Source organism: Meles meles, chromosome 10 (genome assembly GCF_922984935.1).
Source record: "Meles meles chromosome 10, mMelMel3.1 paternal haplotype, whole genome shotgun sequence".
Taxonomy (NCBI): Eukaryota; Metazoa; Chordata; class Mammalia; order Carnivora; family Mustelidae; genus Meles; species Meles meles.
This window is the reverse complement of record NC_060075.1, coordinates 86,230,492-86,758,795: the sequence shown is the minus strand read 5'-3', so window position 1 is coordinate 86,758,795 and position 528,304 is coordinate 86,230,492. Positions and strand designations below refer to the sequence as shown.

General features: G+C 38.4%; 4 protein-coding genes, 2 long non-coding RNA genes and 1 pseudogene across 18 annotated transcripts; 3 read left to right on the top strand and 4 right to left on the bottom strand.

The window, feature by feature from the left end:
- Positions 1 to 43,510: 43,510 nt before the first annotated feature.
- On the bottom strand, positions 43,511 to 116,272 carry LOC123951908. 2 transcript variants are annotated; one of them, XR_006820532.1, is made up of 6 exons: positions 116,120 to 116,272; positions 92,298 to 92,379; positions 55,647 to 55,773; positions 46,988 to 47,104; positions 45,470 to 45,647; positions 43,511 to 44,841 (listed from the first exon to the last, which is right to left on the bottom strand). It is a non-coding gene; the product is annotated as an uncharacterized LOC123951908 (long non-coding RNA). The 2 variants fall into 2 exon arrangements; XR_006820533.1 differs by lacking the exon at positions 45,470 to 45,647.
- Positions 116,273 to 116,662: 390 nt separating this feature from the next.
- PTPN12 (protein tyrosine phosphatase non-receptor type 12) lies at positions 116,663 to 206,778 on the top strand. Of its 2 annotated transcripts, XM_046021219.1 has the most exons (18): positions 116,664 to 117,123; positions 155,828 to 155,936; positions 166,971 to 167,047; positions 169,279 to 169,374; positions 170,404 to 170,442; positions 172,491 to 172,562; positions 177,218 to 177,277; positions 178,478 to 178,620; positions 181,842 to 181,908; positions 184,689 to 184,766; positions 184,905 to 185,003; positions 191,975 to 192,063; positions 195,738 to 196,714; positions 200,813 to 200,890; positions 201,784 to 201,851; positions 202,669 to 202,699; positions 205,584 to 205,691; positions 205,924 to 206,778. In XM_046021219.1, exons 1-18 carry the CDS (start codon positions 117,025 to 117,027, stop codon positions 205,983 to 205,985), a joined length of 2,352 nt encoding a protein of 783 aa, XP_045877175.1. In that variant the 5' UTR covers positions 116,664 to 117,024; the 3' UTR covers positions 205,986 to 206,778. The 2 variants fall into 2 exon arrangements, with proteins under 2 accessions (XP_045877176.1, XP_045877175.1); XM_046021220.1 differs by lacking the exon at positions 205,584 to 205,691 and having other exon boundaries at positions 116,663 to 117,123.
- Positions 206,779 to 237,039: 30,261 nt separating this feature from the next.
- Positions 237,040 to 256,439, bottom strand: LOC123952150. Its single transcript, XR_006820568.1, has 3 exons — positions 256,313 to 256,439; positions 237,605 to 238,522; positions 237,040 to 237,434 (listed from the first exon to the last, which is right to left on the bottom strand). It is a non-coding gene; the product is annotated as an uncharacterized LOC123952150 (long non-coding RNA).
- On the top strand, positions 253,821 to 334,592 carry RSBN1L (round spermatid basic protein 1 like). The gene is made up of 8 exons (XM_046021391.1): positions 253,821 to 257,556; positions 299,440 to 299,556; positions 307,938 to 308,578; positions 318,616 to 318,753; positions 320,285 to 320,427; positions 324,767 to 324,934; positions 326,183 to 326,291; positions 326,373 to 334,592. The coding sequence occupies exons 1-8, from the start codon at positions 256,977 to 256,979 to the stop codon at positions 327,015 to 327,017; spliced, it is 2,541 nt and encodes an 846-aa protein (XP_045877347.1). The 5' UTR covers positions 253,821 to 256,976; the 3' UTR covers positions 327,018 to 334,592.
- LOC123952376 lies at positions 288,647 to 288,744 on the bottom strand (annotated as a pseudogene).
- Positions 295,836 to 341,855, bottom strand: TMEM60 (transmembrane protein 60). 3 transcript variants are annotated; one of them, XR_006820566.1, is made up of 5 exons: positions 341,549 to 341,855; positions 324,802 to 324,922; positions 318,646 to 318,720; positions 303,487 to 303,616; positions 295,836 to 296,313 (listed from the first exon to the last, which is right to left on the bottom strand). XR_006820566.1 is itself a non-coding variant. In XM_046021390.1 (2 exons), exon 2 carries the CDS (start codon positions 338,080 to 338,082, stop codon positions 337,681 to 337,683), a length of 402 nt encoding a protein of 133 aa, XP_045877346.1. In that variant the 5' UTR covers positions 338,083 to 338,132; positions 341,549 to 341,827; the 3' UTR covers positions 337,439 to 337,680. The 3 variants fall into 3 exon arrangements, 1 of the variants encoding a protein (XP_045877346.1); XR_006820567.1 differs by lacking the exons at positions 295,836 to 296,313; positions 303,487 to 303,616 and adding an exon at positions 313,265 to 313,600; XM_046021390.1 differs by lacking the exons at positions 295,836 to 296,313; positions 303,487 to 303,616; positions 318,646 to 318,720; positions 324,802 to 324,922 and adding an exon at positions 337,439 to 338,132 and having other exon boundaries at positions 341,549 to 341,827.
- A 245-nt stretch (positions 341,856 to 342,100) lies between these two features.
- Positions 342,101 to 493,420, top strand: PHTF2 (putative homeodomain transcription factor 2). Of its 9 annotated transcripts, XR_006820596.1 has the most exons (21): positions 342,101 to 342,283; positions 372,971 to 373,050; positions 407,492 to 407,548; positions 413,889 to 413,958; positions 414,661 to 414,819; positions 420,674 to 420,839; positions 421,732 to 421,896; positions 433,091 to 433,277; positions 435,379 to 435,534; positions 440,259 to 440,477; positions 447,606 to 447,734; positions 449,217 to 449,489; positions 449,698 to 449,829; positions 453,737 to 453,823; positions 457,465 to 457,620; positions 458,561 to 458,656; positions 461,548 to 461,673; positions 462,352 to 462,796; positions 465,055 to 465,171; positions 473,800 to 473,857; positions 487,483 to 487,500. XR_006820596.1 is itself a non-coding variant. In XM_046021622.1 (18 exons), the coding sequence occupies exons 2-18, from the start codon at positions 373,006 to 373,008 to the stop codon at positions 462,370 to 462,372; spliced, it is 2,244 nt and encodes a 747-aa protein (XP_045877578.1). In that variant the 5' UTR covers positions 342,101 to 342,283; positions 372,971 to 373,005; the 3' UTR covers positions 462,373 to 465,025. The 9 variants fall into 9 exon arrangements, 2 of the variants coding, with proteins under 2 accessions (XP_045877578.1, XP_045877579.1); XR_006820592.1 differs by lacking the exons at positions 462,352 to 462,796; positions 473,800 to 473,857; positions 487,483 to 487,500 and adding exons at positions 492,449 to 492,555; positions 493,330 to 493,418; XR_006820595.1 differs by lacking the exon at positions 462,352 to 462,796 and having other exon boundaries at positions 487,483 to 487,501.
- Positions 493,421 to 528,304: the final 34,884 nt, after the last annotated feature.

Genomic DNA, 528,304 nt, shown 5'->3' with positions numbered 1-528,304 from the left:
GAGAGAGTTCGAGAGAGAGAGATCACAAGGAAGGGGGTAGGGATAGAGGGAGAAGCAGATTCACTGCTGAGCAGAGAGCCTGATGTGGGGCTCAATCCCAGGACCCTGAGCTCACGACCTGAGCCAAAGGCAGGCGCTTAACTGACTGAGCCACCCAGAAGCCCTTGTTGGGGATTTTAGAAATAAACCATCGTCTTCCTTAAAACTGGAGCACAGCACAGAATTGGAGACTCAACGATCTTATAATTAAGGCCTTTATTTATAGAATGGTACTGTTGCTTGAAAAGGTGAAATGAGTGTCTTGTCTAAAGCAGTAAAGTTAGTTAAGCACAAAGCTGGGCTCTGAACAAGTCTGGTGGTTGTGTTAATTGTGTCCACCGAACTGAATGAGTAATCTTACCTTATGGTCCAAGCATTGCTAGTTTCCTAAACACCACACCCTGACTTGGGTGGGATTCTGGGACCATTGTGAGAAATCATAGAGCTTAGATCATATGGATCATATGGTCTCCTCATGATAACTTAGGCTCTTTGTAATTTCATCTTGAGTTTCAGAGTTGAAGGAAATGAAAATAATTGGAAGTGTGGGTTGTGAATCACTTATAAATGAAAATAGTTTCTTGAAGAGGGTTGTTAAAATGAAAAGTTCTACTCCACTCTCCCAACCAAGACCAGAGGTTGCTACGTAATTTGGCGTTGAAGGAATTAGAAAATGGTCTATTTAACAAATTGAACCCAAAAGTCTAAAACTGCAAAAGACTAAAGATATGTGTTTGAAATCTGTATTCAGTGGAATAGTAAACGTGCTAAAAGAAAGTTCTCTTTTTTGTTGTTTTGTTTTAAAGATTTTATTTACTTTGCCTGAGAGAAAAACAGTGGCAGGCAGAGGGAGAAGCAGGTAGAGGGAGAAGAAGATTCCCTGCTGAGCAAGGAGCCCAATGCGGGACTTGATCCCAGGACTCTGGGATCATGACCTGAGCCGAAGAAGGAAGACCCTTAATCAACTGAGCCACCCAGGCATCCCTAAAATAATGTTTTCATTAATAAGCTCATTTGTGTTGAAATTAAGTAAAAGTATATCAACTAAAAACCAAATCTTGCATAAGTCTAATCCTTTGCGAGCACAGCTGAGAATTTTTTCATGAAAGTTAATAGAAGTTACCAGAATACCCATTAGAATCTAAATGGAAGTAAGTTTCCTCTGCATGTCACAGGAAATAATTAAGTTTTGCAACTAAGATGCTACAGCACTTGCAATGAGGTGACTTCATATGTAGATATTCAGAAGGCTGCCTCCCTTTTTTTTTTTTTTTTAAGATTTCATTTATTTATTTGAGAGAGAGTGAGTGGGAGGGAGAGGAAGAGAAAATCTGAAGCGGACTCTGCACTGAGCACAGAGCCCAACTTGGGGCTCAATCCCACTACCTCAAGCTCACGACCTCAAGCTCATGACCTGAGCCGAAACCAAGAGTCAGATGCTTAATCGACTGCGCCATCCAGGTCCCCCTATAGAAATTTATTTTTTTTTTATTTTATTTATTTACTTGACAGAGTGAGAGAGCACAAGCAGGCAGAACAGCAGAGGGAGGGGGAGAAGCACGCTCCCCACTGCGCAGGGAGCCCGATGCGGGGTTCAATCCCAGGACCCCGAGATCATGACCTGAGCTGAAGACAGTTGCTTAACCAACTGAGCCACCCAGGCGCCCCTAGAAATTTATCTTTAATAGAAATATCTAAACATATTTAAGTAAATAAATTTTGTGGTTATTTGCCTCCCTCCAATCCATTTGCCCCCAGTCAGGTGGTAACATTTCCTCTGGCCAACGATTGATTTAGGAATGGGCATGTGCATGGGTCATGGTTAAGTTCACTAGAGGTTAATGAAAACCCAAGTTAAAGGGAATTAAACACACAAGCTTTTCGTATGTAACTGGAGGTGGCCAGTCCATTACTTGTAATGGACGTCCCTAAAGCCATCAAGGACCCGGGCTTCTTCCAGCTTTTTGTTCCACCAGCCCTTTGAGTACATCCTTATCCTCAGGATCCAAGATGACCATGAAAGCTTCAACCATTTTGTTTGCTTTCCAGAAATGAGAATGGAAGAGCAGGAGAAGAGGCTGCTGTCTTCCTTTTAAGGATACTCCCCAGTTCTACATAATATTTTTACTTATATTTAATTGACTAGAACTTAGTCATATGGCTGAATGTAGATGCCAGGGAAGCAAGGAAATGCAGTTTTTTAGCTGGCTAGCCATATGTCCAGATGAAATCAGAACAATATTACTAAAGAAAGAGAAGAGAAGGGATATTCAGAAGTAACTTGAGGTCTCTGTCATGAGCCTGAAACCTAATGCTAGGCATCCTGGGGCTGTAAGGAAGCCTCAGATATGTTTCTTTCTGGGAAAGACTGATCTATTCCTCAAAAAAGGAGACATGGGAAAAAAAGACCTTTTTCAGCCTTTACATAGTTGAAGGGCTGGATATGATTCCGGAACTTCACCAGTCTTGCCCCAGTCTTAAGATGGAATGGAGTCCACAGATGGAACTGCAGAGAACTGCAGAGAAAGGGAGCCCTGGTCTGTCATTCTTGGCAGCAGCCCTACCTTTAGCCTTAAAAATAAAGACTTCCTACTGTTTAACAAGATCGAGTCGGGTTTTATTTTACTTGCAGCCAAGGGGCTCAATTTTAAAGGACAATCATTTCAAATTCTTGGTAGCTTCCACCAAAGAGTGCTATGATCATAACACGTTTTCATTTATTTTTAATTAATTAATTTACTTTAAAGATTTTATTTATTTATTTGACACAGAGAGAGCACAAGCAGGGGAAGCAGCAGGCAGAGGGAGAAACAGGCTCCCTGTTGAGCAAGGAGCCTGATGTGGGACTCAATCCCAGAACCCTGAGATGGTGACCTGAGCCAAAGGGTCAGGAGCCCCAACAAGTTATTTTAACATTTATTAGGATACACTATTCTGTAGTTTTGTATTGTTCTTATTAACATAAATGAAATAATGTTAAGGGGACAGGCTTGGAGGGAAAAAAGCCCAAATAAGCAAAAAGAGTTTCAGAGCCCTAATAACTTAAGAACCTCTGGATCCGATCACTCTTGAAACTCATTCTATCAGCACACTTTTCGGTTACATGAGACCATAGATTTCCTATGTAAGCCAGTTTGAATATGATTTTCAGTTACTTCAGCTGACCGCACCCCAAATCAAGGATTCTCAAACTTTAATAAGCAGACACATCATCGATCTTGTTTTTTTTTTTTTTAAGGTTTTATTTATTTGTCAGAGAGAGAGAGAGTACACACAAGCAGGCAGAGTGGCAGGCAGAGGCAGCGAGAGAAGCAGGCTCCCTGTCGAGCAAGGAGCCTGATGCGGGACTTGATCCCAGGACCCTGGGACCATGACCCGAGCCGAAGGCAGCGGCTTAACCAACTGAGCCACCCAGGCGTCCCTGATCTTGTTAAACTGTAGATTCTGATTCAGCAGCCTGGGATCTACATGGGAAGAAGCTTCCAGATGCTGCTGCCACTCTTGGTCCATGGAGGACAGACACCATGACTGCCAAGCTTGCAGCTAGTTATTGCAAGTATCTTCCCACCCGTGTACTCCTACTTGACTTTCACCCCCAAAGACAGCCAGGTGAGGACAGGCTGGGATGGGCTAAATCTGGAGATGCCCCAGATACCCCAGAGTCTGGAGAGAAGTCCAACATGGGGGTGAATACGGATTCCATAAGTAGGAACCAGGCCGTGAACCACCAGTTCTAGCAGCAGACCACAGAAAATCAGAAACCGAGGGGAGGGCATTTTAGAAGAAGGAAAAGGCTGGTAGCCCAGGACTTCTGGAAAGCAGAGACTGGCAAAACTTACAGTGCTGGAGAGATACAAGCACGAGGCAAGCAAGAGCAGAAGCAAGGCAGTGAATCAGAGTCTGCATTTTAATACAATTCCTGGATGATTCACGTGCTGATTAAAGTTTGAGAAGTACTGTTTTAGCTACCATATACTTTATTTTAATTAATTTATTATTATTATTATTATTATTATTATTTTGGTGGACAGGCAAGCAAGACTTATTGAGCGTTAGCAAAGTGATAGCACAAAGCTCCCGAGGAGGGAGGGGACCTGAGAGACCCTATGCTTTAAAAAAGATTTTAAAAGATTTAAAAAGGAATTGTTTTCTTTCTTTTCCTGTTTGTTTGTGACCGAGTTCATGAGTTTCAAGCCTGTTCTGGTTGGCTGCAGAGTAGAAGCCTCACTCAAAGGGGCAGGAGTAAGAGGAGTCCTCCGAAATAACCCACTCTGTTCACATCACAACTAATGAAATAAATGGGCATCTGAAGGCAAGACCTTCTTTACCTGAGTTCACTCTTCTCAGTGTTTTACTTAATGCGACTCCAGTAATAGTATTAGAGATCTACACATTAGGAGATGGAAAAACATGACGTCTTTCCAGAGAATTTTTAAAAAATACACAAGATGTGGGGCGCCTGGGTGGCTCAGTGGGTTAAAGCCTCTGCCTTCGGCTCAGGTCATGATCCCAGGGTCCTGGGATCGAGCCCCGCATCGGGCTCTCTGCTCAGCGAGGAGCCTGCTTCCCTTCCTCTCTCTTTGCCTGCCTCTCTGCCTACTTGTGATCTCTCTCTCTGTCAAGTAAATAAATAAAATCTTTAAAAAAAAAAATACACAAGATGTTCAAGGTGGAAAATCCATATGTCCCCAAGTCACCAATTCCAAATTCTGTTATGGTAAAGATGTTTTTATAGTCATTTTTTAGAATTTTTAAATTCTGTCCTAAAAATGAAAATGAAGCACATTAACATCCTACACACTTTCTTCCTCTAAGAAAGGAATCATACTGAGATTTGGTTAAAAATAGAAGATATAGTCCCATTTCTTACCAGTTACGAATGGAATTCTAAAGACTGTCTCAACTGTTAACAATAGTTATCCCTGGGAAATGTAACTCCACCAAATTTTTTTAAAACCTTTAATTTTTTGATTTTGAAAATGGCATTAGTTAAAAATATATTTATATCTTCGTGCTGATTTTGAGAATAAAATTACTGGTCAAGCTTTAAGGGACCACGTTCCTGACAATTTGTGAGCATTTTTGCCCTGTGTAGTTGTGGAGATGACTGAATGCCAAGGGACATGGTAGGTTGTTTATATATGTTTTCATAGAGACGTGACACTGTGTTTGTCAGTGATGGATAGAATAAGTGTTTCAATCTGCTTACTTATTTGAATGTCAGTATGAGAGCACGCTCCCCACAATTTGTTGAAAAGAAAACTGACATAAATATTTTAAGGCAATGCCCTAAAGAACAATAGCATTATGATTTGCAGAGGAATATGGGACTGATGTTTAACAAGATGGACTAGACAATGGTCTGAATGCATTCGAAAGGAATTATACCTGAGTTAATCATGGACTACAGAAGTATTGGGGTGAAAGTGTCAGAAAGGGTGTGAAACATTTCTGGCAGCAAGAATGCTTCACAAAGTTCCTGTTAAAGTTTACTAAGGAGTAAATATTATTAACTGTGTGGGATTACTGTATTTCAAATAGGAAGAACAATGGATATACAAAATATGAAAAAAATCATCCACAAAATATATAATCGTGTGAAAGTTGGGTTGCCATCTGCAATACATGGATTTTGGTATAACTTGTAAATGACTGGGGGAAAATTTGGTTACATTCTACAATCAGTGAGAAAGCCCTCCATTTGTAAGTGGCTTCTTAGATTCTTCTCTTTGTATGTAAACCGTATCTTACTAACAAAAACAATCTGCTTACTTGTGATTTATTTAAACCTTAATGTTGTTCTTTCCCCCTTCCTTATTTTCCTTCCTCTTTTTGGTCTCTTATTCCCCATATCCCCGCTCCTCTGCCCCAGCCCTGTTGTTCACCTTCCCCCCTCTGTTTCCAAACAATTACATCCTAAAACCATCAGATGGGGCAAAGAAAGGTAAGCATCTGCACAGGTGGGGTTGAGGGCAGGGTGTTGGCCAAAATCTGGATTTCAGAGCCCAAGCAGGGGTGAAGAGGATGTTTGTGGGGTGGGAGGAGTCACCCGGTGTGAGTACAATCATTGCATCCATCCATGTGGGTCGGAGAGGGGTGGGGGGTGTGAAACGTGGGGTATCAGATTTCACGTGGCTTGGGAAGGCATCTGCAGAAGAGCAGGAATGGCAGCTGAGAGGATAGTGTGGCTACCTACACAGGAGGACTGATCAGTTAAGTAAATATATTAAGAATAATGTAGGGGTGCCTGGGTGGCTCAGTGGGTTAAAGCCTCTGCCTTCAGCTCAGGTCATGATCCCAGGGTCCTGGGATCGAGCCCTGCATCGGGCTCTCTGCTCAGCCGGGAGCCTGCTTCCCTTTCTCTCTGCCTGCCTCTCTTCCCACTTGTGATCTCTGTCTGTCAAATAAATAAATAAAAATTAAAAAAAAAAAAAGAATAATGTAAATCATGTTTCTCACTGTCAGGCAAGAATGAGGCAAGAGAAGAGGGAAAAAAAGCAAAAATAAATTCTGTAGTGTTGGATTGGAATTGAAGATACTACCATAAACTTATTCTTTCCATTAGAGAAATGATGGTAGACAGACAGACAGATGGACAGACATATATATTCCCTAGTTCTGTCTACTGAAAGCCTGGGAGCAGCAATACCTCTGATATCAATTAACATACCTGGCACAAGCAAAGAACAAAATGAGCCTGAAACATCTCATAATTTTATCCAAGTATGAGGAAGACATGTCAGGACACAGGAGCCAGTGTGAAGGGGTTCTCAAAGGGCTAAGCCTGGGATACTCTGAGTATCAAAATAAACAATTATAATGGAGGATTATGAACTGTTAAAAGATAAAGTGAGGTATGTTAACATTTAACAGTTCATTTGAACAAAAATCCATTCAAAACCAGACAGCACCAAATTGGAAATGGTCAGAAGTGCTCTGCTCGAGAAAAAATTTTTTAGAGAAAAGGTGGAAGCAAAGTAAGGAAATTACTGGTTGGCTACAGCTTAAAGCTTGGATGCCTGTTGGCCTCCTTGGATGCCTTGGTGGCCCTTAGGTTTGGATTTCAAAACTTTGAGGCATTTATAGGCTTAGATTTTGGTTTGCTTAGATAGGCCACTGTGACAATTAGAGCCATTTCCTTGTTTGATTAATTTAATAAACCTGTAAAATAAAACAGAAAACCATAATAATACACACACACTATATGTATATATATATGTATATATATATATATATAGAGAGAGAGAGAGAGAGAGAGAATGATATGTGGAACAGGCTATCGAGATAAATTCCAAGTTCTACCCCACAAATTCCTTATTAAGCCGGGCAATACAGCACCTAAAATCCAGGGATCAAAGGAAACAACATCGGTAATGGGACAAATGGAAATTACAGGATACAATCACTTCCAAAAAAAGATAACCTTAACCTAATCATGAGGAAACATCAGAAAAACCCAACTGAAGAATATTCTACAAAAGAACTGTTATTTTGGAAAGTGTCAAGGTCATGAAAGCCACTGAAAGATAAACTGTTTCAGACAGGAGACTAAAAAAACATGACAGCTAAGTGTTCCACATGTTCATGACCTGGATACTTTTGCTGTAAAATTCATTATTGGGTCAACTGAGTAAACTTGAATGGGCCTGAAGATCAGTGATGTTTCTAGGTTAATTTCCTGATTTTGATTTTTGTACTGAGCTTATGTAGGAGAATGCTCCCATTTGTGGAAAATATATACTAAAGTTTTGGGGGGGTCAAAGCATCAGATCGTCAATTACTCTCAAATGATTCAGAAAAAATTATTTATATGATACTCCCACCTTTTCTGTAAGTTTGTGATTGTTTCGGGATGCAAATATTTTTAAAAACAAAAATGTTTTCAGAATGACTGGTGCTTCAGGAGCCTCATAAAGTATTTTCCCCCATAGAAAGAACTGTTAATTTTGTGTTAAGAGAAAACTTTAAATAGTGACATGGGTGGGTTGGATTTAAAACAGCGAACTATCAGGGGTTCATGGGTGTCTCAGTTGGTTAAGCCTCTGCTTTCAGCTCAGATCATGATCTCAGGGTCCTGGGATCAAGCCCCATAGTAGGCTCCCGGCTCAGCCAGGAGTCTGCTTCTCCCTCTGCTCCTCTGTCCCTCCCATCGCTTGTGCCTGTTCTCAATCAAATAAATAAATAAAATATTTTAAAAAATAAAATAAAACATTGAATTATCAGAAGATGTAAAGGCTTTAGATTGCATTTAAAGAAAAGTTACTGAACTTATTAACCTTTTGTTTTAAGAAGTAAATTCTCCCAAACTGTCTGAAAATAAGCCATAGTCAAATAAAAGCAGAAGCATGATGGAAAATTGCATTTTTTTCACCTCTTAAATGACTTTTTTCCCTAATCGGAATCTTCCATTAACTGGCCTCAGGGAAAAAAAAAAATTATTAAAATTAAACTTTTTTTTTCCCCTGAGCAATCATATGACTTTATTTCATAGGGAAACTGATTAAACAAATAATACCTATTACAGAAAAACTTTCATTAAAAAATGTACACATTTTCAAACGGCACTTAGCCATTTAAAAAGCAACATAAGAGATGTTGGTGTATGTGGCAGATTTTTAATGTCCAACTGCCATGTGTTTTGTATGTAGATTTATATTCTTCTTTCAGATTTCTGAACACAGTGGAAGCCATGAGAGAGAATATCTGAAGCAATTCATTAAAATCTTGGCAGCCTGACCCTCAGCTCCCGCTTTCCCTGAAAGCTGCCTTTACTGAAGCTGAACGCTCTCCCAGTAATTCCCTCCACAGAAGACCTATTGTCACCGCCTTTGGAGGGGCAATTCCTGGAGGAAGCCCATCAACCAATCGAGGTCTTGAATAAAACAAAACTACGTAAATAAATTACCCTCTCGAAAGCGGAGGGTTGGTCCGCGCTTTTTAATGCTCCTAGGAAAATACATTCGATTAAAGTGAAATATTTTGTTGTAAGACGGAATGCTCCCAAGGGGAGGATTCTGGTATTCCTCCAGTGAGTGTCAGTTGTTGGGGGAGGGGGAAATGACAGGCTGTGCTTCAGCTGTTGAATCAAATGAACCTCTTCTCCTGGACAAGATGGTACACAGAAAATATGTTGTAGGTAATCTAAAATAAAAGGTGTTTCTCCTTGCTAAGAATGGCATTTTCTGCATTTTTCACCTGTTTGCGGTTCTGAATTTTTCCCAGCTGCTCTCCCCTGCACTTGGCTTTGGTTGTTGGGGCTGGGAATTTCCTGGTGCCAGTGTCCAGCGGCAGCCTGTTCGCTCCCTCCAGTTTCCTCCCAGTGGCCCTATCTCTTTGGTGTCTTTGTTCTCAGCACAAAATAGTCCCTGCAAAGCATTGATCAAAGTTCTATGAATACACACTGACTCATTAGCTACTTAAAGATCTTCCTGAAGTAGCTTCTTTTCAAATTTCAGTGGTGGTTTATTTATTTTGCTGTGAATCACAATATACAAAGGGAACATGATTTGACCTGAAATATTTAAAAAATCCATATCATAGAAAATCTTTTGAAAAAGATTTTTCTATGCAAAAAAAAAAAAAAAAAAAGTGAACGTCTGAACACTTCTCTAGGTGCATGCTAATAAATAAGACCAGTTCAGAGAAATAAAAACCAGCCCAGTGCATTCAAAAGAGGATCCAAGCAGTTAATAGCTAAAATGATGGGTGATTTTTTTTTAAGTTTAATTGAGGATTCCATTAGTGTTCCCCCTTCTGTTCATTTAATTTTTTGAACTATATTTACGTTAAACCCTCTTCATTCCCCAAAATCCATGATATTTATGTAATTTTAATTAAGCCTGGTCTCTGGGTCTACTGAGAGAGAGAATGGGAGACATATCAGAACCAACAGGGAAGACCTGTCTCTCTACCAGCCCATCAGCAAGTTTAGTACTAATGGCAGCCTGAAGCCTGTAATGTGTCGCCTTTCTCTCCAGCTTTCCAAATGTCCATCTAATCTGCGTCCACCTGTGTGAGCTGTTCCCCTTGTAGGTGTTCTCTGACAGTATCAAATTTATGCTTCCTTGTTTAAGAAAAAGCCTGATATCTACACTGGGTTGGCCAAATGCTCAAGGGAATCTCAAGAGGGTTAAGAATTTCAGGTATTAAAATAAACAAACAAAAACAAACTAGCAAAGCAATAGGGTGATGTACTCAGTTCTTAATTGATAATTAAGACGCTTGACTCCTTGGGGTGCCTGGTTCAGTCCCTTGAGCACAGGACTTTCAATCATGGGGTTGTTGAGTTCAAACCCCACATTGGGCATAGGGTTTACTTAAAAAGGGCAAGGGCATGGCACCTGGGTGGCTCAGTCAGTTAAGTGTCTGCCTTGGACTGGGGTCGTGATCTCCGGGTCCTAGGATAAGGCCTGTGTGGGGCTCCCTGCTCAGAGGGGAGTCACCTTCTCCTTCTGCCCCTCCCCCCCACTCATGTGTGAGCGTGATCTCGTTCTCTTTCAAGTCAGGGAATACAATCTTTAAAAAAAAATGTCTAAATTCTTGTCACAGTCCTGGCATCAGGTGGTTCTGTGACCTTGCGCAAGTCACTCAAACTTTCTGGACTTGGTTTAACCTCGTTTGTAAAATAATAGAAGTTGGACTATGATCTCTGAAGTCCCTTTTAGTTATAAACAGTTCTGTGATTCTTAACCATACTAGCAATAAGATAATCCAAAAACGATATCCACTAGCTAATCCCTGTCACCAAGTTCATTATGTTAAGAGAGGCTTAGGGGAAAAATTGCAACTTGGGTAAGCAAGAAAACACTAAAATTTAAACAAAAATACCTTAAAATATTGCAGGATAAGATACACTGTACAAAGAAAGCCAGGATTTCTTTGAGGATTAAAGAATATTAGGGAAAAGAAGATGGGATTGGGAGGGAGAGGGAGACAAACTATAAGTGACTCTTAATCTCACAAAACAAACTGAGGGTTACTGGGGGGAGGGGGGATTGGGAGAGGGGGAGTGGGGTTAGGACATTGGGGAGGGTGTGTGCTATGGTGAGTGCTGTGAAGTGTGTAAACCTGGCAATTCACAGACCTGTACCCCTGGGGATAAAAATACATTATGTTTATTAAAAAAATAAGAAATAAATAAAAATTTTAAAAAAAAGAATATTAGGGAGTTTTTTAAAAATAGCAGTTTCCTTCTAACCCCCAAGTCCCCCTCAAAACGCAAACTGTAGGTTTATCCACAGACCACTGGATAAATGCCTCATAGTTCTTTGGGGGTATCTGAACCCCTCTAGTTAACCTAAGATTCAAGCAATATTGCTAATATTTGCTTTAAAATGACTCGGTCTAGGGTGCCTGGGTGGCTCAGTGGGTTAAGCCTCTGCCTTCAGCTTGGGTCATGATCTCAGGGTCCTGGAATCGAGCCCTACGTCGGGCTCTCTGCTCAGTGGGGAGCCTGCTTCCCCCTCTCTCTCTGCCTGCCTCTATGTCTACTTGTCATCTCTCTGTAAAATAAATAAATAAAATCTTAAAAAAAAAATAAAATGCCCCAGTCAAGGTTTCTTTCAGTATTAGAAAAATCCTATCTCCTTGCATATGGATTACATGGACTCCAGATAAACCAACCCTTCTGTCTTCTGTCCTTTGTTCAGTAGTCTCTCTCAATGAATGCACCTGAATAATCATCTCGCAAAAAAAAAAAATTCCTACCGGAATAAAGACCCAGATGTCTGGGTGGCTGAGTCCACTCAGTGTCCTCTTTCTCTTTCATGTATTTACATATTAATTTTAAGCCACAGGTGAAAATTAAAGACCGCTCTCTCCCAGTCTCTTTGATGTTGCCAAGATCAAAAGCTCCAAAGGGAAGGCTTCTTGAAGGGAATACTGATTCCAGGCATGATCGGTCCCTAAATCTGAGTGCTGAGACTGTGGGTGGAGAACTGACATGTTCTGTGCACCTCAGGAAGGTGGGACATGGTTGGGCATTCACCGTCAAGGACTAGGGCATGAATGGGTTGGACTTCCTATTGGAAGGTGGGTCACCGACTGCTGAAATTGGAGTGTACATCAGAGTTACAGCCTGTTTAAGTGAAAGACAAGTTCTATTTCCAGGAATTGCTTTCCAATAAAGGGCAGAAGAAAGTAGGGTTGGATACTGTATAGCTCTGGTTGTGAAGGTGCAACTCGCCTTTGGGATCAGAATCTTGCAGGTTAATGGGTGAAATGAGGACTGGTCTGGGGTGTCCTCCCTCTCCAGCACACATCTCACCTTCATTGTTTCAGCTCTCCCAAAATTCATGGGAGAGCATGCTAGCCACAGGGAGGTCAGGAGGCAAAGGGGAAAGAGTTGCAGGTCAGGGTAGCAGAGATGAGAGATGGTAACAACAGGGACCAAATCCTTCTCCGCCCCTCTTGTCCCCCTTTCCCTCCATCTTAGGTCCTTCCTCCAGCTCTGTAAGTGAATATTATGAGAGCAATAGAGAGCAGCTTTGTTTTCATGGCATACACAGTATTAACCACAGACTAGAATACCTCCCATTTGAGCATTTTATCTGGAATGACATCTGACTCCCAGAGAAAAATGATTCTCCTCCCAAAAGGCAAGTGGTGTGCTGGTGCAGGGGCGCAGCCCCGGAGGAGGCAGAGGGATGAGCTCTGTGCTTCTTGTGATCAGCCACTCCCCCAGGCTGCACACAGGACACCTAGCCCAGGCCCACCTCACCGTTACCCTGTGAAATTCCAGTTCCAAAACACACCTTTAATATGTATGGGAATCTCCTGGAGGGCTTGTTCAAACATGGATTGCTGGGCTCCAGCCCCAAAGTTTCTGATTTTAATTTCTAACAAGCTCTTAGGTGATGCTGATGTCACTAGTCAAGGAAATCAGACTTGATAACCACTATCCCCACAGAGAGGAGGCATTTAACAAACATTTGTTGTTCATTTTCATAATGGGAGATCAGGGCTGAGGGCTGTGGAACAGAAAAAAACAGGAATCACTTCATCTAGATGTGGGGGTTTTGTATTTATTTGTTGTACTTTTCCTCACACTGTTTCCCACGCTGTTAATGCAATTTCAGCACCGCTAATGCGATTTTAGCAATTATCAGGAAACAGCTGTTGCTCACCTCCTTGAAAGACAATGAAAATTTAATAATAGGTAAAATGATATTTTGGAAGAAATAGCGTTTGCTATTTTTCTGTGAGAGCCAACGCCTCTTACATTAATGACAGTTGGCATTTTAGAGTTATGTCAATTGACTAAAAAAAAATTAAAGTATATGTGTCAGTTGACTTTTGAGTTTCTTTCAAATCTTTAGGAAAACTTATCATTTAAAGGGGCACCTGGGTGGCTCAATGGGTTAAGCCTCTGCCTTCGGCTCAGATCATGATCTCAGGGTCCTGGGATCGAGCCCCACATCGGGCTCTCTGCTCAGCGGGGAGCCTGCATCCCCCTCTCTCTCTGCCTGCTTCTCTGCCTACTTGTGATCTCTGTCAAATAAATAAATAAATAAAATCTTAAAAAAAAAAAAAAGATCCAGGTCGGGGCTCCTGGGTGGCTCAATGAGTTAAGCCTCTGCCTTCGGCTCAGATCATGATCTCAGGGTCCTGGGATGGAGCCCCACATCGGGCTATCTGCTCTGCGGGGAGCCTGCTTCCTCCTCTCTCTCTCTGCCTGCCTCTCTGCCTACTTGTGGTCTCTGTCTGTCAAGTAAATAATAAAATCTTTAAAAAATAAAAATAAATAAAAAGATCCAGGTGAGGGGTGCCTGGGTGGCTCAGTCAGTTAAGCGTCTGCCTTCAGCCGAGGTCATGATTCTGGGGTTTCTAGGATCCAGCACCACCCTCTACTCTCTGCTCAGCAATCTCTCTGCCCCTCTCCCTCCACTCTCGCTCTCTTGATTTCTCTCTCTCTCTCAAATAAATAAAATCTTAAAAAAATAAAAATATGCAGGTGAATTAAGAGTACACTTACCATGATGAAGACTGAATAATGTATAGAATTGGTGAACCGCTATACTATACGCTGAAACTAACATGACATTGTCTGTTGGGGCACCTGGGTGACTCAGTCGGTTGAGCGTCTGCCTTCCGCTCTGCTCCCAAAGTCCTGGGATCTAGTCCAGGGATCGAGCTCCCTGCTCAGTGGGGAGTCTGCTTCTCCCTCTACTCCCCGCTCATGCTCTCTCTCGCTATTTTTCTCCCTTAAACAAATAAATAAATAAAATCTTAAAACAAAAACAATACCCATTGTTAATTATACTGGAATTAAAATAAAAACAATAAAAAAAAATTTCCAGGTGATTTGTTAAGATTTACACAGGAACTTAAAAACAAAAACAAAACAAAACCAAAAAAACCACAAATAAACATTTCTGACCTGAAGGAATCTTTTCTGACTCAGATGATCATTGTTGATTATAAGTGAGAAAAATATTAGAATCTGCACACTGTCACTGAGGACTGCTGTTTCCTTCATGTTATTTTTTGGCTCATCACCTTTAACTTGAAGCCTGAACACAGTGAGTTGAAAGAAAATGGATTATTTAAAACCTACCTTTGTGGCTGGTCATCCCTCCACACTCCCTCATCTTAGACATATGTACTCTGGGAAAAACTCACAGAGCATGGAGAACCAACTTTTATGTAATGAGAGTGAATAATGCATATTCATCTCTGTATTGATGACTGAAATTACTTCACATTCGTCAGGACCACTGCAGTGACAATATATTTTCCAGTAATTATACTTTACCACGCTCAAAAAGCTTTATAGACTTTTTAAATGAAACTTTGTAACATCCCTCCGGACGCAAATGAGAAACAGGTGTAATTATCCCCTCTTCACAGACGGATAGGCAAACACAAAGAAAGGGACTGAAACCCAGCCGGGAAGAAAATCCAGCTAAGGGCCCAAATAATTCTAATACAATCTGCCTCTCCTAGCAATGCCATTTTCCTTTGATTCATGAAAATGTATTGTGGGAAACTCTGAAGACATTGTTTTCCCATTCTTCAGTGATGTCCCAAACTCTGTAGGGACATCTGAAGAGAGGAAGGGATGAGGGTGGTAATCACGGGCAGCAGCTGTGTGAGTGGAGGAAGCCAAAATGTAATCTTTCTTGATAATATGATCAAGGTCCACGCGGAATTCCATCAGTACCTGATCAGCCAGCGCCATGCTGGTATTTGCATAAAAGCAGAAGGGGAGGTGGGAGTTTGGGGGTGGGATGGTAACATTAAGCCCGCAGAGATAGGGGTGCCTGGGTGGCTCAGTGGGTTAAAGCCTCTGTCTTCGGCTCCAGTCGTGATCCCAGGGTACTGGGATGGAGCCCTGCGTTGGGCTCTCTGCTCAGCGGAGAACCTGCTTCCTCCCTCTCTCTCTGCCTGCCTCTCTGCCTACTTGTGATCTCTGCCTGTCAAATAAATAAATAAAATCTTTAAAAATAAATAAATAAAATCTAAATCCATAGAGATAATTGCAGGGCTACAAACCTCTAAAAGTCTCCAACTTTGGGAACTACGAAGCAACGGGGAATTTTTCTGAATGACTATAGTTTCAGTGCAACAGGCTTAGAAAATATGCTGTGTCTGGCCAGAAGCCAGACTGCTGACAAGAAACAGCAAGAGGACCCACAGACTGTGTGGGGTGGAGAGTACAATAGCCTGAATCCCTGCACTACAAACTGCCTTTCACACGGTACTGCATTTTGTTAGGAAGAGATTCCTACTACAAAAATTGTGCCCTTTAGGAATTATTATTAGTTGTTGTTGTTGTTTAAGATTTTATTTAGTTATTTGACAGAGAGAGAGAGAGAGAGTGAACGCAAGCAGGGGGAGTGGGAGAGGGAGAAGCAGGCTTCCCGATGAGCAGGGAGCCCGATGGGGTCTCGATCCCAGGGCCCTGAGATCATGACATGAGCCAAAGGCAGACGCTTAACGCCTGAGCCACCCTTTTAAGTGATGGACCCTATGACAGGATCATAAGGCAGAGGGCCTCAAAGTCTCAGACTGTCAGCTTCCACAAGGCCTTCACATACCCCTAGAATCTGAGGTCTTCCAGCAGCAGCCACCCATCCCAGCCCTCCTGATCTCCCGATCCCCACCCTTCACACCTGCCATCCTCCCCAGAAGCTCTCCTTTCCAGAAGCTCCCTCCCAGGAAGCCTAAAACTGTAGGGAATGAAGGGTGATGGAACCCTCAGAGGGTAGAGATCACGAAGTACAAAACTCTGGGGTTTCCCTCCTGTAAGTGCTATTCTTTACCAAGTAGAGTAACTTCTGAAGTATGGAATTCTGTTCAAGGGGGAGGGGACAGAAAGGAACAAAATTCTCAAAAGACACAGACTATAAAATGGGTAACTTACTATTCAAAAAGGTGTTTGCCTGAAATTTCAGAAAATAAGAATGAAGAACATATAAATAAATAATAATATAGATAGATAATAAGTATAAATAAATAATACATAAAAGAACAAATAAGGAATAAAAAATAGAAATAAAGATTGTACCTATGCAGCATTCCTTCTAATATTTTAAAATTGAGGGGGTGGGCACCTACGTGGAACAGTTGGTTAAGTCTCTGACTCTTGGTTTCAGCTCAGGTCATGATCTCGGGGTCCTGGGATCAAGCCCTCAATGGGCTCAGCACAGAGTTGGCTTGAGACTCTCTCCCTCTCCCTCTGTCCCTCCCACTCGTGCTCTCTCTCTCTCACTAAAATAAATAAATAAATCTTAAAAAAAATTTTATGTTTAAAAAATAAAAAAATATTTAAAAAAAATAAAATTGAGAGAGTAGCATGCTCATATACAAATACCTATGAAGATGGCATATATAAAGATAGAAATAGGGATTCCGAGGGAGGCAAGTTACTGTTCTAATCAAATAAAACTCACAGCTCAGTTAATTGGGCATATTTGATGTTATACTTAATTATGCTGCAAGATAATGAGATACTACAGTAAGGAGGTTGTTGAAAAGACTGTAATTAGTACTACTTGACACAGCTTGACCAACATTTTTAGTCTTTTTTCTTTTTAACTTTGATAGTTCAGTATAATTTGCCACCATCAGTATTTTCAGTTTTCCATAATGCCACAGTTTGTTTGATTTTCAGCATTCACACAGATATACTCACACTGGGAAAAAAAATAAGTGCTGGGCTACAGGGCTGGATTAGTTGTAAAGCATATAACTCTTTATTATGATTTCAAGCCCTAGGTTGTGAGTAGAGTTCACTAAAAACAAACAAAAAACTATTTATAGAAGAAGAGAGCTGGGTCAAATTCCTTTTCACTCAGAAATTTGTTTCTCCCCATGAACTTATGTCCCTATTCCTCTTGTGTCTTCATCCTCCCCTGTCCCTGTTAATATTGTTTTTAGTGAAGTTAAAAAAAAAAAAAAAAAGCAAAAAATCAGGCAAAAAAACCCACAAAAAAACAAAAAAACCAACAACAATCAGGCCTATCCAATCAACCTTGAGGGGAAGAGCTAAGGAAACCCATGTTTTTAAGAACCAAAGTAATTCTTAAAGGCACATTCAGGAAATACTGTACTATGGGATCCCTATTTTCCAAGTCAAAATCAGAGCTCATAGATTTTTTTTTTTTAACTGGTTAGTGAATTTATTTGTAACAAATGTTTTACTAAGATACACTTACCTCAAATATTTTATAAATGAGGTGGAATACAAATTAATGGTTTAAAGATAGAGATATAAAATTGTATATTGACCTTTTTAAAATATTTATTTATTTGAGAGAGAGAGAGAGAGAGCATGTGTGCAGGAGTGAGGAGTGGGGCAGATTGAAAGAATCTTCAAGCTGACTCCCCACTGAGCTCCAAACCTGATGCAGGGCTCAATCTCATGACCCTCAGATCATGACTGGAGATGAAACCAAGAGTATATGATGCTCAACCAAAATGCCCCTGCACGTTAACCTATTTTAATAAAATTCCTTACTGGTTTTTCTTTTCTTTCCTTCTTTTTTTTTTTTTTTTAAGATTTCATTTATTTATTTGAAAGAGAGAGTGACCGAGAGAGAGAGCACAAGAGCAGGGGCAGAGGGAGAAGGGGAAGCAGACTCCACTGCTGAGCAGGGAGCCCAATGCGGGAAGGCAGATGCTTAACCAACTGAGCCACCCAGGGCCACCCCTCCCACCACTCAACCCCCATCTTTGGTTTTTCCAAAGAAGATGACTCTACCTGAAATGAGAGCCATCCAGGACATATGGCCCCTGTCTGACCAGGAGTTCTACCCTGGAAATGGGTAGAGATTTGGGTATCAGTGGGCAAGAGCAGATGAGTGGTAGCACAGAGGAGAGGAGAATGAGAACAGACTGGATCCCAGACTGGGAAGGCAAAGGAGAGAAAGTTTTGGAATCAAAGGCCAGGCTATGGCTACTGCTGTATCCCATATACCCTTCAGATACAGAATAAGGTCAGAGAAGACAAACACTATGTCTTCAGTTTCTTAAATAGCTCCCATAAAACCAACAAAGCCGATTTACCTTCAGAACCTCCCAAAGCAGAACTGAATTTCAACAGAAAGATAAATCAGTACCTAAAGAAATATACATTCCTCTAGGAATGAAGGGAAAAGATCATTTATTATGAGCTTCCTCTGTATTAAGTACTGCGGAAATAGGTCTGGTGTGTGGATCCAATATTCACTCAATAAATTTTTCTTCAGTGTCTGTCGGGGGCTAAGCGCTGGGTTAGGGGCTAAGAATACAGAACAAAAAAGAAATGGTCTGTGTCTTCGTGAAGACAAATGTGAAACTTACAATACAGTGCAGACAGACATTTAAAAACACATAAATGTTGCTTGTGTCGTGGATTTAAAATTTATAGTCACAACACAGATGTGCTGGAATGTGCCTTTATCTTTTTCTGATGGAATTCAAACTTAGCTCTGGAGTCCCCTTTTCTGCTGATGGAAGGAAAATTCACTCAGTTTTGCTGCTTGAAGATAACTCAGTATCTTTCCATTTAAGACTAGTAAATATTCATTCTGATTCAGAGTTTTCCTTCTTCTGTTTCCCTTTTTCTTGAGGATTAGCCAATTTCCCCCAGGAAGCTTTAACTACCCTCCAGCAGCAGGCACGAAGGACTTCTGTAGTGTGCTTGCCCACGTGGTCCTGGGAAGGTCACATACTCATCTCTGCCAAGGTACAGCTTATCTGGCAGTTTATTCTGTACAGTGGTATTTGGCATCCATTGCTGGTGTCCAGGCTCCGTGCCGCTGCTTCCAGCCTCAAGGTCCACACACGGTCTCTCCTGGTTCCCTGGGCCTCTTGGCAATTTGCCACCACCCTCAAATCCTACAGGGCCTTAAAACCTCTCAGTAATATCCCCACACCACTCTGGCATGAGCGGGGTTCCAGAATGCTGTCCTCAACCCATCTGCTAGGGCTCACTCAGTCCTTTTTACCCAGGCGTCCTATTGGCTGGGTGCTGTTCCAAACTTGGGATTCATCTAAGTAAATCTGGGTATTGCAATTACCTCCCTTGGTTTTGCCCCATAGGGAACAGGGTGCCAGGTGCTTCCTCTCAGCACCCATCGGCATCTGTGGTCTATTCCTTCCTCTTAGGAATCTCCTCTCCTTGTCTGTTTGGAGGACAGCTTGACCATAAGGTTTTTACAAACCTGTGAAATCAGGACCAATGCAGAATGAAGAAATAACTTCAACCTCAGTTATGGGTAAGGAGTGAATAAAAAAAAAACAAAAAACTGCATATATATGGGATAACCCTGGCCCAGGAGCTCTGTCCTCCCCAGGGAGAAGAGAAGAGGAAGAAAGAATTAAATTTAACTTGGTGCTTAGTCACAAGAAAAAGTTCCAATATGGAAATGATTATCATGAACTGTCAGGTTCGAGCTGTTGCATTCCCAGCTGGAAACCATGGCTTTTTGTGCTTTTTAGAATTCAGCTATACAGGAGCGCCTGGGTGGCTCAGTTAGTTATGCGTCTGCCTTCAGCTCGGGTCATGATCCCGGGGTGCTGGGATCGAGCCCCGCATCAGGCTCTCTACTCAGCAGGAAATCTGCTTCTCCCTCTGCCTCTGCCCCACCCCCCTCTTGTGCAAATAAATCAATAAAATCTTTAAAAAAAAATAGAATTCAGCCATACACAAAGTCACATTCATGCACTGCCAACTGTTCTGAATGGAAGTTGGGGAAGTCCACCACAGTTATAAATTGTGACACTTGCTGGGAAGGAAAACTAGAGGATGTTATACATACACTGAAAGTGTATATATAACAAAAGGCCCAAATTAGATTAGAGACTAGGAAAGGCCTGGAGCAGGAGACAAGCTTTCTCAGCCCGACAGCAGCTGCTCCTAGTGACAAGCACCCCTCAGCTGGTCACAGAGCCCGCACAGCCCGCTGGGATCCACAGCAATGCCGGCTTCCCACGACCTCTTGCTGTTACCATCAGTGCCCCAAATAACACCACGACTTTTGGCAAAATCTGACGATAATATACACGTACGCTTTCTTTAATATTTAAAGCTGCCTTGAAACTATACTACAGGTGTGTAAGCAGCAAAATCCAGACTATGGGGAAAGCTACAGGTCAGAAAATGTGTCTTCTTCAATATGAACAGAGAGAAAAGTAACATATAGATTAGGGAGAAATAATCACAATGTGGGGGAGTAGGCCTCGATTCAAAAAAAGGAACAAAAAAAGTTGATGTTTATTAAACAACAGGGAATTTGAATACTAACTACCTATTTAAAGAATTTTAGAGGTGCATGGGTGGCTCAGCTGGTTAAGCGTCTGCCTTCGGCTCAGGTCATGACCCCAGGGTCATGTCCTACATCAGGGATCAAGTCCTACATCAGGCTCCCTGCTCAGCAGGAGTCTACTTCTCCCTCTCTCTCTGCTGATCCCCCTGCTTGTGCTCTCTCTCAAATAAATAAATAAAATCACTTAAAAAATTAATGGATTTTAGGTTTGATGATTCATCTTGTGATTTGTCTAGAGAAATAAACTTCAGATAACAAAAGAAGACATGATACGATCTCTGTAATTTGCTTCAAAGTCATACAAAAGGGGGCATGAGTAAGAGAAAGGATGCAATAGGACTGGCCTTAGGTTAATGGAGATTGGGGCTGAGAGATGGGTACATAAGAACTCACTGTACTATTCTCTCTACATTTGTGTGTATTTAAAATTTCCCACAATAAAAGTAAAAGAAATACAAAAAAGTGAAAAATTACCTAGACCCTGCCTTGCCATTCTATGCTGCATGTAGAACTCCGTGTGACTAGATGGGTGCTCCCAGGCATACTATGCCAATGGAAGATAGCTGGCAGTTTTCTCTACATCTAGGCTCTAGTGTTTATATTTATTATATATATATGTGTGTGTATACATATATACACATATATATGTATATATGTTTACATTATATATGTCTTACATACATTGGTTAAAATAAAATCACAATGTAATAGATTAAAATGGAAAAAATTTTCATGGTAACAACGTAACAATATTAATCATAACAACAGCAAACATTTGTTTCATTCTTACTGGAGTAGCATGAGCACTGTCATAAGCAGTTGGTTTGTACGTATTTAACTTGTTCAATTTTCACAGCAATCCTAGAGGTGGTTATTACTACTTTCTTCATCTGTAAGATGAGAACATTTGCCTAAGGTGATAGAACCAGCTTCCTTCTAAAGTGATCTGAGAGGATCAGATAATATTTGTGAAACAGTGTGTGTGAAAATAACTTTAAGTGAACACTTTAAGTGTCAAACAGATGTTTGATAATTACCATTATTATGACAGGGGGAGGAGTTTAAATGTCTTAAATACATTTAATCTTATAAGATGAAAAGGAATAATAAAATATTTCAAAACTTTGGAAGATCTTATTATAAAAAGATACAAGAGGTGCACAATGAAATAATGGCTCTAGGTAATAATCATCAGTGATCGCCCAGACCACATGACAGCGAACTTTGTAATGGATGGATCAGAGTAACAACTCTTAAACCCACTAATAAAGATTAACCTATAAAAAGAGATTGCCAGACATTATGTGTCCTCCGTTGGTGGTACATAACCCTACCTATGATAAAAAAAATCAAACCTCAACCCGATTGAGATTCTAGACCTAACTCTAGTTTACAGGAAATGCTGGAGACAGAGATATACTAAACTGTTTAAAAGAACCATATGGATGGAATCAGCCAAATTCAGAATGTAAGAATTATTATAGGGTATATCACTTGGTGTCTTCAACAAATAAATTCCAAGAAAATAGTGGGGGAGGAGGAGAAGAACTATAATTTTTAAAATATTCGAGAGGTATGTCTAAAATGTAGTATTTGGGTATTGATTTGAACAAACTAATTGTTTTTTAAAATGGGAGGAACTTGTTTACTACCTGGATTATCTAAGTGATAACTAGAAATAATTGTTATTGTTTAAATGAGATATAGTATTGTGGGGTTTTTTTTAGGTCTTGTCTATTAGCAATACAAATGGAAATATTTACACATGAAATAATATGGTATTTATGTTTAGTTTCAAAAAGTTAGTGTGGGGGGGAGTGGGGCATATCACTGAAACTTAAGTGGTCATTAGTCAGTCCTTATTGAAGCCAGGCAATGTATACACGGGATTTCATTATAAATATTCACTCTATTTTTGTATATGTTTCAATTTTCCTATAAAAGAAGAGATTTAGGAAAAGAAAAACAAGTTGCACCAATTAAAAATATTTTTAAAGGTGAAAACAATATTATTATTCTTAAATTGAAAATAATTCAGCTAAGTTTCACTTTTTGTGTGTGAAGAACACATTGCAAATGTGTTCTTAAGAAAGATGAAGACGTTAAGGATTTGTTATTCTTTGTTTCTGTTTCTCATTTAAGAATTAAGAACTAGGGACGCCTGGGGGCACCTGGGTGGCTCAGTGGGTTAAAGCCTCTGCTTTCCGCTCAGGTCATGGTCCCGGGGTCCTGGGATAGAGCTCCATCCACATCGGGCTCTCTGCTTGGCGGGGAGCCTGCTTCTCCTCTCTCTGCTTGCCTCTCTGCCTACTTGTTATCTCTGTCTGTCAAATAAATAAAATTTTTAAAAAATAATAATAATAAATTTAAAAAAAAAAGAACTAGGGACACCTGGGTGCTCAGTGGGTTAAGCCTCTGCCTTCCGCTCAGGTCATGGTCTCAGGGTCCTGGGATCGAGCCCCGAATCGGGCTCTCTGCTCATCGGGGAGCCTGCTTCCCCCCTCTCTCTGCCTGCCTCTCTACCTACTTGTGATCTCTCTCTGTTAAATAAATAAATAAAATCTTTTTAAAAAAGGAATTACAAACTAAAAAAAAAAAAGACTATATAAATTATAAATGATTCTCTTATTTAACAAGCATTCACTGAGCCTACACTAAATGACAGACTCATTTTGCCATATATATTTGTGGAATTTTAGTTACAGTGTAAAATTCAGATGAGGATACAAGAACACAAAGCAATCAGAAATCAATACAGAACAACATTGTTAACAAAGGTAGCTAGCCACCTCCCAGAGATTTGTGCTTCCTCTATAGTGAAGGGTTGTTCAGGGATCCACCTGCCCAGTCATGGGGCACATCAAAATAAAGAGCCCTGTGACTAGTTCCCACCAGCAAAAGTGTTGGGACATGTCCTTCCTTGACTGAAACAGCCAAGAAGCGTACGTGCCTTCCCCCCCCCACCTAATTTCCAATGCCTGAGCAACTCTGGGGGCTTTGTATTAAAGATGGTAGAGGGACACCTGGGTGGTTCAGTGGGTTAAGTGTCTAACTTCAACTCAAATCATGATCCCAAGGTCCTGGATGGAGTCCTGTGTCGGGCTCCCTGTTCAGGAGGAAGCCAACTTCTCCCTCTCCCTCTGTCCCTTCCCTGCCCCAACCATGCTCTCTCTCTCTTTCTCTCAATTAAATAAATAAAATCTTTAAAAAAAAATGGCAGAACCTCCATCACTGGGCAACTAAATAGCCATAAGAGGCACAGGGCTCCCATCACCACCGTCAGTAGTATACAAACACACGCTATCATCACTAAACAAGAAGTATACTTCTGTGATGGTAAGCCACTGAGATCTGGGGCTTTATCTCTTTTGGAGGTTAGTACACATGTCAGTTGATAATTGGGATGCTACAGTGTCTATTAATGGGTGAGAAATTATTGCAATTGAGAAATAATAGAAAATATTTCATGGAGAAGGTGGAACTTGAACTGGATCTTGAACTATAAGCTATATGTAAATGACTGAATGGAGAGAAGAGGTGGGAGTAGGAGTTCTCAGAATAAGAAACTAACACGGGAACCATAACAGGAGTTCACGTGCAGCCAGGGAACTGGGAGACCACCCTGGTGAGCAGGGGCAGGTTGGGGAGAGTGGGAAATAAGGATGAACAGGCAGGGTGGGAGGAGGGTATGAAGATCCTTGAGAATTAGGACCTGATTCACAGCAACCACTGAAGTTGCTGGAGTACAAGAGTGCCCATCAAAAGGTTTGGATTAGGAAAATCAGTGAGACAAAAGAGCGCAAGATGGACCTAAGAGAAATAGATTAGCCTGAGTGACAACCCAGTTTAGATATTATTAGAGACCCTATTGGCAAACACAGTAGAAAGGAAGGGGTAAATGCATGTGTCACCTTAAAGCACAAATCCACAGGGCTGGACAACAGAGGAAAAACCATGAAACTAAAAGATGATTCAATCAGGAGATCTATGTCTAGCCCTAACTGTGTCTAATAGTAACTCCTCGAATTTTAACTTCTAATGTTTGAAGCATAATATTTCATATCTCTGTTTTATTCTTGCTCTGTAAAATGAGGAGATAGAACCAGAGGTCCCCAAAGTTCTTTCCATCAGGGGAACCCAGTGGTTATGAAATCACAAAGGAAAACATAAAACAATGTAAGTGACTTATCCAGTAGAAGGTAGAGAAAGGGAAGTACTCTATTGGATGGCTGAAACAGTTTATTTGAATTTTTTTTTAAGATTTTATTTATTTATTTGACACAGAGAGAGAGAGAGAGGGAGAGAATACAAGCAGGGGGAGTGGGAGAGGGAGAAGCAGGCTTCCCGCCGAGTAGGGAACCTGAGGCAGGGCTCGATCCCAGGACCCTGGAATCACCACCTGAGCCAAAAGCAAATGCTTAACAACTGAGAGACCCATTGTTGCCAATCTTTTGTACTAGACTGTAGTGATGCATGATGCAAAAGTACTTTAACTCTCCAAGATTTTCACTTACACCTTGGTTTTAAGACCAAGATCTTGAACATAATTTGCTACAACACTTACACTAGTTGGAGTATACTCTCTTAGAGATGAAAATAACTCTAAAGTTTATTTTCTGATTTTAAAGATAAAAAATGTGGAAATACTTTTTTAAAAACGTTGTTTCACATACATGCAATATCATCAACTTTATTATTACCGTCGCATCACCTATAGCACTAGTTACTTTTTTCCCTAGATAACTATGAATAAAGTAACATTAAAATGTTATTTGGTTTTCTCTCTTTTATTATTGAAGTATAATTGACATATAATGTTATATTAGTTTCAAGTGTATAACTACTGATTAGACAATTCTACACATTATTCAGCTCACCATGATAAGAGTAGTCACCATCTGTCACCATACAATATTACAATATTATTGGCTATATTCCCTCTGCTGTCTTTTTCATCTCTGTAATTTATTTATTCTACCATTGGAAGTTTTTAGCTCTTAATCCCGTTTATCTATTCCTCTATCCCCCCACCCACCTCCCCTCTGGCAACCACCAGTTTCTTCTTTGTATTTAATGGTCTGTTTGTTTCTTTGTTCGTTCATTTGTTTTGACTTTTAGATTCCAAATATAAGTGAAATCTTATGGTACTTATCTTTCTCTGACTTATTTCACTTAGTGTAATACTATCTGGGTCCATCCGTGTGGCCACAAACGGCAAGATCTCATTCTTCTTTATGGCGGAATAATGTTCCCCTGTAAATATATGTACCACTTTATCCACTCATCTATGGATAGGTGTTTGTGTTGCTTCCATATCTTGGCTATTGTAATTAAGCTGCAATAAACATAGGGGTGCCTGTATCTTTTCAATTTAGTGTTTTTGTTTTCATGAGTAAATACCCAGTAGTGGAATTACTGGATCATACAGTATTGCTATTTTTAATTTTTTGAGGAGCCTCCATACTGTTTTCCACAGTGGTTCTATCAATTTGCATTCCCACCAGCAGTGCATGAGGGTTTCCTTTTCTCCACAGCTCCACCAACATGTTGTTTCTTGTCTTTTTGATACTAGCCATTCTGACAGGTGTGAGGTAATGTCTCATTGTTGTTTTGATTTGTGTTTCCCTCATGATGTAGTGATATTAAGCATCTTTTCATGTGTCTGTGGGCCATCTGTATGTGTGTTTTAGAAAAAGGTCTATTAAGGTCTATTAAGGTCCTCTGTCCATTTGAGAGAGAGAAAAAGCAGAGGAAGAGGGAGAGGGAGAGAGAATCTCAAGCAGACTCCCCTGTGAGAACAGAGTCCAACAGGGGGCTCAATCCCTCAACCCTGAGATCATGACCTAAGCCGAAACCAAGAGTCCGATGCTTAACTGACTGAGCCACTCAGGTGCCCCTGCTTATAATATTAAGTATGCACCTACCCTATGACCCAGCAATTACATTCCTAAATACTCACCCAAGGGAAAGGAAAATAATGTTCACAAGAACACTTGTACAAAAATGCTCATAGCAGCTTTATTTATCATGGCCCAAACATGAAAACCCTCAGATTTCATCAACGGGAAAATGGGGAAACTAACTGTGGGACAGTCATGTAACAGAATACCATTCAGTGGTAAAAAGGAACTAATTATTGGTGCACACAACATGGACGAACCTCGACAGTATGCTGAATAAATGAAGTCTTGCCCATAAAGCAAGCAGTAATCCCATCCATAGGAAGTTCTAAAACAAGCAAAACTAATCTATGGTGGAAAAAATGAGAACACTGGTTGCCTGGGGTAGGGGTAGGGTGAATGAGGATCTACTGGAAGGAAGCACGAGGAAAGGTTCTGGAGTGATAGTAATGTTCTCTGTCTTAAAAGTGGTCGAGGTTACACAGGTATCTACATTTGTCCGAACTCAGCAAACGGTAAGCTAAATATTTGTACAGGTCATAGATGTACATACCACTTGAAAGAAAAAAAAATTATAAACCAATCTAGAACACTAGTTAAGATACACATGCTGAAACTTTAGAGATGAAGTATATTGATATCAGTAATTTGTTGCATCAAAAAATTATGATGGATTGACGGATGCATGGAAGAATGGATAAAAGCACAGTTGGGTGATAAAGATAATAAAATGTTCATAGTAGAATATATATGTGTGGGCATACAGATATTCACTATACAATTATCCAACCTTTCTGCATGTTTGAAATTCATCAAAATAAGATGTTGGGTGGAGAGAGAAAAAAATGGGACTTCAATTCTATTTCCTTTTTTTTTTTTTAGGAATTCATTTATTTATTTGAGAGAGAGCATGAGAGGGGAGAAGTTCAGAGGGAGAAGCAGACTCCCTGCGGAGCCAGTAGCCCGATGTGGGACTCGATCCCAGGACTCCAGGACCATGACCTGAGCTGAAGGCAGTCGCTCAACCAACTGAGCCACCCAGGTGCCCTCAATTGTATTTCTTATTGTGATGTTTGATCAAAAGATAATAAACATTGATAAAATAAATGTTAGAGCAACAGGAAAAGAGGGATTTGGCTATAAAATGAGGTTAGTGAACATTTAGTAAGCTCCTGATTCCCTAAGATGTGCCTGGCATTTTATGAAATACATTAGATTTAACAAGTGTTAAAACTGTGGACACTGATGTCAGTATCCATCACTGAGGGGATCTGCAGAGAGAAAATCAGTGTGGGGGTGAGGAAGACTACAAAGAACAAAGGAAATATAAGCTGAATTAAAGAGAATAGGGAAAAGCAAATGAATAGAACAAAATGGGCATTTTCATTTTGATTGGTTTCATAATATGGAAAAGCAAAATGGCCAATTTTGAACTCTACAGAATCATGGTAGTGATGTTTTTGTATACATATTTTCAGGTTCTAAACTAAGTTCTTCAGTGAGATTTTATGTGCTATTTGAATATTTACTATGCAAAATGACTGCAGCAGAAAACAGGCACATTGATCTTGGTTTTATTATCTGTCAAAGCAGTAATCAAGGTAAATGTGCCTGGAGCTCCACTTCAAAAACAAAGGGAAGGGCAGAAAAATTCAGCTGACAGAACAGTGGGGGAAAGTGTTATGGAGGGCACTTTCAGAACTGAAGATGGAAGGTTTCAACATTGATGCAATACAAGTCTGTCTGTAATGAAGTATTTGACTCCTGTCTTTCTCAAAACAGATTTTCTTTGAGCTTTAAACCTGGACGGTGTCCCTGAAGACATCACAGAATGGCCTGTTTTCACTTGTGAATTCCAGCCCTAAATGCTAATCTTTGACCTCACTTATTAGAAGACAGTTTAAATTAGCTTTACTGATCGAAGAACTAGACACGTTTTTATAGTCCCTGACAAAGCAAAGCATGAGAGATATCTGAAGTATTAAATAAATGCAGAGTGGTGTTGGTAAGGGGTTGTATTTTCAAGCACCAGCACAACACTTAGTTTCTATTATGCAGATTCTTTTAATGCTACAGAGAAGAAAATTATTTGCAATATTGAACCACCATTGTCTGCAGTAGGTAAACATAAAGAATCTTAAATCAATTGACTTAATCAATTCAGCACATTGCCATGTGTTTCAAGAAGGGAATTCAATATCCTGTCACCCCAACACCCTTGCCTACAGTCTTGATACACAGGTTGCGATCTTTTAGAAGGTAATACTAGATTTTCACCTAGTTAACCTCATTTGAATGTAAGTACCTTAAAAACCTGTTTATTTAAGAATTAACTAATTTGTTTTTCTGGTTATTAAACATTTTCAAGCTGTATTTATGAAATAGGATTCTGCTAAAGAATTATTAGTCCAGAAAAGCCTTTGAGATGACATTCTGGAAAGAGATTTTACTTGCCACTTAAAGCACGAGTGTAACTTGCCTTCTGCAGTTTTGCTAGGGTGGTCTGGTCAAGCATGGTGATACTGAGCTGTAAGGTACCTGGTTTGGCCAGTGGGTGGCTCAGAGGTCCTGTGCGCCCACACGTGTGGGCTGACCAAAGGGCACTTCTGCCAGATGGGCACTAGCGACGGCCAGGGGAGCAGAGACTTCAAATCCTCAGGAGCAGAGCAAATGGCTTCTGCCCTACGCCCCTCTCCTTACAATCACCCTAAGAATGACTGAGCCACACGGGAGGTGCAGGACAAGGAAGTAAGAACCATTAGGAAGGGCTCTGTCATACAGAGAGAGATGCAGATATAAAGACATAGATACATAGGTAGAGATGGAGATATATAGATATAGATCCATTGATATCTCACTTCATCGTCACAAACATTTGAATGAAGTAGTTACCATTATTGACCTCTTGCACAGATAAGGAAATTAGATGTCAGAGACATTAATTTGTCTAATGCCACAAGGTGGTCAGGAATGGAACCTGGACTCAAACCCAGGACTACAACACCCTGCATTGAATCATTACATTGTGGAAACAGACCTGAGCCTGAGTGCCCAGGGAGGCTTTCCGGAGGAATAAGACAGGCAATATGTATTACAGGGATTGGATAAGCAGAAAAGGAGGACTTTTTTTTTTTAAAGATTTAATTTATTTATTTGAGAGAGGGACAGAGAGTGAGAAAGAGGGCATAAGCAGGGGGAAGGGCAGAGGGAGAAGCCGACTCCTGGATGAGCAAGGAGCCCAATGCGGGACTCGATTCTAGGACCCTGGGATCATGATCTGCACCAAAGACAGACGCTTAACTCACGGAGCCACCCAGGCATCCAGGAGAGGGCTTTCTAGGCAGGGAAGAACAGAAGCAAAAAGACGAATGTGGGAATGCCTATTGATGGAACAGTGAGGGAACAGGCCCGACTGGACTAGTAGACTGTTTTATTATTAATAATACCGTAAGACTTTACCACTTTAAAGCACATTCATATACATTTCAAGGGTCCTTCTTCTTCTTCTTCTTTTTTTTTTCTGAGAGAGAGAGAGAGAATGAGCACAAGTTGGGGGATGGGGACTACAGGGGTAGACGGAGAGAAAGAATTTTAAGCAGGATCCACACTTAGCACGGAGCCTGGGGTTTGATCTCATGACCCTGAGATCACAACCTGAGCCAAATCAAGAGTCAGATGCTTGAGAGAGGGGAACTCTCTTATACTGTTGGTGGGAATGCAAGCTGGAGCAGCCAGTCTGGAAAACAGTGTGGAGGTTCCTCAAAAAGTTGAAAACAGAGCTACGCTACAACCCAACAATTGCACTACTGGGTATCTACCCCAAAGATAAAATGTAGTGATCTGAAATGGCACCTGTACCCCTTGTGTTTATAGCAGCAATGTCCACAATAGCCAGACTATGGGAAGAGTCCAGATGTCCACTGACAAAAGAACAGATGAAGAAGATGTGGTAAATATATACAATGGAATTCTAGTCAGCCATCAAAAAGAATGAAATCTTGCCATTCTCAACAATGTGGATGGAACTAGAGGATATTTATTATGTTAATTGAAATAAGTCAATCAGAGAAAGAGAATTATCATAGGATCTCACTCATATGTGGAATTTAAGAAACAGAAGAGAGGATCATGCGGAAGAGAGGAAAAAATAAAATGAGATGAGAGAAGGAGATAAACTATAAGAGACTTTTAATCATAGAAAGCTGAGAGTTGCTGGAGGGGAGAGGGTGAGGGAATGGAGTAACCGGGTGATGGACATTAAGGAGGGCATGTGATGTAATGAACACTGGGTATATTTTTTAAGATTTTATTTATTTATTTGAGGGAGAGAGAGAGCGAGCAAGCACAAACAGGGTGAGCAGCAGGCAGAGGAAGAGAGAAGCAGGCTTCTCACTGAGCAAGGAGGCTGACACAGGGCTCGGTCCCAGGACCCCCGGATTATGACCCCAACCGAAGACAGACATTTAACCAACTGAGCCACCTGGGCACCCCGAACACTGCGTATTATGTAATAGTGATGAACCACTGACCTCGACCTCTGAAACTAATAATACATTCTATGTTAAGTAATTGAATTTAAACAAAAAAATTAAAAAATTAAAAATATTATCCTTTCCTTTATGGATAAAAAAAAGAGTTGGACGCTTAACCAACTGAGCCACCCAGATCTCCCCTTTTTCTTTTCTTTTTTTTTTTAAGTAATTCTTTTAATAAGGGAGAAGGTACTATAATCCATCTCTGCATATATGTGGAAATTAAAGATCAAACCTCCATCACATGCCCTATCCACCACAGGGCCTTTGTACATATTGCTCCTTCTAAGAAAGCAATTCTTTTCCTCATCACCTTGGTAACTACTACCCATCCATCTGTTCAGTTCAACACTGACTTCCTATGAGAGCCTTAGCCGACTTCCCCTGCCTTGGTCAAATCTCTCTTTTGTGTATGCATTCACTGAACCAAGCACTTCTTGTTAAATGTTATTGTACTTATTCTACTTACTAGTGGGAATAAATGCAAAAAAAGAATCAATAACTGAATAAACAAATCAACAGAACCCAGGTCTGCCTAGGACGGTTGCTCCTACATTTTCCACATTGGTACACTATTTATAAAAGGTCCAGATGGGAGATCTGAGGCTATCTTACCTGGCAAAGAGAGAATTTACGGGAGAGGATCCGACAGCTGTCTTTGAATGTCTGCAGAACTATGCTGTTGAAGAAGGATTAGACATATTCCACATCGCTCCAGAGGGCAGAACAAAGACAAATGAGGCAAAAGTCCAGGGAGGCCTATTTCATTACAGCGTAAGGAAGTCAAATGTGTAACAGTGAGACCTGTGCAGATAGGAAGTGGCTGTCTGTGAGGGAGGTGAGTGTTCAAACAGAGGCTGGAGACACCTGTCAGGGCTGCTGTAGTGGAAATTCCTGTTCTGGTAGGGAAATGTTTAGCTACTTTGGCCTTTCTGAGCCTAATGTGCTTTTATAGGTCTGAGAGGGACTGGAAAGCAAAACCGAATTTGGTTGGAACTGACCTCAAGGAGAGAGAGATGCAGTGAGTTATTCTGCTGCCCGACTACTATTGGGCCCATAAGTTATACATCTGCACCTGTGGGTGGCACTTGGGTGCCACTGAGGAGGTCTTTGAGAGCCCGCATTCCAACGGCAGTCAGAGCCTTGCAGCTGCCACTGTGACTAACGGCAGGGAACACGCCAGCGTACAAGGGACTGATTCCAGGGTCACCCCTCCTCCTCCAAGTAGAATATGTCCCTCTTCCTCCTCACCCCCCACCCCCACGCCCAGTCCACTTACACACAAACCCGTGTCTACAGTGGAAGCTGTCACGGTGTGCTGACCGATCTCCTTCCAAACTACTTCTGGAAGATGTTCTTTTTCCCAGCTTCTCAAGGCTACCTGTAGTGTGGAGTGCAGCTTGACAGCAATGTTTCTCTTCTCCTCATGCAAACATTCCGAGAATGAAAGGGGCCCTGAGAGAAAAGAAACTATAAGTCATCTTTTTTTTTTTTTTAAAGATTTTAGTTATTTATTTGACAGAGAGAGAGATCACAAGCAGGCAGAAAGGCAGGCAGAGAGAGGAGGAAGCAGGCTCCCTGTTGAGCAGAGAGCCCGATGCGGGGCTTGATCCCAGGACCCTGGGATCATGACCTGAGCCAAAGGAGAGGCCTAACCCACTGAGCCACCCAAGCGCCCCTATAAGTCATCTTTTTAGTGCACCATCTCTATCTTGATTTCACAAAAACAAAGGCCTCCCAAATTATGTGGAGGCCTAAAACTAGGAATCCTGGTTTGGAAACTGAGGTCACCAATATTCGGATGGAGGTGAGCTGGCAGATCTCTAATTGTTATTCTCAGCGGGTCCAGGCCTAGACCAACAATGATGGCTTTTCTCTAGAGAAATGTTATCTGTCAGATAACCAGTTAAGCAGATTCTGGAGTCCAATCCATTTGTGAGCAATCAAATTCAAAACATTGTAATGGTGTTAAAAATTTCAGCATAATTTATCACTGATATTTCAAACCACAGTGTCTATTTTGCTGTCTGATTAAGACCTTTGATAATCCAATCATGAAATATTTATTGAACACCTACTACGTGCCAAGCACTACGCCAGGCACTGGTTAGGGGGAGGGAAACAAAATGGACACGATCTCTGACATGACAGTGTTCATTATCTAATTCAGACAATGAAATAAGAAGCACCAAATTAATACAAAACCACAAACTGGTAATTGCTATGAAGGGAAAGGATCAGCAGACTCCTAAAGCCACAGTAGGCTTTCCTGAGGAAGAGACCTTTCATTGATCAATTAAGAATAAATGAGAATTAACTGTGTGAAGGGTCAGGGAAAGGACATTCCTGGCAAAAGGCACACCCCAAAGCTCTGGGGTATGAAAGAATTTGGTTCCTTTCAGAAATGGAGAGAAAGCCAAAATGAGCAAGGGCGAAAGCCTTGAGATGACGCCAAGGAAGAATGCAGGGCCAGATCCCGTTAGAGCCTCGGCAGCAACCGAAGGTTATTCTAAATGCATTCGGAAGCCCCACAAGAGAGGAATGATGCAATTTATATTTTTAAAGTGATTATTCAAAAGGTCAGACATGTGGAGACTGGATTAAGTGAAGGAAAGAATCACTCTCTTTCTACATAAATTCTCCATTCACAAAAATGACAACTTCCAATTTACAGTCATATTAACGTAACATTGTTAGAGTCATTTCTTTTAAATGATTATAAAAGCCTAGGATCCCACACATTTTTTGTTTACTAGGCAACTCTCTCCCAAGGAAACATACTATTGCTAAGTGAATGAAAACCAAAGTCTTTTTTGTTTGGGCATTATAAATTCTAACTCACATTGAGATGAAGACAAATTACTGTCTCCATGCAGAGGAGGGAGTAAAAATAAATGCCTTTTTATGTAATGTCGCGTTTAGAATTTATCTCTGTTTTATAATCAAGGGAAACTATGCACTTCACTGAGGATGCTGGGATAGAAACAGAGCCAGAATTAGACATTCTCTATTCTTGACCATTTCTCTGTTTTTGTTGCCTGGTACTATTTCTTTCTGTGGCACATCACAGGAGTGGGCAGTCAGTCCTCTTCATCGTTCTCGTCAAATTTCAGTATAGACTCCTAGCAAAAGTGAAAGGTATAACTGGGTAATTTGATACTCTGGAAAATGTGCTCTTCCCTTACTACTCTGAGAACAGGATCCTTGGCATAGTGAGTTCATGGTATCCATCAGGAAAGTGGGCTGGAAACTCATCTATCTTAAAGAAGGAATGCAAAGGCAAAACAGTTTCTGGCATCCAAAATTGGATCATGCAGCAATCCAGGCGATTTTCCAAATACCTATTCCCTCCCCGCTTTCCAAAGAAGCCCAAAGGGCCCATTCTCACCATTTTGTTGGTTTAGTTTGTTAGTTGCTTGTTTTGTTAAGTGAGGTCAATACCAAAGTGGATGCTTTATGGAAGTAGGACATCATATTAGGGAAATAAAGGAAAGCTTATTCTTTCTCAATCCTAGGGAATTGTGGGAAGAAGAGAGAAAGAGACCAGGAGAAAAGGAGAATCAGTCAAACATATATTCTGACGCCTCCTTTCAGTGAATTGCATTAAATCCGTGAGTCTCCAACTTTAATGTGCTCCAATCAACCTAGAAGACTAGCTCGAACATAGTTGCGGAGCTCCGCCCCCCTCAATCCCCTGCCAGTGTCTGATTTAGTAGGGCTGAGGTAGGACTTGAGAATTTGTATTTTTTACAAGTTCCTAGGTGCTGGTGGGGCTGCTGCTCCAGGGACCACACTTTGAGAACCGGTGTTGAATAAATGAAAGTAATACCAACAGCATAGAAGCTTGTCCTTGATTTTCATGTAGTGCCTTGGAAAGAGATCACTCCTGTGGCTGACCGTTGCTGAAACCTGGTGTGCAGCCAAACCTTTCCAATTCACCCCATATCAGTAGGGACACATAAACCACATCCTCTTCCCGTCATAACGGGGCATCTCTTTAAGGAGAGAAACAGGATGGGTGGGGATACCCCCGAGATTGACCACTTTTTCCTAGAAAGAGATAATGTTGCCCAAGGGACTGTTTAAATTTCCAAATCCAAGCTATTCATAAATCATACTGGACACATGGTCAGGTTTCTTTCGCCTTTGCTTCCCTTTCCAATAACCATGTCAGGTTTCATAGGGCCATCGGCTTCCCCCATTTCCTTTTCCCCATTTCCTTTTCCTGCTGGCTAGGACGTGGACCCAGTGGGACTGGTGGTGAGCCATATTCTGCAGTGTGAATGATAAAGGCAACCTCTTCAGGAATGGCAAAGCCACAAGTTAGAGGGAGCCTCAGTCCCAGACACAGGGAAACCACCTTATTAACCCTGGATTTTACTTGTTTAACTCGTTATATGTTGGGCTCATTTCATACAGTAATCTATCCTGCATCCCAACCCATACAAATGGAAGGAGAGGTAGGAGTTGTATGAGAGTACACACACTCACTGCAGCTCAGTGTTTAAGTTGTGCAAACATGGTCCACTTTTCCACAGTGATTGTTAGTGCCCTATCCAGGGCTTCAGTCAGATCAGTCCTTCAGGGCTTCACTCTTCCTCTCACTTCCAGTCTCCCTCCCCTCCCCTGACCAGGATTTTAATTATTCATTTGGGAGGAATGCATCATCATTTGGGAGAGTCTGCACAAGCAAGAGGAGGGCCAGAGGGAGAGGGAGAAGCAGATTCCCCACTGAGCAGGGAGCAATGCAGGGCTGGATCCCAGGACCCAGGGGTCATGACCTGAGCCCAAGGCAGACACTCAACTGACAGAGCTACCCAGGCACCCCAGTTCCCCTCTCCTTCTTGGCAGTTGTCTATCACTGGTGCATTTACTGAGGTCTAGCAATCTATGTAATGTCATCTTATACTTTGTTAGTATTTCTTCTACAGCTTCTTTAAAGTCCTTACAAATGTCTCAGGCATTTTTAATACCTCATAAGAACTTCTGAATATCTGAGTAAGTAAATAAATGCCCAAAAGAATACAATTGTTTTAAACTGTCATTATCAACTTTTCACCTTTTAGTGAATTCATAGATAATTTGTGAATTTATGAATAACAGATATTTTCATTTAGACAATAATGTGAAAATTAAAAGCTGAATCTTAGCACACCGTACCTAAGAATATATACATATATTTATGATTTAGATGTACATATTTATTTCTATTTATTTTAATTTACTTAAGCATATATAATAGACACATAGATAGCTTCTTTTGAGTAAAACTATCTATAAAATACATTCTCAAATCCCCATTCATTTAGTCTTCAAATAGTTTAATCAAGTTTGTCTCTTTGTAAACTCAGTAGGCATCCACATAATGTTGAATATTCTTAAATTTGGGTTTTTGCCCCCAAATACTGTATTATTTGTTAAAAACAAACAAAAGACCTCCCAGGCATTGGCACTCAGACTGTAGGACCCATATTAATGCTAAGGTCCTATTCAGTCTTGACTGTATATCAATTTTGAAATAGTTTTGGCGTTTATAGAAGTCACAAACTTCACAATCAACTGCTCAAAGCAGCCAGTAAATACTCTTCGAATTCTGTTCTGACCTGTCACATCACTGACTTGGCTCCGCCGAGATTAAACTATTTGAAAAGCAAATATACATCGCAGCTCATCTTCCTCCTGGGCCAACTAATATAATACTATTTTGTATCTCCCTTCATTCAAAGCACCAATAGCCAGGCAGTCCTCTTTCCAAAAACAAAACAAAAACAAAAGCAAAAACAACCCCAGAGCTTTAAAACTAAAGTAAGTACGGGCGCCTGAGAGGCTCGGTCAGTTGAGCATCTGCCTTTGGCTCAGAGATCAGGCTGCATCCAGCTCTCAGCCCAGCGGCAAGTTTGCTTCTCTCTCTGCCCCACCTCCCCACCCCTGCCCCCAGCTTGTGTGTGCATGCGTGCATGCTCTCTCTCTCTCAAACATAAATAATTTTTTTTAAGTATAAAAAAAGTAAAGTACTCAGCATCATCAATACAAAATTATATAAACATGGCAAATTTTATTTAAAACATTTTAGAGTGCTTTTAAATGTAGTTTCCTAAGAAAGGAAAAAGTGTAAATTTTGTATTAAGCGCTAATGCTTCAGGAAACCACAAAACAATCATTTCATCACCTGAGCCAGCCACTGATTACATTGATGGGATTGAAAGCCATGACTAGAGACTGAAACAATGAACATTTGTGACCAGCTACAAGAACACAGCAAACCCAGAGACTTTGCATTACCTGGGAACCAGTGCTTAAGACAGAGTCACTAGTCTGACATCACGAGAGCCATGGTGAGTTATGAAGTGCCCACGTGCAGGAGTTCAAAGCAAGTCTTGAATCATATAGAAAACAGAGGCCAAAGCCAGGCACAGAATTAAGCACCAAGACAAGAATTCAGAATCATATATATGGCGTGTCACACTGTCCTGTCCATTGGTCATTTGAGTGGATCTAGTTGCAACAATACTGGTGGGTGGCAGCGGCAGGTAAAGCAGTCCCGGCCATTCCTTCTGCCACAGTGGCCTCCCAGAGAGGAGGACTAGACATACCATTCGTCTTCACCACTATCCATCAGTTGGGGCTTCAGGAGAAAAACCAGACTGGTTGTAGACTAAATAAAAAACGTATATTTTCTCTTTGTGTCTGAGTTGTAGTGTGAGTTAAATTTCCACCCTGCTACATTAGCTATTGGCCGGACTTCAAGCAGGATCGAAGGGCAAAGACAGCCTGAAATTAGGCATGGGAATGTCTAGCTAGCCAGAGAAGTACAAGGAGACAAAACTAAATGAATCACATACACCCCTTTTTTCTTTTTTTACAGCTTTATTGACATAACATTCACATACTGTATAATTTACCCGTTTCAAGTATATAATCCAGTGGCATTTAGTATGTTCACAGACTTGTACATCCATTACCACAATCAATTTTAGAACACTTTCATTACCCCAAAGAGAACCCCCTCACTGCCCCCCGCCCCCGCCCCGCCAACCCATGCCCTCACTCTAGGCAACCACTAGTCTACTTTCTGTCAGTATGGATTTGCCTATTTGGAAATTTCATACAAACAGAATCATAAATATGTGGTCCTTTATGACTGGTTTCTTTCACTTGGCATGTTTTCAACATTCACACATGTTGTATCACATGTCATACTTTAATTGCTGAATAACTTTACATTTAATGGATTTACCATATTTATCCATTCATCAACTAACGGACATTTAGGTTGTTTCCATTGTTTGGCTGTTGTGAATAATACCGCATGAACACTCATGTACAAGCTCTTGTGTAGACAAATGTTTTCATTTCTCTTAGGTACACCTACAAGAGGAATTGCTGGATGATATGGTAACTGTGTTTAACTATTTGAAGAACTACCAGACTGTTAAGTGGCTGCACCATTTTCCATTCCCATCAGCAGTGTATGAGGGCTCTAATTTCTCCACATTCTTGCAGTTACTTGTTATTATCTCTGTCATTATACCATCCCACTCCCTATTTAAAAATCTCAAACAGAAGTTCTAGATTTTTAGATTTGGCAACTGAACCAGTTCCTTGGTTAGTGAAGCCCACCTACAAAAAGCAAAATTCTCGGGTGCCTGGGTGGCTCAATCTGCTAAGTGTCTGACTCTTGATCTGCGCTCAGGTCTTGATCTCAGGGTTGTGAGTTCAAGCATCACGCTGTGCTCCACGCTGGGCTCCACGCTGGGCTCCATGTTGGGCATGGAGTCTACTTTAAAAAAAAAAAAAAAAGGCAAGGGGCGTCTGGGTAGCTCAATGGGTTAAGCCACTGCCTTCGGCTCAGGTCAGGATCTCAGGGTTCTGGGATCGAGCCCCACGTCGTACTCTCTGCTCAGCAGGGAGCCTGCTTCCCCCTCCTCCGCTGCCTGCCTCTCCGGCTGCTAGCAAACTCTTTCTGTCAAATAAATAAAATCTTTAAAAAAAAAAAAAAGGCAAAATTCTGAGCATATACATACCTAAAGAGCAAACAGAAGAAAAGGTCATAGGGGACCCAGGGCACCCAATCCTGAGTATAAACACAAAGGCACCTGGATTGAGACTGCTTCTACCTGAACTTGCTTGAGGCATGGCTAGGGCATGATATGCAGGTGAGAGAAGATGGGCAAGGGTTGGAACTTCACTTGAAAATTCAATGGAGTGGGGAATATGGGGCCATTGCTAAACTCACACTATTATCTTCTCTCCTCCATTCCCACTTGGTAATTTTCCACCGGAGTACATACTAAAAACCCTGGAGATCTCCTCTACCTTTAAAGTTCTATGATTCTATGACTTTCTTCCTGTAAGCACATTTTTTTTAAAGATTTTATTTATTTATTTAACAGACAGAGATCACAAGTAGGCAGAGAGGCAGGCAGAGAGAGAGGAAGGGAAGCAGGCTTCCCGCTGAGCAGAGAGCCTGATGCGGGGCTGGATCCCAGGACCCTGGGATCATGACCTGAGCCGAAGGCAGAGGCTTTAACCCACCCAGGCGCCTCTGTGTAAGCACAATTTAAATCGATTGTGCAATGTATTGCTTTTATAAATAGAAGGCTTATATCTTAATGAGATTTAGTTCAAGTGTTCTTAATGTTTTTAAAAAATATTTTTACTTTTTGTACACCTGAAACTAACATAATACTGTATGTCAACTACAGTTTGATTAAAAAACATTTACTTTTAATGTGTCTTGAAGCTTGTTGAAATATTATAACTCTAGCCATAGCATTAGTGTTTCCTAGAAGTCACTAAAAGTTCCTGTAAGTGTACCTAAGGAAAAAAAGGTGAATATAGTTAAAAGGGAAAAAATACATTTATTCCTTGGTAAGTACACTGATTATTATTTAGCCAGTTAGAGAACCATGTTCTTTCACCCTTGAGAATTGTGCCATGGAGTAATTAATTTCTTTGAATTGCAGTACAATTACCACACCTGAAAATATAGGAAGAAATGAAATAGAAGGATGAAGGATTCGAAATAAGGAGGGCCATTGCCAAACAAAATACCAACCAACCAAATTAGAAGATACTACACATGCTCTTCCTTATTTAACATGGAAGGAAATTGCAATTATTATTTGGTTAATAAGGTACTTCCTGGGTCCTAAAGTTACTAGTCCTTCACTTCAACATACATTTGTTGCGTAACTGCTGTGAGCTGGAAACTTGTTAATTGCCAAAATAAATAAGGCAGTCTCTGCTGGCAAAAAACAACAGAGGGCTTGACCTCTGCCAGGCAGATGCAAACACACATTATCCAGGGGCAATCCATTCTATGATAGACTGATAGGAAAGAAGCTATGATAGGAAAGAAGCAGAGTGGAAATGGTGAAAAGGAGTGATTTACACCTAAACTGGGGAAGGAAGGGGAAGAGGAGAGGGATGACAAAGGAATAAGGGCGTAGGGAACATGACCAGTGAATATGGCTTTATAAGGAAGAGGAAGGATTTCACCAAGCAGGGAGAGACAAGACATTTGTGAAAACATTCTAGTGGGAAAGCAAATATTTTGGAGACTTATACAGTTTAACCATAAGAAAATGTCAAGAGTCTACCCTTTGTGGCCTATAAAAAAATAGCACATTCACATAGTTCCAACTCATACAAAACAAAAAAATCCCCATGGATGTGTAGAGTGAAGGCTGAGGACTTGTGTAGGAGAGTTAGAAAAGAAGTTAGGGTCAGAGTAAAAAGAGCCTTGAACTGCCTTCTAAAGGTTTCAACTTTATCCCACAGATGATGGAGCAGTCAATTCACAAAAGAACTTCTAACAAATGACCAATAAATTTATTTTTTTTAAAGATTTTATTTATTTGTCAGAGAGAGTGAGAGAGAGAGAGAGAGATGACAAGCAGGGGGAGCAGCTGGCAGAGGGAGAGGCTCACCACTGACCAGAGAGCCTGATGCGGGGATCAATCCATGACCTGAGCCAAAGGCAGATGTTTAACCCACTGAGCCACCCCGGCGTCCCCCAAAACATTTATTTTTTTTTATTTTATTTTATTTTTTTTAAGATTTTATTTATTTATTTGACAGAGAGAGAGATCACAAGTAGGCAGAGAGGCAGACAGAGAGAGCGGGGGAAGAAGGCTCCCTGCTGAGCAGAGAGCCCGATGTGGGGCTCGATCCCAGGACCCTGAGACCATGACCTGAGCTGAAGGCAGAGGCTTAACCCATTGAGCCACCCAGGCGCCCCCAAAACATTTATTTTTAATGTCCAAAGAATTTCAGGCTTCAATGAAAACTCTGTATCATTTTCAATACCACAAAGAAAAACAAATTTTTTTGTTAAATCTTTTTTTTAATTAACAAAGAAAAACAATTTAATGATAATATTCAGTGCTATTAAGGACACAGGGAAACAGGATGCTCCATGCACTGCTGTGTATGTAAACTGGAATACTCTTTCTGGAAGACAATCAGAGTACCCTTTGACTAAGCATTCTAGGACTTTATCTCCAAAGAGAGTCTTGGATACTTAAAAAAAAAATTTAGCCACCAAGATATTCCTAATGTCCGAGAACAGCAAATTGGTTAAACCAATCAGGAATCATCCTTAAAACTGAACACTATGAAGTTACTTTAAGTATTTTGATGAATATATAGTAACATGGATGTGCTCATGAACTTTTGTTATATGAAAAAATTAGGTTATAAAACAGAATATGTGTCAGGCAGGGCTGTGAAGAACTAGGTCAGCTGACAAGGTTTGAGTTTAAAGTCGTGTGGACCTTGAGCAAGTAACCTAACTTCTCTGTAACTCAGTTTCAACATCTGCAAAATAGGGATCACATCAGAACATGCACGATTAAAAAAAAAAAAAACATGCACAATAAATTGTAAAAAAGAAATGAATTAATACACACGGAGCATACTTCATACATCAATATATTTTGAAATTTGCCTGGCATATAATAAGCACTAAGAGTTGGTTGTTGTTAATATCATTAGTATTTGTTGCCAGTAAATTAAGGTAACTTTTAAGCTAATTTAAGGAGTGAAGGTGGAAAGACAAACCACTGGGCAAGAGCCACACCCAAAGCACTCTGAAAAAACTGGTCCTGTGAAGTCATGACGCAACTGTCAAGCACAGACCTCGTGATTTGCAATGCCAAGTCCTTGGACGCTGGACACTGCACCCTGCTACAGAACAGCTGTCCCTCCTGCCACTGGAAACCGGACGCAGCTGCCATTGCTGCTGTGCCCTGGCCAGAACAGATTCTGCGTCATCCCCTCTGCTTTGAGTCACCAGCTCTTGAATCAAAGTCTAGAGAGGATGCATCTGCTTGGCTGCACCAAGTCCTGAGTTCCCAGATGTTAACAGAGGTCAAGAAATGGGGCAGTGAGCACTTTTATCATATAGAGAAGGCAGATTCTAGTTTAGGAGATAAGGGATTCAACATGCTTAGCAAATGCATACACTGTGCAACTAAACAAAGAATAAATGATCCCTCCATTGTTTTAAAAATAGAAATAAAGCCTGAATATATTTATATGCAAAGAAATAAAGGACCAAAAGGATATATCTAAGTGTTAACGATTAATTGTGAATTGACCGTTATGGTTGATTTCAAATTTTTTAAAGGTATTATTTATTTATTTATTTATTTTACAGAGAGAGAGAGAGAGAGAGAGAGAACAAAATCAGGGGGAGCAACAGAAGAAGAGGGAGAAGCAGACTCCCAGCTGAGAGGGAGCCCAATGAGGGGCTTGATCCCAGGGCCCTGGGATCATGATCCAAGCTGAAGGCAGACGCTTCACCAACTGAGCCACCCACGTGCCCTGTTTGAATTTTTTATCTTCTATCTCTGTAACTTTCCAAATCTTCTTTATTTAGGTATTTTTGAGGATATTAATGACATTATCTCACTTGGATTTTAATAGAATCATTCTAGCTACTACTTTAAGAACACATTGAGATAGGAAAACCAGATGGGTGGCTCTTGTAAATCCCAGGCAGGAATAATGGTGATTTGGACTAGGTACCTGTGACAGTTATCTCTTTTCAAAAAAATTTTTTAAAAATATTTTATTTATTTATTTGACAGAGAGAGAGATCACAAGTAGGCAGAGAGGCAGGCAGAGAGAGAGGGAGAAACAGGCTCCCCACTGAGCAGAGAGCTCGATGCGGGGCTCGATCCCAGGACCCCAGGATCATGACCTGAGCCGAAGGCAGAGGCTTAACCCACTGAGCCACCCAGGCGCCCCCAGTTATCTCTTTTCAGATAGCTACATTTTTATCCTTCCAATATATCATACTAAAGTGGGTGGGAAGAAGAAAGAGAGACTATGTATGTAGCAGAGAATGGAGTACAAATCTCTCAACTCTTCTAGTTACATAAATCTAGGCATTTTCAACATTTATCTTCAGCCACCCAGAATAAAATGTGTAAGCAACTTAAATAATTAAATTTTGTGTAAATATTTAATATGTTTAAATAGTATGTTTGAATCTTCTACATTATTGTAGCTTCAAGGAAATGTTTTAAAAAAACACTAAAAACCATTATCATCACTATGTCAATAAATTTATATTTAGTCCAAGGTAACAATAAAAGAACCTGATAATTTATTTTAAAGATATGAGCAGTATTTTTGAAACATAGAGTCACTGAATAATGACTAGTTCTGAACGGTATAATTTTAAACCTTCCACTCTTTCAATGCTATAATTAAAACAAAAATGAAAGTGAGATCAGAGAGTACACACACAGACCTGGGTCACACTGGGACATGTAATTTGCTTTTTCTATGGATATGAGACCAAAGACTTCATTTATTTGCTAAAGATTTAAAGGGATAAACTGATTATTTCTTATTTTAAAATACAAAGGCAACTAAATCAAGTTAAATATTGATTGAGAGAAAAGAGTTGTCAACACTGTGTTAATATTACCCTGGACCTGCAGTGGCTTACTGTTTACAAAGCACTTTCGCTGCCATTATCTCCTGTGAGCCTCACAATAGATCCATTAATATCATTGTTCTTAATTCATAGACTCAGAGAGCTTCAGGGACTTACCCAAAGGCACTCAACTATGAAGCAAGTGCCAGAGCTGGGAAAAGAACCCTAACTTCCTGGACCACAGTTCTTTATGCTATGTCAACTGGTGTTTGTTTCCAGATACAGAAACTGGGGAATATTTTTCTTGTGCAGGTATTATCCAGATAAGCAAGACCAAAGGTGGAAGAGCACTACCTAAGGAAAGGTACCGGGAGGGGGGCGAGGGGTAGTTTTATGGTAAATTCTGTCATCCCCATTAAATGTTAGAAAAACCAAGGCACAGAGCCTTCCTTGTTAAGTCAAACTCTGGCTCTTCAATTACTCAGGGGCTGGTGTCATTTGGGCTTACCCTGGTCTTTTGCAGGATTTCTATTTCCCTTCTGGCTTGCTTGATCTCCAGGCCTGCTCTTTAACACCTCCACCAGAGGGCAGGCAGGGCAGGAAGAAGAGCATTGGTAACTGGTTTGTTCAAAAAGTCGGAAGGAAACTTAGGATATTATCTTATTTTGGTTTTTAGAGTCTAGATTTCAGTATTCATGCAAAATTGGCCTCCTTTCTCCTATGTGGACCTGGAATAAACAACACAGTACAATGATTTCAGAACTAGAGAATAGAGTTTTGTTAGACTTCTTTATATTTCCACTACTGGTTTTTCTAAATGATAAATATAAAATGTCAAGTCTTTAACAAATATAACACTTAAAACCATTTGGGGAAATCGATGGGTAATAAACAATTCACAAAAGAAGGAATTCAACTGGCAGTGAATGTGGAAAAAAATGTCCCATTTCACAGGCAATTAAAGAGACAGCATTTGAAATAAGAAACTGTCATCCTTCATCTGTCAAATTAATAAATATTAAAAATGAGAATTATTGGTAAGGGCGTGGTGAGATGCGCATTTTCCCATATTTTTAGTGGAAAAGCAAATTGGTACCATCTTTCTGGAGACAAATCTAACCATTTAGGCAGATTAAGCCTGGCAGAAGAAAATCAGAGTAATTTCCTACTACCCAAGTTGGAACTAAAATCTCGTTCTTTTTCCTCTAATCAAGTGAGCCCTTACATGAAGAATACAGATGTATGATACATGATCGAAAGAAAAACAAGCTTTGTGCTACCACCTCCCTGCCGCAGACTGAGTGAGAGGGAAAGATGAGGGTCCCTAACCCAGGATGAGGAAGGGCTCTAACTCACCACGCCAGGGAAGAGGCAGAGGACTGGCAGTGGAGAGAACCGGGAGCATCTGAAAGCCTGGGGGTCTCCCAAGATCAGGGTTTGCCTCATCCCCATAGGAGAGGAAAGTGATGCTTTTTGCAGGATCCAGCAGCTGTAACACATCGCACTGACCCACATCCTACCATGTCAGGTTGTCCTAGAGAGAGAGCCAGAGCCAGAGGGCTCTGATGTTTATGGGACTCTTGAGGTAATATTTGTGCATCTCTTTTTTTCTTTTCTTTTCTTTTTAAAAAAGATTTTGTTTATTTATTTGACAGAGGGAGACACAGCAAGAGAGGGAACACAAGCACAGGAAGTGCGAGAGGAAGAAGCAGGCTTCCCGCAGAGCAGGGAGCCCAATGCGGGACTCAATCCCAGGACCCTGGGATCATGACCTGAGCTAAAGGCAGACACTTAACGACTGAGCCACCCAGGTGCCCGTGTAAATCTTTTCAATAATGGTCATGCATGCCTGCGCTGGCTTAGCCGTGCACCCTCAACTACACTGCTATTCAGACTTACAGGTCAGGGGCACCTTAAGCATCTACCTTTGGCTCAGGTCATGATCCCAGGGTCCAGGGATCAAGCCCCATGTCTGGCCCCCTCTCAGCGGGGAGCCTGCTTCTTCCTCTCCTCTCCCTCTGCCTGTTACTCACTTTCTCACTGTCAAATGAGTAAAATCTTTAAAAAAAAAAAAAAAAAAAGACTTACAGGTGAAATACAGCTGCCCCTAAATTCGAACTACTGGACTGTTAACAGACTTGCTCAATCTCGCTTTTAACTTAACATCTACTAGCTCTAGCTAATTTAAGAGACAGTCTAATGGTGAAAAGGAGAAAGAGTCTCACTATAATAGGAATGTGCTTGGAAGGCCCTGGCCCCACAGAAAGATTCTCCCAAGTTCTAACTACAAACTCATCACAATTTAAAACAGGGAAAAACTGGAAACAAACCCCCAACCGAAACTATGGTATGCACCCGTTAACTATTTAACAAAAACGGAAAGTGCTTATTCTACAACAAAGAGATACAGAACAGAGAGGTTCCAGGTCCACATAGGCCACTCCATCAGTGCCTCCCACTGAATGCGGATAGAAGATGGACAGAACACTGAGGACCCTAAAATGAAATGGTAGCAGGCAGTCTGGGAAAGAAGAAAATTGTGGTCCTGCTGAACCAGCCGGGAATCTCCCATTTTCTTTTCCCTCCAGCGTCTCCTAGCCTAAACTCAGGCGAGCCCAACACCGGAAATGGAAACCAGGCCCAGACAGCGAGAACACCAGAAGAACGCTCTGGTTTTATCCCAAAGAGCAAGCATGGAGATTTCTATTGCTCAGAGGAAACAGAAGAAATCACCTGGGTGTGTGTTTGTTTTTCTTAATCCCCCCCCTCCCCATCACCCTTTTCTTATTTCTTTCATGCCCCACACTCCAAGTAAACACAGTGCAGGGAGCAAGGGGCCTCGGTCCCTAAAAGTCTAAGGGAGAGGATACTTACTGAGAAGGGAAACCAGTGTGAGGTTCTGTATCAGGACTGGAATGGTGGACCTGGCATGGGGAAAAGGCCTGCCGGAGATGCCATGTGGATTTGGGACGGGGAGCTGGAAATGTAAATCTAGAAGTCAGAGGAGAGGTCTGGTTTAGAACGGTAAGTCTGTGAATCATCTGCAGTTAGGAGTTATTTAAAGCTAAATACTCTAGAAGTTTTCTCCTTAGGACTTCGTAACAGCTAATTACTGAGATTTTCGTACAGCGTTCTTTAGTATCTGTTTCACTGAAGAAGTAAATAAACTGATCATTACAATTCTAAACATGGAGTCTATGTTACCACTGGGAAAAAAAAAACCAGGATTTGAGTTAGTCCTAGGATCTGGGCCCTGGCTCCTAAGCAAATGGTCTTTAGACTCTAATTGCACGCTCCCTAAAACAATTTTGAAAAACTTTATAGTCCCTCATAATTTCTAAATTTGTACCTAAACTTTTTCCATCATAAATTTAAATGGTGGCAAAGGACGTGATTTCTGGTGTATTCTAACTACTGACGTGTTTAAAATTAAACTTTTATGTGACTCTTAAATACAATCCAGGAATACAGACATCAGAAAGATTTGATTCCCACATCTTAAAAAACAATATACTGGAGGGCCACCTGGGTGGCTCATTTGGTTACATGTCTGACTGGATTTTGGCTCAGGTCATGATCTCCGGGTTGTAAGATCAAGCCCTGTGTCAGGTTCCATGCTTCTTCCCCCTCGGCCCGCACTCAAGCTCTCTCACTCTCTGTAAAAGAATATATATATATATATATATGTGTGTTTGTGTGTATATACATAAGCATATATATATATATATATATATACACATTGTCAGAAATTTCACATTACATTTTCTCCTTGAACTCCTATTTCCATTCCATTTTCCTCACAAAATTTTATCCAAATATGCCATATTTTGATGCTTTAAAATCCTTGATTGATCATTCTATGAAAATCCTTACAATAAAAATATGGATGCACACTGAAATAGTCTCTGCTTCTATCATGCCATTATTTTTTCTTCTGTAGCTACTGTCACAGTAATTAAATGACATCACCGATCAAACAACACATATAACACATTTACGTAAATGTTAAATACAGGTTAACATATTACTGTAAGCATATCTTTTAATAAGGTAATGGGGCCTTTTCCAATTAGCCTTTGTGTCTGAGGGTTAATATTACTTATGCTAGAATTAGAATTACATTTAACTCTCTTTTTTAATGGCAGTGCTGAAGAACTTAGTCTCATGCATGAGAAGAAGAGACTGAAAGTTTTATTACAACAATGACCTACAATTACTTGAACCCCTTCAGAGTTATATAATTGAAATCACATAGTAATGAATCATAAAAATTATTTTTTAATGAATCACCAGCTGACCGCTCAATTAGTTCCTCCTTTAATTCTGTTGAAAGTAAAGAACTGAAAACCTCCTTAGTTTCAAAAGGATTATTATAATTACTCCCCCTTCTCCCCATCCAATAATTTGAATTGTCTTCTTGTCTGACTACTCAGAGGTTCTCCCACCCTAAGGCAATGTGCTGCAGTAATTTCCAGTGGGAGGGAGGCCCTTTCATAACGTAGGAGGTGGAGGAGAAGGGATTGTGCAAGGGGCAGTGAGAAAGGAGAAAGCACCACACCTCAAGCATATCTCCAGGCACATCAGGTTTAAGGGGAGTGAAGGAAGCTGAAGATCTAGAAATGACTGGATTCCATCCAGTAAATCTATCTTTAGGTCCTTGTGCCTCTGTAGAAATCTTGTGCACCCTCAGTTAGTTTAGGCTAACTAGCATTTCCTTTCCTGTGTCATGCCTTCTTCCAGGGTGGGGGAGGGAGAGGTAAGAAAGAAAAGAAAGAAGCCCTCAAGTATTGTGGGAGGGTTGTACGGAAAGTCAGTGTGATCCCTACAGATAAGGAAAATTCCTCAGGGAAAGGGATTTGGGGGGTGGAGTGAGAAGGAAGGAGTGGTGGTAGGTGTCGGTAGGCTGAGTAGATCAGGGACTGCACCTACCCTCCATCCCCCAAAACTGGGAAAACCTTGAGGCAAGGTTCTCTCCTTCCTGAATCAGCACCCTGGGACTGCATTTCATTTATTCAACAAACATATTTTAGGCACTTTCTATGTCAGGCTCTGTGCCAGGCCCCAGGGATACAAAGACCTTTATACTCTGGTTCTTTGAGGAAGGTGATCAGGATTCAGCATCTTCACCCAGGTGTTCTAGTCCACCCAGTTACCCTCCCTGCTTCCTACTAAATGCTCCCTAAATCCTGAGATTTCTCCCCAAATCCCTTGTTCCCTATTTTACCACTGCCAAAAGCTATGTTCGTTTCATTTCCTCCATGCTTTCTAATGTAGAATGGGCCAGGCTACAGTGGGTGATGCAAATGGCTTACAGTGAGTTACAGGGATGTCTGAGGTAGTTCTTCAGTCCCTCAGTAATTCAGGGTGGGTGAGTGGTGGATGTTGAGACCTAAGCTTTAGGAGGCCACAGAGACCTCTAGGCAACAAGAAGCTTCTTTCAGTGTGCTGTCCAAATGTTATCATATTTTTTTATTTTTTTAAAAAGATTTTATTTATTTATTTGACAGAGAGAGATCACAAGCAGGCAGAGAGGCAGGCAGAGAGAGAGAGCGGGGAAAGCAGTCTCCCTGCTAAGCAGAGAGCCTGATGTGGGGCTCGATCCTAGGAACCAGAGATCATGACCTGAGCCAAAGGCAGAGGCTTAACCCACTGAGCCACCCAGGTGCCCTAAATGTTATCATATTTTTATGTGTACTTTGGTGTCAAATACGTTGGGAAGCACTGTAAATTAATTTGTAAAATTATGAACCAATAGGTCTATCTGAGCAAAAGTCCAAATATGCTGCCCAGAAGCTACATCTGTCCTACAGACCTCTTTGGTTTGGCAGATACGGCGCTGACTATTAAAAAATAACTTATTTTCTACATTAAAAAATTTCACATAAACATCTAGATATCTGGCTTCTCATGAAAAACTGCTATGAGTTGTAACCTCCTTTTGTAGCAGTCGGCAATGAGTCCTAGCTGCCTTTGCTCTTTCCCTTTATTTAAAATTTTTTTTTTAAAGATTTATTCAGGGGCATCTGGGTGGCTCAGTTGTTAAGCATCTGCCTTCACCCAGGCCATGATCTTAGGGTACTGGGATCGAGCCCCACATCGGGCTCCCTTCTCAGCAGGAAGTCTGCTTCTCCCTCTCCCAGTCCCCCACTTGTGCTCCCTCTCTGGCTGTGTCTCTCTTGGTTAAATAAATAGATTTTATTTATTAATTTGACAGAAAGAGAGAGGGAAAGCACAAGCAGATGGAATGACAGGTAGAGGGAGAGCAAAGAGCCCAACGTGGGACTCAATCCCAGGACTCTGGGATCATGCACCACCTGAGCCAAAGGCAGGTGCTTAACCGACTGAGCCACCCAGGCGCCCTGGCCCTTTCACTTTACCTGCTTTTTCTCACCCATGTACGCCCTCCTCAATTCCATCAGCACTTGAGCTTCTCTCTACCATGGTAGAATACAGTTGGTGCTCACGCTACCTTCAGGCTTACATTGTAAGCACACACACAGTGCCTGCTGTCTCAGTAACAATACCCTCAAAAGTATATTTAGAGGGGCGCCTGGGTAGCTCAGCGGGTTAAAGCTTCTGCCTTCAGCTCAGGTCATGATCCCAGGGTCCTGGGATCGAGCCCCACATTGGGCTCTCTGCTCAGTGGCGAGCCTGCATCCCCCTCTCGCTGCCTGCCTCTCTGCCTACTTGTGATCTCTCTCTGTCAAATAAATAAATAAAATATATTTTTTAAAAAGTATATTTAGAAATGCAATTTAATTTTTATTATAAAAATACTACTTATCCATCAGAGAAAAATTTTAAAAATGAAAGGAAAAATTAGACATCAGAGATCTTGCTACCCTGAAATAATGTTAATACCTCAGGATGCATTTTTCTGATTTTTTTCACATACAAGGCTGCACAGATCCATAAGTAGTTTCAAGTGGGCTTGTATTTTTGTACACTTCGAAGTCATTGTGATTTTCCTTTGTGTTTAAAACCATGGGATTTGTTTCATGATGATGATTTCCTATTGATAGAAATCATCTACTTCTAACTTTATTGTTCAATATATGACATACATCAAACCTTACATATTTTATTTGATATAGAACTCATTACATACTTAACCTTATATAACATTTCTAACTTCGCTGAACTTGGTTTAAGCTTCTCAGAGAGCACACTAAATGCTTTAGAACTTTGTTGATATCTACCACTCCGTTCTGGTAGAGAGCAGTGTGCTATCACTTGTTTTTCACTAGCTCAGATGTCTGCAATAGCCAGTTTCAGGTAATTGTCAACTGAGTACGGCCTATAATTTTACCATGTTTGTGTGCATGTTGAGATGTAGCCGGTTGAAAGACTAAAGAGCAAACACCTCTCCTCCCTACCCCTCTGAGGCCCAGGAACTAAATGGGCCCTGGACTTGGAGAAGAAAAGAGAAGTCCAAACTGAGCTAAGTTTCTGTCCCCTCTCATTCTGGCCTTGCTACCTGGGCATAGATAGAAATTAAGTGCATAGAATGACAGGCATATAGAAAAATAAGGAAGTACTTCCTGGATGCCCAAGTTTATGGAGATCCGTCCTTGCTTTGCCTATTGTTCCTCCCTAAGAAAGCCTACTGTGGCGGCCTGCATTTCTCACAGAATTACATTCTGTACATTGCAAATACATAAATAAAATTTTCTAATAATCTTACAGAAGCAGTTAAAGAGGTATACTCAATAGTTCTCTCTTCTGTTTTAACTGGAACACACGAAGTTTCAGAGATTTAAATGCCAGTAGCAATCATAGCTTGAGAGGGGAAATCATGAACTCATGAAATTATAATATACAACATAATATACATAATAATATACAACATAATATACAATATACAACATTTCTGTTGTATATTATAGCAGCTTTGGTAGTATTAAATATAATGTGAATCTGTGTCATAATAATCCCATTTTAAAGTTGTTCCACCTTAAAAAAAATAGGTGTTCCATGTTGAACTTTACTTTCCTGGATTATTTACATGTTGGTTATTTTAACATACGTTTACAGAATGCCTGCTCCGTGCCAAGCACTATGCTAAGTGGTAAGAGAAAAGGACGAATGAGACAGTCCTTCCCTTCCAAGAATCTCAGTGTAGGGAGACTGGCAATGGCACTAAATGCAATGATGATATGCAATTTAATTTTTTTTTAAAGATTTTTTTAAAATGTATTTGAGAGAGAGTGAGCGAGAGAGAGCATGCGAGTGCACACACAAGTAGGTGGGAGAGGCAGAGAGAGAGGGAGAAGCAAAATCCCGGTTGAGCAGGGAGCACAACACAGGGCTCAATCCCAAGACCTCAGGATCACGACCTGAGTCGAAGGCAGACGCTTAACTGACTGAGCCACCCAGGCGACCCTGAAGTGCAATTTAGAGTAAAATGAGTCATACGATAGGGCATGCATGGGAACACACTGGTGTAACACCCAACCCGAAAGAGTGATTGAAGTTGAAAAAAGGAGATGGTGGCTGAATCTTAAAGGATGAGTAAGAGCTTCCCAGATGAAGACAGGAGAAAAGTCATTCCAAGCAAGAGGAGCAGTATGTGCAGTGAAGAGTAATGAGAAACAAGGTGAATGTAGGGAACTAAAATCTGGTTCAGCATGACCAAGAAATGAAGCTGGAGAGTGGGAAGAGAGCACTGGCAGGTGAGGCTGAACAGAGGGGAGGATCACAATGGATCTTTTATTTTATTTATTTTTTTTTTTAAGATTTTATTTATTTATTTGACGCAGAGAGATCACAAGTAGGCAGAGAGGCAGGCAGAGAGAGAGAGAGGGAAACAGGCTCGCCGCCGAGCGGAGAGCCCGATGCGGGACTTGATCCCAGGACCCTGAGATCACGACCCGAGCCGAAGGCAGCGGCCTAACCCACTGAGCCACCCAGGCGCCCCCACAATGGATCTTTTAAATCACACTAAGGGTTTGCATTTTATTTTCAAGGCAATGGAAATTCACTTGCGGCTTGTTAAAAGAGGAGGGTCGTGATCAGACTCATATTGGAGAAGGTCAGCTTGTTGACAGGATGGAGAATCAATACTGAAGCCGGGAAGAGCAGCTGGGAGCTGGTGCAGTTGTCAGGTAAGAAAGGATAATGGTTTGGGACGCCTGGGTAGCTCAGTGGGTTAAGCCTCTGCCTTCGGCTTGGGTCATGATCTCAGGGTCCTGGGATTGAGCCCTGCATCAGGCTCTCTTCTCGGCGGGGAGGCTGCTTCTCCCTCTCTCTCTGCCTGCTGCTCTGCTTACTTGTGATCTCTTTCCCTGTCAAATAAATAAATGAAATCTTTAAAAAAAAAAAAGAAAAGAAAGGATAATGGTTTGAGCCTATGCAATCACAATGAAGACGTGGGAAAGAGGATGCAACTGAAGATGTTTAGGGCACAGGTTCCGTGAGAACCGAAAACTTCCCAGATGTATGAAACGGAGGACTTTCTATTCACGGACATGAAAAAAGCTCGTGAAAATGTTCAATCTCCTTCATTGGTGCAAAATTCAGATTAAAGCACCTAAGAGTCATTCTCGAGTCTTGAAGGTTTACGTGAAAACCTTTTCATTCTCTTCAATAAAAGATTCTGATGGTCCTGTTTCAACCTTCTGTACATCTTTTTCCGAATCATAAAACCACCATTTGCTGAGAAGGTGACAAAAAAATGGGGATGTGGTTCTTGAGAGTAGCACCAATTTCACATCTCTGTCACCACAATCTACTACACCTGTTCAGACACCCACTGCCTGTCATTATTAATAGCCTTTTGCTTTCTCCATTTTCCATTCAAACCTGATTTTTTAAAAAAATAGGTTGACTACCAAATTGGGTGAGTCAGTTTTAAAGTCATTCTTAGGGTTAGCGGAGTTTCGGTTCTCAAATTTGTTTTAAATAATGAATTATCCTAAATGTCCAAAAATGTGGTTGAGTAATACCATCAATGCATCTTAAATGTATTGGAAGGAGCAAGGGAATTGTAATGCAATATGAGTTTAAATTTAGGACTCAAGTCATGTACTATCATAGGTATGATTTGAAGGAAAATGTAATTGCTAATATCAACATAAATTTGAATCAAAGGTAAAAGACACTGCTTAACAGACTTCATAGATACAAGTCATAAAACATAATATTGCATTAGTTAGAAACTTTGCAAGCTTATTGAATAAGCTCATTATCATATGAAATATATTAGCATGCTTTTTATTAGAACCACTTTTTCTCCATATGCCCTTGAATATAATGTTAAATTGCTGTTGTTATAACAAATTACTTAGAATTCTATTACCAGTGGCACTTAATGGTAGTACTAAGGGATTATTGCTAAATGGAGTTTGGGAAATTTCTGACTCCACTAACAATGATATGAGACTCAGAATGTCCAAGACAGAAATTTGGGCCTTGGTTTTTTTTTCCTCCCTAAGATTTTGGGTCTTGGTTTACACAATAAGTTCCTGTAACTTGAATTTACAGAAGGAACCATGGAGATTATCTTGCTTAACCCCCTAATATTAAGGAACTGAGCACCAGAGATTATTTAATACAACTAATGAGACAAAACTGGTGGATAATGGCCCTAGAATGTAGACCAGAGCTCTCCTCAAGCATTGCTGCTGTCTCTTCCGTGACCTTATCACTGACATAGTTGAACCAGAGAATTTCCAACTACAGAAGGAAATCTTTTTCATAAAGGTAATAACCATCCTCTAAATTATACTACATTTTATTTAAATTCTGATTTTCTTATCTGTATTCAGTGTGCTTAAAGGAAAATAAATTCAAATAATTACATGTGTCAAATTTCAACTAGATGAGTTTGGCGATTATGGGGAGACTTAATCAAAAGGATGAAGCTTTTTAAATTTAGAAGAATTTTTTTCTTTGGAGTAAAAACAGCATAAATCAAAGTTGACCATGTCTTGCTCAAAGAGATCAGAAATTGTGTTAATTATGATATGGCTGCGAGGTGATCAGCACCTGCGGAACCTAAGCTGAGTTGTTCCACACAATCTTACAAAGCCCAGCCAGCTTTTATTGAATCTGTGATTTTCAGAAGTTTTAATGATGATGTTCCTGTAATCATGAAAAGTCTGCAGCAAAGAGAAAGAGGAGGCCTGGCCAGAAACTGCATCAGGGGTTTTCGATGGAGCCCCAAACAGGTTTATTCTCTTCTTTCTACCTCCTTGTTTCTTCCTCTTATCACGAAATACAGAAAAAAATGGAAGAGACAGTCATGCTAAGGACATGACATGTAATGAGTGCTGGGAATGTGCTGGGAATCCTGGTCTTCCTAAGCAACATTTAGTTGGAGTTATTTGATTTCTGGCCTTTAAATTCTTTTTACAAATTTGTGTTGAGAGTGCTAATAATTGAGGAACACTTGGCTACTCAGTGGTGTTCATTTTCACATGGGCTGGGTGGGGCCCTGTGCCAAAGGAAGTTCAAAGCCATAAAACAATTACTCATGCCCTTGTGGTTGAGCCATTGTGATTCAAGCAGCAGGCTGTCCAGAAGACACACTTACCTTCGGAATCGAAGTCACACTGATAAGTCCTTTCATAAAATGGCGGCTACTCCTCGTCAATAAGGGAAGGGAACTGACATTCGGACACCTGCAATGTTTTACATGTTTCCGCATTCTCACGACAGCCCTGTAAGAAATGTATTACCCCACTTCACAAATGAAGGAAGAAGTTCTGAGATACGAAGAAAGTTGCTCAAGGCCACGCAGCCAGAAGACCGGTCTGTTTCAACTCAAAATTCAGGTCCGCTCCATCATGCTCTCCTTTGTTCCCAACCTAGGAAGAGGTGCGTGGTCCCAGAATCTCCATACAGAGTAAAAATATATTGCAAAATCCCATGTCCTGTGGATATGAAGGGAGTTGCCCTTGCTATGACACCATATTATGCCTCTGTGCATTTTATCAGAAAAACCTGCTGGCTCTCTTTCACTTCAAATAGCCAGAATGTATCTCCGCGATGAACTAACTCTACGGTGGGTGTTTAAGAAATGCAATTTGATGATGACTGTGGGAATACTTGCTTCCCAGCTAACAAGCCAGACCTAGGCCCAGTTTCAGCGCGTCAAGATTGGCAGGTGCCAAAGCAAGTGATGACAGGGGGGCCAAGGCAGACGTTCTTATAAATTAACAGGGAGACTGTAGACCAGGAAAGAGTCATAAGATGTCTCAGGCATATGCTGAAGTATACTTTCAAGTCATCTAACATCACTGACTGAAACAGGCCGTCAGAAAAGTAACACGGTTCTGACTGAAAGAGCCACAGAGACCAGTCAGCTGAGCTCCCAGGCAGGATCTGGTTTTGTCATTAGTAGTTTCACTGCTATCTAGCTAAGCAGTTGGGCTGGCTTTCACATGCTGAGCGATGGTGTAAGACGGAACATTAGGTCATGGCCAGTTGGCCAGAGCCAGTCAAGTGTGTTCCACATTTAGAGAAGAGGAAGAATTTCTGGGTCTCTGCCCCCTTAAAAGGCCACAGGACAAGCTAGCGTCAATCAAAATGACAATGTCTTGGTTTTACTGACCTTACACCCACATGGAAACTATCTCTAGCACCATTTAGGCCTCATTTTTATATTATTCAATTTGAGAAAGTATCAGTAGCAGAGTATTTTCATCATATTGACAAAGAAGAATATGAAAGACCTGCCGAATTCTTTCAATTCACATGCATTAGGGTACACATCACCAGTGCAAATTATCCCCCAAATATGCTGATCACAAAATACAATGGTGTACTGAAGGGGCTAAAGTACATATGTGTTAAAACAGAAATACATAAAAACAGAAAAGTTTTTACTGAAAACCAAAGGACCTGCAAACAGCATTTTAAAACAGGCAAAAATGTTCACCTTTGCAGATAATCACAGATGTGCAAAATTAAATTGCAATGAGATCACTTTTTTAATCTTTGGAATTAAGAAATTACAGCGTTCAATGCAATAAAGGATACTGTGATGGGCTTTCTCATACTCATCTGATAAAAATATAAATTGCTATGAGCTCTCTGGAAAGTAATTTACCAATATATTTCCAAAGCCCTAAAATGTTCATATGCTGCCAAAAATACAGTGGTATCAGAAATTCTAGGGGTGGGGCCAAGCAACCCGTGTTTTAACAAGCTAGCCATGAAGCACATTTCTGTTTGAGAACCACAGCCCAGTGGACTCTCCTTCCCTCCTGTGGTTAATGACCATCTATAGGCAGATGAGACCTACATCTACATCTGTGCCCCCGATGTTTTTCTGAATTCCAGGCCCATAGAACCAATTACCCACTTGACATTTTCTATTGCTATCTCATAGATACTTTTAAAAATAAGTAAGTTTAACATTAGGTTTAGATATTTTGCCCCTAAATATTCTCTACTGACAGGGATTCCAATCTCCCTAAATAGCACTATTACTTCTACTCAAGCCAGTAAACTGAGTTCTTCCTTGACTCCTCTACCTTCTTCTACCTCATCCCCACATCCAATCAAGCACTCTTTCCTAAAGATATCATATATTGCTATGGACTGAATTGTGTTCCCTAAACTCCTTTGTTGAACCCCTGACCCCCAGCGTGACTGTGACTGGAAACAGGGGCTTTAGGAGGCAATTAAAGTTAAATGAGTTCATTTCTAAGAGGAAGAAAGAACGAGATCTCTGTCATGTGAGGACACAATGCAAGCCATCTGCAAGCTAGGACCAGAGATTTCCACCAGAAACCAACCCTGGTAGACCTTTTAATCTGGGGTGATTAGCCTCCACAACTGTGAGAAAATAAATTTCTCTTGTTTAAGCCCCCAGTCTTTATTATATATTTTATTACAGCAGCTTGAGCAGACTAAGACAGGTATCTGTAAATCCTTTCCTGCTACCATCCTTGTACAGACCATTTTCATCTCTTGCCTAGATAGACTACTGCAATATCCTTCTAGCAGTTTTCCCTTGAGATCAGTTCCACCTACTTCCAACCATTCTCTGCACCATTAGACAGATACCATCAAGACAGGTTTCTATTTAAAATCCCTCAGTGGTGGGGTGCTTTAGTAGCCCAGCTGATTGGGCATCCAGCTTTTGATTCTGGCTCAGGTCGTGATCTCGGGTTCATGGGATCTAGCCCTGCATCCGTCAGGATCCGTGCTCAGCAAGGATCCGTGCTCCTCTCTCCTCTGCTCCTCCTACTCTCTCTCTCTCATAAATAAGTAAATCTTTTTTTTTTTTAAATATTTTATTTATTTGACAGAGAGAAATCACAACAAGGCAGAGAGGCAGGCAGAGAGAGAGGAGGAAGCAGGCTCCCTGCAGAGCAGAGAGCCCGATGCGGGGCTCAATCCCAGGACCCTGAGATCATGACCTGAGCCGGAGGCAGAGGCTTTAACCCACTGAGCCACCCAGGTGCCCCTAAATAAGTAAATCTTAACAACAACAACGAAAAACCCTCAGGGGCACCTGGGTGGGTCAGTCAGTGGTTAAGCATTTGCCTTTAACTCAAGTCATGATCCAGGGGTCATGGTATCAAGCCCCATGTTGAGCTCCCTGATCAGCAGAGAGTCTGCTTCTCCCTCTCCCTCTGCTGCTCCACTTGCTTGTGCTCACTTGCTCCCTCAAATAAAATAAAATCTTAAAAAATCCCTTAGTGGCTTTCTACTACCTTTCAGATTAACGCCCAATACTTAACATAGATATGTCAGGATGATACAAGAAATACTGATGCCTCCACCCCACCCTAATCTACTGATCCCTTGTCCTTCCCACTCTAGGTACTTGTTGCCCTCAGTATTTGCGCTGCCTCACAAGCAACCTCCTGGTCAGCCTACCTTGTAGTGTCACTTTCTGGTCCCACCAGAAAATACTGGGCTGCTCCCCACAGCCCTCTGGGGATCATCTTCATCTTCTAAGGTCCTTTTCTCAGGTACCCTAGGCAGGTGCTTGACTTTATTCTCATTCAGTAAGCATACTGTCCCAATTTTTCTACTGTCCAGCCTATTATTTTATTTTATTTTTTTGGTTTAGACTTAGCCAAATATTTGAAGTTTCTGGTATTGATTTTCTTTGCAGCACTTCCTCCACCTCTGGGGGGAATAATCTTGGCTTATAGCCCAAGTGGTGGAGGGTTGACAGTTAATAATAATACCGGCATTAAAAACACATCAATTAATAACTTTACAAACTACTCCCACGCATTGGCTAGAAAGCCTTGTACAATTCGGTCTCTATCAATAGCTCACTACTCTCTCCAGCTTTGTTGGGGAAAAGCCATGTTTCTCAAAGAATCCAGGCCCTCTCCTACCTTTGGGCCTTTACATGTTGTGGCCCATCGACCTGGAATACATTTTTTTGCCTTTCCCTTTGCCTATTCACCTTTTATGTCTCAACTTAAATACCATTTCCTTAGGAAGAACATCCTATACAAGGTTAGGTCTCCTGTCATACATTCCCAACATACTCAGGATTTTTTTCAACTTGTAGTTTATGCACTTGTAAATGACTTACAACTTTTTTTTAGTGTTTACCTTCCCTGCTAGGCCATAAATTCCATGTGTCTGTTTTCTCTAATTCAACCTCAGTACCTAGAATATACTAAGAGTTCAATGAATATTTATGACTGACCCCTGACAAAGTTAGATAATTATAGGGTAGATTTCAAAATTAGGGTTCTGGTACCGTATCAGTTTACTTTCAGTATGCCAAGATTGCAAAACATGTTTTTGTTTTTAAGTGTTCAGTTGTAACTACTCTTCTGAATGAATCAGGATTTTATCAGACTTGGAAAGAAATTTGTTTGCTCACATAAAACGATTGTCCTTATACCCTAGCTTTAAACTTTTATCTCCATCAAAACAGTCTCATTGTTCTCATGGAACCTAGGCAACATGTTTAGAATGAGTAAATGGTATATATTTTATTTCAATCAAGTATAGTTACATTTCTGAAATACTTTTTCTGCATAAGATTTCACTCAAAGAGGGGTGCCTGGGTGGCTCAGTTGGTTAAGCGACTTCCTTCAGCTCAGATCATGATCCTGGAGTCTCCGGATCGAGTCCGCATTGGGCTCCCTGTCCGGCACGGAGTCTGCTTCTCCCTCTGACCTCACCCTTCTCATGTTCTCTCTCTCTCAAATAAATAAATAAAAACTTTAAAAAAGAAAAAAAAAAGATTTCACTCAAAGAAAGCTTGAAAGCCACTCCTAAACTATGACTTTAAGTCCTAGAGAAGAAACAACTTCCAATGGTTTGGAAGAAAAAAATACAGAGTTCTCCTTTACACAAAGACCTGTGAAACATTTACATTTACTGTAATATCTGTAGTTTTTGGTTTTAATCTCTTCTCTTACACATCCTCATAATTTTTCCTTCCCCAATTTACATACCTAATGTATATGTGTCAGCAGGGTGGAGGAAAGGGAAGGAAGGACTGAGGGAGCGAAAAGGAGAGCTCTAAGGGAAAGCTGGATCTTAGGCATCTCCTAGGCGACCTGTAACACTGATTATCTTACCATGAATCTTCTCACCTTTCCTTTTACCCAATTTGGTAAAAAATACAAAATATATCTGATTCCATGCCATATTGGAAAGACACAAATAGATGTATGTCATCTTCAGGACAATCATGGTTGCACCACACTACAGAAATAATTTAGCTACAGCAGTGATTCTCTGAAGTCCACACAACAGAGAATCCAACCCACTAATCAACCCTCAGACATGAGTCATCAATCCATTACAAGCTGCCAATAATATATCATCTTCGTTTGGATGTCAAACCCGACATGTCTCAAGTGGAACTCATTATTTCCTCCACAAACTGGTTTCCCTTCTTAATTTTCCTCTTTGAACCAGTGCTACAATCAGAATCATAGTCATCCAAATTTACAACCTAGGGGCTCCCTTTATTGTCTCTCGTTTCTCATCCTTCACAGAACAGGGAACAGGGAAGGAGTTAGACCCTAGTCTCTGTCCTAACCACTCAAGTGGTTTACACACTAACATCGCAGAATTGTCAAGGTCTAGTACAAGGCCCAAGTGGGTCACAATTGGGCCCTGTTGAATATGTTAAAAATGTAGACTTCCAGCTGTACCTCAGACCTACTCTGTCAGGGTTGAGTTGGGGAATCTGCCTGTTAAATGAGCTCCTCAGGGGACTTCTTAGGCCAAATAAACAGAATCAATGCTCTAAAGGAAATGACCCAGTTACAGGAAGTCACAGAGCGGAGGAGGAGCAAGGGGAGTAAGACACCCTGTCCAAAGGACACAGAAAGAGGGACTAGAGTCCAAAGCGGGTGAGTGGAACACAGAGGCAGAAAGAATAGACAGTATGTCAGGGTTTAATTGTTTTGAAGCCACCATTTAGATCTATGAATAGCCTTCACCAGGGTAAGGCAGGAGAGACTCCAGTTCACCAGAACCAGGACCAGTCAGAGCATGCCAGAGACCAGTTCTGAAAAGTAAAGCACACAGTGGAGAAATAGTAGCAACTCAAGTAGCAATGTACCACTCCGGCCCATATGATAACAGCTGGTTGGCAAGAAAGAGAGGTAGAGAAAGCAGGAGGCTGGTAGGAGGCTGGGAAGAATGACAGGCCTCATCTGTGTTAGTCAGGATTTGGTTGCCAATAAAAGAAGTCATTCTAGCTCATTTAAACTCAAAGGTATTTAATATATAGAACTACAAAACAGTTAGAAAGCATGGAGAGACAGGATTCAGGATGAGCTTCCAGGAATAATCCCCAGAAGTGCCCACCTGTGCAGTGGGCAGAGAACTGGAGAATGACCAGAAAACTGAGCAGTAAGGAAACGGCAGCCTCAACTCCTGGCTCCAGGCACACTGCCTCAGGGCAGATCCATGCCCGTCAAAACGGATGTCCCTGGCAACCAAAGAAATAGGTGCCAGACTCTGGGGCCTCCGCTACATTGCCAGAGAAAAGCCAGAGTCTCCATATCTCTGCTTGCTAGTGGAAACAGCAGAAACTGCCACCTCTGTCTCACTTCTGCCTTCCAAAAATATAACTTTCATATGTCTGCTTTGGCAAAAGCTGGGCCACATATGGAATCTGAGGAAGTCTGGGAAATGGAAGCTTTAGCTCTCTGTCCTCTAGCATGTTACAAGGGGAGAGAGGTGGAGTAGTGTGCGCCATACATCTCTCTTGGCATCATACTTAGCCATAAGCTTCTCTACTAAACCGGAAGCCATAAGCTTCTCTACTAAACCGGAAGCTATCAGAGGCCAGGGACCTGATACTGTTTCAGAAGTCTCAGCACTTAGCAGAGTGTCTGATGAATAGGAGGGAAAAGGAGGGAGGGAGGAAGGATGAGAAGGAAGGAAGGAGCGAGTGAGGGAGGAACGGAGAGAAAGTGGGTAGCAAGGAGCTCCAGACCAGGTCCAGGCAGAGTCTTCAGGTAGAAAACATTGGAAAATTCTGTTTTGGCAATATTTAAAATTTAAGATGAAATGAAGCAAGGGTTGATACTAATAATTCCTAGTTCTTTGTAGCTTTTGATTTCAGTCTGCTTCTCTTCATTTCCATGAATACGAACTTGATACAGTTCAAATTCCTTACATCTGGAAAAAATCAATTGTCTCCTAACCGGTGGCCTGCCCAATTTCTCTCCATTCCTCCCCATTATACACGCTGATCTCTGACTGGGTTTCCTAAAATAGTGGTCTTCAAACTTTTTACTTGCAAACACTTCCGAAATAATTATGTAAAGCTTTGTATCTTCTGGCACATTATTAAGCTGACATCCAAAACTTTTCATCTCAAGTTAAAATACTTGCAAAGGATGTAACTTCCGGTGCACTGTAAATATTATCATTAAAAAATATATACATACCTAACACCACTTACAAGATATACCGAATAGAATCTAAATACCACATCATCTATTTTTTCAAAAACACACAAACAAGTTGTTCTTTAATAATCAGAGATTTTGTATCTTTCCTTTCTCTCCTTGAACTCATATTTCTACTCTGCTTCTACCAAAAACTTCCATCCTAATATGACATATTTTTATTTTTCAAAGACTTTGGTCAATTACCTTATCACAACAAAAGGCATGTATGTTGAAACTATTTTTTTATTTGCGATGACCATGAAGCTGTATTTAAAAATTATTATGGGGGGCGCCTGGGTGGCTCAGTGGGTTAAAGCCTCTGCCTTCGGCTCAGGTCATGATCCCAGGGTCCTGGGATCGAGCCCTGCATCGGGCTCTCCGCTCAGCGGGGAGCCTGCTTCCTCCTCTCTGCCTGCCTCTCTGCCTGCTTGTGATCTCTGCCTGTCAAATAAATAAATAAAATCTTTGAAAAAAAAATTATTACAGATCAAGTTATCTCAACTACTATTAGCATACTACTGATGAAAACAAATGGGCTATATTAAAAATTTTGTTAAGTAATTAGACAGAAAAATCACATTTTTTATTTTAGATGCATCTTAATGAGCTGGATGGGGACTAGCTAGTTCTGCAAAAGTAAATATCAAGTATCTAATTTTTGTGGAAATTAGGTCAGGTATCAATTCAGCCATGCTTACTTACTACTTGTGGCTAAATTAAGATAGGGTTCAACATCAGTTTTATCCTCCCACCTTTTTGTGTTTTGAAAATGTTGAGAAAAAAACCATTTATGTGAATAGGTTGGTGGGGATAGAAGGAGTTTTGTCCCGACAATGCCCTCAATTCCTTGCACTTTCAGTCGACTATATGCCAAAAATCATGGGGGAAACCTAGCACCAAATTTTTTTTTTTTTAATATTTTATTTATTTATTTGACAGAGAGAGATCACAAGTAGACAGAGAGGCAGGCAGAGAGAGAGAGAGGGAAGCAGGCTCCCTGCTGAGCAGAGAGCCCGACGTGGGACTCGATCCCAGGACCCTGAGATCATGACCTGAGCTGAAGGCAGCGGCTTAACCCACTGAGCCACCCAGGCGCCCCAAATTTTGTTTTTTAATTGTCAGTTGACACCTGATTATAAATCTCCTTGCAATTTTACTGAAAGCAAAGTAGGAAATCATCTAACTACAAAAGAACTTGTTAGGGGCACCTGGGTGGCTCAGTGGGTTAAAGCCTCTTGATCCCAGGGTCCTGGGATCGAGCCCCGCATCGGGCTCTCTGCTCGGCAGGGAGCCTGTTTCCTCCTCTCTCTCTGCCAGTTTCTCTGCCTACTTGTGATCTCTGTCTGTCAAATAAATAAATAAAATCTTTAAAAAAAAAAAAGAACTTGTTATTCATTCATCAGTATGACTCCCTTTCTCAACATTGAGACCAATACCGGTGCTATATTAGAAACATATTTCTAATTATATCAGTGGGGTACAGAGGTTTTTCTACTGTAGGGTAATACGCTATAGAAAGATCAGGGTGAGAAGGGGGCCTCTCTTCTTTAAAATATGAGATAATGAGGAATGGCTGTGCAGAAGCAGAGCTGGAAATATATCCTCAGGGTTTTAAAAATTATCTTCTTAGCTTTATTGATGAGTAACTGACAAATAAAATTATTAGATATTTTAAATGTACGATGTGATGATTTGCTGTATTATAGATTGTGAAAGGATTCACTCCACTCAGTTAATTAATATTTCCCATCACATCACTTTGTGTGTGTGAGAACATTTAAGTTCTCTCTAAGCAAATCTCAATTGTACAATGCAGTGTTATCAACTACTGTCATATTACGCATTAGACCCGCAGACCTTGTTCATCTTATAACTGGAGTTTGTGACTTTTTACCAATATCCCTCTACTTCCATCACCTCCCAGACACTGTAAACTACTTTCCTACTCTCCATTTCTATGAGTTTATTTTTTAGATCCCACATGTACAGGATGCCATGTAGTATGTGCTTTTCTCGGTTTGGCTTATTTCCTTATCCTCATGCCCTCTGGTCACCTAGATTGCTACAAATGACAGGATTTCCTTCTTTTTTAAGACCAAATAATATTGCACTGTATACATAGACATATACCACATTTTCTTGATCCATTCACAAATAATGAACACTTAGACTGTTTCCCCACCTTGGATATTGTAAATAACACTGCAATAAACATGCGAGTCCAGTTATCTGTTCAAGACAATTATTTACTTTCCTTTGGATATGTACCGAGAAGTGGAATTGTTGGACCACGTGGTAGTTCTAGTTTTAATGTTGTGAGAAACCTCCATATCGTTTTTCACAGTGACTACACCAGATTACATTTCCACTAACAATGAACAAGTTTTCCCTTTTCTCCACGTCTTCACCAACACTTGACATCTCTTCTCTTTTAGAGGACAGCCATTCTAACAGGTCTGAGATGATATCTCATTGTGGTTTTGATTTGCCTTTCTCTGACGATCAGTGACGTTGGATACATTTTCATAGTACCTGGTGGCCATCTGCATTTCTTCCTTGGAAAAGTGTGTATTCAGATCCTTTGCCTATTTTCTAATTGGGTTATTTCCATTCTTGCTATTAAGTTATGTGAATTCCTTATTTATTTTGGATATAATGCCTAACTGGGTATGTGGTTTGCAGATATTTTTCTCACATTCCATAGGTTGCCTTTTCATTTTGGACATGGTTTCCTATGCTGTACAGAACCTTTTAGTTTGATTAGTCTCACTTGTTTATTTTTGCTTTTGTTGTCTAATTAAAAAAAAAAAAATCATTGCCAAGATCAGTTTGAAAGAGCTTCCTCACCTGAGTTTTCTTCCAAGAATTTTACAGTTTCAGGCCTTACAGCCAAGTCTTTAATCCACTAACTCCACTTGAGTTGGTTTTGGGTAGGGTGTAAGACAGGGGTCTAGTTTCATTCTTTTGCACATGGCTGCCAAGTGTTCCCAGCATCACTTATTGATGATACTCTCTTTTCTGCTATGGTCTTGTGGTTGCCAGCTCCACTGACTTTCAAAGGTCGGGGTTTCGGGGGCCAGCCAAGTGGAAGTCTTACGAGTTGGGGCACTAAATGTGGAGTCCAAACCTTCGCTCTTCACGGAGAAACTGGGAGTTAGGAGTGCAGAGAGTGGGGGGAGGTTTATGGCAAGAGAGTGTCTCAGCCTTTCCTACATGTTTTGATGTGGGTATTTTCTTATTCCTCTGATGTGTAGAAGTTGCTTAGCTAGTTTCTGGGTCTCTTTCAGTAAGAACTGCTCCGTGTGTAGCTGTGCTCTCAGTGAGTCCATGGGAGAGGGGAGCTCAAGAGCCTCCTATGTCACCATCTTGGTCCCCTCTCCAGAAGTTATTTCTTCAGATCAATTTTAAGGAATGCTAAGGGAAATGGAATATTTAGAACCTGGATTCCCTTAAAGCTCTCCTTGGCCTATATATCTTCTGTAAAGTCTTCCTACGTGATAGTATAGATACAGGTAAAATTTGACGACTGCTACCTTAAAACAACTTGCCTAATTAGCATCTCCTTGTTGGCAAAGAAAACCCTCACACTTAAAAAAACAACAACAACAACAAAAAACCTAAAAGGATGAGAAAGACTAACCACTTAAATCTGTATTTTAAAAGAGCTTACTATTAAATGACAAACAGTAAACATTCGTGCAATGTTATCGTTCTTAGAACTGACGGATAGTTTTGCACTTAATATTTCTAAAATTTTGCCCAAAATGTAGGATTTCTTTTTGCACAAGAAGCTGTTCTTAAATCAACAGTGTATTTTACAACTTGAGAAAACAGACATCTAAAGACCGTGGTGGGCAGGAGTGGAGTGGTGGTTTATTGTTCTTGGTCCTGCCATCCCATAGACAACTGGAAACTTTCTCTAAAGCTTAGCTGTGAGTCGATACTGTGTACTAGATCCTTGTGCCCAGGCCTCACTTCCAGTGATCTGTTCTGGAACGTGTGTGGTGAGGGGCGGCCCTCCAAGCATTCCAAACGATGTGTGAGCAAATGAACCTTAGTCACACTTTGAGATACTTTCACCTAAAGGCAAAGTGTCCTGGAAAATGTATAAATTGAAATTTGTAGAGGTGATTTATGAAAGGAAAGTGTTAATTAAAAATAATTTGGACCAAGGAGATCACTACAAAATGCATGTATTATGAGTTTAGGATTGACTCGAATAGGAAGAGCACAACCTTGCCCCAATTGTTCATCTCCAGTGGATCTCTGAGGTCAGAAGGTGAGCTCAGACTGGTGAGTTCACTCTGTGCCCTGGAGTCTGTTGGCTCTCCCAGGGAAGAAGAGGACCCACTGAGTCACCGTACCATCTCTACAACAAAGCATGTTGTATGTTGGAGAGGCTCTGAAGATATCCCATTCTATAAGCTACTCTGCAGACTAAACAGTTTGAATGGCAGAGAGACCTGACTTCAACAAGATCTTTACTGTCCAAGAATGCCTGGAGTTCTTAAAAGTTTTTTTTTTCAATAGGTGGAGGAGGGCACTATAAAGAGGACAAATAAGTCATTGTAACTTGATACATTGTAATCGAGAGAAAAATATCTCTATATTTACATTTGATAATATTTATTCATTAGTGTTCATAGTGCAGAAATACTATAAAATAAAAAACAGGGGTGCCTGGGTGGCTCAGTCATTAAGTGTCTGCCTTTGACTTGGGTCATGATCTCAGCATCCTGGGATCAGCCCCGTGTGTCGGGCTCCCTGGTCAGTGGGGAGCCTGCTTCTCCCTCGCCCATGCCCCCTGCTTATGTTCCTTCTCTCTCACTGTCTTGCTCTCTGTCAAATAAATAAATAAAATCTTAAAATAAAATAAACTGAAATAAAAAACAATCATGAGCTAAAATAAAAAGTCAGGCACTCTTTGGGGTAAAAGGTAGAATTTTTAGTATACATTAATTTGTTGTTTTACAGTATATATTTAGTTGCCTACGTAGTTATTTTTAGAATTCCAAAAAGACTGTTTTTCAGCATATGAATATATACTAAAATTCTTTCTAGCAAAAGGTATTAGAGGTCCTCATAAAAAACTCAAGATTCTCTCAAGCTACGGAGGGGATAATGAACTGATGACATTGAAGTATACGTGCATCTTTATATTTCTGAAAACGATTATTCCTTTCCAACCTACAAGTTCAAGATGAAGGGTGACTATAATGTCACTTTTTAAAAAACCTTTTATTATTAAAAGTTTTGAACATGTGCAAAAAAAATATGTAGGACCAAATACAATGAACCTCATATGGCTGCCCACTAATTCATTTGTACTCCCACACTGCCCTCTCCTCCCACCACTGGATTATTTTAAAGCACATCTCACCTTAGTATTTCAGTATGCGTCTCTAAAAAATGATTTTTTAAGAGATATAACCACAATATCATTTTCACACCTAAAAATGAACAATATGTGACTATTTTAAAATATACTAGAATTTGCATATCCAAAGGAGTGTTCTCTGAGAATCACCTTAAAAGGCTATAAAGTGATGCCAGCACTTCTCAAAACATTTTTGGAATACTTCTCAGGATTATTTTCAGAATGTGCAACATATTCCTTAATCATCCCAAATGATGACAAGTCTTTACTCCTCAAGGATAGACTTGACTTGAGAACAGTCACAAGTCTTTGGGAATAAACCCCAATTGATAGGAGGAGTAATCAGCCTAGGCAAGACTGGTTTTATTAAAGAGAGTAATAGACATGGAGAGGCACAAGGTGTGTCCCGTTCATGAAAAGAGTCTGACGCTCATAAACTAGCCCAGAAATCACCTACTCAACAGCCAGAGATGATGGGTGAGAAAGAGAGCTCTGTTGTATTGGGGGCTAAACCAAGAGGAAAACAGAGGAGAATGTGAGAGGCAGCTGAGAGCCAGCCAACTGGTGAAAGAAAGTTATGCTTAATCTTTGTACCCTAAATTCCAGTGATTCCAGGCCACTTTCAGGATTTATCTTGCATTTCAGGCCTCCGTGCTTTTGCAAACAATGTTCCCTGTGATTGGAATGCCTACTCCCACAGGGGGAACCCACTGAGTGAATCTGTAGTCATCCTTTAAGACCTTGGTCAAATATTACCACATTTCTTGCCTCTCTCTCTGGTACAAGAGGTCATTGCATTGTCCGGTCCTTGGGGTCCTTTGTAAATATCTCTTTTAACAACTCTCCAATGACTTCATGATTTTTCAGATTTGTATATATTTCCCCAATGGGACTGGGAACATCATGACTGTATCTTGGGCACACAGTGACTAGTGCATAGTAGGTCTTCAGTAATCATTTGTTCACGACACAGACACAATTAATAATCTGCATATCTTTACATGGTGTAGAACCCAAAATGTCCTCATAATGCAGCAAAGTAGTTGCAGGCTCAAAATGTTATAAAACAAAACAAAGAAGGAAAAACCTTATGCAAGACCACTTTTTGTAACAGAAACCCTGGAAGTTTCAGATGTTGAAGTGGAAAGTTACAACACAGAACTGCCCAAAGAAATGGTAGCCATTTCTTTCCCTCTGTTTAAAAATAAAATTCCCAGTCCATTTTTTGGGATTGTAATTGTTTTATTTATTTATTTATTTATTTATTTTTGAGGGCTCAATACTTGAGAGTTAGCAAATTTAGCACCAGTTAAAACCGAGTTCAAACTTAGTTGATCCACGTGCTTCTCAAAATAAATTTGGAAGGCAGAATAAAACACATAAAAAATAAATCATCTACTTCAAAGGAAATAGATGACTGACCCTTAAGGTCATCATGTAAAAACCACAGAAATTTGGAATGACTGAAACTAGGACGTAATGTGTTGTCTCCTCCTTTCTGCCCCAGAGCAAGAACAAACCCATCCATTCCTATGCCACTGACCTGGGCCTGGGCCTGCGTGGGAAGCAGTGCCACGCCTACCGCACCTGCGGTATAGGTTTAGGATGAGGAACAAAGGCGTTTGTAGGTAGCCCAGGTGGGCAGAAAGAAGAAAGGGAGAGAGCCATCTGTCAAGAACAATTGCATCTGATGTCACCTGTTCTTGGCTGAACCTGAATTCTACCCAGACAATAAAGCCTATTTTTTCCCATAGTGTCTTCCAAGCTCCAGTGGACTCATGGCATATTTTCAAATTAGTTTTTTTTTTTTTTAATTCAGTAAGTCCACAGAAATTTTTGCAATCCTTCTTGTCAGGTGGTAAATATTCTATGGAACCACATGTGCATGGGAATAACCTGATCTGGATACAGAAGAAACAGGATTGATGTAGTTGAACAGGTTTGCTTGGTTTTAATGGTTACATTGCACAACCAGGGCAAGGCATCCCATGATATCAAAGGTGGTTCTCACTCAACCCGGAAATCCCGTCAAACTACCCAGGGACTCACAAAAGCACTTTAGCTCCACAACAAACGCATGATTTCATTGACCTCATAACATGTGGCCTCTTGGATTCTGTGACCATTCCCAACTGGAGAATATATTAAATAAAAAGCACTTGTTTTTTGCTAGTTTTATTTAAAAAATTTATTTGTTTTTAAAAATAGAAGCAAAATCCAAAATTGGAGTCTAAAATGAATGCATGCACACAAAGTTGAATATACAGATATGATGCAAATCCAAATAATAGCGTCGTTTTTATGCTGTTGGAAACAGCATATTTTTTAATGATTTTATTTATTTATTTGAGAGAGAGAAAGATAGTGAAAGAAATAGCAAGAGAGGGGGCCTGGGTGGCTCAGTGAGTTGGGCCTCTGCCTTGGGCTCCGGTCATGATCTCAGGTCCTGGGATTGAGCCCTTCATTGGGCTCTCTGCTCAGTGGGGAGCCTGATTCTCTCTCTCTGCCTGCTTCTCTGCCTACTTGTGATCTCTCTCTGTCAAATAAATAAATAAAATCTTAAAAAAAAAAGATTTAATTTTGTTTCCAGATTTCAGGGAAAGTTATATGGCGATACTTTCTTAAATTCTCAGGGAAAATAAATTAAAATATTTAAAATGATTTCTAAAATGTATATATTAAGTTTTCTCTGAAGATCAATGTGTTAAATTGGGATCTATCTTTCCTAAAGGTTTAATTTTTATTTGTTCGGTCCAACTTCTACATACGGCAATTCAAAACTGTTCATTGAAACTGCTGTTTTCTAGTTAATCATCAATTCAGTTCCCATTAATAATGGAACTTTTACATGCAGATCTACCCATAATATTCTAGTTGCCTGGAGGAACCACGTATTAAAAGGATGACAGAGAATTCATCGCCCTCATTACTTCTTTTAAGCACACTCATGAGAATAAGTCATCAATTACGGTAAATAAATTTTAATACGATGGTAAAGGCTAAGACTATAAAACTTTTCTTTTTTATTTAAGATTTTATTTATTTGAGAGAGAGGAGTGCGCACAAGCAGTGGAGAGGGGAGGGAGAGGGAGAAGCAGACTCCCCACTGAGCAGGGAGCCCACCTTAGGGTTTGATTCCAGAACCCTGGGATCATGACCTGAGTTGAAGGCAAATGCTTAACTGAACCACCCAGATGCCCCGACACTGACTTTTTTTTAAAAAAAGATACAGTCCATTTGTTTTTACAATATCCTTTAATTTAGATTTCCTTGAGGTTTCTTCATTAGTAGATCAAAATATGTATTTCTGGCTAGAATGCTTAATGAGTAGTGATGTGTCTTCTTCAGTGTACATGGAGAGCGTTTCTCTCATTAGTGATGTACTTGGTCACTTGGTTAAGGTGGTGCCCATTAGCAAAACAAGATAAAGTATTGGTTGCAATAAAGAAATAATTAGATAACACTTTAGAGTTATTTTGTGCGGGTTATTTTTTGAATATTAAAATTTCCTATTTAATGACAAAATACCAGCCACACAAAATAAGAAAAGATACATGTCCTGCTATTAAATGAAATGCCAACGAACAAGGCAAGAAATATTACTTATATTAACAACTAATGTGACTGTATGTTCTGATAAAAATAACTTTGAGTTATTTAATGCATTCTCTCTGTAAAAACATTTTATGTAGGTGATTTCTAAGCTTTATGACAGGCCTGAAAGTCTTTAATTCCAGCTCCATTTTGCAAAGGAGGAACCTGAGGCCAGAGAATTTAGTGATTTTGGTGGGGTTAACAATAGTAAGAAGAAAAGACAATCTTTGAATTCAAATCTACCTGGATCTCAAACCCCTACTTTTTTGAGGATATCACACTGCAATTCTTTTTTTTTTTTTAAGATTTTATATATTTATTTATTTGACAGAGAGAGAGAGAGAGAGAAAGAGATCACAAGTAGGCAGAGAGGCAGGCAGAGAGAGAGGGGGAAGCAGGCTCCCCGCTGAGCAGAGAGCCGGCCGCAGGGCTTGATCCCAGGACGCTGAGATCATGACCCAAGCAGAAAGCAGAGGCCTAACCCACTGAGCCACCCAGGCGCCCCACACTGCAATTCTTTTAAATGAAAAAGTTCTATTTCTATATGTCAGCCCAAAACAAATATAAGTATTATTAATTTTTCACCATATAAAAAGATTATCTTTTGAGGAGAATTTTAAAAATTGTAATGGCAAATTTAAAAAATTATCTTAAGAATGTATTTTAAAATAGGCACTGGAAATAATGGACAGCTGGTATGCTGGTATACCAGCTTTAAGTAAGACTTGGTGTATATATTAAATTTTGCTTACTCACTTATTGAACTACTCACTTATTGAATTACTCACTTATTGAACTTTATCATATGTCTCTTTGTTACAGACTTTTTTCTTTTTTCATGTTCTCCCATTTAGCCTTATTACTCATGTATATCTTTCTTTCTGACTATTTGGATCTCTAGATCTCTCTCTCTCATTCTGGCCTCTTTTCTTTCCAAATATTTCTCTACCTTTTCGATGTTTCCTTATTTCCAGTATACCACAGCTAATAAGGACTTGGGCACTGAAGACTGTTTTAGAGATCAGTCCTGAACCCTCTGACATTTTACATTTCCATTAATAATTTAAATGAGGATAATTAAAGAGTAATTCCATAGTGGCTGGAGTGGCTACAGGAAAACTGCAATAAAACTAGAATTTCTAACAAGAAAGGAAAACAGATGGATAAGAACAGAAAATGCTTTGCAGGATACCGGTAGCACATTACTCTAGGAAAGAAAAATAAGGGTGCCTGGCTGGCTCAGTCACTCTTGATCTTGGGGTTCTAAGTTCAAGCCCCAAGTTGGTTTGTAGAGATTACTTAAAAATAAACTATGTCTAGAGAAAGAGAGTGGGGGGAGGGGAGAGGGAGAGAATCTTGAGCAGACTCCCCACTGAGCACAGAGTCTGACATAGGGCTCAGTCTCAGGAGCCATAAAATCATGACCTGAGCCAAAATCACCAGACGCTTAGCCGACTGTGCCACTCAGATGCCCCTAGGCGGTTCACATTTTAGAATGTAGGCATCTTATAGAAATACTGGAAAAATAAACGTTATAGATATATTATAAATTAAAGATTCCAAGGAAAAATATCCAAAACTTTTAAATGAATATAATCAGACCTATAAGGACAAATTTAAGAAACTGAGCTTATTAGTTGACTCTCTATTTCAAAACTATTAATATGGATTGTATTAAAGCATCAAACTCTTCAGATAAGGCCATAGAAATATTATTTATAGGATCAAAGACTATTTGGACTCCAGGATCTAATAATAGTAGATACTATTTGCTTTATGGCTATAATCTACTAAGCACTTTATCATTACTATTTATAAACTTCACACAGTCCTGGAAGAAAGGAATATTAGCTCCAACTTCTAATAGCTTTCACTGATAAGCATTTTATTTCTTAATCAATAGGTGCTTGCTTTAAAAAAGAAATACATGCTGGAGAAAAAAGCCTTTTCAATCATTCATATAAATGAAAAATGAAAAACATTTCATCAGGTAATCACTCTGTTCCACTCAATACTTAGTAAGTAGCTATTCTGAAGGGGGAAGGGAGAGGAATAGAATAATTTGGGGATCTTGAGATTTAATGGGGCAGCCAGTTTGAGCTGAGCTTCCAGAGTAGAACTACTGGCACTTACAAGGCATGTGGACACGTCCTAATTTGTTCTGCACCTCACCAGCCAACAACCACGCCCTCATGCATTCTCTGCTTAAGAGTTTGGGAAGGCTCCCAGGTGAGTAGATTTCTCTCCAGCTCCCTCCCACCATCCCAGCAGGCAGAGTCAGACAAAATGCAATAGGGATCATATATGGTAGATGCAAAGATGAACTTCCTGCTTACAAGGATGGGTAAGCACTAGAACCAGCTACCCAGAGAGAGAGTCTGTGGAATCTCCATCCCAGAAGAAGTAGATATATCACAGGAAAAAGTTCTCTAATGAAGAGATGCTCTCGGGACGATGTACATCTGACTAGACATGACCGGGGATATGGACAGAGGACAAAGCTTTGCTATAAATGAGACACAGGAGTTGCTGTGTTTTACAAATGAAATGGCATGAATATTCATTTCTGTCCAAAGCAAAAAGAGATACTTATCACATTACAAAATTTTTCTTATTCTGCAAGAAATCTAGTAGACCATCTGGAGAACCTTATAGTTCAGGTTTTCAGAGCTGACTTTTCTTTTTATAAACCCCTCCTAATTTTTAAATTTTTATTTATTTATTTTTTAGAAGATTTTATTTATTTATTTGACAGAGAGAGACATAGCGGGAGAGGGAACATAAGCAGAGGGAATGGGAGAGGGAGAAGCAGACTTATCAAGCAGGGAGCCTGATGTGGGGCTCGATCCCAGGACCTGGGATCATAACCTGAGCCAAAGGCAGACAGACTTAACCGAGGCTCCCCATCTCCTAATTTTTTTAGATAACAGAAGTACTTCCAATTAGAAATTGCTAAAGGGTAAGCCAATTTGGGGGAATTTTATACACCTAAAATATACTCTTATGATCTCTCTAAACTCCCACATTCTCCCAAATTTATAAGCATGTGACAGGAAAACAGGGGGTAAGCAAGGGAGGAATGGGTGGGGACCACAAGAGTTCAAGGACTGGATTTTGTTCACTTAGTTCACTGATGTTTGCTCTACTGCCAACAACATCCTTCTCTCCACAAAAAGTTAACAATTATCACAGTGTCCTCTTGTTTCCTTATTACAATGTGAGTGCCAGGGCACCTGGGTAGCTCAGTTGGTTGAGTGTCTGACTCATGATTTTGGCTCAGGTCATGATCTCCAGATCTTGAAATCCAGCCCCATGTTGGGCTCTGTGCTCAGGGGTAGTCTGCTGGAGATTCTCTCCCTCTGCCCCTCCCCCTGCTCACCTGCTTAATACACAGGCAATCTCTAAAATAAATCTTTTTTAAAAATCTGCCTATGATATATTGGGCAAAGAATTAAACTGGTCCAGTATGTAGTGTGGGACTTTGGGCATGTTACCTAACCTCCTTTGGAGCTAGCCTCCTCACACTATTGCCAGCATTACAATCCCCACTTCACGTGCACTCTGTTGGTTACATTACTTAACCCAAGTCTGTTCCCTCATGTATGAGATGCCATGGACAGGACCTGAGAACATATGATACCTAGAAAAATTGCCTAGCATAAAGCCTTACACTGTCTCTCCTGTGAGAGCCTCCTGCTATCTTTGGAGAGACTTCTCAGCCATTTCAAACTAATGTCACACAATTTCCCATGAAAAAAAAGGACAGAAGTAGAGAAAACTGTTAGGTTTATACTTTGGAGTTTGACACAGGCTTCCCATTACAATATTTTATCTTTCATCCTTTATCACTCATTATGATTAAAATCATCTGGCATCTATATTAGCTGTGTTTCCAAAGCCAAGGCTCAAAATAAATGCATATATGAGAACTTGACCAGGAACACTTGATTTTATCAGAAATACAAATGGCTAGATCAAATAGCCAGATAAAAGTTTGAAGGTCTGGAACTTTTTCTGGTTATTTATAATCCCTTGCCTCTTATTATTTTAATTGTTTGTACTAATAATTTTAACTGTTCTATCCAAACTAGAGCCACGGAATGTTTTAATTTTTTTCCCATTTAAGTGCATACCATCACTTTACTGTAGATGAAACTTAATCATCTATAGATTTCAAGAAAACAATAGTTGACTATAGAATCTACTATGTATGTATCTCAGAGAGTGAGCTGACAGTAAGAACAATTTTCCCTTAGAATCAAGTGGATGTACACATCATATATAAATACTTAGGGACCATTTAACGATGAGATATTAATGAACATTCTAGAACACATACAGAAAAAACATATATGTAGTGACATCAATAAATACCTGTGAGTTAAGTCAAATTAATTCAAATTAACTCAAATTAAAAGATCTCAGAAGCGGGGTGTCTGGGTGGCTCAGTGGGTTAAAGCCTCTGCCTTCAGCTCAGGTCATGACCCTGGGGTCCTGGGATTGAGCCCCGCATCGGGCTCTCTGCTCAGCAGGGAGCCTGCTTCCCTTCTCTCTCTCTGCCTTCCTCTCTGCCTACTTGTGATCTCTCTGTGTCAAATAAATAAATAAAATCTTAAAAAAAAAAAAATCTCAGAAGGGTTTTGTCTTGAAACCTGTTGTGTTCAATATTTTTTTTCATTGTAAACTAAGTGGACATTCTAAGAGGCATAGCAATCATTGAGTCTATACTTATTCATGTTACAATCACCCCCCAAATTACAAAATTAATCTATATTTCTTCAGCTTTCATATAATTCTATTTATTTAACATTATGTTCTTGAACTTCTGCCAAAAGCCTATGCTGACACAACCACATAAGGACTATTTTGGCATCTTTCAGAAAAATGTAATTTGATGACACTTTTGTTTACCCTCCATAATGAGATCTGTGTGGTAAGTTTGTCTTTGAATTTAATGCTTGGCAATATTTGTGTCTTTTCACCCACTAGCATGTTTCATCTTAGTTGTTAGTAAGAACTATGCAACTTGTATATCCTCCTTTTTAAAAAAAGATTTTATTTATTTATTTGAGAAAGAGAGAGAAGGTGAGAGAGAGGGCATGAGTGGGCGGGGAGAGGTAGAGGCAGAAGGATACGCAGACTTTCAGCTGAGCAGAGACCCTGACCTGGGGCTCAACAGGGTGCTCGATCCCAGGACCTTGAGATCATGACCCAAGCCAGAGGCAGAGCCTTAAGAGGCTGAGCCGCCAGGCATGCCTTATACTTCCCTTTTTACCAGGAAGTCCAGAGTTAAGTTTTCTACTCAATTTAAACACCTACTCATTCTTTCCAGACTAATGATCCACTATCCCTATACCTTTCACACTCAACAGCCTGTCTGAAAACTGACTTCTGTTTTTTCCTCGTGGTTTTTTTTTAATGTCTCTGCACTTTATTATCAGCTACTTCAAATCTTTTTAGAAGGAATACAAATAATTTTACACTGTCAAATGAAATATATTTTTTTCTTAATTTAGCAATTATCTTGATTGAAGCTAACATTATGGCTAGGTATATAATTTTAAAGCCTAAATCCGACTCTTGATAAATAATATCTACCACAAGAGCCAAATGCTAGAGATGCGTGTTTATTTTTTGTAATCTACTGACACCCTGTAGCACAGTAGATATGGTTACCTCCAAACATGTCAAACAGTTCCAAATGGATATACAACATTATTAATGTAATGCCATGTACTCCAAATGCTCTAAAAACTTCCTTCCTTCATTTATTTATTTAAAAGATTTCATTTATTTATTTGTCAGAGAGAGAGAGAGAGAGAGAGAGAGAGAGACAGCGAGCACAGGCAGGCAGAGTGGCAGGCAGAGGCAGAGGGAGAAGCAGGCTCATTGTCAAGCAAGGAGCCCAATGTGGGACTTGATCCCAGGATGCTGGGATCATGACCTAAGCTGAAGGTAGTTGTTTGAACGACTGAGCCACCCAGGCATCCTTAAACACTTCCTTTAATTAACAGTATAAATCATACAACTCTCCATATTTGTTTTAAAAATTTCAGTCATTCCCTGGATTTATAGTCCAAAAAGAAATAAGCCTGATATATTTCCAGATGTGGTCAAAGTTTTTATTCCGTTTGACTTTTTTTTTTTTTTTTCCCTTTGACTTTGATTAGCTGAGTATCGGAGGTCATCTTGAAATGAGAACCTTGCCAGTCCAGGAGTTACACACATTTTATATTTGTCCTAGAGGAGAGGCTAATGGCGATCACTGCATTAGACCATTCTCCTTGACTTAACCTTAGTGGTATGCATGCATCAGAAGGGCTGGACTGTGAAAGTCACTGTGTGAGAACTGGGACACCCATGAATCATGCTGACATTTCAATAGTACTCTTTGGTTCTGTTAACATTACTGGTCAAACCTTCTTCCAGTCACCATTATCTATGAACTCTGAAGAGCTACCTACAAGTAAGGGAACAGCAAACCCTAATATCAGTGGCAGGAAGTACAAACAGAAGAACAAAAAGGAGGAGGAAGTGCCTCCTGGATGCTGCCCCGAGGTCATTTTTGGCTGCTGGGTAACAAGCTAGGCCTCTTCTGGCTTGGTACCAAGTATAGCAGGGAAGAAGACCAGCTCTAAAATTAGTATTCTGGCGAGTATTGATCATTTCACGAAAACTGAGAAGGAATATATTAACTTCTCTTCCTTTTTGGCCTTCTATTCAGGAACGGAGGCCATTAAGCAACTCTTACTCTTGCAAGAGGAAGTTGGTCATTACTCCAACCCAGAAAAAAACTAGAACAAGTCTGTGTATTGAAAGAAGCACAGTCACAGAGATGATCTGAAGGATATGAAATCAATTCATTTCCCTAGATAGTCAGTCACAAATTGAGGTCAGTTTAGCCCACAGAAATACTTTATTGGGCCCATGTAGTATCTTTAAAAATTTGAGCTGACACTGAAAAATTCTGAGATTTCAAATATAGAAAGATGGGCAACACCACACGAGTGTCCCCACATGGCAACATCTGCCCGAGCTGAGACATGGCAGTCGTTCCTTTTCATTAGGGCAGGGACTCTCCAGGTGGTCACGGTCCACACACAACTGCCTTTGCTATGCCTACAAATATTCTACCACCAATGAGGACCAGCAGAGAACGGGATGCTAGGACTGTATGGTATACTGCCATTCTAGTATCTGTATGGCTTTTACTGATTTTAATTTTGATGGCTGTCACCAGCCTACATTTAGGGATGCTATAAAACAGCCCTAGAAACTCTGTACTTGGCTATAGTTAAGATCATGGATCACATGTTCTTCACAAAGTGGAATCATCTGTGAGGACAATTAGGAGAGATTTTCTTCTGCTTCTATTAAGAGGCCTATGCACGTGGTTGGTTCACTTTCTTCTCCTACGGTATCTTGTGTGTCTCATCAGCTTATTCTCTTCTTGGTCAGGATAAAGTCTAAAAACAAGTCTGCAGTCCATTCTTAGCAACTGTCTAGGGCTCAATGGTATATGTGCCCCCTTGCCTGCATCTGACAGTTATTTTGTCTTTTGCCTCAGCCTTTATTCTCGCTTTACATAAAAAGAAATATATATTGGGGCGCCTGGGTGGCTCAGTGGGTTAAAGCCTCTGCCTTCAGCTCAGGTCATGATCCCAGGGTCCTGGGATCGAGCCCCGCATCGGGCTCTCTGCTCAGCGGAGAGCCTGCTTTCCCCTCTCTCTCTCTGCCTGCCTCTCTGCCTGCTTGTAATCTCTGTCTGTCAAATGAATAAATAAAATCTTTATTAAAAAAAAGAAATATATATTATACATTAATAGAGGAAAATAAAAAGGAGATAGCAAAAATGGAGTATCTAGAGAACTCTTCTTGATATTTATTTAAAAAGAAAACACATAACCAAAGTTAGAGAATTCAAATAGTGTAGCGAATAAGCTAAAAACGTCATGGGGTGCCTGGCTGGCTCAGTCAGTAGAGCATGTGACTCCTGGTCTCAGGGTCATGAGTTCAAGCCCCACACTGGGTGTGGAGCTTACTTAAAAAAAAAAAAGAATAGAAGTCTCCCTCCTTGCCTCCAATTCCTTTCCTCAAAGGTAACTACCTGCAGATGCACACATATATTTTCATATCAGGGTAAAGATATATCATCAAGGCTGAAGAAAGAAGTTCCCTTTCTGATACTTAGCATTTTCTGGGAAATAGTTTAGATGTATTTTTTAAGAATTTTACTATCTTGCTCTGAATAGTGTAATTATTTCATAACAATTTATAGTATTAGATTTTCTTTCAAGTAAAAAAAAGAGCCTTCACAAAAATATTATTTATAGGACAATCGGGAAAATAAGAATACTAACTGGATAATTGATGATACTAAAAAGTTACCATTGTTTTTGAGTCTATAATAATAATTTTGTGATCATGTTTAAATGGTAGAGTCCTTATTTTTAGATATGTGTAATAAGTATTTACAAATATTTATAAAATATGATACTTAGGACTTCAAATAATTTGAGTAGACTAAAAAACAAAATTGGTGAATTGACAACTGTTAATACTGGGTGATGGCCATGTGGACTTTTTAATACTGGAATATTATTATATGTTTAAAACTTTCCATAATAAAAAGTTTAAAATCTTCATAGTTCCTATTAGATTTATTTAAAATGTGGTAAAACTGAGTTTTAAAAAATATCATCTAATACTTCTTTAAAGATTTTTTTAAAGATTTACTTGAGGGGTGCCTGGGTGGCTCAGAGGGTTAAACCTCTGCCTTCGGCTCAAGTCATGGTTTCAGGGTCCTGGGATTGAGCTCCACATCGGGCTCTCTGTTCCGGGGGAGCCTGCTTCCCCCTCCCTCTCTGCCTACTTGTGATCTCTCTCTCTCTCTGTCAAATAAATAAATGAAATCTTTAAAAAAATAAAAAAAAAGATTTACTTGAGAGAGAGAGAAAGAGAGAGAGAATGGTAGGAAGAGGAAGAGGGAAAGAGAAACGCAAGCAGACTCCCCTCTGAGTGCAGAGCCTGATGTAGGGCTCTATCTCACACGCCTGAGATCACGACCTGAAGTGAAGCCAAGAGTCAGATTCTTAACTGACTGTGTCACCCAGGTGCCCCATTTCGAATACGTTTTTTTTTAATATTACCCAAGAAAAATACAAAGTTCCTTAGATTATCAAAGGCATTATTTTTACAGTTCCAGCATGCAAGTGTTGTTTATGTTTTATTGAAATATAATTCACATTACATAAAATGCAGCTTTTTAAAGTATGTTTCAGTGGCTTTTCATATTTTCACAAATTTGTGGAAGTATTATCACTAATTTTAGAACATTTTTATCACCTCAAACAGAAACTCCATGCCGTTAGCAATCCAGCATGAGACCTGAAGGCAGACGCACTCCACTGTAATCTGGCTCTTTCTTCCAAGATGTCAATACAAGTAAAGCCTCCACTCTTCTGCACAGAGATATAATTACTTCTAAGCACTTCTCCTTTCCTATCAAAAGAATAAGATCTCATTTGTACCACTTTCTCATCTCCTCATCACACCCACATCATAAAAAAATATGGCCACCTTCTATAGGAGACTGCAAGCACAGGCTTCCTCGAAGAGGATTATGTATACCCACTTACAGACGATGGGTCTGGCCAAAAGAACGTGGGCAGATATGATATACATCATGTCTGAGCAGAAGCTTTAAAAGACATTGTGTTCCCACCAGCAACCTTTTTTCTGCCATGAGAAGGGAATTTGTCATAAAGGGAATGCTTCTTCACCCCAGGTACGAAAATAAGGAGTCACGTGAAGCCTACCGGAAGGCTAACAGAAGTGCAAGTGACCTACAGGCTACATGCAATACGAGCAAACTCCTGAGATAACTTTGTGAACCCAATTTATCTTCATGTGGCATAAAAACTCAGAATAAACACGAGTTTTGTTTTACTCAGTTTATATTTCTGAGTATTTGCAGAGAAAATGAGCTGCTAATGGAGAATCCTGGTACAAGGCAGAAGATTTCCCTACCTCCTAAGAACTTACAATCTTGTAATATTGTAAGAACAGTGACCCTTGGAGACATTTTGACTTTTATCTTCTGTCAGAAAGCCCACTCCAACTCAGTTCTGGTACCTTTAAAGACAGAAAAACTGCTCGCAAGGTCCACCACAGCCAAAATATGGAAAGAGCCCAGATGTCCATCAACAGAGGAATGGATAAAGAAGATGTAGTATATGTATATATACAAGGGAATATAACTCAGCCATCAAAAAGAATGAAATCTTGCTATTTGCAATGACCCGGATGGAACTAGAGGGTATTATGCTAAGGAGAAAGACAAATACATATGATTTCACTCATGTGTGGAATTTGAGAAACAAAACAGATGACCACAGGGGAAGGGAAGGAAAAATAAAATAAGACGAAAACTGAAAGAGGCAAACCATACGAGATGCAGAACTGTAAACAAACTGAGGGTTGCAGGAGGGGAGCGGGGTGGGGGGGGGAATGGGGTAACTGGGTGATGGGCATCAAGGAAGGCACTTGATGGAATGAGCACTGTGTGTTAAATGCAACTGATGAATCACTAAATTCTACCTCTGAAACTAGTAATAGACTATATGTTAATTAAATTGAAATTTAATTTAAAAATTTTTTTTTAAAAAGAAAGAGAAAAAAAGAGAAATTCCTGCTCAGAAATACAAAAAGCTAAAAGACATTGGGATAAGGACAGTGGTTCAGAAACTAAGAGAAAAATCCTTGTCTGCGTCAGAATGTGAATTTTTCTGAAGCCCTTGACAGTGCCAGGTACTGTAGAGGGTTTCTAAAAGGGTTGGGAGAGGGATCTCAAAGAACCGTTTTCGGTGAGCAAGAACAGAAAAACAATAGTTTCTTAAAATGTTGTTTAAATCAAATTGCTAATTAAACAAAAGGCCTCAATTACTCTAATTAGGGGATCATATTCAGAATTCATATGAGAAAACAGATGTTTACAGAATGAAAAAATACATTTACCATAAAGTTCACTTAAGAATCGAACTCTCTGTAAATATAATGTATTGTTCCACTTAAAAAACTCATTTTACACAGTTATTGTATAAATTTAGGTGGCCTTGGTGGCATAGGTCCTCATGTACACAGATTCCATTTTCGTTTGGAGATGGCTTTCATCTGGTTAAAATGTCAACCTTAATTTTACTTGTGAATGTGGCTATCTATATGTGGCAGCCTGTTTATTTAGCTGCTTGATTCTTTTTGGGGGGGAATGCTGGGAGCGGAGGGTGTTTGTTATGCTTTTCTCATTGAAAATGGAGGAAGTCATGTTTTTATCCCGGCTCTACTTCCTGTTTATAGGCTAAAGATGGAATTGTCATTATGCTGTGGAAACACCTTATATATTCTTTTCCTCCCACTCTTTCATGAACAGGATATAACATGGAGGAATTCTCGCTCAGTCCTAGGATATCTGAATATTTATGTATGAACTACGATAAAAATTAAATTTCAGGATAAACTGGTATAGCTTTGTGAAAGATAATTTAGTGGTATGTTTAACTAAAAAACATTTTTTAAAAGATTTTATTTATTTGAGAAAGAGAGAGTGAAAGATGGAGAGCATGAGCAGAGGGAGGGGCAGAGGGAAAAGCAGACTCCTACTGAGTAGGGAGCCTGATGCCACAGCTAGCTCTCAGAACTCCGGGATCATGACCAGAACAGAATGTAGACATTTAACTGTCTGAGCCTCCTGGGTGGCCCTCCCCACCAAATTTTTTTTTGAGTAGGTGCCATACCCAATATGGGGCTCAAACTCATGACCCTTAGGTCAAGAGTTGCATCTTTTACCACCCAAGCCAGCCAGACACCCCTTAGTGGTAACTTTAAAAAATATACATACAAATCCTTTATGATAACAAATTATAGAAACTTATCCACAGAAACACTTTTATATATATGCAAAGATCTATAAACAGGGATGATCTAAATGAAAGAAGGCAAGATCCAAATGTCTTTCCATATGATTAAACCAGTTATGGTACATCCATATTGTGAAATACTGTTTAGACTTTAAGTGCTATGAGGTGGTCTTTCAGTCAACAATGATGCACTGATTACTCTAAGTCTCATTTAAATGATAGCAAAGGAATAAAATAGCATATAAACCCATAATGACAAAGACAACAGAAAATCAGAAGTGGCACCAAGACATTTTAACGAATATCTAAAGATGATAGAAGAGAGGAAACCAGTGGCTCAGCCCATGAGCCATCTTGAGGCCTGCCTCCCCCAGCTGGTCAAGCCTGCAGACCAGGCTCAGAGCTTACTTGCACCCTTACGAGACCTTGACCCAAAATCACCCAGTTTTGTCTTGCTCGAAGTAACCCAGAGAAACTGTGAGATAATAAAGGTATATTATCGTAAGCCTTCAAATTTGGGGGTAATTTGTCACACAGCAATAGATAACTAATACAAAGCCTTAAATTGAAAAACTTAAGAAACAGCATTCTAAGCATGCTGAGTGGTTTTAGAGGTAACTATTTTAAAACTCCCCACTATTTGATTTCAAATGGCATACAGGTATTCGCTGATTAAATGTAAAATTCTTTTTAAAAAGATGTAGATTTATATATGTTGAAAATTTTAAGCTGTAGGAGTTTCATCTATTTATACACACAGATGTGTGCATATATAAGTATCTATACCACATGTACACATATGGATATACACACATACATAAATATGCATATATATGTATATAACACATAAATGTATCTTCAAAAATAGATTGAGAAGTATCTGGAAAAATTGAATTAGAACAGAACTGAAGGGGAGGCTGGGAGAGATTTTCACTCTACATATTTTACATTGTTATTTTAAAATGAGTATATTTTACTTTAGCTATTTTGTTAATTGAAAATTTTTGTACATAGTGTGTAACTGCTGGCATAATCCAAGCATTAGGTTAAAAGCACTAATAAAGAAGAACTCTTTTGCCTAAAACAGAGGAGTTAATTCTGAATCAAAGGAATATATATACATATTTAATTTTTTACACACACACATATATATAGAATTTTTTACACACATGTATATATATATATTTATATATATATATAAATATTTAAAAATTTTCTGGAGACCTATGAAAGTTCACTGCATGAGGTTATTTGTATAGTGGTTAGAAGCACAGTGTGTGGATGCAGACTGCCTGCGTTTGAATCACTAGCTTTGTCACTCAAAATTTACAGGATCTTGACTTCTCTGTTTCTCTGTGTCCCCCCTGTCATCTACAAAATGGGAATATCATAGGGTCCATGGAAAGATCAAGTAAGTCAGTATACATAAAGCACGTAATACATAAAGCACATAACAGGGTCCCTGGCCAGAGTAAGTGCAACGTAAGTATTACTGTAAGTATGTTGTGAGTGGATTCAGTAATAACACCGTAAGGAAAGGAACCGTACTTGAAGTCAGAGGAACTGTGGCTTTAACACACTGACGACTCCAGAATTCATACAGAAGAGATACAAGGGTAGCAATTTGATTCATGAGTGTATAGAAACACAGTTTTTAAGTAAATTCAAGGTGATCTGGAGAATTCCAATAGATTTTAGGGTCTTCAAATTTTGTAGTGTAGCAAACACATTCCTATTTAGACAGTTCAATTCAGGTGGCCAGGAGTAAGGGCACGTAGTAGTAGCAAGCCCTCTAGCCATTCCTTGGCATAACTTGTTTTGTCCCATTGGGCAAATCATTTTAAGCTCTTAACACATTAGTGTCCTCATCTGGAAAATGAGAAGGTTGGACCACATAGTTTAAAAAGTTTGGTCCAAATTTTGGATTCTGTAATTCTGACATTTTGTGACATCTTTTGGTGGGGGGACGCTGAGGAAGAGAGAGAGAGAATAGAATTTTAGGCAGGCTCCATGCCCAGTATAGAGTGTAGGACTCAATCTCACAACTCTGAGATCATGACCTGAGCCAAAATCAAGAGTCAGATGCTTAACCAACTGAGCCATCCAGGAACTCCTGACATTTTACGACATTCAAAACTCAGATGAGAAAAACATTAATTACTGGGTCATGGTTATCAACTGACTTTTGAATACAATTTAGATAATAAATTCTGAATTTTTAAAATTCTGTGAATTTTACAACTTCATTAATTGAAACAATACAGTGAATCATACAAAAAAGAATACAATTAAAAATCATTTATAGGGGCACCTGGGTGGCTCAGTGGGTTAAAGCCTCTGCCTTCAGCACAGGTCATGGTCTCAGGGTCCTGGGATTGAGCCCCGTATCGGGCTCTCTGCTCAGCGGGGAGACTGCTTCCCCCTCTCTCTCTCTATGCCTGCCTCTCTGCCTACTTGTGATCTTTCTTTCTGTCAAATAAATAAACAAAATCTTAAAAAAATCATTTATATTTAGATTGATAATATCTTATAGTATGTGATAATTTTAAAGCAAATATGATAATTATTTTTACTGTGTTTTATTCCAATGCTAAAATTCTTGTCCAATTCTCTAAATGACACGTGTGGGCAATATGATGAACCTGATCAGCAACTGAAAATATGTTTTAAATAAAATAAAAAATGTAGAAAACTAAAAGTGACTTGACTGAGAATATTCCTACCAAAAATAGCAAACATCTTCCACACTGTTTTAACACAACCATGAATATATAGCCAACACTTTCAGGTAATTAAGAGCCTAAACTTTACTTTTAAATAGAATAAAGTTACTTTATATAAGTTATCTAAGCTCTTTGAACCTCAGTTTCCTGATCTATAAAATGGAAAATAAAAAAATATTATGTACTTCACAGTAGGTTTATGAGGATTAAATGAGGGTCTGGCATATGGTAGTTGCTTAAAACAGTTGATTTCTTTCTTTTTATTGTCCTTAAATACCATATTTACTCAACCTTTTGCTACTTTCAAATAATATGCCAGTGTATTATTTATTATATGCTATAATTGGAGGCATCATGGACTTATGATTAAGAGTTCAGATTCTAGGGGCACCTGGTTAAGTTGGTTAAGCAGCTCCTTTCAGCTCAGGTCATGATCTCAGGGTCCTGGGATCAAGCCCCATGTCCTGCTCAGCAAGGAGCCTGCTTCTTCCTCTCCCTCTGCCTGCTGCTCCCCCTGTTTGTGCTCGCTCTCTCTGTCAAATAAATAAATAAAATCTTTTAAAAAAATTAAAAAAGAGTTCAGATTCTAAAATATAAATGTCTGTGATCGTGTCAACTCTGCCAATTAAATGCTATGTAACTCTGAGCATCTGTAAAATCAAAATAAAAGATAACTAATTCATAGAGTTATTTGGAGGCCTAGATGCAATCGTCTATAAAGGATCAAAAAAGTCAACTACTATTATTATCCATAAGGCTACAGAAATTAATCATCTAATATTGGATTTAGTGGTAGACCAACACTGTGGAAGAGGCAATGTTCTCTTCCTACTTTGTCATTGCTGGTGCCTTATTTTGTCTGCAAGAAACAAAGGTGAGGAATACCTTCATTAGGCCATGGGATGGATCCTTCTTCCCCTCCTTCCTTCCCTCCCTCCCTTAAATTTATTTATTTAGGGGCGTCTGGGTGGCCTAGTCAGTTAAGCATCTGCTTTTGGCCCAGGTCATGATCCCAGGGTCTTGGGATCGAGCTTCACTTCAGGCTCCCTGCCCAGTGGGGAGCTGCTTCTCCCTCTCCTCTGCTGCTCCCCCTGCTTCTGCTGTCTGTGAAATAAATAAATAAAATATTTTTAAAAACCTAAAAATGTATTTATTTATTTTAGAGAGAGAGACAGACAAAGAGTATATTTTTTAAAATATATTTTAAAATATATTTTTATATATATGAAAATTTTTAAATATATTAAAATATATATATATAAATTTTTTTTAAAGATTTTATTTATTTATTTGGCAGAGAGAGATCACAAGTTGGCAGAGAGGCAGGCAGAGAGAGAGAGAGAGAGAGGGAAGCATGCTCCCCGCTGAGCAGAGAGCCCGATGTGGGACTCGATCCCAGGACCCTGAGATCATGACCTGAGCCGAAGGCAGCGGCTTAACCCACTGAGCCACCCAGGCACCCATATATATATATAAATTTTTAAATATATTAAAGCACAGGGAGAGATAGATGGGGGGCGGGGAACAGTTTCCCCACTGAGTGGGGAACCATACATGGGGCTGGATCCCAGGACCCCAAGACCATGAACTGAGACAAAAACAAGAGTCGGATGCTTAACTGACTGAGCTACCCAGGTGCCCCAGGATCCTTTCTTTGAAGGGACTTTAACATGGATCTTTGAAGAAACATCTATGAAGCTCACTTTATTACAATGATTTTTTTTGTTTGTTTGTTTAAGCAATGGACTGAGGAACATTTGTTTGGCTGCTTTTTGGAAAAAAATCATATACACTAACTATAGCAAACAGAAACACAAAGAGCTGGCCAAAGGACATCATAAGCGACTTCTCAAAAGGAAAACCTTTTCCTTTTTTTAAGCTGCTCTTTTTTTTATTTTTCATTTTTTAAAAAGTAAGCTCTATCTTTAAAAAAAAAAAAAAGTAAGCTCTATGCTCAGTGTGGGGCTTGAACTCATGACCCTGAGATCAAGAGTCACGTGCTCTATTCCCTAAGCCAGCAAGGCGCCCCCTCAACAGGAAAATCTAGACAACATTAATACCGTCTTCCTCCCTTAAATTTTTTTTTTTAAAGATTTTATTTATTCATTTGACAGAGAGAGACCACAAGTAGATAGAGAGGCAGGCAGAGAGAGAGAGAGAGGGAAGCAGGCTCCCCGCCGAGCGGAGAGCCCAATGCGGGACTTGATCCCAGGACCCTGAGATCATGACCTGAGCCGAAGGCAGCGGCCCAACCCAAATATTTTATTTATTTATTTGACAGAGAGAGAGATGACAAGTAGGCAGAGAGGCAGGCAGAGAGAGAGGAGGAAGCAGGCTCACCTGCGGAGCAGAGAGCCCGATGCGGGGCTCGATCCCAGAATCCTGAGATCATGACCTGAGCCGAAGGCAGCGGCTTAATCCACTGAGCCACCCAGGTACCCCCCTCCCTTTAATTTTAAAACCTTATCACACTGGCAGCATGCTATCCCCCCGACAAATGATGACCCATATATCCAATGCAGAAAAATCCATTCATTTATTTATTATTGTTTCCCTAAAACTTGTATTATGACTAGACTCCTCCCCGCTCTTCAAAGTGCAGCTCCTCCGTGAGGCTGGCACTGAGATTTCTCCTGTTTCCCAGACAGAACCAAGCCCTTTCTGTTTTTGCTTACATAGCACATTGGAGTTAGCAGTAGCCAACATTTATCATCAACAATCATCATTTTTTATTACTTTGTTTTTCCTGTCCAAATGCAGCTCACAAAGGATGTCTTATTCTGCAGTGTACTCTTTGAATTTGGTTTTGGTCCAACTGATTTCTGTTTTGTACCTGGCCTGCCCACCTTCGTAGAGTCTGTTTTTCTCACCTGAGACATCCTTCCCTTTTTTGAAAGAGACTGAGCCTACAACTTGGCTTCTTCGACTCACGCCAATTACATGGCCTGTTTCCTGAAGGCATCTTCTTGCTTCTTAGCACTCCTTTATTATGGACAGTGACATTAGAAAAGTCTTTAGGGTTTTTAAGTTGAGAGACTGTGGAAAAGATGGTTTCTTGGTCCCTATATCTATTCTTTCTCTTCCCTATGGCAATAGAGACCCCACTTTTCACTGAGCACATGGTGGTCCAAAGGAAGGATGGCACTTCTTAGCAACTCCATGACTGAATGTGGTCTTAAAACTAATTTATTGCCAATAACCAGTGTCCATGACTTTCATCCAAAGACTACTGGAAAAAGCCAGTAGTTGAACAAGTAGGGTTCACTGTTTGTTGTCAGGAGGGGTAATGCACACCGTAGGAAACCATGGGTATCTCAGTAAGAGGGTGTTAGAAAGACTTTAGTATAGAATCTGGCTTGTATTAGGCCATTTTAGGACGTGTTGAAGAAGTAGAGCTTTACTCTGGATTGCATGCTGTCAGGAAGCAGGGGCAATTCTGTAATTAGGTATCTTGAAATATTATCAGGAGGAATGAAACACAACCAAAGCTGTAATTGGTAACAAAGCAGCAGTCGTCCCTATTAGGCAGAATAGGGAGATGTCTGGTCACTTTGTGGTTTGGACAATGTTCACTATTTTTGTTTGTGTTCAGGCATAATTATGGAGTAGTGTTGTTTTTATGGCCTTGTCTGATGCTGGTGTTCTTTGAAATTGCATGTGCTTAACAGAATACCAAGGCCTATGAGTGCCAGACTAGTTCTAGGACGTCAGGGGCTGCTTTTCTCTTTCTTCTAGGTAAGCAAAGTATGGCACTGAAATCTTCTTTAAAAGATAGCTAGCGTGTATCCTTTACCCTTGATTCTTCTTTTCCTTCTCCAGACAGACTGGAATGTGGTTGTGATGGCTGTGTAGTCAGGTGGAACATGAAGTGATCTTGGGAATGGAGCTACAACAGCCATGGACCACCTAACCTCCAAACTTTCATGGAGAACGAGGCAAAAGGTTATCTTCTTTAAGCTCCTGTTACTGGGGTCTTTGACTCACAGCTGAAGTTATCCCTAGACACAGGGATCTAATGATCAGTTCTCTTTTCATTGTCTGTCTAAGGTTGTTTTCATTTCATTACAGTGTATAAATTGACAAGTGCCAGAACTAATTACCTTTGTACAAATGGAGAACATTAGAAATCTGTACTGTGTAAGTTGGAACACTAGGACAGAGGTCTCCGAAGCTGGTGTGCTGAGCACTGGTTTATCTCCAGTTTACCTTTACCACAAAGGTGTATTCTTTCTGAGTTTCAACAAACTGTGTGAGTCCGTATTGCCTATAGACTCCTTGATGTGTGGCCCAAGCACTTTGATTTCTGTGCCCTTGGCTCCATACGGCTATCAAAATTAAAGTCGAAATTTTGCTAGGCATCAGCAGGTGTTTTTAGCAAATGGATTCTCTGCTCTAACCTCTCCGAGTTTCAGTTTTCCTGTATTTTCGATGTTTTTAAACTCTTTCTTTATATTTTTTCTTTTTTTTTTTCTAAGATTTTATTTATTTGACACAGAGAGAGAGACAGAGAGAGCAGGAACACAAGCAGGGGGAGTGGGAGAGGGAGAAGGAGACAGGACCTGGGATCATGACGTGAGCCGAAGACAGACACTTAACGGCTGAGCCACCCAGGTGCCCATTTTTTCTAGCATTTTTAGTGATTTTTAGAAGGAAGATTCAAATAACGTAGTCTACCATGAGCAGTCAAAGCATTTATAATGTTAAAACTTTTTCTTTATTTAGACATAAATTTTCTGCATGAACATGTATTACTTTTGGAATGAGAAAAAAATACAAGTTGTAATGCTAGAAACAATAATTTCCTTGCTATCTTTAAACTCTATTATTCATAATTTAGAAAAGACTTTAATGTGAGCAATATTCGACTTCTTTATGACTGATTACTTTTTGATCTAGAATTTGATAATACAATATTTGATTTATTTTAAAAAATGAAACTGCCTTACACTGTCATTACGTGAATATCATGAACACATTATTACACTGACTAGTAAAGCATTCCTGAGTATTAGCATGCATTCCCTGTAAACAGCCTAAGTCCACGTTATTGACAAATACTGTTTGGGCCCCTTTGATTAAAAAACATATCACTTCCTTATCATTTGTACTATTTATCGTGCTATTTGTAAAGTGTGTACTTATCATTAGAACTGTTTGATACCATATAGTAGCTTGTTATTATTTTTTCATAAATGTCTCTTATTTCCTCTATTAACTATCGAACTCCTAGAAGAAATCATGTCATACATCCTTATATTCTGTATAGTATCTCACTCAGTATTTTTGGTATGTTAATTGTGTTTCTAAAGTTTTGAGAGGGGTACCTGGGTGGCTCAGTGGGCTAAGCCTCTGCCTTCGACTCAGGTCATGATCTCAGGGTCCTGGGATCAAGCCCCATATTGGGCTCCCTGCTCAGCGGGGAGCCTGCTTCCCCCTCTATCTCTGCCTGCTGCTCTGCCTACTTGTGATCTCTCTCTCTCTGTCAAATAAATAAATAAAATATTTTAAAAAATAATAAAGTTTTGAGAAAGTTTGTGACATAATTATTTCTAATGTAAAATGAGGTTTACAAGTAGTTTTAAAATTATAATATACTAATATGTATAAAAAGTAACAGGGAGACATTGCTACAATGTAGTTTTCCTTTTTATATCTACCTTGTATTTTGAGAGCTAGTACTTTATAGATTACAGAAGAGATTTGTGTGGATTTAAGATTACTTAGTACCTGAGAATCCAGGTTGAAGATTTACCCATGTCTCTCCTGTCTTTTAGACGTATTTCTCATTAATGTCTCCACCGAACATGAGCTAGAGAGAAAGAGAGGAAAGAAAGTCAGGTCAGCTACTCACTCATAGCTCTGGGGAAAAGTAGGGTAGAAAGGAGTTTGAAATTATTATCTAAATTATTATTTGAGATGAGACTAAGGAATACAGCTCTTCCTTATCTGCAGGGCCAAAGACCTCGAATGAATGCCTAAAAGTGTGGGTAGTACTGAACCCATGTACACTGGTTTTCCTATACATACATACCTATGATAAGGTCTAATCTGTAAATTAGGCACAGAAAGAGATTGGCAACAATAATAATAAAAATAGAACAATTATAACAATATGCTGTAATAAAAGTTACATGAATGTGGTCTCTCAAAATATCTTCTTGTCCTGTATTTGCCCTTTTTCTTGTGATGATGAGATGATAAAATGCCTCCCTGATGAGGGTGCCTGGGTGGCTCAGTTGGTTAAGCAACTGCCTTTGGCTCAGGTCATGATCCTGGAGTCCTGGGACTGAGTCCCGCATCAGGCTCCTTGCTCAGTGGGGAGTCTGTTTCTCCCTCTGACTTTTCCCCTCTCATGCTCTCCTCACTCTCTCTCAAATAAATTTTTAAAAAAATGCCTCCAGATGAGATGAAGTGAGGTGAATGAGACAGGCATTGTGAAGTAGTGTTAGTCTGCTAATGACTTTCTGACAACAGGATCATCTGCTTCTGGGTTGTAGTTTGCCATGAGTAACTGAAACCACAGATGGGGGAGGGGGCACAATTGTAGCTACAGACTGACTAGCTGTACCTGAGACATGTCCATTTAAACATGTACATTCTAATGGTAGTCGATATTTTCATTCAGAGAGAACTTTGATTAGAGGAAGCCCAAATGAGACAAAAAATTAATCCTTTTTTTTAAAAAATATTTTTTTTATTTATTTGACAGAGAGAGAGAAATCACAAGTAGGCAGAGGGGCGGCAGAGAGAGGCAGAAGCAGGCTCGCTGCCGAGCAGAAAGTCCAAAGTGGGGCTCAATCCCAGGACCCGGAGATCATGACCTGAGCCAAAGGCAGATGCCCAACTGACTTACTACCCAGACGCCCCCCCAAAATTAATTCTTATGTTCAGTGATCACATGCTCCAGATTTTTCAGAACTGTTCCCATTTTAGACAGCGCATTCATTGTTACTATTGGTACACTCCAACATGTCCAACATGTATCCTGATTTGTGACATAAATATGTCACCATATTTACAGGGACATTTAAGATACTTCTAAAAAGTCTCCTGGTAAATTTCATCAAGTATCTCTGATATCCGGTCTCACTTATTTGTGGAGCATAACAAATAACATGAAGGACATGGGGAGATGGAGAGGAGAGGGAGTTGAGGGAAACTGGAAGGGGAGATGAACCATGAGAGACTATGGACTCTGAAAAACAACCAGAGGGTTATGAAGGGGCGGCAGGGGGGTGGGGGGGTGGGAGGTTGAGGAACCAGGTGGTGGGTAATAGGGAGGGCACGTACTGCATGGAGCACTGGGTGTGATGCCAAAACAATGAACACTGTTATGCTGTAAATAAACAAATAAAAATAAATTAAAAAAAAAAGTATCTCTGATATCCATTTTGTGGAGTCTTTGCAAATGTTCCAGAATACTTCCTAAGCATTATGACTTTGTATAATGTATAGAGCAAAACCTCCATTTCGGGTGAATGGCACCATGCAGTTCATCCAGCGGGAACCTAGGAATCATGACTTTCCTTGCCCCTGGCTACTTGAGTAAGTTTCTTAATCTTGTACTGCATGTCCCCCCTTCCCATGTGATGCCTCACCATTCATCCTCCACAGTAAGCCAAAATGGTCTCCTCTAAAAGAGCAAATGCATTCATGCTATTTCTGCTTTAAAATATTGTCCCGTAACTCCCCAGTGTTGTAGCAAAAAAAATAAATAAATAAAAAATAAACTCAAATGTCTGCAGGGGTAGATAGGAAACCTAACTGTGTGATTAGTCCAGTCAAACCCAGTATGAAGAGGTGGGCCTGCTTAAAGGTATTCAAATGAAGAACAACAATAACAACAAACAAACAAACAAACAAAATCCAACAAGAAAACCTACACCAAACAAAGCATATCTGTGGACAAGATTCCCCGTGTGAGGTGACAGTTTTAATCCTCCTACCTTGCTAGTGTGGGAAAACAAACTTTTTGTTATCTTGTCTATAAGCATCTATTCTGCTTTTCAATTATTCTAACTATGTGGTTGCTTAACTAAATGAAATTGTGGGAGTTAGTATTTTCGAACTGCAGTTTTAAAATGCTCAAGTGCACAGAATAGAACTGCCTGTCAGAAATGTTTTAATGAGCAGATAAATATTAGCTACGATTGGCATACATGTTTATGTGAGCAAATGAAGCCAAAGACGAGCATCCTGGGATCCATCCTCTCTCATGCTCTACAGAAAACAACACAGTAATGACCAAAAGTCTGAATTCTAAACCCAAAACTCCTGTTTGTAAAATGAGCATGATTAGCTGTATTTACTTCGTAGTTTACTATAAAGATTCAGTGAGATAAAATATCCAAAAGCATTCAGTAGAGTGTCCAGGGCATATAAGAACTCAACACATACTGATAACTATAGTAGTATATATTTTGAGATATTTACCCATGATTTTTTCTTCCCCCCATTTTCCTTTTCCTTTCTCCACTGCTCAAAATTCAAAGAGATAGCTACATGTTCACTCTCTCAGGGAAGGGATCAGAACATAGCTGGAAACTGCTAAACCAGCAAGTTTTTTGACTTTTATTTCTAACCATCCTGGAAATGATGAGAGGATCGAAAGAACAAAATATTATGGCTGTAAAGGTGGGTAAGGATTTCTCTAAGACAGAAACAAATTATCCCCAGGCTGTGAGTGAAGGATGAGGGGAGGAGGTCTGCGAATAGGTCTGTTTTTAGGAAAAGGGGGAACTTAGGCCTTGCTTCCAGAGCATAGAAAATAGGAGGGTACAATCCCAGTGAAAGAATAATTACATGGTGTGTCGGGGTCAACAGGGTGTAAGCAAAAGACAATGTTGCTATCTGAATGAGCCATGATGTATTAGGTATGCATTGCTGTACAACAAATTGCCTCTCCAAAACCTAGTGGGTTAAAATAACAACAAACATTTATCTCGCGAAACAGTGGTTTAGCTGGCTGCTTCTGGCTCGGGGTCTCTCATGAGGTTGTAGTCAAAATATCAGCCATGCCTGCAGTCTTCTGAAGAATTGACTAGGGCTAGAGAATCCACTTCCAAAATGGCTCCCTTACATGGCTGGCAAGTTGGTGCTGGGTATTGGTAGGTGGCCTGTTCCTCACCCCATGGACCTCTCACAGAGCTGCTTGACTATTCTTGGGGCATGGTGGCTAGCTTCGCCCAGAATGAGACATCCAAAAGAGCTTGTCAAAGGTGGCGATGTCTCTTTTTTGACCCAGTCTCTGAAGTCACAGGCTATTATTTCCCTGAATTTTATTCGTCACACAGACCAACCCCATACAGTGGGGAAGGGGGTGACACAAGAGGATGGAAGTCAGGAGGTAAGAATCACTGGAAGCAGGATGCCACACGGAAAACTGGGGTGGTAACTGTTTCAGCAGCAAGCTGCTTTGACTGCTCACCTCATCAAGGTGCCAATACCTGATAACTTGGCAGTGTGGAAGATACCAAAACTTAGCATAATTGGGGAAGGAACAGAGGTTAAAGGATTGCTCTTAAGTTTCCTGTCAACCTGGTGGGGTTGGAGGCACAAAGCGAATTTAAACTGTTATAAAAAGGTAAAGGAGGGGCACCTGGGTGGCTCAGTGGGTTAAAGCCTCTGCCTTCGGCTCAGGTCACGATCCCAGTATCCTGGGATTGAGCCCCGTATCGGGCTCTCTGCTTAGTGGGGAGCCTGCTTTCCCCTCTCTCTCTGCCTGTCTCTCTGCCTACTTGTGATCTCTGTCTGTCAAATAAATAAAATCTTTTTTTAAATAAATAAAATCTTTTTTTAAAAAAAGGTGAAGGAGTTTAAGGTGATTCCAGTTCCACAGGGTCACTAATTCTCAACTTAGGAATCAACTGTAGAATCAACTGGGAACTTTTCTTTTTAAGATTTTGTTTATTTATTTGAGAGACAAAGAGAGCATGAGCTGGCGGAGGTGGGGGGTGGGTAAAGGGAGAGGGACAAGCAGACTCCCCACTGAGTGCAGAACCTGACACGGGGCTAGACCCCAAGATCATGACCTGAGCCCAAGTCAGATGCTTAACTGACTAAGCCATCAGGTACCCGTCAACTGGGAAGTTTTGGTTTTTTTTTTTGTGGGAATTGTCCCACTGCTTTTCTTTTCTTTTCTTTTTTTTTTTTAATTTTTTTTTTTTATTTGACAGAGAGAGAGAGATCACAAGTAGACAGAGAGGCAGGCAGAGAGAGAGAGAGAGAGGGAAGCAGGCTCCCTGCTGAGCAGAGAGCCCGATGCGGGACCCGATCCCAGGACCCTGAGATCATGACCTGAGCCGAAGGCAGCGGCTTAACCCACTGAGCCACCCAGGCGCCCTCAACTGGGAAGTTTTGTTTTGTTTTTTTTTTTTTTTTTATTTGACCAAGAGAAATCACAACTAGGCAGAGAGGCAGGCAGAGAGAGAGGAGGAAGCAGGCTCCCTGTGGAGCAGAGAGCCGGATGTGGGGCTCGATCCCAGGACCCTGAGATCATGACCTGAGTCGAAGGCAGAGGCTTTAACCCACTGAGCCACCCAGGCGCCCCTCAACTGGGAAGTTTTAAGAAAATACCGACCCGGGGCGCCTGGGTGGCTCAGTGGGCTAAAGCCTCTACCTTCGGCTCAGGTCATGATCCCAGGATCCTGGGATGGAGCCCCATATCCGGCTCTCTGCTCAGCAGGGAGCCTGCTTCCTTCCCCTCTCGCTCTCTGCCTGCCTCTCTGCCTACTTGTGATCTCTCTCTGTCAAATAAATAAACAAAATCTTTTAAAAAAAAAAAAAAGAAAGAAAATACCGACCCACAGAGCAACTTATTTAATTGATCTGGAGCAGAGCTGAGGCAACAGTAGTTTTAAAAGCCCCTCAGATGATTCTAATATGTAACTGGGGTCAAGACTCAATGGCTTCTGCCAACCCCAGGCTTTATCGCTAATTCAGACATCTGTGACTCTATCAGGAGTTCACCGTATAGAAAGCTGGGTATGTTTTCCTGCTAACTGCCTATGACAGTTTTCTTTAGAAACACGAGAATAACTTCTCAGCATTCTACTGGAGAGAGGAACAAAGACTAAATTTCGCTGAAAACAAAATATTACCAACGGAATCTAAGTTGGCACTGTATTCTCAGAAACAGTGCAACTCTGCCTGTTTGCCTATCATCCTCAGCGAGTGGTCAAAATTGAAGCCTGACCCATCAACTGTAATCTCTCTCACACACATACCCTTCCACACTTTCTCTTCTTTTATTCTACCTTATTTGACTTCTTTAAGAAATCTGACACTTTAAAAATATATTCATTTCTCTGGACTTGAAGGACATAATTGATCTCTAGTTCTCCTACTTTTGTGACAATTTCTTTTTGTCTTTTGCTAGCCGCTCTTTCTCTGCCTGCCTCTTAAATGATAGTGTTCTCTAAGATTCTGTTCCTGGCTCTCGTTTCAACTCTTATACATTGTTTTCCATAAGCAGAACCTTTTACCTCAGTAGTTTCATCTACCATCTACTTACTGACAATTCCCAGGTCTTTATTTTCCAGTTCAGGCTTTTCTTTGTGTTTCCGACCTGCATTCAATGGAGGCATCTCACACTCAACACGTTCAGAATGTCATCATCAGCTTTCCCCACGTCACCTCCCAACCTGCTTCTCCTCCTTCCTTTCCTATCTTATTGAATGGTGCCATACTTTACTACTCATTCAAACTAGAAAACAGGAATCATCCTAGAAGACAGGCTGCAACCTCTCTGCTTACTCGTTGAAGCTGTTTTTGTCTGGTTCAGAAAGAACTTTAGAAAACTTTGTGCCAACATTTCAGACTTGGGACATTTCCCATAGAAAGACAGATTTAACGTCTCTTCAGAAATCAGAAGATGAAGCAACATCAGGTCCTATCTGCATGGAACAATCAGCTACGGCTGAGTAACAGATGTCCATGTAGACTCAGATAAGCTCTTAGGTCATACAGTAGTTGTAACGGCCACTGTGGAGGCTGAGGCTCCTTTTCTTCATCTGTGTCATCTGTCTGGCTCTCCAGGCATCTGAAATTGTAACTCTTGTCCTAAATCCTTCCTCTCACCATCCCTTCACTACAATCAATCAGCAAGTCCTATAGATTCTAGCATTTCTCCAATCTGTCTTTCTCCCCTTCCTCTTGATGCTACATTACTACTTCGGGATCTCAATCATTGCTCATCTGGACTGTCTTTAACAGTTTAGCCTCCCCTAGCTCCACCTGTCTAATCCATTGCTGACCCATCAGCAAAGTAAGCTGATGTTACTGTCCTGCCAAAACGACTTTACTGGCTCTCCACTGCCCACGAGATAAAGTTCAAATTCTTTTAGTCCATGGAACCAGACCATCCATGCCCTGACCCCCCAACTACCACTCCAGCCAGATCTCACTCGACTCCATCAGTGGTAGTAGCATATGCTCTCAATTTGCCCAACAATTCTGCTAACCAGGTAGATTGCTGCAAACCTCTAAATCATGCTGCTCTTTCTGCCTAGAATGTCTTCATCTCATCCATTCAGCCCATCCAACCACATTCTTAACTCCAGAGAGTCAGTTCAAGTGTTGTTTTCCTTTTGAAGACTTTTCTGCCTCATTCCCAGGCCTGCAGTTAGATGTGACCTCTACCCCTTTCCGTCCTCTGTAAGACTGCTATCTCGGCAATCCTGGCATTTTATTGTTCCTCTTTGTTTACTTGCTTGTATTGCCATCTATATAATGTTGTTCCTTAAAGGCTGGGCCTCTACCTAATTGGTCCTTATATTTCCAGACTCGTGCTTGGTGCCATAATTGTAATGTGTGACCACTTAATAAATACTGGCTGAATGAATAAGTTAATGATTACTTACAAATAGGTTTTTCTCCTTAAATAGGATGACCGTTTTCCTGTAATTCTCTTTATACCACTGATTTGCTTTTGTTCCTGAGTCAGGCAAGGGTTAAAAATGTTAGCTCAGGTCAAGCAAATTAACTCAATTTCTGAAATGGCAGGGGCTCAAATCAATGAGGTATGTTTGTATTAACAATGTTTCCCCAGTTTTATTCTTAAGACACCATATATTGCCTCTGACACCTAGGGGCAAATGATTGATAAGCAATTTATGACTCAGGTTAATTATATCAGATGTAGGACACACTTCAATGTGCCTATGGGTATAGCTTATAAATAACACTAGGTTAGAGCTGTCAATCCTCTTAATGAGGAAAAGAATACAATAGGACCTTTAAAGAACCAATTATGCGTCAACCAACTTTTACAGCATAAGGGAGCGTAAATGGCACTTCTCCAGGTAATATACTTTGTATTTCTCTCTAGAAAAGTATATTAACATAAAAGTAAAAATATTTTAAGTCTTCAAACTTTCAGATAAAATCACACAAAAACACTTCTCTTGGAGTTCTAAAGACATTCATTCAGGAAAAATTTATTGAGCACCTACTATGTGCTGGATACCACTCTAAACTCCAGGAATACTGCTGCCTTTGTAAAATGGGACTAAGGGATGGGGGAAGCCAGTACAATATACCAGGCTACAAGATAAGAAGGGAGCCTAGGGCTGATTATGTAACAGGTCAAAACAAATGCCACTTTGCTGGGGAACTGAATAATTTTTTTCACTGGCACCAACCCACATTTTGCAGCTGTCCTAATGAAGTTTACATTTTAGTGTGGTTGTGAGGGAGGCAGACAAAAAATAAACAAGTAAACAAGCAAAATACAAAGTCTGCCCAAAGACTACTAAGTTCTACAAGAGAAATAAGGCAGGGAAAAAACATGAGGAGTGCAGGAGGGTAGAGGTACAATTTTAAATAGAATGACCAGGGAAAGCCTCACTGAAAAGGTGGCATTTAAACAAAGAGTTAAAGGTAAGGAAGAAGGAATGAGTTACATGGGTAACCACAGAAGAGCATTCCAGCAGAGGAAATAAGCAGCAAATGCAGACAGAGGTCCAGAGGTGGCTATAAGCCTGGAGCTGTCATGGAACAGCAGGGAAGCCAGTGGCCAATGTGACTACAACAAGAGAGCACAGAAAACAGTCGAGAGATTTGATCAGAGGTAATCCAGGGGAGGGAAGGGACAGGGGAATACAAAGGGCAGTGCTTCTCTAATCTTACAGGCCCAGTATTCTCTTTCTAGAACAAATATTTTGTATTCTTCCTTTATTATCCTGAAATTGACCTCACAGATAATACAACCTACCTATACACTGAACTTCAAAAAAACCAATACAAATGAGAAATAAATGAAAGAACATATAATATAAATGAGAAATATATGAGACTAATTCATAATAAAATAATTGGTATTGCAATATGTCAATGTTCAGGCATGAACTCTACAAACGACATAATGAAATATGCACCTTATGTAAAATCACTATAAATGTGACAGCTACAAGTACACACTGAGAGAGGAATATATTCTTGGAAACTCAAATGCCACAAATGGTGATGCTCATGTAGTCTCTGACATGATTTTCTAAAATGGCAAACCTCTGGTACAATTCTGAATGGCGTATCATCTCCCCTCAATTTACATGATAGCTGCATTTCTGGAAAAGCAAGTGTACACTAAAACTATGCAAAACATATTTTGTATTTATACATAAATGGAGTTAGGTTCCAGGCCCAGATCATTATAAACAGGTTCTCCACCTCCAGAAATGTCCAAAGGACACCCAAAAGTTATGCAGAAGACACACGAGGGAACTTTTTGTGCTGATGGGAATGTTTTTTTATCTTGATTACTGCACTGGTTACCTGGATGTGTACATTTTTCTTTTTTTTTTTTTTTTTGTTTTTCTTTTTCCCATTTTATTTATTTTTTCAGCGTAACAGTATTCATTCTTTTTGCACAACACCCAGTGCTCCATGCAAAACGTGCCCTCCCCATTACCCACCACCTGTTCCCCCAACCTCCCACCCCTGACCCTTCAAAACCCTCAGGTTGTTTTTCACATTTTTCAAAATGCATCAAAGTGTACACTTAACATGGCATATTTTATTTTACAGCACTAACCCTCAAAAATTATACTTATAAACTGCAGCTCAAAAATTGATTTTTAAAAATGTCATGCAGGACGAGAGAGAATTCTTTAAAGTGAGAGAATCTGCAGGATGGGCCAGCAACCCAGGCCCCCATACACTAAATGTTAGTCAATCATGCTATATCCAGAAATGTTTGTCAAAGATTTCCAAAATACACCATAATGAACAATACCAGTCCCATTGAGAATATTACCTGCTGTCTCTTAGTGGGATAGGAAGCCGCTAGAAGTTTTGAGCAGAGGAGGGATATAACCTGAAATGTCTGAAAAGGACTGTTTTAACCTTTCCGGCAGAGGCAGGCAAAGATCATAAAAGGCAGGTGAGAGAAGAGAGTGGCTTGGCCAAAGGTAGAAGCAAAGTGGAAATATAAGATGTATCATAGAAGACAGTCATAAGTTTCAAACAGAGCACCAAACGGCAGATGGGAAACAGAACTCAAAAAATGTTTATTAGATTAAAAGAAGTAAAGAGTAGTAATTTTCAATATTCTTAACAATACTCCTATAAAACTACTTCACCACATGATGCAGTTAAAAAAATACCTTGGGGTTCTAGCTATGCCATTTTATACCTAAGTATAATGAAGTGGGGCACCTGGATGGCTCAGTTGGTTAGGCCACTGACAACTCTTGATCTCAGCTCAGGTCTTTACCTCAGGGTTGTGAGTCCAAGCCCCTCACTGGGCTCCACACTTGGCATGGAGCCAAATAAATAAATAAATAAATAAATAAACTGAAGCATTATTTTCTGGTAAGATTCAACAAAAATGTTTTTTTTAAAAACTATGCCACAAAACAGAATATTATTTTTATAAAAGATTCTATGTGTTTGTCAGAGAGAGAGAAAGAGCTTGTGTACACAAGCAGGGGGAGCGGCAGGCAGAAGGAGAAGCAGGTTCCCCACTGAGCCAGGAGCCCAACGCGGGGCTCGATCCCATCATGACCTGAGTCAAAGGCAGACGCTTAACCAACTGAGCCACTCAGGTGTTCCAAAAAGAATATTACTTTCTTAAGTAAAATATTTTATTTTGGGTATTCCTTTGATACTTTAAGTTCAATGTAATGAATATCAGTTTACTGTCTGAGGTTTTCTAAGTGTAGTAATTTAGTAGATTGTGCTGCAATTGTTTAAAGACTAGAACCCACAAAGTTGAGTATTTTAAGCTGTGAGATCACAGATCATCTCTTATAATTTGTCTTGTTCTCTTAAAACTGAAGAACAATTACTTTAAGGTTCAGTTTGGCTGACCCCAGGTACACTAAAGTTTTATATTTAATGTCCAAATTTTTCCCATGAAAATGTCAGAAAAGTATTTATGAATGAAATAATTTCTTAGGTTTACTTCAAAATAATCCTGTGGGGAGAGAGAATTGAAGGGATTTAGATGAAAGAAGACTAGCCCTATACTGATAATTGATTGTCAAAGCTGATTAATGAAGAATGGTGATTCACTTCACTATTCTCTTTACTTCTGTATAAATTTACAATTTTTCATAATAATGAGTTTTAAAAATCCAGGACCTGATAATTCATTCAATACTTGGGCCAAACTTTAATTAGGCACTTGGGAAAAATTTATTAGCTATGAGGATAATACACATTAAGGAGCTCATACCCTAGATATATAAACAAACAATTATAAACATTTTTTTTAAAGATTTTTATTTATTTATTTGACAGAGAGAGATCACAAGTAGGCAGAGAGGCAGGCAGAGAGAGTGAGAGGGAAGCAGGCTCCCTGCCGAGCAGAGAGCCCGATGCGGGACTCGATCCCAGGACCCTGAGATCATGACCTGAGCTGAAGGCAGTGGCTTAAACCACTGAGCCACCCAGGCGCCCCTAAACAAACAATTATAAAGCAATGTAATGTTTATGGTATTGTGCTAAATGTATAAAGTGCTGTACGAGCAAAGGAAGAGTGACTGATTGGTGAAATCCCAGAATCCTCCCAGAAGACTAATGTTCAGACTGGGCCCTGAAGACTAAATAGGCTTTTTCTCAAACAAAAAGAAGGTGGGAAGGCTCCAGAGAGAAGGCAACCTAACTCTGGAAAATGATCATATTTAGGTATTCAGAGGAATACAGAAGACAACAAAAGAAATAAAAAGGTGTCAGATAGTAAATAATATTCGTATTTTTACTGCTGGTACCTAAAACAGTGACTAACAATATACTGGGAGATCAGAAATTATCTACTGAATAAAGTTAATGTCTGAAAGAGCGATAGGAGGAAAAGAGCAGAGAAAACCCAAAACAAGACAGCCTATAGAATGGGAAAAAATATCTACAAATCATATCACTGGTAAGGGTTTAGTTATCCCAAATATATAAAGAACTCTTACAGCTCAACAAGAAAAAGACAAGAATCCAGCTAAAAAATTGGCAAAGAACTTGAAAAAACATTACTCCAGTAAAGATACAGAAATGGCCAACAGGCATACAGAACAATGCTCAACATCGTAATCACTGGGAAAATGAATTCAAAACCAAACTGCAATTCAAACACACAAGGATGGCTGAAGATTAAAATTTAAAAAAAAAAACTTTTTTAAGGAAAATAACACGTGTTGGCAAGGATATGGAGAAATTAGGACACTGTGCATTGCTAGTAAGAATGTAAAATGGTGTAACCACGGGGCAAAACAGTGTGGTGCTTCCTTACAAAGTTAAACACAGAATTACCATACAACCTAGTGATAGTGCTCCAAATACATGTACAAGTATGTTCACGGTAGCACTATTCACAAAGCTGAAAGATAGAAACAATGTCCATCAATGAACAGATAAATAAAATGTGGTTTATACATGAAATGGAACATTATTCAGCCTTAAACAGGAAGGAAAATCTCATCACATGCTACAACATGGATAAACCTTGAGGATATTATGCTAAGGGAAATAAGTCAGTCATAAAAAAGACAAATACAGTAAGATTCCACTTATTTGAGGTATCTAAAGTAAGCAAATGCATACATACAGAAAGTAGAATGGTGACTGAGGCCATGAATAAGGCAAAAAGGGCTGCTGTTATTAATACAGTTTTGAAAGATGAAAAGGTTCTGGAATCTGTTTCACAAAAAGGTGAATATACTCAACACCACTGAACTGCACATTTTTAAATCGTTAAGATAGTAAATTTTTTAAAAAGATGATTTATTTGAGAGAGAGAGCGTGTATGTGTACAGAAGTAGGGGGAGAAGAAGAAGGAGAAGCAGATTACCTGCTGAGACTGAGCCTAACTTGTGGCCTCATCTCAGGACCCTGAGATCACGACCTGAGCTGAAGTCAGATACCCAACTGAATGAACCACTCAGGGACCTTAGATAGTAAATTTTATGTCACTTTTTTTTTTTTTTAAACCACAGTCTTTTTTTTTTTTAACAAGGCAAAACACCACTCAATGTAACACTGGACATTGCAGCAATAAAAATTCAAAATCCAAGATAATAGTTATTTCTGGGGAAGGAGGAAAGGAAAGGACTACAAAGGCATCTCAATTCTATCAGTAATGTTACGCTATCTAAATAAAATCTGAAGCAAATATGGCAAGATATTAGAATTTGAGATTAAAAAAAAACTTTAAAATTCCATTAAATGAAAGAAACCAGGTACAAGGGGTCACTATTGTATGATTCCATTTATATGAAATATCCAGAATAAGTAAATCCACAGAGAAAAAGCACAGATTGGTGGCTGTCAGGAGTTGGGGGGAAATGGAGGGGTAGGAAGTAATTGCTTAATGGATACAGGGTTTCGTTTTAGGTCATGAAAGTAGTTTAGAATTAAATAGAGGTGGTAGTTACTAAACTTATGAATGTACTAAATGCCATTGACTTGCTCACTTTAAAATGAACCTCACCTAAAATAAAGTCACCTCACACTAAAAATAAAACTAAGTAAGGGGAGAAATTCAAGAAAGGAAGGAAGGATATTTGTCGATAAGGGTCAGATGCTCCACATGAGTTGAGCATGGCATAAACTAAGAGATCATTCATCTGGTAAGCAGGAAGTGCATTTAGGAGAAGTGTGCCAGTAGTCAGACTGTTACAGATCACCATAGATGGGCCAGGGCTCATGGGAGTCTTGAGCATTTCGTAGAATAAAGGGAGTATGTAGAGAAGAAAAGGCTGAACACAGATAAAGGAGAGGAGAACTTTGTACAGCAGAACTAGAAAGAGATAAAAGAGGGCAGAGAAGGTTTGACAGGGAGAGAGATTAGCCATGGAAAGGACCAAGAACTGTAATAATGGAGAGAAATAAGTATAGAGTAAATTTATGATTTCTAAATTTTACTTGGAGAGCAGAGAGAGTGAGTAGATTCAAAGTTGGTAACTCCTATTTTTCTCTAGGAACGAGGAAGCAGGGTATAGGGCTTGTGGAACCACGGGGGTACCAAGAATGAGTAAGAGAATTGCCTTTAAGGAAGAATTAATGCCTATTCTTCTGAAGCTATTCCAAAAAAATAGAAAAGGAAGGAAAACTTCCAAATTCATTCTATGAGACCAGCATTACTCTGATACCCAGATAGACGCTACAAAGAGAGAGAGAGAGAGAAAGAGAGAGAAATACAGGCCAATATCTCTAATGAATATAGATGCAAAAATCCTTTTTCTTAAAAGATTCTATTTATTTATTTGACAGACAGAGATCACAAGTAGGCAGAGAGAGAGATAGGAGGAAGCAGGCTCCCTGCCCAGCAGAGAGCCCAATGTGGGGCTCGATCCCAGGACCCTGAGACCATGACCTGAGCCGAAGGCAGAGGCTTTAACCCACTGAGCCACCCAGGCACCCCAGTTGCAAAAATCCTTAACAAAATACTAGAAAATCAAATCCAACAATACTTTAAAATAATCATTCACAGAGTACTTCGCTGGTTCAGTTGGAGAAGCAGGCAATTCTTGATCTTGGGGTCTGGGTTTAAGCCCCACGTTGGGTGTAGAGATTACTTAATAAATAAGTAGGGGCACCTGGGTGGCTTAGCCGGTTGAGCATCCAACTACTCATCTCAGCTCAGGTCTTAACCTCAGGGTTTTGAGTTTAAGCCTTACTACATTGGGCTCCAACATGGGCGTGGAACCTACTTAAGAAAAATAAAATAAAAAATAAACTTCTTTTAAAAATTCAAGTGGGATTTGTCACAATAAAGTGGGATTTATTCCTGGGTTGCAAAGATGACTCAATATTCACAATATTCACAAATAAATCAATGTGGTACATGACATCAATGAGAGAAAGGATAAGAACCATATGATCATTTCAACAGACACAGAAAAAGCAGTGGACAAAGTACAACATCCATTCATGATAAAAATTCTCAACAAAGTAGGTTTAGAGGGAACATACCTTAACATGATAAAGGCCATGTATGAAAAACCCACAGGTAACATCACCTTCAATGGTGAAAAACTGAAAGCCTTTCCCCTAAGGTCAAGAACCAGAAGGATGTGCACTCTCACCACTTTTATTCAACATAGTACTGGAATTCCTAGCCACAGCAATCAGACAAGAAAGAAATAAAAAGCATCCAAACTGATAAGGAAGAAGTAAAACTTTCACTATTTGCAGATGACATGATACTCTACATAGAAAGCCCAAAAGACTACACCAAAAAACATGGAAATCATTTTGCAGGATACAAATTCAATCTACAGAAATCTGTTGTATTTCTAAACAGCAATAATGAAGCAGCACAGAGAGAAATTAAGAAAACAATCTCATTTACAGTTGGGATCACAGTTTACAATTGCACCAAAAATAATAAGATACCTAGGAATAAACCTAACCAAAGAAAGACCTATACTCTGAAAACTAAAAAACAGTGACAAAAGAAATTGAAGATGACACAAAGAAATAGAAAAATATTCTATGCTAAGGGATTGGAACAACAAATATTGCTAAAATGTCTACACTCCAAAGTACTCTACACATTTAATTCAATTCCTATCAAAAAACCAACAGCAGGGCACCTGGGTGCTCAATTGTTAGGTGTCCAACTCTGGATTTTGGCTCAGGTCATGATCTCAGCATCATGGGATTGAGCCCTGTGTCAGGCTCCAGGCTCAGTGCAGAGTCTGCTCAAAATTCTCTTCTTCTCCCTCTACCCCTGCCCAAGTTGAGCACTCTCTCTCTCTCCCTCCTTCTCTCTCTCTCCTCCCTTCTCTCTCTCCCCCTCTCTCAAGTAAATAAATAAATAAAATCTTAAAAAGAAAACCAATAAGATTTTTTTTTTTTTACATAACTAGAACAAATAATCCTAAAATCTGTATGGAACCACAAAAGACCCTGAATAGCAGAAGCAATTTTGAAAAAGCAAAGCAAAGCTGGAGGCATCATGATTCCAGATCTCGAGTTATATTACAAGCTGTAGTAATCAAAATGTATGGTCCTGGCACAAAAAGACACAGAGATCAATAGAACAGGATAGAAAATCCAGAAACAAACCCATGATGATATGGTCAATTAACCTTTACAAAGGAGGTAAGGATATGCAACTGGAAAAAGTCTCTTCAACAATTGGTGTTGGGAAAAAGGAACAGCTATATGCTTAAGGATGAAACTGGACCACTTTCCTACACCATACACAAAAATAAACTCAAAATGGATCAAGGACCCTAAATGTGGGATGTGAAACCACAAAACTTTTAGAAAAGAGCATGGACAGTAACTTCTCTCACATCAGCAATAGCAAAATCTTTCTAGATATGGCTCCTGCAGCAAGGGAAACCAAAACAAAAATAGACTTCTGGGACTACATCAAAATAAAAAGTGTCTTCACAGCAAAGGAAATAATGAACAAAACTAAAAGACAACCTACTGAATGGAGGAAATATTTGCACGTAACATATCCAATTAAGAGCTAGTATCCAAAACATATAAAGAAATGATACAACTCAACACCCCCCAAAAAAAAATCCAATTAAAAAATGGTTAGAAGATATGAACAGACATTTCTCCAAAGAAGACATACAGATGGCCAATAGACACACGAAACAATGCTCAACATCACTCATGATCAGGGAAATACAAATCAAACCCACAACGAGTCAGAAACCTCACACCAGTCAGAATGGCTGAAATCAAATACACAAGAAACAAGTGTGGGTAAGGATGTGGAGAGCAAAGAGCCCTTGTGCACTGTTGGTGGGAATGCAAACTGATGCAAATACTAGGAAAAACAGTATGGAGGTTTCTCAAAAACCTAAAAATAGGGGCACCTGGGTGGTTCAGTCAGTTAAGAGTCTGTCTTCAGCTCAGGTCATGATCCTAGGGTCCTGGGATTGTGCCCCATGTCCGGCTCTGTTCAGCAGGGAATCTGCTCTTCCCCCTGCTCCTGCCCCCACTCGTTCTCTCCCTCTCTCTCTCAAATAAGTTAATAAAATCTTTTAAAAAATTAAAAATAGAATTACCATATGACACACTAATTCCACTACTGAGAATACCCAAAGAATACGAAAACACTAGTTTGAAAAGGTATGCACCCCTATGTTCATAGCAGCATTATTTGCAATAGCCAAATTATGGAAGCAGCCCTAGTGTCGGTCAACGGATGAATGGATAAAGAAAAAAATGGCAAAAAAATGGCATATTATATATATATATATATATATATATAATATATACATACATACCTATGTATGTGTATATTACTCAGTCACTTTTATAAAAAGAATGAAATCTTGCCATATAAGTCAGTCAGAGAAAAACAAATGCCAAATGATTTCACTCATATGTGGATTTTTTTTTAAAGATTTTATTTATTTATTTGACAGAGAGAGACCACAAGCAGGCAGAGAGGCAGGCAGAGAGAGAGAGAGGAGGAAGCAGGCTCCCTGCCAAGCAGAGAGCCCCATGCGGGGCTCGATCCCAGGACCCTGAGATCATGACCTGAGCTGAAGGCAGAGGCTTAACCCACTGAGCCACCCAGGCGCCCTCATATGTGGATTTTAAGAAAGAAAACAATCAAATTAAAAAACAAGGGAGGGGCGCCTGCAGCCCAGGTCATGATCTCAGGGTCCTGGGATCGAGCCCCACATCAGGCTCCCTGCTCAGCAAGTAGCCTGCTTCCCCCTCTCTTTCTGCCTGCCTCGCTGCCTGCTTGTGATCTCTCTCTGTGTCAAATAAGTAAATAGAATCTTAACAAACAAAAAACAAATCGGGAAACCAAAAAACAGACTCTTAACTATAGAGAACAAAGCGATGGTTACCAGAGAGGAGTTAGGTAGGGCAATACGGGAAATAGGTGAAGGGGATCAAAGAATACACTTTTCATGATAAGCCCTGAATAATGTACAGAATTGTTGCATCACTATAGTGTACATGTGAAACTAATATAACACTGTACGCTAACTACAGTGGAATTAAAAAAACAAAAAAACCACAGCTGCCCTATTACCCCTTCCTTCAGTTCCTAGTGATCACCAATCCACTTAATATTTCTATGAATTTGAATGTTTCAATTACCTTACATAAATGGAATCACAATTTATGTTTTTTCTAATTTTACTGAGAAATAATTGACATACATCACTATATAAGTTTAATGCATACATCATGATGAGCTGATTTATATATAGTGTGAAATGATTACCATAATCAGTTCAACTAACCTCCATTACCTCATGTAAGATAAGAAAAATAAAAGCTTTCTCCTTGGGAAGTGAACTCCCAAGATTTACTCTCTTAACTTTCCTATATATTATACAGCAGTTTAACTATAATTATCATGTTGCATATCACATCCCTAGTACTTATTTAATCTTATCAAGTGGAAGTTTGTACTCTTTGATCATCCTCATCCAAATCCCTCTCTCCCCCACCATCTGCCTCTAGTAACCAAAAGTCTGATCCCTTTTTCTATGGGCTTGGTTTATTTTTTTCTTCTTAAAGTCTACATATAAGTGAGACCGTTCAGTATTTGTCTCTGTTTACAATTTATCTTTAATCTAAAATATTAGCAATCACTGAACAAAAGGGATTTTTGCTTGTTTTGTTTTGGGGCTTTCTGTTGATAACTGGGTCTTAGTCCAATCAATATACTGGATGGACTTTATATGGTACAATCATATTTCACAGCCCTTATTAATGATCCATTCCTGAATATAGAAAGTAAATGTCATTACGTTGAAGGATCACTAATTAGATGCTAAGATACTTCTTGACTTTGAAATTTTTTATAAAATTTTAATTTTTTTTAATATTAAATGAAACCATATAAGAAATATGAGATAAGAAAGTTAGAGGGTAGATTTAATTACTGCATTCACCTGCAGTTAGTATTTATTATGACATTATTTGACCTTTGTTATATAACACTGGAAAATTTTCATTGGAGTAGAGGGTCACTTGGATTTTGGTTCCTGTTCTGCCATCTAATATGACCTTGGGCAGATCATTTAATTCTTTTAAGCTTGGCATTATTATTCCCAGTAGCATTCTAATGCATAAAGAAAAAAGGAGATAATCATACTTACCTACTTTAGGACAGAGTTACGAGAATAAATGGGGAGGATTATGTCAAAAAGCTCTGAAATATTAGCTTTAGGAATACATATTAAATATTAAAGAAATATCATCCTTTCCAAACTTCTCTCCATTTTTATGTCTTCTAAAACTGTTATGCCACACTAGCTAAAAAGTTATACTGTTATTTTCCCTGGTTCCCTATCTACGGGACTGCATACCTCAAAAATAAACTCACAGACTAAAAATGGTCAACAGCTTTTTTGCTGTGAACAGGTCTAGGAATGAGGGAGTAAGGGATACCAAGAATAAATTAGAGAAGAATTTCCCTCCCTTCTTTCTTATTTACTCTCCCATAACTTCCTAGTTAGGAGTTCTTTAGTACAGACGACTGAGGGATGTTTCTAATGACAACTTAACATTAGAAGTGCTACTTTGGGAGAATCTCAGGAATGATGTGAATCCTCATCTGTAGTTTCACTTAAATGACACCAGGTATTGAAGCATTGTGACTCAGTGGTTTATGCAATAAGCTGGAAACTCAGGACCTGTGGGTTCTGGGTATGTGTCTGACTTTTTTTTTTTTTTTTTTTCAACTGAGCTAGTCATGTTCACTCCCATGTTTTATTTAGTTTTTCATCTATTAATGAGAACAATGATGCCAAATTCCCTCCCAGAATTGTTAACAAGAACAAAACAGAACTCACAAAGAGCTGTAATGCCACACAAGCCATAACAAAGGTAGTTTTCATGAGAAAATAGTTGTAAAAATACTCTAAAAGTTAGAATTTCTACACGGACATAAAGCATTACTTTTACCTGAGTAAGAGGGGAAAGGGATACTGTGAATACTAAACAGGTAGATAATTCTGAAACCCGTTCTGAATTATTGGTTTCAAACTTTCACTCCAACCCTCACAAACCATACTAAGAAGATAAATTTTGAAACTTGTATTTTGGCTTTCTTTTCATCCCTCGGATCTTTACCCAGAGTGAAGGTGGCTAGTGAGTAGGGCGAGAGCCTAAAGAAGAAGACAGGAAGTAAAGAAAAGTAAAAGGTCCAGAAAGCATTCATTGCTTGTTTGTTTAACTGGTTCTTATTTTGTGTTTTCTGGGAGCAAGGGTGATGTCTGCTATACTAATTCTGCAACACACTTTCCTGGAAGACGAAACCGAGGCTTGAGCTGAAGTGACACACGGGGCTAGAAATGGAGTGGGCGTTTGAAACTTCCTCTCTTTCACTTCAGAGCCCAGGCTCTTTATTCTTGCCCTATTCTGTTTCAGGAAAAGCAGAATTTACTTATGGAATAAATGCCAACCAAACCTGTCCTGAAAAGCCCTCGTCAGTCAAGTTGTCCCAGGGAATCGCCCCATCTCTCTCATGGCCACAAAGGTCATATCGTGACATCTCTACCTATCTCTACATGCTTGCTTAATGTTCCTTTTGTGACTAACCAGATTCTGTATAATTTCTATTCTTACAAGGCCTGCCCTACCTAATTGCATCCCATGTCATTCAGCTTCTGCCCTTGCTGTTTAATGACTTATCTCTCTAGGTTTCTAAGTTTAGATTCTGAACAGTGAGAATTGGCCACGGTCATGTTCGTACACCAGGTCACAGGTTGCTGCTGGCCAGTTTACATGGATTGGTTGATGTGGGTCAAGTGCAGCTGCGGCTGAGGATGAGGTGGTCGTTTCTTGAGAACTGTGTGTAAAAAGGTCGGCATTCCGAAACTTAGCCCGGGCCATTTAAAAAAATCTCCTAAGTAAGATCTGCTTCCATTTTCTTCATTTGGGTGTTTTTATTAAAGATACTGTCATTCTTCCTATGACCTAGATTGAAAGTCTAAAAAATCTGAACAGATTTAATTTTGTTGGAAAAGTAATGCATACACAGAAAAGTATTTAGAATACAAAAGGGAATACAATACACATTGGAAATGGTCTCCTTTCTACCCAAGATTGTCAAGGACTTCCTAAAGGCAAATACAGCTAACAGTTTTTGAAATATCCTTCAGAAAAACTCTGTGTTCAAGCATTTTATCCACATTCCATTTTACATAAAAGTAGGAATACCATAAACACAATGCCTAGCTTTTCTCATTTAGTAAGTAGATCTTGGGACCTATTCCACATCAATACAGAGAGATTTTTTTTTTTTTTTTTTTTTTTCAGATTTTGAATGGCTTCAAAAAACTTAATTAGGGGCATCTGGGTGGCTCAGTCAGTTAAGTGGCTGCCTTTGGGTCAGGTCATGATCCCAGGGTCCTGGGATTGAGCCCTATATTGGGTGCCCTGCTCAGTGGGGGGGCTGCTTCTCCCTCTCCCTCTGGGTGCGGCTACCTCTGCTTGTGTGCCTTCTCTCTCTTTCTCTCTGTCAAATAAATAAATAATAAAAACTTTTTTTTTAGAAAACCTTAATTATAGGTATGTGATTTTGTTTTTTAACCAGTGCCTTTTGATATGCAGGCACGTTGTTTCTACTCTTGCCATTACAAATAAGGCTGCAATAAGCATATATGTTTGTATATAGAGTTGTAAATAATATCTGTAAAATTTTCGGCCAAAACATGCATGATGGTTCCATTTTTGTACATTTATGGCCAGACTCCTTCCAAAGACATGCAGATTTCTCTCACCATTTGTTCATGAAATTCCCATTTGCCCAAACCGAGCATAGCCCTGTGTTCTGTGAAACTTTCGGATCTCTTCCAATCTGGTAATTTCAGTCCTTTTTAATTCTACCTTCTTTCTTGTCCACTAAGTCAATCAGTCAGTCACCTAGTTCTGTTCTTTCTCTATCTATCTATGTCTTTGTAATTGTAGTGCTATGACCTTAGTTACAGCTTTTGTTGCTTCATATATTGGCTCCTAATACCTCTTTCCATTCTCTCCCCTTATTAAGTCACAATTTATCCCCAAAATGCCAGATTATTATTTTCCTAATTTTTCCTTCTATTCTCAAAAATCTTTGGTGGCTTCTACTGACAATATGAAGTCTAAATCATTGGCCAGGCATTCATTCATTCATTCATTCATTCATTTTTTAAGAAGACCTTATTTATTTATTTGATAGAGAAAGACAGAGGGAGAAAGGGAACACAAGCAGGGGGAGTGGGAGAGTGAGAAGCAGGCTTCCTGGGATCACAACCTAAGCCGAGAGCAGCTGCTTAACAATTGAGCCACCCAGGTACCCCTAGTCAGTCATTTAATGCTCTCCAGAGTCCAATCCCTATCTACTTTAGCATCTTCACACGCATATAAAAGTTCTGATTCAAACTTCTGCTTTGCTGTCTTCATTTTTTTTGTTTCAACACTTCTTTTACCTGGGAGTTCTTTTTGTTCAAACCCAATTTCACATGTCCTTCAAGGTCCCCTGTGACCACAGCATGTGCTAACCGGCTCACAATTCTCTCTTCTCAGAATTGTCAAACCACTCAACATCTGTATCATTCATTTGGTATTTAGTAACTCATGATATAACTAAATTTATTGTTTTCCTGTCTCCTGAACCAGGCTATACACTGTAAGAAGCCATCCCTAAAACATTTTTGTATCTCTCTCACACATACAGCACAATCCCTCATATTCTGAGGTGCTCAAAAATTATCTGTAGGTCAAAATGTTACCTAAGTATACTAAAATGAGGAAAGCATTGGCAAAAGAGTAGTAATACATAAGGATACTTTACATTTGTTTTCCCTAACCTTTACCAGATGCCAAAGATAGCTGTTAAGAACTCAAAAAACCCTCATGTTTTACAAGAACAGAGGGAAAATTCCCATTAAGAGGAAAAGTAAAAATACGCCAAAAACACTAGCTAGAATGAGACTCAATAACTCAAAACAAGTAACACTTTCCATCAGACTGTCCCGACTGTTAGACAACTTGCCTAGGATACAGTCTTTATCACCCTCTGGTTTGTTCATTCTTTTGATATATCAAAAGTACAGGCACTCCTGATCATCTGTCCATTTTGTTGTGTAGAGTCCAATTTCTTCCCCAGTTCCAGGGGAAAAGGGTTACTTATAGTGAGCTGTCTTTGTAGGTGAGCAAGCCCAGATCCTGATCTTTTCTTACATCCAGTGAAAACTGAGTCTCAGTATCTGATTAAAGTAAAATACTCCAGACCCTGGCTTCAAATAGGGCTTACTTTAGAAACTGAACTATTCCTCTAAGTGAATTTTTAAATACAGAACTGTATCTTTTTATATACACGTACAATATATAAATGCATACGATTTAGAAGGGCACACTTGGAAATGCATATTTCAGAGAGGAGGACTGGATCGGTACACATCAGTTATTATTTTAAAGAGAAATATTGTTCTCTGAAATAAAGAGGGAAAAAACTGTGTCTACCTGTTTTCTTCATGGAATTTATCATTAAATTTCATAGTGGTTCTAAACATTCTTCTGGGAAGAGGGGCTAGCACTTATGGTTCCTATTTAACCAAATTCCCTAAGCTTATCCGTAAAAAATGTTTTCTGCGGGTATAAGGGACTAAAAGAAGTCCACGGATCAAATCCTTCACTTCTGTCACATTACCACACGTTTATCTTCCGTAATAAGAGGCAATATAAGTATTGTACTGAAACCAACAAGATTTGAGTTCTAGTTTTGGCATTGCTATGAATATGCTGAGGGGACTAGGCAAATCTCTTTCTTTGTAAAATAGTGAATTAGACTAAAAGAGATATTCTCTGATTATTACAAGACTTGCAAAGATGTACAAAGATTTATTCATTCTATGGAGAAACGTCTCCTAACCACTTTTGAAAGGCTGCGAATCTAAGCGCAGGACGACAAATTTCCTTTCATTCAGCAAACACTGAGCTCTCGCCTCATGCGTGGTAGGTATTAGGATGCACTCTAAATCTCAGGCGCTCACTCGTCAGGGTTTCGACGATTTTACAAAGTCCTTTCAGTCAAGAAACGTTTCATTTCTCTTGGTCGTAGCCATTCCCTAAAGTAGCAAGGTGTAATTGCTGTTAACAGTCACCAAAGCACTAGTAAGATGAAGACATACCTGCTGTGAACGCGGAGGTGACACTACAGTTCCCAGCATGCCTCTCCATCCCACCGCCGCCCTCTCCCGCCCCCACTCCTGGATTCCCGCGGGCCGGGACTTGTAGTCCCAGCCCACAGCCGTGGGCGGCGCGGAAGTACTTTAAAAATATGCTTTTCCCACTAGTAGGCCAGGAGCCCGCAAGTTCCAACTAAAATCTTGTGCGACTGACTAGGAATTACCCTGTTCAGAGGCAAATTCCCTCCTTCCAGACTTCCTCAAATTTACATACAGCTCTACCAGACCACGCCCCGGAAGTAGAGTCTAGTCGCCTAGCCCACAACCAAGAGCCTTCCAGCCACTCGGAGAGGGGCTGGAACCAGCGGGGCGGGCTTGTGGGAGTGGTCCAGAGGCGAGGTGGACGGGGGCGGATCGGGCGTCCCAGCGCCCGGGGCGGAGCCACAGCACGGGGCCGCGCGTCTGGGTGGCGGCGGGGCCGCGCCCGTGGGGAGAGGCGGCTGCGGCTGCTAGTGGTGGGGGGGTGAAGGAGGAACCGGGAAGGGGGGGCAGGGCGAGCGGAGAGCCTTGTTCCTGAGGCGGTGGCGGCGTCTCCAACGAAAGAGGAGGGCGGGGAAGGAGGATGGAGCAAGCTGGGGGTTGGGGCTGGCGCTAGCCGCAGCGGCTCGCCTCGTACTGTGGGAGAACGGCGGCTGCTCCTGGAAGTTGTGGGGTCGGGAGCCGGGCTGGTGCCGCCGCTGCCGCCGCCTTAGGCGGTGGGTAGGAGCAGGGAGCGGCGAGGCTTGGCGGGGGTCGAGAGGGAGGGGAAGGGCTGGGGAAGCGAGCTGGGGAAGACTGAGCGGGCTCTGCGCCGGGCGGGCGGGCGGCGGCGGGGGGGCCAGCCACCGCAGCCGGGGGGACGCGGGAGGATGGAGCAAGTGGAGATCCTGAGGAAATTTATCCAGAGGGTCCAGGCCATGAAGAGTCCGGACCACAATGGGGAGGACAACTTCGCCCGGGACTTCATGGTGAGTCGTTCCCCTTGCTGTCGCCTGCTCTCGCCGGCACCGGAGCCCACCACCGCCTCGCCCGGCCGGCCCGGGCCGCCAGCGCTTTGTGTGCGGCTGTGAGGAGAGGGGCGGAGGGGGCGCGCACCGACTCCTAGGGCCGGGTGGTCTCGGAGGCCGGCGGGAGGTGAGACCGCCTCCGTCCCTTGGCCTTCTTTCCTCCCCTCACGCTTTCGCGGCCCCGTCCGCGGGCGGCCAGGGCGCGAAGGGAGCGGCCCCGGCTGAGCCCGCACTGTGCACTGCCGCCCGCGACCACCTATTGTTTCTCCGGCCGGGAGCCGGAGGAGACTGAGGGGCAGACCCAGGGCTGGGGGGACTCGTCTCTCCACCCCCCACTCCTCATCCAGCCTGCCCCTCCTTGTAGGGTCGAGGCAAGGTGTCTACCCATGGAGGAGAGCAGATCGCGGCTGATAGGAGGAACGGGGGTGTTGAGGTTAGCATTAACTCGTGGGGTCCCTTTGCTCAAGCTGGTGTCAGAAGTGGGCAGTGTAGGAGTTCTGCTGTTCTGGGGTTCGCAGTTATTATCTCCAAGGCTTGGGAAAGGATTATCCGTAGGGAATCCCGTGGCTTGCCCAGTTCCATTTACCCTCGTCCCATCTCTTGTCTCTTGAGACTTGGGTTTGAGATGGCGTTGGAGTCATGATGACTTTAGGTTAGAGGGGTAAGTGTGTGTGTGAAGGGGTTGGTTATCCTGAAGGAAGCCTACTTCGGACTCCCTAGGGGATATTGTGGAAGGCGGAGGGGATGTGACTATCACTTCCTATCCGGGGTGGGGGTGGGGAACTTGGGAACAATAGTCCTGGTGGGGCGGAGGCAACGAAACGGGCTGAAGCCCTGAACTGGGAGATAACCTTCTCAGCCCCCTGCCCCCCCTTTCCGCCCTCTGCTTGGGCAGGCAGGCTGGAGGAGAGGTTAACAGTCTTGTTCGTGAAATTGCTCTAGATACATCACTTATGAGGGGGTCAGATCCAAAGGCGTGGGACCAGAAGTCGACTTCCTACATTGCCCCCCCACCTTTTATTTTTTGCTGGACAATGTTCCCTTTAGGGTTGTTTCTCGGTTTAGGAGGCGGTGGTTGCGGCTGCTGCTCCTACGGATATTGCGCAAGACTGGGGCGTTGGAAACTCTGGAGGTCTGGGGAATGGAAAAGGAAGTGGGACTTTGGGAAGTGGTTGCTCCTTAGCCTTGGCGGGGTTTGGGAATGGGAAATAAGCTAGGGAAAATTTTGCTCCTGGACAAGATACACCTCCAAGAATAATCACTTAACTCCGAAATTCTTGATTGTAAAAAGGATACACAGTTAATGTCTATAAAAATGAATGAGCAGCAAACATTGGCTAGTTTTTGTTTCAAAGTACAGTTTAATTGTTTACAAGGTGCAGGTGAAATGACTTTTAGCACTGAAATACTTTTTCACGTTTTAAAGATACTAGGTAAGATCTAGTAAAGTTTTAGCATTAAAATTGTTAACCGCTTATAAAATAGATCATTGACCTTATAAATATAATAATATTGTTGAGCTTTGTGACTCCCGCCTTCCTAGACCAATAATAGAGGATAGGAGTAAGATTTCAAATCTTTTGAAAGTGGAAAAATATAGATAAAACAATCTATGCCGTATTTTAAACATTTTCTGTTGATATTTAGTCTATGTATTTTTGAAGAATTAATTTTTGATCCGTGGAAGGTAAAGAAAAAAGGACATTTTCTCATTTTACTAGTGAGAATTTTTATTGTGTTGGTATCTTTTGGATAGTCACTTAACAGTAATTGGATGGAGTCCCCTTTTCGCTACTTTTTAGCAAATAGAAAATATTAGAATAATTTAAAAGCTTAAAACTAGTTTTTTACAGTCTTATTTTGGAAGAAGAGGTGGTATGGTCCTTGGTCACTTCTAGTTTGCTTGCTAGTCATCTTGTTATCCCTGGGCATATCCTGTCAGGAAAGAGCATTGTTTGGTGATGAAGGCCATCAGGACAGGTGCCCAGTCTCTGAACTTCTGTACAGGGGAAGTAGCCTTGGGGTTCATGCTTTGGGGATGAATCAGGGATTCCTATTGGAGATTTCATTTCTGAAGGACTGAATGAGTTTCTTTTTTCTTCCATAATACTTAGGGATAGCTCAGTGATTCCACATTCGAGATTTGATGACTAAGGCTATTCTTTTATAGTGCTTGCTTTTTTTAATTCCATGACTTGATAAGCAATAGCTATAATTAAGACTGATAGATGGTGCTGCTTTTTCCCTTGAGTGGAAGGCTGGAGGGAAACCATGTTCCCTCTGCCATGGGAAGAGAGTAGAAGATCAGCTAATAATTTTAAGTGTTCTGTTATTTTTAAATTGTTATGTGGATCAAAAATGCATTTTTAAATTTTAACATTTTAGAACTGAACCTTAGAAATAATCTAGCTACTATAATCCTATTCAATTATGAAGTACTCGTGTTCATTATTTCAAATTTGGAGATTATAGAATGATAATTAATGATGCCTTACTCTTAAGAAAGTGGGGTGGACATGCAGACTGTGTTCTTCCCATTGTTGTATCCAGCCTTCCCAGTCCCATCACCCAAAGGTGGTCTCTGTTAATGTTTTTAATGTATCTGTGTGACCATGCTATATATTTCATATTGTTGGGTTTTTTTTCCAACTTAATATTTTGATAAATGTTTTTCATTTGTAAAAATCATTTCAGTGGCTGTATAATATTTTACTTGGCAACTATTTTACAGCTTAACCATTTCCTTGTGGTTGAATGTTTAGGCAATTTATTTTCTATTACATATTATAATTCTCTATTGAACATTTATCGTAAAACTTCCTTATTTTGGATTGTTGCATAAGATATCTTCCAGTAGTGGAAGTACTAGGTTAAAGAATATAAACATTTAATACAGGTTTATAAGTAACTTTTTGAAGAAGTTAAATCAGTTTATACAACTTGTCAGTAATGCATGAGTGTTCATTTAATTATCTTGATCTTTGATAATTAGATGGTTGGGAAATGGTATCTTTTATTAATTTGAATTTTTTGATGACTAGTAAGGATTGAAAATTTTCTACTTGTCATTTAGCTATTTTTCAAGTTGTCTGTTCTCGGCCTTGGTGTGTTGTGTACTCCCCAGCCCACCCCTAAGGAGGAGAAACCTAAGATATTGAGATGGTGTAAACTACAGCACCAAGATGATTCTTACATGTTGAAGGTTAAACATCTGATTTTTGGCAGATCTGGAACTCAATTTCAACTACCTTCGTTTTAAGTCTTTTTTGCAAGATGGCAGACAGTGATCATGACAAGCAAATGTATATGGTAGAGTGGTATGTATTCATGTTTGGAAAACCTGGATTTTATGCCATCTCTTTCGTTGTCTAGCTGTTTGACCTTGGGCAGGCCACTTAGAAGAAAATAGGAAGATTGATTTGTCTCGCATTTTAAAGAATAAAAATGCTATATACTTCACAGGGCTGAGGTATGGGACTCATATTTAGGGTCATCTAACACATTATTGTGCTAAGGTCTGTGTAGACTCATACAGCTGATTTATGTAGTCAGTTACAGATAATTGGACATAGAAGGAAAGAGGTATCTGGGCTTTTGTTTTCAGTCATTCTCTTGTGCTTTTTAAAGCTTTATAATGTCAAGGGGCACCTGGCTGGCTAATTTGGTTAGGTGGCCAACTCTTGATCTCAGCTCAGGTCTTGATGTCAAGGTCATGAGTTCAATGGCCCCCATCCCCCCAGCTCCATGCTATGCATGGAGCCTACTTAAAAATAAGTAAGTAAATAAATAAATATTTATAATGTCAAAAGCATTGAAACAAGAAGTAGATTTCTTTTGATCAGGCTAAAATTTATCTAATTTACATTTAACGCTTGGGTATTTAAAAAAATCATAAAAGATGACACTTAAGCTACAAGCAAATACAGCAGTTTCAGCTTAAAAACCAGTTCTCGGGGCGCCTGGGTGGCTCAGTGGGTTAAGCCTCTGCCTTCAGCTCAGGTCATGATCTCAGGGTCCTGGGATCGAGCCCCGCATGGGGCTCTCTGCTCAGCAGGGAGCCTATTTCCTCCTGTCTCTCTACCTGCCTCTCTGCCTACTTGTGATCTCTCTCTCTCTGTCAAATAAATAAATAAAATCTTTAAAAAAAAAAACAACAAAAAACAGTGCTCTCTCCTTTTCTGAAGGTGAAAACAAAAATATAATGAGTGAATTCAGTGGAGTATTTAAAAAACAGGATGCAGTAGAGGTGTGAATTCTAGTACTTTTTTGCGAAGTATTGGGAGGAGAGTATTTAAGGACATTTTTCTAAGGCTTAACTGAGGTATAATAGCAAGTGATGCATCCTAAGTTAAAATGCTATTTAAAAGAATTTTGATATTTTAAAATAATCTGAACTTATTTTATCTGTCAGTGATACCCAAGAACTACCATAGAAGTTATCCATTTCAAGGGATTATTATATAGAACCATCTGTTCTACAAATAGTAATCCTGACAGAACTGTTCAAAACAACCAGTCTGCTTTGTTATGATTAAATAATTGTTAGATGGTTTTGATTTTCACTACACTAATGTTAGTGACTTTACAAATTATTTTAAGTAGAGAAGAAATTCACACTCTGAGAAGTTAAGTATTCGGCTTGACTTTAAAGATTAATTAATTAATTTATTTATTTGACAGGCAGAGATCACAAGTAGGCAGAGAGGCAGGCAGAGAGAGAAAGGTGGAAGCAGGCTCCCCACTGAGCAGAGAGCCCGACATGGGGCTCCATCCCAAGATCCCTGGGATCATGACCTGAGCCGAAGGTAGAGGCTTTAACCCACTGAGCCACCCAGGCACCCCTCCACTTGACTTTTTTTTGTAAAGTTTATTTATTTTAGTAATGTTTATAACCAGCATAGGGCTCCAACTCACGTCCTGGATACTAAGAGTCACATTTTCCTCCAACTGAGCCAGACAGGCACCCCAAAAACTGTTCTTTTTGTTGTTTCTCCAGAGTACCTTTGAGGTTCTTTGGGACCTGGCTAGGACTAGGGTTGTGGTAGAGGGTGCATCACTGTGCAGAGGGATGGAGGTTTTAAAGTTGAACTTGTTTGGGGCGCCTTGGCGGCTCGGTTGGTTGAATGTTGGACTCTTGGTTTGGGCTTAGGTCATAATCTTATGGGTCCAGGGATGAGCCCTGTGTTAGGCTCAGCATGGAGTCCGCTGGAAACTCTTTCCCTCTGCCCCTCCCTCCATGTGCATACTTATGTGAGCACGCGCGCGTGCTCTCACACACACACACAAACATTCTCTCTCTCTCTCAAATAAATCTTTAAAAACAACAAAGTTGAATATGTTTAGGGGAGTGGTAGGTAATCAGCTATAATGCAGCAGTTAACATTGGGTCTGAGGAGTCCTTTACATTCTTAAAAATTATTGAGGGCTCCAAAAAGGCATTTATTTATTTATTTATTTATTTATTTTTAAAGATTTATTTATTTGACAGAGATTACAAGTAGGCAGAGAGGCAGGCAGAGAGAGAGAGGGGAGGAAGCAGGCTCCCCACTAAGCAGAGAGCCCGATGCGGGGCTTGATCCCAGGACCCACCACCCCCCTCAGGCTGCTTTAGTATGAGTCTTCACTTTCATCATTCACATACGTTCAAGTAGAAAAGCTAAGAATCAGTACTATGGGTCCCTGGAGAGCCACTGTATGTTTTAACAAGAGTAAGCAGTCATTCGACAGATTCATGTTGCAGAAAGTTGATTCTGGTGGCAGTATTAAGGATGGAATTAGTGATGAAGGAGAGCATTTTGAAAGCATTTGAAATAGAAGAAGTGAGATGAGGGCCTGAACTTAAACTAACAGAGTGGAATATAGAGTGTATGTATGATCTGATAAGGATTAAGAAAGAAGTCTCAATGACTCACTAGATGTAAGTAGTCAAGGAGAAAGGAATATTTGCAGTATGTCTCCACAGTTCCTAGTTTGGTATATTATCACCCAAGTTAGAAGATACCATTTGGTATGGTTCGGGATTACGGGAGGAGAAAGGAGTAGAGGGGATCAAGCAGAAGATGGTTGGAGGAAATCTCAAGATAAAGAGAATTAGTTTAGTTTTAAATGTGGTAAACTGAGGTGTCTGAGATACTGAGTACAAATGTAGAGCTCAAGAGAGCTGTGATAGGGTGTAGTTAAATATTTGGAAGTTGTCATATAATCATGTAAGAGGTAGTTGAAAGCATGCGAGTGAATAAGTTTATTCAGACGAGCATACGAGTGACCAGCTTTAGATTGGAGAGCAATATTTAAAGAGCGGCCTCAAAAAGAGGTGCAAGTGACTGTCCCTGAGAGTGTGCTCAGAGAGGAGGAAATGGAACACAGAGGATGTCAGAAAAGCCTGGGAGGGTTTCAGGAAAGGAGTAGTTGGCAAAATCAAATACTTCTGGAGGACTGATAAGGTGAGGCTGAGAATGTCCCCACTCACTTTACCAAGTAGGAGTGATTTGATGACCACAAAAAGTGGTTTGGGTATGATATGGGAAGAATCTAGATTATAGTTAATTGAGGAAAAAATAGGCAAAATGGGTATAAATTCTTAACATTTTCATTTAACCTTCTGAAAGTAGATGGTAGAAACTAGAGGAAGACAGATTGAAGGAGAGCTCCCATCCCACACCCTGCTTATTATTTTTTTTTTTTAAAGAAAAGATAGGTACAATATTTTCCATGTTTCTTAACTATGTGTATGTCCTCTTTTGTGATGAAATGATTGCTGTTTAAATGTAATTTTAAAAGACAGATAATAAGAACTTGTCTTTTGGTTGAATGAGACCTCTGAAGTTTTTTATTTAAAGTTTAGATTTGAAATGTTAGAAAAAAGGAAGGGAGGAAAGACAGGAAACCTGGAAGATTTTATGCTGCACAGCCTAAATAAGTATAAAAGTTTTCATGTTAAACTGTTTAATATTATGGCTTGTAGGTATTTTAAAAATCAGTAACAGATTTTATGAGAGGTTTGTCTACCATAAAATTCATTCATTTAAGCTGTACAATTTAATAGTTTTTAGTATATTCATGAAATTTTGCAGTCATCATTATAGTCAATTTTTATCACTCCAAAAGATACCCCATGCCCAGTTGCAGTCATTCTTCCTCCTTTCCTACCCTCCAGCCCTAGGTAACCATTAACCTACCTTCTATAGAATTGCTTCATATAAATGGAATCATACAATATTTGGTGTTTTGTGACTGAGTTCTTTGACTTAATATAGTATTTTCAAGGTTCATCCATGTGTTGCTGGAATCAGAAATATTTCTTCTTTTTATGACTAAATAAAATTCCATTGTATGGATATACCACATTTTGTTCATCCACTCATCCATTGATGGACATTTGAGTTGTTTCCGCTTTTTGGAATCTTTTCTTTATATAATAATATGTAAAATAGAATATTTTGTATTTTTAAAAATGCTACTATGAACATTTATGTACACATTTTTGTTAGAATATATGTTTTCCTTGGGTATATATCCAGGAGTAGAATTAATGAGTGACATGGTAACTGTTGAACATTTTGAGGAGCTACTAGAGTTCAAATTTTACATTCCTACCAATTTTGCTACATCCTCACCAACACTTGTCTTCTTCTTGATTATAGCCATCCTAGTGGGGTGAAGTGTATCTTGTGGTTGGCTTGTAGGTTTTTTTAAAATAGTAAGTTTATATAAATGGCGCTGTATGTTTAATATATCTTTCAAACCTAGAGTGATAGGAATTATTTTCTGTTTTTACATTTGCGACTGGATACCCAAGCAAACATACTTTCATTCTAACTAATTTTGCAAGTGGAAATAAACTTTTAAGTAACTCTCCCCACATGGTTTACCAGAGACAGCATACTACAAATTTAAAAGTGTTAATTCTCAAGAATGTTTTATTGTATGTATTTACTTTTAGAATACTGTTAGCTTTTTTCCCTTTAATATTTGACATTTAGTTTGGAAAAAGTTTTGACGGTTGAAACTGAAAGTAAGACATTAACATTTAGATAGATTAAAAATTTCTTGTTCATATGTTAAACACTTCTGTGTTTCTATAGCACTCAGTTCATTAGATTCATAAACATTTACATTTCTGACTTCCCTGGACTGAGAGCCTCCAGGGCTAGCAACTGGGACTTAATTATCTCTGTATCCTCATTGCTTAATATAGTGCCTGGCACTTAATAGGCATTAATGGCCATAGCATGAGTAGAAATTGTAGTTAGCTTTAAACCGTAAGACAGATTTATTCTTCAGATGGATTCTTCAAGTGGTCCAAGGGGCTTGTCTTCTTAGATGAGCATGAGAACTGCTTTTCCCCCTTCTGTGTGTATACACTTGGTGTGTGCTTACGCAATGTGGTGGTATTTTCAGTATCCACTGAAAAAGAAAAATGAATAAAAGCTGCATTCAGGAAAACTTTTAGATAAATAGGGTTTTATTAATTGTAATATCTTCTGCATAAATATGTAAAATAGTACATATATTTCTCTGGAAACTGGTTGGTATGCGTCAGAATTCAGGGAACCATTTAAAGTAACTGCTTATGTACACCCCACCCCGTGAACCCTACTCAGGGAACATTATCTTAGAATATTAATTTTATTAAAATACCTACTTTTAACTTTTGATTTTAGATTTCATTAGTAAAATCCAGATATGGGGCACCTGGGTGGCTCAGTCGGTTAAGCGGCTGCCTTTGGCTCAGGTCATGATCCCAGGATTCTGGGTTGGAGCCCCACATTGGGCTCCCTGCTCAGTGGAGAGCCTGCTTCTCCCTCTCCCTTTGCCTGCCGCCCTGCCTACTTATGCTCTCTCTATCTCTCTGTCCAATAAATAAACAAATAAATCTTGAAAATAAAATCCAAATATCTTGTTACTGGCATTTCTTAAAAAATAGCAGTCTCTTGTAACTTGTGGGTGTTTTGGGAGTGATTACAGCAGTAGCTGTTGTTCTCTTCTTGCCTCATCCAATCCATTCCACATATCATACTCACTTTCCTAAAATACCATTTTCAAGTGTTGGCATCTGTGGGATAATAGAAAGCAAACTGGTTGTAAAGTCAGGATATGTGAATTTTAGTCCCTGTGTTGATGCTTAGTTTGTTTTCTTTCATATGTTTATTTAGTACTGTATCGGAAACATGGTTTTATTTTTGGGTGTCTGGGTTCTCATTTGGTTAAGCTTCGTAATTCTTGATCTCATCTCAAGTTTCCATCTCGGGGTTGTGAGTTCAAGCCCCACATCAGGCTTCATGCCTAGTGTAGAGCCTACAAAAAAAGAAAGAAAGAAAGAGACATGGTTTTATTTTTATCCAAAAAATGTAAGTTCAAAAACAACTCAAAACTCCCTTGGAAGACCATTAAAATGATTAGAATTTTAAATGGCTAAGCCAAATCAGAGCATCAGATCCAAGCTCTGCTTATTTTCAAACTGTAATTATATGCTGTCTTCCCAATTTCCCTTTCTCCTGTCCTCCCAATTTTGTAACGTTTGCCCTAGTTTAGAATCACAGCCCAGTAGGATACAGTCTACGCCTAGCTTGGCATTCCAGAGTCTTCTTAACATAGTCTCATGTTACATTTGCAGTATTAAACTCCTGTACTCTGTAGTGTATATCCCCTTACCTCTACAGTAAGCTATTTCTTGTCCTTGAGCATACCCACTGAATGAATGAAATCTTATCTGTTGTACTATTAAACATACTTTTTCCATTTCTTAGAAAACTTTCCTTAAAGACCAGTACTTTGAAGATCAAAACACTAAAAATTGGGGTACCTGGGTGGCTCAGATGGTTAACTGTCTGCCTTTGGTTCAAGACATGATCTCCAAGTCCTGGGATCAAGCCTTGTGTCAGGCTCCTGGCTCAGGGGAGGAGTCTGCTTCTCCCTCTGCCTCTCCTCTTGCACATGCTCTCTCTCTGTATCTCTCTTTCTCAAATGAATAAATAAAATCTTAAAAAAAAAACAAACAAACACCAAAAATTTAGAATGACTTTACCATGTTTACCCTGAACTGAGAAGCAAATATGTAATTAATTCTCACTTTCTGGGGTAAATATTGTAGCCCAGTTTATCTTAAGGACTTCTCCATTGTAATATCTCATGTAACGATATCTCTATTAATAATCAGTATTGTAATAATATCTCCATTGTAAAATTTTATTTTTAATGTCATGGAGAAAAGCCTTGCATTAGATTTGAGATCAAGACTTGCCTACTACAAGTCCAGTAGTACACAGTTATCCTACACCTTAAGACCCTAAGTTTCTTCCAAGTATTTGAACTTCTCTTCCAACATTTTGTATTTCCTGGATTTTTATTTTTATTTTTTTTAACCAGTAGTATTTTTAGATTCTTAGGTTCTTTAAATTCTAAAATAATTTTTTAGATTCATGCAGTCCAACCCTGATAATTATCTCCTTCTCTATAAAATACACAAAAGTCTTGTTTCCATTTCTGTAATACTATACTATGAACTGATTTATGGCAGATATAAGTAGTTCATCCCTCAGAGTCTTTCCTAGAGAGTGTGGAACGTGGATCATATTAATCTCAGAAGCTTTGGGATATATGCTACATTACATTTCTTATAATAACTGTTCTTAGATGCAGTCTGCATTTGAAAGGCTATTTAACAACATTTGAGTAGCTACCCTTATAGACTCTGAAGGAATGCAAAAATGTATCCCTGTCATTTTTCCATGATTTTTGTCATCCACTCATCATATATAAGATATTCCTGGAGTGCCCACTATGCCCTAGGTAGTGTTGTAGAATTGGCAGTTGAAAATATGAGTCATTTTCCGTAAGTTTACCAACTGTGAACGGGCTTGTGAGAAGCAGCGAGAAGTTTTTCTCGGGGTATTGGATGACATTCAGGGCATCTGAACCTTTTAAAATCATACATAATATTTTGTGTATAAGCCCAGTTTGGGGGGTGAGATAGAGAAGGTTCATAGCTCTTAGATTCTCAAGGGGGCTTGGGTTCCAAAAACCTTGGAATTTCTAGGCTAGTAGATAGCAAGGTTTGGAGCCATACAGGAATTTTTATCCTGGCTGTGCTATGATTATAAGCAGGCTGTCTGGGGAAATTGTAGATATAATACCTACCTGGATAGACCAAGAACACGAGAGTTTGTGTGTAAAGTCACTAACATAGTATATACAAGGTACTCAGTAGTAATTCAAGAGGTCTTATTAGTCCAGTGGAAGTGTATTCAATGTTTAATCCTTGGAGGATATGGACTGTTTCAGCAAAGAGACCACATTTGAGGTGACTTTGGAAGAGTTTGTCAGATGGACTAGCATAAAAGGCATTTCAGATATAGAAAACTAATAGTGCTTACAAACATAGAGATAAGAATTTTGGGTTTTATAAGAGAGGAACAGAGTGGCAAAGTATAAATAAAAAATAAGCAAAGCCCATATACTGAAATAATAAGAGGAGATTTCCAAAGGAGAACAACTTAAATGCTGAGTATGAGATGAATGTGAAGTTGGCCTTTGCATCCCTGAATGTTTTGGTGAAGAGTATTTTGATGTCTCATTATTTTTTTTAAGATTTTATTTATTTATTTGACAAACGGAGATGACAAGTAGGCAGAGAAGCAGGCAGAGAGAGAGGAGGAAGCAGGCTCCCTGCCCAGCAGAGAGCGTGATGCGGGGCTCGATCCCAGGACCCTGGGATCATGACCTAAGCCGAAGACAGAGGCTTTAACCCACTGAGCCACCCAGGCACCCCTGATGTCTCATTATTATGGCGTAGTTGTTTATTCTTGCAGTGTATGATTTGGTTGCTATGAAAGATCTTAAAACTGAGTTCCAACCATATGATCAGTATTCTTAAATCTGGTAGTTTTACTTTATCTGAGATATATAAAATAGTACTCTGTGTATATAGTTCTTAGATGATTAGATTAGGGTTTTCCATTGGCTTCTGTTAAAAGTGCCCTGTAAAAAAATTACATTAAAAAAGTCTTTAGGGGGCGCCTGGGTGGCTCAGTGGATTAAGCCGCCGCCTTCGGCTCAGGTCATGATCTCAGGGTCCTGGGATCGAGCCCCGCATAGGGCTCTCTGTTCCGCAGGGAGCCTGCTTCCTCCTCTCTCTCTGCCTGCCTCTCTGCCTACTTGTGATCTCTCTCTGTCAAATAAATAAATAAATAAAAATCTTTAAAAAAAAAAAAAAAAGTCTTTAGGACCTACACGTATTATTTATAGTGATAGACCTCTTGCTTAGTTTGGATTTCTTAGCAGATGGGAGTTTTGCATAAGGTAGCTCTCAAATTTTGCATAAGATAACTCAAGAGGTTTTGAGACTACACATTTGGGACCAGAATCAAAGTGAGAAACTGAAAGGAGTTCTAGAGTCCATGATACAAACATGTGGAGAATAGCTTTTCTGGATACCTTCTCCTCCCATTATGTACAGTGGATTTATTCATAAGTTATAGACCCTTTGATGTTAAAAGAAACATTAAAACTTTAAAAATTAAGGAGCTTATTGCATGTTTTACAGTTAGAAGTTGGCAGAGTCAAGTTAGTCCCAAGTTATAAAAGCAGACGCTTTTTCTATGACATCATGTTGCCTAGGCCAACAGTTGTGTTCTTACTGTTTAGGGAAAAGGTCAATGAAAAAAGTGGGACATGAGAAAACAGAACAATTCTTTATTGGTATAGATTTTTGTTTGGGGGCTACTTCCAAACTAGCGTAAGTGAAAAAAAATATGTTGTAATAGAATACTGCTTGAAGGACAGGAATCAAGAAATAGAGAGCTGTCTCTAATCTTGCCTTTTCTCTTCACAGCCCCTCTTTCTATAATTTATCAGTTTCTATGTGTCTAGAGGGCTCTTTGGATGCTTGTCTTTGCTTCTTTGCACCTGTTTTATTCTCTCTGCATTTTGGCTTTTACTGTTTGGGACTTATATTCTGAATAAAGTCATCCTTTTGCTGTCTAACCGATCTTACTCACTTTATTTCAGGTTAGGGTAAGAGAGCAGAAAGACTAGAGTTGCTGCATCTCATTTTCACATCCCTGAAAGAATCATTGGACTTGTCAGTGAGAGGAGTATTGTGTAAGGTGACCGAGGTAGGGAGCTTGTTCAAGTGTATGTAAGGGAAGGGGCTTTTCTTAGAGAAAGAGAATGACAGTTTATTAACTAGGCAGGCAGTCTGAAGAGCACCTAGTACAAAAATCCTTAAAGCAAAACTGAAAAAAAATTTTTTCCTAACTATTAAGGTTTTGGCCCCAAATAAACTTCTACCCACTTTCTTTCAGAGAAGGGATAAAGAAGCATAAAGAGTCCTTACAACTTGAGAGAACATTCTTTTGGCTCTGGTAGAGAGCATTATTTCACATACACGGTACATGTTAAACATTAGACAAGTTTTCATTTGTGTGGAAACTAAAATTAAGATAGCCTATAAGCTGCATATTTATGGTATCTAAAATTTAAATTGTATTTTTTTAGTGTTAAAATGTGGAACCAGAACATTACCTTCTTGTAAGTAAATACTGTTCTGAAGGTCAGTTTTATTGAAGTACTGTTTAGTCAATCTGTGTTGACTCCTTGACTATAAATCTGAAATACATCACTATCTGAAAAACCAGTGTATTTTCTTCATAATTGTGTATCAATAAAATAAATCTGTAATTCCTTTAGTTCCCCAATCATATAAAAATTAAATATTGTAATATATTTCCTTATTGTCAGTGTGCCTGTCCTGTGTATCTGCTTGCCTTTGTGCCTCTCTCTGCCACCTTTGTCTACTCACCTTTTCTCTACTCTGTCCATTGACTGTGTGTGCCTGAGATTTGTTAATGTGTGTTGGAAATGGCTGTTAGAAATAGATCAGGATGTACTGTGTAATTTAGAAATTTCCTGTTATTTGTGCCTAGTGTTTGTAATTCTTTACTTTTTTTTTTTTTTTTAAATAAGCTCTACTCCCAACATGGGTCTTGAACTCACAGTCCTGACATCAGGAGTCACAGGCTCCACCAATTGAGTCACCTAGGCATCTCTGTAATTCTTTACTTTTAATACAGTAAATAGTTTATACATAAATGCCAAGGAGGAACATAGAGTAGATGGAGATCAATAATAGGGTTCTGTAACCGACGTAACTGGATATGTTCAAGCACTTAACGCTAAATCTATTCACTGGCATTATTAGATGTTCAAAATAAAGTTTTTCTTGTTTAATTTGTAATATGGATAATAGAAGATTATTAAAGTAAGAAAAATGTGGTTTTAATGCTTAATATACCAGATGCTTTAGTCTTTTCATTTTGTGGAAAAGTAAGGAGAATGGGTATTTTAATAGTTCAAAAGCTTGAAACAAAAAATTTGTATTTGTGAAAATCAACATTCATAGGAACTATTATTTCCTTTCTTGGTTGAGGAATTAGGTAAGCATTGGCTAACGCCACATCCTCAGCCTCTTCATTCCTTTAATCTCCCCCATTGTAATTTGATTTCAAAGTCTACCATTTTGCCAAAATAGCATTTACTATGGTTGCCTCACATCCCCTGGACACATCCAGTAGATTCTTTACAGTAGTATGTTTGTTGATGCCTCTTTAGCATTCAGCACTGTTTACTATCTTTTTCTTTTATAAAGTCCTTATCTTGATGTTGAAGCAGCATTTATACTTTTTTTTTTTTTTTAACCTACCTCTTTAAGTCTCTCTCCACTAATAGTGGCTCAGATGCAGCATACTTTCTATTTTTTAACCCTGGTATGTCCGAAGGGAAATATAACAGAATACTTGAATATTTAGAAATGAGAAGGAATCTTACTAATCCTGTAAAACTGACTAGTGTTTGTGATCCATAGTGATATGGATTACTCTAATGTTGCTAAAGAGTCTTAAAGAAAAATAAAGTACTGCTTATTTTCTCATACTCTACATTCTTGTGATGACTGACAGATTATTTTTGAAGTATTTTTGGAAAATGTAACTTAATCTAAACTGCAGTGTAGGATGACTATTCAACCAATACACTTAACTTTCTGTCACTCTATTATATGCCAGTTTTTATATTATTTATAAGCCATATATTGGTTGCCAACGGTATGTTGTTTATACCATATCTAATATTTTCAAGGAAGCCCTAGAATTATCTCACCATTTATTATTTTTAACATTAAAGGTTTAGAAAATTTTATTCTAACATAGGTACATAAATTGTCACTTTTATCTTTAATAAAATATGTTGTGACTAAGAAAACTAATCTTTGATATTGGTGGGAGGGAATTTAATTATAGAAGGTCAAGGAAGGAATGTGTAGATGTCATGAAAGAAAAGACCGGACAGAATAGTAGCATATTTTTGTGATATATTTGATTTTAGCAATTCGAGTGTTTGGTGTTAAGTTATATTGGATACTCTAGCAAATGTAGATCACAAGAGTTTTATCTGGATTAAATTTAGCCATTACTTACATATCTATGTAATTTTTGAGTAAGTTATTTAAGCTACTCTAAATCTGAGTTTCCTTATAAAACAGGAATATTTTGCAGTTCGAGAATTAGTAATAATACAAATAAAGGACATAATGTAGTGTTAGATATTATTCTTTTTTTTTTAATATTTTATTTATTTATTTGACAGAGAGAGATCACAAGTAGGCAGAGAGGCAGGCAGAGAGAGAGAGAGAGGGGGAAGCAGGCTCCCTGCCGAGCAGAGAGCCCGATGCGGGGCTCGACCCCAGGACCCTGAGACCATGACCCGAGCCGAAGGCAGCAGCTTAACCCACTGAGCCACCCAGGCGCCCCTAGATATTATTCTAAATAAATGATAGTTAGAAATGAAGAATGATTAAGGACATTAAGTGAGAAGTAAAATATATGTGAAGGGAAAAGGCAACCCCTTGCTCTTTTTCTCTTTTGGACCTCTTCGATGATTGAGAAAAAAGTAATGTATCTAACATGATTATCTGACAATATCATTGATAGTAACTTGGGAGTTTTGGCTTTATCCTCTAAGCCAATGATCTCTAAATTTTTGATTACAATAAAAACTTAAGCATGCATCTTCTTAATACAATTTCATTAATTTATAAATTACATGCTTCTACAACTATGCTAAAATTTATTATTACAAAATACATATAAAAACTAGAATGGGATGAGATAAAGCCTATACAAATAATATTCATATATTTTAAAAAATATTCACTAATGACAAAGTATATTTGTTAAGTAAAATTACAATATGGTGTAAAAATCTTGATTTTAACACTTCGTAAAATAGTGTTTGAGAGACTGGCTCTGAGTTTAATGGCTTCCGTAGGTTAAAAAGATACCTGACAGGTGCACCTAGGTGGCTCAGTCAGTTGAGCATCTGCCTTAGGCTGGAGTCATGATCTTGGGGGCCTGTGATCAAGCCCCACGATGGGCTCCATGCTCCATGGGGTGCTGCTTCTGCCTCTCCCGCTGCCCTTCCCCCCTGCCTGTGCGTGCTCTTGCTCTCGAATAAATAAATAAAATCTTTTTTTTTTTTAAAGATTTTATTTATTTATTTGACAGACAGAGATCACAAGTAGGCAGAGAGGCTGACAGAGATAGATTAAGGGAAGCAGGCTCCCTGAACAGAGAGCCTGATGTGGGGCTTGATCCCAGGATGCTAGGATCATGACCTGAGCTGAAGGCAGAGGCTTTAACCCACTGAGCCACCCAGATGCCGCAATAAATAAAATCTTGAAAAAAAAAAAAAAAAAGGATACTTGACAAAGATACATAGGTACAAATGGTTTATTAAATCATCATGCTTTTTAAAATTTATTCATTTAATAGTTACTGAATGCCTACTGTGTGCCAGGTGTATTCTAGGCTGAAGACTACAACTCCTCATGGAACTTACATTCTGTTGGCAAGAGTTAGAGAATAACCTAATAAACAAGTAAATGTAACTAGGTCGAATATTAAGGGCCATGGAGAATAGTAAAACAGTAAGGAGTAAAAGGAGTAGAATATATCAGTTATCTATTACCACAGTAGTGTTGTATAACAACCACAAACCTTAGTGGCATATGTTAAATATTTTTACATGCTGTTGACTGGGTTCATTCATGTTTCTGGGGGTTGGCTGGCTGTCAACCCACCTAGCTTGGCTGTGGCTGGGATGACTAGGATTGCTTGTCCTTTGTCTACATGTTTCTTGTTCCCCACTAGGTTACCAGCTGTTGCAGAGGTACAGGTAAGGAGAAAAAATATGGAAGACCTATCTAGTCTTGGAACTGGCTCAGTGTCACTTTCATCACTTTTTGTTGACCAAGGCAAGTTACAGTGCCTCTCCACTTCAAGGAGTGGGGAAGTAGATTTCATCTTTTTAACAAAAGAACTGCAAAGCCACATACGATTTTGATACAGGGAAGGATGAAAAATAGGCTTTTAATATGATCAATCTGTCATATGGTAGGTATAGGAGATGCTATTAGAAAAGCTGGTTAGGACATTGAAGCAAAACTTGAAATGCATTTATCTGTGAGGAGGGCATTCCAGACAGCATCAAGTGCCCATGGACCTGAGTTAAGAGTGTTGAAGGAAGCCATTGTGCTTGAGCAGAGTAGGTGATGAAGAAAGTATATATTTGTGGTTGGGTTGGGAGTTAGGGCCAACTGTCTAGGTTCTTGTAGGTCATTGTAAGAATGGCTTTTACTGTAAGTAAGATGAGAACCTTTGGGTTTTACTCTTAGGTCACCTTGGCTGCTGTGTGGAGAATAAAATGCAGAAAGTTAAGGACTGAACAAGAGATCATTTAAAGCTTTTCCATTAGTTGAAGCAGGAGGGCCTCAAGATAATGCCAGTGAGTATGAGGAAAAGGGATGAATTTGGAAGGCATTCCCTAGGTAGCATTCACAGGACTTGGTCATATTAAAAAGTGAGGAAGAGGGGCGTCTGGGTGGCTCAGTGGGTTAAGCCTCTGATTTCGGCTGGCTGGGGTTGTGATCCCAGGGTCCTGGGATCCAGCCCCAAATCGGGCTCTCTGCTCAGCAGGGAGCCTGCCTCCTTTCCTCTTTCCACCTGCCTCTCTGCCTACTTGTGATCTCTGTCTGTTGAGTAAATATATAAAATCTTTTTTTTAAAAAAGTGAGGAAGAACTCACCTAAGCTAAGTTGGACACTGAGTGATAGTGCTGAGATAGAGAATATAGGAGGAAAGGTATAAGGAGTTGGGTACTACTGAGTTCTGTTGTAGATGTATTGAGTTTGAGGTGAACATAGATTTCAGATCAGTGTCCTGGTTTCCCCTACAGATCTTTAATTCTTGTGTGTATGGGTAATTACTGAACTCATGGAAGAAGATGACGTTTCTGAGATAATATATACTGAGAATAACAGAGCATTAGAGACACATGTTTACTTGAGGTTGATAGATTTTCACTGCTTGCTAGAGTTAGGAACAGAATCTGGAGGGTAGTGTGGAGGCCAAATGGACTGACGGTTTTCAAAGAGAATTTGAATTTAAATGTGGATTTGGGGGCGCCTGGGTGGCTCAGTGGGTTAAGCCGCTGCCTTCGGCTCAGGTCATGATCTCGGGGTCCTGGGATCGAGTCCCGCATCGGGCTCTCTGCTCAGCAGGGGCCTGCGTCCCTCTCTCTCTCTCTGCCTGCCTCTCTATCTACTTGTGACCTCTCTCTGTCAAATAAATAAAAAAAATTTAAAAAAAAAAATAAAAATAAATGTGGATTTGGTGATTAGGAGTCATGGGTGACCTTGTCAAAAGCACTGAGAAGAAGGTATGACAAATTTGCTTTTTTTGAGAAACAGGAGATACTAAGGGAGTTTTAGGCAGTTTTTAATAGGTAGGAATAGATTTTATTTTACTTTTTAAAGCTGTGGGAGAATTACCATGTTTGTGAAATCCTGTCGTACATATGAGTTGTCCTGAAAGGTAAACCTGCCATAGTCATTTTAGGGAAAAGAAACTGGGGAAGGGAGTGATTGCAGGTCTGTTGATTTGGCTTATTATTCTCCATTTTCTAAACGTTGGATCCCTTCTTTTCCCATTTCTACCCTCTGCTGCCATTGTTGTGCTGCCGTTTACATTGCATTCTGCCACTAAAGCAAGGTGGTCATGCATTGCAGCTAGAGCTGGCTTAAAGCCCAGAGATTATGGAATCAAGGAAGTGATTTTAAAACCCTGCAGGTGTTGAGGTGGTGCCAGTTTATGCTTAATGAACTCTCATACATCTTACTACAACCCAATGAGCAAGCTGTTATGGCCATTTTACGGATGAGGAAACTGATACCAAAGTTGTCCTTCAGCATGTTAAGGGCATTGGGAGCAGTATACCTCAAATAGTAGGTAATGCCATGCAGAACTTTTCCCTTTTAAGGTGCATCAGTCAGTGGTAATCATTAGATGGTAGCATATATGGCAGAAAACTGTTGATGAAGTATGTAGAGTTCGACAGAGTAAAGGTATAACATATTTATCCTTTCTCCTTTTTTTGCTCCTATGGTACTTTGCATCTGTCTCTATTATAATATGCCATATCATACTGCAATTATATATTTCTTTTCTGTTCCTATTACTGGGTTGTAAGGACTTCAGTGAGCAGAGATCCAGATTTAGAGATTCTAAGATCCAGTGGCCTGGATCTGTCTTGTCTTTTTACATTTCTGGTACCTAGTCAATGGCTAAATGATAGGTGCTTAGTGAATCTTGTTAAATAAATTGTTATAATGTACTTAACAAAATATATTTACAAGATAACACAAATAAAGGTGTGTATATATTAAATGCTATATATCTTGTTTATATAATGAACTCTGCAAGAAATGTCACCGGGTTCTTTATATTGGATCCTCAGACTGACCCAAGTCCTATTTTTGCAGATGAGGAATCTGAACTTGCCCAAGATAAGTGGTTGTCTGACACTTTAGGATTTGTTAACGTATCTGCTGGCTGACAACTGTTTGTAAGAATCCTTTACCTTAAATGCACTTGAGTGTAGATTGAACATGTTAGTGTCCCATAGCTTTTAACATGGATTTTTTTTTTACATGCTACATGTTAACCATTTTTTTAAAAAAGATTTTCTTTATTTATTTGACAGATCGCAAGTAGGCAGAGAGGCAGGTAGAGAGAGAGGGGGAAGCAGGCTCCCCGCTGAGCAGGGATGTGGGGCTCCATCTGAGGACCCTGAGATCATGACCTGAGCCGAAGGCAGAGGCTTTTAACCACTGAGCCACCCAGGCGCCCCATGTTAACCATTTTTAATCACAGGTGGGGGTGGGAGGTGCCTTCCTCTCTGCAAACTTATCAATCAAAACATTTCTGTTCATATATATTCTCCTAGTTAGTGTATATTTTGATAAATAATATTCAATGGTGTAATGATGACAAATAATTATCATGTTTTTAAAATCTCTTTTATCCGTGTAATAACTTCATTGAACCAAAACTCCACTGAAAGTAGAGGTTAGCACTAATTTAGTATGTAAAAGTAAGGCTAATAGGCTCCTTTTCACCTACTGAAGTTATAAAAGTATGTTAAGTGGTCACCTCTGTATTTCTTAATCACATCAGAGTTGGAATGAATTGTATGTAGAATTATCTTAAATTTGATTCATTTCAGAGAGAAGTGAGTTATTCTGAGTTTTTTGGCAAATTCAACCCATTTAAATTCCATTTTTTTCCTAAGGGAATTTTCAGTAGAGATGGGAAAATAATGATGTATATACAAATCACTAATGCAAAAACTGAGCATAATACTATAGAATAAAGTGGCATAAGGATTCTTTTTTTTTTGCAACTTTTTAAAATTGTAGTAAAATGTATATCAAATTTACCCATTTTAACCATTTCTAAAAGTGTATAGTTAAGTGGCATTAAGTATATTCACATTTTTGTGCAATGAAGATTCCTAAAAGGGAAAAATCACATACTGTTAGGTCACAGAATGCTTTATAAGAAAAGAGTGTTAAAGTGAATCCAGAAGGGGTGTACCTGGGTGGCTCAGTAGGTTAGAGCATCCAACTCTTGATTTTGGTTCAGGTTGTGATCTTGGGGTTGTGGGACTGAGCCCCACACTGGGCTCTGGGTTTGACAAGGAGTCAGCTTAGGACTCTCTTCCTCTCCCCTGCACTGCCTCTTCCCCCACACCTGCTGTTACACTATATCTACTCTTTCTCTTTCTCCCTCTCCAGGTTAAATAATTTTATTTTATAAAGATTTTATTTATTTATTTGACACAGAGAGAGAGATCACAAGTAGGCAGAGAGAGAGGGGGAAGCAGGCTCCCCCCTGAGCAGAGAGCCTGATGCGGAGCTCGATCCCAGGACCCTGAGATCACGACCGGAGCCGAAGGCAGAGGCTTAACCCACTGAGCCACCCAGGCACCACTAGGTTAAATGAATTTTAAAAAACGATATGGTTACAAGGGATATGCTCTAAAATAATTTAATCCCAGAGATTGTCAGCGTACCCACACTGCACATTAAATATTAAGGCTTATACAAGCAGTATTGTATGTCTCAAAGGAATCAAACTGACAGTGTAGTACTGAATCACGCTGATGTCCTCATCTAGAAATTAGCTGGGTACCTGAGAATTGTCACCTCACAAAGTGATGTAGAAGAATACCACTTTGCCTAAAACTTCTTTTTGTATTATAAAAAGTAGCTGAATCATAAGATTTCCTCATTTTATTTTAAAATAAGCAAATTCAGGAGCTCCTGGGTAGCTCAGCTGGTTAAGCGTCCAGCTCTTGGTTTCAGCTCAGGTTACAATCTCAGGATTGTGAGATCAAGCTCCACATTGGGTTCTCTGCTGGACATAGAGCCTGCTTAAAATTATTTCCCTCTTCCTTTGCCCCTCCCCACCTTAAAAATAAGTTCAAAAAAGACATAATATCCACCATCTCTCTCTCTTTTTTTTTTAATGTAATAAATAGTTGCTTAGAGGAAGTCAGTATGCCAATGTAAGGATATTAGTGGAACATCATTTAAGGGTAAAACCAAGTCTGAATTAGAATGAGCACAAATATAATAAGAGTCAGATTTGACCCCATAAGAATAAAAAAAAAAAAATCTGTGATACAAAAGGTAATGCAAAGATAAGCAATAGATTAAGAGAAAATGTTTTCAATACATTTGAGATGTATTGTTATATACATGACATAACCCATATATATGATAAAACCCATACAGATGATGGGTTATCTAAAACATGAGTAGCTTCTATATATCAAGAAAAAAGAATACTCCAGAGGAAGAACAAACATATGCTATGACTGATAATTAACAGAAGAAAAATGTAAATAATTATTGTACATAGATAAAAGTCATCAACTTCTCTGATAATTAGAGAAATATAAATTAATCATTAAATTTGGGGGAAGATGTTCACCAGATTCAACCAAGTTTTGTAAAATCCAAAAATTGATAATTGTAGCAATTCAAAAATTGATACAGCAAATGTTGGAAAAGATAGAAAAACTGGCATACTTGATCTGTTGATAGTAATATAAACTGGTGAAACATTTTTCAAAAGGCAGTTTGGTACTTCTAATAGAATTGTTGTATGTACTCTGACCCAGCATGTCAATATTTTAAAGAATCTTTTCTTTACAATATTTGTTATGTACATAAAATAGTACGTCCAAGTATTTCATTGCAGCAGTTTTTGTGAAACAATAAAATATCTGTCAATAAAGAGGTTTAACATGGTTGGCTACTTCTAAGGAAAAGAATATAGAGGAGGAGGAGTTATTTTTTTCATTTTATAATTGTGTGCATAAGAGATTTAACATACCAAGCCTGAAACTGCTGTCCTTAGAAAGGCCTGCTTGCAAGATTAGCTCTTGGAGAGTCTCTGGGAACTTGCCCCTTTGGGAGGGTTCCCATCATTCCATGATAAGAGTGGCTCACCATGTCTTTACTGTATGCATATGGTTTATGCTGAACACTTACTTTGCTTCTGGGAATCTGGAATTTTGGCTCATGGTAGGCGGGAACCAGCCCCATTGAAAACACCAGGCACTAAATCTCTAAAAAGCTTCCCTGGTAGACAACATTTCACAAGTGTTGTCACAACTTGTTACTGGAGGAATTAAATGGATCTTATGTGACTCCATTAGGAGAGGACTCTTGAAAGCTTATCCCTAGTTTCTTCTGGACTTTGCTTTATGCATCTTTTCCTTTGCTGCTTTGGCTTTGTATCCTTTAGCTGTAATAAATCATAGCTGTGAATGACTGTATATATGATCATATGACCTGTCGTCATTGAACCTGAGGGTGGTCTTGGAAATACATGACACAACTTGTCAGTATGGTTTAAATGTTTTAGCATCTGCATGTATTGCTTGTATAAATTTTAAAATATTAAATTTAATGTATTACATGTTTAAATTTTAAGTGTGTATGTATATACATAAGATACATACAAATATGCCTTACCTCCTAAGGATATATTGATGGTTTTTTTTTTATATGTGTGTATTATGTGACCCATTTATTTTGCATACCTTCCCCTGGTAATAGAAGATTGAAGCTTTCCTTGGTGGCATTATAGGTAATATAATAAAAGGGGTTTAAGTATATACTCTCCAGTTACACAGACTATATTATCTGAACTAAATGTGTTACAATTGTGATAGTAGGGTGCCAATTTCATTGACTATGTGATCTGAATGTGCTTATCTGTTACCATTATGTCTAAAAGACTTCCCGTGCTTTATTTGATATATAATATATGGAAAACACTGGGCACTGTCAGGGAATAACGAGAAATATAAAAAATTGTCACAGACGGAATTATAATCTTGGTTGGCAGCAGCTGTGGTAGTGATGGGCTAAACCATGTAAATGAATGATGGATATAAAAGACAGAAATGATAAATGCTGTACAGCCAGGGTGTACTTTTGGACCGTATGCTACATGAAGTCAGGATTTTGTCCTGTTTATCACTGTAGCTTTAGCATCTAAGAGAAAACCTGGCACATAGGTTAGATTAGGAGAAAATTACGTGGAATCAGTCATCCTCATGAAGGTGGTAATTGAGTATCACTCTTTCTTTTCTAAGTGTCTGAATCCGGTATGTCAGCAAACTGAAAAAGTAGATGTTTTTTGAAAATTGTAACTGTTCAAACATTTAAGAGTAGAGGCGAACTATCTAATTTTTTTTTAAGATTTTATTTATTTATTTGACAGAGAGAAATCACAAGTAGACAGAGAGGCAGGCAGAGAGAGAGGGGGAAGCAGGCTCCCCGCTGAGCAGAGAGCCCAGTGCAGGGCTCGATCTCAGGACTCTGAGATCATGACCTGAGCTGAAGGCAGAGGCTTAACCCACTGGGCCACCCAGGTGCCCCATGATTCATTTTCACATGCTCTCATCATACAGAATAGTTATGTGGCATCATATTTCTAGTTTAGTTTTCTTAAGATCAGCTGAAGTTTCAGTTATTTATCATTTTCTTCTCAAGACTGCTTTACAATTGACATACCTTATGCTTGTCTCAGTAAAGTTTCTTCTGGTGAATATATTAGTATATTCTCTTCAGTGACTTTGACCACAGTTTGAAAAGCTGTCAAAATGCTGCATCTTTTATTTAAAACTTTGGCTTATTTTATAACTTTTTTTTTTTTTAATTTTTTTTTCTTTTTTTTTACAGATTGAGAGAGAGAGAGAGAGAGAGAGATTACAAGTAGGCAGAGCAGCAGCCAGAGAGGGGAGGAAGCAGGCTCCCTGCCAAGCAGAGAGCCCGATACGGGGCTCGATCCCAGGACCCTGAGATCATGACCTGAGCTGAAGGCAGAGGCTTAACCCACTGAGCCACCCAGGCGCCCCTATTTTATAACTTTTTGGTAGTAGCCATTGTAATGGATGTGAGATGATATGTCATTGTGTTTTGATTGCATTTGCCTTAAAAGGTAAGACACCCATTCTAGATGATACTTGTAAGTTCTTTTTAGTTATGTATTTCCTCTATATCATAGGTTTGTATATTTTTAAGATTTATCTATTTATTTGAGAGAGAGAACAAGAGAGAAAGAATGAGAGCGTGCTTGTGAGATACCATGCATGATTGGGGGAGAGTAGCAGGAGTGGGAGAGAGAATTTCAAATAGACTTCCTGCTGAGCATAGAACCCACCATGGGGCTTGATCCCAAGACCCCAAGAGATGATGACCTGAGTCAAAATCATGCATTGGACACTTAACTGACTGAGACACCCAGGTGCCCCATAAGTTTGTATTTTTATTTTAGGTATTGCATTAAACAAATCATTTTTGTTTGATTTTACATGTTGGAAGAAAGAGGAGCTTTATCATTATTACAAAGAGAAATTTGAAGACAAACTAATGCCATAAGTAACTTGGGGTGCATATATTCATTATCTGGCCTTTCAGGATTAAGGCTAAAATAATGCCGGAATGAAATACTATTTGCAAGGAATCTGAATGTTTGGTATCGAAAATAACGTCCAGTTTGTTTCCTCAGAGAAATATACAGAAGCTTTAAGATCACATATTTGCTTAATTGCCAGGTTTGGGTTTAATTCTTTGATTTTAGTCTTCTTTCCTGTCTTGGGTTAGAGTTACAAAAGTGATAGCATTTAGATTTTAACCCTCATTTTAGGTAGCTTAGCATTTTCCCTCAGCATTTTCTGTTTCCTCTTTTCCTCTTAAATATCTAGTCTTCTAGGTTAGTTGTCTAAGTTCATTAGTTCAGTTTGGACATCAGGTTATGTTAAAACCTATATTTTTTATCTTTCTTACTCATCGTACTTACTAACTTTTCCTGAAAAAGTTACATACTGTAAGTTCACTGGCCAAAGTTTCTAGTAGACCTAATTGTTTGTTTGTACTTTCTTCGTGTTACTCCTTTTTCATTCGAATTCTGCATTGTTGTTATGTTTGACCCTGTCAAATTAATATTCTAATGAGAAAGTCTACAGTAAAGAACAGGAGCTTAGTAATACCCATTTTGAAGAGGATGGATATTCTTTATTACTGGTTGGAACTGGATGCCTTGGTTAGCGTGCTCTGATGCTGTCAACAATTACTGTTAACAATATGACCTAACCTCCGTTTAAGGATTTTTTTGTAACAGCTTTTTGAGGTACATTCACATGTATTGAGATTAATTCATTTATACCATAAAATTCACCTCTTTGAAATATACGTTTCAGTGGTTTTTAGTGAACCTCACAAAGCTGTACATCTTTCATCACTATCTAGTTTTGGAACATTTCATCACCAAGAGAAACCCCAACCCATTACCAGTAACACCTTATTTCTCCCTTTTCACAATACCGAGGTAACTACTAATCTACTTTTTGCCTCTTGATTTTTCTAGTGTGGACATTTCATATAAATGGAATCGTATAAGATAAACTTTTTGTGTATTTTACATAGTATAACATTTTCAGGATTCATCTGTTAAGTATGTTATCAGTACTTCATTCCTTTTTATCACTGAACAATAGCCCACTGTATGAATAGGCCATATTTTGTTTATTCATTCATCAGTTGATAGACAATTGGGGTGTTTCCATTTTTTGGCACTTATGAATAATGCTGCTATGAACATTTGTGTATAAGTTTTTGTGTGGACACATATTTTTAATTCTCTTGGGTTTATACCTAGGAGTGGAGTTCCTGGCTTGTAACTCTATATTTAACCTATTGAGGAATTGCCAAACGGTGTTTCTATTAGGATTAAAACCTAATTCTACAGACAAAAGTTTGATAACCTAGCATGACTTTATCTCTACTTGGTCACTCCTTTTAGAAAAGTGGTAATGATTGTGTTCAAGGAGATCATTTATTACACTTAATTTTTTATATCTCAAAACAAATACCTTTTATTAAACAAAGAGTGTTTTTGTGCATTCATTGGAAAATTGGCAAGCAGATTTCTTAATAGTAATGCCTTATGTATTTAACTAGACTTGGGAAGTTGAAATGGAAAGGTGCAAATGTGTGGCTTGTAGACTTATTCTGATTTGCCAGGTAATTTGCAAGCCTTTGGATATATATAACAATTTGGACTTGTGTTGTCTCTGTATAGACTGATTGTGGAAGGATTAGAGAGAACATCAATCACAGTTTGTTTTGTACCATTTTAGATTTTGGCTTATGATTTATTTTGTTTAATGGGCCTAAGTAGACTTGCAGTATACAGTTAAAAATTGCTTTCTAAGTTTTCTAAGTTTTCTAAGTTTTTTAGAGAGGAACTAGAGCTGCTAATAATCATTGTGGTCTCAAGTATCCTACTCCGAGTATGGCATCAAATCTTAGGGTACACATAGAAGAGGATTAAAATGCTCTTTAAGAACAAAACTTTGGCAGCATTTGAGTATATAGATAAAGGTAATTTGGTGTTTTCCAATTCGGATAATCTGAGGCAGCTAATTAAAATTTTCCCTTAAGGGGCTCCTGGGTGGCTCAATGGGTTAAAGCCTCTGCCTTCAGCTCAAGTCATGATCCCAGGGTTCTGGGATGGAGCCCCACATCGGGCTCTCTCTTATCAGGGAGCCTGCTTCTCCCTCTCTCTCTGCCTGCCTCTCTGCCTACTGTGATCTCTGTCAAATAAATAAATAAAATCTTCAAAAAAAATAAAATAAAATAAAATTTTCCCTTAAATTCCTCACCTATTAGTAAATCTTACACGCTCATCAATTTTTCTGTATTTAAAGACATGCTGTTTGGTAGGTGCTATGTTTGGTGCTTTACATGCATGGTTTAATAAATGGATTTCTTCTGTCTTTACTCCTTGATTTATATTAATTAGTTTAATTATCATATTAAAAATAATTTTACAGGGCACCTGGGTGGCTCAGTGGGTTAAGCCTCTGCCTTTAGCTTGAGTCATGATCTCAGGGTCCTGGGATTGCGTCCCGCATCGGGCTCTCTGCTCAGCGGAGAGCCTGCTTTCTCCCTCTCTCTCTGCCTGCCTCTCTGCCTACTTGTGATTTCTCTGTGTGTCAAATAAATAAATAAAATCTTTAAAAAAAAGATAATTATTACATAAATAAATTACTCATTTATTTATAATATTTATATTGTTACACCCACCAAGTTTGTTCTTTTCCCTCATTCAAAGTGTTTCTTAAATCTTTTCATTTTTAATCAAAAGGACATTGTAATTAAAGCAAAGAAAATTAACTTACCTATATCCTATATTAAAATAGCTTTCTGTCTTCATTGGTGGCGGGACTGGAATGTAAGGGGCCAGGTTTGGGAGTTGTTTACTGAGGTACACTCACTAGAACTTGAAAACGATTAGGTGTAAGAGGAAGCAAGTGGGATAAGAGGGAAAAGGCCAAAACTACCAGGAGGTCTTAAATAAGCCTGAATGGATAAGGAGGGCAGAGGCGCCATGAAAAAGAGACATAGAATCATTTGAAAAATCAGGGAGGTTTCTTTTTATCTAGTTAGGTTTAAATTGCTGTTGGGGATGTTCAGGGATGTTCAGTAAGCCATTTGAATATGGAACTAGAATATGGAAATAGAGATTCTGAAATCGCCATAAATGTACTTGGCTAAAGTCACAATGGGTAGGGGATAAACTTGCTAAAAGATGAAGTCTAAGGAGAGAATAGTTCCATAGAAAACACAATATTATAGGGTTGGGAAGCAGAGGAGGCAAAAAAGACTAATTAGGAGGGTAAGAGGAGAATCAAGAGACCATTTTTGATAGAATCTAAGAAGGGAATTTCAAAAGGGGAGATCATCTGTTTTAAATATAGAAATTGAGGCTTTGAGACTTTGATGCTATCTGGAGATTATTAGTAACTTCATAAAACTAGTTTCAGTAGAATTGGTAAAGAGAAGATTGAAATTTTTAAGGGGTTTGGGAGTTAATGATTCACCAGTAAGTGCAGGTTTCTCTTTAGAACTGTGGTCTACTGACCACAGCTTTGTGGCAGTCTGGCTGAGCAAAAAATAATTTATTTCCATATAGTGGTAAATACGTATTGAACTCTTAAACTGCTAAGGTCACTCTTCCTGTGCTATATTTGTTTTTGCAAAGACGAACAGGAATTCTGCAGCCATGCTATTAATTTGGGGATCGTCCTTAATTTTTTAGTTGGACAGTTGACGTTATAGTGGCTTAATGTGTTAAAGCTGGAACTCTGTATTCTCAGTTTTATAGTATGTTTATAGTCTATGTTATGAAATAATGAGATTGGTGACAGATTGCTTTGGAATACTTTGAGAGCCTGGGCTTGGTAGGGTATTCCCCTTTGGAAACAAAAGGGTAACAGGGGCTTAATGACAGTGTTTTGTTAAATCAGGACACATCACCAGATCATGGTCAGGAGCCATAGATTTACTACCCAAATTCTGGAATTTCTGAGCAGTTTGCTTTGGAGACAGTGGGACAAAATATTTGAATTTGAATTAACCTGCAAAATGTAGAACCAGTGGTTTCATGAGTTAAATGACTAGAGGAGCATTAGATAAATAAAGGATGATGAAGAAGGAATGAATGAAAAGGTGAGAACCTATGTGTGGAAACAAATTAATCAAATCTAGGAACACTTTTCTTTGCCATTTGTTAAAGTATTAAATATCTTCATTTCAATAAAATTAAGATATATAACAAAACAATTTTAGTATCCTCTTAACTCAAAGGAAGTTCTACTTTATTTCCATAAGAATATAACTTGCAGGTAGACAGAGGATAAATTTTCATTACATCTTCTTGACTTATTTTGATCTTGAGAAAGCGCTGTATTTTCTTTTCCGATCCAAGAACAGGAACCTTTCCTTTTTTTTTTTTTTTTTTTTTTAAAGGTTTTATTTATTTATTTGACAGAGAGAGAGAGAGAGATCACAAGTAGAGAGGCAGGCAGAGAGAGAGGGGGATGCAGGCTCCCTGCTGAGTAGAGAACCCAATGTGGGGCTCGATCCCAGGACCCTGAGATCATGATCTGAGCCAAAGGCAGCGGCTTAACCCACTGAGCCACCCAGGTGCCCCCAGGAACCTTTCCTTTAAGGAAGTATTGCTTGTTGAATAGGCTGTGCAAAAAACCCCACAAACAAAAAATGATTATAGACTTGTGAATTTTTTATAACCTTTTTTCCTTTTAGTTTTTATGCTTTTCTGAGTTATTATTTTTAAATACAAAGTATATAGTACAAAGTTTTATTCTAAAACAAGTTGTCAAGGGGCGCCTAGGTGACTCAGTCCATTAAGCATCTCACTCTTGAATTCCACTGAGGCCATGATCTCCAGGTGGGGGGATAAAGCCTTGTGTCACGTTCTGTGCTCATGGAGTCTACTTGAGTTTCTCGCCCTCTACCCCCCCACTTGCCCCCATTGTGGTCACACGCTCGCACATGCGTACGCTCTCTTTCTCTCAAATAAATAAATCTTTAAAAAACAAAGACAAGCCTGGGTGGCTCAGTGGATTGAGCCGCTGCCTTCGGCTCGGGTCATGGTCTCAGGGTCCTGGGATCGAGCCCCGCATCGGGCTCTCTGCTCCGCGGGGACCCTGCTTCCTCCTCTCTCTCTGCCTGCCTCTCTGCCTACTTGTGATCTCTCTGTGTCAAATAAATAAATAAAATCTTAAAAAAAAAAAAAAAGTTCTCAAAATTAAGGTCTATTGCTACCCCTTCAGAGAGAATTTTCAAAACCGCTATGTTGAAGAGATCTCCTTTGCTAATAGTTGATGGAACTAGGAATTGAACCCGAGCTCCTCTGACTCAAACCTGCCCCACTGAGAAGTACTAACAAAATGTTAAGAGGGCAGAGAAATTTGTTTCTTAAGTATCCTGGTCAATTCTGATTTGTATTAATTTTCTCTGAACATTACCACTAGAGAAGGCCTAAACAGTGTATTAACTCACTACTGTTTGTCATGGATTATGCTGGTAGTAGCTGATATTAATAGAAGACATGGTCTGCATTTTCAGGGAATTTGTGTTCTAATGGTATATATGCATATGTAAGTAACATTGGGGTATGTCCTAGATTAGAGGTAAATATAAAGGGCTGTGGGTAGAGATGAGGAAGCACTTTGGGAGGAAGTGGAAGATTGTGTTTGGTGCTAGGACTAGTCTCAGGAAATGTTTTAGTGAGAGGATTTCTGTAGTGAGCTAGAAGAAAGTGAGGAGTTTGTTTGATTGTATACTATTAGGAAAATAACTGAAGTATTAAAGGCAATATGAATAAATAATAAAATCATTTTGTTACCCAAAGACTCATATGATTGGCCCTACTTAAAAATATGTCCTTTGGCCATTAGTCCTGACTTAACTTCAAGTAAGAACACACAGCTTGCTCTCCGAAGAAGAATGGCAGACAAGTTAGTCTGTTGTATAGCAGTAGGTAAAGTGTGAACAAAGAATAGGAAGATGCATTTTGAAAGGCAGAGTTGCATGTTTTGCAGTTAAAGGTAGATGTTGCAGTTATATAGTTTAAAGACCCTTTGGTTGTTTTGATTGCTTGTAATGGGTATTACAGATATGCATATTTTTATATAAATAGGTTTGTAAAGCTAGTTAGAGATAGTATACTTTTGGTGGAAATTAGACTCTGATTTTACTAATTGTTGCTGTTACTTTATATTTGGGGTTTTAAAAAATTTGTTTTGTCTTAATGATCATATAACTTCTATAGTAGTATTAGTAATACTACAGTTGAGTGGCTTTTGTGACAGACGGTGGTTACGTTTCAGGTATAAAACCAGATGAATCTATTCATTTAACAGTTATTACTTAGTGCCACACGTGTGTGAAGTCCCCACCCTTTTAAAATTCAGATGGAGGGATGCCTGGGTGGCTCAGTGGGTTATGCCTCTGCCTTTGGCTCAGGTCGTGATCTCAGGGTCCTGGGATCGAGCCCCGCATCAGGCTCTTTGCTCAGCAGGGAGCGTGCTTCCCTTTCTCTGCCTGCCTCTCTGCCTACTTGTGATCTCCTCTCTCTCTCTCTCTCTGTCGAATAAATAAATAAATCTTTTAAAAAAATTTTCAGATGGATTCGGGGCACCTGGGTGACTCAGTTGGTTAAGTGTCTGACTCTTGATTTCAGCTCAGGTCATGATCTTAGGGTTCTTGGGATCGTGAGATCGAGCCCCACACTCAGCCAGGAGTCTGCTTGAGATACTCTCTCCCTCTTCTCTTCCCACCCCCACCCACACATATGTTCGCTCTCACTTGCTCCCTCTAAAAAAAATTTAAAAATAGGGATACCTGTGTGACTCAGTTAAGTGTCCACTTTTCGGCTCAGGTAATGATCCCAGGGTCCTGGGATCAAGTCCTACATGGGGTGGGGGGGGTGGTCCTCGCTCAGCAGGGAGCCTGCTTCTCCCTCTGCCTTCTGCTCTCCCTGCGTGTGCGCTCGCTCTCTCTCTCTCTCTCTCTGATAAAGTCTTTTTTTAAAAAATTTAAGAAATAGGGATGCCTGGGTGACTCAGTCGGTTAAGCGTCTGCCGTCAGCTAAGGTCATGATCCTGGGGTGCTGGTATAGAGTCCTGCATGGGTCTCCCTACTCAGCAGGAAGCCTGCTTCTCCCTCTGCCTGCTCTGCCTGCTGCTCCCCTTGCTTGTGCTCTCTCTCTGACAAAATCTTAAAAAAAATTTTTTTAGGGTGCCTGTGGTTAAGCCTCTGCCTTCGGCTCAGGTCATGATCTCAAGGTCCTGGGATCGAGTCCCGTATTGGGCTCTCTGCTAAGCAGGGAGCATGCTTCTTCTTCCTCTCTGTCTCTCTCTCTGCCTGCCTCTCTGCCTACTTGTGATCTGTCAAATAGATAAATAAAATTTAAAAAAAAAAATTTTTTTAAATAAAATAAAATTCAGATGGATTCTCCAGTAATTGCCTCAGAAATTTTTCAGATCAGTGGCAAATGCATTACTATTTTATGGGTTAGGTATTCTTATATTTTGGTACAGTATAACCTTTAAGCTTAAAGTATAATTTGATTTTTATTTCACTTTAAAGTACAGTTTTCTGATTTGTATATTCTTGTGTGCATGTTTACTGAAAGTACTGTCTTATGAAATTTATATGTTTTTTAAGTGTTGACATTGAGGAATTTGGGGCAGTAGTGTGTGGCCTGGTAACAGCATAAGAAGTCTTGAGCTCCAGTATTTAATTATGTTCCATCCATCTCTATTACTTTTGTGTCCATTGTTTTCTTAGTTGTTCTGATTTAAAATCCACCCAATTAAGTTTAATACTTATCTCAACATATTCTGAATTCTAAGCATTCAGTGAATATGAAGAGAATTTGATATATTTTAGAAGTGGAGCTAATACGGCTTACTGATGCACTGGATATTGTAGGCAAGGTAAAGGGAAGGAATCAAGGATGATTCCTAGCTTTTAGACTAGAGCAGCTGTTGAATGGTAATGCTATTTGGACATGTTTGTGATGCCCATGAGACACCCAGTGGACAATCCAGTAGACAGCTCTGGAGAGATTCAGCAAACATCACACAACACACATTTTTATTAGCTTAGAGCCATAGATAAACAATGAAACTGTTCTACCTTGTTAAGAAAGTCAAATCTTGACACACAAATGGATACCTTAAAAGAGGATAGTTACATTGCATGTGACTTTTAGAAGCTTTTGAGAATCAGTTTATTGCTTTAGGATTAAGGGAATAAAACTTTTGAGTTTTAAGAAGTAAATAATTTGGAACTTTAAAACAAGTGAATATTAAAGATTTTTTTTTAAAGATTTTATTTATTCATTTGACAGACAAAGATCACAAGTAGAAAGGGAAGCAGGCTCCCCGCTGAGCAGAGAGCCCGATGCGGGGCTTGATCCCAGGACCCTGGGACCATGACCTGAGCTGAAGGCAGAGGCTTTAACCCACTGAGCCACCCAGGCACCCCTAAAACAATTGAATATTAAACTTTGTTTTTATTTGCCTCAAAAATTCTAATGTATTAGAGACATACTGTATGAATTGTCTGAGAAAGCTCAATAAGTTAATGAATTCACCCATTGTTAATGCGATTTGCATTAGATCTTGGTCTGTCAAGTCTAGTAAGATAATCTTGCCTGTGCCTTTATAGTTAAGTAGATGAGACCGGCAAGATTGAAATCTCATGAGCTGTAATACAGCAATGTGTTCGGACTCTTCCGCGCTGGGGGCTGAGGAACCGTTAAGGGAAGGGTCAAGAAAGCTTCACAAAGGAAGTAACACTTTAGCCAGGGTTCTACTGTTAACTCACTAGCAAGGGTAAAAATTGTCAAACTGTGATGTTGAGGGGGTGGAGGATTGCTTGTGATGGTGGTGGTAAGTGATTCTATGTGGCTGAAGCATCAGATTCTTAAGTAAGAGAGTGTTACGAAATGAAGCTAGGAAATTGAATAGGCAGCATTCAGAATGTTATAATTAAACAAAGAATTGGTAGTTTATCTTGGAGGTGATGGACCCAGTAGAAGATTTTTAAGTGAGGGACTAAAAATGATCAGATTTACCTTTTAAGACAGTAACTCTGAGATAAGAAATTATTTAAAAGAATTTATTATGTCACTTTCTCAAGATGGTTAAGGGTAGACAGTTGAAAATCTTAGTGTTTTTGTTTTGTTTGCATGTTAAAAAAAAAACCATATGATAACAGGATATGGTATTTAAAAGTTCATGTAAATAATACTGTTTGGCTACAATTTGCCTAGTTAGGATAGTAAATGATTCAGAGTACTTTCTTGCTTAGGATTATATTAAATAATTATGTTAAACTTAATTTTTTAAAGATTTTATTTATTTATTTGACAGAGGCACAGTAAGAGAGGGAACACAGGCAGGGGAAGTGGAGAGGGAGCCCCATGTGGGGCTCAATCCCAAGACCCTGGGATGATGACCTGACCTGAAGGCCGACACTTAACGACTGAGCCATCCAGGTGTCCCAATAGATGAATTACTTTATTGGTGTTTTAGTTCAGTGCTGTTTTCACACAGTCTGTCACAGGCGGTATATTTATGAATAAGATTCCTTAGTATTTTACAGCATTTCTCAATTAATTAATTTCCTAGTAATTAATTTCACCTAGAGACAATGGAATTCGTGGGCAGGAAGTTAAAATGAAATTACGTGTAGACACTTCCATTTCATATAGTTATATGAGCTTTGGTGCTACCTCTACTTCTAGCAGTATTTGGACGTTAACTTTGATGTATTAAAAGAACAAAATCTTTTGTTTAGACCAGCATTCAAATCTTATTCTAAGATTAATGTATTTAATGTACAAGCAGTTAATATGTTCTGGGGTACAGGATATTACAAATACTAATCTGATTATAATCTTATACTCATGGAGCTTACAGTTTAGTTGGTAAATACGATGTAGTCTCTTTATGTATTTATCATAAAGAGAAAGAAATGGTGTTTTAAGAGGGCATATAAAATCTAAGAATTCAAAAGGGAAAGAATACTTTTGCATGAGAGGCTTAAGAAACTTTGAAGGAGGGGCACCTGGGTGGCTCAGTGGGTTAAGCCTCTGCCTTCTGCTCAGGTCATGATCTCAGGGTCCTGGGATCGAGCCCCGCATGGGGCACTCTGCTCAGCACGGAGCCTGCTTCCCCCTCTCTCTCTGCCTGCCTCTCTGCCTACTTGTGATCTCTCTCTCTCTCTGTCAAATAAATAAAATCTTTAAAAAAAAAAAAAAAGAAACTTGGAAGGAGCTGGGACTTAAAAGATGGATAAGATTTGGAGGCTTGTTTACTGAGTGTGGGTATTATCCTCATATTATAGAAGATGATACAGGTTAAATATGTTCATTGTCATACAGCTAGAAAGTGGCAGATCCAGAATTTTAATTCAAGCAACTAACTGTAAAGCTGGATTTATTTTGTTTTGTTTTGTTAGGAAATAAGACCCTACTTGATATCTTTTTAAAACACTTGGGTAGAATTTTTTTTTTTTAATGTACAAAGTTTTCATGTTTAATGGACCACCTTTGTTTTATTTATACTACACCAGAGATGAGTATTGCTGATGAGTATGAAACTTTTTAAGTATACTACTTATGTAGACTTAGTTTAATAGGACATTGGAAGCTTGAAGTAGAAAGCATTCCATGCTGTGCTGGGCTTTAAGAAAACTGTATATATAAAAATTCAAACTCAAATGAGATGTTTATTTGTACACCATAGTGTTCTTAAGTTTATTTGAAAAATGTAGTCATTCCACATAAAAATTTATTTTGCCCATTTTTCAATCAACATAATTCATCATGTAAAAAAAGAAATGATTGGAGTGATTGCAGGTATTTCAGAAGTGCATTAACATTTTACAATTAAATTCATCCCCTCTTCCCTTTTCTTTGTAGTTATATACATTTATTTTCAATGATTTTTACCTAATTCCTTGATAAACTTCTGTAAGTCAGTCACAATATTTTGTAATACATTAAGATACTATAAATAGCTGAAAATTAAAATCTTTGAGCAAAAAAATAGAGATTGTAATTAAATATGTAAGATGTTTATGTGTATAACTGGGAGGGTGTTTGTTAATATGGATTAAGAAAATCATGAGTAATCTTTTCTATTTTCCTTTATTTTTTTTTTTTTTTTTTTTTTTTTTTTTTTTTTTTTTTTTTTTTTTTAGCGAGAGATCACAAGTAGGCAGAGAGGCAGGCAGAGAGAGAGGGGAGAAGCAGGCTTCCTGCTGACGATGCGGGGCCCGATCCCAGGACCCTGAGATCATGACCTGAGCCGAAGGCAGAGGCTCAACCCACTGAGCCACCCAGGCACCCCAGCATTTAATTTTTTAAATCTTTTTTTTTTTACGTTTTTATTTAACTAATCTCTACACCCAACATGGGGCTCAAATTCATGACCCTGAGATCACGAGCTGCACTCCTTCAACTGAAACAGTGAGGTGCCCCTTTAGCATTTAATTTTTTGAATAGGCAAAATATTCATATACTCTAATAGGTAGGAAATAACATATAGTTATGTTTCTTTCCCATTCATTTCCTATAGCTATTCATTTCTGTTCTTCACTCATAATAACAACCCTTTCAGTTCCTTTCCCAGAGATATTTTATGCACATGTACAAGGAAGTGCAAATATATTTTTATTCTTAACACCAGTGGTAGTGTATTATATACACTATTGTGTGCCCTGCTTTTTACACTTAGTATGTATTTTGAGGCATTTCCATATCACTGTATATAAAGAGCTTCCTTGTTTTCAATTATATGATATTTAATTGTATGAATGAAACAAATCTATTTAGCAAGTCCTCTATTAATAGACTTTTATTTGCAGTCTTGCTGTTTTAACAATGCTGCAGTAAATAATTTTGTGCATAATATGTCATTTCATATGTGCCATTTAGAGGATAAATTTTTAGAAATACACTTGCTGGGTTAAGGGGTTATGTGTATTTGCAATTGTCAAATTACCCTCCTTAGGGCTTATGTTAGTGTTCTCTTCTACCAGCGTTGTATTGAAGTTTTGGTTTTCCCACACCCTCCCACATCCCATCTACTTTTAAATGCAGTTTTTTTTCCCCTAACCTACTTTTGAGAACCTTATTACCATAGAAAATAGCATCATAAATGTGGGCAATTTAATTTCAGCATTGTGCCAAGGCAGAACAAGATTCTAATAAGTCTTTTTTCTTACTGAAAAAAAAAATGTGCATTTCTGTTTTAGGTCTCTATTATTGTCATTATAAAATTTAGTAGTTTTTCAAAGAAAAAAGATTCACTATTCTGTGTAAAATTGTCTGCTTATAAGATTATTTCAAGTGCTGTATATTGAAGTATATCATAACAATAGTAAGTTAAGAATCTTAAATAAGTTCTGTGATTTTTTTTTTAAAGTTCTTTTGCTTAAACATCAGCATCACAAGTAGCAAAAGTAAAATGGTGAAAAAGTTAAATGTTACCAGACTTTTTGTTCATTTCATTTGTATTCAATAATTTGTTGAATAGTAAAACCGGAATGCCTTCAATATGTCTTTAAGCTTGGAAGAAAGTAGGCTCCTTTGAAATTAAATTTCAGCAATGTAGTTGAGTAGTGAATTTAAACAATTCACAATGCTGACTTTCACTGCTTCTGAAAGCAGGAAGTGTATTACTGACACACAGAAATATTCCAGCCCAAAGAACATCCCTACTGCCATATGTGGTAAGAATTTGTCACTAACTCACAAACCACTTCTGTAATGCAGTGAATAAGCAGAATTGGTCTTTGTTGGACATTTCCAATTCAATATGAAAGAACTTTGTTTTGCAGTGTCTTATAAGTAATTATTAGCTTATGCCTTGGAAGGAGCCTGGCACATCATGGGTGCCCAAGGTTTATTGAGAGAAGGAATAAAGAAACTTGTGCATAATCTTTTAGGCATGATTTACTTGGTTTTAGTGACCCATAGTTAAACATAGAGATTACTTGAGTAAGTTAAGGACTGAGTTAAATATTCGGACTCAACTTATTAATGATTTCTTTAAATAAAATTGCTTACTTTTAGTGTCCCCTTTCAATGCTACTTGGAAAATTAATCTTGTGTTTTAGGGTTAAAAAAATTATCCTTGGGGTTAATTATTAAGGGATAGGGAGATACTGTGAGCTTAGAAAAACAGGAAAATGAGTTGTAAGGAATTGGGGTTAGCTAAATTCAATACAGAGCTATTTTATAAATCGTTACAATTTTGAAAATACTGTTTTTATAAACTTGAATTTTTTTGTTTATATTTTAAGCGATTAAGAAGATTGTCTACCAAATATAGAACAGAAAAGATTTATCCCACAGCTACTGGAGAAAAAGAAGAAAATGTTAAAAAGAACAGATATAAGGACATACTGCCATGTAAGTTTGAAATGCCCTAATAGGACGATTGAAAATGTTCATTAGCAGCTTGTAACCTAAACTAGTTTTATTCTTCCTAATGAGTCTGACTGTAAAGGAGTTAGTAATTAACTTCTCTGTTTAAAGTACACTATAAGATAGCTTATAATTGTGCTTCGTTGTCCTTCTGAAAGTAGTTTTTATTGTTTACTTTTTTCTTTAAGTGTCAAGATTACTGATACTAAGTTACTTTTAAACAACAACAAAAAAAATCCAAGTAGGAATGTCTTTTGTGCACTCCCTGTTCAAATAAGGTATTTTGTTAAAATAAAATAGATAATTCAGTAAATATAATGGAATAGATTTTATAAAATGCTAAAAGTATTAATTCTTATCTGTTCACAAGTAGAACCTTAATTAATTAATTATGCATGAAAAAATGAACCATAGGTGATTCGTGCCTGCTTACCTGCCTTCTCAGTAGTCTGAATATGTGTCTCGGAGAGTATACTTTAGACTGATACCATTATATTATAATAATGTAATTATATTTTTAAAAAGCATGGTTTTTTGCAGAATACCTTTAACTCTAAAAGCATGCATATTTGGGGTGCCTGGGTGGCTCAGTCATTAAGCATCTGCCTTTGGCTTGGGTCGTGAATCCAGGGTCCTGGGATCCAGCCCTGCACTGGGCTCTCTGCTCAGTAGGAAGCCTGCTTCTCCCTCTCCCACTCCCCCTGCTTGTGTTCCTATCTCGCTGTGTCTCTCTGTCAAGTAATAAAGTCTTTTTTTTTTTTTTAAAAAGCATGCATACTTAAGTGTATGCATGTTTTTATATAAAACTTTACATTATTTTTATAAACAATATAAACAATAAAGTTTTTATATAAAAATTTTACATTGTACATGCTATCTCTTAAAGATGCTAATAGTCTTTTTCTTTTCCTTCTACTGTCTCGAAATAGCTACATTCCATGGTACCGTTCCCTCAACTCTCATTTGTTGTTTTCCCCAGCCTTAAGTTGAGATATAATTGACAAATCTCATTAATTTTAAAGGTTGTTCTCTCTCAAATGAATTTGATAAAGTTTCCATTGGCTTTCTTTCTTCCAGATTTTGTAGTCTTTTTTCAGTGCTTACTCCTTTCTGTTAACTGTTTTGATGCCAGTGCCCTTGACTAGTGTCTGTTTCTGAAATTGTCTTCTTCCATGATACCCTTCTTTCAAATTGCCTTGTCCCTCTCTTTCTCACTGTCTTTTTTGCATAAATTTAATCCTTCATCTTTTTCTTGTTGTTCAACTCTATTCTCATCTGTGGAAACTGGGTATCCAGTATTGGCAGAATTACTAAGTGGCAAGTGTACGTAGTATACTGGTGAAGAGTTTTGGCTCTGGAAGTTCAAATCCTAGCTTTACCACCCGCTGTTTATTTAACTTTGAACTTATCCTCTCTGTGCCTTTTTTTCTTTATCTATAAAATGGAGATTGAAATAATAATACATGTGCATGTTAAAAAGCTTAGGATTATAGCTAGCACATAGTATCTACACATTCAGCTTTTGGAAAACACACTCCACTTTCTTACCAGTCCCCCTCAGAATGGTGGGTCGTCTGGGTTTCTGGATAGTTTTGTTAAGCAGCATAATCTCAACATACTCTTAATGTACTCTGGAATTAATGCACATAGTCTTAAAGAGACAGTTTCTCTACTTCTTTTTCTGTCATCTGGGGAGATGAATCTTAAACAGCTCCAGCTTTCTATTTTCATATGTTGTGTTTTATTCATTCATTTTACAGAAAGGTTTTAGCATTATACTGTATGCTGGAGATGCAGCAGAGAACAAACTGTCAAAAATCCCTGCCCTTGTGGAATTTATATTCTAGTCAAGGGGGAATGGGCAATAAATACAAATAACCTCTATGGTGTCTCAGATGGTGTTTAGTGGTATTGAGGAAAATACAGTGGGGATGAGGCACGTAGAGAAAGCTGAGACTAGAAGAGGGAAGCTTGACAATTTTAAATAGTGACAGGGGGAGAAGTACAGTGGTATGCTATAAAATTGGCCCTCTAATACATAAAAACCTTAATTTGTATTGTTTGTGAGTTTCTGTAGTAAATGGATTATTTGCCATAATCATCACAACAAAACTTTATGGTAAGTACTAGTATATGCCACTTTGCAGATGGGCAACTGAGAGAGAAATTAAATAGCTTGACACGCAGCTAATAGAATAGATGAAAATTTAAAGTCCGGTAATTCCTGTCCAGAGCACTGGTTCTCAACTAGGGTGATTTTGCCCCTAGAAGAGACAGTTAGCAGTATCTGGAGACATTTTGGTTGTCATAGCCGGGATATGGAATGGCAGGCTGCTACTGGCATCTAGCGGGTAGAGGCTAAGGATGCTACTGCAGCCTGTAATACAGAGGCTACAGTCACATGAATGAGGGTAATTAATTGGGACTCCTCATTACTGGCAAACATGGTGAGAGCAAGCTTCGTGTAGTTACTTAACTCTCATTATCGTAACTACCAAATATTCCCATTTACCAGAAGATCGAGTGAAATAAGAAACAGCATTGATAAACAGACAGACATTCTCTTTTCTGGAAACATAGAAAAGAGATACAATTTTAATTGGAGGCTAGTATGTCTTCCTTCTGTATCTCTTCCTCCAACAAAGAATTACACAAGGCCAAAATGTCAGTAGTGTTGAGGTTGAGAAGCCTTGCCCTAGATCCTGAGTTCTTCATCATTGTGCTATAGTCAGACTGGCAATGTCTTTTTTCTTTTTAAGTTATTTAAGGTTTGATAAATCAGTTTCCAATAAATTTCTAGTCATTTTAACTTGGAAAATTGTATTAAAAGCAATTAGACTTAGAGATGTATATTTATTTTTTGTCATAAAAAGAATATAAGTTGGGGTGCCTGGGTGGCTCGCTTGTTAAGCATCTACTTCAGCTCAGGTCATAAAAGCAGGGTCCGGGGATCGAGCTTCATGTCAGACTCCCTGCTCAGTGGGAAGCCTACCTCTCTCCCACTATCCCTGCTTGTGTTCCTTCTCTCACTGTCTCTCTCTCTGTGTGTGTCAAATAAATAAATAAATAATATATATGAAAAAAGTAAGTTGTCAATTTCCTTTACATGTTTAGCATATCCAGTGCTTCCAGACAGTATTTTTTTAAAACAGTTTTGAAGTATAATTTACATACCATAAAATTTACCCATTTTAAATATACAATTCAATAATTTTTATTAAATTTATATAGAGTTGTGCAACCATTGACATGATGCAGTTTTAGAGCATTTCTGTTAGCCGTCAAATGATCATTTATGCGAGTTTATAGTCCTTAGCCCTAGGCAACCATTAATGCTTTCTGTCTGTAGCTTTTCCTATTCTGGAAATTTCATGTAAATGTAAGTATACAATATGTAGTCTTTTATGTCTGGATTTTCGTGAAGCATGTTTTTGCGATTCATCCATGTCTTAGTATCTTTCAGTAGTTCATTCCTTTTTATTGTTAAGCAGTATTGCATTGTAAGGATATCACATCGTGTTTATCCATTCACTGGTTGATGAACATTATGAATAATGATACTATGAACATTAACACACAAATCTTTATGTGGACATATGGCTCTCTTTTTCTTAGATAGATACTCCAGAATGGAATTTCTGGATCTGTGGTAGCTTATGTTTAACTTTTTAAGAAACTGCTACACTGTTTTTGAAAGTAGCTGTGTCCATTTACTTTCCCACCACCAATATCTAGGGGTTCCAGTTTCTCCATATTCCTTTTTACTCAGTCTTTTTGAGTGTAGCTATTACAGTGAATGTATATAGGTATCTCATTGTGGTTCTAAGGTCCATTTTCCTAATGATTAACGATGTTGAGCATTTTTTCATGTTCCGTTAGCCACTTATATCTTCTTCGGTGAAGTTTCTTCAAATTCTTTATAATTCCATTAGGGTTTTTTGTTGTTGTTGTTGTTGTTTTTTTTAATTTTATTGAGTTGTGGGGCACCGGGGTAGCTCGGTTAAGTGTCTGCCCCCAGCTCAGGTCATGATCCCAGGATCCTGGGATCTAGCTCCACATCGGGCTCCCTGCTTGGCAGGGAGCCTGCTTCTGCCTCGCCTCCCTGCTTGTGTTCTCTGTCTCTCTCAAATAAATAAAATCTTTAAAAAAAAATCCTGGGCACCTGGGTGGCTCAGTGGGTTAAAGCCTCTGCCTTCAGCTCAGGTCATGATCCCAGGGTCCTGGGATCAAGCTCCATATCAGGCTCTCTGCTCAGCAGGGAGTCTGCTTCTGCCTCTCTCTGCCTGCCTTTCTGCCTACTTGTGAACTCTGTCAAATAAATAAATAAAAATCTTTAAAAATCCTACTGAGTTGTTAAAAGTTCTTTAGCTATCCCAGATACAAGTCTTTCTTTACATATATGGTTTGAAAATTTTTTCCTCCCTGTTTATGGCTTATCTTTTCATTTTCTTAAGGTATCTTTTAAAATGTGCAAGCTTTTACAGTTTTTCAGTTTTATGGATCATGCTTTTGATACCCTGTCCGTGAACTCTGCCTAATCCAAGATCACAAAGATTTTCTCTGTTTTCTTATTTTTCTTCCAAAAGTATTGTAGCTTTAGCTTTTACATTTAGGTCTGTAATCCATTTTCAGTTAATTTTCTGAAATAATCTGTGTATGTAGGGTTGTTCTAATACCATTTGTTGAAAAGACTGTCCTTTCTCCATTGAATTGCCTTGGTACCCCTGTTAGAAATCATTGGACCGTAAATACAAGGGTTTTTTTGTTTTTGTTTTTGTTTTCCTGACCTCTTAATTTTACTACACTGTTGTATTCTTTTTTTTTTTTTTTTAAGATTTTATTTATTCATTTGACAGACAGAGATCACAAGAAGGCAGAGGCAGGCAGAGAGAGGGGAGAAGCAGGCTCCCCACTCAGCAGAGAGCCCGATACGGGGCTTGATCCCAGGACCCTGGGATCATGACCTGAGCTGAAGGCAGAGGCTTTAACCACTGACCCACCCAGGTGCCCCTACATTGTTGTATTCTTAAGCCAGTATCATACTGTCTTCATTATGGTAACTTTATAGTAAGTTTTTTTAATATAAAGATTTTATTTATTTATCTGGCAGACAGAGATCACAAGTAGGCAGAGAGGCAGGCAGAGAGAGGCAGAAGCAGACTCCCTGCTGAGCAGGGAGCCTGATGCAGGACTTGATCCCAGAACCCTGAGATCATGACCTGAGCAGAAGGCAGAGGCCTAACCCACTGAGCCACCCAGGCACCCCTGTAGTAAGTTTTAAAGGCAAGAAATGTTAAGTTCTCAACTGTGTTTTTTTTTTTTTTTTTAATTTATTTCGGGTTTTCTTTTTTAAGATTTTATTATTATTATTGTTATTTATTTATTTTTTTTTTTTATTTTTATTTATTTGCCAGAGAGAGAGTACACACAAGCAGGCAGAGAGGCAGGCAGAAGCAGCGAGAGAAGCAGGCTCCCCGCCGAGCAAGGAGCCCGATGCGGGACTCGATCCCAGGACCCTGGGATCATGACCTGAGCTGAAGGTAGCGGCTTAACCAACTGAGCCACCCAGGTGTCCCAAGATTTTATTTATTTATTTGACAGAGAGAGATATAGAGATCAACAAGTAGGCAGAGAGGGAGGCAGAGAGAGGGGGAAGCAGGCTACCTGCCGAGTAGAGAGCCTGACGCAGGGCTCAATCCCAGGACCCTGAGATCATGACCTGAGCTGAAGGCAGGGGGTTAACCCACTGAGCCACCCAGGCACCCCATATTTGGTTGTTTTGGTTCCTTTATATTTGCATATAAATTGTGGGATCAGCTTGTCAATTTCTGCAAAAAACCCTAATGGTATTTTAATAAGGATTGCATTGAATCTATGGATCAACTTGGGAAGAATAGCCATCTTAAACCATATTGATTGTTCAATCTATGTCATGAATTGTGTCTCTCCATTTATTTAAATATTTAATTTCTCTCAGCAGTGTTTTATAGTTTTCAGTGCACAAGTCCTATATTTATTTTTTAAATTCTTTATCGGAATGAACAATTTTTTTAAAAAATTTTATTTGTGAGAGAGAGAGTGCACAGCTGGGGGAGAGGCAGAGGGAGAGGTAAAAGTAGACTCCCCACTGAGCAGGCAACCCCATGTGGGGCGCCATCCCAGGACCCTGAGATCATGACCTGAGTCGAAGGCAGATACTTAACCAAATGAGCCACCCAGTGCCCCTGAATGAAGTTATTTTATTCTCAAATTCTTTATTACTAACACATAGAAATACAAGTTGTATTTTTGTATTGATTTTTTAAAAATCTAGTGACCTTCCTGAAGTCATTTATTAGTTTAGTAGTTTTTAATGGATCCTTTAGGATTTTTTTTTTACATACTGAGCCATTTTATCTCCAAATAATGACAGTTTTACTACTTCCTTTCCAATCTGAATGCCTCTTTTGCCTTGTTTTGCTAGTTAGAAACTCTGCTACAGTGTTGAAATAGCCAAGAGCAGACTTTTTGCTTCTGCTCCATTAAAAGTGGTTTCATCATTGTTCAAAGATTATATAGGTTTTTCTAGAGCTATCTTAGAGATTTGATTTATTTTATACTAGAATACTGATGCCAGTTCCAGAGTTAAAAAATATCTAGTGCTCTTTGTCAAGAATGATCTGTGCTTTGTTTGCTAAGAGGACTAAAGTCAAGCTGGCTAGCCTTTAGAAGTGATGAATCAGTGTAATATGTGTACTATAATTTAATTATGAAGATTCCTGTTTTTCCCCTGAGACCTAGGATTTAATCAATAGGAAGTTTCAGTTTCTTTGGAGATGACAGTATCTAAATATTTTCTTTTTGTTGCCATAGGTTGTTGATGTTTGTTTGGGGGGGTGGTGGGCGTCGCTGCTCAGAGAGCCTCCTGTGTGGCCAGTCTTCAAGGTTTTATCTGTTTGGAGTTGGATTCTTGGGAGATTTTAGAGGCAGTCAGCAAAACCATGGAGAGGAATGATTGTTTTCATTTCTTTAATACTCTTTAAGTTATACACATGTTTATGCTTCATAGGAGCACCAATGAAAAACTGAAAATACATGTGATCATGTGTTATGTTATATAAACAACCTAACATTGGTTTTTAAAATTATCAATAATACACTATGATTATTTAGTATAAAGCAGTGACTATAAAATTTGTGGTTTAGAGTTTAAAATAAGCCATTTTTTTTGCCCCATCTTGAACTTACTGAATCAAACTTCTTACATAATATGGTACTCAGGGGGCACCTGGGCAGCTCAGTTGGTTGAGTGTCTGCCTTCGGCTCAGGTCATGATTCCAGGGTCCTGGGATCGAGACCCGCATCGGGCTCCCTGCTCAGCAGAGAGCCTGCTTCTCTCTCTCCCTCTGCCTGCTGCTCTGCTTACTTGTGTTCTCTTTCTCTCTCTCTGTCAAATAAATAAAATCTAAAAAAAAAAAAAAGAACATGGTACTTAGAAGTCTTGTATTTTAATTTGCTTTTATAGCTCTCCAGGTGTTATGATTAGAAACAGACGAAATAAGACTGGCAAAATGTTGAAATTATTTAATATTACACTGTATGTTAATTAACTGGAATTTGAATAAAAAAATGTTGAAATTATTAAAACAGGGTAATGGTTATATGGGGATTTAGTTTGTTATTTTTGTGTATGCATAAAATTTTCATCATGGAATATTTTTAAAAAATTAACAGCATGGGGGCACCTGGGTGGCTCAGTGGTTAAGCCTCTGCCTTCGGCTCAGGTCATGATCTCAGGGTCCTGGGATCCAGTCCCACGTAAGGCTCTCTGCTCAGCAGGGAGTCTTCTTCTTCCTCTCTCTCTCTGCCTGCCTCTCTTCCTACTTGTGATCTCTCTGTCAAGTAAATAAATAAAATCTTTAAAAAAAAAAAATTATCAGCATGGATATAACAGCCTGATACCAGTATTGACTATCATTTGGGAGCCACTGTTCTCATTTGGGTTCACAATCCCCAGAAACATTTACTGAGGATCCAGTGGTAAACCAACTATTGTACAGGGTCCTATGTTTGAGATACTTTTACTGGAGACTAATATGCCACATGAATAAGGGTAGTTAATTGGGACTCCTTGTTACTGGTAAACAATGGTGAGAGGAAGCTTCGTGTAGTTACTTAACTGTCATTATCCTAACTACTAAATATTCCCATTTACCAGAAGATCAAGTGAGATAAGAAACAGAGCATTGATAAACATACAAACATTCTCTTTTCTGAAAACACGGAAAAGAGATACATGATTTTAATCGGAGGCTACTATGTCTTCTGTATCTCTTCCTACAAATCCTCGAAGATTTCACCAAAAATTAATAAAATCAGCAGAACTGGGCCTTAGTACTAATGTATAAAACTTGAGTCATTGACAAATTAGTTATTCATTAGTTGACTTTGAAGGGTTTGCTAAAAAGTTTTATTCATGTCTGTTACTGTTTCTGTATTTGTCTTTTTCTGCCCTAATTGCCTTTAATATTCATCATCCCTGGATTAGACAGGACCATAATATGATAATGGCATCTTATATATTAAATGCTGTGGTTCTTTCTAATCTAGATACCTGTGAATATTAGGTAGTCCTACTGCTTTAGGATTTCATAGGCTCAAAGTATCTCCCCCTAAATATTTATTACTACAAATGGAAAGATAGTAACTTTATAGTGGGAAACAACCAGGTAACACCATATTAACCAAGTATTCAGGATTAATATCACAAATAATATGAAATTGACATCATAAACCCCTTGGTGTGTCTTTTCACTGAGAAGGACACGTCATCATTCCCTGGTATTCTTGCTAAAAATTCATAAGCCTCATTCCAGTCATTAAAAAAAAAGGCAACTTTTGTAGACTGGAACAAACTAAGGAGAAATAATAACTATATGTAATGTGGGATCCTGGAAAGAGAAAAAAAATTTTAAGAACACAAACTGAAACAAAACTATTTGCATTACTTATGACTAAAGACTGATTTTTCTTTTTTCATATAAATTGGTAGAAAAACATAGACATAGGTAAAAATGTGTAAAGGATATAAAGAAGTAGTATATGGTAAAAGAAACCTCAATAATCAGTAACTGTATGAAAATGTGTGACCACTTGCATAGTTCAAGAGATACATGTCTAATTATTTTTTCTTTTTAGAATGTCACCTATTAAAAAGTATAATACCCAGTCACTCTTACAAATGGCATTTGTATTGTGTAAGTTAGTATACAACTTTTAGAAGGCAAGTAGCATTTTTTCTGTTAGGAACTTAGGTTATACCACAGTGAAAACAGATACATGTACAGCAGTGTTTAGTGTGGTAGGTTTTAATAGGAAAAAATGGGCCATCGGTACTGTAGCTGGTTAAATAAATAACAAACACCCATACAGTGTACTTTATGTAACATGTGAATGAGATAGACCTGTATTATATTAGCTCTAGGAAGAGTTCCAGGATATAGGATTAACTAAAAAGTGAAATAACAGAGAATGGGATGATTGCATTTGCATAGTTTTCAAAGAATGTAGGTATATGCATAAAATTACTTCTGGAAGGGAAAAAGAACCCTAATAGTGTCTTTGTTGGGAAAGAGATACCTGGACTTCAAGGACAGGGGAAGATTACTTTTCATTTTATTCCTTTCTTTAAAATGTGCCTAGGTGGCTCAGTTGGTTAGGTATTTGACTTGATCTCAGCTAAGGTCTTGGTCTCAGAGTTGTGAGTTCAAGTCCCACACTGGGCTCCATGCTATGCGTGGAGCCTGCTTAAACTAAAAAAAAAAAAAAAAGGGGGGGGGCTCCTGGGTGGCTCAGTGGGTTAAGCCGCTGCCTTCGGCTCAGGTCATTATCTCAGGGTCCTGGGATCGAGTCCCGCATCGGGCTCTCTGCCCAGTGGAGAGCCTGCTTCCATTCCTCTCTCTCTCTGCCTGCCTCTCTTGTGATTTCTCTCTGTCAAATAAATAAAATCTTAAAAAAAAAAAAAAAGGCCTTTCTTTAAAATCTGATTTTTAAAAATCATATACATATTTTATTTGAAAAAAATAAAATTGCAAATTTATAAAACTAATGAAATTTATATGTGTATATTTTAAAGATTTTATTTATTTGACAGGAGGAGAAATAGTGGGAGAGAGGACAAACGGGGGGAGCAGCAGAGGGAGAGGGAAAATCAGGCCCCACCCTGAGCAAGGAACCTGATACAGGGCTGGATTCCAGGATCCTGGGATCACGACCCCACCTGAAGGCAGACGCCTAACCCTATATTTTTTGAACTTTTTGGTAAAGATTTTTTTTAACCTTAATTTGGTATTACCTAATAATATATATTATTACCAAGTGCAGTGTTTAGCACTTTTTATGCATCATCTTACTTCATTTGTCATAATTTACTCAATTTTTGTAATTTTTTGTGAAACATGAAAGCTGCATTTCCTACTAAGAATTTTGGCAAATGATGGGGCGCCTGGGTGGCTCAGTGGGTTAAAGCCTCTACCTTCAGCTCAGGTCATGATCCTAGGGTCCTGGGATCGAGCCCCGCATCGGGTTCTCTGCTCAGCAGGGAGCCTGCTTCCCTTCCTCTCTCTCTCTCTCTCTCTCTCTCTCTGCCTGCCTCTCTGCCTATTTGTGATCTCTATCAAATAAATAAAAATAAAATCTTAAAAAAAAAAAAAGGAATTTTGGCAGATGAACTTGTGCATTAGTGGTTAGTGTCCACTACCTCGTATGTTTGTTAAAAAACTGCAGCCCTGGGCTCTTGTCTAGCAAACCTGGGACGATGCCCAGGAATTTGTGTATTAAAAGAGTTCCTGAGATTATTCTGATTATAGCTTTAAAACACAGCTTTGCGTCATCAGATTTTTGTTTTTATAGACCTATTTTCTATAAATATGATGTTAGAAATTGTTCTTCAAAAAAATATTTTCAAGTTATATAGTTTATTAGAAAACACATGTTTACCAATAGGATGTAATTTATGAAATCCTTTTTTTTTTCTTGTAGTTGATCACAGCCGAGTTAAGTTGACTTTAAAGACTCCTTCTCAAGATTCAGACTATATCAATGCAAATTTTATTAAGGTATGTATTAACTTTAAATGATGTTTCTCTGCCCTACTTAATGTCCTCCTACATACTAGTTTTTATTAAAGTTTTTTAAGTTGCCTAAATATTATACCAGTAGCAAAGACAAAACAAAAAGATCACAGCCCTGACTCTATGTGGTTTTCTTCCTTTCATCTAACCTTATTCATAAAGAAAGAGTTTTGCTTAGTTTCATGATAGTTGAGATTGCTTTCCATTTTTTCTTTTCTTTCCTTTTTTTAACATTGAAGGCTTATAAACAGTTTACCATTTGATAAATCATCTTCTCCATTGTCCCTTTGGTTTATATACACAAATGTACATACCTGGTTATTCCTTGTTTTTGAACTATATAGGTCGTTTCCAATTTTCTTGATGGTAATATTGCAGTGAACCTTGTTATTCTTTTGAATAATTTCTTGGGATAAATTATCAGGGCTGGAATTACTGAGTAATACTGATTTAAAATTATAGAATATAAATTTAGATTAAAACTTTTTGAAAATTGTCACTGTGTTTCGAGTGACAACCCAACTGAATACAAGATTAAATACAGCATTTATGTAGATAACCATTTTTGGATACTCTTATATCGAAAGCAGTCAAGTTCTTGCATAGTAGTTACCAATATACAGATTGAAACTGCTACTTGATTAAATAAAAACTGCTTTGTTCCATTAGTTATTCTGGGTCTTTGAATGACAGTATAATTTCAATTCTTTTATATATGGTATTTACAGATACTTTTTTTTTTTTTAAGATTTTATTTATTTATTTGACAGAGAGAGAGAGATCACAAGTAGGCAGAAAGGCAGGCGGGGGCGGGGGGAGGGAGCAGGCTCCCTGCTGAGCAGAGAGCCTGATGCGGGGCTGGATCCTGGGATCATGACCTGAGCCGAAGGCAGAAGCTTAACCCACTGAGCCACCCAGGCGCCCCTACAGATACTTTTAAAGAAATATTTTGTTGGGGGGGGCGCCTGGGTGACTCAGTGGGTTAAAGCCTCTGCCTTCAGTTCGGGTCCTGTGATCGAGGGCTGCATGGGGCTCTCTGCTCGTCAGGGAGCCTGCTTCCTCCTCTCTCTCCGCCTGCCTCTCTGCCTACTCTCTGTGAAATAAATAAAATCTTTAAAAAAATTTTTTTTGTTGGGGTGCCTGGGTGGCTCAGTCGTTAGGCCTCTGTCTTCAGCTCGGGTCATGATCCCAGGGCCCTGGGATTGAGCCCTGCATCGGGCTTCCTGCTCAGTAGGAAGCCTGCTTCTCCTTCTCCCACTCCTCCTACTTGTGTTCCCTCTCTCTAGCTGTGTTTCTCTCTGTTGAATAAATAAATAAAATTTAAAAAAAATATTTAGTTGACAGAAATATTACGAGTGGTACAAGTTACATGGTAAAATTAATATTACCCATAGCAACATTAAACCATCATGGTTTCAAATACCCCCCCAACAAAATCAATTTAATTAAAATTATGACAAAACCCCAAATTAAGAATAAGAAGTTAAACAAAAACTAATATGTAGGTGGTTTGCTGTTTCAGATGTTGTCAATGTTAGTATTCTTTTTATAAGGACATTGTTAAAAGTTCTAGTTTTGTGGGGCACCTGGCTGGCTCAGTCAATGAAGGATGTAGCTCTTGATCTCAGGGTTGTAAGTTTGAGCGCTGCATTGGGTATAGAGATTACTTAAATATAAAATCTTTAAAAACCAAAAAAAGCTCCAGTTTTTAATTCTACTTAGTAACACTGATCTATCATGTGATTTAATTATGTGCTAGTTTAGTATTTTAGTCTGCTGTCTTATTTAGTGTATTCCCAGGTTTGTTATTAGATATATATATATAGTAGACACCCCAAAAACCTTTTAAGTTGTGTAAATAATTGAAGGTAGCTATGGAAGAATCTAGCTAAGAAAGAACTATTAGGTAGTTTTACTGTTATTTTTAGAATCAAAGCATGCTTTTTGTTTCTGTCTAGTTAGCTTTGGTGACTAGGTATTGGGGCTTTTTTTTTTTTTTTTGAAGCCAGGGAAATAATAATTTGTAAATTAGCAGAAGGCAGTTCAATGATCAATTCTGTGTGCCATTTCTAATAAATACACAAAATCAGTATATTATTTGGAAATACTTAAGGTGAAAAGAGGAGTATTACTAATAAAATTGAAACCTTAAAATTAGGTAAGGAAATACTTTTGGTAATTGTAATAAATATGAAATTTCCTTTTAACCATTTTAGGGTGTTTATGGGCCAAAAGCATACGTGGCAACCCAAGGACCTTTAGCAAATACAGTAATAGATTTTTGGAGGATGATATGGGAGTACAATGTCGTAGTAAGTAATTTACTTTTCATAATCTGTTTTGACAATTATTACATGTGATGACATAGGAAATGTTTTACTGAATAAAGGGTGAGAAGACTTTTTAGCTATAATGATGTGCTAATTATAATTTATGTTTACTAAAAAGACCGAAACTGAAGTCTAGGATGTTTCATTCAATTCTCACAAATTAGTTGAAATATTTTAAGGGGAGAGTATGATAATACTTTAAATCTTTTCATCAGTCAGTAACTGTTAAGATATCTACCAAGTTAGATGGATACAGGGATAGCTATGTGATAGAAAAAGAGTGAAGTGTTAATGGTAGAATATAGATGATAGCTGTGTAGTGTTTACTGTTAAGACTATTTCAACTTTGCCAGACGCCTGGGTGGCTCAGTCAGTTAAGCAGCTGCCTTTGGCTCAGGTCATTCCAGCGTCCTGGGATCGAGTCCCACATTGGGCTTCTTACTCCGTGGGGAGCCTGCATCTCCCTCTGCCTCTGCCTGTACTCTGTCTCTTTGACAAATAAATAAAATCTTAAAAAAAAAAAAGGACTATTTCAACTTTGCTATGTGTTTGAAACATTACATTATAAAATGTTGGGATAAAGAAGCAAATCTAATAACCTTTTTGTTTAAAGACAGTATTAAATGTATTCAGCCTTCAGATAATTTTATTAAGTGTATTTAAAATATTTCGTAGTGCTATTTGGGTAAATATCCTAAAAGTGATATTTTAATGTAATTTCAAAAGTCAGAGGCCAGTCTATAAGGATCATAAAATTTAATTCAAATTAAATACATTATGATAATTGAAGCCAATTTAATTTGTTGTTATATAGTTAATCCTTGATTACAAGGTGTGATTTTGATCATTTCTTTAGTTCCTACTTTTAATATTAAAACTACTTTTTTTGACAGGCTAGGTGTAATTACACTCAGTAAAAAGTAATTCTTAGAATTCGTATTTTATTTTAAAAGTAAAATTGTGTTTAATTGATACAGTCTTCATCTCATCCCATCTCTCATTTCTTTTTAGATCATTGTGATGGCCTGTCGAGAATTTGAGATGGGAAGGGTATGTATACCTAATAACACTTAAAATAATTGTGGAGGATCGTTTTTATCATTTCATTTCTAGGGATATATAGTTCCAGTCCTTTGTGATATTCTGAGCCCAAGTAGTTAAAGTAGATACTTCTTTTTTATGTTCTGATACTGGTTTTACTTGATAAAAGAAACATCATCATCTCTAAAAATCGCATAAGCTTTTTTTTTTTATATATCATAGGTATGTTTTACGACACACTTAAAATAATAGATACTCTATCGTTAGTCTTTTGATGTTTAATGATTGTTGTAAGTAGAACACTATGGACTAAAGTAGAGAGGTATTTTAAAATAGGAATTAAATTGAGCAAATGAAAATGAGTTCAATAAAATAATTTTGATTAATTATATCAGTTTATAGCTGGAATATTCTGATTTTTCTGTCTGAGAGTACCATTATGTTTTTTTGTTTGTTCATACTGTCTTCAAAAGCAAAGAGAACAAAATTCCTTAATCTGAAATTTTTATCATTGGTATTTTTATACTCTGTGCAAGTAAAATTAGTTTTAAAACCATTGTGATCTCCTGCAGCTTCAAGACCAACTAAGTTTTTAATGTTGGAGGTGCTAATATATTTACAGAGAATAGATGTTAAATAAAACAAGTGTAGTCTTCTGTAAATGTGACACACACATCAGACTTAGAAACAAATTATGTGATGATTTCAATTTTCCTTATACTAATGTGGTACATTAGTTAAAGTAAAGTTTTTTAAAATCTGTTTCACCCATCCCTTCACCCACCTCCCCTCTGGCAAAAAAGTTGTAAAAATTCTTGTTAAATTTTTTTTCAGTAAAGGATATATTGCATAAAGCAAAGTAGTGCATCTTTTAGTTATGTGAGACATTGTAATATATAAATCATTGGGAAACCTTATTTTAACTAATAATTTTTGTCATTCCTCATTAAATCCTTTACCAGTAGTAGGAGTATCACATAATATTGGATAGAAAATTAACAGTCTAAGATTAGAAAATACATATGCCAGTAAATTAGGTTATCCGTTTAAGAATTGACAGGATGTACTTCAATACCAGTATTATTAATTATTTGTATTAGAAAATTTAAATTGCACTCTCCTACTGTTTTTTCAAGTTACTGTTAAGGTTTAGGATTCATTTCTCCTTTCATTCTGTTAATATTTGCCACTTGTATTTCAGTAGTAATACTTGATGGAAAAAGGTCATATTGAGTACAGAATTTTTGAAGCTAAAGATTTTGTGATCATAGTATTTTGTTAGTGGTAAATTGTCAGTGAATTAGGACCTATGAATTTATTTGATAAGCTTGACTTTGATTTTGACCTAGAATAAGACCTAATGGAAGGACATAAGTAATGAAATCAAATAAACCTACACTTTACTAGCATTTTCACCTTGGTGCTATAGTTTCCTCATCTCTGAAATGACTGTGATAATATGATTATAGATTATTCAGTGTATGATGTTTAGCACATAGTTTTTGGTGTCAATTGTTTATTAGTTTATACTCAGAATATAAATACCAATACATTCCTTACTTAGTTACAACTTGGGAAATTCTTCTTATAGCAAGTAGAGTGTTCTTTTCTACTATCCCACAGATTTTACACCTAATGGGAATTTGGCTAGATGTTATAGAGATTGTCATTTTACAAGCATTAAAACTTGCCTGGCAGCCTTTATACTAAACAGACTTCCTTGTACCAGGCACTTTGTTTTTTTAAAGCAGTGTTTCTTTTCTAGAGGAGGATCTTCGGAATCTACTCTGTTGACCAAGCAGATAGCAGTGAACAGCTTAGACATTTATATTAATAAAGTTCTTATGAGTAATCTTAGAAAGCAAATAGTAGCTTACCTTTAAGAACAGTTGGGTAAGGCTAAGCTCTTCTAACACTTTGCCTACTAATGTCAGTTTTTCTGTTTTCTGGGAAGAGCAACAAGCTGAACACTAGGGCACAAAATATTTATAGAAGTTCAGGAAAAACTACCATATGGATTACTTACTGGCTTTTTTTTTTCTTTTTTTGTACAACAGAAAAAATGTGAACGCTATTGGCCTTTGTATGGAGAAGAACCTATAATGTTTGCACCATTTAAAATTTCTTGTGTAAGTACTTAGTTATGTATATATTATTCAGAAAACTGGGATGCTAGGGGCACCTGGGTGGCCCAGTGGGTTAAACCTCTGCCTTCGGCTCAGGTCATGGTCTCGGGGTCCTGGGATCAAGCCCCGCATTGGGCTGTCTGCTCAGTAGGGAGCCTGCTTCCCCTTCTCTCTTTGCCTACTGCCCTGCCTACTTGTGATCTCTCTGTCTGTCAAATAAACAAAATCTTAAAAAAAAAAAAGAAAATTGGGATGCTAGACTGATAAATAATTATAATATGGTATGAGGCCAGTTTTATATAAGCCAAGCATTTCCAATATTTCCATGTACACTTAATTATAACAAATATGTATTACTATATTAATAATAATGTTTGTTTTTGGTGGTGTCTGGGTGGCTTAGTCAGTTAGTGGCCAACTCTTGATTTTGGCCCCATGTCATAATTTCAGGATCTTGAGATTGAGCCCCAGGTCAAGCTTCATGCTGGGCAGGGAGTCTGCTTGAGAATTCTCTATCTCCCTCTCCTGCTCCTCCTCCTGCTGTCTCTCTTAAATATATAAATCTTCAAAAAAATAATAGTGTTTGTTTTTATACTGCTTTTAAATTTAAAAGCTTTGAAAATGGCTTCATAAATGTGTAATTTCCTTTTACTTTATTGTGTTAATTTTCTGTTAGTCTTTGTATATAAGTCGATAATAAATGTTTATGTATATAAAGTGAAAATAGGGCAGCCTAGCTATGTTTTGAGTGATCTATTTGGAAATTGGTGTTAAAGTTGAGGTACCTGGCGGGCTCAATCAGTGAAGCATGTGACTCTTAATCTCAAGGTGATTGGCATAAAGTTTCAAACTGAAATGGGAAAGACCTTTGATGACTGAAGTATAGTGTATCATGTTAATCTTTCATGTTTGTTTTGCTATCCAGAATTTTTGTAATTATATACAAAGATGGTTTTGAGAACTGCTGTCCTAGGAGTAAAGATTGATCTTATATGGCAGATAATTAATTATGAAACTTAAAATATACACCTATTTAATAAGCTCTGGAAATGAGCTAAATTCAAGTTCTAAAACTAACTAAAACTAAAACTATCTAAATTCAAGTTCTAAAGCTAACTAAACTAAATTCAAGTTCTAAAACTGAGAAAATGAATTAGAAAACAAAATTAATGAAGGAAAAGCAAAAAAGAGAAACACAAGTGAGCTTTAGAATAGAACCAACAATTTGCTTTTAATATTATACTCAATGGCATCTTTCTTAATCACCTTGAAAGAAATATGTTGTCTTGCTTACTCAAACTCAAAATTTATGACAACGTAAATGAAAATTAAATAACTTCCCTGTATTAGGGTTTTCTAGAGAAATAGAACCAGTAAGATAGGCATATATATAAAGAGAAAAGATTTATTATAAGGAATTGGCTCACAGGATCATGGAGGCTGGTAAGTCCAAGGTCCACAGGGTGGTCAACCAAACTGGAGACCCAGGAAAGTTGATGCTTTAGTTCCAGTCTGAAGACCAGTAACCCGAAACTAGGAGGCTATTAGGTAGTGGTTCTAGTCTAAAGGCAGGCAGGCTAGAGACCCAGAAAGACTAATACTCGTTTCCAGTTTAAAGACAGTCTGCTGTAGAACCAGGAAGAGCCAGTGTTGCAAATGAAAGTAGTATATTAAAGAATTCTGTCATCTGGGCAAGACTGGTCCTTTTATTCTGTTCAGGCCCTGATTGGATGAGGGCCACCCCCACTATAGAGGCAGTCTGCTCTACTCAAAAGTCCACTGATTTAAATCTTAATCTCATCCAAAAACACATTCACAGGAACATGAAGAATTGCCTGGATTTAATAAGTAGCCAGTATTCTGAAGTCCTGGTTAGAATTAACTGGGTTAAACATAAAATTTTAAAAACCCATTGCATTTCCTGTTAGTTAGAATGGATAAAAATAATACGTACCACATTGTGTATTTCTGTGAGGCAACACCTCCTTCCTCAGCAATCCATAAAGTATTCTATAATGTCAAGTTCCTGGACAGTTGAGGAAACCTATTTTCTGTGCAATATAGTTGTATTGAGCATTTGTAAGGTTAAATATAATAAGGTATCTACTATATGTTACATTTCTACTAAAAACAAATATTGCTTAACATTCAACAACTAAATGAGTTGAAATTTCTGAAGAGTTGGGGTTCAAGAATAGTAAACAACATTTAAAATAATGACTAGGGGTGCCTGGGTGGCTCAGTGGGTTAAAGCCTCTGCCTTCGGCTCAGGTCATGATCCCAGGGTCCTGGGATCAAGCCCCGCATCGGGCTCTCTGCTCAGCAGGGAGCCTGCTTCCCTTCCTCTCTCTCTGTCTGCCTCTCTGCCTACCTGTGATCTCTGTCTGTCAAATAAATAAAATCTTTAAAAAAAAAATAAAATAAAATAATGACTAGAGGAAAGAAAGAAATAGATTATCATTTGGAAAAGCTTGAATTGGCTTTTTTGGGTGATTTCTTAAATTGAACTAAAAGATAATTTGAAAAGGCCCTATGAGAGGTTTGATTTGATTAGCAGTAGCTGCTTTGACTTACCAATAATGGGATTGAGCCATGCTAAAAAAACAGTTCTTATTCTTAAATTCTTAAGTTCTAAATTCTTAAAGATTTCAAATGGAAAGTAATTTGTATGTCTTGTGGCTATTTCCAACAACTCAGGATTTGTTATCACTGATGTAAACAAAAAATCAAGTGTATAGGGGCACCTGGATGGCTCAGTCGATTAAGGGTCTGACTCTTGATTTTAGCTCAGGTCATGGTCTCAGGGTTGTAGCAGTGAGCCCCAAGTTGGCCTCCCACACTCAGTGGGGAGTCTGTTTGGAATTCTCTCTTTCACCTCTCCCTCTCCGCCTGTGTACTCTCTCTCTCTCTCTCAAATAAATAAATCTAAAAAAAATTTTAGTTTTTTTTTTTTTTATATTTGTTTATTTGACAGAGAGATCACAAGGCAGATCTAGGCAGAGAGACAGGCAGAGGGAGAAGGGGAAGCAGGCTCCCCGCTGAGCAGAAAGCCCAGTGCGGGGCTCGATCCCAGGACTCTGCCATCATGACCTGACCTGAAGGTAGAGGCTTAACCCACTGAGCCACCCAGGTGCCCCCCAAAAATTTAGCTTATAATTAGAAAGCAGGTTGGTGGTAATGACCATAGTAAATGACTTGACTACTTAACATTCAGTTTTTGAGACTGAGAAAAGACAGTATCAGAAGCTGTCTTGGTTTGGGGATGAGAAAGAGGGTAAAGTATTGGTGGGAGAGGGAGGACTACCTAGGAGGAACTCAGTCACATGTTGCTGCATTTAACCTCTTAGATCAGATGTTGACACACTGTGCATAGGTCAGTCTAACCTGCTGCTTGTTTTGTAGATATTTAATAGAATACAACCATGTCCATTAATTTATGTATTTGCTTATCACAATAGCAAAGTTTAGTAGACAAAAGACTTTATGGTCCACATTGACAAAAATATTTGCTATTTAGCCTTTCTTAGGAAGAAAAAGTTAAGTCCAGGGGCTCCTGGCTGGCTCAGTTTGTGGAGTGTGCAACTTTTGATTTTAGGATTGTAAATTCAAGCCCCACACTGGGTGTAGAGATTACTTAAAAAATAATAATAAAATCAAATTTAAAAAAAAAAAAAAGAAAAGAAAAATTTTGGGACCAGTGTTTTCACCCGTACTCGTTTTTTTTTGTTGTTGAAAGTAGAAACACACTTCCTCTTAATGTTATTTGAAAAGTTCAAAATGAACTGCTGTGACTTAAAAAATTAAAGTAGGAATATTATTGAATATTCTTTTTATTAAAAAACACCATATCCTGTTCTTGACAGTCACTGCCCTAGATTATATGTGGTTTTGTATACAAAGCAGAAAGAATAGTTTCCTAAGGGACAAACATACATTGGCTTCATTCTGATACTTTGACAAATGATAGTAAGAGACTTTTAAAGTGGTTATATTGTCATCAACCAAAATAGTAATTTGAAATTTTATGAGTGCATATTCTTCCTTCCCAAGTTTACATCCAATGAACTGAGAGGTGAGTGTCAGGTAGGTAAATCAGGCTTTAGGGAAAGATAAAATAGTTGAAGGTGGTAGTGGGTACTGAGCATTGTACATTTTGTATTACTTCTCTTATGTAATTCTGGGGGTGGCTATAACTTTGCAACCATGCATGACAGACTCCTGGTTAAGTAATTGGTTAACAGCGACTTCTGGGTTTTTGTTTTTAAACTGTAAGTAGAACTTAGATAAACAACTTGGTGACTTTTAGAATGGTTTTTGTTTGTTTTGGACAGAGAGAACACGGGGTGGGAGGGGAGGGCAGAGGGAGAGAGAGAATCCCACACCCAGCTCTACACCCAGCACGCAGTCTATTGCAGGTCTTGATATCACAACTCTTGAGATCATGACTTGAGCCAAAATCAAGAGTCTGATGCTTAACCGAATGAGCCACCCAGGTGCCCTAGAATGGTTGTTTTTGTAATGACCAGGAGTTTTATACCTGGAGTTTTAATGGTTAATTTTATATTGTGGGCTTTAAATACAAGGTTATTGTTTGTTTTGGTGTGTTTGTCTTTGTTTCAGTGTTCTCACAGACTCACAAGTGTTTTCCTTTATTTTAGGAAGCTGAACAAGCAAGAACAGACTACTTCATTAGGACACTCTTACTTGAATTTCAAAATGTAAGTATTTTCCATTTTAGAGATGGTTTCTAAGGATAGTTTTTAAAGAGAAGATACATAAATTGTATGCCATCTTATCTTGCATAGTTAAGGAAGTTTGTTAATTATTTCTCTTATGTAAGATAATGAAGAAAATCAGAGTGTAACGTTTTATTTTTAGCTATAAGCTTATCAAATTAGATAAAGTAATACAAATTTTAACTTTTAAAACAGTTTTACTAAATTAAATTTACTATATTTGGAATATTTGGTTCTTTGCTGCAAATATTTTTCCTCTATTACAGTTAGCAGATTATAGCATTGTTTATAAAATTATTACCCACTTTTGCTAGTTTACAACTTTTTTAGAAACAAACCACCATCAAAGCTAAGTTTTCGTTTAGATATATATCTAATTCTTACTTGAGGCCTTTGACTTTAGTGTGTCAGATCAATATAAAAATGTTAATTTTCTAGGAAGAAATCGAAGAAAATCTGATGGACCTTAGAGAATGCTATTGGCTTCTCCCTCGATCTCTGTATTTTTATTATTTTAATTTTTGAAAGCATTATGAAAAATTAAACATAGTCATCAAGTGTATCAGTCTTCCTCAACTATTACATTTGTAAACAAACTTATACCTCCTACCTTCTGGTTTACAAGTAGACATGGTTCCAGCACTCCATACTTTGAGACATACATTGATCTAAAATAAGGAAATGGATTGGGGCTAGACAAGTTAGTTTCTAATTTTCTTTTTCAGTTTAAACATTCTATTAGTCTTCTAATTACAAAGATTTAAATACAAGTCTGTATTGCTCAAACATTAACTGTGGATTACTTAAAGAATATGCATAGTGTAAGGGTTAAAGTGCATACTCTGGAGGTGCCTGGGTTCAGATCCCGCATTTGTCACTTGATGTGAAACATTAGGCAAGTTATTTAATCTTTCTGTCTCGATTTCCTTACCTATAAAATCTGGATAGTATTGACAGTACCTTCCTCATACCATCATGTGGAGAATAAATAATTTTTATATGTGAAGCCCTTATATCAATATTTGGTATATGAGAATCAATAAATGTAGTTATCATTTCTTTTTTTAAAGCATTGTTAAATACCACATAAATATCTTACGAATGACAGACAGGCAGCTTTTCTGTGTGCTTTAAAATGTGTAGTATCTTTTTATAACTGCTGAATTTCTGTTATTCTTGAAGGAATCGCGTAGGCTGTATCAGTTTCATTATGTGAACTGGCCAGACCATGATGTTCCCACATCATTTGATTCTATTCTGGACATGATAAGCTTAATGAGGAAATACCAAGAACATGAAGATGTGCCTATTTGTATTCATTGCAGGTACAAAAGAATTTTCCAAATATTTAAATACTTTGAAATATAAGTGGCATTATAATATGGGTGATGTTTGATATTTTAAAACCTAATTTTTAGGATTGCCAAGTGAGATAGGTCATTATATTGGTTTCCAAATAGAAAACCTATCTGAATCCTGAGGCAGTTTTTCTTCTCTTAATTTTTAATTAAGTTATATTTCTTCTAAAAGACTTAGAAATATAGTACATATTTCATAAAACTGCTATCAGTTTCTTTAAGTGACTTGTATCTGCATTCACATTTGCTATAAAGAGTGAATGAAATTTCTGAGACTCAGAAATTAACTGTTTAAAGAGTTCAGAGATTTTTTTAATGGCGACAGAATACCTATCTTTGTTTTTCTTATCCAGTATGTCTGATTGTAATGCTTATTAGTGAATTGGAAAGGCTGCTTTTTATTTATGGGCCAAAAAGGTGACATGCTGATGGACATGTGGGAATCAGTCGACAACTTGGTTAATTAAAAAATATTTTTCTATAGTTAATTCAGTGGTTAGTTGACGATTTAATTAAGTAGTTGACTGTTTTAAGAAGAGAAAAATCTAATTATAGAAAACTGCTTTGACTTAACTTCTTCACAGATTCATCACAATCATTTTTTGTTCTGTGTTGCCCAGTGTACATAGTTCATAAATCCAATTCGATAGGAAGGTTTTCATTTAAAAAATGAAGTAGACCATTTAATATTTTTAAATAGCCCAAAATAGTATCTTAACTGTAGTGACTTAGAAAACACATACGTAAAAGGAAGAAGTCACTCACAATTCCAGTAGAGGTGCTCATTGTTAAAGTTTCACTATATGTCCTGCAGTGTGTGTCCACACAGTGTATGTGTGCTTAGTATTTAAAGAATGTTTCCCCATGTAATATAATTGTGTACATTTTTTTCTAAATCATGTAACTGTTCTTTCTGCAATGAATTATGACTACCCTATATTTTATATTTAACTTTCATTCTTTGGCATTTACTTCCCCTCCCCATCCTTTTATATCTATTTTATTTTAACTTTTTAAAACATTTATTTATTTTAAAAGATTTTATTTCTTTATTTGTCAGAGAGAGCGAGAGTGCACAAGCAGGGAGTACGCAACAGGCAGAGGGAGAAGCAGACTCCTCACGGAGCAGGGAGCCCGATGTGGGGCTTGATTCCAGGACCCTGGGATCATGACCTGAGCCAAAGGCAGATGCTTAACAGACTGAGCCACCCTGCATCCCCTTTTTCATCTATTTTAAACAATAGTTTAAATGTCCAAGTGGCTGTTTTCATGGTGCAATCTTTGAGCACATCTATAATTACTTGATTGGCATAGATATAAGCAAATGTAATTTCTAAGTCATGCTTTTAATACATATTTTAAATTTTGTTACCCATAAAGCTAATGTTAATTATAATTACTTTGTGGCGTGGCTGTGTTCCTGTACTCTCCCCAATACAGTTATCTTGTTTGATTTAATGCCTGCATGACAGGCTACCTTTTTTTTTTTTTTTAAAGATTTGATTTATTTATTTGAGAGAGAGTAAGAGAGAGCATGAAGGCAGGGAGGGTCAGAGGGAGAAGCAGCCTTCCTGCCAAGCAGGGAGCCCGATGCAGGACTCGATCCCGGGACTCCAGGATCATGACCTGAGCTGAAGGCAGTTGCTTAACCAACTGAACCACCCAGGCTCCCTTTTCTTTTTTTTCTTGGTTGTTTATATTCTTTTGTCAATTGCTTGTTTATATACTTTGCCAGTTATTTCATAGTAGGAGTTTATCTCTTAACAATTATGTTATAAATTCTTCATTTATCTTTGTATATTGAGGTTGTTAACTTATAGTCATGTTGTAAGTAGCACGGTTTTTAAGTGATTTTTATTCTGCCAATCTTTTGCCACGCATAAATTTTAAGTTGTTATGTAGTCAGAGTTGTGAATCGTCATTTATGAGTTCTGTCCATTGAGATGCTTAGAGAGTCCTTAGAGAGTCCTTCTGTAATAGTAATACATAAACTATCTTTTTAGCACTTCTGTAGGTTTTTTTGTAAACCTATTTCTAATCCATCTGGAATTTTTTTATGATTAAGGTATGAAGTACGAATCCAGGTTTTGCTCTTGTTAGGCTCACTTTCCCTGTATCATTTATTGAATGGGCTAGTCTTTACCCTTTCATGGGAGACTCCACCATTATGTAATACTTACATATACTCAGATCTGTTTTTGAATTTTGGCAACCCTAACCCTAACCCTAACCTTAGTCACACTTTTAACCATCAGATTTTAAATATATGTCATTTAACCCCTAGTAACTCAATGCAGTATTCCAGAAATGTTTTGATGTGAGGAATTGATAAATGTATCAACAGTTAAAAATTAATATTATGGATTATTAAGAGCTTTTTAAAAATTATACTAAGTGCTGATAGATTTATTTTATCAAGAAATCTTATATGACATGCTTGACAAACTCTAAAGTTTCCAAAATATGCATTAAAATGCTACTCAACGTTTTTTCTGTCTAAAAACTACACTGGTGATGTCAGTAATGTCTTCAGTTACTCAAGAGTGATTCCCAGTCCTGAGATGCACATCTCCTATCTCCCTCTAGTTGAGAGCAGTTGCTCTGATGTACCTTTGTCATGTTTAAAAAAAAAAAAAAAAAACCCTGCAGAATTTCACTTAACATTCTCTGGGTTCTATTAGTTCTTTAGGAAATGAGTGAGTCACTCATCTTTGTTCTGCTGAAATCACGGCTAGTGTTCAAACCAATTTCTAGGGCTTGTGGTATTCCTCATCTTTTCTGTACCTTTTGCAGATTGACATGGTGTACTGTTTCCTCCTCTAAGGCACCAGAGCCATATTGGATGTAAAATAAATTTCTCTCAAGTTATTATGTTGGCTAGACAGGATTTTCTGAGATAGAATTAGATTTCCAAATTAAAAGCTACTAGATAATCTGTGAATCACTTAGGTATTCTCCAAATGTTAGAAGTTCCCTAAATTAAATAAAAACAGGATGTAAATACTAATGTTTAAGATGTTTGCCATGCATATACTTTAAGTTATGATTTGTTTACTAAAACAGTAGAATATTGTCAGGTTTCTTAAATGATTTTTTTTGCTACTGAAAATTAACATGTTCATCCACATTTATTTTACAGTTATTTTATGACAAAAATCAAATTGTTCTTTCAAACTTTATATTTATAGTGCAGGCTGTGGAAGAACAGGTGCCATTTGTGCCATAGATTATACATGGAATTTACTAAAAGCTGGGGTAAGAATAATTTTTATATAGTATTATATTCGATTGATCTGTTATTGTTTTCCAACTTAAGGGTAAATTGTAGTAAATTTTAGCATGTGTTTCATTATGTTACTTCTTTAGAAGTAGCTTTACTATGTAAGAAAAAAGGTAGTGGAACTGGAAAAGGTATAAATGATGTATATTACGTTGAGATAATTTGTGAGGCAGAAAAGTAAACATGTTACCTACCACCCCTTGTTCTATGTGAATTGATACCTACATTTAGAATGGAAACTCCGGGTTGACTTTTCCAAATACAGAATCCTCATTGCCTTTTATATTTATTCTAGGTGTAAGTGTAATCAGTTCAATAAATATTTATGCCTAAAAGGAAATATTATTTTATAGTGGTTAGGAATATTGAGTCTGGAGCCAAACTGCCCAGATTAAAATTCAGTCATTTACTGTCTGTGGGATTTGGGTTCAGTTACTTAATTTCATTGTGCCTCAGTTTTTTCAACTGAAAAATATTTATAACTTGTAAAAAATAAATTAACCTTTGTAAAGTTCCTAGAACTATGTGTGTCCTACATATAGCAAGTGCTCAGTTCAATGTTAAGTTTTCATTAAAACTGGTGTTAAGTGTTGTTACTGTCGCTACTATTTTAAAGACGTTGTGTTCAATACTATGGAGGATATAGAGGCAAATAAAACATAGCCCTTATTACAGATTTGAAAAACATTAGTTGTATCATTGTATGTAGATCTGCTTCTCTTGCTCATTCTGTAGTATTCGTTTTCAGTGCACTGTTTCTTACAGCTTTTTAAAAAACTATTTTTTAAACAGTATATCCAACATAAGCTTGAAGTCACAACCCCAAGATCAAGAGTCACATATTCTACTCACTGAGCCAGCCAGGCTTTGCCCCCTTTGTAGCTTTAAGGTGTGTTTCTGTGAATACGTCAATTTTGATTTTATATCAAATAGGATTAATAAAATAGGGTGGGTTTTTTTTTTTGTTGTTTTGTTTTTTACTTCTTTCCTCCCTCTATTCCTTCTTTTTTCCCCTGCCTTAACATTTTTCAGTGTTGCTAGGGAGTATTTAAATTTTAAATTTTCTTCAAAAGCCTCTGGAGTTAAATTTTATTTTCGTATTCCTCAAAAATGTAATCATGGCTGATACTCAAATGAAAAAAAAATTTTTTTTAAAGATTTTATTTATTTATTTGACAGAGAGAGATCACAAGTAGGCAGAGAGGCAGGCAGAGAGAGGGGAAGAAGCAGGTTCCCTGCTGAGCAGAGAGCCCAATGCAGGGCTCGATCCTGGGACCCTGGGATCATGACCCAAGCCAAAGGCAGAGACTTTAACACACTGAGCCACCCAGGCGCCCCTCAAATGAAAATCTTTAATTGTACAAAATGTAACTAGAATTCTAACTCATTTTTAACATGAAAGTCAAAGATTAAAATTGGGATGGAAAGAGGCATTCAAATAAATGCCAGTAAGCAGAATAAACATCTGGTCATTCCAGGGGCGCCTGGGTGGCTCAGTGGGTTAAGCCTCTGCTTTCGGCTCAGGTCATGATCCCAGGGTCCTGGGATCGAGCCTCGCATCCAGCTCTCTGCTCTGCGGGGAGCATGCAGAAGCAGGGGGAAGGGGCATTGGGAGAAGGAGAAGCAGACTCTGCTGATCAGGGAGCCTGATGTCCTACTAGATCCGAGGACCCTGGATCATGACCTGAGCCGAAGGCAGACGCTTAACTGACTGAGCCACCCAGGACCTTTTAAAAATCTTTGGAAGTATATAAAGACTCTCAAATAGCCTGGGAACCTTTTTTTTTTTTTTTTTTAAGATTTTATTTATTTATTTGACACAGAGGGATCATAAGTAGGCAGAGAGGCTGGCAGAGAGAGACGAGGAAGCGGGCTTCATCCCAGGACCCTAGAATCTGACCTGAGCCAAAAGCAGAAGCTTAACTTGCTGAGCCATCCAGGTGCCCAGCCTGGGAACCTTTTTAACTCTTCTTCTTTATCACTCCAAAATATTCTGTTGATCACCAAGTTCTAATTGTTCTGCCTCAGAATTGTGCTTCAAATCTGTTTGTATCTTTCCTTTTTTAGATTCCTTCAGTAAACTTCTACCAGTTTCTCCCCTTCAGACTCTTATCTTCCCTGCTGCAAAGCAGACTGAATGTCAAATCTGCTCATGTCAGGGTTACCTATTGTAGTAGTTCTGATTCCAGATGTACCAAAGAATTGTTGGGGATGTTTCATAGTCTCCAGAGACATAGCTGAGGGATCTGTATTTTACCAGCTTTCTTAGCTGGTCCTTACATAGCCAGCCCAGGAAACAGTCGCCTGTGAAATGAGTTCAAGCTCTATTATGTTTACAGTCTGATTCCAGGTAGCCTTGTCTTCTTTCCTTCTTAAATACCTCTCCTTTTCTCAGTTTTAGGCTGTATCCACATCAAGTTTCTCAATTCCCGAAACCGATTATACATTTAATCTGCCGTGCTTAGGTGTATTTCCTTTACTTTTTACTCCACACACCAATCAGTGCTAGTCACAGTGTTTTTATTCCCACTGCACTGCAGTTACACTGTGGCTGGGTACTTAATTTGTTCACTTACCTCACTAACTTGATGGCTGGGGGTCCAGATTAACTTTCTGTCTATAATGCCAACAAGTGTCTGATGGATGGTAGGTCGTGCTCAGTAAATGTTTTCAGTCATCCAGCATGTATAGAAGGTCTGTTTGAAATGTTAAAGGTCTATATGAAAGAGTTGATGTATTAAATTCTTTGTTTTAGAAAATACCAGAGGAATTTAATGTATTTAACTTAATACAAGAAATGAGAACACAAAGGCATTCTGCAGTGCAAACTAAGGTACCGTTTTTTGTTTCACTTTATAGACTGTATTTTTTTTTTTTAATGCCTTCTTGGTTTGTTTTTTGTTTTTGTTTTTTTCCCAAATGTCTTTCCCTTGTTTATTTTCCCCTGTTTATCATGTCATCTCCCTAATAGGAGCAGTATGAGCTTGTTCATAGAGCTATCGCCCAACTGTTTGAAAAACAGCTACAACTATATGAAATTCATGGAGCGCAGAAACTTGCCGAAGGAGTGGTAGGTGTTCTTGGCCTATTAATTTTAGAAAACTTCTTTATTTTCTTTCTTTCTTTCTTTCCTTCTAGAAAACCAACCTTTCTTTCCTTTCCTTCCTTCCTTTTTTCTTCTAATTTTTTTAAGTAATCTCTACACCCAGTGTGGGGCTCAAACTTGACCCCAAGATCAAGAGTCCTATGTTCTACAACTGAGCCAGCCAGGCACCCTGAAAACTTTCTTTTACCAACATGTAATATTTAGCTTTTTAACAGTCATCTGTGTTTTACCTGACATGAGTATATCTGTGACAGTTGTTATTTTTATTTGACCTTGATTTTATTAACTCCTTTCCTTCTTCCTGTTTGCATCTCTCAATTGTCATGGATCTTTAATGACTCCAGTACAAGTTAAATAATATTCAAAGTAGAATATAGTTAGGAAGATAGATCTTATGTCAAAAATCTTTAGTGTTTCACATATAAATTACTTTTAACAAAATTAACTGCATTGTTCTCTGTTTTCTTCTACCCCCCAACCTAAGTAATTTTAAGTTGATTCTACATGAATTAAATTGTGTTCTTGGTCATGCTGATAAAAAGTGTTGTAGTTAATTTTGTACAGGCTTTTTTAATTAAGCAGAATTACAGCCTACAGTGAAGTCCCTTTTTGGCATGTGTTTATTAGTTCAGTGTCATTTTAGCCTTAAAAGATCTTACCGGACTTTCAGACTTTTTGACCTGACAAAAATATCTCATAGTGTTCTCATGTCTGCCTCTTTTTTCTAACTAGTTCTTTTATTTGCTGTCTTTCTGTAATCATATTGTCTTTGAAAGTATTGAGTTATTTTTTTGATAAAATTTCTTTATATTTTTATCCCTGAACCTGATAGCCATCACATGATAAATCAACTTAGTCTCAATAACTGAAGTAAAATGAGGAAATGAGTTGCAAAATTTATAACCTTTATTTCCTTTTTCTTCTTCACATTGTTTTGGCATTTTCCCAGACTATTTGTTTGAAATTTCTTGGTTTTATAAATGAGAGACTTGTTACCAAATGCAGATCTCAGTGTCTTAAAATAATCTAATATTGATCCATGAGTTTTAGGAACTATGTATTTCCTTTATTAGCCAAGTGATAATTATAGATTATTTTATAACTGGAAGTTTGCATCCTTTGACTTCCTTTACCCATTTCACCCACCTCCCATCCCCCACCTCTGGCAAGCGCCAATCTGTTCTATCTCTGAGTTCAGTTTTTTGTTTGTTTGTTCTTAGATTCCACAGATAGGTGAGATCATATGGTATTTGTCTTTCTCTGTTTGACTTCTTTCACTTAGTATAATGCTCTCAAGGTCCATCCATGCCAAGAATTCTTTCTTTTTAATGACTGAATGATATTCCATTGTGTGTATATGTCACATTTTCTTTATCCATTCTTTGATAAATGGACATTTGGGTTGCTTTCATGTTTTGGCTCTTGTAACTAAGGCTACAGTGAACATGGTGGTACATGTGTCTTTTTGTTTTCACTTCCTTCGGATAAATACCCAGAAATGGGATTACTGGATCATATGATAGTTCTTTTTTTTCTTTTTCTTTTTTTTTTAATTTTTGAGGAACCTCCACATTGTTTCCATATAGCTGCACCAATTTACATCCCCACCAACAGTGCATGAGGTTTTCCTTATCTCCACATCCTCTCCAACACTTGTCATTTCTTGTCTTTTTGATGCTAGTCGTTCTAACAGGTATCAGGTCTCATTGTGGTTCTGATTTGCATTTCCCTGATGATTAGTGATGTTGAACGTATTTTCATATATTCCTGTTGGCCATCTGAATGTCCTCTTTGAAGAAATGTCTATTCAAGTCTTCTGCCCATTTTTAATCAGTTTGTTTGTTGGGTTTTTTTGCTATTCAGTTCTCTTATTTCATAGGTTGCCTTTTCATTTTGTTGATAGTTTCCTATGCTGTGTAGAAGCTTTTTAGTTTGATGTAGTCCCACTTGTTTATTTTTGCTTTTGTTATCTTTACTTGAAAATAATTTTAATGCAATATTTAGTGCCTTCGAAGCTTTTAAGTGTATTTAAGTCATCTCCAGAAAATGATATGTAATAAATATTGCATTGCTCTTTCATCTTTGTTTTCTCATTACCTGATTGTTTTTAGGTTTTATTCCATAAATTAAACGTCCATTAGTCTGAATTTCACACTAGGATTATAATCTTGTTATAGAATGTTTCTGTCTGATACGTCAGAGGTTTACAAATAAGGAATAGAAGAAAGATGATACGCATGTTACAGGATGAGATGAAATACCACCTAATGGCAGATTAATGGTTATTTCAAACCTACTTTCTTATCTCATTGCCTGGTACATAGGAGACACCCACTAAATGTTTGCTAACTGAATTTAAAATGTTAGATTATGTCCTTGCATTTTAAAGCTGAATTGGTGACTGCTGGATTACCTCTTGGGCAAGATGGGTATTTCTGTTTTATAAAAAGGAAAAACAGTTTTCCAAGGAATCCATTCTGAGAAAACTGTATTTGGTAAGAATAAATATTTTGCCAAAGGTTGTATACTGTAGTGTCTGACACTGTGTAACTATATAACTCAGTGGATGAAAAGGGAAGGACAACTGAATAGAAGAAGAGATAGCTTTATCATTCTGGGTAATTTTTTGATAGTGTCCTCTTAAGAAATCTTGCTTTCTAGGTATTTCTGAATCTAGTTGACTGTTTTTATAGCAGGTTTATATGTGGTTGGAGACCATAAATCCCAGTCAGAAAAAAATTGGAATCTAAAATTGGAGAAAATCATCTTAGAACTGTGTGGTTGAGTAAAATGATTAAAAATCTATTACTTAACGTTTCTGAACCTATGCTATGAGAAACAGTTGTAAATATATTTATTATTTCTCTGACAATTTAAAGGTAAAGTTTTTAAAAAAACAGACAAACAAAAAACTCTTACAGTGTATGTTCCAGAATTATTTTCATAGAAATTTTGGTTGGAATGCTGATCAACAATATAAGACTCTATAATAAATGATACTTGTTAGAGGTATTTACAACCAAGATGACTTTCCAGAGTAGGAGATCTAAAAAAGTTTATTCTGGAATTGAGTAGCTTATTGATCTGTTTAGAAACACTTCAGTATACAAATATCTGTAAGATGTACATGCATGCCTTTTTATCTTTTATATAAAAGACCAGTTATCAATACTAGGATTTTCAATTCTAGGATGATGGAGTAATAACAACAATAGTTTATGTTATCATCCTTCTGTTGTTATTGTACATTTTCTTTATTTTTTTAAAAGATTACTTATTTATTTATTTGACAGAGATCACAAGTAGACAGAGAGGCAGGCGGGGGGAGGGGAGCAGACTCCCCGCTGAGCAGAGAGCCCAGTGCAGGGCTCGATTCCAGGATACGGGGATCATGACCTGAGCTGAAGGCAGAGGCTTTAAACCACTGAGCCACCCAGGCACCCCTGTACATTTTAGATGTGATGCTGAATTCTGAGTATTTTTTCCTCAAATATAATGTCCTTTATTTTTAAAGCACTTTGGTTTAATATTTATTTTGTTTTGCAGTTGGTAATATATCCTTAAGTATTGATAATTAGGTTCTGATCTTTTTTTTTGTGGCCTCTGATATGGATGTTATGTAGTAAATATTAAGACACAAAATTAGTGAAATGAGTGAAGGTGGTCAAAGGTTAAAAAAAATAGTAACTTTAGTAAGCTCTTCTTGAAACAGAAGAATATACTAGAACCTAATTTCAGTGGATTATTTAAATGCTAAAATTCCTTTCACCTTCAAAAGTTGGTTATTGTTTCAATTGGTAATAAAAGCCCCTTAAGAGAGCTATATATATATTAGGACAAATGAGAGGACAAAAGCTATAGTTAATAGTGTTAGGAGATATGAGTAGAGCAAACATTACTATAGGAAAAATAAGGAATCTAAGAAGAACATTGTCCTATTTTGAAGTCCAGTTGCCAGGAGGATTTGTTCACGCTGTGTAGGCAATGGTTCTCTGAGCTGCATTTCTATTCTACCACATTGATTTCTTTCATCAGATGAAATTCAGCATGTTCAAAAGTCTTACCTCCCCCCAGAGTTTGTTTTCCTCTTTTGGCCCTTTCTGTTAATGGTTCCACCGTTCTCTCATTTATCCAAAATGAGGAATCCTTCATGACACCTTCTTTCCTTTGTCATATTTGTTTGAAAATGCCCTTAATTTATCTTCTTACTCCCTTCCCACCTGTTCCCATCCATACTCTGTTCTTTTCTTTTTTCTTCTCAGTATCTTACCTATCTCTCTCTTGTTTATTTTTAAGATATTATTTAGTTATTTGAGAGAGAGCGAGCAGGAGCAGCAGGGAGGGTCAGAGGGAGAAGCAGACTCCGCACTGTGCAGGAAGCCCAATTTGGCTTGATCCCAGGACCCTGAGATCATGACCTGAGCCGAAGGAGGATGGCCAGCCCACTGAGCCACCCAGGCGCCCCTCTTACCTGTCTCTTAATGTCATTCTACATGCTGCCTTAATATTCTCAACTTCTTAATATTTTTCAGCTACATCCTTTTTTTTTTTCAGCTATATTCTTAATATTCTCACCTTTAAGTAACATCTCCACTTTCACTACTTTATGATTTTATGATTACCCCTTTACGTCCTAATTTGGTAATATTACTAGACTATACATCTTGGAGTTAAGTACCAGGTACTTTACATTTTTTGTATCCTTTCTAGTGATTACTGTTTAGTGCATGTCTCATATTGATCCACATTGCCTTACCTACTATTCCAGAATCCAAAATGCTCTGAAAACCTAAAGTTGTAGGAAGGAGGGGAGAGTGAAGAGAAGGGGGAAAAGAGAGGTGAGAGTGTTGGTTTGGTATTATACTCATTTGGCAGGAAAAACTGACTTGACTTGAGGCTGTTCGTATTGTACTATAAAAAATCGGTGTGTTTTACAGATTAGAAGCAGTTTCATGTGGTTAACCTTTATTTAACCTACTTAATGTGAATGTGTACAGATTCTGATACAAAAATATTAACAACTGTTACAGGACTGTGTAAGCAAATGATTAGCTTTATGATACAAAGAATGTCTAAATTCTGGTGATGTTTGAGGATCTAAAAGTGTGGCATCCAAAAGACCTGCTTTACCTGAGATAGTACCAATTTATATTTGCCTAGGTGTAATAATAATTAGTGCTCCCACTTCCATTCTCAAAGAGCCCCAATTCAGACAATAAATTACCTGGCTACCCTACCTTAGCAGATATCCCTGCAACAGATGCCTTTGTTATGGCTAGGTGGCTTTATTTAATTAAGAGTGAAAACATCTATTCGCATGTTATTGTTTTGGTCAGAGTAAGATACATATTAAGATGCATAAAACTCTTCTAATACATATGATTATGTATCAGGAGACAGGGTGCACTGAAAATTGTGGAAAAGCTGAGATGTCTGTTTTCCTTAGTTGGGCATACTTAGTTTAAAAAAAAAATCACTGGCAAGAAACAGTTATTACAAAGGCAGAGAATGTACTACGATGGACACAGTAAGAGTGTCTTGATGTAAAAAAAAAAAAAAAGGCAACTATAGTTTAAAGATAGCTTTTTTCTTCAAAATTAATCTGAGATGTTGGCAAGGGTAAAAATCATTGTCTTCTGGCCTGTTAACATATCCTAGCCAGATAAAACTGAGTTACTTCCTTGAGGGTGAAACTAATTCAAGGCAGTATTTTATGTATTTCATAACTCTGCTATTCACAGTCCTAAACACAAGCTAAGATTCTTTAAACTGTATTGACTCTGGAACATCCATGTTAAGAATATTACTGGTCCTCAAGACCAGCAAGAACAAGGAAATCCCTAAATTGGGCTCCTTCTGCCTTTTTGGGGTTTTTTTGGTTAGGGAGTGATACAAGGGCCAGATATGCTAATGGAGCAGGGCACTCTGTGGTGATAAAGGGTAGGACAAAGAGTGATTGAAATGTGATCTGGACCTGTTTAAAAGTACTAGATAGCAAGAGAAATCCCAAAAAATTGGGAAAAGTAAAAGATCAAAGCCTTATTTTGTTGGCTTTATCCCCCTTCTCTGTACATGTTAGGATTATACTGGTAGTGATGCCTGAAAAAGGTGGTATCTTTTTTGATCTTTATTTTCTTGGAAATCTGTTCCTTTATAGTAGCATTTGAAATGTGTTGAAAAGCCATGGTACACAATTAAGTTTTCAGTAACTGGAGATAGACCGGGTTTGTTTTTGGTTTTGTTTTAAGTTTATTTATTTTTTTCTTTTTTAGTAATCTCTATCCAGTGTGGGGCTCAAACTTGTGACCCCAAGATCAGGGCCTTTTGATTGAGCCAGCCAGGAGTCCAGACTGGTTTTTTGGGTTTTTTTAATCACTTAATTTTATTTATTTATTTATTTATTTCTAAAGATATATATATATATATATTTTTATTAACATATAATGTGTCATTTGCCCCAGGGGTACAGGTCTGTGAATCGTCAGGCTTACACACTTCACAGCACTCACCGTAGCACATACCCTCCCCAATGTCCATAACCCCACCACCCTCTCCATTCCACACCCTTCCACACACCCCCGCAACCCTGTTTGTTTTCATGACATTAAGAGTCTCTTATGGTTTGTCTACCTCCCGATCCCATCTTGTTTCATTTTTTCCTTCCCTACCCCCAAACCCTCCACTTTGCCTTTCAAATTACTCATATCAGGGAGATCATATGATAATTGCCAGACTGTTCTTTGATATTAATTTCTCTCATTGAAGTTTGGCCCTTATTTAATCTAAAATATAGAGAATATAAAACTCATTTTGTTGTTTGGGAAAATTGGCATTATTTTAAAAATTGAAAAGCGTAGAGGCAGTTTATGTGAAACATGAGAAAGGAGAATTACTTTTCTTCTAACTTTAATGAAGCATTTTTCCTCCCCTCTCAGGAGAATGAAATAAACACTGAAAATATGGTCAGCTCCATAGATCCTGACAAACAAGATTCTCCTCCTCCAAAACCACCAAGGACCCGCAGGTATTGTCCGTCACATTTTCTTCGAAAGGATATTTTTATTTTACCCACTGTTAATTAAATTCTGATTATTTCCAAGTTATTTTTATAACTCTTATCATTCTTTTGTCTTGGGTTTGGCATGTACATGGCAACTGATTTGTTACTGGTGTACTAAAAATTCTGTTGCACTTTGGGTAAAATCTCAGTAGTACCCTGTACCAGAGTAGTGAACATAACCGTGAATTGACAGTAGCTCATATTTTGGTATGTAGTACAATTAAATTTTTAAATACTCTATAAAAATTTCAGTTTTTGCATAGTGACTAAAAAAGTAATATTGTCAAAAATTGTATGCGCATTAAAGAAATTAATAATATTACTAGCAAAGATGAGTTTATTTCTCTCAGCATTTTATTACTTTCATACCAAACTCATTTGTAATAAAGTCAAGATATATTCTTGTATTCCTTTTATTTCTTTTTTCTTTTAGGGTAGCTGCTAGGTCAGTTATGTGGTAGTATAGAAAGAATATAGGTAGAATCAGAAAGCTTTAGTTTCAAGTCCTTTTCACCCGTTTACCACCTTTGAAGTTGTGATTAAGTTACTTAACTTACTTGATCCTGGGTTGGTTTTGTTTTTTTTTTAAAGTATTGTCCTAAGGATGAAATAAGATAAACTATGTGAAAATGCTACATATGGGACTTGGCACATATTAGATTTCCATTACATACTAGTTTTCCCATGATAGTGTAGAATTAAAATGGTGTTAATTGAATTACTTTTAAAAGGAGGCACAGTAGAAGATCTGTAATAATAAACTATTAGAATGGCTTATACAGGGTCTTATTTTAAGCAAAGATCTGCCCAAATGGATTGGCTGTCCCTCAAAGTAGAACTTCTTTTATATAGGATTCAACGATTTTTTTCCCCCTTAAAAGTTTGCTAGACATTGGGGTACCTGGTTGGCTCAGTCAGTTAAGTATCTGCCTTCGGCTCAGGTCATGATCTTGGAGTCTGATTATCGAGCCCCATGTCCCGCTCCCTGCTCAGCAGGGAGTCTGCTTCTCCCTCTGCTCCTTCTCTCTCTCTCTTTCTCACTCACTCTGTCAAATAAATAAATAAAATCTTTTAAAAAAATGTTAGTGTTGGGACGCCTGGGTGGCTCAGTTGGTTGAGCGGCTGCTTTCGGCTCAGGTCATGATCCCAGCGTCCTGGGATCGAGTCCCATATCAGGCTCCTTGCTCGGTGGGGAGCCTGCTTTGCCCTCTGACTCTGCCTGCTACTCTGTCTGCCTGTGCTCACTCTCTCTTTCTCTCTCTGACTAATAAATAAATAAAATCTAAAAAAAATAAAAAAATTAAAAAATGTTAGTGTTGGACACTATAGTGGACAGTTCATATGTTGCATATATTTTTTTTGTGGCTGGGCTTAGAATAAGTGCTATTTAAGTGTTTTAAGCCTTGTTGTAACCTTACATCAAGGAAGGATAAAGAAAAAAAAGTTTGTTAGTGTAATTACCAGTCACATTTGAGTAGCCACAAAAACCCACAAAGGGACACAAGGAAACTTGAGGGTGATGGATATATGTTTATTACCTTGATTGTGGTGATAGTATCATGGGTATATGCACATGTCCAAATGCATCCAATTTATACATAAAACGTATTGGTTTTTGTATATCAACTATACCTAAGTAAAGCTATTTTTAAAAATGTGAATTATCAACATATCCTGCACAGACTGCTTCCAAAAAGCACTTAGAATATTCTTGGTTAAGGGGTGCCTGTGTGGCTCAGTCAGTTGAGCATCTGACTCTTGATTTCAGCTCAGGTCATGGTCTCATGGGTTGTGGGATCAAGTCATGTGTCAGGCTGCAAACTCAGCAGGAGTCGGCTTGAGATTCTCTCTCTCCCTCTCCCTCTGGCCCTCCTCACCCACACACGCATGCAAGTGTGCACACTCTCTCTCAAATCAGTCTTAGAAAAAAGATTACTGGTTAAATAAGCCTGCTTGAACACATTTAACTCTGGTCCCTCCATGAACTTCCTAAAATTATAGTGAAGGGATATAAAAATGTATAAAGATTAAAAAACAAAATTGGAGAGGGGGTGGCATCAGATATGTCAACAAAATTATAGAAAGCACATGACCATTGAAAAGGGACTTAACAGAGAGAGCTAAAACTTGCTTTCCTGTAGGTGGGGGAAACCAGTAAGAACCAACATGATTTTCCAAAGAACCCCCAGAAAAGCTCAGAAATTGGAAGTCCTCCTTAAGGCTGGTGTGTAGGATGGGACTAAAAACAAGAAGAGTACTTAAGTACTCCATAGAGCATTTAGAGTATTAATGAGTTCATGATACCAGATTCCTTACATTAAATTGAGCAAAGGACTGCTTCTCCTTAACATCATTTGGGCACTCAGGAAGGATTTACTCTGGAGCAGTTGAACCAGGGAGTCTCTGAATTCAAGGACATCAGGTGGAGGTGATGGTGGGGTTTGTAGTGCCTTACTGAAAACAGGAATATGTATGCTGAATGGTCAGATCCTCCAGCTCCCTTGCTTCCAGATTGCTGGTGGGAGAGAATCTCCCTCTGGAAAAACTAACCAACCCAAGAGATGAAATGTATACTTATTCATGGTTGTGGCCCACCAGTGATTTGCAAGGGTGGTACTCTGTTACCATGGAGTTAGATGACCACTAAGCCACAGGCCTCAAGCCCTCCCCCTTACATAATATGTAGACATCTTCCAGTCATTTTTAATACTCCATTCTTTTTTTTCCCCAAAGATTTTATTTCTTTATTTGAGAGAGATCAAGAGAGTAAGTGAATGGAGGTGGAGTGGGGCAGAGAGAGAGGGAGAAGCAGACTCCCTGTTGAATGGGGAGCCCGATGTGGGGCTTGATCCCAGGACCCTGAGATCATGACCTGAGCTGAAGGCAGACACTTAACTGACTGAGCCACCCAGCCAGTTCTGCCTCCTGTATATAGTTCTTAAGAAGCAACTGAAGGTATGGCCACCAAAACAAGGAAGTGGAACTAGAAAAACTAAGATATCTTAGGACCTGGAAAACAGAAGGGTCTGACACAGGAGAGAACATCAGTTCTGTGGTGACCTAGGTAGTCAGTGGTACACACTGGAGCACAGGGCCCAAGGATCTAAGAGGAACATCTGTGGTATTGATAGTTACCTAGTGTGCTTGATTGACCAGTTAAGAGGAGGTGTATAAATCTGTAAGAAAGTTCAAAGAAGGGCTGAATTACTGATGATACGTAGAACTAAGCCATCTGAAACCCAAGACAATTAAAAACAGGAAGTTATATAAGAAAATATAGGAAATCATGGTGTTATCTGTAAGAATATCTGTAGTCATAAGATTGAATTAAATGTTACAGTAGAACAGAACTGAGATGGAAAAGATACATAGTAGGAAGACAATGGAGATAAGAAATAGCAATTTATGCATTTTGAAATATTTTGAAATTATGGAGATGAATCTTAGAAGCAGCTATTTAAGAAAGCTGAAACTTTTCTGGATAGCGGAAGGGCTGTGGGAGGAAAAAAAAATCTTGTATTTGTAAACAGTGTACATGTATTACCCTATTAACCATTAAGTTTTGTTTGACAGTTTATAATTTTTTATTCATAAAGGGATGAATATTCTTATTATGCTCTTTTCTTAATGTTTTTCAGTTGCCTTGTAGAAGGGGATGCCAAGGAGGAAATACTTCAGCCGCCAGAACCTCATCCAGTGCCGCCCATCTTGACACCCTCTCCCCCTTCAGCTTTTCCAACAGTCACTACTGTGTGGCAGGACAATGATAGATACCATCCAAAGCCAGTGTTGCATATGGTTTCATCAGAACAACATTCGACAGACCTCAACAGAAACTATAACAAATCAGCCGATCTTCCAGGGAAACATGAATTAGCTAGTGAACAGATGGATAAAAAATTAGAGCGAAATTTAAGTTTTGAGATTAAGAAGGTCCCCCTCCAAGAGGGACCAAAAAGTTTTGATGGGAACACACTTTTGAATAGGGGACATGCCATTAAAATTAAATCGACTCCACCTTGTATAGGTGATAAAATCTCTAAGTCACAGGAATTGAGTTCAGGGGATCTGAAAGTTGATGATGTTTCTCAGAATTCTTGTGTGGACTGCAGTGCAACACAGTCGAATAAAGTTCCATTTACTCCACCAGAAGAATCACAGAAGAATTCATGCACACCTCCAAGGCCAGACCGCTTGCCTCTTGATGAGAAAGGACATGTAACATGGTCATTTCATGGACCTGAAAATACCCTACCCAGGCCTGATTCATCGGAAGGCAAATCCTCAGATATCCACTGTCAAGCAGTGAAAGCTGTGAGTCTAACACCAAGCCCCACAACACCAGCTGAGACCCAGGATCTTGCAGATCATCCTAACAGTTCGCCTATTTTCAGAGCGCCCCTCAGTTTCACTAATCCTCTTCACTCTGATGACTCGGACTCAGATGAAAGAAACTCTGATGGTGCTGTGACCACGAATAAAACTAATATTTCAACAGCAAGTGCTACGGTTTCTGCTGCCACTAGTACTGAAAGCATTTCTACAAGGAAAGTATTGCCAATGTCCATTGCTAGACATGATATAGCAGGAACAATACATTCAGGTGCTGAAAAAGGTAATAATAACAGTATCTAACACTTAAATATTTTTATTCTGTGCCAGTCACTGTTCTAAGCACTTATCTATATTAATTATGTTTTATTCCACATTTCACTCTAGTACCTACAGCAGAATTTCATTATTTTACATACTTTTTTTAAAAGTAAGCTTTTGTATATGGTTTCCTTAATTTGGTTAATTGAATCACTAGTTTTTGTGTTTCCCAGGTATTTCAGTTGATGTAACTGAAAATTTTTGTGCTTTTTTTTTTTTCTTCCTGTGTTACAGTTTTTAATATTTTCTGTGGGGTCAGAGATTTAGCTCACTGAATAATTAGAAATCCTTTGGGGAAGATAGAATGACTTAAAGTAACAGTGACACAAATAATGTGGGATGGCTTGACTGGCTGTTTAATTTCATCCATGTTTATCACAAATACTGGTTAATCATCTTTTTCTGTTTGCTTAACTACAAAACACCTTTTAAAAAAATTCTCTTCACAAAATACTTGCAAATGAAGCTACTTTCAACTCAGATTAACCAAGAAGCAAAATTGCAACTACTTAGCAGAATACAGGAAATTTAATTCAGTCAGTAGTGAATGTGATATATCCTCCTTATCTAAGTCACTGCTACTATTATTTAATTAATGACTCTCTTTTTAAAACTGTCTTAGGTTTTCAAGATAGTATGTACATTTGGTTCCCGAGATGTATTATTGGTTGTTGAAACTCATCTTTAATCTACTAAAAAAAATCCTGGCTGCCTTCTTAAATAGGCCATAAAGTTGAGAGCAAATGTAATAAACTCGAAAAGCTATTACGGGTAGATTGATTATCACTGGTCATTTACTTGTCAGTGAACTTTGGTCTTGACTTATATAAGTTGGTATTTACAAAGTGCGGGCAAAGTAAGTACTGTGAATTTGAAAGATAACTTCGTTTTTCTATTTCTTACCTAATAAGTACCACTCATATTATGGTGCCTTTATTTCCCCCAGCTCACACATACTGTGTTTTTTAATCTTGAGAATGTATCTGGTAGAGTAGGTGAGAATCTAAGGTAGTTTCTTAAATTTACAGGATTCTCTGTAGTCTTGATTCTTCTGTGTGTGTGTGTTTTAAAGATTTTATTTATTTATTCCAGAGAGAGAGTGGAGGTGAGGGAGAAGCAGTAGGAAAGGGATAAGCAGACTCCATGCTGAGTACAGAGCCCAGTGCAGGGCTCCATTTCAGGACCCCAAGATCACAACACAAGCTGAAACTAAGCGGCAGACACTTAACTGCCTGAGCCACCCAGGCGCCCCTCTTCTGGATCTTCAGAAGATGATGGTTACTGCCATAAATACTACTTTACCAGTTAGCCATAATTTAAAATTACTAATATCTTTTTCTTCCTCAACTTCGGAGTTTGAAAAATAACTGCCAAGGTATAACTATGCAAGAAAATGAGTTGAAATTTTCATTTTAGGCTTTTGTATCATGTCAGGCATGCATCTTGTACCTAGGCAGTATATTTCTTTAAACCATTCTTGGAAATAGAATTTGGTGTGAGGACAGAAAGGATATGCTCATAAAAAGTTACCTGATTAGTCTTTCTTTGATAACAGAAGGAGTTCCTTTAAAATACAAAATACTGTGTAAGGATAGTTAAAATCATCCTGCTGTATACCACCTCACTTGTATTTTCTCCATTTTATTTGTATGCCAAGGCAAAGAAAGCCTTGTGTATTACAAATGTGATGTGGTTTCCTTTTACCCTATTCTAACTATGCTAAATGGGTTTGGTATTAACTGAAAATTTTCCTGTGTAAGTATACCATGCTATGACTTGACTACAAGCAGTCCTATTTTTAATGTTTAGTTATTTGCTTTATAGATGAATCACTGGCATAAGAATTAGGTTTTGTTTGCTTTTCTAGAACTTGTTAGGGAGTTAAACAGAATAATTTTGTTTTGATTCCTTAAACAACCTTTTGTGTAAGTTACTGCCTGACAGAAATTCCTGGCTGTGAATTCTGATTTTAATATTGATTCAGGCCTCTTGAAAGATTTCTCCAACTTGGCTACACTAAGCCCCATTCAGTGTATGATTTGCAAAAAAGCCTGTATAAAATAGGCAGTCTCTGGTTGGATACCCTCTAAAACAGAAATTTATAACATAGGAAAGGCAATCCTGAAATCCAAGGAAAAACATGGAGCTGAGAAGCAAGAGCCACAGTTAGAAGATAAAAGCGTTTAAGAATAAAGATTGTCATGAGAAAACGAGATACAAAGTTTCTGGAAAGATACCCCATATTTAATGTAAACTAAGCAAGACTACTCTTCCTGATTTGTTCACTTAATTATGAAGTGGCACAATGTGAGTTTATGCATCCCTTCCTTCCAGCAGCCATCCCTTCAGTTGTGAGCTGTTAGTAATATAAAGGCAAGGGAAGAATGGTGATGGCTGTAATTATTACCACTAGATAAGGTGGATTGTTCTATAGTGGCTTAACTTTATATGCAGGAGAGAGTTCCAGTTCCAGTGATGGACTGTGTGTAAAGTAATGAGCTGGAATTCTTTTCTCAGCAGGATCCAGAAGCTGTATTTTCTTTGGTCTTTAGTTAAATAAATGTAGGAAGGTAAGAGCAATCCTACGTAGCTCATGCTAGTTGAAACTTGAAAAGGCTTTGCTGATTTTTCAGTCTCTTTAATACAAAGCCTGTCAGATACGGTTAAATAGCAAAGTACTATGGCAAGATTGTTCATTTTTTAAAGAGAATAGTGGTCGGGCCCAGACAAAATAATATATGATTCTTGTATTTCCCTTTCCTCACTCCATCCTTTCTAACTTGAGAATCCATACACAGAATTATAAGCTCACATTTTCTCTGCCTCCAGTGAAACCTCAAAAGATCTAATACAGGGACACCTGGGTGCCTCAGCCGGTTAAGTGGCTGCCTTCAGCTCAGGCCATGATCCCAGGATCCTGGCATCAAGCCCACGTCTGGCTCTCTGCTCAGCTGGAAGCCTGCTTCTCCCTCTCTCCCTCTGCCAGTTGCTCCCCCTGATTGTGTACACATGTGCTTTTTCTCAAATAACTAAATAAAATCTTCTAAAAACTAATACATAGTCTATGTTATAAGTTAACGGATGAGACTCACTTAGTGCATTATCTTTTCCAAGAGTGATTTTGTTTTTACTGGTGAGAAGCGTTAATATGATTTCAGTCAGTATTCTCAGAGTAGGTCATATGCCACTTTGCAGAAGATTTTAGGCATTAAATAAATGAACATTTCAAAAAAGTTTAATAGTTCTGTGTATATTAGAAAAATAACTCTTCAAATTTGGTATTTGTCGTTACTGTTTAAAATATGACCCGAGGGCGCCTGGGTGGCTCAGTGGTTTAAGCCGCTGCCTTCAGCTCAGGTCATGATCTCAGGTCCTGGGATCGAGTCCCGCATCGGGCTCTCTGCTCGGCAGGGAGCCTGCTTCCCTCTCACTCTCTCTGCCTACCTCTCTGCCTACTTGTGATCTCTCTCTGTCAAATAAATAAATAAAATCTTAAAAAAAAAAAAATGACCCGAAAAATTAATAAAATGTGACCAAAGGACATAGTTAAGTTAAAAATGAGTGGGATTTAAAAAGTAAATAGGACAGATGGTGGTATGTAATACGGCACAATTCGTGAAAGGAATTAAGCAATTGATTCCAGTTTGGGAAACACTGGCTTAAGTCAAATGACCAAAGCTTTCCTTCGTGGACTCAAAGCATCATCTGAAAGCCCTTGCTTTCTACTAAAAACTGCGTTCCGACTCAGAGGGCAGAGTGAGTAACATCTGCAGGGTGTCAGGAAAGTCAGGAGAGAGTCATTTTCTCTGTGTAGTAGTGATGGGAGTTCATTCGTTCATTAAGCTTTTGTTCATTAAGCTTCATAATTCTTGATACCAAGTCAGGTAGTAAAGATTTCCTGTTTGTTTTTTGCTTTTTTAAAAACTGGCTCTCTTAGATACTTGTGGAATTGATTTTTAGAATGTCAGAGTTTTCTTGTTTAGATAACAGATTGATTCTTTAATGAATTAATATTCTTTAACAAGTTTATAATTGTCTGAATCTTATGTATTTAATATAGATGTTGACGTTAGTGAAGATTCACCTCCTCCGCTACCTGAAAGAACTCCTGAATCTTTTGTATTAGCAAGTGAACATAGTGAGTGTCTTTTCTGCTTTTATGTACTTCATACCATAATAATAAAATCCAAAAAACATGGCTGATTTTAGTGTAGTTGCTGCTGAATTGCATAATAAAATTCAAGAGGTTTGAATTGATACTGACAAATGTTTTTAATTCCTTATATGAAAAAAACTTTATTTTTTTTAAATACCTGAAAATGATATTTTTTATTTGCAAGATTGCTAAAATGTTACTTAAATTTAGTTAAATTCAGTACAGTTGTATTTGCAAGTTGGTGTCTTTTCATTCACTAAATATAGCACTTATTTATGAAAAGGCATAAATTGCTTCACTGGGTGCCATTTTAGCTAAGTAAATATTTAAATTGGGTTGTAGGTGGGCATCAAGTCAGTTGGTGTGAATTGAGGGAGATGTTAGGCCACCTGAGTATTGGTGAAAACTGGGAGAAAGTGATAATATTTCAAAGCCTTGATAATATATTTCTTCTCTGTCTCTTCTTAAAAAAGAGTACAGAAACAGCTTTAATGTGTTTACAGTGTCTCATGCTTAGTGGGGTCCTCCCTAGTCTTATCTGAGTTACATTTTACCAATATTTTCTTAATTTCAGCTGATTTCAAGAATGTTAAAAAACCTGAAGCCATATACTTCAATACTACTAAATGAGTACATCTAAGTCTGTTACATGTGTAGATTACAATGAGCTTATTTATAGTAACATAATAAACTCGGATGACCGAATTCCTTTAGTTAAATTTTAAGAAAGGAAACCTAAAGGGATTTTCTTGAATTAATAGATAAGAGAATATTTTATGGAAGTGATAGTTTCTAAAATATAGGGACTATTTGTGTCTTTAGTGCAAGAAATTTAAGAATTAAACATGTTAATTGTAAGATTTCATTTTTCTCAGATACACCTGTGAGATCTGAATGGAGTGAACTTCAAAGTCAGGAACAGTTTGAACAAAAAATATCCGAAGTGAGTCCTTTTGGGATTGGAACAGCTATATACTCAGTATATTTGTTCTTTTGTTATTCTATCTTAGCTTATTACAGAAACTGTCACCTTAAGACCATTAAATCTAATTTTTTATCATGACTTCAGAGTGTCATTTTCTAGACTGTTTCTGAAATTTCTAAATTATGCCATGTTTTAAATAATTTTGGAGGTGTGACTAGAACAGGAGTTACATTTTCAGGGTCATAATACTTTCTTAGATGTTTCCTCCCACTAACACTAAGTACATTGTCCCATCCTTTGGTTTGTCTGGTCGCAAGACATTTCCTTTCACATTCAGGAAATGTTCGGTAGCGAAATATATATTAGTCATGGGAAATAGCGTTTTTCATCAACATTAATATTTTCCATATTTCCTGCATATTAAAATGTCCCCCAAATTAGGGTACATCTTACAGTTGATTAAGAAACATAATACACTTGGCACATAAAATAGTGGTAACCTGTACTAATGATGTTATATCTTAGGATATCATAATTTGATGAATATGGTAGAGGACTGGCAAAATGGAGTTGTATCGTCCTTTGTGTAGTAGCTCCTGCATTTTCTGTTTCATCTAGAAGGAAAAAGTAGTTCCCCTGTCTTTCTCATCTCAGTATAAAATACCATAACATTTAAAAATTTAAGTCTAATTGAAAACACCATTGTTTTCTTTCCCTTTGACAGTGAGAATTTTAGTAGATTTTGATTTCTTGGGATATATTCTTAGACCAAATTTTTTCTTATTTGTTATAAAAGGGATATATTGTAATAGCTATTAAAATATCTTCCTTTTAGGGCTTGATAACCTCTGGCACTGAAAAATGTGGTAAGTTAGATTTTGTTCCTTTTTGTTACAGATTATATAGATTAATTTTCTTAAAATAGCATGTCTCATGGTGTACTGAACCTGAACTGTGTAGTATAATTCTTCTAAATTAATTACTGTCTCAGGTATTATTAATCTGGAAAGTAACATTTATAATTGGTAGTTACAAGCTAATGGAGAAAATTTTATTTTAAAAATATTTTTTCTGTGTTTTAATTTCTGTTGTTTATAAAAACACTTAGAATCTAGATCTGACTGTGATTTGAATAAATGTCCCAAATTCATCTAGATTATTGAATGAGCTCCCTAGAAATCAGTTGTTTGGAATTCTTCCTTTTAGCACTTCTACATCCGTGAAGACCATTACTGGTCTTTATGAGGCTCAGCCCAATGTTATAATCCCAAATTAGAAAATTTTTCTGCCACATTTCTTATATTATCATGGTAAAATATATTAAGTTATTACTAATTCCTATAAATTGGTGCCATGAAAGCAGCTCATCAAACAGCCTAGCCTGTACGGTTCCCCCAATTCATCAGTCATCTCTGCCCTTGCCCTCCTTTCTGCTTTAGCTGGCCGCTCCCTGCATCTCTGCCTAATGGGGCTCCATTCCCTCTCATTAATTCTTATTACTCTTTGTCTCCTTTTCTGGGGCAATGTATCATAAGGAAAGAACAGAAGCTTTAGAGTCAAGCCTCACCTGGGTTACAATTTCATTTTTACCATTTTACTTACTGTGTGACTTAGGTCAAGTCACCTCATCTTAGCCCTGTTTGTTGTTGTTGTTGTTTTTCCTCTGAGAAATGGAGGTAATAGTAGCACCTACCTGAGAGCATTATTGTGGGAAGTTAATCAGATCACATTCATGGAATATCAGCACTGTGCTCATCACATGATAGGCACTCAAATGGAAGCCAGGCTATTACTGTTACTGTCTTTATTCTGTTACTACTGCCGATATTGCTAGGTCCCTGGGCCCTTTATTTCTTAATGTATGCTAACTCCTTTCTGAATTCTCTTCTCTAGTCCATCTAGACACTGTCCTCCATTATTCTGGTCACACTTGAAATTATCCTCCACTTTCTTGCTCTTAACTCCCATACCATTTTATTTAATCCCTTGAAACTCCTCAATACTGCTGGGGAACATCACTCCGCTTTACAGATTGAGCCTGCAGTTCTGGATCTTCATCCATAGTTGGGCCTTTAGCTTTGCTTTATCTTATATGTTCTGGTTGGTATCCTTTCTATTTTCCTTGAATTTTCTAAATCTTTAATTTCTTCTGGGCAACCCTCTCAGGTTGGGAGCTTTGTACTATCCCTCAATAAACTTTGCTTTGCTGCCCACCAAAACTAAATAAATAAAAAAATAAAATCATCAGTCCTACTCTTACTCAGTAGATGACCTTTTACTTCACTGAGAAAATTGAGGCCTTTTGACTAGATACTCATTTCTTTCTAGAAGTCAGTCCTGAAACCACTAGTTTCATTGCCATGCCTCTCCTCTCTGTCCCCATTGCACTCTACATCATTTTACTATCAAACTTAACACACCAGGGGCACCTGGGTGGCTCGGTTGGTTGGGTGACTGCCTTCAGCTCAGGTCATGATCCTGGAGTCCCGGGATCGAGTCCCACATCAGGCTCTCTGCTCACCAGGGAGTCTGCTTCTCCCAGTGATCTCTCTCCTCTCATGCTGTCTCCCTCTCTTGAATAAATAAATAAAATATTTTTAAAAAATGAATTTAAAAAAACTTAGCACACAGCTACAACGATAATGTGCTTGTCGGTCTCTCCTACTAGACTAGGCCTTGGCTTGTTACTGTTCTGACCTTGAGCTGAATTAATTAATTCTTGGGTTTTTGAAGAGTTGTTTAGGGGGTCTCTGGCTGGCTCAGCTGGTAGAGCATAGGACTCTTGATCTCAGGATCATGAATTCAAGCTCCACTTTGGGTTTAGAGCTTACTTTAAAAAAAAAAACAAGTTGTTTAAAAACAAAGAAACAAGCAAAAATCAATGAAGAATATGTGACAGAGACTGTACGTGGCTTGCAAAGCCTAAAATAGTTACTCTGTAGCCCTTTATAGAATAAATTTGCTGATACCTGTCTAAACTATAAGTACTTAAGGACAAGGATCTTGATCTGTATCCCAAGGTTCCATAAAAGTTTCTTTTTTTTTTTTAATTTTTTAAAATTTATTTATTTGACAGACAGAGATCACAGGTAGGCAAAGAGGCAGCCAGAGAGAGAGGAAGGGAAGCAGGCTCCCCGCTGAGCAGAGAGCCCGATGCGGGGCTCGATCCCAGGACCCTGAGATCATGACCTGAGCTGAAGGCAGAGGCTCTAACCCACTGAGCCACCCAGGCACCCCCATAAAAGTTTCTTTAACAGAATTTCTTTTGTTATTAATCTTAGGCATTGGTAATTAAATAAGTAAACTAAAATTTAAGTGCTGTAAAGCTTTCAAAGAAAATAATTACGGTTAGAAGCCAGTAGTCCATTAATTAACTATGAACTTGATTGTCATTGATTTCCATATAAGGCATTTCGCTTACAATTATTGCCTTAGAACATTGGCACATAGTTTAACTACCTTAAGGAAATATGAAATGGCAAGATTGAGATTTATTAAATACGAGCATAAGGAGAATCCATACATTGCAGAACAACTCACAGAAGATTTCTGTGTACCCCTAGGAACCCGTAACACATTTTCTTGTGTTCACTACCATTGCATTTGTATGTATCTGGGCCTCTGAAATTATGATACCCAAGAGAGAAAACTTGCTCTTTTAAATTAACACAGACATTAAAACAATTAGAGGCTTCTGCATACGATGCTACAAATGATGGTGTTTAACAATGGCTTTATTTTGCATTTTAGATCATCCAGCAGGAGGTATTCACACAGAGACTTGTACAGAATGTCCACCTATTTTCAGTAACAAGAAAGATCAAATTTCAGAAAGTCCAACAGAGGCCACAGATATTGGTAATTTGTTTACTAAATAAGTTTAAAACTTTAGTTCTGTAGTTAATGATGGCAAAAATGAGAAAAAGTTATTTGCCATAATGTCACGCTTTCCTGAAGGCCAAGCTTATCAAACTTTTTGCTATGATTTATTCAGGTTCTTAAGTGAACTACCCAAAGCAAATTAAGAGTTTTTAGTAAATGAAAATACATTTCCGGACACTGACCATTTACTCTGGTGTTTTGATTACAGGTTTTCGTAATCGCTGTGGAAAACCCAGAGGACCAAGAGATCCACCTTCAGAATGGACATGATTCAGGGAGCTAAAAGACACTTTAAATTATACTGGAAAATTCAAGTGCCACTGAAAGCCAGATTTATAGTATTCCATCTTAAAAATGTGGGACTAACAGCAGTGTAGATTGTTACCTTAGTATTTTTTTTGCTGGGACCATCTACCTGCCTTATACTACACTTAGGAAAAAGTATTACATATGGTTTATTTTGTAACTTCAAGTATTATTGCCTTAATGTCTCTTAACCCTGTTACACGCTGCTTGTAGACATGTTAATATAGTAATACTTTTATGATAAATTGAGTTTAAGGACTACTCTTTTGCTAATGTTTTATCATGTATGCATTATTTTGTATATGTACAGGGCAAGTAGGTATATAATTTGATAAAGTTACAGTCATAAAATATTATTAACAGAAGATGTAAGAAATTCTGCATGGTCTAAATCTTTGTGTACCTTATTTGTAAATTATTTGCCCTGAAGTTTTAGAAAATAGTTTCTGAATTTTAAAGTTGCTGGATTCATGCAGCCAGCTTTGCAGGTTATCAGAGATCAAAGATTGTAATAATAATACATTTTGTAAATTGTAAGCAAAAAGTTATTTTTATATTATATACTGTCTAATTGTCCTCCTAATTGTCCTTGTTTTCATCTAGTCATGGAGATTCAGTAAGTGCCTTTGAACAATATTGAATTCTCTTAGCTCGTGTGTGTTACTTTAATATTTGAACTCAAGTGAGATTAGCAGACTGATATCAAAATACATGTATGTTTCAGGATATTTGACCTGCATTAAAAAAGCAAAAACAATTTTACAGTGCCTACTTGTCTTGGTTTTTCATTCCTCATTCCTAGGAAATTAGAGTTAGTATCCACCTTCCTAATGGCTCAGCCTTTAAGTCATGAGTGTGAATGGGGTTTAAACTCTTAATTAAAGAGTAGGGAGCACCGTCTGCAAAATCATGGCTTCACAATTCTAATATTTCTACTAATTCCAATACTTATCCTTAAGTCAGCCCTAGGCAGCCTTCTCGTTATTGCCTACTAAGATACAGTAAAACACCAAGAAAAGAGACATGAGGCTAGGAAAGGGAAACTGGTTTCTTCCCACTCCACAACTGGAGCATGGCTCCCTCCATAAGTCCCAAGGGTGAATTCTGACACCAGGGATTGAAGTTAATGGACATCTGTATTTTCCCTCTGTACACAAAAGAGAGAAGAAATTATGAGACTAAAGTGAGACAGAGTGACCTTATGTGAATGGGATTACTGTGGAGGAGAAAATAATACTATAATTTCTTAACAGTTTTTTAAGCTCAATGGTCTTCATGTTCGTTCCTTAGACTCTCCCATTTTCCTATGTTTTGGTCATAAGGAAATGTGAACACAGTGGATCCTTGACATTCATGAGACAGAGACACCTCTGTAGCATATCACTTTCCTAAAAAATTTTAACTGAAATAGAGTGTAACTGAAAAAAATTTAGCTCTTCCACACACTGGATGATTTGTGTAATATGGTACTAAAATAATTTACAAACATTTTTTTGTTAGGAGGCAGTTGCTTGGAACATCTTCATTGAAAAATAATATGTATTCAGAAGAGTGAAAAAATCATAAATTAATCATCACAAAGTTTACACACCTGTGTGAGTGTGACCACCATCTAGGTTGAGCAACAGAATGGGATCAGCTACTGAGAAGCTTTCCCCTTGGACTTCTGAGATTTGTTTGTTGTCCCGTGAGTAGCAGTTACTTATTTTTCATTGCTATAGAATTTTGCATTGTATGCATGTATCCCAGGGTGCCCATTCTGCTATTAATAGACATTTTGTTATTTCTGGTTTGGGAATATTACAAACTATGCTACTCCGAACAATTTTTTTAAGATTGATTTATTTGAGAGACAGCGGGAAAGAATCCCAAGCAGACTCTGCACCAGGCGTACTACGGACATTCTTTTTAAAGTGTTATTTGGTGTACGTATATACATAAATCTGTTGGCTATATATCAAGGAGTAGAATTTTGGGATTATGATGTATGCGTACATAGTCTCCTTTAAAACAATTGTCCTAAGTGGCTCTGTTAAGTACTTCTTGGTATTGCCCTTAATTTTCATTTTAGCCTTCCTAATGGGTACAAAGTGGTATTGGTTAGGATCTGAATGTATATTTCCTTCATGACTAAATGATGTTGAGCACATTTTACATGCTTGTGACCGACCACATGGATATTCTTTTTTTATGAACTACCTATCCTAGTCTCAAGGAATTTATGTTTTTATCTAAGACTACATTTTTTGGTTCAGGGAATGATGTAGGTTTTTTTTCCCCACTGATCAATCACCATTTAATGCCCTTGCTCCACTGTACACAGTTTTGTCAGGTATCCATTGATACCAGTTAGTGTCTGTTGATCTGCAAGTATGTTTCTAGGTCTTTTTTTTTTCCTTTTCATTCTATTGCCTATCTGTAAGATGATATTTTGTTTTAAGATCTTAATTATTTATTTGAGAGAGCACATGCGAGCATGAGTAGGGGGAGGGGCAGAGGGAGAAGGAGAAGCAGAGGCTCCAGTGAGCAGGGAGTTGGACACAGGGCTTGATCCCAGGACCCTGGGATCATGACTTGAGCTGAAGGTAGACACTTAACTGACTGGACACCCAGGCACCCTTAGGATGATATTTTAAATTCTGCCTTTTTCTAGCTTTAGCTTTCTCTCACGGGTTAATTTTTATATTGCCTGGAACACTTGGTAAAACAGTTACTCATTTTTTTTCTTTCATGTAAAGCATATGGTAAGTTTCTTTCTTTCTTTCTTTCTTTTTAAGATTTTATTTATTTGACAGAGACACAGTAAGAGGGAACACAAGCAGGGGGAGAGGGAGAAGCAGGCTTCCCGCTGAGCAGGGAGCCCAATTCAGGGCTTAATCCCAGAACCCTGGGATCATGACCTGAGCAAAGGCAGATGCTTAACTAAGACTGAGCCACCCAGGCACCCATGGTAATTCTTTTGTATCTGAGTTAAATCACTGCCAAATTCATCCTGCCTCTTTATCTAAAACTTCCACCTTGTATAGCTGAGGCTACAAAGGGCTTATAATCTTTCGATTTCTATAATAATCAACTTAGCTTTCCTTTGGAAGCAATTTTTCACAAATAGTACTTTTCACTCTAGTACTTTCTACTTTATGGATGTTTTCTCTATATATTGATAAACAGCAATAAAGTCATAGTTTTAGGTCTGTGCTGAGCCAGCCTCAGTCTTTAGCTAAGTAACTTAAGTATAACAGCCTCAGGTAGGACCTGGGGTTAAGATTTTTGCCTGAGGGAAATCACAATCTGTGTTCTAAATCCCTGGGGTCACTTAAAGTCGTTGAAACTGAAGGTTAAATTCTTGAATGTGAAGAGTTTACTGCCTATCAGTTTGTCTTTTTATCTTCTCAGACTGAATTTACAAATAAGTAGAGAGTTAAGTTCTTATTCCTATTTGAGTAACTAGATGGATATGAGGGAAAGGGAGGGTCTCTTGGTTCCCAGAATCCTGGTTGGGAAAGGAAAATCTCAATTTTGAATATGTTGAGTTTGAGATAACCCCCAGAGCACCCAGGAGGTGATGTCTAGTCCATAGGCAGATTTGAAGTTCATAAGAAGTGCCCAGACTATGGGGCACCTGGGTGGTTCAGTCGATTAAGTGTCTGCCTTCGGCTCAGGTCATGATCTCAGGGTCCTGGGATGGAGCCCCGCATCGGGCTCTCTGTTCAGCGGGGAGCCTGCTTCCCCATCTCTCTCTGCCTGGCTCTCTGCCTACCTGTAATCCCCCTCTTTCTGTCAAATAAATAAAATCTTAAAAAAGAAAAAAAAAAAGACATGTCCAGACTAGAGATCAATCACAGGGAATTAATACAGCGAGGAATGAAACCATGAAAGCACAAAAACCCCAGGAAATTGATATTTAAATGAACTTTTGTAGTAATATTGTAAATATTCACGTTTCTATTTGTTGAAACTTGATTTAGATTAAACACGGGCACTATCCCCCACCTTGGTAAATGGTGTCTTCATTCTCCCTTTACCCATACTAGTCATCTAGTACCCCATTTATCTGTCTTAGACCTGCTCTACTAACCTAGCCCCTTGAGAAAAATGATCATGATATTCAGTGAAAATGTTGGTATATATGTATATACTTTGAAAACATCTAAATGTACAAAGTAGAACTAATTTTAGATATATGTATTTTCTTAATGTCCTGACAGAGTAAAAAATAAATGTCCATTGACTAGGTGAACTGAATCCAAGTCCATAGCACGTGTTAAGATAGTCCACACCTGATTTTGGTTTACATTCCCAACCACCCTTCAATTAAGTTTTTGTATTTTCCAACTTCATACCTTTCGACATATGATTTCAAGCACCCACATAAATACACTCAGGGAGTGAAGCTTAATAATACATTGTTTATACACTTGTCCCTGCTTCTGGAGTCAGCTCAAAAGTAAGAATGGTCAAAAATGTGACCCACTAACTGAGGACTCTCCCAAGAATGTATCCATAGTTTACAACCGAATGGCTGGCTCTGTTCTGAAGAGACTATACATAAATATTAAGGACTTTTTCACAATTAAACTAAAAAAAGACTGTTTTGTGCTAAATGTGAAAAGGAGCAATACAAAGAATAACTGCAATTTGCAATCTGAAGCTTTTGAGAGAAACTCAAGGGAAGAATGCCATGTTAATTATACTGAACCCAAAAATGTATTCTGATTGTAATATTTTTCTCGAAATATGTATTTGGTACGTATTTCGTACATGGATTACAATCCATGAAATCATTCTGGTTCAATCCTAAATATAGGATTAAATTGAATTAAATCACTATTACGCTAGTTTGGGAAAAGTTCTTGCTGCTTTTGTTTTCTTATACAGATATCTCTTCAATATCTGCTTTTAGTGATGTTACTTTGGATATCAAAATTCTATTAATAGCTTTCCTTTTTAAAAATTTTTTAAAGTTAGCTCTGTGTCCAACATGGCACTTAAACTCACAACCCCCAGATCAAGAGTTGCACACTTTAGGGGCGCCTGAGTGGCTCAGTGGGTTAAAGCCTCTGCCTTCGGCTCAGGTCATGATCTCAGGATCCTGGGGGCTCTCTGCTCAGCCGGGAGCCTGCTTCCTCCTCCCTCCCGCTCTCTCTCTGCCTGCCTCTCTGCCTACTTGTGATCTCTGTCAAATAGATAAAATCTTAAAAAAAAAAAAAAAAAGTTGCACACTTTACTGACTGAGCCAGCCAGGCAACCCCAGACCCTATTAATAGCTTTCCAAATAATGAAATGTGAATTAATTTCCGATTTTAAATTCTCTATTCTCTAATACTAGATCTTTTTTACACAGCTTTTAAAGGCCTGAAGTTCAAATTTTCATTCTGGCAGATGGAGAACTGCAAAAGCATTAAACTAAGATTTTGGCACATATCCACTCAATAAGAAGCCCTTGCATATTTCCTAAAATTGCAAAGCTGTGTAGTTTTGATTATACTGTATTTTCTTAACAGATTTGCTGCAGTCTGTTTCCTCAGTTCCTTGTCTTTAAGGTGCACAAATCTCCTAAGATGTGCAAATGACCAGTATTTAGATCATTAAACCAGCAAAAAGTAGTGATGCTTGGGTAGCTCCAGGAGGTGTGTCTCTGTTCTGTACTATAACAAATCTGGGCTTTGTTGAATTAGTGGGGGAAGGGAATTCCAAAGAGTCAGGTCATTTCACGTTTTTTAGAGATAGCATGGCATATATACTGCTATCATGACTTAATAAAGTAGCATTTGTGGGGCGCCTGGGTGGCTCAGTGGTTTAAGCCGCTGCCTTCGGCTCAGGTCATGATCTCAGGGTCCTGGGATCGAGTCCCACATCGGGCTCTCTGCTCAGCAGGGAGCTTGCTTCTCCCTCACTCTCTACCTGCCTCTCTGCCTGCTTGTGCGCTCTCTCTCTCTCTCATCAAATAAATAAATAAAATCTTTTTTTTTTTTTTTTTTTTTTTTTTTTTTTTTTTAAAGATTTTATTTATTTATTTGACAGACAGAGATCACAAGTAGATAGAGAGGCAGGCAGAGAGAGAGAGAGAGAGAGGGAAGCAGGTTCCCTGCTGAGCAGAGAGCCCGATGCGGGACTCGATCCCAGGACCCTGAGATCATGACCTGAGCCGAAGGCAGCGGCTCAACCCACTGAGCCACCCAGGCGCCCCAAATAAATAAAATCTTTAAAAAAAAAATAAAAAAATAAAGTAGCATTTGTGACTTGAAAACGTGCTTGCCAAAATGTCAACAAGAACATACTCTTAGCTACTACAGAGGTATGCCCAAAGAGCTAAGCAGGAAACAGGAAAACAAGTTCTAAATTTCTTAAAATACTATCTTTTAAAAAATCAGTAATTCTTTTTTTTTGTAGTTAACCTTTTTTTCTTTTTTTGCCGTAAGAACTTTAAAGATCCACTCTCTTAGCAACTCTCAGATATGCAATACAGTATTAACTACAGTCATTGTACATTACATATCCATGACTGACTTATTTTATAACCAGAAGTTTGTACGATTGACCCCCTTCACCCATTTTTGCCTGCCTCGGCCCTCAATATTACATTTTTTTCTGATTGAAAAATTCTTCAGAAGGATTAAGTACACAATGTGCAGATTATCTAGACCTCTGTAATATTTTAAAGTACTGTTCCTTCTAAATTGTAGCTGTATCTACTTATATATAACTTATTGGAATATGTTCACTTTTTTTAAGATTTTATTTATTTGAGAGAGAGAGAGCATGAGTAGGGAGGAGAGGGAGAAGCAGGCTCTCTGAGCAGGGAGCTTAAATATAAAATCTAAGTATTTAGCATCTCTTACTGTATTTGAAGTAAGCACACAATAATATTTTCATGCAGCTTCTATGCAAAAAATTGAAACTACCCATCTAGGGATACTACATATGTCATACTTTGAAAGATGTAGAGATTAGCTGAGATTAACATTAGAAAAATATTTTTTAAATTAAAATTTTCTATATACAGGGGCGCCTGGGTGGCTCAGTGGTTTAAGCCGCTGCCTTCGGCTCAGGTCATGATCTCAGGGTCCTGGGATCGAGTCCCACGTCGGGCTCTCTGCTCTGAAGGGAGCCCGCTTCCCTCTCACTGTCTCTGCCTGCCTCTCTGCCTACTTGTGATCTCTCTCTGTCAAATAAATAAAATCTTTAAAAAAAAAAATTTTTCTATATACACATTTGTTTCAGAAAAGTGAAATGCAGTTTCTAGGGAATTTCCTATTGCTAATCAGCATAACAAAGTATTTTTTACCATCTTTTCCACCCAAAGTGAGCTGTCCATTGTTACTGTTCCCTCTGTCACTATCGATTTGCCTGTAAGAGAAATAAACTGAAATGTATATATGTACAAGTTTTATGTTTAGACGTCACTTTCATCTGAATTTACTTAGGAAGTTAGGATCAAAGATTTTTGAAAGTTGGATTCCTTGACAAAGGATTTCAAATAGAGCTTTTACTGTGGCTGTGTGTTGGAATATGATCGAACGTTTCCCCATTCAACCAGAAGGGGGCAGCAAAGCAAACCAAGAGGAAATGGATGGATCCAAAAAAGCCAGGAAAGGCACTCAAGAAAATTGAGAAAACTAACAGCCTGAAAGCTTCTGTGGGTGGCTTCACTGTTTGAGAATGTTTATCAAGGCCCTAATACCGAGTGTCCCACTTTGCAAGAGGCAGGAGCAAATCTCAAGGCATCAATAGCCTTCAGGCAGACTCAGACTTATCTAATAAAAATTATTAACTTTGCTAAATGCTTACCAGGTGCCAGGCACCCTGATAATCTCTGAACACATATTACCTTGCTTAATTGTTATAAAAACCTTGCCAGGTAAATATCCCTGTTTAATGGATGAATCGAAAGAACACAGACTTCAGGTAATTTTAAGTCACACAAAGAAGCAAAGCCAGAATTTAAACCTAGCTCCTATTCCCAAATCCTTAACTTCTAACCTCACTATATGCCTCTATTCAGAGAAGCTAGGGGTGTAGGCTTCAGCTGGCAAGAAATGTTTGCTCGTTAACTGACTAGAAAAGGGGCTAGTTACTAAGTCAAATGTCGTTTGTAAGCTTTAAAACCTACAGCCTGAACACCAACGAAGCCTGGAAATCATGGCCACAGTATTTTGCAGCTTCTCCCATGGAGGTGGATTCTGGTTTCTTACCTTTGGTACCTAGGCTGACCTTCTACCTTGCTTTGGCTAATAAAACCCCGCGGATATGGACTGATTTCTGGACTGATTCTGTTTCTAGACCCTAAGAGGTCAGACTCCTCCCATCTCCTGGAGCCCTGCTGCTGGCATGTAAAGAAGTTAACCACACCACTCCTGAGAGACTATGTGGAGCGTCAGCCCCAGCCAATACCACATGGGAGAGAAGCATCCCGTCTCACGCTCCCTGTCCCCAGAATGGTGAGAAATATTCAAGTGTCTTGAAACTGTTATGTTTTATGGTGGTTTATTATTATGCAGCAATATATAAGTGAATGTAAGTCAATATAAGTGAAACAATGACAACAATGGAAAACCAAAAATGCACCAAGTCTACAAATACTTAAGATAGGTTCGACATTTTTCCTGTCTACTGTCACTTTTCCACTATTCAAAGGTGTATGAAATAGCCGTGTGTCCTTTTGCTGCCTTTTCTCAAATATGGTTGCTGATGCACAGTGAAAATGTCAAAAGGCTGTAGCTTAAAGCAAAGGAATTTCCAAAGTTTTAAATCATGTCTTAAGGAATTAGAAATGTACCCAACTTACATATATATATATATAAACATTTATTTATATATTTATATAAATACACACACACACATATCATATATATATATATATCCAGAACACATATATATTTTCAAATAATCTCTATACCCAATGTAGGGCTTGAATTCATGACCACAAGATCAAGAGTCTCATGCTATTCCAACAGCCAGTCAGTTACCCTGAAATGTACCACCCATTTAATAACCCTCTGTAAGGAGATCTTAGGGCAGGAAAAAAACATTTACATGAGCTCTAAAATGAAAGGACATCCTAGGAGTCCTTTTAGGTATTACATTCAAGCTACGATATACATAATAATTTTTCATTAGAAAAGTCTTAAGCCCATGGTTGGGAGGTAACACAGATCTAAAATCCGTCCTTTTTTCCCCCTATGCCTCAAAACAATTGAGAATTTTTGATAAATAACTTATTTAATAAACACTCATATGATGCCTCCTATATCCACATAATATTGTGAATGACTCATTTAATGAGGTAGGCACTGTCTTTAATCTCCATTTTATAAAAGAGAAAGTCAGAGTACAGAGAGAGGTTAACTAACGTGTCTAAGATCACACTCACCAAAATTTTGGTCTTTTTCTGCTGGATGAAGACGGTGGCGGTGGAGGCGGATATGGGGTTAGGCGGCATTATGTATTCAAGTAACAGTCCCCTTCAGTAACCCTGGGAACTAACCAGGAGAGCGGGGAGGCCTTTGCGCGTCATTTGAGATCCACGATGTGGCTCCAAGCTTTCTAGCTCCACCTGCCACCACTGGCTCGCCACCCTACACTTCAGCTAGAGAAACGCAGACCTCTGTGCTTCGTTTTTTGGGTCTCCTCAACACCCAGCCTCTGCATGGAATACCATCACCACCTTCTTCAAGGGCAGTGTGCACTTACCTACCTTTCACAGTCCAGCAGCGGTCCTCTCTTCATAAACCTTCCTACTTAGTGCATCAGTGCTTTGACTTCTGGCCCAGTCACCTGCTTTTCCACATCATTTGATATTAGCTGTTTTAGAGGCAGCCTGGCTGGCTCTGTCAATGGAGCAGGCCACTCTTGATCTCGGGATTGTGAGTTCGAGCCCTACACTGGGTATAGAGATTACTTAAAAATAAAATCTTGGGGCGCCTGGGTGGCTCATTGGTTAAGCCGCTGCCTTCGGCTCAGGTCATGATCTCAGGGTCCTGGGATCGAGCCCCGCATCGGGCTCTCTGCTCCACAAGGAGCCTGCTTCCTCCTCTCTCTCTGCCTACTTGTGATCTCTGTCAAATAAATAAATAAATAAATCTTTTAAAAAAAAATAAATAAAATAAAATAAAATCTTAAAAAATATATATATTAAAATGAGCTGTTTTGTAAACATAGCTTCCATGTTATCTTGCAAACCTCCTGAGTGCCTAACCTATTTTTCTCTATACATTGTGAACATATTAATTGCAATAAAATCATGTGAATAGAAGTGGCATTCAGTCAGGGGGAAGAAGAAATCTTTTTCAGGCTCAAATCCTGTCATATAAACTTTAGAGACAAGCAGAATGACATTTCTGGTATTACCTCAGCGCAGTGTTGGTTTAGGGGTAAGGAATAGCAAACTCATGTCTTCAGTTCAAGCTAGAAAATTCTAGAAGTTCCATATAAGCAAGGGGTGAAATCCAGAGGTGTAGGACACTAACTCTAAATGGTTACCTACTAACAGGTTTTAAGATTGTTTACGAAGCATAAAATTTAGTAGAGACTAGTGATCACTAGTTAATAAGCTTGCTGTAAGAATAGCTCAAGTTAACTGGGGCTGCAGTTCCCCGAGGGAACTATTCAGACCTCCCTTTAACCAACTAATTGCCAATTTTCCATTAGGCAGAGATGCCACAGTTTTTCTTGAAGAAAGTGGCATTTGGGGGATTAATTTTAGAAAAACAAGGTAGCATTTTGATTTTGTAAGCTATTTGAAATCTGGGGGGACATTATCACCATATCCTAGATAAAACATCTTTTGGCCTAAGCCAGTGTCTTTGAAACTTTTTTTTAATTATTGGCCCCTTATTCCCCGCCCCCCCCACAAGGAGAAAGTATAGATTAAAATTCTCCCTAGTGAGAGAAGTGGGAATAATATTTTGTTGGTCCTATTGAGCTTTGGAAGGGCACAGACCACTGTAATGTCTAAGACCGTTTTTGCTCCCTAGGACAGAATTTTAGAATGCATGGGCTAAGCCCATTAACAGAGAGAACTGCAAGTTCAAGATTGTAGCCAGCTAGTTCTGGGGGGCACAGATCGCCCCTGTGTCATCCCCTTGGCTGCATCTGATAACACCAAGGCTCTCATTGTGCTTCTCACACTCATCTCACCTGGCAGGGAGTGTGATTGGGTTGTTCTTCCTCTTTTTTTTTTTTTTTTTTAAGATTTTATTTTATTTAAAAAAAAAAATATTTTATTTTATTTATTTGAGAGAGAGAGAGCAAGCATGAGTCGGGGGAGTGGGTGCAGAGGGAAAGGGAGAAGCAGACTCCCCACCAAGCAGGGAGCCTGACATGGGGCGTGATCCCAGGACCCCGGAATCATGACCCAGGCCGAAAGCAGACATCCAACTGACTGAGCCACCAGGGGCCCCTGTTCTTCCTCTTTAAAATGAGACAAAGTGCCCTCTCAAACTTTCAGGGATAAAAAGAACAGTAAGGGGGCGCCTGGGTGGCTCAGTGGTTTAAGCCGCTGCCTTTGGCTCAGGTCATGATCTCGGGGTCCTGGGATCGAGTCCCGCATCGGGCTCTCTGCTCGGCAGGGAGCCTGCTTCCCTCTCACTCTCTCTGCCTGCCTCTCTGCCTACTTGTGATCTCTCTCTGTCAAATAAATAAATAAAATCTTAAAAAAAAAAAAAAAGAACAGTAAGAAAATATTTTAAATATCAAATCTAATGTTTACTCTATAAAAACTAAGAAGTCTTAAAAAAAGAGATTATCTGATAATTTACTTTCCCTATAATTAGTGGTGTTATTTCTGAAAGGCTGCCTGCCTCTTTCTTCATTCCTCGACATACCAAGTATATTTTAAAATAGACATTTGGGGGCGCCTGGGTGGCTCAGTGGGTTAGGCCGCTGCCTTCGGCTCAGGTCATGATCTCGGGGTCCTGGGATCAAGTCCCGCATCGGACTCTCTGCTCAGCGGGGAGCCTGCTTCCCCATCCTCTCTGCCTGCCTCTCTGCTTACTTGTGATCTCTCTCTCTGTCAAAAAATAAATAAAATCTTTAAATAAAATAAAATAGACATTTGTTTTTATCCACTTCCAGAAAGGCTGTGATGTTTCTCTTAATGAACACTACGATTTGTCTTCCTCACAAGCACTGCTATGAGGATTAAGTTATTTAACATATGTAAAATGCATAGCACAATAAACTTTCTGGCATAAAACAGAGCCATAAATTAATTATGAAAGAATCAGTGTATAACAATATGAAAAGACAAAGAGCTTTTTGTAAAAGTGATTGGAGTAATTATTGACAACTGTAATATCATTATGCATCTAAAAAATTAACAAGTGGGGTGCCTGGGTGGCTCAGTGAGTTGGGCCTCCGCCTTGGACTCCGGTCAAAAAATTTTTTAAGGGGCGCCTGGGTGGCTCAGTGGGTTAAAGCCTCTGCCTGCAGCTTAGATCATGATCCCAGGGTCCTGGGATCAAGTCCTGCATCGGGCTCTCTGCTCAGCGGGGAGCCTGCTTCCCTCTGCCTGCCTCTCTGCCTACTTGTGATCTCTCTCTCGTCAAATAAATAAATAAAATATTTTAAAAAATTAAAAAATTAAAAATTAACAACATTCTAGGGACGCCTGGGTGGCTCATTGGTTAGGCATCTGCCTTTGGGTCATGATCCCAGGGTCCTGGGATCAAGCCCTGAGTCGGGCTCTCTGCTCAGTGGAGAGCCTGCTTCTCCCTCTGCCTCTGCCTGCTGCTCCCCCTGCTTGTGCTCCCTCTCTCTGTCAAAAAAATTACATCTTAAAAAATAATAATTTAAGATAAAAAATTAACAATTCTTTACAATTCTTTATTGTGACCAATTATTCAAGTATATGTTCAAATTTCTGAGTCTCGTAAAATGTTTTTGACAACTGGTTTGTTTGAATCAAGCCCCATGCTGCATTTACTTGATATGTCTTTTAAATCCTTTAATTTTCGCATCCCTGCCCTTCTTTTCTTGCCATGTATTCATTGAGGAATCTGGGTCATTTGTCCTGTAGAGTTTCCCACACTGCAGGCTGCACCAGCTGGAACCCTGTGGTGGTGTTAACGTGTGCCTCTATCCCTCTATTTCTTAAACGTGGTGTTTGGATCTGGAGGCTCTCAGGTTTGCTGTTTTGAGGCATGAATGCTTCATAGATGCTGCTACCTACTGACTACTTGCGTCAGAAGGGTCATAAGTCTTAGGGGTAATGCTGATCAGTGTGTTCAGATACTGTCAGCCTGTTTGTTGTGGTCTGTTCACTCAGGTTTCCAACAGCCTTTCATCTCATGCCATCTTCCTCTTTACAGGCTTTCCTAGGCTTTAGCATCAGGAAGGCTAAAAATGTATTTCTCAAACTCCCTTGCAGCTGAGTTATGGATAAAATTTAAGTTCCACCCCCTAGAGGTACTCATGTACCATGAAGAATCTAGAATTGCAGGGGGGAGGGCCAGGTTCTGAGGCATCCTCCTCAATGGGCATATTACCGTGAAGGTGATGCAACTGTAACAGTGGCTGTAAGGGCGGCTTCCCTGTTCAGCAGGCAGCTCCCTAATCATGACATGAGCAGCGGTCCTTTGACAGCCCAGTCCTAAAGCATGGATTTGTGAGTCACTCCTGAAGCTCAGGTTACAGCCCTGCCATTTGTAATATCACACGCAATAAATCCCTTTGGGCTTAAATTACTTAAGGGTGGATTTTGTTCTCTGCATTGAAGCCTGACTAATTGTCAGAAATTGTCAAACAACTGCTTCTCTGATTTAAAAAAAAAAAAAAAAAAAAAAATCTAGTTAACTTGCTAACAATTGCCCCAGTGTGTAAAATAGATATTCTAGGAAGATAAACATTTATTTATTTTTAAAATTCCAGTGTCGAGGGCGCCTGGGTGTCTCAGTGGGTTGGGCCCCTGCCTTCAGCTCAGGTCATGATCTCAGGGTCCTGGGATCGAGTCCCGCATCGGGCTCTCTGCTCAGCGGGGAGCCTGCTTCCCTCTCTCTCTGCCTGCCTCTCTGCCTAGTTGTGATTTCTCTCTGTCAAATAAATAAATAAAAAATCTTAAAAAAATTTTTTAAATTCCAGTGTCTAACGTACAGTGTTATATTAGTTTCAGGTGTACAATTTAGTGATGCAACAATTCTATATGTTACTCAGTGTTCATCACCATAAGTGTACTCTTTTTTTCTTTTAAAGATTTTATTTATTTATTTGACAGAGAGAGAGCTCATAAGTAGGCAGAGAGGCAGGCAGAGAGAGAGAGGGGGAAGCAGGCTCCCCGCTGAGCAGAGAGTCCGATGCGGGGCTCGATCCCAGGACCCTGGGATCATGATCTAAGCTGCAGGCAGAGGCTTTAACCCACTGAGCCACCCAGGCGCCCCTTAAAAAATTTTTTGAGGACACTCCATAAGGTTTTCCAGTTTCCAGTTTGCATTTCCACCAACAGTGCATGGAAGTTCCTTTTTTCCCACATAATTATCCCACATAAATTAATCATGTTAAGGAAAATTAATCCATGTCCATTAACAAAGACAATTTTACTGAAATTGTCTAAATATTTTAAATGTCTAAAAATTTTAATACAGTAATGTCAACTACAAGGCATAAATCTTCAGAGTCTAGCCAAGAGATTTTTATTCAATATTTTATATAATGTTCCAACACAGAGAAATTGAAAGATTATACAGTGACCTGTATACCTGTCACCTGGATTCTACAATTAGCATTGTTACTTTTGCTTGATCACAGATCTAATCATCTATGGTGAGATCTGTTTATCTCTTCATACATTAATTCATCTTATTTTTTGGATATATTTTAAAGTAAATTGCAAACATGAGTACATTTCACACCTAAACCCTTCAGCACAGCAAAAGGATTTTTTTTTTTTTTTTTTTTTAAGTTTAGTGTTTGGCCACTGGAGGGCTTCCAAATGCCATCAAATGCATCAGGAAGTCAGTCAGTCTATAGCATCCTACAGTATCAGGAGGTCTCTGGAAGGGGTAGCATGGAGTATAAATGGCATCAATTAGAGTGAAAGACTCAGTCTGCAATCTAGCCAGGGGTCGCAGTACCTTTTATCTTTACTCTCCTCTTTTTACAGCTACTTTCATTATAAAAGAGAAAACACAATAGACCCCTCTCCCCAACAGGTGATTTATGCCATCCTGGTAGCTAGCTATTCTTTAGCTCGGAATCTCAGAAAACTTAATGGAAATCAGGATGCTATATTTGTGGAGATGAGCTGGTATCACGGACTCAAATTAACTGGCTGACTGAGAACTCTCCATAAAATTAGGGGCTGTCTGTTTTCATCACTTACCCCCCACCCCCCACCCATGGGGACCACTGCCCGGCATATACTAGTGCTCAATAAAATTACTGCGGGAATGAGGGAAGGCCAGTGCTTGATGCCAAATATAATCTTCACACATTTAATGTCATCACTAACCAAAGATGCAGGTCTTTCTTTTATAAACGACAATAAGCCTTAATATAAAAATAACAGCATCGCTAGGTTATCTTCTGGCCAGGCCTGCAACTGAGCGGAAACAACCATGTTTTCCATACACACTTCAGTAATTCGTCATAAACCTATGTTTGCATCCCCCTGGAGTGCAGCCGACTCTGCTGGGGCAGGTCCTGCAGAGGCCTAAGGCTGGGCAGAAGCAGGGCTGTCAGGTCCCAAGGAAAGCTCCGTTGGGGTAGGGCACACAGTTGCTTTTCAGACCTGTCCTGGGGCCTCCCTGAAATAAACGCGAGATTCTGAAATAGGACTGATGCGATCTGTGAATCAGTAGAGGCCGGAGTCAGTGGAATTTGAACCATTAGTGCCAATGTTCTTCCCCTTTTGTACCTTCAGACCGGTGATACCTGTCTGAGGAAGTTAAGGTACTTTGCAATTTTTTTTTTTTAAGTAAGCTCTCCTCCCAACTGCGGCTTGAGCTTTCCACCCGGAGTTCAAGTCCCGTGTGCTACTGACTGAGCCAGCCAGGTGCCTCTCCATTGTCATTTTTAAGCTACACTTTATAAGGTGATAATTTTCTTTGATTCTTCCTTGGCCTGGAAGGGCATTTCCATATTCAGCACAAGTTCGTCAAGTTAGCACATATCTCAGCAGCTACTATGGATTTTTTTTTTTTAAGATTTTATTTATTTGACAGAGATCACAAGTAGGCAGAGAGGCAGGCAGAGAGAGAGGGCGGGAAGCAAGGCTCTCTGCCAAGCAGAGAGCCCCATGCAGGGCTCGATCCCAGGGCCCTGAGAGATGTGGGGCTTGATCCCAGGACCCTGGGATCATGACCTGAGCCAAAGGCAGAGGCTTTTAACCCACTGAGCCACCCAGGCGCCCCTACTATGGATTTTTTAACAAATATTGTCTCAAAAACAAAACAAAACAAAAAAACAAATATTTTGTCTCTACAGAAGAATGAGAGACAAATTGTTTTTGATTGTGACTGCATAGAGAACAACATAAATAATCATTTCAAATCAATGTTTTCCTGTTAGAGATCACATGTGGGAACCAAAAGAGAGAGAGAATTGTGAGATTTAAAAACCATAAAATCACCTTGTATTTTCTTCTCAAAATAGGTATTTGAAGGAATTTTAGGACATAAGCTATAAAAAGTTAGAGGTGCCAGCAATCTCTTACTACAACTAGTGCTGCCCTCTCACAAAAGGATGTGTGTTGTGTAGGCCCCAAAGACTTTCAAATGGCCCAGTGATGCCTGTTAAAGTAAGCCTAGAGAAAATCCACTCTTCCAGATGAGCCAGAAGAAGCTACCTGCCACGTGGTGGAATGACACACAGCACTGGATATAGGTAGAAGGTGGCTGACTGGGAGAAAATATTCATTTGTTCTTTCTCAGAACACTAGCTTCTCTATGTCAAAGTTGCTACCAATGATTGCTACAGCCCCCAAAATAAAAAACATGTAGTGATGACATTTTCATAATGGTAAATTTATCCAACTAAATTAAATTTTATTTTGGGGGGCACCTGGGTGGCCCAGTTAATTAAGCGTCTGCCTTTGGCTCAGATCATGATCCCAGGGTCCTGGGATGGAGCCCCACATCCGGCTCCCTGTTGGGCGGGGAATCTGCTTTGGCCTCTACCTCTGGCGGCCACTCCCCCTGCTTGTGTTCTCTCTCTGTCTGTCAAATAAATATGTAAAATCTTCTAAAATGTTTTTTTCCTGTAATGATCTTTCCGTGTATTTTGGTGTTAAGATGTCCTTTTATGAATAGTGGTAACGGATGATAGTTTTTGTTTTTGTTTTTTCCTTTTCCCATGACACTTACCTTGGCAAAAATTAAAGTATCATCCATGCTAGTTGCTGAAGTTATTTTGGAAATTTTACTTTACCTAAAACTCTAATGCCTAGAAAGTCTAAAACGTCTCTCCCAAATTAGGATTCTATAATGCAAAACATAAATAATCAATAATTTTATGAATTCATTTTTCCTATGCAGGTATTGGGCATGAAACTAAACAAACTGAAAACTGTTGAGGTAGGACAGGAATTCCTATCTCCAGCTCCCACAAGCATCTCAAATTCTTTCAAGGGATATAGATATATTAACTGATAAAAGATAGTTTCTAAAGCGGACTGCCTACATTTAATGCCATTAACTAACTACATTATCTTGGTCAAATCACTTAATCTACTCTGTGCCTCAATTTCCTTATTCATAGAAGGGGGATAATAATAGTGTCTAGATAATAGGGCTGTTGTGAGGATTAAATCCGATAATCCATATAAGGAGCTAAATATACTGACTGACACATAAGTGCACATTTACCCGTAGCTGTATTAGTTAGTGTCTAGGCTAAGTAAGGTGCTATAACAAAGACCCCCAAATACATTGTTTTAAATAAGGTATGTTTCTTTCTCCCTCTTGTAATAGTCTGGCAAAGGAAGACAGACTGCTCCATGAGCTCATTCAGGGACCCAGCTAACAGTATGTCTCTATCAGCCTCAGTATATGGATTCTAATCAACATCTGAGTAAAAAGCAACTGCTTCAGGGGCACCTGTGTGGCTCAGTTGGTCTGACTCTTGGTTTCCGCTCAGGTCAGGATCCCATGGGTCATGGGATGGAGCCCCACGAGGCCTCAGGCTCCAAGCTGAGCAGGAAGTCTACTTGAGGATTCTCTCTACCCCTCCCCCTATTCTTTCTCTCAGATAAGTAAATACATCTTAACAAAGAAAAAAAGCAACTATTTCAGTTGGTTTTTTTTTTTTTTTCTTTTTTAAGTAAGCCCTAGACCCAGTGTGGGGCATGAACTCCTGACCCTGAGATTAAGAGTCACATACTCCTCTGACTGAGCCAGCCAGGGGCCACGCAGGTGTCCTCATCCTCATGCCCTGAGATAGCTCACCAGTTATCAGGTCTAGAATCTGGCCCATGGGTGAGGAAAAAGAATGTGTGAAGAGTAAGCATTTCATTTTTAAGGACACTGAAGTAGAAATTACACCCATCATTTCTACTTATGCTTAGTAGTCAAAACCTAGTTTACATGGCCACATTGAGCTGCCAGGGAAGCTGGGAAATGTCTCTAGCTAGGCAGTCATGCGCTCACCTCTCATTCAGTGGGTGGTGAGGAGGGTCTTGGAAGAATGGATACTCAGAGATCATAATAGTCTCTGCCATGTTACATTTTTTTAAAATTGTGGTAAAATATCCTTAACATAAAATTTACCATTTAACCATTTTGAAGTGTATAGTTCAGTGATATCATGTGGCTTCGCATCGTTGTACAGCCATCACCACCATCCATCTCCCAAACGTTTTCATCACCTGAACTAAAACTCTCTACCTGTTAAAAAAAAAAATTAATGTTTTATTTAAGTAATCTCTACACCCAACATGGAGCTCAGACTCACGATTGCGAGATCAAGAGTCACATGTTCTACCCATGTGCCAGGTGCCCCCGAAACTCTCTACCTATTAAACAATAACTGCAAAAAAAAAAACAAAACAAACAAACAAACAAAAAAAAACAATAACTGCAGACCCTGACAACTTCCATTCTGTTTTCTTCTGTGTGAATTTGACTAATCTAGGCATCTCATATAAATGAAGTCATACAATACATACAATGTATTATACAAATATGTGTAATAGATACATAATATATACACAAAAATGTATGCAAAATCATACAGCCATACAGTGTCCTTGGAGTCCGGCTTATTTCACTTAGCTTAAACTTTCCGAAGTTTATCCATGTTGTAGCATGTGTCAGAGTTTTACTCCTTTTTTTTTTATTTATTTATTTATTTATTTATTTGACAGAGAGAGAGATCACAAGTAGGCAGAGAGGCAGGCAGAGAGAGAGGAGGAAGCAGGCTCCCCGCGGAGTAGAGAGCCCGATGTGGGGCTCGATCCCAGGACCCTGAGATCATGACCCGAGCCGAAGGCAGTGGCTTAATCCACTGAGCCACCCAGGCGCCCCGAGTTTTACTCCTTTTTAAGACCAGTAATATTCCTGTGTGTGGATATACCACATTTTGTTTAACCATTACTTATCAATGGAAATGTACGCTGTTTCCACCTTTTGGCTATTGTCACATTACATATTCTGAATAAATTACTTCAATTATTTATTTATTTAGCTGCGAGAGAGGGTATATTTGTGAGCAGGGGGAGGGGCAGAGAATCTCAAGGGGGAGAATCTCAAGCAGACGCCATGCTAAGCTCAGAGCCTGACTCGGGCCCACCCTCATGAGACTGAGATCATGACCTGAGCTGAAATCGAGTCAGATGCTTAACTGACCCTGCTACCCAGGTGCCCTTAGTTGAATTAATTTTTAAATTATATTTTATTACTTTTGTGAGGATCTTATATACAAGGCACAAAATCAAATAAGAATTGACTCTTGGTTTCACATCCCATCACCCCCAAATAAATGGATTGTGCTAATAAAATTACCACAAAGGTGTCAGTAATTCATCTTTTTGCAGTATCAAAGCAAGTCACTTAAATGTTCTCAGTTTCATCACTTGTAGAATAAGAATAGATACCAAAAGAAAACAATAAAAGCAAAAAGAAACAAGTGGGACTACACCAAAGTAAAAGGCTTCTGCACAGCAAAGGAAACTATCAACAAAGTGAAAAGGCAACCTGCTGAATGGGTGAAAATATTGGCAAATCAGATATCTCAGAAGGGGCCAAGGTCCAAAATAGATAAACAACTCATACAACTTCACAGCAAAATAACAAACGATCAGATTAAAAACAGAAAATCTGAAAAGACATTTTTTCAAAGACAGAGATGGCCAACAGGTACATGTTCAACATCAGTAATCATCAAGGAAATGCAAATAAAAACCACAGTGAGATATCACGTCATACCTGTTAGAATGACTACTATCAAAAAGACTAGACATGGCAAGTGTGGACAAGAATGTGGAGAAGAGGAAACCCTTGTGCAATACTGGTAGAAATGTAAATTGGTGCAGCTACTATGGAAAACACTGTGGAGCTCCCTCAAAAAATTAAAAATTGAACTACCATATGATCCAGCATTTCTACTTCTAGATATTTGTCCAAAGAAAACAAAAACATTTATTCTAAAAGATACATGCACCCCTATGTTTATTGCAGTATTATTTGCAATAGCCAAGATATGGAAATAAACTGTTTCCATCAGTGGATGAATGGACAAAGAATATGTGTCATACACACACACATACACACACACACACACACGAAAATTATCCAGCCATTAAAAGGAATGAAATCTTGCCATTAATGGCAACATTGATGGTGGATGGACCTTGAGGGCAATATACTAAGTGAAACAAGTCAGACAAGTACACAGGTACAGAGAATTGATTGGTGGTTGCCAGAGGCAGGCATGGGAGGGTGGGAGAAATGGGAAAATGGTTTTTGTTTTAGTTTAAATAAACTGAAGTTAATAAAAGAGTCAGCCCCTGGCTGACTCAGTTGAAAGTGCATGCTGTGGTCGTGAGTTCTAGCTCCACATTGGGTATAGAGATTACTTAAATAAACATACTTATTTAAGAAAGAACACTAAAGGTATCTATTACCGGACTGTTTATGAGATAATACATATAATGCAAAGCAGTGCTATATTGCTTTTTATTATTAGTTTGTCAGAACAGTATTTCGGGTACAATGGACAAAGTCGTTTGCCCACCGACTGTCCCTTTTTCTCTTTCTCCTTCTTAACAGATCCTTTCCAGGTACCTATCCCTTGCCCTTGTAGCCCATGAGATTTACGGATGCTAGTCAAATTCCCAGCTCCAGGGACGGACTCTAAATGGACTACGCCACTATATTTATCTATTTCTTCCTGCTAATAATAGGCAAATAATCCAGTGCTGGTTAATTCAATCCCAGGAGAGCATCTGGAAACTTACAGAAAAATTACTTTTTTTTTTTTTTAAAGATTTTATTTATTTATCTGACAGAGAGAGAAATCACAAGTAGGCAGAGAGGCAGGCAGAGAGAGAGGAGGAAGCAGGCTCCCCGCGGGGCAGAGAGCCCAATGCGGGGCTCGATCCCAGGACCCTGAGATCATGACCCGAGCCGAAGGCAGTGGCCCAATCCACTGAGTCACCCAGGCGCCCCGAAAAATTACTTTTTTAATTAAATTTTTGTTGTTATTATTATGATTTTTGAGAGATAATCTCTGTCATAACCGGTTAGAAAAAGGGCCCAGTGTGGTGGAGCCCAATGTGGGGCTCAATCTCATGACCCTGAGATCATGACCTGAGTCGAAATCAAGAGTTGTACACTTAGCCGACTGAGCCACCCAGGTGTCCCTCTCCTTATTTATTTTTTTTAGAAAGATGATTTTTTAAAAAAGATTTTATTTATTTATTTGACAGAGCGAGAGATCACAAGTAGGCAGAGAGGCAGGCAGAGAGAGAGGGGGAAGCAGGCTCCCTGCTGAACAGAGAGCCCGATGCGGGGCTCGATCCCAGGACCCTGAGATCATGACCTGAGCCAAAGGCAGAGGCTTAACCCACTGAACCACCCAGGTGCACCCCCCTCTCCTTATTTTAAAGTCAGTGACGGAAAACCAGCCTTGCTAGACAAGAGCGGTGTTGATTTATCTGCTAATGCTAACAACTTCAAGTGGTATGATGGGGTAATCTGCTGGAAACTGAATCATCAAGAAAAGTGATTCACTGTAACTCTCAAAGAAATGATTTATAATTTAAAGGATCTGCTGAATCAAATACGGAAATGGGGGCTCAAAGGAAATAGAAGGTCCCAGGGAAGGGTAGGATGCAAATAGTGATGTAGGGCTGCTCTACAAAGTACAACAAACCGGGTGGCTTGCAAAACCAGAAATCTATTTTCTCACAGATCTGGAGGCTAGAAGTCCAAAATCAAGGTGTTGGCAGGCTTGGACTCTTCTGAGGTCCCTCTCCTTGGCTTGTAAATGGCCATCTTTGTGTTCACATGATGTTCTCTCTGTGTGTCTGTCCAAATTTCCTCTTCTCATAAGGACACCAGTCATACTGGATTAGGGCCTCACTAATGACATAATTTTAACTTAATCACCCCTCTAAAGACGCTAGCCCCTATAGTCACATTCTGAGGTTCCAGAGGTTATATAGGACTTAAACATAGGACTTGTGTTTTTGTTTTTTTAAAGATTTTATTATTTATTTGAGAGAGAATGAGCAGGCAGAGGGAGAGGGAGAAACAGGCTCCCCAACTGAGCAGGGAGCCCAATGCAGAGCCCAGTCACCAGAACCCTGGGATCATGACCTGAGCTGAAGGCAGACGCTAAACCCATTAAGCCACCCAGGCACCCCTGTTCTTCAGAATCCTAATGGTAAGAATGCTATTTGGGTTATTAGTAAATAGGTGTTTTCATTTTACATTTAAGTCTGACCTTCCTAAGTTTCCATTTCAAACCAGGAAAAAAGCTCAGTCAACACTTATGAAATGTTAATTTTTTGAATCAAAGAAATGAGCTTTGAGAATACAGGGATAAGCAGACCAAGGAATGAATGTGTTCGTGGTGGCTGTTGGTCATATTACAGGATTCCTTTTCCCTTAGTGCCCCTGGTCTCTGGTCCCGCTGCTCTGAAGAATGAAGAGGTCGGCGAGACGAAGTGCTGGGCAGCAGAGCAAAGTTTACTAAGGGACTGTATGAAGCTCCCGAAGAGGGAGGGGACCCGAGAGGGTTGCTGTTGGAAATTCCAAGTCTAGGGGATTTTATGGGCTTGCTGGCAGGCTGTTTTAATCTGACTAACCCTCTATGCGCCAGTCACATAATCACGTTTTTGTCACAGGTTCATCTCCCTATTAGGCAGTTGTTCACATGGGAAACCACGGAAGGCTCCTTCCAGGGCGGTGTAAAATCATTTTAAGGGTGGTTTCCTCTTAGGGCAAGGGCCCTTTGTCCCTGCCTGCCTTTCTTCATTAGTCATTAGCTAATACTTAGTCCTTAATTAGGAGTTCAAGTTCTGTTGAATGCAATAGGGTAAGATCTAACACAGCAGGGATACTCAGAAAAAGCTTCATGGACACATAGAATATAATGTAGCAGAATAGAGCAGAAGTTTTTTTTTTTTGTTTTTTTTTTTTGTTTTGTTTTTAATTTATTTGACACAGAGAGAGAGAGAGAGAGATCACAATTAGGCAGAGAGGCAGACAGAGAGAGAGGGCGAAGCAGTCTCCCTCCCCGCTGAGCAGAGAGCCTGATATGGGGCTCGATCCCAGAACCCTGAGATCATGACCTGAGCCGAAGGCAGAGGCTTTAACCCACTGAGCCACCCAGGTACCCGAGCAGAAGTTTATTTCAAGGGAGAGTTATATGAGCATAATAAATAGCATAATATAAAAAAGAGGCTGACTTATAATAACAATTCACATTTGCAAATTTTATAGGGGTCCTGGGTCGAGTCTATGCTCTGTTCACGCTGAGATTAAGCCATGGAAGGGTCTATCTGGAGCACCATGGAGCCAACGTACCTGAGGATATATTTGCACGAGGGGCTAAAAAGGCTTTTAGGAGTCAAAGCTCATGCATTTGGTTTAAGGCAATGTCAAGAACTGTAAATGATCTGAGATTTTACTCTATTGGCAAGCTAAAAAGTTAGCCCGCCACATGAATGTTGGTAGAAGATACGAGACTCTTGAGTCAGAGAGGAAGCAGAGTTTATTACAGAAACAGGAGTATCCAGCATATCAGCTTTCCTGGGAGGAGGAAGACACCCGTTTGTAGAGTCCCAATACCCTGCACATGCAGCGGGTTGCATTCTAGGAGAGGAACCTTCAGCTTAGGGAATCTGAACCTTTTATAATGGACAATAAGCTCTTTGCTCCAGGAGATACAATTTCTGTTTTCTAAGGGTGTTTGCCAAACAAACATCTTGAAACCCAGAACAAAGGGCAGTCAGGGCCATAGTCACCTAATGTGTAGAAATGTCAAATTCATGAAGAATTATCTCCAAACAGGCAACTGGGCTAGTTCTCTTGAGGGACAGTGTAATTCCAAGTACCTGTTATAGTAGCCTCGCATCCATCCTTGCTCCTAGAGATTCAGGCCAGGGTTCTAATCCAAGGGGGCTGTGATAAAAGAAGAAGTACTAAAGGGACCATGTCACTAAAGCCTTGTTGAGTCATTCCAAGTGTAAAGACTTCTTGGCACTGGTACAATTACTTTGAAGAACTGATGAGTTTCACTTGGGTACCGAGAGGAAGCAGCACCACACTTACACAAACACTATTCCAACAGAGGAAGAGAATGGAAGATGCTACTTAGTAACCAGAATGATGTGTTTGTAGATGTTTATGGTATTCCAACAATAGCCTGCATTTTAGTCTCTAAGAGATTTAAAATTATAAAGTTCTATCAACATTCAGTGATTTCTGAACTATCCCAAAGACCTTGGGGGTATTAAGGGGCATAGGATTGTTTCTTAATCATTATGCCACATTATCACAGAGGATGGATGATATTTACCTATGGTCACCACTGAAAAAAAATACCAAAAAAGAAAGAAAAAAAGGAAAAAAAAAACCCCAAGCGATTTTGTATATAAATGAAGAAAATTGCATTACAAAATACTTTGGGGGCGCCTGGGTGGCTCAGTGGATTAAGCCGCTGCCTTCGGCTCAGGTTGTGATCTCAGGGTCCTGGGATCGAGCCCCGCATCAGGCTCTCTGCTCTGCAGGGAGCCTGCTTCCTCCTCTCTCTCTGCCTGCCTCTCTGCCTACTTGTGACCTCTCTCTCTGTCAAATAAATAAAATCTTTAAAAAAATAAATAAATAAATAAATAAAATAGGAAGGGAAAAGATTAAAAAAAAAATACTTTGTTAAATGTTCATCTAATAATATTATGAATACAATAATAATAAAATCAGGGGGGCCTGGGTAGCTCAGTGCGTTAAGCATCTGTCTTTGGCTCAGGTCATGATCTTGGGTTCTTGGGGTCCTGGGATGAAGCCCAGCACTGGCCTCCCTGCTCAGCGGGGTGTCTGCTTCTTCTCTCTTCCTCTGCTTTCTCCCCGCTTGTGTGTGCTCTTTCTCTCTCCAATAAATAAATAAGATCTTCAAAAACTAAAATAAAATCAGTCATTTAAAAGTCAAGAAGATACCACTTGTATATTTTTGAAAATATCACAATTCTCCCCAACCTCCATTAACATTATTAAAACAAGTTCATACTATTGAAAACCACATAAATTAACCTTATTTTATTGCTAAAATAAAAACATAAAATTGATAGATTGCACCCCCACCCCCTTGTTACCAATGTAAGAAGGACTTTTACATCACTTTGAGAGCTCTTCTTTGGCCATTGTAACTATTAGGTCTCAACTAACAATAATGCTTAGAGACATTTTATTTTTGTGTTACTATAGATTTGGATGCATTCCTTTGTAATTTCTTCATCTAGTCATGAGCAAAAATTTGGAAAGTGACTCAAAAACATGAAACTAATTCAAAATGGGTGCCTGGGTGGCTCAGTGGGTTAAAGCCTCTGCCTTTGGCTCAGATCCTGGTCTCAGGGTTCTGGGATCGAGCCCTGCATCGGGCTCTTTGCTCAGCAGGGAGCCTGCTTCCCTCTCTCCCTCTGCCTGCCTCGGCCTACTTGTGATCTCTGTGTCAAATAAATAAATAAAATCTAAAAAAAAGAAGAAAATAATTCAAAACGGCTACAAAGATAGGCTGTGGATTATGTATAACTCCCTGCATGTCAGCTATTTTAACCCTTTCTCTCTCAGGAACTCATATTGGAATGCATATGACAGTGATTTTTTTTTTTAAGATTTTATTTGTGTGTGAGAGAGTGAGTGAGCAAGAGAGCACAAGCAGGGGAGCAGCAGGCAGAGAGAGAGGGAGAAGGAGACTCCCCATGGAGCAGGGAGCCTGATGTGGGGCTCAATCCCATGACCCTTGGATCATGCATGGCCTGATCTGAAGGCAGACTGACTGAGCCATCTAGGTTCCCTGAGAGAGTGATTTTCAAATCACTCATAAACGTGTGTGTGTGTGTACACAAACATGTGTATACATAAATCAAAACTTAGGTAACTTATTATAATAAATTTGTGATCACTTCATATCAAAACACACAAATGTGTTATTTCACTGAGGTTGCAAAACACAAAAAACAAAAACAATCCCTCAGGATCATTCAGATCTTAGTTCTTGAGCCCCCTTGTACTAAATTCACATTTATACCAACTGTTCACAGAACAATCTTTGAAGGAAAACTACGCGGAAGAAATAATTTTATAGACTTAACATTTAGCTTTTAATATGCTACTGAATTGTAATGAACATGTAGAAATACTGACTAAGACAGCCGTGGATGAAACAAAGCCAAGTGAGATCCAACAATTATGGCTGATATTAAATTGGATGAGTCTTCTCTGTGTTGAAACAGGAGACAAATGCTTTTTAAGACTGTACGAAGGCTTAAGTGTGAAAAAAAAGAAGCAATTATTTTTGCTTTATTTGGCGTTGGGCAGGCTTTGGCTGGAACAAACTGTATTTAATTTTCATGTCATGCTGTATAAAGAGAAAAAACTTGGAGAGTGTTCAGAGGAGAGCAGCAACTGATTAAAGGTTTGTAAAATTAGACCTATGAGAAATTGTGAAAAGAAGTGGGCATGTTCAGTCAAATCCAAGACATTCAGGCAGGATGAACAATTACCTACAAGTATGTAAAGAGCTGGTTCCCAAGCCTGAGGTTTAGGTTAAACAGAAAGTTAAATCATAGGATTAAGAACACAAAACAAAAACCAGAGCAAGGGAAGTTAGAAACTAAATATAAAAACTAAAAAACTTTTAAGAAACTGATGAATGGAGCAATCTATAATTTGGACTTCTGCAAAAATGATTATGAAAACAATTCAATTTTGTACTTAGTTAAATAGAAATAATTTAGAGGGCACCTGGGTGGCTTGGTTGGTTGGGTGTTTGCCTTAGGCTCAGGTAGTAATCCTGCCATGGACTGGAATCAAGTCCCCATTCAGGCTCCTTGCTCAGCATGGAGCCTGTTCTCCCTCTCCCTGTGCCACTCCCCCTGCTTGTGTTCTCTCTCTCGCTCACTCTCTCAAATAAATAAATAAAATCTTTAAAAAATAATAAAATAAAAAAATTTAGAAAATAGAGAAAGCATTCAACGGATTGCATTAAAAAGTAAAAATCTCTAAGTGACATAAGTCAGGCAGAGAAGGACAAATCTCAAGATTTCACTTACATGTAGAACCTAAAAAAATAAAACAAATGAACAAACAAAACAGAACAGAAAACAGATCATAGATACAGGAAACATACTGTTACCAGAGCTGGGAGAGACTTGGAGGGGTGCCAAGCAAAATAGGTGAAGGAAATTAAGAGATACAAACTTCCAGTTGTAAAATAAGTCAGTCAGGATGGTGTAATGTATAGCACAGGAAATATAGTCAAAAGTATTGCAATAACTTTGTATGGTGACAGATGGTAACTAGACTTACCATGGGGATCATTTCACAATGTACAAAAATACTGAATCACTATGATATACATGTAAAACTAATAGGGTATTATTGTATGTCAATTCTACGTCAATTAAAAAAAGTAAAAATCATCAGCTCAAGTATGAGGAATATTTTTAAGAAAAAAATGTATCTGGCCATCTTCTTTAAGATCCAGGATAACAAGAACAGAAAGGAGCTCTGAGAGTTAAGTCTTTGTGTGCCTAAGGGTAGTTCTTCTGCGTATGTATGGTGGGGAGGCAGCATGGTGAGCAGTTTCTCTGACCTCCTGGGGCTGGGGAGGTTTACCAGGAATCCCCACCATGACACAGTGATTCTCTCCAGAGTGGTCATGAGCTATTAAATTATTCTGTTTGTCCAGGGGAAATAGTTCTCTCTCTGAAGTATCTTCTGCTTTTTGGCAGTCTTATTATTGGGCAAAGCATGTAGACAAGTATTTACTCCCCAGTTCACACTCTTTCCCCCCTAAATGCAAAGGGACAAAGATGAAACCACAAAGTGTGCACCATCTCTAACTTTAAAGCGGTTCTATTAGCCTGATGATCATTTGTTTTTTAACTTAGAAATATAATCTAACAATAGTCTCATTTCAGTATTCTAGTTCCCTCTCTGTGTTTGGCACTTGAACCCTCTGTTTACTACGATTCCAACACCAATTACAATGTGTGTATGTTTTCCCCACACTAAGTAATTCTCAGACCCCAGCTGGGTATCCTACAGTTCAACTTCATTCTGACTCTACCTACCTGGAATAGCGTCACATCCCAGTTAAAGATTCTGACTGGCAAGACTGCCCCCCATTCAGAGTCAATCACCAGTCCAGGTTGTTTCATGGGCTTCTGACGGATGAGCTCTCATCTAGAAGTTCCCACAGCCCTGCCACCGGATTCAATTAATTTGCTAGGGTGGCTCACAGGAGGAGAAACATTACTGACTGGATCACCGGTTTGTTTGTTTATTTATTTATTTATTTATTTTTAAAATATTTTATTTATTTGACAGACAGAGATCACAAGCAGGCAGAGAGGGAGGGAGGAAGCAGGCTTCCCGCTGAGCAGAGAGCCCGACGCGGGGCTCGATCCCAAGACCCTGGGATCATGACCTGAGCCGAAGGCAGAGGCTTTAACCCACTGAGCCACCCAGGTGCCCCTCACCGGTTTATTTTAAATGGAAAGGACGCCTCCAAAGAGCTCTGATTCTTTCCTTCTCTTATGCCAGTTCCACAGGACCTCCCTACAAGACACATGACAAGTTACTGATCAATTCAGTTAATGCAGAATTCTGTTGATTAGATCACAAAAGGGCCCAGATCCAAGTTGTAAAATCCGGCAACACCACGGCTGTGCACTATCTTTGAGGATACCACCCCTGCCCCCACCAGCTCTGGTGATAGAAGAACAATACGCTGCAGGGTTTCACAGGGCAAAGTCCTCTCAGGACATTTGTGACTAGGCTGTTAACAAGATCAAACAAAGTCCCAGACAGCACCCCTGTCTGTTGGGCCTAAACAGATCAGTGATAAAGCAAGTATGGTATTTGTATCATATTTAACTACTGGTGAGATCCCGGTGAAGAGTGTTAACATAGTGGTTCACTGTACTAATCCCTTCATTTTTCAAAAAGTGACGGGGCTACCTGGGTGGCTCAGTGGGTTAAGCCTCTGCCTTTAGCTCAGGTCATTATCTCAGGGTCCTGGGATTGAGCCCTGCATCAGGCTTCTCTGTTCAGTGGGGAGCCTGCTTCCCCCCTCTCCCTCTGCTTGCCTCTCTGCCTACTTGTGATCTGTCAAATAAATAAAATCTTTAAAAACAAACAAAAAAACCCAACTTTGGATCTGCTCAAGTATTTGAACAAGCAGCTGGTGAAAACATTCCTTGCCATGCCACATGAGAGTTTTTTCTATACATCAATACATAATATACAATATACATCAGACTAAAAAAAGTCTAATGTAAGTTTTATTTTAAATATCAATATTTATAATAAATTAGAAATTATATCCTCAGTAAATATTTAAACTCATGGTAAAATTTTGGGGATGTCAACTTAAAGTTGTATAAAAAGGTGTATAGTTTTTCACATTCTCTTGGAGGGAGTCACAATTTTTTGAGGGTCATTGTTTTAACCTATAAATATTGAATCCCGACCTTTTCTGCCTCCACAGGGCACACAGAGTGAGTGCTCCATTCTGGGCATCAGAGAGGATGAATGACTAACGGGGGAAGGGGGAAAGGTGGGCAGATTCAGAGCAGAGCTGGGGATCTGTGATGCCCCTGTGTGATGTGGCCACATGAGTACCCTCTCCTGGTGGCTGTGCTTGGTGCTCCTGTCCTCTGTTATAACTCACCACTAGTTAACAGAGGATGAGGCAGCCAGTGAAGCCTAGGGACCTTCAACTTCCAACTGAATTATTCCCAAGTGACCAGAGCAGTTCAGTTCTGCATTAAGACTAACAAAGTCTGGGGCGCCTGGGTGGCTCAGTGGGTGAAAGCCTTTGCCTTCGGCTCAGGTCATGATCTCAGGGTCCTGGGATCGAGCCCCGCATCGGGCTCTCTGCTCAAGCGGGGAGCCTGCCTCCCTCCTCCTCATTCTCTCTGCCTGCCTCTCTGCCTACTTGTGATCTCTGTCAAATAAATAAAAATCTTAAAAAAAAAAAAAAAAAAAAAAAAGACTGACAAAGTCAGAGCCTCCCGGGGACATCGTGGCTTTCTCCTTTTTCTTTGTCCTCCTTTCCCTTCCCCATTGCCTTTAAGCCTCTTAGAGCACAAGCATCGCTGTGTTCTCCCAGTTTCACCCACTTTTAAAGTGAATGTTGACTACCAAGTAAGGGAGTTGTTAAACCCGTCTGCAACAGATAGAGAATGTGGTGGAAAGACATTTTTCCACCCCTGGGAAGGTGTATGTACATCTTCTCAGGTAGATGTCATGAGACCAGGGACTTGGTTTACAGCAAAGACGCTAAGCCTCTCTGTCATTTCACGCTCTCATTCTGAGGAACAATCTCAAGCAGTAACGCAACACAACTCATTGCTGTGCAGAGTGCCTAATTTTATTTTTTGGAGGGGCTTCTCCCACCCCGTTGATTTTAGTTTGATCACCTCCATTTGTGTTCTGTGTTCAACATTAGGGTCCGAGTAGGTCTCTCTGCAGCTGGCCATTTCCCCGCAGCCAGGATCCTAGACGCAGACTGTCTGAGGTCTCCGAAGCTTGCTCTGTAGGGGCTGTTTGCATGGTCTTGAATTGGAGTGGTGTTGCTTCATGGCGTCCACTGGGTCTGGCCTGGCTGCTTTTGGCTCTCGGCTTACGGCAATGGCTGAAACTTGTTGGCCCTTCTCGCCCTCTTCTTTCTTCTGGAAGTGGTTATAACTTTAGGAGAGTATTTTTTTCTTGAACTCATATGAAGTGATCTTTTTACCTTCTTGTAGATCTTTAGCACCTGGTAAGGCAACAAGGTGAGCCCAGAGGGCACTGAGTTGGGAGGAGGGAATAGAGGCTGGGTGGAAAGGGGGGGGGGCTAAGGAGGAGAGGGAGATTATCTGGGGTGGGGATGGAGGGGGGAGATAGTATAAAAGAGGGAGGAGAGAAGCTTGGGCAGAATCATCTGACCTTGCTAGCGCCTCTTGATCTGGATCGAGACTGGTTCTTCCTCTTCCTCCATCGCTTAGTGTTTGTGGTTTGTGGCTCCCATGATTTCTCTGCCACCTTCGCCATGTTGCAGCTTCTCTGGTGTCTACTCCAGGAGGCCCATCCTCTGTATATATACCTTTCCGAGGACAATGAGGGTTCACGCCCTCTCAGCTTTGTTTGGTCAGCAGGGCACCTATCACAGCCAATGGTGGCCCCAGGGAGCTTAGACATCACAAAGGACCACTCCCAAGGGGTGGGGAGGCAGGGGCTAAGATACTCTAGCTGGAAAAGGCAGGGGCTAAGGAGCCTTCTTACTCCAACATGCCACTCCTCTGTCTCTCTCAGGTCAATTTTGGTTGTACACAGGACAGAGAGGGGTGCTTTCCCCAAGTCATTCCCCATGGTTCATTTGACTGGCTCCCACTCCTTACTGTACCTAGTATTTTGAAATCATCTCACCTAAAATCAGCCAGAATGAGGTATGGCAGCCTGTTATGAAGAACGTAGGTGTTCTTCAAAGAATTAGGGCACAGTGTTGGAGGCACGATGTCCTTCACTGCCTGGTCAGACAAGAAGGCTGTGAAATGTAAGTCAGGGCCAGGGAGTGTGTGTGCATGTGTATGCGCTAAGATGACTCATTCATAAGAAATAAGATTAAAGTTATGAAGTAAGATTAAATTTAGAAATACATTTATATTTACATATATTATACATGATTATCTTTTGGAGATCAGGTGCAAATCTTTGGAAGAACATCTTCAAAGGGGCAAGAAGTTTAACTTCAAATTGTGGGGATGGCGGAGTATCAGAGAACAGAAGTAGGAGCTCACTTCCGAACCAGGGCTCACTTTTCTCCCCTTCTGTACCTGGCCTCTCTGCAAACAGCAGGAATGACATCTACAGAGACAGAGAGTAGATAAGTAGTTAACTAGGGCTGGCAGAAGAGTAGGGGAAATGAGTGACTGCTAATGGGTGTAAGGTTTCTATCTAGGGTGATGAAAAAGTTCTGAAATTAGATCGTGGTAGTAGTCACACAACTTTGTGAATATGCTAAAAACCACTGAATTGTAAAAAAAACCCCAAAGAAACAAACAAAAAAACACTGGGGTGTGATTTAGTTATATTAAAATATGATTGTGGGGTGCCTGGGTGGCTCAGTCATTAAGCATCTGCCTTCGGCTCAGGTCATGATCTCAGGGTCCTGGGATGGAGCCCCATATTGGACTCATTGCTCAGCAGGAGGCCTGCTTCTCCCTCTCCCACTCCCCCTCTTGTGTTCCCTCTCTCACTGTCTTTCTCTGTCAAATAAATAAATCTTTAAAATAAAATATGATTGTAACTACAGAAAGCAGAAACCAGGCAAGGGCTAAAGCTCTAGATCTCAAATGGATACTTGACACTATGAAATTTGTTTGTTTTTAAGATTTTATCTATTTAACAGAGAGAGAACATGCACAAGCAGGGGGAGCAGCAAAGGGAGGGAGAGAAGCAGGCTCCCCATCCCAGGACTCTAGGATCATGACCTGAGCCAAAGACAGACGCTTAACCACCTGAGCCACCCAGGTGGCCCAGAGTCTATGAAATCTGGAGGACACAAGAAGGGATCAAATGATCTAGGCCTTTACTTTTTCCATGGGGAGAGGTGGCATTTCAGGAAGAAGAAAAAAAAAACCAAAAACAAAAAACAAGCAGTCTTTTGTGAAAATCTGGGAGGAGAAGAGGTAAAAGAGTAAGACTCTGGAAGGAAGGAAAGGGGGGGGGGGAGGAATAAGGCAAGAAGAGTCAAGTCAGGAAATGAGGAAATGCCCACAGGATCACTGTCTTACAGCTTAAGTCACGAGACCTCTGTCATCTGTTTGCATGCTTATCTGTAAGGAACTGAAGTAGATGCACCAGGGCTGATCCTTTCCCCCCACCGATGCCTATTCTGCCCCAGCCCCCCAATTTGGTAAGAATGAGCTCTACTGGCACCTTCACTGAAGACTGCTGGGCAGTAAGAAGTGCCTGTCTGCCCACAGCTGACAACCCAGTTGTAAGGCAGACAAACAGTGCAGCTAGGGATAGGTGCTGTGAAGGAGAAAAGAAACAGAGCCTGCTATGTGAACTACAGACTCAGGTTAAAGATAACAGAATCCTGGGGCACCTGGGCGGCTCAGTTGTTAGGTATCTGCCTTTGGCTCAGGTCTTGATCCTGGTGTCCTGGGATTGAAACCCATATTGAACTCCATATCGGGCTCCCTGTTCAGTGGGGAGCCCGCTTCTCCCTCTCCAGCTCCCCTGTGCTTGTGTTCCTTCTCTTGCTATCTCTCTCTGCCATAAATAGATACAATCTTTTAAAAAGTATATTTAAAAAGATAGATAACAGAATCTCATTCCTCACAGGCAAGAATAAACAGTTTTGCACCTCTCTTGTCACTACTACTGTGAGGTAAATTAAAAGTAAAATAAAGCATGTAAGATTGAATAGACCGTATAATTGCAATATATTAAGAAGACATAATAAGATTAGGATCCAATAAAAATATACCAAAATAATGGTATTTTTATGGTTATTTCTACTGAGTCACAATTCCCTTATTAGATCTTAATTCCCTAGAAAGCTGGGTGATTACTACTAAAATAGGTACTCAGTAAATAATCTGGTGACTTGCAGGAATGAATAAATGTATAAAAAAATGGATCCGTGGGTTTGTGTTAGTGTGGTACAATTATAGATGTTTAGTTTTCTCTGTTTTCCAAATGTGATATGCTTGTACAAATGATTATACATGTTGTGTTACTGTTTCTGGTACAAGCTGGCTCACTGACAGTGCATATTTAGCCCTTCTCCTTCGAGGAGGCCCCATACAATGATAATAAAAGAATTTCTTATTTTTTAAAAAAGATTTTATTTATTTATTTGAGAGAGACAGCGTGCACACACAGCAGCATGTGGCAGAGCAGAGGGCAAAGGATGAGCAGATTCCCTACCGAGCAGACTCCCTACCGGGCACAGAGCCCAACCCATGTCTCCATAACACAACCTTGAGATCATGACCTGAGCTGAAACCAAGAGTCAGACACCTAACTGAATGTGCCACCCGGGGGTCCCTAAAGGAATTTTTTTTAAAAGGCGTAAAACTACAACATGAAGAGTATGGCACAGAACTTACATTTCTGGAAGAGAGGAACAGCTCCTGAAGAAAGAGGGCAAGAGACAGTATAGTACAGAATCCGCTGAGGGAGAACACAGCCAAAGGGACAGCGGCTCTGCTCTGCAGAGGCCAGGAGTGTCTTGGGAATGGGAAGCATCAGGTCCTATCAAGGTCAAGGCAGTGAGAAGACGGGTATCCTAGAACTCAAAGTAGATAACTTTCTACCAGTTCCGTAAGTGACTTAAGAATGGAGAGGGGAGGGGCGCCTGGATGGCTCAGTGGGTTAAGCTGCTGCCTTCGGCTCAGGTCATGATCTCAGGGTCCTGGGATCCAGTCCCGTGTCGGGCTCTCTGCTCAGCGGTGAGCCTGCTTCCCTCTCTCTCTCTCTGCCTGCTTCTCTGTCTACTTGTGATCTCTGTCAAACAAATAAATAAAATCTTAAAAAAAAAAAAAAGAATGGAGAGGGGAAGAGAAGGGGGCAGTGATCTGCTTTTCAATTATTTTGGCTATGCTTCTTCTTCTTCTAGCAGAGTCCTGCCCACCCGGAACTGGGGTTGCTTTAAGATCCAGGAGAATACTGCAGCATCATGCAGGTGTGGACTGAGTGGCCTCATTGAAAAGGCTGAAGTGACTGGCCAATCTTTAGACAAAATCTGCCTTCACATGGGGCACTTTGTCCTCTGCATCTTCTAAGTTTAACTCCCACCCTGCTTCATTTTCTCTTGCAAAAGATTAAAAGTAACCCACGTAGCCATTCCAAAGTAAAATCTTAAAATTCCAACAAAAGGGATTAGCTTTATTTACAGAGGTTCTAGAAAGTAAAACTATATACAACGCATAGGAATGGGGGGGGGATACTTGCTCAGTGAAAGAAATAATTGTCTAAATATGAGGGCAGTACAAAAGTGGGACAGATTACCTTGTGTTGTAGCAAATTCCGATTCATTGAGAACCTATGAGCTGGCTAATCAGGGTTATAAAACAACCATCAGCCTCATAGCCCCAGTCAATGTTATTTTTAGTATATGATAGGGGAAGAGAGACTTTGTCTTTTTTTTTTTTTAAGATTTATTTATTTTAGAAAGAAGTGAGTGGTGGGAAGGGGTGGGGGAGAGGGAGAGAGAGAATCTCAAGTGACTCCCTGCTGAGCACGGAGCATGAAGCCCCATGAGGGCTTGATCCCATGACCCTGAGATCATGATACGAGCTGAAACTGAAAGGCTACCGCTTAACTGACTGCACCACCCAGGCGCCCCTTATTTTTACTTTATTACTTAAGTAGGCTCCACGCCCAGTATGGGGCTTAAACTCATAAGATCTTGAGATCAAGAGTTGCATGCTCCACCAACTGAGTGAACTAGGAGCACCATGAGACTTTGTCTTAAATGTTCTTAGTTATCCACCAAGCAGTTGCTCCTTAGTATTCCAGACACTTCTCCGCCAGTCCCTAGGCTCAACTCTGCTGGTTACTGCACAAAATGACAGGTAGCGTCTCTACTGAAAGAACTATTTACTTGCAACATTGCCAGAGGAGGTGTGAGAGGGGTAAGCCTTCTGTAAGAATAGCCATTAGTTTAGTATCATGGTTAGCAAGAGCTTAGCAATATTAAAAAAAAAAAAAAAAGATTTTCCCTTGCTTTTGCTTCTGTATGTGTGGTAAAATCTCTTCAAAAGAAACACACTCATTGGACATAAACCAAGTCGGTCAGTCAGTTATGTAGAGTCATCTACATTCTTTTTTTTTAAAAGATTTTATTTATTTATTTATTTTTTGACAGACACAGATCACAAGTAGGCAGAGAGGCAGGCAGAGAGAGAGAGGAAGGGAAGCAGGCTCCCTACTGAGCAGAGAGCCCCATGCGAGGCTCAATCCCAGGATCCCGAGATCATGATCTGAGCTGAAGGCAGAGTCTTTAACCCACCGAGCCACCCAGGTAACCCGAGTCATCTACATTATTGATCTTCCTTGTGATTTCCTTTAAGATGGTCACTCCCTTAGTTATACAAAGACTCAGGAGAATTTACTCCGAAATTACTTTCTTCCGGGCTTGATTAAATTCTTAGCCAAAGGTTAATTTCTTTCCAGGCTTGGTCTGGGGGTTAAAGGGCTATGGGAGTTCTAGGGGTACAAAAATACATATCAGATACAATCACTTTGCTAAGTTCTGAAGAGGTGGAGTGGGCAGGAAGTTAAACCCATTGACCTTGGCTCTAACATTCAGTTGTTTACTCATTTCTTTGGTCCACCTATCTCTACCTTCACAGCATCACAAACCTGAGTTTCTTTTCTTCCAGTGTGTGGGTTTCCCTTCTTCTACCAAACAATTCCTTACACAGTTGTGAATGATTTTTATAAAATGTAAATTAGATCCCAGGGCTTGGCATGGTCTGGTCCTTTCCTACTTCTTCAACCTCAACTTGTACTCACTAAATCCTAAGTATAGAGATAGTCATTCAGTCATAAACAAATATTTCTATAGTGATTGTTATGTAACATACACTGTTGTAGGCAAAAGAAAAAAATCTTTTCCTCTGGGAACTTAACATCTCATTCCTTGATAAGTCCAGTACTTTATGGGCCTCGGGGCCTTTGCACAAGCGCTTTTTTTTCCCCACTTCTCATTCCTTTTCTGACTGTTCTGCTTAAAGTAGCTTCTTTTCCTCCACTGAAGAACTGTTTATTTTCCTCATAACTTGTATCAGAGCATTGTATTAATACATATATAGTGTGCTATGTCTGTGTTTGTAATATATCTATTCCACGAGGCCAAGATCATGTTCATTTAGTATATCACTGTATACTTAAAACTTAGCATAACGAGCATATGGTAGGGGCTCAAAAACCATTTGATACTAGACTCTGGGTAGTAATATATAGAATTGTTAAATCTATATATACCTGTATAGTATACACCTGAAACTAATATAACCCTGTATGTTGATTATACTTCAACAACAACAACAACAAAAGAATAAAGACTCTGGGTATATATATATATATATATATACATATATATGTATATATATATATATATAAATTTTATTTATTTGATAGATCACAAGTAGGCAGAGAGGCAGGCAGAGAAAAGAGGAAGCCAGCTCCCCGCTGAGCAGAGAGCCCGATGCGGGTCTCGATCCCAGGACCCTGAGATCATGACCTGAGCCGAAGGCAGAGGCTTTAACCCACTGAGCCACCCAGGCGCCCCAAGGCTCTGTGTATATTTTATTGAAAAGATTCACTGATGACCATATAGCCTATTATTTCTATCCTTTTATATGTACATTTTAGAAAAAGGTAGAAAAGTCTGAATTGTAATTTACTGGCAGTCAGACTGGCTACCTGATCTATCTTGTTCTTAGAAAATGAGCCACTTGATAAATACCATCAAGGCTAAAACTCTAATTCTGAAAGACTCCATTGTTATCCTCAACTTCTTCATATGGTGCTAGCTTTTATAACAATCTAAACATATAAAAAGTATATATAGTTCCAAATATTTATCAGTCTACAGCAATATGATTATTAGTCATAAGTGAGAAAAAAAAACCCATGTGCTGAACTGGACAAACAGGTTTTTGAGTCTATTAGAGTCCAAAGGTGGCAAAAGTGTCGTTAAAATGAATAGAGCAAAACCAAAAACTGTTAAAAGAACAGTGGTGGAAGCTGGAAAATAAAGTCCCTTATGAGAAATGTATTTGTATGGGACAGTAGACATTATATTCTAGACCAAGTAGCTGTAGATCACAGACTGCCGTGTGTTGGTTACAAAGGGGACCAAATTAGAGATGGATGGGTTCTTTTTTTTTTTTCTTTTTTTTTTTTGACAGAGAGAAGTCACAACTAGGCAGAGAGGCAGGCAGAGAGAGAGAGGGAAGCAGGCTCGCTGCTGAGCAGAGAGCCCAATGCGGGACTCCATCCCAGGACCCTGAGATCATGACCTGAGCCGAAGGCAGCAGCTTAACCCACTGAGCCACCCAGGCGCCCCTGGATGGGTCCTTATAAATGTAGTTCCACTACTGGAAAGCTATGCCAAGCACCAGCTCATGATCATAGATCAGTAGCATATTTATTATTCTTTCCTATATAAATTTCTTCTCATTCTGCTAGCAAATTACAGTGAATATTGAAAATATATCCACAAAATATAGAGCTTCCAGACTAGATGTAAGAAAAAAGATTTAAAACATTAGGGTATGCTTTTACAAATGGCCAGTCCTCTATGATGGGTAAACTGCTAATGCAGTTATAGCATATTGGGGTTCCACATAAAAGTTTATTTTCAGAAAGGGTTCTATTACTTTAAGAAGTCCAACAGCTATTTGTCTAAAGGATGGACAGAGCTATTACAAATACATCTGAATTTTCAGAAAAGCAGTAGTACTTCAAAATGCTTTAGTTGACTTGCATAAATAAGGCCAGAAATGATCAAATATTCCACACCCTACAAAAACCAAAAATAATAAAAATATACAAAAGTATATGTTAATTGTATTAATATGTAAATATATTTTGTGTTAATATATAAACACAATAATTTACTAATATGTTAATTAATATATTACTGACCTGGTTTTATATTAATATATTAGTTAATATTAACTAATATACTAATTAATGGATTTTGGATTTTGCGGACCCATACACAGGTTCCAAAGACATACATTGAGTTTAAGGTGTTACCTCTGGCCTTGAACACTGTCTCAGTTATACTATTTTGGAACCTCAGGCACATAACTAATGTGTATCTTGTACAAAAAGACTGCTTGTCTTTAGCACTTGAAGATTAACACAGCCAGAATACATGCATTGGCTACAGTCCTCCCTGACGATCAGCCTCTTCACAGCTATGAATTCTGTTGGTAGGACCCTATTTCTGATTTTGGCTCCACTTCTGCCTAATGGGGTTCTTAGACATAAATTTTTCCCCCTAAAACTGTTGCATATCACCACCCTGTTTTGAACTAAAGGTCAAATATTTCCCAATTCCTTCCTCCTCTAACAAAAACTACACCAAACACAAATGTGAACAGATGGTTTTCCAACTATACTGGATTTAAGAAATAAAGTACGGAGAAGCTAAGAAATCTCTTCAAGTTAAAATAAATTATTAAATACAGAGACTACATAAAGACAGGACATATATAATGTGGACTCTTTTTTTTTTTTTTTTTAAAGATTTATTTATTGGACAGATAGAGATTACAAGTAGGCAGAGACGCAGGCAAAGAGAGAGAAGGAAGCAGGCTCCCAGCTAAGCAGAGAGCCCGATGTGGGGCTCGATCCCACGACCCTGGGATCATGACCTGAGCTCAAGGCAGAGGCTTTAACCCACTGAGCCACCCAGGCGCCCTATAATGTGGACTTTTTTTTTTTTTTTTTTTAAAGATTTTATTTATTTATTTGACAGAGAGAGATACAAGTAGGCAGAGAGGCAGGCAGAGAGAGTGAGAGGGAAGCAGGCTCCCTGCCGAGCAGAGAGCCTGATGCGGGACTCGATCCAAGGACCCTGAGATCATGACCTGAGCCGAAGGCAGCGGCCTAAACCACTGAGCCACCCAGGCGCCCTATAATGTGGACTCTTAAACATAAACCACCTCTTCAATGGCTCTCATTCTGTAACTGGGGTCTCCAAACTTTCTGACCATGCACCATGTATTAGTTTTCAAAGGCCACCATAACAAAGTACCGCAACCTGGATGGCTTAAACAACAGAAAAGCATCTCACGATTTGGGAGGCTAGAATCCATGATCATGGTATCAGCATGAATGGTTCCTTCTGACGGCTGTGAGAGAAAGATCTGTTTTATGCTTCTCCCATAGCATCTTGGACTTCGTTGATTTGTAGAAGCATTAATCCAATCTCTGTCTTCATCTCCATATGCCAGGCTCTATTTTTATAATGATACCAATTATATTGGATTAGGGGCCCACACTACTCTGGTGTGATCTCATCTTAACTACTTACATCTGCAAGGACCCTATTTCCAAATAAAGTCATATTCTGAGGGGCACCTGCGTGGCTCAGTCATTAAGCATCTGCCTTTGGGTCAGGTCATGATCCCAGAGTCCTGGGATGGAGCCCTGCATTGGGTTCCTTGCTCAGCAGGAAGCCTGCTCTCCCTCTCCCACTCCCTCTGCTTGTGTTCCCTCTCTGTCAAATAAATAACTAAAATCTTAAAAAAAAAAAAGTCATATTCTGAAAGACTAGGGGTTAGGACTTCAACATGAATTGTGGAGGGACACAATTCAACCCATAACCACCATAATACATGTGTGTATTTACTTATTCATAAATTATTTACATCTACTACTGCATTAGGAATTACATACATAATAATCCCTGTTTAATTAGAAAATTTTAAAAGATAAGGCAAAGGTAAATATATAAGTGGTAATATTTTCTTTCTGAACCCTGACAGATCAAGTCTTGCAGCCTCTCTGGCTTACACATAACTCACCCATCTCAAGGATAAAATCAAGCTCTTTGGCTTAACACACCCAACCCTCTGCCCTCTGATACTTCACCTGCCTTGTCTCCTGTCACCCCCAACATATCTGGCATTCCAACCTGTCTGAACTATTTGCAGATTCCCACATGTGCAAGGCTCATTCTTGGTTCAACAACTCTGCACATGTTGTTTTCTATTTCTGGAATGCCCTCATTCTCTTTGCTTCCTGTAAACGCACAGTGAACTCCTAATCATTTTCTAAAACTCAGCTCAAATGTCATTTCCTTTGGGAAGCTTTCACTAAGTGTTCTAGGTAGGATGAAGGACTTTCTTGGTGCATATAGTACCTTGTTCCTATCTCTATCATGGCAAATCTCTATTCACCTATACGTGGTAGGCTGTGCTGGTATTTGACCATTTTGACCTAAAAAACCAAAGCAAATTCATGTGGTTCAACTTAACATTTCACTGGACAGCAAGTCTACTGAGAGCAGGAACTGTGTTTTATTCATATTTATATTTCCAATGACTAAAATGGAGTTTGGCACAAAGTGCTTAATTACATGCTTCTTGAAATACAGGAAAGTCTTACTTTAACACCATGAACAGTCCTCTTTCAGATTTTCTTTTTCGAGAGTGGGTTAAGTATTGACTTGATCCCTCCTATAAGTATAACCATTGGTTTACATTTCATTGGCTTTGGTTTAACAGTATTTTAAACCATTTTCTGCTCCTTTGGCATCTATATGTGTGGCAAATATGTCTTCAAAATAGACTTTTAACTTCTAAAAATAGAGTAAAAGAAAGAAGAAGCTACCTAAATACTGTTTTACAACCAATGTCAAAGTATTTAATGATTTTACTTTCAAAGTATTTTTATGCTTTCAAGTAAAAAACATAGTCATAAATAGGAATATAAATAAGACAGCTAAAGAAAGACATTAGTTGTGTAAAGTGAATATGATGCTTTAAATTCCAACAGTTTTTTAGTAAGAGCAAAAATAAATCTAATTTCAGAATTTCAAATTTCTCCTATTATTATTTGGTTTGCAAAAAGCTGTGAGGGGTGCCTGGGTGGCTCAGTCCGTTAAGCATCTGACTCTTGGTTTCAGCTCAGGTTATGATCTCCTGGTCATGAGATCAGCTCTGCAGTGAGCTCCGTGCTGGTGGCGGAATCTGCTTGGGAATTTTCTTACTCCCTTTCCCTCTGCCCCTCCCCATCCCTCACTCTAAAATGAATAATAATAATAAAAAAGCTGTGATAACTGGAATAGTGTTTAAAGTATCACACAGATAGTCAAAAGGTAGAGTCTTATATGGCAAGCAGAACTATTCAGCTAAAGTCAGGAAGCAGTACCTGGTGAAACCATGAGCAATTAGCAGGAAGTGAAACACAGTTACATGAACATTTTTCACTCTTCCTCATTAAAGCCCTTAAGTTAGTAAAATGTATTCACTGACTCTTCAGCATGCTAAGGTAGTCGCAAACAACACCTTTCACAATCTGGCCTTAGCCCATTTGAGAAGCTCCTTTCCTTTTATGATAGTTCATGTCCTTTATACCTGAACTATGATGTACTTACAGAGAATATCACATTGAACATATGGTTCCTTATCTTTTTCCAAATGTTCTTTCCTCAGCCTCAAAAGTCCTTCTCCATCTTCTTTGTCTATTAACCTTTAATTGGCTTGATTATCTTCTCTAGGATGCTCTTTTCTATTTCTCCAGCTAGAGCTGTTAATCTACCTTTTCTACCTTCCATGTACATAGTTCATGCTACCACTGCATTATTTTAACCACAGTGCTAGAATTTACCGTTATGCCTCTCTTTTTTTAATTTACAGAGAGAGAAAGAGAGAGCATACATGAGTGGTGGGAGGAAAAGGGAGAAGTGGGAGAGGGACGAGCAAACTCTGCGCTGAGCACAGAGCCCCATGTGAGGGTCGGTCTCATGACCCTAAGATCATGAACTGAGCCAAAATCAAGAGTCTGACGCCACCGAGGCGCCCCTGTTATGTATGTTTTAATTATATTATCATGCTATGCTGGCTACACAGAGATACTCAATACTGTTTGTTGTATGAATAAATGAGTAACAAATGAGATGACAGTCTTGAATAATGAAGCACCAATGAAAGGCTTATTAGAAACGTATCTTGTGACTAGAAAGGAAGGTCTGCTACATGAGGACAGGGGCCATGTCTGACTTGTCTACTGCTGTATTTCCAGAACTTAGCCTACTGTCTGGGACCATGCTTAATAAGTATTTGCTAACTCGGGGTGCCTGGCAATTCAATCTTGGGATTGTGAGTTTGAGCCCCACATTGGGTATAGAAATTGCTTAAATAAATAAAAACTTAAAAAAAAATTTGCTAACTGAACACAATGTACATGGAAAATAAGAAAAAACAGACTAATAATTATTTGAAAATAAACTGAAAAAGGGAATCCATAAAATGTAGTAAGAGAAGCACCTCTAGTTTAAGTGGTAGTATACCAAGGAATAACGAAACTGTAGAAAATAGTATCAATGATCAGCAAAAAAACCCTTTTTTAAAAATTACTAAACATATCATCATAAACATGAGAGATTATTATGGGGGGCAGAAGAGGCAATGTGAGTTGATATAAGTAGGATTTATATTTTTAGTTACAGAGGGATAAAAGACATTATTAGTATGCCAATAGAAATAAAAATAATGATGTCCTTCATATCTTCAAACAAATCTATATCATTTGCCACTAATATATTTGTCTTTTTCTGTTTAATACCCCTAACTGAAGTATCAGAAGTAGTACTGAATCTCAACTAAATTATTTATTCATTTATAAGCACCACACATTATGACCATATACCTGTTGTTTACATTGGTGTTGCATTACTTTGGGCTTATTGTCCTGTGATCATCGCTGAAGCACTTCCCTTGGTATTTAGAACTCAATACCTGTGCCTCTGTATTGTGAAGAAGTTGAAGAGACTGAACATCCATACTCCTCACACTTCTGACCTAGATCAAGGTGATGAACAAGGGACACTGCTAGTATTTGTGAACTCAGGTGGCAAGATTAAGCCTTAAGGCAAACTCCACCCAATTTACAACAACTTGACAAAAAGAGTTTCTCCTCTTTCACACTTGGACTTGTACATCTATGTTGGCAAGGTTGGATATGGCGAACTTTGATCCCAGGTTTCGTGCCTTGGTATTCAAAGTTTCTAGGGACTAGATTTGTACCTTCCTTTTTCTGTCCTCTTTATCTAACAGATGTAAAACTCCCAGTAACAATAATATAGAACTTAGAATTTTTCATGCATTAAAATTAAATATAGGGAAAGATCAGGATTCAAATCCTAAGAATAGGAATTACAGAGGCATCTGGCTGGCTCAGCTGGTGGAGCCTGCAACTCATGGTCTTGCGGTTGTGAGTTCGAGCCCCATGTTGGGTGTGGAGATTAGTTAAAAATAAAATCTTAAAGAAAAGAACAGGCATTACAATGTAAGCAGATTTAATCATAGCTTGAGTTAGATTTGAAAGTTAACTTAAGAAGCTGTAATTTATTTGATGGTTCTTTAGCTGTTTAATGTTATATCTATTTTTCAATCAAAGATATAAATACTTATTCGTCTGAGGGGAATCAAGAAGAGCCAGCACTGGAATCTAAGGCAAGATATGTATTATTTCATGGCCCTGTAAATAAATTATACAGGGGCACCTGGGTGGCTCAGTGGGTTAAGCCTCTGCCTTCAGCTCAGGTCATGATCTCAGGGTCCTGGGATCGAGCCCCACATGGAGCAGGGAGCCTGCTTCCCCATGCTCTCTCTCTGTGTGCTGCTCTGCCTACCTGTGATCTCTTTCTCTGTGTCAAATAAATAAATAAAATCTTTTAAAAACAAACAAACAAACAAACAATACAGAAGAGCTTTTCAAAGTAAAATCTGTGAAACTAAAATAATGAAAAGATAACTTCGTGACAGTCATAGCTTTATAATTTCCTGGCTCTAGGTGCAGTATTTGCACAAAACTGTTTTCTTCTAATTGTGGGTGCACCCCTCGCCCTTCGAATCTGTGAGACCTGCTTCAGGATGTTCAGGTTACCCAGAGTTTTTCTGGGCATCTGAATTATAAAGTGTCTCTGGAAGCTGAGACCACTGTGTCTATAGGTCTGTAGTGGGAGAGTGGGAATCTCTCCCACTCTCGCTCCTTCCCCTAGAAGTCATCCTGGCCTATTCTTTTCTATGAGCCTATTCTTTTCTTCCCCTAGAAGTAATCACTGGCCTATTCAAAAGCACCAGTGCCCTAAGAAACACTGCATCTTTTTGGAATGCCTGTTTTCTGAATATAGCAATTAAATTAACTGAAACTTCTAAAAAGGCCCGGTGAATGTTTGCATTTAAAATCTTGATGCTTTAGACTTCTGCTTCCCCTTGCAAGATAGGACATATTAGAAAGAAAACTGGTTTGAGGTTCAGAATGAATGTGGAACTCCAATTCAGTTTTGAAAAGTGCCTTGGAAAACTTTTCAAAGCAAGGGATGAAGTGAAATGTCCACAAAGATGAGGCTTATATAAGGTACTCAGTAAATATTATATCTTCACCCACAGTGATGGTCTGATGGTGTGGCTGAAACTACGAAGCAGAGAACAGTTATTCTGGAGGCAAAGTGCTCCCGTTCAAGAAGAAAGGAAAGGGTATGTGGTAAAGCAAATTCACAAATTGGGTACAGGTTGTTTTTTCAACCCAGACATTCTATGAGTTTATCATTTTTCTTTATACCTCTTTGCCACACCTAGGTTTCAAAGTTATAATATACTTTACCCTCTACCCACCACTTATTAGTTAAAATAGCTCCTTCTTCCGAGAGAACTGAATAGAACAACAAAATATGATTTTCTTTTCAGAGCTTTACAACAATGAATAAAGCTCCTGTCATACATTTTATAGGCTTCCTATCCCCTTCTAAAATGATCTGATGTCCTTCCATATAAAAGTTTTGGCAACAAAATTAACTCCAAAAGACATTTATGGATGTTTTCTATTTACTCTATTCAGCCCCCTATACTCATATCTTCTTCCTGCTTTGTGGTTCCTCCTGGCTCTTCAACGAAGCCTTTAAACTGTGGGTCACTCCCTCCTTTGCAATTTTCAACTTCTTTCCCCTGCTTTGCTCTCCTTCTGCTAAACTTGAGTATATACTCACGCTGGAAAGAAGATTGTGGTTGAGCAAGTAGTTGGCTCATATTTGTTGGAAAACAATATTACTGGTTAAGAGGTTAGAATTCAACTCACCTAAAGTGTTGAATCAAAAAAAAAAAAATGTTATCTAGAAGCTGAGAGTTTTCAATCTTGACCAGTTACTGCCCTTTCTTTTTTTCCCTTATCCAAGTTCCAGGCAGGAGAGAAAGGGGGAAGGGAAAATAGGCCAAGTGCCTCTTCCCACCCCTAAAAGAGCTTCCTGAAAACCTTACCCAAAGACTCCCACCACAACACTGGCATCTTCAAGAGTAAGGGAGGTTGGGCAGGCTATTTTTTTTTTACTAGGCACATAGCAAACTAAATGAAATAAAAGTTCAGATAGTAAGGAAGAAGGGGGGCAAACATACACTAGCCATCTCTGCCACAGACATGTTGCATCTGAGGTATTTTTGACATAAATGTGGAAGATGCAGAGTAGTCACGTCACAAACACAGAGGAGCAGTCAGCTTTAGAGGTGTCCATTGGGGAGCTCTTACTATAAAACAGATCTATTAAAGTTATGGCATTTTTGAGGTTGACCAGGAAAAAGAATAATGTGAGGCAGAAAAAAAGGGTCCTTGAATTGAAACTTGAGGGTTTTTTTTTCTTTTTCAAGATTTTATTTATTTGACAGAGATCACAAGTAGGCAGAGACGCAAGGGGGGGGGGGGGGAAGCAGGCTCCCTGCTGAGCAGAGAGCCTGATGTGGGCTGGATCCCAGGACCCTGAGATCATGACCTGAGCTGAAGGCAGAGGCTTTAACCCACTGAGCCACCCAGGTGCCCTGAAACTTGAGCATTTCTACCATTTAATAATGCCTGAGGAGGGGAGGAACCTATAAAATATTGTGAGAAGAAAAGAAGAAACTGTATGATAAATCTGAAATGTTTTTTGAGACATCCAATTGAACTGAAAGTGGCAGTTGAATTTAACAGATTAATTCTCTCCCAGGCACCCCATTTGTTTACATGCTGTCTGTGGCTGCTCTTCTGCAACAAGCAGTAGTTGCTAGGAAGACCATGTGGTCTGCAAAGCCTAAAATATTTACTATCTGACCCTTTAAAATCAAGTTTGCTGGCCCCTGTACTAGATGTAGACTAAATTAGAACTGACAACACAGTAGCTGAAAAGGTCAGGCTTTCCCAAAGTACAGAACCACCCTTTATAAGCCATAACTCAAGTCAGAAATATACATAAAGATAAGCCGGTCAATGTGGTAGAGGCAGGACTTTGAGATGTTTGAACCAAATGGGTAAAAAAGAGATGTCTTTAAGGTTCATACAGGGTTTTATAGAGCACAAGGACCTTTATCCAAGGGTGTCAGGAACATGGACAATGCCAGGGGATAGTATACCTGTAGAGTGAAATAGAGTGAAAATGTAGTTCAGCTCAGGAATATTGGATGCCATCATAAATAGAGAAAGCAGACTCTAAGACTTGTAGAGGTCAGCTCAAAGCACTGCTAACAAACATTTATTATGGATGTAAGTCTGAGTATAAGTTGACCCCCGAACAATGCAGTGTGTAGTCAAAAATCAGCATACAACCTTTGATTCCCCCAAAACTTAACTACTAATAGCCTACTGTTGACTAGAAGCCTTAACGCCAACAGTCAACTAGCACATACTTTGTATACTGTATGTATTATGTATTGTATTCTTATAAAAAAGTAAGCTAGAAAAAAGAAACTGTTACGAAGAAAATCACAAGACAGAGAAAATACATTTATAGTACTTCACTGTATTTATGGAAAAAAATCCACATACGAGTGGACCCACGCAGTTGATGCCTGTGTTACTCAAGGATCATTTTTATCTACTTAGCATCTTTTCCAGCAACTGACAAAGGTAGGGTTGTGGATTAACAAAGGAACAAAACCCTCAAAAAGTACCTGACCCAAACTGAGCTACTGTTTTCTAGATCAGAAGTCAGACTGGGTTACATGACCCACAGATTAGTTTTGTTTGGCTTACACAGCTTCCATTAAAAAAATCTAGATAGTTAGCAGGTTGGTCCACTTCATTTTCATATAGAACAATCAGCTAGAGCTGAGAAGCAAATGTATCTTGTAGGTAAAGCAAGTATTCCCAGTTTTCCACAGTCATCACCAGTTCCTATTATATAACATTTATCCTGCCTTATTTTTATTACTTTTTAGCCTTTCAAGACCATTTAGCATTCAAGTTTGTAACTCTGGGTCCCCGTCTTACTGTAAAGATTACAAACCTGCACTTTATATACTTCTTTTCAACATACATTTATTGAGCAGTGACCATATACCAAATACGGTGCACATAAATATAACACAGTATTATCCCTGCTGTAGAGGAGCTCACAGGCTAGAAGCAGAGACCAAAATGTTAAATGATCCTATGCAGAATGATGATGGCACAAAGGCATGAGTAGATTTTTTTTTTTTTTTAAAGATTTTATTTATTTATTTGACAGACAGAGGTCACAGGTAGACAGAGAGTCAGCCAGAGAGAGAGGACAGGAAACAGGCTCCCTGCTGAGCAGAGAGTCTGATGCGGGACTCGATCCCAGGACCCTGGGATCATGACCTGAGCAGAAGGCAGAGGCTTTAACCCACTGAGCCACCCAGGCGCCCCAAGGCATGACTAGATTTTGATTGAGAAGTCAGGAGCACCACACAAGGGAGATTTTTGAACTAAATCTTGAAGGTTAAGTAGACTTTAGGATTATATTCCAGGCAGAGAACCGAGGATGCACACAGCGACACAGAGTACAACTCTTTTGGGAATTACAATGGTTCAGAATGGATGAAAGAGAGGGAAGCTGTAGGAGAGTGAGAAAAATAGGAGTGCTGGGGTTATATATCAAGAATGGCTTATATCTACACCAAAAAGTCTGACTTTTATTCCATATGCAAAAGGGAATTACTGAAGAGATTGAAGCATAGTCAGGTTTACATTTTAGAAATACAATTCTGGTAGCAGCATGGAGGACAGTTCAGAAGATGGAAGACTGAAGGCAGAGAGACCAGTCAGTAAGGAAATCATCGACAAAGCTCAAGCGACCTGAGGCCTGAAGGCAAGAAGCAGCCGCAAGAATGAAGAGAAACTGACTAGAGATGGTAAGTAATTGAATGGAGGATGAGGGAAAAAAAGAAGTCAAAGAAGATTCCCAGTTTGTAGCTTGAATGATAAGGAATGTAGCAGATGACACATGGGAGGATGGGCATGGGTGGCATGAACTCTGAGGTGCCTGTGGTCACATCCACCTGGCATCTGGAAAAGAGTCAGTAGTCATCGGTGTGTATTAAAGGTAAATACTTTCATTCCTTTAAAAATCTGAGACATCTAAAAAAAAGTCCATTAAATTGTGACTCCAAAGTATTCTAAACAAACAAAAAAGGGAAAACAAAAAATTCCAACATCCTGAGGTCACGAGAATTGGTAATCCTGGACAGTTACTTTTTAACTGTTTTCCAAAAAGTTACAGGAAACATAGGGCTCCTTTTAGGGCTTAGAATATTCTCCCACTGCTCATTTCCTTATTTGACTACTTTTTATTTTTACATCTATCCCATCTATAAGATTGACTTGTTAATCTTATGTGAGACCTGAGTTGAATTAAAATCATGCTTCTTACTTTGGTTGCAACCTGTTACTGTAACCCACCCTGTCCCCCAATTCCTCACCTTCTAAACTAGAAATGAAAATACACGCTTAAGAAACATCGAACACTCAGGGCGCTGACCACTTTTAAAAATCCTTCTTTTCAAACACCAATAAATATCGCCAATGGATTTTTCTCAGCAAGTCTCAGTTATAATAATTGCAATAAAATTAAGATCTTTAACAGTATATCACTAAAGCTTAAAAGAAAAATTCTCCAGGGAGTCTTACCTTCAAGCTTAGAAGTAATCCGAAAGTTCTGAGTTTGCAAGAAGTTATCTCCCTTAAAGCATTAGGGTTGACGATCTTAGCTAACAGTAACAAATCTTGTCAGGACACCAAGTGATTTTTAGTCCCTCCCGTCCAACGACTGTTGCCTTTCAGAAGAAAGGACTGAATTCCGCATAAAATTTTCTCCTGACTGAGCATCAGCGAAATTCGGCTTTCTGCGCGCGGAGAGACGGGGAGGGACCAAAAGGACCCCAGGGGGAGAAAAGAAAGAGAAGGTGATACATGAAAAAGTCGAACCACAGATGAGCACGCCTGAGTGGGGGCAGATTTGAGGGTCCGGAGTTGGGGGTTCATTCCGGACACTCCCGGGGCACCAGAGTTCACGCCGGCGACAAGTGGAAGACCCTCTCCTCACAGCTAGCTCCGCCACTAACCGCGCCCCGCGGAGCTTTGACCTCCAAAACTGGTCCGCTTCGCGATACCGCCTCTTCGGCTCCAGATTGGCGCCTTTGGTTGGTTCCCAGAGGGATCCCTCAGCATGGCTCGTCCAATAGAGAGCTCTGCCGATGGCCGGGCCGCTCCACCCCTCCCCCGCCCCTCGCTGAGGGCCCGCCCCTGCCCCGCGCCCGGGAGCAGAGGAGAGTAAATACAACAGGAGCGCAAAATGGCGGACCCGCCGAGCCCAGTGGACGGTTCTGCTGCCGCCGCCGCAGCCGCCGTCGCCTCGGAGAAAGAACCGTTTGGCAAATTGCAGGCCTCATTCCGGGACCCACCGGGTCCTCTGTCGGCCAAGAAGGTCCGGACTGAGGAGAAGAAGGCGCCACGGAGACTGAACGGAGAGGGGAGCAGCGGCGGGAACAGCAGGCAGCTGCAGCCGCTGGCGGCACCTTCGCCTCAGAGCTATGGCAGCCCCGCGTCTTGGAGCTTTCCCGGGCTGTCTGCTGTCCCCTCCTCGTCCTCTGCTCGGAGCAGTTTCTCTTTTTCCGCTGGCTCCGCCGTCCCTTCCTCAGCCTCCGCTTCCTCGTCTCAGCCGGTGCCGCGCAAACTGCTGGTCCCTCCTACGCTGCTGCACGCTCAGCCTCACCATCTCTTGCTGCCGGCCGCCGCCTCCTCGGCCAACGCCAAGCCGCGGCGACCTAAGGAGAAGCGAGAGAAGGAAAGGAGGAGGCACGGCCTCGGCGGGGCAGGCGAGGCCGGTGGAGCCACCCGGGAGGAAAACGGGGAGGTGAAGCCGCTGCCGCGAGGTGGGTGCCGGAGCTGGGAGGGGGAGGGGAGGATGCCCCGGGTCCCCGCCACCACCTCGCGCCCGCGGGGCCTGGGCAGGGGGAGCGCGGGGGCGGCGGGCGCCAGCCTGGAGGGGGCGGGAGGCGTCCTGTTCTGGGCAGGCGATTTTGCAGTCCCCTTGGGGACAGGAAATGGAGCCTGTAATTTTGGTTACAGCGAGGGGAATGGCCGAAACTCTTATTTTTTATATTGTTTCTTTCTCCCAGTTAATGCGCTGCAAGATTTACAGAATTTGGTCTACAGTACCCGCCTAGGTGTGCTGGGCTTCGGAGGGAGATGGTAGGGAATGGGATCGCCAAGGGTTTGGCCTTCTAAAAGGTGCTTGATTCATTATTAGACGGTTTAGAGGTGATCACAGAATTCGTATTTGTGACACAGGCTCCAACGCCAGAAAATCCTGTCAAAAAAAGGGGTGTGGAGAGCACTGGCGTCAGCTGGAAGCTACCAGAGGCCTGAGCTTTCATCCCTATTAGGGAAATGAGGTAGAGTGCAGGGCCCGAAGCGTGCTGTTTCATAAGGTACCCGTCCTGCAGCCTTCGCACCGTTTCGTATTCCCAAGTATTCTGTTTGGAATACCACCACCCTTCAGAAAGAATTTTCAGCCATATTCTTTTTCCCCGCAGCAAATTATAAAATCAGGAGCGTTGACGTTTTTTGGTCAGATCAAGTGACTGCAAAATGTTTTAGCATCAGAAAATGGCAAATTCATAAGCGTCCTTTTCAGACAGGGCTTGGCAGTTTTCTTCTAAACTGCAGGCTAGCTGTATAATTTACAGAAAGTATTTATTTAAAATAGATCGTCCCACTTATTTAGTTATTGATATACGGTGATCTGACGGTGGTACAACGTGGAGAGTGGTTGAAAATTAGATATTGATGTGATCAAAAGCCTAAAGCACGTGCTGACCTTTAATATAAATATACATTGAGAATGTATTATGAGAGTTTTTTGTTTTTGAGGAAAAATGACATGTCAAGGAGTTTTAGTATTGCTGTTCTATCTAACAAGCTTAAATCGTGAATAATTCTCTATATGTTTGAATTAGAATGGCTGTTTTTGCAATTTTTTAAAATGCTGCACAGGAGTATATAGTTAGCAGGGTTACTTCTTCCCTGCTGGTTTGCCGGCAGAAAAGCTTGGACAGCTAAGCATAGCCACCAGGTACTCTGGCGCAGGGTAAAGTTCTCTCAGCTTTGGAGAGTTTTGCCTCTAGGAAGGTGGTTTTGAGGATGGAACTTACCCTACTTTTAGTATGGAATTTTAGGTGGTTAGTTATTTTAAAGCTATTTTGTCATAATGCTCACCTTTAAAAGTTAAAAGTGCCTGAAAGTCTGTGCATTTGCAGCTTGGTATTAGTCTTATTTGTGATGTGTAAACAGTGTATTTGTTCTTCTAAGTTCTTTGAATGAGGAAGTGAATGTGGGGTGTAACATTGTCAGGGTACTGGAATGGCTGAAAAGAAATAAGCATTCTTTCGCAAGTCTAACTTAAAATGTGGAGCATAAAGATGGCCCTTAATGTGAAATGACCGTTCAAGAGCGATTTCTCCAGTTTTTAAAATTTCATTTAGAAGCCTTCTTTCGAAGGCTGCAGCTTAGTACGAAGCCTTAATATGAGGAGTGATAGCTTCTACGTTAGGATGTGGGGAACGTGTTTTTCCATGACCTCTGTAGGGTTTTTTTTGAGTAGTCACTAGATACAAAAACCATTGTAAGATTTTCATTTCTTTTTTAGAGAAATGCTTCTATTTTCCTGAAGATAAACTAAAAATCAAAGAGAAGGATTTTTTTTATTGTCTTAATGATAATGGTGACAATCTTAAGAAGTATTCTCCTCCTAAAGTATTCTCCTCCTAAATGATAATGGTGACAATCTTAAGAAGTATTCTCCTAAAGAAGTATCTCTCCTCCTAAACTAAATCGAGGTTCTGTTTTAATCATTTAAGAAAATTCTTAAGCAATGGTGTTATTAAAATAGAAAATTATATACATTAATTCAATATAAGCATAATTACAAATAGGAAAATTCAAATTTGTAATACAGTCCGTTTCTCTGGGCTTTATGTAAGAATCTTAGTGAGTGGTTGGGGCATCTGGCTGCCTCAGTCACTGGAGCATGCAGCTCTTGATCTCAGGTCAGTGAGTTCAAGCCCCACCCTGGGCTTAGCCTTAACTTAAAAAAAAATCTTAAGCAGTGGATGTCTTTTGTTTTAAATATATAACTCTCTCTAATGTTGCTCAAAGTTCGATACTTAGTTCATGGATAGCACAGAGTCATCGAAGTTATCCCTTCCCTGGCTGATTGAACAAGCTGAATCAGGACAGGAAGTGAGCCATAAAGACACCTAAGCAAAGAAAATAGATCCTTCCCTCAAAAGGCAAACAGACATCCAAAAAATCAAGCTCCGAATTTCGTGTCCCAGTTGAGTTCCTGTATGGTAGTAGGATGTTTTTTTTGTTTTTTTGTTTTTGTTTTTGTGGGTTTTTTGTTTTTTGGTTTTTGTTTTAAGATTTTATTTATTTATTTGACAGAGAGAGATCACAAGTAGGCAGAGAGGCAGGCAGAGAGAGAGAGAGAGAGAGAGAGGAGGAAGCAGGCTCCTTGCCGAGCAGAGAGCCCAATGTGGGGCTTGATCCCAGGACCCTGAGATCATGACCTGAGCTGAAGGCAGAGGCTTAACCCACTGAGCCACCCAGGCGCCCTGTTTTTTTTTGGTTTTTGGGTTTTTTTTTTTTGTCTTTAGTGAGAACTGCCTAAATTTTTACATTGGCTACTATCCTAACAGGAATTACTTGTCGTAAATGAAACTGTGTATGAAAAGGGTTGGCAGGCCATTTAGTAAATGTTATTTGAGTCAGAAACATGATGATTTGTTTTTTAACCTCATAATAAATTAAAAAGTGGATCAGTCCAGATAGAGTAAGGATCATTGACAGATCTGAAAGTTAAGAGTGATAACAGAATTACAAAAGGATAGCAGTCTAAGCCCTTTTAGTCTAAGAGTTGGTGCCTTACACACCAAAAACCTGTGAGGTCATCTAGTCATAGGGAGGTAGCTGACTTCCATGATAGTCTGAGTCATCATGTAAAAGTTAAATTTATTTATTTATTTTTATTTTTTATTAAAAAAAATTTTTAATTAAATTTAAGAAAATATGCAAAACTTTTTAGATTTTAAAACGAGAAAATAACCAGATTCAGTGGTTAGAGAGGTAATCTACTTAAGAGTTCACAGCCAATTTTCCTGTAAGATTGAATAAATTTTTGAATTGGTAAATGTGGAAGGTGAGAGTGGACATGTACTGAAGGTGTTCGACATTTAGAATTATGTTATGGCAAACAGCAGAACAAACATTATTAGATAACAAGTGCCATAAGGATTGTAGTAACCAATAAAACTTGTATAGATCTTATTTATTTTTTTTTTTTTAAATTTTTTTTTTTAAGATTTTATTTATTTATTTGACAGAGAGAGATCATAAGTAGGCGGAGAGGCAGGCAGAGAGAGTGAGAGGGAAGCAGGCTCCCTGCCGAGCAGAGAGCCCGATGCGGGACTCGATCCCAGGACCCTGAGATCATGACCCGAGCCGAAGGCAGCGGCTTAAACCACTGAGCCACCCAGGCGCCCCAGATCTTCTTATTTTTGTTAGTGCTTTTGCTTTGCATTTAATAACTTATTTTTTTCTTTAGGATGATCCTGTGAAGTGTCCCAAGATAAAACCAGGGCATTTCACAGAATGTTTGCCTAGGAAGTTTAGTTACAGAATTTAACTGCAATGAAAACAGAGGCTTTTTTTAGAATTGAATAATAATTATTTTTGTTTCTATTTTAATTCCAGTTAGTATACGGTGTTTTATTCGTTTCAGATGTACTGTACCATACAGTGATTGAACAGTTCCATCTATTACCACATGCTCATCACAAGGGCACTTCTTAAACCCCATCACCTATTGAACCCATCCCCCACCCACCGGGAGCCTTTGGTTTGCTCTCTATAGTTAAGAGCCTGTTAGAAGTGAATAATTTAAGGTATGTAAATGTCAGTGATTTAAAGAGATAGGTATTGGAAGACTTTTCAAACTAGACTTTTCCTTATCTTTCTAATGTTAATTCCACAATTTTAGGTTAAATTCATACTCAGATGTTTCGTCATTATGACCATATATTTGTCACTGCTGAAATAGTTTACTGTGATTTCATTTTCTTGTATAACCTTTGTTGTTCATGCTTCGTTTTTTCATTTGCTTAGTTTTGTCTGGCAAAGTCTTTCTATACCCTCCAGCAGCTGCATAAAATGCTTCTCAGTACAATTTTCCACATGGTCAAATCTGTCAGATAAACTTATCAGTTCTATTTGTTCCTGTAGTCATCTCTTCTGTAGCTGTCTTTCTTCCTGCTTTAGTCTGGATTGTTTTTTCTTTAGGCCTGCTGCAAAGCTGTCATCTTCGGACTTCCCTTAGCTGACATTCTGGGAGTTTCTTTCACTTTTGCTGAGTCCCTTTTTTCTGGACCCTGTGCCTTCTTTTGGTTTATTCCTTCATTTTGGTTTCCCCAATTATTACTGTGATAGTGTGTATTGGAAAAACAGTTTTTTAAAATTTATTTTTACGCTTATGCTAGACTGTTGAGCTGTTGAGAGACTTCTGTATTGGAAGTCATTTTCCCTCAAAAGTTTGGAAGTGTTCCCATATTGCCTGGTTTCTAGTATTGATGTTGAGAAATTTGATCTCCAAAAGTTGTCTTTTTTCCACAATCTAGGAGATTTCAACCATTTTTTTGAGTCTTTAAATTTTAGCTCTCATTTATTTGTTAAAATTTTTTTTTTTTTTTTTAGATTTTATTTATTTATTTGACAGAGATCACAAGTAGGAGGAGAGGCAGGCAGAGAGAGAGATGGGAAGCAGGCTCCCCGCTGAGCAGAGAGCCCAATGAGATGTGGGACTCAATCCCAGGATCCTGAGATCATGACCTGAGCCAAAGGCAGAGGCTTTAACCCACTGAGCCACCCAGGCGCCCCTTTAGCTCTCTTTTAAAACAATGTTTTATGAACTTTTGTTTTTTTGCTCCTGCATTGTAACATCTTGTACTTTTTTCATGGGTGCAGCATCTTCTGTTATCTGTTCAAGGATATTAATTATAGTTTCTTCATTTCTTGCATCGTTTTTGGTTCCTCTAAAACTTTTTGTTGTTGTTGATTTTGGTCTTGTTGGAGGCTTTCTTCAGATCTCTGTGATCCTTAGCAGTTCCTTCATATTCAAGGAATGTTCAAAGCTGACTGAAAGCTCACTGGGCATGCATGAGCTGGCTTAGTGACTAATAAACTCTCATGTTTTACCCATTTTTTTTTTAAAGATTTTATTTTTAAGTAATCTCTACACCCAATGTGGTTTCGAACTTATAACTCCAAGATCAAGAATCACATGTTGTACCCACTGAGGCAGCTGGTTGCCCCTCCCATATTTTATCTTAACTTCTTTTTCTCTGGGTAGTAGGTTGAGAGGGTTTTCAGTTTCTTCAGATAAAGATCCTTCATTTTTCTGTGTGTCTGTAGAACTGGAATAATGGAGAGGAGGGGATTTGCAGAGGTAATGAGTTTAGATGGTGGGGCTCTAGTGCTTGGTGGAGGAAGGAAGCTATAAATTTCACTATTCAGTTTCTAAATTTTCACTTAGTCTCCCTGTTTCCACATCAGCATTTCACTTCTTGCTTTTTCTGTGTGGGATGCACCTGAGCTTGGAGCCATTCTGATTCAGTTTTGCTGGAGATCATACCTCATTCCTGTCGGGGTGAGTGAACGGGGGGGGGCGGGGAGTAGCAAGCATAATAGAAGTTTAGTGTAAGTCCCTACAGAGATAGTTCCAAAAAATCCTATTTACTCTGCAGTACCCCTAGAGGGGCTTAGAAATTGGAGGTACTGAAAGAGGCAAGAGGACAGAATCAACCCCCACCCCTCCCACACACACGTACACACATTCACTCTCCCTCTCTCTCTCATGTTGCACCATGTGTCAGAATTTCCTTTTTAAGGCTGAATAATGTTCCATTATATGTATATACCACATTTTGTTTGTACATTCATCCCTTGATGTACACTCAGATTCTTCTACCTTTTGGCTGTTGTGAATAATGCTGCTTGAACATGGGTGAACAGGTATCTATTTGAGTCCCTGCTTTCAGTTCTTTTGGATATATGCCCTGAAATAGAACTGCTGGATCATATGGTAATCATTTAAGGAACTGCCATACTGTTTTCCCTGTTTTCCATAGCAGTTGCACCATTTTACATTCCTACCAGCTGTGTGCAAGTATTGGGTTAACTATTTAGTATCAGAAAAGTAAATCTAAATATGCAGACAAAAAACTCTCAGTAACATTTATTTGGAGCAGGTACTTGTGAAGTCAGGATGCGGTCAGCCACGACAGCTTAGGAAATAAAATTTGGGGGTTTCATGGGAGGAAAAAAAGGCATTTATTGAGTGCTTGTCATAAGCCATGGTATTATCTCAATATTTTTAGATTAAAACTCTGAGTTTTTCTTAGCTCACTCAGCATTGCATAGCTAATGTGTAAAGAATTTGGATCAGCCCCATCTCTGGAAGAGTGTGAGCCTAACTACACAATGCTACAGTCAACTTCAATTTTTCCCTTTAGGCTGTGATAAACAGGAAGAAGAAGAGAAGAGGAACTTTAAAACTTTTTCCAAGTTACTTCTTTTACCTAACTTTTTATTATGAAAAATTTTAAGCATACTGAAAGAATAATACAATGATCTTATATGATATAGATTTCCTCCTAGATTCAACAGCTGTTAATATTTTATGTTATATGTGCAGTGAATCATTTGAAAGATTTTTTTTTTTTTCTTAAATTCATGAGAAACAGAGAGGAAGAGGGAGAAGCAGGCTCCCTGTGGAGCAGAGAGCTGAAGCAGAACTTGATCCCAGGACCCTGGGATCATGACCTGAGCTGAAGGCAGTCGCTTAACTGACTGAGGCACCTTGGTGTCCCCCAACCCTTTTTTTAATTTTAATTTAATTTAATTTTATTTTTTTAAAAGATTTTATTTATTTATTTGACAGATGACAAATAGGCAGAGAGGCAGGCAGAGAGAGAGGAGGAAGCAGGCTCCCCGCTGAGCAGAGAGCCCGATACGGGGCTCGATCCCAGGACCCTGGGGTCATGACCTGAGCTGAAGGCAGAGGCTTTAACCCACTGAGCCACCCAGGCGTCCCCCAACCCTTTTTTTTAATTCATGAGAGACAGAGGCGGAGACAGAGGGAGATGCAATGAGTCTTTTAAAAGTAAGCTATAGACATCATGATACTTCATTCTTTTTTTTTTTTTTTAATTTTATTTACTTATTTGACACAGAGAGAAAGAGCATGAGCAGAGTGAGCAGCAGGCAGTGGGAGAGGAAGAGGGAGAAGCAGGCTCCCCACTTAGCAGGGAGCCCAATGCGGGGCTCCATCCCAGGACTCCGGGATCATGACCTGAGCCGAAGGCAGATGCTTGACTGAGCCATCCAGATGTCCCATGATACTTCATTCTTAAATATTTCAGCCTTCATCTTCTAAAAGTAACCACATAATTACATTAACTTTAAAACATTTAAGAAAATAATTGTATAACCAGTCTGTGTTTAGTCTTCCAATAACCCCCTATTTCCCCCCGTTGTATCCCAAACACACTACATATTTATTTAGTTAGCTATTTTTATAATACCAGTTACTTGAGTGATACTTTCTTTTTTTTTTCTTTTTCTTTTTTTGCCTTTTTTTTAAATACAATTTATTTACTTTTTTAAAAGATTTTTTATTTTTTTGACAGACAGAGATCACGAGTAGGCAGAGAGGCAGGCGGAGAGAGAGGAGGAAGCAGGCTCCCTGCCGAGCAGAGAGCCTCATGAGGGGCTTGATCCCAGGACCCTGGGACCATGACCTGAGCGGAAGGCAGAGGCTTTAACCTACTGAGCCACCCAGGCGCCCCTTTACCTCTGTTTTTAATCTGGAACTGTTCTGCTCACTTTTTCCTTTATATGACATTGACTTTTGGAAGGTACTAGTTCAACATACCTTCTTATCCTATAGGTTTTTTAGTACTCATAATTTCTAAACATTTATTTTATCATGGTATTTATTTTTTAAAGATTTTATTTATTTTTTATTTTATTTCTTGTAAAGGTTTTATTTATTTGTGAGTGAGTGTGTGAGAGAGCGAACTTGATCAGTGGGAAGGGCAGAGGGAGAGGGATAGAGATAAGCAGACTCCCCCCTGAGCAGGAAGCACAACATGGGGCTGGATTCCAGGACCTCGCGATGCTGACCTGAGCCTGAGGCAGCTGCTTAAACCATTGAGCCACCCAGGGTACCCTTAAAGATTTTATTTTTAAGTAATTCCTACATCAGTGTTGTGGTATTTAGCTTGATTCTTTGTATTTATTATAACTAGAAGTTAGGTATCAAGATCAAGCCTGATTAATCCAGATTAAATAGTTTTGGTAAGAATATTTCATAGGTGTACGTCATATTGCATCCCCTTGGGAGGCATATAATATTAAGATTGTGCCATTAGTAAATTGGTTGAGGTGACCATAATCCCTATTACACTAGTTCATTTTTCTGTTTACATTTAGTTTGTAATCTGTGTGTTGATGATTTGTGAATATCCAATTTCCTAGCAATTTTTTACCTAATGGCTTCAGTATCAATCAATGATTTTTGCTTGAGTCACCCATTCTTTTCATGCTTAAAGAATGATGCCAAACTATTTCTAAATAAAAAAGGAATTACATTTGGGAATGGAGAATTCAAAATAATTTGTTACTCTTGTATTTAGATTAAAATTTGGCAGTCTATTTTGATTTTGGGTACCAGAGTAAATACGTTCATTGGTATGATTAGAATCTTACGGTAAACACTTTTCTTGTATTCTTAATTCATCACAGTTTGAATTTGGGAAAGCTGCTTGCAGAATGCTTTTCGTTAAAGACTGAGTGTAGTAGGGGCACCTGGGTGGCTCAGTGGGTTAAGGCCTCTGCCTTCGGCTCGGGTCATGATCCCAGAGTCCTGGGATCAAGCCCCGCATCGGGCTCTCTGCTCATCAGGGAGCCTGCTTCCCTTTCTCTCTCTCTGCCTGCCTCTCTGCCTACCTGTGATCTCTGTCAAATAAATAAAATCTTCAAAAAAAAAAAAAAATTGAGTGTAGTAGTCCAGTTACAATAGTTATCGGTTATAATACTAGTAACATGGGCCCAAAATAAGAAGTCCTGCCAGTTTTTTTGAATATAGTGAATATATATTAGTATAGTATGTTAAATACTATATATATTTCAAAATTATAATGTCTATTTCATAATGTTGACTAATATAAATTAACTATATACCTATATGAATTCCCATTTAAATAGATTATATGAATCCCTTTTAGAGCATGCATCATTTTAGTCATCATTTTATGATCTTTGCCATGTACTGAATAATTGATTTGAAGAAAAAAATACTTTTTTTTTTTTTAGGATTTTATTCATTTATTTGACAGAGAGAGATCACAAGTAGGCAGAGAGGCAGGAGGAGAGAGAGGAGGAAGCAGGCTCCCCGCCAAGCAGAGAGCCCGATCTGAGACTCCATCTCAGGACCCTGAGATCATGACCTGAGCCGAAGGCAGAGGCTTAACCCACTGAGCCACGCAGGCACCCCAAAAATACTTGTTATTAAGAAAGTAATTCTGTCTCTTCTCTTTGCACTAGAAATTTAAGTAACTACTCTTGTTAGTTTTTTTATAGAAAGGGTATACATTTTCTTTAGATATTATTTAATTCAGAACCACTTTCAGTGGTTTGACATGTGGAACCATGTTCTGGAAAGCTATGTCCCAGGGCATTCATTTTCTGGCTGAATCACTGATGAACTTTATATCTTAAAGGAGTAAGTAGTCACCAGTTTTCATTTTTCTCCTTTGAGGATGATGAAAATATCAGGATTAGTAAATTCTGTCAGGCTTTTTTGAGTTGGGCCAAAAGTTATGTAGTGAGTACAACTTGAGCTAGAATTTGTTTCTTGAGGACAGAAACAACAATAATAATGACAATAACAGTAATTAACATTTATAGAACTGTTCTCAGCACTTTGTATGCATTTTTATTTAATTTTCACATCTTCTTTAAAGTTTAGTTAGATATTAGCCTTTTGTAAGTACTGAATGGAAGCTCAGAAAATTTAAGTAACTTGCCCAAGGATATTAAGTACGTAGTCAGTCTAAGTTTTAGATCATTACGTAGTTTGACTTAAGAGCTCCAGCTCTAAACTATTATGCAAACAGTGTTAATGTTTTTAAATCTCCTTCATCCAGAACTGTACCTTACATTATGAGCTAGTTTGCCAAATAAACGAACCAGACTTTGGAGGAAGAGTAGGACTTAGGTAAGTGGAGATGATGGAGACGGGCTTGTTAGGGGGAATGGTGTGAGCAAGATCGTAGAGATCAGAGTGTACAGCAAGATCGTAGAGATCAGAGTGTACATTGCCATGTTCCATGGTCTGTGACTAGAACCATTCAGCTGGGATTGGTGATCTTGTACAAAGTTGGGAAATAGCACCTCATGCCAGTTGAAAGTTTGCCACAATATGCCTGCTATTTGCCAGGTTAGGGAGTTTGGACTTCATTCTGTGGGCAACAGCAAGGCATAGTTTTTGGTTTTTTTTAGAGAGTAATTTATTCAAATTGGTATTTTAGGAATACTAATTTGTTAGCATTGTGTAGGATGAATTGGCTGAGAGAAAAATTAGAGACAGGGATACTGGAGACTACTGTAGTAATAAAATGGAGTGATTTTAGTGGTAAAATGATTGTTACTCCTGGACATGGAAAAGAAAAGATTTTGAGAGGGAATGTATGATAGAGCTTCATGATTATCAAATATGTAGCAAGAAAGGAGGAATTTTTATATTTAATTTTATTAAATATTATTTTTATATATTTATATATTATATATATAATATATATATAAATTTTATAGTCTCAGATGGAGGGAATAAAATGTTGGTGGGCATGCAGGAGAACTAGATGAAAAAGATGGATATGAGTTTTGAGATACAGATACCTTTATGTTAGAGTTCTGTTATCAGATGCAGCTCAAATTAGTGGTGAGTCAACGTATAAAGTGTTAAAATGTTCTTCTGTGTATAGGAGATTCTGTTAGTGTGTGTATGCTTCAGTATTGCATATGTGGAGGGGACCTTTTAAAAGTCTCATAGTAGGAGCGCCTGGGTGGCTCAGTGGGGTTAAGCCTTTACCTTCTGCTCAGGTCATGGTCCCAGGGTCCTGGGATCAAGCCCGGCATAGGGCTCTCTGCTCAGCAGGGAGCCTGCTTCCTCCTCTCTCTCCACCTGCTTCTCTGCCTAATTGTGATCTCTGTCTATCGAATAAGTAAATAAAATCTTAAAAAAAATGTTTCATAGTGGCAGGCAACAAATACTGCTTTTTCTGTGGGGAGCAAATAACCTCAGATCCTCTCGTAGGTAGCCAGCTGTTAAGAGCCTTTTAAAGGTCTCAAAAAAATAGAGATTATGCATGGTTCCTTAACCTTTACTCTGGTCTAACAATTTAGCAATTTACCTTCCATTTGTCCTCCCTCTCCTGGCCTCCCTCATCATTGTCCTTATCTCTGCTGCTACTACTTCAGCCTTTAGTTCAGTTTGGGACCTTTTTACAGTACTCTTCTCTCTGGCTTTGCTAATCACCCTGTCGGTTTTCTAGTGTCTTCATTAGCACTTGCCAAATCTTAGTTTAGAGTTTTAGATCCTTATATTCAGCTGCCTCTTTTACATAGTCACTATTAGATGTTTCACAGAACTGTAAAATTAATATGTTCAAAACTCAGCGTTCGTTACTCAAATTTGTCTTGCTGTGTATGTTCCTTATCTCAGTGCTTGAAAACTAGATTCTTTTTTTTTTTTTTAAAGATTTTATTTATTTATTTGACAGAGAGATCACAAGTAGGCAGAGAGGCAGGCAGAGAGAGAGGAGAATGCAGGCTCCCTGCTATGCAGGGAGCCCGATGCGGGGCTCCATCCCAGGACCCTGAGATCATGACCTGAGCCGAAGGCAGAGGCTTAACCCACTGAGCCACCCAGGCGCCCCTGAAAACTAGATTCTACACTTTACCTTCATCCAACCGGTAGCCAAATCTTGTTAGTTCCAGTCACCACCTTTTATATCTGTCTCCTTTCCCTGTCCTTTCCACTAGTCTTACTTAGTTCAAATTACCATTATTTCTAGCCTAAATTATTGTATAACTGTCTCCTTATTGGGCTCCCTACTTCAGATCCGTGATCTTTCATTTCATTTTTCATGCTACAGCCTAAGTGATAGCTAGAGGTCTGAGGACATATTTGATTATATCTCTTTTCTCTTTATGAGATGATGTTTAAATTTCTAAAAATGCCCGCCAAGGCTCTTGTTTAGCTCTTTAGCTTCTCCTCGGTGCTCCTTGCTGCCTAGAACTTTGTCTACCTATTATCCCTAGTTCCACATTTCTACTGCACTTAGCTAATGTCTACTCATATTTTAGGACTCCACTTGAAAGGGAGGCCTTTGCTATTTCCTAATTGAGGTTAGGTCCCCTTGCTGTCTCTTCCCATGTCACCTTGCACTGATTCCATCCTGACTTTATTCACTTCATTTTAGTCACTTCTTAGTTGTCCTCTTCACTAGACACACAGCCTGTGAAATCTGGGGGCTGTGGTTATTTTGTTTCAGGTTAGCGTCCTCTGGATAGTCAATAACTGTTTGGGAAATGAACGAGTTATACTGCATTTCAGCCCTTTCTGCCTGCTGCGAAGAGATACCTGGTTGTTATTCAGGAAAATTTTGGCAGGTATTTCAAAGTAAGAACAGCAGAAAAGTGATAATGGGATGAGAAGTTGATCAGCAGTTCACAGACAATGGTTAAATTGTCAGGTGAACACAAGGGGTAGATATTAATGGCGTGAGAACTAGGAAGGAAAGTCACTGTGTGGATAATAATAATTGTGTGGTGTTTGACTCACCCCAAGTTATCAGAATTGTCATTTTGTACACTCCAATCTCAAAAAAATGAAGCTTATCACTACATTATGTGAAGAGGAAATTTTGCTTTTAATCTGCCTATATTTACAAAACCCATAAGGGCATTATAAATGGAATTGTAATTTAGTTAGACATAAAATTAGATAGAAATTAAGATTAATTTTGTTCCAACAATCAGATAGTTTTTAATACCACTTTAACATCATTTATTGAATAGTTCATTCTTTGGACTCTGATGTAGAATGCCAGTTTTTATCCTATACTAAAAAATCACGTGTGCTTGGATCTATTATTATTTTCTAAATTATTTATTTATCTATTTATTTATTTAAAGATAGATTTGTTTATTTATTTATTTATTTTTAAAGATTTTATTTATTTATTTGATACACAGAGAGAGATCATAAGTAGGCAGAGAGGCAGGCAGAGAGAGAGAGGAGGAAGCAGGCTTCCTGCTGAGCAGAGAGCTCGATGCGGGGCTCGATCCCAGGACCCTGAGATCATGACCTGAGCCGAAGGCAGCGGCTTAACCCACTGAGCCACCCAGGCGCCCCAAGATTTTTTTATTTTTAAGTAATCTCTGCACCCTTCGTGGGACTGGAAATCACAACCCGGAGATCAACAGATGCATATTCTTCTGACTGAGCACCAGGTGCCCCCTTGGGTCTATTTTTAGCTTCCCAGTTTTTTTGTTTGTTTGTTTGTTTGTTTGTTTTTTAAAGATTTTATTCACCTGTTCGAAAGACAGAGATCACAAGCAGGCAGAGAGAGAGAGGAGAAAGCAGGCTTCCCGAAGAGCAGAGAGCCGGATGTGGGGCTCGATCCCAGGACCCTGGGATCATGACCCGAGCCGAAGGCAGAGGCTTTAACCCACTGAGCCACCCAGGTGCCCCTAGCTTCCCAGTTTTTATATTTACCAGTTCATTTCTGCTCAAGTAACACTCTCATCTTTACTGTATTTTAGAGTAGATTTGGTATTTACAGGGCAAGGCCCCCCTGCTTCCATATTCTTTTTCAGAATTTTCTTGGCTTTTTAAAATATTAGGCTTATTGAGGTATAATTTACGTAAGATAAAATTTATCCATTCAAGGTATATGGTTCAGTGACTTTTTTTGTTTTTTTAAGATTTTACTTATTTATTTGACAGACAGAGATCACTAGTAGGCAGAGAGGCAGACAGAGAGGGAAAGCAGGCTCCCTGCTGAGCAGAAATCCCTATGAGGTGCAGGACTCCATCCCAGGACCCTGAGATCATGACTGGAGCTGAAGGCAAAGGCTTCACCCACTGAGCCCCCTAGGTGCCCTGAGTTCAGTGAGTTTTAATAAGTGTACATTGTAGCCACCAGCACAGTCACGATATTTTCTCTTAGTTCACAATGTTCCCTTTTGCCACTTGTTGCTCTTACCTCCAATGCCCCCGGGGTGATTTATCTTTTGTCCCAATAGTTTTGCCTTTTCTAGAATGTCATATAAGTTGAATCTTAATCTTTTTTATGTTTGGCTTCTTTCACTTAGTATATTGCTTTGAAGATTAGTCAGTATTTTTTTTTTTTTTTTTTTTTTTAAAGATTTATTTATTTGACAGATAGAGATTACAAGTAGGCAGAGAGAGAGAGAGAGGGGAGGAAGCAGGCTCCCAGCTAAGCAGAGAGCCCGACGCGGGGCTCGATCCCAGGACTCTGGGATCATGACCCGAGCTGAAGGCAGAGGCTTTAACCCGCTGAGCCACCCAGGCGCCCCAGATTAGTCAGTATTATTGCATTAATCAGTTTATTCCTTTTATTTCTCAGTAGTAATTCATTGCATAGAGATATTACAATTTGTTTTTTCATTCTCCAGTTGATGACATTTGGATTGTTTCTGGTTTTTGATGGTTATGAATAAGCCTGCTATAGTCATTCACAGATAAATCTTGTGGTGGACACATGCTTTCATTCTCTTGAGCACATTTCCAGAAGTGGAATCACTGGGTTGTATGGTTAAGTTTATATTTAACTTCCTAAGGAATTTCTATACTTTTCTGAAGTGGCTGTACTTTTTTTGTTCTCGCCAGCCGTTGATATTGTCTACTAAACCTTTGTCATCTTAGTGGATATGTAGTAGTATTTCCTTATGGTTTTAATTTGCAGTTCCCTAATGACTTCTGCTGTTGAGCATCATTTTATGTGCTTATTTTCCATTCCTGTGTCTTTGGTGAAGTGTCTGTACAGATTATGTGTTATTTTAATTTTTAAATTGCAGCCATCTTTACATATTCTGTGTACAAGTTCTTTATCAGATATGTATTTCACAAATGTAGTCTCCCATTCTGTGGCTTTGCATTCCCTTAATACTGTCCTTCACGCTTTCTCATAGCAGAAAAATTTAATTTTGGTGAAGTCCACTTCATAATTTCTTTTATGGTTCCTGCTTTTTGTGTCTTAACTGAGAGAGCTTTGCCTAACCCAGGGTCACACAGGTTTTCTCTTACTTTTTTTTTTAGATACCTTATAGTTATAGGTTTTACCTTTAGGACTGTAGTACATTTTGAAAATTTTTGTATTTGAGGTTTGGATCAGAGTTCCCTTACTCTTATTTTTCCTTCTTGATTAAATGGAAATTATTTTGTGAAGTCCACTCTCCTGCCCCACCCCCACTCCCACCCCAATCACCTAGGGGTTTTCATTAAATTTATTGATTACTTTATACTTAAAAGCTACATGTATGCTTTACCTATTCTTTTTTTTTTTTTTTTAAGATTTGTTTATTTGACAGATAGAGATTACAAGTAGGCAGAGAGGCAGGCAGAGAGAGAGAGAGAGAGAGAGAGAGAGAGGAGGAAGCAGGCTCCCAGCTAAGCAGAGAGCCCAATGCGGGGTTTGATGACCTGAGCTGAAGGCAGAGAGGCTTTAACCCGCTGAGCCACCCAGGCGCCCTACTTTACTTATTCTTATATTCTTTTATATCTTCATAAAATTTATCGATAGGTTTTAAAAACCATTTATTTATTTATTTATGTTTAAATATTTTATTTATTTATTTGACAGAGAGATCACAAGTAGGCAGAGAGGCAGGCAGAGAGAGAGGGGGAAGCAGGCTCCCTGCTGAGCAGAGAGCCTGATGTGGGGGGCTCGATCCCAGGACCCTGGGATCATGACCTGAGCCGAAGGCAGAGGCTTTAACCCACTGAGCCACCCAGTCGCCCCAAATTTATTGATATTTAATACAGATTATGAGTTTTCTTCTGGTATTCTGTTTCATTTTGGGGAGTTTTTTTCTCCCCAGATTGTTACGGGTATATAAGAAAGCTTTTGTTTTTTCTGCATATACTTGATAATTGGGTATGTAAGTATATAGTAGTGAAAGGTTTTCATTCCTTCATAATCAGGAACAGGTTTCGTTTCTTTCTTTCTTTCTTTTTTTTTTTTAAAGTAGCCTCTGTTTCCAGTGTGGGGCTTCAACTAATGACCCTGAGATTGAGAATCACGTGCTCTACTGACTGAGCCAACCAGGGGCCCCAAGGAACAGATTGAATCACAATAAAGTACTTTGTAATATTCAGGAAATAATTTCTTTGTGATACTTCAGGCATTGTTTGTCTTTGAAATCTGAGATCTCTGTTAGCAGAGTATAACTGTTGAGCTTGACAAACATTTTTAGTGCTTAGGTGCTGTGGTAGGTTTTAGTAAAAATTACAAAATCAACAATGCAAAGTTTCTGCCTTCAAGAACCTTAAGCAATCTAGCAGAATACTAGAAAAAGTAATTATAATATTTAATGCTATAAGTTAAACACCACAAGACAGATGGAAAGTAGTATTGGTACTAGTGGATATGGGAGTAGGCAGATATTAAAAAGGGAGAAGGGGTGCACGAGGGAGGAGGGGATGTTTGAGAGAACCTTTGAAGGACAGTATGGTAGGATTTCAGTAAAGAAATGAAGGAATTGGGACCCCTTGGCGGCTCAGTCAGTTAGTGTTTGCCTTCAGCTCAGGTTGTCTGGCTTCTTACTCAGTGGGGAGCCTGCTTCACCCTCTGCCTGCCACTCCCCCATTTGTGCATACTTTCTCTCTCTATCAGATAAATCCATAAAATCTTTAAAAAAAAATGAAGGAGGGGCACCTGGGTGGCTCAGTGGGTTAAAGCCTCTGCCTTGGGCTCCAGTTGTGATCCCAGGGTACTGGGATCGAGTGCCAAATTGGTCGCTCTGCTCGGCGGGGAGCCTGCATCTTCCTCTCTCTCTCTGCCTACTTATGACCTCTGTCTGTCAGATAAATAAATGAAATCTTTAAAAAAAAAACACCAAAAAAAAAAAAAAAAAGAAGAAGGAATTCTAGGTACAGAGCATTATTTGAAGTGTAACATTCATGAAACTAGATAGGAAAACAGTGATGCCATGCCATAAAAGCTAAAGAAGAAAATAATTTTGAGATGTTTGATTATAGTTCTGACATTATATATTGCTGAGCATCTTTATCCTAGCCCTTCACTTCTGATTTTAAAATATCAGTGTGTTTTATAAGACAAATTCTGTTCTGAAGTCAGGGCAAGTTTTGAACATATATAACTTACCCCAAACAATGTTTTCATTGACTCTAAGACTTTGTGAAGGATATATTATCTATTGCTGTGTAACAAACTTAAAACTTGGTGGCCTAAAATACAACTATTTTATTATATTTGATGATTTTATGCGTCAGAAATTCTAGCAGGATTGACTAGGTGATTTTGGTTCATGCGGGGTTGACTTGGCTTGCTCAGCAGTGGTCAGTTGGTGGCTAGTCTTTTTTAGTAGGTCCCAAGATGGCTATACTCACTTGGGTGTTTTCTCATCTCTCTGATAACTAGATGCTAAGCTGAGCCCCTCTCTGTCTGTGTCATCTTGGGGCTTTTCCACATAATCTTATCAGGATAGTTGGATTTCTTTTCAGCTTAGGACTCCAAGAGACCTGAGTAGAAACAGCAAGGCTTCTTATAACCTAGCTTTGGAGGTCTGAATCATTTCCTCCCTGTACATATATTAAAGCATTAATATTTGTAATGTATTACAAATTCTAATATATTAAAATAATTTAAATAAAATAAGAATTTGTAATATATTATATAATATTATAGGTATATTTGTTTTATAAAATTTCTTTTAGAGTACATTCTAATTGAAAATAGATAAAACACCTATAGGAACATTATTTAATGATATTAATATATAACTTTTTAAAATTTAGAAATTTTGGGGCATCTGGGTGGCTCAGTGGGTTAAGCCACTGCCTTCGGCTCAGGTCATGGTCTCGGGGTCCTGGGATTGAGCCCCACATCAGGCTCTCTGCTCAGCGGGGAGCCTGCTTCCCTCTCTCTCTCTGCCTGCCTCTCTATCTACTTGTCATCTCTCTCTGTCAAATAAATAAATAAAATCTTAAAAAAAAATAAATAAAATTTAGAACTTTAATTGGTTGTATGAAAAACATAATTAAGAGTATATAGTAAAAGTAGTGGTTCCCATATATGCTGTTATCATTAACTGAAAACTTTATGATTTACTGTTTGCATTATAGAGTATAATTGTAATTAAATAATCTAATTGTATAATGTTGACTTTAGAGGTCTAGAATGCCCTAGTTTGTGTGTGAATCACATTTTATATAATAGCTGTAGTATAAAATTCAGTGACCAGAGTGTTTTAAGTTTGTGATCTAGATACCGAGTATAATGCCTCAATACTTTTATGTCTTACTTTTACAATATTTTGAGAGGAGAAAAACTAATTGTACTTCTGTTTTGGAGGCAGATCTTTTCGTGGTAGGTCAGTGAAATAAGCCTGACCTGAACTTTTTGATTACAATAGGAGAGGGAGCCCAGACACTATTTCTTGTTATGCCTGGCTTAGCTTTCATGTAGCTACATACATCTTTATTTTTTGTTTTCCTTTTAGTGATTCTGTGTTTTTGTGGCTACTATAACTATACTGTTTTGTCACTCTATGTGTGTTTTCCTAGATGATTTCTTAATGTGATTCTACTATTTCTATTTAATAATGATAAGTGCCTATGATATATACTGGGCAGAGTGTTGGAAATAATGCATATGTTGCCTTTAATCATAAAAATCTAAAAGATAAGTGCTACTGTGTTTGACAGATGAGAATACTGAGGCACAACACGGTTAATAAGTAATTTGTTTTTTGTCACTTGGTGGCAGGAGCAGTTGGAAATTAAGTATGTCTAATTACTAAGCCAGAGTTATTTCCAGTGTATTATAGTATGTTTTACATACTGTATGTATTTATATACAGTAATACATTTTACAGTGTATACAGTGTAATATAATTTACAGTGTAATACAGTATGTTTAGAATTTCTTAATACCCAGCTGTCTTAAACTACCTCATTTTCAACATTCTCTTCCTTTTTTTTTGTCTCAATATGTTAGCCAGAGCAACCTGCTTATTCATAATGTCTTCAGGCAGAAACATTTTTTGCATTACTGTATAAAACATAGGACGTTGTTGCTGTAGGGGTCATACTAAATTTTTCCCTTTCTTTAAGAAAAGGAGAAAGAAAGAATCATAAAATACTAGCTGAGAAAGGTTCATCAGAGATCAGTTAGCACAAGACCCTGATTTTTACAAGTACAAGCAGCAGAAGCTCCATAACGCTCCCTCAGTTCAGCAGTTCACAAGTCCTTAAAGTTCTTAGTTACTGGAACTGCACAGGTCTTTCATATCTCAGGGTTCTTAACATGGAGCAGTTTTTACAGTTAAGTCCATAAGGACCTTTAACCGTTTTAGCATTTGCCCTCAGTGTGGATGATTTTCTTCTTAGCCTTCCAAGTTTCTGGAACCCATTTCTATGTCATTCCTTCCACTATTATACAACTTCCTACTGGGGAAGTTTTGGTGCGGAAGAGCTAGAAGTAGTGCTGCTACTAGAACAGGTACACAGAGAAGCAGAATTCAAATCATAAGAGAGGGAGGAGAAAGCAGTGGTCATTTCTAGTTGTAGGGATCAAGGAGTCCTTAATGAAAAGCTAAAGTTCTGGTGGATCTTGCAGGATGTGTAGGATTTTGGTCCGCAAGAGCTGGGATGGGCAAAGGCCTTCTAACTAAACGGAATAAGACTTGAGTAGTAATGAATCAAAAAATCTGGAATCTTGTGTACATATATATATGGTTGGATTGTAGAAGAAATGATTCATGTATGAGTCTTCACTGTACAGATTCTTGAATGGCATAGTGTGGGAATTTTCTTTCTTTCTTTTTTTTTTACAAAAGGTGTATTCATTTGTTTAAAGTGGAAGAGAGTGACATGATAAACTATAATTTCAAGGAATATTTTTTGGTCACTGCTGGGATTGGTGGAGAGGAGAGAAACAGTAAGTAGGAAGATCACTTCTTTCAAAAGAGAATTAATCAATTATGGTGATAGTTGTGGAAAGAGAAAGGAAGATGGACATATTTTAGTAGACTGAACTAAGCAAGTGCTTTAATGTTAGGGAAAAACTGAAGAGGGGAGTATAAAGGTTTTGAGAATTTTGAATTTGGATGTTGGGGCATGTTAACAGAATTAAAAGAAAGGCTTGAATCTTATATAAGAAAGATAATTTTGTTGTTAAATATTTCTTTTTAATTAAAATTTTTTTATTCTTTAAAAATTTATTTATTTACTATTTTTATTGACATATAATGTATTATTTGCCCCAGGGGTACAGGTCTGTGAATAGTCAGGCTTACACACTTCACAGTACTCACCATTTCACATACCCTCCCCAATCTCCATAACCAACCACCCTTTCCATACCCCCCTACCCCAGCAACCCCCGGTTTGTTTTGTGAGATTGTCTCCCTCCCAATCTCATCTTGTTTCATTTTTTCCTTCCCTGCCTCCCAAACCCCCCACTCTGCCTCTCAAATTCCTCATATCAGGGAGATATATGATAATTGTTTTTCTCTGATTGACTTATTTCGCTCAGCCTAATACCCTCTAGTTCCATCCATGTTGTTGCAAATGGCAAGGTTTCATTTCTTTTGATGGCTGCATAGTATTCCAGTGTGTGTGTGTGTGTGTGTGTGTGTGTGTGTGTGTGTGTGTGTGTGTGTATGTATACCACATCTTTATCCATTCATCTGTTGATGTACATCTAGGTTCTTTCCATAGTTTGGCTACTGTGGATATTGCTGCTATAAACATTCGGGTGCACGTGCCCCTTCGGATCACTACATTTGTATCTTTAGGGTCAATACCCAGTAGTGCGATTGCTGGGTCGTAGGGTAGCTCTGTTGTCAACTTCTTGAGGAACCTCCATGCTATTTTCCGGAGTGGCTGCACCAGGTTGCATTCCCATCAACAGTGTAGGAGGGTTCCCCTTTCTCCGCATCCTCGCCAACATCTGTCGTTTCCTGACTTGTTAATTTTAGCCATTCTGACTGGTGTGAGGTGGTATCTCATTGTGGTTTTGATTTGTATTTCCCTGATGCTGAGTGATGTGGAGCATTTTTTCATGTGTCTGTTGATGTGCTCTGCTCTGATTGGATTATTTGTTCTTTGGGTGTTGAGTTTGATAAGTTTTTTATAGATTTGGATACTAGCCCTTTATCTGATATGTCATTTGTGAATATCTTCTCCCATTCTGTCAGTTGTCTTTTGGTTTTGTTGACTGTTTCCTTTGCTGTGCAAAAGCTTTTGATCTTGATGAAGTGCCAATAGCTCATTTTTGTCCTTGCGTCCCTTACCTTTGGCCATGTTTCTAGGAAGTTGCTGTGGCTAAGGTCGAAGAAATTGCCGCCTGTGTTCTCCTCAAGGATTTTGATGGATTCCTGTCGCACATTGAGGTCCTTCATATATTTTGAGTCTGTTTTGTGTGTGGTGTAGGGAAATGGTCCAGTTTCATTTTTCTGGATGTGGCTGTACAACTTTCCTAACACCATTTGTTGAAGAGACTGTCTTTTTTCCATTGGACATTCTTTCCTGCTTTGTCAAAGATTAGTGGACCATGGAGTTAAGGTTCTATTTCTGGGCTCTCTATTCTGTTCCATTGATCTATGTGTCTGTTTTTGTGCCAGTACCATACTGTCTTGATGATTACAACTTTGTAATAGAGCTTGAAGTCTGGAATTGTGATGCCACCAACTTTGACTTTCTTTTCCAACCGTCCTCTGGCTATTTGGGGTCTTTTCTGGTTCTATATAAATTTTAAGATTATTTGTTCCAGTTGTTTGAAAAAAATGGATGGTATTTTGATAGGGATTGCATTAAATGTGTAGACTGCTTTAGGTAGCATAGACATTTTCACAATATTTGTCCCTCCAATCCTTGAGCATGGAACATTTTTCCATTTCATTGTGTCTTCCGCAGTTTCTGTCATGAGTACTTTATAGTTTTCTGAGTACAAATTCTTTTCCTCTTTGGTTAGGTTTATTATTGTTTTGGGTGCAGTTCTAAGTGGGATCGACTCCTTAATTTGTTTCTTCTGTCTTGTTTTTGGTGTATAGAAATGCAATTGATTTCTGTGCATTGATTTTATATCCTGACACTTTACTGAATTCCTGTACAAGTTCTAGCAGATTTGGAGTGGAGCCTTTTGGGTTTTTTACATAAACTATCATATCATCTGCAGAGAGTGAGAGTTTGACTTCTTTGCCAATTTGGATGCCTTTAATTTCCTCTTGTTGTCTGATTGCTGAGGCTAGGACTTCTGGTACTATGTTGAATAGCAGTGGTGATAATGGACATCCCTGCCGTGTTCCTGACCTTAACGGAAAAGCTTTCAGTTTTTCTCCATTGAGAATGATATTTGCGGTGGGTTTTTCATAGATGGCTTTGATGATATTGAGGTATGTACCCTTTATCCCTACACTTTGAAGAGTTTTGATCAAGAAAGGATGCTGTACTTTGTTAAATTGAGAGTATCATATGGTTCTTGTTCTTTCTTTTATTAATGTATTGTATCACATTGATTGATTTGTGGATGTTGAACCAACCTTGCAGCCCAGGAATAAATCCCACTTGGTCGTGGTGAATAATCCTTTTCATGTAGTGTTGGATCCTACTGCCTAGTATTTTGGTGAGAATTTTCTGTGTTCATCAATGATATTGGTCTGTAATTCTCTTTTTTGGTGGGGTCTTTGTCTGGTTTTGGGATCAAGGTAATGCTGGCCTCATAAAATGAGTTTGGTAATTTTCCTTTCATTTCTATTTTTTTGGAACAGTTTCAGGAGAATAGGTATTCATTCTTCTTTAAATATTTGGTAGAATTCCCCTGGGAAGCCATCTGGTCCTGGGCTCTTGTTTGTTGGGAGATTTTTGATGAGTGCTTCAATCTCCTTACAGGTTTTCTATTTCTTCCTGGTTCAGTTTTGGTAGTTTATATATCTCTAGGAATGCATCCATTTCTTCCAGATTTTTCAAATTTGGTGGCATATAATTGCTCAAAATATGTTCTTATAATTGTCTGTATTTCTTTGGTGTTGGTTGTGATCTCTCCTCTTTCATTCATGATTTTATTTATTTGGGTCCTTTCTCTTTTTTCTTTTGGATAAGTCTGGCCAGGGGTTTATCCATCTTATTAATTCTTTCAAAGAACCAGCTCCTAGTTTTGTTGATTTGTTCTACTGTTCTTTTAGTTGCTATTTCATTGATTTCTGCTCTGCTCTTTTTTTTTTTTTTAAGATTATTTATTTATTTGAGAGAGAGAGAGAGAGAGTGAACATGAGAGAAGTCAATGTGAGAAGCAGACTCCCTGCTGAGCAGGGAGCCTGATGTGGTACTCGATCCCGGGACTCCAGGATCATGACCTGAACTGAAGGCAGTCGCTTAACCAGCTGAGCCACCCAGGTGCCCCTGCTCTGCTGTTTATTATTTCTCTTCTCCTGCTGGGTTTAGGCTTTCTTTGTTGTTCTTTCTCCAGCTCCTATAGCTGTAGGATTAGGTTGTGTACTTGAGACCTTTCTTGTTTCTTGAGAAAAGCTTGTATTGCTATATACTTTCCTCTGAGGACTGCTTTTGCTGTGTCTCAAAGATTTTGAACAGTTGTGTTTTCATTTTCATTTGTTTCCATGAACTTTTAAAATTCTTCTTTAATTTTCTGGTTGACCCATTCTTTCTTTTTTTTTTTTTTTTAAATTTTTTTTTTATTTATTTGACAGAGAGAGATCACAAGTAGGCAGAGAGGCAGGCAGAGAGAGAGAGGAGGAAGCAGGCTCCCTGCGGAGCAGAGAGCCCAACGCGGGGCTCGATCCCAGGACCCTGAGATCATGACCCGAGCCGAAGGCAGCGGCTTAATCCACTGAGCCACCCAGGCGCCCCGACCCATTCTTTCTTTAGTAGGATCCTCTTTTGCCTCCATGTATTGGAGTTCTCTCCAACTTTCCTCTTGTAGTTGAGTTCTAGTTTCAAAGCCTTGTGGTCTGAAAATATTCAGGGAATGATCCTAATCTTTTGGTACCGGCTGATACCTGATTTGTGACCCAGGATGTGATCTGTTCTGGAGAATGTTCCATGTGCACTAGAGAAGAATGTGTATTCTGTTTGGGATGGAATGTTCTGAATATATCGGTGATGTCCATCTGTCCTGTGTGTCATTTAAGGCCTTTATTTCCTTGTTGATCTTTTGCGTGGATGATCTGTCCATTTCAGTGAGGAGGGTGTTAAAGTCACCTACTATTATTTTATTATTGTTGATGTGTTTCTTTGATTTTGTTATTAATTGGTTTATATAGTTGGCTGCTCCCATGTTAGGGGCATAGATATTTAAAATGGTTAGATCTTCTTGTTGGACAGACCCTTTGAGTATGATATAGTGTCCTTCCTCATCTCTTTATAGTCTTTGTCTTAAAATCTAATTTGTCTGACATAAAGATTGCCACAGCAGCTTTCTTTTGATGTCCATTTACCATTGATGGTAAATTGTTTTCCACCCCCTCATTTTAAATCTGGAGGTGTCTTCAGGTCTAAAATGAATTTCTTGCAGACAGTATATTGATTTTTTTTTTTTTTAATCCATTCTGATTTAATCCCTGTGTCTTTTGTTTGGGGCATTTAGCCCATTTACATTCAGGGTAACTTGAAAGATATGAATTTAGTGCCATTGTATTGCCTCTAAGGTGACTGTTACTTTATATTGTCTTTGTTCCTTTCTGGTCTACTACTACTTTTAGGCTCTCTCTTTGCTTGGAGGACCCCTTTAAATATTTTCTGTAGGGCTGGTTTGTTGTTTACAAATTCTTTTAGTTTTTGTTTCCCCTGGAAGCTTTTTATCTTTCCTTCTGTTTTCAGTGATGGCCTAGCTGAATATAGTATTCTTGGCTGCATGTTTTTCTTATTTAGTGCTCTGAATATATCATGCCAGTTCTTTCTGGCCTGCCAGATCTCTGTGGATACGTCTGCTGCCAATCTAATACTTCTACCATTGTATGTTATACACTTCTTGTCCGGAGCTGCTTTCAGGATTTTCTCTTTGTCACTAAGACTTGTAAGTTTTACTACGAGATGATGGGGTGGACCTGTTTTTATTGATTTTGAGGGGAATTCTCTGTGCCTCCTGGATTTTGATGCTTGTTCCCTTTGCCATATTAGAGAAATTCTCTACTGTAATTCTCTCCAGTATACCTTCTGCTCCTCTCTTACTTATTCTTCTGGAATCCCAATTATTCTAATATTGTTTTGTCTTATGGTATCACTTATCTCTCACATTCTCCCCTCCTGGTCCAGTAGTTATTTGTCTCTCTTTTGCTCAGCTTCTTTATTCCCCCTCATTTGATCTTCTATGTCACTAATTCTGTCTTCTGCCTCATTTATCCTAGCAGTAAGAGCCTCCATTCTTGATTACACCTCATTAATTCCTTTTTTGATTTCAGCTTGGTTAGATTTTAGTTATTTTATTTCTCTAGAAAGGAATTTTATTTCTCTAGACAGGGTTTCTCTATTTTCCTCCATGCCTTTTTTTTTCTTTTTAAAGATTTTTACTTATTTATTTGTCAGAGAGAGAGAGAGAGTGAGCACAGGCAGACAGAGTGGCAGGCAGAGACAGAGAGAGAAGCAGGCTCTCCGCCGAGCACGAAGCCCAATGTGGGACTCAATCCCAGGATGCTAGGATCATGACCTGAGCCAAAGGCAGCTGCTTAACCAACTGAGCCACCCAGGCGTCCCCTCCATGCCTTTTTTGAGCCCAGCTAGCACCTTGAGAATCATCATTCTGAACTCTAGGTCTGACATATTAATAATGTCTTTATTGATTAGGTCCCTAGCCATCAGTACTGCCTCTTGTTCTTTTTTTTTGTGGTACGTTATTCTGCCTTGTCATTTTATCCAGATAAGAATTTATGAATGAGAGAATAAAATATTAAAAGCGTGGCAAAGAGCCCAGAAAAATGTACGCTAACCAAATCAGGGGAGACGCCCCACCAGGGGGAGAAGACGGGGAGTAAAAAGAAATTAAAAAAAAAAAAAAGTGTATGTATATGTGTGTGTGTATAATAGGTATAATATATGTATTTACAATTTTATATATATATATTTATATGTATTTTCGACTGGTGAATAGAACATAGCCACCCACTTGATTTTGGGTGAATTTTGTTCTCTTAGAAGAAACTACCTCTTAACATTTTAAGGAAAGAAGAAGTTTTATACATACAAAAATAAGGGTAAACATGATGAAGGGATGAAATATGACTGTTAAGATGAAAATTTTTTAAAAATTCTAAAAAAATTGATAAGATAAGTTGGTTGGAAAAAGAAAGAAAAAAAAGAAAAGGGGGAGAGAATGTGCTCAGGCTGAAGACTAAAACAAAGCCTTGTGCTACATTTAAGGTATATTTTGATCTGTTAGAAGAAATTGTTTCCCAGATTTTTTTAGAAAGAAAAAATCATATATGTATGCAAAAAATAAGTTTAAATACAATGAAGAATAAAATATGATTATAATAATGAAGGTTTAAAAATAGTTTTTTTAAAGGAAGGTATTGTTAAGATACAGTAGTTAAAAGAACATTAAAAGAGGAAAGAGGAAAAGTTAAAAAAATTAGAATAAGAAAAAATAAGATTAAAAATTTAACTAACTTTGGGGCGCCTGGGTGGCTCATTGGGTTAAAGCCTCTGCCTTTGGCTCAGGTCATGATCCCAGGGTCCTGGGATCGAGCCCCGCATCGGGCTCTCTGCTCACCAGGGAGCCTGCTTCCTCCTCTCTCTCTCTCTCTCTCTCTCTGTGTGCCTCTCTGCCTACTTGTGATCTCTGCCTGTCGAATAAAAAATAAATAAAAAAGATTTAATTAACTTTGCAAGTCTAAAGGATCATGGGGAGAAAGCCATGAATTCCATGCATTGCTTTCCCTTATCTCTGGAGTTCCATTGTTCTCCTTGATCAGTGAGCTTGGTCTTAGTTGGATGTTCTTGCTGATCTTCTGGGGGGAGGGGTCTGTTGTAGTGATTCTCAAATGTCTTTGCCAGAGGCGGAATTGTACTGCTGTTGCCAGGGGCCAGGCTAAAAAATCTGCTCGAGTTCGCTTTCAGGAGTTCTTGTTCCTGAACGCTCTCCATAGAGCTCTGGAGGACGGGAATGAAAATGGTGGCCTCCCCATCTCCAGCCCAGAGGAGCTGAGAGCTTGGGACCCCACTCCTCAGTGCATCCTCAGAGAGAAGGGGTCAGACCATCTCCCTGGTCTCTGGCCGATCTGGGCTCACCCAGCCTGTGACCAAGTGTTTCTGTCTCTGACGCACAGCCCTGTTTGGAGTCTCTAAACCCACCAGATTCCTGCCTCCCGAGGAGGAAGGTGTCTCCCTGGATTTGCCAGTTGTGGGGTCACTGCTCAAAGAGCAGTGGTCCGACTGTGCCGCGGATCACAGTTTAAGGTAACCCCGAGCTGGTAGCTCTCTCCTCGGCTCTCTGTGTAGTTGGCTTCCTGCTCCAATACCTGGGAGCTCTGCCACACTTCAGACACCCCCGCATCTTTCAGTGACCCTGCAGGTCCTGAGACCACACTGTCCCTGTGAGGGCTCCACCCCTGCTTAGACTCTGGAGCAATATTCCTCAGTGAAGCAGACTTCTAAAAGTTCTGATTTTGTGCCCAGTGCTCCACAGCTTGCCGGGAGCCGGCCCCTCCCTCACAGTCTATCTTCCCGTTGCCTGGGGTTCACTTCTCTGCGTGTCCTACCTTTCAGAAAGTTGTTGATTTTCTGTTCCTAGAATTGCTGCTCTTCTTCTCAAACTTCTCAAACTTCTGAGTTTGTAGGTGTTCGAATTGGTTTGATAACTATCTAGCTGAACTCCTGCAATTTGATGTCATTTTAGTCTGCTACTCCTCTGCCATCTTGCCTCTCCAGTTTTTTTAATTTTTTAAGTCATTTCTGTACCCAGTGTGGGGCTTGAGCTCACTACCTGGAGATCAAGAGTTGCAGGCTCTGTTGACTGAGGCAGCCAGGTGCCTCAGGATGTTAAATATCTCCAATGGAGATGACGTGAAGTTTGGCCAAGAGGTTGGGTTGAGATACTAGTTTGGGGATTCATTTGCCTAATGATTATAGTTTAAATCTTAGGAATTCATTTTTAGACATGTATAGAGAACGAAGAAAGAAGTACACCTAAGATAAAATCCTATGGAGAATGTGCAGGTTTTTATGATAGGATCCTGAGTTATGGCGTCGTCAGGATAGTGCAGTTCTAATGACCTTAGGAGAAGTTTTGAGTAAGACGCTAGTGATGTCCTTTGCAGTGAGGACTAATAAAAAAAAAATGGCTGTTAAGTGAAATATGTCAATCAGAGAAGACAGTTGTCATATGATGATACTCATATGTGGAATTTAAGAAACAAAACAAAGCATTATAGGGGAAGAGAGGAAAAAATAAAACAAGATGAAACCAAAGACCGAGATAAACCATAAGAGATTCAATCATAGGAAACTAACTGAGGGTAGCTGGAGGGGAGGTGAGTGTGAGAATGGGGTTACTGGGTGATGGACAGTAAGGAGGGCATATGATATAATGAGCACTCATATTATAAGACTGACGAATCACTGAGCTCTACTTCTGAAACCAATAATTCATTATATATTGGTTATTTAAATTAAATAAAAAGATGGAAAAAAATAAATGAGTGCTGACAACATAGACTTAAAGCAAGTCTTTTTAAAAACAAGTGTTCCAAATACTGCTTCTATATCATACATAGAATGGCTCAATGTTTTGATCAGATAATTAAATATTTTCAGTAAATATTTGTATACCAGAAGAATAAATAAAATCTTTTATAAAAACGCTGAGAAGGCATTACTCCTCTTTTTTACTATACCTTTAATCTTTTCCTTTCCATTTTTGTAATGTTACTTTTCTTTTACCTCCTCACTTCAGTTCTGTATTATTTCTCATCTTCTCTTTACTGGTTGTTTTCAGATCTGTTTGTAGCTATACTTAACTTCTGTCAGGGGAGGGTGATTGGGAAGATCTATGTTGTTGTTCAGACTAACTGATTTCATAGACTGCATTATTACAGTGTGAATCATGGCACATACCCAAAGCAGGCAAAACTGATAGCATAAAGCCTGTTTGAGGTTTGTGCTGCAAGAATATATTGTGGCTGAAAGCTTTAGTAGGAAATTCTACTTCTTAAGAGGTAAGTGTGGATTTTTATGACACTTTTTTTTATTACTATCTTTTGTGTAAGCTTTCAGCCCAATGTGGGGCTTGAACTCATGACCCTGAGATCAAGAGTTGCTTTACTGACTGAGCCCAGCCAGGCCCCCTGTGACACTTATTTAAAAAAAAAAAAAAAAAATTCTAATGAACCTATATAAAGATCCTTTTCTGTGCAAAAGTTTTTGGTTTAGTGAGTTGTTGTATAGTATGGGATTTCTGTCTTTTCCTTAAAATCTATAAGTCTAACAAACAGTGCATGTATTATGTACATATTCAGAATACATATATAATTATATCGTATTTTCTCCTTTCGTTCTTCTTTTTGTTAACTATAGCATGATCTTGAGATACTGTATATAAAGTGAGATAGAAATGCACTTAAACAATTGTAACAAAGGGAGGACTTTGTAAAAATGAAGAGTATTTTCTTATATGTGTTCGTATTAGGTTATATATTAATTCATTGTTATGTATTTTTTTTATAAGTTTGGGGTTCTTTTTTTTTTTTTTAAAGATTTTATTTATTTATTTGACAGAGATCACAAGTAGGCAGAGAGGCAGGCAGAGAGAGAGGAGGAAGCAGGCTCCCTGCTGAGCAGAGAGCCTGTTGCAGGGCTCGATCCCAGAGTCCTGGGATCATGACCTGAGCCAAAGGCAGAGGCTTTAACCCACTGAGCCATCCAGGCGCCCCTTCATTGTTATATTTTAAAGTGCTTTTTTCTTCCTTTTCTGATAGACATTAAATGACTTATTTAAAGATATATCTTTGAAAAAATACTTATCTGAACATAATTATCCATTCTTCTTTCAGGAAAGAGATGTAGGCTAACAATTACATAATAAATATGAATCCTTTTCTGTTGTAGAGGTTATAACTAATAATAAATATAAATAATTTAGAAGTAAAGGAAATAAAAATCAAGACTTCCTTTTATTCCTTCTAAGGAGTAAATCCTGGTAGGTGTTTTGTGTTCTCCCTTCTAGACTTTTTCTTGTGCATTTACATATATACATAAATATATGTACACACAGCAAAGAATATGTAGCCTATTTTTAAAAACCTAAATATGCTATGTGCATTTTTCTTTTAGAACTTGCTCATTTTACTTAACAGTGTGTCTTGGAGCTCTGTCCATTACATAAAGTGAAATTTATACACATATGTACACAAACTGTGTGTGTCTGTGTTACGTTTGTATGTATGTATAGTTGACACCCAGTGCCACATTAGCCCCATGCACACAAATTGTCTGTATGTATTTCTTACTTATTTATTTGACTGTGGTTGACACACAGTAGCACATTGGCCTCAGGTATACAAAATAGTGATTTGACAGTTTATACATATGCTATGCTCACCACAAGGGCAGCCACCATCTGTTCCATAAATATGGAAGGCTTCATGAATTTGCATGTCTTTCTTGCTCAGGGGCCATGCTAATCCTCTCTGTATGGTTCCAATTCCAGTTTTTGTATATGTGCTGCTGAATTAAGCATTGTATTTCTTTCTTTCAAGTCTTGCCTTTATACATTTTATAAATATAAATTTTAGTAATTCCTTAATTTTAGAATAGTTTTAAATTTAAGGAAAAATTACAGAGTACAGAAAGTACAGAGCTCTGTAAAGAGTACAGAGCTCATTTATTGTGTACTTTCTTTTTTTTTTTTGTATCTTGTACTTTCTCTTACTAAAATTTTACATTTGTATTGTACATTTGTCACAGTTAATCAGTATAGATACAATATCATTAACTAAAGACCATACTTTATTCAGGTTTCCTTAGTTTTTACCCAGTGTCATTTTTCTGTTCAAGGAATCCCACCAAGGATACTATATTACATTTGGTCATCATGTCTACCGAGGCTTTTCTTGCTTTTGATTACCTTGATGGTTTGAGGAGTACTGATCAGGCATTTTGTAAAATGTTCCTCAATTGGGATTTGTTTTATGTTTTTCTCATGATTAGAATGGGGCTACCGGTTTTTGAGAGGAACTTTAAAAAATAAAATTTAATTTAAAAAAATCAAGGGGTGCTTGGCTGGCTCAAGTGGTTAAGTGTCCCAACTCTTGGTTTTGGCTCAGGTCATGATCTCAAGAGTCTTGGGATTAAACCCCTCCCCTTCCTCTTAGCGGGGAGTCTGCTTGAAAAGTCTCTTCCTCTGCCCCCCCCCCCCATTGCACACACGTGCACATGCTCTTTCTCTCTCAAATAAATAAAATAAATCTTTAAAAAAAAAATCAAGTATTACTGAAAGGTTTATAATGAGAAATGGCCCTAACTGTTTCCATTCCCTGCCCTGGCCCCCAGCTGTTAACTCTTTTAGTTCTCATCTCTTAATTCCAAATTTCTGAATAAAGTGTTCATACAGCCTTTTGATTTTTGATTAAAAGTTTTAGGCATATATTGCATTCTTGTTAAGATTAAAAATAATTTAGCATTTTTATAACCTAGCTTCTTTCTTATCCAGTAATTTTATAAAACTTAGTTATAACATCATAATCAGTGTTAATTATGACTTGGCAAATACTGTTGAGTGCAGATCAGAGATCCTTTTCTGTATGGCCGCCTTGGTTTTCATAGTACTTAAAAATTACCTCTCTTTACACACAGATGGTCCCCACCTTATAATGACTTAAAATTTTTTGACTTGAGTATAGTGGGAAAGTGATGCAATTCAGTAGAAATCATACTTTTGAATTTTGAACTGTGCTTTTTGAATTAGCAATATGTTGTAGGATATTCTCTGGTGATGCTGGGTGGGGCAGTGAACCATAATGCCAGTCAACCATGGGATCACAAGGGTCAACAACCCAAACATTTAAAACCATTCTGTCCCCATACGACTGTTCTGTTTTTCAGGTTTAGTAAAATACTCAAAAATTACTTGAGATATTCAACACTTTAATATAAAAGTCTTTGTGTTGGATGATTTTGTCCTACTGTAGGCTAATATAAGTGCTCTGAGCCCATTTGGTAAGTTAGGTGTATTAAATGCATTTTTGAATTAATGATACTTTAAATTTACAATGAATGGGTTTACTGAGATGAAATCCCCTTGTAAGTCAAGCAAGATCTGTTTATATCTGTTGCATCTTCATTTTCTGTCCTGTTCTCTTTGTTGTGTGATAATTCCTCTTTATTCCTAGAGGTACTTTCTGTAGCGCTCTCTTGCTGTCCTTTAGTCTGAACTGGCTGCCCTTAAAGCCACTCCACAGCTTTCATGCGGAGAGTTCCTTGTGTGCCCGCCTGTGCTTGGTCTCCTATTTCCTTGGTCTCATGCTTTCTTCCTCCTTTGTTTACTCCTTCATTTACTTGAGCATATCCTAAAAGGGGATGCATGTGTGGTAAAAATGTTTGAATTTTTGCTTGTCCGATCATGTCTTCCCTCATACTTGATTGATAATTTGGCAGATGAAAGAATGCTAAGTTAAAAATTCTAAGTTAAAAAGTATTCTGGAGGCACTTGTTTGTTGTATTGCTTTCTAGCATCTACTGTCATGTTCAAGAGTTCCACACTGTTACCTGATCTTTTATATGGTATCTGGTTTTGTTTTGTTTTATTTTGTGTTGTTTTAGTTCCTTAGGAGACTTTTAAGATCTTTTCTTTATCTCTGGTGTACCGAAATTTCATGATGGTGTGCCTGGTGTGTGGGAAGTGGGGCTACCACTGTGAATTCCATTCTTTGTGCTTATCCCTTAATGGAATCATTATTTTGGTGTCTCATCTTTTTTGGGAAGATTTATTTTATTTATTTATTTTGGTATTTTTCTTCCCTATAAAATTCTGTTTTCCTTTTCTGAAATTTCAGTTAATTTGATATTGGATCTCCTCAGTCTTTTGGGAATCTGGTCCTTGAGGTCACCTTATTTTCTGCTGTTTTCCACTTCTTTGTCTTGTTGCTCTCCTTCTGGAAGATTATCTCAACTTTATCTTCCAACTTTTGAGCTTTTCAGTTTTGCTATTTTATTTTTAAATTCTAAAAGTTCTTTTTTCCTAATTCAATTCAGTTTAAGCACTTTAGAGAAGCATAGTCAGCTTGTTTTTAGCTCAACCCTTTGCCTTACCTGGGATACCTGAATTTCAAGCCTGTTCCTTTTCTTCTGAAAAGGAAAAGTGGATGTTTGCCTTAAGGAGTGAGATTGAGTGATTACTTGACTTTCTGTGACAAGGGTGGGAAGACTGGGAAGTCCAGCTATTTTTTATATAAATTTTTAAATGATTTCGCCTGTTTTAAGACTCCTGTGTGTGGTGTGTATACAACAGATGTATATACCTACATATATGTGTATATGTTTGCATGTACTTACACAGATCTGTGTACATGACAGATGAGGGATCATTTTATAGATTTACATTTATATATGCTAAATTGCCATTTTCTTCTAACATTTCATGAACATTATCCCCACTTCATGATATTAACTATTATTCAGTCATGATTTTTAATGGCTTTGTATTTTCCCATTAATGAATATACCCAAATTTATTTAATCAGTCTCCCTTTATTTTTTTATTTTTTATTTTATTTATTTATTTATTTTTTAATATTTATTTATTTTTTTAAAAAAGATTTTATTTATTTATTTATTTGACAGAGAGAGAGAGAGAGATCACAAGTAGGCAGAGAGGCAGGCAGAGAGAGTGAGAGGGAAGCAGGCTCCCTGCTGATCAGAGAGCCCGATGCGGGACTCGATCCCAGGACTCTGAGATCATGACCTGAGCCGAAGGCAGCGGTTTAAACCACTGAGCCACCCAGGCGCCCCTCAGTCTCCCTTTATTAACCTTTAAGTTATTTACAGTTTTTTGTAATTGTAAATAATATGAGATGAGGACTCCTGTACATGTATATTTGTGTTGGGTTGTTACTTCCTTTTTATTAAATACTCGGAGTGGAATTCTGGGACCATAAGAATGATAGGGCTTTGGGGCGCCTGGGTGGCTCAGTGGGTTAAAGCCTCTGCCTTCCGCTCAGTTCATGTTCCCAGGGTACTGGGATCGAGTCCCACACGGGACTCTCTGCTCAGCAGGGAGCCTGCTTCCTCCTCTCTCTCTGCCTGCTTCTCTGTCTACTTGTGATCTCTGTCTGTCAAATAAATAAATAAAATCTTAAAAAAAAAAAGAATGATCGGGCTTTTGTTTTGTTTTATTTTTGTTTTTTAGAGAGGAGGGAGAGGGAGAGAGAGACTCTCACGCAGGCTCCATGCCTAGAACGGAGCCTGTCACAGGGCTCCATCTGTTGACTCTGAGATCATAACCTGAGCCAAAATCAAGTGTGAGCCACCCAGGCGCCAGGCACAAGGTTGAACTCTTTTTAAAGTTTTTTTTTAAGATTTTATTTATTTATTTGACAGAGAGAGATCACAAGTAGGCAGAGAGGCAGGCAGAGAGAGAGGAAGAAGCAGGCTCCCCGCTGAGCAGAGATCCTGATATGGGGCTCGATTCCAGGACCCTGGGACCATGATCTGAGCCAAAGGCAGAGGCTTTAACCCACTAAGCCACCCAGGTGCCCCAGGTTGAACTTTAAAAAAAAAAAAAAAAATGTATTTTTGAGAGAAAGAGACAGAGAGCATGAGCAGGAGGGTGGGAGGAAGCAGACTCCCCACTGAGCAGAAAGCCCGATGAGGGGTGAGGGAGCTTGATGCTGGGACTCTGGGATCATGACCTGAGTTGAAGGCAGATGCTTAATCCACTGAGCCACCCAGGCGCTCCAGATTGAACTTTTTTTTTGATGTTACTTTGACATTAACAGTTTTTGGAATTTGTTTTAGGTCCTTTGCACCTTTTTCTATTTTTTTTTTTTTTAAGCTTCATTTATTTATTAGAAAAAGAGCATGCGAATGCCCCTGTCCCAGGGGGCGGGGGGAGGGGCAGAGGGAGAGGAAGAGAAAAATCCTAAGTAGGCTTCCTGCTGGGCAGGGTGCAGGAGGCAGGGCTCCCTCTCCAGATTCTGAGACCACGACCTGAGCCAAAATCCAGAGTCTCTTGCTGAACCAACTGAGTCAGTTAGGCACTCCTGCAGTGTTATTTTTTCTATTTTTTTATTTAAAAAAAAAATACTATGTTGTAAAAATTTTTCCTATAAAAAGAGATCTATATAAAAAAGAAATTACCTCATGGTCTTTTAAGGAAAATTATTTGTTTTTATTATTGAGACTTTACACACAGAAAAATTGTGGATCCCTAATGTTTTTGGAGTAGTTTCATTAAATCTTAGGATTTTTTGTTAAAAGCAACCAGGACAGTTAGAAAAGGGAAATATAAATTTGAGGAACTGCTCCTGGAAGGCTATAAGGACTAAGAATTTACTTCCTTGCTGTGGTATGACAAGGAAAGGAAGGAAGAATTAACAAAGATCAATGTAGAGCACATGAAAGAAAGTCATGATGTACTGTAGAAAATAACACAATAATTTCTTACTATGTCACAGGACCTATTTCATGAATCAGACAAACGTTTATTGAGTTAGAGCCTTCTCTACTTAAAGAACATATGATACAATGCTTATAAGGAGAAAGATACATTTATAGCAGAAAGAATACAGTGTGAAATTTGCTGTAATAAGGCTAGATAGAACCTGCTTACTGTATTATACAGGATAGTATTAATGGGCCTGGTCTGATTTTGTAGCACAGAGTGATGAGAATTAGCCTGTTTGTTGGTGACTACCAGAAGTTATAGCTGTCACCTCTCATACAAGGAATGATAAATGATACCTGAGACAATAAAAATTAAATGATACTCAAGTACTGTTTTTTAGTTTTAAACAGGTAAATTTTGTTTTGTTTTTGTGTTCATCAATATGAGTATGATAATGAGTTTAAATATTTGTCATAATGAAAAGAATATATTTCTTAGATTTTTTAAACAGGGAAGTATATAATACATTTTTGAAAGTTATTAGAATGATTAAAAAATAGTGGCAGTCTTCTGTTATTTAAAACTATGAATGAATTCTTAAGATTCCAGATAAATGGATTTTTGTTGTATTATGAATCTCTTAAGGGGTGCCTGGGTGGCTCAGTTGGTTCAGCAAGTCTGTCTCTCTTTTTTTCTTTTTCTTTTTTTTTAAAGATTTTATTTATTTATTTGACAGACAGAGATCACGAGTAGGCAGAGAGGCAGGCAGAGAGGGGGAAGCAGGCTCCCTGCTGAGCAGAGAGCCCAATGCGGGGCTCGATCCCAAGACCCTGAGATCATGACCTGAGCCCAAGGTAGAAGCCTAACCCACTGAGCCACCCAGGTGCCCCTGCAAGTCCATCTCTTGATTTCATTTCAGGTCATGATCTCAGGGTTGTGAGATCTAGCCCCAGTCAGGCTCCATGCTGGGCGTGGAGCCTGCTTAAGAGTCTCACTCTTCCTCTGTGTCTTTCTTATTCTCCCCCTCACTCTCTCTCTAAAAAATTTAAAAATTAAAAAAATTAAAAAAATCTCTTAAAAGGATTCTCTAATAATGCTTTTTATAAGTTTGACTTTCTCCTTACTGAAGTGATTCATCTAATATTTGTGTGTGTGTGCTTTCATCTCTGTATTATTATAATGACTTTAATACAGGTGAAGACTAGTAAATTTTATTATAAACAAATGAAAACAATTATTTGTTATTTAAGAACTGATTATGCATAGCTGTACCAACAATAGGAATCAGATGATATTGTTGATTGTAATACCTTTAGTACACCACTATTATTCATTTTTATCTTTTGCATATAAGTGCTCAATAGAAATATATTGCTAAGTAAATAGAATATGTTTGAAAATCCCATTTATATCTTATCTGAAATTATTTTAATCAGTTTTATTTTTTATATCTTAACTTTTACATACAGTGTATATCTTTAGCACGTGTTTATTTTTCCACATGTGTAATTTATAATTTGTTCTGGTTTCATAATGACTTAGTCATTTATTCCTTCTCCTTTCCTCCATTCTTTTTTTTTTTTCCAAAGATTTTACTTATTTATTTGACAGAGAGATCACAAGTAGACAGAGAGGCAGGCAGAGACAGAGAGAGAGAGAAGCAGGCTCCCTGCTGAGCAGAAAGCCCGATGTGGGACTCGATCCGGGGACCCCGAGATCATGACCTGAGCCGAAGGCAGCGGCTTAACCCACTGAGCCACCCAGGCGCCCCTCCTTTCCTCCATTCTTATATTCCTTCTGCTCCTGTAGGTTCAAAGTCTATAATGGGTCTGTTTGTATCTGTTTTTCCTCTGTCCCCTGGCCCCCCTTTTTTTTTTTTTTTTTATTTTCATTTTTAATTTTTTAAAAAAGATTTCATTTGTTAGAGGGTGAGAGAGAGAAAGCATGAGCAGCAAGGGATGGAGAGGGAGAAGCAGACTCCCCTGCTGATCAGCGAGCCCCATGTGGGGCTCAATCTCAGGACCCTGGGATAATGATGTGAACCTAAGGCAGACACTTAACTGACTGAGCCATGCAGGCATTCCCCTCCCCTCACCTTTATTTTTAAAATAAAACTTGTAGTCCTTGTGTTAAGTCGGACTTTTCAAAATAGGTATTTTCTTGTTCTTATGGTAGGGTGATTTTTATTTTTATTCCAATAATTAGCTAAAAATTCCTTCCAAACCTTAGATTAGACTATGAAGGATAAAAACCATACAAATTCTTGGTCATAAGGAGAAATGATTTTTTAAGAATGACAGTTTTTTTAAAGAACAATATGTTATATTAAACATGATGCTAGGGAGCTGTTTTCCTTGTGAAAAGATGTAGAAGTGCCTTTTATGAATATGAATGCATTATAATGTAATGACAGCAGAGTTGAGATTTTTATAGACAGTGGTGTTTTGAATTGTTATGACCAAAAAATGTTTATTATGGGACAACATTATGGATAGAGAGCTAGACATAGATAATATAAGTCTTACATCTTTGTAGTATGCTTTTGTATATATTTCCTATTTAATCTTTATATAAACTCCATTTTACAGCTGAAATGGGAGATCTGAAAGTTTGTTATCAAGGCTGCAGAACTTGACCTAGGTCTTCTGAACTTGTAGGCTTCCCACTTTGTTATAGCTGTCACATGTTTACCTGTAACATATAAACACATTATAACATCTTTATGTTATCTGTAACATGATTATGAAACATTTAATTAAAATTAGTTTTTTTTTAAAGATTTTATTTATTTATTTGACAAAGAGAGAGAGATCACAGGTAGGCAGAGAGAAAGGGGGAGGCAGGTGAAGTTAGATTTTGAAAAAGGATATGTCCGGAGAAGAAGCAAAAATTCTAGGAAGGGTGAAACGTAGCTTGAAAGATTGAGACAGGTATGTAGGTTGGGACAGCAGTTATCCCACAAAAATGCTTTTCTGCTATGAATATATAGGATGACTTGTTTGCTTCCTTTCCTTAGAAGGTTTTGAGTGTGGGGTGGGAGGTAACTATAGTTATGTTGTCCTTCACTCTTCTTGTCTTGGCAGTGCCATTGTTTTGTTTCTGGATGTTTTTCATATAATGACTTAACGTCTTCAGTTTATCTTTACATAACATTATACCAGAAGGCATATTCTAGGACCTTTTTTCCTGTTTTATGAAATTAATATAGTCCTTTTGGAGAGACTTTCTTTTTGCTACTTAAAAATAATAGCTTTTACAGGTGCCTCCCTGGCTCAGTCAGTAGAGCTTGTGACTCTTGATTTTGGGGTCATGAATTCAAGTCCCACCCTGGATGTAGAATTTACTTTAAAAAATAATGGCTTTTAATAATTCTACACCTTGGGTGTAGAATTTACTTTTAAAAAATAATGGTTTTTAATAATTTGTGCTATTATCTTTCAGTCTGATTTTTGAACATATGTATATTAATTATATTTTCAAAAAATTGGGATATATATTGGGGCACCTGGGTGGCACAGTTATTTAAGCAGTTAAGTGGCCAACTGTTTTCATCTGAGGTTTCAGCTCAGATTTCAGCTCAGATCCTGATCTCAGGGTCATTGGATCCAGCCTCATTGGATCCACCCATGCTCTTGCTCTCAGAGATAGATGGATGGATGGATGGATGGATGGATGGATGGATGGATGGATAGATGGATAAAGATGTATAGGTGCAGGAGTTGTGTGTGGGAAATCTGTGTGCACTTCCTGTTCAGTTTTACTGAGAACCTAAAACTGCTCCAAAATATAAAGGCTGGGAGCCCCTGGGTGGCTCAGTCAGTTAATGTCTGACTCTTGATTTCAACTCAGGTCATGATCTCAGGGTCCTGAGATTCAACTTCACATCTGGCTCTGTGAACAGGGTGGAGTCTGCTTGTCCCTCCCCTACTCCTCCCCTGCTAACGTACATGTGCATGCATACTCTCTCTCAAATAAATAAATATCTTAAAAAAATAAGGCCTATAATTTATAAATATATTTATAAATAAAGTTTATTAAAAATTGGGTAATACCATATTACAGTTTTTTTCCCTGAGAAACTAGTTTAATTTTATTCTGAAAAATATTTGTTTTGTGACTGTGATACATTTATATTATATCATAATTATATACATGCCATTAAAATTCTACAGTTATTTTAATCTTTGTGGTTAGAAGTCAGGATTGTAGTTACCCTTAGGGATGCTGCGTAAAGACTGGAAGGGAAGACAAGAGGGGTCCAGAGGTGCTGTTCATTTTTTTTTTTTTAAGATTTTATTTCTTTATTTGACAGAGAGAGAGATCATAAGTAGGCAGAGAGGCAGGCAAGGGGTGGGGGAAGCAGGCTCCCTGCTGAGCAGAGAGCTGGATACAGCTTGATGGGGGGCTGATCGAAGGACCCTGGGATCATGACCTGAGCCGAAGGCAGCGGCTTAACCAACTGAGCCACCCAGGCGTCCCTAAATAAAATTTATTATTAGACTTAATGTCACCTGTTGGTTTTTGTTTCCAGTGCGACTCCTAGAAAATTCAAATTCAGATATCTGATAAGCATTATATTTCTACTGGGGAATACTGATCTAGATGGTAATCTAATCATAAGGTGATATAGGACTTGAATTTGGGTAGTATTTATAGAAAGGAAAGTAAGGGGGCGCGTGGATGGCGCAGTGGGTTAAAGCCTCTGCCTTCCATTCAGGTCATGGTCCCAGGGTCTTGGGATTGAGCCCCGGCATCAGTCTCTCTCTGCTCAGCAGGGAGCCTGCTTCCTCCTCTCTCTCTGCCTGCTTCTCTGCCTACTTGTGATCTCTGTCTGTCAAATAAATAAATAAAATCTTTAAAAAAAAAAAAAAAGAAAGGAAAGTAAGGAAGGATTTTAAGAAATTCTGCAGTGTGCGTATACACTATATAATCTGTCACATTACAAGATATTTTATAGTTTTAATGTACTTCAGTCATGACTTTGTAATCAATTGTAAGCTTATTTTTTTGAGGGCAAAGGCTACATTACTATTTTGAAATTCTCTACATCTTCTGTTTTGCTGTGTACATAGTAGCTTGATTGAACAAGAATTAGATATGAAATAATCTTATAAACTCAAATTTAAATTTTTAGAATGCAGATCAGTGATTCCTGGAGTTCTTATGCCTTTTATTTTACTTTATTTATTTATTTTTAATTTTTTTTTTTCAGTGTTCCAAGATTCATTATTTATGTACCACACTCAGTGTGCTATCACCAGCTAGCCAGATCAGTCATATCCTTCTTAAAAGGATAAGGATAAGGGAACTAACATCTAGTCTTAGGTTTAGCAGGCTCTGGGTGGTCATTTTATATATATTTTTTCATTTAATCCTAATGGTAACCTGTGAGAAAGATAACGACTACCATTTTATAGGTTAAGACACTGCCATTGAGTAATTTTTCCATTGTTCGGGTTTTAATCCAGATAATGGCCAATATCAAAGCTAGCATTTTATCCATTGTAGTTTACTGTCTTGATTGAAGTTAGTTATTTTACGTGACTTGAAGTTAGTTTAATATTATGGTTGACATGAATTAAAGAATAATTGCAAGAATGAAATGTATAATGATAAATTTTGATAGTTTATAATGTATATATTATATGTTTTATGTTAATACATGACAGGAAATTTGGAAATCTTTCCCCAGACCTGAGAGGTAGAACAAAAGGCATGTTTGTTTTTCATTTTGATTTTTCATGGTGTATTTTAGAAATTGCACTGTAGTTCTTGGGGAAAAAATTATAAAGTAGTTTTAAATATTTTGTCTTTCAGATAAAATCAAAGACAAAATTAAAGAGCGAGATAAGGAAAAAGAGAGAGAGAAGAAAAAGCATAAAGTAATGAACGAGATCAAGAAAGAAAATGGAGAAGTAAAAATTTTGCTGAAAAGTAAGTTTATATTCAGTGATTTTAGTTGTACTATATTATATTCCTCAGTTTACTTACTGGCTTAGTGATTCAAATAAATGTTTGTCACTGAATTTTGCTGACAGTAAACTTTAATTGTAAGAATATGGAAAGGTTTGTAATAGTGGGGCCTTCTAATCTGTGTAGTAATGTCTTTAGTATATTTAATTAGTGAGTTATGAAAAAGCAGAAAAGGTTAGGCTTTATTAAACTATTAGGTTCCTTAAATAGAGGTCATCTAATTCTGTGTTTGCATTACTTGTCTTTACCCATATTTAGATCTAAAAAGGCTAAACAAGTTTTAATACGGTAGGGATGGTAGAAGTGAGCTTAAAAATATTTGACTGTAATCACCATATCATCGTCTGGTATCAGAGGGAACGTTTTTACTCTGAGCTGAATTAGAAGGTATACTGTTTTACTGTGAGTTTCTTGCAGGCTTAAAGAACATCCTCTTTTTGTTTGCTGTTGTTTCTCCATTGTTACATTTGTTTTCAGTTGTGTTTTATACCTGGTGGGGGGTGGTTGGATAATAATACAAATCCTATCAATAAATCTGAACTTTTTCAGGGACTATGTATGGTAGAAATAGAAGTAAGGACAGTTATAAATTCACTCTGGTAACAAGATAAGAGTCAGTGGCACTTTGGTTGCTAGATAGCTAACAAATTCATTAGCTGACCCTATTAAGTTGAGAATTTGTAGATCAGAACACGATTAATTTGACACTGAATTTATGTGTTAATAAACCATTATCTCTGCATTAAGAAGAAAAGGCTATAATACCGTATGTGTAATGAAATAACTGGTTAAAATTTATATTATTTAGGAAACAATATTAGATTCTGTATTTTCATTTCATTCTTTGTCATGTTTCTTGGTCACACTTTATTTAAGCTGTTTTCTACTTGTCAGAACTTTATACTTCATAAAATTCTTTTGACCTTGGAAGAAGTAGTTAGACCTTAAGTTGATGGCTACTTAGATGCATGGTCCTTTTATTCTATTTCTTTTGACAGTGTGTTTTTGTTATATTGTCTAATGAGATTGTAAGACTTTGAGGCAGGAATCAAATCTAACCACCCTAGTGTTGTACAGCAGCTAATGATTCATGCTTGAAGTGTTTACTTAACTTCACCCTGTTGGTTTAGTCAAATAGTCATTTTTTACTGGTTTAGTCAGATAGTTATTTTCTTATCCAGTGGAATGTACAGTGATTAAAATTCTTGTTGCTCGGTTGAATGTTGGATTCCTTACATACTATTTATGAGAAATATGTGAATCTAGAGATTACATATACAAATGAAATTTAAAATAGCCTCAGATGGGGCGCCTGGGTGGCTCAGTGGGTTAAAGCCTCTGCCTTCGGCTCAGGTCATGATCCCAGGGTCCTGGAATCCAGCCCCGCATCAGGCTCTCTGCTCAGCAGGGAGCCTGCTTCCTCCCTCTCTCTCTGCCTGCCTCTCTGCCTACTTGTGATCTCTGCCTGTCAAATAAATAAATAAAATCTTAAAAAAAAAATAGCCTCAGAAAATTGAGATTTTTTAGTAATAGGCAATAGTAACCTTGACTTCGAAGTAGATGAAGAATGTAGGAGATACTTTGAACTGAGCTAAACTGAAAACCCAGTGATGATAAAGGGAAGAAAATGAGGTAGTTTTGGAAATGAATTAGTGACCTCTAAGATGACCAGGGGAAGACAATTACTGTAAAACAGAGGTAAATAATGATTTAATTACTGCTTTACAGCATTGTGAAGATTAAAAGAGGTGTAAAGTATGGTGGAAGTTCCAAGTAATGTGTTTGGCCCACAGATAATTCAATAAGTGGATATGAATTTTTTTTTGTAAACATGTATGAAAGATTGATTAACTCCTGTGATTGCAAAACAACACAAAATTATCTCCTGCTGGGTAAGATTAAGATAATTAAATTAATAAAACACGTTTCATTTGGAAAATAGTGCCTGTCCCATTGTAAGCAGCCAGTAAGTGTTAGCTATTATTATTATCCAGTAAAAACAATTAGCTCTGCTAGTTTATGAACAGGGAAAGGCCCTCTTTATTATTGGTCTCGTGTAACAATAACAGAATCAATATGGTAGGGGTGGTGTGCGGTTACTACTATGTGCCCCTTTTTCCTTCATGGCTTTCAACCCTTATTTTGTCTTTATAATTTTCTCCTTCTGTGATAATGCTAATGTTGCAAGCTGTGGCTACTCAGGCATTGATTGTTTGATGACAGCACTTGAGCATCTAAAATAGATGCTAATTCTTACTTTACACCAGTCTCATTTCCTTCAGGTTTTCATTAAAACTGCATCAAACTGAGTATGACTAGAGATATGTACACAATTATATACACGCCAAAAAGGTTATTTATTTACAGAGGGAGAGAGAGAAGCAGACCCCTACTGAGCAAGGAGCCCAATGCGGGGCTGGATCCCAGGACTCTGGGATCATGACTTGAACTAAAGGCAGCTGCTTAACTGACTGAGCCACTCAGGCTCCCTAGAAAGTTTTTATTAATGCAGAAATCCTATAAATGTTTGTCACTGATGAAATAGGATTACTTGCTTTATGAGAAATAGTTTAAAGGAACAAATGTATTTGACACATAAGCTGATTCAGCTCATCCTTTTATAGTTAATGTCTGCCAACTACTTTTTCTGAGCATACTTATATCTTCTAGCCATTTTTATGTGGTGAAAAGTTGTAAGAACAGAGATGTTACAGTATTTTTGAGGGTAAGTTTTATCATTATAGTATATCACAGAAGCTTGCTGGTGAGCAGCAGGCATGAGGGTTGAAAGAAGCCAATATCCAAGATTATTGGTAGTATACCAAAGGTCACAGATAGGTAATTCTTGTTAGGAAGAGTGAAAATAATTGCTGTGCAAAAAAAAGCAGAGTCATTCCCGAAAGACCAGAGGTTGAAAATAGCTAAGCTAATTACTACTTTTTTTTTCTATGTATGATAATGGAGTTATATATAAATATTAGTTCTTGTATTAGATATGAAATCAGAACCAGTTTTTCTGGACAGCCTTTATTTTTTCTATTAACACTAAACGTATACTAAGGCTGGTGGTGGAAATAAATGCCAGTAAATTTGTGATTTTATTTTAAACTTTTTTTTTTTTTTGGTATAATTAGCCATTAACAACATATCCTATTTTTGTTTCTGTTTCTGTGTGTGTGAAAAAGAGGGGCTCTTCTTCTCTAGCTATGTGTGTGCACCTTTCTCTGTAGCTGAATCTCTCTTTGCCTCTCTTTGTATTTATGTGTCTGCGGTGCTGTGTGTATGTGTATTTGTCTGGGGTCCACTGTGTGCATAGATCCATGGATCTGTGGAGGGAGTATCCCCTATCAACCTATACCTTTATACTTTTTGAGGGTCCAAATTACTGAGAACCCATCTTTCTTTAACGGGTGGTTATTAGGATCCTTTTAATAAGATATGCTCTGATTTGAAGAATTACAGGATATAGAAAAAGGTGTACTTTGAATACTTTTTAGGGTCACCTGGGTGTCTCAGTTGTTAAGCATCTGCCTTCAGCTCCCGTCATGATCCTAGGGTCCTGGGATCAACTCCCTGCATCTAGCTCTCTGCTCAGCGGGAAGCCTGCTTCTCCCACTTCTTCTCTTTGTGTTCCCTGTTTCTGTGTCTCTCTGTCAAATAAATAAAATCTTAAAAACAAACAAACAAACAACTTTTTAGTGTAAGAGAAGAACATTGATATTCAAAATTATGTAATTTCCTTAAAGTATTTTATTTTATGTTTCTCCTTAAAGTATTTTAAAATTTTTTCACTATATAGCTGCTGCATTTCATATGTCATTCTAAGACAGGAAATCCATCTAGTGAATGCTACTGTCTCGGTTTGGTTTAAATGTAAAGAGTGCATTTTACCTGTGTCCATCAGAGGTCCTGGAGACTACCCACAGGTTGGTGATTTGCTAAAACGACTCATAGGACTCAGCATATAGATGAGATGTCCTCATGGCTATGAATTACTGTAGTGGAGGATATAAAGTAAAATCTGTAGAGAGAAAAGGCACACGGGGGGATGTCTGGAGGAAACCAGGCACAAGCTTCCAAAAGTACTGTCCAAGTGGAATCACACAAGATACCTTAATTTTTCGAGTACTGAATTGTGACAACACATGTGAAATGTTGTCTGCCAGGAAGCTCGTTAGAGACTTGATACCCAAGATTTCTATTGGAGGTTGATTACATAGGCATCTTCTGTCCAGCATGTATAAAAATTCCAAGCTCTCAGAAGGAAGATGTGTTCAATATAATACATATTGCTTACACAAAAAGTTTAGGTATAGTGAACCGCTCTTAACAGGGAATTGTGGGAACATTCCCAAAGAACAAGTTTCTCAGATGCCAGCCAGGGGCCAACCTTGCATGCAGGCCTTTCTAAGATTAGCAGTCTCAGGCATGTTACATTAACTTTCTTCTGCATCCTGTGCTCAGTTTAGTATTTAATTACAGAGTAGCTTGTCTTGGGAATTTAATTCCTTAAGGCTGTTATGAGACTCTCTTAACTGATTTTTTACTATTTGGCATTTTTTCATCTAACTATTTAATACTGTTGCTATTTTCATCCCTCTCCTGACTAGAAAATAGGTAGGCTTTTGTACCTATTTCATTTCAAAGTAACCTATATCCTTATGACTGGATATTTTCTGTTTTACTTTTTAAACATGTGTTAGGCATAAAAGTAATAGGATGTTGAGCTTATATTCTCATTCAAATGAAATTATTTATTTTGGCAGTCCACTTAATGTGTAATTTTACATGTATTTGTTTTTCTTTTTAAGGTTATATTTATTTATTTGACAGATAGAACGAGAGAGCACAAGTAGGCAGAAGGGCAGGCAGAGGGAGTGGGAGAAGCAGGCTCTCCACTGAGCAGGGAGCCCAACATGGGGCTCCATCCCAGGACCCTGGGATCATGACCCAAGCCGAAGGCAGACGCTTAACCGACTGAGCCACCGAGGTGCCCCATTTTACATGTATTTTCAATTTAGTTATTATACTTAGGCCTTTTAACCTTTAAGTTGTTTTTTTAATTCACTGCTGTCTTTTTTCCTTGACACATTTAGATTTCATTTACATATAAAACGTCTTTTGTCTTTTATTCTAATTACCTCCCTGTTTTAATTTATTTATTATTGATTTTGTTCTTAAGATATTAACCTGAATCTAATGTTTTGATAGTTCATCCTAGGTAGCAAGTATAAATTTGTTAATATATTTACTTACTTCTGGGGCACCTTGGTGGCTCAGTGGGTTAAGCCTCTGCCTTCAGTTTGGTTCATGATCTTGGGGTCCTAGGCTCTCTTTTTGGCAGGGAGCCTGCTTTCCCCTCGCTCTCTGCCTGCCTTTCTGCCTACTTGTAATCCCTTTCTCTCTGTCAAATCTAAGTAGACTCTTCAGAGAATTTTGTGACTTTACAAATCTGTGTAATCAATAAAGTTGAAAGGTTTTTAGTTTTGCTTTTCACGATTAGACCAAGTTAGTCTTCATGGCATATTTATGAATTTTTTGAAAGGGATGATTTACTGTTCACATTAAACTTCCCCCTTTTAGAATTGCCATCAAGTTGAGAGAATTTTCTTATTTATTTATTAAATATTTTATTTATTTACTTGACAAACAGAGATCACAAGTAGACAAAGAGGCAGGCAGAGAGAGAGGGAGGAATCAGGCTCCCTGCTGAGCAGAGAACCAGATGCTGGGCTTGATTCCAGGACCCTGAGATCCTGACCGGAGCTGAAGGCAGAGGCTTTAACCCACTGAGCCACCCAGGTGCCCCGAGAATTTTTTTTTTTCCAATATTTATTTATTAGAGAGAGTGTGTGTGTGCACACAAGCTTGAGCTTGGAGCCTGTTGCAGGGCTTGATCTCATGACCCTGAGACCACAACCTGAGCTGAAACTAAGAGTCTGATATTCAACAGCTGGAGCCATCCAGGTGCCCCAGTTTGAGAGCATTTTTATGTTTATTGTTTGCAAGATTAGGATTTAATGGCATTTATATTGTGGAAAGCTTTGGCTGAAAGGGAGACAAGGAAAAATTCCATAAATCTGTTAGCTTGTTGGTGAGAGAAATCTTTTCATTCATGGATTCATTAAATATTTATCTGTAACAATGTATTAAATGCCATGGTGGTTATAGTGACGGGGGAAAGTATGACTTCACTCTGAATTCCTATAAAAATTACTTGTTTCACTCATACAGTATGTGGAAGGACATCTGATAGAGAAGTATCCTGTGAGTGAAAAAAAAAATGACTTTATATGAATTTAGAATAAAGTGATTCCAGTTCCTACTAAAGAATTGAGGGAAAGGAAAATGAAGGAAACGATATGAGTTATTTCTAAGGAATGGGTAAGAAAGAGTTCATGACAAGGGTATTTTAGGGAGAGGAAATGCCTTTGCAAGTAGTAGGAAGATAAGGCAGGACTAAGTGTTTTATAAGAAATTGTAAGTAGTGCAGATTGAGCAGTGAATGAAGAACTTGAGAGTATTGTGTTGGGATTCCATCCTGGGGTGCTTATATTTTATTTGCTAAGTATAGAGAACCCTTGAAAGAAGTTTACTCAATGGATGAGTATGATCAAAGAATATATAAAATTTATAAAAAGATTGATATGGCTTCAGCATTCAGGATGCTGGTCATGAAGCTGTTCGACAAAAAAGTAATAAGGAAGTTAAAAAATCAAGGATGAACTGGATTATTGTTAAACCTCGGAGAGATCAGGAAGAGTGACTGAAAGAATGTCACTGGATTTCACATTTGAACATTCTGGGAAAGTAAATTTGAGTAGATTGGAAGCACACCTAGAATTTAAGGGATAAGAATGATAAGGTAATAAATGGAAGGCACTTGGCATAGATGGTTCTTTATGAAAAGTTTTGTCAAAAGAGGAGAGGGAACTATTTTTGTAAGGGTTTTTGGAATTGGTGGGAAGGACTTATTTTGAACAGTAGGCAGGACATCTCACTGGAGACATGAATAAAAGACATGTGAATATAGCAAAATTTAGTTAAGGAGATTGGGAAGATTTAATTCATAACAGGGTTGTCTATAAAAGTGAAATAACAGGTAGAAACACTGAATGCCTTCTTTTCTTAACTCTTACCTTATTGGCTTTCTCTTATTATCTTAGGAAGCATAATATTTTCTTTCGAAGATGTTTACTTTCTCCTTTTTCTTACTGTACAGAAATATATCGTGATAATGTTACATGTTTATATGTAGCTATATAGACTCCGTGGATTATTCTTTTATTTTTTGGAGTTCTAAATTTCTGGGTACAGAGCCTACTTGACTTCAGTTACAGAAGCTTATTAATATATAAGCTTATGGGCGCCTGGGTGGCTCAGTTGGTTAAGCAACTGCCTTCCGCTCAGGTCATGATCCTGGAGTCCCGGGATCAAGTCCCACATTAGGCTCCCTGCTCGGTGGGGAGACTGCTTCTCCTTCTTACCTCTCCCCTCCCATGCTCGCTCTCTCATTCTCTCTCTGTCTCAAATAAATAAAATCTTAAAAAAAAAAAAATATATATATATATATATATGTGTGTGTGTGTGTGTATATATATATATATATATACATGCTTATAATGCCCCAAATCTTTTACTTTTATATTCATCTCTTTACTAGTACATGGTATCATTTATGCCTAGGACATGAGAAATTATTCTAATTCTGTCGTCTTCTTTATAGTGCCTTACTGGGTTTTCATCAGGAGCTTTGCAAACTCCAGTGGACCTCTACAATAGCCCATTTTAGATGTGAGAGTAATTTACTGAGGAGGAAATACAGTAAAAAGCTAAGGAATTGCTGCATTTGTTTCTCTTATACTGTGCAAGTCGCTTTCTCCCTTTATGATTTACAAGTCTTGACACATGTAATTTTGAAGAACTTAGATGAGTAAAAATGATGCTATATATCAGTGGGAAACATCTGGAGGTTGTTATCCATATTGACCTCTGTTCACCTTCCCATTTTTTATTTTCTGCATGTAAATTTGAAGATAATGCTTTCTAAAACTTCCATTTATTACTTCAGTAAACACTGACTGAGAATCTGCTACATGTCAGAATGGTACTGCACACTGTAAATGTAAGTTTGTCCTAGGCCTTCGTGTTCGTGTGTGTGTGTGTGTGTGTGTGTAGAAACAGGGAGAGAGACTAAATTATGATTATCAGTACTTTGTGAAACAAGTCCTAAATACAAACCTAAATCTGAGTAAACAGCTTATTTATTGTAAGACAGTTCCTTAAGCATGATTTTTTAAGTAACTAAAATACAGAGTCTTTAAAGAAATTTTTTCCAGCAGGTGGGAAGGAGAAACCAAAAACAAATGCCGAAGACTTACAAATTAAAAAAGTAAAGAAGAAAAAGAAAAAGAAACACAAAGAGAATGAAAAACGGAAGCGTCCAAAAATGTATAGCAAGTCTATTCAAACCATCTGCTCAGGATTGCTATCTGATGTTGAAGATCAAGAAGCCAAAGGCATCCTAAATGATAATATAAAGGATTACAGTGGAAAGAGTTTAGATAACAAGAACTATGAGTCCAAAATTCCTGAGAATAGTGAGTTTCCATTTGTTTCATTAAAGGAGCCACGGGTTCAGAATAACCTCAAAAGGTTGGACACTTTGGAGTTCAAACAGCTCATTCATATTGAGCACCAGCCTAATGGAGGTGCAAGCGTTATCCACGCCTACAGTAATGAACTCTCCCACCTGTCTCCTGTGGAGATGAAGAGGTTTGCAGAAGAGTTTGTGGATCTAGTGTTCAGTGAAAATGAAAACTCTGCAGCTTTCTATGTAATGGGTATTGTTCATGGGGCAGCTACTTATTTACCTGACTTTTTAGACTACTTTTCATTTAATTTTCCCAATTCGCCAGTGAAAATGGAGATATTAGGAAAGAAGGATATAGAAACGACGACTATGTCCAATTTTCATGCTCAGGTAAGAGGTTTTTAGTTTTGTTTTAAACTTTTACATGTTTAAAACAAGCTTCAGTTTTTCATTTTGCTACAGGTTTGAAATAAGGTAAGGATGTAGTGACAGCTCTTGGGATTATTAAGAATAAATTACCTTCTTGATGTGACCGTAAGAGTTTAAATTTCAGAGTCTGCTTAATCTTTTTTTCTTAAAGATAATTAATGAAATAAGATTCTGCTGTCCTTCCTTGCAAATACTTATTTTGGAAATGGAAGGAGTGAGATGAACTTAGCCATATATTTTCCACGTAAGCAGTTCTCTTACCCAAAAATCACCTAAAGTTGTTTTCTTGCCGTATGTCTTAAAATTGCTTAACACTGGATGCATCAGATAGTGGGTGCTGAGTAAAAGTCAGCTGTTAAATATATTGTGGTACTAAGGAATCAGTTAATTCTGTATTTATGTGAGGATATTAGCATAGCAGTGCATTTATTGAGATAACTTCCTTTTCCTACCCTTCTCTGTGGCGTAGAATGTATATTATTTTAGGAAGCAGAGGCAGAATCAAGTCCCTTGGCTCTTCAGAGTGAATGTGGGCTCATCTAAAAGGCCATTGCTATTTGTTACCACTCTCAGATCAGGGACGGCTTGGGCCAGGAGATCAGCCAATTTTCATATTTATGGGTGCTAAAGTTCCCAGTTTCCTAAGTAATAATCAACATCATTCTAGTTTGGAAGGAGGGAAAAAAGTAAAGAAGTCTCAAAGAGATCTTAGTGATATCTATCCCAACCTTTCTCACTTTACAGATAAGCAAACAAACATAGATAGAAGTAACTTACTATTTTAAGGTTGGCAGCAGTACCAGGAGTAGAACACAATATCCTTAATCTTCATCCAGAACTGTTTTACTTACTCTGAGTACATTTCTTTTTTTGATATGTGTTTAAGTTATAGTCTCCACCTTAAATGATAGTCTGGACATCCAGTCACATGCACACATACTTTAATTTCTGATTTCTTGAGTCTTCCCAGGAAAAGTCCTATCTCTTAATCTAATTTGTGGCATCCCTCCAGAGACTGATTTTTAAAAATCATTTATAGGGTTTTTTATTTGGGAAAATGCTTTGTGAATTATAGGGACTAACTTATAAACATAGGTTTAGAGCTAGATCAGTTTATAACTTGAGGCTTTTCTTTTCCTGACTGTGAGAACCTCTCTTTCAAATTTAATTTGTAGTAATACTGTATAGTCATTGTAGTGTGACTGGGTTAGTGTGGGTAGCTGGATGAGCTCTGATATGGGCTGGATGGAAAGAGAAGGGAGCTCGTCCTGGTCTTGCCATTTACCAGCTGTGACACTACACAGCTACTTAAGCTCTAAGTCTGAGTTTCCTCACCTACAAAATAAAGAGAATATTACTCAATTCACAGGGCTAGTGATTAGAAATATTTCCTAGAATATTAACAGGCTATACAAAGAGTGTTGTTAAACTGACTTAGTATAGTATTACGACTTTCCATTTTGTTGAATAGGTGATGGCTAGCTTCTGAATGAGGATTTTTAGTGTGTTAATTTAGGGTAGGGAGTTCAGCAAATACTGAAGATCAAAAATTAGCACAAATAAATTATATAGAGATAAGGAGTTGACTAAATTATGATATATGGACATAGTGGGAGAATACTGAGCCATAAAAGGAATGAAATACAGGTACATGCTGATGCATATGGTACGGATGAGTGAAACATGTTGAGTGAAAGAAGCTAGCTGCAAAAGCTCCCATATTGTATGATTTCATTGACATGAAATAATCAGAATAGGTAAATCTATAGAAACAGACAGCAGATGGGTGGCTGCCAGGACCTGGAGGAAAGGGACCTATAGTAAACATGGGGGGGGGGGTACATCTATCTATTCAATATAGTGATTTCATTTCCTTTGGTTTAATACCCACAAGTGAAATTGCTGCATAATATGATAGCTTTGTTTTTCATTTTCAATTAAAAATTTTTTTAAAGATAAACTTTTTGAAGCTTTTGTTAAAAAGATTTTATTTATTTGACACAGAGAGGGAGAGAGAACAAAAGCAGGGAGGAAGGGCAGAGGGCAACGGAGAAGCAGGCTCCCTGCTGAGCAGGTTTCTTTTGGGTATATATAAGATTGGAATTTCAGGATCAAAAAGTACGCACATGTTTAGCTTTACTAGATACTATGGATTTTCAAAAGTTATTGTACCAATTTACATTCCCACCAGCCCTGTTCCACATCTTTGGCTATCTTGGTTAGTGTCTGTCTTTTTCATTTTAGCCATTCTGTGTAGTAATATCTCATTGTGGATTTAATTTGCATTTCCCTGATGACTAAGGAAGTCACGCTCCTTTTTTCATAATTATTGTTCAACTGGATATCCTCTTTCTAAAACCAATTAGTATACTCTTTTATACATTTTCCTATTGGCTTTTCTTTCTAATTAGTTTGTTGGACTTCTTAATACATTGTGGATGGGAATTTGTCAGCTATGTGTATTTTAAGTATGTCCCTGTGTGGCTTGCCTTTTCACTCTTGTGTCTTTTAATGGTATCTAGTGGAGTAAGTATTGGTTTTGCTGTTCTTCCAGATTTTATTGGCTCTTTATATTTCTGTATAAACTTTAGAGTTATCTTGTCTGATTCCACAGAAAAATCTGCTTAGTATATTGATTGGGATTACATTGAAGCTGCAGTTGAAGTTTGTGTAGAATCAGTATCTTTACAATATTGAATCTTCCAGTCTGTGATCATGGTATTTCTCTTCATTTGTCTTTTTTTTTCCTCTTGATAATATGTATTTTTTTTTCATCCTATAGATCTTACACATCCTTTGAGATTTTTTCCTGGGTATTTAAGGACTTCATTTTATTGATCACTCTTTTTGAGAACTTGGAAGGTCTGAGTACCTTTTAGAATATGACATTAACACTCATCTTGAGAAACTGAACATGTGTCTTATGCCTTACTTCTCTGCCAGCATCCTTCTTCCCCTTATCTATGCTATTATTGTGCATCATGCATGCATGTCAGTAGAATCACGAAGTGAAGCTATGCATTTTGGTGATGGCAAATGAATCAGCCTACATACTGCTAGGTGAATTTGTCTTTACCAAAAGAATTGGTTGACGTAATGTTAATTGAACTCATTGTGTATTAGTATTCTAGGGGAGCAAGGAAAGGAGGTATCAATATTGGAATATAGTTTCATTTAATATCAACTATAACAAAGACAAGTTATGGAAATTTTCAAGCCAAATTCATGTTCCAACCTGATGATTTGGTCATGACTTCATGTTAACAAGTTCAAGGGGTTAGGTTCAGTAGAACCTGCTGTATTTGAGAAAGAATGATTTTTACAAAGCAGAAGAAAGCAGAGCTATAGAGAAGTTCTGAATTTTAAAATTTTGTAATCCAGTAACTATGCTTTAATTCCCCTTTCTACCTTTTATATTCTGAAAAACCTTTGATCCAATCAAAACCAGTCTGAAAAGCATTATTCAAAAGATCTACAAACATGTGAGACTTGAATGAGTTGGTAGCAAAGGGTACAAATCTGACCTTGGTTATTTTTACCTAATCTTAGTTTGGAAAATATATTTAATAGCATTAAAAAAATCTGTGTAATGCGTTAACACTATTTTTAGTGGATTAAATAGTATATATTTTAATATGTCATTAATTAATAATATTGATATTAATTACACAATTAACTATTATATAATGTATTATTTATATATTGAATATATTTTTATTTATAATAAAATTCTTAATAAACATTTATGATAAAATCTTTATAATTTATAGTATATAATTAATATATAGTATTTATATATAAAATATTTATATAATTGATTACATAAATAATATATCAATATAATAAATGATTATGGATTAATAATTAAGATATATATTCCAGGTTTTCTTGTATTCTAATATTGTACTCTTCTGCAAATACTGAAGCTTGAAATATAAATAAAACCTCATTAATTTCAGTGTTAAAAGAGGTCTTCATATGCCCAAGTTTAGATCAGACCCAAAGGGGCATCTGGGTGGCTCAGACAGTTAAGTGTCTGCCTTCGGCTCAGGTCATGATCCCAGGGTCTTGGGATCGAGCCCCACATTGTGCTTCCTGCTCAGCAGGGAGCTTGTTTCTCCTTCTCCCTCCACTGTTACCCCTGCTTGTACTCTCTTACTCTCTTTGTCAAATAAATAAATAAAATCTTAATAAAATAGATCAGACCCCAAGAATTAATACCACCAGCAGGGTAGCTGTAAATGATGACATAAATTGTTACTGCAGCTATTGATAATGCATCCTGGTGACCCTGACTACCAGTGGCTTATAGAACCCAAACTAAGTCCATCTTCATGAGATTAGTTTCTTTCCTTCTCCATCCTTCCCTCCCTCCCTCCTTCCCTTTCTTCATTCATCCATCCATTCTTCCTTCCCTCCCTTCCTAACTAAAATCTAAGCAACCAAAATTTTGCCCTCAGTTATGTTGAAAAAAAAAAAAGATGACAAATTATGTAGCCATTTCTATGATCTTTATAGTAATAGTGTTTATGTTTGTAATAATTACTCTGTAGTTGTCACAAAAATCATTTTTTTAAAAAGATTTTATTTATTTATTTGACAGAGATCACAAGTAGGCAGAGAAACTGACAGAGAGAGAGAGGAAGGGAAGCAGGCTCCCCGCGGAACAGAGAGCCCGATGCGGGGCTCAATCCCAGGACCCTGGGATCATGACCTGAGCTGAAGGCAGAGGCTTTAACCCACTGAGCCACCCAGGCGCCCCACAAAAACTCATTTTTGTACCTGTTTAGCTTTTATCCTTAAAACATTTGAGTTTTTTGGGTGGCTATGTGTGTACATGTGTATACAGCAGAATCACACACATATGACACAGACACGACAGTGGCAGGATCAGGGCATCCTCGTCTGAATTCTTTTGGTTTTGGAATTATTTTTACTTGTATAATAATGTTTTCCACCTTCATCTTTATCCTTGTGAGTTGCCTGAAAAATTTAAAAATGATGTGAAATTATATATTAATAGGTCATGTCATTTCTCTAACGTTGTGGCTCTGAGGTTATATAATGTCACTCAAACTGTATGATAAAAGTCTTTGAGACTAGAAACCTATACACGGATTTTTATTTCAAGTTTGTAACCTATCTATATCAATTCTTTTGCTGGAGAAAACAAAACCCTGAAAATGTAATAGCTTAAAGTGATTTCTCACAGTTCTTTGCGCTGTCTGGAGTGTTCTTATGGTTTTTGTCATCTGGTCTGGGGCTGGATGGTCTCATTCACGTCTGGTGGTTGGCAGGTCAGTTGGGAGATCTTGCTGTATGTCTGGTGGTTTGGTGCAGTGTCACCTAGAGTGATGATCACATTTCTTTCATCATGTAGCGGGTTAGCTTGGGCTCATACACATGATGGTTGTGATAGAGTTCCATAGAGCAAAGACAGTGCAATCCCCAGTGACAAGCCTCTGCTTGTGCTGTGTTTGCTAATGTCCATTGGCTAAAGGAAGTGAAATGGCCAAACCCGCATTCAGTTCATGATGATAGGACTGGTGCAGTCATGTTGCTCAGAAGTGAGCATACATACTTGAGAAGAATTTTTGGCCATTTGCACCTTCACAGTTGTTGTCCTAGTTTTACTACCAGCTCCATTTTGTTCAAATATTCATTTGATAGCAGGGAAACAAAAAAGGGAAGTAAGACAGGAGTTTTGTCTGTCAAGGAATAAATGAGATTTCTTTCTTGTCAGCTCTGTATTTAATCAGCATGTACTCTGAGCCCTGCAGTTAAAGCTATGAGAATATGAAAACTGGAACAATTGTCTGCGAACCACGCTTTCCCTTCCACCAAACTCTAAATATTGTTTTTATTTTATCCTGGTTCCAAGTTGTTTGTATCAAATAACTTAGGTCAAGGTGTTAACTCATGACTAAGTGGCCAAGATCTTAATAGTAAACAATTATTAAATCTGATGTGATCTTTAAGCTTTGCCCCTCTGGAAAATGAAGAAAGAATTAACTTTTTTCTGGGGTCATTCACTGTGCTAGGGAATAAAGATCATTTGATATGCCATCTTTGAACCATTGGCTACCTTTGCACTACATTCTCATTTTGACCATTTGTGCCTTCACATCTTCCTTGAATGCTTATGAGCTGACCTGTACAAAATAATACTGTGGCAGGTACAGATGCTCTGATTGAGAAAGGGGACTTTTTCCTTTATTGTACTGATTTAAAAATGAATAATAGCACTTTCATGCTTATTTTAGTTGAAGTTATATGGATATTTTTGAAATTAGAATGTTGACTAAATGTTATTACCTGTTAAATTTTGATTTGAAAGGCTAGGCCAGATGTGATGGGAGATGGCTCCCTCTTGTGGCACACTCATTTATGTTAGATTTTTAGATTGCCTAATAAGAATGTGAGGAGCTAAACTATTTCTTAAAATAAGACTTTCCCTCTCTTTTACCCCTCCCCTCAAAACACTCAGCAGAATTGAACCAATAGGCTCTTCTACCCTGAACCCCTCAATTTTTTTTCTGATAACTATTCTGTTTTTGTATTTTCTTCAGATTGCTCACTGTTATTCTGTGGAACTTTTGCTGTCTTGAGATGTCGATTGGTATGCTATAACAACTGAGAAAAACAGATTTGAAATCAGAATACTTTGTGTAATACTGAGCCAAATAAGTTATGTTTACTGTAAGACTTCTCAGAAATGTCAGTAATAGTCAGTGTGTCTGGTGAACTTCCCAAACAGAAAGAGTTTCCCAAACTTAACTGGACTATATAGAATCCTCTTTTCAGGGGCTGTGATATCAGGAAACATATTTTGGGAAACAGCAAGTTGTTTCAAGTGAATCATTCTTCATGGTTTTTTTAATTACTTATTACCATATTTGCTTCTTCCTTTGTTGTAGCAATTTTTATATATAAAATAAAACAGTTTTAAGTCTTACAGATTTTTGGCATTGTATTCCCTGTCAGAAAAGCTATTTTACTCTTTTGTAGCAGGCTGACCTCAGAGTCATAAGGTCTTTTGTTTGTTTTAAAAATTACTTTTCAAGTAATGAATAATGAATAGGATTTTAGTTTATTTTTTAAAGATTTTATTTATTTCAGAGAGAATGAATACAAGCATGAGTGGGGGAAGGGACAGAGGGAGAAGCACTCCCCACTGAGTGGGGTGGGGGGCGGTAGCCATGCAGGGGCTCAAACCCAGGATCCTGGAATCATGACCTGAGCCGAAGGCAGAGGCTTAACTAACTAAGCCATCCATCCAGGAGCCCCTTGGATTTTAGTTTAAACATAATTAAACAGTTCATTTCTTGTTAACCAAAATTTCCGAGATTTTGTTATTGGCACTTACTGGCAGTGGGTACAAGAAGTCTCTTATTTCCTGTTTTTTCTTTCCCTTTATAACATTTATAGAGGATGTATGAGGGGAAAGATAAACATGCAGTAATGATGTTGGTAGGTGTTTTGGTGGGGGTGGGAAGAGTGGGGGAAGGAGTTGTAGGAAGGAGATTTAGATTAAAAATGGTTTGTCTGTTCTAACAGGCACTATTTAAATGTGAACTATTGAAATATAAGCATTGGCAAATATATAAATACTGTTTCTTTTACTGTGTTGTCTTTTGAAAGGAGCTATATTTAAATTGAGAGGAAAACTATGTGTACTCTTTTTAACAATGCATTTTTCTTTTTCGGAAGCATGTAGGATATGTTTTAAAGCAGTGACATATTTGGTATTTTCTAGTAATTTTTTAACTGCATTAGAAAACTGATGGTTTGATTAATGTTTACCTAAGTTAAAAAAAAAAAAGATACAGTAATCTCATGTCCAGTATCATCAGGATGTGAGGTTTTTCAGATAGGTGATTTTTCTAGATAATGGAATTCTTTAGTTTTGGGTACCAAGATTTTAATGAAGATACCCTTTTTCAGTCTAGGCTTGTCATTATGATGCTATGTATCCTTGTTTCTTGCTACTCTTCCCCCTTCAAATTTGTAGTTTCTTACCCTTTATGATTTTAGAGATTAGTGAGAATTCTACCTAATGCAGTAACACATGTCAGGAGAGACCCTTTTATGAGTCATGGTCTTAAGGTATTTATTTCAGGCCCTCTAGAGATTCTTTAAACCCTTACCTGTTTCCTCCCCTACCCTATTGCCCTTGAATTGTAATAGTTGGGTAAATGAGTCTTGGAGAATTAAGGCTTTTTATCTTATGATATTGTAGATTTAATTTCATTCCATGTGAAAGGAATATTTGTTACATAGTATTTAATAAAATAGATGTCATCTGAATCAAGGACTATTTATATTTTTCTGAGAGGTATGTGGATTGTATTCTTATATTTTGTTTTACCTGCATATGTACCATCTGTATATTTTACCAAGAGATAGATATTGTTTTAATTTGATTGCATTGTTGTATGTAATTTGCCATGTTTAAAACACTAATGATTCCAACTGACGTAGTATATGTTTGAATATTGGGTTATTAAACTAGAAAGTTGAGTTAAATGGTAATATAAGTAAAAGTTACATTATAGTGCACTTTATTTTTTTTATTTTGGAGATAGAGTGGAGCAGAGAGGGAGAGAATCTCAAGTAGACTTCCCACTGAGCATGAAGCCCACCTCGGGTTCGATCTCATGACCCTGAGGTGATGACCTGAGCCAAGATCAAGAGTTGGGTGCTTAACTTACTGAGCCACCTAGGTCCCCCATGAAAGGAAGTACAGCTTTATAAAGATTTTTGTTTCCTAACATTAGGATATGAAAAGGCATAGATTTCTTTGCAGGATTTATATGTGTTTGCAGAATTCAGGTATCAAGATTCTTTTCTTTTATTTTTTTTAAAGTGGGTGGGGAGGTGCAGAGGGAGAGGGAGGGCTTGATGTTATGAACCCGAGATCATGACCTGACACAAAATGAAGAGTCAAATGCTTAACTCACTGAGCCACCCACGTACCCCCAGGTATCAAGATTCTTGAAGTGCAGGTTGTTTTATTTCAGTTGATACCTGAATGCTACCCATTTGCTAGCATTATGCAGGTGGCTTTACAGCTTTATGTAATTATTAAATTTCCTTCAGCAGTCTGAGGTAAATCATTCCACTTAAGGAAACTAAAATTGAAGGAATTCACGTGATATCTGAAGGTCACATAGCTGTTAGATAGTAAAGATTGAGTTGGGACCTAGCACTCCTGATTCTCAATCTCTAGTAGCTTTTCACGGAAGAGTTAACCATAGAAATGCAAACTGGATCCTAATTAATATGGTATGATCTAGAAGGGAAGATCATTCCTAGTGGCCTTTCAGACATACAAACCACTGGTAATGGTTAAATATAACATTTCAGGGGCGCCTGGGTGGCTTAGTGGGTTAAAGCCTCTGCCTTCGGCTCAGGTCATGATCCCAGGGTCCTAGGATCAAGCCCTGGGATCAAGCCCCGCATCGGGCTCTCTGCTCTGCAGGGAGCCTGCTTCCTCCTCTCTCTCTCTCTGCCTGCCTCTCTGCCTACTTATAATTTCTGTCTTTCAAATAAATAAATAAAAATCTAAAAAAATATAATAACATTTCAGGGAGACTACTTTTAGGAATTCCGATAAAAGATATGAACCGTTTAGGAAAATATAGGTATATGAACTTTTGACGATAAATTTCATTGGCCTTATAGGTCAAATAAAAAACTGTACTATGAGGAGAAGTTATAGTCTGCTATCTAGAATTATGCTGTGTATCCTGTCTGTGTTTTCATAAGCAGTGCATAGGAATAGCTAGAGAAGGTAAAATATTTTACTCTGGTATGGATTTTTTTTTCACGCCTTATTTTTAATTTTATTTTTTTTTTTACTGTTTATAAAGGCTTTTTGTTTTGATTTGCTTACCTCACATTATGTTCTAATATTCTCAGACAGTATAATTTGGTGTTACACAATGATAGCAAGCATTATCTTATTTATAACCTTTAATTAAATCCATATCCTTCAGGTAAAAAGAACATATTCTCACGGTACTTACAGAGCTGGCCCAATGCGACAGATCAGCTTGGTGGGAGCAGTTGATGAAGAAGTGGGAGATTACTTCCCTGAGTTCCTTGACATGTTGGAAGATTCACCATTTTTAAAAGTAAGAGAAAACAATATTAAGCGATCTAAATTGTGGGTGTCACTTTCATGCTCTGGGTGACAGAAATCATAGTAGTTTCAATAATACAATTCTTGTATAGTATGTGTGCATGTGACTCAGCTATTAATTATAATGGCAGAGCTAAGTGTTGAACCAAAAAATAACACTTGCTTGCTGCTGCCACTTTAGGATATTAGGTTCCATCTGTATATTGACTTTTTATAAACTAAGTACCAGAGGATTTAAGAAGTATAGGAAGGATGCCTACTAAATTAACTATTAGGACAAAAGAAGAGCAATTTGGCATTGTAGAAAACTGGCTTGGGAAATTGTACATCTGTATTTCAATCTTGGCTCTACCTAGCTGGGTTGGGCAAGCCATTTAAACTTTCTGGATTTAGTTTCTGCATCCATAAAACGTTGTGTTTAGGCTAGGTTGCTTTAAGGCCCCTTTGAATTCTTTAAATGATTTCTAGCCAGATTCTTTTTATTTTTTTCAGTAATCTCTGCATTCTAGAAAAATTTTTCTTCTTGTGGGCTGTTAGGGCTATCCCATTGAGAAAGAAATTTCTGAGCTATGTAGTTATTTAATTAGTAATTCAGAGGTCAGAATGTGACAGAATACATGTCTCTAATATTTGCCACATAACCTGTTGTAGATCTATTCTTTTCTCACTTCTTGTTCCATTTTCTAACTTTTTCTAACTTACCTTTTTCACTCTAATCCATTCGCCTTTCATTTACTTTTTTATTCCTTTTAAACCTTTTGTTACTTTTTTCCCACCTAGTAACATTACGGAATTTGATTGCATTTATTTTGAGTGGCATTTTAAAAATACCATTAATTAAATATTTTATTTTTGGATTTTAATTTTAAAGACAAATGAGCTAAATGCATTCTTCTAGGAAAAAATTCATGAGACAGTCCTACCCTTAAAAGGGGATGAGATGAATGAATGGTTTTCTTAAATACTATTCTCACATTCCATGGACAATGGCCCTTAGACATATCTCTATTTTTTTTAAAAGAAAAGTTGCTCTTAGATCAGCCACCTCTTTCAGGAACTACTAAAAAGAAATAATTTGGTTTTCCTCTTTGTTTTGTTAGGTTTTCATTATAGCTAATCAAAGAAGTATCCTTTTATTTTTGAGATTACTGTTTTTTAAAACAAATTTTTCATTTTTATAGATTCTCATGGAGAACACTTGCTTATTTTGCCAACTTATTAACATCATATGACCCTTATATTTGGTAGAAGGAAGAATAACAAATGATGAATATAGTGAATCATATTTCTGGCAGGGTTAGAGGAGGGAACCATGCAAGAATATTTACTCTTGGTATGTTTGTAATGGAATTTTTGAAGGAAAATGCATGACTACACAAGGGTATATTCAGTATAGATTTGTATTTCAAATGTATAAGTATAAAGGCATATATGAAATTTTGTCAGGGGGGCAGTATTCTTTCATGTGTATTTGAAGATGCATTTTGAAAATAATTGGTTTCTATGTAATTATTTGCCTCTAGTGTACACTGCCATGGGGGACACTATCTAGTCTAAAATTAGAGAGTCGAAAAGACAGTGATGATGGTCCCATCATGTGGGTACGCCCAGGAGAACAAATGATCCCTGTGGCTGATATGCCAAAGTCACCTTTCAAAAGGAAAAGGTATGTTGAATACAAATTTTTATTGCCAGGGATAGATGTTTATACAAGGGTGTGTGTGTGTTTGTGTGCGTTAGCTGAAAACTGGAGAAGGAAAAAAGGGAAAGTTAAGAGCATTTGGAATGAAAAGGGCTATACATCGTTAATGAAATTTTTAATAAAATATCAAATATAAATAAGGCTTGAGAAATGTGGGCAAATGACAATAAATTGTAATTAGGAATGGGAAAATGTCATTTACAACAAAGACATTATAAACTTTTAGAATAAGTTTAATAAAAATATTTAGAACCCATACTGAGAAAAACGTGATCTGGAAGATATAAAGTAATACCTACACAAATGAAAACCCCTACTATGTTCCAGATTGGAAAAAAATGATAGTCCTTTGAAATTTTTTAGCATTTTAGTTGAACTCACACTTCCAACACTGCATTTAATGATTTTAAAGTTTAGAAGGAAAAATAAATAAAGTCAACAAATAGCCAGGAAAACTGTGAAAGAGAAGATAAGTGAGGAGGGCCTTGTGTTATTAGATATTAAAAATAACTGTGAAGCTCAAAAAGGCCATTGGAATAGGGTAGAGGACCCAAATAGATCAAAGTATATTGAGAACTTAATGTATGAGATAGGAAGATTTCAAAAGGAAGATTTATCTAATGAGTAATGCTGGCATAATTGAAGTCCATTTGAAAGAAAAGCCATAGCCCCATCTCATACAAGAAGTAATTTCGAGATTTAAACATAATAGATAAAAAATTAAAATATAAGAATAAAATTTTTAAACCTAGGAGAGACCTTTCTTTTTTCTTTCTTTTTTTTTTTTTTAAGATTTTATTTATTTATTTGACAGAGAGATCACAAGTAGGCAGAGAGGCAGGCAGAGAGAGAGGAGGAAGCAGGCTCAAGCAGAGAGCCCAACATGGGGCTCGATCCCAGGACCCTGAGATCATGACCCGAGCCAAAGGCAGAGGCTTTAACTCACTGAGCCACCCAGGCACCCCTAGGAGAGACCTTTCTAAATAAGATAAAAATATGTAGGGGCGCCTGGGTGGCTCAGTGGGTTGGGCCTCTGCCTTCGGCTCGGGTCATGATCTCAGGGTCCTGGGATCGAGTCCCGCATCGGGCTCTCTGCTCGGCGGGGAGCCTGCTTCCTCCTCTCTCTCTGCCTGCCTCTCTGCCTACTTGTAATTTCTCTCTGTCAAATAAATAAATAAAATCAAAAAAAAAAAAAAAAAAAAAAAAAAAAAATATGTAATGACAATACTCTTTATTAAAGAAAAGTTAACAAGAAAGTTCAGAACTCTGATACATGGAACTAAAACACTTGTAATACGTGACAGACTAAAGTTAATATCATAGAGCGTTCCCAAATTGACAAGAAAAATGTAACACAACCCAGTAAAAAAATGGGACTCAGCCAGTTATACTAAAAGAATTATGAGGTATTATTTTTACCTATTACACGGGCAAAAAAGATATACAGCAATAATATTACCAGCTGGCAGCTGTGTGAGGGAACAAGATCATTTATATATTGTTGCTAGAAAGGTAATTTAACAATAGCTCATGAAGTTTAGCACACAGACGCACGCCCATGCACATACACACAAACTCTCTCTGTGATCCAGTGCTACCACTTTTGGAAATCTGTCCCAAGATAAGAAAGCACTAAAGGTAAATGTATAAGAATATTAATTACAGCATTATTTGAGAAATAAAATGGTCTGAATGCCCATTAACAGTGGAATGGTTGACTGCATTTTGGTACATTCCAATTGAAAATATGGTGAAATAAAATCTTAAAAAACAAAACAAAAACCCAATATCCCTTCATTTGGGGCTCCTAGCTGGCTCAGTCAGTGGAGTAGGAGACTCTTGATCTTGGGGTTGTGAGTTCAAGCCCCACATTTGGTGTAGAGATTACTTAAGAAAATAAAATCTTGGGGTGCCTGGGTGGCTCAGTGGGTTAAGCCGCTGCCTTCGGCTCAGGTCATGATCTCAGGGTCCTGGGATCGAGTCCCACATCGGGCTCTCTGCTCAGCAGCGAGCCTCCTTCTCTCTCTTTCTCTCTCTGCCTGCCTGTCTACTTGTGATCTCTCTCTGTCAAATAAATAAATAAAATCTTAAAAAAAAAAAAAAAAAAGAAAATAAAATCTTAATATATGGTGAAATAGTTTAAATAAATGAGTTATTTATGTGATCGGGAAGGATGACATTTGAAAAGAGCAAAATAATAGAGTAGTATAGTACATAGTATGAGTCTGTTTGTATGAAAAGAAACGTGTGTGTATTTATGTGAACACAGAAAAGTGTGGAAAAAATGTACACTGAGTTAACATTGGTGGGAATGGAGTGGGTGATAGATACCTTTTTTTTAGATCTATAAAGATGTTTTATTATTAATTACAGTGATTATTAATCTTGAAAGAAAAAAACAGAAAATGGTCACTGAGTAAACTGTAGGTCAGAGGCTATGTTGTGCTTGTTACTTAATGTGTTTCTAGCACATAAACAGAGTGTCTGCTGCTTAATATCTTTTGAATGAAATTTCTACCAAGTTAATTTATAAGTCGGTAGTAAATGATAAAATTGTATGTTCCTCAATGGTTCTTAACTTGGAGTTATAAATCATTTTGAAATCTGAAAGCCTCTCCCCAGAACAAATACAGACATCCACCAAGTTTTACATGTCATTTAAGGGAAATCACAGCCTTCTGAGTAAACTGTTTGTACTTCAGGATTAAAATCCATGTAAATGTGATGATTTCACATCACACTGTAGTCTGAGCAACTAATAACACTGCCCAAGGCACAGTGCTAAATGCTTCATATAAAGTCTTAATTCATTAGAATGTGGTGTTAATGAGAACAAAGTTGTAGGCATAAAAGCCTGCTGGCTTTCTGTAGGAATCAAGGTCATCATCTAGCTCTCTAACACCTATAGACCATCAATCACAAAGGCTGAAAAAAGTATGTTGTAGCATCACCTGTGTGTGCATGTGTGTATGTGTGAGTGTGTAAAATGACTGTAATACAAGCATACATACACAACGAGCAGTAAAAGTAGAGCTTGGGGGGAGGATTAGAGAACTAATATGACAGTGATTCCAGGTAAATTAAAGAACTGGTAAGAAAAGAGTGATTCTAGTGAGATTAGAGAACTAGTAAGAAAGAGTGATTCTAGGGGTTTAGACGAAGACGAGAGGAGAAAGTTCTGGGGGCAATCTGGAGTTGTCTCTGAAAGCAACAGAGAAACTATACAGAAAGGTAAATAAGATGATGACTCCTAGTCAAAGAAATTTCTCACCTTTTCCCCTTCTGTAGCTAAATTAGAGAGGGTTTTTGCATTGAATAGCAGCTTCTGTGTGCATATCTAGGTGAGCAATAGAAAAGAGTGCCAGTGGCAGATGGTTGGTTGTCCTTTAAGAGGGAACTAAGGGGGCACCTGGGTGGCTCAGTGGGTTAAAGCCTCTGCCTTCAGCTCAGATCATGATCTCAGGGTCCTGGGATCGAGCCCCACATGGGGCTCTCTGCTCAGCAGGGAGCCTGCTTCCTCCTCTCTCTCTGCCTGCCTCTCTGCCTACTTGTGATCTCTGTCTGTCAAATAAATAAAATCTTTAAAAAAAAAAAAAAAGAGGGAACTAAGGTTTTCTGTCTACCTCCAATAAATCCTGCACATTTTGTGGAAACACTTATTATTTGGTGTTTTCTTGCTATTTACTTGTTGGTCTTTCTCTCACTGGAGTATGAACTCCCACAAAAGTTTCCCACAAAAAGTGGGGAACTTGTCTGTTACATTCATTACAATCTTGTTCACTAGCTGAGTGCCTAGATAGGACCTGATACATAATAGGTATTCTATAAATATTAATTAATAGGTATTCTATAAATATTAATATATATTTTTTAAAGTTGATATATATCTTACATTAGCCATGTGGCTTGAGTGGGGCATGGTTCTACAGGTAAGACCCAAACAAACCTCAGGTAAAGATTCTGGACAGGGGAACTTTTGGGTAAACCACACCATCTCTAATTTAGTTGTCTATCCATCTTAAACCTACCACTTCCATGAAGGGTATGTTAGAAAAAGGAGGGGATTATATATTTGTTTTTGTTTGTACTTGTTCATTTTAACAATAGAACCTGATTTGGGAGCTGGTGATTTTAAAATTTCATTCTGTCTGAATTACGTGATTACTAAATGTTTCATGGCAATCAAGCCTCAGTACATCAATACAAATGTTTGAAGGCAATTAAACCTTAATATATAGGCCTGCCTCTCTTTCTCTCCCCACCTCCACTTTAATATTATATATATGTAATTTTATTTTAACAGAACTACCAATGAAATAAAAAACCTGCAGTACCTACCTCGAACCAGTGAGCCCCGTGAGATGCTCTTTGAAGACAGGACAAGAGCCCATGCAGATCATATAGGACAAGGTTTTGAACGACAGACTACAGCTGCTGTTGGAGTGTTGAAGGCTGTGCACTGTGGAGAGTGGTATATATTAACTACTGCTTTTTTTGTTTGTTTTTGAACTAGTGCTATTTTAATGAAAGGTTTTCTTGGGAAGTTTGTCGGTAATTCTCCACATTGTAAGAAAAGTTTCATTTTTCACTGTTATTTGGATATTCTAATTGTATAATTGCACTAAAGATTTTCAGTTGTTAGAAAATAGTTTTATTCTTTTGGGTTTGACTGTAATAATTTCATTTTCTAAGTGACTAGATGTGAAAACAGTTGTCTTAACTAAGGTTAAGGAAAACCTAAGGTTCACTTGGTGTTTACTGTTACCGTCATTGTCCCTGACGAGAAGCCTGCATCATTCTTACCCTTTTTTCCCTGTGTATTAATGTAATGTATAAGGCTTAGTTTTAAAAAAAAAATTTTTTTTTTACGATTTTGTTTATTTATTTATTTGAGAGGGAGTGAGAATGTGAGCGGGAAGGAGAGGGAGAAGCAGGCTACCTGCTGAGCAGGGATCCTGATGTAGGACTTGATCCCAGGGTCCTGGGATCATGACCTGAGCCTAAGACTGAACCACCCAGGAGCCCTAAGGGTTAGATTTTATCACTGGTTTTTAAAAATCTGTTTATGATTTGCGTTGGTATGATTTCTTTTGGGGGGTTCATGTTGCTTGGATTTCATTTCAGAATCCATTTTTGATCATCTGTAAAAATTATTTATATATTGCTAATTTAAGAATTTGGGCATTTTTTTTTAGAATTATATTTAAAGATACTATTAGCCCCTACAAATAGATTGATAGTAGTTTATTAGAACTGTTCTAATGAATCTCTTAATTTGTAAGGGTTACCAAGGAATTTTAGATATAACTGCAGTTATGTATGTCTTTATTAGAAGAAAGTATTCTCTTCTCCCAGTATTTACCTCTAATTTTTATGTAGTAGTTTCATCTTCAGCATTTAATTTGTTGAAGTATTGACCTTTAAGATAAGGCCCTTAGTTTTTTGATGTGCATAATTAACCAATTCAAATTATTTTAATTTTTAAAAATACGGTTATCATAGCTATAATAAAATGAAGTTACTTTTATTTATGTTTAGGTCAAAACTCGTGGTTTAATCCCTTTGTTTAAATATGTACAGTGATCTTCTAATTACATTTTAACTTTATTTCTAGGTACTTTTGTTTTGACCACAAACTATTTTTGCTTTAAATTTAATAAGGACTTAACAGAACAAAACATTGAAGGAAGATTCTTCATTATCTCATGTTCTTTTTTAGGCCTGCTCAACCCCGAATAACCAAAGATGTAATTTGTTTTCATGCTGAAGATTTCTTAGAAGTAGTTCAACGAATGCAGTTAGATTTACATGAACCTCCACTGTCCCAGGTATATCTTAAACCGTTATTGTCTTCAGTTTAATTTTTATTGTAGAAAAGACTTAATGGTATTCCTCTTTCTTTTTTTCAGTGCGTCCAGTGGGTTGATGATGCAAAACTTAATCAACTGAGGAGGGAAGGCATCCGCTATGCCAGGATTCAGCTGTATGATAATGACATTTATTTTATTCCAAGGAATGTTGTTCATCAGTTTAAGACAGTTTCAGCAGTGTGCAGTTTAGCATGGCATGTTCGGCTCAAATTATATCACTCAGAGGAGGAGACTGCTCAGAATACAGCTACTCATGAAACAGGCACATCACCAGATTCCACATCATCAGTTCTTGGACCTCACACAGACCACGTGGTTTGTGCTGTAAGCAAAACCTCCTTGGATTCTAGTTTTTCAGACAGACTTCATTCTAAATCTGAATTACAGCAGATTAAACATGAACCTATTGCATCTGTAAGAATCAAGGAAGAACCTGTGAATGTTTATATTCCTGAAAAGACTAGAGCACCGAATAATATGGATGGCAAGAATGTTAAAGCAAAATTGGATCATGTTCAATTTACAGAATTTAAGATTGACAAGGACTCTAAATTTGAAAATAGCAACAGAGATTTAAAGGAAGAATTGTACCCTGGAAGTCTCATAAGTCTAGTTGATATGAGGCAACATAGTTCAGCACATTCAAATCAAGATAGAAAAGATGATGATGACAGTCTGTGCTAAATTTGTACATACCATTTAAAAATTTTTTTTTTAAAGTTAATAATGTAATAAAGATTCATGAATTCTGAAAGCAAGCCAAGTACTTGCTCCCAAGTCTGTTACAAAATAGAGTTTATGTAGCTTTGTAACATTCCTCAGTGCCTGTCCATGACTGTGAAGGATCAAAGCACTTAGGGCCAGATGCACTGTAAACATAACAGGTTTAAACAAAAGGAATCTTTAAGAATCATTTGATTTGGAAGGTTTTAGAATAGAGCTGACATTAACATATATATACATATATATATATATATATTTTGTAATATGAGCCAGAATTCTTTTTTGACAATTTAAGGCTTTTCCATAGAGCTTATTTATACCAATTTTTTTTTTTCATTTTAATGTGTCAGCACTGTAGTGTAAATAGCTTTTCAAAAATCTTTTCAGTGTGATTTATATGGAAATGTGAGCCACTTAATAAAGGTTCATAATAATAAATAGTTTTCTGTTGGGTCTGCAAAAAGACAAACTGACAATTCAGTTAAATCATTTATTTGGTCTGTTATGTTTCTGCTGGTATATCCATTTAGAGTGGTAATGGAGTGCAAATGTACGTATCCGATTCTAGTGAATATTTAAATTCCCCACACTGTGTAAGCATTTTTAAAACCAAGATTCAGTTATGAAAGCATATTTATATATGTGTGTATGTATGGGAATATATATAGGTATGTATATCATATTTTGCATAACTTCCTAAATTGCTGAATAAGATGAATATGTGAAACTTCCTAGCCTCATTCCCTGGAATACATTTTAAAATATTTATATTCAATATTCAGAAAGCAGTTTAGGTAGTAGAAGCAGTTTTATAAAGTTGGGAGAAACAAGGTCTGTTAGTGGTATTTAACTCTTCTAACTCATGAAGTTACATGATCAGATTACATAGCCCTAACGTAAATCGTCTCTATAGTGTTTGGAATGAGAAAAAGTTGAGAATTTTCTTACTAATAAGCACCTGTACTATATTTAATAGTAGCTTAGTAAAAATCTTTAGTTACAGAATGTTCAGTTGTGAGCAGTTAAAATCGTCTTTTACATTTTTCTCGCAGAACAGGAGGAAAGTATGACAAATACAAAATCTTAAGGGCCATGACTCAACTGCCATATACAGAGATATAATTAACAAAATAAGATGCGTTACCTCATTTTTCTAAGGATCCTTCTCCCGACCCTGGCAAGGTAAACAACTTAGAGTACTGTTTTGTTTTGTTTTCCAAAAAAAGCTCTGGAAAGTAAAATTAGGATAGGAAACAGGATTCCCAGTGCCTAGCTAAAGATTACAACAAATCTCTTCAGTGATGGACTTCAGCACTATTTGAGACTGCTTCCACTACTGTAATTAAAAGGCGAATAGATGTCTTTAATGTATGCTTTGATAAAAGGAACTCTGCTCATTAGACATGTATTTTATTTATCTTTGGTATTTTTCTGGGGTCATACTTTGGTTGATGACTTTTAACTGAGATTCTTTGTGCTGTCTTTGGTTTAGTGTTGCTGTTGAAATTGTTTCTGCTCCAGCCTCATTTGTGGTACCCATAAAACTGCTTATCTTTATGGTTAGGAAGAAGCCACTTAAGAGGCATTTCACCAGAAAAGATCAATTGCAGCAGTGAGGTCATTTCTGGCCCACAGTTTAAAAGGGTTAGGCAAATATTGTAGGAAATCTCAATGGTTTATAGGAAATCAATATATTTGCAATATAGGAGTTTTCATGGGATAAGGAAGGTATAAATCATAGTGTAAATAGGGATTTGGTTTTATATGTTACCGTCAGTCTGCTCACCACTTTAATCTTTTCTTTTAAGCTAAATTTATCATTTGCATCTATCTTTTGGGGAAAAAATTCATAACAAACCAGTACTGAGAAACAGGAGAGCATGTGGTTAAATGTTTCCTTTTTTTTAAATTGAAGGGCAATATATTTAACAATATTTTAGTTTTCCAGTAGTATACACATAGATGCACAAGATCATACAATAATAAAATGTCTTTAGGGTATCCCTCCAAAATATTTTGAGCCTTAAACTTTTAACTAAAAGATGTATCTAAAACAACCACAGTGATTGCTTTTAGGTATACTTCCTTATATAACCAGTATTCAAAACTTCTCTATATTCTGAAAATTCAATGTTTTGTAAAATGCATTTTTACATTTGACGAATGCATCATACATTTGACAAAATTATGCGTTTAACAGTATAAATATATGAAATATAAATCAGTGGGCTCAGATTTCAAGATATAGCTTTGTCACCTTGAATAAGGTAATATCCCTTGTCTTATGGGTTATAATTTTAAAATCCTCTTCAGATGCAATCTAAGAACTTGCTGATTACCTTTATTAAACACAGATAATTTCTATTTCAATATTGCATTATATTAATGGTTTCCTAGTTACTACATTCCAGTTCTTTATCTGAACGTAAGTTTTTTTGTCGATATTTCTAATTTCTTGGACCAGAACGATAAAGCACTTGAGATGAGTTTCTGTATGATCTTATGCTATATAAACAGTCATCATGTAAATTATTAAACTGATACACAGACCTTTAAAAAAAACTAAGGTACCTCAGTGGTGTCTGCTACAGTGTTTGCTTTTTGTTTTTTATTTTTTTAATTATTTTGGTTCATACCCTTTAGCTATTGAAGAAGTAGAATCTTTCTCCATTCTCAGGTTAGCTGGTTAGCTAGCAAAAGAATTAAGCATTTGTGATATTTAGTTGAAAACTTGACTGAAGCCATATTCATTATCTCCCTTGTCCCTAAGGCTGCTGACCTTAAATAAAGATTAGGTTGATCTGGCACAACACTGTGTGTGTGTGTGTGCATACGTGCGTGTGAGAGAGATTATTGGGAATACTTTGTTTATTCCCACATAGATTCATTTTCAATCCATTCTGTAATGGGAGGGAGGGGTCAGAGAGGGTAGGGCAAATTTTATTTCTTGTATTATGTCTTCAAGGTATTTCATTAGTGTTCCTGAGTGTGAAACGGTTTTTTTCCCCAAATACTTCTTGCGGGTGAGATCATTTTTGTAAATAATAGATTAGCACTGTTTTGGTAAAGTTGCATTCAGTTACTTTGTTGGACAAGTTTATTGTCATGTAAAGCAAATATCTAAAAATTCATTTTACGTTTAGCAGAGATACAGGATTTGTTTTTAGAGTTTGAGAGGAATTTTCCTTGTCTTCCACCTTTCAATAAATATTAAAATTGATAACTGTAATCTTTTTACCTTTGTTTTGTATTATTTTCTTACATTTGACATTTTATTTTCATCTCGTCATCTTTAAAAGTTCTTGTTTCTGTCTTCAACTGAAACCATAAGACCTTGGAAGTGATTTCAATTTGAAAGTCTTTTTTCTCTTAAAAATTATGAGAAGTTGACTCATACACCAACCCAGAATATTGAGGAATATTTAGAATATTTAAGCAAGGCTGTTAAACTAGTTTGGTGTGGGTGCTGAGATGGCATGCCAAGTCACTTCCCTTCCCTCTAGACAGGACTATTTCTGTCCCAGGAGGGGAAGACAAAAGTGCATTGTTTTCAAAATACTTTTAAGCTTGTAAAAAGTGACATGATGGATTTTAGGTCTTCAGAGTGATAGAAGAGCTCTTAACTATTAATCTTCCACCCCCACCCGATGTAACTACATTGATATGTAAACAGAATTTTACTGGTTTTAGAATGCCTTGTCTATTTCATGAAAGAGTTATGTTTGACATGGTTGGCTCTGACAATGTACCTCAGATAAAATAATTAAAAGGATAACTCGGAAGAAGTATAAATTTCTATCTCTGCTCTGGCTTTTCTCTCTTTAACATACTGCATATTGCAGATGGAAACCATCACTTTTTAGAATGTCAAGCACAAGAGGGTAAAAGCAGAGATGCCTTTTCTTCTTTAAGTTTATAGATGTTGTATGTCATATCTCTACTGGGATATCAGGGAAAGGAGGGGATAACATCTGGCATTTCAGATTATCTTCCCTCTAGGACTGTAGACCTAATCAGGGAGTGTGAGTGAGCTGAGAATAAAATGTGGGCAAATATCATTTATGTTAATTAGAAATTAAAAGCAAAATTAAAACATACTACTTATATTTGCCTTCCAAGAACTACACTCTTAAAATACGTTTGGATCCTTCCACATATTTAGAATTTATGCATCTGTGTTTTTAAATTGTTGTATCTGTATGCTCTTCGCTTTGGTACTATTGAAGACTACAAACAGGCAGATTCAGAGACAAGTTAGTATATTTGCAAATATTTTGCATAATATGGTTCCACATCCTCCCTCTACCCAAGGTTCTTCTTTGAAATTTTGTTTTTAACTGAGCCAGACATTTATGTGAAAAATCATGAGTCTGTCTTCTTTAAAAAAACAGAAACAAAAACTTTTCTTTAGTCTGGCTTTTGTTTATGCTATTGTTCCATACCTCTTCCTCAGTGACAGAGTTCTTGGAAATCTCTGTCTGCCTTCACTTCCTCATTTCATTACAATTTTGTCTCAATCCTCAAATTTAATCACCCAGCTGAAGTGGTTCTCTCAAGGGTCACCTTTTGACTGCCAAATTCAGTGGATTCATTTCTTAATACTTCTGTTTCCTTATGGCACTTGTTAGCAATCTTTTACTCCCTCAAACGTTGTATGTATGACCTATCTGTTCTGTTTTGCTTTTCCATTTCTTGAGATATCTTCTTTTGCCTTAGCCACCACTGTTTAAAGCAGTCTCAAGTTCTTTAGGTATCTACACTTTGTCCCTGAATTATCTTCATAATCCCATAACTTCAGTCTGCTGCTTGCAATCCTCTGCCCCTACCCCCATTCCAATCCATTCTTTGTTACTACCAAGTTAATCTTACTAAGACATACATGATTATTACTCTTTTGCTTAGAAATATTCTGTGGCTCCTTTCTGAAAGAATAGAAGCCAGATGCTCAGCATCACACCAAAAAGCCTTCATGATATGGCCCTTCCTTTCCAGCTTCATCCACCAGTCTTCCATTGCTTCATCCACCAGTCTTCCATTAATGTGCCCAATTTTCAGCTTTACCAAGTGCCAGGACTTGCCATTTCCTTTATATACTTTTAAAATTCTATGCCTTTGCTGGGGAAATCTCTGCTTGGAATACAATACTGTGGAATCTTTTTTCATAAAAAAACTCTAGGTCAAACATCTCTTCTGTGTGTCTTTTACTGAGTTCATCCCTTACAGCTGTCCCTTTACCCCAAAGCTGGTGTAGAACCATTTCTTTGCCCTGCTTCTCGTGTCCCTTTGTTCACATCACTTAATGTACGTGTTAGTTAAGTACATGTTGGGCTCTACTTAAACCATTAACTTAGAAGTTACAAGTTTTTTTTTTAATCCCTTTGTATCCTTGACACCTAATATATACACTTGGTATTTAATAAATATTTGAAGGAACAAAAGTTGTACCTTAACTTCACTGGGGGTGGGAAAAATAATTACATATTAACCTGTCTCTGACTTTAATTCATAATGTAATTCTAGAGTTGTGATAGAAACGTGGAGAAAATTAGATCAGCAGGCACTATAAAGAGACCGAGTTTCTATTTTGTACTTCAGTCTTAGGAGTAAGAAGAATTAAGAAGCTACCTTTTAAACATCTAGGCCCATTGGGCAATGTGGAGAAAGTAAGTATTGTAAAGATTGTTAAATCTGTAAAACTCAACACACTCGTTACCAATTGAGGATAAATTTAAACTAGACCTAAAGTGATTAAAATGGGAAATATATAAAAAGCAACTTAATATCTTATAGTCTGAAGCAGTTTTAGCTTACTAAGTCTTAACTTGGCAAGATAAAGTCTCCCTATTGATACAAATATTCAAAAACTGAAAATACTGAAGGTGATAACATGCACTTATTTTTTTAAGTCCATATCCATGCCATTGCAGGAGTGGGATAAGGACACAAAGGTGGCACATTTTCACAGACTTGTAAAGCCACTTCACTTTTATGATACTATGCTGAGGGGATTTGAGTCGTAGAGCTATGGCTAATGAAAGGGGAATACACTTGTATAAGGTGGAGAAATCACTTAGCTTTTATTTCACATCTGTAAAAAGGAGGAGGAGAGAGTACCTATTCTGCTAATTGGTGAAAATTAAAATGAGAGAATATGCCCAGTGCTTAGTGCATTGGTTTATACATTGTAGACACTACAAATGTTAGCTTCTGATCCTGGAAGTAATATAGTAAAAAGAATAGTCAGAAGAGCTATGTTCTGGGTCAGCCTAATCATTTCATGCCTTTCTCACTAATTACCTTTTCTCTGTATTCCTCTCTGTAATTTTGGGCAAGAGATAGGCATCTAGGAAGAGGAAGATGTTTATAAAGGGGTCATGAGGAGGTAGGCAGATTTCCAAAACATACTTCTTCCTAGTTAACTGTTATGCCCAGGGCCAGCAATTCAAAATCATGTCTTATTACAGACTGCCTTTCCTGATTACAGATTTGGGTTTGTAGTATATAGGTAGTGGTAATAAATTTACTTTGTGGTGTAAGATACCAGTATGATTACAGTATGGCAATTTGAACATAGGACAAGCAAAGTGAGAGTAAAACATTAAAGTGTAAAGTAAATCCCTCTCATAAAAGCTTTTAGCCCAGGGTTACCTTATCTGGCATTTGATAACTGGATATATCTGATATGGATGCATTATATATATTTTTTTCTTCAATAGCAAACCTATTTTGGAAATAGCATTTGGAGTTAAAACTTCACCATTCGTCAATGACCATGGACTGATTTCATTTCATTTATCTGGGCGTTAGTTTTTCCATCATTATTATAATGAGGGTTTTTTTCCTTGTTTGTGTTATCCTAGTTCTAACACTGTAATTCCCATGTATCTTCACTATTTATGTCATGAATTATAAGAACCCCAACAACACTTCGAGGACAGCTAACGTTTACTGAGCAAACATGACCAACCAAGATTAAAGGAAACTCCTTTTGTAGTTTGTGACTTGTTTCTTGATATAATGCTAAAAGGACTCAGATTAATTTTCTCAGTAAAGAGAACTATTCTTGATGACACAGGTATATAGTAATATGCCTGCATATTACATATATTACTATAATAATGAAAATTGTTCTATGGTTTCCTCTTTTTTCGGCCATCACTTCTGTTCATTAGTCACCATCAGTTTCTCTTACTTGCTGCACTATAAAAAAGCAGAGTGGAAAGCAGATGACCTAATTTGTAAGGTTAATAACTCTTAAAATCACAGTAAACTTTAGACCAATGGGCCTTTACTTCTCGAAGCTGTGTGTAACAAAATTTCTTGGTACTTGAAAGCTCTCTCAGTGGATTTGTGTTAGATGTTTCATGTGGATTGATGGTACCACCATACCCAGCCTCTGTGTTCATGAAATATTGCTGAACAAGTTGTGAATTCTTTGAATATTTTCTACTTTTCATATTTTCAAGTCTTAAAAAAGTTATTTTGTTCACAAGTTGCTTTTACTCAGAATTATTTAAAAATTTTTTTAAAGATTTTTAAATGTATTAATTTGTCAGAGAGAGTGCGTGTGAGCGCACAAGCAGGGGTAGCTGCAGGCAGAGGAAGAAGCAGACTCCCGATGCAGGACTAGATCCCACAACCCCAGGATCATGACTTGAGCTGAAGGCAGATGCTTAACCAATTGAACCACCCAGGCATCCCTTACTCAGAATTTTTGATAAATCTTTTGCTCCAAACCAGATTAAGTTATGTCTTGTGCATGCTGACCTGGAAAATACTGGCTTCATAAGGAACTCTTCATGTTTAAGTTAAATCTTTGTATTATAAAGGAAATATCCTGGAACTAAAAACAAATATGAAGGTATCTTTATGCAATATTGTTTATATATTATTCTGTTTTGCTTTTTCTATCTGTGATTATAATTTCATCCCCTTTAATTAATGTTTTAAATGTATTCCAACCACTAAGGCTGTGAGACTGTGATTTACAAGAAATATGTATCTGGTCTTTATCCCTATCCCAGGCACAGAATTTAACACCCTTAGAATTTCCTAGTAGTATGGTAAAGGTGTCTTTTGAACTTACGTTAACGTGGTGACTTGGAAAACTCCTAGGCAACCTAAGGATAGAGGCTGATTGCCAGGGAGAAACAACCACGTGATTAAAGGGTTGGAACTTTCCTCCTTCCTTATCTCCCACAGGAGAGGAACTGGCGATTGGGTTCAGTCACCAAACCAGTGATTTAATTAATATGCTATGTAATCAAGCCTCCATAAAATCCTAAAAGGACAGGGTTCAGAGAGCTTCTGGGATGGTAAACACAAGGAGATGGGGCAAGAGTGGTATGTCCTGTGAGCATGGAAGCTGCTGGCCCCTTCCCCATACCTTACCATTCCCCATTGCCTTACCATTTCTTTCATCTTGCCGTTCTAAGTTATAATACTCTTTTATAATAAACCTGTAATCTAGTAAGTAAAATGTTTCTTTGAGTTCTGTGAGCTGCTCTAGCAAATTAATTGGGAGTCGTGGGAACATCCAATCTATAGCTGGATTTGTAATTGGTATCTCAAGTTTGGAGGGAGGAGGCGTCTTCTGGGATTGAACCCTTAACCTGTGGGATCAGATCCTATTTCCGAGTAGTGTCAGAACTGAAAGAATTCCTTGGTGGTATGGGGGTAAAACACACATTTGAATTGGTGCCAGAATCAAGGAGGCAAACATCAATAACTTATGCTGCTTCAGGTTGTTTAGTCCGTCAGTATACAGTAAGAAAAAGTTCTACTTTCTGGGAACCTCTCAGATACTATTACAATTAATTGAGCCTCATGGGTCAACAGGTTAGTTACTATGTCACCTTTTAGATATAATTCTTACCCAGCTTCTCTCTTATTTCCTTCGAGACCTCTCCCACCTTTTCTCTTAGAAATCTCATACAGAATTTCCTAGCTTAGGAAATTTTATGTTTTATGGCCTAGCTTAGGGGTGTTTTCGTATGGCTGTAAGGCAAGAATAGTTTTTATAGTTTTAAGTAATTGGAATAAAAGTCAAAAGAATACTACTTTGTGATATATGGAAATTTTACAAAATTGAAGTTTCGTTGTCCATAAAGTTTTATTTGAACATAGCACATGGTTTATGGCTGCTTTTTCATCACAGCACTGATTTGAGCTGTTGAGATAGAAACAATATAGTCCACAAAGCTTAAAGTATTTACTAGATAAACCTTTACAGAAAAATTTTGCCGACTTCTGACCCAGCTAATTACATGTGGTGCTGTCCTTTTCCTTTTCCCTGTGAGAGCTCATACTTAGTTAATACTGCATAAATACAGCTTTTGCTGAATTTCAGAATCTTCCTATCTGGTTTCTCATAGAGATAAAAGCCTTCTTCTACTTTGAATCTATCATCAGAGAGACCAAATTGTTTGGATCTCTCAGTTGAATTAGGAGTATCTAATCAAGCCTGGAACATTATGTTCCCCATATTAACTATCCTTTTCCATCCTATTTTTAGATGCTCAAAAGAGGAATATATACCAATTATAAGACAGAAATATGCTTGTAACTGATCAATTCTTATTTCGTTTAGCTCTGTAATTTCAAACAAGGAGTTCAGCTATATTAATTTGTGGTGTGTAGCTTAAACTTTTTTGTCATGTTTTCTTCTATACAAAAGAGAACTAGATCAAAATGCTACATTCAAAGCAATCCTCTCAAGTATTAGCAGCCAGGAAGCACTGTCATGTGTGTTAGATATTTTTAAAACAGACAGACTACTACTTTGGGTTCTTCCCAGAGCTAAAAGTGAGCTGTATAGGGCGAGAACAATCACCTGCTTTAGGGTTATAATGCACGTAAGACTGTTTGGAATTCTTATAAGTAATGTCACCTATGTTTCACTGGAATGGGTTGAGTGCTTTGGTAGGATCATCCATAAATTCTCAAGCCAGGACACTTTTAAGAGTGAAAGGGGCACTAACTTGCTGAGGCCCAGAACAACAGGCATAAACAGGAACTGTCCTGATCCAACCAGGATGAAAATTCCCTCTAACTTTAGGGATAGGCAAGCCTCTGCTCTCTTTTAATATTGCCACCTCTAATTCATGGGTCATATACAGAAGGGAGAAGTAGCAATGAAGTTAGCTTAGATAAAAATCTGGCAAACTCCCAGACTCCTTCTGAATATAAATATGAAGTGGCACAACTATTTCAGTAACTAGGTTTTTTCCTCTGTAATTTACAAGCACAAATGACCATTTACTTTGGTCATAATGGGACTATATTAAACTTCTACCCAAATGTAGATTAAAGACTTAATATTTATGTACTTTACAAATTGACCGCGTACGTTCAACAGATTATTTAAGAGTCAAGTAGAAAAATAAGGTCAAAAACAAACTTTATTTACATAGGGATAATAAGGATATTAATAACTGAAATACTGAATAATTGAGCTTTGGATTGACTAGAAGTCCATGATTCACAAAGACTTTTATGGAAGCAGTATAAAACTACATTTGGTTATTTTTCTCAGTTCTCTGGTATTCTTCAAGCTTGCAAGGATTCAGAACACTTTAATGATAGTTTGTTGAACAGCAGTAAAATGAAATGATGTCCTTAGAAGTCAGTCTCTCACAAAAAAGACGTTATATCCAAGTTCTATCAAAGCCCCAGCCAGTAAGGCCCATAAAGGAATGAAGACATAGGACAGATTCATGGTAGTAAACTGTTCCAGTTTAGCACAGAGTGCAAGGCAGAAGGCTAATTTAAGTAACATTGCAATGAGGTACCAGGCTTTTTTTTTAATATTGTGCGATCCATGTCGAGGGTCAAAGCCAGACTTACATCGCCCAGCCATTTTCACAATCAGCATGACAAGAAGGATAGTATCAAATATCCAGACTGGAATAAATATGAGGAACCAGTTCCAAGGTGCCTTCTCATCCAGTTTCAACACCAACATGATCAAGAAGAGTAATGTGAAAAGCCAGGTGAGTAGTACTCTCTGAGCCAAGGACATTCTCATTTAAACAGTTTAAAGAGGCTGTTGCAGAGTCGAAAAAAGGAAAATATACCCTAAGAGAAGGAAAAAAAGTCAGGATTGTTTTGATACCGGGGGGGGGGGGGGGGGGGGGAGAATCACTTCCATTCCTGTTGAACAAACCTGGCTCTTCCCCACTCACAGATTTCCTAATTTTGAAAACATGCTATTCTTCTTCCTTTCAAACCCTGTAAAATTTGTAGCCACCTCTGACAACATTACATTCATAATTCCTTAGCCTATGACAAAATACAGTAAAACTTAGTATATCAACTGGGCATAAGCTCTATTCAAAATGTCTCAAGAATAGTCTGTTCCTTTATATTGCTGTCACTCAAGTCCAAGTACTCATGACTTCATTCCTGTACCTCAGGGATATTCTTAAATTCTTTTTGTACATCTGTACGTCTATAAATTTTCATTCAATTTTGAGATGTACTAAGAAAAAGCATCCAAAATCAAAGTAGCGAAAAAGGAGGAAGTGGTTATCAGGTCAAGGGAGGAGAGTTCTTTTTTTTTCCATTTTATTTATTTTTTCAGCGTAACAGTATTCATTCTTTTTGCACAACACCCAGTGCTCCATGCAAAACGTGCCCTCCCCATTACCCACCACCTGTAGGGAGGAGAGTTCTAATAAGGAGGGGACTGGGTAACAAAAATTCAGATAGTAAACAGAAGTTAGGTTGTGAGGATATCATTGGGCTAAATAATACAGAATATGTTGATAATACTGGATTTTCACATAGTTTAGTCTGTGGGTCTTTTTAAATTAAACTTTCTCACTGCAATTCTTATAAATACCTACTAGTCTGAATTTTTCTTTTTAATACTACTCATTATATATTTTTTGGTTTGTAGTATAGACCCTCCTGATTTTTTGCTAGTTGCTATCCAGTAATCAAGACCACTTAAACTTTTGACATTTTGTTATTACTAGATGCTATATTACTCAAGAATTTAGGCTCTTTCTCTCGCGCTCTCTCTTTTTTAAAGAATGTAGGGCTTGAATTTAGGCCTCTGAGATCAATAGTTGCATGCTCTATCAACTGAGCCAGCCACGCAACCAGAAGTTATTTCTTATATCCCTTATATCTGTATCTGTCTATCGATCTCTTATCTCTACTTCTGTTTTTCATTAGTACTATATGACTATGATTAGATACATTCTAGGATATACTCTAATATCTGAAAGGACTAGTAGTACCTACTACTCATAGATTTCCAGAATGTTTTACCCTTTCATTTTTTTTTCACTGCTAAAATCACTAATTCTTAAAAACTTGGAATTTTGATTGGGATACATTAATCTATAATACTTAGGTATAAGCATTTATTGTCTTCACATACAGGTTGACAGTATATTCTATACTTGTTCAAGCTTTTTGTATCAACTTTGGGACCATTTGGGAAAAGGGTAAGTAGAATGGAAATCAGAAGCCCAACTGCAGCAGCTGGGTGAAGAGTTAACAGAAGATAACAAAATGTAAACAGCTGACAATACTTTATTCCTCTGAAACACTTGGAGAAGATAAAAGATAAGACACATAAGGAGACTGAGAAAGGGTCAGGAAGAAATTTTTCAGTAAAGGAAGAATCTATGATTAAAATGGAGGGAAATAAGTCACAAAGAGTGATAGAGGACACTTGATGGAAGGAGAAAAACATCAGAAGGTGGTGGGTAGCAAAAGATGAAGGGTAGGATTAAAAAGCAGAGAAATAAGAAGGAAAAAGTGAAGGAACTGGCTAGGTGAATAAAATGTCCAAGACTAGCATGTTTAATTAATTATATTTTAAAACTAACTTTGAGGGGCGCCTGGGTGGCTTAGTTGGTTGGGTGTCTGCCCTTAGCTGGGGTCATGATCTCGGGGTCCTGGGATCAAACCCCACATCAGGCTCCCCACTCAGGAGGAGCTCTGCTTCTCCCTCCCTCTCTACCCCTCCCCAACTTGTTCTCTCTTTCTCAAATAATCTTAAAAATAAAACAAAACTAATTTTGATATTCTTTGCTACACCTCTACTACCTTAAATAGTGGGCTATCACGGAGCAAGACTGTGAATCTATTTTACTGTAATAGTGACTTAGGGATCTCCTAACTCCCCTTTTCCCATGATACCCATCTGCTAGCACCTGTTTTCTTAGCTGGCAGATCGGAGGCTTCATACTGCAGTATGAAAAGCAGATGCTTTTGCTCCCAGGAAGGCTTTTTTTCTCCAGGTCTCCTTTCAGGACCAAGGGCTGCTACAGTGGGATATGGGGCTGAATTTGGAAGAAGGTATGAGGGATGTGAACTGATTATTAACTACAAATGGATTTATACTGTAAATCAAGTTTGCTCAAACCTGATCTCCAATCTATCTGGCCGTTTTTGTGAACCTTTAAAAAGTTTGTGGTAATACATTTGTTTAAATACAACTTTCCATCAGCCATTGGGTGAGTCAGGGTTCAAATTTTCGCATACAGCGCTGAGTAATAACTGGTCATAGAAACAGCTGCTACACTCAACATAGGTACTTCAGGACTGGAGACGGAGGGATGATACAAAGAGCACACAGTTCTGTGGCTTCAGGTTTTATAATGTGGGATGCCACAAAGTTCTGTAAGCACTTCTACTAAAATGCTCTCAAGTGGGAAGCACTATGCTGATGTTTAAATGACGAAGAATTCTGGATGCTGGGCTACAACGCCAATTTTTACTTGTTCATAAATCTTCACTAATTGAAGTAATCGTACTAGTCTTCTTTCTCCTCAAGAGAAGAGGCTGCATACTCCAAAACAAAAATTTGCTCTACTAAAGTCCTATTCGAGGTGATTACTTCTGGTACCAGGAAGATAGTTAAGTATTAGTTCATATGCTTCCTCATCCACTGTCAAAATCTTCTGCATTGTCCCAAAATGGAAATCGAAAGGGCTCTGCCCACAGTTCCAGCATCTAGCAGTTGTGTGTGCACTCATTAATTTGCCCACGGTGCGGTCTACACCACCCTCATTTCCTTCCCTCGCAACTGCCAGCACTCTTCCAGATGAACTCACCCTATCCCGAAGACAGTTTTGCTTTCCTCTAAATGAATCGTTTTCCAAAGGCTCCTACGGCCTTGTCGAACTTAACCTTCCTTCAGCGGAACAGCGCTCTGCTCACAACTCATATGATTTTTGGGCCTACTTGTCCCTAGAACTTCAGGACGTTCATAAACGATCCTCGCCTTTAGTCTTCAAAGACCTACTGTCCGCCCTAATTCGGATACGCTTTGGGCCCAGTATACTTTGGGAGCTGAACGCGGTTTCTTGCACACGATCCAAAACGCACGCAGAAGCCTGTCTGTACGTTTGGCGGGGAATGTAAGGAGCTGGGAGGCAGCGACAAACCCCCTGAGGTCGGGAAGCCAGCGCTGGGGAACCGGGGGAGCAAATGCACCTCGGGAGAATGCCGGCCCACTGGACCCCGGGACTCACCTGACAGCGCCGCTGGCCGGAGAGCGGGGAGGGGCGCGAAGATCAGAAAACTCGCCAGTTTGGATCCTTGGCCTTTTCCACGCTTTCTCCTCCATTAAATCCAGAACCCGTCACATGATAATCAAGAAAAAGATCTCAGTTCCGCCTCCCCAAACCACCGCGGTGGAGGCTCTGTGTTCTACCTCAGGGCCACGCCCACATCCGGGGCGGCAGGTTCTCACAGCCTCCGAGTCTACCCTCTTTACCTATAGGTAGAGAGGATGCCAATCTGGTTTCAGAGGTCCTTTTCCCTGTGGTAATTGGACCATTTGGCCACCAGTGCGAACCAACCGACCTTTTCTTACGTTCGGGTTTGTCAAAAAGGCGGCTATAAAAGAAGCCACTAGGCCCGCCTCTCTACCGCTACGGGCTAGGAGGAAAGTCAGTCTAAGCACAGCCTGGAGTACCCGTGGTCCCATTGGGCCCACAGACGCCAATCAGACCAACCAGCGCTCGGCTCCGCCCCCGAGGGGGGCGCCCCGCCTCTTTTCTCGCCCTCCCTGCTAGCGCGCGGAGACTGCAGGCTCCGGCGCAAAATCCTGCGGGAGAGGGGGTGGGGCGACAGCTCTGGAGGCAGCACTCCCGCCGGCAGCCTCGTTGTGACTCCTCCGGCTCCCGCAGCGGCGGCGGCACTCGCCTCGGAGTCTCCCGCGCGCACCCCAGCCGCCTCCTAGCGGCGCGGCGCCCACTCCTACGGTAAGAGCCGGCATCACCTCCGCGCTTGGGCGGGCCGTGTGGAGGTCGTTGGGTTCTGACAGAATCCTGGGGATGGAGCAGGACGAGGGAGGAAAGCGGCGGGCGGGATGGAGGTGGAGGCTCCGGGGCCGAAGCGTTGCCCTCCGCCGCCGGTGACTTCCTCGGCAGCCGCTGGCACCTGCGCGCCGGGGTCAACCGCGGTCCCCTCCCATCATTTGACCGGTGGCAGAGGCTCAGCCTCCCGCCTCCCGAGTCCGTGCTGTCCTCGAGCCTGGATGGTGACGGGCCGAAGCCCAGCGCCGCCTCCCGCCCCTCCGCCCCCTCTCGCGGCCCCTCTCCTTGGCTTCCTTCCCCTGGCGCTGTACTGGGGGCGCGCCGGGTCTTGGAGGGCGTGCGGGGGCATCGAGTGGCCGAGCCCGGGCGAGCGGAGAGGTCAGCTAGCGGCCGGAGGAGCGGGCTCCGGCGGAGGGGGCGACTGTGCGCACGCCGGACGCTGGCTGGAGGGAGGGTCTCTGCCCTGCACCCACTGGGAAGGCAACAGTTTAGTTCACTGATTCCAGCACTGACTGCGGAGCGGGTGCTGAAATCCTCTTGGGGCCCTGAGGGCTATTTCCCCTCTGGAAACAATACTGCAGTCCATCAGCTTGCTTTACCTTTTCTTATTTTTATCTGCCTGATGTTGACAGCCAGTATTTTGGTATTGTTCCTTGAGTCATGACTTTTAACCTCAGCACCTCCTTCTATAACTTTGGAGATCATTCTGTCACTGATCCATCATCATCACTCTTTATTTTTAGCCAGACCAAAAAACAAAACAAAACAAAAAACCAAAAAACTGCTTTATATACCAAATAGTTTTAAAATTCGTTAATTATTAAATATATTGTATACTTGCTGTCTTTGTTTATGGTATATCCGGATTATCTTGAGGTTACTTTGTTAATTGTGTGCTTGATTTTATAGTTTTTGGTTAGCTTGAGCCAACTAGATATTTTAGGATTTTTTCCCCCCCTCTGAGACTGTGGATATAGCCATAGTATTTGCTCTTGTTTTAGATAACATGGTTTTTTTGTTTGTTTGTTTGTTTGTTTTTTAGAAATTTGTTTCCTCCCCACCTGGATTTTTTTCACAGCATTTTTAAAGTTGAAAGCGGGCATTCTGAGAATTTGGGAATTATGCACTTTAGCCTAAAGAGCTGTAAAATGGCATTAACAATTTGAAATCCCAACTTCTTGGAGTAAACATTGCTAAGTTTAAGAGAAGAAAATTGGTGTCTGCTCTCAGTTGTAGTGGTTCAGCCTCCACAGATTCCAGAGGAAAGCAGTCTAGAGGTCTGGAGAGAATGAGCCATGCCTGAGACCAGACACAGGTGATTCCACGGAAATTTATTTCTGGGGAAATAGCCTGCCTCCCACACAGGTTAGTGGATCAGATAGTATTAAGTTAGGTGTTAGTAAGGTAGGAAGTGTGTTTTGTAACTTTTACCAATTTCTGAGAGGGCATGAAAATGTAGTAAGAGAAAAAAGTATAATGTACAGTAGGGGCACTCTTGTATAGTCAAACTTCCCAGAGTAAAGTTTTTGTTTTTTTTTTTTAGTCCAAACTGGCAGTGGACATTTGGTCCTAAAAACGAAGTAGGTGGTCTGAGCAATTTTTATTTATTTTATTATTTTAAAAAAATATTTATTTATTTGTTTAAGTTAGCTCCACATCCAGTGTGGAGCTGGAACTCACAACTCTGAGATCAAAAATCACATGCTCTACTGACTGAGCCAGCTGGGCATCCTGGCCTGAGCAGTTTTATTTTATTTTACTTTTTCTGGCCTGAACAATTTTTAAACCAATGAACCTTTTTGCTAGCCCATATAATACAGAAGTTCAAGGAATTTGTAATTAAAAGGTCTACACTAGACTAAGCCAAAGAAAATTTAGGGTGGCATGTAGGAAAAATGAGGATCGAAAAATAGTTGGATTGCTTCCATACTATCTTGTTTAATCTTGATCATGCTATGAGGTATCAGCTAGTAAGTTGGTGGAGGTGGGATTCACATCCAGGCAATTCACATCCAGGCAATCTGTTACAAAGCCTAAATTCCAAGCCAATATGCTTTACCACCACAGTGGCTTCTTTGAGACCTAGCATAAGGAGAATAATCAGTGGAAAATAATGCTGCAAAATCGTAAACTGAAGAAGAGTATTGTACGTATTCGGTAACACTTTGAGTCACTGTATGCAGGCACTGTTGAATATTGCTGGGGATTTAAGGATGGAGTCCCCTTTCCTGTCTTTAGTGGGGGAGAGAAGTAAATAATGATAATACAATACAATACATACTATAAGAGAGTGCCATAGAGTCTGATTTTTTTTTTTTTAAGATTTTATTTATTCATTTGACAGACAGCAAGAGAGGGAACACAAGCAGGGGTAGTGGGAGAGGAAGAAGCAGGCTTCCCACCAAGCAGGGAGCCCAGTGCTGGGCTGGAACCCAGGACCCTGGGATCATGACATGAGCCGAAGGGAGATACTAAGGACTGAGCCACGCATGCACCCTGAGTCTGTGATTTAATGGAAGAGAATTCAGTTGAAGTTTAGACATACCAGTATTTGAATTTCTGTTTGGCCTGGCGACCTTTAACATGATAGTGAACCTTTCTCAACTTCAGTTTTCTCATCTGTTAAGTGGAGAAGAATTACTTCAAAGGGGAGTAGTAAGCATTAAACACTGTAAAGCACTGGCACACTGGTAAGCCCTGAATAAAGAAGTGGAGTGGAGAGGGGTTGGAGGAGTTGTGGAGAGCTATCTCTGGAGCCTTAAAAGGTAAGTGGTAGTTTTCACTGTTGGGGAAAGAGGGCATCCCACAGAGAAAAGGAGGCAGGGTCAAGGACAGGAATATGGATTGTTGAGGGAATGGCAAGTAATGTAGCTTTGTGTAAAAAGTATTTGTGAAGGCGAAAATGTAAACGGTAATTGTGTGTAAATGTGGCTGGGCAAGGTGAGTAGGACCCAATTTTTGCAGTTGGAAGTTGCAAACTTAGATATTAAAATTGTAGGAAATCCTCAACAGTTTGTGCATTGTTACATTTTTATGTACTGTTTACTATTTAATACTTATTTTCCCCAGTGACAATTAAAACTTCTTTTCCAAAGCATCCAGCTAAGCACTTGTATTATTTCATTGCAATGTTTCATTCTAAGCTATAAACGAAGTCTTATACTGCTAGAGGCATTTGCACTTAATTTGTGAAATGTATTTTGGGATTAAAAAAGAAGAATCTTAAGGTGAATGTTGCTTCCCTTAACCCTTTACCTAGTATGTAGGCACATACAGCCAGTATTGTAAACTTCTGTTTGATATATGCTGACTGCCTTTTCTGAATCCAAATTTGAGACCTAATGGTGGGACAGAATGTTTTAAATTGGGGCTGTTCTTAAAAAATCTGAGAAAAAACCCCACGTGTGTATCTTCCCTTCAGGTTAACACAGAACCATAAATAACTTCCATTGGATTTATAAATGTAGATCACTTCATGACCGGAATTATTTGACTAAGTTGAAAATATTAAATGCCATTTAGGAAGGCTGCGTTTTTATTCCAACTTGTTAGCCTCATACAAATTGCTAAAATGACACAAAATATAGAGATCAATTTTCACATGAGAAAAACAGACTGCTTCCTAGAACAGGTAATTTTACAGCACTAGGAAAGAAAATATGCTGGACTTTATTCTGAGTAGTGAACAGGAACTGGGCAGGAAATGGCTGTGGCTGAACCACTACCTGATAATAATCATAACATGATTGAATTTGACATTTAATGAGAGGAAGTAAAGGGGAGGGAAAGTGCACTGTATGCAGCTTTCCAGTTTCAGAAACAGTAGGAGAAAAGGGCTTTTAAAAGTGTTTCTACCGAAATTTTGAAGATGTGGAGTAGGCACTGATACTTGTTGCATGGATGAAAGCACCTTAGTAAAACATTCTGTAAGAGGTCTGTTACAGATAGTAAAAAGCTTAAAGTTGCATGGCATGAGTTTTGGTCCTCTGCAGACTTAGGTTCAAGTCTCAATTCTACAGTCCATCAGTTGTGTGACTTTGAGCTCATTCTGTAATCTTTTTGAGGTTCAGTTTTATTTAATCATAAGTGGAGATATTTACTGTGTAAGATTTTGAGAATTAAATGAGCTAATGTACATAAAGCCCTTGACACATTGCCTGGCTTATAAGACATGTTCAGAAAATGGTTGTTGCTGTTATTTGACTAAGTTGAACAGGTGTGTTTATTTGTTTATTTTAGTGGAGATGCGCAGAGAGGGAGAGCCAGAGAGAGAATCTTAAGCAGGCCCCACGCTGGGTGTGAAGCCTGGCACAGGGATTAATCTCACCACCCTGAGATCATGACCTGAGCTGAAGTCCAGAGTCCGAGACTTAACTGACTGAGCTACCCCGGTGCCCCGTACAGGTGTTTTTTGTTTGTTTGTTTGTTTGTTTTGTTTTTAAATTTGGTTCTCAGATACAGTAAGGAGAGCCAAAAAATGGCAAACAAAACCTTAAGAGGAGACAATAGGATATTATACAGGCAAAGCCAGAGTTGAATTAAAAATCAAGTCATTACATGCTCACTTTGGCAGTACATGTACTAAAAAGTCATTGCAGCTACATACAAAACAACAGAAAAGATAGGGAAAGAGCTTCATATTCTCAACTTTTTTTTTTCCTGACGAAAGTAGGTCAGACTCATTAAACCAGGTAGAGTAAATAAATAAGGTTTTGCTACTCTAAATAACAATAAAAAAGAATACTGAAATTGGGTCTCTTGTACTGTGAGTTTAGTATATACAGAGAAAGGGACTTTTTTCTTCAAATCCCTTAGCCACATTCTTATCTCTGAAATTCTTTTAATAGATAAAAGCCATTAATTTTACAGTTACAGAGAAGGCTTTCAATGCAAGTAATCTTGGGAGATAAAGCAGGTTAATTTAACTACATATTTTTCACAAGTATTGATTCTATATATCCCATTGCCTACTATGTATCTCTTGGGCAGTGAATGTATCATATATTGGAAAATAAACATGTCTTCTTGTTCCCAAACCTGTTTCTTCTCTGTATTCCCTATCCTAGTGAATAGTTCTTCTGTTGTTCAAGCCAAGAGTCATAGAGCATCCTTTCTGTACCTTTCATGTCCATTTGGTAAATACGTCTGGTCTTTCTCTTTATTAGCTATCCATCTTCTAACTATGCCCTGTCCTAACACCCACCCCTCATTGCCACTGACTTATTTTAGACACTCATCATTTTTTCTCCAGGTAATTAATAGTCTTCTTGGTTTTAATTTAGCCTTATATTAACCAGTTCACACAACTTTCTTCTAGAATGATGTTGCTGAATACTAATACGGTCAGATTAAAATTGTATTCTTAATGCCAGCACATGATGATATTTAATAAATATTAGATCCCTCAATGTATCTTGAACTTAAGATAATACTAAGTGACTTGTATACCTATACCAAGAGTTTTCTTTGTGGGAAAGGTTTTAACAACTACTTTAATTTCATTAATAAAGGGCTACTTAGTTTCTTTCTTTGTTTTTGAGTGAGCATCAGTAGTTTCTACCCTTTTTTTTTTAAGGAGTTATTTATTTGAGAGAGTGAGAGCATGAGCAGAGAGAGAGAGGGGAGAGAGTCTTAAGCAGACCATGCTGAGCACAGACCTAGACTCGGGACTCCATCTCAGGACTCTGAGATCATAACGTGAGCTGAATCCAAGAACTGTACACTTAACAGACTGCTCCATCCAGGCACAGCAATAGTTTATCTTTCAGAGAGTTTGTCTGTTTAATCTAAGTTGTTAAGTTGGCATGAAATTGTTCATAATATTCTCTTAATTATCTTTTTATTTTTAAAGATTTTTATTTATTTATTTGACAGACAGAGATCACAAGTAGGCAGAGAGACAGGCAGAGAGAGAGAGGAAGAAGCAGGCTCCCTGCTGAGCAGAGAGCCCGATGCGGGGCTGGATCCCAGGACCCTGAGATCATGACCTGAGCCGAAGGCAGAGGCTTCCACCCACTGAGCCACCCAGGCGCACCTCTTATTATCTTTTTAATGTTTTAAGATCTATAGCTGTGTTTCCTCTTTCATTCCTGACTGTTAATTCGTGTGTTTTTTCCCCTTTTCAGTTTGGCTAGAGATTTGTCTATTTTATTGCTAGTCAAAGGAACCGCTTTTGGTATTCCTCATCGATTTTTTTGTTCTCAATTTCACTGATTTCTATTCTTTATTATTTTCCTTCTGCTCTTTACTTTGCATTTTATTTGCTTGAGTTTTAAAGTTTATTAGTTTACTGTCTTCTGATATAAGGGATTAATGCTGTAAAATTTCCCTCTAAATAGTGCTTTGGCTGCATCCCATTAATTTTGATATGTTGTATTTTCATTTTTATTCAGCTCAGAAATCCTTGCTGATTTTATTTGTGATGTCTTCTTTGACTCCAATGGTTATAAATGAGTATGCACATGGAAATTTTTGGGTATTGATTTCTGATTTAATCTCACTGTGCTCAGAGAATATACATTGTGAGATTTGAAGCATTGTGAATTTATTGAGACTTGTTTTATGACACCAGAATATGCTCTGTCTTGGTAAATGATTCATGTGCACTTGAAAAGAAAGTTGGGTGGAGTAGCTGTAAATGTGGGATCAAGTTGACTGATAGAATTGCTCAAGGTTTCTCTATCCTTATTGATTTTATGTCTACTTGTTCTAGTAATTTTGAAAGAACGGTATTGAAATCTCTAAATATAATTGTGGACTTGCCAGTTTCTGCTTATATTTTCATCAGTATGACTTCATATATTTTGAAGTTCTGCTACTAGATTGATTCATATTTAGGATTGTTGTAATTTTTTTATAAATTGGATCCCTTTATCATTGTGAAATGGCTGTCTTTATTTCTGGTAATATGCTTTGCTCTGAAATCTACTTTGTCAGTAATGCCTCTCTAGCTTTGTTTTGATTGGTTTAGTGAGGTGCATCTTTTTTCCATCCTTTTACTTTTATCCATTTGTGTGTTTTTGAAGTAGATTTCTGGTAGGTGGCATATAGTTCAGTCTTTGTTTTCTTATCCAGTTTTCTAATCTTTGTTTTTTAGTTTAGACCATTTATATTTAATATGATTATTGATATTGTTGGGTTTAAATCTACTATCTTGCTATTTGTGTTTTATTTGTCCCATCTGTTTTTTGTTTGTTTGTTTTTGCTCTTTGCCTTGTACTTTTTATTACTTGAGTATTTTTTATGACTCTTCCTTTATATCTTTTTATTATCTATAGGTTTTTTGTTTTGGTATGTTTTTTGGGTTTGTTTTTGTTTGTTTGTAGTGTTTCAATCTATTTTTGGGTAAAATACCACCTCACATAATTATATAACAGCCTTATAACACTGTAGTTCCATTTCTTCTCATTCTTGTATTGTCATACATTTTAGTTCTACATATGTTTAAATCCCACAATATATTTTTAGTTTTCTAGCTTTAAATGGTCAGTTCCCTTAAGTGGAGTTAAAAATAATATTTAGGAAAAGGGCTCTTATTTTAACCACATTTGTCCCACTTTCAAGTCTCTTCCTTCCTTTGAAATTCCTTTTCCATCTGGTATCATTTACCTTCTCCCTGACTGATTATGTTTAGCATTTATTTTAAGCTGAATTACTGCTGGGAATTCTTTCAGCTTTTATATGTCTGAAACTAGCCCCCTCTGCTTTTTGGTACTTCAGTTTTCAAACGTATTTTTGCTGGGTATAGAATTCTAGATGGACAGTTTTTTTCTTTAACGACTTTAATGATAGGACTTTAATGATAAGACTTTTAGGATGCTCCACTATCTTCTCACTTGCCTTTTTCTGACATGAAATTTACTGTTACGGTTATTTCTTCATACTAAAAGTGTTTTTTTTCTCTAGCTACTTGTAGAATGATCTTTTTACCACTGGTTTAAAGCACTTTTATTATGATATGCTTTGGTATAGTTTTATGTTTCTTAGGGCTAGTTAAAGTTCTTGGATTCGTGGATTTATTATTGTCTTCAAATATAGAAAAATTCTGGCCATTAGTTTTTCAAATAGTTTTTCTCTCTTCCTTCACTCTCTCCTTTCATTCTGGTGCTCCAGTTACACATACATTGATGAATTGATATTGTTTCACACCTAAGTGATACTGGGTTTTTTTCTTTTTTGTTTTTTTATCCCCTCCTTGTTTCAGTTTGGATAATGTCTATTTCTGTGTCTCCAAAATTACTAACATTTTCTTGTACAGATTTCTAATCTGCTGTTAATCTTATCCATTGTATTCTTGTTAAACATTGTATTTTTCATCTCTAGAAGTTTGATTTGAATCTTGTATGTATCTTCCATGTCTTTCCTTAACAGTGCTCATGCTTTCTTCTTTTACTTTCTTAAATATTTGGATTCTAAATAGATGTGGTTTTTAAAAAAAATTATGATAAAAATACATCACAGAAAATTTACCATTTTAAGCATTTTCACCCTTTTTACTTAACCAATCTGTGAGTATTAAGTATATTCACATTGTTGTGAAATAACTCTCTGGAACTTTTTCATCTGATAAATCTGAAACATCTCCTCTCTTTATCCTTACCCAAATCCAGATAACTACTCTTCTACTTTCTGTCTCTATGAATTTGACTATACTAGGTATCTTATATAAATGAAATCATACAGTATTTGTCTTTTTGTGACCGGTTTATTTCATTTAGCATAATGTCTTCAAGATTCACCCATGTTGTAGTTTATGACAGGATTTCCTTTAAGCCTGAATAATATCTTATTATACATATGTACATCATTTTCTGTATCCAGTGATCCATTGGTAGACATTTGGCTTACTTCTACCTCTTGGTTATTGTGGATAGTGCTGCTCTGAACATGGGTATGCAAATATCTCTTCAAGACCAAGCCTTCACTCCTTTTAGATATATATCCAGAAATGGGATTGCTGGGTATATGGTAATTCTATTTTTAATTTTTTGAGCAACATCTGTACTGTTTCCATAATGATTGCACTATTTTACCATTCCACTAACAATACACAAGGGTTCCAATTTTTCTACATCCTTATGAACCCTTGGTATTTCAGTTTTGTTGATATTAGCTATCCTGATGGGTATGAGGTGATATCTCATGGTTTTGATATGTATTTCCCTGAAGTTTAGTGAGTTTAGTGATGTTGAGCACCTTTTCATATGCTTATTGGCATTTGTACATCATCTTTGGAGAAATGTCTATTCAGGTGTTTTGCCTGTGTTTTAATTGAGTGATTTTTTGTTGTTAAGAAGGAGTTCTTTATATATTTGGTTATTAATCCCTTATCACTTATATAATTAGCAAATATTTTAGACTTTTCACTCTATTGATTGTAGCCTCTGATGCACAAAAGTTTTAAGTTTGAGATGGTCCATTTATCTGTTTTTGCTTTTGTTGTCTGTACTTTTTTTTTCTTTTTTTTTTTAAAGAGAGAAAGATCACAAGTAGACAGAGAGGCAGGCAGAGAGAGAGAGGGAAGCAGGCTCCCCACTGAGCAGAGAGCCTGATGGGGGCTCGATTCCAGGATCCTCAGATCATGACCTGAGCCAAAGGCAGAGGCTTAACCCACTGAGCCACCCAGGCGCCCCTTGTTGTCTGTACTTTTGATGTCATATCCAAGCAATCATTGACAAGTCCAAAATAACGAAGTTTTGTGCCTGAGTTAATCTTCTAGGAGTTTAATAGTTTTAGGTCTTCATTCTTTTTTGTTAGTTTCTATATGTGGTATAAGGGGCCACCTTCATTCTTTTACATGTGACTCTCTAGTTCTCCCAGCATCAGTTGTTGAAGAGTGTTCTTTCCCACTGAGTGCTCCTGGCATTCTTTTCAAAGATCATTTGACCATATACATGAGGGTTTATTTCTGGACTCTGTTCTATTCCATTGGTCTTTTTGTCTGCCTTTATGCCAGTAGTACACTGTTTTGTTTAGTATAAGTTTGTAATAAGTTTTGAAATAAATTGTGAGCCCTTCAACTTTGTTCTTCTTTTTCAAAATTATTTTGTGTATTGGGTCCCTTGAGATACTATATGAATTTCAGGATGGATTTTTCTATTTTTGCAAAAACAAAAAACAAAAAACCCATGGAATTTTAATAGAAATTGTGCTGAATCTGTAGAGCACTTTGGATAGTGTGGACTTCTTTAATAATACTAGGTCTTCCAATCCATGAAAATAAGGTTGCTTTCACTTATTTTTGTCCCCTTTAGTTTTTTGCAGCAATGTTTTGTATGTAATACCTGTTTTAAAGTCCTTCCTTATTTACACTTTTGTCATTTCTGGGTCCATTTTTAGAACTGATTTTTCTCCTTCAGATGGATTGTATTTTTCTATCTCTTTCCATGCTTGCTAATTTTTGTTTGGATATTAAACATTGTGAATTTTGTTGTTTGGAGCTGGTTTTCTTTGTATTATTTTTAATATTTTGAGGTTTCTTCTGAAATATACTTAAGTTACTTAGACATAGTTTAATTTTCCAAGGCTTGCTTTTTATGCTTTGTTAGGTGAGACCTGAGCATCCTTTAGTATAAGCTAATTTGTTCCTACTACAGGCACAGTGCCCTTCTGGGTATTCTAGCTGTTGCCCATTGTTAGAGGATTTCTTCGCTCTGTGAACTCTTATCAATCCTGGGTGAACTTTGGTGATTGTTTTCCTTGCTCCTTTCTGGTGGTTCTGTCCCTGGTTTCAGATAGTTTCCCTGCATCCATGTGCTGATCAGTATTCAGCAGGAGACTCAGGGGGAATGTTCTACAGAACTCCAGAGCTTTCTTTGTGCTGCTTTCTCCATTCTGGTACTTTGCCCTGGGAACTGTGGCTGCCTTGGTGTCCCTGAACCCCCTTATCTGTCTTCTCAATTTGGGGAGTCTGTCTGGATCTTGTTTTCCCATATTAGTATTGTATCCTGGAAACTCTACACTTGGGAAGTCTTATAGCTTACTTTATTTGCCTTTTTCAGAGATTGTGCTGTCTGTTGCCCAATGTCTGAAAGCTTTTCACTATTGTGTCCATATTTTTAGTATTTAAGATGGGAAGATAAATCTGGTCCTTGATACTTCATCATGGTTAGAAGTGGAAGCCCCTGCATATTAAGTTTTAAAGTTATAATTTTAAGGGAAGGTACATAAAGTACCATTTTTTATTGTTTTAATTAAGTCCCATGATTTCAGAATGTATTAGCTTTACATATCCAGAACCAAAATATACCATATGTTTTGACTGGATGAATGTGTCTATGTTCATCCTCCTCAGCATTCCTATTTCATTTAAAACAAATGTAGGAACATATGATGAGTTAAAAGGTGAACAACTAATTGCATTTTCTTCTTTTATAAACCCAGTTCTCATGGCAAAAATTGTGTGAGTGTGAAAAACATGACTAGATTATTACTAGGGGACATTAATGAGAAGTGTTTATTTCTCTAAGGCTGTAATCATTCAGTTGTTTTTTGTTTTTTTTTACCACCATTGGAAAATATTTGCAATAATGACAAAAATGCTGCTGTGATCCAGAGTTATCTTTCATATTGTGAGCAGTCAATTTAACTTAAACTTTGAAGTAATAGTATTAAACACTGTTAAAAATCTCTGTGGGGGAAATGGACTTTAAGATATTAGAAGAGTATATCTAAAAATCTGTCTCCTCATTGATCACAGGCAACTGAAATGACCTTTGTCTTTTGATGGAGGTGGATTTGTAAATTTGTAAAATCAAAACATAGGGATAGTTTTCTTATCTTGTCCTATTTCTTATCTTACCCTATTCTTATCCATCACTGCAACCACACTAAATGAGAAATAAGCTTAATTATAAGAGGAAGGCTCTTTGCCTATTAAGTTGATAGTTTGTATATAGAAAATTAACATGAAAAAGAAGGTTTTAAAATCTGAATTAAAGCTTACTATAGCTCTTTTCTTTTTTATTTTGACATAATTTCAGACTTTAAGAAAGAGTCACGTAGGGTGGTCTGGGTGGCTCAATTGGTTAAGCATCTGACTCTTGATTTAGGCTCAGGTCATGTTATTGGAGTCCTGGGATTGAGCCCTGCATCAGGCTCCAAGCTCAGCAGGGAGTCTGCTTGGGGTTCTTCTGACCCTCTCCCTCTGCCCCTCCCCCTGCTCATGCTTCCCCTCTCTCTCTCTAAAATAAATTAAATCTTTTTAAAAAAGTAGTATAAAGAATTTCTGTGTACCCTTCAACCAAGATTAACTGTATTTGTTTTATCCTTACTTTTATTCATATGTACTATTTTTTTTCCTGACTCATTTGAGTCATGTTATTCCTTTACCTCTGCATACTTCAGTTTTATTTCCTAAAAACGAGATGAGTCACCAACATAAGCAAAATACAAGTGATTAAAAATCAGGAAATTAACATGGATACAATACTATTATTTAATCTGCCGACTTTACTCACATGTCACCAATTGTCACAATACTATCCAGATTAACAAAAGAAAATCCAGGGTCACATGCTGCATTTAGTTGTCATGTCTCTTTAAGGTTCCTTTAAACTAGACTATTTCTTAAACCTTTGCTTGTATTTCATGAAAATGACTTTTTTTAAAGTGTTGAGATGTTATTTTGTTGAATGTCCTTCCATTTTATGTTGGTTGTTTTTTCTTCCGTGATGGGACTTAGGATATATACTTTGGGCAGAAATACCACAGATATAATGCATTTTCACAGGGCATTATATCAAGAAGCAAATACTTTAATTTCTCATATTACAGGTGGTGATGCCTTTGATCATTTAGTTAAGGTGATAATCTGCCAGGTTTCTCCAAAGTAAAGTTGATCTTTGTAGCCAATAAATATCTGTGGAGAGAGATTTTGACTATGTAAATATCCTATTACTCTCAAACTTTTCCATTAGCTTTAATATTTATTGCTGTTTCTTCCATGAATCAGTTACTAAGTTGGTTGCTTAAAAGTTCTCATCACAGGGGCACCTGGGTGGTTTAGTCAGCTAAGCGTTGACTCAGCTCAGGTCTTGGTCTCAGGGTTATGAGTTCAAGCCCCAGTTGAGCTCCATGCTGGGGTCCACACTGAACATGAAACCTACTTAAAAACAAAACAACACAAAAAAGCCTCTCATCACAACCATGACTGGATCAATCAGTAGAGCATGCAACTCTTGATCTAGGGGTTGTGAGTTCAAGTGCCACATTGGATATAGATCCTGTCAAAAAAAAAGTTCTTATAACAAGGAGAAAAAATTGTAATTGACATAATAGATGTTAACCAAATTTATTGTGGTGATCATTTCACAATGTTTACTTATATCAAATCATGTTGTACAACTTAAACTTATGTAGTGTTCTGTATCAATTACATCTCAGTAAAACTGGGGAAAAAGATTGTTGCCAAATGTCAACTTTTTTTCCCCCTAATTCTCTAATTTCTTCTGTGTTAGCTGGCTTCCCGCTATAATGAAAAGCTTCCCTCTCATTCACTCATTTATTCATTCATATCAGTATAGACTCGATTCTTACTTTCACTTTAATGTCCCTATTATTCTTTGACCACCTTCTTAATACCTGAGCCCATGAGATGTTCAGAATCATTTTGTACTGTTTCTGTGTCAACTAGAATCAGACATTTCTCTAAGGAGCCTTGGTTTCTTTTACTGTAGAATGGTATTTAGAGATTTGGTTACTACGTGGGCTTATTGCTACTAAGGAATCATTGCTTCTAGACCTTCTTAGTGGACATAGTTAAATGTATTGTATATATATATGAGTATGTATGTGTGTGGATCTGTGCAGTACACCTTTATTTTCAGAAAGGATTATTGAGTTAAGCAGTGCCATGGCTGCTAAGAATAAAGTGAATATATTCTTAAGCTGCGTGACCAAGGGATCATGTCCCCATTATAGAAGTTACAAGTCCATTGTGTTTTGTATTCTTCAGATAAGTAGATTATTTTGTTGGCCAACTAGATTTTAGGAATTATTTAGATCTTATTTGGTGAGGAAGAGGACTTGGATGGTGAGAGGAATGGAAATTGTGTTCTGTGTGAAGGAGCTATGAACATTTAGTCTGGGAAAAGAAAGATTAACAATAGCATATGTTTATTATTTTATTTGAAGCCTGAACGTGTGGTAAATATATTTTGTACTCTGAGTATATAACTAATACAGGTGAATGGAACTTAAGAGAGACATAATTTCTCTTTGCATAAGGAGAATTTTGAGGCAGACTCTTTTATTGGAGTGAGCTACCTTGAAAACTTCAAACTCAGTTATTACCTCTGTAAAATCAGAGGGAAAGTTTGCACATTTTAATATAATTAATTCATGCTGTGAGAAGTTGGAACTACTTGAAAGACAGCTTAGTATGCTATATTTAGTGGCTTTTAATTGTATGTCTCACAAGATGCATAGTGAGGAAAGTATTCTGTTCTAAATAAGTGTAACATAATGTGTACATAGTCTTCTCTCAGATATTAATAATGCACAGGAGAAGGCTCTGAGGCATCCTTAAGTAAGGAAACTTTCATCTGACTTTTTCTAAACTAGTAGATTTAGGGGACAGGTTAGGCTGCAAATAGAATCTACATACATCGCATTTAAACCAAGATACCTGAAGTGATCACCAAGGGACTAAATAAAGCCAGAGAAGATGTCCAAGCACTGAACTCAGGGAGAAAAAAAGAGCCAGCAAAGAAACTGAGGAATAGCCAAAAAGTTAAAACCCAAGAGAGATTTCCTAGAAGCTAAGTGAGTAAAGTGTTCCAAGAGGAGGGAACATAATTGGGTGCATCATATACTGCAGATAGATTGAGTACAATGGACAACAGAGACCCGACCATTGGATTTAGCAACGTGAGGTCATGGTATCCTTCAAGAGAGCTTTCAGTAGAGTGTGGGGAGTAAAGGCGTGGTTGGATTCGGGAGAAAAGGTGGAGAAACTGGAAGAGATGGCAAAACTTTGCTACGAGAGAGAGAAGAGAAATGGAATAGTTGCATTTATTGAGCAATTACTCTAGTCTTTTATTGTTGAAAAGATAAAACAAAAATTAAAATAATAAACTAGTAGTTTATATATGTATATATGTAGTTGGGCTCATGATTCTGGCTTAAGTAGTAGTTGTAGTGTGTTTATAAAGTACTTTTTCTCCGTGGTATGGGTTTGAATGTGCTGGAAATTAAACTATTACTTTCCTGATTTATAGAAAATTCCCTCAGATTAGAAGAATGTTGTAAGTTTAGGGAAACCCGAGTGGCCCAATTAGTTAAGAAACTGCCTTCAGCTCAGGTCATAATCCCAGGATCTTAGGATCAAGCCCCATATCGGGCTCCCTGCTCACTGGGGTGTCAGCCTCTCACTCTTCCTCTTCCCTGCCCCTCTCCCTGACTCATGTTTTCTCTCTGTCTCAAATAAATAAAATCTTAAAAAAAAAAAAAAAAAAAAGAATGTTGAAAGAATGTTGTAAGTTTAGTGGCTGTTAAATTGTGTTGCATTCCTGAGTTTCCAGGCAGTTTAGGCCACTTGGCTTGGTAGTTTGTAGTAATATGGAGCAAAGCGCCCCCCCAAATTCATTTTTATTAATCCTGAGTTGATGATGTGGACATATTAATAATGGTGTTGCATAAAATAATGAGATTTGTTGACCAGCAGTATGTTGATCATTTTAAAAATGACTTGGTTTCTGACGATAGCTTGTTCATCACATAAGTCTTCTGGTACATAAAAGCCATGAAACCTAGTTTTAAGTTGGCTGCTGTAACTATAGGAAAAGAAAACCCAGGGAACACAATTTGATTCTCATTTCTACTTTACCATTAACTCTCCATCTACCTTCTGAGAACTAAGCCCAGTCACTAAGTCCAATTATAGTTGATTCTTGGTTTTCACAGTGGTTGTGTTCTATAAGACGGGACAAACATTGAATTAGTAAACATTGAAGCATAGCTTCAAGGGGAAATACAGGGTTAAATTCCTGTGAGCCACTGGTCACAACATTTTCATCAACTGATTAATTTAGCACAGCCTTGTTCTATATTGTTTTACTGTTTAAAGACATCTTATTTAGTTTTGGTTTATTAACATTGAATTCATGGTGAACAGCACTGTAACTCATACATAAATGAAATTTATCTAACACACATTTTTCTTCATAAGGTATGTTAAAGCCTTCTTTTTAAAAAATTTTTATTTAAATTATATTTAGGTAACATATAGTGTATTATTAGTTTCTGGTGTAGAATTTAGTGCTTTATCAGTGCTCATTCCATCAAGTGCCCTCCTTAATGCCCATCACCCAATTACACCATCCCCCTACCCACCTCTCCTCCAGCAACCCTGAGTTTGTTTCCTAAAGTTAAACATCTCTCATGGTTTGCCTCTCAGTATTCATATTATTTTATTTTTCCTTCCCTCCCCCTATGGTCGTCTGTTTTGTTTCACATATGAGTGAAATCATACAGTATTTGTCTTTCTCTGATTGACTTTTTAAACTTAGTATAATACCTTCTACGGCTTTTTGAGTAATACTCCATTCTATGTGTGTGTCTGTGTGCAAACACACCCCCCCACATCTTTATCCATCACCTATTGATGGACATCTGGGCTCTTTCCACATTTTGGCTATTGTGGACATTGCTGCTATAAATAAACCTTTGGGGGTGCACGTGCCTCTTTGGATCATGATGTTTTTATTGTTTGGATAAATAGTAGTGCAGTTGCTGTGTCGTAGGGTAGTTCAGTTTTTAACTTTTTGAGGAACCTCCATACTGTTTTCCAGAGTGGCTGCACCAGTTTGCATTCCAACCAACAGTGAAAGAGGATTCCCTTTCTCCGCATTCTCGGCAACATCTGTTGTTCCCTGAGGTGTTAATTTTAGCCATTTTGACCAGTGTTAGGTGGTGTCTCATTGTGGTTTTGATTTGTACTTCCCTGATGCCAAGTGATAGTGAACATTTTAAATGTGTCTGTTAGCCATTTGTATGCCTTCTTTGGAGAAATGACTGTTCATGTCTTCAGCCCATTTCTTGATTAGATTTTTTGCCTTTTGGGTGTTGAATTTGGTAAGTTCTTCATGGTTTTGAGTACTAGGCTTTTATCTAATAAATCATTTGCAAGTATCTTCTCCCATTCTGCAGTTTGCTTTTTAGTTTTGTCAACTGTTTGTTTGCCCTGCAAGCGTTTTATTCTGATTAAGTCCCAGTAGTTCATTTTTGCTTTTGTTTCCCTTGGCTTTGGTGATGTGTCTAGCAAGAAGTTGCTGCGGCCAAGGTTAAAGAGGTTGCTGCCTGTGTTTTCCTCTCAAAGACTTCTTGCATTGGGAACACTAGACAGCACTTCAGCACTACCCTTGGGGGTCATTTTAAATAAAAATTAGCAACAAAAAGCAAAAAATCAAAAAATTTTCACAAAGCAGACCACAAAAAGGAAACTTATTTATAGTTGAAAGCTGTCTTAAGAAGACAGCATCATCTTGTTTGACGTGAGCTGGAAACCTGCACATCAGGCATCTCAAGATTTTTGCTACTCTGTGCTTGTCTGGAAACGATTAGGAAAGTACTGTGAGTATTGATTTTGAGCTTACAAATTAAAAATGAGATAGCAGGCAAATTTGCATATAGCAGAATCTGTGAATAATGAAGACTACATTAGGTAAGAGGTGGTTGTCCAAAATGTTAAATGAATGTTTTGGAAGATATTTACATAATGAAATCATATTAACGAACATTCGAATTCCAGTTTACTGAAACTGTAACTATTTGGAAATTGAAATCTAACACTTGTAATTTTATCAAAGTTCTTCAGATATGTGTATTAAGGGTATAATCCTGATGCCAGTTCCAATGTGTATGTTTTCCCCACATCACCAAGCAATTTTCCAGCATCAGCTGGGTGTCCTGTAATTCAGCTCAATTCTGGCACTATCACCTGGAGGTAACATTACATCCTGCCAATTAAGGGCTGTGTCGTACAACACTGCTACCCACCCCGCAGGCCATCACAACTCAGGTTGTCACCAGTGCTTCTTACTTACCTATAAATTGGAAGTTCCAACAACCCCCTCCTGGAGTTCAGTTAATTTGCTAGAGCACCTCACAGTACTCAGAGAAGCATTTTACTTACTAGATTACTGGTTTATTACAAAAAGGTGTAACAGGAACAGATAGATATGAGAAGCATAGGACATGATATGGAGAAAGGGCATGGTTTCCATGCTGTCTGAGCACACCATTCTCCTCCAGTCTCCACATGTTCAACAACCTGGACCTCTCCAGATCATCTACTTTTGGGTTTTTATGGAGACTTGATTACATAGGCATGGTTGATTAAATCATTGACCATTGGCAGTTGAACTCAATCTCCAGCCGCTCTCTGCTCGCAGGAGGTTGGGGGATGGTGGGGGTACTAGGACTGAATGTTCCAAACCCTTTAATCACATGGTTGACTCCACTGGCAACTAGTACCCTTATATAGGAGCTTTCCAAAAGTCACCTCATTAAAACAAGTGACACCTTTACCACTCTCCATAGGACATTCAAAGGGTTTTAAGAGCTCTGGGCTGGTAATAGGAACGAAGACCAAATATAGGTGACCCTTCAGCACCAGGGGTTTGAGTTCTGTGAGTCCACCTGTATGCGGATTTTTTTTCATAAATATGGTACTACAAATGTAATTTTCCTTCCTTACAATTTTCTTTTTCTTTTCCTTTTTTTTTTTTTTTAAAGATTTTACTTATGGATTTGACAGAGATTGCAAGTAGGCAGAGAGAGGGAGAAGCAGGCTCCCTGCTGAGCAGAGAGCCCGATGCAGGGCTTGATCCCAGGACCCTGTGATTATGACCTGAGCCGAAGGCAGAGACTTATTAACCCACTGAGCCACCCAGGTGCCCCTCTTCCTTACCATTTTCTTAATAACATTTTCTTTTCTCTAGTTTCCTGTACTATAGGAGTACAGTATATAATACATAGGACATACAAGATTTGTGTTCATCAGCTATTTATGTTATCAGTAAGGCTTTCAGTAAACTGCAGGCTATTCGTAAAGTGTTGGGGAAGTCGGAAGTCACATGTGAATTTTCAACTTTGCAGGGGGATCTGTGCTCCAATCCTTGTGTTCAAGGTTTAGCTACATTTCTTTCTTTTTAATTTTTTTTTTTTTTAATTTGACAGAGAGAGATCGCAAGTAGGCAGAGAGGCAGGCAGAGAGAGTGAGAGAGAAGCAGGCTCCCCGCCGAGCAGAGAGCCCGATGCGGGACTCGATCCCAGGACCCCGAGACCATGACCCGAGCCGAAGGCAGCGGCCCAAACCACTGAGCCATTTCTTTCTATGTATCAAAATATCACAAAGAGATAGTTGTATAAAGTTAAGGAAGAATAACTGCCCTAGAGCACCTTACCCACATTTTCCCTTTTCCAGAGACAAGTACTTTCAACTTTTTTATTTGATAAATTTTATTTACCTGTCTTTGTAGAGGTACACATAATGGCTTTGTCGTCTGCCGGAACATGGAGAAATAGTCATGCAGTGATATGCAGTGAGAATGTGGATTTGCTGTTTTAATAGTTTTCAACTAGATCTGCTGTTTTAATAGCTTTCAACTAGATCTCATACTTCTAGTGGAACCTGTGCTACAGCCTTTGAAACTTTTGTTGGTTTTTATGGTGTAAATTGGGTTGATATTCTCTTTGATCCCATGTTGTCTTCTGCTGTCTCAGATCTGCTAGGTCAGTTACTAGTCCTGTATCTTATTTCAAGCTTCATTTTAATTTTTTTTCTTTATTCTCTCTGTGCTTATATGTGTATGCCTTTGCTGTAGTTTCAGTTATATATCGTAAAGGAGTAAAGTTAGATGCCTGTGTTGAGTTTGCCTTTTTTCCCTGCTGGTTTGAAATACTTAAATCTAAAATTACTCTTTTAAGTAATTAAGTCATTTGAATACCACTGCTGATATGTTCCCACAATTTAATTTCCTGATGATCGTGGCATAGAAGAATCTGATATGATGTGTCAAGTAGGTCAGAACAGGGAGAAAGTTATTTTAGACAGAGAAAATATGGCCAGGACTAGAAGGCAAGCATGAAAATATATGGTACATTCAGAAGCCCACATGACTAGATTGTAGGATATGTATATGGATGGCAGATTAGATAGGGTAGGTGAGAGATTGTGCATGGGAGGAGATAAAGATTATGGATGCTACTGATTGTAAAGGTGATAAATCTATGATTGGGTTGTTTTTAAAAAAATCTTTTGTCTACTCTACTGATTAAACTATTTTCTTAGGTAATGGGAAATCATTAGATAATTTTAAGGAAGAGATAGATATGATGAGGTCAGGAGTTTAGAATGCAAAGTAGTAAAAGACTCTTAAAATAGTCCTGGTAATAGATGATGTGGACTTGCACCAGGTCTGATAGTGGGCCAGGGAGAGGTTATATGAGAGGTGTTTTGGCAGTATGACGTTAGACTATATTAATCTATTCCTTCATATTTACTGAATGGTTTCTGTGTGCCAGATACTGAACAGGTGATGGTAGGAAAGGGAAAGAGACAAGAAAGATTAGAGTTCCATGCTTGAACAGCACATTGGGTAGATAGCAAAAGAGGAGTCAGTTAGAGGAGGGAAAATGCATTTTAGTTGTTGTTGTTTTTTGTTTTTGTTTTTTTTTTCTTGGAGGTACTCGAAACAGGTTCACAGAAGAGCTTAATTTATGGTCCTGTATTTTCTGTTTAGTATCTTGAATTTAGAAGAAGTGAAACTGGGTGTCTTCCCTTTACTTCCTCTGTTAGGAATAACAGAAGTAAAAGTGCAACTGTTTTTAGTTTTGGTAAAAAAACAAAAAAAAATTAAACTGAGTGATTTTAAAAATTTTGTTGGCTTTATTCAATGAGTCATGAATTGGGTAGCATCCCATCTAGCAAATAGAAAGGAGCTCCAAAAAGCTGACCAAATGGAATACTTTTATAGGCAGAAGGGGCAGAGACAAGGAAAGAGGAGATTATTTCATCTTTCTGTGGGGTATGGAAGGGGTCTGTTAGGCAGATTACCTCACTAGGGCTGAACAGGAAGTTCCAGATTCACTGGTTTAAGGTTACATTTCTAGGAGGGGGTGAAGTTGCAGTTAGGTTAGGTAGTAAGTCTTGGTTTGCTGACGTCGGGGTTAGCACAAGTGACTCCATTTTGAGCTTGTCTTTTGTTGTTGTTGTTAACATTTTACAACTCTATCTTAGAATATTTAAGTTTTACTTTTCAGTTGAGTCAGTAATTTAAAAGAATACATTTAGTACTTAAAATAACAGGGTTTTTCTTCACTAAGAAAGAAGGAAAGAGTAGGTGGGGAGAGGAGAGGGCAAAAATTAGAATAGAAAAGGACAAAAAAGGGGTATGTGCAACTTTATGCCAAATACTTCAAAAACTAGAAGCCAAAGAAGGAATGAGGAGATACTCAGTGTATAGGACAAGCTTTGTAATTCCAATCCCATATTCTAGAAGCCAGACTAAGGAAAGACAAGGCCTACAAAACAGTGAGCATGCTCACCAATACTCTCCAGGGAGGCAGAGCTAAGAGGTGGGTAGGGAGCAAAAAGTCAAGGAAAAATTCTTGAGAAGATCCTATATACTAAAGCTGAACCTCACAGAGTTAGAGAAAATTGCCATTTTGAATTATGCTTTGATTAAGGGCAAGAGCCAGAGCTGATGAAGGTACAATAGAGGACACTTAATGAAATTTTAGCAGTGGCCATACTCAATCCAAACTTAGGTCTCCCTTTTCCTATTTCTTGCATCTCTGGGCTACAGAAAAATAGATTTAAAAGCAGTATCCAGTTCTCAAACTGAAGATTGTGTGTATGTATGCATACACATACATACATGTGAGTATAGAAATAAAAATGGTCCCAGCTAAGGTGAGAAGAGTGTTGAGGTTGTCAAGCAGAACCTGTTGGATGTCAGAATAAGTGAGAGCTCAGTGTTGGCTTCCCTATGTTAAACACGATCAAGATTTAAACAAAAAAAAGAAAGCATAGCAGCTCTATAGATGTGCTACAGGAAAGAAATGACCATGAAAAGACTGTCCTGCATCAGAATAAAATGTATCCCTGTAATAGAGATTACAACAAATGAAAGAAAAAAAAACTATTCAGAAATATTGTACAAAAATTTCTGAAATGAAACATAAGTTTGCAAGTTGAAAGGTGCTAAATGCCAGGAAAATTTTTTTTTTAATTATTAAAATTGACTATACCCCAGTTGTTAGTAACTTCAAAAATTAGAGAATTATTTTGGCATTCTGGCCAAAAAGAACATGACCTACAGAAGTGGGACAGAAATTTAGCAGGCTGTAGACTCCTCAATTATGGTCAATTCCAGGAGACAACAGAACAATGTTTACAAAGTTTTGTTGGGAAGAAAGGGTGACCCAAAAGTATGACGTATCCTTTAGATTTGGTTGGCTGCTAATAACTGTAGCTGCCATCAGTCAGCCATATGATTTATATTGAAGTGATCTTTGAAAGGTGCGTATCTTTTCTTTTCTTTTTTCTTTTTTTTTTTTTAAAGATTTTATTTATTTCACAGAGCGCACACTCAAGAAGGGGGAGCAGCAGGCAGAGGAAGAGGGAGAAGTGGGCTCCCTGCTGGGATCATGACCTGAGCCGAAGGCAGACATTTAACCAACTGAGCCACCCAGATGCCCCTGAAAGACACATATTTTAATTCAGTATACATTTGTTCAGTTTTGACAAATGCATATACTCTGTAACCCACCTCTGATTTTAAATATTGACAGTGTGTTTATGGCTCCTAAACTTATATCACCATCCCTCATCTTTATCTCCAGCTTCAGACTCCTCTTGCTTCTTCTTCCTTTTTTTTTTTTTAAGATTTTATTTATTTATTTGACAGAAATCACAAGTAGGCAGAGGGGCAGGCAGAGAGAGAGGAGGAATCAGGCTCCTGGCTGAGCAGAGAGCCCGACACAGGGCTCAATCCCAGGACCATGACCCGAGCCCAAGGCAGAGGCCTTAACCCACTGAGCCACCCAGGCGCCCCATATTTGACTTTTTTATTTTAATGTCTAGTCACTTTAACAGGTATAAAGCTTTTATATGTACTCGCATAAGCATTTTTTTAAAATGTGTGGTCTCAGAAAATGGTTCAAGCCAAAAACCCAGATTATTCTTTCTAATCCCTTTCTCCAATCTGCCTATCCTAATCCATTTCCACATCTTGTTGATTTTACCCGTAAGTAAAACAGAACTCTCCACTTTGTGCCATCTCTACTGATTACACGTGAGACCAATATATTGTTATCTTCTGCATGGGACTAAGACTTTCTTAACTAACCTCACTGCTTCCAATCTTAGCTCTTCAGTCCATTCTGTTCTCTATATAGCTGTCAGAGTGGTCTTTGCAAGATAGAACATCCCTGCTTTCTAGACTCACTTCAATAACTTCCTGTCTTTGTAATAAAATTGTTTGCTATGGTACCTGTGACCCTATAGCCCTTATCCCTCTTTCGTACTTCATCTTGAAGCACTGTCACTTAAGTTCATTATACTTGTGTCACGTTGCCTTCCTTTCTGTTCCTTAAAAATACCAAGGTCAGGATGCCTGGGTGGCTCAGTCGTTAAGCATCTGCCTTGGGCTCAGGTCACGATCCCAAGGTCCTGCAGTGGAGTCCCACATAGGAGCCATGTGCTCCCTGCTCAGGGCTCCTTGCTTAGCAGGGAGCCTGCTTCTCCCACTCCTACTCCCCCTGCTTGTGTTCTCTCTCTCTCTCTCTCTTCTGTGTGTCAAATAAATCTTAAAAAACAAAAACAAAAACACAAAAACACAAGGTCATTCCCACCGCAAGGTCTTTGTGTTTGCTTTTCCCTCTGCGCTCCCTCAATTCTTTGTGTAGTTGGCTGTTCTCATCCTTCAGATCTCAATTTACATGTCATCTCACAGGGGCTTCTTTGACCATTCTTTTCAAAAGTTCTCCACGCTATCCCAGTTATCTCTCCTTATGTCCCTCACAGCACTTCCTCAGCACAAAATTATCTTGTTTGTTCTTCATTTTCTGTCTTTTCTCTTTACAATGTAAGTTTCATCATGGCAGGGACCTTGTTTCTTGTTCACTGTTGTATTCTCAGTGCCTAGAATAGTCCAGTATTAGTTAGTGTTTGTAAATATGTATTTTTATTAAGTGATCAGACACTAGATTAACTATCTGTGAAGTAATGATTTTCAAATTTTATTCATAGCATTTTTGATGAGGTATATAGTTAACATTTTTTAATCTCTAACTAAAATCATTTTTAAGATTTTTAAATCTTTAGGCCATTTGAGTATTATTTAGTGCATTATTATTTTGATATAGAATCCTGGACCACTTATTTAGTTAATGTTTCTACTAGAGGCCAGTAATAACATATCCATATTTGAATGGAGCCTGGTTGGTTGATGGTAAAAATTTCTTGGGAGTAAATGAGGAATTTAAACCTAATTTAAGTGAATTATAAGTATTTGATATTTCCAAGTGGCACAACAGTTAAATAAAAGTATTAAATATTTAAAAAAACAACACAAAAGAATGCTTAAGAAATAGTAGACATGTTGTGGGTATATGCTAAGGTTAAAAAACCCTGAAGTTTACAAAGTTGCATTAAAGGACATATAGGGTGGGTTAGTTGTACCCATCAGGAAGTTCATGGATGTCTTTGTGGGTATTATTAAGATTAGAACTCTAGAGATTCTCTTAAATTTCACAATAACCCAAAATGTTTTTGTGCATGCAGCTTTAGAGAGAAGTTAATTGCCTGTAATTTTCCTTCTTAGCTTAGGTTTTATCCTCTAGCCCAGAATACAAACACTATGCATTGGTGCCATGCAGGAAAATAAAAATTATAAATACTCTTTTTACGAACTGGTTGGTATAAGAGGAAGTGCATAACTCTTTGTGTTAGATCTCATTTTGCTTTTCATTCTTCTAAGATTGAAAACAACTTTAAACATGTATTATGTGGTGTTTATTCTTCACAACATTTCCATGAAATCATATCCTCATTTCAGCTTAAACATGTTCTAAGAAGTTGTAACACTTTATAGGTCCCATGATTAGAAAGTTGCAGCCTTGAAACTAGAAGATTTCCTTCTGCCTATACCATGTTACCTCTACCAGAGTTTCACTGTTTTTGGTATCAGCATAGAAATTTTGATTTGACCGTTAGCATTTATTATCTTTTTAAGGGCAGAAGCACTTTGTTCCTGGTTTCTGAAGTAAAAAAAATTGGTTATTTTAGCTGTGGAGGAAGCAATTGAGTTATATTTAATTATAGCATTTGGAAATGAAGTTAGGCTAGACTTGGCAGGTTTGACTTCAACTCTTTTTCATTGTACTTTTTAAATTTACAAATAGTTATATATTGGTTGAGTGACATGTCATTAAAAACCTACCATATTTATTATACTTCACCATAATTTTGTACCTCACTTAGTGTTAGGAAAGAATATGTTTTTGTGTTCATGTGCATGGTGGTTGTAGTACAAGAGTTGGAGCAGGTAGAATTTTCAGTTCTGGTTGTTAAATTGGTTCATCTGTGAGGGTATTTTGGCTAGCAGTTTTTAAATTTGGTTTGTGTTTAATATGTACAAAAAAGTTATAGGAGAATTCAGAGATAATGAAAACATTGGACTTCTCTCAAAAAATTTATGGTTTGGGGGCGCCTGGGTGGCTCAGTTGGTTAAAGCCTCTGCCTTCGGCTCAGGTCATGATCCCAGGGTCCTGGGATCAGCCCTGCGTCGGGCTGTCTGTTCTGCAGGGAGCCTGCTTCTTCCTCTCTCTCTGTCTGCCTCTCTGCCTAGTTGTGATTTCTCTCTGTCAAATAAATAAAATATAAAAAAAAAAAATTATGGTTGGGATGGGGAGCATATATCAACAAGTGCATAAAAAACAAAACAATATATTAAGTATAATGGAAACCTACAAGAGGATAAGCAATCTTTAGTGGAAGAATTTGGGAGAAACTCAGAGAAAGTGGAATATAGGAGGCCTTCTGGAAATCCCCGGTGTTCTGGAAAGAGGTGTTAATTTGGGTACAGAGGTAGCACAGTGTAGAATATGTAGTGTGGTTGGAACAGGATTTATGAGAAGATGGTAGCAGTAATATTGGTAAGTAGGTTAGGGTGAGATTTTAAAAAGTTTGAGTATAATTCTACAGAGTAGTTGGTCTAAATGGTTTTCTAAAGGCAGTAGGGAGTGATCTAAGGTTGTCGAACAGAATAATACTGAGATCAGGACTTAGTGACATTTACATAAACTACCTTTTAAAAATAACCTTTGTTCCGTTTTGTCTAAACATAGTTTTTGCTATGTCCAATTCTGTATATGTAATACTGATTTAACTAATAGTAGTGTTTTTTGGGTGCGTTAGTAAAGGAATTCAGAGAAACTCCTGTACATTATTGGAATTGTTAGTTGTGTAGCCTTTATTGGTTTGTGGAGTGTTCGGCTAGATGGCAAACATTCTCTTAAGTGAGAAACTAAGGAACTCAGAAACTTACTCAAAAGCACATGGCATTTAGCGTCAGAACTTGGACATATTATAATGTCCTGGAGGATTAGAGTCACGAAGGAGGAAAGACTCCTCTTTTTTTCCTTTAGGATGTTTATATATGATCAAATGACTTGTGGCTATACCGCTTTTCATATTTATTTGTTTATTTACTTAAGATTTATTTATTTATTCGACAGAGTGCACAAGCAGGGGGAGCAGCAGACAGAGGGAGAGGGAGAAGCAGGCTCCCTGCTGAGCAGAGAGTATTCTGGGATCATGATCTGAGCCACCCAGGTGCCCCTCATTTTTATTTAAATACCAGATTTCATAGTACAGATCAGTGCTGGGAGAGCCATCAGGCTTCAACACTTTTTGTCCGAGTCAACACTAGTAGGAAGCTTCATCTTGGAGTAAGTAGGATTTGAACTGACTTAAAAAGATGGATGAGTGGAGAAAAGGAGTGAGAGTGACAGCAAAAGTAAGACGTCAGGGATGGGTGTAATTTGTTTCCGAGCACAATAAGAGTCGTAATTAGAACAGAGAAATTTGTTTCAGAATAATGAGAGAAATGCTTTGTAACACATAGTATTTGATAGACTGCCTTTTTTTCTAACATAGGGAATGGTTAAAAACCTGGCCATTTCTTTGGCTACAAAGAGTACCCCCTGGGCATTACTATATTTGACAGTGAGATTTCATAAAGGCAGACTTAACATACGATTTTCTCGTAGTCCTCCTTTTCCTCCACCCGGGCTTTTGACATCATAAATGCATTTTGTGTGGTCCTTGACATGGTGTAATTTCAGATGTTTTGACAAGGTGTAACGATTAAAGCAGTGTTAAGGAGAGAATTAGCTTAGAGTAGCTGTCTATACCAAGATTTAAATGTTGTGCCTACAGTTAGCTCTGTGGTTTTATAATTGGATTATTTCTATCTTAGTGCCCATCCTTCTGTCAGATCAGATGGTCAGAAAAGATTAAGATTCTCAATTCAAGGTACCCAGTAAGCTTTCTATGCTCCTTTTATCCCCCCGTAAATTAACTTTAATGTCATAATTTAGCATTAAAACTGTTGGCTTGAACTGTCATGACAATAGAGACTATAAACCTGTATTCGTGGACTGCCAGAATCAAAGAAGTTAGAAAGGCTTTGGAAATAATCGTAATTATTTATGAAATCATTTGTTGACTTATTCTTGTTATTTATATTCATGTGAAATTTGGGTGTCTTTGGGTGTACTTTGTCAGATGTCTGATTCAGAACTCTATCTCAGCATGCTGTAAAACCTGTTTTAAAAATAGGTATGAGCCACTTGTGTCACTGATTGTTGACACAATGGAAAAACTATTGAGTTTGCAGAGCAAACCTTGCCATTACTGAAGAAAGACTTGTGATGGGTTTTTTTTTTAATAGAATTTTACTTCTATAGATACAAATAAATAAAATGTTTATAACATTCCATATACCTTGTGTCCTGTTATAATTGATTTTCAAAATTTATTTCTAAGTGTAGCTTGGTATAAACCAAAGTATATTAAAAATTATCTTAAAAGATAATAAAAGATCATTTTATTTGAAGGAGGCAATGTTTTCCTCACTTTCATTGATTTCATTGAAGCTTTTAAAAAAATTATTAGTACTTATAAGAAACCACTTAACTATTCCCCAAATAGGTTAAATATCCCATCCATTTAATAGATGGAGTGAATAAAAAATCCTTTCACATTTTGTATATGAAATGCATGTTATTTATACTCTTGGGGGCTTAGGAGAGAGGATCTTTATCTTAGTAAATAATCTGGAATTTTTGTCAGTAAATATTGGGTGATGTGAAGGGAGGGTAAAGTGAAAAGTCAGTGTTCTCATAGCTTTTGTACCTTTTTTATAGTGCATTTGGCAAGGGTGGGGGGCAGGAGAGGGGAGAAGGCGAGTTCTAAACAGTTTGGAAAACATGTGTCTTGACAAGCATGCATCTTGACAAATATAATGAAGGTGTAATGTTGTCACAAATAGTCCTATAGCAGAATCAGTGAAATGTGTTAAAACTATGAATTACCCCCAGACATCTCCAGGACAGAAAAACCAAAATGGAAGATTTTAAGTCAGTAGAGGAGAGTGTCCCCAAAAACCCTGGTGGGAGAAATGAAAGTAGCCACACCTGACTGAGAAACTTCAGTGGAGGTGAACTTTGAAATCTCTAAATACACCATGTGCATATAGTTGGGAATTGACGTTGTGATTTTATGATAGTCTGGTAGCTATTTTTATTTTACATGTCAACAAAAACTGATTCCATGTATTCCTTTTCTAAACTGTTTGCAATGTTTTAAAAAGGGAGTACAAGAGGCGCCTGGGTGGCTCAGTGGATTAAGCCGCTGCCTTCGGCTCAGGTCATGATCTCAGGGTCCTGGGATCGAACCCCGCATCGGGCTCTCTGCTCCACGGGGAGCCTGCTTCCTCCTCTCTCTCTCTGCCTGCCTCTCTGCCTACTTGTGATCTCTCTCTCTGTCAAATAAATAAATAAAATCTTTTTAAAAAAGGGGGGGGAGTACAAATACTTCCAAGTCCCTGGCTTGCAGAATTTTTAATAAATTAATAATAACAAAAAAATTAATAGTAACAATAATTATAATTGAACAGCTGCTGTATATCCTGGACTGTGGTAGGCATTTTAGGTATGGTATCTCATCAGTTACAGAAACCCTCTAGGGGATGAATAGGTAGTTACTCCTATTGTGCAAGTGAAAGAAACTGACATTAGAGAGATTAAATGACATCTTCAATATTATATATACTGGATAGTATTTGAATCCAGGTCTTTGACTCTATGCTTCTTCTGTGACAAATGCCAGGGAATTTGTCAGGAATTTCAAAACCTAGCTTGCTTGAATTTTGTCAAAGACAGAATTACTATCTTAGAAAAAGCAATAAAACAATCTGGTTCATAACACTGTCAAAAATACAGGCATCGAATAAATTCTGACTTAAATTTTATTTTAGAGATTGATCACCTAAACATTTGACCTTCCTGATAGTAATTTTCTTTATATTTGAATCCTAATATGCTTCTGAGAATGATTTATAAATCTCTGATATTCTGTAGACTCTGGGCAAACTCTGAAGCGGTAGCATCTAGCTGTATAGTAGCAGATCTGCGCGTGCTAGGATCAGCTCACTACGGTGTGTTACTCCCAAGATTGTCTCTGAAATCCTCTGTGGCCTTGGATGATCCTGGTTTGTAATGAGTTCTGGGGCACATGTCTGTGTTTGAACCTGTTTAGGCTCATCCTTAACTCCATACCAGAGGCACCCTCCGTGCCAGCCTGGTCTTATGACTATTGAAGTCGTCCAGAGTTAACTGGAATCAGCCTGGAATTAATTCTCCCCTGGGCTAAGGAACCATTAGGTTTAGTATGCAAAACTGTTTTAGGCAAACACAAATAAGATGCTTATGAAATGGTCTGTGGTAAACTTCTAAATATTAGCAAAATATCAGATAGCAAAATATCTGAAAAGTCTTCATAATAATTTTTCCTGTGTAATTAATTCTAATCTTGGTTTAGTATTTAACATAATTAAGTTTTTCCAGTTACTTGATTTTAGTTCAAATTGGTGTTTACTGAGTGCCAGGGAATATTAAATATGATTATAAATTTTGGCATCTTTATCAAGCCATCCTTTAGCAACAGCAACTGGCATTAGTTCCCAAGTGGGAACTATAGCAAAACTGATCTGATACTGAGTGAATGAATTGATATCTATCACAAGTGAATTTTTAAATGAAGAATTTCCAATATAACCTGGGAAATTCTGATATTTATTTATAAGGCTTATTTTACAAAATCCACCGGGTTAGAAAATTCAGGTGTTATGTTCACATAGAAAGATCCTTTTATTATGGCAACTGATTTCTGTTTACCTAAGAAGAACCTGTTGCTAAAATAGTAATGAGGAAGGGTGTAATATAAGTATAGTCATACACCCCTTGCTCTGCAAGTAACCAGAGTGCTATGTATGCATGTTGTTCAGTCTCCTTTTGGAAGGTGGAAGTAAAGTTGTCTGTGTGTTTTTCTCTCTTGCACAGCCTAAAATGACGAATGTGTAATTTCAGTGGAATAAATGGCGTCCAAAGTCACAGATGCTATAGTCTGGTATCAAAAGAAGGTAAGTTCATAGTCGAAGTTTTCAACCTCTTAAATATTCTTACTCTAAAAATGTGTACATTTTCTTTTGGTGCTATGGAGTTATGTAAAATATTACCCGAAATAATGACAAATAGATTTCAGGAACTTTCAAGTGGAAGGGGGAGCAATTTGGTTTTCCTGCTGCTAATTTTACTTCTAAAGAAGTTAGAAAGATGATGCTTAACAATGTTTTTCTCTCTTCCCTTTATTCCACATTATTGAAGTAGCTAGATGAATTATTTTCAGTCATAATATAAGCCAAATTTCCAGGATTCTGAATATAAATAACATTTTATAAAAGCATTTAATTTTTCTTGGGTTAATTTCTTTTAAAGCTAGATTAGCAGAGCTGTTACAGTTTTATAGCTGTTTTATATTGAGAAACTATAGTCATACTCTGTTTCTTGTAAGTTACAGTTTAACAGCTGAATCTTTTCAGTAAAATAAACTTTTGAGGACTGTATTTTTCAAACCAAAATATTAAAATGTTTATTTTGATGTTTTAGGATTAGTTGTCGTAACTACTTAACTAGCTGTGTGTCATCCTATATGGTTCAAAGTAAACTTTGCCAAAGTAATTTTTTATGAAGTGAAAGAGAATAAATGCCTTTTTTGAAAATACAGTATTTATTGTGCAGGAGAGTTTACTCCTGAAGAGTGTTGTTTACACTCTTTAAGATGTATGTTGTTTTATGTGGCATTTTCAATTTTTAGTGTATATAGTGAATTTTATTTCTTTTCCTATTTTAAAACATTTTTGGTGCCTTATTCTTCAGGTCTCTGTTCACAAAGTATAGTTATTTATATATTGAAAGCTTTTCTGAAGGGGGTAAAATCAGACAATTTGTAAATTTAGTTGAATTGAAAGTGATAATTACAGTGCTTTAAAGATTAAACCTAAGAATATAGTCTGTCCTTGGATGTGTTATTTCTTTTCTGTGTAGAACATGCCAGATACACACTATCACATTTCATACAAGGTACTGATTTGGAAGTACAGACGTTGATCATACTATTAATTTAGTCTTTTGTAGTTCTATGTTAGTGTTGTCTTTGCCTTTAAACTTCCAATCTCCTTAAAAGTGAATTAAATAGGGTGCCTGGGTGGCTCAGTGGATTAAGCCGCTGCCTTTGGCTCAGGTCATGATCTCAGGGTCCTGGGATCGAGCCCCGCATCGGGCTCTCTGCTCCGCAGGGAGCCTGCTTCCTCCTCTCTCTCTGCCTGCCTCTCTGCCTACTTGTGATCTCTCTCTCTGTCAAATAAATAAATAAAATCTTAAAAACAAAAATGAATTAAATAAACCTAAAAATTATTTTGTACTTCCTACAAAGGTCTTTGAAAGCTTTTCTCTTAATGTCTACTTACAAGAGTTAGTAATGTTTCTTGAACATCTTATCTATTTGGCTTTTTATGTTAAACATTTTGAACTTCACCGAGGATCATTTGTAAAATGTACTAGATTGTCCTTTCTTGGTAACAAAGGGTTTGAAATACTATACTTGCATTCAGTTAGCACACTAATACCCTTCTTATCTGAGGGTCATTTACCTAGTAGTTCTGGATATGTGCAACCAAAAATATTCTCCAGAGCAACCATCACAAATGTCACAAATTATATCCAGCAAATGTAATCATGCATTTTATGGTAGTGAGCCACCAGAACCATTAACCAGATTTTTATTTGTTCTGTTCTTTAATATTGCTTTTAAATTTAATTTTCTTGAAGAAATACATGTGAATACTTTGAAAGATTAGTGTTTTAAGGCCTACTTAAAAAAAAAAAAAAAAAAACAGCCACTAATACCGTGTTTCTCTACCTTTACCCAACCTCTGAGTTCTGTTCCCCAGAGGCAATTACTTTAAATTCTTTATAGCTTAAACCAAAGTTCTACTACTCCTCATCCCTGGTAGGGAATTAGGAAGGATGGGTTGCAAATGTGCAGTGTGAAGTTTTGGTTTTCATGATTTTGGGGGAATGCTGACATTTTTGGGGGAATGCTGACACTTTTAGGGAAATGCTGACATTTGTGGGTTAGGAATCAAAGATACTAATTGTCCTACAATACTGTAAACTAGGGTTGGCACACTTCTTCTGTAAAGGGCCATATTGTCAATATTATTTAGGCTTTGAGGACCATAAGGTTTCTGTGACAGTTACTCTATTCTGCTGACTTACAGTACAAAGGCAGCTATAGGTAGTGTGTAAGCAAATGAAATGAATGGGGATGATTATGTTCTAACAAAATAATACAAAAACAGGCAGTTGGCTAGATTTGGCCCACAGGTCTTATCTGTGCTCTAACATAGCCCCACACAACAAAGAATTGCCCTGCTTAAAATACAGTAGTGCCCTGTTAAATTATTTTGATTGGTTTTTTTTTTTAAGGTTTTATTTATTTATTTGAGAGAGAGTGAGAGAGAGAGCATAAGAGGGGAGAAGGTTAGAGGGAGAAGCAAACTTCCCGTGGAGCAGGAAGCCCGATGTGGGACTCGATCCCGGGACTCCGGGATCATGACCTGAGCCAAAGGCAGTTGCTTAACCAACTGAGCCACCCAGGCTCCCTGATTGGTTTTTTTAAAAGGGTATTTACTTTATGATTTTAAACCTTGCTTTTTCTTGATTATTCGTTACAGATGTTACTTTTGACTTCCGACTGTATAATAAAGATTTAGTCCCAGTCTTCTCCCAGTCCTCCCAAATGACTACAAATTTTCTACAGATTTTGGTGAAGTCAGGGCTTCTGTTCGTGTATGCATTGTTTATAACTGCATTATATAATATACTATGATATTTTCTGTCTGTGCAACTTTTTTCCTCTTGCGCTTGATTTTTCTAATTCTCCAAAGTCTCTGATATCCTTTTGTTGTAGTCTGTCACATTCGAGTACTCCAGTAGTTCCTTTTTTTTCCCCTTTTCCCTTGGGAATGGCCTCCTAGAACTCTGCCCCATGGTCCATGCCGGGGAGATTGTTCTCTTGTTACACCTCTCATCTGCCATCTTGGTATTCCCTTTTATCATCAACCTAAGAGTTCCCTTTATTGCTTTTAAATGTAAGCTACCAGTGGGATTCATTTAATGTTTAATTTTAAATGAGAAACTAGCCTGAGTAACATCAATGTGACTGACACTTGATATTTTCTACTTTTTTAGTAAAGTTCAGGTCATGTGTGCGCGCGCACGCATGTGTGCTAAGTACCTACATGGAGCATTTCAGAGTTGCACAGATGATTAAGTGTTACGTCTTGGGGCACGTGGGTGGCTGTTGGTTTAGTGTCTGACTCTTGGTTTCGCCTCAGGTCATAATCTCATGGGTTTTGAGAACAAGCCCTCTGCTCTTAGCAGAAAGTCTGCTTAAAGCTTCTCTCCCTCTGCCCCTCACCCCACTTGCTTGCTCTCTTGTGTGCTCTCTCTAAAACAAATAAATAAATCTTAAAAAAAAAAAAAAAGGAAGAAGAAGAAGTATTAAATCTCGGCTTTCAGGATGCCTAGGTGGCTCAGTTGGTTAAGCATGTGATCTTGATTTCAGCTTAGGTCATGATCTCAGGATGGTTGGTTCGAGCCCTACATCAGGCTCCACGCTCGGCACAGAGTCTGCTTGCGATTCTGTCTCTCCCTTTGCCCTTACCCCCCTCTTGCTCTTCTTGCATGCGTGCTTTCTCTCTCTAAAATAAATAAATTTTTTAAAAAAAGAAAGAAAGGGGCATATATTTCAATTCTGGCTTATGAAATGTGAAGCTTCTGGGATAGGTCTGCCATCTCTTGAAAAGAGATCCAACAATAATAGTGAAAGTTTTATGACATTTATTGTGTGCCAAGCATTTTCTAATTGCTTTACATTTATGAACTAATTCAACATGGGTGAAAGAATGAATTAAAAGAAAAGGTCTAGGGGTACCTGGCTGGCTTAGTTGGTAGAGCATGTGACTCTTGATCTCAAGGTTGTGAGTTCAAGCCCCGCCGTTGGGCATGGAGCCTACTTAGAAAAAGAGAGGAAGAAGGTCTGTTTCCTGTTTGTAGACATTGGTGGCTGAGGCTCTGTTGCCTGAAGCTGTCCTAGTGACTTGTTCCCAGGAGGGGAGCTTGTCAGCAGGCTGGGGATGGCAGCAGTGACAGATGGAAAGAACCTGAGGCTTTCAGGAGTTTTGAGCCACAGAATTAACTGTGGAATGTCCTGCTTGGGAACTTCTTATGTGAGAGTTAATAAATCCCTTATTTTTTTTAAGTCACTTGAGCCAGAGTTTTTATTTCCTCACAGCTGAAAGCATTCCGGGTGATACACAAGAAATGAATTCTAATGGGATGTGGTTTCCCATGTAGTCATCTTTTACCTCTGGATGGTTATAGTAGCAGATAGCAAATTAAGGCCTACCAAAATAGAAATACTGAGCCTCAGACAAATGGGTTTATTACATTTTCTCTATTAATTTTTTTTCTTGAACCGTGTTCTCCTATGTACTATTAAATCTTTAATGTAATTTTAGGCTGCTATGACTCATAGTATGTTATGGTTGAAAGAACACTTGTATTTGATATTGTGACATCTATCAGCTTATAATATTGAACATACTACTTTATCTCTCTGAGCCTCAGTTCCTTCTTTTGTAAACTGAGGATAGTCATGCTTCCTCTATGTGCCTCACAGGGTTATGAAGGAGCAAGTCTGTTTTTAACTATGATGTTTAAAAAGTTTTTTAAAGTGGTTCATGAGTTCTTTAATAAATATGAAACATCATTTTTAAAAATAATATGTATTTTGTAAGTTAGGATATAATAGATGAAGAATTAGAGTGGTTTTTCTGTACCGAACAGTTGCTTTAATAACCATATTTATAGTGCAAGTATTCCTCCTTCTATGTGGCCAAAGAGGTGGCTATAGGACTAAGACAAGACCAGAGATGGTACCTCAGCTCCTTGGCCACAGTAATTGGCCCAGGGATATCTGATGACCCAACTCTCCTCGTACAAATGCTTTTTCAGTTAATTAATTAATTTATTTATTAGAGAGTGCACAGGGGCACATGCGAGGGGTTGAGAGCAGTGGCAAAGGGACTGGGAGAAACAGAATCCCAAGCAGGCTGGAGGCCCAGTGCCGAGCCCAACCCCAGACTCAGTTGTACAACCCTGAGATCAGGACCTCAGTGGAAATCAAGAGTTGGCCACCCTATTGGCTGAGCCACCCAGGTGCTCCTAAACTTTTTCTTTTTAATTAGAGCTGATGGAAAAGACACTTTTGCTTCTTTGAAGGAGCTACAAGGATGAAAGTCTGCAGCAGCCAGAAGAGAATGAGACAGCAACAAAGTGGGTCAGGAATTGGGGGTAAAAAGAGACACCACAGACCAACATGGTGGTCTAGTCCCTGGATTCACTCCACTCTGACATTCACTTCACCCCTGAACTTTTGAGTTATTTTAGCCACGGCAGCCGGGAAACCCCCTGTTTTTGTTGATGCGAGTGTGTTTTGAATTTTTACTTATGAAAGAGTTCTGAATGATGCAGAGGCAATATATATATACATTTTACTGAGGTATAACATACTCAGAAGACCACACAGATTTTAGGCTTTCAGCTTCATGGATTTTGACAAACTGAACACCTGCTTGTGTTCAGGACTGTTTTGTCTTGTTTGTGTAACAGAGCTCAGGTCTAGAAACCATGTTACCAGCTCTACAAAGCACCCCCCTCCCCCGTTCAGTCACAACCTTCCCTCTTTGAGGTTGATCACTGTATGAGGCAGTATATATTAAATGGGTGAAAAGAACGTAGGTTTTGTGGTTGGAAAGCTGAGATTTAATCCTTGTTCTTGAAAGCCAGTATGATTTTGGACAAGTTGCTTAATATCTGAGTTTCACTTTCTTCATGTATATAAATGCTATTTTTTTGTATTTATTTGAGGATTAATTGATGATATATATAAAGTATTAAGCAAAGTGCTCCACGGGGTAAGCCTTCAACAAATGAAAGTTATTTCTATTATTATTATTTTATATTCCCCTTACTTATCAGATGAATTCCTCCTCAAACTTACCAGAGTGCTTTATTTCATGGATTTTAAAAAATTTCATGAGGCTAAAAAAAGATCCTTACTCTTACTTGTAAATGAAAGACATAGAATGTCAGGCTTCTGATACTCAGTGTGAGAACAGTGGTATTTGTTGACGTTTGCTGTCTAACAGTCATACAGTAAAGTCATGATTAAGTGTAGTTTATAAAGCCCAGCTGTCTTTGCTTCAGTCACTGGTCATGTTTTCCATTTCTTCCTTTTTAATGTCACTTACTTGCCAAAAACAAGACTTTTCCTACCAGAAATAGATTGGTTAGCTTAGTTACTAAAATATTTGCCTTTTCACTTAAGATTCTGCCCCCCTCCCCCATTTTAGTCATGAAGTTCATTTTCCACCCTCATCCGTTCCCAGGTTGGGTATTTCTAGCATAAATAATTTGAGTTTTAGTTCTGTTTACAAGGAAGGAAGAAACTATGCTGTGCAGTAGTCATGATAGTTTGACTTTAGAGATCATCTAGTTTCTGTTAAACTTTTTGCTTTAGAGCTAAGAAACCTGACACCTGTAGATCTAATAACTTGATTATAGTCATGAATCAGTAATAAAGCCGAAACTCAGGTCTACTGACTTTCAGGGCATTCTTCCTTTTGTACTAAAGTTGCTTTGAAAAGTGAACTGAAGAAACTTCTCTAAAACTTCCTTGTTTAAGGGCGCCTGGGTGGCTCAGTGGGTTAAGCTGCTGCCTTCGGCTCAGGTCATGATCTCAGGGTCATGGGACTGAGCCCCACATCAGACTGCTCAGCGGGGATCCTGCTTCCTGCCTCTCTGCCTACTTGTGATCTCTGTCTGTCAAATAAATAAAATCTTAAAAAAAAAAAAAAACAACTTCCTTGTTTAATGTGAGATATTTTGGGGATGACTTCTGATGTGAAGGTAGGAAGTATACATCTTGTTTTAAAAAGATGATTAGTATCATATATACATATCTGTTGATTTAACATCAGTAATGACAGTGATGATGGTAGTACCATCACACAGTTAAATAGCATTTACTTTGCAGAGTGCTTCCATTTCTATTTTTATGGTTCTATTTATTGTGATAATGAAATGACTTGGTGGTTATAGCAAGAAGATATTATAAGAAGTTGTATAAGTTTCCTGGGGCTTTTGTAACACAGGACCACAAACTGGGTTTCTTAAAACAACAGAAATTAAATTTTTTCACAGTTCAGGAGGCTACAGGTGCAAAATCAGATGTCAGCAAGGTTGGTTCCCTCTGCAGGGAGGCTCGAGGGAGAAACTGCTCCATGTGTCTCTTTGGTTTCTGAGAGCACAATTCTTGGTGTTCTTGGCTTTCTGATGCATCATTCCAGTCTCTGCCCCCAGCTACATGTTGCCTTCTTCACTCTACTTATAAGGACGTCAGTCAGTGGATTTAGTTCCACTCTAAATCCCGAAAGATCTCATCTTGAGATCCTTAACCAATTACATCTGCAAAGACCCTGTTTCCAAATGAGGTAACATTCCAAGGTCCTGGGCAGACATGAATTTTTGTGGGATACTGTTTTCCCCACTACGGAAGTATGTCCGAAGCATGTGATTGGATTGGTTTGAGTGTATGCCGTGTGGAGATGTGTAGCTTTATGTCCTTCCATATAGCTTTATCCTAGGCCACGAGTATTGAATTGAATAAAAGAAGATTAGGATCCTCATATTTTCTTCATATTCTTAAAAGTTAAGGTTGTGATTTACTTAGCTCTTCCTATATGTAATGTTAAGGAATAAGTTTGTAATAAAATTAGGCACAGTTTTCTGCTTCTAGTTCTTACTAAATACATAGATATTTATGGTCTTTGTTTAATCTAATTATGTGAGGATTAGTGTCTTAATTATTATAAATAATAGTAGTATTCTTCCCCTTTAAAAAAGTGCATGTAAATGACACCACAGTGTATGTTTCTCAATGTTCTAGTCCTTGAGGGTTGTCAGATCTACCTTTTTTTTTTTTTTTTTAAGATTTTATTTATTTGACAGAGAGACAGCGAGAGAGGGAACACAAGGAGAGGAAGTGGGAGAAGGAGAAGCAGGCTTCCCACTGAGCAGGGAGCCTGATGCAGGGCTTAATCCCAGGACCCCAGGATCATGACCCCAGCCGAAGGCATACGCCCAGTGACTTAACTACCCATGTGCCCAGATCTACTTTTTGATGAATTTTTGGACGTCTCATAAAATACCAGTTGTTTCTATTAGAACAAACAGTACTGTATGTAAAAGTAAATTTTTAAATGTGTATAAAATATTAATCTATTGTTCCAGATAAAGAATTGTAGCAGTTGAGTTAAAGCGTGAAGTTTGAAAAATGGAAACTCTTAATGAATGAAATGTTATGAGAACATATTTTTTTCTATTTTTTTCCCATAATTGCTGCAGACATTTGAACAACCATCTATCTCTTTGATGCTTCAGGTGTTTGTATTTGGGGCTAAATATGTACGACACGTTAGGTTGATTATGTGCTGAAGGACATATTTGGCTTTCCTAAGAGATTATAGGTTAACTCATTTAATTTTTATTTGCTCAGCTTGAGTTAGTTTCTTAACTTTACTGAGCTTAATTTGTCTATATTATTGAGATGAGAATCCTTAAAGATCACTATGATAATTAAATGAGATGACATATTAACACCAAGTACATTGTTGGTGTATAGTAGGTGTTCAGTAAATATTGCTGAATAGCAATTCCTCTGCCCTCTGTTCTCTTTCATTAAACATGGAGTGTTGTTATTAATAACATATTTGGATAACTAAAGGTTTTGGTTAATAGTTCTTCTAAATTGAACATTTATATATGTTATATATGTATATGTATGTATATATACATGTATGTATGTATGTATGTATACATGTATGTATGTATATATACATGTATGTATATATACATACATACACACGCAATGGAGTATTATGCATCCATAAAAAACAAAATCATGGCATTTGCAATGACATGGATGAAACTAGAGGGTATTATGCTAAGTGAAATAAGTCAGTCAGAGAGGGGCAATTATCAAATGATCTCACTGATATGAGGAATTTGAGAAACAAGACAGAGGATCATAGGGGAAGGGAGGGAAAAATGAAGCAAGACAAAACCCGAAAAGGAGACTAACTTTAAGAGACTGTTGGTCTCAGGAAACAAACTGAGGGTTGCTGGAGTGTGGGGTTGGGGGTGGGAGGGATAGGGTGGTTGGGTGATGGACAGTGGGAGTGGTTTGTGCTATGGTGAGTGCTCTGAATTATGTAAGACTGATGAATCATAGACCTGTAATTAATTAATTAATACATTATATGTTAATAAAATGATTAAATGTTAATCCCATCCACCCAAAAAATAAAAAAAAATTTAAAAGATAGATTAAATAAATAGAAGGACAGGTCGTACAGTTTCTTAAGTTTAAAACTTTTTTATTTTTTTATTTTTAAAGATTTTTATTTATTAGAGGGAGAGAGAGAGATCACAATTAGGCAGAGAGGGGAAGCAGGCCCCCCGCCCAAGCAGAGAGCCTGATGTGGGACTTGATCCCAGGACCCTGAGATCATTACCTGAGCCGAAGGCAGAGGCTTAACCCACTGAGCCACCCAGGTGCTCCCAGTTTCTTAAGTTTAATACCACCTAACTTTACATAGTATTTGCAAACACACACTGCACTATTTGGTGAATTTTGGGGTATCTTTCTTTAAATGACCAAACTTTGTTTTATTTTTGACTCCTTTCAAAAGTTCTTTAACTTTCACTGCAAATGGAATAGAAATGGCCTTTTCTAATATTTTCCTGAATAGTGGTTGTTTTTGTCTATTAATTACAGCTTTGTACTAGAATGCATTGTGATTTATCTCTCTTCCTTTGCTGTGAATTTTCATTTTCCATGGACTTATCTTCATTTTTTGTTTAATCAAGTAGGAGAATTATAGGTAAATTAATTACATTGCCCTGAAGCAAAAGTCTGAGGGAAGGCTCAAGGAATTTCAATTTGGGTAAAAATGCAAGTACTCCAGTAAATGGATTTTTCAGACAAATCCTTGAATGGTTGAGAAACCTTCCCTTCCTCTCCCCCTCTTCTCCCGTCCCCTCCCATCCTGTCGGGTCTGTTCACCTGAGGCTATCCCTGAGGTTGCCTTGTGCTAGAATCTAACTTCTTACCAAGAAATCATAAATGTAGAGAGGGAATGAACCTTAGAAAGTAACCATTCTAATATTTTGGGTTTACAGATGAGGACACTATGAGATAAGGAAACAAGGTTTTGTTTTTTAAATCTAGTCTAGAGATCTTGTCAGCTGTACCATGAGTTATAGAACTTCAGTTTTTGAATGAGTAAAACCTATACTTAACTGTGATAGCCAATTCAACTCCCATGAGTAAAGAAAATGGAAAAAAATAGAAAACAACAACAACAACAACAAAAACCCTTGCATCGTTCCCTAGCAGTATCCTTCTGGGTTGCTACCCAGTAATGTTTAGAGACTCCAAAGGGACCTATATTCAGTACTCCTGAGTATAAAAGTACTGGTTTCACAAAAAACACTTTCCGTAGAAAATTCTTTTATCTATTTTTAAAGTTTTTGCAACACTTTTTACCATGTTGAGACACCGTGACTATATAAACACCTAAATAGTACTTATGTTGGTCCTCTTTAGAAACTAAGTATTTGGTAATAGATTTTTGTTTTTCTTTTGCCAGTACGTTGATACGTCAGAAGTAGGGATTTGTACATAGTACATAACTTTGAAATGCTGTGGTTCACTTACTTATTTGCTTATGACTTTTTTTTTCTTCTGGGTAAATGGAGTAAGTTATTCCATTAAGAGGAGTCATCTGTTTGCCTGCAGCAGTTGCCAAATACAGGGTCCAATAATTATAACAGTTTTTTACACAGGTACGAGAAAATCCAAAAAATGATGTTTTTGACAAGAGTTGAAGTTTTTAATGGATAAAGCTTAGTATACCTCTTGGGAGTTAGGAAGAAAATTATTTTATGACATACTGGAAAACCAGTTTCTAACCATTTTCACTTTCTGATGAATAGATTTAAAATAGAAATGTTAGTCAAGGATATAATGTTTGCCAGTTATATTCCAAATATCTTGCAGTCAGTTTATTTTTAACCATGGTAACAGACACAGTGGTAAAATAAGTTGGTAGGTTGCCACTGGCTGCCTAAAATTAGGCAAATGTACCAGCTTTGAAAAGGCCTGAGTGTCTAAAACACTGGTGTTAACCTGCTGTATGTTTATAGTTCCACAAAGAATAACATTTATAAATGCTGTTTAACAGAGTAACTTAGAAGCTAAATTGCTCCTTGCCATATGGCCCGAAGAGTTATTCAAATGAAAGCTGTTAATTCAGTACTAAGGACTGATTCCTAAGAATAAAATGCTGAATAAAGTATACAAGTTAAACATTTCTCATTCAAATTTTTCCAAAAATTAATATCCTTATTAAATGGATGTGTTATACTTGTTCATTTAAAGAGCAGTCTTACCCTTACTTTGGTTTGCTTTCTGTCTTTAATGTCTTCCCCACCTTTCCCCATGATGGGATTAGAAATATGGGTAAAGACTTCTGGTTTATCTTGTTTATGGAGAAATGGGTTGGTACGTGGCTGTAACCAGGTACAGGACAGTATTATAAAGAGAAGGTCAGGTGGCCTTATTAAAATTTAATTCTTTAGAACTTTAGGAAATGAGAAGATGAGGTCTATTTTTCCAACTCAAAATGGTAGACAGGAGGATATATTTTTACTTACTGCTTTATGGATACTGCAACACTTTGTTATATGATTTATTTTTATTTACCAGTAAAAAACTAAGGAAACTGCTAGGTGAAGCCTTATTATATTGACTTCATATAGGGAAAATTCAGTACATTCACTTTTACCAGTATAGTTTGACTTTTAGAGTTAAAGACTTTTATTATTACCAGGACTTTCTCTTTCTCTCTCTCTCTCTCTCTCTCTCTCTCCCTCCCTCCCCCCACCCCGAAATATAACTTCCTGGTAAAATTTGCATCTCTCTATACTTAAATAACATTTGTGGTAGACTTACTATGTATTAGACACTGCATATTTATCTTTATACAACTCTGCATCATGGGGGATCCAAAATGCAAATATCTATTATACGTTATGGTAAATGCTACAATAGAATATTTTTCAGATTTGCTATGATCTCCGTTCCTTCATTGTTTTCTTCTTATTGCAGTTAAATACTTTCTCCTCACAACCACTAGGGTGGTTTATCTTAAATAAAATTTGACCTTGTCTTTACCTACTGAATTATACTCTTCTAAGACTTCTCATGGGTGGTAGAAACTCCCAACTTTCTTCACAAGGCCAGTAAGGAATTTAAAAAAAAAATTTAATTTCAGTTAGCTTTCTAACCTCATGCAGCCTTTAGTTTTTATTCACTAACTCCGTCCTCCACCAGATAACAACTTTTTGATGTGTCCCCATGCTGTTTTTCACCTTCCTGCTTGGGATGCCCACGTCTGCTTTTTCTTTCTCTCTTTCTCTCTGTTGTGTGTGTGTGTGTGTGTGTGTGTGTGTGTTTAATCTAACTCACCTTGATCCTTAAAACTCAAAGCTAGTCTTCTCCCTCAAGGATATCTTTCATAATCAGGTGGAGACTGGATTAGGTCCCAAACTAGTGCTCCTCTGCAAAAGTTGGATGTGCTCTCTTCATGGCAGTCGTGGAGTATTCTTTTTTTAACCTTGATTCTTTCTCTTTTTACTAGTGTACAAAGTAATGTTATCAACACTGCTATTTTGTTTGTTTGTTTTTTAAAGATTTTATTTATTTGACAGAGATCACAAGTAGGAGAGAGACAGGCAGCCGAGCAGAGAGCCTGATGTGTGGCTCGATCCCAGGACCCCGGGATCATGACCTGAGCCAAAGGCAGAGGCTTTAAACCACTGAGCCACCCAGGCACTCCATTTGTTTGTTTTTAATTATCATTGTGAACTCTGGGCCCAAAGATACTTGATGTGATTCAGCCTGGTGCAGTTGTTGATGCTCAGATTATTCTGTCTTGCCACTAGGAGCCTATTCAGGTGGCTTCTGAGTCTCTAGTCATATTGGTGTTCCTTAGAAGAAACAAATTTGAAATGGGAGCAATCCTTTCTGGGTAGAGACAGGGAAAGCTACGGGGAGATCTTGATCCTTTTTACTGTCATAGATAGAAACATGCTGAGTTGGTGGTAGAGTTACAAACTGAATTCATTCTGCTTCATTTAAAAGCACTTATAGGGGCACCTGGGTGGCTAGTGGGTTAAGCCTCTGCCTTTGGCTCAGGTCATGATCCCAGGGTCCTGGGATTGAGCCCCACATCGGGCTTTCTGCTCAGTGGGGAGCTTGCTTCTTCCTCTCTCTCTGCCAGCCTCTCTGCCTACCTGTGATCTCTCGCTCAATGTCAAATAAATAAATAAAATCTTAAAAAAAAAAAAAAAAGCACTTACAGGGAGCTTGCTCTATAAATTCATTTTTTTCTACCTCTTTTACAGTGGTATTTTGTGCATTTTGACGTTTATCTCTGTTCAACTTGCATTATAATTAATTTCCTCCTGCTAATCTATAAGGGTAGAAATCATTATTTTTGTATCTCCATTATTCTAGTGCCTTACCTTATAGTTGGTACTTGGTAAATGTTTGCTGCTTGGGTAACAGTGTTGTCAGGAGACAATACTGACACTAAACTTCTGTTTAGTTTGTGTAGTTCTTCATTATTATACTGAGTGCCTAGGAGGTGCCATGTACCAAGCTAGACACTTATTCATGTAACTTAATTTATTTAGTAGTAATATGTGAAATAGTCCCTATGCTGAATATCTATTATATTAAGTGATAATAGACATAATGCTCTAACCTATAGCAACATTTCCCAAAGTATGTACTGCATAATATTGGTAGGTGTTAGTAGAATAGAGGAATTTTGTTGTCAAAACATTTGGGAGATACTGAGCTAGACAATGATAAACAAGTTTTTGATTTCAGAATTTTATTATACAAATAAGTGTAGTGTTACTACTGAAGAGACAGGGAAGATACCATTTCTCCATTTACTAGACTTAGTTTTTTTCCCCTAAGTGTATATAGAACATACTCAGGAAAATGCTGGCCACGTTACATAAAAGAATGTGGTGCAGTGGAGGAAAGGGCATGGAGTTGTAAATCAGAACTTGGGTTTCTACCCCCAAATACTAGGTGTAGGACTTTCTGACACTTCTTAAAATCTCAGTTGTCCCATCAGTATAAGAAGTTAATACTGGTCTGTAAAGCGTAACACTGCAAATCCTTTACAAAGCACTTGACAAAAATTGGTACTTCTGTACAGTCTTAGTGTCAAGATAATAGTTCATTACAAATTTAACAAATACTGTAAGTGAATATTTCTTCCTCTGCAGTTTTTCCTAAATCTCCATACTGAAGATTAGAGGTGTAATTTCTGTAGACAGACTTATATCATAACCGTTTTTAAAAATTATAGCATATCTTTTTTTTCTTTTTATGATTAATTAATTTGAGAGAGTGTGCATACGTACGCATGCACATGGGGCAGGGAGGAGGGGCAAAGGGAGAGGGAGAGAATCACTCAGGCAGATTCCCTATTGAGCATGGAGTCCAATGTGGGGCTCCATCCCAGGACCCCGAGGTCATGACCTGAGCCAGAATCAAGAGTTGACCGCCCAACCAACCGAGTCACCCAGGCACCCCACAGCATATCTTTTCTTTTTCTTTTTTTTTTTTTTTTTTTTTTTTTTTTTTTTTTTTTTTTTAAATATTTTATTTATTTATTTGACAGACAGAGATCACAAGCAGGCAGAGAGACAGGCAGAGAGAGAGGAGGAAGCAGGCTCCCCACTGAGCAGAGAGCCCGACGCGGGGCTTGATCCCAGGACTCTGGGATCATGACCTGTGCCGAAGGCAGAGGCTTTAACCCACTGAGCCAGCCAGGCACCCCACAGCATATCTTTTCTTAACCAACAATGATGGTGGTCCAACTCCCTTATATTCTTATTCTGGGGAATCTGGACTAAGGACCCAGAAGCTATTTATCTTAAGTTTTCTCTCCATTTTAGTGTTATCCTATATAGTTAAATGGAAGGAAGCCAAACAAATTAATGTATTTGATTTTGAATAATTTAGTTCCATTTCATGGTCTCGTTTTTTATTTCAAATGATAGAATGAACAGCAGTAATGTTAGGTATTTCCTAAAATATAAATGTACTTAAATAAACAACATATATTAATACTCTTGACATTGAAATTGACTTAAAATATACACATTTTTATGCTATTTATAGTACACTGTTAGAAATATGTAAACAAGGAAGGTACTGTCATCTTGATTGGTATTATGTACACAAGGTTTAGTCAGGGTTATATTTGAGAATAATAAACCAGAGTATATCCTCTGATAAATATTGGAAGAATGTAAATAAGGCAATATGTGTTCCTTCCTTGTCTCATGCTGCAGTATGAGGGAAAAGGAAGCACTGGGTAATTCATCCAGATGACATAATGGCTAACTTTTATTGAGCTTTTATGTGTCTGTCACTATTCTTAGCTCAGTATGTATTAGCACATTGAATCCTCATAGTTACCCTGTGATTAATACTAACCATTTTACATATTTTTAGGGCTGAATAAGTTGGACTTTGTGAAGTTTTGTGTTTTGCTTTTTTAACAGGGTCTGATAGCTTCCCTGTTGGCAAGGCAGCCAGGGAGAAACAAGAGAGACAGAAGTATCTGACAGTATTTAGGGGTTAAATGCTTCCTTTCACAGGCACCTTAGCGATCAGAGCCAAGGCAAGAGAACATAGGGTTTTGCGTAAGGATGTGAATGAAAATAGTGGTCGGTAATTACTGGGTCAGTTGTGGAGCCATTCACCTGGATTTGAATTCCTGTATTCTACTACTTATGTTTAACTTTGTATAATTTAATTTTTTGAAACTATGCAATAGGGATACAATAATATCTGCTCTATAGAGTTGTGAGGATTAAATGAGTTAGTACATGGAACATGTGTCTGGTGCCTGATAGATAATAAATGCTAACTCTTTATTACTATTATTAACAATATTAATTGCCTTGACTGACAAGGGACCAGAAACCAGAGACCCTAATATCTTTCATCGACCAGAAGTGGGGCCTTCCTATCCAGGCTGGGTCCCAGTCAGTCCATGGTTAATTTAGAGATAAATAAGCTCTTATTGCCATCTTGGGTGGTATAAAAGAATATTACCCAATACCAACACTTTTTTACCTTTATTTTCAAGTTACCCATAATGTTTACACATACTATTTCTCAAACAAAACTCCTGATACAGATGTTGTTTTATGATTTCTTAAGGAGAAAAGTTAGGGGAGAGATTTCTAAAAAACAGGATATTTCTTCAGAAATTTCTCTTTACTATAATAAATGAGAAAATCTGGAGAAGTAAAAGTAGTTTGAAGTCGTTGAATTTAGTAAGTGGTAAGGCTGGAATTTAAATCTAGGAATTTAATTCTGTGCCCTTACTACTAATTAGTTCTCCCACTTTTAAAAAGAAACAGTAAAACAAATTATTTTAGAGTGAATATAGATTTTCTGATTTAATTTTTTTTGTAAAGAGGGTAATATTTTAAGTTGGTCATGTAATAGGACTAGGTTCCATTTTTTTAAAAATTGCTTTCATTTCTATGTATAGAAGGATATTTTAAAGCAAATACTGTGGAGTCAATAGACTATAGTTTCATATTGTTAGATTTTTAAAATCAAATCAAAATGGAGTTAAATATTAAGTCTGATATATATAATATCTTTGGTTGATGCCTTTATAGAATACAAATTAGCACAAGACTCTTTAATTCACTTGGTGGTATATATTAGAAATTCCTATAAGGAAAATCCTCATTTATGTAACCTCAAGCAAAAGTAACTGCACAGAAATGCAGACCATTAAGAGGTGCCTGTGTGCTTCAGTCCTTTAAGCATCCTGACTCTTGATTTCAGCTCAGGTCTTGATATCAGGGTTGTGAATTCAAGTCCTGTGTTGGACTTCTTGCTGGGCATGGAGCCTACTTAAAAAAAAGGTGGGGGGAGGGATGCCTGGGTGGCTCAGTCAGTTAAGCCTCTGCCTTCGGCTCAGGTCATGACCCCAGGGTTCTCGGATTGTGTTCCGCATCAGACTCTCTGGTCAGTGGGGGTTGGGGGGGTGGGCAGGGGGGTCTGCTTCTCCCTCTCACTTTCCCTCTGTCCTCTCCCTCTCTCTCAAATGAATAACTAAAATCTTTTCAAAAAAAGGAACTGTTTGCAAATGCAGCCATTTTAAAGTTTGTTTATTTTTGGTAATCTCTATACCTAATGTGGGGCTTGAACTTGGGACCCTGAGATCAAGATTACACACTCCTCCAGCTGAGCCAGCCAGGTGCCCTGATAGTTTCTTTATGTTAATATTTATTTTCCCAGTTGAAGTGAACTATAATTTACACTATATAATGTTTAAATATCTCAAATCCTGAGGCACCTAGGTGGCTTAGTGGGTTAAGCCTCTGCCTTTGGCTCAGGTCATGATCTCAGGGTCCTGGGATTGAGCCCCGCATGGGCCTCTCTGCTCAGCAGGGAGCCTGCTTCCCGCTCCTCCCCCCTCCCCGCATGCCAGCCTCTCTGCCTACTTATGATCTGTCAAATAAATAAATAAAATCTTAAATAAATAAATAAATAAATAACTCAAATCCTTTGGGAAGTAGCTCTTACTGATAAGCAAGTTAATGTTAGGCCAATATTAAAATTAATAATAATCTAGCGTATGCACCCCCCCCCCCCCCAAAAAAACAAAAGCAGTCTTCTGGATATAGAGATGAAAAGCCTGCTATGAGTCAAAACCCGATGGAGAAATGTTTTTCATTCCAATTCCCCTAGGATCTCAGGTTTCGAGGTGTGTGCATGTGTGTGTGTGTGTGTGTGTGTGTGTGTGTGCGCGCATTTCCCTTTAAACACTTGTCATGTTATGTTTATTTGAAGAAATTTTACAGAAATACAGGTAGTCCTTTTTTTAAAAAAACAGCTTTGTTAATGTACAAATAAGTGCCATAAAATTCACTTGTTTTAAGTATCTAATTATAATTCTGACTGGGGTGCCAGGGTAAGCATCCGACCCTTGGTGTTGGCTCAGATGGTGCTCTCAGGGTTGTGAGATCAAGCCCTGCATCAGGCTCCAGGCTCCTCAGCTGTAGCATGTTTGAGTACTTCAGTTCTTCTTGAATTGCCCAGTAGAATCCCATTGTGCCACATTTTGTTTATTCACAGTTGATGGACATTTGGGTTGTTTCTAGTTTTTGACTATTATGAGTAATGCAAGTATAAACATTTATGTACAGATCTTTGTATGAACATATATTTTCATTTCTTTTGGGTGGTTAAATAGAAGTAGAATTACCAGGTCATAACTGTCAAACCGTTTTTCTGCAGTAGCTGCTTCATTTTACATTCTCACAAGCAATGTATGAGGATCTCCATGTCCTTACCAGTATGTTATTGTCTGCCTTTTGGTTATAGCCACTTTAATAGGTATGAAGTAGTGTCTCATAGGTTAATTGCATTGCTGTTTCTTTTCATTGATGTTTTATTTTGGGTATTGTAAGTTTAGTTTGAAATTACTGTAGCTTTAGAAATCCTGAAAGAGACTTAAACTGGCGTGATTGTCTTTGCCATGTGAAATATTGGTTTCCCAGAAGATTCCTACTCCATCCTGTCAAATAAAGTCTTTGAATTGTGATTTAAAATTGAGGTCTTAGGCGCCTGGGTGGCTCAGTTGGTTAGGCGACTGCCTTCAGTTCAGGTCTTGATCCCGGAGTCCTGGGATCTAGTCCCACATCGGGCTCCCAGCTCTGCGGGAAATCTGCTTCTCCCTCTTACCTCCGCTCTTAATGCTCTCTCTCTGTCAAATAAATAAATAAAATCTTCAAAAAAATAAATGAAATTTAAGTCTCTTCAGGTAAAATCAAAAGGAAAAGAGATTACTTGTCACAAAAACAATAATCAGTCTTAGTTGGTTGGCATATTGCTGATTATTTCCTACTTTAGATCTGCCATTGACTAGTTAAGTTGTAGGGATTTTGTTTTTGTTGTTGCTTTGTTTTGTTTTGTCTTGATCTTACCTATTATCATTAAATACTACTTCATTTTCCTGAAAGTGTGATGATAATTGATGAAGTAGTCATGGAATTTTCTTTCCCCTTTCTGGTATATCAAAGAAAAAATATCAAATAATAGATGTCACTTGGCAAAAAATACTTTTTTTCATCTTCTTAGGTTGGGCAGTAAAAGGTGTAGTAGAGTAAATATTTAATCTGCAGTTTGATGCAGTAAAACATTTATGGAATTTTCCTCCTGGTTTTACTAGACTGATGAAACCCTGTTTAAGGAATTTACAAGTTGGGCAGAACTTTGAAACAAGTTACATTTTTGGGTTAAATCATGCCCAGTACTTGTTATAGTTAAACGGTTCAGTTGAGAGGACATTATAAATATACACATTCATTTTAAGGAAATGTTTACCTTTTTTTTTCCCCCCCTCAGTCTACCTGAAGTGCCTTGGTGGGGACATTCCCCACTTTTCCAGGATGGTCCTTACCCTCCTCTATGCACAAGAAGTAATAAAGTTGGACTTTAAAGTATAATCCCAAATAACAATGAAAAAATGATAGCTGTTTTTAGGTGTGCGATTAATTAAAAACAGATCTTGGCAAGTGAAAGAATGGATATATCTGAAATAGGTGGTATGTTTACTTAATTCTTTTGTAAACAAATAGCTTGAAATAGTTTCTGCTACTAAGATATAGCAGTTTCTGCAGATTGCTATTATTTTGAGAAAAGACAGTTAGGATTTATCTTAGGAAGGTAGCACTGTGTAATGGAAATCCAGCCTATGGGCATCTGTGCCTGGAGATGGGATCCAAATTATGTATCTTAAAGACTGTTTGATCATGGACAAGTTGTTTCAATCTCTCTGAGACTCCATTTCTTTATCTTTAAAATAGGAGTGAAAATGTTGATTTATGAATAGTTTGTGAGAAAGTTCTAGCATAGTGTCTGAGAGCTTTTAAAATAAACATTCCCTTTCATGTTAATCAGTTTGTATTTGTACCACACACAGATACTCTATGAGTCTTAATAACGTAGAAATCAGTCGGGTACAAAAAACCCCCCCAAAACAATAACAAAAACAAGCAAACAAAAAAACCCAAGGACCTTGAGGCCAGACATCTTTTGTTTGAATCTGGTTCTGTCATCTGCTGTCTTGTGACTTGAGGCAAGTTATAGAACTTCTCTGTATCTGCTCAATTTTCTTTAAAATTGGAATAACACTGTTTATGTCAGGGATTGTTCTGAGGATTAAATGACTTTGTGTAAGTAAAGTGGTTGGCCCAGAGCTTCCTCTCACACCAGTGTTGTCCTGGGTGAGAAACAACAGGTGACATTTATTGAGGACTCACTGTGTGCTACCGACTTTCCTCAGTACTTTACATGCATGTAATCATCACAGCAACCCTTTGAAATCAGCATTCCTGCCATCATCCTGTTTTTATAACTAAGGAAACTGGGATTCAGTGAAGTCTAATAGTTTCCTTACTGCCACACAGAAAATGCCTAATAGAGCCAGAAATTTAAACCTAGCTACAACGGGCTATAGAATCTACCCTCCTTAATTGATAATGAGTGATTCCACTCCCAACGTTATGTCCAAACCTGGCCTATTTCTTCTCACCTGGCTGTGGGCTCTCAGATGGTTGTAGGTGATGGCATTAAATTTGCCTTTTGTGCCTCGTTCCCTGCCTGCACTGTAGCCTGTGAGGGATAGCAAGTGTTGAATGAGCGAAGCAGCAATTACTGTTGATACTACCGTTGTTTTAGCTTGAATGTGTTTGTCTATTGGCGGTCTTGTACATATACTGACTAGCTTGGTTTGGGCCAGTGTTATTTAACTGAGTAAATTAATTTTCATAGATGCATGTTCAGCTACGTGAATTATGACGTCTGTTATTGCCAGAAGCCTTTTATTAGACTAGGTGGGAAGATGAAGTTCATGCTGTTTTGACAGTTTTTCCCCCCTTAAGTTTGATATATGAAATAAGAACCACAATGTTAGTCATAAAATGAAGAGAAAGTAGTTTGTGTTTGGTCTTTTACTGAGTTTCAACGATTTAGAAGCTAAAGAAGTGAAATCTTAGTTTTTTTTTAACTAAGCTGTTTAATAAATAGCTTTTAAAAAGCCATTTTAAATAGTTTTATAATTTATTTTAACTATTTTAAATAAGATTGGATTTTTATTTAATAAATGAATTGTTGAGATAACATTTAATGAAAAATTCAAATAATTATTAAGTAATGTTAAATTTTAAGGGTTTGGTTTTAAAACCTGGGGATTAATATTACACGTTTATTAAATAGAACTTTAGTATTTACCCTGAATAATATGTTTTGGTCCTCTGTTTAATTCATGAAGTAAGGCACATTTGAATTATTTCATATGATTCATAAAAGCCACTAATGATATTTTTTTCCTCATTAGCAGGGTTCTTCACAATTCATGATGCCAGGTTAGGTTAAGTAGAAAAGCAGAAGTTAAATTATCTTTGCCAAGATGACTTCTTGGGAAAGGTTATTAATTGGGCAGTACCTTGATTAATAAATCCACTGAGAATGTACTGCCATGTACCAGCAAGTTGGAAAATAAACAATCTTCTTAAATTATGCAGAGTGGTGTTGGTTTGCATTAACAGCAATGTTCTCATTAAAGTTGGGCGAGGAAAAAACACCACTGTGTTCTGCTTCTCCTTTCACTACACACATCAACTGCGTCAACAGCAACAGCTAACACCTGGGAAGGAAAGGCAAACCAGGCATGTGTTGGGCCCCTTAGCAGCAGAATTTCTAGAAACTTGTCTATAGGGCTTTGTTGTTTAATTTTATTCTCCTGTGTTAGGCTTCCATTTCTGTTTCTCTCATTCATCTGACATTTGGAATGGGGAGAGAATCTAATTGGCTCAGCATGAGTCAGCTGTCTAGCTTTGGATTACCATGGAGGAGGGGTGTGCGCAGGATCCAATAACACAGACCCGGCCCTTGGCAGCGCCCCTTGCCAAATAGCAGGTCCCCAGTTCTTCATGCTTAGTGATTTTATGATTTTACTTAAGTATAAATGAGAGACAGGTATGGAATCAACTAGGTATTTGCTTTTTAATCTTAAATCAAAGATTATGTTATTATTATTAAATTATTAAATTAAATTTATTTTAATTTAATTAAAATTTAATTATAATAATTAAATTATTAAATTTAATTAAAATTAAATTATTATTAAATTATTAAAGATGGGGGCTTGGCATTTGAGGATTTGAGAGACCCCTGAAATCATACTGTGTTGAGTAAACAAATCTGAAGGTTAATCTTTTTCATCTCATGGGAACTGAGGGGGTACAGAGAATAGGTTTTAGATGAGACAGTCCATGTCTGCTTCTTTTTCTCATATGGCCAATCCCTGATGGTTGCTCTGAGGGCCAAAAAGCTGATGATGGCTTTCTCTCTTTGACTTCTAGAACTTGGAGTTCTCCCAGTTCCACCATGTAGCCATTTACTGGGCTCCCTTCCTTCCATTCCCCTCCTTTCCTGTGTGAACCATTTGAATTCCTTCGATTACCACCTAATGTCGTTTGGGTTACCCTTCTCCCACAAGAGTCCCATTTGGAATGTTGTTGTTTTCTGGGACACTTGGTTGGGTAAAAATCACAAGGTTAACAGTAGGGCAATTGTGTGATTTTATAGTTACCTGCATTTTTCACTTTTCCTATGATAGACATATACTACTTTTTTTTTTTTTTTTTAAGATTTATTTATTTGAGAGAGAGAAGGCGGGAGGGGCAAAGGGAGAAGGGAGAGGAGAATTCTAAGCAGACTCCCTGCTAAGCGCCAAGCCCAGTGAGGAGCACAGTCCCACGTCCATGAGATCATTTCCAGGCTGAAACCAAGAGTCAAATGCTTAACTGACTGTACTACCCAGGTGCCCCAGCATGTATAACTTTTAAATCATGATAAAAATAATTTTAAAAAATCAAGAGAAAATGAAAGCTAATATTGAAGTAATACCAAGTGTTAGGTATTGGGCTAGATGCTTTCCAATACATTTTCTCAGGGAAAAGTACTGTGAGAGGGCAAGTCGTTAAGAAACCAATTGCTGGGTGCCTGGGTGGCTCAGTGGGTTGGGCCGCTGCCTTCGGCTCAGGTCATGATCTCAGGGTACTGGGATCGAGTCCCGCATCGGGCTCTCTGCTCGGCAGGGATCCTGTTTCCTCCTCTCTCTCTGCCTGCCTCTCTGCCTGCTTGTGATCTTTCTCTGTCAAATAAATAAATAAAAAAAATCTTTTAAAAAAAAAAAAAAAAAAAGAAACCAATTGCTGCTGCACAAAATCAATTTAATTAACCATCATTATGAAAGTAAACATGGTTTTTTCCTATGAGTTATAGAATAAAAATTGCAGCCAAGAAGTTACACCTTAATTTTAAAAAAAGTTATAACTAAATAACAAAACTGTCAAAGTCTGTTACTATAAAAGGGCAGATAGATTCCTATATCCTAGGATATAAGGGGGGAAATGAGTTAAAGAACCAAGATGCTAAAATGCATACCAAGTGTCCCAGAAAACAACAACATTCCAAATGGACTCTTGTGGCAGAAGGGGCCCCAAACAGAGTGTATTTAGTTTTTCTGTTATCCTGTTTTCATGTAACCTATCAGAATTATTTTCTCACATCACTGATATCCTTTTAAAACATAATTTTAATGAGTGTAGTACTTTATTGTATAAATAAGCCATAATTTTTTAAACCCTTCCCGTTTACATACAGCATTCATATCATTGAACTTATTCCTTTAATAGCTTTATAGGTAGAGATTTCTGAATAAACAGGGGTGAACATTTTCAGGCTATCGAGACCTCAGTCTCCACATATGTAACCAGCCTGTCTCAGCTGCCATTCCATTCTGTATGGATACCCTTTTCCTCTCTTTCAGACTTTTTATTCTAGACCTCTTCATCTTTTCTTGGGCTCTGACACCCCACATGAGTGTATTCTGCAATTGGATGTTCTCATCACCATGCATAGGTTTCAGCTCCCTGTCTGTGCTGGGTTACCCCAAAATGTGGTCATCTTTCTCACCCTGCTCGGGCTCTGAGTTCCCATAGCTCACAAGGCTCCCCTTTATACCCCACAGGGGCTGATAACCTCACACCTCGCCTATCCATGTGTCAGACACTGTCACACTCTGCTTGGGGCCTCCATGGTTGCTTCTGCCCTATTTAATGACTTTAGCCCTAAATTGTTTCGGCAAGGCAGGGGAAAGGGCAAGGCCAAGGGAAAATAGAAGATTTCCTGAGGGGCCTTGCCAATACATAGCATTCTGCCTCGTGTACTGTAGGTATTTGGTGGCAGGGTGTGTGTGCATATGTTTGATTCTTCCCCTCCTGATCCTGCTCTTGGTGGTACAAGGGAAAATACAAACATTACCCAGTAGACTGCTTCTAATATCAGCTCAGCCATGTCTGCTCTTCGTGGTATCCCTAATCTAACTCTCTAGTTGACACTATTGTTCTCCCTGACCTTTTTTATTGTCCCTCATCCTCCAGAATCTAGGCTTCCATATTATGGCTAATGACTTTGCCTCCTATTTAAATGAGCTCAAGATTATTTAACATGAACTACCTACCTAATTGCCTCAGAACATTTCAATATTTCCAGCTCTTCTTATTTTACCTTCTTTCTTGAAACTCTTTTCTCCTTTGGCTTTTATTATAATGTATTGTCCCACTTTTCTTCCTTCCATTCTGAAAAAGTTTTCTAAAGTTTCCTTACCTGACTTTGATACATCTCCCCTCCAGGTGATACTTACCTTTCTTTAAAAAAATGATGTTCTTGATCACCTGAAGCTGTTCTACTTTCCTGGATTATCATTAACCACAAATTGTCCAAACACCTAGTTTTTGCTCCTAAATTCCAGTTTTCATACCTTCTCAACTCTCTGACTCTAGCCCTGATTCCTAGCTGGCGTAGAGCACCAGCAGCCTTTCTTTTTTTTTTTTTTTTTTTTTTTTTTTTTTTTTTTTTCAGATTTGTTTTTATTCTTTGTCATGTTTAATGATACCACTGCCATCCTAGGTACTTAAGCTAGAAATTGTCATCTCTGTCTTTTTCCCATGCTGGCATATTCAGTAAGTTTCCCAATCTTTATCTTTTACTTCACAAATATTGCTGTTTTTCAGATCACCTCTCACGTATAATACAGTAGTGCTTACTTGATTCTGCTTTGGATTATAACTAAATCTCTGAATATTTTTCTTTGGACTTGTAACTTCTTAGAGGCAGATTCTACCGTAATCATTTCTTTTTGTTTAATTAAAGAATACTCTTCAAGGCATTTTTCCAAACTTGAGTCAGTGTTTTACTCTATCATTAACTGGTTCTCCCTAGGCAATAGGAACTTGGTCATGAATCATGATTTGAGTATATGTATGTGACCTGTAATACACTTCTTAGGGTTAATGCAGGAAAGGGTGTGTTTCTAGATGATGCATAAATTGATGGAATATGTGGGCAGATTTTTTTTTTTAAAGATTTTATTTATTTATTTGACAGACAAAGATCACAAGTAGGCAGAGAGGCAGGCAGAGAGAGAGGAGGAAGCAGGCTCCCTGTCAAGCAGAGAGCCCGATGCGGGGCTCGATCCCAGGACCCTGAGATCATGACCTGAGCTGAAGGCAGAGGCTTTAACCCACTTATTTATTTATTTGACAGAGAGAGATCACAAGTAGACAGAGAGGCAGGCAGAGAGAGAGAGAGGGAAGCAGGCTCGCTGCTGAGCAGAGAGCCCGATGCGGGACTCGATCCCAGGACCCTGAGATCATGACCTGAGCCGAAGGCAGCGGCTTAACCCACTGAGCCACCCAGGCGCCCCAGTGGGCAGATTTTTAAGTGGCTTTAACTATTATTACTTATACTTAGTGGAATCTTTGCTAATTACCTAGATTTTAGTATCTGCAGATGATAATAGGTTTTCAGACTTCAGTGTTTCTGTCTGAATGTCAGAGGCTAGCTAGATATGTACTTTAAAACTGATTGGAGTCTAGAAATGTTTTCTTTCTTGAAAAATTGCATTCTTCCCCCCAAGAAAGATTTTAATCTTTTTAAAAGTTTTATATTTTTACTCAAGCAGCTTTTCTTTTCTGTAGTTAACACATTTGATTATGAGACTCTGCTGGAAACTAATAGAAGAAATGAAGGACGGTTGAAACAAAGAGGCTACAAAGAAACTCTTTGCTTATAATTATTCATATTTATTTCATGATTTAGACTTCTCCGGTTAAGATATCTTAACTTTTAATACTTACCCATGTCCTCACCTCCCCCAAATAACACTAGAATTGTAGAAGAATGTTTTAATAGTTAGATTAAAAGGCTTCTATGATTTGGCTTTTCATGTTTTTTAGAGTTCTAAGAAAAGAATGATTCAGAAGAATTAAAGATTTGGTAAAATAATTCAGTAGTTTTTACACATTCAAAAGAGTTACTGGCTCTTGCTGTGTCCTCAGACCATACCTTTTTGTCTGACATCATCCTTATTCATAGTTCATATCATATAATTAAGTGATTCAACTTCCTCATTTGTTCCTCATCATTAAAGTCACCTGAGTGTCAGACTTCGATAGGTATGGGTACGTGTGCATGCACATGATGGGCAATGACAAACATTGGGCAGCATGTTGATTAAAATAGGACATTGTGAAGAAATAATAGAATAGGAGACTACATAAATGGAGAAGTAAGGGGAATTGCTTTCAGGATAGTAGGTTAGAAACAGGGCTCTTCAGGAGCAGTTATAAGGACTGCCTTATAAGCAGTTGCAAAGTTATATGCCAGGCATTCAATAGAGAAATCTTTTTGTAAGGCAGTAGTTATAAGCAAAGAACAGTGAAAACCTATTTGATAAACTGTGAGGGCTGTAATTTAAAAAAAAAAAAAGTCTAAAGAATAGTTTCTACTAATGCTAGGTGGGATTTATCTCAAAGCTAATCAATAGTTCTAATAGTTCTGAGTGACCCTAATAGTTTCTTTAGTATGTTTTAGTGATGTGAATGGAGGTACTAGATCTGATTTCAAAATGTCTGCTGTGGCAACATAATTTGGGGGATTATAGATAATAAGTTTTCTTTCATTGGATATCTTATTCTCAGAGTCACTGTTTTGTTCGGTAACTAATTTTATTATATTGTTCAACACTTCAATTCCTCTTTTTTATCAAACTTGTTGGAATGAAAGTTACATAGTTTAGGTGTCTGGGCACATTAGGTTATGGGTGCCAACAGCCCTGTTTTCACTTATAAACTGTGAACAATTCTTTAAAATAAAGTATAACATTGGTTTTAATTAAGAAAATTACATTTATCTCCACACATGTTATTTTTGTTCTCTTCTTTGCACCTTTTGCTTAGGCATTTCTAGCTGCTTTTATTGGTTTGTTCTTTTTTTCATAGTAGTAATGAGTCTTTTCTGTCCCCATACTCATACATTCAAAAATTGTGGCCATCCAACTCATTAGTGAATATTGTTATAAAAATTAAGTATAGGTCAACCTTATCAATTTAAAAATGAGGTATTAAGGGCACCTGGGTGGCTTAGTTGGTTAAGCGACTGCCTTTTCCTGGGATTGAGTCCTGCATTGGGTTCTCATCTCCATGGAGAGTCTGCTTCTCCCTCTGACCTTCTCCCCTCTCATGTTCTCTCTCTTTCAAATAAATAAATAAAATCTTTTTTAAAAAATGAGGTATTAAGGCTTGTCAGGACTGACTTACCAAGAAGGGAAAGAGCTAATATTTAAAGAGCACCAACTATATATCAGACATCACCCTTTTTATATTCTAGTTCTATGAAATATGTTTCGTTGTCCCCATTTTACAGATGCTCAGAGGTCAAGAAACTTGCCAAGACCTTAAGACTGGTCACGATAGAGGCAGGATGAAAATCCACTTCTCTTGCACAGTTTGGTCTTTTCTACTCTTGTCAGCAAACATTAAAGGCTGGTCAGCTAAGGCAATGAGGGAACAAAAGATTAAAAATCAACACCCCAAACATAACAAAGGGTATTTTCTGATAACTTCTATTTTCTGATAACTTCTATTTTTTTTTTTAAGATTTTATTTATTTATTTGACAGAGAGAGAGGTCACAAGTAGGCAGAGAGGCAGGCAGAGAGAGAGGAGGAAGCAGTCTCCCTGCAGAGCAGAGAGCCCGATGCGGGGCTCGATCCCAGGACCCTGAGATCATGACCTGAGCTGAAGGCAGCGGCTTAATCCACTGAGCCACCCAGGCACCCCGATAACTTCTATTTTTATAAAAAGAAAAAAAAAGGACTCAAGGTTAAAAATTATCTTTGGTTGTATAGCTACTAAATCACTATTAAAATATGAGACTTGTCCTAAGTGTAAAAGCAATATGACATTTACCTATAAGGGTCTTGTAGTTGATGATAGATGTACAAAAAAAATAGTCACAGAAAAAATAGAATGTATTTGCTGTCACTTTAGAGATGGAAAAAATCAGCAAGGTCATGGGCATCTCTCTCTTCTTATTTATTTATTTATTTGGATGACATTGTCTCAAGAAATTCTTGAGCTTTTGTATCCTTGTCATGCTTTTTAACATACACTCTTGCTACCAAAGGTGGACTACATTTGTCCTGGTACACGACTGGCCTCTGATGTTTATTGAGTGGGCCAAGCTAGGAAGGGATTTGAACTCTGTGTTTACTTTTTGAATTAAATTTGATGTTTATGGGCGCCTGGGTGGCTCAGTGGGTTAAAGCCTCTGCCTTCGGCACAGGTCATGATCCCAGGGTCCTGGGATCGAGTCCCACATCGGGCTCTCTGCTCCGCAGGGAGCCTGCTTCCTCCTCTCTCTCTGCCTGGCTCTCTGTCTACTTGTGATCTCTGTCTGTCAAATAAATAAATAAAATCTTAAAAAAAAATTTTTGATGTTCACGAGAATTAATAGCTTGCTCTTCATTGTTTCTGAAATGAGATTCCAAAAAAAGAAACTGAGCATGATAGAAGTAGGAAAAATTAGGATTTTGATATATAGTATTATGGTCTATCTGTTCATTTGCTGAGGAAATGAGGTAACTTAAAATATGTGTCCAAATCTGTCCATTTGCGCTGCTTATATTTATTTGTGAACTCTAAATCTTTTACCTAAGCACGTAATCTAATTAAACTATTGGTAACTACCTTTTACACCTTCTCTTTAGCCTCTTGATATTTGAGCCACTGCTGTTCTGAATGTGATGACCTGAGAGGTAATCAGATCACCTAAGTGTAGCTTTTCAAATTGTTTTCAGATGTTTCTTTTCTAGAATTCCATAGTGATATGTGTTTCCCATTTCACCATCTAATTGTCTAGGTTTTAACATTTGTACTCTTGATACCATCATATTCATCACAGAATTTTTTTTCTTAGAAGCCTGATTCTGGTAGACTCCTGAACAAAGACAGGCTTTTTCTCCATTTACCAGTCTTCTCCTCCCTCATGCCTCCGCCCATCCATTTATATTTAATGTAACATTAGCTATATTAATTTCAGATTTATACCATATACATTTTCCTTTTATGATAGTCTTCAGGTCAGAAAATATCTATAGTATTCATTTGATTGAATTTCAGTTCACTTGATATTACTATACTATCTTAATTACTTCTCATTTTTTCCTTAAAAAAATTTTTTTTACCACTTTCAGGATGCTTTTCCCTTATTTATTTATTTATTTGGTTTGTTTTTAATCAGCCTTAACTTCTGTAAAGGTGCAAAATTCATTTGTAAAAATAAGAGGAAAGAAAATACTAGAAATAATTGATGAGAAAACAAATACTAGAGATGGAGAAGATAGCAAATGAAGATATTTGCATCTTGTAGCTTCAATCTTAGTAGTTGAAGTAGTTGGCTAGATGTTCTGCCAAAAGAGGTAATGGTCATAGTAATTAGGAATTAAAACCTGTGGGAAGGAAATTTAGAATTGTCCTTTCTGTCATTATGGAAAGTATTCTAATAGATCAATATAGGATTGTCAGACCTGCTGTTGAAGATGCAGGATTAATTTATAGAGGGCAAAGTGTTGGGTCTAGGACCAGGTTAAAAAAAAAAAAAAAAAAGAGGTCAGCTCTGGTTGGGGTAAGAGGACACTGAGGTTTAAGAGGCTTAAGGTGTCCATGGCATCTGTGGGATTGAGAACCAGAGTGTTAATAAGATTGCTTACCATAGCCAGGCACCAGAGAATGAACTTTCTTAATATGTACCAAGCTGTTGCCTGCACATCAGATGTAAATCAGGATTTCAGAGTCTTCTCTCATAATAAGAGAGAAGCAGTGCTTTTCCCTCCTTGAAGCAGATCACTGGTTACGAAGAATGGGTTGGAAAACTGTAGTACTACTCATACACTATTTGCCTTGGTATTTGTAGGTCTGTCTACCAAAAAAGCATTTTATATATATATATATATATATATATATATATATATATATATATATCCTGTGTCCTTTTGTTTCTATAGAATGTTGGGCACTTTTCTAGACACGCAAGTAGTGGAGGCATTGTTGGGGGCAGGGGAGAATCATTAGGAGCAGCCGAATTATGGAAGTAGCCAACATATTACATAATATTCTTTTCCGAGTTGAAGAACGTATTATCTGATTAAAATTTCTGTTCTCTTAGATAAATATTACTGCTGAGATTCCCTTACTCTTTTGTATGGCATTTTAAAAATAAGGTAATTTTTTGTCCTGAGATTTTGCAGAGAACTATAATTGAACTCAGCTTTGTGATTTAATTTTATGTAGAAGAAATAAAAGAAGAAACCATTTCGAGTTTAGATGGTTTAGTCAAATCTGCCAAGTGTCTGTGTGTCAGAGGTAGAATAGAACCAGAACCTTTAGAACATTTGTTGAGTTATTTGCTTTTAATTTTGTTAGCACAGCTCTGCAAGTTATCCTTCATCCAGTCTTGAGCAGATGGTTCTTAAAGTTTGACTTCTTTTCTTGCTCTGTGTCGACTAACCAGAAGATTGTTTCTTATAAGAGAATAGCTTGACCTCAGCGGCAGGTGTTCTGATCTATCTTGACAGATTTCATTGTGCAATTAAATGAGGCTTTAGATCAGAAGGGGTCTTTAGAATTCCTTCCCTGTCCCTTCTGGCATCCTGCCACACCCTGATTTCAGGAGGCCTTTGATGTGCCACACACACATCCCAAGAAACAGATAATTTTCAGACACAATTCAGTCTGAATTTATATTTAAGGCTAATTTGTTAGTGGCATGTGCATTATTAAGCAGAGCCATGACCAGGTAAAATACCTGTATTTAGGTTCACGGCACCCTCACACTGTTTTTCAAGAAAGTGGTCTATTTGCTCACACAACTGAAAGATCTGTCTGGTAGTGTTTTTAAAACAAATATGTCCTCTGCAAAGGAAAACTGATGTCTCCCCTGGAGAGATATTTAATTGCTTGTAATTGAAAGTGACATTTATCTAGTTTAAAAAAAAAAAAAAAAGGTTAAGATCCCACCTTCTATTACAGTGAAAGCTGTCCTTCCTCTAACCCATCAAATCTTTGGCGGGGGGGGGGGGAAATGAACTCTCCAATAAAATAAGCCATCTTTATCCTTTTTATAGGATTATACCTCACCACCACTGCCCTTTTTTAGGGTTATTTACAAGTATTATTTACAAGTATTGCTATTTACAAGTACCTCAGCCTTCAAAAAGCTTTTCCACTTTTATATATATATATTTTTTTTTTTTTTAAAGATTTTATTTATTTATTTGACAGAGAGAGATACAAGTAGGCAGAGAGGCAGGCAGAGAGAGTGAGAGGGAAGCAGGCTCCCTGCCGAGCAGAGAGCCCGATGCGGGACTCGATCCCAGGACCCCGAGATCATGACCTGAGCCGAAGGCAGCGGCTTAAACCACTGAGCCACCCAGGCGCCCCTATATATATTTTTTTTTTAAAGATTTTTTATTTACTTATTTGACAGAGAGAGATCACAAGTAGGCAGAGAGGCAGGCAGAGAGAGAGGGAAGCAGGCTTGCTGCTGAGCAGAGAGCCCGATGCGGGACTCGATCCCAGGACCCTGAGATCATGACCTGAGCCGAAGGCAGCGGCTTTAACCATTGAGCCACCCAGGCGCCCCAGCTTTTCCACTTTTAGCCACCGCTTCCCTACAAGATTTATTAGACTTTCTGAGCCTTTTTAAGTCTGGAGCTATTGAGTACCATGCTGGGATTGCATCAAACCTACGTAGGCCAAGGACTGACATGCATTTCTTCTGATTTGGTCTTTTGTATATGCATTATTTTATTTTCCCTTATTTTAAAATTGTGGGACATACATTTCCATGTCCATATTCTTGTCATCTTGACATAAAAATAGAGTTCTTTTTAAAGAGAATTAAGTGCATTCTTTTGTATGTGAAAACAAAATACTGCGAGAATAATCACTAAACCATATCAGTACCTATTCTTTATTAGTTTGGGTTATTGTTTCACTAAAAAGCATGCAGTGCCATTGAAATCGTTGCACATTTTAAAAATAAGTTTTGATTGAATTAAACTCAGTCATTCTGAATTATCAAGTTAGAACAGAATTGCTCCTGTAGAATCTGTGTTCCCATACTTACCTTTTTTGATTTTTAAAGAAGATGATTGATTGAATTTAAATTTTAGGAGGGTAAAAGACAACTAGTTACTGCAGGTTAGCTCTGCTGTTAAGTCCAACCAGTTGGTTATTGCTGATCTGTCCTGCTTTAGAGAGAGAGACTCCTGGCAATTTTGGTTACATGTACCTGAGTTGTTCAGTCCATGTGGCTTGGTCTAGGTGTTCTAAGATTTTAATTTGCAGGGTATATCATATCACAAAGTGTTTTTAAAAAATAAGAAAGGAGTCACAGGAAGTTGATGAAAAAGAGAAAAGGATTTAAAGGACCAGAGAAGTTAGTTTGAATAAGATGATATGTAAGAGAGAATAATCAAAATGAAAGGCACTTATGGAGTCATGTAATCATTTTATTCTACCCCCTTCATGTCTGTCTTTAAAGCAGCTTGAATTCTCAATTTCTCATTTCTTAAAACAAGATTTTAAAGAGTGTTATAGATAAAAATTCTTTTGGGTAGAATGATGTCATGAGTCAGAAAATACTCTTTCCTGAATATCCTCATAACACCTCTGCCTGAATCTGGTCTCTGTCTGTCTCATCTCGTAATTAACTGAAGTAATTTTAATTTCTCAGAATTCTAATTTTCAATTAATGCTAAAAGTGAAAATCCTCAGTTAAAACTATAAGCTAATGACCCACTTGAGTGTCCAGTTGGACACTGGGAATTAAAGGTCTAGGGACAATATGTGTTAACAGCAAAGAACTTTGAGACAGCCAGTAAGAATGGTTTGTTCATCCTGCCCAGGTGAAGGTGTAGTTCAGAGAACTTTACAGCATCTGAGAGTGATGGGCATAGAAGCTAAAAGGAATTCTACTTCTCGATATTCACCCTGTGTCTTCAATCACTTTCAAGACTTTATTTTCTAGTTTAAACTGTAACCCAAGTGGTAATTTTGATCTATATGCTTATGAATTTTTAATTCTGTAGAACATTTGTATTTTCTTTTTTTCAAGTTTTTAAATTTATTTGACAGAGAGAGAGAGAAAGAGAGCATGAGAGGGAAGAGGTCAGAGGGAAAGCAGACTCTCTGCCAAGCAGGGAGCCCAATGTGGGACTTGATCCCAGGACTTCAGAGTCATGACCTGAGCTGAAGGCAGTCGCTTAACCAACTGAGACACCCAGGCGCCCCCATTTGTATTTTCTTTAAAAATAACTGCATAGGATTTATTATTGGTAGTTTTTTCTTGGAGGTACCAGAGCTATGTTTATGTTAAATAAAGGATTCCCTTAGGGCAGTGGTTCTCAAACTTTTGTAGTGTATCAGAATCATCTAGAGGAATTTTTAAAACGCAGATAGTTGGGGCCACAGCCATATGACTGAGCAGCTCTGGGGTGAGGCCAGAGAGTTGGCATTTTCAGCAAGTTCCCAGGTGGTGCTAAAACTGCTGGTCCTGAAACTGTACCTTTGAGAACTACTGCAGTACAGTATTGATCCCAGAAGTCTGAGACAAAGCTGAACGTACTTGGTGCTGAATGAACGCGGAGTTGCTTATAATGCAAGCAGAGTTATAGCTATTGGACAGGTACCAACAATTATCATTTAATGCAGTGTTGTATTTTATTTATTTACATAGATTGGAGCATATGATCAACAAATATGGGAAAAATCTGTCGAGCAAAGAGAAATCAAGGTAACAAGTTTATTTCATTTCATATATTCTGAAACATAGTTCTATAAATTAACCACATTTTGTCTTGTATCTTTCCATACGCTTTTAAGGTATAAATATTACTTATTCTATCCAAACTTTTTTAGTATATGTGCTGCCGAAGCGAGCACTCTATCCAAACTTTTAAATACAGAGGTAAACTCTTATGCTGGTGGAGTCATGTGTCTTTACCTCTGATGAGTTTTTTTGTTTGTTTTGTTTTGTTTTTTTGCTTTTTAGCATCTTCTGTTCTTCTTAAAATTATTTTCTAATGATTATTTTTTATCAGCTCTCTTTCCCTTTCACTTGTCACCTTATACTTCTAGTTTGCTTTTCCTCCCCTTTGATGCTGTCATTGCTCTGTACAGTTTATTAAACTGGTAAGTGTTTCAAGGACTTTTCCCGCCTGAGTGGTCCTGTCAAATGCTGCTCTGCTTCACTGAGATCTGCTTTCGGTGCTACTAACAGAATGACTTGGACGCAAGTAGAGCCGCTGAAGAGTTGGTCATTTTTTTAAAAAGAACTTAGGAACGTAAAGCATTAATAGAAATGTTTTTGTAGTAGGTGGTTTCTTCTTGAACATGTTATCACTTATGCTGATAAGACATTCTCATAGGCTACCTTTCTAGCATGAAAACTATTTTTTCACGAAACTGGTTCTGTTTCTTAGCATTTGCTCCTTTTTGATAATAAGAGTTGTATTTTTCATTTGCATAGGTAATACTAATCTGTGTGTTACTGCACGAGCTAAATTTAATCTGAGCCCAGAGAATGTTACTTCAGTGGCTTGACATTTTCTATTTTGTATGAAAAGGTTTATGTTAGATTAGAAACCAGTGTCTGTAGTTTCTTAAAAATCTGTCAAAAAAAAAAACCAAAAAACAAAAACTCAGTGTTTAGACAACTTAGTCACCTATAATGAAGAGCAAGATTCTTTGCCATTGGTCAATTTTAATCTTTAAACTATTTTCATGAAGAATGTAAGTTGCTGTAAGCACCTGCTATGTGTTAAATACAGGATTAAATCATGGGAAAGATGGAATGGATTATAATTTTGTAGATGAGATTCATAATTACAAATGAGATCGATTCAGTTTAGGTCTCTGTTGGGGAGTGCAGGGGGAAGCAGCCCTGGGGAGGTTAGGAAAGATTTTCAGAGGAAGTGACTCATGAGCTGAGTTTGACAAACATTGGGGAGAATGAGGAAAACATTCCAGACAAAATGAAGAGCATATGAAAATAAACATGCAGGAAAAAAGGAACAGGACTGACTGAGGAATCCTCAAGGAGCTTGACTGGTAATAGGTTGGGTGGAGGAAGGAGATTGGGGTGGTTGGGCATGAATCTAGAAAGGAAAGTGGGAGTCAGATTGTGCAGGGGCTTAACTGCCTCACCTGGGAGAGTCTGGACATAATCTGGAAAATGATAAGGGTGACATTGAAGGATTTTAAACAGAAAAAGTTACCTGATTAAATTTATGTTTTAGAAACTTCACTCAGGCATGATGGGAAATACTAGAAGAGGAGCAGATTTGTAATTGTGCTGTAGAAATACTCAGGTGGTACTTGGGAGGGAGATTTGGGAGTCCTCGATATGAAAGTGTGTGTTTATCAGTATGTATATGTGTGCTATACACATTTATTATAACACATTATATCAATACAACTGTAGGAGTGAGAATTACACTGGCTGATGACAGGAAAAGGCTGAGAACAGAACACTGGAAAACAACATTTAATGGATAGGTAAAGGAAGAGATAAAAGGGAAGGAGGTAAGAGATCTATGAGACAGTAGTCTGGCAAGAACATCGTGCAGAGTGAGAATACTCAAGCAAGTGAAGAGCAGCATGCAGGTTTAGTATGAGGCCTTGAAACCATTTAAGCCACTCATCAGAAAATACTACATTCCTCACTTTTAGAACTATTTGAATGGCTAAATAGAAGTTAGGGTAATGGAGCATTATGTTAGCCGTTCCTCGATGCCTGACAGGGTGAACTTGGGGAAGGCCAAGAACTGTAATTTTTTTCTGAAATATGTCTCCCTTTAAAGATAGCGTTTTGTAATAGTGAAGAAGTAAAAGCGGTATAAAGCTTACTCTTACTACTTTGAATTAAATAAAGGGGTACATTTGTTGATAAGCCTAAAACATTCCCTTGTGGAGGCAAATTGTTTATAGTGTAAAATAATTTTGCATTTATTCTAAGGAACGTAGAGAAACAACTGTGGTCTGTTAATATTTGATTTAAAAAGAAACCCAAAACACTGTACCTCATCCTTAGAAAACACTATACAGAATGCATTGAGTTTGTCCTGAGAATATATTCCTTGGAAATGTCTATTTTTTTAAATTGAAAACCTTAGTTGATATTGCTAAAGTTTTTTCTAAGTTGCAAATTATTTTTTTCTTAAACATTTTAGAAATTATAACCGAAAACTTCCATTTTCTGTTCACCTTGGCTCAAATTTAAAAGTAAATGGAATTTCCCCCCCGTTTTAGTACTTACTAGAGTTATAAAGCTTCAATAAAAAAGAACCATGCTATTTAAAATCATTATAGAGGGAAAACAGGATGGGGAAACTAAGTAGGATTTCTGGAAAGTGAAACTGATGGTTATGTACTTTGGTGGAATCACAGTATTCTAATAGTTCCATCCATGGTACGTCTGCATCATTGAACAGAAGTACTTTCTAAATTTAAACAACTGTTTTAAGCTTTTTGACTCAACATTATCTGTGTATTTACAGATTTAAAAAAATTCAAAACTTCATACAATTTGTGTTATTATGCCTTAGGAATGTACTTTAAGAGTTTATGTGTATATTCAATAAAGAATATATTACTTGGATTTCTTGGAGATTAATTATATTTATAGTGCCTGATTGTTTCTACTTTCTAGTTAAGTCAGTAGTTACTAAAATCTTTTCTTTTGAACTTAGTTTTCATTTTTCGTTTGTTCATGTAAACTTTTTGATGGTCAATAATGATAGCCCTGAAAGCTATGCCATTTTGTGTGAATATAGTGTATTCTAAACCAATTTAAAATTTTCCAGCTTAAAATACCTACAGAATTAAAATCAGATCTTACAAATGCTTACGTATGGGTGCCAGTATCTTTTGTGTTTAAAATCATTAATGTTAGAAGATTTATCAGTTAGGTTTTTCTTATTTTAAACTCTCTAAATATTCTGATGTGTAATTGTGAAGGTGAGTTTTGTCAAAACTGGCAATTATAAAAAATATAAGTAAATAGTTAAGCGTCTGACTCTTGATTTTTGGCTCAGGTTATGATCTTAAGGTTGTGAGATTGAGCCCTATGTCAGTCTCTGCAGGTCATGGAGCCTGTTTAAGATGCGCTCTCTCCCTCTCCTTCTACCTCCTCCTTCCCCTGTTCATGTGCACATACTTTCTCTCTCAAAACAAACAAATAAATAAATAAAACTGGCAACTGTGCTGTGACTCTACAGTGTAGCTCAAACTAAAGGGTTTTTTTTTGTTGTTGTTGTTTTTTAAAGATTTGATTTATTTGGCAGAGAGGCAGGCAGAGAGAGAGGAGGAAGCAGGCTTCCTGCCGAGCAGAGAGCCCGATGTGGGGCTCGATCCCAGGACCTGGGATCATGACCTGAGCTGAAGGCAGAGGCCTTAACCCACTGAGCCACCCAAGCACCCCTCAAACTAAAGTTTTAATGAAATATTAAATAAGAAATGAACCACATATGAAATAGGTCAAGAAGAATGAACATGTTGAAAACAACACAATTGCATAAATCAAGTTAATTTACTGTTCCTCTCATAAGAACTTTAAGTTCTTTAAACGACCTGATAAAAATTTTAGGTAAACAGCAGTAAATTAAGCTTCAGATTTTTCATAAAACATTGGCAATAAGATCATTTTCAAATTATTTGAAAAAGAATGTATAAAAGAAGTAAATCAAAATATGTAGTACTGTTTTTAAAAATGTTGACGGTAATAAAGGTTAAATCTCAAACTTCATACCAAATTTAAATCTCTATTAATGAAATTTTGTTTTTACATATATGTAGTATTAGAATTGCTTTTCCAGTTTGCAAAATACTGGGGATGATTCATAGTCTGCGAGCCACTCTGTCATGAATTAAAATGGGAAATGAAGTACAGATGCAGTCAGGTCTCGTTAATTCACAGGAGTTACGTTCTATAAAGTCAGCATGAACACTGAATTAGCAGATACTGACCATTACTCCACCTCTAGTCACACTTTCATCAAGTGATTATTAGTACATACCCTTGTTTTATGTACGGTTCTGTTGAAAGACACCTTGTTTGATAGATGTTGTTGCTGCATTAACAACTGAACTCATGGCCAACGACACTAACTCAAGCCCAAACATAGCTCATCTAGCACACATCTTCTCAGTGAGGCACATCACAGCCTTCTTTACATGTAGGAACACTAGACCACTAGATCACTTCAGTATTGTGCTTGAGGTCCATTTTTTTTTTTTTTTAAGATTTTATTTATTTATTTGACAGAGAGATCACAAGTAGGCAGAGAGGCAGACAGAGAGAGAGGAAAGGAAGCAGGCTCTCTGCTGGGCAGAGAGCCCGATATGGGGCTCGATCCTAGGACCCTGGGATCATGACCTGAGGCGAAGGCAGAGACTTAACTCACTGAGCCACCCAGGTGCCCCGCTTGAGGTCCATTTTTAAACAACAAAATTACCAACAAGAAGTACAAAAAAAGCAAAACCCAGCATGAAACTGACTGTAAAAAGGATACTTATTTTCAGCATGAGAGCTGAAATAAGTAGGCAGATTGTTGCCTTGTTTGACTGCAGCTGAGAGTGTGCACATTGGGTGACTCAAATTTTTTGCCATTCTTAACTTTGTGCATATCTGCAAATGACTGCAAAAGTGCAGCAAGTATTGATTTGGGGATAAAATAAATTTGCAAATAAAGAATCTATGAATATGAGGGCCGCCTATATATAAAACTACCATGACTATGTCTTCTATCCTCTTTTTTTCTCTTGTTTTTGTACCTCTGAGTAGTTTACAACTTCACATGGACAGACTATTTGAAAGGGTTCAACAGTTATTGCTTCTTGATTTCAGGGTACATTTGGTTTAAACATCTCAGTTAATTCTGAGCTCAAATAGTCTCCTCTTCTTTGTTTTGGATGCAAACAGTACTTAACTAAATTTTTACCTTGGGGGTCATCGTTTTTTGGATCAGGACCAAATAGAATTTACTGCTCAGTTACTTGATTAATTGAATGAATAGGAAACAAATCATCTAAACACCGTGTCTCATATCTCAGCACTTGGCTTCTGGAGGAATTTAGCTAAGCCCTTCCAATTCTTAACATCCTAGTTTTGTGTGTGTGTGTGTGTTTTCAATGATTTTGATCTCTACCCTTATTCCCACTCAGTACACTGGTGGCAGAAACTTAACCTTAGTGTTCAGTAATTCCGAGTTTAAACTAATTCAGTTTGTGACTTCTGCTTTTCCCTCCTCCTTCGCCTGGGCATGGCGTCTAAGTTCTAAGGTGATTAGGTAGTATTGTGGTCTCCTTAGTGTTTGGCATGTGAACATAGTGGCCATCCTGAGGTGCACTTCATCCTCTCTGGATCTCAGCTAATACCACCCCCACGTGTTGGCATCAGCTGAGAAGTTTGCATCCCTGTCTGTCCCCAGCTTTGTGAACCACTGCTTCCTGCAGCAGCGCTCCCAGCATCACCCCTTGAGGGCCTCTCAGGGCCCCTGCTCCCCGAGCCAGCCTCAACCCATTCTCCTGTGCAAACGTGGGCCCACACAGTCTCTTGGACCATCTCAGACCGCACATCCAGATTGGGTGTTAGTAATAGTCTTTGTTCTAGAATTTTGCTTTCAGTAATAAACAGCCCTCCCCTGTCCACACATCCCTAAATTGATCCTTTTGGGAAATAATAAAATATATTAAAATACTACAGTTATGTTCCAGTTGAAACAAAGATGTTGTGTTTTATATTTTTCCCCATTATATTCCTTAAAGATTTTTTTTAGTTGAAATCTTTAGAATTTGATTATTTTGCATTAGTCTGGATTTTAAAATACATCTACTGAATTCCAATACTATTTTTTTATTGAGGTATAATTGACATAGAGGATTATATTCTTTTAGGTATTCAGCATGATTCGATATTTGATATTTGTATATGTTGAGATATGTATGTATTGAGAAATGATACCACAATAAGTAGTGAACATCCATCCCCATACCCAGTTACAAAGATTTTTTTTTCTTGTGATAAGGACTTCTAAGATCTACTCTCTTACCACTACTACTTTAATATATTATAGGGTTTAAGGAATAAACCAAAGAAAACAGCACATGTGAAACCAGACCTCATAGATGTTGATCTTGTAAGAGGTGAGTCTTGAATAAATTAAAGCTTAATGCAATTAGAAATTGATCTTGAAGGAAGAGAATTCAAAGTGGGTTAGATATATGTTTGTAGGAATAAAAGCAATGTGAGCATAAGTGAAGGCAGGACTTGTACAAGAGATAATGGAGGTATTTAAACACCATTGACTAGTCTTTACTCCCACTAAAGATCGGGCTAAGAAATAATAAAAAGAAAAGAAAACCAGCTTGTGTTTGCTTAGCAAGCTATATGGCTTGGTTATAAAAATTAAAGTAACTTTTAATTCCTATTTGAAACTAACATTTCAACATTGTCTTATATTTATAAAATAATGTGGGAGAAATTCTGCTGTTATGTCAGTTAAAAATTGTTTTCTTCAGAGTACCTGAGTTAATATGATAGCATGAAGAATGTTTTTAAATGTGTCTAATACCCGGGGGGAGGGGGGTTTGGGGGTGGGGAAGGGGTGGGTTGGGGGTCCTGGCTCTGTTATTTGCCGTGTATCATATGTAAATACCGACAGAAACTTCAATAAACTTTATTTCAAAAAAAAAAAATAAATGTGTCTAATACCCAAAATTGGGCATTTCTCACAGTGTAATGCAAAATAAAATTAGACATGGTTTTTCCTCAAATGTTGAAATTTTTTCTCAAAGGAAATTAAAGAATGATAAATGTACTATGTCATTTTATTTTACTTTTTCTAGGGTCTGCATTTGCTAAGGCAAAACCTGAAAGTCCTTGGACTTCTCTGACTAGAAAGGGAATTGTTCGAGTTGTGTTTTTCCCCTTTTTCTTCCGGTGGTGGTTACAAGTAACATCAAAAGTCATCTTTTTCTGGCTTCTTGTCCTTTATCTTCTTCAAGGTATAATTAAGTGATAGAAATTCATTTTGCTTTTAACTTTCAGGGTGTTATGTTTTTAGAGTTACTAAGGCTTTTTAAAAAAACATATACTAATTATACTAAGTGTGAAGATACACATTGATTATGATATTTCATTTAAATATTAGATATTAATATTAGATATTAATTGAGAAAACAAAGCAGTTATTTTCCAGTATAATTTAATGAAAATTAGAATCTGTGGATGGTTAAAGAAAAATACAGATTGAGAGGTATTTAACAATTAGAAAGTCTCTTCAAATGCACGTACATACCACATATACTTACCACCAGTCTTTTTTATACAAGCTGTATGAGTTCATTTTTCCTGTCTCAGCCATGGTTTCTTTTTTCTTTTAACCATTTGTCTTCTGAGACTGTCCTCATTGCATACAGAGAATACATACCCCATTTTCTGAGTGCTCTTCAGATTCTCGTTTAATTCTCAAAACCACCATGCAGGGAAGTACAGGTACTGGTGTTCTGCCTAACTGATAGAAAGGAATCTAAAGGACCTGAGGGTCCAAAGTCACACAGTCTGCAGGTGCAGGAGAGTCCATATTCAAGTCTAAGCAGTCTGAATGCAGAGCGACATGCTCAACAGTCCCAGCATGCTGCCTACCAGCACGGATGCACACGGGTGCCAAGTCAGAGCCACAGCATATAATGCATAATATATGATGCTGGAGAGCGCTCGGAAGCCTGAGGAAGACACCACTCACATCCCTGTGCTCTAATAAAAACAGTGATTTTAATTTAGTGGTTACCCTTTCAGTCATTCTAATGTCTTGCTTTTTTAAAAACATGATTGTAATCCTGAATGATTATTTAAATATGTTTTATCAACAAACTCTTAAGGAAAAAGATAAATTTCTTTTTTCAGATAAAGGTCTTTTAAGTAAATGAAAAATGTAATAAAACCTATAGACATTTATTTAGGTAAAGTTGTTTCTTTTAAGCCAGGGTACATCTTATATACATAAAAGGAAGTAAACGCTGAAGGTTTGTGATTTTTATCAGTAGAGAGACTGTGTGTGTGTTTCTGATTAAAGAAATGATAAATGTTCTTTGCAGAAAATTTAGAAAATGTAGGAAAAAAAATTTTTAATTTACCTACCGCAAATCTTGCCTTTCAGTTTACTTTGCAACATTTTTAAATGTTGAGATTATTCTGTATAAAAAATTATATTTTCTTGCCTCATGTCATCACAAGTATCAGAGTCTTAAAAATACATTTTTAAATTATTGTAAAATATTCTGTGCTTTATCAGTATTGGACATTTAAGCTTTTTGCTGTCTTTTGCTATTATAATGACTAGTTTCCATTGTAACTAGAGTGCACATATTGTGTCTAAAATTTACTTACTGGCTTGTCTATGTTAAATAAGGAAGACAGGTTAGATCAGACATGAAAAAGATATTTTTCATTTCAGAACCAAAGTTTGACATTGTAAGTGTTCCTAAGTGGTGAACATTGAATATTCTCCTACCAAATCAAAGAAGTGATTTAACCTGCTTCGAGTCACAGCCAGTGACAAAATGATGATATGAGCCTTAATGACCCCAGGAATCTGCAGGAACTACTCGAACCCCTGTGCCTCCACATTTTTGCATAGAAAAGTAGGGTGCAGTACTCTGAATTACTTCATTCTCTATCCTACCTTTCTCCTAAGAGGTAGAAAGAATCATGTGCAGTCAGATTTGGTTCTGTATAACTGTGTATAGTTTTTTATTTCAATTACATGCCTTTTAAGTATCTCAGCTATGTATTCTCGACTCCATTTATGCTTTTTGCTTATGTCATTTCTCACCTAGATTACTGCCAAGAGCCCTTATATCTTCTGCCTTCTGTCCTTTTACCTTTTAAATTGGAAATTCAAACTAGCCACTTAAGGTCTAAATCTCTTCCTAGTTACTGGTTGCCTTCAAGAGGAAAGCCACGTTTTTAGTCCATCCCTTGTTGAATCTCTCCCCAGATTTTACCAGGCTAAATTAGCTCTTTGCTCTTTCTTTTTTGTGTTGTGTGTGTGTGTGTTTAATTCCGTCTGCCTTGGAATGTGCCCCTTTCTTTGAGTGGCCTTCTTCCCTTATATTTACCTAATCTGCATCTACTTGTTCTCTCAGTTAGACTAGGCATCAGGTGCCACCTTCTTTGAGAATCCTTTCCTATCCACCCTCCCAATATATATATAGCACTCTTCATAGGTATTGTATTAGTCTGCTTGGGCTGCCATAACAAAATACCATAGACTGTGTGGCTTAAGCAGCAGAGATTTATTTTCTCACAGTTCTAGAGTCTGAAAGTCTGAGATCAATGTGGCATCAGATTGGTGTCTGGTGAAATCTCTCTTACTGACTTGTGGGTGGCTGCCTGCTCACTCTGTCCTCACATGGTCTTTCCACTATGTGTGAGCAGAGCAAGCGAGATCTCTGGTATCTCTTTGCCTTAGAAGGACAATGGCCCTATCAGACTAAGGCTCCATCCTTATGACTTCATTCAACCTTTACTACATCCATATAGACACTGTAGGGCATCAATGTATGAATAGGGTGGGGGGCATAATTCAGTCTATTATAGGTATTTTGTTTCTTTATGTGTCCCCCTTTTCTTCTAAATTGAGGAGAGGCAGTGAGCAGAGACTGTGGTCTTATTTGTCTTACTATTCCCAGTGCCTAACATCTGCCACTAAATCTCAAAGATTGACCTAAAAATTAAACTTCAGATATCTTATATTTCTGGTGATTATCCCTAGAGTTCTGCTTGACCAGTATATGAAGTCCTGCCTTGGAACTTTCATGCCTAATAAAGCATTTTGTCTTAGTTGAGCTCTTAGAGGAATCTGTAGAAGTACTGCCCAGCAAAAATCTTCAGTAGTTCTATTTCATTAGACTTCATTAAATGATCAAAAAGTATAACTTAACAGTATATAAGAGAAGTAAATGATTTCTTTGTAACCCTTCACTTAAAGGGGAACAACAGGTTGGAAGTTATACCAGAACCACTGTCTTAGGAACTGAGGCCATAGAAGGGATATGGATACAGGCACAACCAGGAAAAAAAGGGGAGAAATAAAGTTGCTCCCCTGCCCCACCTTTTCCTGATGCTTTCTACTGGCAGAATTTTACAGAATATAACAACTTCCTGTTAAGATATAAAATATGGTTTGTTGGTTCCCAGCCCCACTAGAGGATGGTGTTGATAGGGCCGAAAGAATACAGATAAATAACTAGAAAGAAGTTATACAAATCTGAAGTTCTTTATAAAGATGTTCTTGTTTGTGCCCAAAACTCAACCTCTTTTTTTTTTTTTAAATATTTATGTATTTATTTGAGAGAGAAAGTTGTGGGGGAGGGGTAGAGGGAGAGAAAGAGAGAGAATGTCAAACAGACTCCTTGCTGAGCCTGGAGCCCAATGCCGGGTTGATCCCAGAACTGGGATCATGACCCGAGCTGAAATCAAGAGTCAAGGGCTTAACCCACTGGGTCTATCCAGGCGCCCCAGGAAACTCTGAACCTCTTTTTTTTTTATATATATATTTTATTCATTTGTTTGACAGAGAAAGAACACAAGTAGGGGGAGCAGCCGAGGGAGAGGGAGAAAATATGGGGTTTGATCCCAGGACCCTGGGATCATGACCTGAGCCAAAGGCAGACGCTTAAACCCACTGAGCCACCAAGATGCCCTGAAACTCTGAACCTCTTAAGTTGCATTTGCATCTCTCTTCTTTTTAAAGATAGTTAATGCTAGCAAATAAAGTACTATTTGCCAGTGTTAAGTACACATTCACTTCTGTAAGAAGCTTTTCAAAGTGTTTTGGATGTATTACCTCACATGAATTTATAGTACCTATATTCTATTTTATTGTAAAAAAAAATCAAGGCTCCAAAAGGTAAAGGGATTTAATAAAGGTCACATCAGAGTTCATATTAAAAACAACAAAAACTATAGTTTTCAAAATTCTGGACTCTTATAAAACAACCAGAGATTTTTGAGTTACATACCTGGGTAATTCATAAAGATGATTGGCATTTTAAAAAATTTAAGTCTTTTTTTTTTTTTTCTTTTTAAAGGAACTTACTATTCAGGAGAACATAAAGCTGAGTAGTTGTGTTTATGATACCTCTTAACGCATGTGAGGAGATGAACTGGTATTTGAAACTTATACCTTGGTATGGTAGACCAGGATCCTTTCAGTTGCAGGTGGCAGAAACCAAATGCAAGGAGCGCCTGGATGGCTCAGTGGGTTGGGCCTCTGCCTTCAGCTCCGGTCATGATCTCGGGGTCCTGGGATTGAGCCCCACATCTGGGCTCTCTGCTCAGCGGGGAGCCTGCTTCCCCCTCTCTCTCTGCCTGCCTCTCTGCCTACTTGTGATCTCTCTCTCTGTCAAATAAATAAATAAAATTTTTTAAAAATCCAAATGCAAGCTAGCTTTTGTAAAAAGTGTTGTTTTTGTTTATGCCGCTGATCATAAAAATTTTCAAAAAACCCAGAAAACTAGATAGACTACTACAAAAACAATAACTGGGATAGCCATTTATTCAGTTTGCTTGGGACTATCCAAGTGTCCAAATCTACTTGTGTTTTCCTTGTGCTTTTATTAAAAACTCTCCTTGCACTCTCAAGAGTCCTGATTTACATGTTACATAGTCATTCTAAATAGCATATGCCCATCTTTCTAATTAAATCATTATATTTTCTTTTAAAATATGTACTTAATATAGTTTGTTAAAGTAAATTATATACATCATGATGTTTTACTCCTGAATACATCGACATGCATCTCTTCAAAATATGCACCTTACATAAGCACCTTACAGTAATCACACCTAACAAAATGCACAAAAATCTGATTTTCAAATTCTCCAACTGTCCTGAAACAGAGTTAGGATCTCCTAGGCCCTGTGTTCAAGCATTTGTGGATCTAGAGGCTCAGATGATATCTTCACTTTTTATGCTGGTGATTTTATTCTCATTGTGCTGGTCTCATCTCTCTTAAGGAGGTGGTTGATGTAGCCCCTGGCAATTTTATATTTCCGTAGTCCTTACTGTTTGTGATGTGGGAGAAAGACCTTTCTAACTACCTCTGTTAATCCCTGAAAAAGATTCTGATTGGTCCTGCTAAGGTTACATGCCCATTTCATTATTAATTCCTGTGCCCACAATTAAGACCCTGGTAAGACTAGATTGATTACACATCTGTCCCTAAAGTGGGAGAAATAAGACCATTTGATTGACAGATAAAGGAGGCAGGCTCCCAAAAGTTAGAGAGACTTAAGGTCAGTCTGGAGAGTATAAAGGTTGCTGAGCAAGCAAAAACAAGATCTCTTCTTCATGTGGCAATCTTAGCATTGGTGAGTGTTTTCTCCTTTCCCTGAAGAATATACCCAAGTAAATTTATGTTGTTATTTCTGAGCAGATAAATCTCTATTTGAAAAGAAGCTCTTTATAGCCTTAATACACACCTATCATAGACTTCCTTGTTTGTAAAACAAAGCAATTAAGTGCCCTTGAGGTTAGTGGTTCTTTTGATTGTCTGTGATCTTATCAGGAATGCCCTTGGATTCATATGCAGCTGGTTTTCATTGCAGCATAAAAATGTGTGCTTTAGAGACTGTGTTGGATGTTATCTTGTTCCAGGAGTTTATTACCGAATACTGTGGTTAGCCAGTGGCAAACAAAAAAATAGTCTGAAAGAGCTTGTCTGCAGTAATGTTTTTAACTAATTTAAATTTAGAAAAGTAATCTGGAAGAAGCAATGTTAGTACAGTTTTTAACGTTTTGAAGAAGTGACTGTCAGATCTATAATTAAACATATTTTCTTTCCCTCTTTGTAGTTGCTGCAATAGTGTTATTCTGTTCCGCTTCTAGCCCACATAGCATACCTCTGACGGAAGTGATTGGGCCAATATGGCTGATGCTGCTCCTGGGAACTGTGCACTGCCAGATTGTGTCAACAAGAACACCAAAACCCCCTCTCAGTGCAGGGGGTAAAAGAAGAAGGTACTCTTTTTAAAGCAGCCTTTTTGTGGATTTGCGTAATTTGAATCTAGGATTGTTCTTGACTCGAATAAAATGTTTTCTTGTAAAGTCACTCTTCCAAATAGACCAGGAAGCTTAGTTACCAAGTGATTTAGTTTATGTGTTTGCTTCAAGGCCATTATGAGAGCACATACCTGTTTTTGTGTTCTTTCCTAAAGCTCATTTCCAAGGCACCTAATATTGTAGGGAATATATTAGCTGGAATTGCTGATAATTCCCTCTATTTACAAAACCTTGTACTTACAAGATACTTCAGCAAAAACAATTCAGCTAAATTCTGTTTATTAAATACTATTCAAAGTTGTTTAATATTGTCTCTTGATTAAGTAAGCGTAGCAAGTCTCACTGGCCACTCAGCACAATGGAGTTCTGTTTAAGGGTCTTTTGGAGCAATTCCTCCTTTGAATATGGTTGCTAAGAGATTGCAGTTTGGGGATGTTGAGATTTAAGCCCTTCTCCTTGTGAAAAAATAATACCGACATTAGATAAATAGCATTGTTGATCACTTAGATTGTAATTCTCGCTGTCTAAATTTTTTTCTTTCTTCTTCTGCAGATAAGTGGCATTCAAATAGGGAAGAAATGCTTTGTAAAAATCTGTCCAATGATACCGTTACAACCTAATGTTCACTGACCTGTCAGTGTGAGCAAGGAACAATAACCCAACATTTATAGAAGTTGCTCTTGAATATGTACCTTAATCTTGGTGTTAACTTTTCTCCAGTTAATAACTGAATTTTATTGTGTATTAAAGTTCCTGTCTTTATGTTTGGTCCCAATTTTGAATGTGCTATCAACAGAGTGGTTGTTAACATTTTAAAGCCACCTTCTGCTCTTAATCTCTTCTGATCAAGGAAATTAAGAAAAGCAGCCCATTTGGAAGTCCATAGGGAAGGAGATGGTTCTAGCACCACAGATAACACACAGGAAGGAGCAGCTCAGAGCCATGGTACCAGCACCTCTTACAGCGTGGGCGCTGTCTTCAGAGATCTCTGGCACGCCGCTTTCTTTTTATCAGGGTTTGTATTTATTCAAGGCTTTATATGGCATAGAGATGCACTGTCCCTTTTCTGGCACTTCAGTCTTAGGTAATATAATATTAATGACTTTAGCTATGACATTCCCATTATGGATTTTGTTTTGATAAATTATAATGCTATATATAGATAATGGAATAATAGAGACCATAAAGTTTACTTTGGGATCTGTGTAAATACACCTGTGTGAGCCTGAGTGTATATACATTAAAGTATATCTAGTTGGGATTTCTTGATTTTTATTTATTTTGTGATTTAAGTACCACTTTACTTCTATTAAATTGATTATTCTGTTTTTATCGGCACTAAAGGTCAAATTAGGCTTTTTGTATAGTTTGTATCATAGTAAACATTTACCAAATAGGAAAATGTAATTATGGCAAACTGCAAAAATAAACCTAACTCAGTCTTGTATTATTATTTTGGAAAAGTTAATTCAGAACATTTCAGAGTTATTTTATTAGTTTCTATAGACGTGTAATAAATGTAAAAAATGTTAAGATGGTATGATCAAACTATTGCGTATACGGAGTAAACTGAGTATAACGATAAAAGTTGCTAAGTTAATAAGTCAAGAAAAGGGATACTGCACATAACTATTTTGAACACTTTTGCTAACTCCTCTCCTAATATAATTAGTATTGTGATTGTGCTTTTATGATCAAGTTTGTCATGCATTGGAAAATTAAGCAGTTGTATCCTGGGGTATTTTCATTGCTTGTAATTTTGAGGGAAATTGCACAAAAACCTAATAGTTTGAAATAACGTGGCATTAATTTGGATCCCCTAACTATTGCAACCACCTCTTCTTCATCCAGAAAAGATTTACATTTTGTTTTATTTTATTGTGTTTTGTTTTGAATTTGAATTGCTTTCTGTCTCTGTTTTTTTTTCTTTTAATAAATAGCTCTCTTTTCTGACAGTAGGATGTGATAATTTTATCTCTGTAACATCAGTGTCTTAACACACATATTGCAAGACTTTCTGATGAAATGAGCAGTTATAAAATAAATAACACAGTGACTGTGTTTTGCTTTGGGGGAATCATTTAGTTGTTTGGGTTGTCCAAAACTGATCTTCTGTTACATAGCATTCAAAATTCCCCTAGATCAGTAGGTTTTAGTGCCTTTGGATTTCTGCTGTGTTTCTTTAGTCAAATGAGATTCAGACTTCAATTTTCTTCCTTTGGGCTGTAGAGTGACCTTGACTACCAGTCATTGATAATGTAATGGCTAAATCCCTTTGGATTTATTCTCTTTAAAGTGACAACTTTATAATCTAAATGTTTTTAAAGTTGTACTATTTTTAGCTATTTCATTTGGAACTGATTTGCTAGCATATGAATGAGAATGTTTTAAATATTAGGTACAAAAAGATCTTAAGAAAAATGTTAATTTTGGAAGTTCTAAATTGAGTTCTGAAATCTTAATGATGTCTTGTTCTTTCAAGTTTTGATAAGTTAGAAAGGCCTTAAACTGGAAGATCAGCTGAGACTTAAAATTGTTTCTGGTGATAATAAATTGAAAAGCTGGATATTTCCATTAAGGTATCTGAATTAGCATCACTGATGTGAAAATAAATGTATAGCCCCTCAAATGTCTAAGTTTGTGTATAGTGTCTTTTGGTTTTCTAGATGTTAAGATGAAAACTACTATTTTTACAATCTGTGTTTATAAGTTGGAAAGGCCCTATTTATAGATTCTAAGTACATTTCATTCTTAAGATAAAACTATTTTTTTAAACAAGACATATTTCTCATTTAAAAAAAATAGTGTTTATGTAAAAGAACTCTATGAAACTAAGAAAACAAAGCCAAAGAAAATATCAGTTTACAAAGATGTGGAAATCAACCATATTTCCTAAGTATTTAGTACTTTAGTTTCAAAGAATTATAGTCTTAAATTAGCATAATTATAATATCTACTAAAAAGATTGAGTAGGAAGAATTTCATCTAGATAGTATATTTCTTCAGCATAATACCTATTTCGGAATTCGGATACTGTTTTTTTGTTTGTTTTTAACGAGTCCTTTAGGATTAATTTCATCATCACAATATCACTGAAAAACAGTCAATATAAATTGACTTGGCGGATTAGAGACAGATGCCAGAGTAAAACCAGGCCACATGTTAACTCACATGCCTAGCTGACCTGGCCTTTATTTTTTCTTTTTATTTAAAGACTGTGGAGGGTATTTGTAGGGGTGGGGGTTGTTTGTGGGTTTTTTTGTGTTTTTTTTTTATTCGTTTATTTGTTTATTTACAGCATAACAGTGTTCATTGTTTTGGCATTACACCCAGTGCGCCATGCAGTACGTGCCCTCCCTATTACGCACCACCTGGTTCCCCAACCTCCCACCCCCACCCCCACCCCACCCCCCCGCCCCTTCAAAACCCTCTGGTTGTTTTTCAGAGTCCATAGTCTCTCATGGTTCATCTCCCCTTCCAGTTTCCCTCAACTCCCTCTCCTCTCCATCTCCCCATGTCCTCCATGTTATTTGTTATGCTCCACAAATAAGTGAGACCATATGATACTTGACTTTCTCTGCTTGACTTATTTCGCTCAGCATAATCTCTTCCAGTCCCGTCCATGTTGCTACAAAAGTTGGGTATTCATCCTTTCTGATGGAGGCATAATACTCCATTGTGTATATGTACCACATCTTCCTTATCCATTCATCCGTTGAAGGGCATCTTGGTTCTTTCCACAGTTTGGCGACCGTAGCCATTGCTGCAATAAACATTGGGGTACAGATGGCCCTTATTTTCACTACATCTGTATCTTTGGGGTAAATACCCAGCAGTGCAATTGCAGGGTCATAGGGAAGCTCTATTCTTAATTTCTTCAGGAGTCTCCACACTGTTCTCCAAAGTGGCTGCACTAACTTGCATTCCCACCAACAGTGTAAGAGAGTTCCCCTTTCTCCACATCCTCTCCAACACACGTTGTTTCCTGTCTTGCTAATTTTGGCCATTCTAACTGTGTCAGGTGGTATCTCAATGTAGTTTTAATTTGAATCTCCCTGATGGTTAGTGATGATGAACATTTTTTCATGTGTCTGATAGCCATTTGTATGTCTTCGTTGGAGAAGTGTCTGTTCATATCTTCTGCCCATTTTTTGATATGATTATCTGTTTTGTGTGTGTTGAGTTTGAGAAGTTCTTTATAGATCCTGGATATCAACCTTTTGTCTGTACTGTCATTTGCAAATATCTTCTCCCATTCCGTGGGTTGCCTTTTTGTTTTGTTGACTGTTTCCTTTGCTGTGCAGAAACTTTTGATCTTGATGAAGTCCCAAAAGTTCATTTTTGCTTTTGTTTCCTTTGCCTTTGGAGACATATCTTGAAAGAAGTTGCTGTGGCTGATATCGAAGAGGTTACTGCCTATTTTTTGTAAGGGGGAGTGGAGGGGCAGAGGGAGAGAGAGTCTCACTTAAGCGGACTCTGTGCTGAGTGCAGAACCCGGCACTGGGCTAGATCCCACAAACCTGAGATCATGACCTGAGCCGAAACCAAGAGTCGGACACTTGGGGCACCTGGGTGGCTCAGTGGGTTAAAGCCTCTGCCTTCGGCTCAGGTCATGATCCCAGGGTCCTGGGATCGAGCCCTGCATCGGGCTCTCTGCTCAGTGGGGAGCCTGCTTCCTCCTCTCTCTCTCTCTACCTGCCTCTCTGCCTACTTGTGATCTCTGTCAAATAAATAAATAAATAAATAAATCTTTAAAAAAAAAAAAAAAGAGTCGGACACTTAACCAACTGCGCCACCCAGGTGCCCCCTGACCGACTACCTTAAAGATTGCTGTCCCATTTAACCTCCATATTGAATGTTTTTAACACTTAAATGAATGTTAAAGATTTAATAAATTGGCTTTCTTCCCATAATGAAGTACACTATATAATGTAAGTAAGAGTGGTCGTCCCACCATAAATTTTTGGTACAAGGATTAAAAATTTGGTTTTCAGTGGCTGCAGTTTAAATAGTTCAGTCATTTAATCTGTAAACTAAGTGAAGTCTGTCTCCCACAGACAAGGATGAAGACCATATAAATGTCAGTATATCCCAGATTTTTTAAAATAACTTATGCCACAACTAGATAAGTCATTAACATTGCTGTAGCCACTCTGTTTTAGAATTGGACTAGTTCTAGAACAGTTATTTATATTTATTATTTATATTTATTTATACATAAATCTGGTACATAATTCATAATTTGGTGCATACCTCTCAAACTTAGGTGTTGTAAAGGATACTTAGGGAAATATACAGACCCAGAAATCTTTGAAAGTCTTTGTTAGCATATCTTCAAGGTGTATGCATAGCTGCTCACAGCTGTGATGGTAATATGGAGGCTCCTGTGTCATTTTCTTATATCTGAGATTGTATGCGTCCTGTTACTCTAGCCCCCCGCTCCTTTATAGAAATGAGAGCAGGACTAGAAATTTCATACCATGTTTTAGAACAAGAGTTATTTGTTGCTATTAACTTTCCCCATAACCACTCTCTAATGTCCTTTAGTACTGGAAGGATGATCTTCAGTTGGATCTATTGATGTACCCCTGAGTATTTTCTAGAGCACCAGTAAATAAATACTCTCAGCTTCTTTCCCTGATGAGTTTTTTCAAGTAGAAACATACTGGGGCGCCTCGGTGGCTCAGTGGTTTAAGCCGCTGCCTTCGGCTCAGGTCATGATCTCAGGGTCCTGGGATCGAGTCCCACATCGGGCTCTATGCTCGGGAGGGAGCTTGCTTCCCTCTCACTCTCTCTGCCTGCCTCTCTGCCTACTTATGATCTCTCTCTGTCAAATAAATAAATAAAATCTTTAAAAAAAAAAAAAAAAAGAAACATACTGGTTTTCCTGTTTGATACAATACATTTGAGATTTCATAAGCTAGTAAATTCTTTAAGAGCTGTATTAACTCTTCAGTTAAATGTTGAAAAACACATCCAGTTTTATGATTTATTTATGGTGTAGGTTGTACATTTATTTGCATTTTTTCAGAAAAGACCAAAAATCATCATTCATTTCACAAAGGAACTATACTAATTAGATTACTTAAGTTTCTAAAAGTCATTTCCTCCTATGTGTATTTGCGACATAGAGCTATCCTTCCTGAATGGCAAGCATAATGTTTTAAAGAAAATTCTACACAGGTCATTCCAGTCAAAGATTAATGCATTAGGCGAGTTACAGAATTAGCTCTGAAGTTATAAAATATAGCAACCCTTAACCATGGTAGTGGAATTGCACATTGTTTCTTTGTAAATGCTTTTTGTTCAAAATCCAATGCAGGAAATACTTCTATCACAGAATAAGTAAGATCACTGTAGATTTGTATGTCTCCTGTTTTCAAGGCAGTGCTAACCTCACTGCCCACGTGCCTGTGACTCATGGTGTTTGGGTTGATCTAAGCAAAAATTGTTAACTCTGCTTTTACTAAATGAGTGTATTACATGCATTCAGTGTAGCTGTCAAAAGGTATTTTTTTTTGTGGATATTACTAAGAAGTACCATTTTTTTCTACACTGCAGTGTTTTAATTCCTGATACCAGCTTCTTTCTACCCTGTTTTTAATTTAATTTTATTTCATTTATTTTTTTTAAACAGCCCAGTACAGGGCTTGAACTCATGACCCTGAGATCAAGACCTGAGCTGAAATTAAGAGTTGGATGTCTTACTGAGCCACCCAGGCGCCCTCTTCCCCTGTTTTTTATTTTGGGTAGAGAATGATGATTTAGAAGTCTATGCTTACTTTAAAACCAAAATGCTCTTCACTTTGCCTTAATTTACTTTTGTACATTCTTAAAAGTTGATTTAAATGAAGTAGCTTCCCTTTAAAAAACAGTCTAAGTAGAATTTTACAATATTAGTATTTTAAGTAAATCTCTTAGTCCCACTGCCTTTCCATGGTATCTTTCTGCTCTAAAACAAGGCAATGTGTAATTAAACATCTGAGTCTTGGTAACCTGTGTTCCTTTTGAGAAATAAATATTATTCTGTGAGGTTCTTAATTTCAACTGTTAATGTCACTATGAGGGAAGAAGCAGCACTAGACATCACCCAGAGCAGTGATGCTTTAATCCTCTTTACTTACATTAATTGGAATATAGCCCTCCCAGCTCTTTGTCCTTTCAGCATTTTCCCTATGCTCAAATCCACAATATCCTAATCGGTTACAAATCAGTTGTACTTTTTAAAAGATATGATTTTGTTTTTAAACAATTTCAAACTTACAGAAAAGTGGAGAGAGCATTGCAAAGACCTCCCACATGTCTTTCACTCAGAGACCCCATTTAAATTCTGCTGATTGTCGCTATTAATAGCCTTGTTCCTTCTCCAGAAGCTCTAATCTGGGATCATGGCTGCACACAGTGATCATGTCTCTCTAGTCCTTCATTCTGGAGCAGACATCAGCCTTTCCTCAAGTTACATGGTTTTCACATTTTTGAAGACTACAAGGTAGTCACTTTGCACAAAGTCCCTTAATTTGGGTTTATGCCCCTGGTAGGGATCAGACTTACTAGTGACTTGTGAGTCTGGAATGTGCCTATCTCTTCCCAACTCCTAGGGCCACATTATCATTTAGTAGTTGAAATTGGCCATGGTGGGATTATTTACACCATCGAAATCAGGGAACACCATAAACAAGGAAGGACTTTTTACTTGTGGAGAGCTAGTTTAACAATTAGCAGCATAATACTGAGTTAGTAGTGTGATGTTTCTTCATGAAACCCAAGTTATGCAAATTTGGCAGGAATACCATAAAAGTGATAGTTAGTTCTTCTCATTGCATCATGGCAAACAACATAAAATTTGTCCCTTTGGTATTTACATTTAATGTAATATCTGCCAGATTTCTCCATTGTAAATTTGTTTTTCCCTTTATAATCAACAAATGTCCTGTGTGGAGACACATTAAGATTATAAAAAATAACTCATTCCTCATCCCATCTTCACCTAGTTTTTTAACATGCATTAATGATTATTACCAGAATTACTGCTATGATGGTTGCCAAGTGGTGATTTTTTTTTCTAACTCCGTCATTCCTTCTGCATTTACTGGCATTTTTCTGAAGGATAAGCTTTCCCCTATTTATTTACTCATGGATTTCTATTTTATTCAATTTATTAATGTCATTATTCATTTTGATGATCAGATTGGCCTAAATTGGCCAATGGAACCCTTTGAACAGTTTGTCTTTTTTGATATGTCCCTTTCATTCTTTGATCACTTCTTTCTTTCTAGGGCCGCACAATGTTTTAGGTGCAGTTTATCCTTCCTCTGCCTCAGCCCTGGAGTCAGTCATTTCTTTGAGGAGGGTGGTAGAGAGCAAGGTAGAGAGTGAGAGTGCCAGAAGTGCTTATTGCTGTTGCGGTGTTACTACCTTTAGACCTTGGGGCTAGAGCTAGAAAGGTGTGTGTGTTCCTCTACATTTATATTTGCCTCTGTATTTAGATGTATCATAAGCCATGGATTTGCAATGATAGCTCCAGTTCAAATACAGTACCTCAAAGTTCATTTGATCTTGTCCTTATATCTTCCTTCCCTACCACTGAAAAACCTGGTTCTCGTTTGTCCTCCATATTGATTCAGTTAATCTCTGGATGTAACCCCTTCCCAACCCCATCGGGCTTCGCCTGACACCTTGCCTAAACTTGCCCTCGACGCAGGCGCCGTTCTTGGCTGCGGCTGGGTTGCCCCTGCCGTGCTGTGGCCACAGTTTTCGTGTGAGAGGTATTATTACCAGCTACAGCCAAGCTGCCTCAATTTGTATTTTGAGCTACTTTGTAAACTCCGAGGGTGGTGTGTATATTTAGTATTTTCTTTGTCCTTTCAGCTTGGTTTGCAACTTACGCGCATTTTCTTGAGAAAATTCAGCAAGCTGTCAACTTACTATTCACGCCTCCTGAGAGTGTCCGGTGTGCTTTGAGGAGATAGTGGGGAAAGAAACAACCCAGAGGAGACGGCAAGTAGGCAGAGATAAAGAGAGGAGGGGAGATAGCTGAAAGGTGTGTGTAGTGGGTACTACTAGTGCTTACCAGTCTTGACTGGGTCCTGGTAAGGAAGGTGCACATTCCCCTTACAAAATCCCTGAAGCAGCACTTACTACTGTTTCCGTGCCCTTTTCACAAGGCCCTTATCTTCTTGCCCTCTAGGGTTCTGGTTCCCTCTGCAAGTTTTCAGGCACTTTTTCTACTCTGACTGCTGGCCTCCAGGGAATGTTTTAAACTGCCTAGTGATCTAACAGTTTTCCTAAGCCCTTGAGGTCCAGCATTTCTGTCCTTCCTCCAAAATACATTTCTCCTCTTGCCTATCCCCATTAATGGTTCTGCCAACTCTCCAGTCTTCTTTTCCCTTGTTCAACTCCTTTCTCCCATTTTTCCAGTCCAGTGTAATTTCCAGGAAACTTCATACATACCTTTCCAGCACACGCCTTCTCTGTCTTTTTTTTTTTTAATAATAAATTTTTTTTTTAGTATTTTGTTTATTTATTTGACAGAGAGATCACAAGCAGGCGGAGAGGCAGGCAGAGAGAGAGGCAGAAGCAGGCCACCTGCTGAGCAGAGAGCCCGATGCGGGGCTCGATCCCAGTACCTTGAGATCATGACCCGAGCTGAAGGCAGAGGCTTAACCCACTGAGCCACCCAGGCGCCCTAATGCCTTCTCTGTCTTTTGAGTTTCTCACATTTTTAAGATATTAGGATCTTTACCACCCTTGGTCTTTTTCTATATCTACACATTGCACAAAGTAATGGGGATAATTAGTAGCTGGTGTTTTTATCACTTTTTAGTTTATTTTATTATTTTTATTTCTTTTATTACAGAGAAAAGGTACAAGTTTTCTCTGTACCTTTTATTTTGTTTTTGCCCTTTCTCTTCTCTAATCCATTTTCCTCCTCTCTGCCACTGTTTTTTTTTTCTAAGATTTTATCTATCTGTTTATTTATTTATTTGATAGTGAGAAATATAGCAAGAGAGGAAACACAAGCAGGGGGACAGGAGAGGGAGAAGTAGGCCTCGGGCTGAGCAGGGAGCCCGGTGCGGAGCTTGATCCTAGGGTCCTGGGATTATAACCTGAGCGGAAGGCAGATGTTTAAGGACTGAGCCACCCAGGCGCACCTCCCTCTGCCACTTTTAAGTAGTCTTTGTTCTGTGGCTCTTTCCCTTGGTGTTGCCATGTCTCTTAGGGTCATAGAGAAAGAAAAGGGTCAGAAGACAGGACTTCTGAACCTTGGAACTCTGTTGGGATGTGTTCTGAATTATCAGAAAGCATCAGAGCTCTGTGAAGCATGTAGGAAGTGAGGTCTGTCCCCTTTAGTAACCTTGCAGGAGAAGGTCAGAAGGGAGAGGGGTCTGTTTGTATAAAACAAAAGCTTTCTAGGCTTTGATGAGTGTGTGGAGAAGAAATCCTATCAGGGAATAGCCTCAGGAGTGGGCAGTTGGAGGTGGTATAGAGAATATAATTAACCTCTTGGTCAGAAGGTCTGTATTCTAGTGCTAGCTTTGCCTCTAAGTGATTGTGGGACCTTACATAAGTGGCTTAGACCTTTTAAATTTCTGATCCATTGTTTCCAAAATGAACATTTAGAATAGGTGAGGTCTAAAGTCCTATACAGTTCTGAAAGATTCCAGTAGGACTGAGTAACTCTAGTGTTAAAGGTGATTCTTTTGTGCATTTTTTTAAGATTATTTGTTTGTTTATTTGAGAGAGTGAGAGAGCACTCGCAAGCATGGGCGGGGAGAGGAGCCCAGGGAGAGAGAAGCAGACTACCCTTTGAGCAGGGAAGGGAACTCCCTCCCTCCCGCCCACCACCACCCCGACTCTGGCTCATCCCAGGACCCTGGGATCATGACCTGGCCAAAGTCAGACGCTTAACAAACTGAGAGCCACTCAGGTGCCCCTCTTTTCTGCGTTTTGAAACACTTTTGTTTTTTTGACTTGTATGAAGGCAGTATACTAATTTTTTTTTCTTACAAAATGGATACTCTGCAGAAAATTCAAGGGGATTTATTTAAGTAAAGTTAAATGCAATTGCTTTTCAATAAATTTCATGATAAACTTAATCTGCATTTAGCACATTTAAATTTTGTGTGGGGCTTAAACTGTATTTCTACTAACCATTTCTTTTGGATAGCTATTCTATCACCCACTGTAGTCTCTGAAGAAGACCCCTCAAGCTTTAGCCTATTAATCAAAATGTCTTATTTATTACTTTCCATGTTGTATTTTGTGTATTGAAGAAATTAAGTTCCTATAAATGAAGAATGTCATTTGTAGCCTTTTAGGTAATTAATGGCTACATGATAGTACTATTTTTTCAGGACTATTTCAGTGGGTGAAAGAAGTTACTTCTTTATTTTTTTGGTTTTCTTCATTTCTACTTCTTCCATTATTTAGAAACTTGTATTATAAGAATTTCCTTTTCTTTTCTATTTTTATGTTACAGTAGGTCCTATGGCTCCTTTGCACACTAAAATGAATTTATCAGAGATATTTATATATATATACTAAAAGTATTTGGGTAAATGGAAGTGTTAAAACCAAGTTAAACCACTAACGCAAATTAACCTAATAATTAAGAAACTTTTTTATTTTTTATTTTTTTAAGATTTTATTTATTTATTTATTTGACAGAGATCACAAGTAGGCAGGGACACAGGCAGAGAAACAGGAAGGAAGCAGGCTTCCTGCCCAGCATAGAGCCTGACATGGCTCAATCCCAGGACCCTGGGATCATGACCTGAGCTGAAGGCAGAGGCTTTAACCCACTGAGCCACCCATGCACCCCAGAAACAGTGTTTTAAATAAAACTTTACAATATACATTGTTAACCATAATAAAACTGGCAAAATTTTGATCATAGATTTTGCACAAAGACCAAGTGATTTTGACCAAGAGTTGTTTGGTAAGTTAGGCATGTCTCTTAGAATTGCTATTTGTTAAGACTTAAAAACCCATCAAGTAAGCTGAATGAGGACATTGATTTACAACTATTGATTTATTTTATATGATAGGTATTATATTTCCAAGTTACTTATTATAAAAATAAGGTAGCCATTAAAATTCTGAGAAATAACTACCAGATTTAATTATTAACAGATCATAATTTCTCTCAGTAATGCATCCAAAATAAGCAAGTCCACACATAACATGCTTTTGCAATTTTTTCTTTTTAGATCAAAGAAAGCAAAGAATTCAATTGATAAATCAACGGAGACTGACAATGGCTATGTATCCCTTGAAGGGAAAAAGACTGTTAAAAGCAGTGAAGAGGGAATCCAAAGCCATGAACCTCAGTGTGAAACTGTTCGACCAGAAGAGGCAGCCTGGCACCCGGGAACACTGAGGAACATTCCCAGCAAAGTAAGTGTGATTTTTAAAATAGTTTGCTTGTATTAAGGAAGACACGTATTGCATGGTGCACTGTATGTTATATGCAAACAATGAATCTTGGAACACTGTATCAAAAACAAATGACTTACTGTATGGTGACTAACATAATAAAAGAGCTAAAAAGAGGAATAAAATACAGGTTTGAACACACACCAAAATGATTAAAATAAAAATAAAATAGTTTGCTTGTGTGATTTTACATCAATGAATGGAAAGTGACTTAGACATTGGAATCACCTTTGAATTCTGTATTTGCTCCAGAATTTATTCTGTGAGCCATTACACATCACACTGATAAAGCTGGAAATCAAATAAGGTTACATGAATAAATTTGATTTCCAGTGTAACATGCATCTTCTGAATTGATTGATGCTCCAATTTTTCCAAAATACTAAGGCACTTCATAATTTATAGTTGATGTTTGTTGAACCTTGTCTTCTCTTTCCTCATTTGTGTGTGTGTGCGAATTTGTTTAAATGGAACATCTAAATTACTTTAGAAACTGAACTAGAAATCTGGCCTTTCATTCTTGTTCCCCATAAGAAAATATTACCTTGTTTTTTCCTACCTTCATTACCTTTGGGGTCAACACGTTTGTTTTCAATTTGAAAAAAAAAAATCTTATTAGGGATATAGTTGTTAAGAATAACAATTATTTGTTTACTTTTCCAAAATAGTAAAGAAATCCTGCATTTATTGTAACAAAGCCTAATGCAGTATCATCTCTGTCTTTGTTTCACTAAATTTTGGGGGTTAATTTTTTCTTTAAAAAAACTTACAGTAAATTGGGGCACCTGGGTGGCTCAGTGGGTTAAGCCTCTGCCTTTGGCTCAGGTCATGATCTCAGGGTACTGGGATCAAGCCCCATGTCGGGCTCTCTGCTCAGCAGGGGGCCTGTTTCCGTTTCCTCCCCCCCCCCCCCCCCCCCCCCCCCGCCTCTCTGCCTACTTGTGATCTCTCTGTCAAATAAATATAAAATCTTTAAAAAAAAAAAAGAAGAGGGACACCTGGGTGGCTCAGTTGGTTAGGCGGCTGCCTTCGCCTCAGGTCATGATCCCGGCGTCCTGGGATCGAGTCCCACATCGAGCTCCATGCTCGGCAGGGAGCATGCTTCTCTCTCTGTCTCTGCCTGTGCTCGCTCTCTTGCTCTCTCTCTCTGTGACAAATAAATAAATAAAATCTTAAAAAAAAAAAAAAAGAAGAAGAAAACACAGTAAAAATAAAATTATGGACAAATTAAAAATGTTTCTGTTACATATAGAAATGTGAGCATGAACATTTGTGTTGATTTTTCAATTTTGAGTGAAGTATGTGCTAACTACTTGGCAATGCATGTGTTTTCATTACCAGTAGCTATACAATCAATAGCATGGGGCTGCAGTGAAATAGAATCCCTTACTCTGATTTTAGATTTTTGAAGCATTTAGCTCTCTGATAATGTGAGCCTCACATCACTATCATCACTCAACAGATTAGTTTTTAGTCATACAGCTTTCAAACACATTTTCAGCTATTTGTTACCTAATGAAGTTATATGAGAGGAACGTGAAAATATCAATAGAACTTAAGCTCTGGCGTTCTCAGTTTCAGAATTTCCAAAATCTGGATGTCTCTTACAAATTGATATGCACATAATGTTGTCTGTGTCACACATACAACTCCACTTCCTCCTGCCTTGTGTCATTATTAAATCATTGCTGGCATTTGGGGTTTGTAGAAATAGTGTAATTAATTCATCTTCTTTTTCTCAACTTCTTTTAAATGGTCTCTTTTCTACTTTTGTCCTATTTTATATTTTTAATTTTCTAAGCTATTTCAAATCCTTTCCTGAACAAAAATGTAATAGGATAGTATTTGACAAATGGTTGTTGAATTACTCTTAAAGTTAAAATAACAGTATAGTCACTAATTTAAGACAGTTTTAAAGAAGATCAGGTAATACTACTCAATCACTTTGAGGTTTTGAAGATATTTGAAGGTGTACCTGCATGTACGTATAATGTAAAATTTTGCGATTTTAAAGCTACAGTCATAAATTACCAGTAATTCTCTTTGTGTACTCCCAACTTAGGATACTCAAAGGACAATAACAAATGTCTCTGATGAAGTCTCCAGTGAGGAAGGTCCTGAAACAGGGTACCCCTTACGCCGTCATGTGGACAGGACTTCTGAGAGCATTCTTCGGAACAGAAAGTCACACCATTATAAGAAACATTACCCTAATGAGGTATATACTTTATCCTATATGCATACATACCTATTTTATGAGTTACTAATTTACAACTTCTGTCAACTGAATATAATTATTGAAGTAAATATTTCCCATCAGTATCAATTATCGTGTTATATGATCTGGATTTATAGAGTAACAGTTTTAGATTTAGGTATTAGACACATGATAGAGTGCTACACATTTGTATTCATTTTGTGCAATATCTCTGAAGACTCATACGTTCAGTTTGTTTACTTTTAAAGACAACCATCCTAGAGAGACACTTTGTGAACTCCTGTGTTAGTCTTTTTCACAATTTGAAAGGCTTTATAGCTTCTGGATCATAGCAGAGTTATTCTAAGTGACTTTCTTCATGTTACTATCACTAGTTACTAAGTTGCCCATTCTAAAAAAATTCAATTGTTTCTTCTTTGATTCTGTCTTTATTAATACTTGTTTTTCTCTAAACAGTTTTATAACTTTATCACATCTCTTGAAGTTATTGCATCTCTTGAAGCTATTTCAATAGAAAAAGAATTTCATTCAAATGTATTTGCAGTTTTTATTCTAAGGACAGAACATTTCATTATCTCACTTGAAGGCAAATGTCACTTATGACACTTTTTTGATAAACATTGCCTTCTCTTTTAGACTGTATTAGAATTTTTTTTCTTGATGATGTAGGGCATCATTTGAAAATGATCATTTGAAAAATCATATATTATGCTGTGCTGGAGTGTGAATACCTTGATTGTTTTAAGCTGAGAAGAGTTACTTGTTCTTCATATAATCTTCTCTGTGGTTGAATCTCTATGTAATCTTAGTGGTGACTGTAGCTGTGTTTCTTCTCCCAGTGGCTGCCATTAGACACAACTAATGCCACTGTGTCTGCTGATGCCTTAACCGAGATCATCTGATACACTGTCCCCTGTTCCTTGTGAAATTCAGTCTTGTGAATTTCTCAGTCTTACACTAACTAAGTACAGTCAGAAGCCAGTTCGTACTGGAAGGGATTTAGGACCTTCTATAGAAGGACGTCTTCACTCTCCAATAGATAAATTGTTTGGCTTTGGAGGTACTTTTCTCACCCCAGAATCTTTCCCTTCTTGGTTTGCAGCTATATGTTGAACTCTTGAGATTCTTGAAGGAACAGATCCGTATCCTACTGACCTTATCTTTTAAATAAGTATGTTGCCTAAAATCTTCTGGATTTCAAGCTAAGTAACACCGTTAATTAGCTAGTAGGCATTGATTGTTTTAAAATCTTTTTTTAATAAAGTAAAAGACTACTTAAAAATAAAACCTGGTCTTCAAATTCTTTATCTGCAAAGTAGGGAGCTTTAGACTAAAAAATATTTTAAAAGCTGCATTTCAGTTCAAGAAGATTTTGATTCTCAAATCAAGCTTAACCTCAAGGTATTTTAAAAAAAGCAAAAGAAAAATTCCTTTGAAGAAGTGATATTGAGACAGGATAGAACAGTGTTGTGTTTTTTACAACTTTATGTGTTTATTATTCTGTTCACTTCAAATTGCAGGGTGATATTTTTCCTTTAAGGGTGAGACACAAAGAAAGCATTTTGGAAGGCACTTTGTGTCTGGGTAGAACTTGTGGTCTTCTCCATAAAATGGCTGGTTAGGGCACAGCCATTTGTTTTAAGCCTCCCATATGTCAGTATCTGTAGAAATACTTTTAGGGGTTTTTAGTTTTTCTGGAAGAATCATCCAATCTTCTGGTGGTGTGGGAGTAGTAGATACTATACTAGGCAGCCATGGTGTTTGGCATCAAGGGATTTGGGGGTGTGAGGTGGTGATCTTGTCATTTAGTGTGTAGACTTTCACTTAACACCCCCCACCCCCTTCCTTCTACGCCTCAACTCTCCCACCCCGACCCCTGCCCCAGTTTCTTCCCTTTTCTGCTCTCTGCTGTTTATATCTGGTTGTTTTCTTCTAGTCTTCTAGTCTCCTGGATGATGGTGGTGGAGTTATTTGATTATCTGGAATAAGAGGTATCCTGTGGAATTTATAACTTCCTTTAAGCATTTACCCTATTTCCTACTCTCTCCTGCTTTGTTTAACTCTACAAGTATCTTTCAGTTTTTGTTCCCTGTTGAAACTTAGCTTTTCCTCTAATGGAAGTAGCATTTGTTGAGAAGCATAATGAAGAAACCATGGGCTTGGACTCAGAACGTTTAAGTGACTTTGGAAAAATCATTTAACTTCTCTGAATCTGTGATTCTGTGTCTGTACAGTAGAGAGAGAAGACTGCCCTCGTCCAATTGCTAATATTAAATAAGATTATGCACAATTGCCTGGCACAAAGCATTAATGTTATAAATTCTTATTCCCTTCAAATAATTTTTCTCCCCTTAATTCGATTATATGCATAGTTTTAGCTATCTCTCTAAAGATTTAAAATAAGCAGACCAAACCAAATTAAATGAGCTGTTAACTTGGCTATTTAATTCAAAAATTTCTGATTTTTAGCCATTTTTCAGCAGTTTTTAGTGAAATTCAAAGTGACCATTAATCACCTAAATGTTGCAGGCAAAATTCTGTTTGACATATAAGTGTTTATAGGTCATAAGTTTTAGATTTTACATTTGTAAAGTGGCCCACTTATTAATCAGTATTTGGCAAGATACTTTTAGAAAGATACTTCCTTATCCCTGAAATCACCCATTAGTTTCAGTTAAATAATCATGAGGCCTTTAATCTTGTATTTCTGTATCTGATTAGCAAGTCTGCATCAGAAATTAGTCATAGATAATAAGTTAGCTATACCAAAATTTTTTAAATTAGCGATTGTTTACTGGTTACTTAATACTTTCTGTACCTTACTATTTAATGAAAACAGTTGTGATAAAAACTGTGTATGCTTCAAGTACTCTGGTTGACATTAATGAATCAAACATTTTTGGAGTGCTTTTTGTAAAACAAAGCAGACTGTTTCTTACCTTTTTTCTTTCTGAAATTCTTTTCTTTGAAAACATTTTTACTTCTTGTTCAAACAACTAATTCTCCTCCCACAAATAAATCCCTAATCAACACACTAAATATATATTCATGGTGTCCCATTATAATACCAGTTAAGTAATTATCAATCACCTGTCTCATTCATTCAAGATATTTTGTTACGTATGGTAAAGGTGGCAAAAATATTGGTTTTTGTCTTCTGTTGACTTACAGTGTGAGAGTTACGACTTACTTGAGAATATTAAATACATCAACATTTAATAACATAGACAGTATTATAGATGCTGAATAGCAATGTAAAATTTATTGTCATGAAAATAAATAATACCTCACTTTAGGGACAAAGGGATCACTCTGAATAGAAATCTTTAAAACTAACATTTGTGGAGCCCCTGGCTTGTATTAAAAGCTACAATCCTCATTTAATATTCAGTGTATCTTTAAGAAAATAGTTTTATCCCCCTTTGCCAGAAGACTAAACTAAGGATCAGAAACAAGGTAAGCCAGCTAGAAAGGGATAGAAATGGTGTTTTCCTGACACTTGGTTGAGGAGACTGTAAAGGAAGGTAGGATACAAGGTAGACATCTAATCAGAGGCTAGAGGGACAAAGAACCAGCTGTGTTTAGGGGCCAGGGAGTAGCCCAGTGTCACTGCAGGAGAAGGTTGTGGTAGGGACCAGTGGAGAACAAAGTCCGAAAGTAGCACATTTGAAGACAAGGCTGCTGATGAAGGAGTTTGAACTTTATCCAGAAGAGTGATGGAAGTCAAAGAAGGACTTTGGTCAGAGGAATGGAAAAACAAAACAAAACAAAACACCAACCAGCTCACTTTAGGAAGATTAATCTGGAAAGCAGGGAAGGCCTTTCAGATAGGGGTCAATTAGGAGGCTCTTTATAGCAAACAAGACATGGGTGATAAAGCCTGAACTCATGAGCAGAAGAAAGGGATACATCTAAAACATTTTAAAGGTAAAATTGACAATCTTAGTGACAGAGGATAACTAAAAACAAATCTGAAAATTTCAGCATACTTGGCTATAAGGATGGCTGTTAACATTCTTTATTCAGTAAAAGTTATTTTGAATTATTAAATGAAACCTTTACGAGTAAAGTACTTATTTTGTACAATAACAACTTCTTGGAAAAAAGTAAATTGATTAGAAATTACCTAACTTGTTCCTTTTAGTTTTTCACTTCTGTACCATAGATTATCTCAAAAGTGAATTGGCAGTTATCTTCCTGGTATAGATTATTTATTAATTTTACATCAATTTATTGAACTTCTTTTTGAAAAACTAGAACAGTAGATACATGAGATCTACTCTTGCTAAAAAAAGAGAGTAAGAAAATAACTTCATTAAACACATCAGTTAAAGTTGGTTAATATTCAAAGATAATATAATACCAATATATATCCTGATAAAATAATAGCCATGCAAACCTAAGCTAGTCTGCCTGCCTGAATTTTGAACTTTGTATAAAAATTTAGGAGGAAACAGGCACAGCCTTTGCATGCAAAATAGCACTTGAGCTGAGATGTGAAATCAAATAAATTTTTTTCTTTTTTTTTAATAAATTTTGATATGAGGAAATTTTATTACTCCTTAAAAACTAACATATTTTTAATGTTTGCTCTCTATTTCACTGTCATTTGACAGTGTATTTGTTGTTGTAGCAAAAAGTAGCAATGTATGGTTCTGATAAAATCCTTTGAGTTGGAAAGGGTACATAAATTGTATTAATGTCAAAGAATATCTTGATTTCAGGATGCCCCTAAATCGGGTACTAGTTGCAGCTCTCGCTGTTCAAGTTCCAGACAGGATTCTGAGAGTACAAGGCCAGAATCTGAAACAGAAGATGTATTATGGGAAGATTTGTTACACTGTGCAGAATGCCGGTCATCTTGTACCAGTGAGACAGATATGGAAAATCCTCAAATTAATCCAAGTGTGAAAAAAGAATATAGAGACGACCCTTTTCATCAGGTTGGTTTACAGTATTGGGTTATCTGGGGCTCGCCGTCCAGCTTTTTTGAATGTGTGTACAAATTTTATAGAGGTGGAAAAAAGCTTACATTCAATTAAAATAATATTTCTGTGATTTTTTTTTTTTCTTCTGGCTTCATTGGAGCATAGAATTTCAGTATTTATATTATGGTTGTATCTCTTACCTTGCAAATTTACGTTCCTGAGAAGTTGTTGGTAAACGGAATTTTATAAGTCAGAATGTGTTTAGATGCATTAGTCCTTTTCTCATTTAGCATACTTCATACTTCATGGTCATATCAGCACCCATGGCCTTAACTCTACCTGTAAGGCCATAATTCACAAATCTATATCTCATGAATATCAGATTTCCATCTCTCAACAGCTGTAGCAATGCTATCCAACAGAAATCTAATGAGAGTCACATATATAATTTTTGAGTTTTCTGGTAGCCTCCTTTAAAATGTTTAAAAAGGGGGCACCTGGGTGGCTCAGTGGGTTAAAGCCTCTGCCTTCAGCTCAGGTCATGGTCTCAGGGTCCTGGGATCGAGCCCCGCATCGGGCTCTCTGCTCTGCGGGGAGCCTGCTTCCTCCTCTCTCTCTGCCTGCCTCTCTGCCTAGTTGTGATTTCTCTCTGTCAAATAAATAAAAAAAAAATAAAATGTTTAAAAAGGAGAAATCAATTTTAATAATATTTCACTTAACCCCATATATTCAAAATGTAGCCAGTATGAAAAATACTAATGAAATATTTTACTCTTTTTATACTACATCTTCAAATGATGCCCTTTGAGCACATTTCATTTGGACTAGCCACTTTTCAAGTACCCAATAGCAACCTGTGAGTAGGATGCCATATTGGACAGCACATGTCTATACCAATGTCCCACCAGTATCTCAGATTTAACCAAACACCGCATCTGCCCTCATAAATCTGTTTTTCTTGTAGCTCTCAAAATCTTAGTGAATAACCTCTTCATCTATCCACCAGTCGGAAATCCATGGTCATTTAAAATTCTCACTCTTCCTCTTCTTTCTCTTACGTAACTTCTCATCAAATCCTAACAAAATGAACAACTAAGCTCTTAGAAAATTAAAGTAGGAGGGGAACTTACTTAACCTGCTAAAAAGTAGCTACTAAAGAACCTTCTAAAAACCTATCATATTTAATAATGAAAATTTAGGCTTATTTCTATTAAATGCAGAGACATGTCAGAGATACCCAATCTCTCTGCCTTTTCTCTCTCAAAATCCTACCAGTTATGTTTGTCTTTCTATCTGGTTGAACGTAGACTGATTTAAAGTCCACATTAAAGAGCAAAATGTCGAGCATAACTAAAACAATTTTGGAAACAACAGGGAGACTTCCTTACTGGATATAAAAATTTACTTTAAAAGTATAGTAATTAATAAAGGTAGTATGGTATAGTTGTATGCTATGGCCTGAATGCCCAGCCCCTCCCACCTGTCAGTTCATATGGTGAGACCTAATGGCCAAGGTGATGATATTTGGAGATGGGGCCTTGGTTGGGGGTGATTAGGTCACAAGGGTGGAGCGCCCAGGAGTAGATTTAGTGCCCTAGTAAAGAGACCTCATAGAGCTCCTTTGCCCCTTTCACCATGTGAGGCTACAGCAAAAAGAGGGTAGTCTTTGAACCAGGAAGTAGGATCTCATCATACACCAAATCTGCTGGCACTTTGATCTTGAACTTCCCAGCCTCCAGAACTATGAGAAATAGACATCTGTTGTTTCTAAGCCATCCAGTCCATGGTATTTTGTTACAGCAGCCCAAGCAGACCAAGGTAGTATGTAAACAAATAGACCAATGGGACAGAATAGAAAACCCTGAAGTAGTACATGTCTACATGGGTTCCTCTAATATATGATGTAAGTGACATTATGACCAGTGGGGGAAGGGTGGACTCTTCAGTATATAGTTGTAGGTTAAATGATTACACAAAAATATATTCCAGATAGTTCCTAAATGTGAAGAGGCACATGTTAAATATTTACAAGAAAATAGAGGAGAAAAATCTCCTGTTACTCTTGGTAAGAGAAGAATATTATATTTTATTTCATTTCATTTTATATTTTTATTTTTTTTTTAATTATTTATTTATTTATTTGACAGACAGAGATCACAAGTAGGCAGAGAGGCAGGCAGAGAGAGAGGAGGAAGCAGGCTCCTGCTGAGCAGAGAGCCCGATGTGGGGCTCCATCCCAAGACCCTGGGACCATGACCTGAGCTGAAGGCAGAGGCTTTAACCCACTGAGCCACCCAGGCGCCCCTCGTTTTATATTTTAGACAGAGGGTGAGCAGCAGGTGGAGTGACAGAGGGAGAGAGAGAAAGAGAGTCCCAAGCAGGCTGTACGCTCAGCACAGATTCCAGTGTAAGGGCTTGATCTCACAACCCTGAGATCATGACCTGAGCCAGAACCAAGAGTTGGATGCTTAACCGACTGAGCCAGCCAGGCACCCAAAGAGAAGTTTTTAAAGAAGATAGAAAAAGCTCAAGCAAATATAAAAAATGAAGAGATTGATAAATTTGAATATCCTAAAATTTAAAAATTTGGGCTACAAATTAAGCCATAATCATTGTTAAAAGATAGGGAAAAGAATTGAGGGAATATTCTGGTCCCCACTCCCCGAGATGTGAGATATTTAAGCGTATGTGTACCTGGGGGAAAACCAGGAGGGAAGGATTGAAGAGATACTGGAGAAGAAAGAAGTTGTTGAGTGAGGTTTCTTAAAGTGCTGGAGGGGAAGCTTATCTAGGAAGTTTTGCCTTCGATAAGTAGGAGAACACATCTGCTGCTGAGATAGGAGGAGGAGGAAGTGCACGAGAAAGTAGGATGCTTGAGGGTGCAGGAGGTCTGTTAATAAGTGAGATGATAGGGTTGGGGCTTGTAGATGGTGGTAAAGGCTTGAAGTTACCACTGGTGGGCAATGGAGAGTATGTGTGTGCATGTATTCAAGTCAGTGAACGCATTCCATATTGCTGAGGGTCTCGCTGGAATCTGCAACCACGAATTTGTGGTTGCCAGTCCACACACTTGTGATATTCTCTGGAATATAGTTGTGGTAATAAGTAATAGCAAACATTTAAAAAGTATTCACTGTCTGGCATGCACTGTGCATAGTAATCTTGATGCATTATGTCATGTAATTCTCACAACCTGTGACAATGCGATGTATTTTGTATAGATTTATTTTGTAGATGAGAATCATTGAGGCTTGGAATTAAATAATGCGCCCAAAGTCACACAGTGTAGGTGCTCAATAAATAGTTGCTATTCAAGGGACAGGAGAGGCCAAGAAATAATGGATATTATGGTAAGCATCTAGATGTGTTAGATTGAGAACGAAATGAAACCAGGAAAGGACTATAGATTGAAGGATGGGTGTGTTCAGAAGTATTTTAGAATTGAAGTTTTGAGACACCCAGTAAGAGGAGCTGTGGTTGAAGACTCAGTTCAGAAATTGAGCAGTTCAGTGTGTTGACAAGTTCTAGGCTGTGGCCATGGGAGTAGCTGTAGGTCCCTGGATTTTAAGAAGTGAAGAAAACAGTGAGCAATCCATGAGAATAGGGTGTTGGATGAGTCACTGAGCATAATAACTGGAATTGAAGTTTAGGAAAATGCCTGAGAGCTATTTTCCCAGTGATACCGTAAAGAGGCATAGAAGCAGGGACCATGTGTTCTTTTGCTCATTGTTGAATCACACAGTGCTTGGTACATAGTAGGTATTTAAACAAAATTGGGTGAATGAATGAAAGGAAATACATTTTTTTTAATGCTTGCTATCAGAATAAATTGGCCCTAAATCTCTCATACCACTCTGCTCCTTTTCTGATAAGATTTTTAATGCTCTAGTCTGCATATTAATTATAGCATTATAGGCTTACGTTGCTTTTGCTTTTGGATTAAAGACTTGATTTTATACACATTATTCTCAGGCTTCTGAAAAATAACATCAATATTTTTAATTTTAATAGCAGCCAGGTAATGGAAATTAGCTCCCTTTAATGAAAAGCTACCAGTTTTTTTCTTACTTGATTGAGGTCTATATTAGGTTGGGAGGACGGTTTTCTGCCTACCATAAAGACTGAAAAATCCCTCCGTAGGAAGAAACAATGAGCATTTGAATCCATGTGTTCTAGTTAGGATGTTACCAAATCTGTAGTTTTGTTTTGTTTGGCAATAGTAACTGAAACATTTCTACAGCAGAAAATTTCTCTTCTCTAGTCATGGCTGAGTATATGATTAAAGTATGAGGCCATACTCAGGCGAAATTTATTTTTCGGTAGGCAAAGACGGATTTTAATGGGTACAGCTCCCACAGGTAGAAACTCCATTAAAGCAGTTGTTGTGGTGAATCTACTTAAAACACGCCACCCTTTAATGTTAAGGTTTTGAGGCAGTTCTGAATGAACACAGAGCAAAGCAGTTGAGCTTTTGAATGAGGATAAAAAACAGTCATTAAAAGAGTTCCAAATTTTGGATTGAAAAACTTACTGAGAAGAACCTATGTGATAAAATTATAAAATGGAATTATTTTCTCTGATGTTTTCCTTGAGCCTTTTTGAAAAAATGTTTCATGTAATGCTGTTCATACACTGTAGGCAGTACATGTTTCAACAAGGCTGCAATTTCAGAATATATTTCACACACACAGATAAAGGGCTGGTGTTTTTTTGTTTTGTTTTTCAATTAATTCTTTTTTAAATGTACCAGTTTCTGGTTGCTCTCTCTTCTCCTGCCTTCTGGCTTTCTACTAGAAGTAGGAAGATGGTATCAAATATTAGAGTAACTGCAAAAGCAGCTGGGCAAAATGAATACTTTTGGAAAGAGGGTGAAGAACCTCTTGAATTCCTGTTTATCTCTCTAGATGGACCTTCTTGATATGCCTTGCTTCATGTAATTGGGAAGCCTTTAAATCACTGTTGACAGACTGAGAGTTTAAAAAGATTAGAAGCCTGTAAATCAGTGGTTGAAAACTTGCCTCTCAGACTGTACACTCTGCACACTGTATACACTGAAAGACTATTCACTTTCTCCCACTTGGTCCTGACTTTGTAGTACCATTCCATTTCATAATTAAGTAGGTTTCCTTGGAAAGTTTGATACATATTTTGGTACAAATTACTTCTTTCCTAGCTGGAATATTGTGGAATATTTGTGTAATTAAGTGGATAGGTAATAACTAGTATCTTACAGTTTTTAAGGCTCTCCAGTAGTGAAATATATGCTGTGATGGTTAATATATATTAAAATACTGTATCTTGGGGCGCCTGGGTGGCTCATTGGGTTAAGCCGCTGCCTTCGGCTCAGGTCATGGTCTCAGGGTCCTGGGATCGAGCCCCGCATCGGGCTCTCTGCTCCACAGGGAGCCTGCTTCCCCCTCTTTCTCTGCCTGCTGCTCTACTTGTGATCTCTCTCTCTCTGTGTCAAATAAATATATAAAATATTTTAAAAAATTTAAAAAAAATAGTGTATCTTTGGAAAAAAGATAAATTTTTAGAGGAAACTTCTTCATAGTCAAATGAACTACATGTAAAAGAGCTTTACCAATAATATGGCTACTCATATTACATAAAGAAAATTAATGTAGAAATCAGAATGATAATTACTTTCCATATCTGTTTTCTTACATATTATTAAAGTGTTATTTTATATCTTAAATCAAAATGAATCAATGCAGTTCTATTTTCCCTACAGGACAATATTATATTCCTTAAGTTTTCAAAAACATTATCTTTACCATATTTTCATCATGTTTTTATTCTTCAGAGAATAAATATAAGTAGATTCTTCTGTTCATTGTTAGAAGTTATTTTAATGAAATACATTGTATAAATTAGTTAGCAATACTGTAATTTAAACAGATTCATCCCGTTTTGGGGGTCTTTTTTTTTTCTTTTTTTAAAGATTTTATTTATTTATTTGATGGAGAGATCACAAGTAGGCAGGCAGGTGGGGGTGGGGGGGAAGCAGGCTCCCTGCTGAGCAGAGCCCGATTCAGGTCTCGATCCCAGAACCCTGAGATCATGACCCGAGCTGAAGTCAGAGGCTTAACCCACTGAGCCTCCCAGTTGTCCCTGGGGTCTATTCTTTTAATGTTAGCTTCTCATCAGTATCTGATAATGTAAAGATTAGTGTATTAATTTTATTGCTATCTTTAATCTCCAACTATCCTATTTTTGAAGTTTTATTAATTTTTTTAAAGGTTTTATTTTTAAGTTATCTCTGCACTCAAATGTGTGGCTCAAACCCATGACCCCAGATCAAGAGTCACATGCTTCATCTACTGAGCCAACCAGGAGCCCTGCAGTTTTATTTTTTAAATTATAAAGCTAAAACAAACAAAACAACCCCCAAAGTTAAGCATCTGATCCTTTTATTAAGGCTTTTAATTTTTCTTTTCTCTTTCTATTCTTGAAATGTTGAGAGATGCTTTATCCTTGGGAGGGTACTTCTAGTTCCATGTGTTTCTATTTGCAATATTGACTCTAAGGAATAAAAAAAGTTAAACTGATTCTTTGGGGAATTGCTAGATTAAAATATCAGAAAAGTAATTAAATCAAATACTGAGGCTGAGGTGTGAGGGAGAGTCTCTTGCAGGATGAGATTATATCACCATTTAGTCTTTCAAAGAGGTTAAATCGTACCTGTCATGTGCTTTTGTATTGAATGACCATAAGCTGGAGAGCCAGTAATATGAACAAACTGGTATCCATTTGTCTTGGAACATTAGTATATTAGTAGCCATGTAAACAGATTGACAACTGAGTGCTTTTGCTGACACATTTTACAGGATTTTTGGACAGTAGCTTGCCTAATACCTGTTATAGGACGTTCTTAACTTACACATTTTTTATAACTGTAATTTCGTATACCGACTGCTCAATGTATATGCTAATCAATATTAAGATAAAATTTTAGTGTCACTGATATTGGGTGTGTGTAGATACACATATACCCGTGTTCAGATATATATATGTTCTATTTATAAAATATGATATATGTATTCACCAGTTTGTTTTTTTAGTGTCATTTATTTATGGATTCACTTATTTCTGTTTATTTTTTATTCATGGATTCACTTATTTCTGTTTCTTTTTTTGTAGAGTCATTTGCCCTGGCTCCATAGTTCCCACCCGGGATTAGAAAAAATCAGTGCTATAGTATGGGAAGGCAATGACTGTAAGAAAGCAGACATGTCTGTGCTTGAAATCAGCGGAATGATAATGAACAGAGTGAGTTTTTAAATTCTGTTCTTTTAGTTCAAGAATAAGACAGGAATTATTAATATATTAAAAAATTACTAGGAGGTTGTATTTACAACTTACCTCATTTCTTCAACCTGAAAAAGACTGTTACTTGTATTTGGTGTTGTGATTTAAATGGTGATTTATCACCGAACCACTGTCGTCTTGTGCTGTTTTCATTCTTCTAATGAAGAGTAGATAGTATAATCTAAAATTTTCTTTTTTTATGTTATTCTTTCTTTGCTTTTCATGGGTCAAACTGAGGAGCTTCTACATACGCAAGTGTTGATGAAGGCTTATTTTCTCCTGTATCATTCCTCCTGCTTCATTTATTTATTATGAGTACACCAAAAGTTCAAAATAGAATATTTGTCTTCATACTTGCTTGCTCACTTAAATATGTGGAAGTAATGCAGCTAGTGGTGTAAAAATCTTGAGTAGTTTGAGGAGGTAGAGTACAAAAACTATGGGTTTTAATTTGCATTTCTATTCTATTTTCTATTTCTATTTCTATTCTATTATTCTATTTCTATTTTCTATTTCTATTCTAAATTGTGTCTTTTATCACATCATCACAGTTCTTAACTTTTACCTGATTCCTCTGGACAGCTAGTCATGATTTAACTTGCAATTCTAAATTTCTTATCTGTTGTCTATTGCGTGAGAACTATGATGCATGCTTTCTGAAGGACAGAAAATAAAGTAACTGCTCTAGAAATTGATCTCCTTCCTGTTACTTTTGCAGAAGTTTCTGGAGATTTGGATCTAGTTGGTTTTCCATACCTTAACTGCCTGTGAACCAGCAGGTCATTTACAGAATGTATAATACGATGATAAAAAGTTAGCTGGTATTTAAGATCCCTCATAGTCCTACCAGTCTTATATTTCCCGTTATTTAATTTCCAGTTAACTTTTCTATAATTCCCCTTCTTAATCCTCCCCCCTCACTACATACTCTTATCTTCTAAAAAGGTTTTAGAGTTTAAGGCGATACCCATTTGTATTTTGAGTTATTTGAAGAAGAACACAAATTGCAAATTTATCAAATAAGTAGAATTCTTGATTTTTCTTTTTATTAATTGAGCTTAAGCAGATGTGAGATCTTCTCATTCTTTTTAATATTAGTGTCTGTGAATATTTCTAACTTTTGAAATAATGAAGTACATAGAATTTTTTTTCCAGATCTAGGTAAGACCAACTTAGTTTATCCTTTTGCAACTATATAGTGAATTAGAAATCTGATAATAAGCTATTTTTAAAAACTGAGGACATAATGACTTACAGTTTCCCTGTAGTATGCTCTCCAAACAGTGAGTCAATTTAAATTTCATTATTTGTGTAAAACTCATATATTTTTAAAAAAATGTTTCATAGGGCTGTAAATAAAATAATGCTTGATAGGAGCTCATTTTACTGTAGTTAAGATTTGTGCATCTTTTTTTTTTCTTTTTTTTCTCTCTCTCTATAAAGGTGAACAGCCATATACCAGGAATAGGATACCAGATTTTTGGAAATGCAATCTCTCTAATCCTGGGTTTAACGCCATTTGTTTTCCGACTCTCCCAAGCTACAGACTTGGAACAACTCACAGCACATTCTGCTTCAGAACTTTATGTGATTGCATTTGGTTCTAATGAAGATGTCATAGTTCTTTCTATGGTTATAATAAGTTTTGTGGTTCGTGTGTCTCTTGTGTGGATTTTCTTTTTTTTGCTTTGTGTAGCAGAAAGAACTTACAAACAGGTGGGTATAATATAGAATTCTGAATAGAGAATATTTTATCCTTTTCATATTTAAAGAATTCCTGAAGTATTTTAGTATTTCATTAAATCATTTTGACCTGCTAATTATTTTCCCGTTTTTTTTTTGTTTACTTGAAACCTATTTTGTCAATTTTTGTTTTTCTGTGGTAATCTACTTGAAAATTAATACATATCCTAATCTTTTTTAGAGATTACTTTTTGCAAAACTCTTTGGACACTTAACATCAGCAAGGAGGGCTCGAAAATCTGAGGTTCCTCATTTCCGTTTGAAGAAAGTACAGAATATAAAAATGTGGCTATCTCTCCGGTCCTATCTTAAGGTAGAATGATGGTGATAAAAGTTCTCTTGGCATGCTTACTCCCTATGAGAGTTTTAGTCTTTTTGTCAATATGCTTGTATATCTAAATGTATAGTCACCTGTGTACTAACATGGTGCTGTGTGGCCGTACTTAGTGTTCTTTTCATTCCATATGCAGAAACCCAAAATCGCTGTTTAACTGGTTCTTTCTAGTAAAATACCTGAGGTCTAAAAGGCTTAAATACATTTTAGGCAGATTATTCAAGATCAGATTATCCTAAATATACCTTTTTTTAAAAAAATTTATTTCTTAATCGAAGCATAGTTAACACAATGTTACATTAGTATCAGGTGTGCAACATAGTGATTCACCTTCTTTCTGTGTTACGCTATTCCTACCACCAAGTGTGGCTACCATCTGTCATCATACAGCACTATTACAATACCATCAGCTGGGGGCACCTGGGTGGCCCAGTGGGTTAAAGTCTCTGCCTTCAGCTCAGGTCATGATCCTGGGCTCCTGGCTCTCTGCTCGTCAGGGAGCCTGCTTCCTCCTCTCTCTCTGCCTGCCTTTCTGCCTACTTGTGATCTCTGTCTGTCAAAGAAATAAAATCTTTTTAAAAATTAAAAAAAGAAAAAACAATACCATCAACTGTATTCCCTAATCTCTGCCATCAATTCCTGGGACTTATTCATTCCATAACTGGAAGCTGTACCTTTCACTCTCCTGTACCCATTTTGACCATCTTCTCACCCGCCTTCCCTCTGTCAACCATCAGTTTGTTCATTGTATTTATAGGTCTGATTCTGCTTTTTGCTTGTTTATCCACATGTTTTGTTTGTTTAGGTGTGACACCTTTTTTTTTTTTGTAAATCTCACCAACTTCTACTCGTTAAAAAGCTTAAAGATTTTGTTTGTACCTAGAATGGTTATAAGAAACCAGCAGAGGGAGCCCACTGCTTAAAAAAAGAATTTTTAAAAACTAATCAATGAGTAACCTCATTCAAGTGGCCTAGTACTGTTAGCTTATAAAATATTTTATTTTACAAAATAAAAAATATTAGCTTGTAAGTTAAGCCATTCTTTTCATGCTGTTCTTTTCCTTTAATCTTTTTAAATAAGTTCCCTAATTATGGAAGTAAGATGTAAAAATGCAGGAGGGAAATGGGAAACATCTAAATTAGGTTTAGGAAAGCACTTCTGAGGATTATTTCTTGGCTGCATTAAGACACAGTGATTTTCATTATTCATGGAGTAATCAGGTCTTAAATAAAGTTGACTCAAAGACCAGAAACCCTCTGATATACCTAGATCTTTCCTTTTTTTTTTTTTTTTTAGATTTTATTTATTTATTTGACAGACAGAGATCACAAGTAGGCAGAGAGCCCAATTCGGGCTCAATCCTAGAACCCTGGGGTCATGACCTGAGCTGAAGGCAGACGCCTAACTCACTGAGCCACCCAGGCGCCCCTTTACTTGTTTTTGAAGTAACAATGAGAGAAGTAAACAAAAACAAAAACAAAAACAAAACTTTGCACTATTTGCCTAGCCTTCTTTTTTTAGGATTTTATTTATTTATTTATTTGACAGAGATCACAAGTAGGCAGAGAGGCAGGCAGAGAGAGGGGGAGAAGCAGGCTCCCTGCCGAGCCAAGAGCCCGATGCTGGGCTCCATCCCAGAACCCCGGGATCATGACCTGAGCTGAAGGCAGAGGCTTTAATCCACAGAGCCACCCAGGCACTCCACTATTTGTCTAACCTTCCATTTAAAAAATTTGTTATTCTGTTCATTGATTTAACTTGTTAGTCTCCACTGGGAAATGCTACAAATTGGCTTTCATTATTTTGCCCACTGTGGCTTTTCTATTGTATGGAGGGATAAATACCATTATTGTTATGTAGCTTAGTAAGAAGCGACCTGGAATTCCTCCTCATTATCAACCTTAAGGAGGTCTTGCATTCTTTTGTACATTGTTTTGTTTTATTTACTAAGCATTTATTTAAATGTTAACCATGTAATATCCACTACTCAGGACACGAAAGTCCATAGCTTTAGGAGCTTATATTTCAGTGAGGGAAACACATAGCCCTAGACCTAGGAGTTATCCTTGGTAGTTACTTCCCTCTCTTACATTTCCAACATCCAACTTACCACCATTTCCCACCTTTTCTACTTCCAAAATATACCTTGGGTCCATTTGATGAAATTCTAGAATATAGATGAGGTTCCGAGGGGTGAGGTCCGTAGCCGATGACCAAGAAAGAATTCTTGAGACAGGGGCGCCTGGGTGGCTCAGTGGGTTAAGCCTCTGCCTTCGGCTCAGGTCATGATCCCAGGGTCCTGGGATCGAGCCCCACATCGGGCTCTCTGCTCAGCGGGGAGCCTGCTTCCTCCTCTCTCTCTGCCTGCCTCTCTGCCTGCTTGTGATTTCTCTCTGTCAAATAAATAAATTAAAAAAAAAAAAAAAAGAAAAAGAAAAAAAAAAAAAAGAATTCTTGAGACATCTTTGATGCAAAATGGTGGTTTATTAAAGCGGGGGGTGGGGGGGAGGTGGGGGGGGTGGATACAGGACCCGAGGGCCGGAAGAGCTGCTGCAGGGGTTGTGAGGGGTAGCAGTTTGTACCATGGGGGCGGGGGGAGTAAGGAAGAGGGAGGTTTCAATAGAACTTTCATATGCGAAAGAGAACTTACAAGATACTGGATACCAGAGGCCTTGCCATTGCCAAGGTCTTACTGCCCTTTTTAGCAAGCTATTAAGATAGTTGGGAGATTCCTAAAGAATGTCATAACATGTCCCACCCAGGAGTGGGGGTGGGGGTAGGTTGCAGGGTGTCAGCTTTTGCTTTGTCCTCAGCCAGCCTTCTTTTCCCTCACCACATTTGCTTCTCTTTGTTTTCATATCCCCGCCCCCACCAAACTGTCAGTCATCTGCTTTGGGCTGCTGTAGTTGCCTGTTTCTTTGGCCTCCCTGCATTCAGATTCCCTCCGTCCAGTACATTCCTCAGTCTGCCACCAGCGATCTTTTAAAAATGTAGATTTTTGTCATATAATTCTTAAAAACTCTTTGGAATTTCTCTGTAGCTCTTAAGCTGAAGAGCAAAATCTGATTAGGGCCTACAGGGCCCTTCATGACCTAGCTCTTGAGGATAGCCTCTCTCTCATTTGATTTTGAAACATTTTCCCCTCTCCATTCCAGCCATATTAGACTGCTTCAGTTCTGTAATTGCAATATGATTTTTCCTGTTTCATGCTCTTGCACTTGCCCTTCCTTCTGCCAGGAACACTGCCATGTGCCATCGTGCCCTGGCACCTTATTTTGGCATAAATGCCACTTTATTAGGGAGATCTTCCTAGGCTATCTTCCTAACTTGTAATTAACAGTTAGGAGTGTGAGCTGGGAAAGATCTCCCTAAGGAAGTGATATTTACACCAAATTCCCTACCAGTTTTCTCAAAGCATCCTTTACCTTTACTTTAATAGCACTCGTTACAATTGATCGCATAGATCTGTGGTTATAAATAAGCTTGATGTCTGGCTCCCGGCTAGTTCCTATGAAGGTAAGGACCAGGACTGTTGTGTTCTCTGCTGTATTTCCAGTACCTGACACAGGGCCTCATTCTGAGCAGGTGCTCAAGAAATACTTGCTGAATAAATGATTAGTGTTTGACAAAATATTTGGAATGAAATGAAAAATGTGGAAATTATGCCAAGAATTCCATGCTATGTGTTCACCATCTTCACTGTATTGCAAATCCTCAGGAAATAGTAACACTTTGTAATTAAAATTCATCTGACAAATTAGGTATATTTTCGACATTGTAAGTTACGATCAACGTGCAGGGATGGATCAACACTTTAATTGAAAGCATGGAATTAGCTGCTAATTAGTAAATATATTTAAAAGTCTTTTCCCTTTTTTTCCCTAGCGCCGAGGTCCTCAGCGATCAGTCGATGTAATAGTTTCATCTGCTTTCTTGTTGACTATATCAGTTGTGTTTATCTGTTGTGCCCAGGTGAGTTGACTTGCCCAATGTGTAAAAATTAGATAATCACATCTATAATTATTTAGCTCCATAAGGCTTTCTAATAATAAACAACTAAAGTAATAATACTTATAAACCTAGTTATACAGGTTTAAAAATTGACTTTGCCGTTTGTCTTTTTATCGGTAGAGTGAATAAATGGGCCTATGCATTTCTATGTCATGAACAGTAGCCGGCGTATTCTCAGATGTCTGTTGATTGAATATATAGAAATTAGTTTTTATCCACCATTCACTTGTTTATCTTTATTTCCCAAAACAAACTTACCAGTAACTAGAATTACGAGATTGTTTCAAACTGTTTTTCATGAATCTCTGCTTTATTCACATTTAGTATTAATTCTTTCATTTTTTATCTGCATTGTCACTGTGACTTGACTGCCTCAGGCTCTGAAAAAGAACTCTTATTGTCCAAGAATAGTCAGGAGGCACAAAAATATCTCGGGCTATTCTAGGTTATAAAATTAAACTTCCATTTCAAGTAATATGACATACTAGATTATCTGAAGGTTCTTATGCTTTAAAGCACTATATAATGCTGGGGGAGGAAAAACCTCAGCTTTTTAATATACATATTACATACATATCTGAGTTTATAAGACAGTAAGAGGCCAAAAACGAAGATAAAATTTAAAAACAGAAAATTGAGTATAGGCGTTAATCCTGTGGCAACCCGTGGATAAAATGAGGTACGTTGTCAATCTTAGTATCTTAGAGACTTGAGATTTTATGCCCAGAGAGGACAGAAGATGAGGCCTCAGCCTGCATACCTCCTTATACATGCTACCCCTTTAAAGGACTACAGTCTCAGTGAAGAGGTAGAATGAGAAAAACAGCCTGCTCGCCAGCACAGGAGGACAATAAGAAAGTTCATCTGACTCTCTGCCTGGACTGACAAGAATGGGGGGGGGGGGGAGATAAGTCTCTCCTCTAAGAATATATAACTGTAGGTCATCCCTTATTATAGGTTCAGGGTTTAAATTGTACATTACAGATCTTGTTCTATAACCTCTGTGTCAAGAAATTAATATGAAAAGTGGTCCTAGGGTCCTGGATACCCGGAAACATGGCAGAAGCAAAACCAAGATTGTTCTTGGGGGGATGTGTCTTCAACTTAGGCCTCCTAGGATTTCCACAGATGAAGCCCCTTCAGGTTTCAGAACACTGAAGAGGCAGTCCACGTGAGTGAGTCCAGAGATCGACAAACACTGGGATTAGATCTCCAGCTACCTCAGATGATAGACTGATCAGATAGGAACTCTAAGATAAAGACATAGATAACACTATGGAAAAAAGACAGATTTGAAAAAAAAACTGACAACACTTCAGAGAAATGAAAAATATAGTTATTGACATTTAAAACACAGTAAACAATAGCAGATTGAAGACTGTGAAAAATAGTGAATGGGAGATGGTAGAAGTTACCCAGAATATAGGACAGAAATAAAGAGATGGAAATATGAAAAGGAGATTGAGACAGATGAGAGAGCCAATGAATATCTGGTAGGAATTCTAGATGGAAAGGAGAAGGAGAGTAATATTTGGAGAGAGAATGGCTAAGAGTTTTTCCATATTGATGAAAGACATTAATTTCAGATTTAGGAAGCACAGCAAGAATGAAAAGGAGCAAAAGTAAATCCACAATTAGACATGTTGTGGAGAAACTGCAGAACCCCAAAAACAAAGAGAAAAATTGTAAAATCAACCAAGAGGAAAAGACTGATTTCTGTACACAGAATTCCTTATTGCATCTCAGTTTTCCATGTTTAATTTTCACATTCCCGGAGCACATGCTATAGTAGTTCTGACTCTTAGAACGTAAAACCTTTCTGTGCCTATCAACAAAGACACATGGAACATAATAGCTTTGGAAGGTTTTGAATGTAGGATAGAAAAGGCTACTGCAGGCAAATACTAGCCAAAAGAAACTGGTGAGTTCACATTAGTATTAGCTGAAATAGACTATATTAAGTATAAGGGAGAAAAGGAACCTTGACAAAAAATTAGAAGAAGAATTTATCAGGAAGATTTAATAATTCCCAGCTTGCATGCATGTAATCACATAACTTCAAATATATTCAAATATATATGTCTATACAGACAACCAAAATTCATAGCACTAAGATGAGAAATTATAGAAAAAAACCTCATTGGGAAGTCTCAACACATTTCTTTCAGTAAATGATAGATTAAACTGACAAAAAAATAAAATGAAGATATGTATGTAAACAACGGTTAAAATTTTGTTCTAAAATTAGAGAATACATATTCATTTCAGACACAAGGACAGTTTATAAAACTTTCCCATGTACCTGGACAAAAGTAATTCTCAGCTCAGACCATATAGGCCAGTTGATCTAACTAATGCAATTACAGTAGGAGGCAATGACAGCAGCAAGAAAACTCACGCAGTTGGAAATTTTAAAACATACAAATAATAAATATTTAAAAAGAAAAAGTACAGTATATTTAACCATAAGCTACTGGCACAGTTGAGAAGCTTTTTTTTAAGAATGCTAATATAAGTTACTTTGTATCATTAAAGTGGAAAGCTTTGGTGGACAATTTTGTACATATGCATAATTTATTAAAACTGACTCAAAACATAATTGAAAATATGAGGAGAACTATAACTATAAAGCAGCAGTGATTCAGTTAAAAATTTGCCACCAACAAAAATCCTCTAGACCCATGTGGTTTCACAGTTGAATTTTGCTAATTATTCAAATAAACAGCTAATTCTATTTTTTTTAAGATTTTATTTATATGAGAGAAAGAGAGAGAGCACAAGCAGAGGGGAGGAACAGAGGGAGAATCAGACTCCCCGCTGAGCAAGGAGCCTGATGTGGGACTGGATCCCATGACCCTGAGATCTTGACCTGAGCCGATGGCAGATGCTTAACTGAGCCACCCAGGTGCCCCTAAACAGCTAATTCTAATCCTACACAAAACATCTAGAGAATAGAAGAAAAAAAAAAGGAATATTCCCCAACTAATTTTAGGTGACTAACAGAATCTTGGTACCAGTTGATCAGAGAGAGAGAGAGTACAAAAATAGAAAACTATGAACTAGTTTTCCTTGTTATTGTCAATGCAAAAGACTAGCAAGATGAAGCCAGCAACTTAATAACAATAAATATGCCATGACCAGTATAGTTTATCCCTGGAATGCAAAAACTTTCAACTTGTAAATTCCCTGAATCTGGTTTGAGTTCCTTTAGTCGATTTAAAGGAGGAGAAAACATCTGATCATCTCAACAGATGCAGAAAACAAATTGGTAAATTTCAGTGGACATTCATAATACTGGCAAGTACTGTTCTTAATCTGATAAAGTACATTTTTCAAATGTTAGAGCAGACATTGTTCATATGATATTTATTACCTTATGGGTATTTACTTTAAATTAGGAATAAGACAGTTATCCTCTCCAGTCATAGGTTCCGATTATATGTTTTATGTGTTTGAAATATTCCATAATAAATGTGGAATGTTTTTAAAATGTACTACTACATTCATGATCCATTTGTATGAAACAAAATGTTACTTCCTTTTGAAAAGAAATTGTTTGAATCATATTGCTGCTTCCTGTTGCCTTTTTCATACACTTTTAGTTGCTCCATGTGCACGAGATCTTCCTTGATTGTCACTACAATTGGGAGCTAGTAATCTGGTGCATCTCGTTAACGCTTTTTCTCCTAAGATTTGTTACCCTTGGATCAGAAACAAGTAAAAAATATAGCAATACCTCAATATTACTTACTGAACAGGTGAGAATGCATGTTTATTCTCTTACAAGTTAATGTCTATAATCTACATATTAAACTACAAATTTTTTCATTTACTTCAAGTTTTTTAGGAACCTGTTGTTAGATTGCATTTGTGTACAAAGCAAAACTTGAAATTTGATAGAACACAAACCTCATCTTCAGTGCTCCTGTCCTGATGCAGATTTAGATCTAATCTGCTGTTTTTCTGTTGCACTTTTATTTGACAAGAGGGGAAGTACTATTTATAGAAATAATGAATTTTAAACCATTAGTGGGGGGCGCCTGGGTGGCTCAGTGGGTTAAAACCATTAGTGGGATATATTTACTTTGCAGTGTGCACAGCCATATTTGAATAAGTATGAATTTTTATTCAATGGGAAAGGTAAAGCGTAATAGTTTTGATGGTTAACTTTATTTTGTGTGAATTCGTTTAACAGCTTCCTTACCATTTCACAGGAATTATTCAAAGAAACTTACAGCCAATGAAAACTTTTTCAGTATTTTTTTCAAGGATAGTTTGATTTTAAAAAATTGATAACCCTGTCACAGGAGCTCAAAGGGAAAGGGGAGAGGAACAAACCAACCAGCTGATTTACTTTCCTCTAGTTCTCACTTATTCTTTAGGTTGCTTTGGCTCTGGGACTAAAGTGTTTCACCTGTTATTAAATAATGACATCTAGTTTGCCTTTCTTATGTCAGCTTTCATTATACTTGAAAAGTTTAAATAAGTCCTTGATTTCTTACTATAAAATACCATGTTTATTGTAGGGAATTTGGGCTATATAGTACAGTATGAAGGAGAATATTAATGTCTTCTGTTATCTCAATCACCAGAGAACTGCCGTTAAAATTTCAGTAATTATCTTTCAGTTGCTTTTAAAAATGAGTATCTGTTGTAATTTTAAGTATTTTTAACTATTTTTTCCTTTTTTGTAAAAAGATAAACCTCTACTTGAAAATGGAGAAGAAACCTAATAAAAAAGAGGAACTGACACTAGTGAATAATGTTTTGAAGCTGGCTACTAAACTGCTAAAGGTAAAAATAAGTTGGAAATGGATACAATGCAGAATATGCTGTTCTGGCACTATATCTGAGTCTTCTCTGCAGATCCTACCTTGTGTTTGGTTTTATGATTATCCAGATTGTTTCCAAATTATATTTGACCACATTTATGCCATGAGTCACAGTAATCCAAATCATTTCATTTTGAAATTTTAGTAACTTTTTAAAAAATTAAGACTTTAATAATGTCTGAAGTATTGTAGTTTGGCATCTTTGGAAATGTTGCCTCCTAGAACTTAAAATAGATTTCAAAAAGGGAGTGTTTTTTTTTTTTTAAGTTTTTATTTATTTCACAGAGACAGTGAGAGAGGGAACACCAAACAGGTGGAGTGGGAGAGGGAGAAGCAGGCTTCCCGCCAAACAGGGATCCCGATGCAGGGCTCGATCCCAGGACCCCGGGATCATGACCTGAGCCAAAAGCAGATGCCTAATGACTGAGCCACCCGGACGCCCCTCAAAAAGGGAGAATTTAATGTTAACTTGGAAATTTTCTCATTTCGTATTTCTGAAAGCAGTCTTCTGCTTGGCCTGAGTTAGCTTAAAAAGTAGAAATACATAATAATTACAATAAATATGTATTACCAGTAAACACTTGAATTTTTAGATCATTTCTTATAACCATCAAAAAGAATATAATTTCAAAATATCTGATTTCATAATAATAACTCCTTGGAGGTAATTTGATAAAATATTTTTAGTACTGCTTTGCAGTGTTGGCAATGCTTTTCTTTCTTAAAAGGAAAATGTCTTTTAAAATCTTAATTTTCATAGCAAATTGAATACAATTCTTAGAGATGTTTGTAAGTGTTCAGAGAATGGTACAAAATTACTTGTGTCTCAATGTTACAATTATTTCTTCAGTCGGTTAAAATGTCTTAATGGGGGGGTGCCTGAGTGGCTCAGTGGGTTAAGCCTCTGCCTTCGGCTAGGGTCATGGTCCCAGGGTCCTGGGATTGAGCACCGTAACGGGCTCTCTGCTCAGCGGGGAGCCTGCTTCCCCCTCTCTCTGTCTGCCTCTCTGCCTATTTGTGATCTCTCTCTGTCAAATAAATTAGTAAAATCTTAAAAAAAAAAAATGTCTTAATGGGCTCTACTGCCTCACAGCATACACTAGGCCTGGACAAGTTTCTGAAGAGGTGGGTGGGCTTGTCTGGTCTCTGTGGGCGGTGTCTTCAGAGTGTAGGCACTATGCCAGGCAGGATGAGACTTAGGAGTGGCTTCAGTCCCAGAGTAGAGAAATAGGAGATAACTAAAGTACAAAGAACAACAATATGATCCTTTTTGATCTCACACAGTTGTACACAGTCTTCTACTCAGAAAGCAAGGACTTAATATCGATTGTTCCCTCTCTTTCCCACTTCACTGCCAAGAAATTCTGAGGCGCATTGATTCAACCTCTCAAATAGCTTCCAGTACATCCCCACTTCCTTGTCAGCTCTGCGCTGAGTCAGACCCTCATTGTCTCTCACTTGAGCTCTATCCATTGAACTCTCAAGGCCTTCCTGTTTCTTGTCTCCTGCCTCTCTAGCCTGTCCTCCACATTGCTTCCTCTCTGCTGACGATCTTCCTCACCCGCACAGTGCATGTACTTCTCCCCTAGTTAAATTCGCTGGTACCAGTCTGTCAGTCCAATCTGCATAAAGAATGACCCTTACCTTAGTAGCCGGATTTACAAATTTGAAGGACTTCTTTCTGTTCACTGGGGCTCTAAAATGTTAAGCAACCTGTAGGGATTCAAAGGAGCCATTTCTCATGTGTCTTATGGAATGCCTGTTATCGCTTCCCACGAAGCTGTAGAAACACCTTCCTCTAGGGTCTGTACCTCTTATATACCCCTCTTCTGTGGGAGACTCACAGTTGAATTGTTTATTTGCATGTCTGTTAGACTATAAGATTCTTCAGCACAGGACCTGAATCCTAATTTCCCAGAGCCTAACACAGGGCCTGCCATATAACTTTAAATCTGAGAATCAGTAGATCAAAGCATATTAAATTTTGAATCAGTCAGTTCTTATATTCAAAAAGTAATTGTCGGGGCGCCTGGATGGCTCAGTGGGTTAATCTTCTGCCTTCGGCTCAGGTCATGATCCCCGGGTCCTGGGTTCGAGCCCCACATCTGGCTCCCTGCTGAGCCCTGCTTCCCCATCTCTCTCTGCCTGCCTCTCTACTTGTGACCTCTCTCTCTCTCTCTGTGTGTCAAATAAATAAAAAATCTTTAAAAAAAAAAAAAGTGATTTTCTCAAAGGGGAGTTTTATATATGTATTAATAGTGGCAGAAAATTTGGCTAATTTTCTAATTTTTGCAAAGAGATACTATTCTCTGGGCACCTGGGTGGCTCAGTGGGTTAAAGCCTCTGCCTTCAGCTCAGGTGATGATCCCAGGGTGTTGGGATAGAGCCCAAGTCAGGCTCTCTGCTCAGCAGGGAGCCTGCTTCCCCCGCCCCTCTCTGCCTGCCTCTCTGCCTACTTGTGATCTCTGTCAAATAAATAAATAAAAATCTTTAAAAAGAAAAAGATACTGTTCTCTTCTATGTTCTCTTCTTATCTTAGAAAATGTTTTCAAACCTCTTGATAGCTACTAAACCAGTACTTTACTAGTCATTCATTTGAGACAGAAATTAGAGTTATAAATTTAGGTTGTAGAGTTCTTTTAATGATAATCATTTCTAAAAACAAACAAAAAAACCCACGAGGTGTACTTATATCTTTCAAGTTTAATCAAGTTTATCCTTTCTAAAAGTACCCATAATTTGAAACTGTTTTTTGAAAGTGTTTTTGAAAATTCTCTGTTTTGTCCTGAATTTGTTTAACTGATAATTCTTAATGAGCTTTTGAGCTCATGGATTTTTTTTTTCTCCTGCTAGGAATTGGACAGTCCCTTTAGATTATATGGGCTTACGATGAATCCACTGCTTTATAACATCACCCAGGTTGTCATCCTGTCAGCCGTCTCTGGTGTTATCAGTGACTTGCTTGGATTTAATCTAAAGGTATGCCCTTCCCAGTACTTTTTTAATTTCATAGTGCCCTGTTACATTTTGTGACATTTATTTTACCCTATCACTCTTTTGAGATCTCCTGTGCACAGTGATGAAGTCGTTTTGATAATTCTGTACAAAGAGAATGAATAATGTTCTTGGTTTATAATGCTGCTGGAACTCCTAATTTGGAACAGTGTTCCTACAAATAGAACTCTTGTGTGGAATAAGTAAAGGGATTTATTTTTACTTATATAACCCGAATCTAATTTAGGTGATAAAAAGGGAAAAGAGCCCTATTTCTTTTTTTAGCCAAAAGTGATATTATCTGTTATATAGCCGTGCATACATCCTCCAACATACAGCTCCTAGTGAATAAGGTGTAGATTATTCATATTAAACCAGTAGTATGTATAACTGCTACTTCCTAGTAAAAGAAAGCAGGGGAAATCTGCAGTCAAATGCTCTACCACTGAGCTATACCCCCTGAAAGCAGGGGAAATCTGATTTTCACTTTTTTATTTTAAGGTGAATTCTTCTGAAAAACACAGGGATAAATGAGTTTAAAATAGTAGAACCTGTTCTTGTTTATGAATGAAATTTAGATAAAAGCATTATGTGATGTAATTTAGTAAGTTGCAGTATTAAAACTGATGCTAAAGGTTACTACTTCTGTTACTTTTTCACTAGCTGTGGAAGATTAAATCATGACAATTCAGAGAAAAGAAGATGTAGCCTCTTTTCCAGAACAAGAGTACCAACTAAGCTGCCTGAAAGCAGTCACTGACTCTTTGCTTCAGGAATCTCAGCTGGGAAATCGAAGTGTTTACATCAGACTGTCTCGTGCAATTCTTATATTTATTTTACTTGTTCATTGTTTTTTTACATTTATTTTAGTCTTTATATTTTATTTTTAGCCTTGATGTACTTAGTTGTTGTTGCAAGGGTGATAAAACTGATATCCAGATACTTGAGATCCTGGTAATTGTTCATAAATAATTGACAAAATAACAAAATTGTGAGACTAGAAGCCATTGCTAAGTACTGTTTGTCCATCGGTGCCGTGAACTTGCCTTACTTGAGGAAAACGTCTTTAACATTGGAATATTGCATTGGATTCATCTAAACACAGAAAGTATGTCCTTTGGTAAATCAAGATCCAGTCAGGGTTTCTTTTGAATTATTTTGGAACAATGCCAGGATCTACACTGATTAAGCTGCAGTTATGCACCCTTCAGTATTAATATATATGGTATTACATAACAGGTCAACAAGTGCTCTTTGATGATAAAACTCTTAATAGAGCAATAATTGTAAATGGTTACCATACTGTAAGATATTTTGATAAAAATTACCTAGTAATAATTGTATTTATTTGAAACACTGGGCTGTTTGCACAGCTCCAACTGTGCATGCTCAAAATGTGCACTTTTTAAAATTGTTACTTTTAAACGTGTATCTTTATATGGGATATGTTATAGTGTACTAGGGCATGATCTGGTATCCTTTTGAGTGAGGTATACACTCATCTCACAAGTGAAGTGCCTATTGATATTACTAAAGTACATTATGTTTACTCAAGTAAAAATAATTTTTCCCCATGGTACACTATAGTGTATACACACTCAAATGAACAACTTAAGAATAAGGTTAAGAACCAATAGAATATTCCTCTGATTGCTAGTTATAAAACTATATCCAGATTTTCAGAAAAGAGCTTCAGTTTGCAAATTCTATCCTCTAAACTTAACCTGGTGCATCCCCCTCACCCTCAATTTTATAAGGGCTATTTTAGATGCTTTTAACCTGGAAAGTTACCTACTCCTCCACCTCCACCCCCCACCACACACACACATGCAGTTTGCCAAGTGTCCATATGAGAATTGATCATGTTGGCATGTTAGGTAAGTAGGGCAAATATGATGGTATCTTACATTAGGCCTTGATTTTAAGTTGTTATATTTGTACAATCAAGAATATATTAGGAATTACATGAAACATGAAATGTTTTTGCAGGTTTTTTTTTTAAACTGGGTATCTAGTTTTTAAAACAAAGAATTTATTTGAAACAGTATAGAATTTTCTTGGTGCAAGGTGTATCATGTTGAATATCCTCACATTTTTTACCATATTTTAGGGAATTTAAAATAATTAATTGTAAATGATTTTTTTGATTGGTGCAGTTTTAATCCCCAAGTCATAATCTTAAGATCAGGAATGTGTAGAGAACAGAGCCATGTCATAATATCACTTTGCTCTTACCATTCCTTTTGATCAGCCTCAATTCAGCCTCATTGTCCAGTGTATTTTCTTTGTGTAAAAAACAACAAAAGCAATTTGTTTTACTTTCCTATGTTCTCATATGTTTAATAATGACCAAAGTGCATTCTGAGTTTTTTCAAGGAATGTATTACTGGAGCTTTAAGAACATACTTATTTTCTCATGTGAAAATTAGGCTTTGTTTGATATGTTTCTTCTTCCTCTATTGTCTAATGTTGAGGTTGTTTTTAGGAATTATATTTTATAAACTTTTTCAGAATAAGGTACATACCTATACAGAACTTAACATTTTGCACAGAATATATCAAATATATTTTGAGAAAAAAAGTACAGCATGAGTTCTGTTAGGAATAAAAGATAAAACTATTGTATCTCACAAAAAAAAACTTATTTCAGAATGGAAATATTTTTGAGAAAGGTAGCTGAGTATACTGATGTAGGAGAATGCTTGTTTTGGATTGAAGTTCATTTTAACTTCAGAGTTGGGAGTTGATTTGTTAAGTACAGTATACCTCTCAACAACCTATAAATAATATGAATTATGTCACTAATGTGGGCAGCAGTAGAATACCAAAAGGAAAAAAGTCATTTTAAGCAATTTTAAAACATTAATGGAACTGTTTTCAAAGCAGAAATATTGACATTTGCTGCCTTTAAGAATACCATGAATGTAAGAAATGGAAAGAAATTGTAACATATCACATAATATAGAAAAGGCAGTTCAAAGATAGAATTGTGGCAGATGTTGTGTGTTAACTGTTGTTTCTTTGCCACACGTGTTGTATTTGAAAGTTTGAACAGCAAGTTTAAAATAAAATATTCTATGCTGACAGTGTTAAACTGGAGGTGTTTCCTGTTTGTTTTTTTCATTTTTAATTCATACGCATTTCTATGGTAATTTTGTATTTGCTATAGCATGATCTTTAGTTATAACTCTTAGATTTCGAGGGAATGGAAATAAATTCTTTTAAACTCCCTGACATTTAAAATTTTGCTATGATTCTTAACATGAAAGAATAATAATACATATGCAGGTCTTTCATCACCAAAATGCTATGATATCATTAATTTTTTTTTTTTTTTTTTGCTTGTTTGTTTGTATTTAAATACAGAAAACTGGCTGTGGCCTGGGATATTAAAACTCATTGTCAGAAGGATAGTGGTATTTTTAATCAAACAGTTTTGCCACATGAGTTCAGCATGAGAGATCATGGCCAAAAATAAGATGGGTAAGCATTCTAATATTTCTATTACCTAATTGGTACAAGTGTTAATAGGATTTTAATAAACCAGGGACTAGTAATTCAAGTGTACTTTCAAACTTACCATAAGCTTAGAATTGGCTCTTTTAATGAATCTCCTTTCAGACTGCAAAATGGAGCACATGACTAGCACCTCCTTGAATTGCTGTATCACTTAGAACACTAATACTCCCACCTTTTTTCATTCACAAATGCTTATCAATAGCACTGGTTCCCCCTCAGAGCTCAGCTCCTGGGGATGAGACTGTGGATCTAGGAGACAGTATATTTTCAAAAAAAGATATTCTCCAAATAATTTGGAAAATTTGTCTCACCTATCAGTCCTCACCACCTTGAGAATTACTACCTTTAGATCAGGAATTCCATGAGATTTTACCTATATTCCTAGCACATAAAATGGTGCCTAATATATAGAAAAATCTCAGTCTATTTACTAAATAAATGAATAAATGAATGACCCAAGTTAAATAGGACCTTAGACACCACCTAGTCCAAAGTTCTGATTTTACCAGATAAAAACACAGACCACAGAAGAGGTTAAGAATCTTGCCCAGGGTTGCTCTAGTTAGGTTATGATAGAACCCACAATCTCTTTTATTCTCTTTGAAAGTATATTCTGTAGAGACAGGAGGATGGTGCAATAGGAGGACCTTAGGCTCACCTTATCCTGTGAATACAACTAGGTAATTATCAAATCATCCTAAGTACCCCAGAAATTGACCTGAAGACTGGCAGAACAAACTCCACAACTGAAGGTAGAGAAGAAGCCACACTGAAGAAGGTAGGAAGTATGGAGACATGGTTTAGAGGAGAAGCAGATCCTGGCTACTGTGGAGGGGAGGTAACAGTGGTTACACAGAAGGGAAAGAGAGAGAGAGAGAGAAGCTCACAGGGGAATGCAGAGAAACATTTCCCTTTAGCCATTAGTTTAGAAAGTGAGAGGGGCTGAATTTTGAGTTCTTGCAACTAGTGAGGCTTAAAGCCTGGAATTTTGTGGGGTTTTTTGTTTTGGATTTTTTATTTTATTTCTTTTAAGATCTTACTTATTTGACACACAGAGAGAGAACGCACAAGCAGAGGGAGCAGGAAAGGGAGAAGCAGGCTCCCTGCTGATCAGGGAGCCCAATGTGGGGCTTGATCCCAGAACCCTGGGATCATAACCTCAGTAGAAGGCAGACACTTATCCAGCTGAGCTACCAAGATGCCCCAAGCCTGGAGCTTTAAAGGTCAGCAGGCTTGGATGGAATATAGCCTGAAGAGAGCATGGTTCTGGAGACAAGGGAGGCAAACAACGGTGGGTGGCAGGGGGGCGGGGGGAGGGACAGGGACATCATAGAAACAGTGATCTGAACAACACCTGGAGCATGCAGTGGGGAGACCATTTGCTCTTCTCAAAACATATCCCAGAGTGGCAGTGTTCATGGAGACATATTTTCGGGAACAAAGGAACTGGCCAGTACCATTCTCCCTCCCTTGCCCCTCAGCATAAACATAGAGCTACCTGTGGAAAGCAGCACAGTGTAGACAGTGGCTGCCTAACTTTATTATGGTAAGCCCCATCCCCCCTGCACTCTGGTGGAATTGCCCTTCTCAGTTACAGTTACCTCAGTCCCAGCATGGTGGGCCCCTCCCTAGAAGACTAGCACAAATTTGTGCCCACACTACTCCCAACCAATGAGTTTGGCAGGGCCTCATTTTTGGTGGAGGTGGTGACAGGTCTCATTTCACAAGCAGACCAGAGCATGCCAAGTTAAAACTCACCACATTCTGGCCAAGGACCAAACACTGCCCATAGGCAAGGAGAGCCTCTGCAAATGACTGGCCTGAAGGATAGAACAGCCAGAACACCATAACAAAGAGCACACACTGGGGGCACTCCCTGATGTGACAGGCCCTAGACATTACCATGATCTCTTCTTCATAACAATATTACTTTCAGAAACAGGAGACAACTGGCTTTCCTAACACAAAGAAGCAGGTGGAGACTTAGACAAAATGAGAAGACAGAAGAATTTATCCCGAGTGAAAGAACAAGATAAGCCCATGGCCAGAGAGCTAAGTGAAAACAGGTGCAAGTAATATGCCTGATGCAGAATTTAAAGGAATGATCATAAGGGTAATGACTAGACTTGAGAAAAGAATGGAAGGCATCCATGAGACCCTCACTGCAGAGCTAGAGTTCAAAAAGAATCAGAGATAAAGAGTGCAATAAATGAGATTAGAAACATACTTGGTGCAATGAACAGTGGGTTGGACGAAGCAGAGGAATGAATGACCTAGAAGAGAAAGTAATGGAAAGCAATGAAGCTGAACAAAAGAGAGAATGAATTATGCAGCATGAGAATAGATTTAGGGAATTCAATGAGTCTGTCAAACAATAACATTTGTATTATAGGAGTCCCAGAAGAAAAAGAAAAGGGGGCAGAAAATTTACCTGAAGAAATAATAGCTGAAAACTTCCCTAATCTGGGGAAGGAAAAAGACATCTAGATCCAGGAGGCATAGAGAATTCCCATCAAAATCAGCAAAAGCAGGCCCACACTGAGACATACTATAATTAAATTTGCAAAATATAGTGATAAAAAATCGTAAAAGCAGCAAGACAAAAGAACTCAGTCACGGGAAAACCCATAAAGATAGAAGGAGATTTTTTTTTTAGCAGAAACTTTGCAAGCCAGAAGAGAATGGTGTAATATATTCAAAATACGGAATGGGAAAAATCTGCAGCCAAGAATACTCTATCCAGCAAGGCTATCATTCAGAATGAAAGAGATAAAGAGTTCTCCAATCAAAAACTAAAGGAATTCATGATTACTAAACCAGCCCTAGAAAAAATATTAAAGGAGACTCTTGAAGTGGATAGGAAAGACCAAAAATGACAGTATGAAGATAGTGAACACAAAAGTGGTAAAAATATTTCTGTAAAAAATCATTCAGGAACACACACACACACACACACACACACACACACATAAAGGGATATAAAATGTATTAACATACACCTAAAACATGGGGAGGAGAGGAGAAAAGAATGAGTTCAAACTTAAATGATCCCCAACTTTATATATAGACTATTGTCTTTATGTAACATATACATATAAACCTAATGGTTAACCATATATCAAAAACCACTAATGTGCAAAGAATAAAGAGAAAGCAATCCAAATATATCAGTAAAGAAAACCAAAGCATGAAAGAAAAAGGATCAGAGAAAATCTCCAGAGACAACCACATAACACGTAATAAAATGGCAATAAATACATATCTATCAATAATTACTTTGAATCTAAATGGACTAAATGCTCCAATCAAAAAAACATGTCACAATGGATTAAAAAAAAAATGAGACTTTTTTTTAAAAGATTTTATTTATTTATTTGACACCAGAGAGCTCACAAGTAGACAGGCAGGTGGGGGTGGGGAGAAGCAGGCTCCCCGCTGAGCAGGGAGCCCAATGTGGGGCTCAATCCCAGGCCCCTGGGATCATGACCTGAGCCAAAGGCAGAGGTTTTAACTCACTGAGCCACCCAGGCACCCCAAGACTCATTTTAAACCGAAAGCCACCTGCAGATTAAAAGTGAGGGGATATAGGAGCACCTGGCTGGCTCAGTTAGAAGAGCATGCAACTCTTGATCTTGGAGTCATGAATCAGAGCTCCATGTTAGGTGTAGAGGTTACTTAAATAAATCTTTAAAAAAGGCGGGGGGGTGTTAAATCCATCAAAAGGAATGAAATCTTGCCATTTGCAATGACATAGATGGAGGTATATTATACTAAGTGAAGTCAGGCAGAGAAAGACAGACACCATACGGTTTCACTCATGTGGAATCTGAGAGACAAAACAGATGAACATATGGGTAGGAGGGAAAAATAAAGAGAGGGAACCAGACCATAAGAAAACAGCCTTAGGGTTGATGGAGGAAGGTGGGTGGGGTAAGTTAAATGGTTGATGGGCATTAAGGAGGGCACTTGCGTTGAGCACTGGGTGTTATATGCAAATGATGAATCACTAATTTCTACTCCTGAAAACAATACTACACTATATCTTAACTAACTAGGATTTAAATAAAAATTTGGGGGGGGGTAGTGAAAGGCTTAATGCAAAATATTATAAAGCAATGAAAGTTAGAGATTATGTCTAAGTAACTTTTTGAATTTTGGTTTTGAAACTTATGACGTGTTTTTAAAGATTATTTTTTTATTTGTTTGACAGAACAAGAAGTGGGAGCAGCAGGCAGAGGGAGAGGGAGCCTAATGCAGGAGGACTCAATCCCAGGACCCCAAGACAGTAACCCAAGCCAAAGGCAGACACCCAACCGAGTCACCCAGGCACCCAATTTATGACATTAATTATTTTTCTATTAGAAAAAAAAGTGAGGGGATAGAGAAACATGTATCATACAAACATGTCAAAAGAAAGCCAGAGTAGCAATACTTGTATCAGACAAACTAGACTTTAAAACAAAGACTGTAACAAAAGACAAAGAAGGGTACTATGTAATAATAAATGGGATAATCTGACAAGAAGCTACAATTATTGTAAATATTTATGCACCCAACATGGGAGCACCCAAATACATAAAACAATTAATAACAAACATAAAGGAACAAATTTTTAATACTACAATAATAGTATAAGACGTCAACATTCCATTTACATCAATAGATCATCCAAACAGAAAATCAACAAGGAAACAGAGGTTTTGAATGACACACTGGAACAGGTGGACCTAACAGATATATTCAGAACATTCTATCCTAAAACAGCAGAATACACATTCTTTTCAACTGCACATGGGACATTCTAGAAGTCAACAACAAGAAAAATCTGGGAAGACCACCAATACATGGAGATTAAATAACATGCTACTAAACAATGAATGGGTCAACCAGGAGGTCAAAGATGAAAATAAAAAAATATATGGAAACAAATGAAAATGAAAACACAACAGTCCAAAACCTTTGCGATGCGGCAAAAGAAGGAAGTATATGACAATACAGACCTGACTCAAAAAGCAAAAAAATCTCAAAGAACCTAACCTTACACCTAAAGGAGCTAAAAAAAAAAGAACGACAAACAAAGCCTAAAGCCATCAGAAAGAAGATTAAAGCATAAATAAATGATACAGAAACTAGAAAACAACAACAACAACAACAACAAAGAACCAACAATAGAACAGATCTATGAAAACAGGAGATGGCTCTTTGAAGGAATTAATAAAATTGTTAAACCTCTAGCAAGGCTTATCAAAAAAGGGAAAGGACCTAAATAAGTAAAATCACAAATGAGAGAAATAACAACCAAAGCCACAGAAATGCAAAGGGTTAAGAGAGAATATTATGAAAATACTATATGCCTACAAATTGGACAACCTAGAGGAAATGGATAAATTCCTAGAAACATATAACCTACTGAAACAGAAAGAAATAGAAAATTTGAACAGACTGATAACCAGGAAAGAAATTGAATCCATAATCAAAAAACTAACAAACACCCAGGACCAGATGGCTTCTTAGGCAAACTCTACCAAACACGTAAAAAAGAGCTAATATCTCTTCTTCTCAAACTATTCCCAAAAATACAAGAAAGAAAAATTCCAAATTCATTCTCTGAGACCAACATTACCTTGATTCGAAAAGTACTAAAAAAAGACCACTAAAAAAAAATAACTACAGTCCAATATCTCTGAGGAACATAGAAACAAATATCCTCGATGAAATACTAGCAAACCAAGTCCAACAACACATTAAAAACATCATTCACCATGATCAAGTGGAGTTTATTCCTGGGTTGCAAGGGCACATCAGTATTTGCAAATCAATGAACACGATACATCACATTTATAAATATGATTGAGGCACCTGGGTGGCTCAGTAGGTTAAGTGGCCGACTCTTGGTTTTAGCTCAGGTCCTGATCGCAAGGTCCTGAGATTAAGCCCCGCATTGTGCCCTGTCCTTAGTGCAGACTCTGCTTGTCCCTTTCCCTCTGCTCCTCCACCTGCTCTTTCTCGCAAATAAATCTTTTTTTTTTTTTTAAGAACCATATGATCATTTCAATAGATGGAGAAAAAGCATTTGACAAAGTACAGCATCCACTCATGAAAAGAAAAAACCCTCAGCAAAATAGGTTTAGAAGGAAAATACCTCAACATAATAATGGCCATATATGAAAAATGGACAGCTAACATCCACAATGGGGAAAAACTGAGAACTGTCCCTCTATGGTTAGGAAGAAGACAAAGATGTGCCTTCTCACCATTTTTATTCAACTTGGTACTGGAAGTCCTAGCCACAACAATCAGACAACAAAAAGAAAGAAAAGGCATCCAAATTGGCAGGGAAGAAGTAAACTTACACTTTTTGAAGATGACATGATACTACATACAGAAACCCAGGACTGTACCATAAAACTGCTAGAACTGAGACACCAATCCAGTAAAGTAGCAGGGTACAAAATCAATGTACAGAAATCTGCATTTCTCTGTGCCAAAGATGAAGCAGCAGAAAGTGAATAAGGAATCAATATCGTTTACAATTGCACCAAAAATAATAAGATACCTAGGAATTAACCTAACCAAAGAGGTGAAAGAGCTGTACTTTGAAAACCATAAAACATTGATGAAAGAAACTGAAGATGACACAAAGAAATGAAAGACATTCCATGTTCATGGATTGAAACAATATTGTTAAAATGTCTATACTATAGAATGTAATGGACACATCCAATGCAACCTCTATCAAAATACCAACAGCATTTTTCACAGAGCTAGAACAAGCAATCCTAAAATTTGTATAGAACTAAAAAGACCCCATGTAGCCAAAGAAGTATTAAAAAAGAAAAGCAAAATTGGAGGCATCATAATTCCGGATTTCAGTTATACTACAAAGCTGTGGTCATCAAAACAGTATGGTACTAGCACAAAAATAGACACAAAAATCAATGGAACAGAGTAGAAAACAGTATCTTCAACAAATGGTTTTGGGAAAGGGGGACAGCAACATGCTAAGGAATGGAACTAGACCATTCCCAGTCACCATACACAAAAATAAACCCAAAATGGATTAAAGGCCTAAATGTGGGAACTGAAACCATGAAAAGTCCTTGAAGAAAGCACAGACAATTTCTCTGACATTGGCTATAACAACTTTCTTAAGTCCCTAAGGCAAGGGAAACAAAAGCAAAAATAAACTATTGAGTGTACATCAAAATAAAATGCTCCTGCACAGTGATGGAAACAACCAACAAAATTAAAATGCAACCTACTGAGTGGCAGAAGATATTTGCAAATGACATACCCCATAAAGGGTTAGTATCCAAAATATATAAAAAACTTATAAAACTCAACACCCCCAAAATAAATAATTCGGTTAATAAACGGGCAGAAGACATAAATACACATTTCTCCAAGAAGACCTGAAGATGACCAACAGACGAATGAAAAGATGCTCAACACCACTTATCATCAGGGAAATGCAGATCAAAACTGCAATGAGATATCACCATATACCTGTCACAATGGCTAAAATTAGTAACACAAGAAACAGCAAGTGTTGGCAAGAATGTGGAGAAAAGGGAATCCTCTTGCACTGTTGGTGGGAATGCAAACTGGTGCTGTCACTGTGGAGAACAGTATGGAGCTTCCTCAGAAAGTTAAAATTACAACTACCCTGTGATCCTGCAATTACACTATTAGGTATTTACCCAAAGAATACAAAAATACTAATTCAAAGGGCCACATGCACCCTGATGTTTGTAGCAGCATTATCTACAATGGCCAAATTATGGAAACAGCCCATGTGTCTATCAACTGATGAATGGGTAGGCAAGATGTGGTATACATACACGATGGAATATTACTCAGCCATAAAAAAGATTGAAATCTTGCCATTTACAATGGAATGAATAGAGCTAGAGAGTATTATGCTAAGCAAAATACATTAGTTGGAGAAAGAAAAATACCGTATGACTTCACTTGTGGAATTTAAGAAACAAAACAAATGAGCAAACATGAAAAAAAGGCCAACCAAGAAACAGACTCTTAACTAAAGAACAAACTGATGGTTATCAGACGGGAGGTAAGCGGGGGGATGAGCTGAATAGGTGATGGGGATTAAGACACGTACTTGTGATGAGCACCGGGTGTTATATGAATTTGTTGCATCAGTATATTGTACACCTGTAATGAATATTACACTGTTAACTAATTAGAATTTAGATAAAAACTTAAAGTCAAGACTCCCCTATTAAAAAAAGAAAGAAAAGAAGGTATATTCTGTAATAGTATCTCTGTATCTCTTGCCTGATCAAAATACTTAATCATGGGAAAAATACTGGGGAGAGAACAAAGATCCTGACAAATTATCCATCCATATTATAGTGAGGGCATATATAAGGGAATAGGTCTTGGCATTAGGAAAAAGTCTGAAGTCATTTGACATCTCCCTATTCAACTCCTGGCAGTGTGTTTTGTTGGGAAGTACATATGCTTTGGAGTCACACTTGTTTTATAATCTTGGGCAGATTCCTTAGCCATGTGTGAGTTTGGTTTTCTCAGCTGTAAATTACTGATGGTGATACTAATACTATCTTACAGGGCTATTGGGAGGATTAATGAGAGAACATGTGTAAAGCACCTAGCAAAGAACTGACAGGTATGGGTTATGCAGAAAGATTGGTTCTTTTTCCTCTTCAAATAAGTAATGGCCTAGGGCAATTAACAAGAATTTCCAAGCTAAACCATTCATATTACGTATGATATCATGTGCATTTCTGGCAAATATGAGACGTAATTAAGAATTATACATCATATAAATTATCCTACAGGAAGAATTCTTTTATAGGGAGTCAACATTTAATTCATTCATAAGCAGGCATACTAAAATGTGGAAGGGAAGTCCCATTCTTTTTTAAGCCTTTATGTTCTATCCAATTACGAACAATTTTACTTAATTCTCTGGTACATAGCCTATTCATATCTTTTTATTGTTAGTTAGAACTCTGTATTTATATGTGGTATCTGCCAGCCCCTGTACTTTATATCGATTTGTTGTGTGCATCCGTTAGCAAGATGAGCCCTAAGGTATCTGAAAAGCCTAAGACGGGTTATTTTTGGGGTCTAGGGACACTAAGAAAGTTTTCTTTATAAAGTAATGGTAACTTTGCTCTACACTATTCAGTTTCCAAAATAGGAATGCTGTTCTTTCAGATAGTGAGGGAACACTCTATTACTTTTCTCTCTCAGACACAGCTGAATGGGTCAGTGATTGATGCCCAAAGGTAGCCCACGATTTTATGGGCCTGTGAGTAACCTCTGAGCCCGGCTGGCACAAGAGCTGTGCCGGGTAGAGGCACCCTGTCCTTGGTGGTGACTTGGTGACCCAGTCAGAATCTCTCTTGCTGCAAGTTTGAGTGAGCAGGGAGTGTTGCTAGAAAAGCAGAGACCCCAAGAGAAGCCATGAATTAATAAGCAGAGCCATAAAGTAGGGAGGATTGTTACAATGGAGAAGGGAGAACAACTGACAGAAACTGTCCCCAAATGGGCAGAGGCAGAGAAACAGTGATAGCTTGGCAGACTGTGTTGTTGGGTCAGTAGTTTCAGACTAGGGTAGCTTCATTCTGTAGCCTGAACCATGAGGCCACGATGTCCCCGTTTATCTTCTGATAAATTCACCACCTGAAGTAAGCGAAGAATGGTTCTCAACCTGAACAAGCCTCACACATTTGGCTGCCTGTTTCATCTTAAGCCCCTTTCCTTCTCTAATTTGCTCTCATTCTGTGTCTTTCTCCCCATATCCACTTAAGTGTAGCACTTGGCAGTCTACGCTTTCAGTATATTTAGACGTCCTCTGTCTATGCAGTCATTCTCAATCTCCTTGCCAAGAGTTGTCTTGTTGCTTAGTTTATATAAAGTTATTCAGTTCTGTGTATTTATTGAACAGTGATCTGAAATTCAAATTAGTGGCTTGATTTCTTTATTGCCTTTTCTTCAAGCTAATCCAACTCTTACTTCTTACTGCCAAATTTAATCATTGACTTTCTGTAGTTATTTAATAATCTCCTTGACAGGTGGATTGTCAGGAGTTCAAGGTTGTCTTAGTCAAATTCTCATACATGTTTTGAGCAATTATTTACATATGAGAATTTCTGTTTTCCCCAAATTTGGTACTAAGAGGTATGCTTTAAGGCAAAAATAGACTTGTTCCCAAAGGCTATGACCAATTTGTGTCCCTTGGGATCTGTACCCAGTGATAGCAAATGCATTTCCTTGTTTCTCCCCAGAAGAGCTAACAGCTATTCTGCCTTCTATTTATAGCCTTCCTCTTGCTCTCAGCCAAAACTGCTGGGTCAGGTTAGTGGTGCTGGAAGAGCCTCACAACACGAATGCTGCTGTTTGGGGGAAGACATTAGCCTTAGAAATGGGGAAGGCAGACCAAATGCTTTTAAAATTCCGATGCTATTCAGTTCTCTTTTACCCATTCCGTGAACACTTTTGGAATACTATGTGCCAGGCACGGAACTAGGTACTAGCTGTACAGAAATTAAATATAGTCCATCCTCTCATTTAACTTGGAGGTAGGAGGTGGTATAGTCATGCAAATCAGTTACAGTTTCTGGAGGGTACGTGCTGTAATGGAGTTGCCGGTGTCTAAGTGTCACATGCAAACAGTAATAGGCCTGGAAGTTGCCTTTGTGAAACCAAGGAATTTGAATTTTATCCTCAAAGATTAAGACAGCCTGCGACAGTGTGGGTATGTCATAGTTGCTTGCTGAATACCAAACTGAGGTGTCACATTCTTCATGGGGACACTTAGTCACCAACTCCAGACTGAGAATTAATTTTTGTTGCTTAAAATTTTAGTACATGTTAAGGACTCTGTTAGAATTTTTATGTAATTAAAAAAAAAAAAAACCCAAATGCTGAGATGTCACAAATTTGTATCCCAGAATGTATATAATTGACCTCAATTTCTTTGTCCACATTTGGATGATTGCATTAATTTATAATTATTTGAAAAATGATTTTTAAAAAAAAATTACACAATAAAGTGCACCAAAGTCATGTGCATTGTGATGAAGATTATGGGTTCTGGAATCAGGCAAAGCTCAAATTCTTTGCATGTGTATGTCCTTGGGCAAGTCATCTTACTTCCCTGATTCTCACCTGTAAAATACAGTGCAGAGCTGCTAATGCTGGAGCCTGATGCAGTTTTTTTTTTTTTCCCTTAAGGTTTTATTTACTTATTTATTTGACAGAGAGGGAGAGACAGCGAAGAGAGGGAACACAAGCAGGGGGAGTGAGTGAGGGAGGGAGAAGCAGGCTTCCTCCTGAACAGGGAGCCCAATGTGGGGCTCGATCCCAGGACCCAAGAACCGTGACCTGAGCCAAAGGCAGATGCCCAACAACTGAGCCACCCAGGTACCCCAGCCTAATGCAGTTTTTGTGAGTATGAAATCAGGGAGGGTTTGTGTAATGGGCAGGACTTGCCCTACAATCCTCCTTTGCAACAAAATGTCAACTTATTTGTCCTCTGTCAAAGTAAATCTGGCATTGAGCACCTGCTCAAAAGACTATCAAGAATGCAATCTGTTAGGTTTGGAGGAGCCCCTCCTTCCTCAATACAGAAATCCAGGGGATTCAGCCAGTGCCTGGGAAGTGTGGAAATGGCCTTGTCCTTATTCTCTGGTGGTAGCTATTCCTCCGTCCTGGTGCGATGTCTGGCTGATACCTCTTGCGTCTGTGAGGCATGGATGCTCCAGCCAACTCAGAGATGCTCCCCATAGAGGTCCTCCCCTGCTGACCCAAGATGGCCTCACAATCATCACCTCTGCTTCAAGGCCTGAGATCTCAGTGCCCGTCTTCCACACATACCCCTCAGCCACCCTCTGTGGGGCACACCTGCAACCTATCTGGAGGAGGAGCCCCTCTCCCAGCAGCTCCCACTCCCTCAGTTTCCACTAGCTGCTTTCAATCCACTGGATTCCCAAGCCAAAGCCTAGCTGACTTGTCTTCTGGGACTTGACAACTTCTACTGTCAGCCCAGGAGCTCCAGCAGCAGCAGCCCCCATGGAGGGGAGGGAATCGAGCTCGAGATATGATTGTGTGATGATCTTCTTGGAACAGTGCTTATTCTTCTGAATCTCTTTCAGCAGCAAATATCCCAGGTTATTTTGCCACTTGGGGAATATGCTTAGTCATCTCACAACAACTATTAACTATTAGCATTATTTTTATTAGCATCCCTTTTGGCTAATAGACAAGGGTTCAGAGAGATCTCAGTAAATTAAAGAAATTATCCAACTAGAAAATGAACTGGAGAAACAAGCCGTCTAAGGAAACAAGCCTAAACTGTTAAAAGGATGAAAATAAGGTTGTGGGAGAAAGCATTGAAATTTTTCAATATGGAAATCAAACAAGTGGCAGGCTTACATTTGTCTTCAGGCATGCGACAGGTTTCAGCCAAGGTCCTGACCAGCTGTTCTTCATCAACCCCAGGATTTAGAGCAAACAGACAGTAATCTGAATTGCATTGTGAGATTTTGGCTCACACTCACACACAGTATCAAGTACTTACTCGGAGCAGAATGCTAATAGGATTAGTGGATGCCCTGACCGCAGGGAGTGGAGTTCAGCTGCCCGTTGACTGGAGGTGGACTGGCTGAGTTGATACATTGGGTCCCCTTCAACACTATGATCTGCATATGCTTTTGTCACTTAGCGAGTGGTCCTGAAAGTTATGTTTTCTCATGTACAGTTAAAATACGCAGTCATTTATGTCACAGATGGAAGGTCTCACTCCGAGTACCGGGAACTTAGGCTTGGTGTCTGCTGTTAGACCGACTTCCTGTGCGACCTGGAGTGGCTGTTTACCCCGTATCTTACCATTATGTATAGGAATGGTTCAGAATTAGAATTAGTTGTTCGATCTATCTGTCCTTTAGCTTTACTATTCTGAGATGTTTTTCTCTCTTTTCTCTCTGCTCATGAGCAATAGAATTAAGAATTATTTTCAAAGGTTTTACTGTGGTTGTAATTTCCTAATATAAATATTTAATTTATAAGCATCTAGTCTCTAAAAGGAGATTAAGAGGTTTCTTGTGGAGAAATTTAGCTGTTCTGTTATTCCAAGAGCAGTATGTTTTCATCAGTTGTTCTAATTTGAGGGAACCAATTTTTCAAGGGACAAGTAATTGAATACAGTTTTGTTTTTACCGAGATCCATCTCTTTAGCAAACTGGGCTTTTTCACTACTCCCAAGTGAGCTTTCACTTGTTTGGGGTTGGTAGGATCAAGCCATCCCACTTTTAAATGGAGCCTAGGTGTTCAAGTAAGCCCCTCTTTGGTTTTGGGTTTCCCTGATTCCTTGAAATCAGTCGGTCAACCTGACCATGAAGTTAGTTACTCAGATCACAACTCATTAGTAGTTTTATTTTAATACTCTGAGAACAAAAGTTTTTTCTCCTGTTTATTTTCCACCCATATCTGTAAGTAGTTCTTGGTGGCCACTCATTTCTTAATTAATTTATTTATTTTTTAAGATTTTATTTATTCTCGTGAGAGAAAGAGAGAGCAGGAGCAGAGGAGGGGCAAAGGGAGAAGCAGACTTCCTGCTGAGCCAGGAGTCTGATGGGGGACTCCATCCCAGAACTCTGGGATCAGGACCTGAAGCTGAAAGCTGATGCTTAACTGACAGAGCCATCCAGGTGCCCTTTTTTCTTGTTTTCTGTGGGTTGTTCCATTCTAAATAGGTCAGTTACAGGATTGGGACATAGCATCCTTGACTGATTTCCATTTCATTCTTTCCTCCTCTTGCTGCAGTCCCTACCAGGTCTTAGACAGTGGGTGAACCCTTGCTAGAGGGTAACAAAACCTCTGCACTTGTTTCTCTGTGCATTGTGTAGTTGGATCTTCAGTTACAACTTACGTTTTCTATCCTCTTTTAAGGTTAATAGAGGTTGTCCTCTTTTAAAAGGCCAAGTAGGCATATAATGTAAACCAGCCTACTTTTACCTCCATGATGGTAAATAGCATCTATGCAGCTAGGTTCAAAACAAAATCTGTGTTTTACCATTTTTATGGTAAAATGTACCCAAAAAATGTAATGTAGGTCTTTGAACATACATACTCACTGAGGGGAGGGTAAAGGGGGAGAAGCAGAGGGAGATCAAACGTTTTACGAAGAATGTGATGTCTTCATAATGGACTCAGTGCTGGCCACCTGTTTGAATGGCCTGGATGCACACGCACATGCACAAAAATACTGGTATCTTGGTTCCAGTCCTAGACATTTAGAGGGGAGGAGCATTCTTTTTCTCTTCACCAAGTTGTTCTTGGAGAGCAAGAATTGCCATTATTAGAACATTGATCTACCTTATCAAAAGGATTTAAACAGTGATGAAGACATTGTCAGTGGATACACAAACAAAGGTTGTGCTGATAACTTAAAGTTTTGTGCCCTAAATACTGTAGCACTACTTTCCATTATTTGTCTACTTACTCGGTAGGGGGCACTTTTCCTGCCCAGAGACCCTGATCCTTGATACATGCTGACAGCACACCCAAGTGATTACTGTTCCTACTTCAAGAACTTAGAGATAAACGACGCATTCAGACAGTATATGTCAGCTGAGTAGTAGCAGTGACATTTAGCCCCTCTGTGTTCTCCTGGGTGCTCCTCAGTGGTATGCAGGTACTGCAAGTCTTTTAGGAATTTTGTTTCAAGAGGATATTTAAAGAGGACTGATTAGCAGTTCCTTGTGGGAATTGAACCAATCCCTACTACCTACCAAAGCTTGTCTTTAAATTAGCATGAATCTTGTCTTCGTCACTCTATCACAGATCCTCTAAGATGGGCTAGGCTGCCGGAATTGCCTACATCTTAGATGGTAACTTGTGTCTTTTTGTTTTGTTCTGTTTTGTTTTTTGTTTTGTTTTGTTTTGTTTTTTTAAAGATTTTATTTATTTGACACAGAGAGATCACAAGTAGACAAAGAGGCAGGCAGAGAGAGAGAGAGAGAGGGAAGCAGGCTCCCTGCTGAGCAGAGAGCCGGATGCGGGACTCCATCCCAGAACCCTGAGATCATGACCTGAGCCGAAGGCAGCGGCTTAACCCACTGAGCCACCCAGGCGCCCCTGTTCTGTTTTGGTTTTTTTTGTTTGTTTGTTTTTGTTTTTAAGATTTTATTTATTTATTTGACAGAGAGAGATCACAAGTAGGCAGAGAGGCAGGCAGAGAGAGTGAGAGGGAAGCAGGCTCCCCGCTGAGCAGAGAGCCCGATGTGGGACTCAATCCCAGGACCCTGATCATGACCTGAGCCAAAGGCAGCGGCTTAAACCACTGAGCCACCCAGGCGCCCCTGTTCTGTTTTGTTTTAATTGAATAATTTAAATCAGTGGTTGTCGAAGTATGGTTCCGGGAGCTCTGGGGGTTCCCATGATTCTTTCAGGGGTCTGCAAGGTTAAAATCATGTACAGGTAAGAGATCCATACAAGTGTATTATGGACTAATGGATTTCAATGTAACAATATAAAATGTGCATGGTATGGTTTCAGATTCCACCCTGTGATTTACCTTCAGGAAAATAACATGCCACCTGAGTGGCTCTTCCGGTTAAGTGTCCTTGATTTTGGCTCAGGTCATGATCTCCTAGTTGTGGGATTGAGCCCTGAATAGGGCACCATGCTCAGCAGGGAATCTGCTTGGGATTGTCTCCCTCTCTCTCTGCCCCTCCCCCCCCCCCCACTTGTGTATGCATGCTGTCTCTAAAATAAATAAATAAAATATTTTTTTAAAGAAGATAACATGACAAGTTTTGCTACAATAGCAAAGGAGAATATCTACAATTATCAGAAGCCTAATAAACTGTTTCTCTTTTCTAGCAACATACCTGTGCCAAGCTGAGTTTTCTTTTTTTTCTTTTTTTCCTCTTCCAAGATTTTTATTTAAAGTCAAATTACTTAACATATAGTGTAGTATGGGTTTCAGGAGTAGAATTTAGTGACTCATCACTTATATGTAACACTTAGTGCTCATCACAAGTGCCTTCCTTCATGCTTATCACTCAATTACCCCCTACCCCACCGCCCTCCCCTCCCCTCCAGCAACCTGTTTCTTAGAGTTAAGATTTTCTTGTGGTTTGCCTCCTCCTCTGTTTTTATCTTATTTTATTTTTCCTTTCTTTCCCATATGTCATCAGTTTTGTTTCTTAAATTCTACATATGAGTGAAATCATGGTATTTGTCTTTCTCTTATGGACTTATTTCACTTAGCACAATACACTCTAGTTCCATCCACATTATTGCAAATGCCAAGATTTCATTCTTTCAGATGGCTGAGTAGTATTCCTGTGCATGTGTGTGTGTGTGTGTGTACACACACCTCATCCTTATCCATTCATCAGTTGATGGATATTTGGGCTCTTTCCATATTTTGGCTATTGTTGATAGTGCTGCTATGAAAATTGGGGTGCATGTGCCCCCTTAAAATCAGTATTATTGTGTCCTTTGGATAGATACCTAGTATTGTAATTTCTGGGTCATAGGGTAGTTCTGTTCTTAACTTTTTTTTTTAAGATTTTATTTACGGGGCGCCTGGGTGGCTCAGTGGGTTAAAGCCTCTGACTTCGGCTCGGGTCATGATCCCAGGGTCCTGGGATCGAGCCCCACATTGGGCTCTCTGCTCGGCAGAGAGCCTGCTTCCCTTCCTCTCTCTCTCTGCCTCTCTCTCTGCCTATTTGGGGTCTCTGTCTGTCAAATAAATAAATAAAATCTTTAAAAAAAAAAAAGATTTTATTTACTTATTTGACACACAGAGAGAGAGATCAAGATCAAGATCACAAGTAGGCAGAGAGGCAGGCAGAGAGAGAGGGGGAAGCAGGCTCCTTGCTGAGCAGAGATCCTGATGTGGGGCTCTATCCCAGCACCCTGAGATCATGACCTGAGCCGAAGGCGGAGGCTTTAACCCACTGAGCCACCCAGGCGCCCCTGTTTTTAACTTTTTCAGAAAACTCCATACCGTTTTCCAGAGTAGCTACACCAGCTTGCATTCCCAAGGGTTCCATTTTCAAATATCTTCTCCCATTCCATATTGTTGCATTTTCGTTTTTTTGTTGTTGTTGTTATTTCCTTTATTGTGCAAAACTTTTATTTTGATGTAGTCTCAGTGGTTCATTTTTGCTTTTATTTCCCTTGCCTCAGGAGACATCTAGAAAAAAGTTTTCATGGCATATATCAGAGAAATTATAGTCTGTGCTCTTTTCAAGAATTTTTATGGTTTCAGGTCCATAAGTAATACAATTTCATTCTTTTGCATGTGGCTGTTCAGTTTTCCCAGCAACATTTGTTGAAGAGACTATCTTTCCCATTGACTATTCTTTCCTGCTTTGTTGAAGATTAATTGATTCAAAGTATAGGGATAGAGGGAACATTCCTCAACTTCATAAAATCTATCTATGAAAAACCCACAGTGAATATCATCCTCAATGGGGAAAAGCTGACAGCCTTCCCTTTGAGATCAGGAACACAAGGATGTCCACTCTTGCCACTGTTGTTTGACATAGTACTAGAAGTCCTAGCAAGAGCAATCAGACAACAAAATGAAATAAAAGGTATTCAAATTGACAAAGAAGAAGTCAAACTCTCTCTCTTCACAGATGATATGATACTTTATATGGAAAACCCAAAAGACTCCACCCCCAAACTACTAGAACTCATACAGCAATTCAGTAATGTGGCAGGATACAAAATCAATGTACAGAAATCAGTTGCTTTCTTATACACTAACAATGAAAATAAAGAAAGGGAAATTAGAGAATCGATTCCATTTACTATAGCACCAAGAACCATAAGATACCTGGGAATAAACCTAACCAAAGAGGTAAAGGATCTGTACTCAAGGAACTACAGAACACTCATGAAAGAAATTGAAGAAGACACAAAAAGATAGGAGAGCATTCCATGCTCATGGATCAGAAGAATAAACATTGTTAAAATGCCTATACTGCCTAGAGCAATTTATACTTTCAGTGCCATCCCAATCAAAATTTCACTGGCAGTTTTCAAAGAACTGGAACAAACAATCCTAAAATTTGTATGGAACCAGAAGAGACCCCGAATTGCTAAGGAAATGTTGAAAAAGAAAAAACTGGGGGCATCATGTTGCCTGATTGCAAGCTTTACTACAAAGCTGTGATCACCAAGACAGCATGGTACCGGCACAAAAACAGAGACATAGACCAGTGGAACAGAGTAGAGGGCCCAGATATGGACCCTCAACTCTATGGTCAAATAATCTTCGACAAAGCAGGAAAAAATATACAGTGGAAAAACAGTCTCTTCAATAAATCAATAAGTAGTTCTGAGAAAATCGGACAACTATGTATAGAAGAATAAAATTCGACCATTTTCTTACACCATACACAAAGATAAACTTGAAATGGATAAAAGACCTCAACATGAGGCAAGAATCTATCAAAGTCCTAGAGGAGAACATAGGCAGTAACCTCTTCGACATCAGCCACAGCAACTTCTTTCAAGATATGTCTCCAAAGGCAAAGGAAACAAAAGTGAAAATGGACTTTTGGAACTTCATCAAGATCGAAAAGCTTCTGCACAGCAAAGTAAACAGTTAACAAAACAAAGGTGCAACCCACGGAATGGGAGAAGATATTCGCAAATGACACTACAGACAAAGGGCTGATATCCAAGATTTATAAAGAACTCCTTAACCTCAACACACACAAAACAGATAGTCACATCAAAAAATGGGCAGAAGACATGAACAGACACTTCTCCAAAGAAGACATACAGGGGTACCTGGGTGGCTCAGTGGGTTAAAGCCTCTGCCTTCAGCTCAGGTCATGATCCCTGATTCCTGGGATCAAGCCCTGCGTGGGGCTCTTTGCTCAGCCAGGAGCCTGTTTCCCTTCCTCTCTCTCTGCCTGCCTCTCTGCCTACTTGTGATCTCTGTCAAATAAATAAAATAAAAATCTTTGTAAAAAATTATTAAAAAAAAAAGACATACAAATGGCTAACAGACACATGAGAAAATGTTCATCATCTTTAGCCATCAGGAAGATTCAAATCAAAACCACATTGAGATTCCACCTTACACCAGTTAGAATGGCCAAAATCAACAAGACGGTAAACAAGTGTTGGAGAGGATGTGGAGGAAGGGGAACCCTCTTACTCTGTTGGTAGGAATGGAAGTTGGTGCAGCCACTTTGGAAAACAGTGTGGAGATTCCTTAAGAAATGAAAAATAGAGCTACCCTATGACCCTGCAATTGCATTACTGGGTATTTATCCCAAAGATACAGATGTAGTGAAAAGAAAGGCCATCTGTACACCAATGTTCACAATAAATCATATAATTGTGGGTTTATTTCTAGATTTTCTGTTTGGTTCCATTGCTCTATGTGTCTATATTTATGCCAGTTCCATACTGTTTTAATTACTACCACTTTGTAATATAACTGCAAATCTGGAACTGTGATACCTCCAGTTTTGTTTTTTATTTTTCAAGATTGCCTTAGCTATTCAGGGTCTTTCATGGTTCCATACAAATTATAGGATTGTTCTAGTTCTGTGAAAAATGCTGTTGATATTTTAATAGGGATACCATTAAATTTGTAGATAGCTTCGGTAGTATAGGCATTTTAACAATATTTGTTCTTCCAATTCATGGCTATGGAAAGTCTTTCCATTTTTTTGTGTTGTCGTGAATTTCTTCCATCAGTGTTTTATAGTTTTCAGAGTACAAGTCTTTTACCTCTTTGGTTAAGTTTATTCCTAGGTATTTTATTATCTTTGGTACAATTGTAAGTGGGATTGTTTTCTTAATTTCTCTTTCTGCTGCTTCATTATTAGTATATAGGAATGCAATAGATTTCTGTACATTGATTTTGTATCCTGTGACTTTACTAAATTTATCAGTTCTAGTAGTTTTTTGGTGGAGTCTTTAGGATTTTTTATATATAGTATGTCATCTGCGAATAGTGAGAGTTCTACATCTTCCTTACCAATTTGGATGCCTTTTATTTCTTTTTGTTTTCTAATTGCTGGGGGTGGCTGGTTTACAACACCATATTGAATAAAATCAGTGAGAGTAGGCATTCTTGTCTTGTTCTTGACCTTAGGGGAAAAGCTCTCAGTTTTTCAGAATTGAGTGTAATATTGGCTGTGTTTAGATACGTTCTCTCTAGCCCTGCTTTGTAGAGGGTGTTCATCATGAATGGATGGGCATTATACTTTGTCAAATGCTTTTTCTGCATCTATTGAAATGATTGTATAGATTTTACCCTTTCTTTTATTGATGTGACCTTTTATGAATACTCAAACACCCTTGCATCCTGGTAGTAAATTCTACTTGATTGTGATGTAAAATTTTTTAATGTGTTGTTGGATTTGTTTGCTAATATTTTGTCGAGAATTTTTGCATCTGTATTCATGAGAGTTACTGGCCTGCAGTTATCTCTTTTGTAGTGTTTTTATCTGGTTTTGGTGTCAGGGTAATGTTGGCTTCATAGAATGAATTTGGAAGTTTTCCTTCCTCTTGTATTTTTTGGAATAGTCTGAGAAGAAATAAGTATTAGCTCTTCTTTAAATGTTTGGTAGAATTCACCTGTGAAGCCATTTGTTCCTGGACTTTTGTTTTGGGGGAGTTTTTTGATTACTGATTGAATTTCATTGCTGGTTTTCAGTCTGTTTAAATTTTCTATTTCTTTCTGTATTAGTTTTGGTAGGGTATATGATTCTAGGAATTTATCCATTCTAAACTGTTCAATTTGTTGACATATAAGTTTTCATAATATTGTTACAATTGTTTGTATTTCTTTTTGGTTTTATTGCTAGACTCAATTTGCTAACATTTTGTCAAAAATTTCTGCATCTATGTACATGAGAAATACTGGATCATGGCTTTTCTTTTCTCATTGTATCTTGTCTGGTTTTGTCATTCTGGTCTCATGAAATAAGTTGGGAAGTATTTCCTCTTCTTCACTTTTTTTCTTTTTTTCCAGAGAAGCCTTGTGTAGAATTGTATTATTTCTTCCTTGAAGGTTTGGCAGAACTCCTCAGTGAAGCCATCTGGGCTCTGACTCTTCTTTGTAAAAAATCTTAAACTATAAATTCAATTTTTTTAATAGGGGTGTTTTTTTTTAAGATTTTATTTATTTATTTGAGAGAGAGAAAGAGGGAGAAAGAGAGAGAGAGAGTATGAGAAGGGGAAGGGTCAGAGGGAGAAGCAGACTCCCCACCGAGCAGGGAGCCCAGTGCAGGACTCGATCCCGGGACTCCAGGATCATGACCTGAGCTGAAGGCAGTCACAGTCACTTAACCAACTGAGCCACCCAGGTGCCCCAGTAGGGGTGATCCTTAGTAGCTTGTGTCTTTCAAGGAATTTTCCATGAGTTGTAGTACTTTGTGTCTTTTAAGGAATTTGTTTATTTCATCTAAGTTGTTTGATTCATTGGCATAAAATTTATTCATTATTCCCCTTATTTTTCAGACATCTTTGGAATATGAAATGATGTCACCTCCCTCATTCCTGATATTAGAAATTTATATATTCCTTCCCCTCTGATTAATCTAGCTAGAGCTTTATATATTTTATTGCAATACTCTAAGAATCAATTTTTTTAGTTGATTTTCCTTATTTTTGTGTTTGTTTTTTGTTCCACCGATAAACATTTTTTTTAAAAGATTTTATTTATTTATTTATTTATTTATTTATTTGACAGAGAGAGAGAGAGAGATCACAAGCAGGCAGAGAGGCAGGCAGAGAGAGGGGGGAAACAGGCTCCCCGCTGCGCAGAGAGCCGGATGCGGGGCTTGATCCCAGGATGCTGGGATCATGACCTGAGCCGAAGGCAGAGGCTTTAACCCACTGAGCCACCCAGGCGCCCCTTGATAAACATTTTCATCTTTAATTCCATTCTGCTTTTTTCCCCTCAAGCCTCCAAGGGTACAGATAATCTTTCTGTTGTTGACCTTAATTCCATCATGGTCAGAGAACATGCTTTGTATGATTTGGATCCTTTTATTTATTGAGACTTGTTTTACAACCATGAATATCGCAGTTCTGGTCTTCTTTACCCCTTTGGTGTAGATGAAGATTTCTGTCTATTGATTTTTTCCCCTTTGCTCAAAAGACTGCCTTTACTATTTCTTTTTATGTAGATCTGTTGGTGATAAATTCTTTCAGCTTTTGTATGTCTGAAAAAGTCTTTATTTTGCCTTTGTTTTTAAATTTCCTTTTTTAAAAGATTTTATTTATTTACAGGGAGAGAGAGAGATCGAGTACAAGCAAGGGAGTGGCAGACGGAGAGGGAGAAGCAGACTTCCCACTGAGCAGAGAGCCCAATGCAGGACTTGATCCCAAGACGCTGACATCATGGCCTGAGCTGAAGGCAGCTGCTTAACCGACTGAGCCCCCTATTTTGCTTTTGTTTTCAAATGATTTTTTTTTAAAGATTTTATTTATTTATTTGACAGACAGAGATTACAAGTAGGCAGAGAGGCAGGCAGAGAGAGGGGGGGGAAGCAGGCTCCCTGCTGAGCAGAGAGCCTGACGCGGGACTCGATCCCAGGACCCTGAGACCATGACCTGAGCCAAAGGCAGCGGCTTAACCCACTGAGCCACCCAGGCGCCCCTCAAAGGATATTTTAATGGAATAAAGGCTTATAGGTTGGTAAGGACTTTTTTTTTACCCAGTTCCATTTGTCTTCTACCTTGTATTGGGTTCATGACAAAAATCTACCTTCATTCTTATCTCTTTTTCTGTATATACTATGTGTCTTTTTTTTTCCTCCCTGATTGCTTTTAAGATTTCCTCTTTACAACTAGTTTTATGCTATTTGGTTATGAGGTAATTTGGTGTAATTTTCTTCATATTTCCCGTGCTTGGAATTCATTGAGATTCTTTAATCTGTGGGTTTATGGATTTTATCAAATTTGGTTTTTTGAAATTTTGGCCATTATATTTTCAAAATTGTTTTTCTGTCCTCACCTGCTCCAGGGTATCCAAAAACATGAATATTAATCTGCTCAAAACTTCTCTGCTCTGTTCATTTTTTTTTCAGCCTTTTGTTTCTCTGTGTTTCATGTTTTATGACTTCAACTGTGGTATCTTCAAGTGTACTAATATTTTCTTCCTTAGTGTCTGTTCTTCAATTAATCCCCAGTATATTTTACATCAGAGACATTATAGTTTTCCTATCTAGAATTTCAAATTGGGTCTTCTTTATGAATCCACAGTTCATTCTTTCACCTTAATCCTTAAACATATGGAATATAGTTAGGATAACTAATTTCTTTTCTAGTATCTATTTCTAATATCTATTATCTTATCATTTCTGGTTCAGTTTCAGTTGGTTGATTTTTCTAATTTTTGGTTATATTTTCCTGCTTATTTGAATGCCTGGTAATTATTTATTAGATGCCAGACTGTGTATTTTACCTTATTGGGTGCTGGATATTTTTGTATTCCTATAAATATTCTTGAACTTTGTCCAGAAAGTAAAAAGTTACTTGGTAACAGTTTGATCCTTTTGGGTCTTTTTTTTTAAGCATTTATATATATATTTTTAATTTTAATTTTTTTAAAGAAGAGTAACATCTTTTATTTATTTATTTATTTATTTATTTTTACTTTTTAAAGATCTTATTTATTTGTTTGTCAGAGAGAGAGAGAGCATGCACAAGTTGGGGGAGTGGCAGGCAGAGGGAGAAGCAGGCTTCCCAATGAGCAGGGAGCTCACCATGGGGCTCAATCCCAGGACCTTGGGATCATGACCTGAGCTGAAGGCAGATGCTTAACTGACTGAGCCACCCAGGCATCCTGTGCTTTAAGCTTTTAAAAGGGAGACTAGAACAGTCTTTAGGATTAGTTTCAGATTAATTTTTCCCCATAACTGGGACATATTCTTCTGAGTACTCCACTTTGATGCCTCATGAATTATGAAGTTTTCTACTCTGGCTTGTGGGACTAGACACTATTTTCAATCTTGTGTTCACTTCCCAGTCTTTTCAGGTGACTCTTATATTATCTTCAGGTAGTTTTCTTACATGGATTCTCTGATCCCTTCTTACCTCAATACTTGAGGGGTGTTCTTGGAGGCCCCTGGAATTTTCTCTTTATGTAGGTCTTTTTTTTTTTTGTTATTCTGCCCTGCATACTCTATTCAGTTTGACTTACCCACAGTCCAGCTTCATCTCCACTTAAGAAGACCACAGAACTTTACTGGGTTCCCCTCCTGGCATTGCCCCTGGGAACTCTCTCAAGGCTTGGGCAATTTTAGGGCTAATCTCATTTGTTTTCCATCTCTGAGAGATCACTGTCTTTCATTGCCAAATGTCTCGAGAATTACTGTTTTATGTGTTTTGTCAGGTTTCTTAGATGTTTCAAGCAAGAGAATAAACCTGATTCCTGTTCCTCCATCTTGTTTGGAAGCAGAAAGCCTGGCCATCTTCCAGTAAGTTGGGTATTAAAGAGATTTGCAAAGACTTAAAACAATTCTACTCTTTATTTTGTTTGTTTTGGAAAATAGTTTTTCTAAAAACATTTAGGTTAACTTATAAATGGCTTATTACCACTACCATTAAATGAATTAACAAATATTTACAAATTTTCTTTTTTAATTTCACATGGTAAATAGCAATAGATATAACCCATGTAAAGAAAAGACCTTTGGATTCAGTAATGTTTAAGAGTGTAAAAACTGCAAACAAAAGACCTTTGGTTCTGAAACCAAAAAGTCTGAGAACTGTTGATCTGAATGTACTGAAGTGGTTATTGTTGGATGCTTGAACCTAAAAGTTGGGTAACCCCATGCTAGGGAGAGCATTGGTACAAAGACGAGGGAAAAAAAAATAACAACAACCATAAACAGAGAAAAGAGGAAGAAGAATAATAAAAGAAAAGTTAAGAATCTATTTGGCTCCCGAGAGACTCAGAGGGTAGCATAGATTTCTCATTTTCCAGTTGTTGTCTAAACATTTGTAAGGCCCACTTATTTCTCCTGCCTTTGGGATCTTTAAGATAATACTAAAAATAAATTCTGTCTTTTTTTCCTTAGAAAAGAGAAACCAGTGGGAAAAATTAAAAAAACTGTGGTAGGCTTGAAAGGAAGAGATTTTGAGAGCGCAGCGGTCCTTTTGGAGTCTAGAAATCACAATGTTATGACAAAGGTTGATACTGTTCATGATGCTCAAACAGAGACTAACAGATCACTCACTGAGGTGTGAAAAGGGATTCAGTTCTGTGATTTTATGGTCATTTTCAGTATGCTGGTTAGTCTGTTGGCAAGACACTGAGGAGAACCAGAACCTTCCCTCATCTTACTATCTAATCTTAGGCAACACCTTGCTGGAACTTAGTTTCTCCACATTTACAAAATGAGGGAAGTTTTCTAGGTCTTTGTTTGCAAGTGACAGAAGCCTACATCTGTTGGCTTAAGCACAAAAGAGCATTAATTGCCTCGTGTAATGGGGAAGCCAAGCTGAGCCAGTGCTGGCTCTGATACAGTGGGAACCAGGTGTTCAGTGTCTCCATGACTTCACTCTATTTTCTCTTCCCTCCTTTTGTTCCTTCCCATTCCCTTCTGCTTTCCTATTTGCTTTGTTGTCCATTCAGCCACGAAATAACCCCCCGGAAGCTTAAGCATTTAAGGATCTTTGCCATCATGAGCCCGGAGATGGAAATGAAGATGCACTCTCTCCAGGCAGCTACAGGCCCGATCCCTTTCTTTCATTGGCTATACTTGGGTCACATGACCATCCTTTGACCCAGTGACCTTAGAGGGCTATGGAGAACCGAGATCAGCCAGACTGGGCCATGTACCCACACCTTTGGCAGGAAGTGGCAGGCGAATTGCTATTGGCAGTCTTGTCAGAACCACCTAGAATGAGGGGCAACTCAGGACACAGTGGGGTGCTGAGCAGACCGCAGTGTACACTCTTGAAGTGTCATGACGCAAAGCAAACTCTGTTATATGTTCATGATTTTATTTTTTTAATTTTTTAAAAATATTTTATTTATTTATTTGACAGAGATCTCAAGTAGTTGGAAAGGCAGGCAGAGAGAGAGAGGGAGGAGGAAGCAGGCTTCCAACTGAGCAGAGAGCCCAACGCGGGGCTTGATCCCAGGACCCTGGGACCATGACCTGAGCCAAAGGCAGAGGCTTAACCCACTGAGCCACCCAGGTGCCCTGTATGTTCATGATTTTAAAAAGAAACACAACCATGTGGCTATTGCAGTGTTGCTGGGAATTTGACATTTTCTTCTGAGGCCCTGATTATCTTCTTAGGAACAATTTCATCCTTTCCTATTGCTTTTCAGGTATTTCATCCATATGGTTTAAATTCCATCTCAGCTCTGAAGCCTTTTGCCAACTTTTGTTCTGTCAAGAATAGAGTCCGCTGTACCCAGAGCATACCTAGTCAGTAGTTCCAGTTCCTGCCAACACCTTCATGCTTCCTTTCAGGTCTATCTAACTCTCTTCTACCTGAACCTCTTCTTTAACCCTGATGTGTAACAGAGATGTAGAGTCAGGGTTGCTACAAAAAGACTACAGATCAATAAAAAGCAAAGAGGATGATCTCTTGCTATGGAGTCCTCATCAGATTTAACATTTAATAATTTTATTTTTATTTTATTTATTTGACAGAGATCACAAGTAGGCAGAGAGGCAGGCAGAGAGAGAGGAGGAAGCAGGCTCCCTGCGGAGCAGAGAGCTCGATGTGGGGCTCGATCCCAGGACCCTGGGATCATGACCTGAGCCGAAGGCAGAGGCTTTAACCCACTGAGCCACCCAGGTGCCCCCAGATTTAACATTTAGTTGGGTCCTCACCTCTAGCCTCCCTGGGACTGTGAAGCAGAGTGAACACACAGGTGAAGGATTTAGTCCCTGCACCAGCACTGTTTAGTATGCAAGACGTACTCTCTTCTCCCTGAAGTAGCAGCCTCTAGTAAAAAGCTCTTTCTGCTAATCCACTTTGGAACTCATTCTTGTTTTTTTCCCTTTTGTCCAGAAGGACTGAATGAAAACGTAGAGTCTGAATCTGTTTACTGAATCTATGAATAATGTCATTTTAGCCATAGTTTCAGAAAGCAGCTTAGCACCGACTTGCTATATTTAGATCAGTACTATCAAAATGAAAAGGCAACATGCCAGGTGGTTATTATGCTTGAGAATATTCAAGTAAATTTGCATTTGGAATTAAATATAAAGCTTTTGCTCTTCCGTAGATCCAGCTAATGCTCATGGTTCAGTAAGGGACAACAATCACCTGTGTGCCCTTAAATGGCTGGGCTGTAGGAGAGAAACATGAGAAAAACACGGAAGTTGTCTCTAGGTGAGAATATGTGTGATCTTAATTTTCCTTCATCCACTCTTCTCTACTGTTCAGATTTTCTGCAGTGAACACATACCACTTTCATAATATAATTTTAAAAATCCCATCCATGCTGAATTGTGAAAGTTCTTGGCATACAGCAAATTATGTTTAAGCAACATATACCCACTGAATGAAACTGACTGATGACCACAGAAGTCCTTGGCTTAAACCGCCTTCTGGGAACTCTGATTCAGCCCTTGATTCTGCAGGCCCAGCGTGGGGGTGACTTGCATACACACCTTAGGACCCTTTGCTGCACCATTAGGGCTGCAGGAGTCCTGTCAGCACAAGCATTATAAGGCCTTTTAGGACAGACCCAGAGGGGACTCTGGAGCTTAAGTTCAGGTCTGCAGTTCCTAAGCTTTCAGACAAGGTCAAAAAGAAGAGAATTTTCCCCCAGCTTCTGGGAGTGAGGGTCAAGATAGAAGGTAGGCGCATATCCCTGTAAGAGTGTGTGTGGTGAGGGGAGCCACAGGCAAACTGCCTGAGAAGCAAACCCTTCACTCCCGAGCCTTCCTCTCAAGCATTTACCTATCCTATACGGACCACATGCTAACAGGACCTGGCTCGTCTCTGCTGAGCCCCTGCAAGCTTGGGTGTCAAGTTTGGATAGCGTTTGCCCAGCGCCTAGAGAAACCCCAGTTGGATGAAGAGCGCTCCTGAGAACAGGGCAGTGTGGTAGCGCTCAGATCTCTGACCCAGACTGCGGGAACTGCTCTTTCTGCCTCACAGTCCGCATGTTCAGAAACAAAGTCATGATTTGAAGCCTACAAAGAGCCGTGAGCACCAACCAGTAGCATCAGGTTGCGGTGAAGAGTGTGAAAGGGCCTGGGAAGCAGATCGGGTGTGAATCTGGCTGTCACCCAGCAATGGTAAGATCTGGGGGAAGCACTTCTCCCCTCTGGGGCTTGAGTTCTTCACAGGTAGAAGTGGGTAGTTTATTCAGTTACCAGAAATAAAATGGGGGTGAAATGTTGGCAATAGAAATTGCTCAATAAATGACAAAAATTATTGTAATTACTTGCTAAATCATGTTATATGCAGTAAGTTTGCTCCCCTCCCAGTCATTTCTGTCACACTCAAATAGCCCATTCTTCAAGTTCCCCACTGAACCTCTTAGTTAAACCAGCAACCATATGTAGCTCATCTCTGAACCAGCTGTGAATTGTCTTTATCCTGTGTCAGCAACAACATGGAAGCTGAAAACAACTTGGGATTCATCTTTTGGATCCTAAAGATGGTTTTTATCACCTTGGGAAGCCTGAATGTATTTATTCGTAGGAAGTGCTCATAGCAGGGAAGATCATCATCATTAATGATGAAATTGAATGTATCAATGTTCTTTTTTCTTTTAAATAAAAGGAGAAAGAAGGAAAAAAAAAACCCTACTGAGTCTGTTGATCCTACAGAGGACATTAGGGCCTCACTTTTTTGTATATTCATCTATAACTGGATCAGCTTTCATATTTTACTTTTCTCTGATTAATAAGGCCATATTTGACAAAGTCATAACCACCAAATCAGTCTGTTCCTCTAACAGAATAAGATGTGTTAAAGATAATGGAAGTCTTAGAGCATGTGATCTTACCAGGAAGTAAATGTAAGGTGGGCCACAGTGGACTGAGGCAAAGCATAATCCTTGGGATTGTCATTGTGTCGTAGACCTTATGGATTATCTTATTTTCCATAGTGTGTTAGTATAAGGAAATGGCTACATTCTGTTTTCCCCCCAAATCACAAATCATTCAATGATTTCGTGTGAACAAGTAGTTTGCCGGACAGTGTTTTATTGAATCTAAGATACCTTCTATTTGAAAGTACGTCGTTATTTTGTGTATTGCTAAGACAGACTAGGCACTGCCATTAAGGGGGAATGTTAAAAGTGAGAAAGTGAGTCTGGAAATCAATCAAAAATGGTACATCCTTCTGTTTGATGAGCTCACTTTGACATCTTTTGTGTTTCCCCTTTCCCACTCAGTTTTAAAGACATTAGAGAGCTAGTTTGAGAGCATTCATCACAGTTAAAATAGAGGTTCCACTTTATACAACAGACACAACCCGTCAGCCCTGAATGCCTGAATCTTAATGGCATTTTAAGCACTAATGAAATAAGGCTAGTTTATGTTTCTTGAATTAATTAAATAAAATAAGGGCTGAATCATTAGGCAAATCATGACAGATATCACCAGGAGGACCAGCTGGGTCTTAAGAATGTCCAAAGGATTTGTAAATGGAAATGTCCTTTTATCTTACTCCTGGCTTCTTGAGCATTCATTCCTAACAAATCCTTGGGATAATACCAGATTTTTTTTGTCTTTTTCTTTTTTTATTTTTTCCAGAACCAGTCACAGAAGAGCTCCAGATTTAGGCTAATACTAATCAGTTCACCCTAGGCAGTTATGGCATATTCTTCAGGAGTATTACAGGTAGAACTGTTTCTACAAGAGACTTTCCTAGCAGAAGGCTAAGAAAAAACTCAGAAAGGAAAATGTCAGGAGGGAGATTGGGTTTCTATTTTGAGGATAGTAAAACCATTATGTTTTAATGCATTCAAGTTCAGACTGATTCATAGCCAATGACCTTGCAAGTTCAAGCCAGAAATTGTACACTTCCATTGAGATGTAGTGAATTCAGTGTCTATCAGGTCAGAGGATAGAAAGTAGGGTTTTGATGTCTGGAAGCTTCAATTTCCTCATCTGGCTCATTGGGCCAGGTGGTCTCCAAGCTCCCTTACGTTGATAGTGCTGTGTTCCAGCCAGAGGTCATGAGCCCTCCCCTGGAAGAGGGACAGCCTTCTCTAGAAGATTAGGTCTGAGTAAGTACACCATGGTGATGAAGACTTCTGGCTTTGGAGCGGTAAACAGGTCCTTAGACTTTTGATTCCTGGACTTCTCAAAGTAGTTTCTGAGGTTGTTGTTTGGCTTCCTAATATCCAAGCACCCTTCGTATTGGCAGACAACCCCACATTAAGTGGAGTACAGGGGCCAGCCACCTGCCAGAGACTCCTGGGCAGTCAGGACATGGGTGTGTACCTGGGCCTAGCCAAGAAGAGCCATAGACACAAAGACACAGGGAGAGGTCGAACTTGCCAGGCTGGCCTCAGCGGTAGAGGTGAGCCTGCAGCAATATCACACAGCACCCCAGGGCACGGTTCTGGCAACACTGTTCTGGGACAATAGTCTGCCTGTGTTCTTGCTGTGTATTCTCCCTTTGTCTCCACCTGCTCTTGGAGCCTGTTTCTCACCTTCCTGAAGGTTCTCATTATAGCTCTCTTTGGTGTCCATGGTTTCCTGCTGGTTGCCACAAAGAAGTCTGACTCCCTGATGTGTCAAGGGGACGTCTGTACTAAGCTCTGGAAAGCTAGAGGTAAGGGGGCTGCTGTGAAGGCAGCATGGGAAGACATCTGGAGTGGCATTGTCAGGTTGCCTGATGGCTTGGGAGGCTCTTCACAAGGAACCATGCTACCCAGTAGACTGTCCACGCTCCATGTCTGACCATCAGCCTCTCTTCTCCCATCTCCTCTCCCCTCTGTTCATAAACACATGCCCTTGGGCATGCAATTAAATACTATTTTTAAAAATCAACTTTATCTGAGCTCCTTAAGGGTTTATCTCTGCTCCCACAGAGGCGCAGGAGACTGGCAGCACGTAATTACACCCAACTTGATAGGAGGCAGCCTGGGGAGTTAAGGCAACTCTGTTCTTGGCCTGCCTCTCTTGGGGGGGGTGGTTCGATGTTTATCTAAGTCGCTGAGATTTTCCCCACCCTCACCCCCAGTGTAGAGAGTGCCCAACATCACAGTGCTGGGGTAAGATGGATTTCTTTCTCACTTAAAAAAAAAAAAAAAAAATCATGCTTATTCAGACACTGGAATATAGTTCCTGGCATTTAAGACAAGGTGCCTGTTAAGCTCTGCATAAAGCCATTTCCTCTGCAATTAGAGACTTTTGGCTCAAAAAAGATCTTTTCTGAGAAACCATAAGTCTGTATTCTGGTATTTCAACATTTCATCCCTCATCCTCCCCTGACTCCTCACTAGGGTTCTTAATGTCCTAGAAATTGAATGCTACCACAAAGCAGTCACCCAAACTGATGCTTCCATTTTGCAAGCTTAAGAAAATGAAGTTAAAAACAGAGACCCCAAGAACCTTTAGTCGAGCTTTAGACCTAATATATGTGAAGGGTCATTTCCAGAAGGAATAATAACTAGAAGGCACAAATAGAACACTGAAATAAAAATCCCCCTTTGAATTATGTATAAGCAAAGTAAATTAGTAAAATCCAAATGCGCTTTAAGAATAGAGATTTGCCATTTGCCGAGGCTGGGATTTATTTCGTTACTGAAAAGGAAGGGGGAAAACAGAAATAATAAAGTTAGTTGTACTTCATGTCAAAGACAAATGTGCTTCACATTTTGATGGTCTTCTGTGGGTCCGTAAGTATATGGTTTGAGCTGCTCCTGGGTTAAAATTGTCTTTAAGAGCAGAGCTGTTTTTTAAAGGGTTGAGAGCTCTCAAAACACATGGTCTGATTTTTTTCTTTCTTTCTTTTGTTTGTTCGTTTGTTCATTCATTCACTCACTTGGTCATTATGAAGCTCCTTCTCTGTGCTCTGTACTGAGGGGGTATTAACCCAATAACATAGCTCCTATGCTTGGGGGGCAGGAGGGCTTCATAGTCTCCTTCGGTATTTAACAATGAACCTCTTACCAAAGAACCTCTTACCAAATGTATTCCTCATTAGGTGGTTCTAGAACCTATTTAACCAGTGACTCAATTTCCATTTCTTCTTCTTCTTTTTTTAAAATTGATTTTATTTATTTGACAGAGATCACAAGTAGGCAGAGAGGGGTAAGCAGGCTCCCTGCTGAGCAGAGAGCCCAACTTGGGCTCTATCCCAACACCCTGGGATCATCACCTGAGCTGAAGGCAGAGGCTTTAACCCACTGAGCCACCCAGGCGCCCCTCGCTTTCCATTTCAAGAGACCACCACTTCCTATTGGGGAGGATCTGGGATGAATTCATGGAGAGCAGTCATTCTGATTCCAACTGGGTTTTCAAGGATAAGCAGGATTTTGATAGATGGAAACAGGCAGAACAATGGCCCTGGGGGGATGGAACACGTGGAGAATGGGGATGAAATGTATCTGGGAGACTCTAGTAATAGTCATTCAGAAAAAGAATCTCTTGGAGTAAGATGAGAAGAGTGATTTGGAGCTGCCTAGTGGAGACCTTTGAATGGAGAGCAGAGCTTTGTTCTGGGCAGAGTTTTGGGCAGGGAGAGAAGCTCTAGTTTCTTCTCTGTCCTTGACCCTTCCTCTAGGAATTGCTCCTCCACTTTTCATTTAATGGGCCTGGTTAAAAATACCGGAAACACACTGGAAGGCTCGCAGTTGGGTTCTCCCCCTTCCACTTTCCCAGCTATTGAGGAATTCTGTCACATTCGGTCCTTAGGAGTCTGGGAAGCCAGGAGTCCCTGAGGGGAGTCTGTGTGGTTGAGCTCTGACCACACTGCAACCCTAGGGCTGTTGATCAATGCAGGTCAGCTGTGGGAAGGAAGCCATGATGCAGAAAGGAACCTGGGCCAGGGGCTGAAGATGCACCTGACCTTTCTGAAAAACGAAAGAGCGGGACTTGCTCATTCCTAAGATGACTTCTTGTCATGCGTCAGTCTACCCTGTGTTTGTCATTTGGATGGGGAGCCCCCTGTCTCCTTTGACACAAGTTTTATGAGTCTACAGGCCATGGTTTTCTGAGCTCCCTTGCTAATGTTAAAGAATAACATCCCTCCTTTTTTTTTTTTTTTTTTGCTGTTTCTTTGGATTGCTTAAACTTTTAAAGTTTGAAGAGTTTTTTAAATACTAAGATTTAAAGTCTCAAGTCATCTTAGAGGCTATAATTCTACTGTGATTTCAGCTCCCAAGCTGTTCGTGACTTTGATCAAGTCTCCTATTGTGATGGATGATTAAAGGCATGTGAACGTCAGGGGAAGAGCAGCCAGGGAATGACATTTGAAAGGCTCGATTAGTCTTCTGTGTAGATCAGGTAAGGTCAGGCACAGGATATTGTTAAAACTCTAAAATCTGGTATTTTGTCGCTGAGTACAGGTACTCTCACATTCAGAGATTTTTGTTGCCTTTTGAAAACTGTCAAACTCATAATCTCATGCAGATAAAACTAATAATAGGGATACCGGCCAACTTTTACTGTGTGCATTATGCTAACCCTTGGGCAGGCATTATTAGCTCATGTTATCATCAAAAGACCCCTATACAATGAGCCCATTGCACCCGAGAAAACCACAGTTAGGAAGACTGCATTTGTGCTCTAGGCCACTCACCGGTGAGGGGCAGAGCCTGGTCAGGAACTCTGGGGTTGCTCTTAAACCTTTGACAATCCTGCCTTCATCAGAGAAGTGTGGGACTTCACCCTTCCTACTTTGTGTGTGAGGGTTAAACTAGCCTGAACCATGCCTGTACAGAAGGAGGTTAGGCCTATCTGCAATTTTCTAGCAAAGGAAGGACTTAGGCAGGGAGGTGAGGGAGGGAAGATGATAGGAGAGAAAAAGTTAGTCTTTTTCTATTTTTATTGTATATTAAGAAATTTAAACAACTGTTTGGATTTGTTTTCTCTAAGAATTTTTTTTCTTATTTAATACTATAAAGAAGAAATACAAAATTATCTTTTATCTCGTAATCAGGAGGAAACCTTATAAAATTTGTTTTGTGTACTTTCTATCTTATTTCTGTGTGTGTGCATGTGTGTGTACACTACATTGGGATTTTATATAGATAGATAGAGATAGATAATTGGGATTAATTATCCCAATTAATTATTAATTAATTATGTGTGTGTATATATATAATTAGGATTATATATATATACCTATATATATACATATATATACCTATATATATACATATATATACCTATATATATACATATATATACCTATATATATACATATATATATATATACCTATATATATACCTATATATATACCTATATATATACATATATATATATATTTGTTTTAGTACACATTTATTACTGAAACCCTTTTTTTCTACAGCACTAGAGAGGTTGCACACTTGGCAAACCAAATCAGAATACAAAGTATTTTTGTTCAGTAGTTACATACGACATATTTGACTTTTCATTCTTTCTTATATTGCAAGGAAAGATCTTATCTCTTGCCAAGTCCTGCTGATTCATCCCCTGCCATATCTCTTGCATTCTCTGTATGCTCAAAGCCATTTCCATATACAACCCTTGTTACCTTTCTCCTCTTCCCTTTCCTCCACAACTACTCTCATCAAGGTCACCAAAGTCCCGCCCAGTAAGAAGTCAGTACGATTTATCTCTTTTGTTGCTTGTGCTCTTGTTATTATATTTAAGAAACCTCTGCCTTTTCCAAGGTTGCAAAGATTTATGCCCAAGTTATTTTTAAAGAGTTTTATTGTTTTAGTTCTTATATTTAGGTCTTGATTGATTTTTAGTTCATTTGAATATATAGTTGTGAGGTAGGTCTCCAACCTCATCCTTCAGCATGAGGATATCCAGTTGTCTTAGTACCATTTGCTGAAAACACTCTTCTTTCCCTATTGAATTGCTCTGGCTCCCTTGTCAAAAATCAACTGACTGTAACTTGGTGGGTCTCTCTCTGGACTCTCAATTCTATTCCATTTATCTATATATCTGCCATCATTCCAGCACTACACTGTCTTAATTACTGTAGCTTTGCAATGATTTTTAAAATTGGGAAGTGTGAGTCTTCCAACTTTCTGTTTTTTAATACAATTTTGGCACTTTTGGGTCCCTTGAATTGCCATATAGATTTAGGATCAGCTTGTCAATTTCTGCAAAGAAGCCAGCTGAGATTTTGATAGAAATTTTGCTGAAAAAAATATGTCAGTGTGGGAAGTATTGCCATCTTAACAATATTGTATTTCTTTCCATTTATTTAGGTCTTCTTAATTCCTTTCCACGATGTTTTGCAGTTTTCAGAGTATAAATTTTATACTTTTATGTTAATTTTAACCTAAATATTCTTTTTGGATAGTAAATGAATTTTTCTTAATTTTATTTTTAGTTTATTACTACTATATAATATACAATTGATTTTTTCTTTTTTTTTTTTAAGATTTTATTTATTTATTTATTTATTTAACAGACAGGAATCACAAGTAGGCAGAGAAGCAGGCGGAGAGAGAGGAGGAAGCAGGTTCCCCGGTGAGCAGAGAGTCCAATGCAGAGCTCCATGTCAGAACCCTGGGATCATGACCTGAGCAAAAGCAAAGGCTTTAACCCTCCGAGCCACCCAGGTGCCCCTATACAATTGATTTTTATATATTGATCATATGTCTTATAACCTTGCTGAACTTGTTTACCAATTCCCATTGATTTTTAGTGGATTCCTTAAGTTTTCCTGTACACAAGAGGATGTCATCTGCAAATAGAAATAGTTTTTTTTTTTTCTTTTCTAATTTGGATGCCTTTTTTTTTTTTCTTTTTCTTGCCTAATTACCCTGGCTACATCTTCTAGTACAAGGTTGGCATCAAAAAAGCAGACTTCTTTGTTTTGTACTTGGTCTTAGGTGGAAAACATTCAGTTTTTCATCATTAATATAATTCTAGTTGTGGTTTTTTTTTTTTTTTTTTTTTCATAGATACCCTTTATTAGATTGAGGGTATTTCCTTACATTCCTGGGCTGTTGGTTTTTCTTAATTTTTTTTTTTTAATCATGAGTTGTGTTGAATTTTGTCATATGTTTTCTCTGTGTCTACTGAGTTGATCATGTGTTTTCCCCTCCTTTATTCTATTGATATGGTATGTTACACTAATTGGTGTTTTTCAGATGTTAAAGTAGTCTTGAATTCTCAGGATAAATCTCAGTCATGATGTATGCTTTTTATGTATTACTAGGTTCTATTTGCTAGTATTTTGTTTAGTTTTGCATCTGTCTCTATCTATCTACCATACAAATTGATTTATAGTTTTCTTTTGATTATGGTATCCAGTTCATAGAATTAGATGAGAATTGTTTCTTCTTCTATTTTTTGGAGGAGTTTGTGAAGAATTGATAGTAATTATTCTTTAAATGTTTGGTAGACATCACCAGTGAAGCTACCTAGGTCAGGACTTTCTCTGTAGGTAGTTTTCAAATTCGTAATTTAATTCCTACTTAGTATGGGTCTATGTGGATTTTCTATTTCTTTTTGAGTCAATTTCAGTAGTTTGTGTCTTTCTAGAAATTTGTCCATTTCATCTAAGTGCTTATAGCATTCTTTTATAGTCCTTTTTATTTCTGTAAGGTTGGTAGTAATATTCCTCTTTCATTCTGATTTTAGTAATTGGAGTTTTCTCTGTTTTTGCTAGTTAAAAGTCTATCAGTTATGTTGACCTTATAAAGAACCAAGTTTTAGATTTATTGATGTCCTCTATGGCATGTCTATTCTTTCTTCCATGAATTTCTGCTCTAATCCTTGTTGTTTCCTTCCTTCTGCTTGCTTTGGCTTTCATTTCTCAGTAAATATTTGTTAAATTATAAAATAAATGATATGTTTGTATCTCCATTAACAGAATTATACTGGAAGAGCTGAGAAATGGTGCTCTAAATTATAATCATGCACGCATTACGGAATAACAAAATTCATTGATAATCTTCAAACCTTATTGATCCTGACTTCATTTTGAAATTAGCAGATGTTGCATGTAGGAGTGCTAGGATGCCTTTAGGGTTTGAAGCCACACTTGGTTTGCTCTGATTCATCTTTTCAGTGAGGTTTCTTGGTTTCTTCAAATAGAGAGGCCAACTTCATGGCTAATATTGAAGTTTGAGGAGAAGAGGACTGGAGTCATGGTGGCTTGTAGTAGTCTAACCAGATGTGTGGCCTAACTAGAAAGTATGGGTTTGGGTTTTTGTTGTTGTTGTTGTTGTTTGTTTTTGTTTTTTTAACCCAAAGGGAAACCCACTTGTGAAGAGTGGGAAATGATTCAAGTTTAAAAATAAGGAAGCTTCTCACCCAATGCCCTTGCGATTACCTAGGGTCTCTAAGGCTCTTGGCTTAGAAGCTATGGCCCTAATTAGTGACCGTATCCTTAAGGGGAATGGCAGCAGAGAGGATCCGGAAATGGTCCTTGTGTACGCCAAACCTGCTGCTTAACCCTCCCCTAGACTTTTAGTTTGGTGAGACTATGTGTTTGCTGATTGAACACTTTGAAGTAGACTTTTTGATATTGGAAGCTGAAAACAATGTAACTGATATACCTCCTGCTAACTCTGTGCTTTGTTCTCCCTTAGGTCCCTGAGATGCGTGTCTGGAGAGACGAGATCAATATCTAGGCTCCAAATGCATCACGTTGTCTCTCTTCTCACCCCTCATGGTTAGCAGAGGTGACGTTTCTAGCTCTATAGCTGAAGCATTATCTTCACAGTCAGCATGTAATATGCAGGTTCTCAAACTAGTACCGGTAAGAACCACCAGGGTGGTGAGGGGGAAGCTGCTTCTTAAACAGGGCATGTGATTGTGTGTGTCTTGGGTGCGGCATAGAAATCTACATGTTAAAAAAGTTTCCAGTTAATTGTGGTGCGAGTTATATGAAGACCATCTTTTGAAATGTCCCTCCCGGCTCTGACCATCTTCATTGCTTGCTGTCTACTGGCCTTACTAGGTCAACTTCCTTCCCCCTTCTGGCCTTCATTTAGCGCTTCGTTATTGCTTCTAAAGCTTCTCTTTCTAAACCTTTCATAGGGTAAAAACATTTCTCCACCGGGGCTCTCTAAGAGTTTACAGGAGATGTTCATGTGTATCATCCATTTCTGCAGCCCTGATTCACTGCTCTGTGTGTGGCATTGTGGTAAGTTCTGCATCCTTTTATTCATCCCTTCATACTTTCTCTCTTTCAATCACAAATATTTATTAAGTGCTGACCACACAGCAGCCACTGCAGGTCTAGACACTGGGGATCCTAAGGAGGACAAGATGGAGTTTCTAGGTATCAAGTTGAATAAGACAATGTGCTCTTCTCAAGGGAGCATAGGTATGATGTTTTCAGACAACTACAGTAAGGAGGACAAGTTATTAATCCTGACGTAGTGATACATGCAAGTAATAGAGAATAGTGTCTTAAAGATGGCTTTCTTTATCCTCTAATGCCTTCAAAATACTTTATGGTCTGTTATTTTTATTTTCAGGATATTGATAGAAGGAAACGTGCGGTGCCCTTTATTATTGCCTGTATTTTCCTCGTATCCTGCTACTAGCGTGCTTGCTGCCCCCTTCTTTGCCAGCCCTTTAATGCTGGATTGTACTTCAGTACCGACACCTGAAACAGGTGTCTTGGCTGGGGTTTTTGGTTGCAGAAAATGGAATCCATCATAGCTACTTCACACACATTTATTAAAGGAAGTATTTTATAGAATTAGGAGAATTTGAAGATATCAGCTGTAGGTCAAGCTTGACACATTCCGGACCATATAATAGAACAAGGCTGCCAAGGAGCTCCTGTCTTGACCATGACCAGGGTGTTGCTGCCCCTTCTGGCTCCAGGGCCACCTTGCTACTGTTATGATCTACCGACACTTGTTCGCAAACAACTTGGAGCCTCAGTCTCTTCATTCATAAACTGTGAGCAGCATTGGATACATTTCCCGGCTGGTGTGACAGAGGCACAGACCAGTGAGAATGGGTGTAGATTAGAAATCACTCGTTAAGAATTACTTGTGCCAGGGGCACCTGGGTGGCTCAGTGGGTTAAAGCCTCTGCCTTCGGCTCAGGTCATGATCTCGGGGTCCTGGGATCGAGCCCCGCATCGGGCTTTCTGCTCAGCGGGGAGCCTGCTTCCTCCTTTCTCCCTCTCTGCCTGCCTCTCTGCCTACTTGTAATCTCTGTCTGTCAAAATAAATAAATAAAAATCTTAAAAAAAAAAAAAAAGAATTACTTGTGCCAACCGACTGCATATCGGGCCTCTTGGTAGTATTTTAAGTATGAAGTGGGCTTGGCATGGTAATGCCAAGAGGCAAGGGTTATACTAATGGCCCTGTGTGCCTAGCGAATGAGTGATTTGGCTGAGAATGCACAAGGCACTGGTGGGCACACTGAGGTGAGAATTCTGTGAACACCCCCAGGGCCTTAAAGGAGAGAGACTGCTCTTGCAGACCTGGAGAAGAAACCAGGATGGTGGCGGGGAGAGGTCGGTATCCTAGTCTCGGACTCTGAGACACCTGGGCCACCTGTCTGAGCACAACAGCCACACGCAAGGAAGGGGGCCGGCTGGGGTTGGAGTGGGCAGTCAAGGACAAGGCTGCTTCATTTCTCAATTGTTGTTCTAGTGAGACAGTGGATGCCTTTAAGTGTGAGAGGCGATAAGTAAGGAGAGGAAGTGGGAGCGTTAGGCTTTGGGGTGCCCTCTGCATGCGAACGATGGGCACTAAACCTGTCTGAGGGAAAGGTGTGGACAGGATGAAACACACCAGAGACTGGAGTCCAGAACCTTGAAAGTTTAATGAGGACAGTTAGTGAAGCAGTGCTCTGCGATTAATCACATCAGAAGCATCACTTAAATCAAGTAACATCATGGTGGACAATGACCATTTAATTGAGCTACTGAAAGGTCATTTGGAACTCTTAGTAGTGCACTGTCAGTGGGACGTGGCTTCTCTATCCAGAGAGATAAAAGGTCCATTAGGACCCCGGAGTGGAGGACTTAAGATTGGAACCAACTCGACAGGTGGTGCACCTGAAACAAGGAGATATACCAAAGTAAAGCAGAGTCACTGAGGGTTTCTTTTTCGTTCTCCTTTTCTCTTTCTTTTTTTTAAAATATTTTATTTATTTATTTGACAGAGAGAGAGGTCACAAGTAGGCAGAGAGGCAGGCAGAGAGAGAGGAGGAAGCAGGCTCCCCACTGAGCAGAGAGCCCGATGCGGGGCTCAATCCCAGGCCTGAGCCGAAGGCAGAGGCTTAAACCACTGAGCCAGCCAGGCGCCCCTCTCCTTTTTTCTTTTGTATTTTTTTAAGATCTTCTTACTCGAGGCCCTAGAAAAGGGATATGAAGAAAGGCAATAACGGAATACAAGGCTGCAGGAGCCAATAGTACTGTTGTGTTTCATGGGCAAATGAACATGTTATATAAGCGGCAAGTTTTAAAGGCTCTGCACAAAGAGCAGAGTTTGGTACTACCAGAAAATAAAGCTTACAACTGTAAGCTGATGCATATTTAATGAGGAGCGTAATCAAAAGATATTAGAGCTCTACAGGATCTGGCCGATTGTCTGCCTCAACCTCCTCATTTGCACAGGCCACGATGATAACCGCAGAGATGAGACCTGTGTCCTGACTTTACATAGTCACCAGGGGTGCGGCAGGGATGAGCTCTCAGGCCTCTTGACTCTGTCCGGGCCCATCCGTTTCATATCATTGGGCTGCAGACACACACTTCCCAGTCACTGCAACCAAACAAGACTTGGGGAGGCAGCTGCGAGAGGGAGAATCCAACCGAGCCAGACTTGCGCGGGAGATCCCGACGGGCTATGGATTTCGAACCCAAAGAGCAGAGCCCCCATCTCCTCTGAAAAGGGGTGTCTAGAACTTGGGCACCCTGCCTGCCCCCTCTTTGCTCCTACTCGTCCACTCACCAGCCAGGAGGCTGCTGTGCTTGAAGACAGCCTGGCTTGTAGGGCAGAGGGGCTGGTGCCCATAAGTCAAGGGAAGGAATCCTCTTTCAAATACTGCAGATCCGTTCCTTCCTCCTGGTGACCATCCTAAACGTCACCATTTAAACACACAGCTCCTTTTCCTCATCTTTCTAGACCGTTTTTGGGATGGACTGACTTTCTTTTGTTTGCTTGCTTGCTTTTCTTATTCCATTTACCCCTCTTTATGGGTTGGGAAGCTATACCCTCTATTTTATTTATTTATTTATTTGTTTGTTTGTTTATTTTACTGTTAGTCCTTAAAACCTTAACATGTGTGCTTAACTGATCAAACTGCTATTGAATCACATCATAATTCCTTTCCTGTCAATATAAGGATATTCGACTTCTTTCACTCAGATCCCCCTCTCCTTACTTGCAAGCTACTATTGAGGGTTTTTTAACTCTACAGATGACATACTGCTATCCTTTCATACAGCTAGTGTTTATTTTACCTCCGTATTTGCCAATTTCTTTACCTCTAGTCCTTTCTCAGACCTGCCTTTTTTTCGGAAGTATAACCCTTCTTCGAGCGCGGGTGCTGTTGGTGGGAAACTCTCTCAATTTGGTTATTTCACCTGTGTTCCCGAAAGACATTTTCCTGGATTCGTCACTCTGGGTGGATAGTTACTTTCCTTCAGAGATTTTCCCACCCTTCCGTGGCTTCCCATGTGGCCAGCGGCTAGTGGGCTAGTGGTCTAATGGCCATGGCTTGTAACCAAGTCGTCTGTCTTCTGCACTGGCTTTGGACATCATCTCTTGGGTCAGAGTTACCACAACATGCTCAGGCGGGCATTTCTTTTTATTTATCTGTGTGTTTCTCCCGTGAATGTTTAAAACTCTCAGCTGCTTCGTCTTTACACTTCCTCGACTCTTTCCTTTCGAACTGGACATCTGTTAAACCTGCTCATTCTATCTTTCCTCTCTTTTCACTTTCAGATTTTTCTGTTTCCGTGACGCTGTGTGCTTAATTGTGGATAATTTCCTTGGATCTGTCTTCCAGTTTGCTGCTGGTTTTTTCAGTATACCTAATCTTCTGTTTAGCCCACTCTTGTTTTTAGTTAGGTTTTTTTTTTAAGGTTTTATTAGATTATTTGAAAGAGAGCGCACTGGAGAGCATGAGTGGGGAGAGAGGCAGAGGGAGAGCAACAAGCAGACTCTCCACTGAGCTCGGAGCCCAATGTGGGGCTGGATCCCTGGACCCTGAGATCACGACCCGAACTGAAGTCAGGCACCCTTGTTTTTATTTTACTTTCTTTTTTTACGTTCTTTTATTTTTAATAATATTTTTCTTTTCTAAAATTTTCTTAGGAATCATTTTCAAATCTTCCTGGTTCTCTGTTTCTTGATCATTTTCTGATTCCATCTTTTCTTTGAAACATTGTTACTCCTCACTCCCACCCACGTTGATTTATTTCCTTCTGTATTTGGTAATTTTTACCCCAGGGATCCCAATTGATTGAACTTAATTTGTTCTTCCAGAGACTTGGGCTTGCTTCTGCTCAGGCATAATGTGGTACTACCAACTTGACACCACTTTATTATTATTATTGTTCTTAACTTTTACAATCCCTAAGGGGAGGGAGAGTGAATAGGGAAAGAGAAGAGACCAGTCTTCTAGGAACACGCGAACACATTCGAGTGGGTCCCTCCTGTGCTGTAAGAGTTCGTGCTGCGTGCATTTAACCGTGTCAGCAGCGATACCCTTAACAGGCTATTGATGCTTGGGGAGGAAGAGTAGAGTAGACAAATTTTAAAAAGGAGTCTGCAGCTCTTAGATGTTGCACTGGTTTTGTTTTTCAGAAGGGTGGGGCATATTAGGAGCTGCCAAATAACTCAGAGCAGTGGGTTTGCAGAGGGGCGGATAGTGGACCCCAGGAAATCCAGCTATGTCTTTGACCACTTCTGCACATTCCTGCTGGGTTCCAGGGGGGGTGAGGAGACCCACTGTAGGAGGTGTTTGCAGCCGGTGGAGTGGTTGTGAAAGAGGCCTGAAAGGAAGGTCAATCTGCCCAATATCTGAAGGCTTTGGAGTAACTGTGCTGGTCAGGGGGAGCCACAGGTTGTTCTAGAGGAGAGCAGGGTCACAGCCAGAGTGGCATGAGTTGGGCGAAGGAGTGCTACATGTGTTTGGTAAGAAAACGATCATTATGAAAAGAAGGTTAGGCCAAATGAAAATACTAAGTTCTACCTAGAGGGTGTGCTGATTTCATCCTTTGCTTTCAGCTTCTCCAGGAAGCCTTACAAGACAGCTCCCCTTTCGCCTAGGTCCCAGGCAGCCCTGGCTCGGCTTGTCCCTGGCTCTTGGTCTTGCTCTGAGGGAGGAGGCATGCCCTGAAGGCATGGTGCCAGCAGCCCACCAAGTGTCCCTGCAGCCTCAGAAGGTGACCGCTCTGCCGGTTCCAGTTGGGAAGGGATGGGCAGGAACAGCTTGAGTGGGGAGAGGAGAGCGCAGTGACCACTGTGGCTGTCCCCAGGGGCTCCCCTTGTTTTAATGTTTATCTGAAAGCTTGATAGCATGGGTTAGGTAAATACCATCTCCATCCCAGGGTGAAATAGGACCTGAGGATGCAGATTCTAAGAAAATATTATTTACCTTTCCCCCCCCCCTATAGTTTGGATGAAGACAGTTCAAATTCTGGATAAGTTTCCTCTGCTGGGAGGTGAATTATTTTTCTGTCTTAAACTTTCTCATGGGCTCTATTCCTCGGGGGTCCTGGCTCAGTGCCAGAGTCTTAGGTTCACCCCCCTACCCCCTGCCCCCTGCCTTGTGCCCCACCCCACTCCCCTGCCTTCTGGCAACCTGCGAGTCAGGCTTTTTTAGATTTCACGTAGAGGTGAGATCATGCAGTATTTGTCTTTCTCTGCCTGACTTAATGCCTTCTAGGTACATCCATGTTGTTGCAAATGGCAGGACTTCCTTCTTTTCTATGGTTGAATAATATTCTGTTACAAATTTACATGCCACATTTTCTTTATCCATTCATTTGTCAATGCACACTTAGCTTGTTTCCATGTCTTGGCCATTATAAATAATTCAGCAATACTTTAAAAAAAGATGTTTGTTATCGTTAACCCAGGATCTAGTATTCTCACAGAAGGATTTTATAATAGCAACCCATGATCCTACCATAAGAGGAATCCCTACAAGTGCATTGATCTATTCATTTTCATACCCACCGAGTTCCACGATTATTTGAGCTGACGTACAGACAGTGGTATGCTGGTGTCATCTTGTGTTGGCTTATGAGAAATTTACTGTTAAATTTCTAGGGATCTTGCAAGTTGTTTGTTAAAAAGCCATTGTTAAAAACTAAAATCTAGAACTTTGCAATTAAATAATTTATTAAAAATGAAAGAAATACTCAAATTCATCACCTTCTAATTCTGTTTCACCATTCCTTATACTATTGAGGCTTATTTATTTATGTACCTCATGATGAACATGCTACAGAATGATATCCCTACTTCACATCTCTTCCTTTTCCCTTTTTTTTTTTTTTTAAGATTTGTTAACTTATTTGTCAGAGAACACAAGCAGGGGGAGCAGCAGGCAGAGGGAGAAGCAGACTCCCCACTGAGAAACGAGCCCTATGTGGGACTCGATCCCAGGACGCTGGGATCACAACCTGAGCTGAAGGCAAACCCTTAACCGACGGGGTCACTCAGGCATCCCTGAACATCTCTTCCAAAATCCATATTCAGCACCCTCATGTTGGCACCTTGAAACTGGCCATGTGGGAGTATTTATGTCATGGGAATGGGCAAACAGTACAAAGCAAGGTTTCACTTATTGCTTTATTGATTGTCTACATTCATAAAGGAGTGGATAGAATGGTAACAGTACAGAGTGAACGTAAAAGTGTGTCATGTCTGTAGTCATATTCTGACTAGCACAAGAAAAAAAACCTGAGCAAATATTCTTCAGATATTTGGAAACAACTAGCTTAGCAAAAAGTTGCTCACATCATGAGGAAAAAGTGAATTTCTAACCTACACAAGTTTTTATTGTTTTACTTTCATCTTCCTTGTTAAAGTAAATAAAAATATCAACCAACATTCGTGTTTGAACTACTCTTAATTGATTGCATCCGTAGGTTAGCTATGGATAAAGCATTTGACAAAAATCACAAAAGCATTCTATGAGAAGCATTTGGCTGCTTGAAATTTACAATAAAGAATATTGTGTTTTTTACTATTATTTGCTGATTATGGGTGAGACATCATTCTTAGCAGCAAAATTTGTAATAAATTTGCGTCTATACATACACTTTTCCCCCAGAGAACCAGTTGTGAAATATTCACCAGCACCTGTCTGCTTACGCATATGTACAAATACAATAACGTAACCCAGATTTACAGATAAAAAAGAGAAATGAACAGCAAGGAGAGGGACTTATTAGAGCTGGAAATGATGTTAATACAAAGTTTTCTATTACAGAGTGTAGATAGATGCTATGATTGGCCAGAGATTTGTCTTTAAGCTTCCTAGCGGGTTTTTGTATAAAGAAAAATTTGATCATGTACTGACTTTTCAGTGTTCTGGTGAGAAAATGTGGAGTTTCTCCTAAGCTAAGTCCAGAAGGAATTTTATCATGAGAGTTTGTGTAGAACAGTGTGTTTTTATAAATGTCAGTAATGTTCTTAGAGCAAACCCTCATTTAGGGGCATAGGGTACTTCCAGCAGAGTCCTCTTTAAAGGCTCAAAATTTGCCAAAGTGTATGTGTATTTCTGGGTGAAATAATATGAACTCTGGGTTTTGTTTTAAAATCCTTCACAAGGGCGCCTGGGTGGCTCAGTGGGTTAAAGCCTCTGCCTTCCACTCAGGTCATGATCCCAGGGTCTTGGGATCGAGTCCTGCATCGGGCTCTCTGCTCAGCAGGGAGCCTGCTTCCCTCTCTCTCTCTCTGCCTGCCTCCTTACCTACTTGTGATCTGTCTCTCTGTCCAATAAATAAATAAAATCTTTAAAATAAAATAAAATCCTTCACAAAACACACAAGTAATTGAAGTGTGTAACTAAAGCAAGAAGAGTAAAATACTGATACGTGTGTAAGCTGGAATTGGGCAATCAGAAATTCATTATACTCTCGTGTCTACTTTGAGACAAAATTGAACCTGATTAGTAATGTCTCTTATTGCTTTTATTTTATAATAACTCCTCCTCCTTTCTCCCTGACACACCTTTATCCCCCTCCGCCTACCAGTTCCCGTGATATTCATGTGGTAGAAAAATTGGGCCATTTGTTCCACAGATTTTCCTTATCATGAATTTGTTTGTTGCCTTCTCATGGTGACAGAAAGTGTTACCTTGGCAAAATCCACTAAATTTAATATTATCCCACAGGAGTGAGAAGCACAGCAGGAATGCTTTCATGGAAACAAAAGTGAAGGGAGATGAGACCATCTGACCCTAGGTAAGGAATCACAGGAAACAAGGCCAAACCCACAAGAAAGGTAAGGGAAGGAAGCCAAAAAGAAGTCTTCCTCATAACCTTCATTTACTCTTGATCTCGGTGTGTCTTTTGTCTTCTGGTACCTTCCCTTTCTTACCTTGGCTCCTTAACCATCAAGCAGAGTGAAGGGCACAGGAGCAGCTAGGAGTAAGCTATTAGGCATTTTCCTCCTTCTGGCTGCCCTGCTGAGCTAATTAAGAGGGGATTTAAAAAATTTCTCTTGAACCACATGCTTAAACAAAAGAACAAATACATTTAAAATCAAATGAGTCTTGAAGGGGCAGCATCTTTATCATCTACCCATCCTGGGGATTCATTTCACATTCAGATAAATAGAAAACTACTCACAGAAAGGCAAATTAGACCCAGATTTACCGGCAGGTGGCATTTCATGCCATAACTGAATGGCACTTCATCAACACCGGCTTTTCTGGGTGCACTGATTAGTGCCTGCTCTATGAAAAGTGCTTTGCCATAATTTTTCATTAGCTCCATGCGTTATGCAATGTGGAGCCATGTAAGATGGCTAATGTTTTTGTGATTTTGAGATGCACTTTACAGTCAGGACTTCAAGTACCAAAGGCCAGTGACTCAGGGACCATTAGACATCTGAGACACGCCTGTGACTAAAGACTAGTTGTCGTCATTTGGATTTTGTGGTGTCTCTGAAACGGAGGAACACTCATACAGTCATGATGCTGAGCTTCAGCCCCGTGGTGTTCCTGCGGCTCGGCTCCAAGCACAGGGTGGTCACTCTCAATCAGGTACACTCATTTGCAGTTTCACAAGAAAATGCCAGCCCCGTCCGCTCAGCTGTCCCATCTGCTGAGGCGCACCGGTTCTGCTTTCCGGGCAGCACACAGCATGCTCCTGCCATACTCACCCCGAAGAGTAATGTCAGTCCCAGCGCAAGCCAAACCTGGAAGAGACTTGACAACACAGAGGGTTGGTCTGTGGAGAATTGCCCGGAGCGTTTCTCTAGGACCTGTCAGTGGGTTCTACCTAGTTTTTTTTTTTTTTTTTTTTTTTTTTTTTTTTTTTTTTTAAAGATTTTATGTATTTATTTGACAGAGAGAGATCACAAGTAGTCAGAGAGGCAGGCAGAGAGAGAGAGAGAGGGAAGCAGGCTCGCCGCCAAGCAGAGAGCCTGACGTGGGACTCGATCCCAGGACCCTGAGATCATGACCTGAGCCGAAGGCAGCGGCTCAACCCACTGAGCCACCCAGGCGCCCCAAGTTTTTTTTTTTTTTTAAGATTTTATTTATTTGACAGAGAGAAATCACAAGTAGGCAGAGAGGCAGGCAGAGAGAGAGAGGGGGAAGCAGGCTCCCTGCTGAGCAGAGAGCCCGATATGGGGCTCGATCCCAGGACTCTGAGATCATGACCTGAGCCGAAGGCAGAGGCTTAACCCACTGAGCCACCCAGGTGCCCCTCTACCTAGTTTTTAAGAAATGGACTACAACAGAATAAAGTGGAATGGGAATCCGTGAGAGCATGTTATAAAGATAAATACTATTTCGTGAAACTTTTGTTTCAGTATTTACGTGGGTTTATGTGTGTACTGACACATAGGTGAAACGTATTTTTTTTTTAATTTTACGTAATCTCTACCCCCAATGTGGGGCTCGAACTCACAGCCCCAAGATCAATAGTTGCATGCTTCACCAACTGAGGCAGCCAAGCACCGCATGAGATGTATTTTTTGGTATGAGTCAGGTCTAAAGGTTGAAAAATGCTGCTCTTAGAATTTAGAATTTACCCCTGCAATAAGCCAGACTAGTAAGAAGCTGTTACTTGAACATAACACATTGAACCAATGCTTGAACATTTCCATAATAAGTTAAACACAATACGTAACTTTCCTCACCTCTTGGAGACATATGTGACCTTAATGAATTCCTCCACTTAGGTAACAAGACTTAGTATTCATCCACTTTTGCATTCAATCAACAAACATTTTTTGAGACTGTTCAAGCCACTGAGCATATAATGGTAGGAAAAAACTTGATGAAAATCCCTGTCTTAGTGGAACTCTCGTTCAAGAGTAGAGGGGGAAGCACAGACAATAACCGAGGTATAAATAGAAAATGTTAAATGACTAAAAGTGTTACGGCAAAAGAATAAACAGAAAAGGGTAACAGAGAACATTTGGGGATGTATTCATTTTCCGTTTTTCTGCAAAACAAATTACTCCAAACTTAGCAGGTTAAAACAACACATATGTTACTGAGTCACAGTTTCTGTGGGTCTAGGACTTTGGGCTTTACTGGGTCCCCTGCTCATGGTCTCATGAGGCTGCAGTCCAGGTGCCAGCTGAGCTGAATTCTCATATGGAGACTTAACTAGAGAATTAACTAGAGAACTAACTAGAGGATAATCTTCTTCTAGGCTCACTCGGGCTATTGGCAGAACTTAGTTCCTTATGGTTATATGACGGAGAGCTGCGGCTTGGATCCTGGAAGCTGCCCTTGGATCCTCAAACCCTCCCAGTTCCAGCAGACCTCTCACAACATGGCAGCTTGCTCCGCTAGCCGGTAAGGAAAAGCTCTTGTTCTGCTCGGCGAAGATGGAGTCTTATATAGTGTCATATAATTTTTTTTTAAGATTTTAATTTTTTATTTGACAGATAGAGATCACAAGTAGGCAGAGAGGCAGGCAGAGAGAGAGGAGGAAGCAGGCTCCCTGCTGAGCAGAGAGCCCGATGCGGGGCTCCATCCCAGGACCCTGGGATCATGACCTGAGCCGAAGGCAGAGGCTTTAACCCACTGAGCCATCCAGGCGCCCCTAGTGTCATATAATTATGGGTGACAGTCCAACTCCTTGCCATATAATATAACTTAATCAGCAAATGACAACCCTGTTACGTTTGCTACCTTTTGTTAGAAGCAAGTAACAGTTTCTGCCCTCAGCCACCAACACTGGGGGGCACCGTTTGTCATGTCCCACCACAAGGAATTGCAGTTTTAGACTGGTGACTGGAGAAGGTGTCCCTGAGCGGTATGATTTGGGTACGGACCTGGGAAGGAGAGGGAGAGTGTCATGTGGCTGTCTGAGGGAACAGCATCTTCCCCAGGGGAAAAAGCAAATGCAGAACCCCAAGGAATAAAATGCCTGCCGTGTTTTAAGAAAAACAGCCCATGTGCTGATGAGAAAGATCAAAGAGAAGGACAAACGGATGATGCAGGAGAAAGAGAGAATTGCTGGGCTATTGAGTAAGCAAGAAGAACCTCGTGTGTACGTGAAGGGGATGGCATTTGCTACTGGCACAGACAAGCAGTTCACGATGAAAGACCTGGAGGCAAAGTATATGGGCACAGCACAAGTGTAGACAAGGCGATGGGAATTTCTGCTTTCTCGGTGACCTAAGAAGCAAGGTCAGCTGCAGAGAGTAAGGGTTAGGAAGGAGGTGTTAGTGATTTGAGGAGAAATGGGAGGGTATAAAACAGCCACTCATGGGGATGGGAATGTGTGCATCCCTGAGGATGGACCAGGGAATGTCAGCCTTTTGGCCTGGCAACATACTCGGCCCACCTGAGGTTAGAGGTCATGAATTTTAAGAGAAACCCGTCAGCAAACGTGAGTGGTTTTTTCCAACCACAGCCAGCTGGTGTGGAGACAAGGCGAGGCATACACAGAGAGCTGGGCTGAGTCACAGCTGGGGTTTGGGTAAGTGAATGCACAGAAGCAGAGAGGAACAAGGTGCAGTCGAAGGAGTGTGGTGCATGGCCATGGAATTTAAGCTAGGTCAGATCCAGCAGGGAGAAAATCAGTAAGGACATAGCTGAACTGAATAGCACCATCGATCCACTGGATCTAATTGACATTGATAGAATTCTCCATCTAGCCACCGCAGAATGCTCATTCTTTGCACACTCACGTGGAACACTTAACTGAGGCAGAAGACAATGTGGGCCATAAACATATCTTGACAAATTCAGACGAATTGAAATCTTACAAAGCATATTTTCAGACCACATGGAATTAAACTAGAAATCAATGCCAGAAAGGTATAGGGAAAATTTCAAAATATCTGGAGGTTAAGTAATACACGGGTCAGAGATGATGCCACAAGAGAAATTTTTTAAAAAATAATTTAAAAAATACTAAAAAAAATATTTTGAAGTAAGTGAAAACTTACTGTGGTGCAGCAAAAACAGTGCCAAGAGGGAAATTGATAGCATGAATGTGTGTATCAGAAAAGGAGAGAGGAACGCTATGGTGGAGTCAGATGACAAGAAATTCAAGGCTAGGCATTTTCGGGAGGAGGATGGAGGAAGGGCTGAAAATGGCAAGGAGATGCAAGAGATTCTCATGGAATAAGAGAAATGGTAGAGAAAACAGCTACCACTTGAGAGGCTACGGGGGAAAGAGTATCTACAAGCGAAGTCAGGTTCCAGTGATAACACAAAGATTCAGTCAAGTTCAGAGAAGATTTGAGGGCTATGGAGATTTTGCTGGTGATTTTTGGAGGGCTCAGTGGAAGGACTTTAGGGCCCTCCTCCTTTAGGGAAGGAGATCAGAAAAAAGAATGTCAGAATGGAAAGGGGATAAGAGTTGGAAGGATAAAGGATGCCCAACCAAAGCAAGGTTAAAGGGCATAATGAGACAAGCTGTTCCATTGTAGAGGCTGTTGTCGGGTCTCCTTGGGGGCACAGAACTCTGTTATCAGAGTTTGCTCTGTTGTCAAATTTGCCTGGAGGCTGGCAGGAGAGTGGCTTTCCTCTCTGACTCCTGCCCCCAAGAGCTGCACAGGGCGCTCTTTTTCTAGCAGGAAAAACCATGGACACCTGAGTTCACCACAAAGAGTGTGGGATGAGTGCTGGGTGGTTAGGATCTTTGAGCGAGTGACACATGCGGGGTGTCTTAGTCCAAGGGGGTTTGTTGTAGGGATACTCAAGGGAGTAAAGAAGGCAGAGAAGAGGAGACCCAGGGAGAAAGGTATTGCGGTTTTGGAGACTGTGATAGGTTTGTTTACTGTATGTATGTGCAGTAGTTATTCTAGTGACTCCTAATTTAGCATTTCATCTTCTTGGTACATCAGTTTCTCTTGTGTCTGTTTTTATTGTTCAGTTTCTGCCTACTCTCAGTTCATGTTCTGTGTTCAGATTCTCTAAAAGAGAATACCCAGTCAAGCCCAGTGTCCATTCTACCCATACCTTCCTCTCTCCCTTCCTTCGTCGCTCCCTTGCCCTCTCTTCCGTCTCTCCATCCCTGCAACCCATTCATCCATTTATGCATTCATTCAACCAGTGTTTATGAAGCACCATGTTTCAGGAACTGGCTTAAGCAAGACTAAGGTGATAAAAGCAGATAAAGATGAAGTAGTTTACATTCTAGTACATGCAAACAGAAAAATAAATAAAAAATAAATGCATGAGGGGTGCCTGGGGTGGTTCAGTCAGTTAAGAACCAGAATCTTGATTTTGGCTTAGGTCATGATCTCAGGGTGGTGAGATGGACCCCCATGTAGGGCTGGGGCTGGGCATGGAGCCTGCTTAAGATTCTCTCTCTCTCCCTTTCCAGCTGCCCCTACCTACCCCCACCTCTCTCTCTCCCTCTCTCTAAAAAAAAATAAAAAATAAAAAATGAAAATAAACGCATGTGGAGTACTATGGAGAAAAATAAAACAGAGTAAGGGGGAGAAGGAATATTGAGAGAGACAGAGATCAAGAAACATCCCTCTGGGGGCGCCTGAGTGGCTCAGTGGACTAAAAGCCTCTGCCTTCGGCTCAGGTCATGATCCCAGTGTCCTGGGATCGAGCCCTGCTTCGGGCTCTCTGCTCAGCAGGGAGCCTGCTTCCTCCTCTCTCTCTGCCTGCCTCTCTGCCGACTTGTGATCTCTGTCTGTCAAATAAATAAATAAAATCTTAAAAAAAAAAAAGAAAGAGACATCCCCCTGATAAAGTGACATTTGCACAAAAGCCATGAAGGAAGTGAGGGAGGAAGCCATGCAGACATCAAAAAGAGGAGAGTTGGAACAAAAGAAAAAGAGAATGTTTCAGGAGGAGCAAGGAAACCCTGTAGCCAAGGAGAGTGGATGGAAGTGAAGTCAGATATGCGTGAAGGGGATGATGGACGCCAAGCATCATCAGGGAATGACAGGATCTGACTTACGTTTTATTATAATGATAACATTTTAATCAAGTTCTGAAGGGATTAATTTTCTTTCTAAAAGTCTAAATAGACATCTTGCTCATATATAATTGTTTCAGGTAAAATTCACAATAGTGAATTTTGCTCTTTGTAGTGTAGAGCTCTGTCAGTTTTTTTAAAGATTTTTTTTTAATTTTTTTTTTAATTTATGACAGAGAGAGATCACAGGCAGAGAGGCAGGCAGAGAGAGTGAGAGGGAAGCAGGCTCCCTGCCAAGTAGAGAGCCCGATGTGGGACTCGATCCCAGGACCCTGAGATCATGACCTGAGCCGAAGGCAGCAGCTTAAACCACTGAGCCACCCAGGCGCCCCTCTGTCAGTTTTTTTTTTTAAAGATTTTATTTATTTATTTGACAGAGAGAGATCACAAGTAGATAGAGAGGCAGGCAGAGAGAAAGAGAGAGAGAGAGGGAAGCAGGCTCCCCGCTGAGCAGAGAGCCCGATGCGGGACTCGATCCCAGGACCCCGAGATCATGACCTGAGCCGAAGGCAGCGGCTTAATCCACTGAGCCACCCAGGCGCCCGAGCTCTGTCAGTTTTGACAAATGCATGCAGTATGTAAATGTCACCACAGTCAAGTTATGGCTTTGCCACCCGGAAATTTCCCTCAGGCTTCTTTGTGGGCAACACCTCTCCCACCCATAGCCTGTGGCCACCACTGTCTTTTCTGGCCCCCAGAGTCATGTAAATGGAACCAAAAACTACACAGCCTTTTGAGCCTGAATTTGTCCAGCTAGTGGAGTGCATCAAACGCTCATTCATGGTGCTCTGTGTAACAGTAGACTGGTCTTTTTTATTGCTGAGTAGTAGTCCAATGTGTGGATTCACCATGGTGTGTTTATCCCTTCACAAGCTGAAAGGCATCGTGTTGCTTCCGGCTTTGGTTTTCTTTGGCATATGAGAATAAAACCACTATAAAAATGTACATACAGGTTTTTACATGAACATAGGTTTTATTCTCTCTTAGGTAGGTGCCTTAGAGTGGGAGTGCAGGGTAATACGGCAAATGTATTTTAACTGTATGAGAAACTGCCAACTGCTTTCCAAAATGTTGTATCATTTATTTTACACTCTCACTATCTGTGCATGTCAGTTCTAAATTTTTAGTCACTTTAGTAGGTGTGTTCTGACATCTCTTTGGAGTTATAATTTACATTTCTCTAGTGACTAATAATGTTGAACATATCTTTTTTTTAAACAATTCTTTTTTTTCTTTTTTTTTAAACAATTCTTTTTTTTTCCTTTTTCAAGTTTTTATTTAAATTCCAGTTAGTTAGCATCCAGTGTGATATTTCAGGTGTAGAACTGAGTGATTCATCGCTTACATACAAGACCCAGGGCTTGTCACTGCAAGTGCCCTCCTTAATACCCGTCACCCATTTCACCCATCCCCCCACCCACCACCCCTCCAGCAACCCTCAGTGTGTTCTCTATAGTTAAGAGTCTGTTTTCCGGTTTGCTTCTCTCTTTTTTCCTCCCCTATGTTCATCTGTTTTGTTTCTTGAATTGCACATATGAGTGAAATCATATGGCATTTGTCTTTCTCTGACTGACTTATTTTGCTTATAATGTTGAACATATTTTTTATGTAATTATTTGTCTTCTGTATGTCTTCTTTGGTGAAGTGTCTACAAATATTTCATGCCTTTTATAAGTTGAATTATTTGTTTTTATTTTTTGATTTTCAGACTTTAAAAAAATACATTCAGTATGTATCTTCTTTATGAATTTTTTTTTGCAAATATTTTCTACCAGTCTGTGACTTTTTCCCCCCATTTTTAAAAAGATTTTATTTATTTATTTGACAGGTTTTTTTAAAGATTTTATTTATTTATTTGACAGACAGAGATCACAAATAGGCAGAGAGGCAGGCAGAGAGAGAGGAGGAAGCAGGCTCCCTGCTGAGCAGAGAGCCCGATGTGGGACTCGATCCCAGGACCCTGAGATCATGACCTGAGCCGAAGTTAGAGGCTTAACCTACTGAACCACCCAGGTGCCCCTTTTTTTCCATTTTAAAAAGTGTCCTTTAAACTTTGGAGTTTTACAGTTAGGTCTATGATCCGTTTTGAGTTAAATTCTGTATACAGTGTGAGGTATGCTTCAAAGTACATTATTTTTTTGCATGCGACTAAGTGTTGAAAAGAGTGTTCTGCCTCCTTTAAATTGACATTGAGCCTTGTTGAAAATTAGTTGATTGTATAAATATGGATGTATTTTTTGGACTTTCTATTCTGTTCCATCGATGTGTGTTTCTGTCATTTGCCAATACCTTACTATTTAGATTGTTGTAGCTCAGTGGTTCTCAGCTGGGGACAATTTTGCTCCCTCCCACCTTGCCACACCCCAGGGTATTTGACAATGTCTGGAGCCAATTTTGGTTCTCATAGTTGTGGATAGAAGTCAGAGATGTTACTAAACATTGTATGATGCACAAGACAGCCTCCCACCACAGAGAATTATTCAGCCCGAAATATTAATTCTGCCAACATTGAGACATACTGCATAGCTTTACAGAAGGTCATGGGATGAGACAGTGTGGTCTTAACAGAAGCAATTTTGCAGGAGTAGGGAGAATATTGTGAACATATGATGTTGCTTTCCGGATAAAACTGGACAACATATGTACAAGGGCTGGGCACACCGCTCATGCTGACTAAATGTTAATTTCCTCATTGTTTGTTCCTGTTCCTGACCTTGACCAAGTTTTCTCTTTGCAGTCCCTTCACTGTGACTTCTGCACTTGTGAGGGCCTGCATATTCAATTCCGAAACTCACCATGGTGTACTCTCTGTTAATAGCCCTGTTGGTTTCTCCTCTGCATGTACCTGTGGTGCATGGTGCAGGGTCTGGTGTTTGCTGTCCAAGTAGTGTTTCCCCTTTGGTCACCAGCTCATTGAGGAGGTGTGATCATCAGAGATGTCTGTTTGTCCACAAAATCTATCTTCCCAACTCCATAATGTGGAGTCGTAACTATCAGACAGCCGCCCAGTCAGGAACTACATTACCCAGAGTGCTTTGTGTCCAGTTGTGGCCGTGTGACTAGCTCTTACCCGTGGAATGGGACTGGGAGTTACCTCTCATTTGAGACTGTAATGAAACAAAAATAAGGAGGGGGTTGCATTTTGTACTCACTCCATGCCCCTTTTCCCTTTGTGTAGTCTGGTGCAGGGGGCTCCGAGTGCCTAGGGTAGGGCTTCTCAAGCTTCTGTGTGTATGAGCCCCAACACCTGGGGATCTTCTTAGAACGCAATGCTAGTGTAGTGGGTCTAAGGCAGGCCTGAGATCTTGCATTTCTAACAAGCTCCCAGGGATGGCAGTGCTGCTGATGCTCAGACCACTGTCCAGAAGCAAGGCTTTAGGGAATGGTGGAGTCATAGAATAAAAGGAATACTAGCCTCTGAATCACTAAATTCAAAAAATCTACTTCTTCGATCAGCAACTCCTGACCTGTCACCTGAGTGAGAAATAAACCTTTCTGGGCAGCAGCTAGTCCTCTGGAGGTGGTTGTTACAAGTCACTGCTTCTTTCTGAAAACATCACGAGGGTCTTTGATCCTGAGAAGTCAGTACAGGGAGCTCAGGTAGTGACGGGAGCCTGGGCCGGGAGTCAGATGGGATCTGTGGTGTGTGTTTGTGTGTGTGTCCTTGTGAAGAGCTGTCACCGGAGCAGAGAGGCAGAGAGAGTCTGGACCAGTACAAGGCCAAAATCCTCAGGGGCCTTTTGCATGTTTTCAGCAAACATTTACAGTGCGGAGGCCAAGTTCATCTGAGGAATGCTGACCAGCTGGACACAGTGTGCTAGAATTCAGCCAAGGATATTATTGGAAGGTCTCTCTGTGGGTTTTGAGCAAGGACGGCTGGAACAAGAAGGCCTACCCTGTCATCATCACTCTGTCTATGACCTTCCCTTCCTGAAATGAGAGCTGGAATCAGGTCCTGCTCAAGCCCTCCTGGCTTTGGGATGAGGTGGGGCCCGAGCGGGAGCAGGAAAAAGTCACGGGGAAATAGTTAAGTGGGCTTATTTTGAGTAAAGCTCTTGGGTGAGTTGCAGAAGCTAGACTTCATCCCATGCAGTTCTCAAATGGAAGACATCAAGCAGTATTTTGTAAAAATAGCAGCAGCAAATTTGAGAAAAATTGCAAACTGTCCACTCTGACTAGTCAGGGCCACTTACTGTGTGTGTTGAGAGCCATTCTTACTCAAGGGAAACTATACTGGAGTTAGAGATGAGGCCATTTAAAAAATATATCCAATTTTCGGCAAGTATTCATTGAGTGCCTATTATCTGCTAGGCATCATGAGGGTTGATGGTAGAAACATGGGATGAGTCTTCAATCCACACCGTGGTGGTGGAGGAAAGAGTGGAGGACCTATAAAATAAGAGTTGCAAGTGTGTGTACTGGTCAGACAGGAAAGTTCTTTGCAAAGTTGCCAGTGTTCCAGCGAGGGCTCCTGAGTCCTTTGGGAAAGGCTGGCATTATCTACCTGAGACAGAAGATCCACAAGGCTGAGCTCTGCGTCAGCAGCCTGGGAGGGCTGGGAGGATGGAGAGGAAGGGACAGAGGACTTAAGGTCAAGGGAGAGAGGCAGGGAGAAGGGAGCAAGAACATGGTGGTCTCCTCTCCAGGCCAGAGCGTTACACACAGGAACCAGTTGTTCTGCCCAATGAAAACCCATTTTCATTGCTCCTGCTCCGTTTTAAACGGAGACTCAAATCTCGGCTCAGGCCTGTTAGGCCCTGTGAGCTCTGGATCCCGTGGCTCTGCAGCCTCCTGCTGGCCGCTTCTCATCCTCCTCTGTTCCTCAGGTGGGCTGGCTCCCGTGGGACCCTCACACTTGCCAGTCCTGGCCACCGTGCCTTTCTATTGTGGTTTGCTGGGGGCAGACAGGTTTGCTGGAACACTGACTCATGGTTTGAAAACAAGGACAGGCCTTGACAAACTGGGGCACATTGGTCACCTCATTCCCCGAGGCCTGGGCTCCTCCGTGCAGCTCCTGCTACCACTGTTCTCTTCTGACACCTGCGCCCATTCAACCACTAGCTCGGCCGTTGTGTTCCACGCCAGCCCTCGCGCCCCATCGGTCCCCGCACTGGACCTGCCTCTGGCTCCTTCACTTCTCCTTTGTAGTTCTTATTCCGTGAAGCTAGCCTGCATCTCAAATGCACCAGGCTGGTTTGATGGAGCATCTCTATCTTTAGTCTGTGATTGGCTGGGTGAGTATTTCCTTCTTTGTAAACTGAGAGCCTGTCACACTTTGCATGTGAATCATTTACCTTCCTGGCGGTTCAGACACTGTAAGCTCCGCATCCGGTGGGGAGGGCCTGCCTAGTGCAAGGTTACTTCTCAGACCTCTGTGCTGTGCCCGGCACATGGCTAACACCCCATAAATATTGAGACTCCTGGCATCACGTAAATGTTTACATATCCCTCAGTTGATAATAACAGTAATACAAAATGTAGATATAGCAAATATTCACTATTTGCCAGGCTCAGGTCGGGGTCCCTAGATGATGACTACACATGTGCCTGCTTTGAAACTGAGTAAGTTATCCATAGGTTTTTATGTACTGTGGGGGTCTATGTGTTATTTTGTCACAATAAGAATATTGCAGTTGGAGTGCTGGGTATATGTCTGTGTTCATATGCAAGTCATGAGTGGGTGTGCCCGTGTGAGTGTGTGTGTGTGTGTGCACATACCCGGACATACATGACGTGTGCGTACATACACCGTACATCTATTTTCTTGGTTTTTATCCTGTAGCTGCTCATTCGCCCACATGAGCTTGCTTTGAAGCACAACTAAAGGCATCTCGGAGGTGGCAATCCAGATCAAGAAGCCAGAATCTAGTGGTTCCCACTAATTAGAGATAACACAGGAATAATTGGAAGGTATACCACGGAGTTGTACGACCCCTGCTAATGTTTAACCTGTGAAAAGTGTGTGGACAGGACTATCGGTTTTGAAGTCGTCCTTCTGTGAATTTCTCCATGTTCTTGGCAGTTGAACCACTCGCCGCTCACTTTCATTCTCTTCATTCTCTTAAGGACGCGGATCCTACCACGGCTCACATCTTTCCCAGTGGCTTCTGGACATTAGGTAGAAGGCAAACCTTTCCAGAATCCTTGCTTGCTTGCTTGCTTTATTTTTTAAAAGATTTTATTTATTTCTTTGACAGACAGAGATCACAAGTAGGCAGAGAGGCAGGCGGAGAGAGAGAGAGACGGGGGAAGCAGGCTCCCTGCCGAGCAGAGAGCCCGATGCGGGGCTCAATCCCAGGAGCCCCATGCGGGGCTCGATCCCAGGACCCTGGGATCATGACCTGAGCCAAAGGCAGAGGCTTTAACCCACGGAGCCACCCAGGTGCCCCTCTTTGCTTTCTGTAATGATGCGCTCTGCATGCTGATACGTACATGGATGTGTTTATAAGGCGTAGGACGTCTCCCCTTCCAAATGGTCCCATCTCAGTCAATTATTTCCATCCCTGGGAGTGAGTCGAAGCAAGGCTCTGGGGAGTTGGTGCCCAAATCTTATCTTAGGCTCAGTCTCTCATCTGAACGTCATTCTCTTTAGCACATGTCCATCTTTTAAATCTTCGATTATTGGCTGGATGAGTATTTCCATCTGGGTGACCTGAGAACCCCTCACCCTTTGTATATCAAAAAAAGTAATAATGTCCCTTCTAGATCAGTCCTCCCCTCACCTTCTTTTCACTCAGGCTTGGGATTCCGTGATTGTCCCTGAGTTTGCATCCAGTCAGGGAGGCCTGCGGCTTCTCCCTCCTTCAGAGCCCTCCTGTCTCTCCTCTCCATTCTGGGGGCTCAGGTCTCCTTATCTCTCACCTGATGTTGGCCCCTGCCGGCGTCTCCTCCTCCACTTCACCCGGACAGGCCTGCCAGGACTTCCTCCCACAGCCAAGGACTGATTTTATCTTTTCTCTGCTTAGAAACCTTTAACAACTCCCAAATGTTCCTAATGGCATTTGTTATCTGCCTGAAACTACCTCTGCTTAATCTTTTTCCTCCTTCTGCCCCTCCCTCCATCTCTCTCTCTCTCTCTCTCTCTCTCTCTCTCACACACACACACACACACACACACACACACACACACAGAGTCTTAGTCAAAATAAGTCATTCATGATTTCTCTAAGGTATCTCTAAGTTCCTTAACTCTGACTTTTTCTCATGCTGATCTCCCCCTTATATCCCATCTGCCTCTTGAAACCCCACCCACCTTTCAAACCCAACTAAAACACCACATATCCAGGATGACAACTATTCCCACATCCTACCTAATCCCACTCTGTCTTGGGTTAGTTGTCTTGGTCTCCTAACTAGATGGTAGGCACTCGGAGACTACGGGCTGAGTTCTGTTCCTGGTAATGTTTTATAGATGGCAGACACTCCGCACTCTTTGTGAACATTTATGGAACTGACTTAAGTCGGTTTGTCTTATGGAGAGACCTTGTTAGCACGTGTAGCCCCTGAAATAGTTTTTATAAAAGTCTAGATCCCATTTCATTTTAAAATTAACACCTGCATTTTCCCCCCACAAATTTCTTATAAAGGATGTATCTTCTCTTGTATGCATGCTTTAAATATGCCTATTTAAGCCTTGCATTTGCAGACGTAACCCGTTAACCTGTAGAAAACACCTGCCACATAACCCAACAGGCAAAGCCATTCACTGTGGCCAAGCCAGAGGGACAGCCATCACACATTCGCTCAGAAAAAGCGTGACTTCATTTTCAAATTCAAATAAACGCCGGTGCGAAGTTTTAGATGGAAACGCTATCAGAACTTCTGGAGGAAGGAAGGCATTGCCCACCTGAATATTTCTTACAGATGCTCTCGACTTTTCTCTCTTTATTCTCTTGCAGGAGGGTGGCGTTCTCCAGTTGTCTCTTTTACACCCTGAGGTAATGTACCCGAGTGAAATGCGGGATGGATGAGAAGCGCATCTTGCTTCTCTAATGAAAAGACACCTTGGACTGGGCAGGTGGCGGTGGGGAACTGGCCATCTATGGGTTTGAAATGCATAAAAATAGAAGTTGAATTTCTGAAAATGATTTTCACTGAAGTTCTCCCTGCCTGTGTATGCCCTAAAATGTCTCTTTGTACCCCAGGAATGTGTGCTTCTCAGTGTGAAGGCAGTTGACCTGGGATGAAATCACATGGATACACCTTGTTAGGCTTTTCAAAAACGGACCTTCCACCGAAGAAGAAAAGTCAAAGTCACTTTGTTGCTTTCCCAAGATTCCCAGGTTCTACCAGGTGAAATCGCTCTCCGAGAGGCAGTTTCATCAAAGAAAAGATCCCATCAAACTATTGGAACTCTTAAAAACCCAGCCGACTCTCCTGTGTGGTTGCCGGTTACTCTCCGCTGAGTGGTAAGACACGCTTACATTTCTGTGGAGTCCCTGTAACTGAGCTGCCTGGGTGATATGCCCCCCAGTGCCCGGCAAGGGGCCGGCTTCATTCTGGGATGTTGCTCCCTTGTTTATACCCAAACGCCGACCACCACAGCATTGCCTTGCCACATTTAATTGGTGCCCAATTAAGTGAACTAAACACAATGTAGAACTCATCCTGAGACTTAGTACCCTTCCTATTATTAACCTTGGAAAGGACGCATGTGATTTTACAGGAACCTGTCTGGCACTAGGGTTGTCTGAAAAAGAATCTTTGTTTAGTCCAAATTCTTCGGCAGTTAGGTCATTTGATTTTGGCATGAGTTTGGCCTGAGAAAGAGTCCTATGAATAGGGCAGGGCAGACTCAGCTTTGGAGAGCCCCAAGCTTACATAGTTTGAGGCAAACTCATCAAGAACGAATAATAAAGGGCTCCTGTGGGTGGCTCAGTCATTAGGCGACTGCCTCCCGCTCAGGTCATGATCCCGATGTCCTGGGATGGAGCCCTGCATCGGGCTCCCTGCTTCTCCTTCCCCCACTCCTCCTGCTGGGGTTCCCTCTCTCACTGTGTCTGTCTCTGTCAAATAAATAAATAAAAATTTTAAAAAATGATAATAAAATTTCAAATGGCTTCAGTTGTTCAGCTTCACAGCAAACCACCTCTAGAGCAAGCGCCGCGATCAGGTTTCCGGCAGAGGGCCTCCCGCTCAGAACACACATTTGAAGTTATTCTGGCCCGTGTGGACTGAAGAGCTACATGCTTTTCCATCTCCTGGGTCTGTATGATCCACTGCTTGAAAGGCGAATCAGACCCCCATAAAAGCAAGCGAGAGGTTCTCTGCTGAAAGTCTGGCTGTGGTTCTAAGACGGAGGCTACAGATCGGGGGCCTGTGAGCCAGACCTGGTCTGCAGATGGTTTGTGGTTGTAGTGTTTTGTCTTCTTGCTCAGTGTTTCTTAAAAACATGAATTAAGCTTGTCAAATTATAAAAACCACAAAATTTCAAATAAAAAGCTGATTTTTTTTCTTCTCTTGAGAAACTGAAAGGCTATTCCACAGTGGACTTGGACCTGACGAAACGGCAGCTTTAGAGGAGGGACATGACTATCCGTTGGCCCAGTCCTCACCTGGCTCTCTCCATTTTCTCCTATTTCCTGCCTGACCTTGGGGCCATTTGATTCAAGGTAAGGCCCTTGTCCAGGCCGGGTGCCTCACTGGCCTCAGTGTACTCCTGCTGTGTCCCTGTTCAAATCCCTTCGGTGTCTGAATTCTAATCTCTTTGATCGGCTAATAATGTTTATATTTTTTTCTTTTAAAATAGTAGTTAGCTGTGCACCATTAATATTTATACCCCATCTTGTTAACCACATTGTTTTATAGGTCTCCTGCTTTTTTGCCTTGCCCCAGGCCTCTTTGATTAGTCCATAAAGAATGACTTATATTTATTACAAATACCTTCGCTTTTGTGCTTGATTGCACACTTCATGTCCGCTTCTTCCCTTTTCTAAAAGTGGCATATACTTAATTTTTAAAAAAAAATTAATAGTGGAGTAAAAATGGTCGGTTTGGGAATGTTAGGCCACCCACTGATATCAGTGGGAAGTCCCAAGAGGACTAGGATTGAAAGCTGTCTCTGTGGACTGTGATCTCTGTGATGGGGGGTGTTCTCGTCCTCCTAGTGCAGACCTCTCTTCTCCCCAGTCTGTACTGTAATACATTGCACAGACCATATTCAGACGTTCATATTGGACCTCTACACTACTACTGTTCATTAAGTGTTGGCTTCTGCATAAACTCCTTGGGATCTTACATGAAAATTTTCAGAATTAAAAGGAAAAAAATGTGATGGGATTAACTGTTGATGGATACAGGATAGCAAGCAACAGAAGCATACTACCAGTTCATAAATGATGTAGTTAGCCGACAGGCAAGTATCAATTAGAGTGTCTTTGAGAAAACTCTCCATTTAATTGGGGGAAAAAAAAAGTTTGTTTT

Excerpts from the sequence above, each read along its gene's own strand:
- TMEM60 (XM_046021390.1), bottom strand. The coding sequence starts at position 338,082 with ATGAGAATGTCCTTGGCTCAGAGAGTACTACTCACCTGGCTTTTCACA.
- RSBN1L (XM_046021391.1), top strand. The coding sequence starts at position 256,977 with ATGGCGGACCCGCCGAGCCCAGTGGACGGTTCTGCTGCCGCCGCCGCA. Across the intron at positions 299,557-307,937 it reads AGTAAAAATTTTGCTGAAAA|GTGGGAAGGAGAAACCAAAA; the intron begins GTAAGTTTATAT and ends TTTTTCCAGCAG. Across the intron at positions 326,292-326,372 it reads ATGAACCTCCACTGTCCCAG|TGCGTCCAGTGGGTTGATGA; the intron begins GTATATCTTAAA and ends TCTTTTTTTCAG.
- PTPN12 (XM_046021219.1), top strand. The coding sequence starts at position 117,025 with ATGGAGCAAGTGGAGATCCTGAGGAAATTTATCCAGAGGGTCCAGGCC. Across the intron at positions 155,937-166,970 it reads ATATAAGGACATACTGCCAT|TTGATCACAGCCGAGTTAAG; the intron begins GTAAGTTTGAAA and ends TTTTTCTTGTAG. Across the intron at positions 205,692-205,923 it reads AACAGAGGCCACAGATATTG|GTTTTCGTAATCGCTGTGGA; the intron begins GTAATTTGTTTA and ends TTTTGATTACAG.
- PHTF2 (XM_046021622.1), top strand. The coding sequence starts at position 373,006 with ATGGCGTCCAAAGTCACAGATGCTATAGTCTGGTATCAAAAGAAG. Across the intron at positions 420,840-421,731 it reads GCAGGGGGTAAAAGAAGAAG|GAAATTAAGAAAAGCAGCCC; the intron begins GTACTCTTTTTA and ends CTTCTGATCAAG. Across the intron at positions 458,657-461,547 it reads TGGCTACTAAACTGCTAAAG|GAATTGGACAGTCCCTTTAG; the intron begins GTAAAAATAAGT and ends TTCTCCTGCTAG.